The sequence below is a fragment of the Lissotriton helveticus genome, chromosome 5_1, assembly GCF_964261635.1.
Source record: "Lissotriton helveticus chromosome 5_1, aLisHel1.1, whole genome shotgun sequence".
NCBI classification, from domain to species: Eukaryota; Metazoa; Chordata; class Amphibia; order Caudata; family Salamandridae; genus Lissotriton; species Lissotriton helveticus.
Window position 1 is genome coordinate 1449849165 of NC_136065.1, and position 576716 is coordinate 1450425880.

General features: G+C 45.1%; 2 protein-coding genes across 3 annotated transcripts in view; both read right to left on the minus strand.

Annotated features, from left to right (window-relative positions):
- Nucleotides 1–72302, minus strand: part of LOC144755474 (cytochrome P450 2G1-like) — a 662651-nt gene extending 590349 nt beyond the window's left edge. The window contains exon 1 of the mRNA XM_078644447.1: nucleotides 72092–72302. Within this exon, the coding sequence (XP_078500573.1) occupies nucleotides 72092–72271 (180 nt within the window). The 5' untranslated portion in view covers nucleotides 72272–72302. The remainder of the gene's footprint in view (nucleotides 1–72091) is intronic.
- Nucleotides 72303–175911: 103609 nt separating this feature from the next.
- LOC144755473 (cytochrome P450 2G1-like) lies at nucleotides 175912–467560 on the minus strand. Of its 2 annotated transcripts, none has more exons than XM_078644445.1 (9): nucleotides 467327–467560; nucleotides 464340–464502; nucleotides 375399–375548; nucleotides 357708–357868; nucleotides 326000–326176; nucleotides 304721–304862; nucleotides 193355–193542; nucleotides 180408–180549; nucleotides 175912–176613 (listed from the first exon to the last, which is right to left on the minus strand). In XM_078644445.1, exons 1-9 carry the CDS (start codon nucleotides 467504–467506, stop codon nucleotides 176432–176434), a joined length of 1485 nt encoding a protein of 494 aa, XP_078500571.1. In that variant the 5' UTR covers nucleotides 467507–467560; the 3' UTR covers nucleotides 175912–176431. The 2 variants fall into 2 exon arrangements, with proteins under 2 accessions (XP_078500571.1, XP_078500572.1); XM_078644446.1 differs by lacking the exon at nucleotides 193355–193542 and adding an exon at nucleotides 241392–241543.
- Between the last annotated feature and the right edge of the window lie 109156 nt (nucleotides 467561–576716).

Consider the following 576716-nt stretch of genomic DNA (forward strand, 5'->3'; position numbering starts at 1 on the left):
ATCTTGGGCCCCACTTTGCATGTGAGTGATATTTATCACTAATGACATGCAAAGTGGGCATGCCAAGATGTTAGCGACTGGAAACAGTCGCTAACATCGCTATCTCCTATTATCAACTTTTGGAAATATTCGAGATAAGCGCGAATATCTCCAAAAGCTACCACCTGCCCTGAGCAGTTCTTAGCCATGTTATCCAATGGGAGGTGGATAACATGGCTAAGAGCATTAGCTCGGTAATGCATGAATATCGCTGAGTTTTCAGCGATATTAATGCATTGCGGTCGTTTTTTATCGTATTTGCGATAAACCTTGATAATAGCAAGGTTTATCTGCGATAATTTCTGACGGTAAAAAAATCGTTGCTAAGCATCGTTAGGGATAAATATCGCTTAACTTTGGTAATATGCCCCAACGTCTGTTAACGTTCGATTCGAAGGAAATCAGGAAGTGTTGAAAAACATTGTCTGCGCCATCTTGTCTTTTTTCAAATGCCACACTTTTGTCGTGCACGTCAGCCATTTTAGATGCCTTGACCAGACCCACTCTGTGCACGCTGTCGATCCTTAGCATGGCTCCCCACCCTCGCAAGCATCTCCCCCAGGCAGTGGTCACCCCCGCTCTCTGTCTTATGCATGGGTAATAAACCTCCCCCCATCTGCTCTGCTCCTCCCTGAGAATCACACCCTGTGCCCGCCCGACACCTCCCTTTCGCCCTATTCACTACCGCACCCTCTGACACTCCTTTTCCTCTGTGTCCGATTGTCCAGGCTGGTCCTAGGGTATCAGCTAGCCCTGCAGATGTAGTTTATGGCCACAGCTGTAAAGAATCACCCCTCTTCAAAGGAGTTATAGTAGATCAAGGCCCACACTCGATGAGATCCGTCACAGCAGAAGCGTTGCTATTATCTGAAAACCATCCTGTATTGTGATTGGGGAGGGGACCGAGCCTGAAGCGGAAGATTCCAGGGATGACTCTTTGTACATCAAAGTTTTTACAATTATGTGTCACATTAAAAATATATAGCACTCCGACAAAGTAGTAAGATTATAAAACTTTAATAATTTATAAATATATACAAGAAAACAAAAATAGTAATAACATATAAACATTTTTAGGGAAAAACAACGAAGTAGCGGTCGGCTGTGCGAATAGTCCCAACGCAGCACAACGTCCAGATTTCCGGCGTGGGGCGTCGCGGGGGGTGGGTCATCAGTAGCAAACTGTTGTGCGAATAGTTCCAAGGCAGCAGAACGCGCTGAAATCTAGATGACACGAAAGTGATGTCTAGTAAGTTGCCACCCAGCAAATAACGGCGTGGGGCGTCGCGGGGGGTGGGTCATCAGTAGCAAACTGTTGTGCGAATAGTTCCAAGGCAGCAGAACGATGGCACCAAGGTGATGTCCAGTAAGTTACCGCACTGGTTTTGGTATCCTACAATGCTGCTCCGAATAACGGCGTGGGGCGCCCCGGGGGAGGCGGCGTGAACGGGCCTCTCCAGGTGGAGTGTCATCTGTTGTAGTGGGGCGCCCCTTTACCGTTTCAGTTGCCATTCCGTCCGTTTTTGGTCCACTGTGTCAAAAGCCGTAATTCAGCTGAGTTGCGCCCACTCTTGCGGTGCAGCGATAGGCGACTGTCACAGGACTCTCAAAATGGCGACAGGCTGTTTCCTTTTTGGGCCTGGTCCACTGAAATGGCCCTGGGACACCTTGGAAATCGGACGCTTGTCTGCTAGGTCTTGGACCCCATTCTCGAAAGCGTCCCCTCCGCCTTGAGAATTCATCAAAAGTTTTGGGGGCCCCGACTCCTGCAGGCTTCTGGTGGGGAGCGGCTGCCATGATTGCTCGCGGAATGACCACGACTGAGCTACGAGATGGTGGTGCTCTCATGCTGACGCCAGCTTCAGTCTGAAACATCCAGAAACAAGGTGGGGCTTTCATCGTTTGGGAAAAAAAAAAAGTTTTCATCCAATGAAAAGTGTTGTTTTTAGGTCATATGATCAAGCCTTCCATCATTAGGAAACCAAAAGTAAAATGAACCAATGAAAAGTTTTATAAACAAGTCACATGACCTGTTATGCGGCATAGGGTATAAAATGCGGAGAAAATACGTTGGCACGTGAGGCGGCGTCAGTAGCGGACCGATGTGCGAATAGGCCGAAGGCAATACAACGCGCCAAGATCTGGATGGCACCGAGGTGGTGTCATAGTTGAGAGTTCTGAGCAGCGGTTGTAACACTGTCTGAAGCTTATTTGCAGCTGCTGCAGCTTCACTACGCGCCAAGATCCAGATGGCACCGAGGTGGTGTCTAGTAAGGTGCACTGGTGTGGCCATCCTACAATGCTGAAAGTCGGCGTGGGGCGCCCCGTTGGCCTGTGAGTTTGCGTCAGTAGCGGACCGATGTGCGAATAGGCCGAAGGCAGCACAACGCGCCAAGATCCGGATGGCACCGAGGTGGTGTCTAGTAAGTTGCCGCACTGGTGTGGCCATCCAACAATGCTGAAAGTCGGCGTGGGGCGCCCCGTTGGCCTGTGAGATGGCGTCAGTAGCGGACCGATGTGTGAATGGGGCCGAAGGCAGCGCAACAATATTTTCGGAATAGAAGACACCACTAGGCGCTGAGATGCCAAGATCCGGATGGCACCGAGGTGGTGTGTAGCAAGTTGCCGCACTGGTGTGGCCATCCTACAATGCTGAAAGTCGGCGTGGGGCGACCCGTTGGCCTGTGAGTTCGCGTCAGTAGCAGACCGATGTGCGAATAGGCCGAAGGCAGCACAACGCGCCAAGATCCGGATGGTACCGAGGTGGTGTCTAGTAAGTTGTCGCACTTCTGTGGCCATCCTACAATGTTGAAAGTCGGCGTGGGGCGCCCCGTTGGCCTGTGAGATGGCGTCAGTAGCAGACCGATGTGCGAATGGGGCCAAAGGCAGCGCAACAATATTTTCTGATTTGAAGACACCACAAGGCGCTGAGATGCCAAGATCCGGATGGCACCGAGGTGGTGTCTAGCAAGTTGTGGCACTGGTGTGGCCATCCTACAATGGTAAAAGTCGGCGTGGGGCGCCCTGTTGGCCTGTGAGAGGGTGTCAGTAGCGGACTGATGTGCGAATGGGGCCAAAGGCAGCGCAACAATATTTTCTACAATATTTTCGGAGTAGAAGACACCACAAGGCGCTGAGATGCCAAGATCCGGATGGCACCGAGGTGATGTCTAAGTTGCGGACCGATGTGCGAATGGGGCCCAAGGCAGCGCAACAATATTTTCTGAAGAGAATACACCACAAGGCGCTGAGATGCCAAGATCCGGATGGCACCGAGGTAATGTCTAAGTTGCGGACCGATGTGCGAATGGGGCCAAAGGCAGCGTAACAATATTTTCTGTATGGAAGATACCAGTAGGCGTTGAGATGCCAAGATTCGGATGGCACCGAGGTGATGTCTAGCAAGTTGCTGTACTGGTGTGGTCATCCTACAATGCTGAAACTCGGCGTGGGTCGCCCCATTAGCCTGTGAGATGGCGTCAGTAGCGGACCGATGTGCGAGTAGGCCGAAGGCAGCACAACGCGCCAAGATCCGGATGTCACCGTGGTGGTTTCATAGTTGAGAGGCACTTCATCTGCAGTGGGGCGCCGAGATCCGGATGGCACCGAGGTGATGTCTAGCAAGTTGCTGTACTGGTGTGGCTATCCTACAATGCTGATAGTCGGCGTGGGGCGCCCCGTTGGCCTGTGAGATGGCGTCAGCAGCGGACCGATGTGCGAATGGGGCCAAAGGCAGCGCAACAATATATTCTGAATTGAAGACACCACAAGGCGCTGAGATGCCAAGTTCCAGTTGGCACCGAGGTGGTGTCTAGCAAGTTGTGGCACTGGTGTGGCCATCCTACAATGGTAAAAGTCGGCGTGGGGCGCCCTGTTGGCCTGTGAGATGGTGTCAGTAGCGGACTGATGTGCGAATGGGGCCAAAGGCAGCGCAACAATATTTTCTGACTGACACCACAAGGCGCTGAGATGCCAAGATCCGGATGGCACCGAGGTGATGTCTAAGTTGCGGACCGATGTGCGAATGGGGCCAAAGGCAGCGCAACAATATTTTCTGAAGAGAAGACACCAAAAGGCGCTGACATTCCAAGATCCGGATGGCACCGAGGTGGTGTCTAGCAAGCTATGCAGTTGAGTTGTGTGCGCACTTGCGGCGAATAGGTCGAAGGCAGCATAACAATGTTTTCTGAATAGAAGACACCACAAGGCGTTGAGATTCGGTTACCACCGGGGTGATGTCTAGCAAGTTGCCGCACTGGTGTGGCCATCCTACAATACTGCTCCGAATAACGGCGTGGGGTGCCCGAAGGGGGGGGGGGGAGCCGGCGTGAATGGGCCTTCCTAGGTGAAGGCTCGTCTGCTGTAGTGGGGCGCCCCTTTACCGTTTCAGTTGCCATTCAGCTGAGTTTCGTCTGCTGTTGATGCTACAGCGACAGGCGGCTGCAAGAGGACTCTCAAAATGGCGGCCTGTTCTTTGGATTTGGGCCTGGTCCACTAAAATGGCCCTGGGACACCTTAGAACTCGGACGCTCGATTTTTTTTTCCTTTCCTGTATATGCAAAAAAAGGTAAATGCCCGGTACGTTACACGCTTCATCTGCCACGATGAACTCTCCAGAGGAACCGAAAAAAAATATAGTTGTGGTAACTATACCATGCATCGTCATATGGAGAGGTGGCACCAATTAATTATAGTGCTGCATAAAAGAGAGATTTGGAGGAGAACCCCTGACCTGCTAGTACATTCATCAAAGAAGTGGCACTGAGAGCTTCAGAGGCAAGGGAAACGGTCCCAAATATTTAGAAGAACTTTGGAAAGATTAAAATGACATGTTTAGATTGTGGTAAATTAATTTCATGTGGACAGATGAGTGTTACTCTAATAAATACAGCATATGAACATCATCATAGTCGATGGTTGGTAGAGACATTTTGACTATATCCTGGACCTGCCCGTCCTCGCCCAAAATGGCGCCGGAATAAATGGGACTCGTAACTCCTTGTTGTGTACTGGTTGCAGAACCTTGAAATCACGAGATACGTATGCAGTTTTGAAGCACATGGCGGGCGGGGACGAGAATTGATTGAATATTTCGACATCCCTATTGATATTAAGTTCTGATGTGTTATTGATTACTGTACTGTTGAAAGTTCGAATTAACGTCACCCATGGTACTTGCCCGCAAATGTATATCTAGATAATGTTATTGTAACTGGCCCTGTCGTATTTTAATTATAAAATGTACGTCCACCGATTCCGTAACTGTTAGACACCTTAGTTCTTGCAACCTAATGGCCCACCCGTTACGTTCCTCTACAGTGTAAATGTCTATTCATCATATACGATTACAGTTTGCTCCGTGGCAGGCCCACAAGGTTATAGGCTCGTATTTGTATAATGAAATTTTCACAATAAAGGTTTTTAAAAGAAAACATGGTAGTAGTATATACATTGGTAAAGTTTTTAATAATAGTCACTGTTTTAGAATCATTAAAAGGCAAGTGAAATAAAGCAGACCAATTACATGAAGGGTAAAAGGTATAATACGAAGGAACGCAGTAAAGATAAATGGTCAAGGGCTGTTGTGTTTTCTATTCCTGCAACATAAAGTGATCGATAAGAATCTCATATTCAGGCGTATCGGCGACTAAGACAGCAGGTCGACCCTCTTTTGCTCAACGGCTTCGTCATGGGACGAAGAAACGCTCTTTTTCTCGAAAAAAGAATATATTTTACTTGCAGGACAGTTGTAAAATTTCCGGGAAAGTACATTAGCCTGGAACATTATAACATATATTTAAGAAAAATAATGTTCGGAAGTAATGAAAAGCGTAATTTTTAGGTGATATGACCAAGCCTTTCATCATTACAATAAGAAAAGTAAAATGAACCAATGAAAAGTTTTATTAACAAGTCACATGACTTGTTATGCTTACGTTACGCGCTGCGCGCCCCGGATGACTTCCGGATGCGCTAACGCGGCGCGTCATATGACGCATTACGCGACAACGCAGGTCCAGAATATAGTCAAAATGTCTCCACCAACCAGCGGTCGGAACACAACCCCTTTCAGCAGGCTAAATAGTTCTGTTAAATGACAACACAAGGGACAGGCAACAAGAACCATCAGTCAAAGAGGGGAGGGCTAGTTCTTCTCTACCGGGTTACATTGGGGCGCTACCGTAACTGATCGAATTGGTAGTCTACAGTGTTTCTGGATGTTTCAGACTGAAGCTGCGGTTAGCATGAGAGCAGCACCATTTCGTAGCTCCGTTGTGGCCATTCCGCAATCAATCATGGCAGCCGCTCTTTATCGTTATTTTGGGCGGGGTGGGTGGCGGAGCCGAGCTGTTTTGCAGCCATCATTGTGTGGAGTTCAGTTCATCTCACTAGTTTTGTATTTGTCATGAGGGGTTGTTCCTAATGTTTCTATTTTAGCGAGGTCAAAAAGAGATCCCATTAGTGGCCTACTGATTTTACTCGATTCCTTTTCTTTTTTTTTACACGATTTTTCGTTATCTGCAAAGACTAAACAGAGTATTGCGACTCTGTGTTTGTTTGTAAATAGAGAATGAACCAAAGAGAACTAATTCTAAAACAGTAAATACTTGGATAACAATCAATCAAATGGAGAGAGAAGCAGGCACGACGGATTACAACGGGGGCAAAGGCCTGCGTTAACTACCTTTCACTATCTGCAAAGAGAGAGTACTCCTAATAGAAATGAGGGGGGGGGGCACCATTCAAAGCAGATCAGTGTGCATAAACACGAAAATGTTTTCACTTACCACGTACTTGACATTCGACAGCTTATGATATTTGCTATTAAAAAACCATTGAAATTCACTGAAAAAACCATAGGTTATAGACCATATATAGTTAGGAATTAGCATTTACAAAACCTTGAAAATTCACTGAAAAAACCATAGGTTATAGACCATATATAGTTAGGAATTAGCATTTAAAAAACCTTATTTTACTCACACAAAACCATTGAAATTCCATATATAGTTAGTTGCACTAACTATATATCGCGCACCCGCAATCCACTGCTGATCATGTCACATATTACATCATTCATGACATGGTCAGTGACATCACTGATGACATCACTGATGACATCTCAAATGACATCACTGATGACATCACTGATGACATCTCAAATGACATCACTGATGACATCACTGATGACATCTCAAATGACATCACTGATGACATCACTGATGACATCTCATTTGACATTACTGATCACATCACTGATGACATCATTCATGTGATAATACGATGAACCTCTTCAGACTCTAATATAACCTTAGATACACTCAGTGTAAACAGACACTCACAGACTGTCACTCATCCATGGAGTTACTCACACACCTAGTCAGTCATGCAAAGAATCAATCACACCTCCATTTCCTCAACTATACAGTTATACACACCTTACTTATTCAAACATATACTAACACATATTTACTCTATTATACAATCCCTGGTACAAGTTCACAGTGATCCATACAGCCACTCACACATTCACTGGCTCTTATGCACAGTTATTTATATATGTCAACTCTCACATGTACTGTGTTTTACATATGTACTTACTTTGACATGCAGCACTGAGATATCCATTCACTCACCAATACACTCATGCACACAGTCAACCGCCCATACAGCTGTTTCCACATGCACTTTTGAACCCATACATCTAGTGAATCAACTGCTCACACATCTATGCACAGAGTCATACACCTCCCAGCCACCCACACACACACTCAGTCTCCCATACAAATACTTGGGCAACCAATCAATAACCCATATAGTTACTCATATAGCTACTGATCAACACATGCAGCAGTTTACAGAACAACAGACATAATGATGCACAAATTAAGACAGTTTAGTCACTAACCTATGCACTCAGTAAGACACATTTAATCACTCACTCATACAGTCAGGCATGCACCTACTAAATCCTTCATCCAGACACTTATACATCCACTCATTCTTCAATATGTAAGACATATTTTAACTTTACAGAAACATAGTCACTGGATGTTGTCATCAGTGATGTCATCAGTGATGTCATTTGAGATGTCATCAGTGATGTCATCAGTGATGTCACTGACCATGTCATGAATGATGTAATATGTGACATGATCAGCAGTGGATTGCGGGTGCGCGATATATAGTTAGTGCAACTAACTATATATGGAATTTCAATGGTTTTGTGTGAGTAAAATAAGGTTTTTTAAATGCTAATTCCTAACTATATATGGTCTATAACCTATAGTTTTTTCAGTGAATATATATATATATATATATATATATATATTACCTACTGGCGGTCGCCAGTAGGTATATATAGTTAGGATTTTTTCTCTATGGGATTTTTGAAAATTCTATGTCTAATAACTTTGCCGTTTGTGGACGGAATTGGCTGAAATTTTCAGGAAAATGGCACATTTTGTTTCTGAGCAGCCTTTGAAAATTTGGGGGGGGTTCGTCAAGGGGGGGCCGAGAAAAAAGGGGGTCCCAAAACGCGTTTTTCCCATGTTAATTTCCATAGGGCGGTTGGCCTCACTTTTAGCCCGAACGGCTGAATGGATTTGCACGAAACTTGGCAAAATTGTAGGGACTGGTAGCCCGATGTGCCTTTTGTAGGTCTCAATATATGTGCTCCAGTGGATTTTGAGAAATTAACGTTTAAAAAAAGATATATATCTGTAAGCGCGGACCGGGCAGCGGCCTAGGACGCGTACTTTTCGCGCAACGGAGCTTTGTGAAGCGAAGCTGATTGGTTCTCCGGCGTCTGTCAACATTCCAAACAGTCCGTAGTGGCCGCAAACAGTCCGTAGTGGCCGCCATCTTGTCTCTCGGTAGGATCGAGAGACAAGAGGAGGCCAAAGCGAAGGGGCAAATGACCATAAGGGGGAATAGTAGATCCTCGCTGACCCCCTAGGTTTGATGTGGAGGTTTTAAAAGGGCCCCGCGGGGCAAAAAAAAAAAATTATAATAATAATCTTACGGCTGAATGGATTTGCACGAAACTTGGCAAAATTGTAGGGACTGGTAGCCCGATGTGCCTTTGCTAGGTCTCAATATATGTGCTTCAGTGGATTTTGAGAAATTAACGTTCAAAAAAAGATATATATCTGTAACAGCGGACCGCTTCGCGTACTTTTCGCGTTACGGAGCTTTGCGAAGCGAAGCTGATTGGCTCTCCGGTGTCTGTAAACATTCCAAACAGTCCGTAGCGGCCGCCATCTTGTCTCTCGGTAGGATCGAGAGACAAGAGGAGGCCAAAGCGAAGGGGCAAATGACCATAAGGGGGCATAGTAGATCCTCGCTGATCCCCTAGGTTTGATGTGGAGGTTTTAAAAGGGCCCGCGGGGCAAAAAAAATAAATAATAATAATAATCGAACGGCTGAATGGATTTGCACGAAACTTGGTAAAATATTAGGGACTGGTAGCCCGATGTGCCTTTGCTAGGTCTCAATATATGTGCTTCAGTGCATTTTGAGAAATTAACGTTCAAAAACAAGATATATATCTGTAACAGCGCTCCGCTTCGCGGAGATAAAATTATATCTGTATTACGTAGCTGTTGCTAACACCAGCTAGCGACGGCTAGTAGGAGATAGCGACCATCTTGGGCCCCACTTTGCATGTGAGTGATATTTATCACTAATGACATGCAAAGTTTGCATGCCAAGATGTTAGCGACTGGAAACAGTCGCTAACATCGCTATCTCCTATTATCAACTTTTGGAAATATTCGAGATAAGCGCGAATATCTCCAAAAAGTAACAGCTGCCCTGAGCAGTTCTTAGCCATGTTATCCAATGGGAGGTGGATAACATGGCTAAGAGCATTAGCTCGGTAATGCATGAATATCGCGGAGTTTTCAGCGATATTAATGCATTGCGCTCGTTTTTTATCGTATTTGCGATAAACCTTGATAATAGCAAGGTTTATCTGCGATAATTTCTGACGGTAAAAAAATCTTTGCAATGCATCGTTAGGGATAAATATCGCTTAACTTTGGTAATATGCCCCAACGTCTGTTAACGTTCGATTCGAAGGAAATCAGGAATTGTTGAAAAACATTGTGTGCGCCATCTTGTCTTTTTTCAAATGCCACACTTTTGTCGTGCACGGCAGCCATTTTAGATGCCTTGACCAGATCCACTCTGTGCACGCTGTCGATCCTTAGCATGGCTCCCCACCCTCGCAAGCATCTCCCCCAGGCAGTGGTCACCCCCGCTCTCTGTTTTATGCATGGGTAATAAACCTCCCCCTATCTGCGCTGTTCTTCCCTGAGAATCACACCCTGTGCCCGCCCGACACCTCCCTTTCGCCCTATTCACTACCGCACCCTCTGACACTCCTTTTCCTCTGTGTCCGATTGTCCAGGCTGGTCCTAGGGTATCAGCTAGCCCTGCAGATGTAGTTTATGGCCACAGCTGTAAAGAATCACCCGTCTTCAAAGGAGTTATAGTAGATCAAGGCCCACACTCGATGAGATCCGTCACAGCAGAAGCGTTGCTATTATCTGAAAACCATCCTGTATTGTGATTGGGGAGGGGACCGAGCGTGAAGCGGAAGATTCCAGGGATGACTCTTTGTACATCAAAGTTTTTACAATTATGTGTCACATTAAAAATATATAGCACTCCGACAAAGTAGTAAGATTATAAAACTTTAATAATTTATAAATATATACAAGAAAACAAAAATAGTAATAACATATAAACATTTTTAGAGAAAAACAACGAAGTAGCGGTCGGCTGTGCGAATAGTCCCAACGCAGCACAACGTCCAGATTTCCGGCGTGGGGCGTCGCGGGGGGTGGGTGATCAGTAGCAAACTGTTGTGCGAATAGTTCCAAGGCAGCAGAACGCGCCGAAATCTAGATGACACAAAAGTGATGTCTAGTAAGTTGCCACCCAGCAAATAACGGCGTGGGGCGTCGCGGGGGGTGGGTCATCAGTAGCAAACTGTTGTGCGAATAGTTCCAAGGCAGCAGAACGATGGCACCAAGGTGATGTCCAGTAAGTTGCCGCACTAGTTTTGGTATCCTACAATGCTGCTCCGAATAACGGCGTGGAGCGCCCCGGGGGAGGCGGCGTGAACGGGCCTCTCCAGGTGGAGTCTCGTCTGTTGTAGTGGGGCGCCCCTTTACCGTTTCAGTTGCCATTGCGTCCGCTTTTGGTCCACTGTGTCAAAATCCGCCATTCAGCTGAGTTGCGCCCACTCTTGCGGTGCAGCGATAGGCGGCTGTCACAGGACTCTCAAAATGGCGGCAGGCTGTTTCCTTTTTGGGCCTGGTCCACTGAAATGGCCCTGGGACACCTTGGAAATCGGACGCTTGTCTGCTAGGTCTTGGACCCCATTCTCGAAAGCGTCCCCTCCGCCTTGAGAATTCATCAAAAGTTTTGGGGGCCCCGACTCCTGCAGGCTTCTGGTGGGGAGCGGCTGCCATGATTGCTCGCGGAATGACCACGACGGAGCTACGAGATGGTGGTGCTCTCATGGTGACGCCAGCTTCAGTCTGAAACATCCAGAAACAAGGTGGGGCTTTCATCGTTTGGGGGAAAAAAAAAGTTTTCATCCAATGAAAAGTGTTGTTTTTAGGTCATATGATCAAGCCTTCCATCATTAGGAAACCAAAAGTAAAATGAACCAATGAAAAGTTTTATAAACAAGTCACATGACCTGTTATGCGGCATAGGGTATAAAATGCGGAGAAAATACGTTGGCACGTGAGGCGGCGTCAGTAGCGGACCGATGTGCGAATAGGCCGAAGGCAACACAACGCGCCAAGATCCGGATGGCATCGAGGTGGTGTCATAGTTGAGAGTTCTGAGCAGCGGTTGTAACACTGTCTGAAGCTTATTTGCAGCTGCTGCAGCTTCACTACGCGCCAAGATCCGGATGGCACCGAGGTGGTGTGTAGGAAGTTGCCGCACTGGTGTGGCCATCCTACAATGCTGAAAGTCGGCGTGGGGCGCCCCGTTGGCCTGTGAGTTTGCGTCAGTAGCGGACCGATGTGCGAATAGGCCGAAGGCAGCACAACGCGCCAAGATCCGGATGGCACCGAGGTGGTGTCTAGTAAGTTGTCGCACTTCTGTGGCCATCCTACAATGTTGAAAGTCGGCGTGGGGCGCCCCGTTGGCCTGTGAGATGGTGTCAGTAGCGGACTGATGTGTGAATGGGGCCAAAGGCAGCGCAACAATATTTTCTACTATATTTCCGGTGTAGAAGAGACCACAAGGCGCTGAGATGCCAAGATCCGGATGGCACCGAGGTGGTGTGTAGCAAGTTGCCGCACTGGTGTGGCCATCCTACAATGCTGAAAGTCGGCGTGGGGCGCCCCGTTGGCCTGTGAGATGGCGTCAGTAGCGGACCGATGTGCGAATAGGCCGAAGGCAGCACAACAATATTTTCTGACTGACACCACAAGGCGCTGAGATGCCAAGATCCGGATGGCACCGAGGTGATGTCTAAGTTGCGGACTGATGTGCGAATGGGGCCAAAGGCAGCGTAACAATATTTTTTGTATGGAAGATACCACTAGGCGTTGAGATGCCAAGATTCGGATGGCACTGAGGTGATGTCTAGCAAGTTGGTGTGGTCATCCTACAATGCTGAAACTCGGCGTGGGTCACCCCATTAGCCTGTGAGATGGCGTCAGTAGCGGACCGATGTGCGAATAGGCCGAAGGCAGCACAACGCGCCAAGATCCGGATGTCACCGTGGTGGTTTCATAGTTGAGAGGCACTTCATCTGCAGTGGGGCGCCGAGATCCGGATGGCACCGAGGTGATGTCTAGCAAGTTGCTGTACTGGTGTGGTCATCCTACAATGCTGAAACTCGGCGTGGGTCGCCCCATTAGCCTGTGAGATGGCGTCAGTAGCGGACCGATGTGCGAATAGGCCGAAGGCAGCACAACGCGCCAAGATCCGGATGTCACCGTGGTGGTTTCATAGTTGAGAGGCACTTCATCTGCAGTGGGGCGCCGAGATCCGGATGGCACCGAGGTGATGTCTAGCAAGTTGCTGTACTTGTGTGGTCATCCTACAATGCTGAAACTCGGCGTGGGTCGCCCCATTAGCCTGTGAGAGGGCGTCAGTAGCGGACCGATGTGCGAATAGGCCGAAGGCAGCACAACGCGCCAAGATCCGGATGTCACCGTGGTGGTTTCATAGTTGAGAGGCACTTCATCTGCAGTGGGGCGCCGAGATCCGGATGGCACCGAGGTGATGTCTAGCAAGTTGCTGTACTTGTGTGGTCATCCTACAATGCTGAAACTCGGCGTGGGTCGCCCCATTAGCCTGTGAGATGGCGTCAGTAGCGGACCGATGTGCGAATAGGCCGAAGGCAGCACAACGCGCCAAGATCCGGATGTCACCGTGGTGGTTTCATAGTTGAGAGGCACTTCATCTGCAGTGGGGCGCCGAGATCCGGATGGCACCGAGGTGATGTCTAGCAAGTTGCTGTACTTGTGTGGTCATCCTACAATGCTGAAACTCGGCGTGGGTCGCCCCATTAGCCTGTGAGATAGCTGTTCTTTGGATTTGGGCCTGGCTCGTCTGCTGTAGTGGGGCGCCCCTTTACCGTTTCAGTTGCCATTCAGCTGAGTTTCGGCTGCTCTTGATGCTACAGCGACAGGCGGCTGCAACAGGACTCTCAAAATGGCGGCCTGTTCTTTGGATTTGGGCCTGGTCCACTAAAATGGCCCTGGGACACCTTAGAACTCGGACGCTCGATTTTTTTTTCCTTTCCTGTACATGCAAAAAAAGGTAAATGCCCGGTACGTTACACGCTTCATCTGCCACGATGAACTCTCCAGAGGAACCGAAAAAAAATATAGTTGTGGTAACTATACCATGCATCGTCATATGGAGAGGTGGCACCAATTAATTATAGTGCTGCATAAAAGAGAGATTTGGAGGAGAACCCCTGACCTGCTAGTACATTCATCAAAGAAGTGGCACTGAGAGCTTCAGAGGCAAGGGAAACGGTCCCAAATATTTAGAAGAACTTTGGAAAGATTAAAATGACATGTTTAGATTGTGGCAAATTAATTTCATGTGGACAGATGAGTGTTACTCTAATAAATACAGCATATGAACATCATCATAGTCGATGGTTGGTAGAGACATTTTGACTATATCCTGGACCTGCCCGTCCTCGCCCAAAATGGCGCCAGAATAAATGGGACTCGTAACTCCTTGTTGTGTACTGGTTGCAGAACCTTGAAATCACGAGATACGTATGCAGTTTTGAAGCAAATGGCGGGCGGGGACGAGAATTGATTGAATATTTCGACATCCCTATTGATATTAAGTTCTGATGTGTTATTGATTACTGTACTGTTGAAAGTTCGAATTAACGTCACCCATGGTACTTGCCCGCAAATGTATATCTAGATAATTTTATTGTAACTGGCCCTGTCGTATTTTAATTATAAAATGTACGTCCACCGATTCCGTAACTGTTAGACACCTTAGTTCTTGCAACGTAATGGCCCGCCCGTTACGTTCCTCTACAGTGTAAATGTCTATTCATCATATACGATTACAGTTTGCTCCGTGGCCGGCCCACGTGGTTATAGGCTCGTATTTGTATAATGAAATTTTCACAATAAAGGTTTTTAAAAGAAAACATGGTAGTAGTATATACATTGGTAAAGTTTTTAATAATAGTCACTGTTTTAGAATCATTAAAAGGCAAGTGAAATAAAGCAGACCAATTACATGAAGGGTAAAGGGTATAATACGAAGGAACGCAGTAAAGATAAATGGTCAAGGGCTGTTGTGTTTTCTATTCCTGCAACATAAAGTGATCGATAAGAATCTCATATTCAGGCGTATCGACGACTAAGACAGCAGGTCGACCCTCTTTTGCTCAACGGCTCCGTCATGGGACGAAGAAACGCTCTTTTTCTCGAAAAAAGAATATATTTTACTTGCAGGACAGTTGTAAAATTTCCGGGAAAGTACATTAGCCTGGAACATTATAACATATATTTAAGAAAAAATAATGTTCGGAAGTAATGAAAAGCGTAATTTTTAGGTCATATGACCAAGCCTTTCATCATTACAATAAGAAAAGTAAAATGAACCAATGAAAAGTTTTATTAACAAGTCACATGACTTGTTATGCTTACGTTACGCGCTGCGCGCCCCGGATGACTTCCGGATGCGCTAACGCGGCGCGTCATATGACGCATTACGCGACAACGCAGGTACAGAATATAGTCAAAATGTCTCCACCAACCAGCGGTCGGAACACAACCCCTTTCAGCAGGCTAAATAGTTCTGTTAAATGACAACAGAAGGGACAGGCAACAAGAACCATCAGTCAAAGAGGGGAGGGCTAGTTCTTCTCTACCGGGTTACATTGGAGCGCTACCGGAACTGATCGAATTGGTAGTCTACAGTGTTTCTGGATGTTTCAGACTGAAGCTGGGGTTAGCATGAGAGCAGCACCATTTCGTAGCTCCGTCGTGGTCATTCCGCAACCAATCATGGCAGCCGTTCTTTATCGTTATTTTGGGCGGGGTGGGTGGCGGAGCCGAGCTGTTTTGCAGCCATCATTGTGTGGAGTTCAGTTCATCTCACTAGTTTTGTATTTGTCATGAGGGGTTGTTCCTAATGTTTCTATTTTAGCGAGGTCAAAAAGAGATCCCATTAGTGGCCTACTGATTTTGCTCGATTCCTTTTCTTTTTTTTTACACGATTTTTCGTTATCTGCAAAGACTAAACAGAGTATTGCGACTCTGTGTTTGTTTGTAAATAGAGAATGAACCAAAGAGAACTAATTCTAAAACAGTAAATACTTGGATAACAATGAATCAAATGGAGAGAGAAGCAGGCACGACGGATTACAATGGGGGCAAAGACCTGCGTTAACTACCTTTCACTATCTGCAAAGAGAGAGTACTCCTAATAGAAATGAGGGGGGGGGGGGCACCATTCAAAGCAGATCAGTGTGCATAAACACGAAAATGTTTTCACTTACCACGTACTTGACATTCGACAGCTTATGATATTTGCTATTAAAAAACCATTGAAATTCACTGAAAAAACCATAGGTTATAGACCATATATAGTTAGGAATTAGCATTTACAAAACCTTGAAAATTCACTGAAAAAACCATAGGTTATAGACCATATATAGTTAGGAATTAGCATTTAAAAAACCTTATTTTACTCACACAAAACCATTGAAATTCCATATATAGTTAGTTGCACTAACTATATATCGCGCACCTGCAATCCACTGCTGATGATGTCACATATTACATCATTCATGACATGGTCAGTGACATCACTGATGACATCACTGATGACATCTCAAATGACATCACTGATGACATCACTGATGACAACATCCAGTGACTGTATGTTTCTGTAAAGTTAAAATGTGTCTTACATATTGAAGAATGAGTGGAAGTATAAGTGTCTGGACAAAGGATTTAGTAGGTGCATGACTGAATGCATGAGTGAGTGATTAAATGTGTCTCACTGAGTGCATGGGTTAGTGACTAAAGTGTCTTAATTTGTGCATCATTATGTCTGTTGTTCTGTAAACTGCTGCATGTTTTGATCAGTAGCTATATGATTAACTATATGGGTTACTGATTGATTGTCCAAGTATTTGTATGGGAGACTGAGTGTGTGTGTGGCTGGCTGGGAGGTGTGTGACTCTGTGCAGATCAATGTGTACTTGTATCAATGATTGTATAACAAGGTAAGTATGTGTTAGTATATGTTTGAAAATGTAAGGTGCTCTATGTTTAACTGTATAGACAAGAAAATGGAAGTGTCATTGATTCTTTACAGGACTGACTAGGTGTGTGAGTAACTCCATGGATGAGTGGCAGACTGTGAGTGTCTGTATAGGTGTATGAGTGCATATGATAGTGTTGTAAAGATGAGTGATTGTATGTATGAATGATAGTATGGGTGAATGAGTGAAGGTGTGTGTAGACGTAGGAATCAGTGAGTGCGTATGTAGTAACTAGTATTGGTGTGTCAATGGTTTCAAAAATTATATTCTGTATTTAACACTGGGTGAAACAGAGGTTATATTAAAATGTGAGGAGATGCATTGTATTGTCACATGAATGATATCATCAGTGATGTGGTCATTGATGTCAAATGAGATGTCATCAGTGATGTCATCAGTGATGTCATTTGAGATGTCACCAGTGATGTCATCAGTGATGTCACTGACCATGTCATGAATGATGTAATATGTGACATCATCAGCAGTGGATTGCAGGTGCACGATATATAGTTAGTGCAACTAACTATATATGGAATTTCAATGGTTTTGTGTGAGTAAAATAAGGTTTTTTAAATGCTAATTCCTAACTATATATGGTCTATAACCTATGGTTTTTTCAGTGAATTTTCAAGGTTTTGTAAATGCTAATTCCTAACTATATATGGTCTATAACCTATGGTTTTTTCAGTGAATATATATATATATATGATTGCTTCAGGATGCCAATAAGATGTGTCCTATCCAGAGGTTTGTTTGAGGTGAGGCCTACTCAGGGTTGCAGATGAAATTTAGAGTTGTTGAAGAGTACAGAGGAGATAATACATTTGCAGGCCTACCAATGAAGTGAGTCATGTCCACTGCACTCTTGAACAAAGGCCAAACCTCCTCTGTTTCCCTGGACAGACCTAAACTTGATCTGCACAATGTGATTCGTAATGATAGGAAACACAGGTGATGTAATTGAAATACGTGCAATTTCTTTTGCTCATTTCACAATCACATCACTTGTGTTTCCTTTGCTTAGGTATCTCATTGTGCAGATGTAGTCCAGCATATGAAAGAGTACGCAGAAGTGCATCACTGCATGCAACAACTTTGACACTTACAGAAGCCTCACCTTCTCCATGCCTCCTACACAGTTCTACATATACATCATAAATGCAAACAGTACAGAATTAATTATACATGTTAAATGGTTTATTTTTGCTGTTCTCAGAATGTATCAAATTTCACTAAAACAGTGACTTGAAGGTATTCATCATATAACAGCGGGGAAAAAAAACACAATCAAAATGATTGTGTTTAAAAAACCCATACAACATAACAAATCAGAATTCAGAACTCCTTAAAGTTAACTTACTTTCCATGACGTCAAAGGATGTCCTATGAACAGCTTACACTCTGTTGTGCTGTTATTACTTTCAGCCCGCCACTTTCTGAAAGAAAACCTCCATCGTTTTGAAAAACATGTTACATACAATAAATGACTTCTCGCTCTCTACCACAAGTTTCCACAAGGCCAAATCTTGTCAGAGCCATTTATAACTCTTGGATTTCTTGTAAGGCAATCCCGTCATTTGGCATTTCCGCAACTTTCAGAATTAAAATGTTGAAGATCATTTTCACAATCCTGGACTACTAATATCTTCCCCTTCTTGCTCAGTCATGTTCTACATTTCCTATGACACTGATACTGCTTACTATGAAGCAGACTTACACTACCTCTATGACTACTACAATTATTTAATTCTCTACATCACTTTTAATCACAAAGCAATGTAAAACAGTAGACAGCATTGCAGACTTACATTCCCTCTACTCTATGTTTTGATTGGCTGCTTCAATTAGCTTATAAAAAGAAATAGTTTTTCTGAACTCATTCAAAGTGCACTTATTTCTCCATGACGTCCAGTCTTATGGTTAGAAGTTATGTCTCTGAACTACACTTATCCTCAAGGCCAAATCGTGTAGGAGCCATTAGAACTTCTTGAAATTCCACAGAGCACATCCCGAGATTCTTTCCCTAAAATTTTGGTTTTAAAAACACCAGGTAAGAGTTTTTAAGGTCATACGGCAATTTTTTTGTGAAAATTAAAACAGAATCATTGCAGAATGACCAGCCATTTCTAGACTTTAAATAAGCTGTGTAATGTCCTGATGTTATTGAAGGACCGTCATGATATATAATTGCTGCAGTTACAAAAGTCCTTCCTGATATTGACAACTGCGAAGCTACAACATTTTTAATTAAAGTTGTCAATTTTGTTCCATCAGGCCTACATCGTTGGAACATTAAAATGACATACTGGCCATATGTCCGTATAAATAATGTGGACATCATTTCAGATTTACATTGGCTACACTCCATGTTGTGATCAGCTGCTTTTACTAGCTTATTAAAGGAGACTGATTTACTGTCTGGCAAAGTTAAATATATAAATCTTTCTGAGTCTACACTAGTAGTACTTGATACCATACAGTTCTCGCAGGCATGCTGCCATTGATAAGAAAGCCCAAACAGCTGATCTGCATCTACACCTTCAGCATGCAATACATCAAGCATATACATTAAAAACTCCTGACAATCTTGCTGAATATTTTGAGAGAATTGTGTTTGGCCTGAACATCTGTCTAACAGATTTCGAATTTCAGACACACTTTCTATGTTTCTTCTATCAGTGCTACATTTCTCTAACACAGAATTTAACAAACTGCAAAATCTTTGATCAGAATTGACCACAATCTCTTCTTTTACATTTTCTAGAGTAAACAAAACATTAACTACTACATTAGCATAGCAGTTGACACCAGAACTGTTTTCAAATTGAAAACCAACAACATCTTCAACAGAATCCTTTTTGTTTCTGCTTATAATTTCAGGTTCATCAACTTTTCGTCTTTTTGCTACAACCTCCCCAGTATTGGTCACATTTCTTCGTTTCCGGCCTACCACATGTTTCTCAAACAAAGGATATTGAGGCAAATGTGGCGCATACTCTCTTCTTAACCTATTGTATTCCTTAACACAATCTAGATCCGCACAAATGCTTGTGACATCACACTCAATCAAGTACAATCCCGATAAAGTTCTAACTCGTGACAATGCCACATATGCCATACCCTCCTTGAACACAGAACTGCCAATATTCACCAATGCACTGTCTACACTTAAACCTTGCGATTTATGGATTGTCACCGCATATGCCAAGCAAACAGGAAACTGCTTACGGCGAACATATAAGTCTTTTACAAGCAAAAATCTAGCAGAACAACGACCAATTAGCTGTACTTCCTCAATGCCATCAAATTTAATTTTTAAAAATTCAATTCCATCTCTATTTCTGTATTTTACAAAATCAACAACATTACCCATTGATCCATTTACCAGACCTCTTTCAACATGTAAATTCCTTCTTAAAATTATACGGCAGTTCAAGCACACATTCAGAGTCTTTTCAAAACCTGCAGTTTTAGATATACTCTTCTCTAATGAATCCAATTTTGTTTTCAGATTCTCAGACAAAATAATTGTTGATCCCATATGCTCTACTATGTCAATAGCTTCCAGTTTCACAATCTCTTGCTTTTCTAAATGCAACATTTTGTTGTTGAATTTGGCACATTCTGTAAGAGTTGGCATCAAACATATTCCAGATTTCTTCTCAGTAATTTTCTGAAAAATATTCTCAGGCACAACGTCTTGTTCTGGATATAAATTTGACAGTAATCGTGCATGTAAAGCTTCTTTCCCATGCTCGGTCACTTTTCCAATTCTAACATCTTGTAGAATAGTCTTGTAAACTTCATCCTTCGCCTGACGCATATTTTCATGCAGTTCAGCATAATTGAAGTTTAACCATATATTGACGTTGCCAATGCTGCCTAGGCACTTCCTGGTATCTTCATGCGTGAGCATTTTGAACACAGGTTGCCCTTTCACTGGTGTCAGCTGCAGAAGATCTCCGAAAACAATGATGTGTTTGCCACCAAATAACACATCATACTCTGTTTTAAGAACTTCTTGCATTCTCAAATGCACAAAGGCAAGCATGACATTGGAAACCATGCTTACTTCGTCAATGATAAGAAGTTTCATTTTCCTCAAGACTCTTGAAACTTCAAAACAAGCATCTCCAGATAGCTTGTGATATTGTAATTTGTTGTCATGCTCCACTGGCAGCATCAGTAAACGATGTAAAGTAATCCCTTTAATGTTATGTGCTGCCAGTCCAGTTGGAGCGGTGACAACACAAGACAGCCATGACTCTGTCCTTTCTTGCAAATAACATGAAATTGCTTTAATAAGGAAACTTTTTCCAGTTCCCGCTTCTCCACTCACGTACAGTCGGACAGGCTTGAACGACGTACATGAGCACTCTTTCTTGTCATGACTTAATCCATGATCAATTTGCATGGTAACTTCGTCATATATTTTCCTCTGCTCAACGTTGAGTTGTCTTTCCAACTCTTCTAAGTTAACCACATCCTCCTGAGCATGTGCCATGGCTCTTTCCACTTCATTCATAGCAGTGGCAGCTTCATTTTCGATAACAGGTCCTCCTAGTGGATCCTGACTCAATGAAGCAGAACTCTGACTGTCCTGAGAACTGTCTCTGGCAATCTCGGCTGCAATCATTGCTTCCTGCTCAATTTCCACATTCAACATTTCTACATATTTGGGAAAAGCAGGACATTCTATGGTCTCCTTGGCGGCATTGAAAGAGTCTTCGTAACAGAGAAAATCTCCAATCAGTTCCTCTTCTGCACGCCAAGGTTTGAAAAGTTGCAAAAGTGCTAAATAGAAAAACTCCTTTTTTTCAGGAGATTCGCCACTCAATTTTCGATGGTTTACCAAGTGGCATTTTCTTTGCTTGACCAGACATCCCTCACTTCCTATTACAGCATACACTCCTTTCTCAGTATCTTCTTTGATGTTCCTCTTGAATATGTAATTTTGAAGAACCTCATACAGACAAACATTCTCGAGGTGAATGCTTCGATTTGGATAATATGTATCCAACATGTTGGTCTTCAAAATGTCGGTACTGTTTGGCTCCTTTTCCGCCAAATACTCAATTTCCTGCACAGGTTTGAGAACTCGATTACGCGTTGCAGCAAGACCAAGACTCGCCCAAACGATACTCCTGGACTTGGCATAGAGACTTGCTGAAGACAACCGGTCAGAACATTCGTACGCTCCGATTTCTCGATGCGACAACATCTTCAGACTGAAACTGTACAACTTCTTGCTGAGGCTCTTTTCATGGGAAATGTCCTCCCACATATCCTTCAATTCTGTCTTCTCTTTTTTGGTGATATAAGACGTCACATACCGAGCCACAGCCATACAGTTATCAGCCACAAACTGTATATCCATGTTAGCATTCCACATGGACAAAATCACCGGGTTGTAGTCGTTGATGTACTTGGACTCTTCGTTCCTCTTCAAATTGTATGTGTTTTTAGGTGATTTCTTCATCACATTATGTCGCAGCGAAGACATCAAACTGTTTACTCTTCCTTTAGAAATCACAGGTCGTGGAAAGCCGAAACGACATTTGGTGTAGAACTTGTCCTTGTTTCGGAATTTACGACAACAGTACTTTCCACATCGATGGCTTTGGAAACGCAGAACTTTTTCTCTTAGGCTTTTCTTCTCCTTTGCGTTTGGAACAGCACACGTAGAATACTGTTGTATAAAACTCATCACTGAGTCTTCTGGATCCATTCCAAATTTAGGTGCATCCTTGATCCACAGCAACATATGTATATGAGGAGCACCTCTTGCTTGGTACTCCTTTCTCCAGAAGAAATCCAACACCTCTCCAAGAGGTGGATTCTTCTTATTCATGATGAAAGACATCATAGCTTCAAATCTATGATTGAAGTACCTACATACATTGACTGGATCCAAAGAGCACAGTTCTCCGGGTGTCTTGAATTCGATGTTTTCTACGTTAGCATTTGCCTCTCGTAGAAATTCAAGTAAGTCTTCCCAGCCATACTCGGCACAGCTCAGAGTGAGGAACCATGTGGGAGTACCTAAGTTCCTCAGCATACATTTTAAATCACCATGACGACGGTACCAGTACTCATTAGTACCACGCTGACACGCCATGAGATTAATCAGGTGAGAATCCAAAATACTGTCTTGGACATTGACTTTATCCATAAAGTCACTTGCCGAGATGTTTTGCATGTGTATACCACTTTTCAAGATGTGGTTCACTGCATATGACAGTCCAGACAGATCGCTTTCAAACAGGAGATGAAACAAATAAGGAATGCATTGTCGAAACCTAGCATCTCCTGCATACAATCGCAAAGTCCGGCATTCAGAAGCAGGAATTTGATGAGGTCGCTCATCATATCTTCCTCCCTGACCTGTTGGAAAAAGCTGTGGGAAACACCGAGCTTCCAAACTTTCCTCCCAAACACTAATGGAACTCCCTTTGGCTTGTTTCATTTGAAACAACTCAATAGCATTCCCCATGACTTCCTTGGAATGCAAAGGATGAACACTATAATGTTCAGATATTTCTTCACTAGTAGAGGGTTCTACTTTCTCAATTTGACCAGCACACAAATCGCTATCCTCTTCCTCACTTACTTCCTTTTCTGCAACATATACATTCTTATAGTATTTATTATTTTTTTTCAAATACAATGTTGCCTTTTTAACTTTCCTAACATCTACTAAATCTTGCCATATTTTCTTATTCTTTGTCGGAACCCCATTAACTAAGATAACCAGAGGTTCCTCTTCCACTTTTTTTACTCCAATTGTGTTAATGTTTTTCTTCAAATCTAGAGGCAAATAAACAACTCTTCCCTTTAATCCTCTCTGTAAATCTGATGGAGGCAATTTCCCTGTCTTTGGCTCCATTCTTACAATAGCCTGAAAGGGATGGATACTTTGAATCAAAATAGATTCATAAGTATTTAAATCCTTCAATTCAGAAGGAATCTCAACCAATTCCAGATTATTATGAACTGCTCTAGCAGGCATCTGGTTTTGATTTAATTTGCAACAACAATAAGTACACACACGTTGATCCAATCCCAAATCAAAACAATTTTCTACCATCAAGTATGTTGTGAAATCCTTCCATTCACTATTATTTTCCCTTTCTCTTTTTGCATATAAATCCACTAACTTAGTCTGATTCTTATAATAAGTGCGTCGACAACACACACAAGTGAAATTTGGCCTGTCACTTGATTTGACCTGAAACGTCGCAATTTCCCTCTGGAAATTATCTGTACTGGAAACCTGTACACTATCTTCCACATTACCCGCTTCTTCTTGGTCAATTTCAACATTCTCCTCTTTACTTCCAAAGTAACAAAACTCAATTTCTTCACATATATTCTTCACATCTATTTCAGAACCATGCAAAAGAGCAGCACATAATTGTTTAAGCATAATTGCTGGACTCTTAGCATAATACAACATTCTAACTAATTTCCTCACTTTATTATGATGCACTGCTAGCATCCTGAAATGATGAAAAACACTCTGGCATACTCTCCTGGAAAGACAAGCCAGTGAATGACCATGCAAACCTGTCACTTCTCTCACTCTGCAAGGATCTAATTCTTGCAACAACCTTATTTTCTGCTTCAAACTTTTCTTATTAAATGACCGTACAAAATCACAAAGCAAATTGATGGAATCCTGTCGCACACTGCAAATACTACTACACTTCCAGGTGTACACAGGACCCTTAGCACGTCTTCCTAAAACCTCATTACCTAACACCTCTTCTGCCTCTGTTGTCACAAGTTTTTCTTTTTCAACTGAACAACCATCTTTCACTTGATAAGCACGACCACTGGTGTCAACTGCATGCACCAAATCATTATCCTGGAAATAACTCTCCTCATTAAAAAATGCCTCACAGCTTGAACTATGCATCCATTCTCCAGAAAAAACTTCACAAAAATTACTACGATTAACTATTCTCTTCCATCTACTATTTCTTTTGAAATCATAAATTGCCTTGTTTAGCTTCCTAATTCTATTGATTATCAAAATAAATAACTTACGTTTAATTTCAAATGCCTGATCAATAACTTTCTCAACTATTTTTTTTCTCTTATAAAAAACCACTTTCTGTTGACCTTTCTTAATATTTTTTAACAAATTGCCAATTATCCTGTTGCGGAACATTCGTTTACGAATGTCCCTAAACTGTTGTTTCCTTCTACTATCATGCACAGAGTTATCTCTTGCTCTAGCAGTAACATTTTTGATTGGCCTTTCCTTTCCATTTGAATTGCTTCTCTTTTTCTGGACTGAAACATTTTCTGTAGTAATATTTGTTTTACTACAAATAGTTCTTATGAATGTTTTTGTACTCTTACCCGGTGCTTTCTTGGTGACTTGACAAATCTTTTTGTTAGAGGACTGCTGCTTTTTTTCAATCACCTGCTGTCTTTGACGTTTTGCAGCCTTTCTCAGTCTTTCTTTCGTTGGCATGGTGAAATGTTGAAATGATCTGCAGTTGAATCTGTGGTAAAATATATTAAAAAATGTTATTAACCACTATTACCCAACAGTACATCAATAACAGTAATCAAAATCTTAAAACACTACTTTACATTTTTACATATAAGATTTTTTAGTGCATGGCAATTTTAGAATACAGAAATAGCAGAAAAGAAATTGAATTTATTTTCATGTTACCTGTGCTATTTTATATGTGAATCTGATCTAATTTTATGAGCATATTTTAATATTTTATTGAAGACACTACACATAACCTGTTTTTGAAGGTGTCTTTATTTTTAAATTAAACGGTTTACATTTTTAATTTTTATTTATTATAAATTTTAAAAATAAATGTTTATAGTTCCATAGGATCAAGCAGGTCAGCTTCCCACCCTATGTCATATAATTCGGACAAATCTGCATCCTCATCACGTTCTTCTTCATCCTCAGGATTTAAATCATCCAAGGGATCAACATCCACTGATGTTTCAATTACGAGTTCAATGATGAGGTCAAAATCAACTGATTGCTGATTGTCGCTCATGTTGATGTTGTCTTTATCTTTAAAGAAAGATAACAACAATGAGATGTTGCAGAGTAAGAGACAAATCTCAGAGATTATAATAGTAAAATTGTTTAACAAGAGTAACATTTTGCAGCTAATATTTAGCCATGTCCAGCGATGCTGAGCAGGTGAAGCCTATGTCTAATTTTTCAGTGAACAGGACTCATCTCTTCTTAACCTTGGATAAGCCTCACCGACTCTGTGTCCCCTGCACATACTTAAATGTAAAGGGGCAGATTTATGTTAAATGGCACATCCCCAGGCATGCACCAGTTAACATGCACCGCTGCTCTGCCACCTATGGTGTGCCGCATTTACAATCAGATAGGAGAAAGCTGCGTCAAAACCCTGCGCCTGCTTTAAGCAGGCATAGGTCTTGACGCAACATTGTGGAGATGGGGCACCCCTGAGCCTTGCTGGAGCTGCATCGCACTTGCGATACAACTCCAGCAATGCGCCACCTTTACGGCACAGATGCGTCACGCATCTGTGCCATTTTTGCCCCATGCTGCGCCGCATTGTAAATGCAGCACACCATGGGTGGCGGAACAGCGGCGCAGGATGACTGGCACATCCCTGGTGATGCGCCAGTCATCATAAATGTATCCCTAAGCTTCTTATCTTGTTACAGATGAACCGCCATATGTATCATCAAACTATTTTGCATTTCCTAAATAGCAAATTTTAAGGGATAAATAGCGATTCTTTACCATTCCTAATTTGCGATGAGCAAATTGCTAATTGCAAATTACCCATTCATTTCCATGGGCCACGAGGCCCATAGGAATGAAGGTGCAATTTGCGATAAGCAATTAGCTCATCACAAATTAGGAATTTTTCCAAAGGTGCACGGGTGTCTCAAGAACACCCTGCTGCACCCCTGAAAAAGAAATTTGGGGGCATATGGCGCACATACATGCCCTAAGGGCATGTATGGGCGTCATATGGCACCTTTTGTTTTTTGGAAAAAAAGCTTTTTGAAAAGAATTCGCAAATTACCGCCAACTAGAAGTTGGTGGTAGTTTGCAAATCCTTAATGGCATTTTTTGCATATTTTTTGTTTGATACATTGCATTTAAGGATTAGCAAATTTTGCTATTCCTTATTTTGCATCAAACTTGTTTGATACATACCATTTGTCTAATTAGCATTCGCAAAGGCCGAAATTCGCAGAATTTTGACCTTTGCGAATGCTAATTAGCTTGATACATATGGCCCCAAGTGAGGCCTGTCTTGCAACATGGTGCATCTTTTGCATCACTGCTGCATCGGTTTCATGTGGCACGTTTTTTTTACACCATGACACATCTGCCTAAATGCATCAATTTGTAATTTTTTCGCCTCATTGCAAATCTTTTGCACCTCCGCTACATCAGAAAAGTGACGCACAGTGGCGCAAAAGAGGCATACACCTATCATAAATCTGTCCCTAGCATTTTAAATGATTAATTCAGGATGACGATAAGGTGTGGCCTATCCAGAGGTTTGTTTAAGGTGAGGCCTACTCAGGATTGCAGATTAAAGTTACGCTTGATGAAGAATACAGAGGAGATAATACATGTAAAGGCCTACCAATGAAGTAAGTAATGTCCACTTCATTGCGCCACTCATAATAAATGTATCCCTAAGCTTCTTATCTTGTTACAGATGAACCGCCATATGTATCATCAAACTATTTTGCATTTCCTAAATAGCGAATTTTAAGGAATAAATAGCAATTCTTTACCATTCCTAATTTGCGATGAGCTAATTGCTAATTGCAAATTACCCATTCATTTCCATGGGCCAGGAGGCCCATAGGAATGAAGGTGCAATTTCCGATTAGCAATTAGCTCATCACAAATTAGGAATTTTTCCAAGGGTGCAGGGGTGTCTCAAGAACACCCTGCTGCACCCCTCAAAAAGAAATTTGGGGGCATATGGCGCACATACATGCCCTAAGGGCATGTATGGGCGTCATATGGCATCTTTTGTTTTTTGGAAAAAAAGCTTTTTGAAAAGAATTCGCAAATTACCACCAACTAGAAGTTGGTGGTAATTTGCAAATCCTTAATGGCATTTTTTGCATAATTTTTGTTTGATACATTGCATTTAAGGAATCGCAAAATTTGCAAATCCTTCAATACAATCGCAAAATAAGGAATACCAAATTTTGAATTAAGGACATTTTAAGTCATTTCCCAATGTGCAGTGTTTTCAAATTATGATTTGAAAATCGTTTTTAGGGAAAAGGAATGGTTTGTAAATTTATGACAAGGACATAATGGTGTATGCTTCTTTATAAGGCATTTCAGTGTCTCTGATGTCATTTTTCCCATATTACATTAAAAGACCTTTCCCCGTGGAGCACATTCCTTGTAAATATGCTCCCACCTGTGCATGGTAAATTTAGATTTTGACTGTTTGAGTTACATAGCCATATTAAAAGTGACCCAAAAAAGTTGCAAAGGCTTTAAAAAAACACTTTCATGTGTCTTAAGGACATTTTAAGTCATTTCCCCGTGGGCAGTGTTTTGTAAGTGTCGCAAAAGAGGCATACACCTATCATAAATCTGTCCCTAGCATTTTAAATGATTAATTCAGGATGACGATAAGGTGTGGCCTATCCAGAGGTTTGTTTAAGGTGAGGCCTACTCAGGATTGCAGATTAAAGTTACGCTTGATGAAGAATACAGAGGAGATAATACATGTAAAGGCCTACCAATGAAGTAAGTAATGTCCACTTCATTGCACCAGTCATCATAAATGTATCCCTAAGCTTCTTATCTTGTTACAGATGAACCGCCATATGTATCACCAAACTATTTTGCATTTCCTAAATAGCGAATTTTAAGGAATAAATACCGATTCTTTACCATTCCTAATTTGCAATGAGCAAATTGCTAATTGCAAATTACCCATTCATTTCCATGGGCCAGGACGCCCATAGGAATGAAGGTGCAATTTGCGATTAGCAATTAGCTCATCGCAAATTAGGAATTTTTCCAAGGGTGCATGGTTGTCTCAAGAACACCCTGCTGCACCCCCTGAAAAAGAAATTTGGGGGCATATCGCCCTAAGGGCATGTATGGGCGTCATATGGCACCTTTTGTTTTTTGGAAAAAAAGCTTTTTGAAAAGAATTCGCAAATTACCACCAACTAGAAGTTGGTGGTAATTTGCAAATCCTTAATGGCATTTTTTGCATATTTTTTGTTTGATACATTGCATTTAAGAAATCACAAATTTTGCAAATCCTTCAGTGCAATCGCAAAATAAAGAATAGCAAATTTTGGTATTCCTTATTTTGCATCAAACTTGTTTGATACATACCATTTGTCTAATTAGCATTCGCAAAGGCTGAAATTCACAGAACTTCAGCCTTTGCAAATGCTAATTAGCTTCATACATATGGCCCCAAGTGAGGCCTGTCTTGCAACATGGTGCATCTTTTGCATCACTGCTGCATCAGTTTCATGTGGCACGGTGTTTTTTACACCATGACACATCTGCCTAAATGCATCAATTTGTAATTTTGTCGCCTCATAGCAAATCTTTTGCACCGCCGCTGCATCACAAAAGTGACGCACAGTGGCGCAAAAGAGGCATACACCTATCATAAATCTGTCCCTAGCATTTTAAATGATTAATTCAGGATGACAATAAGGTGTGCCCTATCCAGAGGTTTGTTTAAGGTGAGGCCTACTCAGGATTGCAGATGAAAGTTACGCTTGATGAAGAATACAGAGGAGATAATACATGTAAAGCTCTACCAATGAAGTAAGTGATGTCCACTTCATTGCGCCAGTCATCATAAATGTATCCCTAAGCTTCTTATCTTGTTAGAGATGAACCGCCATATGTATCATCAAACTATATTGCATTTCCAAAATAGCAAATTTTAAGGAATAAATAGCGATTCTTTACCATTCCTACTTTGCAATGAGCAAATTGCTAATTGCAAATTACCCATTCATTTCCATGGGCCAGGAGGCCCATAGGAATGAAGGTGCAATTTGCGATTAGCAATTAGCTCATCGCAAATTAGGAATTTTTCCAAAGGTGCAGGGGTGTCTCAATAACACTCTGCTGCACCCCTGAAAAAGAAATTTGGGGGCATATGGCGCACATAAATTTTAACAACATTTCTTTACATCAAAAACGATTTTCAAGCCATAATTTGAAAACACTGCACCCGGGGGGAAATGACTTAAAATGTCCTTAAGACACATGAAAGTGTTTTTTTAAAGCCTTTGCAACTTTTTTGGGTCACTTTTAACATGGCTATGTAACTCAAACAGTCAAAATCGAAATTTACCATGCACAGGTGGGAGCATATTTACAAGGAATGTGCTCCACGGGGAAAGGTCTTTTAATGTAATATGGGAAAAATGACATCAGAGACACTGAAATGCCTTATAAAAAAGCATACACCATTATGTCCTTGTCATAAATTTACAAACCATTCCTTTTCCCCAAAAACGATTTTCAAATCATAATTTGAAAACACTGCACATGGGGAAATTACTTAAAATGTCCTTAAGACACATGAAAGCTTTTTTTGATTGCCTGTCCAGCATGGTTGGGTCACTTTTAACATGGCTATGTAACACAAACATTCAAAATCTAAATTTGCCATGCACAGGTGGGAGCATATTTACAAGGAATGTGCCCCACGGGGAAAGGTCTTTTAATGTAATATGGGAAAAATGACATCAGAGACACTGAAATGCCTTATAAAGAAGCATACACCATTATATCCTTGTCATAAATTTACAAACCATTCCTTGTCCCCAAAAACGATTTTCAAATCATAATTTGAAAACACTGCACATGGGGAAATTACTTAAAATGTCCTTAAGACACATGAAAGCGTTTTTTGATTGCTTTTCCAGCATGGTTGGGTCACTTTTAACATGGCTATGTAACACAAACATTCAAAATCTAAATTTGCCATGCACAGGTGGGAGCATATTTACAAGGAATGTGCTCCACGGGGAAAGGTCTTTTAATGTAATATGGGAAAAATGACATCAGAGACACTGAAATGCCTTATAAAGAAGCATACACCATTATGTCCTTATCATAAATATTATAACCATTCATTTTCCTCAAAAACGATTTTCAAGTCATAATTTGAAAAGACTCCACAGCTCCTATGCAGAAAAACAACCTGTCAGTACTAATACTTCACATTTTCTCCAATTACATTTTCTCAAAGAAACAAAATCTATTTGTAAAACACTTGAGACAAAGCAACATTTGAAAAACACAACTTTCTTCATAATTTTCTCCTTAAAGCACACTATTCTCTATCTAAATTAAAGAAATATTTTCTCACCTTAGCAAATACTTTGAGTTTCAAAACAGTCTCAGAAACACACCAATATGTCTTCAGCAGAGCAAAAGGTATGCACTCCAGAGTCTGCAGCTATCAAAAGCACAGAAATGCTGTAATTCTTCACACATATCTCTCATGTCACCAATCAAAACTCTTCCCTCACTTTTTTTCAAATGAAAACCCTTCCCCCCTCTTTTCTCTCTGTCTTTTTTGCATGGCAACCACCTCCTGGAAGACCTCTGGTGTTTGCAAGTTCACACAACAATGTTGCAATTGAACTCTGAACTCTCAGTGCACCTGCATATCCAGTGCAATCTTTCATTTAATGATTTTTTATTGACCATTCAAAATACATCTTTCAAAGAACTCATCCATGCACCCTAACTTGCTGTTTTCAGCAATCAAAATCCACCAATCACTGTTACTGCTTCATTAACACAGAAACTCCACAGTTTTTTTCATTTTAAACTCTTATTTTTTCAACTGCCATTTCATTGCCACACTTCATCTGACTGCAGCAGAACCTTCTCTCACCATGTTTTCTGTCTGGATTGTTGGACATAGTTATATCCACTGGGCTCACAGGTATGCTGAGAACAGGAATTTACCTAACCTCAATTTAAAAGATGTGGAAATTAAGTGGTTTGGCCACAGAGGATTAAAATGTCACCAATTGATACCATTGGTGAAAACCTTTATGCATTTGCCAAAACCTGACCTGTTAATTGTGCACTGTGGAGGTAATGATTTGGGCACTTTGACTGGGGTAGGTCTGGAAATGCTTTTAAAGGACACCTTTGAGCAATTGATGGCACTTTTTCCTCAGACTGCCTTGGTATATTCAAATATATGCCAAAGACAGAAATGGAGGTGGTCAAACCAATTTTGTCCACAAATTGAGAAGTCGAGGAAGCATGTAAACAAATCTGTTTCAGCTTACATGAGAGACCATGGAATGGGCTCCGTGTACAACAATAACTTGCGTTACTACATGCAAGATATCTACAGAGGAGATGGAGTTCACTTCTCAGATGAGGGCAACAGAATTTTCATTCTGAATTTAAGACTGTGCATTGGTACCTACTTATAAGTACCTAAATGTACCATAAACCCAAAAGCTCTTCTCAGAGCTACCCTACATATGATCACTCACAATTATTATTTTACTCTAACATTTTTCACAAATTTTCAACAAAGTACGCTCCCTGGGGCGCTACCCGGTACGCGAACCGGGAGCTAACCTCGCGAAATTTTTTAAAAAAATGTTTTTTTTTCGCACATATAAGCCTCCTCAGCCACCCTCAGAAAACCTAGGGGGTCAAGATAAGTCTACCGTGCCCCCTTCTACCCATTCTGAACATTATTTGCCCTCCATCTTGTATCTTAATTCGACCAAAACACAAAATGGTGGACTCCCGTAACGCTTAAGGTCCGCGAACCGGGGCGCTCAACAGTTCGCGTACCGGGTCGCTCCCTGGGAAGCGCACCATCAAAAAAGAGGGAAAGTAGTTTACAGAAAAGCGACTGGAGACAATTTCACCAAATATAGATTAGCTCATACTACATACCAATCCCTACCATTTTCACAAATTTGATTGGAATTCCATTTAACCATTTAGCCTGTAGACGTCTCTGAATACCCTGAGGTAAATTACTTCACAAAACACATCTGAAGTGTTTGAATTGACAACCAATTAAAATGTTACTTTCATTTTCTACTTTTTTTACCTGACATTTGATTGGTTATGTACCTGAATATATATAAAGGAAGAGAGAGAAACACAGCCATTTTGACTACTACTTCCTGAACTACATTGCAAGATCATTTTCACTCACAACCTAAACTTGTTTTTAGAAGGTGAGATATTATTTTATAAATTTGAAAACATTTTCAGATAGTTATATACTATCCCTCTGTAAGAGTTAGACATTGAGAAAGGCTTCTTTATTGTAATTATGGATTGATTTAGGTTTCTGTGGTATAATTATGAATTTACTTAGACTTCTTCACAGGCACTTTTTAATAGTACTACTTCACGCCTGAAACCATACAGTGCCCATAGATTACTTCTCTGTTATAAACTCACAAGTACCTGTCTGAACTTAAACCCAACAGTGCCCTATCTCTACTGATATATTTATTTTTTATGCAAATTACAGCAATAAAATGGAAGGTGAGCAGAATGTTTCCTTTGAAATTGTTCTGGAGAACAACAAAGAAAAAGATATTGAGGACAATGATGACTCAGATTTCATGGATGAATCACGGGACCATGAATTAGTTCAATGTGTAGAATCTGTGGATCATTTACTCCATTATGATGACGGTCAAATGTGGGAACTTATGTTCACTCAACAAGAGGACATATCGGACAGTCAAATGCTAGACGTTCTATTAAATTTTGAGAAACAATCTGAAAAATAAAATTGTATGTAATATTAAAAAATTGTTTGAGTCTTTAATCATTTTTATATGTAATTTATAAACTAGTTAAATGTTAGAAATGTTATTAAATTTTGAAACACTATCACAATAATAAATAATTGCTTAAAAAATAAAAAAATTAAAAAATAATCAACAAAACCAACAATCAATTAACATACAGTATTTGAAAAGTCTATCATTCTTTTTTCCTTATAGTACGCTGCCCAGAACGCTTCCCGGTTCGCGAACCGGGCGCTACCCACGCAAAAAAAACAAAAAAAAATTATGTTTTTTGCCCCGCGGGGCCCTTTTAAAGCCTCCACATTAAACCTAGGGGGTCAGGGAGGATCTACTATGCCCCCTTATGGTCATTTCCCCCTTTGTTTTGGCCTCCTCTTGTCTCTCAATCCTAGTACGCTGCCCAGAACGCTTCCCGGTTCGCGAACCGGGCGCTACCCACGCAAAAAAAACAAATTAATGTTTTTATTTTTTTTGCCCCGCGGGGCCCTTTTAAAGCCTCCACATTAAACGTAGGGGGTCAGGGAGGATCTACTATGCCCCCTTATGGTCATTTCCCCCTTTGTTTTGGCCTCCTCTTGTCTCTCAATCCTAGTACGCTGCCCAGAACGCTTCCCGGTTCGCGAACCGGGCGTTACCCACGCAAAAAAAACAAAAACAAATCATTTTTTTTTTGCCCCGCGGGGCCCTTTTAAAGCCTCCACATTAAACCTAGGGGGTCAGGGAGGATCTACTATGCCCCCTTATGGTCATTTCCCCCTTTGTTTTGGCCTCCTCTTGTCTCTCAATCCTAGTACGCTGCCCAGAACGCTTCCCGGTTCGCGATCCGGGCGCTACCCACGCAAAAAAAAAAAAAAACATTTTTTTATTTTTTTTGCCCCGCGGGGCCCTTTTAAAGCCTCCACATTAAACCTAGGGGGTCAGGGAGGATCTACTATGCCCCCTTATGGTCATTTCCCCCTTTGTTTTGGCCTCCTCTTGTCTCTCAATCCTAGTACGCTGCCCAGAACGCTCCCGGTTCGCGAACCGGGCGCTACCCACGCAAAAACAATTTTTTTTTCTTTCTTTTTTGCCCCGCGGGGCCCTTTTAAAGCCTCCACATTAAACCTAGGGGGTCAGGGAGGATCTACTATGCCCCCTTATGGTCATTTCCCCCTTTGTTTTGGCCTCCTCTTGTCTCTCAATCCTAGTACGCTGCCCAGAACGCTTCCCGGTTCGCGAACCTGGCGTTACCCACGCAAAAAAAACAAAAAAAATATATTTTTTTTTTGCCCCGCGGGGCCCTTTTAAAGCCTCCACATTAAACCTAGGGGGTCAGGGAGGATCTACTATGCCCCCTTATGGTCATTTCCCCCTTTGTTTTGGCCTCCTCTTGTCTCTCAATCCTAGTACGCTGCCCAGAACGCTTCCCGGTTCGCGAACCGGGCGTTACCCACGCAAAAAAAACAACAAAAAAAATTATTTTTTTTGCCCCGCGGGGCCCTTTTAAAGCCTCCACATTAAACCTAGGGGGTCAGGGAGGATCTACTATGCCCCCGTATGGTCATTTCCCCCTTTGTTTTGGCCTCCTCTTGTCTCTCAATCCTAGTACGCTGCCCAGAACGCTTCCCAGTTCGCGAACCGGGCGCTACCCACGCAAAAAAAACAAAAAAATGTTTTTATTTTTTTTGCCCCGCGGGGCCCTTTTAAAGCCTACACATTAAACCTAGGGGGTCAGGGAAGATCTACTATGCCCCCTTATGGTCATTTCCCCCTTTGTTTTGGCCTCCTCTTGTCTCTCAATCCTACCGAGAAACAAGATGGCTGCCGCTCCGGACTGTTTAGAATGTTGACAGACACCGGAGAGCCAATCAGCTTCGCTACGCGAAGTTCCGTTACGCGTAAAGTCCGCGAACCGGAGCGCTGCCCGGTCCGCTGTTACAGATATATATCTTTTTTTGAACGTTAATTTCTCAAAATCCACTGAAGCACATATATTGAGACCTAGCAAAGGCACATCGGGCTACCAGTCCCTACAATTTTGCCAAGTTTAGTGGAAATCCATTCAGCCGTTCGGGCTAAAAGTGAGGCCAACCGCCCTATGGAAAACTCAATGTTAAAAACACGTTTTGGGACCCCCCTTTTTTCTCGGCCCCCCCCTTGACGAACCCCCCCCAAATTTCCAGGGGCTGCTCAGAAACAAAATGTTCCATTTTCCAGAAAATTTCAGCCAATTCCGTCCACAAACGCCAAAGTTATTAGACATAGAATTTTCAAAAATCCCATAGGGAAAAAATCCTAACTATATATACCTACTGGCGACCGCCAGTAGGTAATATATATATATATATATTTGTTCTATACCAATATAAATCACATTATTCCCAAAGTAATTTTGATACCAATGCAAGATCTGAACTGTGTGAGATGTAAATAATAGGTGATCGTTTTATATATTTATTGTACATTATGTAGATATATGAATTTATAGTACTCCTATATATTTTTGTATACAAATGTAATTTGAGATATTCTCTCTTTTATATATATATATATATTTTTTTTTCTTATATATATATATATATGTTTTTTCTAAAAGTATTGATTTTTAGGAATATTTCGGTTCTGCAACATTTTGAATTAGATCTTTCCTTCTTTTTCTACAAAAAAACATTGAAATGATCTATTTAATTCTTATGTAGATTTCAATTACTGTGGTATGATGATGTTGTCTTTACTTTGGGATGTGATTTAGGGATTTTGAAGGGCACTATGCCCTATATAACAATAATGTGATGTATACCCCTTTAAGATTCGAATGAGATTGTTGATTAATCATGTGATCAACTCAGCTATTTAAGTTACTTCCTTTCTTCTTACTGTGACATGTGATCAAGCCTCGGCTGAGGTGAAACGCGTCATGGCGACTGGTGGGCTGTTAATTCTTTATGAATAAAACTCACTGACAGAAGAGCACGTAGTTTGTGGCTTTATTCTAAATCCGTTTACTACTGGGTGTAGTGTGGCTATACTGTGCCCTGTTGTTCCGGACTCTATGCAATATTTAGTACCTAACGAACTTCCGAGGTACGAGTAAAGCCCCTCCTCTAACAGTGGCGAGAAGCGGCAGGAAGTAATTGGCTACGTGACCCGGAGCTGGATTGTTTACTCTGATGAGGAGGAAGCCGTGAGAAGCCCCCGCGTAAGGAACACACACCGAGCTGACTGAAGGAGCCGAATATCTGAACGCTACAGGGATATTTCGACATCCAGGTCAGGAAAACGGTGGTTCGAGAGAACGCGGTGAGGAGTGTGCACTTTTTCAGTTGTGGGGATTGTCTTCTATCGACTGAATCTGTTTGCTGTCAGGAGTCATAACAATCAGCTGTATTCCATCATGTCGGCCGTCGTGTTAAGGAGTAGGGAACAGGCTGCCAAACTGGTATTCGTCACCCCGGCTGGGGGGGCCATAACGTCAACACCAGGGGAAAACACTACAAGCGCTACTAATCCAACGGCGCGCGACTTGTTTCGCAAATTGGAAAAGTTAATGAAAAAAGAAACTGCTAAATGGTGGGAGAATAAATCTTTATCTATGTATCTGGAGGTGGGTCGGATACCACGTGGCCTTCGAATCTCTCTGGCTCCCAGCTATGAGAATCCGGACCCTCGCTTGCTCGAGAGATGGGCGGCGACGAACTTAGACTCCTCGGCTAAATTGCTGGTACTTTTAATAGAATTTGCCGAGAGTGATCGAATGAAATTACAAAGCGAGATTGAGTCTGTTGAAGCAGAATTAGAAAAACTGGGAGAAGATGATGATGATGTTAACATGAAAAAAATGAGGGGTGAGATGGAATTCCGACTACAAAAAGAAGAAGAAATAATCAAAAAACGTAAGGCTTACAAATTTGAAAGGGACAGGTTAGACTACCTCAATGGGCGAATTTTTACTTTTGCGAAAAAGTTTGAGAAAGAAGGAAATAAGGGCCAGCAAGCAGATAATAACCGTGCTGGTGTCTCAAAGGGAAACCCAAGCTCTGCCTCATCAATTAGCTTAAGCTCCACAGAGGGGAGTGAAATAGAGGGTGACTTACCAAGTACTTCATTGGGGTTTACTGCACTAACGCCTGCGCAGGAGATGAGGCGCTTGTGCGAGGCCAGACGCGAAACCCTGAGACCAAGAACAAACCCTACCCAGACAGGAAGAGCGCAAACCGCAAGCGATCAGAGCGACGCAGACGCCACCAAGAAAAGTGGCGCAACCAAGAAGAGAACCAGAGGAAAATGGTCGAACAAGAGACGGGGCAATCAACAGGGAGCCCCTCAGTAGTAAACCTGACCGACATAAAATTAAGTCCAAAAGAGACTAAAATTCTTGGCCTAGGGCTCTCTTACTGTCCCCCACAAACCTTTAACTATGCCAGCACACGTATGGATGCATACAGGTTTGTGAGAAAACTCAAACTCACTAAGTTCTATCGCCTACGCCCAAAAAGCAATAAAGACACTGTGTCAATACCCTTGAGCCCGAACATACTAACAGTTGAAGATGCTCCTTCTTTTGAAGAAATCTGGGATTTACAGACTGAACAAACTGCACAAAACACAGTAAATCCGTGTACAGCGCCAGATAGCGTGATCATCAATGTTGATAAAAATAAGGCAATTACACCATTTAAGCCTAAGTCCACCTTCAATCCGATTTCTACCCACGATAATCTGGATATTTATCAGGAGTTATTGGTGGAAGATCTTAAAAAGCTATATACAACCACTAATAAAAAAAGCCAAGCAATTGCACGACAGAATCAGAACTACAATCTACTGATAAAAAAGTTGAGAACAAATGAAAACCTAGTCGTAAAACAAGCCGACAAGGGAGGTAATGTTGTGCTGTGGGCACGTGATAAATATATAGCGGAAGCAGAGAAACAGTTGGGTGATACTGCCTGCTATCGAAAGACCAACATTGTATCCATCAAAACAGCTTGGAATGAGCTCAACGCTAAACTTATGGGATGGCGCAGTTGTGGTTTGATTTCCATGGACGAATTCAAATTTATCAAAAAGGAATTCCCTGTAATTCCAGTTTTCTATCTGTTGCCAAAGATCCACAAAGATCCACTATCTCCACCAGGGAGACCGATAATATCGGCGATTGATAGCGCAACGGAGAACCTATCAAGATACATAGACTTTTTCTTACAAGAATGGGTCAAAGGACTGAACTCGTACATACGAGACACAACTGACTTCTTGTGCAAACTATCTAAGCAGACTTGGTCTGAAGATTACCTACTTATGACATTGGATATTTGTTCCCTGTATACGTCTATAAGGCATATAGATGGACTGAAGGCAACACAATTCTTTTTGGATAAACGTCCCATACACAATGTACAGCATAACAAAATGCTTATGGGAATGCTTAATATATGTCTACAACAGAACTTTTTTACGTTTGGAGGTCAAGCCTATCAGCAATTGAGAGGGGTAGCCATGGGGTCTTGCTTCTCCCCCAGCTTCGCGTGCTTGCACATGGGGTTGTGGGAGGAGCAGACCCTGATGGGCCAGCACAGAACAACAATGGAACAACATGCTATGCTATACCTCAGATACATTGATGATCTGTTTTTTATCTGGAGGGGTTCGAAGGAAAGTGCCGTTGCATTTGTAGATGGGCTGAATGTTAATAATTTGAATCTTCAATTTACCTCAACGATTAGTGAATTTTCGGTTAATTTTCTGGATGTAGAAGTCTATATTAAGAACAACAGAATAGAAACAAAGTTGCACAGGAAAGCTACCGCTGGCAACACGGTATTACATGCCTCCAGTAGCCATCCTCACCATCTGATTCGCAGCATCCCCTATGGGGAGATGCTGCGAATAAAACGGATCTGTAGTACTGAGGAGGAGTGTAATATTGCTCAACTTCAGTGCAGAAAGCGTTTTTTGGAAAGAGGCTACAGCCATAAAATGCTAGACGAAGCAATGATTAAAACAATGAAACTTAAAAGGGAACAACTAATAGAACCCTATACAATTCCTACCACTGTTATTGAGACTACGAGCTCACCGCCAGACAAAATACAGTGTAGAGCCATTGTCACATATAGTCAGCAACATGCTGAGATTCGCAGGATCTTTTCAAGGAACTGGAATCTCGTACAAGGAGATCAGATAATAGGTGATTTAATCTGTAACAAACCAGAGATTACATTTAGAAAATCACCTTCCTTAAGTAATGCCATTGTAAGTAACACCCTAGAACTCCCAAAAAAGTGGTGGGAACGAATTACAGGTTTTAAGAAATGTCAAGTCTGTAAGGCCTGTAAACATGCCATCAATAAAACCCACTACATAAGTCCTTTCCATGAGAAACCAATTGCCATCAAACAAAAGTTAGGATGTAAGACAGAATATGTGGTATACTTTTTAGTATGCCCATGTGATCTGTATATAGGCAGTACACGCCTTCCAGCACACAAACGCATCCTGCAGCACCTAAGGGCTATCTCTGGAAAGGATCCAGCCTATCCAGTGGCAAGACACTTCGAAAAATGCCACCAGAGCAACCCAGAATTATTAAAATATTATCTGGTTGACTCTGTCTTACCATTGAGGAGGGGAGGAGATAGAGACAGTAAGTTGCGTTTGCTAGAAACCCGATATATCCTCGAGTGTAACAGCAAACAGCCTGGTGGGCTGAATAGTACGGAGGATCTGTACACTTGTCTATGAACTGTAATAACATTCTATGATGGCTCTCACTGGCATTTGTACGTTCAGTATAATACTCTAAAATCTTAATATGTTTGGCAGCCTGTGTAGTTCAAATTTTAACAATTTCACAATTCGCACTATATATGCACAATCACTTGAAATGGAACTTTTGTAAACAACCCTTATGGAAGTAACTAGTTGTATTGCATACGTCACGATATTGGATGGTTCCCATTTATTAACTTAAAAACCCACTGGGGTAATATTTGTTCTATACCAATATAAATCACATTATTCCCAAAGTAATTTTGATACCAATGCAAGATCTGAACTGTGTGAGATGTAAATAATAGGTGATCGTTTTATATATTTATTGTACATTATGTAGATATATGAATTTAGAGTACTCCTATATATTTTTGTATACAAATGTAATTTGAGATATTCTCTCTTTTATATATATATATATATATATATTTTCTTATATATATATATGTTTTTTCTAAAAGTATTGATTTTTAGGAATATTTCGGTTCTGCAACATTTTGAATTAGATCTTTCCTTCTTTTTCTACAAAAAAACATTGAAATGATCTATTTAATTCTTATGTAGATTTCAATTACTGTGGTATGATGATTTTGTCTTTACTTTGGGATGTGATTTAGGGATTTTGAAGGGCACTATGCCCTATATAACAATAATGTGATGTATACCCCTTTAAGATTCGAATGGGATTGTTGATTAATCATGTGATCAACTCAGCTATTTAAGTTACTTCCTTTCTTCTTACTGTGACATGTGATCAAGCCTCGGCTGAGGTGAAACGCGTCATGGCGACTGGTGGGCTGTTAATTCTTTATGAATAAAACTCACTGACAGAAGAGCACGGAGTTTGTGGCTTTATTCTAAATCCGTTTACTACTGGGTGTAGTGTGGCTATACTGTGCCCTGTTGTTCCGGACTCTATGCAATATATATATATATATATATATATATATACGTATATGGTTTCTTAAATGTTTTGTCTCGATTCCTCTCTCCTGAGCTGAGTCCTGCTAAGAGTGAATGCCAGCCACTGTCTTTAAAATAAGAGAGCTGTGATGCTGTCACTAACGATAAACTATTTAATAACAGTAAAATAGTATTTAAAATGTTGCCGACTTGCAAACCATGTTTTCTCAACATTTGTAATTAGTATTTAGCACTGAAATGTTTTATGTGAGCACTCACCTGTTGTGCCCGGAACATAAGTCTGGTGCCAGTGTACTGGGTGCAAGGCACCTGACAACCTGCCTTTACCATCGGGTATGCAGGGATCAGCCGGCCCGTGCCATGCAGAAGAAACAGAGGTAAAACCACAATGCACGGGGGTAGGTGCAGCTGCAGCATGGGGTCCCTCTAGAGTGCGCAGCAATGTGATCGGAGGTGGCCGCTGGCAGCAATATGGGCAGGCAGATCCTGTGTGCTGCGCTCCGTGCACACAGCTCCACTTTAACCACCAGGAGTCCTGTGCAGCAGCAATGTGAGGAGAAAAGGTTGACTCCAGGCTCGGACCGGCCGAATTAACCTACAGTGTTGACTAGGAAGAGAAAAGAAGGCAAGTGCTCGCTAAGCTAAGCCCAAGTGGTAGACTCATCCAGACCGATCAGCTGTCCTGACTCCTGTGAGTCCTGGGCAGTAGCGGGGCCATCCTATGACAGATTGACTAATGAGTATATATATTTGAATTAAGCATGGGAGAGGTAATAAACAGCCGCTGATAGCAGGCAGTTACCCGGGCTGGTGTGAGCTGCAGCAGGCAGCACTGAGAGCAGCAACGTGGCCTGCGCCATGAGTATTTGTAGCACACACGTTTTGTAACTCCCAAAACAAACCCCACGCTCCGGCAGCAGGATGTGACGTTACGTCTCCTGCGATGATGTCAGGCCAATAGTGAGACTAGAGCCGCACCCGGGTACTGGAAAGCGCAATCATGATACTATAGCAAGCAGCTGAGTGTGACTGCCAACAGACTGCTGAAGCAGAATGCGCAAGTCAGAGGCGGTGTGCTGCCACAGGCTCAGCTTTAATCAGGGTTTTTAGTGACACAGCTGACACACAGCATATGGGTGACATTGCATTTCAGTGCGGTTATGCGGAGTACCACATTGAAATATATTAGTGTCACGCCTGATGCGTGACACTTGGCAGGACTGAGGGTGCCCTCAGACAAGTAAGAAACAAAGGCATCTTACAGTCACAGTTTGGTAGCAAAAGGAAGCCATACTTTCGTGAGGTGGGTCTCTCATCGTCCTGTGCCCATTTGAACTGTACCTGCTGCTCTATCAACAGACCACCCTGCATTCAGCTTGGGGAATATTTTCTCAATGCCATCCACATTTCCTCACAAAAGCTAAAATTATATTGTTCTCTATTAAAAACTATGCTGCTTTCTACAATATTTTGAGTGTGCTGCATTATAACTACATGTACGACCATTTCATGCTTGACAATAGCATGTTCTATGGAGTAGGGTAAAATGTAGGGGATAATTGCTTCACCCAACATGGACTGAAGAATCACATGCACAGTCCTCTCCACTGTTAACCTCCTAGATGGACGTGTGTTGTATAATAATTGTGTAAAATAACTTATACCTCTCAACATAGCCGGCCATGCATGACAAAAAAGTACTGCTGCTCCTCCACTAGGGTGGGCTTGAACTCTAACGTTCCCAATAATGCAAAGTTGAGTTCTGCTGGTCAAGCCACCAGATAGTACCATTCAGCCAGGATTTTAGAATATCCACAATGAAAACATCTGAAAAAATGTACCTTGCATACATTTAATTGGAAATAATGTGCATATTTGATAGCTATCCTATAGTAGGATTGTGCGTAACTAACTATTCGCTGGATCAAGAAAACCAACCAGTGCTTAAGTTAATTTGTAAAAAACTGGCAGGGCTCTCGTCAGGAGGCCACTTCAGCTTGCACCACACATTGCCCCTACCATGCTGCCAAATATAGTAACAACAGAACTACTAACCATCACACTCCTCATACAAGTGTGACAATTCAGACTATTACAGGCCTCCAAAGCTTTAACCCCTTCCATGCTGATGACGGCCCCGTCCGTCATGCAATACGGTGGGCTTGTGCTGATGACGGCTGAGGGACGTCATGATCCCGCCCACTCTTTAGAAGTGCCGCACAGGCGCAGAATCGTGGCCGCGCCCAAGGGGTTAAGAATGACTTGAGCGGCAGTTAATAATAGTTTACAACGTATATTGAATTAATAATTAACTATTGTTGTGGTCATCTCTAAATTGGGCAGACACTGCCACATTGTGGCATACTGTCACAAGCGCTGGTGTTGACAAGTGCTGGTGCCAACAGTGGAAACCACCAGCTCAAAGTAAGCACTGAACCCAGCACTTATAAGATGGCAAGCCATCTTTTCCAAGACTCTCCGCTTGGATACGCGGACAAGCGATACACTGTCAGGGATCCAATATGGCTGCCTGCTTTCGAGGAGACCGCAAGGAATATAGTGCCCGATGTAGGTAGGACTTATTTACCGATTCTTAATTACCGAATTTTACCGATTCGGTAATTAAGAATCGGTAAATAAGAAGGGGGACATGTAGGAGCATCCAGATGTTTCTTTTACCGAATCGGTAAAAATCTGTATTTACCGATTCGGTAAATACCGACCGGTAATGCCCATTCATTCCTATGGGCTTTGAAGCCCATAGGAATGAATGGGCATTACCGATTCGGTATTTACCGAATCGGTAAATACCGAATTACACAAGGGTGCAGGGGGTGTCACTTTGACACCCTCTGGCACCCCCAAAAGAGGCTCGGGTGCCATGTGGCAGGCATACCTGCCCTAAGGGCAGGTCTGCCTGTCATATGGCATAGGTGTGCATGCACACATGTCCATGCACACCGGAATCGGTATTTTAACATCAAATTGAATTTGATGGTAAAATACCGATTCTGTAAGGCTTGTGGGACTCAGAAGAGTCCCACCTACATCTCATAATTACCGATTCGGTAGAAATACCGATCGGTAAATTTACCGATCGGTAATTATACCGAATCAGTTACACATGCCCCTACATCCCATTTCTGTAATACCGGTCGGTAACGGCCGAAAATGCCGATTTTCGGCCGTTACCGACCGACCTACATCTGGCCCTTAGTGCGCCCAACAAACCCCTAAAGAGAGCTTTGGAAAAACCCACAACAGCATGCAAATAAACACAGAAGCACCGATGGTCCCATAAACTATGAGAATGTTACTCTCTCACTTGGATCCCTCCTCCTTGCATCTGGATTTACACCTTTGTTTGAAATATCAGCTCTCATATGTGTTGTATAATATGTCACAATTGCTTTAATTTTCAGCGAACCCTACTGTGGAGGGGGCGGCTCTACAGAAAAGTAGGAATTTAACGCACATAAGGACAGCCTTCTATAAATCTACAGACCTTACTTTCTCACCAGATCTGGGATTGTTTGGGTCTCGCCTTCCACACAGCTCAATCTGTCTGGTTGTAAAAAGACCTATGGTAAACTTGTAGTGGTCTTAGACGCTGCCCACTGCTTCCCATTGGTTTGCTTTATTTTCACCACCCCATTTGTACCGTTATTTTCACTATCAGCTTGCCCATTATTAATTTTCTAGTGTGGGCTTACCTTCCTTTCCTGTTTTCCATCCCCCTGGAACATAGCATCTTTACTTCCTTAAACCACCTACTTTTCGGGAACTGAATTTTTCTTTTTGGTTCAGCACTCCATGAGAGTGTTTATGTTTTCCAGCTGACTCCCTCATGTACTTTTCTTCCATATTCTGATATGTTCCATGCTGCCCTCTCTTGCCCATGTGTTTCCTCCCCTTCTACGTGTGTCACACATCTTCATGTGGTACTCCACCACTTTGCTTCTACACTTCTGTTCTTCTGCCATAAGTGATATCTTCCCCAATCGCTCCCCATTGCTTCCCTCCACACTCCTGCTCCCCCTGGCTATCTCTTTCTTCCTGTCTAACTTAAAAGCACTTTTGTGCTACATCTATTCTATTTTTCTCAAATTTACTATTCCATCTGAGATCTGCAAACGTAAAAAATGTTGTAGGCATGCAAGCGCAATGCAACATACTTGTGCCTACAAAATAGCATGACTGCATAATAGTACCTTCCATTGTTTCGCTTTCCATTATGCTCCACAGCATCTTGATGCCGCTGAATAGCATAGCTAAAAGGTTTTGGCAAAGAGGCCGTAAAAACAAGACATATTGGATTTGCCAATGCTTGTTATTATTTTGCTAGTTTTGCTGCAAAGACATTCCAGGCATTTACAACACATTCTGAGCTACTCCTCAACAAAACCTTATCTATAGAATTGCTTCCCCTTGTATATGATGGCCTCTTCAACTGTATTTATACATTGGGTATTTTAACTGTCTACCTCATCTTACTCCTCGCCGCCACAAAATATGTAACAATTTTATGTCTGAACGGGTCCTCCAAAAATTGAAGAAAATGTGAAAAGTAGTGCAGTGCTGGGAAATAATGGGAAGGTGAAACCATTTTAGTTCACGGGGAGTCTAGGGAGCAATTCAGAGTGTATGATGGAAGGAGAGAGTTAAGTGGGACAGATGAGAAAAGATTTTAGTTCCTTTTTGAACTTTGAGAGTGATTTGGTGAGCCTGAAATCCAGAAGGGGTTTTCTTGGAGGTACTGGTGCGTACACTGTCTCCAGTTTTCATTCATGCATTTCTCGATCTGAAGTCTTCCAATTACATGATTTTCAAGCAGGTGAATCAGTGGAGTTGATTTGTAGGTTCAAGCCTTGAAGTCTATGCAGTCTTTGATGGACAGCATTTGCAGATTCATCACTCTTGCTGTGATGTGTTATATCTTTAACCTTGTGATGAGATGGGCGGAGGCATATTGGATGCAATGCCATGGAGCGAATGCGGAGTGCTGGTAGCTGTTGAGTAGGACAATGCAACCACCCAGGTGTGAGAGGGTCAGGCCTTGTGCATTGCTTCTTACTCAGTTAGAACTGTGACTGAGTTCTTTAATGTCTCTCGGGAATTGAAGAATGTATCCAACCAACCACTGTTCCCTGTAAGGTGACCTTACACTGCCGCACACAGAGAAAAACAATTAGAGGGAACATTGGTCGACGCACCCACTTGTGTGGATTGGTTCCTGGCGCGCATAGCCTTGGCTGCAGTGCACAGAGACCTTACACTGCCACACACAGAGGAAAGAAATTAAAGGGAACATTTGTCCCAGATCCCCTTGGCACACTGCAGCACACATACATATTCAAATACAGTACACCCACATTGACGACAACGTGGTACAATACGCATAGCCGTCACTGCAGAACAGGGGACACAACTGGCTCCGCACATCCACAGAAACATGCCTACTACATCTAACAGTGCCAAAAACTGTGAAATGGAAATTTACAGCGTACAACCTCACATCCGTCATGTAGACCAAATGTACACTGTCCCGCAGGAGAATCCAGTACCCCCAAACCGTCAAAAATGTACATTGCCATACAGTCTGCATGCAAACCAGCATACATGTCAACACAATGTCAGCATGCATCTCCCCTTCACATTGCAGAGGGGCACACAACACCTTCAGCAGAGCACAGAATACAACACATCCATGATGCCGAAGAGGACCACCACACTGTTGACACCGACGCACTACAACAGCCCATGGATATCCCATGCAACCCCCCACCAGGACCCGGCTGGCCAAGCTACTCAGAGGAGAACACTGAGCCTGCAACAGGCCACACAGCAGGAAGCACCCGCAAGCACAGCTGGCTCATGACACTTCAACCACCCACACATGACACCCCTATTGCCATGTGTCAGTATGCCAAAAGGAGGTGTCCCAACAGGTGTTGGTTGGGGCCGAACCCATGGAATGCGAACTAGGACACATACATAGGTGTCTATCACCCTTCCGGGCCCACCCACACCCCACCAAGGAGACCCACACTGCCATTGAGACACATGCAGATGCACATTCACAGTTCCGAACCACGGCCAGGGGCGTCCAAATAGCAGTCACACACCCATGTACGACAACCCTGGCCACTATCCTTATGAATTGAGTGGGTGACGACAAAGCTACATATCCAAGCACCAACCCGCTGCCTGCGGTGACATGTTTGCATCCGATGTACACAGCACAATGTAATATCATGGGGCCCAGACTCAGACGCCACCGATTTTCGACCAGTGAGTGTCCATGAATGTTGGGGAACAGACTTAGTGGCACCGGGGCTGAGAGGGGATGCAGTCTGCGATGATGCCCGTTCAATGATATGAACTCCGCCATTGCTAAATCAATTAAATTCATGAAGCTTTATTCGATGCATATACAATGACCATGAAAGCACATATTAAAATACAAAATACGTGAATCAACAATTTATAAAAGAATATCATGGAGTTCAGACCAAACATACTAAAATATCATGCTTTTTCGCACACTGATAGATTTGTTTAAAAACACATCAGTATAAAAACAAATATCAGCCGATTTCATGTTAAAAATAAGACTCATGGCCTCATCAACTGTACGTACCCCATATTTAACAAACATAGGTTTTAAATACATAATACGAAAGTTCAAGTACAGTTTGCATATTAATAAAAAGTGCAAGGTGCTCTGTTTAGATATGCCGTCACAAAAACAAGGACCTTTAGTATGTTGCTTAAGGTTAGGCGAAGCCACCAGGTGATGTACAATTCCAAACCTTAGTCTGGTTAGCACAAACTTGTGCGATTGCCTAGTCACCAAGGCTATATAAGGTGGAAAACCTTCAGTGAGGGAATATCTGCTAAAAAATGTGACAGTTAGCATGGATCCACTGCATGGATCCACTGGCAGAAGCTCTCTTCCTTGCCAGATAATCCAGAAATGTTACTTTCAACTCGGCTTTTGGTATCGTCAGAGCAGCCTTAGGGTCAGTCAGAACATTAAGATTAAATATTTGCAAAAAACAATCAGCAACATATTTTATCCATGGAATATTCCTGTATAAGTCCAAAGAAAGTCCACAGAAAGACAATCCTCAATTATAGATCTATTGAGGGACTTTTCGTCCTGGAACCATATAGAGCGCCATAACATAAGTGGTCTTAAAGATAATAGATCATTCAAAAAAATGATGTCTGATTCCCGATGGATCAGTACAGTGGTGGCAGAGGTAGGTAAACACAAGAGCTTTTTCAGGAAAGAATTTTCCTCCAGCTGTAATTTATGGTCACAGATGTAACCCCAAATAGCCGCCCCCATATAATGCAAAAGTGGCGCATCTAGCTTGATAAATTTGCAACATGTCCCTAGTTCGTCTATCCCCAATTTTTGCTGCAAATCTAAAAATACCATGGGCGCTTTTTGCCATTTTATTACTAATATTATTAAATTCGTTGGTCCATTTTCTGTCATGAGAAAAAGTGATTCCGAGATAGCAAAATGAATCGGCTGGTTGCACCTTGTTGCCATCAATAAAAAAGGCATTAGATTTATTATTATTGACCCCATAAGTCATGGTATGCGTTTTTTCCTTATTGATGAGGTGTTTCCTGTCCTTAATGAACAGAGAAAATCTATCCATCGAGCGCTGGAGACCCAGATGGGTTCTAGAGAGGAGCACGGCGTCATCAGCATATAATAACACCGGCAAGGATATGCCTTTTAACCTAGGGGCATCGGCTTGGACACTCTTTAAAATTCCATCAATTTAATTTATAAATAAAATAAACAATAACGGGGCTAAAACACAGCCTTGTCTAATGCCTCGTCGAACACTAAATTTGGGGGTACATTCTCCCATGGTTCCATAGCGCACACAAGTTTGCAGCTTTTGGTTCAGCCTGGCAAAGAAGTAAATTATACCCTCAGGGGCTCCCATCCGTAACAAGATCGGCCATAAAATTGCGTGATCGACCATGTCGAAGGCGCTGCTTAGATCAGCAAAACATAGATATAATGCACCGCCTTTTGCTTCGACGTATTTACCGATTATGAGGTCAAGATTTAAACATTGGTCTAGTGTGCCCCTTCCCTTCCTAAATCCATACTGGCTATCTGCCAGAATGCCCATTTCATCAACCCAATCCTCGAGCCTGACTAGCATGACTCGGCTCATGATCTTTATAGAGGAGTCAAGGAGGGAAATGGGGCGGTAGTTTTTTACATCAGACCTGCTACCCTTCTTGAAAATCGGGATAATAATGGATTCCCCCCAAGTTTTTGGAGCATCCGAACATGCAGCTGCATTAAAAACATTGGCAAGGAGAGGACTCCGGATCTCCGGGACCGCTTTATAGACATCGATAGGGACCCCATCGGGCCCCTGGGCTTTCCCCCCCCTTGCTGGCATGGATTCCAGACTCGACCTCGGCCACAGTGAAATTCAAAGGTAATACAGGCCAACTGCATGGGGTAGTAACTTAGCCAGGGTCAGAACCAAAAATGTTTGAAAAATGTGTAACCCAGCAATCACTAGGGACATTAGAGCTTAATACCGGGATGTCATCCTCTCTGCGGGCACGCATGGAGCAGGTTCACCTACCTGGGCGAGTCAGTCATTAGAGTCCAAAGAGCTTAAGGCTTGGAATCTATTTTGTGTGGAGACCCCGAACGCCGGATAATAGGTGAGTGGGGAATTTCTGTTTCCATTGTTATGCGGGGGCATTTTAGCTAAATGGCTATAAAATAGCCAAGTGGGCGAACGCATATTCTATCTTCGCTGGGGATTAAAGAAGCTGCCCTTAACAAAACTGTGGCCACATGCTGGGAGTGTTTAAAGTTGTCGATTACACAATCACCCCTGCACGTCTTACTAGAAGTACCTATCCAGTCTGCCCTTCTGGTGGTTAAAATTTGATCGGAATAGGTATTTGGAAATACACAGTGATTATGCAACCATGAAACAGTTTTATTTTTTATCGAATCATGAGATTCCTGCTGAGGCTGAATAGGGTCTTTCTCAAAAGGTGTAACATTGGTTAAAACGACCACATATGGTGCACAGTCTGGGAGCAGATTAATACGGCGTTTTCTCCTAGTTTCAGTAGCTACAGCTGGGTTCGATGAAACCACTGCTGTGGCGGCTAGCTTATTCTGACAGATAGTGGGCGGTGGGTCAGAAAGTGGGGGGACCGATGTAACAGCATCTTTAACTATTATTCCCCTGGTTAGCTGTTTTGGAGCTACTTTGGTGGGTATTAGACCCTTATCGACAGGCCTATGCTTTTCAACCAGAGCGATATGGGAATCAAGGAGACCGCCTAATCTAATTACCTAAGTTGAAATCTGGTCTAATTTTGCCACAAGGGGTTTGATAATCTTATCGACCTTGGCATCTATAATGCTAATTAAAAGATCAAATTGTTCCGTATTCACAATAGTTGTAACATTCTTGGCTGTTAACTCCACGTCCCCTACAGTACATTTAGGTAGAGTTTCACCTTTTCTTTTATTACGAGTACGATTCCCCCCCGATTAGTTGGTGCTTTTCTACATGCTCTTAGCGCTCGTGGTGCCGGTGAGCACTGGACAGGGGACACACTTAGTGCATCAGAAATATCCTGGGTATCTACAGATTGGACATTAATTTCCGTTGAGATATCCGGGTTATCGTTATCATGATGGTCGGCTATTTGTAAGACAGCATGTGAATCGGGCAGAATTGGGTATTTAGGTGGGGAGCTCTCCTTACCTAATGACATCCTTCGCTCCTTATTGATTTTACTGACCACTTTCACCAAATAATTGTCCATAGTGGCCAACACTGTGGGGTTTTTAGTAGCCTTCTGTTTAGACATTATATAACTTATTACAAACGGATAGCCCACGAAACGTGTAAGGTGAATTTGAGTTAAAAACAAAAAGCTTTGATGAATTTGAAATACTGGTAAAGTTAGGCCAGCAAATGAATCGACCTCTATTAATTAAAAACAGACAAAGGTTCACAATAATCAAAAGTCTCACTTTAGTCCGTAAGTCGTATCTTCTGCAACAGCCAACGGAGGAGGCCCAGCCCAGCCTCGTTCAGCCCCGGACTGCCACAGACTGCCCGCCCTTTGCCCGGGCTTGGCCCGGCGCTGTCCCGCGCGCGTCCTGCGATGTGGGAGATGTTCTGCGCTGTAATAGTGCCTGAGGGCGCAGCTGGAGCGTCACGGGAGCGCTGGGGTGCCGGGGCTGCTGGGGGATGTAGTCCCTCCGACGCGGCTGGTCCCGCTGTTGCCGTTCCCCTCACGGCAGAGATGTTCTCGCTGTTGGCCGTTTCCCTCACGACAAGGTAAGGCTACCAGATGATGACCCCAAGGCCAATGCTTCGGGGGCCATCCAAAATCTCAGACGAAGGGGTCCCAGCCTGGACCAGCACAGGGTTAGTGGTCCTGGGTGCACTGCGGGCAGCACAGGCACCCAGCCACGGGACGGTGACTTGCAGTGCAGTCAGATTGGCCATGTGACCTGAGCGGGTCCTCATCAATGTCTGAGGTGTATGTTGAAGAGGGTTGTGGGGGACAGTGGAAGGTGTCCTCCAGGACATGATGCGGAAGGTTTGATTTTACCCGGAAGCAACAAATTATTGGGTGTAAAGCGCAAGCCTCGTTTTCACTCCCAATTCGGTATCAGCTACATGAGGATGAAAACTAGCCCCTAGTCCATAGACTCAGACTCCACCAATTTACGACTAGTGAGTGTCCATGAATGTCGGGGAACAGACTTAGTGGCACCGGGGCTGAGAGGGCATGCAGTCTACGATGATGCCCGTACAATGATATGAACTCCGCCATTGCTAAATCAAGACTCTGTGGCCTAAAGGACTGCAGTGTAGGCTGGAGGCTGCGGTCACCAGTGGCGAACAGCCATGTGCCGTTGGCTCGCAATGCACAGAGTTAATGGCACATGGGCAGTGGTCGGTAGTGTACGATCACCTCCGTAATGATGAGCCTTTTTTCCGCTAAGATGCAACGCGTCATCCTCTTACGCCTCTCCTTGCGTGCAATGAGATGTAATCTGCCTTTGCATACTCGATGTTCCATCCAAATCTGTGACCTACTCGAGCGCAGCCCAGGCCGAGATCAGTGTAGGCCGGAGGCAGAGGTCAGCACTGGCCATTCACAGAGTGTCACCGGCATACGTTGGTGGCCCCCACCGGCCTGAGTAGTTCACGTTCAATGGCACCACATGTTCAGTGACTGTGATCCGGCTTTAGTCCAGACTGAGCTGCATCTTCCTCTTACTCCTCTCTGTGCGACCACTGGTGTGGACTTGTGATTCACGTCTAGGTGCTGGATGTAAGACCTACAGGTCTGCAGGGTAGTCCTGGTCCCTCATCCACATGTTGTTGGCTGGCATTGAACAGGGTTTGTGGCACCACGTGTCGCCGACTGGCATTGAGCAGGGTTTGTGGCACCATGTGTCGCAAGATGCCCATGTGGAACTATGCCTCACTGATCCGCGGTCTGGCCCAGATTTGGGGTCACTGCCATTCAGGTCCCAGGACACAGTTTCACATATGGTACTTACTGGGCTGCAGAGGATGCCGGTGTAGTATGTTAATGAGGAAGGATTAATGTGGGCCAGCGTCGGGGGCCAGCGAATGTCTGAGAGGCTGGCAGGGTCGCAGGCCTCGGGCTTGGAACTTACACAGGCATGTGGTGGGTCTTCCTTGAGACACGTCGGTGTCAGCAGGTGATCAGTGTGGCCTGGCTGCGCATGGGTGGGCCTGACGGGTTCGTGGTCCAGCGGGCAGGGGTACGGCAGGTGCACAGGATCGTAGGCAACTCCGCTCATGAGGACGGCATTGGCCTCCTGGCAGGGTGGGAGGCACCGCCTTGGCAGAGACTTTGGGCTTTCTCGAAGAGGACAACACCCAGGGCTACATGCTTTTAATTCACACCCCTATGCTGGCATGGTTTACACCGGGCCATTGCACTCTGCTCATGCTAATGGGGGACGTACCAGGAAACATTTCTCTGAGGACCCCCACTGTCTGGGGTGACATGGTTGTGTCCACTACACTCCATACACCAGAGGTATATGTTGCCAGTGATATGGGAGTATTCTGCATACTCAGGTCTGTCCAGCACATCGACGCCACTCTTGGCATTGTGTACTTTCCCAAACATGGTTCTACCGCATCCTCCACACATGCCTGGTTCCCACCTCTCCCCACATTTGGCTATGTGACTGAGGTGCTATGGTGTTGATGGCTCATGTCGTGTCTGGGCATGTTGTTGTGCATGTTGGTTGTGATTTTGTGATGTGTGCATTGCCAGAGTTATGGATTGCATGGTTGTGGAGTTGAGGTGAGTGGGGAGTTAATTATGTGCCAGATGTAGGTCAGTCGGTAACGGCCGAAAATCGGTATTTTCGGCAGTTACCGACCGATATGTAAGAATTGGTATGTAGAGGGCATATTTTTACAGAATCGGTAAATTTACCGATTAGGTAAATTTACCGATTCTGTAAAATACAGAATCGGTATTTTTACCGATTCGGTAATTCCCAGATGTAGGTGGGACTCTTCTGAGTCCCAAAGGCCCTACAAATTCGGTATTTTAACACACAATCCAATTGGGTGTTAAAATACCGAATTCAGGTGTGCATGCACATGTGTGCATGCACACCTAGCCATGTGACAGACAGACATGCCCTTAGGGCATGTCTGTGTGCCACATGGCGCACATGCCTATTTTTGGGGTGCCAGAGGGTGTCAAAGTGACACCCCCTGCACCCTTGCCAAATTCGGTATTTACCGATTCTGTAATTACAGAATCGGTATTGCCCATTGATTCCTATGGGCTTCAAGGCCCATAGGAATCAAGGGGCAATACCGATTCGGTATTTACAGATTTGGTAAACACCGAATCTTAAAGATTCGGTATTTACAGAATCTGTAATACCTACATCTCCCCCATCATATTTACCGACTCTTAAATACCAAATCGGTAAAATTCGGTATTTAAGAGTCGGTAAATATGATTTACCTACATCTGGCCCTTAGAACTTGCCAAAGGACTGGGCATTTCCTTTGGTGCCATCCTGGGAATGCTGGTTGCTGATGGACTGTGAGAGGATGAAGGGATCATGCACACTGGCTTTGAATTTGGAGGTGACATTGGTGTAGGTCCCACGGTTTTCTGATGTTGCCTGCACATTGATGTGTGACGTGTGCTTCCTGGTGTGGTGATTGTGTGCTGTGTCACCAGGGGGCACAGTTAGGACATGTGTGCTTTGGATTGCCTCCAACATGGGAGTGCATCCGGCTATGGCCTTTGGTCCTTGCTTGGTCTCCAGCAGATCCTGCACATTGTGTTGGACGTATGGTGATTGGGGTGCCAGGGTAATGTCCAGGTCAGGTGTGTGGGACTTGGATGTGGCTGGCTGTGAGACTCCTTCGACTCTGGCGGTTGTTGGTTGGGGTGTGCCAGGGGCCAAAAGGTGCAGCACAGCTTGGTGTGGGGTGGGATGTTGGTTGTCCGCTGTGTTGATGCCATAGGCCTGTTAGACGATAATGGTCGGGATGCATAGGATGGTGTCCCTTTCAGCCAGTAGTGGACAGTGACTTTGTCAGATGTTGGGTCTGTGAGGCAGATGCATTTCCTGGGGGGCCACTGTCCTTATCTGCGTTGTCTCTGTGGTGGCCCGGGGGGGGGGGTGTTCCAGGTAGGGATTGGGGTCCTGGGGTGGTGGCGGTGGGTGTTGTGGCCCTCTTGGGGGTCCGGGCTGCATGATAAGTGGCTCCATGGCATCTGTTGCCCTTCCAATGACGCTCTGGGCTGGGCTCCCTTTTGTGGTGCAGGCTGCCGTCCGACTTTACACTAGGCTCTGAAGCAGGTGTTAATTTCTTGCTGCTAACACGCCTTATCGTGTTTTTTGCGTTCTTATTGCTGATCTGGCTGGTCGTTGAGAATGTTGAGGTGTCGTGTTGTTGCTGCTTTTTGCACGGGAATGGCTACTCTGCATCTCATTAGCAATAGTTGTGGAGCTCCTCTGTGGCGATGTTTTTTGCGGCTGCTATCGCGGGTTAACTGGTGCTGTGGGCTGTTAACCACAGCTTGTGAACGGGGAGGTAAATTTATCACAACTTTGGCTACGATAAAGTGCAGTTAATTCGGCGGCAGCTCATTGTGAATATGCCCTTTGTGTTTTTTTTTTTAATGGGAAACAGTTGCTGCAGAAGAAAGCGTTTGTTTTTTTTTGCCTGCAAATAGCATCAACAAAGTGGTTGTGATGCTGAAATCACGATCTTCTCAGCTTTCAGGGGCAGGAGGTGTTTTGTCAGAAAACCAAAACTGTCTACACAGTTTTGACATTTTACTGGGACATAGCCTTTTTTGTGCTTTCAACCTCCTTCAAGTTAGTGGCAAAAATGGGTGTGATACCAATAATGTATCCCAGACAGCTATACATTTCTAAAACATAGACAACATTCTGAATTCAGCAAGGGGTCATTTGAGCAGATCCTTTAAGGGTTTTTCATAGAAACAAACAGTTGAAAAGAGAAAATATTGAAATTGATTCGTAAAAGACAGCCATTTGTGCCAACATTTTCACCTGTACCTTCTTCTAAGTAAGATAGATTTTTTAAAGCAATATACCATTACATCTGCTACACCCTTGAGTTTCTGGGGATATATAGGACTTGTAGGTTCACAAAGAACCCGAGGAACCCAGAGCCAATAACTGAGCTGTGTCTTTCAATGTTTTTCTATTGTGAAATAGATATATAGCAATTCATTTGGTAAAAAATAAAGAGTGAAACATAGGTACCAAAGAAACGGATATATTTCTGAAATGGGAAAAATATATAGTTTATAAGCAGTCTTTTTTTGCCCATCTCCAAAATTGTGGGTACCCATACATTCATTTGAATTAGAGGTCATTTTTCACTTAGTTTTTTACAAAATGTCTTACATTTGGAAGGCAGAAATACAAAGAAAGTCAGATGGTAATAACACGTCTTCTACTATTCTGTGTTTCCATTAGTCTCCCGATGAAAATGCTATCTCACTTGTGTGGTCAGGCCTAGTGTCCACGAAAGGAAGTGACCCAAAACGCAACAAGGACCATCACATTCTTCCAGTGAAAACTGACCCTTTTTTTTGCAATGTGCCTAGCTGTGGATTTTGAATCCTAGCTAAGCCGGCACTTAGCAAACCTATTCATGTATGAAAACTAGACACCCTTGGGAAGCCAGGATGGGGTGAATTGTGTGGCTCTCACTAGGTTCTGTTACCCAGAATCGCTTGCAAATTTTAAACTTTGTCAATAAAACACATTTTCCTCACATTTCTGTGAAGGAAAGTTCTGGAATATGCGTGGATCCACAAACGTACATGCACCCAGCATTTCCCGAAGTCTTCCAATAAAAATAGTACCTCACTTGTCTCGGTAGGCCTAGTGTCCACAATAGAAAATGACCCAAAACACAACATGAAAACACCACATTTTTACAATGAAAACAGACCCTTTTTTCGCAAAGTGATTGGCTGTTGATTTTGAACCCTAGCTCAGCCGGCAAATAGGGAGATCCAGCAAACCTATACATTTTTGAAAAATGGAAATCAAGGGAATCCAGGACGGGGTGACTTGTGTGGCTCTCACCAAGTTCTGTTACCCAAAATCCCTTGCAAATCTCAAACTTTGTAAAAAAAAAAAAAAATTCCTTACATTCTGTGATGGAAAGTTTTGGAATCTGCATGGATCCACAAATTTCCACACATCCCACATTCCTCAAAGTCTTGCAATAAACATGGTACCTCACTTGTGTGGCTAAACCTATTGCCCACAGCAGGAAATGGGCAAAAACGCAATGTGGACACACACGTTTTTACAGTGACAATTGACCCTTTTTTTGAAAAGTACCTAGCTGTGGTTTTTGAACACTAGCTCAGCTACATTGGAGGTTTGAAAGATATTGTGGGTAGAAAAATGTTGGGAGATCCATGCAAGTAAGCATGGGCGGATTTTGTGAATTGGCAATCTGCGAAATTGCGTATTTACGGATTCGCAATCCGCAAAATCCGCGAACTCTCGCGAATTTGCGGATTTTTTTTTTATGTGTTTGCAAGGATTTCTGCCAGTTCGCGAGGATTTTGTACCAGTTCGCAAACGCGAACTTACTTTTCGGGTAGCAACGGTCGCGAACATGTTGTTTCTACATCTGGTTCATCACAGCACCCTCTGTTTCACCACTGCCACCCTCTGTTTCACCACTGCCACCCTCTGGCTCACCCATGCCACCCTCTGGCTCACCCATGCCACCCTCTAGTTCATCACTGTAGATTATGGGTGGAAAAGCACACCTGCCCTGCCTCAACTGACATAAATGAATTAGGGGCTGATTAATGTGTTACTGAATTTGAACTTCCTGGCTGGAACCTGCTTCCTTATCTGTAATTGCTTTCTCTGAGCCTGCTGTGAGGGTCAGAGCAGGGTCATAGAATAGTTGCAAGTAGGCAACTGAACTCTGAAGGGGCCCCTCAGGAAGCACTACAGGGAATGGTTACTAATGATAAGATTGAACTTTTGCACCTGCTGAGTGCTTTCAGTTTAGCAAAAATCCAAATATCCAGCAGCATCCACAAAAAGTAATCCTTCCAGGCACTACAGGGAATGGTTACTAATGATAAGATTGAACTTTTGCACCTGCTGAGTGCTTCCAGGTCAAGATCCAAATCAAAGTGACCAGCACATGAAGAAAGCACTGAGAGGAGCCTGCTGGACAGGAACAGGAAGTTGGAGACTGTGGGGCACTTCCTTCCTCCCACCCCCCCCCAAAATAGACTCCTTGCAAAAAAAAAGTGCAGGCAAATGTCAACCTGAGGAGTTATTCTGATAAAAATCATAATTTTCAAGGTTTATGCTGCCTGCTGGTGGATTTCTAGTGCGAAATTGCAAATTTTGCAATCTCGCAATTGCGAGATTGTCGCTGCCCGCCGCATCTACGTTTTCGCAAGTGTTTACTCCCGCGAAATTGTATAGTATTCTAGTTGGCAAGTGCGACCAAGCAAAAAAATCCGCTTCGCACGGATTTACGAATTTTCGGTAAGTTCGCAAGAGTTCGCGGATTGCGAATTTACCGAAAATCCGCAAAATCCGCGAGCGGAACGGATTTTACGCCCATGCTTACATGCAAGCCACCCCTTCATGGACTGCACTGGGTGTCTAGTTTCAGAAGTGTCTTGGTTTGGTAGGTTTCGCTAGATTGCTGCTGAGCCCGGTTCAAAAAACGCAGGTGACCCCCTTGAAACCCTGGTTATTTTGTGATAGATAGTTGGGCACCTGTGATTTTGGTCCTGGGCTTGCTGACATCTAGGAGAACATAAAAAACTAAGCCAATTCTGAAAACTAGGCACCCATGGGAGTCCAAGGATGTGTAGCTTGTGATGATCCCCCAATGTTTTCCTTCCACGAATCTGCTGCAAACCTTCAAATTTAGCTAAAAAGTCACATTTTCCACTAATATCTGTGTGGGAAAGTTGTGGGATCACCGCACAGCACATATTTCCAACCACTCAGTATTCCCCATAGATTCCAGTCAAAAAGTATACCTTACTTGTGTGGATGGCCAAGTGCTTATGACATGGAAAGGCCAAAAACGTGTAGAGATTGAGGGGACCCAAAGTGGGTCCAAAAGGGCAGACTGCTTATATGTGTTTAGGATGACGCTACTTTGAGCACCCACACAAGTGAGGTATCATTTTTCTTGGGAATCCAAGGGGAATGCTGAGTTGTAGGAAATGTGTGCCTGCACAGTGATCCTACAACTTACCCACACAGAAATGTGAGGAAAATTTGACTTTATAAGTAAATTTCAGGTTTGCGTGGATTCTGGGTAAGAAAACGTTGGAGGATCCATTTAAGCCACACTGCCAGCCACGAGTCAGAACATGCACACCACCAGCCAATGGCTATCCACGCACACCACCAGTCAAGCACCATCCCTGCACACCGCCAGCCAAACAGGGCCGGACTGGAAACGGCAACCAGCCCATTCAGATTGATCTGGGATGGGGGCGTGCTATTAAGAAGCACAGCTCCCGCTTTTGTTACTGGGGGACAATATTGCAGCATTGCTGCAGCATTAGCCCCCCAGTGACAAAACTACCACCCTACACCCAGAAAACCAGCCCCCACCCCTCTGGCCCACCGGGAAAAGCCCGGTGCCTGCTATGGCCATTCCGATCCCTCAGTCAAGCACCATCCATGCACAGAGCCAGCCAAGTACTAGTCCACTTACACCACCAGCCAAGCAACACTCCACGCACACCACCAGACAAGCGACAATCTACACACACCACCATCAAGTGCAAGTCCACCCACACCATTAGCCAAGTGCAGGTCCTCGCACACCGCCGGCAAAATGCCAGCCAAAGGTCAGTACACGCAGACTGGCAGCCAAACTCCAGTTCACACACACACACAAACTCTCCCTAGTTTCTAGTGGTTACTTGCACCAGCCTGGGTGCAGATGAGACTAAAAATATCACTGAGACAGCCAAAATGTCTGCCTAAAAAAAGGGGAGCACCCTTTCCTATGGGGCTTCTCACTGGCATGCCCATAAACCTATCCCTAGTGCCTGGTGGGCTTTCTGTCCCCCAAGGGAGCAGATAAGGGGCAATTTCTCCGAGCTGCCTTCTGGTGGGGCAGGAAGACTGTGGCTAATTTTTATGGGGTAGTAGGTGCATTGGCATGCCCATTCTGGGCAGCCCCAACCCCTACGTATAAAAATAAATCCCTGGTGCCTAGTGGGCTTTCTTTCCCCCCTAAGGAGCAGATTGGGGACTATTACCCCCATCTACCTCCCCAGAGAGGCAGAAAGACTGTGACTAATTTTTATGGGGGGGTAGGCACATTGACATGCCCATTCTGGGCAGCCTCACCCTTATGTATAATAAAAAAAAACATAATCCCCATTCTGGGCAGTCCCCACTCCTACATATAAAAAAACCAAAAGTCCCTAGTGGGATTTCTACCCCACCTGGGGGCAGATAAGGGACTTTTGCCCTATTTGCCTCTGGGGGAGCAAAAAGGTTCTGTTAAATTTATTTGGGGGTGGGGCATTGGTATGCCCCTTTTGGCCAGTCACCACCCCTATGTATAAAAAACAATCCCTGGTACCTAGTGGGCTTTCTGCTCCCCCTGGGGGGCAGATCAGGGGGTATTGCCACGATCTGCCTCCCAATGGTGCAGAAAGACTGTAGAATGTAGGAAGGGTGGGGTAGTGCCATGCCCATCTCAGCCCCCACCCTTAAATACAATAAGAAAAATAATCCCCTGCATCTAGTGGGCTTTCTGCCGGGGGGGGGCAGATCGGGGGCAATTGCCCCAATGTGCCTCTCAGCTGAGGCATAAAAAATGTGAAACTTTGTGGGGGTGGGGTCAATGCCCATCTCGGACATCTCCCACCCCAAAATACAATAAATAAATTAATCCCTGACATCTAGTGGTCTTTCTGCCCCTGAAGGGGCAGATTGGGGGCTACTCACCCAATATGCCCCCCGGGGGGCAGAAAGATTGAATAACCCAAGAACAATTGGGGGAGCAAAGGTCATTGCCCAAGGGGTCACTCCCACTCCCTGGTGTCCAGTGGGTGGATCCCTGCTTGGGGATCACCCTCCTTAGGCAGTGTTCAAGCAGGGATCCACTTATGAGGGGTACCATTAGAAAGGGGAGATTCTCCCTTTTCAAATGATACCTCTCCTGTCTTTCTACCTGCTCGGGGGCTGAGATAGCCCCCTGAGCAAGTAGAAAGTGAAACTGAAATGAGCCTATTGGCTCATTTCAGTTTCGGTTTCAGTGAAATGACGTCATTCATTGTAACATACGCGCTCATTTCCCAGAAACTAGCAGAACAGCCTCAGGAGTTGGGGAAGCCCTTCCCCAGCTCCCAAGGTTGTTGAAGGCTCAAAGAAATCAGAGGGATTTCCTGTGCCATGTGCCCGATCGGCCGGAAGCCATCGACGCACATGAGCACTGGTGCGTTGGACAGCTCCTGACCGTCTGATGCACCGAAGGGGTTAAACGTATGATCAAGATAATTCCTTTTTTTCCAGGTCTCACATAATACATTTCCCCTTGTCTCAGGCACACTTCAGGTGGTGAGGTTAGTATACAGTTTTTAGCTGCACATGGGAATGTAGCCGGTTAATATGAGTTCAGGAAAAGATTGTATCTTCCTTTTTCTCCCTTCTTATTCGGTAGCAGTGCTGACAAAATCAAAAATGCGTTTTCAATTTGATATAACGTGCATCATGTTGTTGTTTTTGTTTTATCCTTTTTGTTAGAACTGGGGGTCTCTAGTTGGCAGAGGTAGGTACCACTGTCCAAATAGGGACCCTTGCTTCTAGTCAGGGTAAGAAGGAAACCCTCTGAGATAACCCCTGCTCACCCTCTAGGTAGCTTGGCACGAGCAGTCTAGGCTAACCAGAGGCAATGTGTAAAGTATTTGTACCAACACTCACAGTAACACAGTGAAAACACCACAAATTGACTCCACAACAGTTTAGAAAAATAAAGGTATTTAATCTAAACTACACAAGACCAAAACGACAAAAATCCAACATACACAGTTCAAGAATATGGTTTCAAAAGAGTCCTCAAGGTTTGCGATAAAATTCTTCAGGTTGCGATAAAATAATCCACAGATGCGTGAAAAGTTCAAAGTTGCGTCACGTTTACTCACAGTACATTTTAGTTGCGACAAAGTTCCAAAAGCAGAAGCTGGTGCAGTGGAAAACAAGCGATGCGTTGCTCCTGAGACCCTGGGGAGGCGTTTGCGACAGCCCCGCTGCAGCAGCGGCCCTGTTGCCACAAATCCGGTCTGTATGGGGAGGAAGGCCACTTGTATGGATTCCGGTGCGGAGGTTACGTAGGAAGTTTGTTCTCGCAAAAGGCACGATGCGACGATCTTTGGAGTTGCGACGATCTCCGGGGCGACGATGCGCTGACCAGCGGTGATCTTCTCTCTCGCAGCTCTTCGACGCGATGGTTTCTGCGACGACACTCGCAGCGACGTGATGCGGTCCGCAAGCAAGCGGTGCGGCGATCTCACCCAGAGACGACAGGCTCTGCGACGACACTCGTAGCGATGTTAGACTTTCCCGCAACGGTCTGGTGCATTCCGCAAACGAAGGATGTGACGGCTCTGGCAGCGACAACAGGCGCTGCGACGATCTCGGCCTTCGTATCGGTAAGGAATTTCCTCACACTGTCGGGGATGCGCTCCGCAGCGAGCGATGCGATAACTTTTCAATTGTAAAAGTCTCTCAAGCTTAGTTTCAAGCTTCCCAGGACAGGTACAACTTCCAGAGGCCCCACAACTGGATCAAGCCCTCTAGGAAGGACAGAACTCTCCCAGCAGAGTTCAGGGAAGCTGGGGATGAAGTCCTTTTGTTCTTGGGACTTCAGAACAGGGAGCCAGCTCTTCTCAGGCCCTTGGAGAGTCCTTCAAGACAGGGGACACAGCACAACAGCAAAGTCCTTCCCTCTCCTTGGAAGCAAAGCAACAGGTCAGTCCAGCAGAGCAACAGCAGGACAGTCTTCCTTCTTCGGTTTCAGCTTTCTCCTTGGCAGAGGTTGCTTCTTGATTCCAAGATGATCTAATTTTCTGTTGTCAGGGGTCCTGTACTTATACCCCTAAAAGTCTTTGTTCTCTTTGTGCAAGTTGGCCCTGAGCCCGGTCTGAACCAGTTCTGGGTGTCTCCTGAGTACTTTGTTTTCCTGGCTTCTCCTTTCCTTTCAGAGTGAGGGACAGGGGTTGTCAGCCGCCCAGCAGGAGGTGGAGCCAGCATTGTGGCAGGCAGGCACAGCCCTTTTCAGGCCCAGGAGCTAACTCCTTCCACCACTCAGGCTGCAATTGCAGTCATTCAGCCTAGGGCTGACTCAGCCAGCCTCCTGGGGAATCCCCAGCCCCTGTCACTCTCAAACCAGACAGCCAATCCACAAACAGGCCAAGGCACACAGAAAGGTCAGACAAGAGAACAGCAACTTTCTAAAAGTGCTGTTCTCAAACACAGGATATAAAAACAACCTTTCCTAAAAGATGTGTTATTAAAATTTTGAGTTCAGGGATACTAGATACTTATGTACTATCTTGTTTCTATGGGAAGAATTGCTGGAAGCCACTGTAGCCAGCATCCCCCATGTTAATCTATGGAGCAAGATAGCCTTACAATAGTGAAAAACGTAAATGGCTGCCATTCACTATCAGAGCATGTCACCTGCACTAGTACATGCTCTACCTTTTACATACACTGCACCCTGCCCAGGGGGGTACCTTGGGCCTTCCATAGGGGTGACTGATGTGCACAAAAAGGGAAGGGTTAGGCCTGGTCAGTGGGAACACTGACCAGGAGGACATGGCAGTTTCTAAACTGCACATAGGCACTGCAGTGGCAGGCCTGAGACACCATTTTAGAGCTACTCCTGTGGGTGGCACAATCAGTGCTGCAGGCCCACTAGTAGCATTTGCCATCACCAGCCCTGGCACACCCAGTGCACTTTACCATGGTGATACAAATATGCCAAACATGTATATCCAATCAGAATAACACTTTACAAAGGGAGCACTTACACTCTGGCACTGATAAGCAGTGGCAGAGTGTCCAAAGCATGTAAACCAGCAAAAACGAAATCCAGCACAGCATCAAAAATACAGGAGGTAGAGGCAAAAAGATAGGGGGAAACCACACCAAAGATGCCAGGTCTAACACGTGTCCCCTCCAGCTGAAAGTGGGGATAACTACCCACCCTCTTGGGGGTTCTCTTCACTAAGGCGGAAAAACCTGGACAGACCATCAGCGTTGGCGTGCTCTGTACCAGGGCGGTGTTCCACCGTAAAGTCCATTCCCTGTAGGGAAATGCACCACCTCAACAGTTTTGGGTTCTCACACCTCATTCGCATTAACCATCTGAGGGGCCTTTGGTCGGTCTGAACACGGAAGTGAGTCCCAAACAGGTGAGGCCTCAGCTTCTTCAGAGCCCAGACCACAGCAAAAGCTTCCCTTTCAATCGCACTCCACCTCCGTTCCCTGGGGAGTAGCCTCCTACTAATGAAAGCTACGGGCTGTTCTCCATTCTCCTCAGTGACTTGTGAGAGTACTGCTCACACACCATGCTCTGAAGTGTCTGTCTGCACTATGAACTCACTGGAAAAGTTAGGTGCCTTGAGCACCGGTGCTGTGCATATGGCAGTTTTCAGGGTTTCAAAAGCAGTCTGGCAGGCTTCAGTCCAGTCCACTCTTTTGGGCAACTTCCTAGAAGTGAGTTCTGTCGAGGGGGCGACAATGGTGCCATATTCCTTGACAAACCGTCTGTAGTACCCGGTGAGTCCTAAAAAGGCTCTCACCTCTGTCTGGGTCTTGGGGGGCTCCCAAGCCAGAATGGTATCAATCTTTGCCTGTAGGGGCGCCACCTGGTCGCTCCCCACCTGGTGTCCCAAATACACCACAGATCCCTGCCCTATCTGGCACTTGCTGGCCTTGATAGTGAGGCATGCCCTTTGCAGAGCCTTCAACACTTCACAGAGGTGCTGCAAGTGTTCCTCCCACGTGGAGCTGAACACCGCAATGTCATCCAGGTATGCGGCGCTGAATTCCTCCAGCCCGGACAGTACCTGGTTAACCAGTCTCTGGAACGTGGCAGGGGCATTCTTCAACCCAAAGGGCATGACTCGGAACTGGAAGTGCCCCTCTGGCGTTGAAAATGCTGACCTCTCTTTGGCCCCCTCAGTTAAGGCAATCTGCCAGTACCCAGAAGTCAAATCAAATGTACTGAGGTACTGGGCAGCTCTCAACCGATCCACGAGCTCATCAGCTCTGGGGATGGGGTGTGCGTCAGTCTTCGTGACCGCATTGAACCCACGGTAGTCCACGCAAAACCTGAATTCTGGAGTGGCACCTGGCGCAGCAGCTTTTGGTACCAAGACCACTGGGCTAGCCCAGGGGCTGCTGGAGGGCTCAATCACCCCTAGCGCCAACATCTTGGAAACCTCTTCCTTGATGCTGGCCCTGACCTTGTCAGCTACCCTGTAAAAATTTTGTTTCACAGGCAGACTGTCTCCCGTGTCCACATCATGGACGCACCAGTTGGTGACTCCTGGGGTCAGGGAGAACAGGGAGGAGAACTGACCCAATACTTGGCGACAGTCACTCTGCTGCTCTGGGGTCAGGGTGGGCGAGAGGACCACACCATCCACTGACCCATCTTGCTCCTTAACTGCCAGGAGGTCAGGGAGAGGATCACTATCCTCTTCCCTTCCTGCATCTGTAGCCATGAGCAATGTCACTTCAGACCTCTCAAAGTGTGGTTGGAGGCGGTTCACATGCAAGACTCTCAGGGGTTGCCTGGGAGTCATCAGGTTAACCAGGTAGGTTACCTCACTTTTCCTTTCCACCACCTCATATGGCCCAGTCCACTTGTCTTGGAGCGCACAAGGCTCCACTGGCGCCCTCACCCACACTTTCTGCCCAGGTTGAAATTCGACCAGAGTGCTATTCTCGCCATACCATCTTTTAATTTCTTCCTGGCTTGCTTCCAGGTTCACCTGAGCGAGCTTCCTGAAGCATTGTGTCTGGTTGCGGATGGCCAGCACATAGCTGAACACATCCTGGGGGGTTTTCCCACGGGACTTTTCCCAACCCTCCTTCACCAGTGAGAGAGGTCCTCTAACAGGGTGGCCATACAGGAATTCAAAGGGACTGAACCGTAAGGACTTCTGAGGCACCTCCCTGTAGGCAAACAACAGGCATGGTAACAAGACGTCCCACTTCCATCTCATGGGCTCCGCTAGGCCCATAATCATACCTTTTAGGGTCCGGTTGAACCTTTTAACCAACCCATTTCCTTGAGAGTGGTAAGGAGTGGTGAACTTATAAGTTACCCCACACTCCTCCCACAGAGACTTCATGTACTTAGAGATTAAGTTGGTACCCCGGTCGGAGACCACCTCTCTGGGGAACCCTACATGGGAAAAGATCCCCATCAATGCACGGCCCACCACGGGTGCTGTGATTGTCCGGAGAGAGACTGCTTCCGGGTACCGGGTGGCATGGTCCACCAAGACCAGGATGAACCTGTTGCCTAAGGCTGTCTTGGGGTCCAGGGGCCCTACTATGTCTATGCCCACCCACTCGCAAGGGGTGCTCACCACTGGAAAGGGTTGGAGGGGTGCCTTCAACTTCATTCCAGTCTTGCCACTGGCTTGACAGGTTTGGCAAGACCTACAAAAGGAACCAACGTGCTTCTTCATCTGGGGCCAGTGGAAGTGGGTAACAAGCCGGTTTAGGGTCTTGTCTTGCCCCAGATGTCCTGCGAGAGGCACGTCATGAGCCAGACCCATTAGGAAGTTTCTGAAGCGCTCGGGTACCACCAGCACACGGGCTGCACCGGGCTCAGCAAACTTAGGCTCACTATATAATAAGTCATCTTCCCAGTAGATAAAGTGATCTCTGGTTGCTCCACCTGCTGCCTGATCTACAGCCTGTTGCCGCAGACCAATGAGGGAAGGGCAATTTTTCTGCGCCTGGCAGAATTCCCCCCTGGAGGGGCCACCTTCCTGCTGCCAATGGGTCAGCTCGCGGAGGTCCCCCAGTTCGGCCACTTGTTAACCTGTACGTTCCAGGGCATCCCCCTCAGGTTCTGCTTCTTCCTGGACCGTGGGAACTGCTGGGGCGGGTTTCCCGCGCCCCCTGCCTCTTCCTCTCCTGGCAGGCCTCTGGGCCACTGTTTCAGGCTCCAGTTCTGCTGTATCACCCCTTCTGGCTGCCATAGCACGCGTGGTTACACAGATCCACGCAGGCAAACCCAACATCTCCAAGTGAGTTCTATGTTCTACATCCCTCCATGGAGAACTCTCCAGGTCGTTACCTAACAGACAGTCTACAGGCAAGGTATCACTGACAACTACTTCCAAAAGACCAGAGACTCCCCCCCATTCAAAGGGAACACGCGCCAGCTGCCACTACAGGACGGAGTGCATCAGGGATGATTTGCTCTTCAAACACCCACTGACACCTCATGGATGTCACACTGGCTCCTGTGTCTCTCAGAGCCTCAACCTCCCTCCCATTGATGGTCACCTTCTGCCCATACTTCTTAGTGTTAGAGGGCAGTAAGGTTTCCTGGACCATCTCTTGGTCTCCTAGAGAGACAAGGGTCATAACTGCTAGCTCCCCCCATTTAGTAGAAACCAAATCCCCTCCCAAAGCTACACTGGCTAACGCTGGGGCGGGAGCACCAGTGGGTGCTAGCTTCTTCTGGGGACATTTTGGAGCAATGTGGCCCACCTCATTGGAGTGATAGCAGGTAGGGGTACCTTGGTTATCCCTTCTGTCTCTATTGTCCCGTCTGCCCTTAGGGGGCTATGGCTGTCTAGGTTTGGGGGGTTGGGATTCCTTTCCCTGGGAACTATTTTGGGGCCCTTGTGAGAACTCCTTTTGGTTACCCTTGTCCCCCCACTCTTCTGCAGGGGACCCTGCCCACCTTTGTTACCCACAATTCCTCTGTGGACCCTGGTACTGGTCCAGCGGTCCGCCTCCTTAGCAAGCTCAATGGGGTCTGTCAGCTTGCTGTCTAAAAGATACTGGCGCAGCTCAGGAACACAAAGACTACTCAAGTGCTCCCTACTGATTAAATGCAACAACCCCTTAAAATCAGTTACTTTACTGCCCTTCATCCAACCTTCCAGTACACGTGAGTACTGATTCACACATTCCATCCAAGTCTCAGACTCTCTCTTCTTGGAGTTTCTAAACTGCAGTCGATACTGCTCTGGAGTAAGGCCATACCTGAGACATAAGGCCTCCTTCATATTGGAGTAGGTCATGGCACCTGCCATCTCTAAGGGCTCTAGGGCACTTCTCCCAGAAGCCTCAAAATGTTTCCACAGGCCCGCCCCCAATACTGTTCAGGCACACCATTCATCCTCAATGCAATCTCATATGAAGTGAACCAGGCATAGATATCCTCACTCCTATGGTAATTCTGAACCAGGTCTTTGGGAATATATACTTTACCCCCTTGCACTGGCTGTGCACTGCCATCATTCGAACTGGCATCCACCTCCTTGGCTTTAAGATCCAGTTCTCTCATGCTCAACTCAGAGCCAAAAGCAATTTCTTTTCCTCCAAGGCGCGGGCACTTTTGCTCTCCTCCGATGTCTTTTCTCTCTCTTTATCCATTTCCAATTGCTTCATTTTCATTTTCAGGAATTCCAACTCATATTCCCTTACTCTCTGATTTTCTTGTAACTCTTCCGGGGTGAGGCCCCTGCTGGAATGGCTGCTGCCAGCTCCTGAGCCTACTCTGCCCACTGGCAGATCTGTGACTTGAAAACCATTCTCTACGTCCACATCATCATTTCCCTCTTGTGCCTCCCAATGGGTCTTCAAGATTCTCTGCAGCTCCTCCTTCCTGTAGGCGCTCTTTATGGGGCACTCAAATCCAAGGCAGAATTTCCTAAGTTGCTCAACTTTGTATGAATACAAATCTCCAATGACAAACTCCAATTCTACTTCTGCCCACTCACTGAGTGCCTTTCCTTTCACAGACATGATGCTTTGAAGAGTTACTCAAAAATAGAATCAAAAATCAAAAACCAGTAGTATGCAGTGGCGTAGTGGTCTGCACTCACTAGTGATGTACACCAGTTACTGTGGGTCTAGTACAAATACAAGTTCAATCTGCACCGCTGACCAACAATGTTAGAACTGGGGGTCTCTAGTTGGCAGAGGTAGGTACCACTGTCCAAATAGGGACCCTTGCTTCTACTCAGGGTAAGGAGGAAACCCTCTGAGATAACCCCTGCTCACCCTCTAGGTAGCTTGGCACGAGTAGTCTAGGCTAACCAGAGGCAATGTGTAAAGTATTTGTACCAACACTCACAGTAACACAGTGAAAACACCACAAACTGACTCCACAACAGGTTAGAAAAATAAAGGTATTTAATCTAAACTGACCAAAATGACAAAAATCCAACATACATTGTTCAAGAATTTGGTTTCAAAAGAGTTCTTAAGGGTTGCGATAAAATTCTTCAGGTTGCGATAAAATAATCCACAGATGCGTGAACAGTTCAAAGTTGCGTCACGTTTACTCACAGTACCTTTTAGTTATGACAAAGTTCCAAAAGCAGAAGCTGGTGCAGTGGAAAACAAGCGATGCGTTGCTCCTGAGACCCTGGGGAGGCGTTTGCGACAGCCCCGCTGCAGCAGCGGGCGTGTTGCGATGAATCCGGTCTGTATGGGGAGGAAGGCCACTTGTATGGATTCCGGTGCGGAGGTTCGGAGTTGCGACGATCTCCGGGAAGATGATGCGCTGACCAGCGGTGATCTTCTCTCTCACAGCTCCTTGACGCGATGGTTTCTGCGACGACACTCGCAGCGACGTGATGCGGTCCGCAAGCAAGCGGTGCCGCGATCTCACCCAGCGACAACAGGCTCTGCGACGTCACTCGCAGCGATGTTAGACTTTCCCGCACCGGTCTGGTGTGTCCCGCAAACGAAGGATGCGCCGGCTCTGGTAGCGACAACAGGCGCTGCGATGATCTCGGCCTTCGTAGCGGCGGGAATTTCCTCGCACTGTCGGGGATGCGCTCCGGAGCGAGCGATGCGATAACTTTTCAATTGCAAAAGTCTCTCAAGCTTAGTTTCAAGATTCTCAGGACAGGTAAAACTTCCAGAGGCCCCACAACTGGATCAAGCCCTCTAGGAAGGACAGAACTCTCTCAGCAGAGTTCAGGGAAGCTGGGGGTGAAGTCCTTTTGTTCCTGGGACTTCAGAACAGGGAGCCAGCTCTTCTCAGGCCCTTGGAGATTCCTTCAAGACAGGGGAAACAGCACAACAGCAAAGTCCTTCCTCTCTCCTTGGTAGCAAAGCAACAGGTCAGTCCAGCAGAGCAACAGCAGGACAGTCTTCCTTCTTCAGTTTCAGCTTTCTCCTTGGCAGAGGTTCCTTCTTGATTCCAGGATGATCTAATTTTCTGTTGTCAGGGGTCCTGTACTTATACCCCTAAAAATCTTTGTTCTCTTTGTGCAAGTGGGCCCTGAGCCCGGTCTGAACCAGTTCTGGGTGTCTCCTGAGCCAGCATTGTGGAAGGCAGGCACAGCCCTTTTCAGGCCCAGGTGCTAACTCCTCCCACCACTCAGGCTGCAAATGCAGCCATTCAGCCTAGGGCTGACTCAGCCAGCCTCCTGGGGAATCCCCAGCCCCTGTCACTCTCAAACCAGACAGTCAATCCACAAACAGGCCAAGGCACACAGAAAGGTCAGACAAGAGAACAGCAACTTTCTAAAAGTTCTGTTCTCAAACACAGGATTTAAAAACAACCTTTCCTAAAAGATGTATTATTAAATTCTGAGTTCAGGGATACTAGATACTTATGTCCTATTTTGTTTTTATGGGTAGAATTGCTGGAAGCCACTGTAGCCAGCATCCCCCATGTTAATCTAAGGAGCAAGATAGCCTTACAATAGTGAAAAACGAAAATGGCTGCCATTCACTATCAGAGCATGTCACCTGCACTAGTACATGCTCTACCTTTTACATACACTGCACCCTGCCCAGGGGGTACCTTGGGCCTTCCATAGGGGTGACTAATGTGCACAAAAAGGGAAGGGTTAGGCCTGGTCAGTGGGGACACTGACCAGGAGGACATGGCAGTTTCTAAACTGCCCATAGGCACTGCAGTGGCAGGCCTGAGGCACCATTTAGAGCTACTCCTGTGGGTGGCACAATCAGTGCTGCAGGCCCACTAGTAGCATTTGCCATCACCAGCCCTGGCACACCCAGTGCACTTTACTAGGGACTTCATAGTGATACAAATATGCCAAACATGTATATCCAATCAGAATAACACTTTACATAGGGAGTACTTACACTCTGGCACTGATCAGCAGTGGCAGAGTGTCCAAAGCATCTAAACCAGCAAAAACGAAATCCAGCACAGCATCAAAAATACAGGAGGTAGAGGCAAAAAGATAGGGAAAAACCACGCCAAAGATGCCAGGTCTAACACTTTTCTATTTCTTTCTTTTCCTGCTTTTACGTTTATGTTTCCAAAAAACGTCTCCTTTCCTTTTCTTTCTTTCATTTCATTGTGACATTGAAACTTTCATTATAAATCACACTCAGTGTAGTATATTTAACTGTGGGCTGGCCCTGATGAAGTATGTCGGGCCTTTCTTTGTAAAGATTCTACTGTTGAATTAAATAGCATGTCAATCTTCTTTACGACTGAGTAATTACATTTAATTGACCCTATCATCTCAAAAAATCTAGTCTCCACGAATCCACCCATAGTAGACCCCCTTAAAGCAACGTGGCATAAGTAGAGTCTAGCACTTCTTTCTATTTGTTTGAGCTACTTTGCAGCCCAAAACAGGTTTTGCACTGGAAAGTAAATCCCAATTCAATAGTTTACACCAGTGTCCATAACCTTTAGGATGCAAATCACACACAAAGTGTTAGTAAATCTGGGCCTTACTTTTTAACACCTGTACTGCTAAATACAGGTGAACAGGATGTACCCTTTAATTCCAAAAACATTTTATGCCAGAAGAAGAAGCATTATTATGAACCAAAAAAAATGATGTCGACTTATCCAGATTATCTGAAACATACGAGTTATTGGATGCATAAAATGCCACAGAAAGGTCAATACAACTCACCGCCTTCAGGGATTCGACCATGGAACTGGTCTTTAACTGATGCAGGTTTCCCAAGATAGGAAGGGGAACTGGGCCAGGTGGCAGGTGTCCTCGACAGAAGTACAATTTCCAGAAAGAGAAACAGAGGAGGCAGCAGATGCAGCTCAGCAGATAGATAGTCAAATCGCCAGAAAGAATCATTATTAAATCTCACGATCCGTGTGTATTCCAAAATAAAATATATATGTATGTCGTAGTTATACAGCGCAATTCTAGCCAAAAGGCAGCGGAGCACTATATGGGTGAAAGGCAAAGTCAGTGAATGACGGCAGAGGCAGCTGGTTATGTAGTGTTACTCTTGCTAAGTAGGCGGGTCTGCCTGTCCATTATTTTTTTTTTGGCATTTGCTTGTGGGTGCAGTTTAGTTTTCGGTGTTTGTATTTGGCCTACGTTATGCAATCGTGTTATGCTTCTAAAAGGCACATTCCAGAACAGGTTTGAGTACGGCAAAGCTGGATTAGAAGGGCTGCTTGACTTGGCAGGATAGTTGGCCAGAGGCAAACTGTATCTTGAACTCACTCTGAGGTTAAACTTAATCCGAGCTCCCATTGCTGAATCAGTAAAAAACAATATCAACAACGCGTTCACCAACATAACTGAAGATCAAACACATATAAATCTCATAATTTACTTATTAGCATCCCAGTCTGAACATTTGCACTGAGTTATTGGTCCATAAAGGATGTTGTTTGTGCCCTGGCGCATGCCTTCTTATGCATAGCTTGACTGCAGGGCTGTTGAGATACCATATGTTATCAACAAGAAAAGAGCTTTACGAAGTAGTACTGAGAGAGGGTCTTTGAATTCACAAATGTTGATTTCCTTAAATACAGACTTCAATTGGGAAGAAGTGTCTTCCACTGCTAATGCCTGACAGTTCATGCTCAACATAGCCTGGCTCATTTGCTTATGGTGACAAGACATTGCACGCCTGTATACTGAAGGGTGCTTTATAGCAAAGCTTGTGCTCAATACAGTAGGCATACGTTTTTATGTTGGCAATTTAGTAGAAAAAGCTAAAGGTCTGATTAATTGATGGTGACAAGTTGTCTCAGATGCTTTTTATTGTAAACAATTATCGGAAAAGCAGTATGCTTATTTACTGTGAAAAGCATATGGTAGAGAGACCTTTAGAGGTGAATTGTTGTTACACTGTGTCAAAGCCTGTTGACAGATATTGTTTTACATGTATTCTTATGTATTACTGCAAAAGGCAAGTAGTTGGATGTTGGTTAACTATCTGACAAAAACCTGGGAGTATAAGCTATGCAGTGGGAGAATCCTTGTTAGTATCGCTTGGGATTGGTTGTATGTTGTTTTGCTAACTTTAATTTCATACATAATTCTAATTTTATGACTGTATATTTCATGGTTACTTTGGGGCATATTATCAAGGACCGCGTTAAAATTATCACCGGATTAGCGGCAGAAAACTGCCGCTCAAGTGGCGATAATGGACTTGATAATATGCCCTCGAGAATTCCAATAGAATCCCATGTTCACACCAGTACTCCAGCACTTGTCTTTTACTAGGCACCCCCGTGAGACCCCACTGTCATTTCGTCTCTTGTCTTTTCATTGATGAACAAGTTCAGTACTCTTCAGGGGAGGAGGGGTCGGTGCCACACAGGCCTCCTTCAATTCTTTAAATTTTTCAGTTTTAGCAGTCTAGTTACTTAAATATTGGCAGACATTTCTGGAGAGTTTCTCTCTCCACAATTCATGCTCCATGGAATCCATCAAGAAATGCGCAGTCCATACATTTTCAAGTTTAAAGGTGCAGGCTATGTAGCTCTTATGGTCAGTTTTGGTGCATGAACCAAGAGGAAAGCGAGGTGCTGACCATGGGCTCCAACAACCTTTATTTAGAACAAAACATGTTATGGCAGCACACTATTTTGTTGTAATAACATACAGTGCTCGGGTCCTCATGCATAGTTGTCTGTCAGGCCCTTGTAATACACACACATGCATAAAGGAGCTTTCGGTAAGCTGCCTTCTATCTGTTGAAGTGTCATTCACAACCCACCTTTCTGCTTAACACCTTCGATGCTCATGACGAGCTGAGCTCGTCATGAGGCACGGTGCTCCGGTGCTCATGACGAGCTCAGCTCGTCATGAGCCGTGGAACGCTCACACGCGGGGATAATTCCCCTGCTGTGCTGAGCGTTCCACGGGAACAGGTGCAGCTGTGACGAGCTCAGCTCGTCATGATCACCGGAGCGCCGTGCCTCATGACAAGCTGAGCTTGTCATGAGCATGGGGGCGCTGTGCGCGACCCCCCGCCCCCCAGCACAGCGGGAGAATTACCCCCCCCACAGTGAAGGGGTTAAAAGGGCATTGTATGGGAAATGCGTTAGTCCATTTCTGCCATTTGCTCTCCAGCTATTATGTGTATTAGCATGTGTCCTGATCACCTGAAAAGCAGTGGCAAGGATGAGCACTAAACTGCAGTGCTCAATCCTGCAGGAGCATGAAGAACACCAGGTCCTTCTCAGGGCTCACCTCCTCTGCCATAGTGTAGGTAAATGGAAATGGCTCGTGGTCTAGCAGGCGAAAGGGGAATGGAACAAGAGAAAGAGAGATGATGCACCAATTGCAGTGCTTTTAGGGATGTTGGCGGCTTCCAAGTCCTTCTCGCGCTGATTTCACCGAAGCTCCATTCAGCTCAGCTATTTGAATACAAAACATTGGCTACTTGGTGTTCAGGTAAGTCTCACTAACACTTCTACTTTAAAACATTAGCCTGTGAACTTGTCCTTGCATTCCCCCTTTCCTGCTGTGGTTAATGTTCCTTTAGTGACCCTTCTATAATGGAAAACATCCATTACAACGCAGGCATTACATCGTAATGCCTTTACAACGCAAGTTGTTACAACAACACATTGTTACATCGCATGCCATTACAACACAAGTCATTACAATGATTTGTGTAGCGGGCACAAGATGTTGGATTTGTTGGATTTTCAATCCAATACCTTCCTTACTGTTGCACACACTGGAGTTGGAATAGTAAATTATACTATTCCAAACTCCAGCCGCCCCACAGCAAGTCATTGTAACGACTTGCGTTGTAATGGCATGCAATGTAACAACAAGTCATTGTAATGATTTCCATTGTGATGGCATGCGTTGTAAACGTATGCGTTGTAATGAGTGCTATTCTTCTATATCACGTTACATCTCCTGGGAATACAGGCACAGCAGTCTTTCATGTCTCTATTACCTCTCTCAGTAATCTATTGTAACACAACTTCTAGTTTTTCTAACCTGTTCTGCACAGCTCTGGTGTCTTGCATCATCTCAGTTCTATGAACTATACCGTGCAATTAAGGTTACTCACATGGGATGAAAACACATGGGAGGGAGTAAGCAGTGAGGGCTAGAACCGAAAAGTTGTTCTTGGAGTTCAAGGCAAACATTGCTTTGGAGACAGAAAGGCACACCCTGCCACCTTTAACAGCAGGGGTGACAGAAATACACCTTTGGGATGAGCTAATCTGTGATTGATAATGGCTCAATACAAAAAGTAGCTGTGAAAATAACATCCAGTGTTTGAAGGGGCACATGCAAAGCCCACTCATTTCATACTATAGGCTAGAAAGTCTGCATTGACAACCCAGACCTAAATATTCACATTATCATATACAAAGGAACATTCTTAATTGTATTTAAGACACTGAGGTAGATACTATATTTGTGTCAGGGCCGAGGCATATCTGGGAACATTCGTCTCATTTGTCACGGGATTAGCAGAAGACGTCTTGTACTCTAGAACTAGAACTAAGCGTCAGTGGCAGAGGGTTGGTGATGAGGTCTAGACTATTTAAGCTCCAGCTGGCAGCTGAAACAGAAGTGTGGACTCGAAGTTGGAGCAGACGCGTGGTAGCAGCAGTTTTAAGCGTGCTGCAGGCGTTGTGTCCAGTTCTACATGTAGTTTTCAGTGCTATTAAGATGACCAATAGGAGTTCTCTCAGCAATGCTACGCAGCCTGTGATTTTTACCAATGTGAAAGATGTAGATTGTGCGTGTTTCTATAGAGGCTGCTTCTGTCACATCTGCTCTGTCTTCATTGAAGCCAAGGCCTGGTTGCTACATAGCATGGTTTATCTAAAAGGATAATAGAAATGCAGGAAGAAGGGGAATAGTGAAATGGTTCATAAGAAGAAAATTAGACTTTTGCAGGTTCAATAAAATGTTACAATCAAAGGGACGTTCAGAGTCGTACAATAAGCCATTATGGGATTTTTAAATGTATCTTCCCGGCCCCTTCCGAGGCTGCTAGGCATTTGTTTTTTTTCTCACCAAGTCAGTGACCCCAAACTGATGTCGTTGAATAAGAGGTAAAAGAGTATATGTAAGATGTTATTTTATATCGGAAAATGACGTTGGGCTGATTCACAAAGGCAAGTGACTGCTATAGTGACTTTACTACCTTTTAGAATACACAAAGTACTAGTGTAATTTTACTGTTAGTAAAACTACTAGTAGTAAAATTACACTAGTAGCTTATAAGTCCTAAAAAAGTAGTACATTTATTACAAAGTGTAAGTTTACTTTTGTGAACCAAGACCTGTAATTGTAATACTTGTAATTAACATCCATCAAAGAAAGGTTCCAAATGATTCAAACGTATAATACAACATTTCTGTTAGAACTGACATCCTTGCTGTGGTTTGCCCCTAATATTTTGCCTCAGACCTTCTGCTTTTGCTGATTTTGCTTTTGCTGGTCGTAGGACTCTGCGTACTTTACCACGGCTAGCATGTGCTAAAGTGCTTGTGCTCTTTCTCTATGACATGGTATCAATGACTTATGTCCAATTGACATATTTAATTTATTGATATGTCCCTAGTCAAGTGGTACTACATATACCTAGAGCCTGTATATTAAATTCTACCAGTGGACCTACAGCACTGATTGGGCCACCCACTTCAGTAGCCCTTTAAGCATGTCTCAGGCTTGCCATTGCACAGCTTGTGTGCGCAATTTAAACTGCCATTTCGACCTGGCACAATAAAACTTTTGCTAGGTCCAAACCTTTCTTTTTAGTACATATACGTCAACCCTAATGTAAACCCTAGACAGCCCAGTGTGAGGGTGCAATGTATTTAAAAAGTAGGAGATGTTCTTTCATGTTTTACATGTCCTAACAGTGAAAAAACTCTTAAATTCATTTTTCACTACTGAAAGACTGTCTTTTCCATAGGATAACATTTGAGTTACGTTATTGCATTTTATGTGTCATTTCTGAATGGGAAGAGTTTACCAGTTCATGTGCCTTGAAGTCGGATTTTAAATTACAATTCTGAAAATGTCACTTTTAGAAAGATGAAAGCGAATGCAATAATTGATTGCCAGAATGCTGAACAATGCAAACATTCACTCCCAGTCACAAGGATCTGGGTGTAATCCATCATTCTTCTGCTCACACCGTCACCCCAGTTTGGATACAGCCATATGCAAATCATTCTTGCGCCTGTTCCTGCAGTCCGAAATGCCAAGCCAGGTCCTCTCTAGACTAGAAACAAACATCCTGTGATCAGTTTGGGGGCATCACCACTCATCAGCCAGGCTAGCTTGAATCCAGTTGTGCAATGATTTGGGTCCCACATCTAGGCATATCCTTCCCACTTTAGAAACATGTCATTTTCTTGCCTACGTCATTTGGTGCCTGCAGCCTGTCTTTGGATCACGTGAGTGTAGCTGAGAGTTGGGTCTGTGTATTCCTCCTAGATGGGCAAACACAATGGTAGCTTAGATGTGACTGAATGGGCCATCACTGGCAGGATGGAAGGATGGAGCTGGGCACCAAGTAGTGAGGGCCTGATTACAAGCTTGCTATGCCAACGCATTGGCAGCCAGCCATATTACAAGTTAAACTTGTGTTACATGTGGGATTGGCATAAAAGTTCCAGCGCAGCATGGATGGTGACATCCATGCCTTGCTGGCTCTTTGTGGGGTCAAGTGCCCCCCTGAATGTATCCCCATGGGGGGGGCACATGGGGTCCCATAGCGCCATTTTGTTTCTGCACTGCCAGCCCTTTCATGGTGGGGCTCTGCCATGAAATGGCTGGCACTGCAGAAACTCAAAATATGCTGAGCGGGACTGCACCAGTCCCTGCTCAGCGTAATGTGTTGTAGCCCTCCTGTCCCACCGCCAGGGAATTACGGTTCCCTGGCACAGCCTGTTGTCCACCCTGATTCAACTTTTAAGTCATAATCAGCAAAACGGTGGACCGCCACTTCTGCCCTACCGTGAGTCTGCCAGACCACCATACTCGTAATCAGCCTCATAGTCTGGAGCTAGGGCATGGAAAGCAGGGCATTTGTGTACTTCACAGGCATGCCTCTAGAAGTGTCTTCCCACTTCAAAGACACAGCAGTGTATAAAAGAAGGTCATTAGACACCAACTCTTCAGTACACTTCTTGCACTGTGGATATCAGGAAGAAGGACAGCTGTGCTGCTACAAGGACCTCCCCTCTGTTGGACTGCTGCTCTAAAGGTACTGATGTCCTGCTGTGCTGACCTGCTGTCTGCTTCCCTCTTGCCTGGGGAAGAAGAACTGCACCCACAACGTTACCTTGAACCCAGAACTCCAGAATTTCTCAAAGGGCTAGCCTGGTCACCTCCTGATCTGAGCCTCCCCAACCAGCTCCAGGATCCAGCTGTAGTTCGTTCCTGGTCCCCAAGTGGTGCCTCTCAGGTCCTGGACACTTGGTGTGGGTCATGGGGTCTTAAATCAAGCAGAACATCCCAGGACTCCTGTGTTATACACTATCCCTAAGATAAATAAGAGCACCACAAACCCTCCAGGGCATCCCATTTTTTCCGGATGTGGTTCAATTCTTGAACCCATCGGCAAGTACATAGATTTCTTCATAAAGGACTTTGTCCAAAAACAGGAATCGTATGTCCAGGACTCAATGCACATGATCAACCTATTGGAAGGAAGGCCCTACAATATTGAAGAGGATTGTCTTGCACCCTCGACATTACCTCCCTATACACTAACATACCACAGACAGAGTGTATACAGGTCATTGAGGATCTCTTAGACACCAGGCCTAGACCCATACAGGTTCCTACCTCGTTGATTGTATCACTGCTATGCATTGCACTGACCCACAACTAATTTGTCTCAGGAGCCAAATACTATCAGCAACATTCTGGCACCAGTAAGGGAACAATTTTTGCTTCCGATCTGGCAAATATATACATGTATCATGTGGAACACAAATATGTACTTAACAACATGAACATTTACCGCCTAATGATTCCATGTTGGAAACGGCATATCGACGATATCTTCCTCATCTGGTCAGGAAGTAATTCTGAATTTAATGCCTTTGTAGCACATTTAAATCCGGTACAGCCCCATCTCACCTTCACTTCCCCGATACATAAGTCAAGTGTAGCTTTCCTCGATTTGAATATTCAATATGAAGAGGGAAAACTTTACACATCCTTACACAGGAAACCAACAGAACACAACACGTTACTGACATACAACAGCCATTATCCTCAGGCACTCAGAGATGGTTTACCTTATGGGCAATGTTTAGGACTACGCCGCTATTGCAGCAAAAAGGAAGATTACCTAAAGGAAGCAAACACACTAAGAGACAAATTCCGAGCAAGGTGGTACCCTAACAGATTAGTCAAAAACGCCCTGAAAAGAGCATGGTTTTGCTCACGAGAAACACTACTAACTCCCAAAGAAAAATCCAAAAATTAACAGTCTCATCTGCGTCACTACGATTGGCATACACCCCAACAAGTTGCGTAAACTGATCACAAAAAACTGGCACATGATCAAAAGCATAGATCCGAACATCGAAGTGCCTATGTTTGCCTTCAAAAGGGGTAAAAATGTAAAGGACCACCTTATCAGGTCATCTCTAGAGAGTCCAATACAAACCAGTAGATCGTTGCAATCTACATGGGGTCTGCCAGAGGTCAAGGGCCACTAAATGTGGCAACTGTGTGGCGTGTGCATTCACTTCTAACACCAAGACATTTGAACACGGCAATGTCAAATAGAACTTGGAATTCTTTGCCAACTGTAATACCAAAAATGTGGTGTATTGCATCATCTGTCCCTGCGGTCTTCTTTACATAGGACAAACACAACAACAAGTAAAGGCAGGAATAGGACAGCACAGCAGCAGAATGAGAAATACGGTACCAAATGGCCCCCTAGTGAACCAGTATTCTGACAAAAACTTGCACAGCAGACGACATCAGGTGGCAAGTGATAGACAGGGTATTGATTCCACCAAGAGGTGGCGATCTCTCCCAGATTCTACAACAACTTGAGTGTCGCTGGATTGAGCGTGCAAACTCAATCGCGCAGGGAGTGAACTCCGCAGAAGAGTGGTGCGGCTTTGTAACCACACTGAATATCTAATGCCACCACGGCCCGCACAAATGCTACAGTCATACACCATGAGATCCAGGCGTAGAAATTCACCTTGAGCCACACACAGGCAGCCAATGTGTAGTTGGTCCCAAACGACCATATATAAGCGCACACAGATCGCCCAATGGTATCACCACATGAACGCTTTAGAAGATGTGTGGATCTTTAGCTCCTGGCAATTTGCATTAGCTTTAATTACACACTACAAGCACAAGCCATTTAGATGCACACGCTAGTGACACAGACTACATGCATGCGGTTACACTTAGTACCTGTAATCTTTTAGGGACATGACACACTATTGCGGTACAGCATGGAATTAGAAAGGAACTCTGGATCATGCATTTCAGTGCTGGCCTTAACAAATATGTATGCTTTGACACAGACGACATGCATGCGAATACACTTAGTACCCTGTACTCTTCCAGGGACATGATACACTGTTGTGATACAGCATGGAATTAGAAAGGACCTCTGTATCATGTATTTCAGTGCTAGCCTTAACAAATATGTATGTTTTGTTCATTTATATATCAATTATAGAAATGTATGCAGCTTTACCCCCTCCAAGAGATCTGGATCTGCTCCCTGCCTTACTGGATGATACGCAACGTTGGTCCAGCTTTATTCCCTTTGATATTAAAAAACTTATGGTAGATTTAGAAAGGGTTAGATCCGGCTCCCCAGCAGACCCTCTTCCAGTGAGGTTTTATAAGACTCTGGCCTCTACATTGAATCCAGTGTTAAACCTTATTTGAAACCATTCACTTGAAACAGGTATTTATCCTGCTGACTGGAAAAAGGCCCTGGTGAAGCTAATTTAAAAAAAGGAAAATGCAGACCCCACGATCTTAAAAAACAGTCAGGTTTCAGAACTGGTTTCAGTACTGAAACAGCATTGCTAGAAGTGGCAGAGACCTTGTGTGAATCTGTGGATCAGGGACACTGTGCCATGCTTGTGTTGTTAGATCTTTCGGCAGCATTTGACACAGTGTCCCATAAAATACTGTTTGCACTGATTAGAAAGCATCGCAGCGTCAGGCTCCGTTCTGTCATGGTTTCAGTCTTTTCTTGAGGGGCGTTCTCAGCAGGTGGCCTTATACCCCTTTACTTCTGAAACTAAATGGCTGTCATGTGGAGTTCTGCAAGGTTCGGCCCTCAGCCCTACCCTTTTTAATGTTTATTTGACCCCGTTAGCCTCCATACTCGAGAAGTGCGGTCTGCGGATTGTTAATTATGCAGACGACACCCAACTGTTGTTCTCCTTTAAGGAAAAGGAGGGAAGGGATCTTACTGGTTTTAAAAACGGTCTCTTAAATATTGTGTCATGGATGTCGGACAATTGTTTGAGACTCAATATTGAAAAGACTGGCGTGGCTAGCAGCATGGAGGAGTAGGATGTGCCTCGGCTCTGCTCCTGGTGTGCTGAATTAATCCGTCGATCTAATCCTGTCTAAATCTTCCTAATAACCTCAGAACTGCAGTCTGGTAAAGCTCCGACACCACTGCTCCCGAAATTCCTGACATTTTGAGTCATTCTAAGCTGTACTCGGCCGAGAAGGAAAGGCCGCCGGGTCGAGCTAGGTCTCCCAAGATGGCGACCGGACGAGCCGCGTCGGCTCGACTCTGATTCTACCTCGGCCTCGAGGATTGCTGCCTGAGGCGCCTCTAAGACATCGGGACTGGGGGAGAGGTCCGGCCGGCTGTCGGGGGATCGGACGCCCCGCGCCCTTCTCCGGACTCTGCTGGGCACCTGTCCGGGGGGCAGCGAGAGCTGGTGACTGAGGTTACTTGAGAAGAAGCCCGGAAGACCCGGCGCTGGGCTAGGGGACTGCGGCGGCAAGGCAGGACCTGCGGAGGACCCTCTACTGCACGGGGCGAGATACCAGCTGACCCAAGAGGAGGCAAGGGGCTCCGTGACCCGGGAGATCCTGGAGAGGTTCCCCCCCCCTGGATCGAGTGCCTGGACGATCGGCCCGGCTGCACCTTACCCCGGAGAGGCGCGCTGCGGCCTGGCGCGGAGACCGGCGGTTACGGAGGACTCGCCTGCCAGGACGACCGCCGGTGAGTGAGCGCCTGCCCCTCCATCGCCATCCCTTCCCCCCCCCCCACAAGTCCAGGCCATGAACAGACCCGCAGGCCATATCTGAGTGACCGGGGGTCGGGGCGGCACAAGGGGGGGGGCCCCGTCACTCGAGGCGCTCCGGATCGTTGCCCCGAGGAGCCCCAGACTCTGCATTGCCCACAGTGAGGAGGTCCCGGAGGGGGCTACGCGGCGCCATTGCCGGGGGGGCCTGAACGGAAAGCCTCATACTACTGTATGTGCACTGCCCCTGATGGTATTCCTGGAGACCCTCCTATACCGCTTGGGAGTCTTGCTCCCCGACCTGACCCTGCGGATCCTTCTGGGGGCCATCCATTATCATTAAAAAAGGAGGAAGGGGCCCACTGCCCACGAAAAGCACAGACTGGTGGTGTGGCCACAATTTGGAGGCGGCGGTTGACGACGGCAATTGTGCCTGTCCCCGCTGCTTGGTTTACTCTTTGCCCACAAGGATACTGGGATAGGAGTGGACAAGGCGGCCCCACCCGCCCCCCCGGCCGGTCTACGGTCCCAGGAGCCACTGGCTGAGACAGAGGTACACAATGGGAAAGAGAGATCCGCCTGCAAGGCCGGCTCGGCAGGAGACTATCGAGAGCTATGCCACGACGCAGGGGCACAGGGAGGCGACCCAGGGACCACCGGGAACACACACGGATACGGCCATGCTTCTGGAGGCGATCCAGGCCTCCAGATCAGATATTCAGGACTCTAGAACAGCGTTAGAGACTAAAATAGGTGAGGTGGGCTCTGAAGTCCTCTTACTGCGCCAAGACTTCTGAAATCTAAATGAGAGGGTGACAACGGCGGAGACTAGAATTGGCGAAACGGAGGACTCTATTACCACCCTCCGAATGGAGATGGCAGAGCTACAGGCATCCCATAGACAATTGTTATGGAGGGTGGACGATGCCGGAAATAGGGCGAGGCGCAACAACCTCCGCTTCATAGGCTTTAGGGAGGGCATTGAAAAGACCGACGTAGCAACCTTCCTACAGAACTGGCTTCGATCAACGTTCCCGCAGGCTCAGTTTTCGAATTGCTTTGTCATTGAAAGAGCGCACAGGGCGCTGCTGGTGAAACCGCCGGAAGGAGCGCGACCAAGGCCGATAATTGTGCGCTTCCTTAACTATGCGGATAGAGATCTCATTCTCCGGGAAGCCAGAAGGAAAGGAGAACTTAGAATGGAAAACTCAACCATCATGATTTTCCCAGACTATAGCCAGGATGTCCAGAAGCAAAGGCGATCCTATGACTCGGTCAAATCGAAACTCCGAGATCTGCATATATCATACATGCTGCTCTTCCCGGCGAAACTGAAAGTAATGTACAAAGGCAAGTCCCATTTCTTTAGTCGACCGGAGGAGGCATGGCAGTGGCTAGAGGAGCGCCCTCTGCTCCGAGAGGCAGAGGAGGAAGGCCAAAGAATCTGGACAGAAATGGCGACAGCCAACTTTCGGAGGAACTCACCTAGGACACAAAGGTCCCAAATCCCGAGAATGAGACGAAGCTCACACTCATCACCATATCCGGATCATCATGCTACGGCCGGGGAGAGAGGAGGTCGGGATGCACATACAAATGAACTATCGGACGAAGGGCTCGGAGCGGGCAGTCTGGCTCGCCATGTTGGCACAGAGGCGGACAATTCGGAGCATGAACGTATGTCGGATGTGGAAGACCCTGTAGTCCGCTAGCCACACCCCCTGGCGGAAGCAATCCGAGAGATGGAGCAGGGAGCAACGGGCGGAACGGACGATCATGAGATCGAGACACAAGACTCACATTCCTGAGGAAGATTGGAACTGACATCTGTGATGGAAGCACACCACTGCTGAAGTCGCGCAAGTTACAAACACTTTCTTTTGTATTGACTTATATCACAGTCAATGCGCAAGTTATAACCCTTTTCATATTTTATTCTCTTTTCTATTGACCTGAAACATTGCACACGGGGTGATGCTGGTGCCCCTGTGGTCTTGCTTATCTCCGGAGAGGCGGGACACGCTCCACAGGGCGCCTGCAAGGACTGCACCCCTGGGTTGAATCCTGAACGTAGTTTGATCTGGGATCCTGTGGGTGGGCGACAGACCTTCACCATCTGAAAGTCCAATTGGTTGTGAGTTGTGAGAATGGGCTGGAAGGGGGGGAATGATGCGGAGGGGGGAGAATGGGGGGGAACGGTTGAATCAGTTCGGTTGGAGGGAGTTCTGTTGGGGGGAGGGGGAGGGGAAAGTTGGTTAACTGCAGTCAAATTTACTGGTGTCCTATGGTGCGCCCCCGCACCGCAGGTCATCCCCACATGTCCAGAGATGCCCTTGGGTACACCACGACAAACCGCACGACGGCCTGGACCGCTTACCGTGAGGGGGCGGCCCGTCTGACCACTTCGGGTCCGCACCATGCTAGCTAACCACGACACACACCGGGACAGCCGGGGAGGGATTAGTATCTTGTCATGGAATGTGAATGGACTGGGCAGTAAGATTAAGAGGGGACTGGTCAGCTCGTACCTGAAACGTGCAGCCCCGGACATCACGCTCCTGCAGGAGACGCATCTCAAAGGTACTAAATGCGGCTTCCTAGCCAGGGGTAGGTTCAAGCTGTTGGCGCACGCGGGATATACGTCGGACTCCAGAGGAGTCGCCATTATCATGAAAAAAAACACTCTCCGTTTCTTATCACACAAACATGGACAGACCCCAGGGAACATACGTAGCAATCAAGGGCGTGTGGAACAGGAGTGCCTACACCATTGTCTCAGTTTACGCACCACCGAAACTCCAGACCCCCACACTTCAGAAGGTAGCAGATATTCTGCTGGAAACGGCCGACACTATACAGATTGTAGGGGGGACTTTAATGACGTAATGGATGTCTCTAGGGATAGATCAAGCACGGCACAGAGGAAAGGGATGCAGACCCCCTTGTCACAATGGGCGATCAACATGGGTCTCACGGACACGTGGAGGTGGCTACACCCTGAGGCGCGGGCTTACTCGTTCTTCTCGGGCGCCCACCAGGCCTTCTTGAGATTAGATTATATCTTGATGGCCCTGACGATACAAGATGTAGCAGAATATAAGGCCAGGGGGGTCTCGGACCACTCACCACTGCTAGTCAGACTTGGGGCGAAATGCCAGAGAGATAGACGGCTATTATTCTTAACGGCATGGGATTTACAAAACCCGAACGTCATACGGGGACTCAGAGCGGACATTAAAGTCTATATTGCCGAAAACAAGGACTCGGTGACCTCGAAAGTCGTTTTCTGGGAGGTTTTCAAGACAGTTATGAGGGATAGGGCGAAGAATAGGTTGGAAGAGGAGAGAAGAAAGCTCCACTCTGAGGCCGAACTCATTGAACGGGACATACTGGATCTTGAAAGGGAATGCCAGACCTCGAAGGACCCAGTGGCACTCAGGAGACTTACAGATAGACAATCACAATATAGAGAGCTGGTGACAGGTGAGGCAAAAACCCAGGCCCTGGCTACTTTACATCGCCATTACGATGTGGGGGACAAGTCTGGTAAGCTCCTGGCGTGGCTCAGCAAAACAGAACGGGCGGAGAGATGGGTAGAGCAAATTATAGACCCCCAGGGAAAGACACACCAATCAGACATGCACATAGCTGAGGCATTCGCAGACCACTATGAGCACTTCTACGAGTCTAGGGCTCTGGGTACACGGGAGGAAGCGCTACAGTATATGGACCACATTGACCTCCCGACCTTGTCAATTGAGGACACGAAAGCGTTGGATTCTGACTTTGCGCTAGATGACATATCTGATGCACTGGTCAAACTGAGACTGGGGAAAACACCAGGCCCCAACGGCTTCCCGGCCGAATTCTTTAAACGAACGGCTGACCTACTAGTAAAACACCTAAAGGGTCTATACGAGGATGCCCTCCAGGACGGTAGGCTCCCTCCCGACCTGACCATGGCCACTATTGTCCCTATACATAAGGACGGCAAACCGAAAGAGCTCTGCGAGTCCTATCATCCAATTTCATTATTAAATTCCGAAACGAAGCTGTTGGCCACTATCCTGGCGATGAGGGTGAGACGGGTGATATCGCAGCTGATCCATCTTGATCAGACTGGGTTCATACCAGACAGGGCTACCAGATTGAATCTTAGGCGTACACACAATTGGCTGCAGGAGGTTAGGGACAGGGAAGACACGCACTGGTTCCTGTCCCTGGATGCGGAAAAGGCCTTTGATGCGGTGCATTGGCCTTTCCTGGAGGGCGTCCTACAGAAATTCGGATTTGGGCCGAAATTCCAGCAATGGGTGCAGCTGCTGTACACTGAACCGAGGGCCAGGGTGAGAGTGAACGGAGTCCACTCGCGGGAATTTAAAATACGACGAGGGACCAGGCAGGGGTGCCCCCTCTCCCCACTCTTATTCGCTCTAACGATAGAGGTCTTGGCGGCTAGAATTCGCCAGAACCCGACCATTAGGGGAATTCAGCGGACCATAGGGGAAGTAAACGAGGAGAAGATCTTGCTTTATGCGGACGACGTCCTCCTATATGTAACTTCTCCGGAGACGTTGATCCCGCAGCTATTCCATGAACTAGAACTGTATGGTGACCATGCCGGATATAGAATAAATTGGCATAAGTCGGTCCTATACGACCCCGCAGGCAGAGAGGAGTGGTCAGACCTCCCGGGACGGCTGCTTACTACGGCTGAGGGGTTTCAATATCTAGGGGTTTACCTCACCCTGGATACACATATATCATACACCCGTAACGTTGAACGTGTCATGGTTAACTCCCTTGCGGATATGAACCGCTGGAGACTGCTCCCGCTCACCCTCCTAGGCCGAGCGGCCATGTATAAAATGATTATTCTCCCCAAGTACCTATACGCCCTTCAAAATGAGTATTACCCGCTCCCCCCAAAAGTCTTTCCCAAGATACATGCGGACCTCCGTGCCTTTATTTGGCTGGGCAAGCAACCCAGGGTGGCTTTGACCACCTTACAGAGGCACCAGTATAGTGGAGGGATCTCACTCCCGAATCTGAAAGCCTATTATTGGGCGGAACATCTGGCCCCGGTCAACGAATGGTTGCATGCGCAGGCAGACCACCCCTCCTACGCACTAGAGCGCCACAAATTAGCACCCAGACACATCCTTTCCTATTTATACGGAGGACATGGCCGGAAACGTCTTCTACCGGCAACTGAAATCACTATTCATGCCTGGAGGGCGTCCACAAAACGTATGGGGTGGGACGGGAAGCCAACAAAACAAACACCAATCTGGCATTGTACGTGGCTGACTGAGCTTCACAAACTGACGGGATACAGTAGGTGGGACTACATAGGGATCTCCACGCTGGGAGATATCCTTGCCAAAGGGCAACTGAAAACATTCACGGCGTTGGCCACGGAATTCGGCTTACACCCCACACAGAAATACAAATACACTAGATTGCAACACACATGGAGAGCCCAGAATATTGACTCAATAGACCTGGCAGAATTTGCCCCACTTGAAGGCAGGCTCCTACAGGAACATATTCAGCAAAAGGCGGTATCTCTGACCTATAAGACCCTCACGAACAACATGTTGGGGGATCTGGCCAGGCTATGACAACAATGGGAGGCGGACGTGGGAGGCATGGAAGACATCAACTGGGAACTGGTCTTGACACATCCTAGGGAGGTGGCGGTAAAATCTCGACTCCGCCTTATCCAATTTAACGTGCTACATAGAACCTACTTCGATAGGGTGAGGCTTCAGAAAATGGGAAAGACAGATGATGCCACATGCCTGCGTTGTCAGGACCCCAGGGGGGATTTTTTTAATGTTCTGTGGTCGTGCCCCAAAATACAGGGGTACTGGTCGGATGTTTTCACGGAACTGTCTGCAGTATTAGAGATTCCACTACAGGCCGACCCCAAGCTGGCTTTATTGGGCATGACAATCGACGTGGACCTTCCCCGTCCTCACTTGACCTTCCTTGTACTGGCCTTACTGGTGGCTAAAAGGGACATTGCTAAATACTGGGGGGCGCCAGACCTACCAAGCCTCGAGGAATGGAGGGGAGGCCTGGATATGTATATGGCAGCTGAGAGGGTTACATATAAGGCAAGGGGGTGTCCCAGGAAGTTCAGAAAAGTGTGGGAGAAGTTGGCGAAACTACCACGGACTAGATACTGGACTGTAAGAGCTCATTGCGAGAGGTCCATATTGGAGGGCAAAGAGACTTTCTGATAATTGAATTGTTGATGATATTGCGGAGAACCCATCTGGTGCTCACCTTTATATGTGAATTGTGTGCCCTACTGTGGTTGGTGGCTGGGGGGGGCGGGATTGGGGGGAAATGCATAATGCACTATATGGTAGAAATGACTGCACTGTTCAGTTTGGAGAAAATGCCAATAAAAATGTAAAAAAAAAATAAAAAAAATATTGAAAACACTGAGGTCCTCTTTTTTAACAATAAATCTCCCCTGCACTCAGCACTTCGGTGGCCTTCAGATCTAAACCCTCCTCCGGTCCCGGTCAATGCGGTCCGTAAACTAGGCTTTAAATGGACACGACATTGTCGGCAAAGGATCATATTGCGCAACTGTCAGCAGTATGTTTTTGGAAACTAAAAACCTTGCGCAGATTTCTCCATTTTCTTCCTTTGGATTGCCGGCAAGTGGTGGTCCATTCCACCATTACCTCTCGTCTGGACTATGCCAATAACGTATTTATTGGACTACCAGAATATTTGATTTCTAGGCTCTAGTTGATCCAAAATGCGGCAACCAGACTTATCAGAAACATTCCTATAAAACACAGTATATCCCCCCATCTGGCAAGTCTGCATTGGCTGCCCATAAAGAAACGAGTTATTTTCAAGACTATGATCCTGGTCCATCGAGCCCTGCATGATGCTGGCCCTATGTATCTGAGAGACAGGATCCAGAGGTATTCGCAGACTAGGACTTTAAGATCTAACAGTCAAAATTTACTCAAAATACCTAGATTCAACAAGACAAGGATGGGTGGTCGCGCCTTCTCAGTCCGTGCCCCCATGGCCTGGAACTCAATGCCAGAGGAACTTAGGAAAACGGTACAGGAACTGGCCTTTAGAAGGGCACTGAAGACCTGGCTATTTCGGCTGAACTAATCTTTCGCTGCCGGTCTTTGGTTTTACTTTCTGTTGTTTCTATGATCAGGATAATGTGTATCTCGCTAATACCACTTTCCACGAATGCAAGTTAATGTGTACAACTCTAAGACCAATGAGCACACTTAATGTTTCAATTATGCAAGTTTTCTCACATGCTGATGTTAACGCCGATACTGTCATAATTGTGTGGCTGTAAACATTAGACATCCCGATTAAGGCAAAGTGTGAATGTTATGATGATTAGTTCAGTCAGCGAATTTGTTCACAGAGCTCCTACCCGCTCTCCCAATAACTAAACCACAGCAGCACTCTAAAGCGTGTCCACACACGTACGCTATTCATAGTCTGTTGTCTACATCTATCATGGCTGACTGATCCATTGATCACAACAGGGCTCCAGATCAGGCAGCCCAGTCTTGCAGGCCCTCACACTGGCGGGAAGTTGTATATATAGAGCTAAAGATCCACACACACGCTGTCATCGCACCACTACGGAGAAGGACGTTCCTCTCTCTTCACGGCTACCGGGGGAACCAGCGCCGTTATAACGACTTCGCATCCAGGTACGGAGTACTTGCTCTCCGCTTTCAATCATTAGACCTGATACCCGTAATTGTAAGTGGTCTAATGAGAGGCGCGCTTTGTGAATCTTACCCTCTGCAGCGCCCATTGCCGAGACGGATACCACAGAGTCTCCGGCGGCCTTATCTACTAATCACAAGACAACCCCGCTAATATTTCTCCCGTTTACCCAGCGCCACCGCACACTTAACAGTAACCAGATTCTTGTTACAATGGTCTCACACAGACACTCCCTCCGGTCTGCACTGTTTCAATAGCACTATTTTCCGTCCGTATAGTGCCTTGCTATCCTGATCGTATCCTTTGGAAATTACTACCACGAGCCGCTGGTCTGGCTCCACCACAAGTCCTCCCGTAGTAACCACTTCCCTCACACGGGGTAAGTTTTTAAGTTTTTCAGTTTCCACTTCCTATTACCACACGAGGAAGCAGGTTATTGCACACTGTTACATCCTTGTACCTTCGCATTATATTTCCCTTTTAAATTTCTGTTGCCCTTTAATTGTACTGTGTACTTTTAACTTGTAGCACATGCATTGCAGTTGTGATTACATCATATAGAATTATGATGAGACATTCTTCATCTATATCTCTGCAGAAGCAGCAGTACTGTGCTCTTTCCAATAAATTGGACTTTCTATTGCCTGGATTTTGCTTGAATCTTTTATTGATCCTTACAATGACGACAAGGGAACCTGTACCTGCGACTATTTGGAGCACAAGAGCGGTGCTACCTACTTGGGATTTAATTTGTTTTTTATTGTGGAATGTACTGAGTTGGAAAAGGATTTTACTTGGATTTCCTAAGAAAGCAACTTTTATGCTACATTTCCGTATGTTGTTTACATTTTTAAGACATTCCTGGACCTGTGAACTTGTTTTTAAAAGTTTTTTCGACATTTTGTTGGTATCGTGAAAGCTGGCATAATAACGTGCAGGAGCAGAAACCACATTCCTTTTAAACCTATTTATTGCATCTTCTTTTACATCATAACAGCGTCTGACCAACTCTACAAGAAATTTGGTTCAATCTATTACAATTGTAAGACTCGCATCTTACGAATCTTACAAATTTGCCTTTAATTCATTGACAAGTCATAAGACGCACTTGTGTTTAACGAGCGTATTGGAACGTTTGTCTTTTCCTGAAGGAATCCATTCCAAGGTAAAGAAGCGCTGCGTTTCAGCTTAAGGAAGGAAGATCTCTGTCATTTTGCTTGACGTCTGATGCCTATGTGATTACGCCTTGACGTGGCGGCCATATTGGATGGAATTTCTGTAGACAGACTAGTGTCTAAAAGTCACGCCGATGCGCACGGGTGCGCATTGAATTTGTTTACGTTGACATTGGAAGATTAACTGTAGGCATCCTGTGTTTACAAACCACGCCGATGAGCATGGCTGCGCATTGATTCCTTCTCATCACTACGGTGACTGCATGTTTATATTTTAATATTATTAACAAAAACTCTGTAACTGAACAGGGATACCTCTACTAATAAACTAGGAGAATTTATTTGTACACAACGAAGATAACACTGTTACTTCATCGATGTGCATGGCTGCAGTTTGGATAATCACAGCACGGCATAATTTGCTCCACTATTTCACAGTTGCACAGTTGCACATTGAATAATTTCCACTTGTGTATTTGTGTGTTTGGTAATCACACAGTCAAGGTACTTTTCTGCATCCTATTTACTGTCATTGATTACCATTTCTGTTCAGCACTCACTCTTATATTAATATTTCTGTTATTTTACTGTATCTGATCACACATATTTTCAGGTTTGTCTCCCAGTTTTATGCATATTTTTTTTATTTTACTATAAAAATGCAGTCTGATCCACCTACAAAATGTTTACAATCCAAGGGTGAACCTCCAATTCCATGGTCTAGATGGAAGGAAGAATTTATAAGTTACTTAAATGCTATTGATGGGGAGAGAATGGGAAATGAGAGGAAAAAAAGTATTTTGTTGCATTGTTTAGGCTCAGAAGGCCGAGACATTTTTAGAACTTTACCTGTTGCAAGTGGAGATTTAAGCACATTTGAAGAAGCAATGATGCGTATTGAAACTCGTTTTAAACCCACTACTAGTATTGCACTCAACAGGTACAAATTTTATACTAGAGCGCAGAGATAATCAGAAACTTTTGATGACTTCTTAAAAGCTCTTAGGAGTTTGGTAATCTCTTGTAATTTTGGCGATCTTGCTGATGAACTGATTAGATACCAAATAATTGTAAACGTGAGAAGCGAAAAAACTCAAGAACAGTTGTGGATTTTATGGAATCCCTAGCAAAAGCCTTTGAACAATCAGACAAGTGGAGGAAAACTATTGATGATGTTAGTTCCAAGGGTGATGGTTGTAAATGTTTAGATGGAGTTAGTGTGGTTAAAAGAAATGTTACTGCTAAGTCTTTTCATCAAACTAATAGAAATAATAAGAGCATTGTTTGTTTTAGGTGCGGAAGCACCAACCATGTTGCGTCTTTAAAATTTTGCCCTGCTATTGGGAAAGAATGTATCAAGTGTGGACGTATTGGACATTTTGCAAAAGTGTGTAAAGATGACTGTAGGAGAACTTTAGATGTACAAAAAAACATGTCCGGAACGAACAGTGATGTTTCACATGTGAGAGGGGTTATTCAAACCGATGAGGAACAATGTAATGAAAAAGGCTTAGTTGTGTCTATTATTGACGTATGTTCGATAGAAGAAAATTTGTGTTCACCCAAATGTGAGGTCATGTTTTTAAATGAAACACTTGAACTAATGGCAGATTCAGGATCTCCCTGGACAATTATTACTGAAGTTTACTTCCATGAAAAGTTTGGGATGGTCATGTCCTTGAATTATTTAAGTCCTCCAGATATTTTGGCACAGAGTTTTGATGGTTCTGCCATAGACCTAGCAGGTTATGTTTCTTCGGATGTGGTATTCAAAGGAAGAACAGCTTTCATAAAATGGTATGTTGCTAGAAAAGGAGTGAACGTCTTAGGATGGCGTGATCAATGGAAGTTAGGAATAATTCTCAATCCTCGCAACAGAGAACCTGTCATGGTGATTGAAGGTAATGATAACATAACTAAAAATGACAGCTTTGGTATTGTTGCAAGAGAGTTTCAGGAAGTGTTTTCAGACTCGTTGGGAAAGCTCAAAGGTTTCTGTCATGAAATTAAATTAAACAATAATGCCTCTCCTGTAAAACAAAAACTTACAAAAACTTAGAAATGTTCCCATAAACGTGAGGGATGAGTTAGGGAAACATTTGAAAAGCATGCTGCATGAGACTGTGATTGAAGAGGTAGAATCATCGGAGTGGGTTTCTCCAATAGTTTTAGCGCACAAATCAGATAATTCTTTGAGGTTATGTGTTGATCTTCGTGCTCTTAATGCAAATATATGAATTGATTGTCACCCTTTGCCGAATATAAATGAAGTGGTCAGCATGTTGGGAGGTGCCACAGTTTTCTCCACTTCGGACTTTAGGTCAGCTTATCATCAGATTGAATTAACTGCAAATTCCCGTCACATGACAGCATTCACCACATCACATGGTTTATTTCAGTTCAAGAGGATGCCTTTTGGGTTGGCATCCGCAGCCTCGGTTTTTCAGAGATCTACGTGTCATTTGTTCAAATGTTTAGAATTGTGTGTGGAGTGCTTCCAGGATGATATATTAATCTACTCACCTGATAAAACAACACATTTGGAACATCTTAAAAGTATGTGTAAAATTCTCACGATTGTGGTCTTACCCTTAAGAAGAACAAATGTAAATTATTCCAAGAGTCTGTTGAGTATCTAGGACACACTCTCCCTAAAGAGGGTGTTATTCCCAAGAAATCATTGGTTGAGCACCATCTCCTGATTCTAAAGAAACACTTCTTTCATTCTCAGGACTATGTGAGTATTATAGTAAGTTCATTAAAGACTTCGCTGCAAAAATGGAACAGTTGACGGAAGTAACATTGAAGAATGTTGAAATTGTGTGGGGTGAAAAACAGCAAATCACATTGGAGAACATTAAGGCGGATATGTTTGCCGCTCCATCTCTTAAACCATTCTGTATTGGAAAGACCCGTGTTCTCACTGTTGATGCCAGCCTTTATGGGCTTGGGTTTGTTTTGTCCCAGTGTGCTGGTAAAGATGAGTGGACTGTGGCATTCGCATTTCGTACATTGAATGCTACGGAAAGACAATATGCAGTCAAATAAAGAGAATTGTTGGCTTGTGCATGGAGTGTGGAACATTTCAGGAACTATATTTGGGGTGCGCGGTTTGTGTTAAAAACTGATCACAAACCTTTGATTAACATTTTATCTCCTGAAGGAGGACTGAACGCTACAGCTAGAATTGCGAGGTTAATGTCAAGATTGCAAGAATATACTTTTACTGTTGAATATGTTCCAGGAAAGACTAATGTCAAGGCAGATTGTTTATCACGTCTTCCCTGTGATGTTGATGATGTTTCTTGTGCAAAAGAGATTATTGCTAGAAATTTTACCAGAGAAATTTAGTTCCATCTCTAAAGAATTGTGGGAGAAAAGTATGAATAATGATAAGATGTCACAACAAATTATTCAATTTTCCTCTGATCGTTGGGCGCACAAAAGGGAAATTCCTGATGAGTTATTTCCGTTTTGGAAAGTTTCTGAGGCGATTGTTGTGGAGGGTAATTTTGTGTATAGGCAAGGAAAGTGTATTCCTCCTGAATTTTTACGAGAAACTATTTTGTCCTTCAGTCATGAAACTCATTTAGGAATGTCATCCATGAAAAGACTCATCAGATCGACTTTTTGGTGGCCTGGATTGGATAGGTATGTAGACAGAGTGGTAAGGGAGTGTCCTGAATGTGTAAATAGTGAAAAGTCTGTCAGGTGTAATCCTGCTGCTCTTATTCCTGTTAATTGGCCTAGTTTTCCCTGGCAAAAAGGTGGTTTAGATATTGCTGGTCCTTTCAATTTTTTGCCACAAGATTGCAGATTTGCCATAGTGATGGTGGATTACCACACAAAATAGCCTGAAGTTAAGTTGGTCCCACGTGTTGATACAGGCAGTGTTATTTTATTTTTAAAAGAAAGAGATTTTTGCAGAGAGAGGGGACGCCAGAAGTTATTATTTCTAACAATCGAGTACAGCTGAACTCTTAAAATTTCACAATATCAATCACATTACCATGTCCTTTATGAGCCTCAAGGAAAAGGTCAAGTTGAGACATTCAATAGGCTTCTTAAGCAAGACATCATCTGGGCCCGGGGTTTTGGATCAGATTGGAAATATAAATTAAGAGAGAAATTATGGTTGTATCGTATAACTCCTCATTCCACCACAGAAGTCTCACCTTTTCGATTGCTTAAAGGACGTGATCCAGTTTCCAAATATGCCTGTGGTGGTTTAGGAAAATAGTTAAGGTTCAAACTCCAGTACTGAGTAAAGAAGTCATGGCCCATGAAATTGAGGAGAAATAACTAAAAACTAAGAGAATTTATGATGATGGTATGAAGGTTAAGTCACCTGAATTTAAGGTTGGTGAGTTTGTTAGGATACGGAAACCGGATATTCTTCTTAAGAATGACACAAGGTTCAGCAGACCAATAAAAATTGTCAAAGTCAATCATAATAGTGTAGTTGCACAAGATGGTCAAGTTTGGAATGTAAGACGTGTTTCCAAATGTAAAATGTTTTTTCCTTTATGCTTCTAATTTGTTTTTTCAATGTTTCTAAGGGGGAAAATGTGTTACATCCTTGTGCCTTTGCATTATATTTCCCGTTTAAATGTATGTTGCCCTTTTAATTGTACTGTGTACTTTTAACTTGTAGCACATGCATTGCAGTTGTGATTACATCATATAGAATTATGATGAGACATTCTTCATCTGTGTCTCTGCAGATGCAGCAGTACTGTGCTGTTTCCAATAAATTGGACTTTCTATTTCCTGGATTTTGCTTGAATCTTTTATTGATCGTTACACAAACACACTAATGCAATACCAGCAATTTACTGAAAGCATTGTTTTCCTTATCTTTCCCAGAGCACCCGGCCAGGTTCCCTGTGAGTTTTCTTTTCTTTTATTACAAACCACGTAGGGTGTCACTGCGTCTTGTCACCAGGCAGGCTAGGCCCTTCCTTCAGGTATTACTTTGATTGAGCTTTGACAATTCTGTCATTAATAATTTTATTGCGGGCATACGCTTACATACGACTATACTATCTCCCTCAGGTGCGCCTACATTGCCAGGTACTGAAGAGACCCAATACCCTAACTGGGTCGAAACGCCATTGACAATCAAAGAGGCAAACCCAAAGCAGCATTTTTTGATTGTTAAAAGTGTTGGGACGCATGAGACTACAAAAATCCAGGGTCGCCTCATTTGTTTTATGATTGAAACCTTACCCATCTGTCACTTTTTTGAAGTCACTTTGTAGCTTAGGTTCAATTTCACTTCCACTGGGACACCAGACACTACTGTGTAAATGTTTAGTTTTTGTATAAATACAATTCTCCACTGTAAATATGACTGTGTGTATTATACATTCTATGCGATTTCTATATAACTAACTACGCTAGTTTAACACACCTTGCAGTTGTATGGTCAGCTTTCTGTCTGATAGCTCTCAACCCTTTTTTATAGCCATTGTCCGTTAAGTCTACTATAAATTATCTCTTATCAGTCCACAGGAGCCTTGTTTTCTCAAATAGAGTTCACACTTTTTGGCATATTTACAAGCCCCTATCACCACCACAACTTGTTGTGGTGGCGATACGGGCTTCGCCGTATTTACAATTCAGTGTAAATCTACATAACGTGGCTTAATGTTGCCTTGTAAATAAGGCACCATTTCATGCTATAGTTAGCGTAAAAAGGGAGGGTAATGGGTAATTGTTGTGGGCATTCCACCACAACACCCATTGATTTTGATGCTGCCCCATATTTACAAGGGTGCAGTAAATATGGGGCGGTGCCAAAATTAAAAGCAGGGTAAACCTGGTCTAACCCTGTCAAAACGAGGAGAAATTTAGAATTACTACTCAATTTTCTGCTTGCATTTGTGCTGCATTATGCAGCACACATGGAAAAAGCAAAGCGTCTTTGATTGTTTATTCTCAGAAAGGTGTCCTTCCCTGCATATAAACAAATTTACGTTTTGCAACTTCTGTGTGTTGCATTAAGCAGCAAAAATAGAAGTTTTGAATGGCCATTTCAAATTTTCTTTGTGTACGACGGGACACCATCCTGCACATAACAATTACTACTCTCAATGCAAACACCCTTTCTCTATGGTGCAAGTGTGCCTGGATTGGCGTTAGGCAGCTACATTTAGCGCCAGCGCAGGGGGAGACGCACGGCTGCACCATAATCTTGTAAATACGGTTACACCCTGCATTTCTAAAGTGACTGAGGGTGTTGTTAGCCTTCTTGGCTTAACGACATGTGTCACCACTCTTCTTGTGTATTTGCCCCTTTATTCTTTAAAAATTCATATCTTCAGTTCCACTGATTTGAATTATTAATTAAATTAAGCTATTTTTTTTCAAAACTGGTGTGGGATCTTTTTGTGTGGTCTTTTCACTGTTTTGCATGTTTAAAGTGTTGCACAAATATTTTGCACATTGCCTCTAAGTTATGCCTGCCTACTCTGTACCAACATACCTGGGGGGGGGGGGGGGAAGGTGAGCACAGATTAATTTGGGGTTTGCTTGCCTTACCCTGACTTGGATTGTTGTTGCTGCTTGACCAGGGCTCACACAACAGTCAACCAGTAACCCAATTTCTCACAATCTCAATGTGTCTCATAAATTAGTTTGCAGTAGGAGAGACAGCCACATCTTCCATGATGGTACCCTATCCTTGACGGTGCAAGACAGCTATAAGATAACTCAAAAGACTCTGCAGGAGATTGAGTAATTGGCCCAGATGCTTCAAGTGCATAACATCACCCTCCAACTGTTTCCTGCAGCTGAACCGCTGTTAAAATTTGAACAGCTGCAAAACATGATTCTGCTATTGAAAGTGCCACAACACTGTCAGTGTCTAAATCAACTTCATGCTGTAAGAGATAGGTGAACTTGTAACATGAAATCACAAAACATTCTTTTTTTAAACATATTTTATTAGCATTATTTATCAACATACAAACATAGATTTCATGAAGTTTAATAAACCATCATCATCTCCAGCATGAAGTAAGTAAAGCACTCCAAATTACAGTGTACATACGTCAGTTCATCATAGCCCATTGGTGCAAAATTGCGCGGCAGCGCCGGTCTCTTCATTGCCCCCCCGCATTTGCAGTGACGTATATTGGTAGCACATTACCCCTCTTATCCCATCACCACTCATGGGCTATCGTCTGGCGTCCCTGTTGCGTGTGGTGGGTTACAGAGATTCCCCCGGGACTCATTCCATCTCTCCCATATTCTGGACCACTATATAAGACACCCTCTGTGTATATAAACCGCTCTCTCTGCAACCATGGCTGTGTTCATGTCTGCCGCCCATTGCTGCAACGTAGGTGGTGACCCTGAGCCCCAGTGTCTAGCGATGTTTCGTTTTGCGAATGTCATACCCAATGTAGCCCATGTCTGTAATGCTAGGTTGAGCTCTGTGGGTTGCCAAATATTAAGTAGGCAACACCGGGGATCCCGTTGAACTTCCGCCCCTCCCACCTCTGAGATGTCCGTCATTACCTGATCCCAGTATGATTGTATTTTGGGGCAGTCCCATAGTATGTGATAAAATGTTCCGAGTTGCCCACACCCACGAAGACAAAATGGATCTGGTGCATGTCCTAGTTTATGCAAAGTGGTGCGGGGGTAATATACCCGATGTAACACCTTGAGTTGTATCAATTTGAGCCTGGATGGGATTGCCGCCTCCCGAGCGGACGCCAGCGCATCCAACCAATCCGAGTCTTCTATGTCCCCCAGGTCTGCCTGCCATTTGCCTCTCAGAATCAGTGTATGATCAGGTTGATTATTAACCATTTTGCGGTAAGTTTGGGAGATGGCTTTTTTCTCCATGTGGTCTGTGAGTATCCTGTCCTCCAGAGGGGAGGAGTCTGCCAGTTTAGTGCCCCGGGGAATCGCATTTTGGAGTGCATGCCTGTTTTGTATGTAGCGATAATGTTCAGTGCTCCCATGTGATACTTTTCCTGTAGCGCAGCGAAAGTGAGGATCCCCCCCGCACCCATAGATCGCCTATTTTAGTGATCCCTACCAGGTCCCATTGTCTGAATCCTTTGGTGTGTGCTAGTGTGCCCAGACGCCGTGTCTCCCGGAGCGGAGTGGCAAGCGTCAATACTCCCTCCCAGCCCAATGCCCTTTGTGCGGTGTCCCAAATTCTGATCACATGCGCGGTGGGGCCTGTGAGAGTATTTTTCCATTTGTTAGTATGGAGGGCCTTCATCAATTTGACTGCCGGGAGGAGGGTTCTGTCCAGTCGGACCGCAGGCTCATCCTGGGGAACATGTAGCCACTGATTAATTATCATTAGCTGCAAGGCCCAATAGTAGAATTTGACATTCGGTAGGGCAATGCCACCGTCGTACCAGCTATGTACGAATTTATGTTGTGCTATATGGGGTGGTCTACCATCCCATAGTAGTGATGAGATCTCAGCCTCTATTGCTTTAAAGTACGTAAGTGGGACTTTGAAGGCGGTATTTTGTAGGGTGTTGAGGAATCTAGGGAGTGCCAACATTTTAAATAAGGCCACCCTCCCCAGAAGCGTCAGCGGCAGAGACCGCCAGTGCCCAACATCCGCTTTAAGCCGTATAAGGGGTTTCGCCACATTTTCATCCATGAATACATTTTCTAGTGGGGTTACGTAAATTCCTAGATATTTGAAGCCTCTGGACACTATTTGGAGCGTGCAGCTAGGAGGCAACTCCGGTGTTGGACCTTTCAGGACATACAGTAGAGACTTAGTCCAGTTAATGGTGTACCCAGACTTCAGCCCATATGCCGTGAGGACTTCCATCAGGACTTTAAGTGACTCCCCAGGGCATGCCAAGTAGATTAGTGCATCATCGGCATATAAGGAAACCAGGTCCTCCCAATCCGCCTCCCACCAGATCCCACGTATTCTCGGTTCCTGTCGGAGTCAGACGGCCTGAGGTTCCAGTATGAGGGCAAAGAGGAGCGGCGACACCGGGCAGCCTTGTCGCGTCCCCCTCCCTAGTTTGAACACCCTAGAAATATGACCATTAGCCACCAGAGGTGCCAACGGAGCCGTATATAATAGTCTTACCCAGTCTCAGAATTTGGGGCTGAACCCCATCTTTCGGAGGACTGCAATAAGAAATGGCCATTCAACAAGGTCAAAGGCCATCGTAGCGTCTAGTGAAAGGATGGCAGCGTCCTCTTGAATCAAGGGTATTCGGGCCAGGACCCCGTGCAGGTGTCGTAGATTTAGGGAGGTATTACAGCCAGGCATGAATCCAGACTGGTCTGGATGTACTAAGGTCTTGAGGTGTGGCTGCAGCCTAAGTTCCAACGTTTTCGCCAGTATTTTTGCCTCTGCGTTTATTAGCGAGATCGGCCGGTAGGACGACGTCAACGTCGCGGGATTTTCCGGCTTAGGTATTGCCATTATCGTTGCCACCCTCTGATCCTCGGGCAGTAATCCTACTGTCCGGCTGTCATTGTACATTTTCAATAAATGGGAGGTGACGGTTTTTGCCACCTTCTTGTACAATTCCACTGGCAATCCGTTGGGTCCCATGGCCTTTCCCCTGTGGAGGCCGCTAATGCCTCCCCTAGTTCTTTGGCCATGAGATCTACCTCTAAGGATTGCATATCCTCCTCGGGCAGTGAGGGCATGTCTACCGTAGTCAGAAATTCCGCGCAGTCCTCCACTGTGGCTGAGGCGCGTGATGTATAAACCTGCTCGTAATAGGTTGCTAGTTCCTCTACTATACATTGGGGGTCCGCCGTGACGGTGTCATCGGTGAGTTGCAGCTGTGCTATCCATCTTTGAGCTCTCTCTTTTTTCTCTAGCCATGCCAACATCCTCCCCATTTTATCGCCCAGCTCATATACTCTGTGCATTGTGTCGGTGTGTTTCTCTTTTGCCTGTTCCCACGTATGTGATCTAAGCTCGTGTGTTGCAAGCGACAAGGTGTGCGCCGTTGTTTCGGTAGGGTTCTCCGCATGTGCCTCCTCTGCCCTCTGGTCTGCTAGTTCCAGGGCCTCCATGTGTTCCCTGTTTTCCAGTTTGGGTCGTGAAATAGTAGAAATGGCCTGACCACGGATTACTGACTTATAGGCTTCCAACAGGATGTTCGGTGATTCTACTGAATGAGTATTTTCTGCAAAGTATTGTACAGTGGCTTTCGTGAGGGTCTTAGCTATCGTCGGGTTCTGGAGGTAACCCGGGTAGAGTGGATACACCCTCCTCCGACCGGGGAACTCCAGCGTGTACGTAAGCTGAATTGGCGAGTGGTCAGAGATGCCTCGCGGCAGGTGTTCCACCGCCCGCACCCTCTACGGGGTGGTAGTGTGTGTCATCAAGTAGTCTATGCGTGAAAGACTGTTGTGTGCCCCCGAGTGAAAAGTGTATTGGCAATCTGTAGGGTGTTTAAGGCGCCAGAGATCAGTCAGACCCATTGCATTCATGAAGTCTTTGAGGGCTACGTTGTGCCTATTAGTGTCCCGTGGTGGCAGTCTATCCACTTCCACGTCCAACACAGTGTTGAAGTCCCTACCCAGAATCAGCTCACCATCGGGGAGATCTAAGAGTAATTTACCCAGGTCATTGAATGCTGCTTGATGGAGCGCAGGTGGAATATACACTGAGACCATGTTATAGTGACGTCCCTCCCATTGACAGGACATGGCGTTGAAGCGGCCTTGTTCGTCGGACCATGTTTTCTGTACGATCATTGGGGAGCTTTTATGGACAAGGATTCCGACCCGCCAGGACCCGGATGTAAACTCCGCATGAGTAGTCATTTTAAATCACCAGCGGTCCATGGCTTTGCATGTCTTACCCATTAAGTGTGTTTCTTGAAGCAGTGCGACTGTAGGGCCACTGCGTTTGAGGTATTGTAGAACTAGCCCTATTTTTATCTTGTGCCCTAATCCCTTTACATTCCAGGAAATGACTGACAGTGTCGGGTACGAAGTGCTTGAGGTTAGGGAGCCAGACTCCCATTCGTTACGGTGCAACATCACAGGCAGTGTATAGCAGTATCAGGGATATACTGTGCCTTGTGGCACCCGGGCCGGGACATGTGACGCATGTATATATATACTTCGGAGGTGCTGATGACATTTCTGTTTAAGTGCTCGAGGTCTTGCTACAGTGTGATAAAAGTAGACATACATGGAGAGATCGATAACATAGCAGTCGAAAACTAAACCAAAGGAAACTTACAACTTCTAAAACCCTTACACCCTCCCTGCCTCCCTACCCGGCGGATCCAGAACCGTCCACCACCCCAACTGAGCAGAGTGCTTACTTCCCGAAACCAACTGCAGTGTTGTTGAGGGTGAGACTGCTGTGACTTTTCCAAACCCCCCCCCCCTTTTTGTGTCCATGCGGCGCTGCAGTAATGTATTAGATCCTACCTGCAGGAGTCCCCGTCACTTGTCGCAATACCGCGTCTCATAGCATCCTTCTGAGACTGCGGCCAAGGTGATTTCCCGCCTCCCCCCCTCGCCGCCCAACCATAGGCCGTGTCCCGGATATCCGTGCCCCACTTTGCAGAATAAAGTAGGTTGTCCGGTGAAGTTCATAGTTCCAAAGTGTCCTTTTTACACTGTCGCCGTCGATGTAATGTGCCATGGATCTCATCCGCCACTTCCTCTGTTGTTCCGTCGCGTGTCGCGGTGTTTGGGTCCTCCTGCTGGTCTCCAGCCCTCTAGCCAGTCCTGTGCGTCGCCAGGCGATTAAAAAAAACACGTATTTCCCTCCGATTCGACGCGCAGCTTAGCTGGGAAAATCATCGAATATTTCAGTTCCCTGGCTCGGAGCTCTTTCTTTACTTCCGTGAAATTGTGCCGTTGCTGTGCCACCGCTGCCGTGTAATCAGGATAGAAAGCGACTTCAGCATTATCAACTGTGAGCAGTGGGGCAACGCTTGCTGCTTGCAGGATTGCATCCAGATCTCGGAAAGTGAAAATTCTCGCTAATATAGGTAGTGGCGGCGCACCCGGTTTTGGCCTTCCTCCTGGCACTCGGTGGGCCCGCTCCACCGAGAAATAGTTGGATAGCCCTTTCGGTTGTAGCTTGGTTTGTATAAGGTCTTCAATGAAAAGGACCACCTGCGGATTCTGGCACACCCACCAGGCGTACGTTTTTGCGTCTTGAGCGGCCTTCCTGTTCATCGATTTTGGCCTTCAGCAGGAGGTTGTCATCTTCTAGTTGCTTGACTTTCTGCTTTAGGTCTGTGGTGTCACCTGCGAGCCCTGTCGTCGCCCGTTCCACCTCAAACAGACGGTCTGAAAGCTTGGAGAAGTCCGTCCTTATTAGGGAAATATCCGTGGAAATTGTGCCCATGGAAGATTGCATCGTTTTCAACGCCGCCATGACATCTTGCAGGGTAACTTGCTCGGCGTCGTCAGGCAGGTTGGTTGGCCGAGGTGGCGTGCATGGCGCGTCCCCCTTTGGGTTGTCTTGGGGGTCTTTTGTGTATGCATACTTGTCCAGTTGCGGAGGCGGCTTTGTTCTGGGCCCTCTGCCGCTCATCTTGCCTCGTCCCTGGGAGTGTCTCAATTGGTGCGGCCCGTGGAGACCAGGGTATAGTGAACTGGCCAAGGGGTCCCCCACCATCTTTCAGTTCTCCCCCAGGGGGTTAAAATGGCATACTAGGGCAGGAGAGCTCCACTGTCCGGGCTTGCTGTGACGCTGTTGCGGCACCCTTACCACGGGCTGGACTGCTGGGTCACGGTCCCACACCGTTGTGCGCTATGTTGCGGTGGGTGTTGCGTACCTTTGCTGCTTTTAGTCAGCAGGATGCCTCCTCATGCTGTATTGGGGCGCCTGGTGGCACTTCTGTCTCCCGGGGCCCATACCCCTGTCACGGCTTCTTCACTGTTGCGGCAGGTGCACCTCATGGCCTGATGGAGTCTGTATGTGTTCTTGCGCGGGGCCCAGCCTCGGATGCCACAGGGTGCAAAAATTACCGCTGGCGGGTCCAACCGACCACAGGTAGCCTCCGGTGGGGGCCCTTCGGGTCCAGCGGGTGCTGGAGCCGCCCCCGCACCGCCATCAGCCGCAGTGCATGATGTTGGCCCTGGGGCACCCACTGGTGGTCGTCGTCCGCCCGCCCAGCGTACCTCAATGCCGCCGGATCTCCACGGCGCCGGGCCGCCGTATAACTATAGGCCACGGCATCAGCTCTGCTTGTAGGCCCAAGACTGCACCTTGAGCGTGCGATGCGGCTGTGCAGAGCAGAGCCGAGATGAGCTGTGCGGCTGGGATCGGAGGTCCTCCCGCTTCAATTACGGTGTGCCAGCGCCGTCTATGACCAGGATAAGTGGACGGATTGTCGGGGAGAGGGCTTCTCAGTCACGGAGCTCTGCGAATATGCGGCCATCTTGTTTGGTCACTACCAACGCCCCCCCACAAAACATTCTTGAAAGTATAATACGTGAAAAAAATTGAACACCAGGGCAAACCTTACATTCTAAAGTCAGATAAAACACTGGCACTGAAACGGGTTGGAGGAAATAATACCTCTTAACTGCAGTTGCACTGCTCCCGCAAAACATTGTCTTTTTGTTCCTGCATATGGTTATCCATGTTTAATCTAGCATCCGACTAGTCTAGCATCCGTGTTGGTGAACGGCAGCTCAAATTAACACCTGTCCATAGCCTGCTGCTCTCATGAAAAGTTGTACATGCATATTTCAGGCCTGCCCTCATCCCACCCATAACATATGCATGCATATCTGCTCCGTAAGTTCCATAGAGGGTTTCATTTGTGAGCAGTCAGCTGCGAGACTAAGGCATTTGGATTAACTCCTGGTGATGCTCAGACGAGTCCTGGGGAGTCTGATTGGGGCTGTGGTGGATTGAGCAATGAACAGAGTTTCCAGACAACGTTCAGATCACAGCATACAAAGACTACCATGACCGTACCAAGATTATGCCATTATGCCATGCCACGTAATGAGACTCCCATTTACGGGCAAACAATAACACAAGATTTGCAGGCCTCTTGTGTTTGTTATGTGCTTGAAGATCAGAACAGGAGGTCAATCAGCAGACCCTTGGAGTTACTTCAGCCTGGTATGAAGGGTGCATATCTAGTCTTCCTTCTCAGCAAAGCAGCAGGGTGTCCTTCTTTTGTAGTATCCACAGTTCCAGGAGTGTACTGAAGAGTGGTTCTCATACCTGGTGGCCACTTTGAGGTGGTAGAAGCTTTGGGAGTTTCCCTCTACAGAGGTGTATGGAATGTCCTGCCTTCCTGTTCACAGTCTGCCAGGTGGCACATAAAGCTAGTGTGAAGTCATTTGTGTGTGAACTGGGCAAGTGCCTTGGAAGTGCAAGTGGTGTATGTACAGCTCAATCCACCCCATTAAGCCTGGATAGCTCGTCCTGCCAACAGCTATACCCTATTTTGCTATACTGTCTAGGTGGAATAGCCAAAGCCCAACTGCAAACTAAATCTAGTCATGTGACCCAAGAACCGTCTGCAAGTCATTAAACATGATTTTAAAGCACTATTACTCAGACATCAAACATGGCTTTCCCACCTGCTCTAAATCAAACTTTAGCACATTTAAATGTAATAAGGTTACCCAATTGTACCCCATGGGAATGGTATGCCTCACAGGAGCGAACAAAAATGAATTCCTCGAGTTTTTCCCTACCAGGGACACTATTACACACGTTCTGTAGTGTAGTTCCTATATGCCCAATAGGCTCTGCGCATTGGAATAATATATCCTGCAGTTTAGACGTAGGACTGAGGTCGACTAGGTCTCTACCGAATATATTAAACTTAATTGTGAGTGCCAGCTAGCTCAGAGGTCACTAGAAACTTTCTCGAATTCACAAGAAGGGATTAGTTTCTGACAACCGCATAAACATGACAACTTTGTTTCCCAAGAATAAGAAATCAATCTCTAGCATCGCGGAAACAATAGATAGCTATTTTACTCAGTCAATCATGCATGTTTTGTTTCACCAGAGGTGCTGAGAAAATAGAGAGACGGGCGTTTTCAATAAAAAGTATTTATTGAACAGTCTTCTTTCTCAAGCATAAGAAATGTACTGCTACAATCGTAATACTGGTTATAAAGTACAAGGTATATAATACGAAAAGTATTATAAAATAGTACTGTAAAAGCATGGTATGATTTCTAAGACATATAAAATAACAATAATTAAAATACATGCAGTGATGAAGAATGACTAAAAGTACTCAACTGGTGCTTCTAAAATACGCCTACCCCGGTGTACCTAACCTAAGTCTAGTACAAGTGAAGAAGTAAGTGAGGTGTAGCTTAAGTTTTAGTATTCTTTGCCAAGAATCTATTCCAATAATTCTCTACGGGTCTAATCAGCTCCGTACCTTGGTTTTAGAATGAAGGAGGTCTTGTATCTCTCTCTAAGGACTCGATTTCCCAGCAACCCGCAAGGGTAGGCTGGAAACACTGGAGCTGGATTTCTCGGCAAGAGAAAAGACAGCGTCTCTCAGTGCGTCAGCTGGAGAGTCTGCTTCATTCGGCACTTGCTGCAGCAGGGCGCGTCGGGCTAGTAGATAGTCGAACTGCTCCAAACCACCATGTGTTTGTCTGGGCAAATGTAGGCATATTTATACCTTGAAGGCGCCGAGTTTGACGTATGATTGGACATAATACCGTCATCAAAGACTCAGTTCTTTTAAAACTCCATGATTTCCTAAATAAATTAGTATTCAGGCAAGGGGAAGTCCCTAGCTGCTGAAGGCGGGTTTTTCTAAGAAATCGTTGTTGATTCTCAGACCTTAGTGGTAGCCATGGTGTATTTGGGCTCCATAGGCTCAGTCTAAATATGGTAATGATTTCTATGCCTATATAAGGATTGGGTGATTTATACATATATATGGGCATGAATCTGGAAAATGACACTAGGGTCCTAGATTCCAACACAACACCCACTCCACGATATTAAGTTCTAAATGTATAAGCACGGAACATATCTAAGGCAAGTGTTTACAATACCACCCAAAATACAAATTGCATTTGAAAGGTTTGTTCACATGAAATGAGTATAAACTGTAGGAGAAAAATAGGTCTCAACCGATATGAAGCATAGTATGAGAGCATAAATTCTAACATTCATGAAAGACGAAATTACATTTATGAAATGTCTCTTTAAGGTACAGAAAAAAGAATTCAAGACTATCCCATAGCATAATATTTAAACTGTTTCGTTTTTTAGTACAGTGCCAAATATTGTCATTAGGAAGTTTTCAAAAGAAATCTTGTTCTCTAAGAATAGTTCTACTTTAAGCAGATTATTCTGTGCCAACAAGTTCTATTTTGGAAAAAGTTCAAATATGTTAGACGGTTTGTTCTGAAAAAATGAAGGCCGAATTTCAGAGTTCAGGGAACGCTGTGTGAATTATTCAAAAGTTATTCTCGGTGTCAGGAGAAAACATCAGATCGTCTAGGCTGGCAAAGAAACCGTCTACCATAGTAGGCGAAAGTGGAACCCCTTCAGTTAGCAGGTCAAATGTGCATAGATGAGGATCTTCGCCGTCAGCGTTTGATGCATTAGCAATGTCCGCAGTAGGTGGTACCAGTGTGCCAGTAGTATCACGTATCTCACCCTCAGTTAGACTTGCCGGTGAGACCTCAATGAATGCCGTCATCAGAATGGGCAGCCGTTGGGGGCAACACATTGCATGAGTCGTTACCGGTCCTAGCAAAGCGTCAACATCCGATGGCAGGACCGATGGGACTGTAAGACAAACTTCCAACACGCATTCTTCTCCGCAAAGCAGGCATCGCAGAACTGGTAAGATGCAATCTTGCCAGATTGGTCTGAACGAAAGGAACCAAGTTGCGTTCAGATCCCTTAAACGAGCCAAGCCAAGAATCTGTGTGATTCTCTCACGATACCTCATGGCAAGGATGGCTTCTTCCATGGTAGTATGGGTATTGCTGGCTACTGGACTTGCCATATCGGAGCAGAAGGAATAAAAACAGAATTCCTGCTACGAGTCCCAAGATGAGAGGCAGGCCAAAATTTGGAAAAATGGCGAGGACTGCTTCAAATGGTGCTAACAGTCCCGAAAAAAGCGTCTTAAATACATGTGCGATGCCACTGGTATCAGACATATTTAAGATTTGACTTAGCATTTCTGCGAAATGTACTTGGCAGTTTGTTGATAATAATGCATGTATCTCTGCAGAAGTCCTTGCAACTTGCAGATCATACGTTTTTTATAGACGAGATCAATAGCAAATTTTTTTGTAAAAGAATGACTTTCATTCTGCTTGAAGTATCAATTCGTATAGAAGATATAATCAGTGAAGGCCATAACGCCGTCTCCCTTTCTGTCTTACTTTTTGGATGCAATACTTGCATACAACAAGTGACTCTGGATGACACACTAACTAGATACGCTTTTCCTGGCAACATGCCACAACATTTCAAAACAATAGAGGAAGTGTAGAGGTATTGACAGAATCACCCTCCAATTCGATATGCATAAACAAAGAGATTCTATCAATGTGTGGTGGTTTAAATTTTTATTTTTGTTTTAACATTTGGGTGGTGAAAAAGATAAACTCTCTCTTCGGGTGGTAAAGATGAGAGCACAATGTGCTTGTTAAAATACCCCTCACACACTAAAAAAATCCTTTAGTGTCATGCTTCATCATTGGGGTCTTCCCGTCCCTCTACGGGGCGGGGCGTGCTACGACCTGACGAACTACGCGGGAGCACTTTTAAGGTGACGGAGGCTATGTGACAGTGCAAGGTGAGTGGTGTCAGTGAAGTGTAGGGACCTATATATGTGTGGGTATTAAAAAGCTAAAAATCCTCTGGCTAGTGGAAAAAAAAATGTATTCACTTCCCTAGCTGGGGACGTTAAGAAGGGGGTTTTGAGGTAGAGCAATTAGCTAGCTACCTGGTCTACATGTTTCGTAAGCAGTCCCCTACTGCTTACTCATCAGGACCTTCTAATGGCCCCTACTAGGAAATGCTCGGTTTCTAAGTATAATATGCCTACAGTCCTAAAAACTAGCAGTAAAAATCCACTGGTAGTTTTAGCTTCAGGGCATGAGCTGGCCCAAGGGAAGCAAGATAACATTTATCAAAAAAGTTGACCTACATGTGGTCTCTGTAAAGAAAAAGGGAAAAAAAGGGGAGAGAGAAAAGCACCAGATTTATACAATTGTATCTATAATTTGTCTTTCAGCACACATTATTATCAGTGCCACTAGTCCCACTTATCATTCATATTAGCCCAACTGATAAAGAATATACTTAAGACTTTATGAGCAGAGAGACGGTTCAATTTGCCATCCCCTGGATGTTCGTTATTACTTGCTGGCCGAACATCATGTAGCCCCATATGATTAGGGCTGGTTTCATATCAACACACGCACACTCATAACTCGATGCACACAATAGCACCACACAGGGTTAAAAAACGAGGGGCCCGATTTTTGTTCGAGAAATTCAATTCAAGAAGTGTTGTTAAAAATAGTCATTAAAATCCCCATAGGGCACACCCAGGTTTTTGATAGATTGAGATACATACTGCTGTGGCGCATGTGGTATGCCCCATGAGCTGACTCTCTGCTCATAAAGTCTTAAATATATTCTTTATCAGTTGGGCTAATATGAATGATAAGTGGGACTAGTGGCACTGATAATAATGTGTGCTGAAAGACAAATTATAGATACAATTGTATAAATCTGGTGCTTTTCTCTCTCCCCTTTTTTTTCCTTTTTCTTTACAGAGACCACATGTAGGTCAACTTTTTTGATAAATTTTATCTTGCTTCCCTTGGGCCAGCTCATGCCCTGAAGCTAAAACTACCAGTGGATTTTTACTGCTAGTTTTTAGGACTGTAGGCATATTATACTTAGAAACCGAGCATTTCCTAGTAGGGGCCATTAGAAGGTCCTGATGAGTAAGCAGTAGGGGACTGCTTACGAAACATGTAGACCAGGTAGCTAGCTAATTGCTCTACCTCAAAACCCCCTTCTTAACGTCCCCAGCTAGGGAAGGGAATAAACTGTTTTTTTCCACTAGCCAGAGGATTTTTAGCTTTTTAATACCCACACATATATAGGTTCCTACACTTCACTGACACCACTCACCTTGCACTGTCACATAGCCTCCGTCACCTTAAAAGTGCTCCCGCGTAGTTCGTCAGGTCGTAGCACGCCCCGCCCCATAGAGGGACGGGAAGACCCCAATGATGAAGCATGACACTAAAGGATTTTTTTAGTGTGTGAGGGGTATTTTAACAAGCACATTGTGCTCTCATCTTTAACACCCGAAGAGAGAGTTTATCTTTTTCACCACCCACATGTTAAAACAAAAATAAAAATTTAAACCACCACACATTGATAGAATTTCTTTGTTTATGCAACATGCCACAACAGCTATGATCATTGAGCATAACGTAGCTTCCATTGGTTAGCTGCCTGAAAATTGGTTCTATCACTGTGGAGGGTGAACCGTGCAGGTGGCAAGAAAGGTTATTTGCAGAACCTTCGCAGGCTCCGTGTAAATTAATACCTTGGCACAAAAGTGTACCACTTAGTGAGTTCTTACAATTTTTACCACTAAGGAATACCTCCTTTCCCCCATTCCAACATTTGTGTGTGTATGGTAAATTCCAGGTCGACTTAATGTATTCTTTACCCAACCTTTCATACAGGCCCGCTGGTATATGCTTTAGACAATACTGAAATTGGAAAGTCGTCACTGGTATCGTGATGGTGCCATGTATTATCCATTCAATGACAGGCTTCTCAGAAACTGTCAATGGTAATCTTTCCAGTTTCTCAATGCTCAGCACCGTATAGTCTTCTCCTCTTTGTGCCAAAGAGATTTGTTTATCTTTAAGGTTAAACACAGTAAATAATGACGTGGTGTTGATTAGACGCCATGGCACGTAGCCTGAACGGAGATTTTGTAACGTCCAGCCGAGCAGCATTATAGAACGTAATTGAGACTGGCCATGTTGTAACACTAGCAAGTCTTGCTCTATTATGTCAATTGCAGATGATACGATGCTGTCCAAAGAATAAATTCTGGAGGACAGATTCGTTAACCCATTGTCCACTACAGAGAGGCTTTTCTCTAAATGAATACGATACATTTCTCGTATTCTTTATGCAGTTTCCATTTGCGTTATTTTCCATGCTTCATTGTAAGCAGTGTATTTACCGGCGTATATGAAACGTTTTTGACGTGGTTTGCGAGGCCCCATTAAGAAATCTCGCAAATCATTGCCTTCTTTAAGTAAAGATAAGTGTTGTTTGATTTCTGGAAGGGTAGATTTATGTAGCCACTCAAGGCATAGCTTTCCTACACTATAAGTAGTTACTAGCCCTGGATGTTGTCTCTGGGATATCTTGGATCTGGCCTGTTTACTTTGAACCCCTGTGTTTTGTTCAGGAATCTATCTTGACAGTTATTTGTGTCTGTGAGCCAGATTAATCATTTTTTCCAACCAGATCAGTTCTGTTTTGTTTAAAAATATATGGTATGTCTACCTCCTCTTCTGTAGTGTCATTACTGTCAGATGTGGGCTTAGGTATAGACGGTTTGTTTAAATCTTTTATCTTAGCCACAAGACAAGGCGGTTCTTGAACAGTGTCATTTGATGCAGGCTCTGAATAAGGCTTCTAAACCTTGCACCTGCCAATCTTTTGTGCCCCAGACAGTTTTTGTCTCTATGTTGTCTTTCTAAAAGTTAAACCCTAATGTAGACAGCTGATCATAAAATTGTGCAGAATAAATTTGTTGAGTATTGTCAACATTGTTTTCATTCCTGTCTTATTTATAGTTTTAAAATAAAATGTTTCTGGATTTGTAACATTAAACCCTGAGAAGTACGGAAATTTTTCATAAAATGTTTTTGAGCTACCCCTTGGTGGCACGTGACAATGTTCCCATTGAATATAAGTAAAAACTTTCTAGGGTTTGCCGATTTATGCAAATAATGGTGACCATAATGATTAAAACAATACATTTGTTCATAATCTGATGAACCTTCCAGGTATTCATGTTCTGTAAATTTAGCTGACATTTCTAAATCTGTCATCATGTTGTTAACAGTTTCAAAGTCCCAATCATCAGAAAATGTGCGGGGTGCAACAGCGTCACTTAAAGAAACCTTGAACTGGTGTAGAATCTTCAGCAGTTCCACCGGGCCATAAATGTCATAATCAGTTCTGTCCCCTGCTATACCACCAGGTATAGGAACGGATGTGATGTTTACTGATGACAGGTCTCTTCTTTCACAATGAGATGATTTGTGAGGTTTCAGGGCCAAGTTGATTTTCTTACTTGCTGTGTCCATTAAACTGTATTTTCCATCTATCATCCTTCCCAAACTTAACACCAGTATGAGCCAGAGCAGGAGGAAAAGTACACCTAACACACTCCAAAATTCAAACCATGGTGAAACCAGATATGTTTTTTCAAGTTTATGAAAGAGTTCTGTTATTTTTTATATGAAACTTTTATTTGCTGGCATATTTTCAGGTTCTCTGGGATCCTCAGAAAATGGATAAAAGTTGATGAAATAGCCAGAGGCAGTTCTGTAAATTGTTGGAATTGCATCCGGATTACTTGAAATCGCTGGAGCTGTTTCTTCTCTTGCCATGTTGGTATAGTCAGATGCTATATCATTGTAGACAGGTGTTTCTTGACAAACTGTTATTTGCGTATCCAGAGGCACAAGTTCAGTGGCTTTGTTGCATAGTCCTTCATTTCTTACTGCAGGTTTATCAAAGGTGATAAGTCTTTCAGTTTGAACCTCTTGGATTGTAGCAAGATTTGGACGTCTGCTACTTCTTGGGAGTGTACTGGGCCTACTACTTATTATCGGCCAAATGATGCGATTTGACCAGGTCGATGGACACAACTCTGTTCTCCTTTTTATCAGCAAGCGGCGGTAGTAATACTGATCTTGTTCCGTGGATAGCTAAGACAGGTATTGCTTTCCTGTAAGAAGGCTCAAATTCCTTCTTTACCGCGATCTTTTCCCTGACTAGATCCCCAATCTTTGGAATCCAGACAGGTCTTGCTGGGACAGGTGGTTTTTCTTCAGTGGTCGTTTGCTTCTGTATTGTGTTACTCAGACTTTTTCTTGTTTCATTTAAGACCTGTAAAACAGCCAAACGATCTTTGACATCAAAGGGTTTTTGTTCCACCACTGAATTTTGACAATCGAGGTCTTCGATTATCATTCTAGTACCAAACAGTAATTCATATGGAGTGATTCCACCCAGAGAATTTCTTGGCAGATTATTAAGACTATGTTGGACACTTATTAAATGTTTGACCCACCCATCACCTGAACCTAATACCTTAGCTGTTATGGATTGCTTTATGTTACAGTTTTTTCTTTCCACTACCGCATTACCCTCAGGATGGAAGGGACTAGAATACCGCAATTCAACGCCCAAGTTAGCCATGGCCTCTTTGTAAGCTCGAGAGCTAAACGCAGAATGTAGTGTGCCGATTGAGTATGTGCTGATAAAGTCTCGCAAGTCCTTTATAACAGTTCTGGCGTCAGCCGAGCGCTGGGGCCACATCCAAATAAATCTTGTCCTAGTAGTTGTGGGATCGCATCTGTCCATGGTGACGTCTACGTGTAGATAGTCTAATGCTGTCTAACAATGGTGTCTGAACTGGGCTGGCTACACTGTAGTCAGGTACCTGGTGGTTTTCAAAGCTATGATCTCAGTAACAGGTATCACAGTAAATTCCGAATTATTAAACATCGACGCTCATTCCCTGCTAAGTACATCTCTTCTAATTCTATTAGAGATTTTAAGATCCCTTGATGTGTCAGACCCTCTCCCATATGTGCTTCGTGAACCAAAGCACCTCTCCGGTTCCTGCTTGGAATTACTCTGTCCCCCACTCCAGGGATTCGAGCAAAAGGAACGGAGTTTGCATCAATCATGTATGTATATGTGAGTGGATAGTTTAGAGGTAATACTGCATAGTCGCCTTCCATTGAGGCTTTTACTCCTAGTAACGTTTCACCGTCTATTACTTTTTTCGAGTCAGCGATTGTAGCTACGGAAGTCGTTTGCACAGCTGCCTTTGCGGCTTCATCAGCCAATGAATTCCCCGCAACGTGAACGCCATCACGCTGATGACTCAGTGTATGAATCACATGAGTCTTTTGTAGTTCTTTCTGTAATAGAACTACTCGTTCCCAAAGCATTTTATGCTTAATCGTGCTACCTTTTGCATTTTTGAAACCGTTTCAATCCCAGTTCTTCAAGTGCTCATTGTAAGATTCAACGCAGAAGTACGAATCGCACACTATGAGTGTGGGGAATTCGCGATCGGTATTTTCAAGCACCATCTTGAAAGCCTGTAGTTCAGCTCGCTGAGCTGTAATTCTCCGAGTGATTGAGTGTTAGTGACCCTAGGTCGAAATTTGCCTTCGCGCCAGCGACCTTTAACAATCGCGCACGCAGCACTATAGGCTTGTTTACCCCCAATTGCGGGCTGTGCTGATTGTCTGTATAGATTATACATCCATAATGTTCTAGAGGCAGAATTTCGGTCGGCAGAGGACATTCGTGTTCGTATTGTAGGAATTCTTGTGTCTTCAAGTAGGGATCAAAAACGTATTCAACATCTGTTGCAGCAAGAGAATGAACCCATTGTGTCCATCTCGTATGTAAAGCCAATTTGTTGGTTTGAAATCAGGTTTGATTAGTTCGTAGAGAGGTTTAACCCTTTCTGCATAATTCAGAACATGAGTTCTTCCGAAATTCAGGAAACGTAGAATTGACTGTAAGTTTTTCAGCGTTTTCGGAGGTTGGAGCAACGCACATTTCTATAGAAAGTTTGCTGCCAGGCTTTTGCCTTCACTTGATGACTCGTATCCTAAGAATAGGATGTTGAGGTGGGCAATTCGTGATTTCTTGAAATTGAATTTATACCCTTCAGAAGCAAACCCAAGTATTATGGTGTTCACTCTTTTCAAGTGCACGTCCAAATCATCGTCTGTAAGATAAATGTCATCGATGTAAGATAATGCCTCATCATCGTACATTTGTAATAACTCTGTTACTCTGGTTGAAAATAACCCTGGACTATTCTTGAATCCCTGAGGGAGATGGCAAATTTGTTGCTGTGTCCCCATGATTTAGAAAGCGGTCAAGTGCCTGCTTTCAGGTGCAATGTTTTTACAGAAAAACCCTTTTGAAATATCTAATGTGGTTTTATATTTTTTACGCACGATGTTATTCAGCAGTGCTGCACTGTGAGCGTTTTGTACTGCAAACGTTTTGCAGCAAGAGTATGAGTGTCTGTAGTCCAAAACTAGACGATATGTATTGTCTGGTTTGGAGACAGGAATCAAAGGATTGTTCATTGATGAGGTGCATGTTTCAATCACCCCTTGGTATTCAAGTTGATTTAAAATCTCCCTGACTTGTTTTTTAGCTTCCTGTTTTACAGGATACTGCCATTGCATTGTTGGTTGATTTTTTAACTGGATTTTAGGGTGAGGAGAATCCTCATCCCATCCTACGTGATTTTTATATAATGCTGGAGCCTGAGCTACTGCCCATTTCCTGGCATATGTGTATTTTTTAAGAATTGGAATGTGATTTGAGAAGGCTGGCATAATTATCTCTTCGCCATGTGGGCACTCCCTGACAAATTCAGGTTGCCAGTCTTGTTCAGCTAGAAGAATGTCATAACCCTTGGAAAGCTTATCCCAAAAGAGAGCGTATATTTTCCTAGTTATGTCCCCCTCCATCCGGAGTGTTACTTCATATAATTTGTGGGGTACACTAACCCTGGTGTCGGCAGTTTCAACTTGAATGCATTCATTGAAGTCCACTGTCTCCAGATGATCCTTCAGGATCTTGCGAACTATGGTTACTTCTGCTGCGCTGTCTAGCAATGTTTGGGCCCACTCCCCGTTCTTGAGTTGTGTCCTCAAGATCCTCGGCATGTCTGATCTTTATACTTGCTACCTTCTTCTTGGTGAATTGAGTTTTCTTATTTTTTGGAACGTGCTGTTCATCTTAGACTTCACCCGTTCTTCTTTTTGTTCTGATCGTCCTCTTCTTTCTGATTTCTGCGAGGAAGTCTGAAAGGTACGAGAGGAACGTCTATCAGTATCTTGATATCTATCAGGCTTTTTTAAGTTATCCCTATTTCTGAGGTTGTACCTTTTTTTGGAGGGCTCCCGTTGGGGGGACCTACCTCCCCGTTGGGAGATGTTAGACCTGTTAGACCTGGCATCTTTGGCGTGGTTTCCCCTGTCTTTTTGGCCTCTACCTCCTGTATTTTTTATGCTGTGCTGGATTTCGTTTTTTGCTGGTTTAGATGCTATGGACACTCTGCCACTGCTGATCAGTGTCAGCGTGTAAGTGCTCCCTGTGTAAATTGCTATTATGATTGGATATACATGATTGGCATATTTGTATCTCCATGAAGTCCCTAGTAAAGTGCACTGGGTGTGCCAGGGCTGGTGATGACAAATGCTACTAGTGGGCCTGCAGCACTGATTGTGCCACCCACATGAGTAGCCCTAAAATGGTGTCTCAGGCCTGCCACCGCGGTGCCTGTGTGCAGTATGTGAACTGCCATGTCCTCCTGGTCCGTGTCCCCACTGATCAGGCCTAACCCTTCCCTTTTTGTGCATATTGGTCACCCCTATGGAAGGCCCAAGGTACTCCCCTGGGCAGGGTACAGAGTATGTGAAAGGTAGAGCATGTACTGGTGCAGGTGACATGCTCTGGTAGTGAATTACAGCCATTTTTGTTTTTCACTGCTGCAAGGTTATCTTGCTCCATAGGCTATCATGGGGGATGCTGGCTACAGTGACTACCAGCTTATCTTCCCATAGGAGCAAGATAGGACATAAAAGTCTGGTATCCCTGAACTCAGAATGTAATAAGACATCTTATAAGAAAGGTGGTTTTTAACTCCTGTGTTTGAGAACAGCACTTTTAGATAGTTGCTGCTCTCTTGTCTGACCTTTCTGTGTGCCTTGGCCTGTTTGTGGATTGACTGTCTGGTTTGAGAGTGACAGGGGCTGGGGATTCCCCAGGAGGGTGGCTGAGTCAGCCCTAGGCTGAATGACTGCATTTGCAACTTGAGTGGTGGGAGGAGATAGCACCTGGGCCCGAATAGGGCTGTGCCTGCCTCCCACAATGCTGGCTCCACCTCCTGCTGGGCGGCTGACGACCCTGCCCCTCACTCTGAATGGTACTGAGAGAAAGAGGGTCCCAGTGGCAAACATTCAATTCATAAACATGAGAACAATTAAAGAAACAATAAATGAAAGATAAGCTTACACTGTATTTATTCACAGTGTAAGTGCGTATTCAATATCATATCATTGAATGAACAATTATGAAATGTACAGTGCCCCAGGGGGAAAGGGAAGTGATAAGGTGAGGATGGTGTGAATAGGGAATAGTGACTATAAAATACAACCAACTGGCGTGTCCGCAATTATATGTCAATTTAGATATAAACCAAACAGGACCATGGGTTCAGTGCATCATTTGATTAATTTCATACTTCACAAAAACAACAATGTGTATCAATCATGGGGTGAAGCTGAAGAACAAGAGACAGTTGTCGACGTTTTGACCCTCTAAATTTGCAGGATTTAGTTGTACCCTTGCTGCGGGGTCTTCATCAGGACGGGATGGGGGCAGGTGAGCAGTTCAAGAGCAAGGATTCACTCTTCCTCCGATGCTGCATTAGTGCGGTGTTTCTCGATGGTATACACGAACAGGGATTTACCAAGGTAAAATCTACATACGGACGCCCCGGCAACAGCCAGTCCTTGGGACACAACGTGATTGCTTAATCTTTCTACTTGTGGGCCACACAGCACCGACACACCATGATTTGAAGTTTAAACATCTCCCGATGTATCCCACTATGTTTCCCATCAATCTGACGACGAGCAACAATTAATCTGGTTTCATGATATGATATTGAATACGTACTTACATTGTGAATAAATACAGTGTAAGCTTTTCTTTCATTTATTGTTTCTTTAATTGTTCTCATGTTTATGAATTGAATGTTCGCCACTGGGACCCTCTTTATCTCAGTACTGTTACTACCCAGGTCCCAGTGACTATGGTTGGGTGAACCCCCTTTTGTCATACCCTCACTCTGAATGGACAGGAGAAGCCAGGAAAACAAAGTGCTCAAGGAACACCCAGAACTGGTTCAGACCGGGTTAAGAGCCCTCCTGCACAAAGGGAACAAAGACTTTTAGGGGTATAAGTACAGCACCTCTGACAACAGAAAATTCGATCATCCTGGAATTAAGAAGGAACCTCTGCCAAGGAGAATGCTGAAACTGAAGAAGGAAGATTGTCCTGCTGTTGCTATGCTGTATTGCCCTACTGTTGCTTTGCTGCCAAGGACAGGGGAAGGACTTGGCTGTGTGCTGTGTCCCCTTGCTTGAAGGAATCTCCAAGGGCCTGAGAAGAGCTGGCTCCCTGTTTTGAAGTCCCAATAACAAAAGGACTTCACCCCCAGCTTCCCCTGAGGTCTACTGAGAGAGTCTGTCCTTCCTGGAGTGCGTGGCCCATGTGTGGTGCCCCTGGAAGTTGTACCTGTGTTGGGGAGCTGGAAATCAACCTTTAAAGACTTTGCTACAGAACTCTTTTGCAACCATATTCTTGAACTGTGTATGTTGGATTTTTGTCGTTGTGTAGTTTAGATTAAATACCTTTATTTTTCTAAACTGTTGTGGAGTCAGTTTGTGGTGTTTTCACTGTGTTACTGTGAGTGTTGGTACAAATACTTTACACATTGCCTTCTGATTAGCCTTGACTGCTCGTGCCGGGCTACCTAGAGGGTGAGCAGGGGTTATCTCAGAGGGTTTCCTCCTTACCCTGACTAGAAGCAAGGGTCCCTATTTGGACAGTGGTACCTACCTCTGCCAACTAGAGACCCCCAGTTCTAACTTTGGTGGTCAGCGGTGGGGATTTGAACTTGTATTTGTACTAGACCCACAGTGATTGGTGTACATTACTAGTGAGTGCAGACCACTACGCCACTGCATACTACTGTTTTTTTGATTTTTGGTTCTATTTTTGAGTAACTCTTCAAAACATCATGTCTCCGAATGGAAAGGCACTCAGTGAGGAGGCAGAAGTAGAATTGGAGTTTGTCTTTAAGGATTTGTATTCCTACAAAGCAAAAGATCTTAAAAGATTCTGCCGAGAGTTTGGGTGCCCCACAAAAAGCGGAGCCAGGAAAGAGGAGCTGCAGAGAATCTTGAAGGCCCATTGGGAGGCACAAGAGTGAAATGATGCAAGTGCAGGGAATGGTTTTCAAATCACAGATCTGCCTGTGAGCAGAGTAGGCTCAAGGCCTGGCAGCAATCATTCCGGTAGAGGTTTCACTCAGGAAGAGTTAGAGGAGAACCAAAGAGTGAGAGAACATGACTTAGAAGTCCTGAAGTTGAAAATGAAGCAATTGGAAATGGAGAAAGAAAGGGCTGTGGAGGAAAATGAAAATGCCCGTGCCCTGGAGGAAAAGAAATTGCTTTTGGCTCATGAGTTGAGCATGAGAGAACGGGATCTTAAAGCCAAGGAGGTGGAGGCCAGTTCAAATGGTGGCAGCGCGCACCAGTGCATGGGGTAAAGTATATATTCCCAAGGATCTGGTACAGAATTACAATAGGAGTGAGGATATTTATGCCTGGTTTACTTCTTATGAGATTGCATTGAGAATGCATGGTGTGTCTGAACAGCATTGGGGGGAGGGCCTGTGGAAACATTTTGAGGCTTCTGGGAGGAGTGCTTTAGACCCCTTAGAATTAGCAGGTGCCATGACCTACTCCAATATGAAGGAGGCCCTATGTCTCAGGTATGGACTTACTCCAGAGCAGTACAGACTGCAGTTTAGAAACTCTAAGAAGAAAGAGTCTGAGACTTGGATGGAGTGTGTGAATTCCTACTCACGTGCACTGGAAGGTTGGATGAAGGGCAGTAAAGTAACTGATTACAAGGGGTTGAGGCATTTAATTAGTTGGGAGCGCTTGAGTAGTTTTTGCGTTCCAGAGCTGTGCCAGCATCTTTTAGACAGCAAGCTGACAGACCCCATTGAGCTTGCTAAGGAGGCGGACTGCTGGACTAGTACCAGGGTCCACAGAGGAATTGTGGGTACCACAGCCAAAGGTGGGCAGGGTCCTCAGCAGAAGAGTGGGGGGGAAAAGGGTAACCAGAAGGAATTCTCGCAAGGGCCCCAAAATAGTTCCCAGGAGAAGGAATCCCAAACCCCCAGACCTAGATAGCCATGGCCGCCCCCTCAGGACAGGCGGGACAACCAAGACCCCAGGGACAACCGAGGTCCCCCTACCTGCTTTCACTGCAACGATGTGGGCCACATAGCTCCTAAATGTCCCAAAAAGAATCCAGCACCCACTGGTGCTCCAGCCCCAGGGTTAGCAAGTGTAGCTTTGGGCGGGGATTTGATTTCCAATGGGGAGGAGGGTTTAGCAGTTATGTCCCTTGTCTCTTTAGGAGACCAAGAGATGGTCCAGGAAACCTTACTGCCCCTTAACACTAAGAAATATGGGCAGAAGGTGACCATCAATGGGAGGGAGATAGAGGCTCTGAGAGACACAGGAGCCAGCGTGACATCCGTGAGGTGTCAGTGGATGTCTGAAGAGCAGGTCATCCCTGATGTACTCCGCCCTGTAGTGGCAGCTGATAGCTCAGTGCGCCTCTGCAAGTTGGCGCGTGTTCCCTTTGAGAGGGGGGTGAGTCTCTGGTCTTTTGGAAGTTGTTGTCAGTGTGCCTTGCCTGTAGACTGTCTGCTAGGTAATGACCTGGAGAGTTCACCATGGAAGGATGTAGAACACAGAACTCATTTGGAGATGTTGGGTTTGCCTGCGTGGATCTGTGTGACCGCGCGTGCTATGGCAGCCAGTAGGGGTGATTCATCAGAACTGGAGACTGAAACAGTGGCCCAGAGACCTGCCAGGAGAGGAAAGGGCAGATGGCGCTGGAATCCAGCCCCAGCTGTTCCCATGGTCCAGGAGGAAGCAGACCCTGAGGGGGATGCCCCGGAACCTACAGGGGAACAGGTAGCCGAACTGGGCGACCTACCTGAGCTGACCCATTGGCAGCAAGAAGGTGGGCCCTCCAGGGAGGAATTCTGCAAAGAGTAGAAAGAGTGCCCTTCTCTCGTTGGTATGCGGCAACAGGCTGCAGACCAGGAAGAAGTGGAGCGGATGTGTTCAGCTATGTGTTGGCCATCCGCAACCAGACACAATGCTTCAGGAAGCTCGCTCCGGAGAACCTGGAAGCTAGCCAGGAACAAATGAAAAGATGGTATGACCAGAATACCACTCTGGTCGAATTTCAACCTGGGCAGAAAGTGTGGGTGATGGTGCCAGTGAAGCCTTGTGCGCTCCAAGACAAGTGGACTGGGCCATATGAGGAGGTGGAATGAAAGAGCGAAGTAACCTACCTGGTTAACTTAAAGACCCCCAGGCAACCCCTGGGAGTCTAGCATGTGAACCGCCTCAAACCACACTTTGAGAGGTCTGAAGGGACAATGCTCATGCCTACAGATGCTGGAGGGAAATAGGATAGTGATCCTCTCCCTGACATCCTGACAGCCAAGGAGCAAGACGGGCCAGTGGATGGTGTGGTCCTCTCACCCACTCTGACCCCAGAACAGCAGAGGGACTGTCGCCAAGTGCTGGGTCAGTTTGCCTCCCTGTTCCCCCTGACCCCAGGCATCACCAATTGGTGCGTCCATGATGTGGACACTGGAGATAGTTTACCTGTGAAACAGAAATTTTTCAGGATAGCTGACAAGGTCAGGGCTAGCATCAAGGAAGAGGTTTCCAAGATTTTGGCGCTAGGGGTCATTGAGCCATCCAGCAAACCCTGGGCGAGCCCAGTGGTCTTAGTGCCAAAAGCTGCTGCCCCCGGTGCCACTACAGAACTCAGGTTTTGCGTGGACTACCGTGGGCACAATGCAGTCACGAAGACTGACGCACACCCCATCCCCAGAGCTGATGAGCTCGTGGATCGGTTGGGAGATGCCCAGTACCTCAGTACGTTTGATTTAACATCTGAGTACTGGAAGGTTGCCTTAACTGATGTGGCCAAAGAGAGGTCTGCATTCTCAACACCAGAGGGGCCCTTCCAGTTCCGAGGCATGCCCGTTGGGTTGAAGAAGGCCCCGACCACCTTCCATAGGCTGGTTTACCAGGTACTGACCGGGCTGGAGGAATTCAGCGCCGCCTACCTGGATGACATTGCGGTGTTCAGCTCCACGTGGGAGGAACACTTGCAACACCTCTGTGAAGTGTCGCAGGCTATGCAGGCCTCACTATCAAGGCCAGCAAGTGCCAGATAGGGCAGGGATCTGTGGTGTATTTGGGACACCAGGTGGGGAGCAGCCAGGTGGCGCCCGACAGGCAAAGATAGATACCATTATGGCTTGGAAGTCCCCCAAGACCCAGACAGAGGTGAGAGCCTTCTTAGGTCCCACCGGATATTACAGATGGTTTGTCAAGGGATATGGCACCATCGTTGCCCCCATGACAGAACTGACTTCCAAGAAGCAGCCCAGAAAAGTGAACTGGACCGAAGCCTCCCAGACTGCTTTTGATACCCTGAAGACTGCAATGTGCACAACACCGGTGCTCAAGGCCCCTGATTTCTCCAGTGAGTTCATAGTGCAGACAGATGCTTCAGAGCATGGTGTGGGAGCAGTACTCTCACAGATCACTGAGGAGGGCTGGGACCATCCTGTAGCTTTCATTAGTAGGAGGCTACTCCCCCGGGAACAGAGGTGGAGTGCAATTGAAAGGGAAGCTTTTGCTGTGGTCTTGGGCCTGAAGAAGCTTAGGCCCTACCTGTTTGGGACTCACTTCCGTGTTCAGACAGACCACAGGCCCCTCAGATGGTTGATGCAGATGAGGGGTGCGAACCCAAAACTGTGAATGTGGTCCATCTCCCTACAGGGAAACTACTTTACGGTGGAACACCACCCTGGTACAGAACACGCCATCGCTGATGGTCTATCCAGATTTCTCCGCCTTAGTGAAGAGAGTTCCCAAGAGGGTGGGCAGTTCTCCCCACTTTCAGCTGGAGGGGACACGTGTTAGACCTGGCATCTTTGGCGTGGTTTCCCCTGTCTTTTTGGCCTCTACCTCCTATATTTTTGATGCTGTGCTGGATTTTGTTTTTTGCTGGTTTAGATGCTTTGGACACTCTGCCACTGCTGATCAGTGTCAGAGTGTAAGTGCTCCCTGTGTAAATTGTTATTATGATTGGATATACATGATTGGCATATTTGTACCACCATGAAGTCCCTAGTAAAGTGCACTGGGTGTGCCAGGGCTTGTGATGACAAATGCTACTAGTGGGCATGCAGCACTGATTGTGCCACACACATGAGTAGCCCTAAAATGGTGTCTCAGGCCTGCCACCGCGGTGCCTGTGTGCAGTCTGTGAACGGCCATGTCCTCCTGGTCCGTGTCCCCAATGACCAGGCCGAACCCTTCCCTTTTTGTGCACATTGGTCACCCCTATGAAAGGCCCAAGGTACCCCCCTGGGCAGGGTGCAGTGTATGTGAAAGGTAGAGCATGTACTGGTGCAGGTGACATACTCTGGTAGTGAATTACAGCCATTTTTGTTTTTCACTGCTGCAAGCTTATCTTGCTCCATAGGCTATCATGAGGGATGCTGGCTACAGTGGCTACCAGCATATCTTCCCATAGGAGCAAGATAGGACATACAAGTCTGGTATCCCTGAACTCAGAATTTAATAACATCTTTTAGAGAAGGTGGTGTTTAACTTCTGTGTTTGAGAACAGCACTTTCAGAAAGTTGCTGTTCTCTTGCCTGCCTTCCACAATGCTGGCTCCACCTCCTGCTGGGCGGCTGATGACCCTGCCCCTCACTCTGAAAGGAAAGGAGAAGCCAGGAAAAAAAAGTGCTCAAGGAGCACCCAGAACTGGTTCCGACTGGGCTCAGAGCCCTCCTGCACAAAGGGAACAAAGACTTTTAGGGGTATAAGTACAGGACCCCTGACAACAGAAAATTCGATCATCCTGGAATCGAGAAGGAACCTCTGCAAAGGAGAATGCTGAAACTGAAGAAGGAAGATTGTCCTGCTGTTGCTATGCTGGATTGCCCTACTGTTGATTTGCTGACAAGGAGAGGGAAAGGACTTTGCGGTGTGCTGTGTCCTCTTGCTTGAAGGAATCTCCAAGGGCCTGAGTAGAGCTGGCTCCCTGTTTTGAAGTCCCATGAACAAAAGGACTTCACACCCAGCTTCCCCTGATCTCTACTGAGAGTGTTCTGTCCTTCCTTGAGTGCGTGGCCCATGTGTGGTGCTTCTGGAAGTTGTACCTGTGTTGGGGAGCTGAAAATCAAGCTTTAAAGACTTTGCTACAGAAAATCTATTGCAAACCCGGCCGAGCATGAAATTTCCCGCAGCTACGAAGATCGAGATCACCGCAGCGCCTGCCGCGCTGCCCAAAGACGCCGCATCCTTCGTTAGCGGGAAGATTTCTGCCGCTGCGAACATCATCGCAGAGCCTGCTGCTGCTGGGTGAAACCATTGCATTACGTCACTGCGAGAATGGTCGCAGAGCCATCGCGACGAGGAGCTGCGAGAGAAAGATCGCCGCAGGACCGCGCATCGTCGCCCCGGAGATCGTTGCAACACACGAGAATTGTCGCATTGTGCCTTTGCGGGAGAAAACTTCCTACAGAACCTACACACCGGAATCCATACAAGTGGCCTTCCTCCCCATATCGACCGGATTCGTCGCCACACGCCCGCTGCTGCAGCGGGGCTGTCGCTAACGCCTCCCCAGGGTCTCAGGAGCAACGCATCCCTTGTTTTTCACCGCTGCAGCTTCTGTGCTTGGAATTTTGTATCTCTAACAAAAGTACTGTGGCTAAAACGTGACGCAACTTTGGATGAAGTTATCGCTAACATTAAGAACTTTAAGAACTCTTTTGCAACCATATTCTTGAACTGTGTATGTTGGATTTTTGTCGTTTTGGTCTTGTGTAGTTTAGATTAAATACCATTATTTTTCTAAACTGTTGTGGAGTCAGTTTGTGGTGTTTTCACTGTGTTACTGTGAGTGTTGGTACAAATACTTTACACATTGCCTTCTGATTAGCCTTGACTGCTCGTGCCAAACTACCTAGAGGGTGAGCAGGGGTTATCTCAGAGGGTTTCCTCCTTACCCTGATTAGAAGCAAGGTTCCCTATTTGGACAGTGGTACCTACCTCTGCCAACTAGAGACCCCCAGTTCTAACAAGAGGTATTCTATTCATGGGTTACATTCTGTTGGAAGCCGTAATCCCAGTCCCGCACCACTGTCACCAAGTGCGCGACCCGCTGCTCACCACTCAACATTAGGCCAAGTAAGGACACTGTTTGAGATAGCCCTGCTCACCCCCTTAGGAGCTTGGAATGAGAAGCCAGGCCCATCTCCAAGGCACACGTGTTCTGTATGTGCAACCATGCCCACAGCAACCCCACAATACATAAGGCCACATAGAGTAAAGGGCATTATTCGTTCCGGCTGGCTGGTAGGTTTTAATGCCAACCACCGCTTTCTACATGCTATGCTGGTCGTAATGCAAGAATCACACACGTTGCGATAGACAAACAATAGTACATTGCGTAACAAAACAATCCTGTGCTGGGTAAAGGAGAAATAATACAATGCGTAACGATGCACCCCGGTACCTGCAATGGGAGAAATACTGCAATGCGTACCGCTACATTCATGTGCTGCGCAATGAAGGAATAATGCAATGCGTCACACCCCAATCACATACTTTGCAATTAATAAATAATCCAACGCTGGCCGCTACAATTATGTACTTTGCAATCAAGGACTAATGCAATGAGTCACGACAATTGTGTACTTTGCAATAAAGAAATAATGCAATATGCGCCGCTAGACTCCAGTACTTGGCAAGAGAAAAATAATGCAGTGCGTAGAGCTACAATCATGTACTTCATTAGGCAATAAAAATATCAGACGTCCTAAGACAGTCCGGCAGTTCGTTAGCTGCAATGTTGGCAATGTGTATTACGACAATTCAGCCTCTTCGATAACAGTTGCACCCCACACGGTTCAACAATGACACAGAGTAGAGTTTCTTACTCTGGCCCCCATACTGCTACTCTTTTCATCAGTAGGGGCCCCACTCTGAGCCGAAGCAAAGGCTCACTTCGTCAGAAGGACTGAGAGGCAGAGAGAGTGTCCCTCCGAGCCCTCACCCCGCCCAGGTAGTAATCCACTTTACCTGAGAGCGCGACCCCACTCACCTCCTTCCTCGAATATGGCCTTCTATGCAGAACTCTCTCAACGGGCCTCAGTGGCTCGGCCTGGCAGCTCAGCTCCTCAGCTCCTTTGGGGCTGCCGGTCCTGGCCGGTCCTGGGCACGACTGTTAGGAAGGTCTCATGCGGCTGGTGGGCACACATACCCCACGCCCCTGAGATTACTTTTACTCTGGGTGCACATTCACCAGCGCACCCTCTGGATCTCTTCTGGCACAAAGCCAAGCACACAACACTGATGGGACTTCACGTTGTCTCTGAGAGCATGCTCACCAGGCACTCCTTTCTGCGGTCTCAGTTGGCACCAAGACACGCACACCTCGCTGCAGAGACTCACTTTATTCCGGTGCACATGATGATCAGCCAATCACCTCCACAGTCCCAGGTTGCACAAAGCATGCACACTGCTTTACTGAGTATTACTGAGACTTACTCCAACTCCAGTGCCCCAGTGGGTCAGTTTGCCTCCCTGTTCCCCCTGACCCCAAGCATCACCAATTGGTGCGTCCATGATGTGGACACTGGAGATAGTTTACCTGTGAAACAGAAATTTTTCAGGGTAGCTGACAATGTCAGGGCTAGCATCAAGGAAGAGGTTTCCAAGATGTTGGCGCTAGGGGTGATTGAGCCATCCAGAAAACCCTGGGCGAGCCCAGTGGTCTTAGTGCCAAAAGCTGCTGCCCCCGGTGCCACTACAGAACTCAGGTTTAGCGTGGACTACCGTGGGCACAATGCAGTCACGAAGACTGACGCACACTCCATTCCCAGAGCTGATGAGCTCGTGGATCGGTTGGGAGATGCCCAGTGCCTTAGTACGTTTGATTTAACATCTGAGTACTGGCAGATTGCCTTAACTGATGTGGCCAAAGAGAGGTCTGCATTCCAAACACCAGAGGGGCCCTTCCAGTTTCGAGGCATGCCCTTTGGGTTGAAGAATGCCCGACCACCTTCCATAGGCTGGTTAACCAGGTACTGACCGGGCTGGAGGAATTCAGCGCCGCCTACCTGGATGACATTGCGGTGTTCAGCTCCACGTGGGAGGAACACTTGCAACACCTCTGTGAAGTGTCGCAGGCTCTGCAGAGGGCAGGCCTCACTATCAGGCCAGCAAGTGCCAGATAGGGCAGGGATCTGTTGTGTATTTGGGACACCAGGTGGGGAGCAGCCAGGTGGCGCCCCTACAGGCAAAGATAGATACCATTATGGCTTGGAAGTCCCCCAAGACCCAGACAGAGGTGAGAGCCTTCTTAGGTCTCACCGGGTATTACAGATGGTTTGTCAAGGGATATGGCACCATCGTTGCCCCCATGACAGAACTGACTTCCAAGAAGCAGCCCAGAAAAGTGAACTGGACCGAAGCCTCCCAGACTGCTTTTGATACCCTGAAGACTGCAATGTGCACAACACCGGTGCTCAAGGCCCCTGATTTCTCCAGTGAGTTCATAGTGCAGACAGCCGCTTCAGAGCATGGTGTGGGAGCAGTACTCTCACAGATCACTGAGGAGGGCTGGGACCAGCCTGTAGCTTTCATTAGTAGGAGGCTACTCCCCCGGGAACAGAGGTGGAGTGCAATTGAAAGGGAAGCTTTTGCTGTGGTCTTGGCCCTGAAGAAGCTTAGGCCCTACCTGTTTGGGACTCACTTCCGTGTTCAGACAGACCACAGGCCCCTCAGATGGTTGATGCAGATGTGGGGTGCGAACCCAAAACTGTTAATGTGGTCCATCTCCCTACAGGGAAACTACTTTACGGTGGAACACCGCCCTGGTACAGAACACGCCAACGCTGATGGTCTGTCCAGATTTTTCCGCCTTAGTGAAGAGAGTTCCCAAGAGGGTGGGCAGTTCTCCCAACTTTCAGCTGGAGGGGACACGTGTTAGACCTGGCATCTTTGGCGTGGTTTCCCCTGTCTTTTTGGCCTCTACCTCCTGTATTTTTGATACTGTGCTGGAGTTCGTTTTTTGCTGGTTTAGATGCTTTGGACACTCTGCCACTGCTGATCAGTGTCAGAGTGTAAGTGCTCCCTGTGCAAATTGTTATTATGATTGGATATACATGATTGGCATATTTGTATCACCATGAAGTCCCTAGTAAAGTGCACTGGGTGTGCCAGGGCTGGTGATGACAAATGCTACTAGTGGGCATGCAGCACTGATTGCACCACACATATGAGTAGCCCTAAAATGGTGTCTCAGGCCTGCCACCGCGTGCCTGTGTGCAGTCTGTGAACTCTGCCATGTGCTCCTGGTCCGTGTCCCCAATGACCAGGCCTAACCCTTCCCTTTTTGTGCACATTGGTCACCCCTATGAAAGGCCCAAGGTACCCCCCTGGGCAGGGTGCAGTGTATGTGAAAGGTAGAGCATGTACTGGTGCAGGTGACATACTCTGGTAGTGAATTACAGCCATTTTTTTTCACTGCAGCAAGGTTATCTTGCTCCATAGGCTATCATGAGGGATGCTGGCTACAGTGGCTACCAGCATATCTTCCCATAGGAGCAAGATAGGACATACAAGTCTGGTATCCCTGAACTCAGAATTTAATAACAACTTTTGGAGAAGGTGGTTTTTAACTTCTGTGTTTGAGAACAGCACTTTCAGAAAGTTGCTGTTCTCTTGTCTGACCTTTCTGTGTGCCTTGGCCTGTTTGTGGATTGACTGTCTGGTTTGAGAGTGACAGGGGCTGGGGATTCCCCAGAAGGCTGGCTGAGTCAGCCTTAGGCTGAATGACTGCATTTGCAACTTGTGTGGTTGGAGGAGATTGCACCTGGGCCTGAATAGGGCTGTGCCTGCCTTCCACAATGCTGGCTCCACCTCCTGCTGGACAGCTGATGACCCTGCCCCTCACTCTGAAAGGAAAGGAGAAGCCAGGAAAACAAAGTGCTCAAGGAACACCCAGAACTGGTTCAGACCGGGCTCAGAGCCCTCCTGCACAAAGGGAACAAAGACTTTTAGGGGTATAAGTACAGGACCCCTGACAACAGAAAAATCGATCATCCTGGAATCGAGAAGGAACCTCTGCAAAGGAGAATGCTGAAACTGAAGAAGGAAGATTGTCCTGCTGTTGCTATGCTGGATTGCCCTACTGTTGATTTGATGACAAGGAGAGGGAAAGGACTTTGCTGTGTGCTGTGTCCTCTTGCTTGAAGGAATCTCCAAGGGCCTGAGTAGAGCTGGCTCCCTGTTTTGAAGTCCCATGAACAAAAGGACTTCACCCCCAGCTTCCCCTGATCTCTACTGAGAGTGTTCTGTCCTTCCTTGAGTGCGTGGCCCATGTGTGCTGCTCCTGGAAGTTGTACCTGTGTTGGGGAGCTGGAAATCAAGCTTTAAAGACTTTGCTACAGAAAATCTATTGCAAACCCGGGCGAGCATGAAATTTCCCGCAGCTACGAAGATCGAGATCACCGCAGCGCCTGCCGCGCTGCCCAAAGACGCCGCATCCTTCGTTAGCAGGAAGATTTCTGCCGCTGCGAACATCATCGCAGAGCCTGGTGCTGCTGGGTGAAACCATTGCATTACGTCACTGCGAGAATGGTCGCAGAGCCATCGCGACGAGGACCTGCGAGAGAAAGATCGCCGCTGGACCGCGCATCGTCGCCCCGGAGATCGTTGCAACACACGAGAATTGTCGCATCGTGCCTTCGCGGGAAAAAACTTCCTACAGAACCTACACACCGGAATCCATACAAGTGGCCTTCCTCCCCATATCGACTGGATTCGTCGCCACACGCCCGCTGCTGCATCGGGGCTGTCGCTAACGCCTCCCCAGGGTCTCAGGAGCAACGCATCCCTTGTTTTTCACCGCTGCAGCTTCTGTGCTTGGAATTTTGTATCTCTAACAAAAGTACTGTGGCTAAAACGTGACGCAACTTTGGATGAAGTTATCGCTAACATTAAGAACTTTAAGAACTCTTTTGCAACCATATTCTTGAACTGTGTATGTTGGATTTTTGTTGTTTTGGTCTTGTGTAGTTTAGATTAAATACCATTATTTTTCTAAACTGTTGTGGAGTCAGTTTGTGGTGTTTTCACTGTGTTACTGTGAGTGTTGGTACAAATACTTTACACATTGCCTTCTGATTAGCCTTGACTGCTCGTGCCAAACTACCTAGAGGGTGAGCAGGGGTTATCTCAGAGGGTTTCCTCCTTACCCTGATTAGAAGCAAGGGTCCCTATTTGGACAGTGGTACCTACCTCTGCCAACTAGAGACCCCCAGTTCTAACAAGAGGTATTCTATTCATGGGTTACATTCTGTTGGAAGCGGTAATCCAAGTCCCGCACCACTGTCACCAAGTGCGCGACCCGCTGCTCACCAATCAACATTAGGCCAAGTAAGGACACTGTTTGAGATAGCCCTGCTCACCCCCTTAGGAGCTTTGAATGAGAAGCCAGGCCCATCTCCAAGGCACAAGTGTTCTGTATGTGCAACCATGCCCACAGCAACCCCACAATACATAAGGCCACATAGAGTGAAGGGCAATATTCGTTCCGGCTGGCTGGTAGGTTTTAATGCCAACCACCGCTTTCTACATGCTATGCTGGTCGTAATGCAAGAATCACACACGTTGCGATAGACAAACAATAGTACATTGCGTAACAAAACAATCCTGTGCTGGGTAAAGGAGAAATAATACAATGCGTAACGATGCACCCCGGTACCTGCAATGGGAGAAATACTGCAATGCGTACCGCTACATTCATGTGCTGCGCAATGAAGGAATAATGCAATGTGTCACACCCCAATCACATACTTTGCAATGAATAAATAATCCAACGCTGGCCGCTACAATTATGTACTTTGCAATCAAGGACTAATGCAATGAGTCACGACAATTGTGTACTTTGCAATAAAGAAATAATGCAATATGCGCCGCTAGACTCCAGTACTTGGCAAGAGAAAAATAATGCTGTGCGTAGAGCTACAATCATGTACTTCATTAGGCAATAAAAATATCAGACGTCCTAAGACAGTCCGGCAGTTCGTTAGCTGCAATGTTGGCAATGTGTATTACGACAATTCAGCCTCTTCGATAACAGTTGCACCCCACACGGTTCAACAATGACACAGAGTAGAGTTTCTTAATCTGGCCCCCATACTGCTACTCTTTTCATCAGTAGGGGCCCCACTCTGAGCCGAAGCAAAGGCTCACTTCGTCAGAAGGACTGAGAGGCCGAGAGAGTGTCCCTCCGAGCCCTCACCCCGCCCAGGTAGTAATCCACTTTACCTGAGAGCGCGACCCCACTCTCCTCCTTCCTCGAATATGGCCTTCTATGCAGAACTCTCTCAACGGGCCTCAGTGGCTCGGCCTGGCAGCTCAGCTCCTTAGCTCCTTTGGGGCTGCCGGTCCTGGCCGGTCCTGGCCACGACTGTTAGGAAGGTCTCATGTGGCTGGTGGGCACACATACCCCACGCCCCTGAGATTACTTTTACTCTGGGTGCACATTCACCAGCGCACCCTCTGGATCTCTTCTGGCACAAAGCCAAGCACACAACACTGATGGGACTTCACGTTGTCTCTGAGAGCATGCTCACCAGGCACTCCTTTCTGCGGTCTCAGTTGACACCAAGACATGCACACCTCGCTGCAGAGACTCACTTTATCCCGGTGCACACGATGATCAGCCAATCACCTCCACAGTCCCAGGTTGCACAAAGCATGCACACTGCTTTACTGAGTATTACTGAGACTTACTCCAACTCCAGTGCCTCAGTGGGTCAGTTTGCATCCCTGTTCCCCCTGACCCCAAGCATCACCAATTGGTGCGTCCATGATGTGGACACTGGAGATAGTTTACCTGTGAAACAGAAATTTTTCAGGGTAGCTGACAAGGTCAGGGCTAGCATCAAGAAAGAGGTTTCCAAGATGTTGGCGCTAGGGGTGATTGAGCCATCCAGAAAACCCTGGGCGAGCCCAGTGGTCTTAGTGCCAAAAGCTGCTGCCCCCGGAGCCACTACAGAACTCAGGTTTTGCATGGACTACCGTGGGCACAATGCAGTCACGAAGACTGACGCACACCCCATTCCCAGAGCTGATGAGCTCGTGGATCGGTTGGGAGATGCCCAGTGCCTTAGTACGTTTGATTTAACATCTGAGTACTGGCAGATTGCCTTAACTTATGTGGCCAAAGAGAGGTCTGCATTCCAAACACCAGAGGGGCCCTTCCAGTTCCGAGGCATGCCCTTTGGGTTGAAGAATGCCCCGACCACCTTCCATAGGCTGGTTATTCAGGTACTGACCGGGCTGGAGGAATTCAGCGCCGCCTACCTGGATGACATTGCGGTGTTCAGCTCCACGTGGGAGGAACACTTGCAACACCTCTGTGAAGTGTCGCAGGCTCTGCAGAGGGCAGGCCTCACTATCAAGGCCAGCAAGTGCCAGATAGGGCAGGGATCTGTTGTGTATTTGGGACACCAGGTGGGGAGCAGCCAGGTGGCGCCCCTAAAGGCAAAGATAGATACCATTATGGCTTGGAAGTCCCCCAAGACCCAGACAGAGGTGAGAGCCTTCTTAGGTCTCACCGGGTATTACAGATGGTTTGTCAAGGGATATGGCACCATCGTTGCCCCCATGACAGAACTGACTTCCAAGAAGCAGCCCAGAAAAGTGAACTGGACCGAAGCCTCCCAGACTGCTTTTGATACACTGAAGACTGCAATGTGCACAACACCGGTGCTCAAGGCCCCAGATTTCTCCAGTGAGTTCATAGTGCAGACAGCCGCTTCAGAGCATGGTGTGGGAGCAGTACTCTCACAGATCACTGAGGAGGGCTGGGACCAGCCTGTAGCTTTCATTAGTAGGAGGCTACTCCCCCGGGAACAGAGGTGGAGTGCAATTGAAAGGGAAGCTTTTGCTGTGGTCTTGGCCCTAAAGAAGCTTAGGCCCTACCTGTTTGGGACTCACTTCCGTGTTCAGACAGACCACAGGCCCCTCAGATGGTTGATGCAGATGAGGGGTGCGAACCCAAAACTGTTAATGTGGTCCATCTCCCTACAGGGAAACTACTTTACGGTGGAACACCGCCCTGGTACAGAACACGCCAACGCTGATGGTCTGTCCAGATTTTTCCGCCTTAGTGAAGAGAGTTCCCAAGAGGGTGGGCAGTTCTCCCCACTTTCAGCTGGAGGGGACACGTGTTAGACCTGGCATCTTTGGCGTGGTTTCCCCTGTCTTTTTGGCCTCTACCTCCTGTATTTTTTATGCTGTGCGGGATTTCGTTTTTTGCTGGTTTAGATGCTTTGGACACTCTGCCACTGCTGATCAGTGTCAGAGTGTAAGTGCTCCCTGTGTAAATTGTTATTATGATTGGATATACATGATTGGCATATTTGTATCACCATGAATTCCCTAGTAAAGTGCACTGGGTGTGCCAGGGCTGGTGATGACAAATGCTACTAGTGGGCATGCAGCACTGATTGTGCCACACACATGAGTAGCCCTAAAATGGTGTCTCAGGCCTGCCACAGCGGTACCTGTGTGCAGTCTGTGAACTGCCATGTGCTCCTGGTCCGTGTCCCCAATGACCAGGCCTAACCCTTCCCTTTTTGTGCACATTGGTCACCCCTATGAAAGGCCCAAGGTACCCCCCTGGGCAGGGTGCAGTGTATGTGAAAGGTAGAGCATGTACTGGTGCAGGTGACATACTCTGGTAGTGAATTACAGCCATTTTTGTTGTTCACTGCTGCAAGGTTATCTTGCTCCATAGGCTATCATGAGGGATGCTGGCTACAGTGGCTACCAGCATATCTTCCCATAGGAGCAAGATAGGACATACAAGTCTAGTATCCCTGAACTCAGAATGTAATAACATCTTTTAGAGAAGATGGTTTTTAACTTCGTGGTTGAGAACAGCACTTTCAGAAAGTTGCTGTTCTCTTGTCTGACCTTTCTGTGTGCCTTGGCCTGTTTGTGGATTGACTGTCTGGTTTGAGAGTGACAGGGGCTGGGGATTCCCCAGAAGGCTGGCTGAGTCAGCCTTAGGCTGAATGACTGCATTTGCAACTTGTGTGGTTGGAGGAGATTGCACCTGGGCCTGAATAGGGCTGTGCCTGCCTTCCACAATGCTGGCTCCACCTCCTGCTGGGCAGCTGATGACCCTGCCCCTCACTCTGAAAGGAAAGGAGAAGCCAGGAAAACAAAGTGCTCAAGGAACACCCAGAACTGGTTCAGACCGGGCTCAGAGCACTCCTGCACAAAGGGAACAAAGACTTTTAGGGGTAAAAGTACAGGACCCCTGACAACAGAAAATTTGATCATCCTGGAATCAAGAAGGAACCTCTGCAAAGGAGAATGCTGAAACTGAAGAAGTAAGATTGTCCTGCTGTTGCTATGCTGGATTGCCCTACTGTTGATTTGCTGACAAGGAGAGGGAAAGGACTTTGCTGTGTGCTGTGTCCTCTTGCTTGAAGGAATCTCCAAGGGCCTGAGTAGAGCTGGCTCCTGTTTTGAAGTCCCAGGAACAAAAGGACTTCACCCCCAGCTTCCCCTAATCTCTACTGAGAGAGTTCTGTCCTTCCTTGAGTGCGTGGCCCATGTGTTGTGCTCCTGGAAGTTGTACCTGTGTTGGGGACCTGGAAATCAAGCTTTAAAGACTTTGCTACTGAAAATCTATTGCAAACCTGGCCGAGCATGAAATTTCCCGCAGCTACGAAGATCGAGATCACCGCAGCGCCTGCCGCGCTGCCCAAAGACGCCACATCCTTCGTTAGCGGGAAGATTTCTGCCGCTGCTACATCATTGCAGAGCCGGCTGCTGCTGGGTGAAACTATTGCATTACGTCACTGCGAGAATGGTCGCAGAGCCATCGCGACGAGGAGCTGCGAGAGAAAGATCGCCGCTGGACCGCGCATCGTCACCCCGGAGATCGTTGCAACGCACGAGTATCGTCCCATCGTGCCTTTGTGGGAGAAAACTTCCTACAGAACCTACACACCGGAATCCATACAAGTGGCCTTCCTCCCCATATCGACCGGATTCGTCGCCACACGCCCGCTGCTGCAGCGGGGCTGTCGCTAACGCCTCCCCAGGGTCTCAGGAGCAACGCATCCCTTGTTTTTCACCGCTGCAGCTTCTGTGCTTGGAATTTTGTATCTCTAACAAAGGTACTGTGGCTAAAACGTGACGCAACTTTGGATGAAGTTATCGCTAACATTAATAACTTTAAGAACTCTTTTGCAACCATATTCTTGAACTGTGTATGTTGGATTTTTGTCGTTTTGGTCTTGTGTAGTTTAGATTAAATACCATTATTTTTCTAAACTGTTGTGGAGTCAGTTTGTGGTGTTTTCACTGTGTTACTGGGAGTGTTGGTACAAATACTTTACACATTGCCTTCTGATTAGCCTTGACTGCTCGTGCCAAGCTACCTAGAGGGTGAGCAGGGGTTATCTCAGAGGGTTTCCTCCTTACCCTGTTTAGAAGCAAGGGTCCCTATTTGGACAGTGGTACCTACCTCTGCCAACTAGAGACCTCCAGTTCTAACAAGAGGTATTCTATTTATGGGTTACATTCTGTTGGAAGCCGTAATCCCAGTCCCGCACCACTGTCACCAAGTGCGCGACCCGCTGCTCACCACTCAACATTAGGCCAAGTAAGGACACTGTTTGAGATAGCCCTGCTCATCTCCTTAGGAGCTTGGAATGAGCAGCCAGGCCAAACTCCAAGGCACAAGTGTTCTGTATGTGCAACCATGCCCACAGCAACCCCACAATACATAAGGCCACATAGAGTAAAGGGCATTATTCGTTCCGGCTGGCTGGTAGGTTTTAATGCCAACCACCGCTTTCTACATGCTATGCTGGTCGTAATGCAAGAATCACACACGTTGCGATAGACAAACAATAGTACACTGCGTAACAAAACAATCCTGTGCTGGGTAAAGGAGAAATAATACAATGCGTAACGATGCACCCCGGTACCTGCAATGGGAGAAATACTGCAATGCGTACCGCTACATTCATGTGCTGCTCAATGAAGGAATAATGCAATGCGTCACACCCCAATCACATACTTTGCAATGAATAAATAATCCAACGCTGGCCGCTACAATTATGTACTTTGCAATCAAGGACTAAGGCAATGAGTCACGACAATTGTGTACTTTGCAATAAAGAAATAATGCAATATGCGCCGCTAGACTCCAGTACTTGGCAAGAGAAAAATAATGCAGTGCGTAGAGCTACAATCATGTACTTCATTAGGCAATAAAAATATCAGACGTCCTAAGACAGTCCGGCAGTTCGTTAGCTGCAATGTTGGCAATGTGTATTACGACAATTCAGCCTCTTCGATAACAGTTGCACCCCACACGGTTCAACAATGACACAGAGTAGAGTTTCTTACTCTGGCCCCCATACTGCTACTCTTTTCATCAGTAGGGGCCCCACTCTGAGCCGAAGCAAAGGCTCACTTCGTCAGAAGGACTGAGAGGCCGAGAGAGTGTCCCTCCGAGCCCTCACCCCGCCCAGGTAGTAATCCACTTTACCTGAGAGCGCGACCCCACTCTCCTCCTTCCTCGAATATGGCCTTCTATGCAGAACTCTCTCAACGGGCCTCAGTGGCTCGGCCTGGCAGCTCAGCTCCTCAGCTCCTTTGGGGCTGCCGGTCCTGGCCGGTCCTGGCCACGACTGTTAGGAAGGTCTCATGCGGCTGGTGGGCACACATACCCCACGCCCCTGAGATTACTTTTACTCTGGGTGCACATTCACCAGCGCACCCTCTGGATCTCTTCTGGCACAAAGCCAAGCACACAACACTGATGGGACTTCACGTTGTCTCTGAGAGCATGCTCACCAGGCACTCCTTTCTGCGGTCTCAGTTGGCACCAAGACACGCACACCTCGCTGCAGAGACTCACTTTATTCCGGTGCACACGATGATCAGCCAATCACCTCCACAGTCCCAGGTTGCACAAAGCATGCACACTGCTTTACTGAGTATTACTGAGACTTACTCCAACTCCAGTGCCCCAGTGGGTCAGTTTGCATCCCTGTTCCCCCTGACCCCAGGCATCACCAATTGGTGCGTCCATGATGTGGACACTGGAGATAGTTTACCTGTGAAACAGAAATTGTTCAGGGTAGCTGACAAGGTCAGGGCTAGCATCAAGGAAGAGGTTTCCAAGATGTTGGCGCTAGGGGTGATTGAGCCATCCAGCAAACCCTGGGCGAGCCCAGTGGTCTTAGTGCCAAAAGCTGCTGCCCCCGGTGCCACTACAGAACTCAGGTTTTGCGTGGACTACCGTGGGCACAATGCAGTCACGAAGACTGACGCACACCCCATCCCCAGAGCTGATGAGCTCGTGGATCGGTTGGGAGATGCCCAGTGCCTTAGTACGTTTGATTTAACATCTGAGTACTGGCAGATTGCCTTAACTGATGTGGCCAAAGAGAGGTCTGCATTCCAAACACCAGAGGGGCCCTTCCAGTTCCGAGGCATGCCCTTTGGGTTGAAGGATGCCCCGACCACCTTCCATAGGCTGGTTAACCAGGTACTGACCGGTCTGGAGGAATTCAGCGCCGCCTACCTGGATGACATTGCGGTGTCCAGCTCCACGTGGGAGGAACACTTGCAACACCTCTGTGAAGTGTCGCAGGCTCTGCAGAGGGCAGGCCTCACTATCAAGGCCAGCAAGTGCCAGATAGGGCAGGGATCTGTTGTGTATTTGGGACACCAGGTGGGGAGCAGCCAGGTGGCGCCCCTACAGGCAAAGATAGATACCATTATGGCTTGGAAGTCCCCCAAGACCCAGACAGAGGTGAGAGCCTTCTTAGGTCTCACCGGGTATTACAGATGGTTTGTCAAGGGATATGGCACCATCGTTGCCCCCATGACAGAACTGACTTCCAAGAAGCAGCCCAGAAAAGTGAACTGGACCGAAGCCTCCCAGACTGCTTTTGATACCCTGAAGACTGCAATGTGCACAACACCGGTGCTCAAGGCCCCTGATTTCTCCAGTGAGTTCATAGTGCAGACAGCCCCTTCAGAGCATGGTGTGGGAGCAGTACTCTCACAGATCACTGAGGAGGGCTGGGACCAGCCTGTAGCTTTCATTAGTAGGAGGCTACTCCCCCGGGAACAGAGGTGGAGTGCAATTGAAAGGGAAGCTTTTGCTGTGGTCTTGGCCCTGAAGAAGCTTAGGCCCTGCCTGTTTGGGACTCACTTCCGTGTTCAGACAGACCACAGGCCCCTCAGATGGTTGATGCAGATGAGGGGTGCGAACCCAAAACTGTTAATGTGGTCCATCTCCCTACAGGGAAACTACTTTACGGTGGAACACCGCCCTGGTACAGAACACGCCAACGCTGATGGTCTGTCCAGATTTTTCCGCCTTAGTGAAGAGAGTTCCCAAGAGGGTGGGCAGTTCGCCCCACTTTCAGCTGGAGGGGACACGTGTTAGACCTGGCATCTTTGGCGTGGTTTCCCCTGTCTTTTTGGCCTCTACCTCCTGTATTTTTGATGCTGTGCTGGATTTCGTTTTTTGCTGGTTTACATGCTTTGGACACTCTGCCACTGCTGATCAGTGTCAGAGTGTAAGTGCTCCCTGTGTAAATTGTTATTATGATTGGATATACATGATTGGCATATTTGTATCACCATGAAGTCCCTAGTAAAGTGCACTGGGTGTGCCAGGGCTGGTGATGACAAATGCTACTAGTGGGCATGCAGCACTGATTGTGCCACACACATGAGTAGCCCTAAAATGGTGTCTCAGGCCTGCCACCACGGTGCCTGTGTGCTGTCTGTGAACTGCCATGTGCTCCTGGTCCGTGTCCCAAATGACCAGGCCTAACCCTTCCCTTTTTGTGCACATTGGTCACCCCTATGAAAGGCCCAAGGTACCCCCCTGGGCAGGGTGCAGTGTATGTGAAAGGTAGAGCATGTACTGGTGCAGGTGACATACTCTGGTAGTGAATTACAGCCATTTTTGTTTTTCACTGCTGCAAGGTTATCTTGCTCCATAGGCTATCATGAGGGATGCTGGCTACAGTGGCTACCAGCATATCTTCCCATAGGAGCAGATTGGACATACAAGTCTGGTATCCCTGAACTCAGAATTTAATAACATCTTTTAGAGAAGGTGGTTTTTAACTTCTGTGTTTGAGAACAGCACTTTCAGAAAGTTGCTGTTCTCTTGTCTGACCTTTCTGTGTGCCTTGGCCTGTTTGTGGATTGACTGTCTGGTTTGAGAGTGACAGGGGCTGGGGATTCCCCAGAAGGCTGGCTGAGTCAGCCTTAGGCTGAATGACTGCATTTGCAACTTGTGTGGTTGGAGGAGATTGCACCTGGGCCTGAATAGGGCTGTGCCTGCCTTCCACAATGCTGGCTCCACCTCCTGCTGGGCAGCTGATGACCCTGCCCCTCACTCTGAAAGGAAAGGAGAAGCCAGGAAAACAAAGTGCTCAAGGAACACCCAGAACTGGTTCAGACCGGGCTCAGAGCCCTCCTGCACAAAAGGAACAAAGACTTTTAGGGGTATAAGTACAGGACCCCTGACAACAGAAAATTTGATCATCCTGGAATCAAGAAGGGACCTCTGCAAAGGAGAATGCTGAAACTGAAGAAGTAAGAGTGTCCTGCTGTTGCTATGCTGGATTGCCCTACTGTTGATTTGCTGACAAGGAGAGGGAAAGGATTTTGCTGTGTGCTGTGTCCTCTTGCTTGAAGGAATCTCCAAGGGCCTGAGTAGAGCTGGCTCCTGTTTTGAAGTCCCAGGAACAAAAGGACTTCACCACCAGCTTCCCCTGATCTCTACTGAGAGAGTTATGTCCTTCCTTGAGTGTGTGGCCCATGTGTGGTGCTCCTGGAAGTTGTACCTGTGTTGGGGACCTGGAAATCAACCTTTAAAGACTTTGCTACAGAAAATCTATTGCAAAGCCGGCCGAGCATGAAATTTCCCGCAGCTACGAAGATCGAGATCACCGCAGCGCCTGCCGCGCTGCCCAAAGACGCCACATCCTTCGTTAGCGGGAAGATTTCTGCCGCTGCTACATCATCGCAGAGCCTGCTGCCGCTGGGTGAAACCATTGCATTACGTCACTGCGAGAATGGTCGCAGAGCCTTCGCGACGAGGAGCTGCGAGAGAAAGATCGCCGCTGGACCGCGCATCGTCGCCCCGGAGATCGTTGCAACACACGAGAATCGTCCCATCGTGCCTTTGCGGGAGAAAACTTCCTACAGAACCTACACACCGGAATCCATACAAGTGGCCTTCCTCCCCATATCGACCGGATTCGTCGCCACACGCCCGCTGCTGCAGCGGGGCTGTCGCTAACGCCTCCCCAGGGTCTCAGGAGCAACGCATCCCTTGTTTTTCACCGCTGCAGCTTCTGTGCTTGGAATTTTGTATCTCTAACAAAGGTACTGTGGCTAAAACGTGACGCAACTTTGGATGAAGTTATCGCTAACATTAATAACTTTAAGAACTCTTTTGCAACCATATTCTTGAACTGTGTATGTTGGATTTTTGTCGTTTTGGTCTTGTGTAGTTTAGATTAAATACCATTATTTTTCTAAACTGTTGTGGAGTCAGTTTGTGGTGTTTTCACTGTGTTACTGTGAGTGTTGGTACAAATACTTTACACATTGCCTTCTGATTAGCCTTGACTGCTCGTGCCAAGCTACCTAGAGGGTGAGCAGGGGTTATCTCAGAGGGTTTCCTCCTTACCCTGATTAGAAGCAAGTTTCTCTATTTGGACAGTGGTACCTACCTCTGCCAACTAGAGACCCCCAGTTCTAACAAGAGGTATTCTATTCATGGGTTACATTCTGTTGGAAGCCGTAATCCCAGTCCCGCACCACTGTCACCAAGTGCGCGACCCGCTGCTCACCACTCAACATTAGGCCAAGTAAGGACACTGTTTGAGATAGCCCTGCTCACCCCCTTAGGAGCTTGGAATGAGCAGCCAGGCCCATCTCCAAGGCACAATTGTTCTGTATGTGCAACCATGCCCACAGCAACCCCACAATACATAAAGCCACATAGAGTAAAGGGCATTATTCGTTCCGGCTGGCTGGTAGGTTTTAATGCCAACCACCGCTTTCTACATGCTATGCTGGTCGTAATGCAAGAATCACACACGTTGCGATAGACAAACAATAGTACACTGCGTAACAAAACAATCCTGTGCTGGGTAAAGGAGAAATAATACAATGCGTAACAATGCACCCCGGTACCTGCAATGGGAGAAATACTGCAATGCGTACCGCTACATTCATGTGCTGCGCAATGAAGGAATAATGCAATGCGTCACACCCCAATCACATACTTTGCAATGAATAAATAATCCAACGCTGGCCGCTACAATTATGTACTTTGAAATCAAGGACTAATGCAATGAGTCACGACAATTGTGTACTTTGCAATAAAGAAATAATGCAATATGCGCCGCTAGACTCCAGTACTTAGCAAGAGAAAAATAATGCAGTGCGTAGAGCTACAATCATGTACTTCATTAGGCAATACAAATATATGACGTCCTAAGACAGTCCGGCAGTTCGTTAGCTGCAATGTTGGCAATGTGTATTACGACAATTCAGCCTCTTCGATAACAGTTGCACCCCACACGGTTCAACAATGACACAGAGTAGAGTTTCTTACTCTGGCCCCCATACTGCTACTCTTTTCATCAGTAGGGGTCCCACTCTGAGCCGAAGCAAAGGCTCACTTCATCAGAAGGACTGAGAGGCCGAGAGAGTGTCCCTCCGAGCCCTCACCCGGCCCAGGTAGTAATCTACTTTACCTGAGAGCGCGACCCCACTCTCCTCCTTCCTCGAATATGGCCTTCTATGCAGAACTCTCTCAACGGGCCTCAGTGGCTCGGCCTGGCAGCTCAGCTCCTCAGCTCCTTTGGGGCTGCCGGTCCTGGCCGGCCCTGGCCACGACTGTTAGGAAGGTCTCATGCGGCTGGTGGGCACACATACCCCACGCCCCTGAGATTACTTTTACTCTGGGTGCACATTCACCAGCGCACTCTCTGGATCTCTTCTGGCACAAAGCCAAGCACACAACACTGATGGGACTTCACGTTGTCTCTGAGAGCATGCTCACCAGGCACTCCTTTCTGCGGTCTCAGTTGACACCAAGACACGCACACCTCGCTGCAGAGACTCACTTTATTCAGGTGCACACGATGATCAGCCAATCACCTCCACAGTCCCAGGTTGCACAAAGCATGCACACTGCTTTACTGAGTATTACTGAGACTTACTCCAACTCCAGAGCCCCAGTGGGTCAGTTTGCCTCCCTGTTCCCCCTGACTCCAGGCATCACCAATTGGTGCGTCCATGATGTGGACACTGGAGATAGTTTACCTGTGAAACAGAAATTGTTCAGGGTAGCTGACAAGGTCAGGGCTAGCATCAAGGAAGAGGTTTCCAAGATGTTGGCGCTAGGGGTGATTGAGCCATCCAGCAAACCCTGGGCAAGCCCAGTGGTCTTAGTGCCAAAAGCTGCTGCCCCCGGTGCCACTACAGAACTCAGGTTTTGCGTGGACTACCGTGGGCACAATGCAGTCACGAAGACTGATGCACACCCTATCCCCAGAGCTGATGAGCTTGTGGATCTGTTGGGAGATGCCCAGTGCCTTAGTACGTTTGATTTAACATTTGAGTACTGGCAGATTGCCTTAACTGATGTGGCCAAAGAGAGGTCTGCATTCCAAACACCAGAGGGGCCCTTCCAGTTCCGAGGCATGCCCTTTGGGTTGAAGAATGCCCCGACCACCTTCCATAGGCTGGTTAACCAGGTACTGACCGGGCTGGAGGAATTCAGCGCCGCCTACCTGGATGACATTGCGGTGTTCAGCTCCACGTGGGAGGAACACTTGCAACACCTCTGTGAAGTGTCGCAGGCTCTGCAGAGGGCAGGCCTCACTATCAAGGCCAGCAAGTGCCAGATAGGGCAGGGATCTGTTGTGTATTTGGGACACCAGGTGGGGAGCAGCCAGGTGGCGCCCCTACAGGCAAAGATAGATACCATTATGGCTTGGAAGTCCCCCAAGACCCAGACAGAGGTGAGAGCCTTCTTAGGTCTCACCGGGTATTACAGATGGTTTGTCAAGGGATATGGCACCATCGTTGCCCCCATGACAGAACTGACTTCCAAGAAGCAGCCCAGAAAAGTGAACTGGACCGAAGCCTCCCAGACTGCTTTTGATACCCTGAAGACTGCAATGTGCACAACACCGGTGCTCAAGGCCCCTGATTTCTCCAGTGAGTTCATAGTGCAGACAGCCGCTTCAGAGCATGGTGTGGGAGCAGTACTCTCACAGATCACTGAGGAGGGCTGGGACCAGCCTGTAGCTTTCATTAGTAGGAGGCTACTCCCCCGGGAACAGAGGTGGAGTGCAATTGAAAGGGAAGCTTTTGCTGTGGGCTGAGGCCCTACCTGTTTGGGACTCACTTCCATGTTCAGAGAGACCACAGGCCCCTCAGATGGTTGATGCAGATGAGGGGTGCGAACCCAAAACTGTTAATGTGGTCCATCTCCCTACAGGGAAACTACTTTACGGTGGAACACCGCCCTGGTACAGAACACGCCAACGCTGATGGTCTGTCCAGATTTTTCCGCCTTAGTGAAGAGAGTTCCCAAGAGGGTGGGCAGTTCTCCACACTTTCAGCTGGAGGGGACACGTGTTAGACCTGGCATCTTTGGCGTGGTTTCCCCTGTCTTTTTGGCCTCTACCTCCTGTATTTTTGATGCTGTGCTGGATTTTGTTTTTTGCTGGTTTAGATGCTTTGGACACTCTGCCACTGCTGATCAGTGTCAGAGTGTAAGTGCTCCCTGTGTAAATTGTTATTATGATTGGATATACATGATTGGCATATTTGTATCACCATGAAGTCCCTAGTAAAGTGCACTGGGTGTGCCAGGGCTGGTGATGACAAATGCTACTAGTGGGCATGCAGCACTGATTGTGCCACACACATGAGTAGCCCTAAAATGGTGTCTCAGGCCTGCCACCGCGGTGCCTGTGTGCTGTCTGTGAACTGCCATGTGCTCCTGGTCCGTGTCCCAAATGACCAGGCCTAACCCTTCCCTTTTTGTGCACATTGGTCACCCCTATGAAAGGCCCAAGGTACCCCCCTGGGCAGGGTGCAGTGTATGTGAAAGGTAGAGCATGTACTGGTGCAGGTGACATACTCTGGTAGTGAATTACAGCCATTTTTGTTTTTCACTGCTGCAAGGTTATCTTGCTCCATAGGCTATCATGAGGGATGCTGGCTACAGTGGCTACCAGCATATCTTCCCATAGGAGCAAGATAGGACATACAAGTCTGGTATCCCTGAACTCAGAATTTAATAACATATTTTAGAGAAGGTGGTTTTTAACTTCTGTGTTTGAGAACAGCACTTTCAGAAAGTTGCTGTTCTCTTGTCTGACCTTTCTGTGTGCCTTGGCCTGTTTGTGGATTGACTGTCTGGTTTGAGAGTGACAGGGGCTGGGGATTCCCCAGAAGGCTGGCTGAGTCAGCCTTAGGCTGAATGACTGCATTTGCAACTTGTGTGGTTGGAGGAGATTGCACCTGGGCCTGAATAGGGCTGTGCCTGCCTTCCACAATGCTGGCTCCACCTCCTGCTGGGCAGCTGATGACCCTGCCCCTCACTCTGAAAGGAAAGGAGAAGCCAGGAAAACAAAGTGCTCAAGGAACACCCAGAACTGGTTCAGACCGGGCTCAGAGCCCTCCTGCACAAAGGGAACAAAGACTTTTAGGGGTAAAAGTACAGGACCCCTGACAACAGAAAATTTGATCATCCTGGAATCAAGAAGGAACCTCTGCAAAGGAGAATGCTGAAACTGAAGAAGTAAGATTGTCCTGCTGTTGCTATGCTGGATTGCCCTACTGTTGATTTGATGACAAGGAGAGGGAAAGGACTTTGCTGTGTGCTGTGTCCTCTTGCTTGAAGGAATCTCCAAGGGCCTGAGTAGAGCTGGCTCCTGTTTTGAAGTCCCAGGAACAAAAGGACTTCACCCCCAGCTTCCCCTGATCTCTACTGAGAGAGTTATGTCCTTCCCTGAGTGCGTGGCCCATGTGTGGTGCTCCTGGAAGTTGTACCTGTGTTGGGGACCTGGAAATCAACCTTTAAAGACTTTGCTACAGAAAATCTATTGCAAACCCGGCCGAGCATGAAATTTCCCGCAGCTACGAAGATCGAGATCACCGCAGCGCCTGCCGCGCTGCCCAAAGACGCCACATCCTTCGTTAGCGGGAAGATTTCTGCCGCTGCTACATCATCGCAGAGCCTGCTGCTGCTGGGTGAAACCATTGCATTACGTCACTGCGAGAATGGTCGCAGAGCCTTCGCGACGAGGAGCTGCGAGAGAAGGATCGCCGCTGGACCGCGCATCGTCGCCCCGGAGATCGTTGCAACACACGAGAATCGTCCCATCGTGCCTTTGCGGGAGAAAACTTCCTACAGAACCTACACACCGGAATCCATACAAGTGGCCTTCCTCCCCATATCGACCGGATTCGTCGCCACACGCCCGCTGCTGCAGCGGGGCTGTCGCTAACGCCTCCCCAGGGTCTCAGGAGCAACGCATCCCTTGTTTTTCACCGCTGCAGCTTCTGTGCTTGGAATTTTGTATCTCTAACAAAGGTACTGTGGCTAAAACGTGACGCAACTTTGGATGAAGTTATCGCTAACATTAATAACTTTAAGAACTCTTTTGCAACCATATTCTTGAACTGTGTATGTTGGATTTTTGTCGTTTTGGTCTTGTGTAGTTTAGATTAAATACCATTATTTTTCTAAACTGTTGTGGAGTCAGTTTGTGGTGTTTTCACTGTGTTACTGTGAGTGTTGGTACAAATACTTTACACATTGCCTTCTGATTAGCCTTGACTGCTCGTGCCAAGCTACCTAGAGGGTGAGCAGGGGTTATCTCAGAGGGTTTCCTCCTTACCCTGATTAGAAGCAAGTTTCTCTATTTGGACAGTGGTACCTACCTCTGCCAACTAGAGACCCCCAGTTCTAACAAGAGGTATTCTATTCATGGGTTACATTCTGTTGGAAGCCGTAATCCCAGTCCCGCACCACTGTCACCAAGTGCGCGACCCGCTGCTCACCACTCAACATTAGGCCAAGTAAGGACACTGTTTGAGATAGCCCTGCTCACCCCCTTAGGAGCTTGGAATGAGCAGCCAGGCCCATCTCCAAGGCACAATTGTTCTGTATGTGCAACCATGCCCACAGCAACCCCACAATACATAAATCCACATAGAGTAAAGGGCATTATTCGTTCCGGCTGGCTGGGAGGTTTTAATGCCAACCACCGCTTTCTACATGCTATGCTGGTCGTAATGCAAGAATCACACACGTTGCGATAGACAAACAATAGTACACTGCGTAACAAAACAATCCTGTGCTGGGTAAAGGAGAAATAATACAATGCGTAACAATGCACCCCGGTACCTGCAATGGGAGAAATACTGCAATGCGTACCGCTACATTCATGTGCTGCGCAATGAAGGAATAATGCAATGCGTCACACCCCAATCACATACTTTGCAATGAATAAATAATCCAACGCTGGCCGCTACAATTATGTACTTTGAAATCAAGGACTAATGCAATGAGTCACGACAATTGTGTACTTTGCAATAAAGAAATAATGCAATATGCGCCGCTAGACTCCAGTACTTAGCAAGAGAAAAATAATGCAGTGCGTAGAGCTACAACCATGTACTTCATTAGGCAATACAAATATATGACGTCCTAAGACAGTCCGGCAGTTCGTTAGCTGCAATGTTGGCAATGTGTATTACGACAATTCAGCCTCTTCGATAACAGTTGCACCCCACACGGTTCAACAATGACACAGAGTAGAGTTTCTTACTCTGGCCCCCATACTGCTACTCTTTTCATCAGTAGGGGTCCCACTCTGAGCCGAAGCAAAGGCTCACTTCATCAGAAGGACTGAGAGGCCGAGAGAGTGTCCCTCCGAGCCCTCACCCGGCCCAGGTAGTAATCTACTTTACCTGAGAGCGCTACCCCACTCTCCTCCTTCCTCGAATATGGCCTTCTATGCAGAACTCTCTCAACGGGCCTCAGTGGCTCGGCCTGGCAGCTCAGCTCCTCAGCTCCTTTGGGGCTGCCGGTCCTGGCCGGCCCTGGCCACGACTGTTAGGAAGGTCTCATGCGGCTGGTGGGCACACATACCCCACGCCCCTGAGATTACTTTTACTCTGGGTGCACATTCACCAGCGCACTCTCTGGATCTCTTCTGGCACAAAGCCAAGCACACAACACTGATGGGACTTCACGTTGTCTCTGAGAGCATGCTCACCAGGCACTCCTTTCTGCGGTCTCAGTTGGCACCAAGACACGCACACCTCGCTGCAGAGACTCACTTTATTCAGGTGCACACGATGATCAGCCAATCACCTCCACAGTCCCAGGTTGCACAAAGCATGCACACTGCTTTACTGAGTATTACTGAGACTTACTCCAACTCCAGAGCCCCAGTGGGTCAGTTTGCCTCCCTGTTCCCCCTGACTCCAGGCATCACCAATTGGTGCGTCCATGATGTGGACACTGGAGATAGTTTACCTGTGAAACAGAAATTGTTCAGGGTAGCTGACAAGGTCAGGGCTAGCATCAAGGAAGAGGTTTCCAAGATGTTGGCGCTAGGGGTGATTGAGCCATCCAGCAAACCCTGGGCAAGCCCAGTGGTCTTAGTGCCAAAAGCTGCTGCCCCCGGTGCCACTACAGAACTCAGGTTTTGCGTGGACTACCGTGGGCACAATGCAGTCACGAAGACTGATGCACACCCTATCCCCAGAGCTGATGAGCTTGTGGATCTGTTGGGAGATGCCCAGTGCCTTAGTACGTTTGATTTAACATTTGAGTACTGGCAGATTGCCTTAACTGATGTGGCCAAAGAGAGGTCTGCATTCCAAACACCAGAGGGGCCCTTCCAGTTCCGAGGCATGCCCTTTGGGTTGAAGAATGCCCGACCACCTTCCATAGGCTGGTTAACCAGGTACTGACCGGGCTGGAGGAATTCAGCGCCGCCTACCTGGATGACATTGCGGTGTTCAGCTCCACGTGGGAGGAACACTTGCAACACCTCTGTGAAGTGTCGCAGGCTCTGCAGAGGGCAGGCCTCACTATCAAGGCCAGCAAGTGCCAGATAGGGCAGGGATCTGTTGTGTATTTGGGACACCAGGTGGGGAGCAGCCAGGTGGCGCCCCTACAGGCAAAGATAGATACCATTATGGCTTGGAAGTCCCCCAAGACACAGACAGAGGTGAGAGCCTTCTTAGGTCTCACCGGGTATTACAGATGGTTTGTCAAGGGATATGGCACCATCGTTGCCCCCATGACAGAACTGACTTCCAAGAAGCAGCCCAGAAAAGTGAACTGGACCGAAGCCTCCCAGACTGCTTTTGATACCCTGAAGACTGCAATGTGCACAACACCGGTGCTCAAGGCCCCTGATTTCTCCAGTGAGTTCATAGTGCAGACAGCCGCTTCAGAGCATGGTGTGGGAGCAGTACTCTCACAGATCACTGAGGAGGGCTGGGACCAGCCTGTAGCTTTCATTAGTAGGAGGCTACTCCCCCGGGAACAGAGGTGGAGTGCAATTGAAAGGGAAGCTTTTGCTGTGGGCTGAGGCCCTACCTGTTTGGGACTCACTTCCATGTTCAGAGAGACCACAGGCCCCTCAGATGGTTGATGCAGATGAGGGGTGCGAACCCAAAACTGTTAATGTGGTCCATCTCCCTACAGGGAAACTACTTTACGGTGGAACACCGCCCTGGTACAGAACACGCCAACGCTGATGGTCTGTCCAGATTTTTCCGCCTTAGTGAAGAGAGTTCCCAAGAGGGTGGGCAGTTCTCCACACTTTCAGCTGGAGGGGACACGTGTTAGACCTGGCATCTTTGGCGTGGTTTCCCCTGTCTTTTTGGCCTCTACCTCCTGTATTTTTGATGCTGTGCTGGATTTCGTTTTTTGCTGGTTTAGATGCTTTGGACACTCTGCCACTGCTGATCAGTGTCAGAGTGTAAGTGCTCCCTGTGTAAATTGTTATTATGATTGGATATACATGATTGGCATATTTGTATCACCATGAAGTCCCTAGTAAAGTGCACTGGGTGTGCCAGGGCTGGTGATGACAAATGCTACTAGTGGGCATGCAGCACTGATTGTGCCACACACATGAGTAGCCCTAAAATGGTGTCTCAGGCCTGCCACCGCGGTGCCTGTGTGCTGTCTGTGAACTGCCATGTGCTCCTGGTCCGTGTCCCAAATGACCAGGCCTAACCCTTCCCTTTTTGTGCACATTGGTCACCCCTATGAAAGGCCCAAGGTACCCCCCTGGGCAGGGTGCAGTGTATGTGAAAGGTAGAGCATGTACTGGTGCAGGTGACATACTCTGGTAGTGAATTACAGCCATTTTTGTTTTTCACTGCTGCAAGGTTATCTTGCTCCATAGGCTATCATGAGGGATGCTGGCTACAGTGGCTACCAGCATATCTTCCCATAGGAGCAAGATAGGACATACAAGTCTGGTATCCCTGAACTCAGAATTTAATAACATCTTTTAGAGAAGGTGGTTTTTAACTTCTGTGTTTGAGAACAGCACTTTCAGAAAGTTGCTGTTCTCTTGTCTGACCTTTCTGTGTGCCTTGGCCTGTTTGTGGATTGACTGTCTGGTTTGAGAGTGACAGGGGCTGGGGATTCCCCAGAAGGCTGGCTGAGTCAGCCTTAGGCTGAATGACTGCATTTGCAACTTGTGTGGTTGGAGGAGATTGCACCTGGGCCTGAATAGGGCTGTGCCTGCCTTCCACAATGCTGGCTCCACCTCCTGCTGGGCAGCTGATGACCCTGCCCCTCACTCTGAAAGGAAAGGAGAAGCCAGGAAAACAAAGTGCTCAAGGAACACCCAGAACTGGTTCAGACCGGGCTCAGAGCCCTCCTGCACAAAGGGAACAAAGACTTTTAGGGGTAAAAGTACAGGACCCCTGACAACAGAAAATTTGATCATCCTGGAATCAAGAAGGAACCTCTGCAAAGGAGAATGCTGAAACTGAAGAAGTAAGATTGTCCTGCTGTTGCTATGCTGGATTGCCCTACTGTTGATTTGATGACAAGGAGAGGGAAAGGACTTTGCTGTGTGCTGTGTCCTCTTGCTTGAAGGAATCTCCAAGGGCCTGAGTAGAGCTGGCTCCTGTTTTGAAGTCCCAGGAACAAAAGGACTTCACCCCCAGCTTCCCCTGATCTCTACTGAGAGAGTTATGTCCTTCCCTGAGTGCGTGGCCCATGTGTGGTGCTCCTGGAAGTTGTACCTGTGTTGGGGACCTGGAAATCAACCTTTAAAGACTTTGCTACAGAAAATCTATTGCAAACCCGGCCGAGCATGAAATTTCCCGCAGCTACGAAGATCGAGATCACCGCAGCGCCTGCCGCGCTGCCCAAAGACGCCACATCCTTCGTTAGCGGGAAGATTTCTGCCGCTGTTACATCATCGCAGAGCCTGCTGCTGCTGGGTGAAACCATTGCATTACGTCACGGCGAGAATGGTCGCAGAGCCTTCGCGACGAGGAGCTGCGAGAGAAAGATCGCCGCTGGACCGCGCATCGTCGCCCCGGAGATCGTTGCAACACACGAGAATCGTCCCATCGTGCCTTTGCGGGAGAAAACTTCCTACAGAACTTACACACCCGAATCCATACAAGTGGCCTTCCTCCCCATATCGACCGGATTCGTCGCCACACGCCCGCTGCTGCAGCGGGGCTGTCGCTAACGCCTCCCCAGGGTCTCAGAAGCAACGCATCCCTTGTTTTTCACCGCTGCAGCTTCTGTGCTTGGAATTTTGTATCTCTAACAAAAGTACTGTGGCTAAAACGTGACGCAACTTTGGATGAAGTTATCGCTAACATTAATAACTTTAAGAACTCTTTTGCAACCATATTCTTGAACTGTGTATGTTGGATTTTTGTCGTTTTGGTCTTGTGTAGTTTAGATTAAATACCATTATTTTTCTAAACTGTTGTGGAGTCAGTTTGTGGTGTTTTCACTGTGTTACTGTGAGTGTTGGTACAAATACTTTACACATTGCCTTCTGATTAGCCTTGACTGCTCGTGCCAAGCTACCTAGAGGGTGAGCAGGGGTTATCTCAGAGGGTTTCCTCCTTACCCTGATTAGAAGCAAGTTTCTCTATTTGGACAGTGGTACCTACCTCTGCCAACTAGAGACCCCCAGTTCTAACAAGAGGTATTCTATTCATGGGTTACATTCTGTTGGAAGCCGTAATCCCAGTCCCGCACCACTGTCACCAAGTGCGCGACCCGCTGCTCACCACTCAACATTAGGCCAAGTAAGGACACTGTTTGAGATAGCCCTGCTCACCCCCTTAGGAGCTTGGAATGAGCAGCCAGGCCCATCTCCAAGGCACAATTGTTCTGTATGTACAACCATGCCCACAGCAACCCCACAATACATAAAGCCACATAGAGTAAAGGGCATTATTCGTTCCGGCTGGCTGGGAGGTTTTAATGCCAACCACCGCTTTCTACATGCTATGCTGGTCGTAATGCAAGAATCACACACGTTGCGATAGACAAACAATAGTACACTGCGTAACAAAACAATCCTGTGCTGGGTAAAGGAGAAATAATACAATGCGTAACAATGCACCCCGGTACCTGCAATGGGAGAAATACTGCAATGCGTACCGCTACATTCATGTGCTGCGCAATGAAGGAATAATGCAATGCGTCACACCCCAATCACATACTTTGCAATGAATAAATAATCCAACGCTGGCCGCTACAATTATGTACTTTGAAATCAAGGACTAATGCAATGAGTCACGACAATTGTGTACTTTGCAATAAAGAAATAATGCAATATGCGCCGCTAGACTCCAGTACTTAGCAAGAGAAAAATAATGCAGTGCGTAGAGCTACAATCATGTACTTCATTAGGCAATACAAATATATGACGTCCTAAGACAGTCCGGCAGTTCGTTAGCTGCAATGTTGGCAATGTGTATTACGACAATTCAGCCTCTTCGATAACAGTTGCACCCCACACGGTTCAACAATGACACAGAGTAGAGTTTCTTACTCTGGCCCCCATACTGCTACTCTTTTCATCAGTAGGGGTCCCACTCTGAGCCGAAGCAAAGGCTCACTTCATCAGAAGGACTGAGAGGCCGAGAGAGTGTCCCTCCGAGCCCTCACCCGGCCCAGGTAGTAATCTACTTTACCTGAGAGCGCGACCCCACTCTCCTCCTTCCTCGAATATGGCCTTCTATGCAGAACTCTCTCAACGGGCCTCAGTGGCTCGGCCTGGCAGCTCAGCTCCTCAGCTCCTTTGGGGCTGCCGGTCCTGGCCGGCCCTGGCCACGACTGTTAGGAAGGTCTCATGCGGCTGGTGGGCACACATACCCCACGCCCCTGAGATTACTTTTACTCTGGGTGCACATTCACAAGCGCACCCTCTGGATCTCTTCTGGCACAAAGCCAAGCACACAACACTGATGGGACTTCACGTTGTCTCTGAGAGCATGCTCACCAGGCACTCCTTTCTGCGGTCTCAGTTGGCACCAAGACACGCACACCTCGCTGCAGAGACTCACTTTATTCAGGTGCACACGATGATCAGCCAATCACCTCCACAGTCCCAGGTTGCACAAAGCATGCACACTGCTTTACTGAGTATTACTGAGACTTACTCCAACTCCAGAGCCCCAGTGGGTCAGTTTGCCTCCCTGTTCCCCCTGACTCCAGGCATCACCAATTGGTGCGTCCATGATGTGGACACTGGAGATAGTTTACCTGTGAAACAGAAATTGTTCAGGGTAGCTGACAAGGTCAGGGCTAGCATCAAGGAAGAGGTGTCCAAGATGTTGGCGCTAGGGGTGATTGAGCCATCCAGCAAACCCTGGGCAAGCCCAGTGGTCTTAGTGCCAAAAGCTGCTGCCCCCGGTGCCACTACAGAACTCAGGTTTTGCGTGGACTACCGTGGGCACAATGCAGTCACGAAGACTGATGCACACCCTATCCCCAGAGCTGATGAGCTTGTGGATCTGTTGGGAGATGCCCAGTGCCTTAGTACGTTTGATTTAACATTTGAGTACTGGCAGATTGCCTTAACTGATGTGGCCAAAGAGAGGTCTGCATTCCAAACACCAGAGGGGCCCTTCCAGTTCCGAGGCATGCCCTTTGGGTTGAAGAATGCCCCGACCACCTTCCATAGGCTGGTTAACCAGGTACTGACCGGGCTGGAGGAATTCAGCGCCGCCTACCTGGATGACATTGCGGTGTTCAGCTCCACGTGGGAGGAACACTTGCAACACCTCTGTGAAGTGTCGCAGGCTCTGCAGAGGGCAGGCCTCACTATCAAGGCCAGCAAGTGCCAGATAGGGCAGGGATCTGTTGTGTATTTGGGACACCAGGTGGGGAGCAGCCAGGTGGCGCCCCTACAGGCAAAGATAGATACCATTATGGCTTGGAAGTCCCCCAAGACCCAGACAGAGGTGAGAGCCTTCTTAGGTCTCACCGGGTATTACAGATGGTTTGTCAAGGGATATGGCACCATCGTTGCCCCCATGACAGAACTGACTTCCAAGAAGCAGCCCAGAAAAGTGAACTGGACCGAAGCCTCCCAGACTGCTTTTGATACCCTGAAGACTGCAATGTGCACAACACCGGTGCTCAAGGCCCCTGATTTCTCCAGTGAGTTCATAGTGCAGACAGCCGCTTCAGAGCATGGTGTGGGAGCAGTACTCTCACAGATCACTGAGGAGGGCTGGGACCAGCCTGTAGCTTTCATTAGTAGGAGGCTGCTCCCCCGGGAACAGAGGTGGAGTGCAATTGAAAGGGAAGCTTTTGCTGTGGGCTGAGGCCCTACCTGTTTGGGACTCACTTCCATGTTCAGAGAGACCACAGGCCCCTCAGATGGTTGATGCAGATGAGGGGTGCGAACCCAAAACTGTTAATGTGGTCCATCTCCCTACAGGGAAACTACTTTACGGTGGAACACCGCCCTGGTAGAGAACACGCCAACGCTGATGGTCTGTCCAGATTTTTCCGCCTTAGTGAAGAGAGTTCCCAAGAGGGTGGGCAGTTCTCCACACTTTCAGCTGGAGGGGACACGTGTTAGACCTGGCATCTTTGGCGTGGTTTCCCCTGTCTTTTTGGCCTCTACCTCCTGTATTTTTGATGCTGTGCTGGATTTCGTTTTTTGCTGGTTTAGATGCTTTGGACACTCTGCCACTGCTGATCAGTGTCAGAGTGTAAGTGCTCCCTGTTTAAATTGTTATTATGATTGGATATACATGATTGGCATATTTGTATCACCATGAAGTCCCTAGTAAAGTGCACTGGGTGTGCCAGGGCTGGTGATGACAAATGCTACTAGTGGGCATGCAGCACTGATTGTGCCACACACATGAGTAGCCCTAAAATGGTGTCTCAGGCCTGCCACCGCGGTGCCTGTGTGCTGTCTGTGAACTGCCATGTGCTCCTGGTCCGTGTCCCAAATGACCAGGCCTAACCCTTCCCTTTTTGTGCACATTGGTCACCCCTATGAAAGGCCCAAGGTACCCCCCTGGGCAGGGTGCAGTGTATGTGAAAGGTAGAGCATGTACTGGTGCAGGTGACATACTCTGGTAGTGAATTACAGCCATTTTTGTTTTTCACTGCTGCAAGGTTATCTTGCTCCATAGGCTATCATGAGGGATGCTGGCTACAGTGGCTACCAGCATATCTTCCCATAGGAGCAAGATAGGACATACAAGTCTGGTATCCCTGAACTCAGAATTTAATAACATCTTTTAGAGAAGGTGGTTTTTAACTTCTGTGTTTGAGAACAGCACTTTCAGAAAGTTGCTGTTCTCTTGTCTGACCTTTCTGTGTGCCTTGGCCTGTTTGTGGATTGACTGTCTGGTTTGAGAGTGACAGGGGCTGGGGATTCCCCAGAAGGCTGGCTGAGTCAGCCTTAGGCTGAATGACTGCATTTGCAACTTGTGTGGTTGGAGGAGATTGCACCTGGGCCTGAATAGGGCTGTGCCTGCCTTCCACAATGCTGGCTCCACCTCCTGCTGGGCAGCTGATGACCCTGCCCCTCACTCTGAAAGGAAAGGAGAAGCCAGGAAAACAAAGTGCTCAAGGAACACCCAGAACTGGTTCAGACCGGGCTCAGAGCCCTCCTGCACAAAGGGAACAAAGACTTTTAGGGGTAAAAGTACAGGACCCCTGACAACAGAAAATTTGATCATCCTGGAATCAAGAAGGAACCTCTGCAAAGGAGAATGCTGAAACTGAAGAAGTAAGATTGTCCTGCTGTTGCTATGCTGGATTGCCCTACTGTTGATTTGATGACAAGGAGAGGGAAAGGACTTTGCTGTGTGCTGTGTCCTCTTGCTTGAAGGAATCTCCAAGGGCCTGAGTAGAGCTGGCTCCTGTTTTGAAGTCCCAGGAACAAAAGGACTTCACCCCCAGCTTCCCCTGATCTCTACTGAGAGAGTTATGTCCTTCCCTGAGTGCGTGGCCCATGTGTGGTGCTCCTGGAAGTTGTACCTGTGTTGGTGAGCTGGAAATCAAGCTTTAAAGACTTTGCTACAGAAAATCTATTGCAAACCCGGCCGAGCATGAAATTTCCCGCAGCTACGAAGATCGAGATCACCGCAGCGCCTGCCGCGCTGCCCAAAGACGCCACATCCTTCGTTAGCGGGAAGATTTCTGCCGCTGCTACATCATCGCAGAGCCTGCTGCTGCTGGGTGAAACCATTGCATTACGTCACTGCGAGAATGGTCGCAGAGCCATCGCGACGAGGAGCTGCGAGAGAAAGATCGCCGCTGGACCGCGCATCGTCGCCCCGGTGATCGTTGCAACACACGAGAATCGGCGCATCGTGCCTTTGCGGGAGAAAACTTCTAACGCCTCCCCAGGGTCTCAGGAGCAACGCATCCCTTGTTTTTCACTGCTGCAGCTTCTGTGCTTGGAATTTTGTATCTCTAACAAAGGTACTGTGGCTAAAACGTGACGCAACTTTGGATGAAGTTATCGCTAACATTAAGAACTTTAAGAACTCTTTTGCAACCATATTCTTGAACTGTGTATGTTGGATTTTTGTTGTTTTGGTCTTGTGTAGTTTAGATTAAATACCATTATTTTTCTAAACTGTTGTGGAGTCAGTTTGTGGCGTTTTCACTGTGTTACTGTGAGCGTTGGTACAAATACTTTACACATTGCCTTCTGATTAGCCTTGACTGCTCGTGCCAAGCTACCTAGAGGGTGAGCAGGGGTTTTCTCAGAGGGTTTCCTCCTTACCCTGACTAGAAGCAAGGGTCCCTATTTGGACAGTGGTACCTACCTCTGCCAACTAGAGACCCCCAGTTCTAACAAGAGGTATTCTATTCATGGGTTACATTCTGTTGGAAGCCGTAATCCCAGTCCCGCACCACTGTCACCAAGTGCGCGACCCGCTGCTCACCACTCAACGTTAGGCCACGTAAGGACACTGTTTGAGATAGCCCTGCTCACCCCCTTAGGAGCTTGGAATGAGCAGCCAGGCCCATCTCCAAGGCACAAGTGTTCTGTATGTGCAACCACGCCCACAGCAACCCCACAATACATAAGGCCACATAGAGTAAAGGGCATTATTCGTTCCGGCTGTCTGGTAGGCTATAGTGCCAACCACCGCTTTCTACATGCTATGCTGGTCGTAATGCAAGAATCACACACGTTGCGATAGACAAACAATAGTACACTGCGTAACAAAACAATCCGGTGCTGGGTAAAGGAGAAATAATACAATGCGTAACGATGCACCCCGGTACCTGCAATGGGGGAAATACTGCAATGCGTACCGCTACATTCATGTGCTGCGCAATGAAGGAATAATGCAATGCGTCACACCCCAATCACATACTTTGCAATGAATAAATAATCCAACGCTGGGCGCTACAATTATGTACTTTGCAATCAAGGACTAATGCAATGAGTCACGACAATTGTGTACTTTGCAATAAAGAAATAATGCAATATGCGCCGCTAGACTCCAGTACTTGGCAAGAGAAAAATAATGCAGTGCGTAGAGCTACAATCATGTACTTCATTAGGCAATAAAAATATCAGACGTCCTAAGACAGTCCGTCAGTTCGTTAGCTGCAATGTTGGCAATGTGTATTACGACAATTCAGCCTCTTCGATAACAGTTGCACCCCACACGTTTCAACAATGACACAGAGTAGAGTTTCTTACTCTGGCCCCCATACTGCTACTCTTTTCGTCAGTAGGGGTCCCACTCTGAGCCGAAGCAAAGGCTCACTTCGTCAGAAAGACTGAGAGGCCGAGAGAGTGTCCCTCCGAGCCCTCACCCCGCCCAGGTAGTAATCCACTTTACCTGAGAGCGCGACCCCACTCTCCTCCTTCCTCGAATATGGCCTTGTATGCAGAACTCTCTCAACGGGCCTCAGTGGCTCGGCCTGGCAGCTCAGCTCCATTGGGGCTGCCGGTCCTGGCCACGACTGTTAGGAAGGTCTCATGCGGCTGGTGGGCACACATACCCCACGCCCCTGAGATTACTTTTACTCTGGGTGCACATTCACCAGCGCACCCTCTGGATCTCTTCTGGCACAAAGCCAAGCACACAACACTGATGGGACTTCACGTTGTCTCTGAGAGCATGCTCACCAGGCACTCCTTTCTGCGGTCTCAGTTGGCACCAAGACACGCACACCTCGCTGCAGAGACTCACTTTATTCCGGTGCACACGATGATCAGCCAATCACCTCCACAGTCCCAGGTTGCACAAAGCATGCACACTGCTTTACTGAGTATTACTGAGACTTACTCCAACTCCAGTGCCCCGATATTCAGGTGCTGTTCACCAATGCCTTCGGCCGCACTATGATACGCTCACCGTGTCCGAGCCTCACTTCTCATTCTGTGCACTTGATTGCCAGGTGCACCTCACCAACACCTTTGATGCACCTCGACATGCAACCTGCACATCCGAGACTCACTCTACTTCCAATGCACATGTTGATCAGGCTCTCCTCACCAATGCTTCCCGCTCATCATGACACGCACCCTGTGTCCGAGACTCACCACTCCTCCAGTGCACATGCCGACCAGGGGCTACTCTCCAGCGCCTACGGTGCACCACAACATGCACCATGCACATCCGAGTCTCACTTCAGCTTCGGTGCACATGCTGACCAGGCGGTCTAAATTAACTCCGGGGATGCACCACGACACGCACTCTGCACGTCCGAGACTCACTCCACCTGCGATGCCTGTGTTGGCAATGCGCTCTTCACCTGTGCTTCCTGTGCACCACGGCACGCACCCAGCACGTCCGAGTCTCACTCTCCCTTCGTGTATCTAAGATCACAGGGCACACCTTTCGAGGGTATCATGCTGCAACAACACACGCCCACTGAGTCGCTTGAAACTTTCCGGAAACTTTGATGTTCCTGTGTTTCCAAGCAGGGAGCCAGCTCACCTCGGGCCCTTGGGGTTACAAGACACAGCAAAAAGCACAGTCTCTGTCAAGCAGGGGGACCCAACACCTCCAAGCACAGTCCCAACAGACTCTTCCTTGGTTAGAACAGCAAACTGCAGACCAGCCCCAGATCACGAAGCAAGGGGTTGTCTTTCCACAGCAGTCTCTTCAGTTGCTTCTTCTTCACAAGAGGTTCCTCTTGACCATGAAATGGGTCCAAGCCTTTTCAGTCTCGATCCATTTCTGTTTTGTTCCAATGTTTAGGGGTTTTAGCTCTCATACTTATACCCCTCAACCCCTTCGCTGCTAGGCCTTTTCCCCCCATGTGCAAAGCCTTTTTTTGGCTTTTTGGGTTAGTTCACGCTTAGGCCCCTGTAACTTTTTAACCCCATAAGGTATCAACGCCAAATTTGCGTCCTCTTTTTCCAACACCATGAGGATTCTAAAGGTACCCAGGGTTTGTGGATTTCCTAGGAGGAGACCCAGAAATTAGGCAAAACACAGCTACATTTTTGTTTTTTGGGGAAAAATGGGAATAAAGTGCTGCAAATGAAAGTTTCTGTTTTTTCCCCGCAAATGGTATCAAAAAATGAATTTGTGGAGCTGAAATCACCATTTTTCCAGCTTTTAGTAAATGATAGACTTTTATTAGAAAAACAAAATTTTGTACACAGTTTTGGCATTTTTCTGGGAAATAGCCTATTTTTGCAAATTTTTGTGCTTTCAACCTCCTTCCAGTTAATGGTAGTAATGGGTATGAAAGCAATAATGGATCCTGGAAAGCTATACACTTTAGAAAAATAGATACAATTCTAAATTCAGAAAGGGGTCATTTGTGTAGATCCTCGAGGTTCCTTTATAGAAACTAACAGTTCAATAAAGGAAAAAATTTAAATTAGTTGAAAAAAACAGCCATTTGTGTCAACGTTTTTACCTGTAACTTCTTCTAATTATGACAGTTCTTTGAAAGCGAGATACTGTTACATCACTTTACTGGTGGTGGAGATATATAACACTTGAAGGTTCACCAAGAACTCGACGAACCCAGAGCCAAAAACTGAGCAGCGACTGGCAATGGTTTTTTATTATGTACGGGGAATATAACAATTATTCTGCGAAATTTTATACCTGGAAAAATTGGTATGAAAGACACCTATGTATTTCTGAAATGGGAACTAAACATAGAGTTTAGAAACAGTATATATTTGAACATTTCTGAAATTGGGAATACTCATACTAGCATGAGAATTATCGGTCATTTTTCAAAATGACTTCTTTTTTACGTATTGTCTTTCATTTGGAAGGTCGAAATGCATCAAAAATCAATAGGTAATAACAGTTGCTTTACATATATGAATTATATGAAGTCTCCCGATAAAAATGGTACCTCATTTGTGTGGGTAGGCATAGTGTCCACAACAGGAAATGGCTCAAAAAGCAACATGAACACACCACATTTTGACAATGAAAAATTACCTTTTTCTTGCAAAGAGACTAGCTGTAGTTTTTGAACCCAAGCTCTGCCGGCACCTAGGGAAACCTAGCAAATCTATACATTTTTGAAACCTAGACAATCAGGATAATCCAGGATAAGGTGACTTCCCTGTCTCTCACCAGGTTCTGTTACCCAGAATCCCTTGTAATTTTAATTTTTTTTCAAAAAAAACAAATTTTCCTCACATTTCTATGGTAGAAAGTTCTGTAATCTGCATGCCTCCACACATTTCCCCCACCCCGCATTCCCCAAAGTCTTCCCAGAACAATGGCACCTCACTTGTGCGGTTAGGTCTAGTGCTCGTGGCAGGTAATGGCTCAAAACGCAACATGGACACACCACAATTTCACAGTGAAAAATGACTCCTTTTTTGGAAAAGTGCCTAGCTGTAGTTTTTTAACCCTAGCTCTGCCGGCACCTAGGGAAACCTACAAAACCCATACATTTTTTAAATCTAGACACCCAGGGGAATCCAGGATGGGGTAACTTGACTGCCTTTCACCAGGTTCTAAAACCCAGAATCCCTTGCAAACCTAAAAGATTATCCGAAAAAACATATTTTACTCACATTTATTTTGTGGAAAGTTCTGGAATCTGCGCGGATCCACAAATTTCCACCAACCCCGCCTTCCCCAAAGTCTTCAGAGAAAAATGGTACCTCAAATGCGTGGGTGGGTCAAGGACCCGCAACAGGCAAGGGCCTGTCGCGTTATCATTATCATTTTACTCAGGAGACTCAGGGGAACGCTGTAGGATACAACATTTGTGCTGGCACGGTGATTCCACACAAAAATATGTGGAAGATGTTTTTTTTCAACTAAATTTGAGGTTTGCATGGCATTCAGGGTAGGAAAACGTGATCCACGCAAGACATACTCAATGAATTCCCCCGGGTGTCTAGTTTTCAGAAATGTTTGGTATTTACCCAAAAAGGCTGCCTAACCCGTGGCCAAAACCCGAGGTCCCCACCCCAAAACCAGGTAGTTTTGTTATAGGTAATCTCCACAGTACGATTTGGGCCATTTCCTATTGCGGACACTATGCCTACCCATACAAGTGTACAGAAATTTTAGAAAAATGTAATTTTTTTCAGCGAAATTTGAGGTTTGCCGGGGATTCTGGGTTGGAGAATCTTCGGGGACCCACGCAAGCCATACCTTGCTGGACTGTCCCGGGTGTCTAGTTTCTAGAAATGTGTGGGTCAAGTACCAGCGACAGGCAAGGGCCCAAAACATTTTGAGGAGACATCAAAATGACCTATCACAATACAACCTGGTTTTGCAAGGGGGGTCCCCCAAAGCTTCCTACCCAGAATGCCCTGCAAACCTCAAATTTAGCTGAAAAAAACAGTTTTTTTCCTAAATTTCTGTGTGGGAAAGTTCTGGAATCTACGTGGATCTAAAAATTTCCTACCACCCAGTGTTTCCCCAGGTCTCCCAATAAAAATTATAACTCACTCGCGTGGGTGGGTCAAGTACCCACGACAGGCAAGGACCCAAAACATATTGAGGAGACATCAAAATGACCTATCACAAAACAACCTGGTTTTGCAAGAGGGGTCACCTGGGATTTCGGCCCCAGGCTCAGCAGCCATCTTGGAAAACTGCCAAACCAACACATTTCTGAAAACTAGACACCAAGGAGAGTCCAACGAGATATGGCTTGCGTGGATCCCCCAACGTTTTCCTTACCAGAATGCCCTGCAAACCTCAAATTTAGCTGAAAAAAACACATTTTCCACATATTATTATGTGAAATAACTGTGGCGGCACACATGTCCTACCCCACAGCATTATCCTTAGTGTCCCGAGTCCAGACTTTGGGGAATGCAGAGGTGGGTGGAATTTTGTGGATTCAAGCAGATTCCAGAACTTTCCACCACATAAATGTGAGGAAAATTTGTTTTTTTTTTACAGATTTTAAGGTTTGCAAGCGATTCTGTTTAACATAACCTGGTGAGAGCAAGACAAGTCACACTATCCTGGATTTCCCTGGGTGTATAGGTTTGCTAGGTGTCCCTAGGTGCCGGCAGAGCTAGGGTTCAAAAGCTAGGCACTTTGCAAAATAGTGTCAGTTTTCACTGTGAATTATGGTGTGTCCATTTTGCCTTTTGGGCCGTTTCCTGTCACAGGCACTAGGCCTACCCACACAGGTGTGGTATCATTGTTCTCAGAAGACTTTGGGGAATGCGGGGTGGGTAGAATTTTGTGGATCCACGCAGATTCCAGAACTTTCCACCACAGAAATGTGAGGAAAATTAGTTTTTTTCGACACATTTTGGCGTTTGCAAGGGATGCTGGGTAACCAAACCTAGTGCGAGCCAGTCAAGTCACCCCATCCTAGATTTCCCTCAGTGTCTAGTTTTCAAAAATGTATAGTTTTGCTGGGTTTCCCTAGGTGCAGGCAGAGTAAGGGTTCAGAATCTACAGCTAGGCACTTTGCAAAAAAAAGGGTCAGTTTAAACTGGGAAAATGTGGTATGTCCATTTTGTGCTTGGGCCACTTTCTGTCGCGGGCACTAGGTCTACCCACAAAAGTGAGGTACCATTTTTTTCAGAAGACTTTGGGGAACACGGGGTGTGTGGAATTTTGTGGATCCACGCAGATTCCAGAACTTTCCATCACAGAAATGTGAGGAAAGTGTGTTTTTTCTTTAACAAATTTGTAGGTTTGCAAGGGATTCTGGGTAACATAACCTGGTGAGAGGCCGTTGTCACCCCATCCTGGATTCCCCTGGGTGTCTAGTTTTCATAAATGTATAGGTTTACTAGGTTTTTCTAGGTGCTGCCAGAGTTAGGGCTCAAAATCTAGAGGTAGGCACTTTACAAAAAAAGGGTCAGTTTTCACTGTGAAAATGTGGTGCGCCCACGTTGCGTTTTGGGCCATTTCCTGTCGCAGGCCTTAGGCCTACCCTTACAAGCGAGGTACCATTTTTCTCAGTTGACATTGGGGAACATGGGGGTGGAATTTCGTGAATCCTCGCAGATTCCAGAACTTTCCACCACAGAAAGGTGGGGAAAATGTGTATTTTTAGACAAATCTTTAGGTTTGCAAGTGGTTCTGGGTATCAGAACCTGGTGAAAGCCAGTCACGTCACCCCAGCCTGGATTCCCCTGGGTGTCTACTTTTCAAAAATGTATAGGTTTGCTAGGTTTCCCTAGGTGCTGGTAGAGTTAGGGTTGAAACTTTAGAGCTAGGTACATTGCTAAAAAAAAAAGTTGGTGCCTAGTGGGCTTTCTGTCGCCCTGGGGGAAATCGGGGGGAGGGAAGCGGGGAGGGGGTTGCCCGATAGGCCCCCAAGGGGGGCAGAAAGACTGTGGCTAATTTTTGTGGGGGTGGGGCATTGGTATGCCCATTCTGGGCAGCCCCCACACATAAAAAAAGGCAGCGTAATCTCTGGCGACTTGTGGGCTTTCTGCCCCCACCCTCTCTGAGGGTGGGTGGGGGTATTTTCATGCCCATTTTCGGAAGCCCCTTCCCCATCACAAATAAAAAAAATCCCTGGTTTCTAGTCTAGTGTTGTGGGGGTGGGAGCATTGGCATGCCTGTTTTGGGCAGCACCCACGCAAATTCAACTTGCCTCCCAAAAAATCCCTGGCATCTTGTGGGTCTTTTGCCCCCAGTGGCTGCCCCATCTGCCCCCAGGGGGGGCAGATAGACTGTAATTGTGGCGGAGGATGGGGGCATTGGCATTCCCATTCTGGGCAGCCCCTACCCTAAATAAATTGCTCCTAAAAAAATCCCTGTTGTCTAGTGGGCTTTCTGCCCCCCCCCCCCCGGGTCAGATTGGGGGCTACTGCCCCGATATTCCCCCCGAGGGGGACAGAAAGTCTGTAAATGTGGTGGGGGCAGGGGGCATTGGCATGACCATTGTGGTCCGTCCCCACCCTAATTAAAATGTCCCATCAAAAATCCCTGGAGTCTAGTGGGCTTTCTGCTCCCGGGGGGCCAATTGGGAACTACTGTCCCATCTGAAGGCTGTCATTGTGGCATGGGGGGAGGGGGCATTGGTGTGTTGGGCAGCCCCCACCCTATAAATAAGAGCAAGGATAACCTTCCTGGACAGAAACAATTATAAGAGGCTTTTCTTCTTTCTATGTGTGCTCCAGAATGTTTCAGAATGCAGCACACATAGAAAGAGGAAAAATTAGGATAAATAAACATATTTCTCCTCGTTGTGCCTCACTTACACCTCCCATGGGGAAGTGTAAGTTTTTGGCACTGATTTTGACTTACAATTTCTTGGCAGTGTAAAAAAGCCATAGAAGTTAGTGGGAACGCCCCCAGCAACATCTATTAAATGTCCCTTTTACCAGGTTTCTGTGAGAAAGGGGCATATATTTATAGGGCCATGAAAAGCCACACAAAGTAGTTTTATGTGGCCTTATAAATATGCCAGTGGTGCATTGCACCACCGTAACGTAAAAAAAGTGACAATCCGGTGGCACAAAAGTGCCAGTAGGGCCTCATATATGAGGTTGAAATGGTTGTCATGCCCATTTTAGGAATAACATGAAGGGCTTTAGAATAAACTGACCAGACCCATATTACATGCAGACACAACACTCAGGAGTAGTAGCATATACCGTGGGACGATTGAGCCTTGAATGGCTAGAACATTCCATGTTAGATGAGATGAAAGAACACTTGCCTCTCCTTTCTGATCACATGGATTTACAGGATTTTTTGTAGGTCGTAGAAGGCCCCATCAAAGAACTTTTTGTATATAATATACAATTAATTGTACAAGGTTTCACAGCAGGAAGCTGCTGAGCTAATTCCTGAAATTGACATAGTAAATTTAGAAAAGGCTCTAGTAGTTATTGATAATGGTATGACTATGTTATCCACTATAATTTATTTTTTGAGTAATATTGTATTGTCAGCAATTAACATAATACAGCATGACATGTCCCTCTCACAGTTTGTAAAGAGTCAGCTTACATCCATCATTTTTAGAGTTGGACTTTACAGACTCTGCACAATGGCAGCGCCCCCTGGAAGTATTTAAATGCAACAAAATATTCTTGCCATACAATTTAACAAGAGAACAGAAGATTATGGCTAGGTAGGATGCGACATACAAAATGTTAAATATAGAACCTCTAGAGAAATTACACTTCAATTGGGCAGAAAAACGGTAAGCCTTTGGATAATTCATGGGTTTATATCTCTGCTAATTTGCACATTCCACTTTACGAACTGCTTACAACACTATCAAGTAGGCAAATACCTGTTACATGCTTCTGCACTTTGCCTCAAATCTTGCCAGACCATCCTCCCGCGCAGCCGATTTAAACGCTGCTGCGGGGCCGCTCCTAAGATTGACGCCATTCTGGGGAAGCCCCGCTGGTCAGGCCACGCCCCTCTGCGCTAGGCCACGCCCCCTTGCCTTTATAGCACGCTCTAAACAACGCGCAGCTAGACAGTCCGAACTCTTGGGGCGGAAAGCCGGGAGCAACGAGCGTTTTTTAATTGTATTCTTGTGTTTTTACCTGTTACCTGCTTCTGCACTTTGCCTCAAATCTTGCCAGACCATCCTCCCACCCTGGTCAGGCCATGCCCCCTCTGCGCTAGGCTACGCCCCTTCCATTCCCTACTTAAATCATGTGCCTTTCCCGGCCGCACCGGCGGCGCGCCAAAGGCAAGCCCGTCTGCGCCAGTCCGGGCCCAGGGGCCAGGCATAATGCTCCTTGTATTACACACTCTGCCTGAGCTCTATAACTTACAACACGATGGCCCCATTAACTTTCTGGACAGGCAGGCTGCACTGACTTCGGATATTTATGTCCCCAAACATACCGGGTCTAAATGTCAGATAAGTTCAACCCCTACTAGGTCTCCCGGGATCCATCACGGTTCCCGCATATCTACCACCACGGTCCTAGCCCCTCTAACTGTTACCTATTTAAACACACGCTCGATGGTGAAACACCGATTGGAGATATTTCAATTACTCGATGCTGGTACCACGGCTATTCTTCTCCTGACAGAAACCTGGTTGACGGACGACTCCGCACCTGACATCCTTGCCGCAATCCCTAATGGTTATTATTTACTCCACTCGATACGCCCTCAAGGCAAAACCGGTGGCCGAGTCGCAGCTATTATACACCACAAGCATAAATTTACCACCTTAGAAAGGGTTAGTATCCCTGGTGTTGATAGCCTTATACTCCAATTCACCTCTCCTAAATTCGCCTTTACTTGTGCCCTTTTCTATCTACCCTTTGGAGAACAAATATCTCAATTGGCTCTTAATCATGCCAGAATCATTGTTGTCGGTGATTTTAACTACTGGCCTCTAGATCCTGGCGAAAGCAATCTCTCGGTAGAATTCTCTGATCTATTGACTGGCTTAAACTTTACCCAAAATATTGATAAGGCCACTCACATCAGGGGGCACATTCTAGACCAAGTCTGGACCTCCAATATTACCATCACTCCCCCTATCATTTCCCCATGCCCCTGGTCTGATCATTTCCTTATTTCCTTTGTTATTACTCAGATTCCCTATGTCCCCCTAATTCCTGCCAATAATTTCTTGGCTCGAAATTGGACCCGAGTTGACCAGAGCGAATTCCATAGTCTTTTGATCTCCTCTGCCCCCAAGGAACTGTCTTCCATCTCCGCCCAAGCTTCTAGCATTGTTAACTGGCCAGAAACAGCATGTGATAAAGTCGCTCCCATGAAAAAAATTTAAATTAAGCATCCTCATGACGCTCAGCGTTGGTTCTCAGAGGATCTTCAAAAGGAGAAACTAGCCCTGCGGCAGGCTGAACGCTGCTGGCGGCGCCACTATACTCCTGAGGAGAAAACTACCTACATCTCCCTACTAAAACAATATAAAAATTCTATCTTACAAACCAAACGTACATATTTCTCTCAAAAAATTATTAATTCCTCGTCCAAATCTAAAGATGTTTTCTCCATTGTCAACGAGCTCACTCTACCAGACAGGGTATTAGCTAAGCCGGTCCCCTCTCAGGCACTGTGTGACTCTCTAAACACCTTTTTTATTGAAAAAATTGCACTTATTAAAAACAATATTCCGCCTTCTGTTCCTTGTCTGGTCCCCATTAACATTAACAGGAATCCAAGGGAATTAGATCATATTCCTCTAATTTCCATGCCTGAGTTTTTGGCTCTTTTAAATAGAGTCAATTCTGGCTCCCCAAATGATTGTTGCCCCCCTGAGGTCCTAAAAGAAGCTTCTTGAGCTTGCCCCGCTCCTCCACTCCAACTACTTAACAGTTCCTTGATCACCGGCACCGTTCCTGATTTCTTTAAATGTGCCGCTGTGGTGACCATTCTTAAAAAGCTCAATGCTGATCTCTTAGTATTGAGTAACTTCCGCCCCATTTCCCTTCTCCCTTTCCTCAGTAAGATTCTAGAGGCCCATGTGACTAACTGTCTCAGCTCTTTCATCGAGTCTTCCCAATTCTTGGACCCCCAGCAGGCGGGTTTTCGGTCGGGGCACTCTACTGAGGCTGTCATTATGGCTGTGATGGATGAGCTCAGGAAGAGAGCTGATCTCAACATCCCCCAGGCTCTTGTGCTACTGGATCTGTGGGCTGCTTTCGACATGGTCGATCACACTCTTCTGATCGACTGTGTCGGCAGCGCCGGCATCCGGGGCACAGCGCTAGAGTGGATCAAATCCTTCCTACTTCATCGCTCACAGGCCGTCCATCTATCCTCTTTCTCTGCCACCCCTAACTTGTGGAGTTCCAGAGGGGTCGGCCCTATCACCACTTCTATTCAACCTATATATGCAACATCTGATTCACTCCCTACACAATTACCCCGTCAGCATCCATCGCCGATTTTCAATCTACTATGACTTTTATATGACTTTTATTGGCGAATGGATGAGTCAAAGCCAATTGAAATTGAATCCCAATAAAACGGAGCTGGTCCTAACAGGAGGCCCTCTTAATCCATGGAACTCCAACTTCTGGCCACCGTCTTGGGGCCTTGCTCCTCCCCCCTCCGACTCTGTGAAGAGCTTAGGGGTTATTATCAGCAAATATCTTTCCCTCACACCCCAGATCAAGGCAGTTACCTCGTCATGTTTTTTCCATCTACGGCGAATTCGAAAGATTTCTAGGTGCCTGACCACCGAGGCTCTGGTTTTAGTCATCATGGCATTGGTCATCGCCCGTCTTGATTATGCCAACGTTCTTTACGTTGGCATCCCCGCTTACCAACTTCGCCAATTACAACTTGTGCAGAATCAAGCGGCGAGACTTGTCTTCGGCCAACCCAGACATCAACATGTCTCCCCCTTATTGAAAAAGCTTCATTGGCCGCCAGTGGTGAAACGGGGCATTTTTAAACTTGGCTGTACCACCTTCAAATCATTGACCGGGCTGGGCCCTGCCTTTGTAACATCAAGGCTTCATCGTTACGTTCCGTCTCGTAACCTGCGCTCCTCGCATCACAACCTTCTTTCCGTCCCCTCCTTTAAGCGGAAGAAACACGGCGGCCTTGGGTTTTCTTTTCTTGCTCCCAAGACTTGGAACTCTCGCCCCTTAGAACTACGGTCAACCTCCTGCTTCACTTCCTTTAGAAAACTATTAAAAACTCATCTGTTCCGCCAAGCATATGATGATTAACTCTGTTCCCCTGCTTTCACCTCCGTTCATCTGTACTAAAGCGCCATAAAAACCAGTGGTGACCGAGCGCTCTACAAATAATTTTTACATTACATTACATTACATTACATTACAAATATGAAGCCTTGGGGGAGAGATTTGTACACAATACATGGGTTCTAACTTTCAAGGTCTGGTGTGGGAATGGGGTAACTGAAGTCTTTCTTAGCATTAATAATATTAATAATAAAGGGTATTTATAGAGCTCACACCTACCTCAAGCGAGGTTTCCCATCCCCAGGGTGGAGAGCATTAGAGAAGAGGAACCGGACCTCTAATCATTTATCTTAAAGAGCCAGGTTTTAAGTGACCTTCTAAACTCCTGTTCCTAATTCAACAGCATAGGCGGAGAGGTAAGTCATTCCACTGTTTGGAGGTTCCTACTGAGAAAGATCTGCCCCCCCCGCCAGCATTGGAAAAGCAAGGGATAGTGAGGTAGCATTTATGGCTGGATCTTAAGGATCGAACCTGGATGTATGGGTGCAGTCTCTTCCTCAGATAGCTAGGGACCCTGCACTGGTAGGCTCAGACACGATTTTTAAGGCCTTGAATTCAACTCTCCTGGTGACTGGTAGCCAGTGGAGCTGTTTGAGGAGAGGAGAGATGTGATGGCACAGAGGAACCTTATGGACTAGCCTCGCTGCCGCACTCTGCACTATTTGCAGCCTTCTGATCAGAAACCTGGCAAGCCTAGATAGAGGCTGTTGGCATAGTCAAGTTGAGAGGTCACAAGGGCATGAACCACTGTTCTATGCTTTCATCTGGCAAAAAATCTAGAAATCTTCAGATGGTTCTCATTTCTCCAAAACAGGCAGCAGAGACTTGACGGACTTGGGCCGATAGGATCAGACCTTTGTCCCAACTGACACCAAGGTTTTTAACCGAGTCCTTCAGCATAGGTGGTGTATCGTGTTCTCCAGGCCACCATAGGCCTGCGGGGGGGGGGCTTGGTTAAGAAATAGAACTTCCGTTTTATCTGTGTTAAGCTTCAGGAAGAATCAAAAGCTGAAGCGGATTCATCTCTAAAGGAAAACATCAGCTGTGTGTCGCCTGTGAAGGATATCACCTTGACCCACTCTTGGCGATTAGAGCTGCCAGTAGTGTCAAGTAAATGTTGAAAAGTAGAGGGCTCAAGGCGTGATTTTACAGTGGAGGTGTACAGGCGGAGAAGAACTTGTTGATCACAGCCGTGGAGGTAAGAGGATACCTATCTGTTTCAGTCTGTCTAGCAGGATTGAATGTGATCCAGTATCCAATGCTGCTGACAGGTTGAGGAGCACTAACATGGCCGATGAGCCTCTGTCAACAGACAGGCGGATGGAATCTGCTACTTCGGTCAGTGCAGTTTCTGTGCTGTGCCCTGTACGGAAGCCCGATTCAGAATCATGTAGCAACTTATTGGCTTCCACAAAGTCCGCAAGTGGAAAATAGACCAATTCCTCCGGTATTTTGGCAAGAGCTGAAAGTAAGGAGATGAGCCTAAAATTACTGGCTACTTCCGGGTCAACAGTGGGTTTCTTCAGGATAGGTACTAGATAGGCATGTTTCCAAGCCACAGGGACAAACTCCAGCCTAAGTGAAGAAATCCACATGGGATTGAGGAACGGGTTAAGCCAGTCGGCTAATGGCCGGAACTGCCAAGTTGGGCAAGTGTCCCCCGTAGACCCGGATTTGCATTTCCGCAGTTCAGCCAGAGACACCTCTGCGGGAATAAAGGAAAAAAAAAGCAAACACTGGCTGGTTGTTGGTGGGGCCATGGGTGCCCCCCACTACTCTAGAGTCAGGAGGAGAGGAGAAGGAGGCCTAGATATGCAAAATTTTGTCTTCGAAGTAATTTGTGAGGCTAGTGCACAGGTCCTGGGATGGTCGAACGTCATGCACCAGTACTTTGGGATTGGTGAAAGCTTTCACAATCTTGAACACTTCCTTGGAGGAGCTTTTTGCACCGGCAATACGATCAGCCAGGAAGTCCCTTCTTTTGATATTAAGGAATATATGGTATTTTTTCAGGGCATTTTTATATTTGATTTTGGCCTCTTGAGCCTATGACTTTCTCCGCTCCCGGTCCAGTCTTTTGCATTCACTTTTTTTGCGTCTAATTTGCTCTGAGAACCAAGGTGCAGATGACATAACTGTAGTAGAGCCAACAGATCTTAGGGGGGCTAGATTATCCAATGCAGCCGTCAGCCAAGTATTCAGGTTCACAGTATTGTGGTCGGGGTTGTCCTTGAGGATAGGCCTTGAAGAACCATCCACTAAAGAGCATAGTATCTCCGGGGTGAGCCTGTTCCCGTTCCTCCTCACTTTCTTAGAATGGGCTGCGGCCCTAGGGGTGGCCATCGAGGGGAGCCGTAATGAGAAAAGGTAGTGGTTTGACCAGATAATCTGCATCGGCTTGTCGACCTTCGTCTCCAGCATATTAGAGCTGATGAGGTCAAGCATGCGTCCGGCTTTATGGCTGGGGGAGGAGACCAATTGGACAAGATTAAAACCAGCAAGGGTCGATGAAATATTTGCTCTATGAGTACAAAAAGGGTCACCGCCATGGAGGTTAAGGTCACCTAGTAGAGTGAAGTTTGCAAACCAGGTGGAAGCCTGGGCGTTATAGACTGCAAGAACAATTTCGGCTATTCTTTAGTTTGCAGTAAAGTTACATTTCACTGAGCGTATAATGTGTCCAAGTCAAAAATAGCCTGTTGTAATTCATCCGACATTTAGGTTACTTTCGCATGGAAGTTATTAGATATTGAATGACCAAGGTTGCTGTGGTATGAAACTGGGAGTTCCCTACGGAATAACGGTTTCCATACCATTGGAGAAGCGATGATTTGGGCTACAATTTCTATCTTAAACATGAATTTTGTTCTGAGCAGACTGAAAGCCTTTTTTTCGATAGGCAGTTTCCTTAACATCTGCAAGGGAGACGTTGATCTTCAAGTTGCAACGTCTTCTTCTTAAATCCAGTCGCAACTATGCAGTAATTTCACACAACACTTTGAAGAACTTGTGCACTGCATTTTTAACACATCAACAACTACAGGAGTATTACATTATTTTAAAGTGATTGGGTCTGGATTTGTTAGCAGTTTCCAGAATGTCTATGGACTGATTTCCTCCTCATACATGGCCTGGTCTCCAGCATTTACTGAGGCAAATACCTAATCTTGTTTCTGATTGTCAGGATATTGATTATTTTTTTGCTGCTCCACAATGGATATTTCATCACAACGCCGCATGGGAAACTTATAATGCAGTATTTTGGATCATCCTTATTTCAGTAGTAGAGTCCTTCGACCTATATGGCTACATTACATACAGCCCTTGTTCCACTGTCTGCAGTGCACTTTCAGGTATACTTCGGATAGATGCCTTAGGATGCCAATGGTCCAATCTATGGCTATGGAAATGCTGATGGTCCATTAAGGATCCACCTGCAAAGATGTCCTGAGAGATTGTAATGGCTTTGGGATGCATATTATGAGCTGGAAGCCTGGGCTTCTAGATTTTTGGATCCAGCTTGTATTCTGTAGAAAGACTACTGGTTGTCATACCTTCAGCGGCTGCTGATTGGGTTGAAAATTACCATGTTTTTTCTTTGGAACTTATCGGTTGCCAACAAAAACATCCCCAGTGTAAGCTGGAAACAACAGCTCATGTAACATTTAAAAACAAGTCCAGATTTGAGAAGACACATTTTTTTAATTCAGCTAATGTTTATGAGAAAAATTTCTTATTCAATATATGAAGATATTAATTGAACAATTGTTTACAATGTACTTTTATTTTCAGTTTAGCTTGCTTTGTGCTTTTATTTTTAAAGTGCATAATACTTTTAAAACCTTTTAGGTTTCATGTGCAAGTCACGCTTTTAGGCGAAGGTATAAGTTTAATATGAATCTTTTTAGTCACCTACCAGAAAAGATGTGGCTGTTGTATGGTTACATAGGCCAAGGGGTACACACACTTTCATTTTGCTAGCTCACGTTTAAAGTTTTTACACAATACCTTTTAACACATATTTGCTTGTGCAGCCTCATAAGATAAAGTACTCAGCAATGTACACTTCTTCACACATTATCAGACCTTAGAATATTCTGCACAAGGACTTAGTACACTTAGCAAAATGTAGGTTGTTGTTGTGCATTCCGCAACAGCTCTGGATGGATAGAATCAACCATGACAATAGGGCCAGGACTCAGGAACTGAACAAATGAGCGCAGTTTATAATATGTAAGACAATGCGCCTCTGTTTAAGCAGAGGAGCATCCCAATGTATTGTCGAAGGTCACCCCATGTCTGATCAGCTGAATTACAACACTTTCCTGAAGAGGACAGCGTCCTGTTCTACACCAAGGCTGGATGCTTGATGACACAATCACAGGTAAATAGGGAGTTAGACCACTCTTAGGTATTCTGGCATTCCCACACACCCTATGCTTTATAGGATACGCAGCACTCTGTAGGAGTGCAATTATATGTATGCATATAATCTAATACAAAGGCACAATGGTTGAAATATTAATTCTGTTCACCATTCTTGAAATTGTGGTAATATTGTTTTGCACCATTCTGTTAATCAGTGCAGCACAAATATTTCATAAAGGAGCGCAATTGCTCCAATAAATGTTTGAAATGCCAATTTGCGTACTTCTTGTGTCTCCCTTTGGGCATGCCTGAGTTCGGTGATCTGTTAGTTCAGGGGCTCAGATGGCGCATCGTGAGGTTGCCAGGAATTATTTCAATGTATTCTAATGGTATGCACAGACTTAGTCCCACATTGTTTGTACGCTTATGTTGCCCAAACGTAGAGTCTTACTGAGGAAGTAGGAAGCGTACGACACCGTTACATACATATAACTCAATAACTATACCTTTGCCTTTGATCAAGTGCGATGTTCTGCTGCCTTTTAGTTATGTCTGCACTATAAAAATACTACCTACATACCTTTTAGTGCTGCTGTGTGCACAAAATAATGGTTTTTTTGGAAATGGTGGTTCGTTGGTTTGTACCTTTGAAAAATAAACATGCCTTCATCTTAAAGTCAGTTTGCATTGAATCTCTCAACACCAAATCAAGCGTCCTTTCTTCTGAGTTCTATTAATTGAGTACTATTCCATTTAGGAAGCATAATGGATTTACTTTTTGTTTCCTACTTCATTAATGATCTCCACGAAATGTGATTGTTTAATTTAGATGCACAATTTGACCTTTTGCCACACTCCATTCTTTCTACACTTTGTCTTTTAGGAGTTGAAGCATGGAGGTATATTGGTTTCGCTGGTATATATCAGACGGCACTTTTCTATGCCTTAGCAAGGTTCATCTTCATCCATAAATAGTTCCCATTGTACACGTTGTTCTCATTCCCAAAGATTCTGTTCATCTGCTCCATCTATATTTTGCAAAGTTTGCTTTATATTTCTATTTCCTTTTTTCTATCATTTGGACCCAAAGCTAAAATTGAAGTCATTGCCTCTCAAATTTCGTTTTATTTTCATTACTTTTCTGTTGCCGCCATACTTGATTTTCAGCTTGTCATTTCGTTATAACACAGTAGGTGGCTTAAAGAATTCTTAAACTCGCACCTTCGAAAACAGAGGATTCGTGTTTTTTTTCTACTTCAGATACTATAGCTTCTTCTCTCACCTTCTATTTAATTTATCTCAGTTTTCTTTGTATTCATGTGTAGGTTGTGATGGTTTTATCTTCATCACTAATCCACTTTGAACATATTTCCTCAGTAATTAAGGTTTTTTGGTTCACGTCTATAACAACGTAGTCATTTGTTCTTCGCGTTCCATCTTCGCCTCTTTAATGGTTGCAAACTCTTGTGTTTCCTTATCTAAAGTTACTGTTCTCTCAATGGGGCATATTACCAACAACTAGCGATAATTATCGCTGTGTTAGCTTCGCCGCAATATTATTATCGCCGAGCTCCGCCGATTTTTATCGTAGATAAACCTTGCTATTATCAAGGTTTATCTCAAAAGCGATAAAAATCGGCCGTAATACATGAATATCGCTGAAAAGTCAGCGATATTCATGCATTACCGAGCTAATGCTCTTAGCCATGGTATCCACCTACCATTGGATAACATGGCTAAGAACTGCTCTGGGCAGGCGTTATCTTTTGGAGATATTTGCGCTTAGCGCGAATATTTCCAAAAGTACGCCTTTGTAGGTAATAGGAGATAGCGATGTTAGCGAGTCGCTAACATCTTGGCACACCCACTTTGCATGTCATTAGCGATAATTATCGCTGAAATGCAAAGTGGGCCCCAAGATGATCGCTATCTCCTACTAGCTGTCGCTAACTGGTGTTAGCGACAGCTCGGTCATAGGGCGATAAAATTATCACCGCTTTAGCAGGAAAAATTCCTGCTAAAGCGGCGATAAGGCCCTTGGTAATATGCCCCTATGTCTTGTAAACAAATCAAGGACTCCTTCATCGCTTACTCTAAATAAGGGGTTTCCAACCGTTTCTGTACTGAGAGCTACTTATGTTTAGCTTTGTTTTAGACAATTCTCAGTTCCAATCACCAATCATGAATTTGCATCACAAATCTATATATTTGTCAATTATTTGAAGTGTGTGTATTATTTTCCTCTGTATACATCATCTTGAATAAAAGTGACAAAATACATTTATGTTAGTGAAAAAATATTAAAACTCAAAACATTTTTTTCTTCAACAGAATTTCCTCACAGCATGAGACTTTGAATGAAAGCTGCTATGATGACTGTTAAGTGCACCTCTGGTATGCAAGTAGTTATTGTTCAAGAACAAATGAGGAAGTAAATAAAAAGTACCATATAAAAACAAGAAATAAAAATATAGTTGTAGGTTATGGTTTAGGAATGTGTTAAGAGTCACAGATTACTTTCCTATGGTGTTTCTTCTTGAGGTTCAGACACAGCCACCTGCCCTAGCGGAGAATTGCTAGAACCTTATAATTTACTGGGATGCCTATCAAACCACTCAGTCTTGGCTTGATGTCAATTTCATTTGGATCACAGGAAAACTTAAGTTGGAAGTTCTGAAGGACCGCGGTAATGTATATAAACAGTTCATTCCTGGCCAATCCTTCTCCAATACATATCCGTTTCCCTGTAGTGAGAAAAGCCAGAAGAAAATGAAAGCTGTAGTCCATTGTAGAAAATATTAACTATACATTTTAATAGCAATTCATTAGCACACATTGAGGTAACTGCATTGTAGGTAAGCATGCTCAAGTATGACGGCACAATATGTTAATATAAAAGTCTGTCCTGCAGATGTGTATATTAGAAAATGAGAGCAAACAGGCACATTTATAAGGATTCATGAGGGTGCAGATGACCAGATAGAGCTCTAACAGAGACCCGGTTAAGGTTCCAGTTTTATGCTGCTTGAGAGGAGAACAACCAGGGGGTGCTAGCAACTTTAAAAATTGGTGAGGCGTGACAGACAGTAAAACTCACCGATATGTTGCCTTTCTCCTCTCCGGACGACGATGAGCAGGAAATAAAGGTGGTTTAGTTCCTGTATGCAATTCCAACCAATCCTGGGGCTGCTCACATGCTGTTAGCAGCTCTAGGATTGGTTGGAGTAGGCTAACCCAGCATTATTTTTTAGGCTGGGGCACTGTGCCTGCAATCTCTTGGCTATTTCACAGCACTGGGATTGCAGGCTCGGCAGTGCGCATGACAGATGGGCTGGAGGTAACCAGCTGGCCAGCCTGTTATGCACGCTGAGCAGTTGAATCAGTCTTCCTGCAATAGGAAGGAGTGTGTCTGCACCGCCCCCACCATCACGCTTGCAATAGCGCAGCCAGAGGCATACAGAATATTAAAATGGTAATTACCATTTTATTATTCTGTGTGTACCCGCTGCACTCGCAGCAGGCAGGACGAAGTTGCTCTTGGGTATTGGCAATAGATAGAGATGAGAGGAAAAGAGGTGACAGCTTAGGTGTTGGGATGAAGGAAATTCTTAAAGTACATGGGGCTAGTTTTGTAGCAGGCCTGAAGGCAGGTGTAGAGGGCTTTAAACAGGACCATTTGCTTGATAGGCAAACAGCAAAATCTGGGCAAGAGATGGTATAATGGTAATTGCTTAAGTACATTGCACAAAACACTGGGAGCAGTATTTTTGGTTACTTAAAGATGATCAAGTGAATTGTCCAATGGTATTTGATTCCATATATGTTGGAAATCCCTCCCTATGCTTTGTAGCACTAAGCTAAACATGATCAATGTTTCTTAAATGGGTTGTATATATCAATTAAACATAACAAATATGTTAGGCCATTGCCTTGGGTCTTCAGACCAGGTTTTCAGACTTTCTTTCTCTTTAGATGAAGGATGATACCCTTCCCCATAAAATTGCAAATTCACTTTAAATACAATCTTGAAATGTCAACTATTTTAATGTATGAAGCAAAGTAATGCCAAATGAATGTGCAAACAGATTTAAAACCTAAAACATATCATTCAAACCAAACTAATACTAAACTGTCATACTAAAAGGCACTCTAAATGAATATCCAACGGACTATCCATATATTGTAAGATAAATATTATTATTATTATTATTATTATTATTATTATTTTATTTATTGAATTTGTATTGCGCTCAGCTACCCGTAATGGGTTTCCCGGCGCCAGGGACAGACTAGAGAAGAAAGACAGGTAATTGCTGAAGCGAGGAATGAGCAGAAACAGTGACCAACTAAAACAAAAAAGTTTTCAACTTCTTGCGAAAAGCAAAAAGATTGGTCTCCGTTTTTAGAGCCAACGGAAGAGCATTCCACATCTTCGGCCCCAAATGGGCAAATGAGCGGCCTCCCATTTTTGCCAAGCGGACTTATATATCTGTGAATAAATTAATAAAATGAAAGCAATGGGGGAGCAAAAATGGCAGACATAAACAAGTAAGTTCCTTGGATGCTGAAAATGCTGGATGTGAGTGGGAAAACATATGCCTGAGAACATGAGGCCATCTGGGCCAATATCACCTCTTTGGAGTGGCCAAAAAGGTTAAAGGTATGTAAAAAAAACACGTTATTGCTGTATGTTATTCCGAGTGTGTGGATTGTTTACTCAGTGAGTGTGGGTTTTCAGTATCAACTTTTTATCTCAGATTCTCACAGTCCTAATGACTCCCTATTCTTGCTTCTCCTTGTCCCAATTTAAATTGTCAATTTGAAGGAACAAATAATATAGACAAGTGTACATATTTCAAAGTTTTTTTTGTAATTCATGGGAAGTAGTACTGATAAGAAATATGTGGTAGTCAGTGTAGTGACATGATGGTGCCTACCACCACCAGTGGCAATCTTAATTTGGTTGTAAAAGTGACGGACCATTATGGTCTCACTATATGTCAAGAATATAGTTCTTCTTCATGATGTGATATCATTGTTTCTACAAACAGTTTGTGTGGTACCAACCAGATGTATGCAGAGTTGCACTTGGTTAGGCGGTGAAATTTGATAGGGTATGATATGGTTCTTAAAAGATTCCATTTTGAAGGCTTCCAGGCAAGTGGCAGCTCTAAATATAAAAACAAAGACCACAATTTGGATGATGTGTATATGGTGTTGTAGGTGCTGAGAATATTGGTACTGCTCAAAGTCAAAGAGGACTATGATGACAGAACTATAGACTACAGAACAATACCACTTTGGGGTGTCCCTCAGGAAAGAGCCAGCATTGAGACAGCACCAAGATTATACATATTATAATTGTAAACACACTTGCTTTTCCTCCTCTGACCTTTTCTGACAAGTACTGATGTTCTTTGTTTTTCGTGAAGCAAAACCTACAGAAGGAGGCGGTAGTGTCAGCCCTTTGGCAGGGATAGTTATGCTTATAGAAATTATGTGTGTGTTATGTGTTCACTGTTGACACAGACACATGAAAAATGGTGTGCAAGATAGGTATGTATTTGTATTCAAGACGCTTGTAAATTACCTAAATAGGCTTGTGGTGGATGCAATGAAAGTGCGCACGTCCAGTTTCAGAGTTCTCACAATACATTGAACTCAAAACTCATCTCAGGGGAGAAAATTACTCCGCCAGCACTGACATAAGAAAAAAGGGAAACCATGCATTCCGTGGGTATCAAAATAATTTGCATCTACACTAAATTTATGTGGCATTTTCTCAATGTTTTTATGATCAATGAAACCTTGTACATATTTGTTGGGGCTGGCAATCAGGTTGCCCAGAATAAGATGTGAGAATGAAAGTGTGTTGGATGAAATTAGATAGTTCACTGTCAAAGGTATTATTTATGGCAGCCCCACTACTTTATGATATACCTGATGGAAAGAGGAGCTCAGTCCAGCATTTATCCCAGTGGAGGCAGTACGAAACCATGGCTTCATTCAGGGGTTAGGATTCCTAACTTTACTACTCCTGAATACCGAAAGTCGTAAAGTTAGGATTTTGTCTCAGCTTAGGAGTAGTAAAGTTAGGAATACTAACTTTACTATTCCTAAATGCGTTTTGTGCATAACGAAAGTCATAGTTAGGATTTTGTCTCAGATTACATTGATGAATCAGGCCCTGTGTTTATCCCTAAGCAGATTGTGTTTCTTAAATTCATAAAATTCCATAACCAAATTAATACCACACTTTCTAACAACTTTTTGGTAAAAAGTGAGTTGAGCACTGAATGAGCGCAGTTGTTGCAATAGGAATTGATCTGAGTAGTCATCATGCCAAGGGATAACAGGTACACTCCGAATTCTGTACTTCAACTTTTGCCAGCTAAGTTGCATTTCACTAAGAAATATTTCCATAGCACTGTCACAATGCCTATGGAATTACACAACTATCTCAATTAAATTAGGTAGAGTTAAGTGTGTACGGATATTTTTTAAATATACTTCACATCACCAGTGCTGGGATATCTACCTGCTGAAAAAGGCATGAAAGCATCAGACTTCTTGAAGTTGCCACGTTCGTCCAAGAAGCGTCCAGGATTAAAGGTGTCTGGATCTGTGAACTGTGTGGGATCCCGAAGCACAGATGATATTATGGGATACACTTCTGTACCCTAGAAAAAATGACAAAGCAGTATTTCTTTCTCAAATAATGAATCAACGTTTACTTCATCTTTACACAACTGACAGGTAGTCGTTAAAACTCATCTGTACCATGTAAGTTACAACGTGTTCAAAAATGACCTTACATGGTCCTCGTTATGTGTAAACCTTGGTAGTGGAGCAGGATGACATTTTTACTGCTAATTTAGCTTAAGTAGCCATTAGGGGGCCATGAATTGACGATTCCAGCAGCTCGAGGGTGGGTGAGTGGCACTGGGCAGTTCTGCTATGTGAAGTGTTTATATTAATGTTCGCAATACCTTTGACTGCAATTGAAGATACAGGTCTCCAAAAAGAAGCACTTAGATGGATGATTATTAGATGGAAAGAAGGATGGAGGAAGGGATGGAGATTAGAAGTGATGTATGAAGAGAGGGACATTTGAAGGGTGGATGGTGATAAGGATGGATGAGCGTGTGGATGGATGCAGAGATGAGAGGATGGATAGAGAGAAGGATGACTGGATGAGAGATGAATATAGGTATAGACAGATGGATAAAGATGGAGAAAAAGATGGGTGGATGATAAAGAGAAAGATGGACATGGAGAAGGATGGAGTTTGAGTTTGACAGAGGGAAGAAAGGATGGAGAGATGATGCAGTAAAGAAAGGAAGAATGAATGTTGGTTGAATGGATAATAGGAAGGTGGGACAGATAGATGAAAAAGGGAAAAAAAGAAATTGAGAAATGTAAGAAAGAAAAGAATGATGGTAACCCCTTTACAAATTAGTGCTTTGCTCACTCGTATCACTTACTTGCACATTGGTATTTCAGATATGGGTCAAACTGGGTAGTGTTTAAGGCTACTCCTTGGTAATCATCAAGTTTTTTGCAGTGATCTTCAATCTGACTTTCCTGTATAGGTCTCTACTCTTTGTCAGATGTTACAACTATTCTCCTTATTTTGGAGAAGTCCACATTCAAAGTAGGAGGCAAAATGTATCTGCGATTTTTAACTTTAAATGAGAGACACACACCTGGCCCCCGTGTTGTGGAACTCACTTCTATTTTTACTTCGGCATGAAACCAATCACAAAAGTTTCCGCAAAACCCTTAAGACCTGGCTATTTAATTAGTAAATCTGGTCTTTCTGTTGTGTTGTCCTTGGCGCCGGGAAACCTCCGGGTAGCTTTGCGCCCTACAAATTAAATTTAATAATAATAATAATAATAATAATGTCTACCAAGTAGGGAAGATCCAAATAGAGGCATACTCTCAAAGAAGTGTGACAAACAGGAGGGTAACTTCACTAAGTGTAGGAACATAGCAGGGGCAATTAGAAGGGACACAGATAGGAATGCATGAGTGTAATTTGATAAAAGAGTAACACTGAGAGTCAAGACCAGTAAAGTAATCACAAAGAGGGCCCCATATAGTCAATACACATAGAAATAGTGTGGAAACAAGATGACCAAAGAATTAAAAGAAACTGAACATATGAAAATAGCATGAACAGTGGGAGCAGGGAAATGGCCCGACTACAGTAGCAAGGTGACATGTTTAAACAGCTGGGGCAATCACTGGTACTCATTATCAAAAGCACTTTCGTGGTACTCACTCCCATAGTCATTCAAGACAAGAGAGACATGTCCCTTTGCTCCTTTGCAACATTGTGAGACTTGCAATCTTTATTTTGAAGTTATCCAGAGGCCGCTAAGTGAATCTGGGCTACTTGGGTCATGCATGAGAGGCCTTGGTTGAAGGCAGTTTGGACACCGGGGTCCTTGCAGAGTGTTATTGAAGCAGTGTATCCAAAGCCATTTTTATTAAAGGGTTGTGTTAATTTTGCAACATGGAATGAGGTGCAACCCTCAAATGCCATGCAAGGCGACTGTGAGTGGCTTGATAAACCCAGAAAAAAATTGCTAATCACTGTGTTGCATTACTCTGCCCTGGGAAGCATTCCATGTGTGGTGTGTGGGTTTTCCCATGCAACACTCAAGGGTTTTGATGCATTCCCAGATTTACCATAAGTGGGAGACCAGGGAACAGCCCATATTCCTGATGGCACTGGTGAATGTAAGGATTTTAACTGTTTCCTACTCTTTGTACTGAATGCGCAGTCAGCTGCAAGAGGGGATAATTGTGAACACCCTAGCTTAGACATTCTTAAAATGTTTCTACAAGCTACCATTGGTAAACATAGTTACTACTAGACCATGGATTAGTTATCCGGCCTTCTACTGAGTGGGTGTAAGTAGCTGTAAGGACCATACAGAAAGTCAGTTTCTTTGAAAATACAACAGTGACCAGTGTTCAGTTCACAGGGGATGGAGTTTATATCCTTTGTGGCTTTGTTCCAGAAATTCTACTCAGAACATCAGATCTTGTTAATATTGTTCTGCATAGCAACCACAGAACTGTTGGTATGTATGATCTTTGCCCAGTTAAACTTATTCATGAGGTTTTGACTTCCTGTATCTATCCTATATATCTACAGCATAGTCCTAAGAGTGGTATATTTGAATCTAGTTTGTAACTTTTAAAGTTGATTACCAATTATTGGTCCTCTTCGTGTAGCTAACAGTCGAGGCCCTAAATCACCCCCATAAATGGGATGAGCAAAGTCCATCGGAGAATCAATGCCTCTATGGTTGTGTTTAGGTATTGGGATGTAGAGTAAGTTATAATATTTTGTGATTCGGCCTAGATAAAACGCTGGAACACCATTATCTTTTTGGGTGCCATGAGCCATACAAAGAACTGCCCTTGCTTAAAGCCAATGTGACAAAGAAACTTTATCCTGGTTGGATTGCAGGTCTAGGGCTTCTCAAAAGTCCTAACAAAGCTACATGGAGCTTTGTAACAACATTCGAATGGACGGAAACTATACTGGATGGTCTATAAGAGTGCTCTTTGACCTTCTGTAAGATATCCTTGATCAAATTGCTTACTGTCCATTGCACATGTGGATTTCCTAGATGTCTGATGTGAGATAGACATGCTGTGGGGACAAACGTCATTTTGGTGCTATGAAAGTTGTTTCACCCTCCCCTGTGTTTCTGTACTGAAATGATTTCTTTTCACGAAGTAGGCTCTGATTGACTAACTGCAATTAATATAGCACATACTACCTAATGGAGTCTTGACACTAGGAGACCACTTTCCTGATAGCAGGTCTCTGTCTCTCACAGTTCATTGACCCTCTTAAATGTGTTCTTTGTTTTATAGAAAACAGAAAGTCATGGTTGAGGGTGTTTGGTTACAATATGATTTCCTTTGGTTTCTTCCTAATATCCCTCACTTGCATTGTGGAAATCCTTGAAAGAGGCGCACGTTGCTGGTAAAAGCACTACTTAAAATGTTAAATAAGCTGGTACTCCCATCCTTATACAATTACCTCATTAGGCTGGCATCCAAGGTCTGCACTTCACTAGAGTTGCTTCTTACATACAAGCTGCACCCAGTTGGTTAGCCTGACCTCCTTCCACTGCAACACCATCAACGTCATCTGTGGAATCCCACAAGAATTCCCACCCGGCCCCCCCCTGCTCAACGCCTACATGACCCCACTCATAAGTGACATGCACACCCACTGAATCAATCTTATCAAATCTATGCTGACTGCACTCCTATTCTCCCTCTCTGACAAGACTCAAAACACTCAGACCAATATCTGCAGGACCATAGTCACCAGAAGGATGAAAAGTACCTGACCTAAACCCAACATGGACAAGAGGGAAGTAGTAATTTTTGGCAAAGTCAGCTCGCTCGAGGTCTCCACCTGGTGACCCACACCCCTCCCGGCAACCTACACCAAGAGCCTCAGAGTAGTAATCAACAGCCAACTCACGATGACAGGCCAAGTTACTGTAGCCTCCGCCTCCTGCTTCCACACTCTTAAGATGCTTAAGAAGATCTTCAGATTACCCCACACCACCACATGCAGAATCATCACCGAAGCCCTCATCACCAGCAAGCCGGACTATGGTAATACATTCTATGGTGGAATCATCCCTTTACTGACCAGAAACATCCAAACCATACAGAACTTAGGGGTCAGATCACCCTCCCCCTCCCGCCTCACACTTACAATAACCTGCATCTGAAAAAGAGCTCCACTTATTTATTTATTTTAAAAGGTTTACATGGGGCAAACGAGACTGCATGGGCTATCAGGGCACTTTACAGATTGGCAGTTAGAAAGGTACATGAAGTGGAAACCATGGCACAACCAGACAAGAAACAGGGATAACAGATCAGAACAATTGTAAACGAGTCCAAGGGTGATTGGGATCTAGCCCAGACATTTCTACAGCAGCATTTCTATAAATTCCCATTGGAAGGAAGCCGTGGAATTATTCAGTCTTATTTTATGGGGAAAGAGTTTCAAATTCTTGGTGAAATACCAGAGAATGGTAAATTGTAGGTTTTCTTTTTATGACATTTTGGGTGCTTGAGCAGTAAATGGCTGGAGCCCCTAGAGGATCTAGAGCCCCCAGAAAGCCCTAGTTTTTACAAAAGATCTAATAGGGTGTTAAATGTAAAGCTTTGCAGGTCATGAATGCAATTTTTAGATGTATCCTTGCTACATACGGGGCCATTTTAATGATTTCATTACAAGAGAAGGAGGCTACATTATGCATTAATCCTTTAATGCAACTCACAACAGCCGCTAACATCATAAAGGAACAATAAGAAGAATCAGATGACATCACAGCATCAATATAAGCCATGAGCAGGAGTAGAGCTGCCTCTTTTAAATGCGGCTCACAACAGATAAGTTGTCTCTCTACTCTTGTTATCGATATTGTTGCTAATTATTGAATTTTATCATATATGCTATTTAGCCCTATTGTTTAATGAGTTACTAGCATTGTTTTCATGCTCTTAATGTGACAGTAGGATCGTCTACATGCTCTTTGTCTGACAGCTTTCACCCTGTCCTTCTACCCTTCATACCCCTCGACTTCCAATCTATGGTTGTCTCCTTTCCCCACCCTACGTTCCCCTCCCCTCACCGTTAGGAGTTCGTGCGATGTTCTTATGACGCGATCTTGGCGCATTCGCGACTCTCCCCGATTCACACTGTCCTCTCGCATTGTGATCTCTAAATTCATTTCAGCCCCATAAAATGCTTTTCCGGCCTTCTCTTTGTCGGACTCCGATGATTCTTGCCAGCGCGAGCTCGTCTATTCACACCAGAGGAATGGGCAACGCTGCGCCCCATGCCTGCTAAGGGCCTTTCCTCCACGCTCATGATTCAGCTGGCTCGAGCGCGTCGGTTGCCCTTCGAGGCTTTTACCGACTGCTCTTCTCTCCTCGACCAGCTGTTCCTGCCTCGTACACGCCTTTGATAGTTTGCCAAAGCCTTTCAGGGTCTGATTCTACCTTTTACTCGTAAAATACATGAAAAAAAAAAGATCCTCTTACTCTAACTTTCTACCTTAAAAAATATTTTTAAAAAAAAGGATCCCCTTTCACAATATTAATATTAAGGGATATAGTCTAGTTATCTAATAACCAGTAAATAAGCCCCTCTATACCAAACACCTTACTTTAATCAGCCTACTGCCATGTCCGACATGGAAACAGACGACGCAGTCGCTAGCTCGCCTAATCACAATAGCGATGCAATCAAATCCCTCCTACAAAAGGAAATGAGGACCTGAATGTTAGATACCTTGAGAGAGGTCATGTCCAATAAAAGATCCCTTTTACTTGATGACACTCCTAGTGATCCCGAATACTCTAAGCCCCAGAAAAAAGCAAAGACTGCCTAAGCACTGATGGAGGTGGCGATACCTCACATGACATGGGAGGTCCAAGCACCTCACAAGGTATGGGAGGCCCTAGCGCCTCAAAAGGTAAGGATGCCCCTGGCGGCACATTCAGGTTGGGTGTCCCTAGTGGCAAAAACTTGGCGGGTGCCCTCAGCGGCACATGTATCGACATTGCACGTGTTGATCCTAGCTCTGATGAAGACGAGTTCTTCAATGACCCCGACGATGAATTCGTCCTCAACCTCGATGAGGAAGACATAGACGACTTGGATCTTAACACTTTTTCAGAGGCAGATTCGTCCTCCTCTTCAAAGGACACGATCCTTGACCCTCTTGGTGGAGAAATGTTCTCCCCGAACAATATCTCCCACCCTAACAGCTCAAGGTGGTATCCACACGACCACGTCGCTAAGTTTGTGACTAAATGGCTCAGGAACTCTCTCTCTCTCTCTCTCTCTCTCTCTCTCTCTCTCTAGAGAGAGAGAGAGAGAGAGAGAGAATCACGCAACACTATGAGGTCTGAGTGTCCTAGACCATACATAGAAGATAAAGTTTGCCAAACACCTAACCTAGACCCGACCTCATAAAGTTCTTATTCAAATTGGCCAAGGATCCAAGAAAGGGCCTCCAAAGGGCTCTTAAAGCCTGTCAGGATCGCCTTCTTGACCTAATAGGCCCCCTTACTAAAATCCTCGACCTAGCTGAGGAATCCCACACTTCTAACTCACCCCTTGATACCAATTTAATAAGGGGATGGAGCCGAAGAGCAATAGTACTTCTTGGTAACGCTAATTCCTCGCTTAACATTGAGAGAAGGAAGACTGTCCTTAATAGAATCAACCCAAAACTCAGGGATCTTGCCGAGAAAGAACGTTCGAGTAAGCCCAATGGCCTCCTCTTTGGAGAGGATATGATAAAAACGATTGGTAAATATGCTGCAACTTTTACCGCTTTGGACAAAGCTCAAAATAACATGAAACGAGTTTTTCCTACAAACCTTTTTGGTCAGGCCGGAAGAAGGGGCCGTTCTTCCGGCCGCGGAAATTTCCGGCACTTCTCATCAGGAAGTGGAAGAGGTTCTATGGGTAGAGGCTTCTACCCCTCCAACAACAGACAATACTACCCACAGAGAGGAAGAGGTTCACGTGGAAGAGGCTTTCCCACCCGTGGTGCTTCCAACAACAATACTCAAAGTAAGTGCTTCTCTTTCTTCTTTCCCTCCAATGGTCGGGGGCAGGCTCAAACATTTCTTTCACGTTTGGCAGTCCTTGACACAAGACCCCTGGGTTCTCGAGACAATCCAGGGTTTCAAAATAGATTTCAGAGAGATCCCATATCAATCTTTTACTCCCAAACCTCTGGTTCTTCCTTAGAACACCTAGAAATCGTCAAAGAAGAGGTTTCTTCTATGTTGAAGAAGGGCGCTATAATCGAGGTACCTTGGTCTCAAAAAAATTTGTAAGCACCCTCTTCTTAGTCGAGAAGAAGGACAAGGGTTGGCGTCCGGTAATAAATCTTCGGGAGGTAAACAAATACCTTGTTTATCGACATTTCAAGATGGAAGGCATCCATCTGCTCAGGGACCTTCTCCTCCAAGAAGATTGGTTGGTCAAATTGGACTTAAAAGATGCCTATTTCACCATACCCATGGCAATAGAACATCAACCCTTTCTCCAATATATTTGGGACAATCGCCTCTTTCAGTTTCAGGCCCTTCCTTTCGGCCTTTCATCCGCCCCTTGGTGTTTCACCAAGGTCATGAGAACAATCGTATCCATCCTGAGAGCCACAGGTATTTGTCTCATCATCTACTTAGACGACATCTTTCTCATGTCCCAATCTCATGCACAGATATTAGAAGACCTCCAAACCTCCATGAACCTCATAGAGGATCTTGGATTCATTATAAACAGGGAAAAATCCATTCTTTCACCCTCCAAATCTCTGGAGTTCCTAGGCTTCACAGTGGACAACTCCAACTGTCTTCTCTTACTCCCAAAAAAGAAAATTGCCAAAATTCGCAAAGAGATCAGGTTTGTTCTGAGGCAACAGTCTCTCTCCCTCCGAGAATTAGCCAGACTCCTCGGTCTCCTTTCTTCCTCGATCCAAGCTATCTTCCCAGGTCCGCTGAACTACCGTGCTCTTCAGAGAGTGAAAGTCAATGCTCTCAGATCCGGCCTTTGGTACGGAGACCACGTTTTTCTGGACAAACAAGCCAGACTGGAACTCTCTTGGTGGCTGGAAAATTTGGACGCTTGGAATGGGAATGGCTATCTTCGGTTCGACTCCGGACTTCGTTTTAGAGTCGGATGCCAGCACGTCTCCTCGACCAGGACACTGGTGGTGTCTGGACCCCTTCAGAGTCATCCCACCATATAAATTTCCTAGAAATGACGGCCGGTCTCTATGCATTTATGAGTTTCAGACACTCTCTTCAGGGCAGATCCGTTCTCCTGAAGATGGACAACGTATCAGCAGTCTCCTATATCAACCGTCTCGGTGGTATGAGGTCTGCCGACCTATCAGACCTGGCAAGGAAACTTTGGATGTTCTGTTTGGAACACAAGATTTCACTGAGGGCAGAATACCTTCCAGGGAAATCCAATCTCTCAGCGGATTGTAACTCGAGATTCCTTCTAGATTTCAGCGATTGGAAACTCGATACGACCGTTTTCAATTCCCTGGTTCACTTCTGGGGTCCTTTCGATGTGGACCTTTTTGCAAGCCGTTTGACCTTCCAACTCCCTCAGTATTTCAGTTGGATGCCAGACCCGGGCGCTCTAGGTGTGAATGCTTTCCTTCCAACCATGGGCTCCTCTCCGCCCCTACGCCTTTCCACCATTCGCCATGATCCAAAGGGTTCTGCAGAAAGTGAGACAGGAACAGTGCTCTCTAGCCCTGATATCCCCTTTCTGGCCGTCTCAAGCATGGTTCCCACCAGTTCTGGAACTTTCCTGCGACGTTCCCTCCCTGATCCCTGCAACTCAAGGGCTCCTTCTAAACGCAAACGGAGAAGATCACCACCTGGTTCTATCAGGGAGTTTGAACCTTCTTGCTTGGAAAGTGTCAGGCAATCTAACCAATTGTCTGGACTTTCGTCATCTGCTCTCACTCTCCTTGGAGAATCTTGGGCACCTGGAACACACTACAGATATAATAACATCTGGAAAAAATTGACTAGTTGGTGCTTGGAAAGTGACTTGGATACCGTAAAACCCTTTAAACCCATCTCTTCCTGCTCTATCGTTAGGTGGGTTAAATTGGCTATGAACTTTGCTGGTATTGACCTTTCTAAATTTCAAGCTCACTTCCTCCGAAGTGCTATGGCCAGCAAATCATTCTGGTCTGGTGGTAAGTTGGATGTTATCCTTAAGTGTGCAGATTGGTCTAACGCTTCTACATTTGCTCATCATTACTGCAAACCTATTGAACATGTTTCTGATGCTGTTATTCAAGGCTACCAACATGCATAATGTAGCCTCCTTGTCTTGTAATGAAATTGCGATTCTCCTATTAACATGACCAGAGAATCTGGATTTCATTAACCCCTTCAGCGCTGATGACAAAGCCAGCTTGTCATGGGCGTTACCTGCGCTACGCGCATGACGAGCTGGCTTTGTCACAAACCGCGCGATTTTCAAATTTCAGCGCACAGCGGGAAAACCCGCTAGCGGGGTAGAGGTTAAAGACACGGAGGCTAACATTATCTCTCCCATCCCTCCCCTTGGACGGAGTATCTATTCATGATTTTGACCCAAATAGACATTATTTACATTCAATGTTTTTGTTAAGCATTTGATTATCAACTTTTATTGATTGTTTACTTTGAATGTTATTACTACTTTCTCTATTTCCTCCATTGACAACTCCGTTCAAATATTTGATGTTCTTCATTTTAATTCGAACTAATGGATTTCCATGGTTTTATCCTCGCTCCCTTCCTTGGATTTCAACCTGTTCAGCATCCTTCTCCCAAGTTGCAGCTTGAGCAGACTTCTCATCGTTCGTTCGCATTTAAAAGAGGCAGCTCTACTCCTGCTCATGGCTTATATTGATGCTGTGATGTCATCTGATTCTTCTTATTGTTCCTTTATGATGTAAGCGGCTGTTGTGAGTTGCATTAAAGGATTAATGCATAATGTTAGCCTCAGTCTCTTTAATGAAATCCAGATTCTCTGGTCATGTTAATAGGAGAATCGCAATTTAAACTCAGGCGTGATGTAATGATAACATTTTGAGCCTATAATGAGCGTTTCAGAAGAGTTGAGAGAGACCCTAAATGGTGCCGCCGTCGATCTAGAAAGGCCACTGAGGGTTGCACTGCCATAATCTAGTTTAGAGATCACTAGGGCTTGCACCGTAATCTTCGAGTCGTTGTGGGATAGGAACGTTTTTATTTTCATATGGTTTTATATTCAGGATCCACTGTTGGAAGTTTGCTCCTTTGATGAGACCACTAATGTGCTTCTGCATGTTCAGATGCTTATCTAGCAATACTCCCAGAGAGCTTGTGTAATTAATGATGTTTGGAGTGCAGTTGAGAGCTTCTAGTTGATGCATCCGTTCTTCAATGACTGGAGACTGATATCCTTTGGGGAGGAGACTTTTAAGTACAGTTTACTGTCATCGGCATACATGTGATAATGTATGTTGGACAATTTCAGGATTTCTGTTAGAGGCTCCATCAACAGGTTGAAGAGGGTGGGTGAAATCGTGGACCCCTGTTGCACCCCCAGAGTAAACAAAGAGGGGTTAGACAAAGACTGATTCACCTTGAGTCTTTTTGTTCTATTGTGTAGGAATGGGGAGAACCAATTTAGCACAGTCCCTGAGTGCCCCATTACATGCTCCAGTAGATCGATATGGGAATAATGTTTGACCGTGTCAAAAGCTGACAATAGGTTTAGGAAGATAAAAAGGCATGATTCATTTAGATCCAGCATTCGTGGATCATCATCAACAATGTGGGTAAGAGCAGGTTCTGTGCTATGACCCTGATGGAAGCCAGATTGGAATTGGTCCAGCAAGTGGAATTGTTCTATGTGGCTACATAGCTGGGCGTGTACATATTTCTCTAGGAGATTTCCCAGAGTAGGAAAGTTGGAAATTGGGCAAAAATTTGGAAGGGTATTATGGTCTGACATCAGTTTTTTAATGATGGGGTGACCTCCCACAATTTTAGGCAATCCGGAATGGTACCATAAAAGCAGAGAGGAATTAACTATATTCATCCAAATAGGGAGTATGATTGATCTGATGTCATCAAGAGGTTCGATGGCAAGGTATCACTTGAGTGGTTGGATGGTTACAGAGTCATCAAAGTGTTGGGAATGGTGCTTTTTTCCAAGGTTTGTAATATGCTTCAAGAAGCATTGTTTTTGGGGGGTGAACCAAAATGGGTGGGGGCCCCCCAACCCAGAGGGAGGATAGGTGGAAGGTAGATTCTCCAAAGCTGCCCGTATTTCCAGTTTGATCTTTGTTATCTTTTCATGGAAGAAGGCGTCAAATTACTCACAATTAGGCTGCACACAGAGTTCCATGGGCTCCCAAACTACAACTGGGAACTCATCAACTCCTCACACACACATAGAAAATCTTATACAACATTGGCACCACATACCTCTACGGCTGCATAAAATTTCACATACCTACCAGACTCCCCCACCCAGCCGAACTTCTTGCACGCACCCCCTGCATACAAAGAACCAGATCCGGTGGTCATGCCTTCTTCTACCTCACTCCTAAAACCTTGAACGATCTGCCCCTGTGCATCAGCGCCTCCTACTTAGTTCTTGAATTCTGCAGAAAGCTGAAGACCGAGCTCATCACTTAGCCCTTACCATGGCTTGACACACATAGATTTCATACTCTGGATTTCCATCAGTCCCCACTCCCAGTTTCCCAAATGAGAATTATTAATAAATTCATCCAACCATTAATTGTGCTTTTTCATTGTTCTAAGGGAGCATCTTTGCTTCAGACCAATTCGACATTTGCCAGAGGTAAGACCCTAATAATTGTTGCACTCCACAAAGCCAGGAATTTCCCTAGTATTCTATGGATAGTCCACTGCTGAAGCCTGCCTCAGAGGAAGAGGAAGCACTGCTGCCTATTGTGTGGAGTGAAGCAATGACCTGATGAAAAGGACAATAAGCAAGGTCCAGCAAACTGGAGCTTGAGTTCTGGGCATCTTGAATAATGAATATGTCACAAGGCCTTTACGTCCAGGAAGCAGCCACTAATGTTTGAAGCATTCTGTTATAAGAGAATTGATGGTGAGTAAAGAATATTTCAGGACCATGCATATATAATTATCCCAAGCTGCCCGTTACCATCCTTTACTGTGTGGCTGCATGTCTGCCACTTTCTAGCCATGATATATTACAGCAATTGTCTCCTGTCATCTGATGAGTTATCCTGTTTCAGCAAGAATAGTTTCCTACTGTGAATATGTACTACCAAACTTCCACCAGCCGTATAAATTGTAAATTGATAACTGTGTAAACAGGGCAAGTGCTAGTATCATTTTCAGCCTTAGAAGCTGTGTGAAAGAATGAATGAATGAATGAAACCCGATTTATATAGCGCTACTTAGCCCAATGGGTGTCAAGGCGCCTAAACCAAATGCTTGTAGTATCCCCAAAGCAAGCTTACTGGTAGGCTTTGATATAGCATCCAAGCCTTTTTTTGTTTTGGCTGGTTGGTTTTTTGCACTACTTGCATTTCGATTCAGTGTGGTTTAGTTTTATTGTTATCAATTTGTAAAGCGCATGGTTACACTAATGGTGTGTCCCCGCTCTATTGTGGACTTCTAAGTAGAGCAAGTGGGGAATCTGCACTAACTATGAGTACCCGCAACATAAAGAGCCTCTAAGAGTAGTGGACTCTCAGCTATCCTGGGTTCCTACCAAATTAGTTGTTCAGTCTTGCACTCAAAACAACTTCTAAACTAGGGCAGATGGCAAATAGCTCAAAAACAAGTGATACATTGTAGCATTCAATCTAACATTTGTGTAAATTGTTAAACAATTACTTTGGGCAGCGTGAATCCTCTGAAGTTGGTGTCTCGCATCACTATGTGTGGTACTCCTAGTGGAACAATGTCACTGAATCGCTGGATCTCGTGGATCACTGCATCTGTGTATGGCATCTTGATCCTGTCCTCAATAGAGGAAATGCGGATCCGGCCAATCACGCTATCAATCTCCGCAATGACCTTATCTGTAATAAGAAATATATAATAAGCAAAAAGGGTTTGGCATTTTTTTCTTTCCAGTGTTGCTTATAATTTACAAATTGTTTGGCAATACTGAAATTTGAACATGTTACAGTTTCATATATGCATAAATATATAGTGGCTGTATTTCTCCCATGGATATCAAATGACATCAAAGAGTCAATGAGAGCAAAGCTTGGTGTCTATGATGTCACTTAGAACCCCAAGGAGTAATACCCCTTCTGTAACCAGTTATCCATCTACGATTTCATGATGTATATGGGTTGCTTCTACAAATTATGTGTTAGGGTTTTGTAATGCTAGCATTGTGTCATGTGACTCTGTGCCTCATGATGGTGATGTCCAGAGATGGACTTCTGTGAGTGTATGCATTTGTGTTTAAAGGGTGAACAGTCGCCCAGCCAGGAGAAGGTTTGGAGACCAGCAGTAGTGAAGAGTCACTGTGCAAGTCTTGAATAAAAGTGTTGCATTTCCACTTAACCGTGTCTACCTCTTCCTGATAGCATGGTTTCCTGACCACCCCAGAAAAAAATGCAGGGGCAGAGGAGTCATAGATAAGCCAAACAATATAGCTTTCATATCCCCACTACCATCTCGCTCCCTTACTTCTTAACACCTCCACAGAGTAGCTCCCCACCGACTACATTGAAAAACATCTGGCATCCTACCACCCAGCAGACTCCTTCCTTCCCTAGCCCAAATAACTAAAATAAAAGCATTAAAAGCTAACTTATGTTTTTACCTCTGTGATGCAATGGATACTTGGATGCCGATTTCAGACTGATACATGGACATGAACATTTTGTATTAAATGGTTCGCAATGGACAACATTGCTAGACACACAGCCAAATAAAGCTCTAGAGCTGATACAATGACTGAAGAGAACATTGCAGGTGAAATAAAGGGTGTTAAAAGCACATCTAAATGAAGTGACCAAGGAGTGGCCATGCCTGCAGGCATGCAAAATGGCCACACAGCAGGCAAGTTATGGAGCCATACACCTGAATAAGACATTTTTTGCAACAGTATCCAAGACCCTCCTCATGTATAAGCAGGCCATGTGACATGGCCATAACCAAAGCAACAGATCAACCAGATTGCCACATGATGGATGCCAGATTGCACGGATAAGTTGTGGCCAGTGGACTACTGCAGTCAAGCGCACTCTTCGGAGGCCCTAGTAGCAACAGTGGCCGTGGGTGAACCCGAGGATCGGGGCTGGGAAGCCCCACTGTGTCGCTTGCCTGCCTACATACCTGCCCTGTGGGGACCACTACATGGGCAGAAGATATCCTTGCACATGAGACCTGAGGCTGATGTCAAGTATGGGCCCATCCCACTATTCACCTCGCCAGCTTTATGCGTCTCTTCCCATGTATGGGTGATACTCCTCTGGTGCCTCTGGAGCCACAAAACCCTCTCACCTGATTACTCTGCTGATAGGAAGACTATTCCAAGGTTGGGGTGAGTTCCTGCATGTCTGCCCCTTCCCAAAGCAGCCAGAGGAGGACCAGCCTTCTGATCCTCCACTCAGTCCCTGGATAATGCTATCACACCCTTTGTCCGCATGGGACTCTGGATCTAGAGGGACTGGCAATCTTTCTTCGCTCTGTCTTCCCTTCTGCCTGGCACTTGTTGACTGTAAAGCATGATCTGCCTGTCACATAGTACATCCTGGGGGTTCCCCCTAAAGACATTGAAACTTACTGCTAAAGCATGTCTTTCTAGCAGGGCTTCCACCATACACTTTGTAGCCTTCTTACATACCCTTCTTGCCAGTCAAATACACCTGGACTCTGTGCTCAGCACCTACATATAACGGATCCCTGCCATGCTTCATGTTTTCTGTGACTGGATGCCCCTAGCATCGATATTAGCCATGGGCGCACAGGGCCCTTCCCAGCCCATGCTCTGCTTTCATCATGGGCAGCAGCGATCAGAAATACAATAAGCTCTCCTTCGAGCAGCCCAGAAGTGCAAGGTGCCAACATTCTCTTTCTGACACCAAAGAGGCTCCACCCAAGGATTGTGCAATGGCGCCCATAGATGGCAATGTGGCCATTGTGGCAGAACTTCGATCACGCTTTGATACCCTCACAAGTTAGTTTGTTTCGTATGGTCGAGCACTGCGATCGCCATACAGTCAGATTTGATGGCACGGAGCGTCGGATCTCCAAAATGGAAGTTGACACCCCAATTTGACAAAGCATTTGGAGAAGGTTAAATAATTGCACAAACACACAGTAGCCAAGAACAAAGATCTTGAAGTGAGGTCCCACCGCAACAACCTTCGGATCATGGGGGTGGCAGAATCTGCAAATATGGGCCATCCTGACATTTTTGTCAAGCGTCCACTCACCAAACTTTTCACCCGGCATGATACATTGGTCATAAAACAGCAGACAGATCACTTAGTGCACTGCCCTTGCCCAGAGCACCTCTCTGCCCGATAATAGCCCTTGTACTAAACTATATGGATCGAGCAAAGGCGTTGCTTCTGGATCAGCAACCGGGCCCACTACAATACCAAGGCTCTTCCTTTTCCCTGTTTCTTGACTTTACAATCATTGTACAGAAGGCAAGGCACAAGTTCTCAGATGTCAAAAACACCTTGCAGAAAAAGGGACTTGCTGTACCCAGATCATCTTCGTGTGTAAGTCAATTGATAGTTTGGGATTCAAAGGCACCCCTGCTGATGCCATTGTATTCTGCAATGACCGCGGCACAGAGGATGCGTCCTCCTGACATTCCACCCCCACCAATCACCTAACACTGCTGTTGCATATTTCAATCATGGCCCCCCAGATGAAGTCACTTGTGCCACTATTAATCTGATTTATCGCTGTCTAATTCCACTGTCCATGCTGTTGTTCTCAGAACTGATGCTAAGGGAATTTGGGAGCGCTGCGGTTACAGGCCGCCTCGCAGGAATAATGAGTTTTTCATTTAATCGATGGTGTTAGAGGATTGTTTCTTGTCCATTGTACGAGAAGGTCAAATACAGGTTTTTGTGGGTTTGACTCTATCACCTGAGAAGTCACTTCTGATTCTGAAAATATATCCGCTGTACCTTGGATATTTTAGACGTTTTTGCTGTCCAATTCCCCAGTACACCAATGAAAACGTTCCAGCACTTACAAATAACGAACAGAATAGTTACAGTTGAAGCCTCGAGAAAGTTGTCTACATGACAAAACACATGTTGGCTGTCTATGCCCATGTTCTACCTACGTGTCAACCAATTAACAAATTATTCAAATATTGTGTTTATATGAGGACTCTATCACACTGTCCAAATTTATTTTTCATGGAGTGTGGTTTAAATTCAAATCAAACTGACAACCGAGTCGGTTCCAAACTATCTTGGTGCTATGGTCTGAATCATATTTTCTGTTGTTCTTATTGTTAGATGTTTTTGCCTGTTTTTTTACCATGACACGTATGTCTTTCTCTGTACGGGACCCAACCTTTTTACACACGTCTCAGTGCCATAGAACCTCTATGGTGTATACAATTTGGATTAGGACTGGATTTTGTTTTGTATGTTTGGGATTCACCAGTTGTATTTGACACTGGTGTGGGTAGAGGGATGGTTTAGTTTGACCTAAATTTGTTGTATTTGATTGCCATATCATGTCACTGGTGCAACACCTTCTACAACTGTCATTAGTTCTTTACTGGCCTAGTGGGGTCCCAGACTAGAAGGGCAAGGGTGACCTGCATGTCATAGAACATCTGAGATCTTAACAACCCACGCAAGGGTGGACAAGTGCTCTCCTACTTGGCCTGCCATGGGGTTGATTTAGTGTTCATTCAAGAGACACACCTAGCCCCCAAAGACACAAACATATAAGCCTTTACAAGGAGGGCAATCAATATTTTGTCTATATTGGCTCATAATCCCACGGGCTTTGTACCCTGATATATAAAAGAATCCCCTTCACATACCGCAACAGCTTTCTAAATGAAGAGGGGAGATCCATATTTGTCTCTGGCATACTGGCGGGCAAGTCTACCCTTTTAGTTAATGTTTATGCTCCCAATCAGGACTCTCCATCCTTCTATCATGAGCTCTCAGGTCGTGCAGGATAGTTAGAGGCAGATCTGATATTCCTGGACGGTGACTTAATTAAGGCTTACAACCCAGTGTTCGACTCCATGGGCTTTACTGTCAGCGCAAGCCTCATGCTCTGCACATATTACAGGACATTGTTGATGCGTTCCAGCTCACTGATGCATGGATGTCACTTCATGCTCCCATCCCAGAACACACATTTTATTCTGCACCCCATGCTGTCTGGACTTGCATCGATTATTGCCGTGTGTCTAGAGAGGCAACTCCATGGCCATCAAACATATCACACCACCCCACTCTTTATTCAACTATGCATACTTAAGAAGGTGCTGAAACTTCCATGTGGAGCAGCATTGTCACGACAGTGGGGAGTCCCTGACAACGCCCTCCACAATACGGTAATTTGCTTGGAGCTATGTGATTCCATAATGGACTACTTTGCTCTCAACACCGGGTTGATGGACAAATAGGCCACTGTTTGGAGGGCCTTTAAGGCTTATGTTCACAGTCTCTGCATAGTCAAACATATTATATACTTAAAAGCATCAGATATGACCTGGGCTGCATGCAACTTGAGTTGCTAAAGATAGACAATGAATCAGTGTTATATGGACACAATGCATGAGGTGTCATATCTGAGGAATATGCCCTGGCACGCAGATATGGCAGGGGTGAACTACCGGGACTCAAGCTAGCATGCCTACTACTCCCTAATCCACAACGTAAACATGTACCCACACTTGTGGCCACTGAAATTGTGAAAGCGGTTGATAACGATAGCATCACCAAAAAATGTCTGCAATACTACCAGCGGCTGTACACAACATGCATGGAAAACTTGGATTTTTAACCTTCCGGATGACTACACCAAGGCAGCCATATAATTCCCACAGCCACTACGAAATGTTTCGATCCCCTACCTGGAAATCCAGCGCCATGATGCTCCTTCCGGAGCGAACGCTGCGCTTTATAAATACCCCTACAAATTACAAATTACAAATTGCATGGTAGAGCATGCTGCAAAGATCACAGAACACCTGTCAGAGCTAGCAATGGTCAGGATGACAGAAGGCCAGCAGCAAATCCTGGTGACACCCATCTCCAGTAAAGCAATTATTCAGGCGACTGATGCCCTAAACAGTCCCAAGGCCCTGGGACAGTATGGTCATCAGGCAGCTTTTACAAGGCACAAAAACATGTGCTTGTCACCCATCTTTTTCAGGTATTTGCAGAGTCCCTCCAAACTGACATACTTGCCCCCAGTCTAAGGGTTTGTGCAGCAATGTTATCACAAACTCTTTGTGATAACATTGCTGCACAATCCCGTTAAAGATACCCACCTCTCAATGTCATGTAGGCCACTTCTTAACCATGACAATAAGATCCTTGCCAAAGTCATCATTATGCGTCTTGTGCTTTTGATGGAACAAATTAAATCATCAATACAAACTGGCTTTGCCCCAAGCAGATCCACCATACTCAACCTCCGTACCATCTTCCCTGTGCTGAATCACATCTCTGCTGACCTGTCTGCGGCTGTCGCCCTTTTTTTTGCTGCCCAATGTCACTTCTCGTATTACTGATGGATGTATGACGTTACAACGCATGCTTTTACCACGCATGCCTTTACAGCGCAGGTTTTACAACGTAAGTCGTTACAACGACTTGCGTTGGGGGCGCTGGATAGTGAATAGTTTAATTTACTATTCCAACTCCAGTCCCCGTGGATAGTATGGAAGGTGTTGGATAGTAAATTAAACTATTCCCTATCCTAGAGCGTCCCCCAGTGCAATGCGTTGTAATAACTTGTGTTGTAAAAGTTGCGTCGTAATGGTAGTGTGTTGTAAAAGTTGCGTTGTAAAGGATGTTCCCCATTACTGATACCACCCTGATGTTCACTTAACGTACCTGAAGACGGAAAAAGACCAGGCTGGGCAGATCCCACTCTCCTCTATATTGCCATTGGGTGTCCGGAGAGATCCTTCTAAAATTCTAACACTGTTGCTCCATTCCCAAAATCCACCTCTAACCCACAACGTTTGGCTACCCTTAATAGATGGAAAACTAGTACATTGCTCGCTACCAAAACATGAATTGCATACCATGGGTGATCACTCCCAGATGTAGCACACTATTAGACATGATGCATTTACTACTGCTGGGGTCTTTATACTTATGGACCACTTCATACTCCAACCCTCACATAACACAGTATGCAACAGAATTCCCTTGTACCCAGTGGTGCCAGAGGAGTTCCCCCACTTACATTGATTATCCCCACCCCTGAGAGGTCCTGCCTACTCTCTAGGCTACATCAAACTTTTTTGGCCTTGAAATTTAGCAATGTGAAGGCCCGGGCAGCATGAGAATGTGATCTAGGTCACCCATTACCTGACAAGACATGTTTTGTTTGTTGTACACAAACTGAGCTTATATCACCCAATGCAGAAATTGGGCAGAAATGAAACTCCCACCAAGTATGAATGGCTCCATGGTATATTGCGACACCACCAGTGAGATATACGCTACACTCTAACACTCAACCTCCATGTCCAACGACATTTCGCAATTGATGTCCCAGATAGTGCCACCGTTTATAATGTTCCATTTTGACTCACACAGAAGGCCCTTTTTATGTGTGTGCACTCCACAACATTGCGCCACCCTCCCACTCCCACTCTTTGTGATAACATTGCTGCACAATCCCGTTAAAGATACCCACCTCTCAATGTCATGTAGGCCACTTCTTAACCATGACAATAAGATCCTTGCCAAAGTCATCATTATGCGTCTTGTGCTTTTGATGGAACAAATTAAATCATCAATACAAACTGGCTTTGCCCAACACAGATCCACCATACTCCACCTCCGTACCATCTTCCCTGTGCTGAATCACATCTCTGCTGACCTGTCTGCGGCTGTCGCCCTTTTTTTTTGCTGCCCAATGTCACTTCTCGTATTACTGATGGATGGATGACGTTACAACGCATGCTTTTACCACGCATGCCTTTACAGCGCAGGTTTTACAACGTAAGTCGTTACAACGACTTGCGTTGGGGGTGCTGGATAGTGAATAGTTTAATACACTATTCCAACTCCAGTCCCCGTGGATAGTATGGAAGGTGTTGGATAGTAAATTAAACTATTCCCTATCCTAGAGCGTCCCCCAGCGCAATGCGTTGTAATAACTTGTGTTGTAAAAGTTGCGTCGTAATGGTAGTGCGTTGTAAAAGTTGCGTTGTAAAGGATGTTCCCCATTACTGATACCACCCTGATGTTCACTTAACGTACCTGAAGACGGAAAAAGACCAGGCTGGGCAGATCCCACTCTCCTCTATATTGCCATTGGGTGTCCGGAGAGATCCTTCTAAAATTCTAACACTGTTGCTCCATTCCCAAAATCCACCTCTAACCCACAACGTTTGGCTACCCTTAATAGATGGAAAACTAGTACATTGCTCGCTACCAAAACATGAATTGCATACCATGGGTGATCACTCCCAGATGTAGCACACTATTAGACATGATGCATTTACTACTACTGGGGTCTTTATACTTATGGACCACTTCATACTCCAACCCTCACATAACACAGTATGCAACAGAATTCCCTCGTACCCAGTGGCGCCAGAGGAGTTCCCCCACTTACATTGATTATCCCCACCCCTGAGAGGTCCTGCCTACTCTCTAGGCTACATCAAACTTTCTTGGCCTTGAAATTTAGCAATGTGAAGGCCCGGGCAGCATGAGAATGTGAATGGTCACCCATTACCTGACAAGACATGTTTTGTTTGTTGTACACAAACTGAGCTTATATCACCCAATGCCAGGCATAAATTGCTTCATATCAAAGTCCTCCATCGTGCCTACACCACCCAGCAGGGATTAGCGAAACTTGATGCCACACAATCGCATCAATGCCCATAAAATACAGCGCTAATAACGTAGACTTTATGCACCTCCTCTGTAATACAACAAAGTGGCTCCAAATCGTAGCTTCGATTTCTGCTATAACTGGACACCAGATGCAGCCAGACCCCTCCTTTACGCTATTATGTTACGTCAATCCCCTTCAGCCCGGCTCCCTATGCTTCCCCCCTATGGCGCTGCTGCTGGCCAACTATCAAATAACTATATCTTAGGGCAGAAATCAAACTCCCACCAAGTATGAATGGCTCTATGGTATATTGCGACACCACCAGTGAGATATACGCTACACTCTAACACTCAACCTCCATGTTCAACGACATTTGGCAATTGATGTCCCAGATAGTGCCACCGTTTATAATGTTCCATTTTGACTCACACAGAAGGCCCTTTTTATGTGTGTGCACTCCACAACCTTGCGCCACCCTCCCACCCTGTGGTCCGCCCTCAGCTCCTTCTCCCTGATACCACTCTGTGCTCCCTATGAAATTTCTTACTTTTATCTATGGCAAATCTTTTGTTTATGCTATGTTTAACCACAGGTGTTCAATGTGTGACCTATAACTGATGTGTTCTTCCCATAAGTTAGTGAGTCGACATTAATGGCCCCCAAACAAATGTACTGCTTACTTTGAGGATGTTGATCTTCGGATAACTGATGAACGGAGGGCTAGACAGGGCTGATGAGGTGAGGCAGCTGCTCCATTTGCCTCAGAAACTGCTGCAAGAGTGAGAAGGATGAGAGCGAGCCCCACAATACTGATTGATGGAACCCTGGAAATATGGGGGTGGGTGAGGCTGAGATGTTTTACTGAACTTTTTCATACTTTGCCAAACTTTGGAGTTTCTCGGGCCAGTGGCAGCTGCACGGCAGGAAGGCGGAGCGGGAGTTTTGTACGGAGTGAGAGAGGACTCATACCTGGGCCCACTGACTTCCCACTCCTATTGCACTGTCTGCCCTTGCCTCTATTAGACTAGATTTGCTACTTTGTCACCTGAGCAGCAATGATTAAAAGTATTTTTTTAATACAATATAGCTAAGTGGAGGATGACTGCCACCGATCCTCCCCGATCCAAGATGCCTCTTGGATCGGGGAGGATGAAGATGTTCTCCCCCAGCCCCCTATAAACAGTGATAATTTACAAATTTGTTGTAATGAGATGGCGGATTTCTTTTATAATAAAGTAGATCTTATTTATTCCTCTTTTCCAACAACTCATTCAGCCACTCCTGTGTACTCCAAACACGACACAATAGATAATGTGTAACCTGTGTTGGAGAACTTCCCTTTGCTCCACTTGGACTTATTGGCTACCTTGATGGTTCAGGTTAAATCCGTCTCTCCCAGCGATCCCGCCCCTCCGAGCTTCTTAAAGACTGTTAGCCACACCATCCTTCCGGTCATACTGAAGGTACTTAATGCCTCAATCTCCACCAACACAGTTCCATCTGTGTGGAAAAAGGCTAGAGTGAGAGCACTTGTTAAGAAGCCCAATATGGATATTAACAACTTCAGTAATTATCGTCCAATTTCTCTGCTTCCCTGGGCCAGTAAGTTACTGGAAAAATATATTAATAGCCTCCTGACCAATTTTTTAGAGGAAAACAATCTGCTTGATCCCTCGCAAACCGGCTTCCGCCCCAAGCATGGGACGGAATCCGCCTTATTGGCGGTCCTGGAGGAAACAAGAGGCATCTTGGATCGGGGAGGATCGGTGGCAGTCATCCTCCTCGATCTAAGTGCCGCTTTTGACACTGTGAACCATAAAATCTTATTGCAGTGTCTCCAGGACATTGGGATTCAAGGAGGAGCGTTGGAGTGGATCAGCTCATTTTTAACCAATAGAAATTTTCAGGTTTTTGAGGGAACCACCACCTCTACCAGCAGGCCCCTGGACTGTGGAGTTCTGCAGGGTTCTTCACTCAGCCCGACGTTATTTAATGTATACATGAGGCCGCTAGCTGGTATTGTCCGTCCATATGGCATTAAGATTGTGACCTATGCGGACGATACCCAGCTGGTGGTCTCTTTGACGCGGGCTGAAGACCCTGCAGGTACGGTGGATCTGGTAGGCTGCCTGAGTGAAGTCAGCAGCTGGATGACCCTGTCTTGCCTCAAACTTAATGGGGACAAGACAGAGGTAATGCTATTAGGCCATTCGGCACCATCGGCGGTCGACCAGATCTGGCCAGCTTGTTTGGGCCCTCCTCCAGTCCCTAAGGATGTTATTAAGAACTCGGGTATTTGGTTGGATAAGTCCCTAACGCTTGACCATCAAGCTGTCGTACTGTCTGCCACCTGTTTTGGCCTCATTAGAATGTTGAGAAAGATCCTCCCCTTGCTACCTTTTGAGGCCAAACAAATCGTTGTTCAGGGACTGATTCTCTCCAGATTAGATTTTGGGAACGCACTCTATCTTGGAGCCCCAGACCTCACATTGAAGAAGCTACAGGTGATCCAAAACTGTGCGGCCCGGACCCTGCTTCAAATTCCCCGCAGGATCTCTGTCAAACCTGGATTAACAAGACTGCACTGGCTCCCTGTAAGGGATAGGATTAGTTTTAAATCTCTATGTGTTGCTCATCAGTCTTTTTGGGAAACTGGCCCAGCGATTAGTCGCCCCTTAATCACCCCTTACCTTCCTAGCAGACAGCTACGGTCTACCAATGCTTTTCTTGCTGTCGTGCCAAAGGTCAAACGGTCCAGATCAGGTGGTCGTTCCTTTTCCCTGAATGCGGCTAGGCTATGGAACAGTATACCCCTGTATCTAAGGTCAAACTCAGATCTTACCTCTTTTAGGAAGCACCTGAAAACTTTTTTGTTTAATAAATAAACCTGTTTTTTTCTGCTCACTTGCTCAGCTGTCTAGACACCGTTAGCCATAGTGCTTGGACACCTCTGGGCAACTATTTGCGCTCTACAAAACACATTTTCATTTCATTTCATTTCAAGTGCGTCATACAGAGCAGCACAGACATCCAGGCACCAACTCTGTATCTGTAGTTGTGCAATATTATCCAAGACTCTATGAAGGTGGCATCAAGGAGGCAGAGGAAAGGCAGAGGAGAAAGGAGCAGGATCTTATTCCTGCTAGTGACACCTGGAGCAGGATCCTGTAGTTTTGGCATAAGGAAGAAGTAAGAATTATAAGAGATATGAACCATATAAAATGGAGACTCGAAGACTGGAAGGCTGGGTAATGGGGAAGAGACAGGGTGGCACATCAAAATTAAGATCACCACTGACAGCCAGGCTAAATGTAGTACCCAAATGTCAAATGGAGGAGGGAAACGCTATTGACTGCATGAACCCTGGTGCCAATATTGATATCTACAGGAAGCTATTAGGAGCTAAGAACCGATCACTGACATAATATCGACTAAAAAAATATAGGCATTTAAAATATCGACTTCAAAATATCGACTACAAAAATATCGAAGTCCTATCTACAAACAGGTAAGTACAAAAATATCGAATCAAAAAATCGTTTAAAAATATGTACTTTGTAAAAATATCGAATTTATTAAAATTAATGTAAAATTAATAAAATATTAAAAATAAATAACTAAAATATACTTAAAAACGACTTAAATAACCTTAAAATTATTAAATAATTAATTTAAGTTATAAAAAAAATACAATTTTATTTGTTAAAACATATATATATATTAACATAATATTATTAAAAAATATACAATATTATTACTGTAGCATAGCAAGAGTGTTAAAATTACTATTCCCACTCCAATGAGTGCAACAGTAGGGAAAGCGTTGGATAGCGTAGCGGTAAAAATTACTATTACGACTCCAAAGAGTTCTACAGTAGGGAAAGCGTTGGATAGCGTAGGGGTAAAAATAACTATTCCCACTCCAAAGAGTGCAACAGTAGGGAAAGCGTTGGATAGCGTAGGGGTAAAAATTACTATTCCCACTCCAGTGAGTGCAACAGTAGGGAAAGCGTTGGATAGCGTAGCGGTAAAATTACTATTCCCATTCCAAAGAGTGCAACAGTAGGGAAAGCGTTGGATAGCGTAAGGGTAAAAAGTACTATTCACACTCCAGTGAGTGCAACAGTAGGGAAAGCGTTGGATAGCGTAGGGGTAAAAATTACTATTCCCACTCCAGTGGGTGCAACAGTAGGGAAAGCGTTGGATAGCGTAGGGGTAAAAATTACTATTCCAACTCCAAAGAGTGCAACAGTAGGGAAAGTGTTAGATAGCGTAGGGGTAAAAATTACTATTCCCACTCCAAAGAGTGCAACAGTAGGGAAAGCGTTGGATAGCGTAGGGGTTAAAATTACTGTTCCCACTCCAAAGAGTGCAACAGTAGGGAAAGCGTTGGATAGCGTAGGGGTAAAAATTACTATTCCCACTCCAGTGGGTGCAACAGTAGAGAAAGCGTTGGATAGCGTAGGGGTATAAATTACTATTCGCACTCCAGTGAGTGCAACAGTAGGGAAAGCGTTGGATAGCGTAGAGGTAAAAATTACTATTCCCACTCCAGTGAGTGCAACAGTAGGGAAAGCGTTGGATAGCGTAGGGGTATAAATTACTGTTCCCACCCCAGTGGGTGCAACAGTAGGGAAAGCGTTGGATAGCGTAGGGGTAAAAATTACTATTCCAACTCCAAAGAGTGCAACAGTAGGGAAAGCGTTGGATAGCGTAGGGGTAAAAATTACTATTCCCACTTCAGTAGGTGCAACAGTAGGGAAAGCGTTGGATAGCGTAGGGGTAAAAATTACTATTCCCACTCCAGTGAGTGCAACAGTAGGGAAAGCGTTGAATAGCGTAGAGGTAAAAATTACAATTCCCACTCCAGTGGGTGCAACAGTAGGGAAAGCGTTGGATAGCCTAGGGGTAAAAATTACTATTCCCACTCCAGTGAATGCAACAGTAGGGAAAGCGTTGGAGAGCGTAGGGGTAAAAGTTACTATTCCCACTCCAAAGAGTGCAACAGTAGGGAAAGCGTTGGATAGCGTAGGGGTTAAAATTACTATTCCCACTCCAAAGAGTGCAACATTAGGGAAAGCGTTGGATAGCGTAGGGGTTAAATTACTATTCCCACTCCAAAGAGTGCAACAGTAGGGAAAGCGTTGGATAGCGTAGGGGTAAAAATTACTATTCCCACGCCAGAGAGTGCAACAGTAGGGAAAGTAAATACTTCATATATTATTTAAAAAACATATACATTAATAACTATCAAACATTAATTAAAAGTAATTACCAATTTAATATAATATAATAATTAATCAATTAAAATTACAAATTAAAATAAATTATTACAATTAGTTACCTAATACAAATTAATTACAAATTAACAATGAATTAATTAACAATTAAAAATTAATTAACAATTAATTCAAATTAAATACAATTAAATACATTGAATTATTTAATTAATTCTAAATAAATTACTTCCCACCCTATTCCCCTATAAACCCACAACCCGCTACAGAAAATAAATTTGTAAAATTAACATACTTAGCAATTAATGAATTAAATAAAATTAATTGCCAATTAAAATTTAATTAATTACCCTTAAAAAAATAATTAACAATTAATTCTAAATAAATACCAATAAATAATTTTACATATTTAATCAATTTTACATAAATTACTTCCCACCCAATTCCCCTATAAACCCACAACCCGCTACAGAAAATAAATTAGTAAAATTAACATAATTATCAATTAATCAATTAATTAAAATTATTGCCAATTAAAATTTAATTAATTACCAAATAGAAATTAATTAACAATTAATTAAAAATGAATACCAATAAATAAATGTACATATTCAATTAATTATAATTAAATTACTTCCCACCCTATTCCCCTATAAACCCACCACCCTCTACAGAATTAAAATTAAACAAACAAAATTCATTAATTAAAATAAATTATAACATAAATATACACTTTTCACACATATAATAACATAAAAAACGCTATAAAAAATTTGATATTATTAGAAATTCGATAATTTTAATAACCTATATTATATACTTCGATATTTTAACTTTCTATATTTTTAACATTTGATATTACATTACTTACCTTAAAAACGATATTTTTGATGTCTATATTCTGTCCATTTGATATTTTGTCCATTCTATATTTTAAACTCGATATTATGTCCATTCGATAATTTTTTACTCAATATTTTGACTGTTTACCCCCCGGCTCATCTTGTTGCTCCTACTTCAATAATATCAGGTAATATGATGGCTGATGTCTCCCAGATGCCTTCTACAATGCTGACTCTAACCCATGGGTACTCACAAACTTTCTCTCGGGGGCCAAATTTACAGTGTGGTTTGTGTCCGAGGGCCACACCGGTGGGGGCGGGGTCAGTGGGGAAGGGGGCGGGGCTAGAGCAAAGAAAAAAACAGACCATTAGTTTGGACACAGGTCCCTGCAGTGGACGCCTTCATCCACTGAGCCACCAGACCCGGCATACACACATCTCTCTCTCTATCTCTCTCTCGGTCTCCCTCCCTCCAACTCTCTATCTATCTCTCCCTCTATCTCGGTCTCCCTCCCTCTCTCTATCTCCCTCCCTCCATCCCTCTCTCTCCCTTTCTCCCTGTCTCCCTCTGTCTCCCTCACTCTGACTGTCTCACTCCCTCTCTCTGTCTCCCTCTCTCCTTCCTTCTCCATCTCTCCCTCTCTCTCCCTCACTCTCCCTCACTCTGACTGTCTCACTCCTTCTCTCTCTGTCTCCCTCTCTCTCCTCACCCCTCCCCCTCACTCCCCTTCCCCCTCTACCTCCCTCACTCCCCTTCCCTCCCTCCCTCTCTCCCCTTTCCTCTCTCCCTCACTCCCCTTCCCTTACACCCTTACTCCCTCCCCTCACTCCCCTTCCCTCACCCTCACTCCCCTTCACACGGAGCCCCCTTCCCTGTCCCTCACTCCCCTTCCCATTCTCCCTCCCCACTCCCCTTCCTTCCCTCACTCCCTCCCATTCCCTCACTCCCTCCCCTTCCCTCACTCCCTCCCTTACTCCCCTTCCCTCACTCCCTCCCTCACTCCCCTTCCCCGCTCCCCCCTTCCCTCTCTCCCTCCCCCACTCCCCTCTCTCCCTCCCCCACTCCCCTTCCCTCTCTCTCTTCCTCCCTCACTCCCTCCCCTTCCCTCACTCCCTCCCTCCCCTTGCCTCACTCCCTCCCTCCCTCACTCCTCTTCCCTCTCCCTTTCCCTCCCTCCCTCCCTCTCCCTCTGTCTCCCTCCCTTTCCTTCCCTCTCCCTCCATCCCTCTACCTCCCACTGTCACCCTCTGTCATTTATTTATTTATTATTATTTTTTGTTTATGCATTTTATAACTTAGTTCTGAAAGTGTCTTTGGAATAGAAGAGATTTGAGGTCTGCTTTGAAGATCTGGGTGGAAATGGTGAAACGGAGCGATGGAGGAAGCGATTTCCAGATTCCAGATTTGGATGCCTAGAGGGTGCAAAAAGCAAGTGAAAAATATCCACTGTGTACCCATGGAACTTCAATAACCCAATTTCCGTTCTCAATTATACACAACCACCATAAGTCTCTAAAAAACGGTATTAGATGTCATCAATACCTCCCACAACAAAGGATAACGAGCTGGGCCTCAGGAATCAATAGATTTGAATGCTAGAAACAAAACAATTCCTTCCAATAATGGCAAAACCGAAGCAAATCATTCATTTTCTGTTTTGTTGGCGATGAAAATCTTACGGCTGGCAGGGTGCACACAAACTTGTTTTTGGTTGATGGGAACAAAACACTGTAAACGTTTAAGAGAGATTATGGTATGCCTCTGCGTTTAAACGGGCTGACCAAAATAATACAAAACGAGACTACTTTTACAACGTCCTCATTTCAAGAAGGATTGCCAGAAGAGACATGCTTGCAGACCAGTGAATACAAAAACAGCTAACCCCTTTTAAAATAAATCATCTGTTACAAACCATAAACAACACACCGACCTATCCTGTCCATAAGAGGTAAACTATCTTTGCACATTTCTCATCCCTTCACTGCATTTTTCATCGATTGGCCATTCCTCTAAATGTGGTCATTGCTTCCATATTGTAAAGAATGACTGTTTTTGATACAGAGCCAATGCTTCCGTTTTTACACTTACCCCTCTTCTGCACCCAGCCTTCCTTGAAAATTGTAATGTCAGTCATGGTAGCTCCCCTCTGTGCCCCCAACTTGAGGAATTTCTTGCAGCTGACTTCGGAGCTTTGGGACTGCAGTCCTTTTCCCTCTGCTAGACTGATGCTGCGAGCCCTAGGTTCAGCGATGAGTCAGCCTGCGACAGGAACGGCATCTCACCCTGTGTGTCTGCCCGGCTGAGACAGCGTCCGGGCACACACACACAAAGCCGCACCCGAGCACTTAACAGGTCTTTAAAAGACCATTTGCATTTTAATGGGGCTTTATTGTATTTCACCTCTTAGGCCCCTGCAGCTCCGCTCTGCCTATCACCTGAATGAATCACCCGTCTGACCCCCACAGAGCAGCAGAGTCTCGCTCCGATTGCAGACACTTAAAAATGTGTTTTTAAAACACTGCTACGATGTCTGCCAGGTCCGCGGGCCGCCACCGGCCCACGGGCCGTACTATGAGTACCCATGCTCTAACCCTATCCCCAACCCTAATGGAAACTGGCACCAATTTCATACTTCTGCTTTGTAACAACCTTCAAGACCATCCTATTTGAGAGTAGTCATCTCTGGAGGAGCAGTCATACAATCTAGTAACACACGGGGGATCACCGATTAGTCCCAAAATAAGGAGCTCAAAAACAACTAGTATATCAGAGAAGAAATAAATCACAGAGCTCGAATGCCAACTCTAATACGAAACCTCTGACAAGTCTGGCACCATGGTAATTGAACACCCTTCAGGACCTGCAGGGTCAACCAATTAGTAAATCGGATGTGGGAGATAAGAGACATGAACATCACCTCAATCTTTTTAGTTACTAATCCCACTTAATTTGAAGCTGAGAGATTTTAATAAGACCACTCATCCAAAATTGTTGATTGGAGTCAGCCTTCCCAAAATAGAGGACCCATTTGCCAAATCTACTCCTGACAAGAACAGATTGCTAAATTTGAGAACACTAAGAGCTCACAATATCATTTCCAAGACTAAAGCACAATAACTAAATGTACTGACGCATTGCAGACAGAAGGACAGCTTATATTTAGGCATCACAAATAGCTATACTACATATAACTCACAATCAGTGTTTCTTCATAAGGACTTGAAAGGGGACCGCCCTGGGAAAACACTAGTGAGCTTCCTCCATAAACCACATGCCTCCTCCATCGAACTACTGGATGACCATGACTGCATCCAAAACACTCCCTCATGAACTCTAAAAACAATGTTCACCTTCTATGCTCAGTTCTATACTGCAACCCCGACCCAAGACATGGGTGAATTGACAGCATACTTTGACATGATTCATCTTCTCTGGCTCAAAAATGCACATAGAGAATACCTCGATTACCCTATCATGGTAGAAGAAATCCTTCAAACCATAGACTTACTCCAGGGTAATAAGGCTCCTGGCCTCAATTGATTTGCCACCTCCCTTTATAAGGAATATGCAGACATTTTAGCCCCCCATTTTTGCCCAGGTTTGAGAACTCCTTAAAGGTGGTAGCCTACCCCTTTCACTTAGAGAGGCCGTAATTGTTTCACACATTAAGCCTGACAAACCTGCCCCACGTATGACTCACATAGGCCACTATCGCTGATTAACGTTGATAATAAGACATTTCCAAAAATTCTGGTGAATCAACTGCTCCCCCTATTGCCTAATATCGTGAGACTGGACCAATCTGGATTCATCCCTATTTGCTGAAATGCACCACCTTAATCTGCAAGTACAGGCAGTGGCCACCCTACTCAATGCTACTAAGGAATTGTAATCGCTGGCATATGACTATCATTTCCATCTACCCCACTGACTAGGACTTTATCTGCTATTTCCAACTCTTATATATCCAACAGCGCAAGTCTGCCTGAATGGACTAATCTCAGATCCCATATCAATCACCCGTGACACACGACGGGTATGCCCACTTTCGCCACTATTATTCGCCATAGTGATGGAGTAGCTGGCTGCCAGGCTCGGGCAACCTCATATACATCGCCGTATCGGTATTACTGTGCGTGGCTGATCCTCTCATTGTATGTAGACAACATCATATTAAATATATGTGATCCATCTGTAAACCTACATGCGATCCATGTGTAAATCTGGTGCAGATAACATGGTAAGTGTTTCGCTTTGTGGGCCTCTCCAGTATACATATAAACTTGGCAAAATCAACACTTTCCCCCTCACAGATTACGCACATCGATTCAGCACCAAATACCCTTTGAAGTGAGCAGAAGGTCCAGTGTGGTATTTTGGTATATAGCTCATTCGTGACACACAGAGGACTGTGGACAGTCAATTTTGGCAGCGGAATCGAATGGCTTGAAGACAGGATTCCCATATGGCCTGTACTGCCTCTTTTGCTGACGGGCCGCATTGCCATCGCCAACATGGTGGTGCTCCCTACATTTTATATTTATTTCTCAATGTCTTCTTACCACTCACAAGCACCTTTCTGCAGTGTCTTAGATTTAATTTAATCACTCTGGCATGGGCGGGTGGACAACTCAGCTTTTCTTGGGAAATATTCACACTGCCTCACGCTCAAGGAGGGATGGGGGCACCAGAATTGGCCCTTTAAGCATTTATTTATTTATTTATTTATTTATTCAAAGTTTTATATAGCGCGAACAGGATCCTTACAGATATCAGAGCGCTTCACAAAGACAGGGTAGGGGCAGTAGGAGTCAACAGAGATACTGGGAACAGTATAAAAGTCAATAACATGGTAATAACATGGATAAAACAACAATAACATGGTAACAATAACAATAACAATAACATGGTAATAACATGGATAATAAAAAACATACATAAAACCAATCCATATACAATCAGGTAAGGAAGTAATATAGGACAGCACAACTCATTGATCCCAATACAGAGGTGTTCAGGTGGATCAGTAAACCAACGTGTATCATATCTTGGTCGGTAGTAAGAGAGTAGCGTAGTAGTGCCACTCTACAGGTAAAGTGTAGTGCCAAGGGATAGGGTGAGCAGTGATACAATGCAGAGTCTCTGAACCAACATCTATAGCGATCAGGAGACCTTGGCCAGAAGGATGGTTTTCACCTCTTTCTTGAAGAGTGCCGTGGAGGAGATCAGCCTGGTTTCAGGAGGGAGCGCATTCCAGATCCTGGGTGCCATTCCTGAGAAGGAGCGCTTGTAGGTTTTCGCTTTCCGGAATCTACGAGGTTTCAGGAGTAGATTTTTTGTACTCCTATTGGTTCTCGAACCTCCTGATATAGACAGCTTTTGAGCGAGGTAGTTGGGTGCCTTGTGGTGCACGGCCGCGTGTGTCATAACTGCAATTTTTAGCTGTATTCTGGCTTCAAAAGGCAGCCATTTTAGAGACTTTAAGTCTGGGGATATGTGCGAATGCTTTCTAGAGCCAGTAATGAGTCTCGCGGCAGCGTTAAGGGAGGCTCTTAAGGGTGCTGTTGTGGATAGCGGGAGACCGCTGAGGGCCGCAATTCCGTAGTCAATTCGAGGGATGACTAAAGCTTGTACAGCAGTTTGGAAGTCTTTGGCCGGGAGGAAGGGTTTAATTTTCCTCAGCGTGTTAATTTGGAAATTAGCTGCTTTTGTGGCTTTGCTGACGTGCTGCTGCATGTTGAGCTTGGCGTCGAGTGTGATGCCTAGGGATTTCGCCGAGTCCACGATGGTAGGTTGGACATTGAGTGCTGTTAGGTTGTTGAGCCAGGTTTGGGTGGAGGAGGTTTTCGCCGGGGGTGAGATGAGTAGGAACTCAGTTTTCAGAGCATTTAGTTTGAGGTGATTATTGGCCAGCCAAGATTGGGTATTAATAAGCGTGGAATTCAGATGTTTGATATCTTCCGGGGATTGTAACTTTAGATAGAGTTGTGTGTCATCGGCGTACATATGGAATTGAACATTGGATGCTTGAAGCAAGGTGGCGAGCGGTTCCATAACGAGGTTGAACAGTTTAGGGGAGAGGGTGGATCCTTGTGGAACACCTAGATTTGCAGGCATAGGTGTAGATAGCACATTGTCGATCTTGAACCTCTGAGACCGATTGTGAAGGAAGGACGAAAACCACTTGAGAACAGTTCCCGATAGCCCCATTCGAGTATTTAGCAGCTCCAGCAAGTTCTCATGTTTGACCGTGTCAAATGCTGACGAGAGGTCAAGAAGGATGAGGAGGCAGGACTCATTGCGATCCAGAATTTGGAGGGCGTCATCAATTATGTGTGTCATAGCTGTTTCCGTGCTATGTTTCGCTCTGAAGCCTGATTGATGAGGGTTGAGGAGGTCAAATTGATCAATGTGTTTTGTTAGTTGGAGTTGGACACATTTCTCCAGCAGTTTGGCCAGGGTGGGGATATTGGTGATGGGCCGATAGTTGTTTAGGTCAGACGGATCAGCAGTAGGTTTCTTGAGTATAGGCGTGACTTGCCCCACCTTAAGGGAGTCTGGAATGTGGCCTTGCTGCAAAGAGCTGTTGATGATCTTGGTCCAGAGAGGGAGGAGCAAGGGGGTAAAGTCTTTTACAGCATTAGCAGGTAGAGGGTCTGTGAGGTGATTAGAGGGCTTCAAGGTGCAGAGCAGTTTGTGTATTGCTTCTTCCGAATAGGTATCGTAGTACTGCCAGGATGCCTTGTTTTTAGGTTGAGTGTCTGCCATTCTGGTGTGGTTGGGGTATCGGCTTACATCCATGATGAGGTCATTTCTTATGTTGTCAGTCTTTAGTTTAAAGAAAGCAGAGAAGGCTTCACAGTGTGGGGTGCCATTTGTTGTGCTGTTTGATTGTGTGGGTTGTGCCTTTGTTTGGGTCTGGATTAGCTCGAACAGTTTTCTTGGCCTGTTCTTCGCTTGGTCCAACTGGCGGCTGAAGAAGTCCGACTTTGTGCGCTTTATTTTCCTAAAGTAGGCATTTCTCTTGTTCTTAAGCTTTTTGAGATGCAGTGCTGAAGGATCCGATCTCCAGGTGCGCTCTGCCATTCGCATATTACGCCTTTCGTCATTGGGTCTGTCATCATACCAGGGGTTAGAAATTTTGGTGGAGACTCTCTTCAGTTGCATAGGGGCGACTTCATTGACTATTGTATTCATAGAGTCAAGGTAGTGGTCAGTTAGTGATTGAACATCTGAGGCACCTGAAGGGGGAAGGAGGAGGTTGCCGATGTGGGGAGGTAGGGTAGAGGGGTTAAGATTCTTCAGATCCCTTTTCCATGTTTTGGATTTGATTGGTTGAGTAGGGTTAGGTTTAACTTTTTCGTTGATAAAGAAGGTGATAATGTGGTGATCTGACCAATCGCAGGGTAGAATCGCCTCTAGTTGAATAGCGTTCTCTTTGGCAATGATGAGATCGAGAATCGCGCCTTTGTCGTGTGTTGGTTTATCGCATAATTGGCTGAGGTCAAGCGCATTGAGGAAAGATTTGAGACTATTCACCACGGTGTCTTTCTGATCGTTCCAGTGGAGATTGAAGTCCCCCTGGTAGACTTGAGTGGTCTGCCGACCGGCATTGGAAGTGATCATGTCCATGAGTTGTTGGGTGAATATGAGATTGTCACCAGGCGGGTGATAGATGAGATGTAAAGCACAGACTTGTTTGCCCTCACTGGTGATGTCGAGGCAGAGGAGTTCACAGGAGGAAAGGGAAGGGGAGGTGACTTGAGTAACGGAGAGGTTGCTCCTAAAGATGCATGCAATTCCCCCGCCCGTCTTGCCAGGAGACCTGTCCAGCCTAATGATGTGATAATTGGGGGGGACTAGTATGTCCATAATCGGGGTAGAGGCTTCAGTGAGCCACGTTTCCGTTAGAATGGCTAGGTCCAGATCCCTTTCTGAGACGAGATCCGCGATGTCGGAGGAATGTCTCTGGGCCGATCTGCAGTTTAGTAGGATGCATTTGAGTTTGGGAGAGAGTAGGGTGGTCGAGCTATCTAATGTGAGGGGAACCTTTCTGAGGTTGTTAGGGACGGAGCCTCTGTTGTTGAGTGTTGGGAGCCTCCGAGGGTTTGTAAGAATTGTGGGTATGGTGATGTGTGAGTTGGAAAAGTCTTTTACCGGACCTGGGCCATAAGAGTGAAGGAGAGAGCATAGGTCGCGGTCCGACAAGGGGTTGAGAACACGACGGGGGCGGTGGGAGTTATTGCGAACGGGGATAGTAGGCCATCGCTGGTGTCGTCGGGGGCGAGGGTATGTAGGGAGGGTGCGTCGTTTGTAGGGTAGTGGGATGGTGCGAGGTAGACTGGGCTGTGAGGAGAGGAGGTCTTTGATAGCGTGGACTTCTTTTTTGATTTGTAAGATTTCCTCTTTGACTTGTTGGAGGGTGGATAAAGTCAGGTCAGGGGGGTCATTGGGGAAGGTGTTGGTGGAGAGAGCCGTTGGTGAGTGATTGAGTGGTGATCTGGGGAGCAGGCAGGGTATCAGGGGGGGGTATACTGGCGTTGTTGAGTGCTAAAGGGTGGGATGGTATTCAAAGTGTGGACGTGTTTGTGGGCGAGGGGTGTGGGTGATGTAGGTGAGACAGGCGGTGGGTGGGAAGCATTAAGCGCTCAGGTGCAATTTGTACACTTCTGGATCCACCAAACTCCACGCTGCAGTGGAAAGAGACTGTGCGGATCCCTGGCCCTTGACCACAGCACTGTATATTGCATACAAGACACCTAGAATGGAAATAGACATGGTGGAATATGTCCGTTGGGGATGGGATGGCCTACCGAAGAGGGCAGGGCTCCCTCACTTATATGCTCCATTGATTCAGCTGTGCAATAACGTCCTGGTGCCACCAAAGGTGCCAAGCACAGGACCTGCTGACTAAACGGCCTTACTTTTCAGATCTAGACCCTGGGGGCACGTTCCTGCAATCAATTACCACTGATCCCTCTCACCCACTCTCCACACTAGACCTCTTCCTATATTACCAAATCAGGGCCATCTGTTGCACTACTCATGAAACCTTTCCAGCACAGCCTACGACACTTCAAGCACTCAAACATATTCTCACCATGCCCTCCGTCGTAAACTGATAGCGCACTTATACACCATTGTTCAGCAATATTCTCCAGTGACAACCCCTGTGCTAGAACATTCCGCTGCGGGCAACTGGAAATGATTTCACCTAAATATAGATCACGGCTGATACACTTCAAATTCTCACACCGTATATATTTTACCCCAACACAGCTGCATAAGCTGGGCCGGGCCTGCGACCCTAGATGTCCCCCGTGCGCAGACCCACGGGCCATTTTTTCTCCATCTAGCATGGGAATGCCCAACAGTAGCCAATTTTTTTTAAAGAAGTAGTATTGGCAATACAGTCAATAATGAACTTGCAAATTGATTACCCCCACTAGTAGGCTTTTTGGACTTTGTCAAAGTCATTCCGGGTGATAATTGCAGGCTCATGGCTATGATGCTTCTTTTAGCCAAGCATGGAGTAGCCATGAACTGGGGAAGATGCCCAGCACCGAAGGGTGAGGACTGATTGCGGTATGCTGCGTACTGCTCCAAACAACTGTCACACTTCTGGGAATTGATGCCACCACCGTCCTAAAGATATTTTGGAACCCTAACTTGCTTATTTGAGGTCCGGGGACACTGATGCTTCATAAACACTGTCAAACCACCTTGGTGTGCTGCACTGCCAAGACAATACACATAACCTCCTCCTCTAAAACCGGATGGGGCCGCCCTGTCCTTTAACCATCACTCGATAAACTTATCTTATTGTGTTGTTGGTAAACGTGACAAAGATGATGGGTGTCTACTTATACAGGCATGCATTATAAATTACTACCAATGTGACTCTATTAAATATGTGTGGTTGTGTGACCCAGGATTCTAGTCTAATGCATAATGACGTATGTACTTTCTCATCGCTGTTTCTTTTCTGTTTATCTCGGTTGCTCCCTCTTCTCTCTTCTTTCTCATGTTTTCTAGTTTCATATGAATGATATTGACTGTAACTGACCACGACATCTCATGTAATGTCATAAAATGTAAGGAAAAATAAAGGAATTAAAAAGAAATGTTTTAAAACATCTTGAAAAATGTTTGCCATATCAAAGCTATCAAATAGCCCAGTCGGCCCAAAAAGAAAACCCAATACAGAAGGTATTTTCAGTTGAGTAACAGCTCTCTGGCTTTATCGAGAATAGCAAAACTATCAAAGTTAAAATCTAAGGCTTGCAGACTGCTTCCACTGAGCAACAACAAAAGCACAAAACCTTGAGTCTTCAAATGAAAAGCGTATCACTCAAATGCAGGGATTTGGAAAATCGCTCTAAAAGATCTACCCTTCTAATTGCTGTGATACTGGGAGGCTCCAATAACTTTGATGGAGCAGAGTCGACTTTGGTTGATTGGGATGCCAAACCTATTTTCAAGCATGTTCCTTAAGTTTAAGTTTAAGTTTAAAATATTTATACAGCGCAACGTACACCTGGGCGGTTTCTTGGCGCTAAAATAGCAGGCAGCCCGCTGAGCAAGAACAGTCGCTAGAACGTCAGCTGAGAAGGCAGGCAGGACTTACGAAAGAAGAGCCTGAGAAAATAAAAAGGTCTACCATTCTAAGGAGGACAACTAAAGAACTACACCTTCACTCTCTATTTCTCAAGCATACAGAGCACTACCAGGAACTGTAAAGCCAGGGAGCAAGCCACGTACCACCAAGGAGCACTACCCGGACTTTACTACAACGGAGAAGATGCTATGGATTGCTCGCAAATGTAGAAGCGTCACGACACAAAAAGGGGTTTCCTTTTCCACTTTTCAGGACTTATCCTGGGAAACTCTTCTTCATTGCAAGAACTGAATCTACCTATTCCTAGATTCGAAGCTTTCACTCATAGACTGATCACCACCTAAGAATAACTGGCAAAGTTCCTTCACTATTATTTTTTATCCCTGAGAGGGCCATACAGTTTCAAGCAGAGAGACATTTACTAGTTTAACATATGTAATAAGAATGTGAAAATTGCTCCCCTTTTTTTCTTTTACTCTGGGAACATCAGCTAAGGAAGGAATGAATCACTCTTAATTTTGCAGAGATGTCAAGATTGCATCTAAGCAGCTATGGGCCCTTCTAACCAGCGGCACTGCCGAGCCAGGGTATAGCAGAAGGCATGAGAGGGAAGACTCTGGGTGGGGGAGGGAGAAGGAGAGATACAGGGTTATCAGGAACCAAATAAGAAAAAGGGGTCATTTGAAGTAAGAACAATTTTATGGATATATAATAGAAGGGGTATGGTTAAGATTCTTTCATGGAATATTAATGGTAACAAGGGAAAAAACAAGAGATTTCTCTGAAACATGTCAGCAGAAGTCAGATATTCTGGCTTGAAAGGATACCCATCTTACTGAATCTGAGGCCACGATTCATAATGTAAAAAGATGCGGTAAAGGCTGTAAAGGCTATACTATGCCAAGAATCTATGACGCAGTTAGTTCTACATATCTGTCAAGACAGAGAGGAGATTCTATGATCATTTTTATTTATATATTTAAAATTATGAATTTGAAGGCAGGCCTAGCTGGATGATAGGTAATAGGGGAGATATATAATTGAGGAAATAATAATCAATTTATGTTACTTGACCTGTGTTAGAAATGTGTTTACTGGTTGACTGGGGGAGGAGTGCTGGTCAAGCAGCAACCACAATCCTAATCAGCCAGAAAAATCCTCAATTAACCTGTGTTCAACCTCTAGGAGCTTGGCACAGAAAAGTCAGGCTTAACTTAGAAGCAGTATTAGTGCCATACTGAAAACACTAAAACAATGAAAACACAACACAAAAAGATCCAACTCCAAATTAGAAAAATAGATTTGACTTTAATAAATAAAACAAAAAGAACATGAACAAATCCCATTTGTAGAACCAGAGATATTTATTTTAAAATGTTATAGTGAAAAATAGTGGCAAAAGCACAAAACCCTATTAGAGATATCTCGTTGTGTGGGTCTGGGACAATGTCACAAGTTGAGGCCGACCGTGATGGCGTGTAGGCCAGCTACAGGAATCCAGTTAGGTCTGCTGAACAGAGTACCTTTAATCTCGGTTGTGGAGTGTTGGGTGAATCCATTTCAAAGATGTGTTGTGCCACAGAGGCAATGCATCGTTTGCAATGTACGGCGAGGCTGCAGTGTGAGGTCCTGATGTGTCAACGTTGAGGATCCTGTCAAATGGGCTTGCAATGCAAAGTCAAGTTTTGAGGATGCGAGGCACAGCCGAGGTGATGCGTTGGATCTTATGAGGGGGGAAACTGCGATCCAGAGTTTCGTCATCAACCTCGAGGCTGCCGTTGATGAGGGATGCTAGGACTTTGTGCCGTAAAAATTGTTGCACAGTGCAGGTTCCGAAACCAATGCTTTGGTCTCTAGATGCAGGAGAAGGGGATGATGCAAGTCTTCTGTGACAGGTCCAATCAACGCATCAGCAGTGATGTGTGGGTACTGCACGGGGATTCACCACTCAAGAGAGGATATGCCTCAGTTGTGCTAGGAGTTGCATCTCTCTGCATAGAAGATGCATTGATTCGGCTGGGCCCCTTAGGCCTGCTTCTAAGGTTTCAGGACTGGTGTGGCACCACTTGGCAGGGTAGACTCACAGATGGCAGAGTCCAGTTGCATGGGTTGGAAGTCTGTTATGTTCCTCCGGCTTCTGATCAGGAGGACAGCCAAATAGCTGTTGGAGTCATCCTGGGTTGTGGGGTCAGCAGATGCAGGTCAGATCCTTCTCACCCAGGCAAGAGGTAAGCAGGCAGCAGTTCAGCACAGCAAAGCCAATCAGGAATCCAGTGGAGTTCAGTCCAGCAGAGTGTATCAGTCCTTCTTCATGGCAGAGTATCTACATGTCCTGGAGTGTACTGATGTGGAGGGAGACTTCAAAGTCATGCCTTTGAAGTTCAACTGTCACCCACCAGAGACGTGTATTGGAGGCACACTGCAGGCACACAGGGCTAAGAGCACGACAATGGCATCTCTCTAAAAGTGGCATTTCTAAATGGGTAGTGATAAATTCATTGCTACCAGTGAAGAGAATTTATCATTATCATTCCAATGATATGAAACTTGATAGAGCTACTCCTTTTCAATCAGGATTTACAACTTAGAAGTGTAATATGTCTTTTGATGATACAAATCCTACTATCAATACAACTGTTTTCCTGTTTTGGGAATCATCAAATGTGCAAGATCCCAGTGTTAAGTACTCCCTGACTGTATCCTACCATGCTTTGAACTATGCCACTGTGCTTCTTCTGTTTATCCAAGTAAACACACAAATGTCTGAAAGCAACCACGTTTTGTAAACAAAATATTTAAAGCCCTGATTCTTTTTGAGGTGTATTGCCTTTGTGTTTAGTTAATTGTCCTTCTTTCCAGAACTGCGTTGGTGTTGGACTGTCTGCTTAACTCTTTTGTGTACTTTATGGACAACCTTGACTGAGTAAACATTTTTTTTAAATCACATGTTATGGTGATTGAGCCAGGTTCACTAAACCTAGAACGTTTCAGATCAAAGAAAATATTGTTAGCCGTGATGCTACTTTATCTTATTTAGGAGTTATTTTCGATACATCTATGACCTGGTCCTCTCTAGTCCCTTCCAGATGCCTTATGCTTACTAGGAGAATTGCTTCCGTCCTTGATTTTTCAAACACATTTGGGCACAAATCCATCAATGGCATGCTTGATATTTATGAAGCAAAGTGTGTTCCTATTGCTGCCTATTTGTGTTTTTTCTAACTTCTCTGGATCAAATGTAATAGAAAACAGATTTTTAAGAAACTTTTATGTCATCCCCAAAGCTCCTCATCCTTGAAGGATTGTTTGGCCCTCGATCGTGTGCCCAGCATAGCTTGGTGAAATTATGTAAGAGATTGTTTTAGCAAACTGGGCCAACCAGACATTTTTAATAATCTGGACTTAACAGTCACAGGTGATATTGCTTTAACTAAGGTGGCTTTTTAGGCCTTGGATGAAACCGCTGCAATAACCAATTTCCCATTACAAACTCCTCTTTTATTGAGCTGATTTAACTCTTGATATGTCAAAGCACCACGGCTTTCTTATGACACGTTTTGGAATAAATATTATTCATCACCTGTTGGCCATCTCTCACGGTAGCTCATTTGACTTTGTTTTTATCCCATGCAGGTGTGAGGGTGTTTCCACCCAGGACACTGTGCACTTTATAATGTTTTGTTCTTTTTATAAGAAACTTTTATTATTACTTTGCTAGCTAGTAACCATTTCATTCAAGTACGATCTGCTTTGTTTTATTTAATGTTGTTACCTGATGTGCAGTCATATTTTTATTTGACTATTTTTTATCAGGTGTTGTCTGTTTATGGAAAACTCTATCTCAATTATGATGTTTCCAAAAATGTTATGGTGTTGTCTTTTATGATTTTATTTGCAAACCGAGTAATGGTTACAATGATGATTATGACAACTATCATTTTGGCAGGTATAGGTCCCCCAGGATAGCAGAGGTATTGTACTCCACCACCCTGATGGAGTTAACTCCATCTCCGAACTCCAAGCCCATAGTTTTTCCTCCCCTTGTTATGAGATTGGAAGGAAGCCTTTCAAATATATTGTGTTGGTGACTTCATAAGGGGTCCCATGCAATTGTCTCTATTTTGATAAGAACGCTCTATATATTAGACTGCACTATGTCACTGGGATACAATGTTTGTAGTTCTAGTGTTTGCTTTTACAAATCATTGTTTTCAGGTGAATTAGTCTGAATTGTTTAATTAAACTAAATCAGAAGTATTAATCCAAGTATGCATTGATATGATGCCTTTTAGTAATTCTATATCTGGCCCAGGTACATTCCAAAGGCATTGTGAGCAAAAGCAAGTACATCGCTGTGGAAGACAAAACAGCATCAACCAATCTTGTAAAGGTTCTAATCATCTTTATCATTAGCCACCTCTGCAGGTAAACCTGAAGGAGAGGGAGCATGTGTGGAGAACAAGACAGCAATGAAACTTGCTTTATCTTGGACAAAGTGTAATGGAGTGGCATTCTGTGCCATGTCTGTCAAAATAACTTGGAAACATTCATTCACACATTGGGACCTTTAGACATATTAGTATGAGTGGGTATAACTTATGTAGCATCATTATTCAGAGTTTCAGCTAAATTACATGGAACTAAGCAAGGAGGGTAACCCAGCATTCAGCAATATTTTAGTAGGGAAAAATGCACCCTTGTAGCCAAAAACCTGAGGATGCAAAAAATAGCAAAATGCAACATAACAGAAACACCAGCAGCTGCTTACACATTCTCAGTTTGCTGTTCCTGTGCTCCTGCAGTAGGACTTTGCCCCAAATGACTCTTAATTAAGTGAACAGGCGTAATTGTATAATTTCTGGTAATTATGCATCATAAAAGTAATGTGGAATTATTGTTTACCCTGGCATAATTTAATTTTCGCCCTGGCCTACCTATTAGTTAAAGGTTGCATCTAAGACAGGTTTAGCAGTAAGGGACTCTTGTCGCAAAATCACAGGGTTTGTGACCACAAAAGTGCTTATTACTATGCACAAAACCCAATTTACAGGTTGGACAATCATTTGAATTGTAAAAAGACTATTGCAGTTGTTTCTGAATTGCAAACAGGAGTAGTCATGAATCACAAAAAGAGTTCAACCCTTCCCTTACCAATTTGTAAAGGAATTTATAGTTCACAACCACCTTGGTGTGCTGCACTGCCAAGACAATACACATAACCTCCTCCTCTAAAACCGGATGGGGCCGCCCTGTCCTTTAACCATCACTCGATAAACTTATCTTATTGTGTTGTTGGTAAACGTGACAAAGATGATGGGTGTCTACTTATACAGGCATGCATAATAAATTACTACCAATGTGACTCTATTAAATATGTGTGGTTGTGTGACCCAGGATTCTAGTCTAATGCATAATGACGTATGTACTTTCTCATTGCTGTTTCTCTTTTGTTTATCTCGGTTGCTCCCTCTTCTCTCTTCTTTCTCATGTTTTCTAGTTTCATATGAATGATATTGACTGTAACTGACCACGACATCTCATGTAATGTCATAAAATGTAAGGAAAAATAAAGGAATTAAAAATAAATGTTTTAAAACATCTTGAAAAATGTTTGCCATATCAAAGCTATCAAATAGCCCAGTCGGCCCAAAAAGAAAACCCAATACAGAAGGTATTTTCAATTGAGTAACAGCTCTCTGGCTTTATCGAGAATAGCAAAACTATCAAAGTTAAAATCTAAGGCTTGCAGACTGCTTCCACTGAGCAACAACAAAAGCACAAAACCTTGAGTCTTCAAATGAAAAGCGTATCACTCAAATGCAAGGATTTGGAAAATCGCTCTAAAAGATCTACCCTTCTAATTGTTGTGATACTGGGAGGCTCCAATAACTTTGATGGAGCAGAGGCGACTTTGGTTGATTGGGATGCCAAACCTATTTTCAAGCATGTTCCTTACCATTCTAAGGAGGACAACTAAAGAACTACACCTTCACTCTCTATTTCTCAAGCATACAGAGCACTACCAGGAATTGTAAAGCCAGGGAGCAAGCCACGTACCACCAAGGCGCACTACCCGGACTTTACTACAATGGAGAAGATGCTGTGGATTGCTCGCAAATGTAGAAGCGTCACGACACAAAAAGGGGTTTCCTTTTCCACTTTTCAGGACTTATCCTCTGAAACTCTTCTTGATTGCAAGAACTGAATCTACCTATTCCTAGATTCGAAGCTTTCACTCATAGACTGATCACCACCTAAGAATAACTGGCAAAGTTCCTTCACTATTATTTTTTAACCCTGAGAGGGCCATACAGTTTCAAGCAGAGAGACATTTACTAGTTTAACATATGTAATAAGAATGTGAAAATTGCTCCCCTTTTTCTTTTACTCTGGGAACATCAGCTAAGGAAGGAATGAATCACTCTTAATTTTGCAGAGATGTCAAGATTGCATCTAAGCAGCTATGGGCCCTTCTAACCAGCGGCACTGCCGAGCCAGGGTATAGCAGAAGGCATGAGAGGGAAGACTCTGGGTGGGGGAGGGAGAAGGAGAGATACAGGGTTATCAGGAACCAAATAAGAAAAAGGGGTCATTTGAAGTAAGAACAATTTTATGGATATATAATAGAAGGGGTATGGTTAAGATTCTGTCATGGAATATTAATGGTAAAAAGGGAAAAAACAAGAGTTTTCTCTGAAACATGTCAGCAGAAGTCAGTTATTCTGGCTTGAAAGGATACCCATCTTACTGAATCTGAGGCCACGATTCATAATGTAAAAAGATGCGGTAAAGGCTGTAAAGGCTATACTATGCCAAGAATCTATGACGTAGTTAGTTCTACATATCTGTCAAGACAGAGAGGAGATTCTATGATCATTTTTATTTATATATTTAAAATTATGAATTTGAAGGCAGGCCTAGCTGGATGATAGGTAATAGGGGAGATATATAATTGAGGAAATAATAATCAATTTATGTTACTTGACCTGTGTTAGAAATGTGTTTACTGGTTCACTGGGGGAGGAGTGCTGGTCAAGCAGCAACCACAATCCTAATCAGCCAGAAAAATCCTCAATTAACCTGTGTTCAACCTCTAGGAGCTTGGCACAGAAAAGTCAGGCTGAACCTAGAGGCAGTATTAGTGCCATACTGAAAACACTAAAACAATGAAAACACAACACAAAAAGATCCAACTCCAAATTAGAAAAATAGATTTGACTTTAATAAATAAAACAAAAAGAACATGAACAAATCCCATTTGTAGAACCAGAGATATTTATTTTAAAATGTTATAGTGAAAAATAGTGCCAAAAGCACAAAACCCTATTAGAGATATCTCGTTGTGTGGGTCTGGGACAATGTCACAAGTTGAGGCCGACCGTGATGGCGTGTAGGCCAGCTACAGGAATCCAGTTAGGTCTGCTGAACAGAGTACCTTTAATCTCGGTTGTGGAGTGTTGGGTGAATCCATTTCAAAGATGTGTTGTGCCACAGAGGCAATGCATCGTTTGCAATGTACGGCGAGGCTGCAGTGTGAGGTCCTGATGTGTCAGCGTTGATGATCCTGTCAAATGGGCTTGCAATGCAAAGTCAAGTTTTGAGGATGCGAGGCACAGCCGAGGTGATGCGTTGGATCTTATGAGGGGGGAAACTGCGATCCAGAGTTTCGTCATCAACCTCGAGGCTGCTGTTGATGAGGGATGCTAGGACTTTGTGCCGTAAAAGTTGTTCCACAGTGCAGGTTCCGAAACCAATGCTTTGGTCTCTAGATGCAGGAGAAGGGGATGATGCAAGTCTTCTATGACAGGTCCAATCAACGCATCAGCAGTGATGTGTGGGTACTGCACGGGGATTCACCACTCAAGAGAGGATATGCCTCAGTTGTGCTAGGAGTTGCATCTCTCTGCAAAGAAGATGCATTGATTCGGCTGGGCCCCTTAGGCCTGCTTCTAAGGTTTCAGGACTGGTGTGGCACCACTTGGCAGGGTAGACTCACAGATGGCAGAGTCCAGTTGCATGGGTTGGAAGTCTGTTATGTTCCTCCGGCTTCTGATCAGGAGGACAGCCAAATAGCTGTTGGAGTCATCCTGGGTTGTGGGGTCAGCAGATGCAGGTCAGATCCTTCTCACCCAGGCAAGAGGTAAGCAGGCAGCAGTTCAGCACAGCAAAGCCAATCAGGAATCCAGTGGAGTTCAGTCCAGCAGAGTAGCAGTCCTTCTTCATGGCAGAGTATCTACAGGTCCTGGAGTGTACTGAAGTGGTTTATACCCAGTGGTGCCTTAGATGTGGAGGGAGACTTCAAAGTCATGCCTTTGAAGTTCAACTGTCACCCACCAGAGACGTGTATTGGAGGCACACTGCAGGCACACAGGGCTAAGAGCACGACAATGGCATCTCTCTAAAAGTGGCATTTCTAAATGGGTAGTGATAAATTCATTGCTACCAGTGAAGAGAATTTATCATTATCATTCCAATGATATGAAACTTGATAGAGCTACTCCTTTTCAATCAGGATTTACAACTTGGAAGTGTAATATGTCTTTTGATGATACAAATCCTACTATCAATACAACTGTTTTCCTGTTTGGGAATCATCAACTGTGCAAGATCCCAGTGTTAAGTACTCCCTGACTGTATCCTACCATGCTTTGAACTATGCCACTGTGCTTCTTCTGTTTATCCAAGTAAACACACAAATGTCTGAAAGCAACCACGTTTTGTAAAAAAAATATTTAAAGCCCTGATTCTTTTTGAGGTGTATTGCCTTTGTGTTTAGTTAATTGTCCTTCTTTCCAGAACTGCGTTGGTGTTGGACTGTCTGCTTAACTCTTTTGTGTACTTTATGGACAACCTTGACTGAGTAAACATTTTTTTTAAATCACATGTTATGGTGATTGAGCCAGGTTCACTAAACCTAGAACTTTTCAGATCAAAGAAAATATTGTTAGCCGTGATGCTACTTTATCTTATTTAGGAGTTATTTTCGATTCATCTATGACCTGGTCCTCTCTAGTCCCTTCCAGATGCCTTATGGAGTGGAGAAGCGTGGCTCAGTGGTTAGAGGCAGCAGACCCGGAAGCTGAGATCAGCCGTGGACCTGGGTTCGATTCCCCGCCTCGGCGGGTCTCGGGCTCCAAAATTCCACGGTCTCGACAATTCTCGCTCCGGTGCCTACTCGACTCACAGGATCACACTCTGCGACTCTGGGCAATAGCTTGCTTAATCTCCACTACGGCCCCTCGCGGCGGGATGCCTGGCTTTCACCTTGTGAATACCCTGCCGGGGTATCTCACAGGGGAATACCAGGACGGGTTCCCTAAGCAAGCGCCTTGAGACCCCTGGGTGATTAGTGCGCTATATATAAATCGAAATACATTTACATTTATGCTTACTAGGAGAATTGCTTCCGTCCTTGATTTTTCAAACACATTTGGGCACAAATCCATAAATGGCATGCTTGATATTTATGAAGCAAAGTGTGTTCCTATTGCTGCCTATTTGTGTTTTTTCTAACTTCTCTGGATCAAATGTAATAGAAAACAGATTTTTAAGAAACTTTTATGTCATCCCCAAAGCTCCTCATCCTTGAAAGATTGTTTGGCCCTCGATCGTGTGCCCAGCATAGCTTGGTGAAATTATGTAAGAGATTGTTTTAGCAAACTGGGCCAACAAGACATTTTTAATAATCTGGACTTAACAGTCACAGGTGATATTGCTTTAACTAAGGTGGCTTTTGAGGCCTTGGATGAAACCGCTGCAATAACAAATTTCCCATTACAAACTCCTCTTTTATTGAGCTGATTTAACTCTTGATATGTCAAAGCACCACGGCTTTCTTATGACACGTTTTGGAATAAATATTATTCATCACCTGTTGGCCATCTCTCACGGTAGCTCATTTGACTTTGTTTTTATCCCATGCAGGTGTGAGGGTGTTTCCACCCAGGACACTGTGCACTTTATAATGTTTTGTTCTTTTTATAAAAAAACTTTTGAAACTTTTATTATTACTTTGCTAGCTAGTTACCATTTCATTCAAGTACGATCTGCTTTGTTTTATTTAATGTTGTTACCTGATGTGCAGTCATATTTTTATTTGACTATTTTTTATCAGGTGTTGTCTGTTTATGGAAAACTCTATCTCAATTATGATGTTTCCAAAAATGTTATGGTGTTGTCTTTTATGATTTTATTTGCAAACCGAGTAATGGTTATAATGATGATTATGACAACTATCATTTTGGCAGGTATAGGTCCCTCAGGATAGCAGAGGTATTGTACTCCACCACCCTGATGGAGTTAACTCCATCTCCGAACTCCAAGCCCATAGTTTTTCCTCCCTTTGTTATGAGATTGGAAGGAAGCCTTTCAATTATACTGTGTTGGTGACTTCATAAGGGGTCCCATGCAATTGTCTCTGTTTTGTTAAGAACGCTCTATATATTAGACTGCACTATGTCACTGGGATACAATGTTTGTAGTTCTAGTGTTTGCTTTTTACAAATCAATGTTTTCAGGTGAATTAGTCTGAATTGTTTAATTAAACTAAATCAGAATTATTAATCCAAGAATGCATTGATATGATGCAAAAAAGAGGTATCTTATGATATGAAGCCTTTTAGTAATTCTATATCTGGCCCAGGTACATTCCAAAGGCATTGTGAGCAAAAGCAAGGACATAGCTGTGGAAGACAAAACAGCATCAACCAATCTTGCAAAGGTTCTAATCATCTTTATCATTAGCCACCTCTGCAGGTAAACCTGAAGGAGAGGGAGCATGTGTGGAGAACAAGACAGCAATGAAACTTGCTGTATCTTGGACCAACGTGTAATGGCGTGGCATTCTGTGCCATGTCTGTCAAAATAACTTGGAAACATTCACACAAAGGGACCTTTAGACATATTAGTATAAGTGGGTATAACTTATGTAGCATAATTATTCAGAGTTTCAGCTAAATTATATGGAACTAAGCAAGGAGGGTAACCCAGCATTCAGCAATATTTTAGTAGGGAAAAATGCACCCTCGTAAACAAAAACCTGAGGATGCAAAAAATAGCAAAATGCAACATAACTGAAACACCAGCAGCTGCTTACACATTCTCAGTTTGCTGTTCCTGTGCTCCTGCAGTAGGACTTTGCCCCAAATGACTCTTAATTAAGTGAACCGGCGTAATTGTATAATTTTGGCTCTGATACTGGAAATCCTCCCTGTGACCATTTTCTTGATGATCGGCCATGTTCTACCATTATAGAATCCCCCACACATTCCCCTAGTACCGCCCCCGGTTCCCATGTATTAAAAATCCTTTCTTGGAATATAGCGGGCCTATGTAATAAATTGGCCTGCCCTGACAGGGGTCATACATAGACTCAAATGACATCTGTTTATTCCAGGAAACATGGGCACGGGAGCACCAACATCGCTTAGGATTCGCTTCATTTTCAGTTGCTGCTAAATGGGCGGGACAAGGTCGCCCGTCTGGGGGGTTAACGATTTGGGTAGCAACTCATTTGGGCTGCAGTGTTAAAACTATGGATACAGCCTCAGATGATGTCCAGTGTGTAATTTTAGAGTGGCTGAATGGTTTCAGATTGGCAGTGGTCAATATCTACTCAAGACCTGTGAATGTCACATCTGTGTCTGAAACCATTGAAGAACTATCCTCCTTTCTAACTAATATTCCCGAGGGTGCCACGTTTGTGGTGGGAGGTGACTTCTACTTCCAATTTGAACCACTGGACGGCTTGCTAGACGCCGTAAATCAGGAGGAGGATGACGTCTGGAAAATCCCTCAAGTGTCAGGTCCTCCGGCAAGAGCATGGACCCCTTTACCTGTACAAATCACTTCATTGACGTTGACCCACTCGATTAGGGCATGTAATGGGCGCATAACGTCTGATAATCCCCCTGCCTTTGCTTTTTATCAGTCAGGGAGGAGGGCACACCTTGACTATTTTTTGTGTGGAGTGTAGGGTTTGGAATAGAATAGTAGACTTTAGGGTCACACATAGGGGGGAGAGTGATCATAATCCGCTAATTTTAGATTTTAAAATTCCCGGTACCCATAAGGGCATTGTATCACCGCAACCTGCTATACCTAATATGGCTACCCTGTCAAGTAACAGACGTAGGGTAAGATGGGACAAGCTGGCCAAGAATCCTAATGGGTTAGCCAAACTGTACACCCAGGTAATCCCAGTATTGGAGGATGTAGCTGCCCTTATTGAACAGCATCCTGTGAATTATTTCCATGAAAGGTTGGGAAAGCTTCACAATGTATTAATAAGCACCCTCACAGAAATCTTAAATCCCTCAGGTCTAAGTACAGGAGGGGTCCTAAGGAAGCCTTCCTGGTATAACAAGGCATGTAGACAGGCGAAAAGTGAGCTGCTTGTGGCACTAAAGCAGAACAACAATAGGGGTCTCATAAAAGCCAAGAGGCTAGTATACCGTAACCTCATACGCCATGCTAAGATTGAATGCGAGAATGAGAATTGGGTAAACTTAACACTAGCTCTTGCGACTAAAGACGCGCGTAAGTTCTGGCAAATTGTGAGCACTGGCTCACTCGAGCCAGAGCAGGCAGTAGCACCTAATATTGCTGCTGAGGTATGGGAAGAACACTTTGCTGGACTGTACACGGAGGATATTCCTAGTGTGAATGTCCCCTTGTCTGATGTAGCAAGTACTCTAGTCTCCGACTCGTTGGAGCTTAGGTTCACCTTAGCTGAGGTCCGGGCGGCTATAGCTAAGCTCCCCGCGGGAAAAGCCCCAGGGCTTCACAAGGTTCCGGGGGACCTCTATAAACAGGAACCCGAGATATGGGCCCCCTAAAATTTTTTAATGCAGTTCTCAGGGGAATGGCACCTCCAAACACTTGGCTGGGAGCTGAGTTGGTCCCTATCTTCAAGAAGGGGTCACCTCTGCTCCCAGCCAACTACAGGCCAATCAGCCTAATAGATGTATCTCAGAAACTTTTTAGCAGGCTGATTTTGGATCGCCTTTTGGATTGGGTTGAGGACTCAGAAATTTTAAGTGATTATCAAGCAGGCTTCAGAAGGAATGTATCCACCACCGAGCAGATTTTCAGATTAAACATGTGTAGTAAAGAACCACTACATTTAAGGGTTTCCAAGTACAACTTTATTCAGTCATAGGTAACAGGTGCTTCCAGCTTGGCGGCAGTAGCTCACTTCAACATTCTAACCCACACTCCAGGATGTGGGGTGGGTCATACCAAGGGGTCGGGTGAAGGAGGGGTGGACAGGGAGATGGAGACGCGGGGAGCAAGATTACAACACACCTCCCTCCCATAGAAAAGTGGAGAGAGGATGAACAGGGAGAAGGGGCGCAAGGAAGGCTGGGAAGGGGAAAAATATGAGTAAGGTCCCAAAACACGATACGTATCAATGGGGTAGGGGTCCCTGCTTTCATATGCAAATGCAGGGATGTGGTAAGACTATATGAAACATTAATCAGGAAATAGGAAGCGTTAACAGGTTGCAATTCTTATATTAATCAACTGTAACTGTAAGAGAATCTAAAACGGTTGCGAGGTTGCATTTCCAGCGATAAACAACCGTGATAAGTCTGGTGCCTATAAAAGTTCAGGACAGGAGAGAAGAGGCTATGTGGTTACTTTGTCAAACATTAAGCAACTGAAGCAGTCTGGAACCAACAGGGAGTGCCACACATGACAATAGAAGAAGATAAACCATGTGTGCGTTACGTAACATTACGGGCCTCCTCATGTTGGTGAAATAAGGCATGACAACCTTTTCCCATTCAGCTCTCCCATGTCCCAGCTACTACTCCGTCTATTTCTCCCTGGGATTCCGAACTAACTGCTGGAATCCCATCTCTTACCAGAAGATTTAGCATGGCTGTACTATCCTTTTCTCTGGGTGGTAGCTTATGCCAGGACGCACCCCTGAGGTTACCACTGATGACACCAACTTCCATTTCCATGTACTTATCAATACCGGGACGGGGCCTCCTTCTGCTCCCCTTTCCTTGGTCATGACTATAGTTGCCATTTTTGTCGCATTTAGTTTTAGGCGCCCCCCCGATCATTTGCATGAGTATCTTCAAGCTTGAATGTGTCCTGCTGTTCCCTCTTGGGTTTGCCATACACGAAATCCTGCGTGTCTACTGAGACCTTGCACTTCGGCTTCTTCCACATACCTTATAATGGACACCATTATCATAGGGTGGACCATATTTCCCCAACCAAACCTTTAATGGGAAATCTTTTCGTACTTTCTACATTTCCGTACTCTCACTTTCCAACTTGTCACTATTGTTCATTTGGAAAGGTTTTCCTTTTTTCTCACTCTTGGATTCAATCAAACTATACTCCATTTCTCCTTCCTGTTCACATTTGTCTTCATACTCCTCCATCGCCTTAGACCAGGACTTGTCCAGTGTGGCTCTTTGCCACGTTTCCTTACAATCAAATTGATTACTCATACTTTTTATCTTTTGCCGCTCATTGGCTGTTGTACTTATGCATGCTCCCTTACTATCGAATGCTTCTTTTCTTCCAACTCTACCTTTACTGCCTTCTCTCTCCTGTTTCTTGCGTACTTCTCTTTCATCCACCCAACCTTGGACAGTCTCTCGTTTTCTCTTTAGTTTGTCCTTATCTATTTCCTTTACACTCACATCGTTTGTTGCTACTCCTTTCAAAACTACAGAACCCCTTGTATGCGGCTCCCGAGCCTTCTGTGCTTTACTCTTAGTTCTCTGCATGCTTCTGATCCGTGCCTGCATACTCATGTTTTCTTTTCTTCTACCTTTACGTGAAACTCTCCATTTCTTTTGATCCTTTTCCCCTTGCATGGTGAGTCCACATTCCGTTGTATGTATAGTACACCAAGTATTGTTTCTCTTGTGCATTGACTCCATAACTTCGTACCCTTTTACACCGATGTCCTTCCCTGTATATGTTTTTAGGGACGTATTAGCCTCTTTAAATTTTTCTACATATTTTTTAGTTGCTTCTCTATTCCCTATACGCTTGCTTGCCGTACTGTGCCGTGATCCTGAGTCTGAGATCATATCTGTCTTTACTCCACCTTGGAAGATGGTGCCCACTGGGTTTATTCTATTAGCATTATCTTCCTCTTTGCTCACTTTTCTTTCCTTGATCTCGTCTTTCCTTTGTTCCTTTTTTAACGAGACTTGTTTTTTGTATTCATCCACCACATTCAAAATGTCCTCATAAAAATCTCTGTCTGACCCTTCCGTCAATATTTTTTCCCTTTCGTGGTACCTTTTCTTTCCTCCAGTTCCTAAACTGTGGAGCCATTTTTCTGCCTTTTTCTCAAGTAGCAGAGATACTTTCTCTTCCTCAAATACAGTTATGTACTTCTCAACATTTTCCTTCCGCACACCCCATTCTGCAGTGATCTTCATATTCTGGCCCCACTCCATGTCATACGCGCAGCTATAAACTAGAGATTCACGTGAAGATGTAATCACAGCCTGCAGATAGATAAATGGCAGTACGAGTGCACTTTGTAGGATTCGCTTGCGCCCCAAGCTGGTTAAACGAAATGCGCAGTCTGTTGCTACTAAGATTCTTTCTTTAAAGGTCACGTCACCTTCTGCGCTTACAATTACTCTGCAGAGTATCTCTGAAATCCCTGAATATGCCTTGCTCCCTTCGTCTGTGGATCTGTGACTCTCATTAATTCACAAACAATAATGGACCGAGAAAAATCTCTCTCAAGAGTGCTGCCCCCACTCTGTATTAACTCCGTCACAAGGATTCCTTGCACTCTCTGCCCCTCTGAGGGTTTCCTCGATCTGCAACAACTTGCTGCTGCGATGCAGTTTTCTTACACTGAACCCTGAGATTTACCACACTCCTGACATATCCACACAACAGCTCCAAGCGCCGCCTCAGTTCCGAAACTTCCTCACACTGTTTCACCGCGCTGACGCGGTTTCATTTACCACGCTCCCTCCGTTCTTTTGGAATCTCCACACGTCGCTTCCCAATACTCTGCCTCAGTACTGATATTTCCTTACGCTGCTTCTACGAGCTGTTTCAGTTTAGTTTACTACATCTTTGCAATCTCCACACGCAGCTTCAAATCGCTGCCTCAGTGCCTGTAACCTCAGAGGTTCACCATTTTTCTGATCCTCTAAGACGTTTCAAATCCTCTTAAGACACTACTTCAGTGAATTTATTTATTTATTTACCACGTTATGACTCACTGCCTAGATCGGTTTCAGCGGTTTTGTGTTTACCATGTTCCCCGCACCACTCTTCACATTTTTTCCACAGGCTCACTATAATTGAGAGTTATCAAAATTGGGTCCCCTTCAGTTAATCTTCCTGACCTTTGTCTAAACAAAACTCCCGAATACTGGTAAATTATTACTCACTCGACTCAGACCATTCGTCGAGTTTGGAGAGTCCCGCTTCACGATGCTGCCACTCTCTCTTACCTCGAGCGCCAGACACGCCGCCTCAGTTCAGTTTCTTGTGCAGAGACAGAAGCGGCTCTTTTCCCCGCTCCACTCCTTTCTCCTCACGCAGTGTCATGCGCTCCCCTCATAGACTGGTGAGAATCCCTCATAATCCTTCATGGGTAATGTTTTCCTGCACCCAAAACAATTTAACGGGAACACTATACGTAGCCTGAGTAAGCCTTAACCTTCCTTCCTTTTCATCAATATTCATACAGGAAAATAATGTTGACCGCGAAGTCCTCTTTCTTTTTCCACGGTTGAAGCACTGGAACTTCCCGTCGACAACTCTGCAGTTACTTGGAGCAAGACCCGCTACGTCTTCTCCCTCATGAGTTTCGACTGTCTCTCACGTCCCGCTTGCCAGTCCACACAAACTTTGGAGGGGACTTGAAACACTCACCCTCGGCTTCTTCTCCTGCTGAGATAACCGATCACTGCCACGGGCGGAACAGCTCTCACACCGTCACGCTGTGCTCACTCCGCCGACGCTGCCTACAGCCGTCTCACTTCACTGAAACCTTCAATTACCGCTGGACTCACACAAAGATGCCAGCTGGAGGATCCACCAACTCCTGTCAAACTTGACACGGAAGAACGAAATTCCTCTGTTTCACACGGCACGAGCTCACCTTCATCGAGACCACACACCTTGCTTCAGATGTGCGTACTTCACGTTTTACAACCTCGATGAGTTCAGCTTTCATCAATACATCCGCTGTTCCTGTGATCTTCCTTCTTACACTGGGTAAGCCTTCATTTCAAATGGTAATATCCGCTCAAGCATCAAGTTGCTCCAGGGGGAAACCTTACGCTGACCCTGGCTCAGATACTCTGCTCAGCCTTGGCTCCCGGACGGTAACCAGTCTGGGTGAAGCCTGCCCCCTTCAGTCACCGGGAAGGCTTAGTCAAAGAGCGCTGCTACAGTCGAAATCCGTTTTCGACCACTCAGACATCGCAGACAAAGTATGCCTGCACAGCGCTGCCCCCAGCAGTCCCGCTTCCAACCAACAGCAACCGAGCCTCCTCACTTGCTCTCCTCCAGAGTCGGCTTTCACTGTTGTGGGAAATCCGTGTTCCGCTGCCTGACCATTAATTCACCTTCACTTCACAACCAGCTGTTTCTACTCTTGTTGCGCTGGTTACCACTATGCCGCTTCCTCCTCCACGGAATGCTCCCAGGGAGCTCTGGTTACCAGATCCACAGACATAAGTCAGACCTCAGTCAGTCAGTCAGAGCGTTTCTCTGCTCAACACGGTACCCTCACACCCTCACCGAGGCTTCACACCCGACTTCCTTTCCTTTACTTAGTCGAGAGATATCACGTCCCCCCACGGGAACACCTCGATGACACAGCCTGGGTTACCAGTAAGCTCCACACGGTACCCTTTCACCTTCAACGAGGCTTCACATCCGACTCCCTTTTCCTCACTTAGTCGGGAAATTTCACGTCCCGCCACGGGAACACCTCGATGACTCAGCCTGGGTTACCGGTTTGTCTGTTGTCCTGTGATCCGCAAATCCACTGGTGAGTACTTCATCAATATTCAAAATTCCGCACAAGCATCAACTTTTCCAGGGAGGAAAGCACCCAACTGACCCTGGCTCAGCTCCTCGCCCTCGTCGCCAAGAAATGTAGTAAAGAACCACTACATTTAAGGGTTTCCAAGTACAACTTTATTCAGTCATAGGTAACAGGTGCTTCCAGCTTGGCGGCAGTAGCTCACTTCAACATTCTAACCCACACTCCAGGATGTGGGGTGGGTCATACCAAGGGGTCGGGTGAAGGAGGGGTGGACAGGGAGATGGAGACGCGGGGAGCAAGATTACAACAACATGCTTTTCTGGAAAACTGTCAAAGTTCAGGGCGGTTCGCTTTACACTGTTTTGTCGACCTTCGTGCGGACTTTGATTTGGTCCCACGAAGGAAACTCTGGAGTGTATTGAGGGACTTAGGCATCCCAACCCCTTTTTAAATATCTTAATACGCCTCCACTCGCAGAATTTCACAAGGGTCAGGTGTGGGAGACAAGGCAATTTGTCATCTAGCTTCTCCGTTGGCAGAGGGGTAAGGCAGGGTTGCGTTTTGGCGCCAACCCTGTTTTGCCTCTATGTCAACGGAGTAATCACCCACCTGAATACGGTCCCCAACAGAGACGCCCCAAGGCTTGCTGGTGCAGGAATCTCTGCGATTATGTTTGCAGATGATACCCTGTTGCTGGCAAAGACTCCAATGGGCATACAGCGAGTCTTGGATGCCTTTGTCCCATTTTGTCATGATCGGGGACTAGAAATAAATACATCCAAAACGAAATTCATGATCTTTAATCCACCGAAAACATCTCGCCCTAACCCTGCTATAGGTGGTGTTCATTTGGAAAGAGTGCAAACGTTCGAATATTTGGGATTAACTCTTAACGAGAATATGACTTGGGCACAACATCAGACTAAAACCCAATTAAAGCTCTCGCAAAAAGCAGGGGGGATCCTCAAACTCTCAAAACAAACTACCTCAAAACCTATTTGTCCACCTCTTGAAATCTATAAAATGCAGGCACGGGGAGCGGTGATCTATGGTGGAGAACTGTGGGGCCACAGTTGTCACCCAGAAATCACCGCTACGGAAAATAGGTTTCTTAGGCAGTTGGTAAACCTGCCCGCTAGTACGCCCCTACTTCCCCTTAGGTTGGACTTGGGACTGAGATCACTCAAGGAAGAACTAGGACTTAAGCCTCTTACTTTCTGGAGGCGTCTCTGGGTAACCCCTGAACTTGCCAGCTACAGGCGCGAGCTTGTAGAATTGTTAAAAGCCCCAAACGTTTGGAATTTCCCCTGGCCGAAATATATCAGGCAGGAATTTGACAGGTTGGGTTGCCCTTCATTATGGACTAACCCTGAAAAAGCGTGCAGGGGTATATCCCGTAGGGAGCTAGTTAGTCTGTATTATGATCAAAATGTGTCCGCCTGCCTAACTAGTGCCCAAACTGGGACAATGACGAGAACATTCCTGGGTCTAAAAGATCACTACAAACTTGAGTCTGCTTTTGATATCATCAGCCCTAATGGTCACAGGAAGTTGTACCTCCAATGGAGATATGACTCCCTACCAATAAGAGCCCTGACCACCCGTTGGCACCCCAATGCTCCCAGAAACTTCCCTGCGTGCATTGCGGAATTGGAGACTGAGTTACACATGGTTTTCTTCTGCCCTTCCTATAAGATTCCTAGGAAGAAGTGGATCATCCCTATCTGCAAAAACCTGGCCATTAGGCAGTGTTTCCACTCCTATCGAATATTGAAAACAGATTTATCGCCAACAATTGTTTTTGCGGTTACGAAATTCCTGGCTGTCATGTGGAATATCAGAAGAAAGTATGTGACAAAATGAGACGAAATGTAATCACAAATTTGCTCGGGTGTTTCGAGGGTTGTGGTGACCAGAGGTTCTCCTGGCTGATTGGCCTTTTAACTTTAATTTTAATTTTAGAAAATGTTACTATCCAGAATGAATGTTATGGTATTTTGCACTCCTGTACTTTTTTTTAACAATTTTAATGATGTATGATGCATTTTACTGTGTATTCTTTTATGACATCTTTTTTGTCGAAATAAAGATGAAATGAAATGAGTATAATTTTTGGTAATTATGCATCATAAAAGTAATGTGGAATTATTGATTACCCTGGCATAATTTAATTTTCGCCCTGGCCTACCTATTATTTAAAGGTTGCATCTAAGACAGGTTTAGCAGTAAGGGCCTCTTGTCACAAAATCACAGGGTTTGTGACCACAAAAGTGCTTATTACTATGTACAAAACCCAATTTACAGGTTGGACAATCATTTGAATTGTAAAAAGACTATTGCAGGTGTTTCTGAATTGCAAACAGGAGTAGTCATGAATCACAAAAAGAGTTCAACCCTTCCCTTACCAATTTTTAAAGGAATTTATAGTTCACAACTGCAATTGCTGTCCCAAACCATTTGTGAGAAATGCACCCCTGTGTTGGGGTGCTAACTAATTTGCAAAGGGGAAGTCGTCCCCTTAGGAGCCTTTTATCTTTTCGAATCATGCTGGAAGCTTCACGGGGAGGCTGTTTTAAACAAAAAACGTATTTCATTTTGGTATGCACTCATAATAATGGTGGTGTGATGTCACTTGCAGGCCACCATTCCTGTGATTACAGCCAATGACAGAGTGTCATGCATTGACACCTGCGTACTGGATATTAATTAAGCAGGTGATCCTGCAACCCCCTGCCAATCAGTATTTTGGGACAGGCCTAGAAGTATATTGGATAATTTTGTAAATTATTATTCGATTTGCAAAAAGTATGTGTGCAATTAGCTACCACATTTTGCAAATAAAATATTACATCAGGACTCTAACTTTCATAAGAAGATGAATGCCAAACATATTCTCGCCTTGTTTGCAATTCTACCTGGTTGTAAGTACCTGTTGACATTTTTATGAGGCACAGTAATACAACATTAAAGCTGTTTATATAGCAGTTGGGCAGCTAGTGAAATTCATCAGCTATTTGCATACCTACCAGCTAAACTGTGTATACAGTCTGCTGTTTAGCAAGCCACCAGGTAACTAATGGAGTTTCCTTTTATTTGCAAGGCCACTGGTCAGGCAGTACATCTTTTCTGCTATTTCAGCTGGGGAAATAAATATTGACATTTCTTTGCAATTTGACAAGCTACCGGTAAAATAACAAAGCATTTCTGTTATTCAAGAAATAGCCAGGAAAATAATTTAGTTTATTTGCTATTTCCATTGCTGCTGACCATATTGTAAATAATGTCCACTGTTTTGCCAGCAGCAAAGTAGTGAGTGAACTTTCTTTGCTGTTTGTTGACTGCTGGCCAAGTAATACATACATAACCTCAGGTATGTAGCCAGTGGGCAGCTTAATAGTGAAGTGTCCTTTCGATTTGCATGGCCACCAGCCAACCAGTGAATAATCTACTACTTAGGCAGCAGCTGTGACTTTCTGCTTTTTATACAGCCACGATATAAATAGTGCAGAATCTCTATCTCTATTATTTAGCCAACTGGCGAGTAGATAGTGTGGTTGCTCTGCTTTTTTCAAGACTGACTATTATAAAGTGCATAATTTCTACTATTTACCCAGCTGAGAAAGTAAATAGCAGAGAAAAGCCACTATTTACCTTGCAGCCAGATAAATAGCCGCTACATTTTTAGCAGAGGTGTTATCCTCCATTTTAACTGTCTCGAGAGCAGAGCAAAAAGTAGAGGTTGCACTTGTCTGTAAAAAAAAGAAATCACCTGCCCAGCTGACTTTTGGCAACAGACATGAAACCAGGAATGCTAATTTTCAATGTGTTTTAAAGTTGCAGAATAGTTCAAGGACATCTCAAAATACTTTGCATGCGCAATTTGTCAAAATGGCACCCTGAGAGTGAGATACCTCTTGGCTGACAGTGGCTTGCTGCAGTGCCACAATGCACTGTGAAAGGGACATATCAAACTGGGGTATTGTTATCAAGATATCCTTGGTGCGAAATGCATTCAAGGCAATTACTATTTTCATATTTATGCTCATGGAATATGATTCCCAATTGATAAGTATGGGCTGCCTAGTCTCCTAGTGCAGACTGCATTTTCCCTGTATGCATTGCTTTGGTCAGCAGATAGTGCCCAATCGATTAATGTATTCTAAAAGTTTGTTTTCAAGTGTAGCATTTGCAAATTTCAAATATGGTCACTGGCAGATGGATTGTTTCCATTTACATTTTTTGGTTCCTGATCTTAGCAAAGTGTAGGAGTTAATGGAATGGACAACACGTTGTGTCATCTAACATTGTTTAATAATTTTGGAGTTAGCCAAGAGTTTTTGAGTTTACAAAAATTCAATTTATAATACACTTACTTAAAGAGCTTTCAACTACCTCTCTTCATTCATTGTTCTGGTTTTCACATTTTGCTTCTGCCCACTACAGCATGCAGCATGGGGCAATAGATCAGCCTAATTACTGGTTAACTTTACTTTGAGTGACTGAATTTTGCTCTCTCACAAAGAGAACATCAACACAGGAGGTAGTTCCCTTCAGTTTCAGAGTTTTTTCTCTTTGCTTCATAATTACTTTAGTTTTGCCTTTGTCTATAGAACCCAAGTTGAAAGCAGGACCATTCTACCGAATGTGAGCACAGGCCACATTCCATGTTTATCAGCTCATGTCAATGGAGTTGTAGTTTCCTTTTGAAGTGTCCTTTGTTATCCCACTGCTGGTATTTCCCAGCATAACATTGTGTCCATTTGAAACTGTTCTGTATTAACTTCTTTTTATTTTACTAGGCATACAGTGCACTAACTGAAAGATTCAAAATTCAACATATGAATTCATAACTTGAGAATACTTCGGGAACATGTTTATTCAGGACTCAATTTCAGTTATGGTTCTAATATAAACTTTGCCTAGGAAGAAAATTATCCTTTAATATGTTTAAATTGCAGAACTTGTGACACTATTTTATGTATTTCTTTCTTCCTCGTTTCTTTGTTTCATTCCTTCTTTCTTTTGAATACTGACAGAATATCAGGACCAAAAATATATTGTGGACAGAAAATCATGTAAAAAATATCAAGGGCCAACATATCAAGAGCCAAGAGCAAATAGGTAAGTATAGATTTCAATCAATCAATCATAGCATTTGTATAGCGTGCTACTCACCCGGAAGGGTCTCAAGGCGCTGGGGGGAGAGGAGTCCGTTACTGCTCGAACAGCCAGGTGTTGAGTTACTTCCTGAAGGAGAGCTGGTCCTGGGTCAGCCGAAGGTGGATGGGGAGGGAGTTCCAATTCTTGGCTGCCAGGTAGGAGAAGGGCTGCCAGGTAGGAGAAGATTTACTATTCTTAACTCCACATCTATGTATCTTGTAGATATATATATAACATAGGTGTTCCAGGGGCGGGGTCCCTCTAAAAGAGGTTTTATAAACCCTCGTGAGTGAAAGCTGCTCATTTTATTTTTGCCAAGTGTAGAACATTAACGGCAAATTCGAGGTTGGTGCTGTGGGCACTGTGAAATAATAACCAACATTATTTTAGCATATTCGAAACCAACAGGTCTCCCCTAGGGGTCCCAGGGGTGGGGAGGGTATCCTGTAATTATGAGCCTGGGCTTTATAAAATAGGTTTCATGAATCCTGGTGAGGAAGAAACTGAACAATTCATTTTTTCCCCAATGAAGATAGTTGGCCTCATAGGCTAACATGGCAATATGTTCTGGACGCTTAACTATTGCTAGGAGATTGAAAAAATAGACTGAACAGAATGATATTGATAAATCCAGCAACTGGGCATTGTTTCATTTATCATAACATGTACAGAAGTATAAGACTTTCTTTTCTGTTACCAAAGTCCAGGCTCCATCACTCTTCCCTGATTGGTCAGCCCTGATGGGATCAGCGACACTGCCTTGGTTAGGTGATAAGTGGCCAGGCAGGGCAGAGGTTATTTTATGGCAAGAGCTCTGGGGGCACAGAAATGCCAGTGCGGGGGTTGGGCCATGAAGCATCAGCTTCAAAGGAAGAACAGGTCAAACAAGCCTGTCCGCCAGGGCCACCCACTCTCCCTGCCAGATGGGAGGCTTAAGGAATGCATTCACAGATATGCGGGGGGAGTTTATGAAAATTAAGCCACACTCTGAGTTTGGTTCAGTTAGCTCCTGCTGCTTTTCTGAAATTTCAGCAATGATGGATTTTGAGAGAGGAGTGCCTTTTGGAACAAGACTATGCCACACTATGGAGCAATTTGTCATGCTTTGGGATGTTGCCTTGCACCTCATTGGACAGGGGTGCTCCCATACGTCTAGACAGAGAACACTGAATAAATATGTGAGAGCCGCAGAGCCCCTCAGTTCTGCTGCCTGAATCTTCATGAAGAAGAAGGATTGTCCTGCTGGAATCCTGATCTACACCCAATGGTCGGCCTGGTGAAGGCTGAGCTTGCTGCCCTATCAGGCACTACAGCTCTGATGAATTTGCCTTGCTTCAAGAAGAAGTAAAGAATGGATTCCCTGAAGCTACAGGCTACCAGAGCTTGTCGAACAAAGAAACAAGCAAACAAGTACACACTGGTCTGTAAATTCAAAGTCCAACTCGTCTCGAGTCAATCAATTGTTGTGTAAAGAACCAATCCAATCCACTGTTGTTATTGCCTATCTTTGGATGTATGACGTTACAACGCATACTGTTACAACGCCTACCTTTACATCGCAGTTTTTACAACGCATGCTGTTACAACGCATAGCGCTAAGGGGTGCTGGATAGTGAATAGTTTAATTTACTATTCCAAGTCCAGTCCCCGTGGATAGTAGGGAAGGTGTTGGATAGTCAATTAAATCTATTCCCTATCCTAGGCGCCCCCCAGCGCAATGCGTTGTAATGACATGCGTTGTAAAAGTTGCGTCGTAAGGGTAATGCGTTGTAAAAGTTGCGTTGTAAAGGATGTTCCCCCCTATCTTTACTTCACAATGACAGTCACTGGTGTAGACATCCAAAACACTGCAGCCAGGTTACCAGAGCTTAACTGGCCCTTCTCCAGCTGGAGTCTCCCTCCTGGATGCATCCAGTGGATGTTTTAAGGGGTTGACCAAGTGCATTGGTTGAAGTTAAGTCCATAGCTACCAAGGACCAACTATGAGATTCCAGACCCTTGGATTTGTGTTTTCGTCACATGGACCCCACTAGGAGACCTTCTGGAAGGACCTCTAGAAGTTTGGGAAAGTTTGGTAAACTTTATGGAAAAGGCTTCAATAAGTGACTGACCTGACCACTAGACAAAGCCGACCATCTTCGTCTGCTACCTGGACTAAATTCCAGGTTTTTCCAGCTGAAGAGCTACAGAGGTCCTACTTTCAGAGTTTGACTGGGAGCTCCCTAAAATTCAAACCGGCGAACCCTCTGCAGAACCCTCTGCAAATCCGGACTGGTGGAGAGCAATGAGGGCTCTCGATAGAAAAATCTCAAGAAAAGTTTCCAAGTCTGAATGTAAAAGTTTAAACGTGGCGACCATGTGGGGCGTATTGGTTTCTAAGCACTAGAAATTGTTTACTCTTTAAAAAGTAATACCTCTGATTCCCTACATTGGATTTTCATTGTTTTGGGGTCATTTGAAAGATGCTAATGTTTCCTATTTTTATGAATTGGTGGTGGATTTATATTGTGTGCTGTGTCTTACCTATTTCACTGTATTGGTGTTTTTAAATGCTTTACATGTGTCTCTCCTGAGTAAACCCTTATTACTCGGTGTCAGCTACCAAGTGTTGAGAACGGGACTAATTTATAGAGACCCTAATTAGTACCCAGTACCGTGTTGGTGACCTTGCTGGTGGTGTTAGGTGGCTACCTACCATTCCCTATAACTCACCTTCCACAAACCGACATCCCTCTACGGGCTGATTCTGCAGATGAGTAACCTCACTGGCTAACCCCAGGATAGCGGAGTTTACTAACCTTTCTTCCCCCAAACATAGTGCATTTCTCAATGAGAATGACAGAGGCATCATAATGCAGCCAGATGACAGAGACAGCATAATGCAGCAGATTCAAGAAAACAGCATCCCTCTTATGTCTGTTATTTAACCCATTTGCATTATGACAAACTACAGTAAAAAACATTTTCTAGTATGTATTTGTATGTGTGTATAAATGAACTAAAGACCTGCTACAAACCACAAACCGTGGTGTCCGTTTTCCCATTTTTTGTGGCATTTCCGGCTGGAGTGCAGGAGAGTGACTGGGATAACACAAGCAAATATATGGTAGAACATATGGGACTACTTACTGACCAGTGGCAGCGAACTTTGTTTGATGGCAGGCATCTGAGGAAGTCATTGAAGACGAAACGCTTCATGCCTAAACTCTTTTGATAATAAAGCACCTACCTGGATCCCCTCTGTGTCCCTCCGATTCTTTCCTACGGTTTGAATCCTTGTTTGCATATTCAGCGCGCCGGCCCGTGACGTGCTAGAGGGAACCGCCTTGTCAAGTGGACAGAGACAATCAGGGCACCCTGCACCTTTGCACTCTGCGTATCCAGGCTACTGGAAGTTCTCTGTTCCACGTCACCCGCATTGAAGACCAGCTCCGCTGCAGCAAGCAGTCCGTGTAATCACACGGAAAACCAAGGGTCACGGTATCCGAAGTTCCAGGACTGCCCCAGTGTGGATACCTGTGGTTAAGGCGTCTTGGGGACCCAGCTGGTGATTTTTATCTACAAGCCGAGTGTGCCACTGACTCAGTGCCGTGTTCATAATGATGTCCAGGACCCAATATTTGGAAACAAGGGTACGAGAACGGAACTTCATCCGGCAAGGTGTGAGAGGGGCATGCTGGGATTTGTAGTTTGCCGACGCTACTGCATTTCTTGAGTGACTCTGTTCCGCACTACCTAGGACAACCACCAATGGTAGAACATATGGGACTACTTACTGACCAGTGGCAGCGAACTTTGTTTGATGGCAGGCATCTGAGGAAGTCATTGAAGATGAAACGCGTCATGCCTAAGCTCTTTTGATAATAAAGCACCTACCTGGATCCCCGCTGTGTCCCTCCGATTCTTTCTTACGTTTGAATCCTTGTTTGCATATTCAGCGCGCCGGCCCATGACGTACTAGAGGGAACCGCCTTGTCAAGTGGACAGAGACAATCAGGGCACCCTGCACCTTTGCACTCTGTGTATCCAGGCTACTGGAAGTTCTCTGTTCCACCACACCCGCATTGAGGACCAGCTCCGCTGCAGCAAGCAGTCCGTGTAATCACACGGAGAAACCAAGGGTCACGGTATCCGAAGTTCCAGGAGTGCCCTAGTGTGGATACTTGTGGTTAAGGCGTCTTGGGGACGCAGCTGGTGATTTTTATCTACAAGCCGAGTGTGCCACTGACCCAGTGCCGTGTTCATAATGATGTCCAGGACCCAATATTTGGAAACAAGGGTACGAGAACAGAACTTCACCCGGCAAGCTGTGAGAGGGGCATGCTGGGATTTGTAGTTTGCCGACGCTACTGCATTTCTTGAGTGACTCTGTTCCGCCCTACCTAGGACAACCGCCAATGGTAGAACATATGGGACTACTTACTGACCAGTGGCAGCGAACTTTGTTTGATGGCAGGCATCTGAGGAAGTCATTGAAGACGAAACGCGTCATGCCTAAGCTCTTTTGATAATAAAGCACCTACCTGGATACCCGCTGTGTCCCTCCGATTCTTTCTTACGGTTTGAATCCTTGTTTGCATATTCAGCGCGCCGGCCCGTGACGTACTAGAGGGAACCGCCTTGTCAAGTGGACAGAGACAATCAGGGCACCCTGCACCTTTGCACTCTGCGTATCCAGGCTACTGGAAGTTCTCTGTTCCACCACACCCGCATTGAGGACCAGCTCCGCTGCAGCAAGCAGTCCGTGTAATCACACGGAGAAATCAAGAGTCACGGTGTCCGAAGTTCCAGGTCTGCACCAGTGTGGATTCTTGTGGTTAAGGCGCCTTGGGGACCCAGCTGGTGATTTTTGTCTACAAGCCGAGTGTGCCACTGACCCAGTGCCGTGTTCATAATGATGTCCAGGACCCAATATTTGGAAACAAGGGTACGAGAACGGAACTTCACCCGGCAAGCTGTGAGAGGGGCATGCTGGGATTTGTAGTTTGCCGACGCTACTGCATTTCTTGAGTGACTCTGTTCCGCCCTACCTAGGACAACCACCAATGGTAGAACATATGGGACTACTTACTGACCAGTGGCAGCAAACTTTGTTTGATGGCAGGCATCTGAGGAAGTCATTGAAGACGAAACGCGTCATGCCTAAGCTCTTTTGATAATAAAGCACCTACCTGGATCCCCGCTGTGTCCCTCCGATTCTTTCTTACGGTTTGAATCCTTGTTTGCATATTCAGCGCTCCGGCCCGTGACGTACTAGAGGGTACCGCCTTGTCAAGTGGACAGAGACAATTAGGGCACCCTGCACCTTTGCACTCTGCGTATCCAGGCTACTGGAAGTTCTCTGTTCCACCACACCCGCATTGAGGACCAGCTCCGCTGCAGCAAGCAGTCCGTGTAATCACACGGAGAAACCAAGGGTCACGGTATCCGAAGTTCCAGGAGTGCCCTAGTGTGGATACTTGTGGTTAAGGCGTCTTGGGGACCCAGCTGATGATTTTTATCTACAAGCCGAGTGTGCCACTGACCCAGTGCCATGTTCATAATGATGTCCAGGACCCAATATTTGGAAACAAGGGTACGAGAACGGAACTTCACCCGGCAAGCTGTGAGAGGGGCATGCTGGGATTTGTAGTTTGCCGACGCTACTGCATTTCTTGAGTGACTCTGTTCCGCCCTACCTAGGACAACCACCAATAGTAGAACATATGGGACTACTTACTGACCAGTGGCAGTGAACTTTGTTTGATGGCAGGCATCTGAGGAAGTCATTGAAGACGAAACGCGTCATGCCTAGGCTCTTTTGATAATAAAGCACCTACCTGGATCCCCGCTGTGTCCCTCCGATTCTTTCCTACAGTTTGAATCCTTGTTTGCATATATATATATATATATCTATATATGTATTACCTACTGGCGGTCGCCAGTAGGTATATATAGTTAGGATTTTTTCTCTATGGGTTTTTTGAAAATTCTATGTCTAATAACTTTGGCGTTTGTGGACGGAATTGGCTGAAATTTTCAGGAAAATGGCACATTTTGTTTCTGAGCAGCCCCTGAAAATTGGGGGGGGTTCGTCCAGGGGGGGTCGAGAAAAAAGGGGGGTCCCAAAACGTGTTTTTAACATTGAGTTTTCCATAGGGCGGTTGGCCTCACTTTTAGCCCGAACGGCTGAATGGATTTGCACGGAACTTGGCAAAATTGTAGGGACTGGTAGCCCGATGTGCCTTTTGTAGGTCTCAATATATGTGCTACAGTGGATTTTGAGAAATTTACGTTTAAAAAAAGATATATATCTGTAACAGCGGACCGGGCAGCGCTCCAGGACGTGTACTTTTCGCGCAACGGAGCTTTGTGAAGCGAAGCTGATTGGTTCTCCGGCGTCTGTCAACATTCCAAACAGTCCGTAGCGGCCGCCATCTTGTCTCTCGGTAGGATCGAGAGACAAGAGGAGGCCAAAGCGAAGGGGCAAATGACCATAAGGGGGAATAGTAGATCCTCGCTGACCCCCTAGGTTTGATGTGGAGGTTTTAAAAGGGCCCCGCGGGGCAAAAAAAAAAAATAATAATAATAATCGAACGGCTGAATGGATTTGCACGAAACTTGGCAAAATTGTAGGGACTGGTAGCCCGATGTGCCTTTGCTAGGTCTCAATATATGTGCTTCAGTGGATTTTGAGAAATTAACGTTCAAAAAAAGATATATATCTGTAACAGCGCACCGCTTCGCGTACTTTTCGCGTTACGGAGCTTTGCGAAGCTGATTGGCTCTCCGGTGTCTGTAAACATTCCAAACAGTACGTAGCGGCCGCCATCTTGTCTCTCGGTAGGATCGAGAGACAAGAGGAGGCCAAAGCGAAGGGGCAAATGACCATAAGGGGGCATAGTAGATCCTCGCTGACCCCCTAGGTTTGATGTGGAGGCTTTGAAAGGGTCTCGCAGGGCAAAAAAAAAATATACCGTTTTTTTAGTTTTTTTGCGTGGAGTGCGCCCGGTTCGCGAACCGGGAAGCGTTCTGGGGAGCGTACTTTCTTGAAAATTAGTGAAAAAAGTTAGAGTAAAATAATAATTGTGAGTGATCAGATGTAGGGTAGCTCTGAGAAGAGCTTTTGGGTTTATGGTACATTTAGGTACTTATAAGTAGGTACCAATGCACAGTCTTAAATTCAGAGTGAAAACTCTGTTGCCCTCATCTGAGAAGTGAACTCCATCTCCTCTGTAGATATCTTGCATGTAGTAACGCAAGTTATTGTTGTACAGGGAGCCCATTCCATGGTCTCTCATGTAAGCTGAAACAGATTTGTTTACATGCTTCCTCGATTTCTCAATTTGTGGACAAAATTGGTTCGACCACCTCCATTTCTGTCTTTGGCATATATTTGAATATACCAAGGCAGTCTGAGGAAAAAGTGCCATCAATTGCTCAAAGGTGTCCTTTAAAAGCATTTCCAGACCTACCCCAGTCAAAGTGCCCAAATCATTACCTCCACAGTGCACAATTAACAGGTCAGGTTTTGGCAAATGCATAAAGGTTTTCACCAATGGTATCAATTGGTGACATTTTAATCCTCTGTGGCCAAACCACTTAATTTCCACATCTTGTAAATTGAGGTTAGGTAAATTCCTGTTTTCAGCGTACCTTTGAGCCCAATAGATGTAACTATGTCCAACAATCCAGACAGAAAACATGGTGAGAGAAGGTTCTGCTGCAGTCAGATGAAGTGTGGCAATGAAATGGCAGTTGAAAAAATGAGAGTGTAAAATGAAAAAAACTGAGGAGTTTCTGTGTTAATGAAGCAGTAAGAGTGATTGGTGGATTTTGATTGCTGAAAACAGAAAGTTAGTGTGCATGGATGAGTTCGTTGAAAGATGTATTTTGAGTGGCGAAGAAAAAATCATTAAATGAAAGAATGCTCTGGATATGCAGGTGCACTGAGAGTTCAGAGTTCAATTGCAACATTGTTGTGTGAGAGGTCTTGCAAGAGGTGGTTGCTATGCAGAAAAAGCAGAGAGGGGGCAGAGGGGGGAAGGGTTTTGCTTTGAAAAAAAGTGAGGGAAGAGTTTTGATTGGGTGACATGAGAGATATGTGTGAGGAATTACAGCACTTCTGTGCTTTTGATAGCTGCAGACTCTGCAGTGCATACCTTTTGCTCTGCTGAAGACAAATTGGTGTGTTTCTGAGACTGTTTTGAAACTCAAAGTATTTGCTAAGGTGAGAAAAGATTTCTTTAATTTAGATAGAAAATAGTGTGCTTTAAGGAGAAAATTATGAAGAAAGTTGTGTTTTTCAAATGTTGCTTTGTCTCAAGTGTTTCACAAATAGATTTTGTTTCTTTGAGAAATTGTAATTGGAGAAAATGTGAAGTATTAGTACTGACAGGGCTTTTATGTGCATAGGAGCTGTGGAGTGTTTTCAAATTATGACTTGTAAATCGTTTTTGAGAAAAAGCAATGGTTTTAATATTGATGAGAAGGACATAATGGTGTCTGCTTCTTTATAAGGTAATTGAGAGTCTCTGATGTTATTTTTCCCATTTCAATGTAAGAAGTTTGTCTGTGGAGCAAATTGCTTGTAAATATGCTCCCACCTGTGCATGGCAAATTTAGATTTTGAATGTTTCCGTTACATAGGCATGTTAAAGGTGACTGAAACATGCTGCAAAGGCAATCAAAAAATGCTTTTATGTGTCTTAAGGACATTTTAAGTCATTTCCCCATGTGCAGTGTTTTCAAATTATGAGTTGAAAATCGTTTTTGAGGTAAAGGAATGTTTTCAAAATGTATGTGCGCCATATGACCCCAAATTTCTTTTTCAGGGGTGCAGCAGGGTGTTCTTGAGACACCCCTGCACCGTCGGAAAAATTCGTAATTTGCTATGAGGTAATTGCTAATCGCAAATTGCACCTTCATTCCTATGGGCCTCCTGCTGCATGGAAATGAATGGGTAATTTGTAATTAGCAAATAGGTCATCGCAAACTAGGAATGGTAAAGAATCGCTATTTATTCCTTAAAGTTCGCTATTTAGGAAATGGAAAAAACTTTGATGATACATATGGCGGTTCATCTCTAACAAGATAAGAAGCATAGGGATAGATTTATGATGACTGGCGCATCACCAGGGATGTGTTAGTCATTCTGTGCCGCTGTTCCGTCACCTATGGTGTGCTGCATTTACAATGCGGCGCATCATGGGGCAAAAACAGCACAGATGCGTGACGTATTTGTGCCGTAAAGTTGGCGCATTGCTGGAGTTGTATCGCAAGTGTGATGAAGCTCCAGCAAGGCTGAGGGGTGCCCCTGTCGCAGGGTTTCTGTTCTCACACAGAACTGTGGACAGAGGATTGGAACCTCGGCGAATTAGGGTGTCCCAAAACTCACCTTAGTAATCAAAACCCCTTAGCAAGCTAGGTACAGTGTCACATTGGATATAACAAACTCTCAATGTTTAGACAATCCAGAATATGAACTTATAGTACCTCAGGATACGTGGAACTCATGAACAGTCGGTCGTTATATATTTCTTAGAAACCAGAACATGGAGTTAAGAAGAACACATGTGTATTTGAAATGTTTATTTACTAATGCCGTCTTCTCAGGCGTAGTATCTTAGATTATACAAGTACACATATTATCAGTAGCAAAATTACCAGCATAGTCAGTAGTACATAAAAAGCGAATGGTGACAGTATGTTAACATGCTGTAAATGAATAAGAGTTAGCAACACTTATAAGCAGCCGCGGGCCGTGGAGGGAGTTACGGTGGGGCAGGGAGGCGGGGAGGGGGAGGGGCAGGGTGGAGAGGGCTCCACCCTGCCCCTCCCCCTCCCCGCCTCCCTGCCCCACCGTAACTCCCTCCACGGCCCGCGGCTGCTTATATCTCACCCTCCCTAATACACATAATATATTATTTGCTAAGAAGGTCTCTTTGTGTTGGTTTAGGGCGTGCTGATACTTTAGTGTCTTAGATTTGAAGGAATCACATCAGCATACACCAGCTCTCTCTTCATGTGAACCGCATCAAGTGTTGTGTATGTGTGTTCGGCAAAGCAATATAAAACCCGCCTCATGCCCAGAATTGGGAGAAGCTGCACTTATGTTATGAGTATGAAGTCGTGGAGATCAGACCTCATAACAATTCTGTATCGTGTTGTTCTTGAAACTTCAGCACTCGCTGTACAGATATAGTTTAAGAAGTAAAGCAGATAGTAGAGCAATAACATATTATTCTCATGTAAATCACGATGAACTATTAGGTTGAAAGCTAAAGCAACAACTAAGTGTCGTGTGCAGAAGTTGCAAAAAAGGAAAAAATGGCGTTTAAACCGGTAATGAGTCCATGCTAACTTAACACGGTGTAAAGATATCCAGGACCTAGATGACACCTCCCCATGATCCGGAAACGAACTGAATAAGATAATAGAAGTGCCATCTCATGAGAGCAGATTGCAACTTTATATGTGGACGGTCCGCAAGGTAAAACATTAAAAACTAGGAAAATTTAATGCTAAAGAAAAATAAAACAGCCAAGTACTTTATCGAGTCTTAAGCCAATAGGCAAGCTAAATAATAAAAACTTGACAAATAAGTCAATGAATTGTAAATGAAATGCTAGTACTCAGCATATCAAACATGAAAAAGGTCTATGACATAACTGTGTATGCAAAATAAGCTGCAACAGCCTCCAATAGGAAGTCACCGTCTTCATCCGAAAAGAGTTCAGCCATCCAATTTAAAAGCGGAAAAGAACATACGTGCTCTCCCAGCACCGGGTCCTCTATCAACATCAGAGGACAGCTCGGTGGGTTTTCAAGAAAGCTCTGTTCCAAGAAAGACTGTGTTGCCGCCAGTAAATTCCAGGGACCAATTAGTCCATGCATCAATGCCACAGCCATAATCCTTTCGCCAGGACAAACCAACTCGTGAGTAATGATAGGAGTCATCAGCTGATTAAAGTCGACGTCAGGAGAAACCGGTCCGCAGAGACACAAATCAATGGCCCAATCGAAATCACAGGTCAGGCAGTGAAATACAGGCTGGACACAGGTGAAGTAGGAGAATCGAAAAGATAATCCATATGCCGTGCTTAATATCGCCAACGGCATTGTGCCATAATATTCTAGCATGCGATTGCGGAACAGTGTCAGCAGCTGCAGGGCGGGAGCTTGCACAGGAGGGACATCCATATTTAAAAATGTAAAAAAGCACAAGAGCGTCCGCTGGTAATGCAAGTAAAAATGGGAATCCACGAAGCAGAGTGGAAAAAATAGAATGAAAGAAAGCAGGGATGACTCCAAAGATTTTCTCAAATGAAGTCACGAGACCACTGGTAACAACTTTAAAAAAGTGCGCCAGGCCCTTTGTGGAGGACGCGTTAGAGATAGTCCGAACCATCTTGCTGAAATGGAAAGGCGAATCTGTATTTAAAAGGGTCTGCACCTCTGTACGGGTGTTCGCTATGTGAAGCACGAAAGTTTCACGGGCCGAAGTCAAGGCCACCTCTCTTTGAGACAAAAGAGCTCTTATTCTTGTCATGCCGTTGAAATGTGCTCCCAAGGTTGGTATTTGTGGCCAGATTGAAAACTCCCTATGTTCATGTGTGGGAGGAAATAGAACATTTCTGCAGCAAATAACCCGTTCATTTACTGTTACGATAAAATGAATACTTTTAATTAACCCAGAACAATCTTCATTATTGAGCATCAAATAACTACCATTTTCCAAGAACTTGAACGTGGGGATGATAGCAGGAACTGGTGTGCCTTGCAACACGCAAGCCATATTTGGTCGGTGTTTGTTGCATGAACCGTGTAACTGTATGTGCCTACACATTAGTGAATCATCTGGCGTCTCAGTGCATTCCTCTCCATTCAGATAAAGTTCTTGATCATCTTTGAAAATCTGTATGTGTATGGAAGCGACCAGACCTCATGAAGAAAACCACTACCTAAAGGTTAATAACGACCTATTGGTATATATGTCATACAATTTGAAAACTTATATAAAGCAAAAGGCAGCGTTATTAAACCGTGGATAAGGCACGTTGCCAAAGCAGTCAACCTTTTGGATTTATACTGGAAATGTTAAAGGAAGAATTACGGAGTAGGGCCTGTAAATCTTTAATGGACAACGAGTAAAATTACTCCAACCATCATATTCCTCTAACTCCGGGATAGTAGGGGTGTTTAATTTTTTAGAAGTAGCCAATCCAAAGCATTTGGTCTGGGAAATTGTTTCATTCACAAACAACATATGATTTGGGATGAGACATGCACGGTGGAAAGCCTCAGTGCCTTGTACCTGCCAGGTTTGTGAACCCCAAACTGATGTAGATCCTGGATATTTTTACTCTGTGTTACGTTAGCATGGTCTCATTACTGGTTTAAACGCCATTTTTCCTTTTCTGTAACTTCTGCACACGACACTTAGTTGTTGCTTTAGCTTTCAGCCTACCTGCGTCAAGATCTATGCCTGCTTCAAGCAGGCGCAGGGTTTTGATGTAGCTTTGTCCTATCTGATTGTAAATGCGGCACACCGTGGGTGGCAGAGCAGCGGTGCACGTTAACTGGTGCATCCCTGGGGATGTGCTAGTTAATATAAATCTGCCCCTTTACATTTAATTATGTGCAGGGGACACAGAGTAGGTGAGGTTTATCCAAGGTTAAGAAGAGATGAGTCCTGTTCAGTGAAAAATTGGAGATAGGCTTCAGTATATTATATACTTAAGTAGTGTGTTAAGTTTTTGATGACTGTTATTAATTTACTGTTGGGTAATAGTGGTTAATAACATTTTTTATTATATTTTACCACAGATTCAACTGCAGATTATTTCAAGATTTTAGGACGCCTAGCAAAGAAAGAGTGAGAAAGGCTGCAAAACGTCAAAGACAGCAGGACCATGGAATAATGCAGTAGTCCTCTAACAAAAAGATTTGTCAAGTCACCAAGAAAGCACCGGGTAAGAGTCCAAAAACAGTCATAAGAAATTTGTGTAGTAAAAAAAATATTACTACAGAAAATGTTTCAGTCCAGAAAAGGAGAAACAATTCAAATGGTAAGGAAAGGCCAATGAGAAATGTTACTGCTAGAGTAAGAGATAACTCTATGCATGAAAGTAGAAGGAAACAACAGTTTAGGGATATTCGTAAACGAATGTTCCGCAACAGGATAATTGGGAATTTGTTAAAAAATATTAAGAAAGGTCAACAGAAAGTGTTTTTTTATAAGAGAAAAAAATAGTTGAGAAAGTTATTGATCAGGCATTTGAAATTAAACGTAAGTTATTTATTTTGACAATCAATAGAATTAGGAAGCTAAACAAGGTAATTTATGATTTCAAAAGAAATAGTAGATGGAAGAGAATAGTTAATCGTAGTAATTTTTGTGAAGTTTTTTCTGGAGAATGGATGCATAGTTCAAGCTCTGAGGCATTTTTTAATGAGGAGAGTTATTTCCAGGATAATGATTTGGTGCATGCAGTTGACACCAGTGGTCGAGCTTATGAAGTGAAAGATGGTTGTCCAGTTGAAAAAAAAAAAGTTGTGAGAACAGAGATAGAAGAGGTGTTAGGTAATGAGGTTTTAGGGAGACGTCCTAAGGGTCCTGTGTACACCTGGAAGTGTAGTAGTATTTGCAGTGTACGACAGGATTCCATCAATTTGCTTTGTGATTTTATACGGTCATTTAATAAGAAAAGTTTGAAGCAGAAAATGAAGTTGTTGCAAGAATTAGATCCTTGCAGAGTGAGAGAAGTGATAGGTTTGCATGGTCATTCACTGGCTTGTCTTTCCAGGAGAGTATGCCAGAGTGTTTTTCATCATTTCAGGATGCTAGCAGTGCATCATAATAAAGTGAGGAAATTAGTTAGAATGTTGTATTATGCTAAGAGTCCAGCAATTATGCTTAAACAATTATGCGCTGCTCTTTTGCATGGTTCTGAAATAGATGTGAAGAATATATGTGAAGAAATTGAGTTTTGTTACTTTGGAAGTAAAGAGGAGAATGTTGAAATTGACCAAGAAGAAGAGAGTAATGTGGAAGATAGTGTACAGGTTTCCAGTACAGATAATTTCCAGAGGAAAATTGCGACGTTTGAGGTGAAATCAAGTGAGAGGCCAAATTTCACTTGTGTGTGTTGTCGACGCACTTATTATAAGAATCAGACTAAGTTAGTGGATTTATATGGAAAAAGTGAAAGGGAAAATAATAGTGAATGGAAGGATTTTACAACATACTTGATGGTAGAAAATTGTTTTGATTTGGGATTGGATCAACGTGTGTGTACTTATTGTTGTAACAAATTAAATCAAAACCAGATGCCTGCTAGAGCAGTTCATAATAATCTGGAATTGGTTGAGATTCCTTCTGAATTGAAGGATTTAAATACTTATGAATCTATTTTGATTCAAAGTATCCATCCCTTTCAGGCTATTGTAAGAATGGAGCCAAAGACAGGGAAATTGCCTCCATCAGATTTACAGAGAGGATTAAAGGGAAGAGTTGTTTATTTGCCTCTAGATTTGAAGAAAAACATTAACACAATTGGAGTAGAAAAAGTGGAAGAGGAACCTCTTGTTATCTTAGTTAATGGGGTTCCGACAAAGAATAAGAAAATATGGCAAGATTTAGTAGATGTTAGGAAAGTCAAAAGGGCAACATTGTATTTGAAAAAATATAATAAATACTATAAAAATGTATATGTTGCAGAAGAGGAAGTAAGTGAGGAAGAGGATAGCGATTTGTGTGCTGGTCAAATTGAGAAAGTAGAACCCTGTGCTAGTGAAGAAATATATGAACATTATAGTGTTCATCCTTTGCATTCCAAGGAAGTCATGGGGAATGCTATTGAGTTGTTTCAAATGAAACAAGCGAAAGGGAGTCCCATTAGTGTTTGGGAGGAAAGTTTGGAAGCTCGGTGTTTCCCACAGCTTTTACCAACAGGTCAGGGAGGAAGATATGATGAGCGACCTCATCAAATTCCTGCTTCTGAATACCGGACTTTGCGATTGTATGCAGGAGATCCTAGGTTTCGACAATGCATTCCTTATTTGTTTCATCTCCTGTTTGAAAGCGATCTGTCTGGACTGTCATATGCAGTGAACCACATCTTGAAAAGTGGTATACACATGCAAAACATCTCGGCAAGTGACTTTATGGATAAAGTCAATGTCCAAGACAGTATTTTGGATTCTCACCTGATTAATCTCATGGCGTGTCAGCGTGGTACTAATGAGTACTGGTACCGTCGTCATGGTGATTTAAAATGTATGCTGAGGAACTTAGGAACTCCCACATGGTTCCTCACTTTGAGCTGTGCTGAGTATGGCTGGAAGACTTACTTGAATTTCTACGAGAGGCAAATGCTAACGTAGAAAACATCGAATTCAAGACACCCGGAGAACTGTGCTCTTTGGATCCAGTCAATGTATGTAGGTACTTCAATCATAGATTTGAAGGTATGATGTCTTTCATCATGAATAAGAAGAATCCACCTCTTGGAGAGGTTTTGGATTTCTTCTGGAGGAAGGAGTACCAAGCAAGAGGTGCTCCTCATATACATATGTTGCTGTGGATCAAGGATGCACCTAAATTTGGAACGGATGCAGAAGACTCAGTGATGAGTTTCATAGAACAGTATTCTACGTGTGCTGTTCCAAACGCAAAGGAGAAAAAAAGCCTAAGAGAAAAAGTTCTACGTTTCCAAAGCCATCGATGTGGAAAGTACTGTCGTCGTAAATTCCGGAACAAGGACAAGTTCTACACCAAATGTCGTTTCGGCTTTCCATGACCGGTGATTTCTAAAGGAAGAGTGAACAGTTTGATGTCTTCGCTGCGACATAATGTGATGAAGAAATCACCTAAAAACACATACAATTTGAAGAGGAACGAAGAGTCTAAGTACATCAACGACTACAACCCGGTGATTTTGTCCATGTGGAATGCTAACATGGATATACAGTTTGTGGCTGATAACTGTATGGCTGTGGCTCGGTATGTGACATCTTACATCACCAAAAAAGAGAAGACAGAATTGAAGGATATGTGGGAGGACATTTCCCATGAAAAGAGCCTCAGCAAGAAGTTGTACAGTTTCAGTTTGAAGATGTTGTCGCATCGAGAAATCGGAGCTTACGAATGTTCTGACCGGTTGTCTTCAGCAAGTCTCTATGCCAAGTCCAGGAGTATCGTTTGGGCGAGTGTTGGTCTTGCTGCAACGCGTAATCGAGTTCTGAAACCTGTGCGGGAAATTGAGTATTTGGCGGAAAAGGAGCCAAACAGTACCGACATTTTGAAGAGCAACATGTTGGATACATATTATCCAAATCGAAGCAGTCACCTCGAGAATGTTTGTCTGTATGAGGTTCTGCAAAATTACATATTCAAGAGGAACATCAAAGAAGATACTGAGAAAGGAGTGTATGCTGTAATAGGAAGTGAGGGATGTCTGGTCAAGCAAAGAAAATGCCACTTGATAAACCATCGAAAATTGAGTGGCGAATCTCCTGAAAAAAAGGAGTTTTTCTATTTAGCACTTTTGCAACTTTTTAAGCCTTGGCGTGCAGAAGAGGAACTGCTTGGAGATTTCCTTTGTTACGAAGACTCATTCAATGCTGCCAAGGAGACCATAGAATGTCCTGCTTTTCCCAAATATGTAGAAATGTTGAATGTGGAAATTGAGCAGGAAGCAACGATTGCAGCCGAGATTGCCAGAGGCAGTTCTCAGGACAGTCAGAGTTCTGCTTCATTGAGTCAGGATCCACTAGGAGGACCTCTTATCGAAAATGAAGCTGCCACTGCTATGAATGAAGTGGAAAGAGCCATGGCACATGCTCAGGAGGATGCGGTTAACTTAGAAGAGTTGGAAAGACAACTCAACGTTGAGCAGAGGAAAATATATGACGAACTTACCATGCAAATTGATCATGGATTAAGTCATGACAAGAAAGAGTGCTCATGTACGTCGTTGAGGCCTGTCCGACTGTACGTGAGTGGAGAAGCGGGAACTGGAAAAAGTTTCCTTATTAAAGCAATTTCATGTTATTTGCAGGAAAGGACAGAGTCATCGCTGTCTTGTGTTGTCACCGCTCCAACTGGACTGGCAGCACATAACATTAAAGGGATTACTTTACATCGTTTACTGATGCTGCCAGTGGAGCATGACAACAAATTAGAATATCACAAGCTATCTGGAGATGCTTGTTTTGAAGTTTCAAGAGTCTTGAGGAAAATGAAACTTCTTATCATTGACGAAGTAAGCATGGTTTCCAATGTCATGCTTGCCTTTGTGCATTTGAGAATGCAAGAAGTTCTCAAAACAGAGTATGATGTGTTATTTGGTGGCAAACACATCATTGTTTTCGGAGATCTTCTGCAGCTGACACCAGTGAAAGGGCAACCTGTGTTCAAAATGCTCACGCATGAAGATACCAGGAAGTGCTTAGGGAGCATTGGCAACGTCAATATATGGTTAAACTTCAATTATGCTGAACTGCATGAAAATATGCGTCAGGCAAAGGATGAAGTTTACAAGACTATTCTACAAGATGTTAGAATTGGAAAAGTGACCGAGCATGGGAAAGAAGCTTTACATGCACGATTACTGACAAATTTATATCCAGACAAAGATGTTGTGCCTGAGAATATTGTTCAGAAAGTTACTGAGAAAAAATCTGGAATATGTTTGATGCCAACTCTTGCAGAATGTGCCAAATTCAACAACAAAATGTTGCATTTAGAAAAGCAAGAGATTGTGAAACTGGAAGCTATTGACAGAGTAGAGCTTATGGGATCAACAATTATTTTGTCTGAGAATCTGAAAACAAAATTGGATTCATTAGAGAAGAGTATATCTAAAACTGCGGGTTTTGAAAAGACTCTGAATGTGTGCTTGAACTGCCGTATAATTTTAAGAAGGAATTTACATGTTGAAAGAGGTCTGGTAAATGGATCAATGTGTAATGTTGTTGATTTTGTGAAATACAGAAATAGAGATGGAATTGAATTTTTAAAAATTAAATTTGATGGCATTGAGGAAGTACAGCTAATTGCTCGTTGTTCTGCTAGATTTTTGGTTGTAAAAGACTTATATGTTCGTCGTAAGCAGTTTCCTGTTTGCTTGGCATATGCGGTGACAATCCATAAATCGCAAGGTTTAAGTGTAGACTGTGCATTGGTGAATATTGGCAGTTCTGTGTTCAAGGAGGGTATGGCATATGTGGCATTGTCACGAGTTAGGACTTTATCGGGATTGTACTTGATTGAGTGTGATGTCACAAACATTTGTGCGGATCTAGATTGTGTTAAGGAATACAATAGGTTGAGAAGAGAGTATGCACCACATTTGCCTCAGTATCCTTTGTTTGAGAAACGTGTGGTAGGCCGGAAACGAAGAAATGTGACCAATACTGGGGAGGTTGTAGCAAAAAGACGAAAAGTCAATGAACTTGAAATTATAAGCAGAAACAAAAAGGATTCTGTTGAAGATGTTGTTGGTTTTCAATTTGAAAACAGTTCTGGTGTCAACTGCTATGCTAATGTAGTGGTTAATGTTTTGTTTTCTCTAGAAAATGTAAAAGAAGAGATTGTGGTCAATTCTGATCAAAGATTTTGCAGTTTGTTAAATTCTGTGTTAGAGAAATGTAGCACTGATAGAACAAACATGGAAAGTGTGTCTGAAATTCGAAATCTGTTAGACAGCTGTTCAGGCCAAACACAATTCTCTCAAAATAGTCAGCAAGATTGTCAGGAGTTGTTAATGTATATGCTTGATGTATTGCATGATGAAGGTGTAGATGTAGATCACCTGTTTGGGCTTTCTTATCAATGGCAGCATGACTGCGAGAACTGTAGGGTATCAAGTACTACTAGTGTAGACTCAGAAAGATGTATATATTTAACTTTGCCAGACAGTAAATCAGTCTCTTTTAATAAGCTAGTAAAAGCAGCTGATCACAACATGGAGTGTAGCCAATGTAAATCTGAAATGATGTCCACATTATTTATACGAACATATGGCCAGTATGTCATTTTAATGTTCCAACGATGTAGGCCTGATGGAACAAAATTGACAACTTTAATTAAAAATTTTGTGGCTTCACAGTTGTCAATATCAGGAAGGACTTTTGTAACTGTAGCAATTATATATCATGATGGTCCTTCAATAACATCAGGACATTATACAGCTTATTTAAAGTGTAGAAATGGCTGGTCATTCTGCAATGATTCTGTTTTAATTTTCAAAAAAAAATTGCCATATGACCTTAAAAACTCTTACCTGGTGTTTTTAAAACCAAAATTTTAGGGAAAGAATCTCGGGATGTGCTCTGAGGAATTTCAAGAAGTTCTCATGGCTCCTACACTATTTGGCCTTGAGGATAAGTGTAGTACAGAGACATAACTTCTTACCATAACACTGGACGTCATGGAGAAATACGTGCACTTTGAATGAGTTCAGAAAAACTATTTCTTTTTATAAGCTAATTGAAGCAGCCAATCAAAACATGGAGTAGAGGGAATGTAAGTCTGCAATGCTGTCTAATGTTTTACATTGCTTTGTGATTAAAAGTGATGTAGAGAATTAAATAATTGTACTAGTCATAAAGGTAGTGTAAGTCTGCTTCATAGTAAGCAGTATCAGTGTGATAGGAAATGTAGAACATGATTGAGCAAGAAGGGGAAGATATTACTAGTCCAGGATTGTGTAAATGATCTTCAACATTTTAATTCTGAAAGTTGCGGAAATGCGAAAAGACGGGATTGGCTTACAAGAAATCCAAGAGTTATAAATGGGTCTGACAAGATTTGGCCTTGTGGAAACTTGTGGTAGAGAGCAAGAAGTCATTTATTGTATGTAACATGTTTTTGAAAACGATGGAGGTTTTCTTTCAGAAAGTGGCGGGTTGAAAGTAATAACAGCACAACAGAGTGTAAGCTGTTCATAGGACATCCTTGGCCGTCATGGAAAGTAAGTTAACTTTAAGGAGTTCTGAATTCTGATTTGTTATGTTGTATGGGTTTTTTAAACACAATCATTTTGATTGTGTTTTTTTTTCCCCGCTGTTATATGATGAATACCTTCAAGTCACTGTTTTTAGTGAAATTTGATACATTCTGAGAACAGCAAAAATAAACCATTTAACATGTATAATTAATTCTGTTCTGTTTGCATTTATGATGTACATGTAGAACTGTGTAGGAGGCATGGAGAAGGTGAGGCTTCTGTAAGTGTCAAAGTTGTTGCATACAGTGAACACATTCACACATCGGTCCACTCTTCCTTGGATGTGGTGGAGGTGGTGGGGAAGCAACAGCTGAAGCTACTAAAGAAGCCATTGCTCACTGGTAACAAAGGGTCTTTCTCTCACAATGATGAAAGTCAGAGTGAGGAAAGAAAGAGGGATTTTCATCATTTGGGAAAAACAATAGTTCTCAACCAATGAAAAGTGTTCATTTTAGATTATATGACCTAGTCTTACATCATTAGGAAACCAAAAGTGAAATGAACCAATGAAAAGTGTTATTACCAAGTCACATGACCTGCTGTGTTTACGTTACACGCTTTGCAGGGCCTCCCGGTTTGCTTCCAGAAACCTGTGCTTTGCGACTCGGTAAGCGTACCAGTTCGCTAACGTAGTACGTCATATGACGTATCACGCGACAACGCGAAACGTCATGCGGACGGGAGGCGTCACGATGTTGTTTTCTAACGCGGCAGTTGCGGTAAAGAAACGTTTACCGGCTCGCGGTCTATTTCGCGGCATCAAGGTCAGCTAACGGGAAGCTTCCCGGTTCGCGGACCGGGAGCGAAACAAAAAAAATATTTAAAAAAAAAAAAGTTATTAATAAACATATAAAATATATTTTGGGATTTAAAGAAGAATACATTTTACAGCTACAGATATTTGCTATTAAAAAACCATTGAAATTCACTGAAAAAACCATAGGTTATAGATTATATATAGTTAGGAATTAGCATTTACAAAACCTTGAAAATTCACTGAAAAAACCATAGGTTATAGACCATATATAGTTAGGAATTAGCATTTAAAAAACCTTATTTTACTCACACAAAACCATTGAAATTCCATATATAGTTAGTTGCACTAACTATATATCACGCACCCGCAATCCACTGCTGATGATGTCACATATTACATCATTCATGACATGGTCAGTGACATCACTGATGACATCACTGATGACATCTCAAATGACATCACTGATGACATCACTGATAACAACATCCAGTGATTTTTTGTTTCTGTAAAGTTTAAATATGTCTTACATATTGAAGAATGAGTGGATGTATAAGTGTCTGGACGAAGGATTTAGTAGGTGCATGACTGACTGTATGTGTGAGTGATTAAATGTGTCTCACTGAGTGCACGGGTTAGTGACTAAACTGTCTTAATTTGTGCATCATTATGTTTGTTGTTCTGTAAACTGCTGCATGTGTTGATCAGTAGCTATATGAGTAAGTATATGGGTTATTGATTGGTTGCTCAAGTATTTGTATGGGAGACTGAGTGTGTGTGTGGGTGCCTGGGAGGTGTATGACTCTGTGCATAGATGTGTGAGCAGTTGATTCACTAGATGTATGGGTTCAAAGGTGCATGTGGAAACAGCTGTATGGGTGGTTGACTGTGTGCATGAGTGCATTGGTGAGTGAATGGATATCTCAGTGCTACATGTCAAAGTAAGTACATATGTAAAACACAGTACATGTGAGAGTTGGCATATATAAATAACTGTGCATGAGAGCCACTGAATGTGTGAGTAGCTGTATGGATCATTGTGAACTTGTATCAGAGAGTAAATATGTGTTAGTATATGCTTGAATAAGTAAGGTGTGTATAACTGTATAGTTGAGGAAATGGAGGTGAGATTGTTTCTTTGCATGACTGACTAGGTGTGTGAGTAACTCCATGGATGAGTGACAGTGTGTGAGTTTCTGTATACACTGAGTGTATCTAAGGTTATATTAGAGTCTGAAGAGGTTTATCGTATTAGCACAAGAATGATGTCAAATGAGATGTCATCAGTGATGTCATTTGAGATGTCATCAGTGATGTCATCAGTGATGTCACTGACCATGTCATGAATGATGTAATATGTGACATCATCAGCAGTGGATTGCGGGTGCGTGATATATAGTTAGTGCAACTAACTATATATGGAAGTTCACTGGTTTTGTGTGAGTAAAATAAGGTTTTTTAAATGCTAATTCCTAACTATATATGGTCTATAACCTATGGTGTTTTCAGTGAATATATATATATATATATATATATATATATATATATATATATATATATATATATATATATATATATATGAACCATGAGATTCAAAATTCCTTGTAGAATTAAAGCATTCGTTCTATGTTTATATGATCGACTAATGAAAAATGAATGCGCTTGTCACTTAATAAACAAAAAAATGTATTTAAACGAACCTCGCACCGTGTAGCGCGTCATGTGATCAAGATCCCTTAGGGATCGAAATGCGTCCTGCTGATGGAGTTGTGTGTACAAGCAGAATAAAACTTTGAAGTTTCACGCATCTGTGGTCCGTACTTTATTTTTGTGTTCAGAGGGCAAGCAACTGCGAGAAGGAGATTACTATATATATATATGTATTAATGTTACAGTGTTGTGTGATGTATTCCTATAGGTTCTGAATCGATCCCCCTATTCCTGACCCTATTCTGGTTAAGAAAACTAACAAGTTAACTAAGTAATCAGCCCATGAGGCAGAAAAACCCCATGATGCAGATACCGTTATCTGACGCAGTCACACTACGGCACAGGAACGTGCTATCTGATTAGGTCATAACGCTTGCGATCTAATTAGACAAGCGATATTCCTCCAGCCCCTGATAAGGCATACGGAGTTCTCATAACAAATCAAACCTATGACAACCTGGGCAAAACCCTGCGGCCATTGTTTTGATTTCACCGAGAACTTCAGTAAAAGAATGTGCTAACGAGCAAGTCGTATGACATCCTTATTGACGTATCTATGTCCATCCTTACGTCAATCTCGGCACCTTAAAGGTATAAATATTACCGATCTTGCCCTATGCAAACACACGCGTGGTGACGAGACGGAGCAGCCATACTTGCCGAAGCGAAGAGCAGAGCAGACCCCGCTGGCGCAGCCCCGCCTTCCTGACGCGCTGAGAGAAGCTGTTTTCTCCTGCCGAGAAATCCAGCACCGGCGTTTCTGGGTAGCCCTCGCAGGCAGCCTGGAATATCGAGACCAGAGACGAGAGATACCATCCCTCATTCAACCTAGATTCCAGGTACAGAACTGAATAACCCCTCACAGAGAATTCCTTAGTTATTCACTTGGCAAAAACAAACTTAACTTAAACTGTAACTTTCTATTCCCGCCCACGTATTAGACTTAGGTCAGGTACACGGGGTAGGCGTATTTAGAAACACCAGTTGAGTACGTTTAGTCAAATATATATGTGTATGTAATATATTTTATTCATTTTAAACATCTTATGGCTTAGAAACCATATCAATGTTTTTACAGTATTATTTTATACTATTGCTTTTAATGTATGCACTTTACTGAACTATAAGTATTGCAATAATATCGATCCATTTCTCTTGTATGAGAAAAGAGACTGATCAATAAATAACACCTTTTTATTGAACACGCCCGTCTCTTCCTTTTCTCTACAATCTGATGAGACTAAGAATGCACGTACTGACTGAGTAAAATAAATTGCCTTTTGTTCACACGACTCTCGAGATATACTCTTGATTAGGGGAGAGCAAAGTTGTCATGTTCTATGGTTGTCAGAAACTAAATCCCTTCTTGTCTAATCAGGGAAGTTAAGTCCTCCTTGAACATTCGAGAAAGTTTCTAGTGAACTCTGAGCTAAGCTGGCAAACCCAAAACTTTAAGTCTAGTATCGACAGTAGTAGACCTAGTTAACGTCTGGTCTAGGCCTTTACTGCTGTAGGTATTATTCCAATGCGCAGAGCCTATTGGGATGATAGGAACTACACTACATGGCGCCCAACGCGTTTGGAAAGGGCAATAAAACTAACGTAAGACATTTAGAGTAACTCAGTCGTGCTTTCTCACTCAGACCCCTTTTCCCACAATACTCCAAAGACGTCTGGAGTGGGTGAAAGGTAATATCCGCCAAACCTCGCAGGAGGAAACTCCTATGTATGGTACTTGGTTTAGTCAACGTTGAAGGATAAAAACAGTTCCAAAATATTGTGCATCTAATCTTTGTTTCCATAAGAAACCTGATCTGCAAACAAAAGAAATAACCTTTTGGACAGTAAAATGTCAGACAATGAGGATGAAGGAGAGGCAGTTAGATTAGCAACTGAACTCGCAGCAGCTGATGCTACCATGCAGGCAGCAGACGAGGATATAATACTCATCCCGGTCATCAAAAGGAGATCTATAACTCTAAAACTTATAGAAAATGGACTGACACCTAGAGGTGGCACAGTCATATTCGTAATTGAGGCACACGAATATCGGCAGACAGAGGTATACTATTCATGGATACATTTTCCAGCAGCAAATGCTGTAACAAAGTACTTCCACTATTACAAAATAGAGGAACCTCCTAATGAGTACACTCCTTTCGAGGAGGTGGAAGTACCACTCAAATTTCAAGAGCATTTGCTCTTATTTGATGGCGCCCTAAAACATAACAATCACATCACCAGGCTCGGTCCTTTAGGTAGACCAGGAGCAACGTGGCCGGTCCTAGCCGGATACACACCACATCCAGACATCGATGGGATGTCTGCACCAAACCTTTTAACACAGCTAAAACAACTAATAAAAATACACAGACAATTAGTCCAATATGTGATGCGGACTTCAACAATTCAGCCAGCGATTAAACTTCCACAGCTGACCCCTCACCAGGGGAACACAAATAAAATTACACCACAGAACATCCAGTCCTGCCTAGGTAAAGTACCGGCTAAACGGGAACAAATACCATTCTGGCTAGCGCAGAAAATCACCCAAATAGAGGCGGTGTTTCCAGACACCACCCCGCTAGAAAAGCACAGGATTCTGACTATCTGTCTCCCAATGGGAATCGCACCACACATAGAGGACTGTGACACTTGGGGTACAGTCTTTGCTTCCATCTACACAAAAACGCACGGTGTTCCATCCATTTCGGTAATACCAGATGTGCTAAAACAAATTCAAGATGAATATGGTCCTGAACCCGCTTTAACTCTTGGTATGAAATTACTAAAAGACTTCAAGCAGGTCTCGGCTATACTATTAGCCAACATAAAAGGAGAAGCAGCAAACGTGGCGATCCGCCAGAGGTTAAAAGAGACAGATATAGCAGACCAACCAGCTGAAATTGCCAGAATCATAGAAAAATCCTATGAGGAACTAGGTAGAGATAGTTTAGGTGGAATACCAGTAAAACCGCAACTGATTGAAAGTCCTGAAAAAATATTTTTTAATAATAATTCTACATCACCAAAAAAGAACTGGGATGGAAACAAACAATCCAATCCTAAAGAAAAGAAATTCCAGTCCAGAGGAAGGTCTCCAAGGCGAAGAGAAAAATCTCCGAACCAAAGACAGAGGTCACCGCAGAGTGACCCCTCTGAGAAAAGATATAACCTTAGAAATAGGGATAATATAAAAAAGCCTGATAGATATCAAGACATTGATACCCGTCCCTCTCAATCTTTTCAGACTTCCTCGCAGAAATCGGAAAGAAGAGGACGATCAGAACAAAGAGAAGAGCACGCCAAGTCCAAAGACAAGGAACCTGCTCAGCTAAAAAAGAAATTACAATTTCCAAAAAAGAAGGTAGCCAGTATCAAGGTAGTTAACAATGCCGAGAATACTGAGGACACAACTGAAAAACGGGGACTGGGCTCAGACAATGCTAGACAGCGCAGAAGAAGTGAGCATAGCTCGCAAAGTCCTTATGAATCATCTGGAGACAGTGGACACGAATGAATATCTTCAAGTGGAAACTGCGGACACCAGAGTTAGCAAACCTCACGAAATATACGAAATAACATTACGTATAGAGGGAGATAAGACTAGGAAAATAAGGGGACTATTTTGGGATAATCTCTCCAAGGGCTATGATATCCTTCTAGCTGAAAAAGACTGGCCACCAGAGTTTGTCAGGGAGTGCCCTCATGGCGAAGAAATAATTATGCCTGCCTTCTCAAATCAAATTCCAATTCATAAAAAATACACACTTGCCAGAAAGTGGGCAGTGGCTCTAGCTCCTGCTTTATATAAAAATCACGTGGGATGGGATGAGGACTCTCCTCCTCACAAAATCCAGTTAAAATCACAACCTACTGCACAAAGGCAGTACCCAATTAAGCAAGAGGCTAAAAAACAGGTAAATGAAATACTTGATCAGCTAGAATACCAGGGGGTGATTGAAACTTGCACCTCACAAATGAACAACCCTTTGTTTCCGGTCTCCAAACCAGACAATTCATATCGTCTAGTTTTGGATTACCGACACCTTAACACATGTTGCAAAACTTTTGCAGTGCAAAACTCACACAGTGCTGCACTAATGAATAACATAGTGCGCAAAAAATACAAAACAACCTTAGACATCTCTAATGGATTCTTTTGTCAAAACATAGCACCAGAGAGCAGATATTTAACAGCATTCTCAATAAATGGCACTCAAAAACAATTCTGTCGGTTAGCCCAGGGGTACAAAAACAGCCCGGGAGTATTCTCAGCGAGAGTAACAGAATTACTACAACTATATGATGATGAAGCATTATCTTATGTCGATGACATTTACTTAACAGATGATGACTTGGATACTCACTTGAAAAGAGTGAACACCATAATACTTGGGTTCGCAGCAGAGGGTTACAAATTCAACTTTAAAAAATCCAGAATTGCCCATCTGACAGTCCTGTTCGTAGGATATGAATTATCAAGTGTAGCCTGGCTTACAATCTTCTAGAACTAGGAGAAATGGAAAATTTAGTATATGAAAAAACATATCCTCTGCCAATCGACTTTCTGCCTTTACGACATTACGCCTGTGTAATCTATACAGACGGACATGCTCAACCCCCCATTTGGGGAGAACAGGCATACAACCCCACATGTGGGATTACAAAAGAAGTGTGGCGCGGAGGTAAACTAAAACCTCTATTAACAAAAACACACTCAGTAGAAACTAATTCAGAACAACAAACTGAAATACTAGCATTGAAAATGGCGGTAGATAATGCGGATCGCGAATTCCCGACACTTATAGTGTCAGATTCATATTACTGCGTCAAATCATATAACAAGGATTTGCAGACATGGATTCAAAACGGTTACAAAGATGACACAGATGCACCAATAAAGCAGAAAATGCTCTGGGAACAAATAGCTCTTTTACAAAAAGAGCTACCAAAGACTCACGTGACACACTCACTGAGTCATCAGCGTGATGGCGTTCACGTTGCAGGGAATTCATTGGCTGAGACAGCCACAGCGGCAGCCACGAAATCGGCTCCCGTAGTTCGAAAAAAGCGTACATTAAAATACATTGACGGTGAAACAGTGCTGGCGGTGAACACGTCATCAAAAGGCGACTGCTCAGCGTTACCGATCAACTATCCACTCAATTATACATACATAATCGATGCAAACTCCGTCCCTTTTGCTCGAATCCCTGGAGTGGGGGATAGAGTGATTCCAAACATGGACAGGAGAAACTTGTTAATCGCAGACGCACATATGGGCGAGGGTCTCAGACACCACAAACTAAAAGATTCTCTGGAAGAATTACAATCACGGTACTGGTGGCCAGGCATGAGCCTGCGTCACAACATGTTTGTAAAAAACTGCCCAAACTGCAACAGAGATCGCAGTGGGGAGAGAAACAGTTTAATACCTCGTCGGTTTACTCCAGGAAAAATCAAGAGTAAAAAGGAAGGCTTGCGATTAACATATACAGGCTAGTTTCCACTTATAATGTAGATCACCAGCACTCGGCTGACGTCCGGACTGTTATACAAAGATTTGCGAGTCTAAATGGCATATACGCTAAGAGCATGCTACGTTTGATCATTGTCTTCACTCTAGCCCAACAGCCTGAGGGGAAACATGACCAAATGAGCATAGCCCAGCGGGAATCTTCTCACTTCCTTCCTGAGGGTACGGGATGGTGTAAAGAAAAAACCAAGGCATAAAGCAATCTATAGCGGAAAGGATATTAGGTTCGGGAGCTGGGTGGGTCAAACATCTAATAAGTGTCCAACGTAGTCTCAATAACTTGCCAAGAAATTCTCTGAAGGGATTCAGTGCGTACGAATTATTATTTGGAACTAGGATGTTGATCTCTGACATTGATAGTCAGACTTCAGTGGTAGAAGAAAAAAGCTTTGATATCAAAGACCGTTTGGCTATTTTGCAGGACTTAAACAAAACAAGAAAAGACCTGAGCAACATAAAGTTGAAACAACAGCCAACGACCACTGAAGAACCACCACCTGTCCCAGCAAGACCTGTCTGGATTCCAAAAGTCGGGGATCTAGTCAGGGAAAAGATCGCGGTAAAGAAGGAATTTGGGCCTTCTTACAGAAAAGCAGTTCCTGTCTTGTCTGTCAACGGGACAAGATCAGTTGTACTACCGCCACTTGCTGGTAAAAAGGAGAACCGAGTTGTATCCATCGACCTGGTAAAACCACAACATGTGGCCGATAACAAACAGTAGGCCAAGTGGACTCCCAATAAGTAGCAGAACACCAAGGTTTGCTACCAGTACAGAGGTCCTAACGAAGAGGCTCATCACATTCGAAAAGCCTACAGAAGAACAACAAGGACTATGCAACAATGCAATAGAACTCAGACCTCTGAAAACCCAAATAAAAACATTTAGCAGAGACACACCAATCTATAATGAAGTACCAAGTGAAAATGCAAGAAACAAAAATCCTGAACCAATTGGAACAATTGACAGAACTGCATCTGGCTACTTCATAAACTTCGATGATTCCTCTGAAGGCTTCAGTGAATCAAAAACACAGCCATCATCAAAAACCTTTAAAGATAAAGCTAAAGAACTTTTGAAACAACTGAAAGAAACATATCTGATTTCTCCATGGATTGAATTTTGGGTGGGTTTTGGTGCATTTATCCTCATACTTTGGCTCATCATGATACTAACTTTGGGACGCTTCATTGAGGGAAAATATGCTAAAATGGACACAGCAAGTCAGAAAATCAACTTGATCCTCAAACCACACACATCTTCACACGTCGAGAAAAGAGAACTTTCATCAGTCAACTTCACAGCCAATCCTATACCGGGTGGGGTAGCCTGGGACAACACTGACTATGAAATTTATGGTCCGGTCGAAATCCTGAAATATCCACACCAAATTAAGATCTCATTGAGTGACTTTGCAAAACCGAACTCATTTGCTGATGATTGGGACTTCGAAAGCATTAATAATATGATGTCTGACTTAGTAATGTCTGCTAAATTTACCAAACATGATTATTTGCAGGGTTCTACAAATTATGATAGTATGTACTGTTATAACCACTATGGTAACCATTTTTTACATAAATCTGCACAACCTAGAAATGTTTTAAATTATAATCAATGGGAACATTGTGCAACACCTCCAAAAGGAAGCTCAAGAACCTTCTATGACAAATATTCATACTTTTCAGGTTTTAACACAAGTAATGCTGAAACATTCTATTTTAAATTGTCAAACAAGACAGGAATTAAGACCATGATAACCAACACAAAATTGATATATTCAGACTCATTCTTTGAAAAAATGAATACTTTTGGTTTTGATTATTGGGACAAAAATGTTGAATTGAAAAGTGTTTGGGGTACAAAAGATTGGCAAGTACAGGGTATAGAAGCTTTGTTTAGAGCCTGCATGATCCCAGAACAAATGATATTTTTAAATGACACTGTTCAACAAACCACCTGTCTTGGCCTAGCCAAAATCAAAGATTTAAATAAACCATCTATTCCAAAGCCAACAATGTTTAGCAACACTTCTACAGATGAAGAGATAGACGTAAACCATATGTTAAACCAAAACAGAACACATCCTGATTGGAAACAGTGGTTGATCTGGCCCACAGATACTAATAACTGTCAAGACAGATTCCTGAACAAAACACAGGGGTTCAAAATGACCAGGCCAGACCCTAGATATCCTCAAAGACATCACCCAGGGATAATAACCACCTACAGTGTGGGCAAATTATGCCTTCAATGGCTACAGACCTCCACACTGGCAGAAATTAAGCAACACCTAACTTTACTTACTGATGGTGCTGACTTGCGTGATTTCACTATGGGACCACGCAAACAGCGTCAAAAGCGTTTCATAGCAGCCTCTGTATATGCAGCATACAATGAGGCCTGGAAGGTTACTCAAATTGAAACAGCAGAGAGAATACGGGAAATTGACCGTATTAATTTGGAAAAATCACTTTCTGTAGTGGACAATGGGTTAATGACTCTGTCCTCCAGAATTTTTTCTTTGGACAGCATTGTGTCTTCAGCAATCGACATATTATCGCAGGACTTACTGTTATTACAACACGGTCAGTCACAATTGCGTTCTATTGTACAGCTTGGCTGGACGTTACAAAATCTGCGTTCAGGCTATGTGCCTTGGCGTTTAATCAACACAACGTCACTATTCCAAATCTTTAACCTTACTGATAGACAAATCAGTATGGCACAAAAGGGTGCTGATTATACAATCCTGAGCATTGAGAAACTCGAAAGATTACCAGTGACAATGTCAGAACGACCTGTCAGTGAATGGATAATACATGGGATAATAAATATTCCAATCTCAACCTTCAGGTTTCAATACTGCCAAAAATATATACAGGCTGGCATGTACGAGAAATTGGGAAAGGGGTGCATTAAAACAACATGGAACCTGCCCTATTCACATGCATGTGTCAGTAATAAAGGACAGAAAGTGTTTCTTAGTGGCAACAATTGTGCGATGTCACTAAGTGGCACACTTCTGTGTAACGAAATTAGTTTGCATGGAGCCTGTGAAGGGAATTCATACAACCTTTCATGTCACCAGCAAGGCGCACCTGCAACAGAAATAGAACCATTCTTTCAAAGACTCTATAATGGGAGTTACATTCTAATTGTGGACCGCAGATGTTGTAGTCTTATGCCCGGGACTCCTTATCTAGTAACTACGACTGCGAAGGTCAAGTGCTGTGGACGCTCATTGTTCCCCAGCTCCTTTCCAGACAGGGAGGCAAGGGCATGGCCCAATTTGAAAAATGACTTCTATTCGAATAGATACTTTAAGCAGAATGAAAACAGTGCTTCTTCAGACGCCTACCAGGCTCTCGTCATCAAAAGAAACATATGATCTACAAGTCGCAAGGACGACTGCAGAGATACATTCATTGTTATCAACTAATTCCCCCATACATTTCGCGGAAATCCTTAATGAAATCTTAAATATTTCTGATACCAATGGGGTCTCAAAGGTATTTAAGACAGTATTTTCGATGGCATTAACACCATTCAAAGCCATACTGGGTATTTTTCCAGATTTCGTCCATTCGATTTTTGGCGGACTTCCCCTGATCTTGGGACTAATTGCAGGAATCCTATTCTTGGTCCTTATTTTTCGTTATGGCAACCCATGTCACAGACAAAACTCTTGCGACAAGGGAAGAAACAATCCTAGCCATTGGATACCGGGACCGGATATCAAAAATCCTGGGACTCTCCCGGCTTAGAGACCTGAACATGGCTTGGTTTCTATCATTTCGACCAATGTGGCAAAGATGTGTTTTACCTGTATTAAGGTGTCTGCTATGCGGAGAAGAATGCGTGTTAGACACCTGTCTGACGCTACAATCGGATGCGCCAATGGATGCAGAAACATTGTTGAGCCCGATCAAGGTTCACGCTTTGTGCTGCCCTCAAAGGCTACCAATCCTGATGACGGCATTCGTGGAAGCTTCACCACTACGATTGATGGGTAGTGAAGTTCAAGATGAAAGCAGCATCGACCAGGTACGACCTTCTGTCAGCAATGCGAATCAGAATGTCAATGGAGACAATCATGCACATGAATGCATGATTACACCTATTTCCGAGTTAGTGGAACTTTCCCAGGAAGCTGTTGACAGTTTTTTCGAAAGCCTAAATGATATGATGTTCTCTCCAGAGAAGAAATAGAGACTTTTGAACAAGCTCGCACACGGCGTTCCCTGAATTCGGCCTTCAACTTTAAAAATAAAGTCACATGAACAATTTTCCCTCCAGTTCACGGACAGCAATTTTTTCAGCAGCCCCAAATTATTTTTGCATATTTTTCGGGACACTATCTTCTGCTTAAAGTAAGAACTATTCTTAGAGAACTAAGGTTTCTGAAATTTTAGATAGCTTATAGACATTAGCTGCCCGCTGGTATGTTCATTGTTATTTTATTCTGTGATGGAATGGTCTCTAACTTTTTTCTGTATTAAGAGCCATTTCATGTGTAATTCTCATATACCAAATAGCAATAATGTATACTAATGCGATTACTTTGGCGTTATTCTACAGCTTGAGTGCATACAATACATATGTCTGCAACTTTTCAGTATATTTGAAAATTTCAAAATGCATTTATGTATTTTGGGGTGGTAAGGTATACACAATACTCTATAGTATGTTGTATTATGTTTTACTATGCATAGATTAGTAAATATGACCATAGTTAGCGTGGAGTGGGTGTGATGTGTTCCTATAGGTTCTGAATCGATCCCCCTATTCCTGACCCTATTCTGGTTAAGCAAACTAACAAGTTAACTAAGTAATCAGCCCATGAGGCAGAAAAACCCCATGATGCAGATACCGTTATCTGACGCAGTCACACTACGGCACAGGAACGTGTTATCTGATTAGGTCATAACGCTTGCGATCTAATTAGACAAGCGATATTCCTCCAGCCCCTGATAAGGCATACGGAGTTCTCATAACAAATCAAACCTATGACAACCTGGGCAAAACCCTGCGGCCATTGTTTTGATTTCACCGAGAACTTCAGTAAAAGAATGTGCTAACGAGCAAGTCGTATGACATCCTTATTGACGTATCTATGTCCATCCTTACGTCAATCTCGGCACCTTAAAGGTATAAATATTACCGATCTTGCCCTATGCAAACACACGCGTGGTGACGAGACGGAGCAGCCATACTTGCCGAAGCGAAGAGCAGAGCAGACCCCGCTGGCGCAGCCCCGCCTTCCTGACGCGCTGAGAGAAGCTGTTTTCTCCTGCCGAGAAATCCAGCACCGGCGTTTCTGGGTAGCCCTCGCAGGCAGCCTGGAATATCGAGACCAGAGACGAGAGATACCATCCCTCATTCAACCTAGATTCCAGGTACAGAACTGAATAACCCCTCACAGAGAATTCCTTAGTTATTCACTTGGCAAAAACAAACTTAACTTAAACTGTAACTTTCTATTCCCGCCCACGTATTAGACTTAGGTCAGGTACACGGGGTAGGCGTATTTAGAAACACCAGTTGAGTACGTTTAGTCAAATATATATGTGTATGTAATATATTTTATTCATTTTAAACATCTTATGGCTTAGAAACCATATCAATGTTTTTACAGTATTATTTTATACTATTGCTTTTAATGTATGCACTTTACTTAACTATAAGTATTGCAATAATATCGATCCATTTCTCTTGTATGAGAAAAGAGACTGATCAATAAATAACACCTTTTTATTGAACACGCCCGTCTCTTCCTTTTCTCTACAATCTGATGAGACTAAGAATGCACGTACTGACTGAGTAAAATAAATTGCCTTTTGTTCACACGACTCTCGAGATATACTCTTGATTAGGGGAGAGCAAAGTTTTCATGTTCTATGGTTGTCAGAAACTAAATCCCTTCTTGTCTAATCAGGGAAGTTAAGTCCTCCTTGAACATTCGAGAAAGTTTCTAGTGAACTCTGAGCTAAGCTGGCAAACCCAAAACTTTAAGTCTAGTATCGACAGTAGTAGACCTAGTTAACGTCTGGTCTAGGCCTTTACTGCTGTAGGTATTATTCCAATGCGCAGAGCCTATTGGGATGATAGGAACTACACTACAGTTGCACATAAGAATTGACATTGACAAAGGGGCTCTCCCGAAACGCGTCTGTGTGAAAGTTATTAAAAGTGAATTCCAATTACGAACCTTCCAGTGAGTGCTGTTTTTCCTTCCTTCCCGGCGGGGAGAGGGAGGTTCTGGAGCTTCATATGTTACACGGAGCATCACCGTGAATACGGCACCCGCCATTTGTGCTTCGCTGGTTTTTGATGTGCAAGGAGCGTGAAACGTGGTTGACGTTTTCTCAGCGAAGCACCACCGAAATTTCCGAGGGAACTGTCCTGCCAACACATTAGGAGTCTCCTTAGTGACCCCCAGTTTTCTCTTCAGTCTCCCTAAGTGTGTCTGCCACTTCGCAGAATGAATCTGAAAGACTTTTGCGCCTCAAAAAAAAGCAGATTAGGACCGATTTGCACGGCCACTTCCTTCTACAACACCTGAGAGAAGGGACTATCCCGAGTGGCCTCCAAATAAAATAAAAAAAACGTAATCTTCACAGAGGACCCTATTTTCAAAAAAGGTTTTTCCTTTATTGAAACAAAATGCAGTAGGGACCTTATGGTCCTTACTATTGAAACCGCTGCTAGACTCTCCAAACTTGAATTGGAAGAAATAGCTAAACTAGAAGCAGAAATTAGCACTAATCCTACAATATCGGATGCTAAAATACTCTTGGAGAAAGTGGAGAAGGAAATCCAAGAGTTTAAGGATTACACCGTTTCACAAAAAACCTATCAATTCGAGAAGGACAAGAAGAATTTCTCATTGGATAATACATATCCCTATTTGCAGCCTGATTTTTACACCAAACAGGAATCTAGAAGGTACCTATCAGACAACCAGGGTAGATCCAGAAAACAGTTTATTTCTTTTGGTGAGACCTCTTCGTCCTCAGGTAACGATAGTGACACCAATGGTAATACCAATCAGCCAAATAGAAACAGAAACTGGAACCCCAATCAACTTTGGAGAAGTGTGGCTCAGGGGTTAGAGGCAGCAGACCCGGAAGCTGAGATCGGTCCTGGACCAGGGTTCAATTCCCCGCCTCGGCGGGTCTTGGGCTAAAAATTCCACGGACTCGATAATTCTCGCCCCGGTGCCTCCTCGACTCACGGGTTCACACTCTGCGACTCTGGGCAATAGCTTGCTTAATCTCCACAATGGCCCCTCGCGGCGGGATGCCTGACTTTCACCTTGTGGATACCCTGCTATCTCACAGGGGAATACCAGGAAGGGTTCCCTAAGCAAGCGCCGGGACACCCACTGCGGGTAGCTGTGCGCTATATAAGCTCAACTACATTTACATTTACATTTACATTTACATTTACAAAATCGAGGTCAGGGCCAGAATTCTTTTTTAGGCAGAGGCCAAACGAGACCCAGAGCCCGAGTGAGATACACGACACCATGGGAAATGAAGACCCGTCGACAGCACTACAAAAACTGAAAACATCCCCAATCTTCAACCTCTCTCAGAAAACATTAACTATAGCTGAGGAGGGGATTCTGTCTAAGGGACTATCGTTTGTCCCATCGAAAAGAACGGATTTTGTGCGTATGAAAACAGAATTCTGCAGAAAACTTAGACTCACAATGTTTTTTCTGGAGAATCCTATACCACGCGCCACTGAGGTAACAGGCTTACGTAACAAATCTACGTTCTGCCCCTCCGGCAACATGGTTCCGAAAGAACTAATAATCTTTGAAAAGAGTGTAATCTCTGCTATTTCGAATATGGAAAAAGAAAAAAAGTTTGTTAAATACAACACCACGAGAGAAGAAATGTCAGCCTTAGCAGCCCTAAAAAATGATCCAACGATTGTAATAAAACAAGCCGATAAGGGCGGCTCCATAGTATTATGGGATACTGTAGAATACACCAACAAGATAAAAAGGCAGCATGACGATCCCATCTGCTACCGTAAAATTGATAAAGACCCTACCACTGAGTTACAAAACCAACTCTTTAAGATTATTCAGGAAGGCTTCGATCAAGGCTTTGTAGGCAAAAAAGAATGTGAGTACCTACAAATTAAACACCCTAAGGTACCCCTTTTTTATGTACTACCAAAAGTACATAAGAATCAGAGTAAACCTCCAGGGAGACCCATCGTGGCAGGATGTGGTTCTCTCCTGGAACCTATTGCGAAGTACGTGGATTGTTTCCTAAAACAATTTATGAGTAAAGTTGTGTCATACCTGCAGGACACAACTGATTTCATAAACAAGCTGGAAACTGTAACCTTCCGTGAAGGGATAGATTTGCTTGTCACTCTTGACGTGACGTCATTATATACGCAAATCCCCCAGGACGAGGCAGTGGCAGTCCTCTCCTTCTTCTTAGATTCACGTCCCAGACCTATGCAAGTCCCTACGAAATTCTTGGTAGACTTGGCCTCATTCGCCTTGAAGAAAAATTATTTTTGTTTCAACAAAGAATTTTTCTACCAAATAAAGGGGGTGGCAATGGGGTGTCCTTTTGCCCCAGAGTTGGCAGTTTTGTTTATGTCGATGTACGAGGACACGTACATACATAACAACAACCCGTATGGAGCTCATATCTGCAAATGGTATCGATTTATCGATGACGTTTTCATGGTATGGACTGGAGGAATCGACAAACTGACCCAATTCCACCAATGGCTCAATAACAGAACACCTGACATCCAATTCAGCCTTTCCCACTCTGAAACGAAAATTCCTTTTTTAGATGTGGAAGTGTTTCCAAGGGCTGGTAAGTTGGCTACGACCTTGTTTATTAAATCCACAGATCGTAATAAGGCGTTACTGTTTCAAAGCAATCATCCGAGAAGCCTGAAGGAAAACCTATCCTATGGGCAGTTTTTGCGCGTGCGCAGAAACTGCACATATGAGGATGACTTCTCGGACCATGCTAATAAACTCGTTTCCAAACTTTGTGATAGGGGGTACCCCAAAAAATTGGTGAAGGATTGCATGAAACGAGCTAGGTGGACCCCGCGCGAAACACTACTGGAACGTAAAAAGAAACCTGAACAGAAGCGCCAGGTCTGTGTGACCACCTTCTGCCCGAATGCCAACCAGCTGAAACGAGTCATTGGTCAAAACTGGCATCTGGTGCAAAATCTAGATGAAAGCCTGAAAGACCCACCGCTGTTCGCATTTAAACGGGAGAACAGTGTCGCTAACCATGTGGTAAGAGCTTTCATGCCAACCCAAAATCAACCATCCCTCCGTCAAATGATGGGTCTGGCACCTGTGCTAGGTCATCACAAATGCGGTACTTGCCTCTGCTGTGAAGCCACCATACAGGGCTCCGTCTTCCAACATAAGGGCATATTCTGGAAGCATGAGGTATTCAGTAACTGCAAATCAAAATTTGTAGTGTACGGCATCAAATGCCCATGCGATTGCCTGTATATTGGTAAAACGGAGCAGGAAGTGCGACAACGCATATCTCAACACAAATCGAGACTGAAGAGAAATGTTGAAAGTGCGCCGCTAGTAAACCATTGGAACAGAATGCAACATGGACTCAATGATTTTAAATGGACGGTCATCTCCAGGATAGAAAGGAACCCCCGAGGAGGCGATATGAGCCTCCTATTATCCAAAAGGGAAGCAATGTTAATTGTTAAATTTGACACGGCAGTGTCAGGTTTAAATGAACTTTCAGAAATTTTTAAGCTATGAATTCCTGTCTGCAACCTCCTGATTACCCTGTATTGAGCCTCATCCAATCTCCTTTTCTAGAGATCTCAGTTACCACAATTTATACATATACCATCTTATTTTTTCATTTTTTAATTCGGTTGGCATGCATGCATTCGACTTCTCATTTGTTGCAGGCCCCGTTGAGCGGTGCTGTCCTAGCCAGTATTTGCCTACTTAATCGTTTTCCCACTGATGACGCGGCGCGTAATCTACTATAAAACGTGAAGTGCCCCGTGGTAGGGTAACGCGCATGCGCGAGGGACTAGTGCTCGTCGCGACGCCGACCGGTTAGACTGCCCCGAAGAATAACTCGTATTTCTGGTAAGAGCAAGCTTTGATCCCCGCCGTGTCTCTTTGCCTGTTGGCCAAGTTAGAAAGAGCTTTTTGTATGACCGCCCTGTCAAGCCTTTTTTCTGACCGGCTCTCTTCGCATTTCTTGTTTATATAGCACACGCGATTCTTGCCTGCTTGTGCTGATGCTGCCACCCTTCCCCGGCCCTGCGTGATTGAAACGGGCTGAAGTGCGAATATCAAACCGCTCCATAAAGGTGATACCAACCCTATTCTTTAGTTGATACTTAATTCTTTCCCTGTCGTGCTCCCCACTAAAGGCCTTTTTCTGGTCTAAACAGGACCCCGAGCCTGCATTGTTATTCGAACAAGACACGCCGACATGTAAAATTTTCCGGCCTCTATGGTCCTTCCGGCTGTGGCTTATTCCACCCCAGAGTGCATCTGTGAACCCCTCTTCTTGCCGTTCGGGCACGTCGATCGTTTATGACTGGTAAGAGACCCCCACAGGCCGTAAAGCTTCATTTTTCCTTTCAATCGCAGCTGTATACTGACGCATCATACGTTGGTATTTATTCACAGATTTAGTTTTCATGCAATATCCCCCTGTTTCCGACCACCACAAGTTTCCGTCAAAGCAACCTTGGTGGTAAGTTCCCTCCCTAACTTCTTATGTAGTTAACCTTTTTCAAGTGAAATACAGGGTCTCGAGTGCCATTCTGTGACCAACCGCTTCCTGAGAGCACCTCTTTTGAGCACCCTGAACCAGGTTCTCAATGCTGGGGGCCCACTAATTTTAGAGACTCTGATAAGGGCGATTCTCCTTGTAGGATCTGCTCTAGCTAGTGTAAATTAGACACGTGTACCTCTGTTTTTGCACTGTTGTTGTCCTCACTTGTCACTATTTGTCTTTAAGAAAAATATATGTTTTTTCTTTCTTTGCTCAGTTGCCTGAGGCCCTGATGAGAATCTCCGAGGAATTAAAGGGGATTCGAAACGCGTAGGCCCATCCTTCTACTGGTCTGCCCTTGTGCCTAGGAGCCACGTCCATCCACTGATTTGTTGTCATCTGTTGTGCATTACTGATTTATATTTATTTGCAATCATTATTTGAAATTGTATAATCTCCTGGTTTTGTACTATTCTTTCAACCAAGTACCCCGAACGTTTTGTTTAACTAAGGCAGTTCCAGTTCTGTTTCTTTCCCTTGTAGATAATGAACATTTGGTATGTCTGAGTCAAGTTTGCATGTGTCGAATGTGAGGCGAATGTGATATGATTGTAGTTGTGAATGGTGGATCGTTTTAAGTGACTGTAATCTTTTGAGCCCGTTCTCATCTTGATTTTTTCTATTGTTTTTTCCTTAATTGTAAATATGAATTTTATAAAAACATTGTTGATTTTTCAAAAATAAAATTGCGATTAATAAGCAATCCCTTTCTGGAATTTGACCTTCTGTTTGTGGAGGATTAATCACAGTCCTAAGTTATGTTTATCAGCACTGGCATCTCTTGTTGTTATTTAAGATGAGCAGCGGCCGCAATGGAGCCTGACTCCCAGGTGAAGCGACCGAGCATTGGAAAAGGTCTCCATGAAAACCGGGTAAGCAGCACGCTTCTTGAAGATAAACTTAAAAACGGACGTTACACGGACTGATTAAAGGCGAGGCATAAAGGGGAGGTTTGATCGGCTGATAATTCACACGGATACCGGGCTCTGTACCGAAACATAACACTGTGAAAATGTTCAGTGATGCGGCGCGTGAGGAAGCTGCTGTAGGGATGTTTAAGAAGAAACGAAATGAAAACATTACAACTGAATCCAGCACTAAAAAGACTCCAGGCGCCTTACTTGTTAAATACCAAAAACTTGAAAGGTTACATGAGAGAGAAATTGGGAAGTGGTGGGAGGCGACCTCTCTCCAAAATTATATCGAAGTGGAGAGGGTCCCCCGTGGGCTGCGCGTGTATACCATCCCCGCCTACGAGAACCCAGACCCACAGCTTCTAGAAGAATGGAAGGTCCACACTGCATCCTTTTGTGAAGGGAGCTTGAGGCTACTGGTCAGATTCGCTTGGAGCGATAGAGATAAAGTGCTTCAAGAAATCAAAGTATTGGATGAAGAGCTGGCTAACAACCCTGACAAAAAAGAACATGATGAAATCAGGGAAGAAATGCAAAAAAGACTGCAAAAATATGAACTGAAAATTCGGCAGAGAAAGGAAGAAAAATTCGATAGGGATGAGAGAGATTACGCTATGGGACGCACTCTGACCTTCGCCAGAAATTCGACGCGCCTCGCAAAGAAATGATTCGTAAGAAATTGAATCCCTCACAGCCTTCTGAAACAGTAGAAACTTCAGAGTCAGACATAACAGCATCGGAGCATTCAGGGGATGAAACAGCTGGACCATCCAGGCCCCTTAAGAAGACTCCTTTTCACGAGGAGTTCGACCTGATAAGAGCTACATGGCTGCGAGGAGGCAAGACCAAACCCCCAGAACAAACCACAGAAGAACTAGGAGGGGGGCAGGAAGAGGAAAGGGCAAAGGCAGAGGTGCAGCGCCAAACCAATCGACCTTGAAAAAGAAAAAGAGAGGGGGAAGGTGGTAGAAGCGGCTAACAATCTAACAATAGTCAATCTGACAGATAGAGTCCTGACTACAGATGAAGAGTCTGTTCTAAAATTGGGATTCTCATTCTGCCCACCTGCCAATCTTGAATTTATGCAAACGAGAATTGATCTCTTTAAATTCGTGCTCAAATTAAAACTGCACAAATACTACAAATTGAAACCCACTGTGAATGAAACCAGATTCCTACGGAATAAGATCAGGGACACAGACATCATACAATTGGATGATCTAACAACACTTGAAGCCCTGGAAGAACTCAGAACCGAAACTTGTAGTGAGACCAGAGAATCCGATACTTGGACACAGAGGAGTAGAACCTTGGGGATAGGACAGGAGGCACCACAAACTGACTTTAAACCTCTCTCCCAGTTTCTTGCCCAAACACCACAAGATGCCATTGACACCTTCAGTGATGCAGTTTTGAAAGACCTTAATGAATTCCGCAGCAAAGTCACACGCAAATGGAAAAGAAATCCATTGACTAAAGGACAGACGTTGGCCCTGAAGAAATTACAGGAGGAACCAAACATAATCTGTAAACCCTCCGACAAGGGCGGCAAAGTCGTACTACTAACCAGGGACCAATATGTTGGTGAAGCTATGAGGCAACTGGACAACAATGATCATTACGAACGGACGACGCCGAGAAAATATCAAGAAAGCATTGAACAATATGACAAACTAATTTTGAAATGGCACAACAAACATATATATATATACACACACGCACACACACACACACACACACACACACACACACATGTATATATATTTAATACTCTATTTGGCCCTGTTAAGATTCCAGACAATGCTTGTCCACTGTTCCAAAGCAAAATCGTTTCCCCATGCAGTAACCCCCCACCACTAAACATTATGCTCCCCAAGCATTGACCCCCCACCATTGCAGTGAACCCCACAACCCCCTTTTTCCCTCCCCTACCTGAACATCGACCCAGCCTCTTAGCTCCCAGCATGCAAGCACCCAGAAGCCGGGAACTAACAACATAATTAACATATGATGAGTTTCATCCTGCACCGGTGACAACCTGAAGGGCATCCTGATTACATTTTGGAGTTCCTTACCCCCATATGTGACAACACTTTCTCTACAACTGCAGGTGTGGTAAACATGTGGAACCGCCCACCCCACAAAATCTTTAATTGAGCCAGATACAACAAATGTGTATTGGTCCTCTTGGAACTCATCATCTCTGACAAGGATTTCAATTCCCAGCATTGCCTGGAGGTTTTGTAAGCCATATCCAAAAAAAGATCTTAAATGTAAATTAATCATCCCCCGCTTTTTAAGATTTCAGCTGAATTAGCTTTTTTGAGTATGTCCTCCCTCAATCTGAAGTCTTGAAACCAAATGTCAATAGTATGTGGTCTGAGGGCATCCTTAGGAGATGTGGTGGGAACTCCATGGGCCCTTGCAATAGAAAGATCTATTTCTGAGTCAGAAAAGAAAGTAGCCCAGTAATTTCATTGTGTGAGTATTGATTCAGGCTGAAATTTTTCAGGACCCAAAAAAGTCTGAGGTTCAATCAGCTGGATCTCTTTTCCAAGTTCTCTACTTTATCCTTCACATCTGCATGTCTCTGACAAGTTTGGTTGTAGTCTCTGAGTGCAATTGTTGCGCACCCTCCAGGTTAGATATCCTTTCCTTGGCTTCCGAGCACCTTGTACTCAATTTTTGCAGACACTGATTTGTAAGATCTACACTCCTCTCTATGTTCCCTGTCATCTCTTTGTATATATCTCTCTTATATTGTTCCTCTACCAGCAACTGTTTGAGGAGGGCAGAAAAAAAAGCATTCAAATGTTTGAGATTTCCGTTATTTTGTTCAGTTGCTCCACTCACCACCAGGGACATGAAAAGATTATCACAGCGAGGTACATGATTATGCATACCATCTATATTTCTGCCTGACTGGATTGAGGAGGCTACTTCCTTTACCTAAAGATTCTTACTGCTCTCATCCACACCATCCAAATCTGCAAGAGAAAGAGCTGTGCTCATGTTTGCCACCTGTGAATCACTAGTCAAGGTTCTGGTTAAAATCGGATACTGAAATGCACATAATGAGTGGCCCATAAGTCTATTTTCATAAGGGTTCATTGTAGGAACAATTATGTTCAGTTTTATCGCGCTGACTGTGGCAATATTCTCTGTACTTTTAGCACAGGGCTCAATTCTGAGTAAATTTGAGGTATGAATTCAGCTTGGGGGACTTAATTGTGACAATTGTGTGTGCCCATATGCCCTTGCTGTGCGTAATGCAAAAAAAATAATATGAATAAAACTAAGGGTGATATTTTCCATTTTTCTATAGATTTGTGATCTATAAACTGTCCTTGATAGAGGACACACTGAAATGGGCTCATGACCACTCTATGATAAAGAACCAATTCGGTAAGATAACTTTAATGACTGTTATTCTCTCTAGTAACCCTTTAAGATCTTAACTGCATGTGGAATGAAGAAAAACCAAAAAGAAAGAAGAAAAAAATGATTAAATACAAAATAGGCCCTAGTGTGTTTTTGAAGTTTTCTTGTTACTTACAAAAGGTCATAAATGTGTGAAGTCAAATGATGCAGAATCAGTTAAGGAATTCATCAGATTAGGTGTTTTAGATTACATGATTACTGTAAATATTGTACAAATTGTATATATTGAGGACATGATTGTAAAACTGTATGGAATTGAAAACTGTTTTTATTGTAAAAATTGTATCACTATTTTGGATAATAATTTTGTATGTATGTGTTATTTGTAGCCCTGAAGAAGTCCGTGAAGGACGAAACGTGTTGGCTATGGCTACAGACTTTTAAACTGAAGATTTAATAAAGAATGAGCTTCCACAAGACCACTGATTCTGCCTGTGAATGATTATTATGTATATATAAAGCTTGGTTATTTTCTGTATAAGTGTACTGGACCACCTTTTGTATTGAGCTTATATGTAAGGACAGTTCTCTGCCTTGGGAGATTTAGGGGACTTTGAATTCCCGGTCTGTGGCACCAAACAATCTGTACAATACAGGACGTAAGATAGGTGCAATCATCTATAACCCCATTCCCCTGAAGCGCTTATCCAAATTGTAATTCTGGGTTTGATTGGCACTATCTCCTATTACTCAATAAACAATAGCTATGGATTTTGATGACAAACGTGAGGAAATGTTGGGGGACCTATTTAAATCTAAAGGTACCAACTCTAATATTTCAAAAAGTATAACTCCAAAAAATGAGGGCCTAAAAGAAAAGTTTTATAAACTTGAGAAATTGAAAAAACAGGAGCTCGCCAAATGGTGGGACCGGGCAACATTGCGCAAGCATATTGAAAATAAAAAGATCCCACGTGGGGTACGAATTCTAATATTTCACAACTACAAGGACTTAGAACAGGACCTACTAGATGATTGGGAGTAGGGTCTGTATGATGCATCGTATCGTATGATGCGGATACTGATTACAAACTCTGAAAGAAAAGTTAGCAAGATAAAAGAGGAAATTTTGAAACTTGAGAAAGAGATTGTTGAGATGAACTTAAAAGATGCGACCTTAAAGAACTATGAGATCTTAAAGAAAGAACTAGCTGCTTACCAAGTGTATTTGAAAGATAAAAAACGAAAGAAAATAATAAGAGATGAGAAGGACTACGCTAATGGTCGCATCTTTACCTTCTCTAAGAAATACGATGATATAACCCCGAAACAGGTGCCTGGTCAGGGAGAATTTGAGAAACCCATAAGTGTATCTTCCAGTAGCACCTCTCTTTCTTCAATTGAAAGCGATCCAGACGAGGGGACTAGCAATTTACAAACATAGACATCTTCCCTTTTTTTAAAAGAGGTTCAACGCTACAGGCTGGGCAACAAAAAGAAAAATCAAAATTCAGAATAGAAGGGGAGGGAAGAAGCATAAAGCCAGGCGTCCAAACCAGATTACAGAGCAAGACACAAATGAGAAAATAATTGATGATACTGATAACGATCTCACTGACAATGCATTGAATATTGTGAATCTTTCTGATAAAAACTTGACTGTTCAAGAAGAAACCTTGTTGCGAAAGGGGTTGAATTTTTGTGTTACAAAGACTTGTAATTTTGTGCATTTACATATCGATCTTTTTAAGTTTGTCAGAAAATTGAGATTAAAAACATTTTTTGATGATCATACTGTTGTACGGAATGATCCCTTGAGCCTGCCTAAAACATCTGAAATGTCCATTGCTGATCTAAATGTAGCCCACCTGCTTTGTACATTGGATGAGGAGGATGGAATTGTTGATATTACTGACACTGCCAGATCATTAGATATGTTGAGGACATATCAGCAGATAGTGGTCTAAGAATGCCATCCAAGTTTCTACCACTCAGACCCCCAAGATGCTTTCATTGATGAGTTCTATGATAATGTAACACAGCAACTACATCAGCTAGAAGATAAACATATGCGAAATTCCCACTGCAGACATAATCATAACATCTCTAGGAAGGATAGGGAAACATTAAGTGCTCTACGAGATGACCCCGAAATAGTTATTCGGGAGGCTGACAAAGGGGGAAATATTGTAATAATGAATCGATCAGACTATTTACAAGAAATTGCGAGACAGTTGGGTAAAACCAAGTTAAAAGAAAACCCGACAAAACAGGTTGAACGCAATATCAATTCATGCTTGAGAGATTGGCATGAATCATGCCTTCTTTCTAATACGGAGTATAAGTTCCTACAAGTGGGGGATTCCCGCCACCCGTGCATATATATCCTCCCCAAAATTCATAAAGCGGGGGAGAGCTTTCCACCAGGTAGGCCAATTATATCTGGTAATGGCGGACTAACTGAACGCCTTTCACAATTTGTGGATAGATACCTCCAGCCCTTTGTCAAAAACTTACCTTCCTATCTTAGAGATAGTAGAGACATGTTGTGTAAATTGGAAGATTTCGCTTGGGATAGCCCTAATTTGCTCTTTGTAACATTAGATGTGGAGAGCCTATATACATGCATAAAAACTGACTGTGGGCTAGATGCATTAAAATACTTTTTATATAAGCGTGATGCCAGCAATCTGGAACACACGCTTATGCTGTTAGAAATTACTAGAATGATCCTTGACATGAATGCCTTTCTGCACAATGGGGACTGGTTTTTGCAAAGACAAGGGACAGCGATGGGATCCTGGTTTGCTCCGTCTTACGCAAACCTTTTTATGGGTTTCTATGAGACGGAGCATGCCTGGGGACATGGGTCTCAACAGTAGACTGATAACATCATTTTCTATGGTAGATACATAGACAATGTCCCAATGATTTGGAATGGGGGAGTAACTGAATTACTCTCCTATCATGATTATTTAAATCAAAATAGATTTAATGTGAAGATGACTATGAACTATTCAGGTGAAACCATTGATTTTTTGGATCTGAGACTGTATGTAAGGAATAATAAGATCCACAGTGACATTTTCAAAAAAGTAACAGCATGTAACAGTGTTTTGCATGCTGAAAGTGCACATCCCAAGGGTACAATAAATGCTATACCGTATGGGGAGATGATAAGGGCCCGTCGCAATTGTAGCGAAGAGCCAAATTTTCTGAAACATATCAAAACCATGAAAAATGATTTTAGAAAAAAGAGGATACACAAAAGAATGTCTAGAGAAAGCTGAATCAAGGGCAATAAAAGTGTATCGGAAGTCCACACTACAGACCAACCCTGACAAACATATCAGGAATAGGAACAACAAAAGAGATGAGGTCCTGTTTATAACGGAATATAATGTACATAGCAACCATGTATATAACATCCTACGTAAAAATTGGTATTTGCTTGCTTCCGGCCAAATGCCCTTAGGTACGGTATCTGAGAAACCAAGGGTTGTGTACAGGAGGGGGGAAAACCTCAAAAAAAATGTATGCCCTAGCCATGTTAAGGAACAGAAAAAAGAGAAAAGTGGAATATCATGGTTAACCAAAAAAACTGCAGTTTTTTTTATGTTTGTGGTTCATGTGTGACATGCCAATTTGGTGTGAACAAAAAAATGAAATTTAAGTACAATATTGAAAAAGAGTTGGTCATCCGGACATTTATCAATTGTAACACCACCTACACAGTCTATGTATTGGGATGTGCATGTAATAAGATCTACATAGGAAGTAGCACTAGATGTTCGAAAATTAGAATGCAGGAGCATATCAGGGCGATTAGGAATAATGATGCAAAATACCCTGTGGCGTCTCATATACAAAAAAGTCATCCCTGGGAAAGAAATGTCTGGTTTCACGCATTAGAACACGTAGAAATGCCACCCAGGGGAGGGGATCGTGAGCTAGCTCTAAGAAAGGCAGCGGCAGGATGGATCTGACGATTGAGGACTACAGCCTTGGGGCTTAACACATGTAATGAATTACACCATTTTTTGTAAAAACAGATAGCAGATGTTAATACAGTGTATTAGGTCCCTGATTATGCGATATGAGTAAAGAAAAAGAAAAAATTCAATGGTTTAAAGAATGTGTTATAATAAGCTATTGTTCATACTGTAATGACAGACTACTCTTATGTATGTACATGAGCAGTAGACAATATAGTTACATAAGCACTAGCAAAAGTAGAAATTGGTGTTCTACTTGCAATGTATCTAAGTGTGCCAAGCTGTATCTGAATAATGACACCTCTTTAATCTTTTGGATGCATTGGAATCACTGTATTCTGTCTAGAGACAAATAATTGGTGCCCTACTCGCCTTGTATCCAATTGTGCCAAAGTTGTATCAGAATAATGCCACCCCTTTTTTTAATCTTTAGGATGTATTTGAATCACTTTATTCTGTCTTGAAATGAGTATTTTTAAGGGAATATGCGATTGAACACGTACATGGGACACTGAAACAAATATTACACTCTTGGTTCAATATGCTAGGTAAAGCTGATTATAATCCATCAAATCTAAACTAACTATCATATGACACGCATAATGTATGTATTAGGAGGAGCCTTTACTATATTGAGTTGGCTACTAACTTTCAGAGCGTACTTAGTTTTGAGATACACCCTGAAAACATGATAGCTGCAATTGAGGGGTGCATTTAGGGATAAAGTGGACATCGCAAGATGGCGCATGCTCAGGCTGTGGTAATTCTGGTTATGATATGGGCATTTGAGTTTTACATCAATCTCGAAAGAGAAGGGAGCGCGACGTAGGAATTGAACTCCGCTGCATTTGTGAACACAAGTTTACTATAACTTAGTTATACGTTTGAAAGAAAAAGAAAGGAAAAGAAACAAAGATGAAAATAGAATACAATACATAATACTTGGCTTAAAAAATAAAAAAATAAACTGGACCGTTATTACCATTACGAATTTAAATAAATTTAAAAACAAAAAATCGCGGCAAATTGATAGCAAATTGATAAAAAATAGTGACTTTTTTATAGAACTCGTTTATATTATAGCCATTCAAACATGGCGCCGTCGCTTAACCTTATAGATCGGCCCCTGTTACGGTCGAAAAGCCAGGTGCACTGCATTAATCACTTGTTCGAGTCCTATAAAATAGCGGCCGTGAGCTTTAATTTTGTATGCGATTACAGAGGACGCCACGCCATGGAGCCGGCTGATATCTGAACTAGAAGTAAGTCCGACTGGGGTATTCGTGCTGTTTTCATTCTGCATGGGGTCTGAGAAATATTGTCATGCAATAGGGAGATCGGGTAATTCAATGGGGGAGGCTATGCCGCTTCGGGAAGCAGGCGCCGCTGTTATAAAATTGCGCGCCTTTCCTGTTCTACATTTCTGTTTAGGACGCCAAGAATCCCGTATTATCAGCACATGACCGAATAACAGATATGTGGAACATTCTAAATACACTTTGGATGTTCCAAGATGGCGCAGCTTTAATCGGCTAAATACAAACTCGACTCCAGGGTTTTAGAGATGTGTGAATTGACATGTTTTAAAATCATGTCAAAATAATATTATCTTATTTGTAACAAAACCTGCGCGTCTCGTTACCATAGGTTTTTGCCCATAGCGCTAGGAATTCCTTCCTAAATCCGCTAGTCTGTAAAATAAGAGGAGTTTAGAACACATTAAAGGTTAAAATAGACGCAACAAGATGGCGCAGCTTAGAAACGCCGATTTTTTACCGAGGTTTCTAGAATGATGTCAATACCCCTCCTTGGCCTATAAACGTATAAAATATATGTTATGATGCTCCCTCGTTAATAAGTGCTTTTTCCAAAACCTTTAGAATTATAGTAAATATTTTATATGGAACATTGATGACATAAACAAACATAACAAACCATACTATATAGTAAGATGTAACCAGAATAGAAAGGATGAATCTAAAAAAAACAATCTCAAATATCCTTTGCCTTCCCTCTTATAGTGACCTACTAAAGGAATTACTGCTTTTCAAGTTATCCACCAACGTGAAAACGAGCTACCACCTTTTAGAGGAAGCGTTATCATTAGAAGGACCTGAAAACTTTTTTGAGGTATGAATTCAGCTTGGGGGACTTAATTGTGACAATTGTGTGTGCCCATATGCCCTTGCTGTGCGTAATGCAAAAAATAATATGAATAAAACTAATGGTGATATTTTCCATTTTTCTAAAGATTTGTGATCTATAAACTGTCCTTGATAGAGGACACACTTAGATTGGCTCATGACCACTCTATGATAAAGAGTCAATTCCGTAAGCTAACTTTAATGAGTATTATTCTCTCTAGTAACCCTTTAAGATCTTAACTGCATGTGGAATGAAGAAAAACCCAAAATAAAGAAGAAAAAAATGATTAAAAACAAAATAGGCCCTAGTGTGTTTTTGAAGTTTTCTTGTTACTTACAAAAGGTCATAAATGTGTGAAGTCAAATGATGCAGAACCAGTTAAGGAATTCATCAAATTACGTGTTTTAGATTACTGTAAATATTGTACAAATTGTATATATTGAGGACATGATTGTAAAAATGTATGGAATTGAAAACTGTTTTTATTGTAAAAATTGTATCACTATTTTGGATAATAATTTTGTATGTTTGTAGCCCTGAAGAAGTCCGTGAAGGACGAAACGCGTTGGCTATGGCTACAGACTTTTAAACTGAAGATTTAATAAAGAATGAGCTTCCACAAGACCACTGATTCTGCCTGTGAATGATTAATATGTATATATAAAGCTTGGTTATTTTCTGTTTAAGTGTGCTGGACCACCTTTTGTATTGAGCTTATATGTAAGGACAGTTTTCTGCCTTGGGAGATTTAGGGGACTTTGAATTCCCGGTCCGTGGCACCAAACAATCTGTTCAATACAGGACGTAAGATAGGTGCAATCATCTATAACCCCATTCCCCTGAAGCGCTTATCCAAATTAATTCTGAGTAATCTCGATCCCAATTTACTTGTAAGATTTTCTGAAATTTGCACCTGAATGCTTCTGCTAGCTCTTAACTCTGCAACTCCAAGCCAAGAGCGCTCTTGCTGGGGCTGCATAGTCTGTTAGATATAAATCAATACTCCGTTCTGCTCTATATGTGCTACATAAGAGCCTGGGGATTCACATACCTTTTCCCAATCATTTCTAAAAAACATGGGGTAATGCATCTCTTCGTATTGAGTCAGCAGAAAACTTAAATGTCATCTTCAGTACCATTTTGTTCTTTCCTGAATACATTTGCAAAATTAATGCAAACTGATTCTTTCTTCTTAGGGTGATGAAAACAATTCTGCCTTTATCTCATTACATTACAAGCAAAAAATTATTTGAGTCGCTATTGTGGCCAGATTGGACGATTGCAATTCCATGTTTCTTGATTTTCCAAGAAAGCTGATTCTTTGGCTTCAGATGATTCCAAATCAAACAAAAGAATGATGGACGGAATGCTGAACAATGCTAACATTCACCACAGTCACAAGGATCTGGGTTTAATCCATCCTTCTTTTCCTGACAATGCCACCCCAGTTTGGACCCAGCCATATGCAAATCAGTCTTGACCCTCTATCTCATGGGAATGGTCCAGCCTTAACTGCCAAGGCAGGTGCTCACTGGAATGGACACAAGCATCCTGGGACTAGTTTAGGGGCATCATCCCTCATCAGCCAGGCTAGCTTGAATCCAGTGGCACAGTGAGCACAGGATCCACGAATGGGGATACCCATCCCAATTCGGGCAAAGAAAGCAAAAGGAGAAAATGATAGAACAGTGCTTATCTTGTGAGATATTTTTGAACTGCGTTATTGATTTTTGGGGTTATGAAGATAAAGAAGGATGCATCACGGATGGTTCAAGGTTTTGCCTCTGGCTATATTGTCTGCCTATGCTGGCAGGCAGTAAAAAAAAAACATGGACTACTTTGTCTGAATGCTAGTGGTTTACAGTTGAACAACGGATTTCAATATGTTCACAACACCCTCCTGATTACAGGTTATAAAAGTGTTGAGTCCTTGTTGCCCTGCATGCTACCTGAATAACAAGTACTCTTCTTGGTCTCTTTGTAGCCCGTAGGATGGTTCTGCCAGTTTCTGGTGCCCTCGTGTTGAGTACCTACTTCACTTCTGTGGACTCTATAACCTATGTGATCACAAAGCCCTTGCATATAGTGGGGCATATTCTCAAGGAGCTATCGCCGAGTTAACAACACTTTATCACAGCCAAAGTCATGATAAATGTATCGCCCCATTCACAAGCTGGTGCTAATAGCCCATAGCACCAGTTTACCTGTGATAGCAGCCGCAAAAAACATCGCCACAGATCACCCCCTTCAACTATCGCTAATAAGATGCAGAGTAGACATTCCCGAGCAAAAAGGCGCAACAACACCAGTCCGCAACGTTCTCAATGACCAGCCAGATCGGCGATAAGATGTAAAGTCGGACCACAGCCTGCACCATAAAGGGGAGCCAAGGCCAGAGCCACACATGAAGAACAACAGATGCCATGGAGCCACTGAACATGCGGCCCAGACACCCAAGAGGGTAACAACACCCACCAGCCCCAGAACCATCCCCCGGACCGCCACCACCCCCAAGACCGCCCCTCTCCCCCCCGGAACCCAACCGCCCCAACCAACAACAAGGCAGCACAGACAAAGTCAACGATCCTTCAAAAATGCACCAACCTCACAGACCCAACACCAGAGAATGTCATAGCCCACCACATGTTCATCACCACCCCCTTTTCTGTATCGTTTTTGGCCACTATAGGTGTGGCAGGGTATGCTCAGACATGAGTCCCTTTCTCACTGCTCCATCAGGATTCAAGCAAGCCGGGCCGAAGAGGCTGAAATGCCAGAAACCGGTCCCCGGTAGCTTGTCTCCTTTCTGGTGAAGAATTGGCTTGGTAGTTTGGTCTGCCCTGTTCCCATGATGCACTGGGCCAGGGACAGACTAATTTGCATATAGCCAGGTTCTGAGCTGGGATGGGGCAGTGAGATAAATAACGGTGATGGATCAAGCCCTGATCTTTGGACTGGGTAAGAGTGGTCTGCTTAATTCAGACACTCTGTTCATCACCACCCCCTTTTCTTTATCATAGCCCACCACAGGCACAAAAGATCACCCATCCTCCGCATCCTGACCACCATTGCACACTGGCTGATGGTACCAATACAGCGGACGACCAACATCCCACCTCAGACAAAGATGCGGGCCATGATGCACCTGTTGGCCACTGGTAGTCTCCTACCAACATCCACACGAGTCGGAGGAGTCACACAGCCAGCCCAATCCAAGTCCCTCACAATGGTCATGGATGACACCATCAGCTTGGTACCCCACTATCTATACTCCTCACACACTGTGCAGGAACTGCTGGAGACTAAGCAAGGCATCTACGCCACAGCAGTCTTCCCGCACGTGTCAGCGGGCAATTGACTGCACACATGTCCTACTTGTGCCCCCTGGCAACACTGCAGACAATAAGCACAACAGAAAGTGAATGTATCCGACCAATGTGCAGGCACTAGTGGACCTGCGGGGAATCCCCACCAACATAGCCACCAACACCCAGGCAGTGTGCCTGAGCCCTACACTTTCCGACAGTCCATCATCAACCTGCGCTACTAGGATGGCACCCATGGAAATGCACAGCTCGTTGACCAATACCAAATGAGCACACCACACACCTCAACTCCACAACCATGAAACTCACAACACAGAAAATACACACTTCACAAGCTCACATACAACATGCACACCCACCAGACACAACAGAACAACGTACTGTGGGAACCTGGGCCAGCCATGCACATTAGCCATCAACTGCATGGCACCTCAGCCACAATATAGCAGGATGTGGGAAGAGGTGGGGACCAGGCATGTGTGAAGGAGGCAAGTGACCCAGGAATGAGAATGTACACAATGCCAAGTGTGGCTTGTGTGTGCTAGACAGACCGCGGTATGCAGACCACCCACATATACATGTAGACACACACTGCTTGCGTTTGGAGTGCAGTGGACAGTGGATGCAACCATGTCACCCCAGCCAGAAATGTAGCTTGTTGCGTCCCCCCCGTAAGCATGAGTGGAGTGGGCTGGCCCAGCGTAGGGGTGTGAATAAAAGGCATGTAGCTCTGGTCGTGGTTCTCTTCCAACGTCTCTGCCAGGGTGGCACCTCTCAGCCTGCCATGAGGCCAACGCCGTCGCATTGAGCGGAGCTGCCTGCGATCATGTGTGCCTGCTGCACCCCGGGATGCTGGTCCCCAAACCAGGCCTGCCCACCCCTGCGCACCAAGGCCTCAATGCTTACGTGCCGACACCAGCGTGTGTAGAAGCGGGCCCACCACATGCCACTGCAAGCTCCAGACCTGAGGCACCCGACCCTGGCAACCTGCTAGGACCATCACGGCATCTGCAACTGGCCCGCAGTACTCCTTTCTCATTGACATACTCTACCGGCATACACAGCGTGCTAGGAGGTCACACATTTGGAACTGAGTCTTGATTACATCATGGCAGAGAAAATTAATTATGGCAGAGTTTAAATCACTATATTCCCTTTGATGTGGTGCTACCAAGTGTGTGCATAGCATTACAATCCCACATGTCTGTGGGCCCACGCAGGCTACTACTCCAGGGCCACACTAAGCTCAAGTAGGTCACACACTTGGAACTGAGTCTTGATCATGCAATGGCCGGGTGCACATGGCAATGCAGACTTTACGTCACTATACTCCCTTCAATGTGGTGACACCATGTCTATGTATAGCATCACAACCACACGTTTCTGTGGCCCCTTGCTGGAAATGTCTACCGCCTACACTGCGGTCGAGTTGGTTGCACAATTGGAACTGAGCATTGATTTTTCAATGGCACATATTGCACACAAGGAGAGGTGTAAGAGGATGACACGTTGCAGTCTGGAGCAAAAAAGGATCATCGTTACGGAGGTGATCGAACACTACCAACAACTGCCCTGGTGTCACTAACTCTGTGCATCACAAGCCAACAACACGTGGCTGTGGGCCCCTGTGACCGCTGCCTCTGGCCTACACTGCAGTCCAGTAGGTCACACATTAAGTCTGTTCCCCGACATTCATGGACACTCACTAGTCGTACATTGGTGGTGTCTGAGTCTATGTACTAGGGGGTAGTTTCATAATAATGTAGCTGATACCGAATAGATTTTGGCAACAAGGCTGTCACTTTCTGCCCCACCATTTGCTGCTTACAGATAAGATCCGCATCATGCCCCAGAGAACACGTTTCACTGTCCCCCACAACCCTCCACCACATTCACATTCGAAGTTGATGAGGACCCACCCAGTCCGCGTGGCCCTACCTCAGAGCACCGCAAGTCACTGTCCCTTGGCAGGGTGCCTGTGCCGTAGGCTGTGCATCCGGGGCCAGTAACTCTGTGCAGCTCAAGTCAGGGAGCCTGTTTGATTCAATATTTGATGGCCTCTGAGACGATGGCCTTGGGGACGTCAACGCCATGTGTCTGTGGCCCTGTGTTGCTCGCCTCAACTGCGGTCCACCAGGGCTCACACATCAAATCTCGTCCTGATCGGCCCAGACGTGGCATCACCGCAGGAGGCACACGCCACCATCACTAGGACCACCTCCAACCGCCATCTGCAAGAGTCTAAATAGTGGTCCTGAGAGACTAACGGAGTTGCTCGCACCTGTCGTGGATGCCATCATCTGAATGTAACCCTGCTCAGCATTCCAGGTGCCACTAACTCAGTGCACCGCAACCCATGGACTGTGACTGGTTGAGTTTTGTGCTGTGGAGAGTTTGCGCAGCAATGTCACCTCAGGCAGTGTGGGAGACCTGGGATGTTGATGTGGAAGATGATGCAGGTCTAACACACCCCACTGCGTCTGCATCAGGAATGTCCCTAAGGGAAACAATACAAGACATTTTCTTCACATGGGCACTCTCAGCTCTATTGCTCAGTGCACTGCAACTCACGGACACTTCTGTTTGTATGTTCGGTGACCTCTGTACTTGGTCCGCTCCCTCCATGTTGCTCAGCAGTTGCCTCTGTTATGCAGGTTTCTATGTTTCCGTCGCACTGGTGTCCACTTTTCAGGTTGTTGCCTGCACCGAATACTCCATGCAGGCTGGCTTACACTCACCCCACACACATCCAGCACAGGCGTCACTGTACATGTTGCCCTGCCAATAAAGGGGCCAGGCACATGTACCCGTAGCCATTTTGACATGATATCTGCGTGTGTCTCTGTGGTCTTGTTGGATGAATGAGGGCCCCGGGCCCTACAACATTACTATGTGCTGTGTACAGCGGATGCAACCATGTCACCACACGCAGTGAGTAGGAGCTTGGAGATGTAGCTTTTTTGATAACCACTCAAATCGTAAGGGGAGTGGACTGGGCCGTTGTACACAGAGCCAACCTGGGTTTGTGACTGATGTTTGCGTGCCCATGGGCATGGTTATGTACTGGATATGTGCATCTGCATGTGTCAATGGCAATGTGGTTCTCCTCTGTGGGGTGTAGGTGGTCCCTGAAGAATAATGGACACCCACGTCTCTGATCTAGTTCGCCTTCCATGGGTTTGGACCCCACCCGTACCTGTTTGGCCACCTCCTTTTGGCGTTCTCACACCTGGCATTGGAGTGCCGTATGAGGCTCGGTGAAGTGTTGTGAGCCAGCTGTGCTTGAGGGTGCTTCCTGCTGTGTGGTCTGTTGCAGGGTCTGTTTTTTCATCTGTGTAGCTTGGCTGCCCTGGTCCTGGTGGTGGGTTGCGTGGGATGTCTATGGGCTGTTGCAAGGTGTTGGTGTCAAAGGTGTGGTGGTCCTTTCCAGCATCACTGATGTGTGGTCTTGTGTGCTCTGCTGGTCGTGTTGTGGGTCCTTCTGCAATGTGAAGGGGAGATGCATGTTGGCATTGTGTTCACATGTATGTTGGCGCATTGTTCTTGTTTACAGGCATACTGTATGACAATGTACATTGTGACTGTTTGGGAGGTGCAGGATTTGGATGCGGGACCATATATATTTAGGCTACATGACGGATGTGAGGTTGTGCGCGTACATTTCCATTTCACAATTTCCAGCTCTGTCAGATGTAGTAGATCTCTTTCTACGCGTGTGCGTTCCAGTTGTGTCCTCTATTATGCACAGTCATGTTTGCGCAATGTACCACATTGTCGTCAATGTGGGTGTGCTGTTTATGCTATATGTGTGTGTGCTGAGTGTGCTGTGGGGAACATGGACATGATCCTGGGTCATTGTGGGTGTGCAGTGTGCTAGACCTCGTTTTGCATGTGTGCCATTGTCCCCATCTCCCCCCATCCTCCAAGTCCCTGGTCGTTATTCACCCTGTGGATGTTGTTTCAGGTCCTCCCGAGCTGTGTCCGCACTCCTTGCACCATCTCCACACTGATGACTGTTACCTCCGTTTTCTCCTGTGGCGCAGGACTCCCGCCACCTGTCACCATTGCTGCCTTCCTGTTGGCAGCGGCGTTGTGCCTGGTTTAGATTTTCATATCATGTCAATGCCTCAGCTGCCTCCTCCATTGGCCTCCTCGACACTCTGACTGCATTCCCGGTAGTCTAATTGTGGGCCAGTTGATGGTAGATTTCTGTCACCTCTGTGACGCTGATCTGGTTTTCCTGCGGACTGCACCCCGTCTTCCTCTCCCTCTTCTCCCTAGCCTTCCCCAACCCAGTTGTTCCTTACTGGTGGTCTGAGGGGGTTGTGGGGTTCGCGTCAGACTCTGTGCTAGGTCAGGGTGCATCCATGTTAAGATAAATGCTGCCAGAAGGTCTTCGGAGTCAGTCATGCTGTGTTCCTGACTATTGTTGTTAAATTTTTAATTTCTGCACTACGTTGTGTATTCTAGAGGATTGTCGATTTTAAATTTGTGGCAGTTAGACAGCATAAAGATTGTATTCACTTCAGTACTATAAGGGTTGGGCTTACTGCTGAAATGCATTATTACCTGTCTAGCTCTTGTTGCTTGAGTCTTCTTGCTACTCTGTGTTTGTTCCCAGGTCCACCACAGTTTCTGCTGATTGCGCCAGATTTGCCCTCACTTCTGCCAGGACTTTTGATGGATGCCATCTTGTGTGGGAGACGATCTAGTCTCTCCACAAGCACACCGGCAGCTCATCTATAAAAACAGCTGATGGTGCCGACGCGCAGAGGATGCGTGAAGCAGGCGTGCCAGCGGCGCGCCAAAGGCAAGCCCGTCTGCGCCCATCCGCTTCTGGAACGCGTCCAGCGCCAGCCATGCTGCCGGTTCACAATCAGATAAGGTATTTTCTTCCATCTCTTTAAGACAATTAAATACTAAAAATCAGTGTGGACATCACTTGGATGTGGACAAAATCAGAGGCCCTATTACTTGCAGGGAATGTTGTGTACAGCTATCACCTATGAAATGTAATCATGTAATGACAAAAAACAAAATGGCCAATCATGAAACGGTAATTAAGGGGGGCTTACTTAATGCAACGCTCCCAGGTCAAACATTCTCTTTACATAAGGGAACTAATCATTGGAAATTACTTAGATTTTTTATGTATTACCGAAAGATGGCTAAAAGAAGACTGAAGTCCAGATATTGTAGTTGCCTTCCCCCTAATTACACCATCTGTAGGAAAGACAGAGAGGATGGTAGGGGAGGAAGGGTGGCTATCATTCACAGAGATACTCTACAGTGGAAGAACTTTACTCTACATGAGCTGGAGGGGTGGCTATCATTCACAGAGATACTCTACAGTGGAAGAACTTTACTCTACATGAGCTCAAGGGAGCTGAAAGCCTTGGCTTCTGCTGTGCCGTAAATGGCTCAACCTCATTCGTTGGAGCCTTAATCTATCGCTCTCCAGGCAATAGCGGTACTTTTCAGACTCATTAGGGGAAAGTCTTAGCCAAACTCTGCTTAGATATGCCAACTTTACATTGCTTGGGGACATAAACCTTCCTTTAGAATGTGGTAATAACCCTGGGGTCAACACATTCCTGGAAATGGGCCCTCCCCTTGGTTTGAATCAACTAGTCCAGGAGCTGACACATAGGGCAGGTCATACATTGGAACGTGTTTATTCCAACTCTCCTTCAATCCGGATAGAGGCATCTATTCCACAGGCTTGGTCCGATCATCATTTTATCCCCTTGGCTATCCCAATATCTAAGGTGATACAAGCAGCCAAGAATAGCTCTATGGGGGTGCCAAAACGGAAATGGCATCTGCTAGCTACTAATCCTAGCTTGGCCAAAATTGCTAAAAAAAAATTCAGAGACTGACTGGAGAGCCAACAATGGTCTCCCATCGCTTCCACACTGGGATGACGCCCATAGGTGATGATCTAATGCCGTTAAAACATTCCTCTAGAAGAGGCAAAATGAAATCACATAATGATCCATGGTTCACTAAAGATCTAGCTAAACACCATCTACACTGCAAACAACTCGAACATAGATGGAGAAGGGGCTATGAGATAGCAAATCTGCAGATCTTTAAATCATATAGGAAGCAATACCACACAGTTATCAAACTATTAAAAAAGAGCACTTTGGGAATAGAATAGCCATGGCAAAGCAAAATCAAAAAGAGATATTTGCTATTGTGAATTATTTTATGGATCCTAAAGCCCTACATTCAGAAATTCCCCCTCCCAATCTCTCTGTAATGACATTGCAACATTCTTTGAGGAAAAAATCACTAATATCCCAAAAGACTTTGGAGCATTAAGATCAGAAAAATCGGTGAACGACCTGGAGTCAAATCATAGGCAGGATAGACCCGTCCTTCATGCCTTTCGAACGGTTACTCTATCTCAGACACATGAAGCTATCCTAGCATGTAAATCAGGCTCCCCACTGGATGAATGTCCTCCAATGATATTGCATCATATTATGGACATAGTGAATCTCGTGATTAATGGTATTGTGAATTCTTCGCTGTCCTCTGGCATAGTGCCTAATGAGTGGAAATTTGCGATAGTGAAACCCCTAAAGAAAAAACAAAATATTGACCCTTCTAATCTCTCCAACTATAGGCCCATATCTTTACTGCCAATCTCGGGTAAGATTACAGAAAAAATGGTCTATAAGGAACTCTCTAATTTTGTCCTGAATCACATCCTTCCTGTCAAATCAGAGGCAGGCAGTCTCCCTAGGCACCGTTCTTTCCTCAGAACGTACTACCACTACAGGAGTCCCACATGGTGCATCCCTTAGTTCACTCTTGATCAATATAAACATGGCCCAGCTTATTTCCCTCATATTGGCCCACGGGATTGAAACAACATCCTACGCTGACGACACTCAGCTGATCTTGTCCCTTGAGAAATATTCCACAGAGGCTGAAGAAAATCTTAAAGCCTGTCTCACGGCGGTCATCACATGAATGAAAAACAACCATCTCCGTTGTAATACGGACAAGACAGAAATCCTGTTGATCAGGAAAGATAATCCCTTTCAACCGAAGGATTGGTGGCCAGAAGAGGCAACACCTCCCCCAGCCACTGTGGAGATGGCCAAAAATCTGGGGGTGTGGTTTGACTCCTCTCTTTCTTTCAAACACTATATCCTTAAGGTGGTGGGCACTTGCTCTGGCCTAATTGAAACCATGAAAACATTATTTGATTTGATCCCACTCACTGCAAGGAAAACAGTGGCTGTGGCGTTAATACTCACATGCCCAGACTACTGTAGCAGGGGTTAATAAATCAACTTTGAAGAGACTACAGGTAGGACAAGACGCAGCTGCTAGACTGGTTTTGAAACTTCCACGCGGGTCATCAGCTTCAGAGGCTCTGAAAACTCTTCATTGGCTCCGGCTACACAAGAGAATTCTATTCAAACTCTTGGTCATTACCTTCAGAGCTACCTGCCAAATTGGACCAGACTATCTCTCTACGAGATTCACACCATACACCACAATGAGGAAACCAGGGAAGGGAAGACTGCTACAGTTTTAGGTGCTAAAGATTGGAACTTTATGGGTCACACAAAGGGAAGTAGCCCCCTTGGTCTGTAAGTCTCTACTCATTCATACATTTAAAACATGGCTTGATGTGGATGGCAGAAATGTCTTCGTCAAGTTGAAATTACAGGACCTCTCATTATAGGTAATGGCCATGCCCAGGTTAGGCCAAAAACTGATTTTCTTCTGGACCTTTGTAGACTCCTTGCTTCTTTTTGCAAACCCCTTAATTGGAGGGGACTGGAATATGGTCCTAGATCCCTCTTTTGGTTAGGTTGGGACTGTATATCTACTACGGTCTGAGATGCCAAAATACTTCAAAATGTCATGTCTGCTTACTTATTTGTAAACTTATGGCACTTCCCTTTCCCTGATGACAGGAAATACATGTTCACATCAGAGGTTCATTGGTCCAGATCCAGGATTGATTTCTTCTTCCATTCAAATACTCTAATTAGAGTGCTGTCTGTGACCTACATATCTCTGAATGGAATATCTGAGCATGAGCTGATAGGAATCAGTCTTGAATTGGTTATACTGGCACCTCTGCCTCCCACATGGCGAATGCACATGGCTGGCTATAGAACTCCTGTGGAGAAAGACCGTTTATGATGTTTTTTCAAGGCTTACCTGACACGCAATGAAGGCTGGTAAACCATATGTGCGAGGTGAGATGATGAGAGACTTTACAATTACTAAACATAAATTGCAGTAGAGGGGGAAAAGCCTGGAGATAGAGGTAGAAAGAAAGATTGCATTATACAATTCCCACCCCAGACCTGAGAATTTAAAGTTATTACCCTGCACCAAATGCAAATTGAATCAGTCTTTCACTACACATGCAGAAACTGCTTTTTCAAGATCCGACAGCATAGTTATGAAAGGGATCAGAAAACTGGATGCCTGTCCGTAGCACAACAGAAACAGCAAAAGGCCAAGAGAATGATACCAGAACTTGTAAACATAATTAGCACACTGCTTTCCAACCTGGTAGCTTTGGCCTGGGAATTTGCCTCCTACTATGTGATGGTATATGATTCTACCCCTACAACCTCGAAGGATGTGATTGCAGACTTCCTATAAAAACTCCCTCTACCTTGACTGGAAGACTTGCATAGGGAGAAATTAGGCCAGTACATCGCAGTTGATGAGATGGCTCAGGATGGCCTCTCTCAGGAAGTCAGAGGAAGATGGACTCACGCTAGAGTTGTATAAGATCCAAAAAGATCTGGTCACCCCACTGCTTTGTAAAATGTATAAAGACATCGGTCAAAGAGGACCTCTCCATCGCAAATTTAGATCCACTAATCCCCAAGGATGACAAAAATCCATTGAAATGTGCTTGTTATAGATAAATATTGCTACTGAATTACGATATGAAGATCTATGCAAAAATATTGGTGAATGAGCTCAGAAGAATTTTACTTCACCTTGTACATCCATAAGATGTAGGTTTTGTCCCTGGTGGACCCTCTGCGAATAACTTGAGGACACTTCTACATCTTCTGCGGCACAACTGAGATAGTACGGGTGATCAGTTGGTGACATCTTAGATGTGAAAAAACATTTGACAGCGTTGAATGATCCTAAATATTTTCAGTACAAGGAAGGTTCTGCCTGGGCTGAGCATTTATCTGTAAGGTAGGACTGCTCTATACCAATTCCACAGCCATTGTCAACTGTGGTGGTTACCTGTCACTGGAGGTAGTTATACATAGAGGAACCTGCCAGAGATGTCCCTGTCCTCTCTGCTATTTATATTGCTGTTTGAACCATTGGTGGCAGCCATTAGAAAGGTTCAAGTGTATCTGTGGTTCCCTCCTTGGTGGGAGAATATACAGAACTGTACTATACTGATGAAATTTTAGTGACCATCTACTGTCCGGCAACATCCATTTCGGCATTCATTTCCCCTTTAGACTCGTGTTCTGGGTATAACATGAATTGGCTCAATTCAAGGTTAGCACAAGCTGCCTAACTCGGGACAGTATTCAGTTGTCATGGAATTGTTTTTGTATTTACATCAATAATGGACTTGTTAACGCGGTGAACGAGAACAAAAAGCTCCTTATTGATAAAATGGCAACAGATTTGAGTCTCTTTTTCAATGTGATATACAATGAAGCCTTAGTAGTTGCTTATTTATGTTACGCAACTAATAACCGCTGACAAAGCCAACAGTACTTGCTTGTTGAAGATGTAAAGCTACTTGGTATATTGTATATCTGGCTGCAAGGACAGAAGCAGCACAATTCCAGTCAGACAGCACTCTATTTTATGCACAAATTATTAGCTGATGTGTTTTTAAGCCTTACTTACTTTGAGAGATCCCCCAGTTTTTTCATCCCACGTTTAGCCCTGGGTACACCATACTCTGATGCTCCACTAGGCTGTTCTAGGACTGGAAAACTTAATGTATGGGATGCCAGGGGGTGAAGCTGAGATGGTGGAGATTTGTGTTTGGCTGGACTGGAACCAAGGTGGTGGTGTGACTTACGTTGCTGTGTTTAGAGGTATGGGAACCTAAAGGCGCTTAGTTTTTCTTTGTTGCAGTTACAATTTCAGGCTAAGATGTTGTAATCATTCTGCCAGTTCTTTATCAGTGATTGCAAAACATCTGTAATTTGTTACTTTTGCACAAATAACATTGTTTACTAAAACAAAAAGGCTGGACGATGGGTTAAGCATTGCAAGCATTTTTAGGCTTTTTCAAAAGAGAAACTTAAAAATGATCTCCTTTACCACAATCCTATAATAGCATATGACATCACAGCGACACCAGAGAAACAACATATTATGCAATATTAAAGCCTTCCTGCCATATGTGCTTCTGAAATGGAGAACAGCGTGATATATTATTTTCATATATGTTCAATGAATAAAAAGGATTTGAAGTACTAATTTAATTGTATTGATCCACATTTTAATGAATTCTCGGTACTGAGAAAACTGTCATTTCATCACATAAGTAATGTTAAGAGGAAGGGGTTTGTTAGTATTGTGTAAATAGGCCCATTAGTAACTGAGCTGTGAACACCAACTAATTTTAGTTTGAGAGTACAATATAATGATGTGTGATAACAGTGAACCGAGATCTAAAGGAATACACAAGGGTAACATCTCTTTAAGCATGTAATATAAACAAAGATTGCAATTGATGTGTAATATTCAGCCTTAAATATAGTACCTTTGATTTCAGGATACTTGAGAAGAAGAAGAAAGGCATATCTTAAAGTTGTGCTGATTGTTTCCGTGCCTGCTAAAAACAGACTCAGTACACTCTTGACCAATTGTGACATGTGGAATTCTGTTTCAGGGTTATCCTTTTCCTTGGGTTGAAAAAACACAAACATCAAAATGCATGACCTAAACCTTGAAACTGGCAATAAAGCACACGTTCAACAAGATTAGAATGCCTTATATATTTGTCCTTAAAGCCTCTTAGGAGCCCCCCTTAAGCATGTCTTTGCTTAGTTGTTTATTGTGCAACAGTGGTGTGTTACATTCATAATACATTTTGATAGTATGCTTATATTTCATATATTCATGTGTTCATTAGAATAGCTGGTATATAATAAAAAGCATCATAGCTTTAGGCTTTGACATAGTTTGTAAGAGATTTCTCAAGTTTCTTTCCTACCTTAAGCCATGGTCACAAGATTTATGTTCCCCAAAATAAATGATTTGGGTGGCATAAATGAGCTGTTCACAGGACTCTCCATTATAGAGACTGGGAGCTCTGAAGCATTTTCATTACTTGTGGGCGTAGTTCGCGAAGTAGCGCTACGCGAAGCTACGCGAAGTGCACTTCGCACTACGCGAACTTCACGTAGCACTATGCGAGCTGCGTAGTAGCATGTTCGCACTGTGCAAGATGAATTTTCAATGATTGCACAGTGCGAACAAGCATCCGGCACTGTGAAATCATTGAAAATGGCATCCTGCACAGTGCGAGCTGTAGTTTTCTGCCGCTCGAGTAGATTTTTACTCGAGCAGCAGCTTTCTCAATGCGAACTGGTAGTTTCTCATCACGAGCGGTCGCGAGCATGCACGACCACTCACTATGAAAAAACTGACCTCCCTGCATAGAGAATCTCGCCTGGATATCATTTTGCTTGCTCGGTTCGCGAACATGACGTTGAGGACCGCGAACAAGCAAAAAATGACCGCTACGCTGCGCTACGCGTGTTCGCATTGTACTACGTGTAGCTCGCGTGGTTGCGAAGTTGCGCAAACTTTGCAAACTGTGCGAGCGTAGCGTAGTGCTTCGCCCAGGGTTAATTTCCATACAGCAGAGCAATGTCGCTCCAAGCAAAGCCATACCAAGTTCATGATTTCATAAACTGCCCTTTTTTTGCAAGCATAATTCATTCTAGTCTTGTAGATGAGTCTCTGACTGGAAACCTAGGTGGCAGCTGTCATCTGCACATATAAGTGACAGACGTCAGCTACACGCCTGTTCAAAAGTAATACTGAGCCCTCATTACTACAAACCTTTGGCGCTAAAGATTTGGCATGTATGTCTCCTTAAAAAATAACTATGTAAAATCTTATCTCATTTCATATTATTTACATTCTGTGCTTTTCCATTCTCTACAATATTATTATTTGCTGGACCCAGGCCATTGGAGGTTTTGCAGGTGCTGGGTCATGTGCTCAAGTCATGGGGTTCTGAAGAAGAGTCTGGTTGCGGTTTTTTGGATGGTCTGGAGTTTGTGTAGCAGGGATTTGTTGATTCCAGCGTAGAGGGTGTTGCCATAGTCCAGTCTGCTGGTCATGAGTGCATGGGTGACAGCCTTTCAGGCTTCGGGGGGATCCATTTGAAGGTCTTGCAGAGAATGCGGTGGGAGTTGAAGCTGGTGGAGGAGAAGGCATAGATCTGGTGAGTCATGGTGAGGGAGGAGTCTGGAATGATGCTGAGGTTCCGGACATGGTCTGTCGGGGTGGGTGGTTGGGTTTCCGAGGGCGGAGGTCCACCAGATGTAGTTTCAAGCGGTGGGGGAAGGTCTAAGGACGAGGACTTCTGTTTTCTCCGCGTTGAGTTTTAGGCAGCTGTTGCTCATCCAGGCTGCAACGTCTTTCATTGCTTCCTCGAAGCTGAGTCTGGTGTCTTCGGGGTTCTGAATGAATGCAGTTTTGTGAAACATTGCAATAACAGGTTCTTATATATGATTGCTAAAAAATATATTCCTTGTGGAACATAATGTAACCATGTTTCATAAAATGTTTTGAAATAGTGTCAAATAAATAATTTATCTTTAGCAAAAGCCAGATGATAAGTTTGTTTTACTGTAGTGTCCCAAATTTGTATATATATATATTTTGTTATAAATATTTTTATTTGCATTTTATCATAGTACAACATTACACTCGTACCATCTTCGGTCTCTATTCCCATCCCCTCAAACCCCCATCCCCCAGTTTCTCAGCAGAAATTTCCTCCAGTTCAACCCCCTTATAGAATGTCTGGTTGGATCCGTGGCGGTTTGCTTGTCTCAGTTCCCGGTTCTCCTCAAGTGGGATCAGTGTTCCCTTGTATTTCTGTCCATCTTCAGTCCCCTCCTACAGCCCCCCATCCAGCCCATGGAATTTTCTCCACTTCCCCCATACTCTGCTAAATTTCTTGGGGCAACCTCTTGCCTTGTATGTAACCCTTTCCGCAGCCATTTAGACATCTAGCCCTCGTCTCCACTCCCCCAGTTGTGGCGGAGTGTCCATTCCCCAGTCCTTAGCCACGTCCCTTTTTGCTATTACCAACGCTAGGACCAGAAAGATCAACAGGGGACGGGCAAGGTCCACATCATTTGTCATTCCTAGAAGGACCATTTTAGGATCCGGTTGCAATGGGTCCTCAAGAACCTCACCCAACTCCTTCAACACTTCTTGCCAATATCTCTGTATTGTAGGGCATGACCAAATGATGTGGTAGAAGTCTCCTTCAGCACAGCCACATCTCAGGCATCTCATGTCTCCAATCCTACCCATCTTGTGTAGTCTCACCCTTTCGTAGTACGTTCTGTGTAGCACATTATATTGTATAAGCCGTAGCCTGGACTTTATAGCTACTTCTCTAGGATGCATTAGTACTATGTCCCAGTCTACTGTGTCCATTTCTCCCACTTCAGTCTCCCACTTCCTCCTAAGGTCGCCCAGGTTGTCTGCCATGTTATTCATCAATGTTTTATACGTGAGGGAGACTACCTTTTCTTGGATTTGTTCCTGCAGTAGTCTGCCCTCCAAGGGACCGTATTCTGGGAGTGTGTCCAATTGGATTTTTCTGCATGCATGAGTGTCATAGTTTTGTATATTAAAAAATCTGCGTGTTGTGTAGGCCAAAGTCCAGTTTCAGTGCAGCGAAGAATTTCAACTACCCCTTCGCTATTATGTCGCCTATATTTGGGATCCCAATATCATCCCATCTCTGGAAGCCCTTTAATTTATGTAGTTCTGTCAACCACGTACACTGCCAGATCGGGGTCTGGCGGGTAGGTTTTTTCTTCCATCCCGTGCGTGCCGACGCATTGTTCCACATCGCCAGGGTAAGCCCCGTAGCCGAAATAAGTTTTGTCCTTCCCTTTCCCCCATTTAGATAATAAATATACGGCCGGGCGTCCATTCGGTATCGTTCGAGGGCATACGTGGGGTAACCAGCCGATGCCGATGCATGTAGCCAGTCATTAATTGGGGCTAAATGTTCTGCCCAGTAATAGGCTTCCAAATTTGGGAGAGATATCCCTCCACTATATGGGTGACGTTGGAGAGTGCTCAGCACAACCCTCGGTTGTTTACCCAGCCAAAGGAAGGCCCTAAGTTCCGCATTTATTCTCTCGAACACCTTTCGTGGCAGGGGGTAGTACTCGTTTTGGAGTGCGTATAAGAATTTTGGTAGCGTTATCATTTTAAACATGGCTGCTCGCCCTAGTATGGTAAGAGGGAGCTGTTGCCATCTATGCACGTTCTCCATAAAGTTCTGTATTATGCGTTCTACATTCTTGTCGTAGGACTGTTTTTTATCTAGTGTCACATGGATTCCGAGGTACTGAAACCCTTCAGTTGTCATCAACAACCTACCGGGCAGTTCCGTCCAGCTACCGCGCCCGCTGGGGTCGTAAAGGACCGACTCGTGCCAGTTTATCTGGTATCCCCCGTGCTCTCCATAGCGTAACAGTACCATAAAGAGCTCCGGGATCGTGGTTTCCAGCTTTGCAATGTAGAGGAGGACGTCATCCGCGTAAAGCGAGATTTTCTCTTAGGCTGGGTCTGCCTCTCCTTTCCTAAAGCCCCTAACATCGTCATTTTGGCAAATTCTACCCGCCAGCACCTCTATTGTGAGTGCAAAAAGGAGGGGGGACAGTGGACACCCCTGTCGTCGTCCCTCTCCGGACCGGGAAGTCACGAGATGTGGTACCGTTTATCCTAACGCTGGCTCTGGGCTCCATGTATAACAGGAATATCCATGTCTTAAATTTAGGGCCAAAGCCGAACTTAGTCAGTACACACTCAAGGAAAGGCCAATGCATGGCATCAAACGCTTTTTCGGCGTCCAATGACAAAAACCAATGGGGCTCTTCCCTGTGGCTCACCTCTTGTAGCCAGTTATAAGTGCGTCTGAGGTTTAGGCGGGTGGCCCTATCTGGAAGAATGATTCAGAAAAGGGGGTGGTGATGGACAGAGCATCTGAATTAAACAGAACACTCATACCCAGTCAAAAGATCAGGGCTTGATCCATCACCGTTTTTAGCTCACTACACCATCCCAGTTCAGAACCTGGCTACATGCAAATTAGTCTGTCCCTGGCCCAGTGCATCATGGGAACAGGGCAGGCCAAACTACCAAGCCAATTCTTTACTGGAAAGGAAACAAGCTTCCGGGGACCGGTTTCTGGCCTGGCAGCCGTCTTCGGCCCGGCTTGCTTGAATCCTGATGGTGCAGTGAGCAAGGGACTCATGTCTGAGCATACCCTGCCACTCCTATAGTGGCCAAAACGATTCAGAAAAGGGGGTGGTGATGGACAGAGCATCTGAATTAAACAGAACACTCATACCCAGTCAAAAGATCAGGGCTTGATCCATCACCGTTTTTTAGCTCACTGCACCATCCCAGTTCAGAACCTGGCTACATGCAAATTAGTCTGTCCCTGGCCCAGTGCATCATGGGAACAGGGCAGACCAAACTACCAAGCCAATTCTTTACTGGAAAGGAAACAAGCTTCCGGGGACCGGTTTCTGGCATTGCAGCCGTCTTCGGCCTGGCTTGCTTGAATCCTGATGGTGCAGTGAGCAAGGGACTCATGTCTGAGCATACCCTGCCACTCCTATAGTGGCCAAAACGATTCAGAAAAGCTTCTGAACTGGGATGGTGCAGTGAGCTAAAAAACGGTGATGGATCAAGCCCTGATCTTTTGATTGGGTATGAGTGTTCTGTTTAATTCAGATGCTCTGTCCATCACCACCCCCTTTGTTCCACAAGTGAATATAATCAAAAAGTGATGTGAATGAAATTTTGATTCTACAAATTACATGTAAAGATTTACATTTACACGTATATTTGTTCTGATGTGGTTTATTTTGGATATAGTGTCTTTAAATTGTACTAAATGACCTGGAGGGTCACCTCATGACCACGTGTGAACAGTGTGCAGTGTTGCGACCGCCCTGGAAGCATTTATCTTTTTTGTGTACTGGCCCTTGTTAGACAGCGAGGGTTGCACTGCTGCACCATTGTGTTGAGATTTTTCATTTTGTTGTAAATACTCTATTACTTTGCCAAAACAAAGGTGTGCGCTTCCAACCCCATTACATGTTCTTCTTGGGGTATGGCGTCATCTGCCCTCTCCTATTTCCCTTCATTCCACGGTTCCTTTGCGTTTTCACCATCTCCCACTGACCTCCTGCGGCAGAACCCCTCGCCCCTGTGTTTCGCTCGCCCTCTGCTCGCCTCCGGAGGGGCGGTCTCTCTTCTAGCCATTGCCATGCATCTTCTGGGTGGGTGAAAAAGTGAGTTTTCTCCTTATAAATGACTTTGAGTTTGGCTGGAAAGAGCAGCATATATTGGATCTTCAGCTCACGTAACTTCGCCTTCACTGCGTCAAAAGAGCGTCTCATTTTCTGAACCTCTTGGCTGTAATCTGGAAAGATCATTATTTGCGTGTTGTCAACCCGGATCTCCCCCAGCTTCCTGGCTTCTCCTGGATTGTATCTCTGTCAGCAAAATTTAGGAACCTCGCGATAACCGGTCGGGGTCGTGCTCCCTCTGGCGGTTTCGCAAACAGGGCCCTGTGCACCCTTTCTATGATGATGCAATTGGAGAACTCCGCTTGGGGCATCGTTTTAAGTATCCATGCGCGCAGGAACCCCGCCATGTTAGACTCCTCAATTCCCTCCCTAAAGCCAACAAACCGCAGGTTATTGCGTATTGCCCGGTTTTCCGCGTCATCCACCTTCCATTGCAACTACGTGTGTGCGTCCTTGAGTTCTTTCACATCCCTCTGGAGGTAGTGTATAGTGTCCTCCGCTTCACCCAATCTTGTTTCTGCTGGCGCCACTCGCTCTGAGAGGTTGCGGAAGTCCTGTCTCAATAGCGTGACTTCTGTCCCCACTTCCCCTATCTCTACCTCCAAGGCCCCGCCTGAGGCTTGGATGTCTTCTTTGGATGCCTATATAACCCCCATGAGAAGGGCCAAGTCCGAGCTTGCCCAGGTGTTCCCTGCCCGGGCATCTGTGGCGTTGTCGCAAATTTATCTATGGTTCCTTGCCGTGGAGTCCTGGGCACCGCTTCCCGTTTCCCCATAGTACGTCGGGTTTTGGTAGTCCCCCCGAGGAGCAGTCCGTTTGATTATGGGTTGCGGGGGGAAGGATGGGGAGAAAGATTTGTGTAGTTCCCTCCCTCCACCTAGTCGGGTCCAAGCCGGTTCTCAGCTTGCCATGACCATAAGGGGGTAGAACGCTGTCTGGAGAATACTTCGGGGGCTCGGAGACTGCTCCTCCCAGGGCATCCCTCGTGCTTTTACTTCTGGCAGCGTATAGTGTCCACTCGCTCGAGGTACAGCCCCAAATTGTGTAATTTCGGGGTCGGGCCCCGCGTCCGTGTGCTGTAGCAGGGATGGCCTGTGGAGTCCCTAGTTCCGCCTCCCCACACCTTCCGCATGTGTCTCCTCCGCAGTAACGCTCCTGGTCCCCAGTCACCTCCTCTCGTGCTTGGCTGTCCTAGCTGCGGCGGCGTTACCAGGTGCTCGGGGGAGGGGTTGGGGGGAGCCCGTACCTGTGTCTGGCTGTTGGCCTGCGTGACTGCTGTCCTGTCGGGGCCCTCGCGTCACGGCTCCCGGCACCTCGCCCTCTGCTTCACCGGTTCTCCCCCGTAGACGTTGGGGTGCCGCCGGACGGGAGATGAGCACGCGGCGGTGAGAAAGGGAGGTGGGGAAGGGGAGGAGGGGACGGCTCTCAGAGGTCCGGATCTCCCTGCGCTGTTCTCCACCTCCCGGGGGACGACCGGGCGCGCACCTTCTCTCTGGCGGGGACCGTGCATCGTCGGCCCCTTCCGTGCTGCCCGTCCTGCCACTGCTGACCCAAGACTCCGTGCACACCACAGTGCAGCTCTTGCAGTCCGCCCCCCCTGTTGGTGCTGTTCCGACGTATCGCCACACACACTCTGATCTCCCGGGCTCGTGCTCCTGTCGCTTGGCTGCAGTCTTACCTCCGCTGCTCCGCTCGTAAAGATCAGGGCACCGCCATCTTGGACCCCCGTCCTTCACCGGAGCTCTTGCCTCTTTCAGCGATTTCCACTCCTTTCCGCTCCTCCAACCCGGCACTAGTCGCTTCCTCCGTGCATCCGCCCTTGTTGTACACAGTTTGGGGTTTGTAGGTGCCACCTGGATGGGGAATTCTCAACGGATCAAGTCGGCTCGCCGGAGCTGCGGCGGTTTGCGACTTACTCGGCCATGTTGCTGGCCACGCCCCCCCAAATTTATATTTTTGTTCGTAAGTCATACAAGTAATTGATGACCTTGAGTTCACCTGGTGCTGGGCAATTTTCTCCCTAACTTGTCTCAAAAATTGATAATATAACGCTAACAGTTTCTGAAAGAATTATTGGCTTACCATGGTTTTCATAAAGTTGTCTTAGTGATATACATCCACCTCATTTTTTAGCATAGCGTGAAATGTAAACTGCAATAACTATATAAGCAAGTCGTATTATTTCTATAACTTTTAAACCTGGAGGCCAAATGTTATAGAAGTCACAGCCTAGGATACTCTCCAACTTATCTTATGCCATACATTTCTGATTGGCTAAACTTATTGTACTGCAAGAAAGTAAATTGCTGATTAAGACAAAAATAACTGACTAGGGTATCCGCGACAGTGCATAGGTGAACTAGGGTGTTTGATTTACAATTATCTCTTCAATGTTATGTGCTGCTTCTAATGATATCCACTATCTGCATTATAGCTTGAAGAGATAATGATCATAACACCAGGTTTGATAACCTCTTTTACAGTTCCAAATGCTTCTATTTGGAAAATACATTTTTAAACAAGAATCCTATTTTAGGAGTTGGAAAAATGTTACTGACTCCTAAAATGGGATTGCAAATGGATACATATTCTCATTTTGGGAGGGACATGCTTGTAGGTGTCTCATTCAAATTGTGAATTGGCACCTTACTTATCAATTGCTTAAGACCAGAAAAGCTATGTGGTAGTTGAGTTAGTAACAGATTCACATAAGGGAAGAGATCACTTAATCTTAGTTCAGGTACCATCTAATGGAACTGAAAAAGTAAAAAATAGTACATAACTTGTATTTCAGTCACCATATAGTGGGTTAAGTTTCGACTTAAACCAAATACTCCTGACTTTGAAGCCAACATGTTTAGCTCATTAATCTTTACTTCCTTCAGATGTAAGTAGGCTCCTGCAGAACATTACACAGTTATTAAAACTGGATGTTACTCCATATAAGCAAGTTTCTTACTAGCTCATTCCTGTGCTCACAAGGGATACATTTAAACAAACAAACACTTTAACATGTCTAGGACAAAGTCAGGCAAGAGGCGTGATTAAGATCCACAACCTGTTTGAAATGGAGCAGTGATCGTAAGGTGTCCTCTTTTAATACTTCCCACATGAGACAGAATACATCATGATTCAGCACACATCATTCTTAGGGTCTCAGTATCATTAACTGGTGATAAAAAATAAATTGCAGAGAAGTTAAAACAAAAAGCTTGTTTGAATATAGCAGTTACGAATATCGTTGTCAAGAAGGTGTAATTATTGTCGGTGGTCACAGCTAACCCATTGCCCCAAGTGCTACTAGACCTATTGGTCACCTTTGACAAAGTATCACAATCCATCATTCTGCCCAGACTGTAAGAGGCTGGTATTGGTGGGTCTGACTCATATCTACGGATAGGTGTCAAGCTGTGTTCCTTCCACATTTCATGTAAGATTTTAAAATTAGGGAGTCCCTCGGGGGTCTGTGCCATGTTGTTTTAACATCTATATTAGTTCTATAACGAATGTATTTAGATATTTTAGCTGTATTAATTATGCTGACTACACTGAAATAATACTTGCCATGGACTAATACATTTATTCAGTCATTGAATCCTTCCATCTATGCTTGTCCCAGTCTCTTCCTGGTGGGGCACTAATGCTTTAAAGTTTAATTCTGGTGGGAGTGGACCTCACTGCTGAGGGAACTGGCGGCGCCGTAGTAGAACTCTGTCAAATCAGCCTTTGTACTGGCACTCAATAGACCCACCAGGAGCAAGGAGATGCCTTCTATGCCTCAGTATTGAGAAACAATATCCCCGAGTATTGTGAGGTGGGGTACAGCTACTGGACTAACTACCACCTGACAGGTGGGCGCCCACAGCTATCGGGCGACCCACTCTTCTGAGATTTGGTAGCAGGGCAAGGCAAGTGTGCATGTCAGGACTGTGCTCCCCCTTCAACTTCTCTGCACCCTAGGGACTCCTGTCCCGTGACTGTCAATCAATCAATCAATCAATCAATCAATCAATCAAAGCACTTGTAAAGTGTGCTACTTACCCATGAGGGTCTCAAGGCGCTGGGGGGGGGGAGCTGCTACTGTTCGAAGAGCCAGGTCTTGAGGAGTCTTCTGAATGCGATTAGGTCTTAGGTCTGTTGAATGTGAGTAGGTGTTCCAGGTCTTTGCGGGGAGCTAGGAGAAGGATCTGCCCCCGGAGGTAGTGCGAAGGATGCGGGGGACGGCGGCGAAAGTGAGGCTGGAGGATCGGAGCTGGTGGGTGGGGGTGTGGAAGCTGAGTCTGCTGTTCAAGTAGGCTGGTCCGGAGTGATATGTGTGCGTTTGTGAGGAGCTTGAAGGTGATTCTCTTGTTGATGGAGAGCCAGTGTAGGTTTCTCAGGTGGGGGGTGATGTGGTTGCGGCGGGGGACATTGACGCGGAGGCATTTTGGATGCGTTGTAGTCGGTGTAGATGTTTGACTGGGATCCTGGGTAGAGTGCATTGCCATAGTCCAGTCTGCTGCTGACGAGGGCATGTGTAACTGTTCTTCTTTTTTCGGTCAGGATCCACTTGTAGATCCTGCGGAGCATGCGGAGGGTGTTGTAGCAGGAGGAGGAGACGACTTTGATCTGTTTTGACATGGAGAGGGGGAGGGAGGAGTCGAGGATGAAGCCTAGGTTGTGTGCATGGTCGGTGGGTGTTGGTGCTGTTCCCATTGTGGTCGGCCACCAGGAGTCGTCCCAGGCTGAGGGGGTGGGTCTGAGGACGAGGACCTCCATCTTGTCCGAGATCAGCTTCAGCCGGCTGTTCCTCATCCAGTCTGCGACGGCATTCATTCCGTTGTGGAGGTAGGTTTTGTCAGTGAGTGGGTCCTTGGTGAGGAAGAGGATGAGTTGGGTGGATCACTGAAATAATATCGACGGACAGAATATCGACTAGCAAAAATATTGATGCCAAAATATAGACAGACAGAATATCGAGTTTGTATCTACAAACAGGTAAGTACAAAAATATCGAGTCCAAAATATCGTTTACAAAAATATAGTTTATTAAAATATCGACTTTATTAAAAACAGTGTTAAAATAAATTAATAGTTAAAATTATTACTAAAATATACTTAAAAATACTTAAATTAACTTATAATAATTAAATAATTAATGAAACTTATAAAAAAATATTCAATCATATTTGTTAAAACATATATATATAGTAACATAATATAATTAAATAATATCCAATATTATTACAGTACGATAGCAGAAGTGTAAAAAATACTATTCCCACTCCAGAGAGTGCAACAGTATGGAAAGCGTTGGATAGCGTAGGGGTAAAAATTACTATTCCCACTCCAAATAGTGCAACAGTAGGGAAAGCGTTGGATAGCGTAGGGGTTAAAATTACTATTCCCACTCCAGGGAGTGCAACAGTAGGGAAAGCGTTGGATAGCGTAGGGGTAAAAATTACTATTCCCACTCCAAATAGTGCAACAGTAGGGAAAGCGTTGGATAGCGTAGGGGTTAAAATTACTATTCCCACTCCAGTGGGTGCAACAGTAGGGAAAGCGTTGGATAGTGTAGGGGTAAAAATTACTATTCCAACTCCAAAGATTGCAACAGTAGGGAAAGCGTTGGATAGCGTAGGGGTTAAAATTACTATTCCCACTCCAGTCAGTGCAACAGTAGGGAAAGCGTTGGATAGCGTAGGGGTAAAAATTACTATTCCCACTCCAGTGGGTGCAACAGTAGGTAAAGCGTTGGAGAGCGTAGGGGTAAAAATTACTATTCCAACTCCAAAGAGTGCAACAGTAGGGAAAGCGTTGGATAGCGTAGGGGTAAAAATTACTATTCCCACTCCAGTGAGTGCAACAGTAGGGAAAGCGTTGGATAGCGTAGGGGTAAAAATTACTATTCCCACTCCAATGAGTGCAACAGTAGGGAAAGCGTTGGATAGCATAGTGGTAAAAATTACTATTCCCACTCCAGAGAGTGCAATAGTAGGGAAATTAAATACTTCATATATTATTTCAATAAATATAAATTAATATCTATAAAAAATTAATTAAAAGTAATTACCAATTTAATATAATATACTAATTAATCAATTAAAATTAAAAATTAAAAATAATTATTACAATTATTTACCTATTAATACAAATTAATTACAAATTAACAATTAATAATTTAACATCTAAAAATTAATTAACAATTAATCCAAATTAAATACAATTAAATAAATTGATTTATTAAATTTAATATAAATAAATAACGTCCCACCCTATTCCCCTATAAACCCACAACCCGCTAGTGAAAATATATTAGTAAAATTAACATAATTAGCAATTAATCAATTAATTAAAATTGATTGCCAATTAAAATTGTATTAATTACCAAATGTAAATTAATTAACAATTAATTAAAATGAATACCAATAAATACATTTACATATTTCATTAATTATAATTAAATTACTTCCCACCCTATTCCCCTATACACCCACAACCCGCTACTGAAAATATATTAGTAAAATTAACATAATTAGCAATTAATCAATTAATTAAAATTAATTGGCAATTGAAATTTAATTAATTACCAGATATAAATTAATTAACAATTAATTAAAATGAATACCAATAAATACATTTACATATTTAATTAATTATAATAAAATTACTTCCCACCCTATTCCCCTATAAACCCACAACCCGCTACAGAATGAATTACGCAAAAATTAAAAAAACAAATTTCATTAATTAAAATAAATTATAACATAAATACAAACTTTTCACACATATAATAACATAAAAACACTATAAAAATTAGATATTATTAAAAATTCGATAATTTTAATAACCTATATTATATACTTCGATATTTTAACTGTCTATATTTTTAACATTCGATATTACATTATTTACCTTAAAAACGATATTTTTGATGTCTATATTCTGTCCAATCGATATTTTGTCCAATCTATATTTAAAACTCGATATTATGTCCATTCGATATTTTGTAGTCGATATTTTGACTGTTTACCGAGTTGGGTGTCGTCAGCGTAGGAAATGATGTTGAGGTTGTGATGGCGGGCCACTTGTATGAGGGGGGCCATGTAGATGTTGAACAGCGTCAGGCTGAGGGATGAGCCCTGGGGGATGCCGCAGATGATGTTGGTGGCTTCGGAACGGAAGGGTGGGAGGCGGACTCTCTGGGTTCTGCCGGAGAGGAAGGACGTGGTCCATTCCAGGGCTTTCTCTTGGATTCCGGCTTCTAGGAGGCGTGTTTTAGGAGTGCGATGGCAGACCGTGTCGAAGGTGGCCGACAGGTCCAGGAGGATGAAGGCTGATGTTTCGCCGTTGTGTAGTTGGCGTCTGATGTCATCTGTGGCGGTGATGACGGCTGTCTCGGTTCTGTGGTTGCGTCTGAATCCGGAATGGGGGGTCAGTTGCATGTTGACGATTTTCTCAACGACCTTTGCCGGGAACGGGAGCAGGGAGATGGGCCTGAAGTTCTTGAGGTCCTTGGGGTCCGCCTTGGGCTTCTTGAGGAGGGCGTTGATTTCGGTGTGCTTCCAGCAAGACTGTCACTCTTGCTGTGGCCGCACTCTCCCGCAGGCACCGGGAACAGTTATAATTGCATTCAGGATGAAGCATGGATATTGGCAGTAAAAAGAGGACTACTAGAGCCAAAATAGGGATGCAACAGAAGCCTTGGGCACAACGAGTTTAGATCTCAATCGCCAATAAATCGACACCACTCAGATAGTACTCCCCTCATCATGGAGTGCAGGTTTGAAAGGAATGTGATTCTTCACAGTTCCTCTACAGTAAACATTAGCTTTAGATGGCTACATGGACCCCTATCTAAACTGATGGTTACAAGCCCTTCAATGCAAGGTAAACCAAGACCTTCAGGCCCAGAACGAGGTGGTAGTGCTTTTCTGAAAACCCAGCGCCTGAATGATTAGTGATACCCCTGAGGGATTTGAACTTAAGGGACCCAGAGATACTGGAGGCCTTTCACTAAAACTCTGCAGAAATGTACAGCAACTTTCCCCTTTTAGATCCTTGACAACTACAACACCTCTGCAACTTCACAATCTGCAGATACCACTGCAACCCCCGGGAGTAAGGAAGCAGGTAACATATTAAGGTGGAAACAGAATATAAGGCTAGGAAAAACCTGTAAAGCTAAAAAGGTAAACAACCTTCCCTTATGTCAAAATCACATCGTCTGCTTCTTTTCACTAAAGCTGTCCCAGCGATGGTGTCCAAAATACCCAAAATTCAAGACAAATAGTCACAGTACTCCACCCTATTCTCTATTCTCAAAAATCTAGCGGCCCTCCAAACTACAATCACTTCCAATGATGTTAGCACTACCAAGACCTCACAGTAAATTACTTTGATGAGAACGGCACTGGTGACTTTTAACTCCAGACTTCTTGCCATGGAAGATAGGATGACCGGCCAGCAACAGAAAATTACAGAGACTACAGAATGGGAACAAGACCATTGGCATATGATGGAAAAGATAACCGAGTTGATGGATCGAACCAGGAGAGATTATCTACACTTTTCAGGCATCCGGAGCAAACAGAGGAAGATGATATGCTGCTCTTCATGACCAAATTGATTCCCTCCCTCATCAAACAGGACTTTCACCCTACTGGAACTGCAGAGGGCCCACAGAATCTGGAACCGGACAGTAAAAGGCGGCGATACTCCACATTAAGTGATAGTCTGCTTTCTAGGCTACCAACAGACAAAAGCAGTGATCCAATTGACCATAAAAAAAGACCCTTTCCCTTGGCAAAAAACCCACAAGATTTGCTCTTTGTCTCATACACCCCGACTGCAATAGTTGGATATTCACTTTGGCCTCCTAGACCCGGCGAATGCTCATCATCATGGATTGCTGTACAAACTAATTTATGGATCTGGGACAGCTAGAGGCATCCCTTGAATTTTTAACTATGGAAGACATGGAGACTAAACAGTCACTGAGTCAAGAGACCTCTCCCAAGCCCTGATTGAAGATGCAACTGAGGACTCTGAGCAGTTGGAGTGCTAAAGTCTTGGGGTGCTTATAAAAAGTAGTCTTTAGCCCTGAAACACAAATCCAAGTGCCGGCCATAGTCCTCAAAAGATAAGTCCAGATCTCCTTTCAAGAAAGATTGATATGTCTGTAGTATGCTTCACTAGTCTTGCTTTGCCTGTGGAGGGTGAGATGTGGTACTGCTTGCCAACTCCTTCTGTTCTTCGGCATGAGGGATCAGGGAGAAGACCCATACCAAAAGATAATATGAGGGGAATGATTTGTTTAAGGGCAACCTGCTGATATATCCTGTCATCCTTGGACAGGATGGGGACTGTTACTTCTTGCTCTCCCTGGGTTTCATAAACCGGGTACTACTGAGCAACATTGGACTGTGATTCCCGTACATTGACATCCTTCTTTGCCATGCACTATTTTTGACTCTTCACACAATCCAGAATCATTACATTCTCCTCCCTCCTGTTACTCAGTAATATGACCCTACATAAGTAGCAGTGATGTGCTACCAACTGCTCCCTTGCTGGCTACCTCCACATATAGGAGCAGAGGGCTGACTCCCATTATTTCCCCACTTAGCACAATCTGCTACATTTCTTACAATTTTTCTTAGCTTCTGCCTCCCCAGTTGCAGGCATCAGTCTAAGACCAGTTCTCACTTCTTCCATCAGGGATCCCATGCGCTTTCACCCATCTCTCTATTCTAGTAGTTGCAACACTTAAGAGTTTATTTGACAGGGCCCAGGTTGATTATTGACACCCCTCCCCACCTTTCCCAGGTAAGTTCCTCTGACACCTGTGAATCCTAATGGAATGATATGCTTTGGGGCCAGCAGCCCACTATCCTCATAAATCCCCATATCCATTCTGAGACTGATCTCTTTCAATGTTAACAGCCTCACCCACTACATTTAGAAAAAGAATATACTCTCTTTCCCCCACACACTCTGTCCAGATGTTACATTTATTCAGGAAATATACCTCTCCCAAGAAGAAAGCTCAAAACTCTACCATGTTTGAGCAGGGCAAGAATATCACTCCTGTGGGGATGGGACATGAGAGTGACATGCTCCCCCACCAGACACCAGATCTTACCGTAAAGGTAGGGTTGCCATATCAAACTATAAAGGACTCATGTTGAGAATGTATAAGCCATGTACTGACCCAAAGAGGCACTATGTCTTCATTAGAGCCACCATACATTATCAGACTCTGACTATTGGCTCTGTTAATGTACCATCTGGGTACAAAAAGAGAATTCTTGAAGATGTTGAGGTGTATCTGCTTCCTAGACTAAGGTCTTGCTGAGGGGTAAGTAGAAGCTGGTATTAGACCTGATCTTAGACAAATCTGACCACCACAACACTCTCTCTCACAGGGTCAAACTCATTCTTGCTGATCTAATGTCTGACAGCTCTCTTATAGACCCCTCAAGACTGACTAATCCTGCTGACTGTGATTATACTTTCACTTAATGCATGCATGGTACTAAAACCAGAATGTATAACGTTCTCCTGATACCTAACCTGTTACCCTTCATTGTTCAGGTGAATGTAATCAGTCCGACCAAAACACAGTACAGCTTGACGGCAGACATGCACACTCCATTGGGTCAATGGCACTTTAGTACCTTTGAGGTTTCAGACCCCTGAGGTAAACTGGAAGGTACCAAAAATTTCCACATTGAGTAGAATTAACATTTGGTTGCTTCTCCCCATGTACTATGGGAAGCAAGTAAGAGACTATCAGAGGGAATAAGATTTGTCACTCAAAAAGAAGGGAGGTGCTTGCTAGTCGAAAGACACTAGAATCACAAATAGCCCACCTAACACCATGATACAACACAATACACTCCCAACCCATATCAAGGGACCTATTGAGGAAGAAATCAGAACTCAATGAATTGTTCAACTCCCAAGCAGAAAAATCTCTCCTTACCCAGAAGCAGAGACAATACGAATGGGGAGGAAAGCTGTACATCTCCTAGCCTATCAACTACATCAGCAGGTAGCCTTATGAATGATCCCTACCATCAAAAATACCTCTGGTGGGAATAGATATTACCACTCAAGCAGATATTGTCTAGACATTCTGATCATTTTCTGAAGAACTCTGTAGGGCCGATGGGATGGATATGTGGTAGGAGGAAGAAAGCTTCCTCTCTGCGCTCTTGCTGCCTGAATTATTGTTGAAAGGGTCAAACCAACTTGCAAAAGACATAACAGAAGATAAGGTGTGCTAGGCCATTGATAGCCTCTCCCACTTATAACTTCCCTTGGATAAATGGTTATCCTACTGAATTTTACAACAAGGACCTGTGAGTCCTCCTGCTGTTTAATGCTATGGAAGAAGGGTCTCCCACACTCACTGAGGGTAATATGACTAGAATTATTGTTTTGTTGGAATTGGAACAAGATCCACTTGATTGCACCAGGTACTGACCAATCTTGTTGATCAGTACTGAGTCTATTTGCTAGCAAAAAGTACTAGCAAATAGACTGAAAGATTTCCTCTGTTAATAATACACTCTGACCAGGTGGGCTTTATGCCCCCTTGCTCCTTGGTTACTCACCTTTGGACACAGATGCACGTCCTCTGGCAGGAACGGGACAAGCTGGATAAGAAACTGCTTATATTTCTGGATGCCGAGAAGACCTTAGACACAGTGGGGTAGGGGGGATTGTTCTGGTTATTAGGACTCATGGGTTTTGGTCCAGAATTTCCGACTAAGATTAAATGGTTATGTGCGAACTCCACTGCTGTGGTCTACAGCAATGGGCACATCTCTTAACCCCTTCCAATCCTGAGGGAATAGACTGGGAAACTCACTCTCCCCTTTACTCTTCATGCTGGTAGACAAGCCTCTGGCAGTAGCCATTTCTCTGCACCCTGAATCCATGGCAATCCTACCTCTACTGGGAACTTAAGGCATTATTATATGCTGAGGATATCTAGTTGATGCTGTCATCCCCCTCTACCTCCTTATCACATCTTACTGAACTAATCTCTGGCTGCTCCACGTTCATGGGCTATCACATTTACTAGGAGAAATGTGAGGCAATTCCCTGGACCTGCACCACCACAATAACTGCACTAGGGCCTTACCTTTTCCACAGGCAACCCTCCAAACCCAGGTACATGTGCATTCTTTTGAATCCCAGTTTAGCTAATTTGGGGAGGATAGCATTTGAACAAATTGTTGGCCTTAAATCTTTCCCTTTGGTTAAGGTGCAGGTGCATAAAATGAATGTTGCCCCAAGGATCAACTATAAATTCACTATGACCCCCCTACTGTTATTTAAATCAATCCTCACAGATCTTACCCTCATGATCAAGCTGTATCTCTGGAGGCGGAGAAAACCCAGACTGAAACTGCACAAACTCTATGCTAGTATGGAAATCAGTGGCCTTTAGATACTCAAACCTGACATTTCCTGAATATTGTTCCATCTTGCATAGCTCCAAAACTTATTTCATGCATCATTAAAACATCAAGCTGGGTGCCCATTGAAAAATTCTTGTTGGGTAAAACAGGATGTTTTGTGGCCCTTTATTTGAAGGAAGAACAGCAGCTGGTCAATGCCCACACTGTCCTCAAGGCACTTCCTCTTTGTAGCTTTAGACTCATAGCTTAATGAGAGTAGTCATGGGACTCAATGCTGGGGTGCACTTATGAGGCAATGGCAAAGTTCAGAAGGCCTCCTAAGAACCCATGTGGAAAGACTTCATTAGTCGTGGAGTACACCACATTGATAATTTATTCAATGAAGGCAGAATATTTTTGTTTGTGGATGCACATACATGTCAGTCATGTAGATACTGTCACTTGTCCCACTTTTTACATGCATCGCTAGTAGGCCCAACCATTGTTCTGCTGACATCCCCTGTAAATCTAACCTTCGACAATGGGGACCCTACATGTGGGAGGTCTCTGGCCTGTATGGAATTCTAACCAGCTCAACACTCTCTGTCCAAATGCATACCCATTTAAAGAGTGGTGGTCTATAATCCTTTCGCTGGAATTCATAGAAGAAAACTGGTCCACCCTCCTCATGCAGCATAACAATTATTCACTGAAGGCTAGATTAAAATTAGAATACTGCAAGATCTTGCATAGGTGGCATTGGTCCACACAAAGATTACACGAGGAACAGATCTTCATTGATCCATCTTGTTGGAAATGCAAGGCAGCAGATGGTGACATTGGGCATACAATCTAGGAATGCCCATTACTGAACGGAGTGAAACTCGATTTTGGAGGCGCTGTGCACAGACGTGGGGATTGAGGGGACCTGAATGGTGCAACTGAGCTGCCTAATGATGTCACCTTCTACCTAGAAATGATTCCACAACTGCACCGTTGGTGCAAAACAGCACTGACGGATGTTAAACAATGCCTTCTCTGAAATTGGAAGGCAACTCCTTACAATTGGCTCAAGGAAAAGTCCCTTGTTGCCACTTATGAATGAATTGACTATAAATTAGAGGATTGTCTCCAACTCTGCGATAAGATCCAGAGTAACTTCCTATGACCTGGCACTGAATGCATGTAGTTTTACAAGGGAGCTCTAACACCAGTTCATAGGGCAGGGTATGACTTGGTAGTTAAAGGATGAGTATGGCCTACCCTGAAAGGATCGACCATAGCGCACAACAGAATGGATCCCAGGGTAGGTAGGAGTTTTGTCTTTTACTCTTTTTATCTTCATGATATTTGTTTTTGTTCATTTCCATTCAATACGGAGGGAGTGAGTGGAGAGAGGAAGTGGGTGGGGATAGGGACAGGAGGGACAGAAGAGAATTTCAGGTTTGCAAGTCATAGTACATAAAGCCCTCGTTACAGCTTTGAGTGCTATTTATGGTCACTTCAATGTTGGATACCCTGTGGGTGAATTGTCTGAACGTTGTTTTACTGATGTATGTACCAGCTTGTTTTGGATAGAAAGCAATACAAATTATTAATAGCAAAAACAGTTTAATTCTGACAAATTGAGATTCTCTGGATTTACCCTAACCAACTTTTTCAACCCCCTTCCATCCAATCTCCTGCCTGAATACTGCTCTGAGCCTCCTGATTCAGAGAAATCTGTCAAAACTGTGGGCTGCTACTTTGAGGTGGATCTTTCCTTGGAAAGACAAGTTAATTATCTATGTTCCACATGCATCCTGTTGATACAGGTTTTACTGTTCCCATGATGCACAGGGTCAAGACTGGGATGGCTTGGTGAGCAAAATAACGATGGATAAAACCCATGTCTGTGACTGAGGGTGAATGTTTTGCCATTGTGCAACATTCCATCCTTCATCTTGTGTGTTTTGCTGTTCACCCTATGTGGGAATGGTATGCCCTGACGTGTGTCCCGTGCTCACTACGCCACTGGAGTCAAGCTATCCTGGATTATGTAGGCTGATAGCAAGAAACCAGTCCTAGGATGCTTGATTCCGGTCCAGGGAAGACATGGCTCGGCAGTTCGGGCTGGACTGTTCCCATGAGGCACAGGGTCAAGACTGATTTGCATATGATCATGTCTGAACTGGGGTGGCTTGGTGAGCAAAAATAACGATGGATTAAATCCAGATCTGTGACTGGGGGTGAATGTTTTTCCATTGTGCAACATTCCGTCCATCATCTTGTGTGTTTTGCCACTCCTTCCAATGGCAGCTCACCAAGTTGTGGTACCGGTCACCATTCTGTGTCATCTGAGCAACTTGATTCTCTCTTCCTGGGTCTATCATTGAGCCTGCTGAAAATACTTCAAAGCATCCATAATGCTGCAGCTAGATTTACTCCAGGTCTTCCTTGGCGCACCTCTTCTTCAAATGCATATGATCAATTGCATTGCAACCTAGAGGTGAAGATAATTTTTTTAAAAGCCTCAACCACATTCATTGAGCACTTTATCACTCCGGTATCTCAGGAACAAGATCACCTGCTGTGTTCTGGGCCTCACCCTCCGCTCCACCAATGGATAGTTCTGTCTGTACCCAGGTTCAACTGGGTTCGGTGGCAGGCTTTGTTGGTGGGGATGATCAAACTGTGGAAAGACCTTCTGGGAAGTCTGCCTAGGACGTAGGTTATGCTGCTTTTTAGTAAAGGTTCGAAGACTTGGCCCTATGGCCAGCACTGTTATTTCTGTGGCATAATCAGTTTTGTCTCCTAATGTTCGTATAACCGCATAGTTAACAGTGCGCTTAACAAAATGAATACCATAGAGTTGGCTAATGGCATTGAACTATGCACTTGCAGCATAAGTATAAGGTTTAGGCCTACCAAGAGATTTGAAACTAAAAAAGGACAGGAAGAATGTTATATGTTTTACTTTGAGTAATGTGTTTGCAATACATGTGTTATCCTGTTATCTTCACTCTCATTTCATGCTTTATTATTATTCCCCTATAAATGCAAACTACATAGCCTTCTTACCTCTTCCATTTTTATGAGAAAGCAGTCAATATAGTCACGCGGAGAATTTGGATCCAATGTTTCTTTATTCATTTTCACTCTTCTTTCAACAAACTTTTCAAGACAACACAATAATCCATGTATCTTCTTGTGTGGTCCAGGTAAATATTCCAAGATATCTGTGTACATGCTGTACAGCTATAAAGAAGTTAGAAACAATTGATTAACACTGACATTGCAATTGAAAATAATCTCTCTCCATGTGCTTATGTGTGTGTGTGTATATATCTCTCTGTTGCATGACACATAGGTTGTGAGGAGCTATTGGCCTTTCTACTGAGACCTCACACTTAAATGACATGTGTCCACAATCTCTGCTAAGAGCTCTCTCAGAGGTGACAGGTGGACATACGAGGGAGAGTAGAAAGGCTTCCTTCTCCAATAAGTCCTCTCTCTGGGATAACAGGTATCCATAGTAGGGTGTGAACAGAGACTGCCCTCTCCACTGAGACCTCTCTCTTTGATCACAGATTAATATAGTAGAGTGTTAATTGACAGGTGAGCATACTAGGGTATGAGGAGGGACTAGGCTCTTTTGCTAATACCTCTTTCTTCGATAGAAAATGTCTGTAATAGGTTGTAGAAAACAACAGACATCTCCCCTAAGACATCTCTCTGGTATCACAGATGTGCATAGAAGTGTAGGAAGAGGGACTGGTCTCTCCACTGATAGCTACCATCAGCTGGATATGTGCATGTAGTAGGGGGTGGGGAGGGACTGGCCTTTCCAGTGACAACCCTTCACTGGATCACAAATGAGCATAGTAGAGTGTAATGATGAGCTACCTTTGCAATGAGGCTCCTCCCTAAGGTTACAGAGGTGCATAGTAGAGCTAGAAGAGATTTTTTCAAACCCCTCCCTATTTTTTGGGTACAATCCTGCAAGAGTCTTAGGGGATTCAAACATTTTGATAAAAATAATTGATCAATATTACCATGTTTTCTTCATTCTCACAACACCCTTAATTTTAAATATTAAACAGTAATAGGCGCCATTTCATTTAATTTCTAAACCTCCAACAGTCAGCCAATCGAAGCACCCACTCCCACGCGACTCGTAGAACCATCTTGCTCTTAGAGGAGCAAGATGTCTAATGTAAAAAGAGGGTTCTCCACCAATCATAGACTTCCATTTATTAATTGGTGCTCTTGAGGTACACTCGAGAACCCAATTCTCCAGACATACACATTTTCTAACCCTAATTTCTCAAAAACTACTCAAAAGATGTACACTAAATTCCAAAACGCACATTTTATGGATCAAGATCTGGCTTCTGGCCAAATTTGGTGTGATTCCGTGAAACAGTTTTTGCAGTAGCGCTGTCTAAAAATTGTGATTGGTAGCGCTGCCTAAAGATTGTGGTTTGCATTCAAATATATAGGCATTTGTGTTTATCTTCCCTCCATGCAAAGTGATGTAAAGCAGCACAAAAGGGTTTTGTGGTGAGAAAAAGTCATCTTTTCAAGGAAAACAGTTTTGCAATGAATATTAAATGTCCTTGCAAGACTTTGTGTCACTTGTCATCACTTTACATAAATGTTAATGCTAATGCTTTAGTGAATGTTGGCCTTTAATTCCACCTAATACAATGAATGAAAATAACAACCATTGCTACTTCAGTCAAATGTCATAAATAAAGGCTATGCATTCAGTTTCATTTTCCAGCGTATTTATGTTTGACAATATGCCAATATAGACAAAACAAAGATAAAAAATATAAAGCAAGAAATTCATTGACATACACAAATACATCCTGATAAACACATTTCCAAGATGAATTTAACCCCTTCAGTGCTAATGACAAGGGTAACTCGTCATGGAGTTTCCATTGATTTCAATGGAAATTACATGAAGAAGAGCAAATACCCTTAGCATCCAAGTGGTTAAGATACTTCACAAATAATCTTGAATGAATAAATAGATTTTTAACAAAATAGTGCAACAGCAGATCAATAGTTGTTAAAACATGTATTGGAGTATATAATCAATGTGCAAATAGATTGTATACAAAAAGTGTGGTGCTTAGTGCAACTTATAATGCTAGCAAATATCTCAATTTTAAAAGGCCCAAAATGTGTTATTTCAAATTCAAAGTCTACATAAAATTTATAACAGACACAATTGGGCACTATATTATCCAAACAAGCTGGCAACAAGACAGTATACTTATTTATCACACTTCCATTATTGTGCATGAAGCAAATTAGTCTTAATCTTGCTCTTCCGAAGAATTGCCCAAGTAACATAACTGAACATTATCACTCTTCATTAGGCAAATTAACAACCCATAAGCTTTGTTCAGTCATTTATTTTATAAACATCATTAAAATCTCTTTCTATCCAATAAAAATACATATAAAGAAAAAAAGAAATGCACAAGTGCGTTCACAACCTCTTTACATAAGGGACATAATTATATGTTGCCTGGGTTGGATCCAATAGCGCTCTTAGGAAATTTCCAAAATATTAAAGAAGGCACTTGGCACACATGCAACTTCAGTGTCCACCATCAAGCATTTTTGTCCTTTTTATCATTACACAATAACTGTATACTTCTGGTATATTCAGCCTTACTCATTTGATTTAGGTTTTTATTATTCTAGCAGTTTTCTATGTATTTTTTTGTTGCTCAACTCTTTCACCACCTTTGTAAATAACTTCTTCCTAGATAACTAAGTACTCAGCTGGGTCTATGGAGCCAAGTGTGTCAAACTGGGATGTAATTCTCTCAAATGTAACATCCAAGGTATACTTTTTTTAGACAGGAGATAATTTTTAATACTGTTCCTTAGAGTATCTTTTGTGGATGATACCAATAATTCCTTATTCTTGGATTTTGTATTGAACAATGTGAGCTCCAACAATATAGTGCCATTCAATTACCCTTTCGGGAGGCCAATCAATCTTTTCCATATATCTTCTCAGTTTGCTCTACACATTTCATCTGCTTATTTTCTATTCACTCACACCCTTAAAGTAATAAACTAAATAGACTCTCTAAGAATCTCTGCAGATTTATGGCCAAGTTCCTGGACTAGTAGAACCAGAGCCCCAGCCACAGCTGTGCCTCTTTTTTCTGTAACTCAAAATGCCTTTTACTGGAAAGGGTGATTCTGTAAATAATTCCCAGATACTCAGACACAGTTTTTTCTTCTTGACTATCTAAACACCATTTCAGTCTGATCCTTCTCAATAATTTTGAACAAAACATTGCTTTTGTTTTTTTCACATTTATTTATCATTTATTAGTGACACCATAATTAGCAAGGTAATTCAAACGTCACTGTAAACTAACTAGGGACAGATCAAGTAAAAAAGTATAACCTGCATAAAATATAAGGGACAGATGTTCCTCTCCCAGTTTCCGTGGTATGTTCTGGCCTTTTCCCAATATTTCAGGGCATGTGCAATCTATGTGGAAAACAAAAGAGGTGCCAATATGCATTGTGAACTAAGCCCATGTGGTGTTTCTATTTTTCCTAATGGTGAGCCATTATTCCCCAATTCAATCTGGGTTTATGAGCCTTGATACAGATTGATAATCAAGTTTAATAACCCACAGGTGCAATACCCCATCTATTAATTTGTTCCCATAGATGACCCTAGTTTACTGTATTAGACGCAGTGGGTAGATTAATGTATGTAACATACAGTTGATGATTCTTAATTAAGACATATTTCTTGGTTAGAGGTTTTAGTAAAATAACTTCTATCAATAGTGAACTATCCATTCTCTAAGAAGAGGAAATATCATAGACATTGAAGTGATATCAATAAAGTGCACATTTTTTGCATCAAACTTTGATTTAGTTTTTCTTCTGTAATGCTCTTAGCCTTGCAATTTAAAGTGTGCTTTGTTTTTTTAGTTTCAAAAGGTGATGCATATTTTAAATAACAATCATATGTTTATTATTGTTTACACACTTTTCAATGAAGTCACTAAACATCTAACCATTATAAAGTAATTTACATGATAAATAAGTCACATGTTTAGTAACCTGGGGACATAATAGCTTCCAATCAACCTGTGTTTAATGTTTTTGACAGTGTTTAAACTTGTAGGTGGCAAGTGTTTCATAATTATGTTTCTTTTCTTTGTCTAACAATGAGAATGGCCCCTGACGTGAGTATCCTAGGAGATTTATGGATCTACTTATCGGAGCAATCTGCTTTGAGCATAACTTCATTGCAGATTTGGGTTGTGCCAGAATGAAATTAAAATGATTTCTATTTCATGGTATGGGGTAGTGTTTAGTGCTTCCAACATTACAATGTATGTCCAGGCAGCACCAACCTTGTTCAATTATTTTACGTGCATGTGGTGTTGTGCTGGAACATATTACAAGTTCATAGCTTTGTTTTATAATAAAGATCTTGCCTCTTACGTGCCATGTAGCTAAAGGCACACTTTGAGCTAAGTATACTCATGGTTTGCACTGGACAAAGTCACGCATAGTGACCCAAAGCAACACAATCTCTTTTCAGAACAAAAAGTAGTCACAAAAGGTGTTTTGAGCTGAAAAGGTGCATATTTCAAAGTGGAAATAACACTTTGCATTTCATTGTGCCACTTTGGCTGTAACTTGAGTAGATTCGTTTTTGATGCAAAGCCCAATCTACTATGACAGCAACACTTGGCTTTGTATAAAAAAAGATCACCATCTTGAAGCAGGTGCCAACAAGGAGAGACAGTTTAATTTTGCCAAACAGCCCACAAATTGCACACGTGCTTTGCTGCACTTCACAGTACACATACAGGCCTAGATATACAAATATTTTGCGCAGAGTTTGTGTCACAAAGTGACACAAGCCCACACAAAATGTTTTTTTAAATTTAAACGCAGTTACCTTAAAGTAATGTAAAGCAGCGTAAAGCACTGCTTTTCATTACTTTGCTTCGAGGGGGCATTCCATGGATTTTTCAAGGGTGCCCCCATGCAACCAACCATATTTTGTATGGAAAACCCCATCTACTAACAATAGTAGAAAGTGTTTGCCCCAAAACCCTTAAAGCAAGTTTGAAGCAGGTGTTAGGAAGGAGAAATGCTTTTATTTCTCCTGATGTTTCCCATTTGCATGTGTGCTGCACTGTACCGCACACATCCAAAGTGGATAACTAGTGCTTTCCTGTTCTCTCCCTCTCAACGCACTGTAGCAACATTGGTTGCTTCTCCCCGTTTCACAACATCTTTGTCAATCTGTACCAATCTGTGGAATGTTTAAAGCTTGCCAAGGCATAGAATGTTGTACTGGAAGGGTATGATTCAAGTACAAATGGTATGCTAGATAGCAAACGCACACCTCTGTACCAAAATGCAAAGGTTTTACATGGTGCTAGACAGCTTGTATGTCCACTAGTGTAAATGTACTGAGCAGCACCAGGAAATTTTTATTAAATATTGCTCTGCATTGCTTTCACATCTTTGCACAATGCAGTAACGTTATTAACATTACTTTACAAAACACATACTTCTGCTCACACACTGCTTACGTCCAAACGGGCTTTCTCTCTATTGACTTTAATGCAAAGATGAAGAATGCAGGACACATCTGCAATTTTGTTATGTTTGCACATTTCGGCTATTACCAGTTTGGCTGTATTTACCATAACAGTTTAGGGTATGACAATCCAGATTTTTATTATAGAGGAGGTGTCAATTTTACTAAAGTTAGTCCAGCTGTCTATCTACATAATGTGCAAAGTGCTGTCAGAAATACCTTTTAATTACATATTGCACAATCACCCTCCCAGACCTCCTACCTAGCTGACTACCATACAGCCTAGCCAACCTGAGCCGAAAACTTCTCTGATGCTTAACTGCATCTAACTAAGTGTTTTTGATGCTATATTTATATCTTACCTACGAAATTTGAATATGTAAGGTAAGAATTTAAAAGCAACATCTAACAAACGTAAGCAAACAAGCAGCAAGAGAGGTCCTGACTTTAATGGTTAATAGAAATAACATTTTCATACATCAAGACTTTGCTAAGGAGACTGTTAAAATTTGCGAAGAATTCACGTAACTTAGACCTCGGCTAAGAAGCTGTATTTATAAATGTGGCCTTTGTGATCCTTCTGCTATGAGAATTTGGAAGGATGATTTCAAAATGATCTCACTGCTCTGATGATCTTCGTTCTTTTTAGATAAACATTCTCTGCTCTGGCTCCATTTTAAGGGCTTTTCTGTCAAGCTGTCTCCCTGCATCGAGCTGACCTGTGTGGAGCTGCTAAAACTTCCTGTCAGAGAGGGGGAATCTTTCTCAGGAAAGGACGTGGCTGGGGTCTAACCACACCGACAGCTGGTTATAGGTGCTGCACAGTTGCTTACTCTGGTGATATTTTATGTATTTTCATTTTCTTTGCTTTTAAAAGTGTGTGTGACGCTATTTTTATATCTTGTCAACTACATTGGAATATGAAGAGTAAGAATTTTAATGGAACATCTAAGAAACGCAAGCAAACAATTTTTCCTCCATCAGTAAAACCCAAAATTGTGGATTCTAATGAGCCTTCATTAACAACTTTGTTAGAAGACTTGCAAGCAGTAAGTTCTTACACTGATAACATTGGTTTATAAATAAAAAATGTTTGCACAGATATAGCTGGCCTTTCAATGAAAGTCACTGACAATGCAATAAAGATCCAGGATAATAAGGTTAGAATTGACAGTGTATTGCTCCTCACCATGAAAATTGTGCCAATGAATGCTTTAGTACTCGAGTTAGAAAACTGTAAGGCAGTATAACCTGCATATTTTTAATTTGCTGGAAGCAGTTGAAGGCAATGGCTGCAAGCAATACTTGGAATACTTGATACCTGGTCTTTTTTACAGTTAAACTTTTTCCGGAAAAATTTGAAATTGATAAAGCTCACAGAATTCCTTCTCATTGTAATCCAATCAATGTTCAGCCACGTCAGGTGATTTTAAAGTCTTGTGTCACCATCATTTGGTATTGATCCGGAAAGCAGCATTAGAGATCCCAACTTTAATAGTTAATGGAAATAACATTTTCGTACATCAACACGTTGCCAAGGAGACTGTTAAAATTTGCTAAGAATTCACTGAACTTAGACCACGACTAAGAAGCCGTAGTTTTAAATATGGCCTTGTTGATCCTTATGTTATAAGAATTTGGAAGGATGGTATCTCAAAATCTTGTCACCACAGTGAGGATCTTCGTGCGTTTTTTGATCAACATTTTCTGCTCTCCATGGAACTAATGATAGTCCAGCATGATTCATCCATTCCAATGCCCTTTCATTGTAGCCTATTTATCAATATATTTTGTTGGAGGCATTGTCTAGGCAAGGTCAATCTTATATATGTGCGTGTGCGATTCTGACACCTAATTTATGTTTCTAAGTTATCTTTTTTATGTTTGTCCTTGTCTTTACTTTTTCTCTTAGCTTGTACATCTGGAACCACTCTCTACTTATTTAAGCTACATTTTTTCTTTCTTTGTTCTTTCTTTTTTTCTGCTAATTATGGATAATATTAATGGAAATAAAGTTGTTTTGTTCAATGTCAAAGGTTGAAGACATCCTGTTAAACAAACTTTTATTTTAGTTTATTTAGCCAGATATAAAGCTGACATTTGTTTACTTCAGTAAACTCAAAAAGATGATACAGTTTTTTCATCAATGAATAAACGTTGGCTTGGTCACATTAATTCCTCTCCTGCAGTTCAGAGAACGAATGTTGTCACTATCCTTTTTGCAAAAAAGTTTATTATTCAAATATCATTCACATTTTCAGATGGAGAAGGTCGTTATATTATAGCAAAAGTTAGAGTTGATAATACTTTTTTTCATATAATTAATGTTTATGGTCCAACAAATATCCCATATATTGGTCTCTTTTTACCTCTGAAGTGATTAAATTAGGTACTGTTCCACTTATTGTTAGTTGCGACTTTAACCTGATCCATGACATATTGATGGATAGATATTATCAAACCAAATATCGTCCCCCCCACCCCCCGGCCTATTTTCTTTTAAAATCCTTTTTTAAATCAACCTAATTGGTGAACATGGCCCAAAAGAAAAGCAGGTTACCTTTTTCTCTAACCCTCATAATTTTTATTCTCATTCTGATTACTTTGCTGTTGATTAATTCATAATACTGATATTTCTGACCATGCACTTATTTCTGGTGTTATACAACTTAACACAACTCAAAAATCCCACTCTCAATGGCATATGAATATTGCTCTTAATGACAATAATAAATCTAAACTCTTGTCAGGATTAAATTACCATTTCTTGTTTAATCCAGAAGCATCTACTTTAATCGATGGCATGCATTTCAGGCTCGTATCAGAGGAGTAACAATATCAGTTATGGCACACAATACCAAAGCTTTCACCACTGAACTTAAAGATTTTGATAAACAAATAGCAAAATATGAACGCCTCTTTATTTCATCTAATGATAATAAGTACACAACGCAATTACAGAAACTATGGGGCTCATTACGATGGTGGGCGGATTGCCACAGCTGGACCGGTGGTGGTGATCCGCCCTCCATCAAAAGGTGATTTACCCACCGCCATATTAGGGTGGCGGTGGGAATCACTATTTTTCAGTGGCGGTCGGAAAGACCGACCCCCGCGGTTCTGCAAGGTGGTCCTTTTCCGCCCACATTGCGGAACACGGAACCAGGCAATCATTGTGGCAGTGCCGTGTAGGCACCGCCGTTGTGATTACAACGGGCCTCTCTACATGTCTTTTTGCGGTGGAGAAGGCAGGCAGAGACTGGTTATGGGGGCCTGTTGTGGGTCCCTAGGGGGGTCAGCTGTGCACTGTGGGGATACACTCTATTTCCATGCACTAAGTGGCAGGCACAGCAATGCACAACATGGCAGTTACACATTGCAGCGGGTGCTGCAGGCTGTAGCACCCTTGGCAATGTTAAATAGCCAGATGCGACTGTCGCAGTGGCGGTTGCATCATAATTAGGGTGGCAGGACAGGTGCATGGCTGGTGGGCGGTCCCGTTGCTACTAGGGTGGCGGGTGGACTAAAGTCTGCCCGCCATCCTGATGACCCCCTAAGATATGAGTTAAACTCTATGTTCAGTAGAAGAGTTGGTATACAAATTTCAAATAACAAGGTTAAATGTAATTTCAAAACTAATAGATCTGGGTGACTTTTGGCAATTTTTTTGTGTATTAAAAATGATAAAATCCAAATTGATGCAATACATGGCTCAAATTGTAAACTAGCACTATCACACAAAGAATGTGTTAATGAATTTTTGGTCGACTGTTAAAATCTATACAGTAATTCCTCAGCGGTAGATATTTAGTATTGATATTTTTTTACAATCCTGTGGCCTGCCCAAAATTACCCTATCACTGAGGAAAAACTTGGATTTACCAATTTTATGAGAAGAAATTAGTTCTGCTATTAAATCACTTGAGCTGGTACATCAACAGGGCCAGACGGTTTACCTGCTGAATTTTATAAATAATTCTCTCCTTATATCATGTCTCATTTACTTAAAATATTTACTCACTTTAGTTTATCAGAATCTACTTCAGGATCCTTTACTGAGGCTTTGATTATAGTTCTTCCAAAACCAATTAAAGATCCCAGTATTGTATCAAATACCACGTATTTCCTCAAGTAATCATGGCTGTAAACTTTATGCAAAAAATATTGCTACCAGATTGACTGCTAAACTTGACACTATTGTTCATATTGATCAAACTGGTTTCAAGAAAAATAGACATTCAGTGAACAATACTAGGTTATTATTTCATGCAATTGAAGCTGTGTCATCTCTATCCCTTCCTGCTGGTGTTCGGTCATTAGATGCTGAAAAAGTATTTGACAAAGTACATTGGCAGTATCTATTTAGGACTTTAGTAGCTTTTAATATTTGGTAGTTCCTTAATGCACATGATTTCAGCCTTTATTCTGGCCCATCAGCTGGAGTTTTAATAATGGTCTGTTCTCTAATAAATGTTCCCTTTTTAGAGGCACCCGCCAAGGCTGTCCCTTATCTCCTTTATTTTCTCCCCTTGCCCTTGAACCCTTACTCCTTTCTATCAGACAATCCACCAAAATAAAAGGTACTTCTATTCATGAGGGTACTATAAGAAGTTCAGCTTATGCTGATGATGTATTATTATATATTAGTAATCCTGATATCTCTATTTCACCCCATTCAAGATTATTTATCTATTTTCTCAAATTTCAGGTTACATTTCAAACACAAATGAGACAGAATGTTTTCCCTTATAAATGTACAGTACCCTGGATATGCTTCTAAAAGATGAATTAATATGTCAAAAAGAAAAATGTACATATCTTGGGATCCTTTTCTTTCATACCATTAAACAATCGATTACTCTGAATTGTAGCCCTATTCTTAATACTATTAAAGACACAATTTATAAGTGGGCTGTTTTACATTTATCTTGGTGGGGAAAAGTTGATTATGTTAAAATGGTTATTGCTATAAAATATTCTATCTATTATATATGATACCTACCCAACTTCACCTAAAGATTTATCCATCTTTAGACACAATAAACTACAAATGCATTTGGAATAATAAAGCACCTATATAAGTAAAAAAAAAAAGAAAATTACAAAATGTAATGGTGTTTTAGGCTTACCAGATTTTTTAAAGTTCCATAAGTGTTTATTTTAAAAAATTATCACCTTTTGGTTCACCGACACAGATTTTAATATTGCTCCTTCATGGCTTCACATTGAAAAAAGTTTGGTATCACCATTTCAGTTACTTACTTTACTTTCTATGTCTGCTTCTAGTTCCTTATTACGAAGATCTGCAATATTTAAATCTACTAAATTAATATTACAGGATGTAATTTCTCAATTTCAAATACCAATTTCTTGCACCTTATGGTATAGTCCTATTATAAAGCTAAACCGAAACATACAATGTTGGCTGTCTTGGATAAATGCGGGTATCTTTTACTTAAAAGATATATATCATGAAATCTCTTTTTTATTTTTTGAAGAACTGCAACAGAAGTTTCTTTTGTCCCACTCAGATATTCCTAAATACAAGTTTTTACGTAATTCTATCCTGGATTCATTTCCCAGAAATGTTCCAATGGAAAGTGTATCTGATTTAGAAACATATATTCGAGCAATTGCTTCTTCATATCATGATGTGTCAATGTTTTATAAAACAATGTAGTAATTTTGATGAGACTAACATTAATTTTATCTCTTCTTTTTGGAACAATGAACTCAATCTTTCTTTTTCTCAAGACTTATGGAAAAGAATTTGGATGAACAATATCTCTGGATGGTTACGAGTATCCTTATATCAAACTAATTATTTCATATTATTTTATTGTGTATCGACCCCGTTAAAAATGTTTGAGTCAAAACTACCAAATTCTCCCACTTGTTGGCACTGTATTTTGGCTCCAGTTTCACTTAAAAACATATATTTTTTAATGTAATATTGTCTTTAAGTTTGGGAATGAGGTTTGTGATGTTATTCTAAAACAGATTTAGTTAATAAGCTCTTTAACTTCTTAATATCTGCTGCTCTCAAATCCATTACTACCAATTGGAAAGATGGTTCAATATTATCAGTACATGCATGGTGTTCATAGACAATTCTTACCAGAAAGGGAGCTGAGTTGACTATGGTGGATGTTGTCCATAATACATCACTTACCATTTGTTTTGGAATCCAATTGAGTGCTATATAGAATTATACTATTATTGCTTTACATTATACATCAAGTTCAGTTTGTTAGATTATAATATATGGCTCCATTATATAATACTTATTACCAGTAGTTATTCCTCCCCCCTCCTTTTTTATTTAAACGTGTTTGTTTCTATCACAATGCAATGCTCAATGTATAGATGTAATTTTATCAAATGAATTATTGCAAGTTTAATGTTACTTCATCAGTGATTAATTAATATTTGGTCTATGCCTTATTATAAACTCAATAAAATATTTTGAACATAAAAAGAAAATCAATAACTAGTACTACAATTTGTTCAAATTTCAAAAACTTTAGACAAAATTGAATAAGAGACAGAATAATGAAGCAAAGAAGAAAATGACTGAAGCAGAAAAAGAAGTGGGTGCAAGTGAACCTTAATCGGGTTAGCCTGAATATCCATTTATTCAATTTCAGGGCTGAGAGCTTGGCAGAACCCCTTGCATTTACAATGAATTTTCCAAAGCTTATGGAAGATCCAGATGAATGGTATATGGAGGTAGCGAGACTAACAACAATTTTAAGAGTGATTTGGGTGTATATATTGTTAGAGATTATTGTTCCTGAAGATTTGTGGGCTCAATGCAAAGCAGGAGTAACATGGCCAACAGAAGAGCTTCTAAGAGTACCTCCTCATAATGGTCCGGCTGTTGTCATTATGGAAAAATGCAAAGCAGAGATTGGGCATTTGAAACAAAATTTTTCAGAGAAAGAGGTGAACTTGTCAAAGATAATGAGGTCTACTCAGCAGCCAAAGGAATCAGTGCATAGTTACTATGGGAAACCTATACAGATCAATAGATATTATAATAGAGTTGAAGATCCATCAAAGAAGACATTTTGATTGTTTAGATCCAGAGCTTATTTGACACATATTGCAAATTGTGATGTGGAAGTTTATAGGCATTAATGAAATACCTAAATATGCAAATTACTGTAGTGATTGTTTTGATGCGAAGCGGAGGCAGGTGAAGGAGAAACCAATAATTGGAATTGGTTAGCACACCTGACTCGGGTAGGTGACCAAGTTTACTGGCTTCTGTGCAAATCAGAAGCAATGCACTGTAAATCTGCCTGTAACTCCAATGAAACAGCAAAACCTAATAAATAAGATGAGTGTCTTTCAGCAAAATCCTTAAATGATTAATAATGAATTTCTTCAGGTTTCAAGAATTCTAATAAAATCTCAATGACGGTGCCTGGGGGGGAAAAGGGATTGCATGCTCACTGCAGTACTAGAAATAGACTAGATTGACCCATTATGTAAATGGTGAGATCAACAGCCACCCAGAATCATTTCTGCTCGATACTGGTGCCACTCGCTCAAAGGTTGATCTTGCTGAGATTCCAAATCTACCCCTCATGGGAAAACAAATCTAAGGGCCCGATTCTGATCTCGTTCTGAGAGCATACCAATCAAATTGGTTTCAGAATGCTTTCCGTACGACTCAGATCTAGATAGTCCGACCGAGCGAGTCTGATGCATCCGTTTACATCCGGATTCAATATGACACCCTGTGGCAGGTACCCCATGGTGCTTGGCACACTGTGCAGGGTTGGGAAGGGGGCCCCACGGGTCCAATTTGGACTTTGGAGAGCCCCGGGTGAAGGGTGGCCTGCTATAGGCCCCCAAAGGCTGATTCTTTCACCCTTTTTGTTCTGGGCAAGCCAAATCGGAAATGCTGTTCATATTGTTCATCGTACTCGCTAATTTGGAAACCAAGTCCATAGAGCTGTACTAATTGGTTCCGGAAAGGCCCGACCTCTCAGAATATCTGTTGGAACTGATTTTGTCATCCCTTATGGTTTCCAGGCATTGTACTTGGTTGTACTTGGTCATTCGGAACTGGGAACGAGTCAATCAGAACAAGGGCTCCGGAGTAGTTTAGGCAAACACAAATCTGATTTTGAGCCCTCCCGACCTACACCAGAATCAACCCCTAAGTTGTTAGTATCAGTAACAAACGAATCACAAATCATCTCCCACCAAATGTTCCTGTTACAATTGACCCACAGAGAACTACCATGATTTTATAATATGCAACATGATTACTGTTAGCCTTTTAGATGGAGGCGTTCTTTGCTAAATAAATTGCTTGATTTACTACACAGCAGACGGTGTAGCAATTTCGATGCAACATGAAAACTTTAAAATAAGATTACAAGAATCAAAATATTTATTCCCAGTTCTCACGAAAGATGATTTGTCTCCTGAAGACAGACTCTAAAAGAGGAGATAGTATAGGATATCACAGTTAAAGAAATAGGCTTTGTTAACAGGTGCAGAACTAGTTAAAATTACAGTGAAGTTAGCTGTAGAGAGAGAGGCCCCCGAGAGCTTGTTGTTTCTTTGCAGCTTAAACGGGGCTTCAGACAACTGACACTTGAAGTCGCTTCAGAGGTGCTCAGATAAAGGCAAGCAGGTCCAGTCATCATTCAGGATCATCGGAGAGCAGAGCAGGCTTTCTTCTGTTTCTTCAAAGGTCTTGCAATTTTCTGAGGAGAGGTCAGTGGGGTCCACTTTTATGCCTAGTTCCAAGGGAGCTCCTCCCCTCTCTCTGATTTTGGAGCCAGCCTCACTAGAGAGAAAAACGAGAGGTTTGCCTAGGTGTGGGCTTCATCTGCCAGTGACAAGGTAGGCATAATTTGAAGCACATGAAGGGGCTGGCCACAGCCTCTAGGCCATTCTGTAGACAGGCATGATTCAGTGCAAGATTAATGCTATGTGCTGATGTTTGCCAGCTAATTTACAATTTAAAATAATTTGGAGCAGTCTTTCCCAAATTGTGGGTCGCAATCCACTAGTGGGTCATGACCTGATATTTGGGGGGTTAGGGAAAGTCAGAGCAATAAACAAAATGCATTTAAATTGTCAGGCTGTCTTCTGAGAAATGGCTGATGATTCATTTAACATGGGATTGGTGTTCACTTTTCTTTTGCTAACTGCAAAGTCAGAGGAGTTTATAAAGTGAATTATGTGACAATCTTTATGGAGTACAGGCACTGTAGGATGGTTTTTTTGTTGCAGCACACAACAAAATGTTAATACCTGTAAATGAACTGCATGCATTCTGCCATTAGAAAAGCAAAAATGAAACACCTTTTAAAATTTTGAAGCATGCTGGAAACAGATTTTAATAGGATCAATATAAATCAAGACACTTTGCTTGGTGATATACACTTTATAAATATTCACAGAAACCTGAGTTCCACACATTATCATTTGAGTGCTATTTAGTTTTATCAGTAAAAACGCATGTCTGTGCAAAGATAGTAACCATTTCAATAGAAAATGTGCTGTCTGTAAAATACAGTATGCTACCTTGTGATGCTTTAATTACATTAAAAAAAATACCTGACTCATAATCATTAAATGTAGGTGCGGTGTGAAGGGTTGTTGTTATCAAAAGTGGGTGGTGGATCTAAAACGTTTAGGAATCACTGATGTAGAGGCATTTCAAAGAGGATTTTCACAGTTTAATGGGTGGGATGGAGATCCTTGGTGTTTTAATAAGATCATTCAGAACAGGGCTTGACCAAAGTGTTTGAGGAATTGGGCTTTAAGAAGCTGTAATGGTAGGATTATGGCCCCAATTATGATGTCAGGTGGATCGCCTCATCCAAAATCTGATGCTGCAGTCCAACCCAACACGTAATGATGTGTACGGTCAGAGCGCTGCAGCCAGATGGGCCTACCAATGTCTCCAACAGGCTCAAGGAGCCCGACAGACCGTCAGTTGGAGTGTAATCCCTACAATGGAGACAGTACCTGCGGAGACACTGGCCTGGGGATTTGGATGACCCTTTTCTCTCTGCCTTTACATGGTTGTCTGACCGCTATGTGAATGAAAACATAATTCATAATTCAATACATTCATGCAACATGCACCAGGAACCACATAGTGCTTGGCACACAGTGCATGGATGTTTACAAACAATCCTTTTTCAATTGTGGCTTATGCTGTTGCCCTTTTCCTGGCCGCAGCACTAGTCGTAATTGAAAAAGGCATATTTACGACCGCTTTCATGGCAGCTGCATCCTAATAAGGCAGGTGGAGCTGCTGACTACATATTGGTTGGTTTCCATCCCGATAAGATGGCAGCTGGACACTCGGCCAACCATCATCATAATGAGGCCCTATGTGAGGTGCCGAGATGAGGTTCGAAAAAGAGGGTGCGTGGCTAAAGAGCCAAAGAGGACGGACGCGTGAGCCCGGAGCTCTAGAGCAACCCCACCACTTATCCTGTGCTGAGAGCCAGTGACTGCTGTCTGAAGACCTGGGACCACACTCACTGGCCCTGGGAGTTGTAGGCCGCGGTCCTGAAAGAGTTTGAGTCCCCACTGTGGGGTGGAGACTGAGTGAAGCGGAGGGCTCGGCACCCACATTGACAAGTTGGCGCCGGTTGCGGCTGATCAGCGCTTGTAGGACAGCCGGAGGACAGAATGGAGCGGAGTCTTGAAGGCCGATGGGGGCTCTTAAGAGCGTAACTGACTGCACCCGCCATCATTTTCAGCGTGGTCCCTAAGGCACTGATTGAGCGGGGCTGCAGAGCCGCGATTGCAGTATGGGCTGCCCTGGCTGTGGCGATGCCTGAAAGTGCGGTGGATTACGAAATAATGGAGAGCGGGTGAAGGGGCGGCCCACGACAGCCCCTGTGAGTGGAGAACTGGGGGTGGGGCATTGCGGAGCTTCTTCTCTGTGGGGAAGCCAGTAAATGTGGTGGCTCATGGAATAGAGAAGAGCGGGCAGAGGAGTAGCCTGCGACAGCCCTGGTGAGCGGGGATCTGGAGGGGGCCTTGCGGAGCCCCTCCTGATCGTGGCCCAGCCTGGGGCCTCTGCTTGCATTGTGGGGCGCGGGCCTGGCTGCCATTTTGGTTGCGCTGAAGGATGGAGGACTTTGTAGCTGGAGGACAGTGGCAGCATACCCCCAGTGGCAACAGAGTTGGCACTCCAGGATCCACACAGACAGAGGGGCATTCGCAGCTGATGTGGAGGGATAAAGAGTGGATCGCTGCAAATCCCCTACCGCTGCAGGATATTTTGGCTATTTTTGGGTTACAAGGTGAGTGGCAGTCCAGGGCAGAACTCTAGTTAAAAACACTGCCGCCAAGAATGAGGCCGTCTTATCCTGAATAATCGGAGGTGAAGAGTGACACCCTGGAAGGGCAATAGATACCTGAAGGGGCTCCATAGCTGGCTCGCGCATTAGGGATCTGTGTGAACAGCCTGGATTGCTGAGAATACAGGGGGCCAGTGATCATCTAGAAGAGGCAGATGGGTCGTGTGGTCAACACGTTCTTGATGGGCAGCCAGCTAGTAGCGCTGAGCGGGACAGGGCTCACACATTGCGGGCACACTCCGAAGATCAAGCCTCACTCTGCCAGAACATAGGGATCATGGAGGGGTTGAGCTGGTGTCCCGGAGTACCGATAACCATGGGAAAACCACAGGGGAAGCAAGGGGGAGTACCCCGGACCCAGAGGATTTGGCGACAGATCACAGACAGCAGGATGCCGTGGAATCGCAAACCGAGGCGCTGATGCAGCAGCAAGTGGACCAAATACTGAAGGCCATCACCACGATGCTCTACAACAGGACATTGTGCATGTGGCACTCTTCCTGGGCCTCCTTTGAACAGAACATGCTAAACTGACTGATCGGGGGAATATGTGAGCAGTTCCCACTTTATGCACTCCGATAAAGGAGAGGTACTAAATAATATTATGGCAAATTTTGACCTTGGCTTTGCAAACCTAATGTGTACACCCAAGGTAGAATTTAGTGCTACGTTTTTAGCAAGAGGATGTCACTCCATTATTGTGCCAAATAGTTTCACACACTGTGTAAAAAACTTTGAGATACCAATTATTGGTATAAGTGACCACCTTCCCCCTAGTTTGATCATAACCACGGAAGAGCTAATCAGTACCACTCCAATTGAGTCACTTACTTGGACTCAAAACATTACCATAGCTCGCTACAATGGGTTAAAACTCAAATGGAGCACTTTAGACTGGGTCAATAAATTTAAAGAAATAATAACCTTAGCCCTCACAGATATATTGGTATGTCTGGATGAGAATTCTCGAGAAGAACGTACCGTGGAAGCCTTTGGCAAAATCACAAGGCTTATCCAAGATAATCTAACCAGGATGCAGAGAGATAAGCCCAACAAAGGGGTGGGCTGGTTTGATTCTGGGTGTACTAAGGCGTATACCGCTCTTAAGAACGCCTTGAGTCAAAAACCAAGGGATCACGAGGCAATAAGACATTGCAGGAAGGTATATACAAAGGCAAGGCGTCAGCGGAAAAAAGAAATCAAGGACCTAGCGTGGCAGAACCTATTGACTGCCTCACAGGGTAGAGATCCCAGGGCCTTTTGGGAGGCAGTCAATGCACCATTCTTTAGCAAAAAGGAGGTAGAAAGGCTGGAAATTGCCATAGATGAGAAAACCTGGATTGATTTCTTCTCAAAGGTCTATGAAAACAAACAGGGGCTCCCTATGATAGATGAAAAACGAATAGGTTCCCTGCTGACAAGGGGCAATTGTCATCCTATTACTATGGGGATCACCCTGCAGGAAGTTCAGATGGCTATACAAGCCAGTAAAAATAATAAAGCCCCGGGACCGGATGGGATCCCCAATGACATTTTTAAATTTAATATAGATCTATGGGCCCCTCTTTGTACCCGGGTTCTTCAGGCCTGCTGTGCAATAGGTTTTATTGGTACCTGGTCAGAATCGGTTATTATACCAATATATAAAAAGGGGGACAGGGAGTCCCCATCTAATTATAGACCGATCTCTTTACTAGATTCCCTCATGAAAATGGCGGGGAGGGTGGTCTTAAATAAGTTACAACTATGGGCGGATGAACACGATATTTTGAGCCCTGTACAGTATGGCTTTCGTGAAGGGATGGGTACAGTAGAGCAGGTTCTAAACCTCGTTTTGTTACAAGCCAAATACACTCGGGCTAAAGAAGGTCAACTATATGCCATCTTTGTTGACCTATCCGCAGCTTTTGACTGCGTGATACATTCCAAGATGTGGCAAACTCTCGAGGAAATGGAAGTTGAGCCTGCCATTGTACTCTTCCTAAGGCAGCTGTATACAGGGCAACTGCCAAGGTTAGATACGGACTGAGGGGAGAGTGCACTGGGTCCTTCAGTATAGAAAAAGGGGTAAGACAAGGGTGCGTATTGGCCCCCTTTCTCTTTACCCTTTATACGAACAAACTTGAGGAAGAACTGGGTGCTTGCAAAATAGACTCCCCCTACTGTACGCAGACGATGCGGTATTGATGGCGAGAACTAAGGTGGGAGCGCAGAAAGCCCTAACAAAATATCTTGAATTCATGAAAGAAAGGGGCCTCAAGATAAATGCTAAAAAATCATACGTGATGCGGAGTGGGAAGGGACGTGCAAGTTGTAAAAACCTTAAGGCATCGGGACTTGTAATTGAGCATACTAAAACTTTCCCATACTTAGGGGTCATAATTGAGGGCTCTGGCTCCTGGGGGCCCGAGATCAAGAATAGGACCCTATCTTTTAAGCGCACTATTGGAGCGCTAAGACATTTTGCGGCCAAGTTGGGCAAAAAAAAACCTGAAATCATGTCAAAGATTTATATATCTAAATGCAGAAGTGTTGCATTGCATGGGGCAGGGATCTGGGGCTATCAGGACACATCGGCGATTCAAGTGGAAGAAAACAACTTCCTTAGACACCTTTTAGCTCTCCCGATAGGTACCTCAGTGTTTAATTGCCATCAGGAAATGGGGTTGGACTATATATCCGATTTGATTAAACTACAACCGGTTCTACTCTGGCGCAGAGTATGGGCCTCAGAGGCCCTCGTTCTAAACCAGGATATAATAAAGGATGTCATGGCCCTTGAAAATGTAAAGCGCATAGCCTGGCTTGAGTATATCAGGAAAATATTTATAGATATACAACGTCCTGAATACTATAGCAATCCAGTCTCTATCGTGAACATCTCGAAGTCTGAACTGAAAAGGCTATGAATGGCTCATTTTGAACTCTTAAGGTGTGTAGGAGAGATGAGGAAGAAAACGGTTAGTGAGCATCAACTATCGCTGACTACCTACACAATCCAGCCATATTTGACCTTATGTAACTTGGGCTTTGATCGAGTCATTTTAACTAGATTTAGGTTTAATTTATTTCACCGGTTAGTTACATTCCCAAGTAAAAATGATTGGTCATGAACCCTAGCTCCTTGCCCATGTGACTGTATATCGGTGCAATCCACCTTTCATATAGTATTGTTTTGTAAACTATATGAGAGTGAGCGTAAAAGGTGGATCAAACAGTATTTGAAACAAGGTGCCTGTCGGCAATGTCGCCCTGCGTTTCTTAGCCTGCAGCAACTGGGAAACGCTACTTGTACCATAGTGATGACTGGATTTTTAAAAAATGTTTTAAGAACACGGAATATAATGATTAGCGAATGTTCCTTAAACTGATTTAATACTGTTTTAAAAAGGTCTTATTATGTATGAACTGTATGTATATATATGAAATGTTGCTTTTATGATTTTATGAAACAAAAATCGAATAAAGCTAATCTGAATCTGAATCTGACTGATCGGGTGAAGCAGAAGGAAACGACACTGGAGGTTCTGGAGCCAATGCAGAAGACACTGGTGGCCCAGATGGGGGATGTCATGCATCGGCTGCAGGCCTTGGAACGGGGAGCTGAGGATGCCGAAGGCCACTACCACAGGAACAAGATAAGGGTAGTGGGGCTGCCGGAAGGAGTAGAAGGGGCCAACATGGTGGATTATTTGGAAGACCTCAGCCGGTGGTTGCGCGTCTGCTCCATTATAAAGACAGAGACCTGCTGCTGCACTAAGTTCGGTTATCAGGCTCCTATAAGGTGGAAAATAGTAATGTGTCACTGTTTCCAGACTATACCCTTGAGTGCAGCGCCGTCGAGCTTCGTTCCTGGTGGTCAATAAAGCACTGCGAGATGAAGAATTACAATACTCACTGATGTTCCCCGCATGGCTGCAAATAATTTTGGATGATAAAACACACTTTAGCAATAGTCCTGAAGAGGCATGGACCTGGCTGGAGTCTTATTGAGCAGGTATGGGAGAGGCAGGGCGCAGTATGAGGCCGACTATGAAAGGACTGCGCCCTCGTAAATCGCAGCGTGTCAGACGGTGTCGCCATGGCTTAAGGGGGCCCACGGTAACCCAAACCGAGATGGAGAGATCAGCAGCGCTGCAGGTCATGTCAGAAATTTCCCAGGAAAGGCTGTCTCCATCAGTGATGAACACGGAATCGGAGAAGGGCTCCGCGGACTCTGATTTGGATGGGACTGAGACGGGAAGCGTTTCTCTGCCGCATGTCACACCTGGGACAGCCGACGAGATTGCTGATGCTTAATGCTGTAAGATGTTGATTTGGATTATTTAAGTGGGACTATGTTTTATTTGCTCCCATCTCCATCTTGGACTAAATTTGCAATTGTATTACAGGGGTGGTGGGTTCCTGTGCTATCAGAGATCTGAAATGTGAAGGCTTTCTCGGAGCTGTGAGCCCCATGAAAAACTGTGGCCTAGTTGTTAATGGGGGCAAGGCGCCAGATAGTGGCGGCACTATAGGTCTGATCTTCTTTGCTCTAGGGCGCATCCCCTGTCTTTTGGGTTTGTTGTTCCTCAGTAGCTACTAGAGGACACAGTTTCTATGTCAGTTTCGATGGGAACTAGAGTTTTAGTGCCTGTACTGGGGTGGGGATGTTGGGGGTGTTATTGGGGGTTATGTTGGGGTAGCTGGGACCTGCGGTGTGTCCAGATGGAGAGGGCAGTCAAGAGTAGGATTCCAACTGCAACATGGGTGCATTACCTGAAATAAAATGCATAACATGGAATGTTAGGGGGTGTCAAATACGAATAACTAGCATTTGAATCCTTTGATGATCGAATATATTAAAGTGAACCATAGTTTACAAAAATGTCTGTACTTCATCTGCTTGCAAATAAAAAGTGCTTACTCCTCAAGTACAGTTCCATGATACACAGATGGTTAAACTAAACTGTCTGAAATTCAGTAAGCAACAGATGGATTGAAAATGTACGATATACGTGTCTGTTGCTGAGGGGGCCTTGTTTAACTTCTGAGAAATGGCTCACTAGCCTTCACCTGTATACAGAAGCCAGTTCAGTAAGTTGATTCTCAGAAATAGCTTGATGACCTAGAAACACCTTGATCTGCCCCGCTCCTGCTTGGGTAAATGCTCATTCATGGTAAATAGCATGTATGGAAATTTTGCTCAGGAAAGCTGAAAGCATAGATATCTGCAGAGTATGTCAAACAGTGCATGTTTGACAAAGACAAGATAACAGACTCAAACTATAGGTCAGGAAGCAGTAACGCAATGATTTGGTCGACATCAGCATGGTCATGTGGTTCACTTACAAAACAAATGTACACGTGGACATATTTATGTAAAGCTCACACCATGGACATCAATGATGTTGATGATTAACATGTCTGAAGGTGTTTAAATTGTATATAAGCCTTGAGTTTTCCTGCTGTAATCAGATCTCTTTGCAGTCCTACTTGCAAATTGTCTCAGCTGCAGCTTATTGGCAATAATCCCATTTTTTAAGCCTTTGTGTGTGCTCTTCTTGTCCCCACTTACAGATTTTATGCTTTTACAGGGGTTGCATACAATGCTGAGATGCCATAGGGTGCACGCCTATTTAGTGAGGAGAGGGATCCAGATTGCTTTTCTCCAAAAAACACATATTAGCCGTGTGGAAGTGTTGGCACTGCAGAGCAGGTAGAGGGGACACATTTTTTGCACAACATACTCTGCATTTGCATGGGGCGTGCTGATATGAATTGGGGCAGGGATCCCCTTTCAGCCAACACAGCACTTAGTGGACCCAGAGGGGAGATTTGTGGCAGTAGCAGGTCACCTTAATGGTAAAGATGTGACGCTATGTAGTGTATATGCTCCTAACGTGGATCACGCAGCCTTTTTTAACCACCTCTTGGGGAAGCTGGCACCATATTTGACTGACCCGGTAATTATGGGTGGGAATTTTAATGCTATAACGGACACAGTCATGGATAGGACTCACCCCCTGAGGTGCCCACACACAGAATTTCCAAAACTAGACGGGACTGGCAGACTAGATGGGGGCTGATAGATACATGGCGAGCGCACCGCCCAGGGGAACGAGATTATTCCTATTCCTCGGCGCTGCATCAACCAATCAATCAATCAATACATTTATAGAGCGCACTACTCACCCGTAGGGTCTCAAGGCGCTAGGAGGGGGGGTGCCTTTACTGCTCGAACAGCCAGGTCTTGAGCTTCTTCCTGAAGGAGAGGTGGTCTTGGGTCAGGCGCAGGTCGATCGGGAGGGAGTTCCAGGTCTTGGCGGCCAGGTAGGAGAAGGACCTTCCTCCTGTTGTCGCTCTTCGGATGCGCGGGACGGCGGCGAGGGCGTGGCTGGTTGATCTGAGGTGGCGCTTGGGAGCGTAGAAGTCGATTCGGTTGTTGAGGTAGCTCGGGCCTTGGTCGTGTAGGGCTTTGTGTGCGTGGGTGAGGAGGCGGAAGGTGATTCTTTTGTTGACGGGGAGCCAGTGCAGGTCTCTCAGGTGTCCGGAGATGTGGCTGTTTCGTGGGATGTCGAGGATGAGTCTGGCTGAGGCGTTCTGGATCCGCTGGAGTCTCTTCTGGAGCTTGGCGGTGGTTCCGGCGTAGAGGGCGTTGCCGTAGTCCAGTCGGCTGGTGACGAGGGCCTGGGTGACAGTCTTCCTGGTCTCGGTGGGGATCCACCAGAAGATCTTCCGTAGCATGCGCAGGATGTTGAAGCACGACGAGGAGACGGCGTTGACTTGTCTGGTCATGGAGAGGGAGGAGTCCAGGATGAAGCCCAGGTTGCGTGCGTGGTCCGTTGGTTTGGGTGCGGTGCCCAGGGCGGGGGACCACCAGGAGTCGTCCCAGGCGGAGGGCGAGGAGCCCAGGATGAGGACCTCCGTCTTGTCTGAGTTCAGTTTCAGGCGGCTGGTCGTCATCCACTCGGCTACATCTCTCATCCCTTCGTGTAGGTTGGCTCTGGCGGCGGCGGGGTCGTTGGTCAGGGAGAGGATCAGTTGGGTGTCGTCGGCATAGGAGATTATGTTGAGGTTGTGTTGGCGTGCGATGGCCACGAGGGGGCTCATGTAGACGTTGAAGAGGGTGGGACTCAGCGAGGATCCTTGAGGGACGCCGCAGATGACTTCGGTGGCCTCTGACTTGTACGGTGGTAGGCGGACTCTCTGTGTTCTTCCGTTGAGGAAGGAGGTGATCCATTCCAGTGCCTTCTCCTGGATTCCGATGTTGCCAAGGCGCTGCACTAGGGTGCGGTGGCAGACAGTGTAGAATGCCGCGGAGAGGTCCAGGAGGATGAGGGCCGCTGTTTCTCCGTTGTCCATCAGGGTTCGGATGTCATCGGTGGCAGCGATGAGGGCGGTCTCGGTGCTGTGGTTGGCTCAGAAGCCAGACTGTGAGGGGTCGAGCGATCCATTCGTCTCGAGGAAGGCGGCCAGCTGTTTGTTGACGTTCTTTTCGATGACTTTGGCTGGGAACGGGAGGAGCGAGATGGGACGGTAATTTTTGAGTTCGGTGGGGTCCGCTGTAGGTTTCTTGAGTAGAGCGCTGAGTTCGGCGTGCTTCCAGCTCTCCGGGAAGGTGGCGGTGTCGAAGGAGGTGTTGATAATGTCCCGCAGGTGGGGTGCGATGACAACGTCGGCCTTGTTGAAGACGTGGTGAGGGCAGGGGTCGGTCGGAGATCCGGAGTGGATGGAGTTCATCGTGCGGATGGTGTCTTCGGTGCTGATCGGAGTCCAGGCGCGGAGGGTGGTGGTGGGTGGCGTTGCTGCGGTTGTGGCGTGCGTCGGTTGGCTGCTGAAGCTGTTGTGTATGTCCGCGATCTTGTTGTGGAAGTAGGAGGCGAGGGAGTTGCAGAGGTCTTGCGATGGGGTGATGTCGTTGTTTCCGGCGTTGGGGTTGGAGAGCTCTTTCACGATGTTGAAGAGTTCCTTGCAGTTGTGTGCGTTGTTGTCCAGCCGGTCCTTGTATGCATTTTTCTTGGTGGCGCGGATCAGTTGGTGGTGTTTCCGGGTGGCGAGCTTGAGGGTGGTCATGTTGTCCATTGTTGGTTCCCTTCTCCATACTTTCTCGAGGGCTCGGCAGTTCTTCTTGGAGCTCTTGAGTTCGTCGGTGAACCATGGGGCTTTTCTGCTGCCGGGTCTGCTGGGCGGGGTCCTCAGAGGGGCGAGTTCGTCCGCGCAGTTGCTGATCCACTTCGTGAGGTTGTCGGCGGCCTGGCTGGGGTTCGTTGAGCCGGCCGGAGGGTGCTGGCTCAGGGAAGCGGCGAGCTGGTCGGCTGTGATCTTGTTCCAGCTTCTTCGGGCAACCTGTTGCTGGTGGTGGTGGATCGTCGTTCTTTTGAAGGTGAAGTGGACGCAGCTGTGGTCCGTCCAGTGGAGTCCTGTTGCGTGGCTGAAGGCGATGTCTTTGCTGGATGAGAAGACGGGGTCGAGTGTGTGTCCGGCGAGGTGGGTGGGGGTGGATACCAGCTGCTTGAGTCCGAGGTTGGCCAGGTTGTCGAGCAGGGTGCTGGTGTTGCGGTCGCTGTTGTTCTCCAGGTGGAAGTTGAGGTCCCCCAGGAGGATGTAGTCGGCGGAGGCGAGGGCGTGTGGGCTGATGAAGTCGGCGATGTCCTCGCTGAATCGTGTGCGTGGACCCGGGGGTCGGTAGATCAGGGTGCCTCTGAGGGTGGTCTTCGGGTCGGTGTGGATCTGGAAGTGCAGGTGTTCGGCGGTGGTTAGTGTGTCGTCGGTGTTGGTCGTGATGCGGATGGTGTCCCTGTGGATGATGGCGATGCCTCCTCCCATCTGGTTGGCGGTGCGGTCCCTCCGGGTGATCTTGTAGCCCTCTGGGATGGCGATGGCGATGTCGGGCGCTGAGGAGGCGTTCATCCAGGTCTCCGTGAGGAAGGCGACGTCAGGGGCTGTGGTGTCGAGGAGGTTCCAAAGTTCGACGGCGTGTCTGTGGACGGAGCGGGTGTTGAGCAGGATGCACTTCAGGTGGTTGTTGCTGGTGTTCGGCTTGGTGAGTGCTGGTGCAGGGTAGTTCCGGATGCAGGTGAATTTGCAGGCGTGGCAGCTGAAGGGTCCGTGGGTGTGCTTCGGGGTGGCTCGGTGGCATCCCGGGATGCCGCCGGTGTTGAGTGCGATGAGTTCGGCTGCGTTGTAGGTTCGTCGGGTCGGCTTCCGTCGGTGGGGGCCAGGGGTCCTGGCACTGGGCGCGGTCCAGGCGCGGACGGGCGCAGACGGGCTTACCTTTGGCGCGCCTTCGGCGCACAATCGGCACGCCCGCTGCGCGTCAACGCTGCGCGTTCGCACGGTCGCCATATATGGCGAAGTGCGCGGGGGGCGGAGCAGCTGGGAGGCGGGAGCGGGGAGGGTAGAGAAGGCAAAAGGGGCGGGGTTAGCGGCGGTGGCGGGAAGCGGGGAGCGGGGAGGGGGGACGAAGGGGCTGGTGCAACAGGCAAAACAGAAGGAAAAAAACACCAAATTACAGGGAGACAGGCAACAATAACAGCAAACAGTAATCACAGCAAAACGACGGGGGCAGGTCGCGGACCACGCTGCAAGAAGGCAGGGGGCGTGGCCACGCGGCGGAGCTCGGCTAGCGAGGCAGCAGGCAGGGAACACGCACACAGCAGCTGGTGGCCGTGCGGCGCGGGGGTGTCCTAGAGCTAGGTCACGCATGATTTGCATGTGCACCTGGACACAATATTGTACACTGCAGACGTGCACGCGATGGTAAGACATAGTGAATATCTTACAAGATTGCTTTCGGATCATAATCCGCTATTGTTGAGACTCCAGTGGGTGCAGGAGCGACCTGTGGTTCCGACCTGGAGATAGCGCCCGGAGGCCCTAGAAGACCAGGTCTTTCGGGTAGAGATCGGGACACGAATCACTCAATATTCTACAGAAAATGAGGGAACGGCGTCGTCGACGGCAATAGAATGGGACGCTTTTAATGTGGTAGTGAGAGGACTGTGTATAACTAAGATGATGGGTGTATGGAAGATGTTGTTACAGGACATAGATACTGCAGAACAACACTTGCGAGCAGCAGAAATGGCCCCCCAGTGCCCTGAGGAGCAGGCAGAGGTGTCAGATGCCAGGGAGGCTGTGGCAGTACAGGTAGAGAGGCTGCTTTGTTTCGACCATGAAAAATACTTGCCGCGTGTGCACGTGGAACAAGACAAATCAAGTACACACTGCTGGCCTGGTTGGCCAACCCGGCCCCGAGGCTCACCCATACTAGAACTGGATTCCCCGACGCGGACCCCAATGTGTACGCAACAAGGGATCAATGGACTGTTTTTGGAATACTACACAGAGTTATATAGGAGCAAGCTACGGGTTCTTGGAAACCCCATAGGGGATTTTCCTGATGGATATAGGACTACCGCAGCTAGAAAAGACGCAGGCTGACCTGTTAGAACAGGAGATTACATAGGGTGAAATTCGGAGCGTGATTAAAAATATCGCGCGGAACAAAAAGCCGGGAACGTACGGGTTGCCAATAGAGTTCTACTCCACTTATGTTGACCTGCTGGCCCCTAAATTATTGGCAGTCTTTACTTAGGCGAAAAAGGTCGGAGTACTACCAACATCTATCCATGAGGCGGTTATTATTCTGTTGCTGAAACCCAGAAGAGCCCCTCAGGTGAAACAGCTTATTGCCCCTTACCTATGCTCACAACTGATTATAAGATTCTGAGTAGAATTCCTTCCACTCGCCTGCTCCCCCATATGGTGCAACTGGTCCACTGAGATCAGGCGGGATTTATTCCAACTCGGAATACTGACAACAGGGGACGGCGCCTGCTCCATATATTGGGGAAGACTTGTGTGCTACTGCCTATTCTGCCATCTTATCAATAGATATAGAGAAGGCGTTTGATAGCCTGGAATGGCCATACCTGTTCCAAGTTATGCGCATGTTCGGCCTCGGAGACGCCTTCATGGAGTCGACGGAAATTCTATACAAATCGGCAATGGCTCGGGTTCGGATGTCGACCTGGATATCCTCCTCATATGGTACTGCGCAGGTAACGACAGGGGTGTCCGCTATCCCCATTGTTATTTGCACTGGCCATAGAGCCACTAGCAGCACATGCCAGACTGGCTAATACAACGGATGCATTGGATGGTGCGACGACTCTCCTTTGCGAGTTTGGTAGGGTCTCGGGACTGGGAGTGAACTGGGGGAAGACTTGTCTGTGTCCGGCAGCCCCGTCGGATGCCGGCCCCTCTCACACCAATGACATACGTGGGAATCCTGATGCTAAACTTACCTGGGCACCAACATCTACCATGCACCCGCAGACTTATTGGATGGTAATATCAGGAGAGCTGTGCAAGGGCTTCAAGGTAGCCTGGCATTTTGGGGCACCTTGCCACTCTCGGTGGCTGGACGAGTGGCGCTATTGAAGATGGTAGCACCTTCTCGCTTGTTGTATTATTTAAGGACACTGCCAATTTGGATCCCGCTTGATGGGCAGGGGGTTTCTGTGAGTGACTGGTAGAAGGCGTGTTGCACTAGGCACGATGATGCGCCCGAGGGTTGATGGGGAACTAGCAGTGCCAGACTTCGAATTATATTACTTAGCGGTCCAACTTCAGTGGCTTACACAGGCAGTGGCACAGGAGTTTCAGGGTTCACACAGCTCTGTGCGACGCTGGATCACACGACACGTATTGTTAGCCATTGTCCTTCAGAAACAGCTACATATTGGAGTGCTATCTGGTGAGGAGCGGACAATGAGACTGTGCTGGAACAGGAGTCACCGCAGAGCTGGATTTACCCGCCCATAGGCCCCGAAGATACCCTTGGCTATGTGTGCTGCTCTTTTGCACGGGGGATTGGACCGCGCTGACTGAGTGGGAGACATTGGGGATACAAGTAGTGGTGGACTTATATAAAGACGGAGCCCTATTACCCTTTCAGGCTTTGAAGGATAGGTATGGCCTCCCCAGGGGGGACTTTTTGCTTAATTCAGCCGTAGTTTCAGCGATACAGAAACATTGGAGGGAGGGACTATCGGAACTAAGGACGGCCATGGTGTGTCAGTATGTAGTAGTGGCGGCAGGGACATTCAAAGCAATGACATTCTTATGCAGGTGCATGATAGGTGAGGGAATGGAACCGTTGTGGGACCTGCAACAAAAGTGGGAGGGGGATCTGGGAAAGGAGATTCCTGAACAGGCATGGGCTCAGCTGGTTAGAAAGGCATGGGAAAGTACCAGAAATGTCAGATTTCAACTGGTTCACTTCTTTATACTACATAGGGCGTATCTCACTCCTGCCAAAATTAATAAGTATTTTAAAATAGACACAGCAAAGTGCCCACACTGTAACATAGAGGGGGCGGAGTTCAATCACATGCTGTGGAATTGCCTGCAGTTAGGAACATACTGGGAAGAAGTGGTCAAGCTGCTATGTAGGTCACGGAACGACGAATAGATCCTGACATGGGTACCTGTTTACTTCATTAGTTTCCCCACACGAACAAAACTAAGGTAACAAGCATGTTTTTGAATTTGGGATTGTTGTTGGCCAAAAGGGATATTACAGCACATTGGAAGGCTGCACGAGGTCACAGCGTCAAGAGGTGGAAAACCGTCTTTACTAAATGGATAACGAGCAAAAGCACAGTTCGGCTTCAAGTTACCAAGTGGACAAACAATGAGAAGCACTGGAGACCGCAATGGCCTGGGAGGCCCTAGTTGTATTGCTGCAAGCCCCTGTGTGAGGGTTCTGATGTAAGCTCGATCTTGCATGTATAAGCGGGGGCGTTCTAAACCTCAGGGACACTATGAGATTAACTGCAAATATTGTTAAATGTTTATTGAAGCAGATTGATTCGGGGATAGTTTGTACCGGTCTAGCATTTTCTTGTCCAGCAATGCTGAGTAAATTGTTGCACTGGATCTTATAGAATAGCCTATAGTTGGACACACTGGGGGACGTGGGGGGGGATGGGAGAGGGATGGGGAATGGGATGGCTTATTTTTTTGTTATATAACTCGGTTCAAGGTTGCCATCATGCTTTGGGTATTGGTCAATGCTGAACCTCTACTGAACCGTAAGTCACAATAACGGAATATGACTAGCTGGTATTATTCTAGTGAATGTTTAAACAGGTTCGACTGGTTTATGATGATTATGTATAATAGAACCACAAGCTAATGAGGGCTGTTGACATGTTGGCTACTGAGCATTTGTTATGGTGTATTAACTGCTTGCTGTTGTTGTAAAAACGTAATAAAAACATTAAAAACAAAATGAGGTGTAATATTAGAAAGATAGACTCATTTATATTTCTTTCATGACAAGGACTACTAATGTTACCTGGCTTAGTTTGATGGTTTACATTGTTGGAAGCAGACAGGTATCAGATTTAAAAGTGCTTTTTAGCAGTGGCATGCTGTTGTTTATTGTACAGTAATCTAATTTAAGTGTTTAAAACATGCTCAAAGTAGCAGAGTTGAGGGTAAGATTGGTAAAGGAGCATTCAGCTGTACAAGTAAAGGAATTGATGATGTCTGGTTAAGAAAAACATAAGAAGGTCAAATAGATACAAAGGGCTAGAAGTAGGTAATGGAAATTTACAGATTCTAAAATGCTATGTAGATAAAAATTCGGTAAGTATTACCGAGTCGGTACGTTTTTGGTATTTACCGAATCGGTATTTCACCTTCATTCCTATGGGCCTATGTGCTCTAAGGATTCATTATTTACCACCAACTATTAGCTGGTGGTAAATACCGAATACCTTTGAAAATGCAAATCTGTGCATTTTCAACAGTGCCATGTGGCAGACATACATGCCCTTAGGACATGTATGTGTGCCACATGTGCACACAAGCACTATTCAGGGGTGCAACAGGGTGTCTGGAGGCCCATAGGAATGAATGTGAATTACCGAATCGGTAAATACCGATTCAGGAAAATAGGGAAACATTCAAGGGTGGCAGGGTGTTACATTGACACCCTGTTGCACCCCTGAATAGTGCTTGTGTGCACATGTGGCACACATACATGTCCTAAGGGCATGTATGTCTGCCACATGGCACTGTTGAAAATGCACAGATTTGCATTTTCAAAGGTATTCGGTATTTACCACCAGCTAATAGTTGGTGGTAAATAATGAATCCTTAGAGCACATAAGCACTCTTAAAAGTGCTTCCTAAATGCCATTTACCAATTCGGTAAATACCGAATCAGTAAATAATGATTCGGTAAATACTGAATCGGTAAATACCAATTCGGTATTTACCGAATCATCACCTACATAGCAAATGGCTCAATACCGGTCGGTAAGCCTGAAATTTACCGAATTTCGGGTTTACCGACCGGTAATAAGCCACCTACATCGGGCCCACAGTAAAGTGAACTATTTGTCCAAGTCTGATTTGAGCAGATATTTGGAATTCAATTTGAGATTCACTGAAATATTTATACACAGTTGCACTCAAGGAAATCTGCAAGTGTAACTACATCTGAAATTCTTCGAGAATCACAAATTCTGAAATTTGCTCCATGCATAGTAGTAACCATAAGAGGTTGATGGTATACTTTTAATTCACTTTTGATAAATGTGCCCTGGGTGAAAAAGTAGAGAAAATAACTAATAGCACCATCTGTTGAGTTGAGTTCAGAGCTAGTACTTGCATAAAAAGTGTTAGGAGTACTGCGGCAACCAAACTCTGACATGGCTGCCCTATGATGAAAGCAGTACTGAAATGCCCAACATAGACAGCTTTATACCATTTGCCAGTAGTCAGCTCCTACAACTTTTGTAAGGAAACATTCCTTTACCTGGCCACTTAATGAACTTGCGAGTGCAGCTGCTTCATTGATCATTTTAAGTAAATCAAGAAAATCTGTGTCTTGATAGTCAAACCGTTTCCCAAAGATGACAGAACAGGTGACATTGGAAGCTGAGTTGCTTAAATGAAGTGTTGGGTCAAAGGGCAACCCTGTGAAAAATAGAAAAGCAGCAGATTATTGTCATGTGCGGAAATATGACACTACAGCATGGTATTGAAGGGATGCTCAGCCTCACACAGTAAAATCAAAACAAGCTGCGCAACGGTCTTGAACAAAATATCCGACATCGCCGGCATGGCAAAAGTAAATGTTGTTAATAAATTATAAAGCAACAATGTGCCATATTACCGTATATGCAATTCAATGACGTGGTGCTCATTTCCATTCATAGATCGCCCCATCAAAGCTCAACTAAGCTTCCATTTACCGCCAACAAGCATAACTACTGCATTGGTAGAAGTATAGCCCGATTGGCGCAAGTAAGTGCCCCGTCTTTTTTCCTTCCAGCCGTAAAATAATGAAAACCACTAAAACCCAACATGTGACTGATGGTAGATCCCTTATTATTTTAGGTTACGATACTTACATTTTACCTTGCATCTTTTCGCCTGCAACACACAAATTGCTTACTCAAATCGATCAGGTACCTATGAAGCATTATTTTGTAGTTTGAGTACATTGGAAGTGCAGAGCCCCTTCACAGGTTCAACTTATGCCCCCTCTGTTTTTTAGATAAACCACTCCACGCCCTGAAGAGAATCCCATAAGCCACCCTAGGAATCGAAACGCATCGGCATTACACAACACAGGGACTGTTGTATTTGATTACATTTTTTCGCCCAGTGGAAATGTTTTTTGAATTGTCTCACTACTGGGATTTGATTGTTTTGTTCCCCGTGATAGCAGCTACTTGACCCAGTTATACAATGTAGATGTTAAAGAATATCCAAGTTGCTGCTTTGTATGCAAATTAAGACTGGTGACATAATGTTTGTATAATTTGTTGGTTTGTATCCCTTGTTCATGTATTGTTTTTTACATCACACTACTTCACCACATAGTTTGTATATTTTTGTTTGATCTGTGGCATAACTAAGTGTAATTTGTTCTAGACTGAAACGTATCTAACTTCTCTGGCCCACGATTCAAATGTGGAGTAAAGTACATAGAAATGAGCAGCAAATAAATGTCTCAAGCCAATATCAATTGAATTGTTGGCTCATAGTCTGTTACATTAAAGTAGCAGCATTTGAAAGGTGATGGCTAGGACTAGTCTTGATCTTAGTTTAATACGGCCCGTCCAGCTGCCTAGGGCCAACCCCCTTGTTGTTATTACCTATTTGAAAGTTAACATTTTCTTACTTAATCATTCTGTGCCTCTGCCTGCCTGCTGAATACGTATCTAGGTCAGGATGACAGTGGGTTGTTTGAGCTTTAACTTAGACAGTTGCACACAGAGGGAGCTGAGGTGTGCCCTGCATATCCTGAAGGCCCATCACCAGGCTGATGGGCCTTCCTGAGCTAGAGTGATGGGAGGAGTTAACACTGACACCTGAATAGGGCTGTGCCTGTCCTTACACAGAGCCTTCTCCATCCCCCTGTAGTGTGTCAAGAGCCAGTACAGGGAAAGGTAGGGTCTTATCATCTACAAATACTTTCCTTTGATGTTTGCCTACTTCAAAGGCTGACATTGGTATAAGTACTGGGCCTGTTACACTATATCCTCAGAACACTTCGGAGCTGAGCACATTCTGCCAAGAAAAAGAGCTGTATAGCTGTCAGGAGGGACTGCCACTTTGCTGTTTGCTTTGCTGTGTTGCCCTGCTGCTTTGATGCTTCATTCCTGGGACCTGGACTTTGCCTTTACATCCTGGTTCCAAGGTCCTCCAAGGGCTTGAGTTGAGCTTACCTTCTGTTAATAAGTCTCAGGGCCACCAAATACTACACCTGTTTTTTCTTATAGTACTTGGGCTCTTCTGCTGACAGCCCTGTATTGCCAAGTGGTGCCAAATCCAGTTCCTGGGCCCCTGGAATCAAGTGGTTTGTGCTACAACTCAAGAAAAGCACTTCCGATGCGGCCTTGGATGCAGCTAAATGCACCTGGGCCAAGGGCACTGCTTGTGAAGAGCATGACACACTACCCTGACTAGCACCACAACTCTGGTTGCTGACAACACCAACTTATCAACTCCAATATCATCATCAAGGACACTGCTTGCACTGGAGCCGAGAGCACTGCTTGTGAAAAGCATGACGCACCACCCAAACTTGCACCGTAGCCCCGGCCCAACCGGCGCCAGCTCTTCTTTATTGTCAATGTGGAACTGACGCCTTGCGGCTTGACCTTAGACCCCTAATTGATGCTGCTCCACAGTAAGGACCTGAGGTACTGCACTGGCCACTTTAGCCTCACCTCTTCTGCAGCAATAAGGAACTGCCGCATCACCTCAGCAGTAAGGAACCTACGCCTCTCCATCCCTGCAACAGTAAGGAACCAAAGCTGCACCGGCCTTAGTAACCTCTCACCTCCTCGGTGCTTTGAATCACCTTTGTTTTGCACAACATCGCAAAGATACTGTACTGGGTTTGCTCAACTCTGTAACCTTCCCTCACTCCATCAGATTCAGACTGTCTTTGGTTGTGTGAAGTTTACCGTGTCAAATAGCCTTGGTTAGAGCTATTTTTGATTTCATAAAGATGCACTTGATTGAATCTTTAAACAGTGATATCTTGAGTTGTGTATGTTGGATTTTTGTTGTTTTGTTCTTGTTGTATTAAGATAAATATTGGCTATTTTTCTATCTGGAGTACATTTGTGGTGTTTTTTACTGTGTTACTGTGTGTGTGTCTGTCTGTACAAATACTTTAGACATTGTCACTGGGATGAGCATGACTGCTCTGTGCCACACAACCAAGGGGGTGAGCATGGATTATCTTCAGCCGTGGTCGGTAGGGGAGTACCTGCCGGGGCGGTGACGTGGGGAGGGGGAGGGTCAGGGGGGGTTAGTAATGTATGGATAATGGAGGTTTGCAGGTAAGTAAACATTTAAATAAATCAAATGAATTTCGTTGCACGCACTGCATTGCATTTGGGGATGCAGTGCATGCAACAAAATTTGTTTAATTTATTTAAATGTTTACTTACCTGCAAACCTCCATTATCCATACATTACTAACCCCCACCCTGCCCCTCCCCCTCCCCACGTCACCGCCCCGGCAGGTACTCCCCTACCGAACACGGCTGATTGTCTTAGGTGTGTAACCTACTTACCCTGACTAAAATGGTAGATTCTGCCTGGCTTAGGTGCATTCCCTAGCCAATTAGAACCCCCCATTTCTAACAGTCAGAAACCAAGTCTGTTGGCATTACCCCTGAGAAAAACTGTTGTGAAAGTGGTTAGGTTTTCAATGAATTTTATTTCTAGTGCCTATAACATGCAGGCAAACACCACCTAGAATGTTAAGGAGATTGGTAAGAATGGTGAAGTGTAATATCACTGGTGATGGTTTCAATTATGTCATTTCTGATGTCATCTGTGACATAATTTGTGAGGCCATGACATGAGCAGGGCATTGAGAATGAGATAGGGTGAACCCTAAATTCAAATATTCAGTTGCTGTTTAAATGAAATAACACTATATTATGTTAACCCCTTCCGCGCTCATGACGAGCTGAGCTCGTCATGAGTTGCACAGCTCGCATGCTCATGACGAGCTCAGCTCGTCATGTAACGCGGCTTTTTCAAAAACGCAGCGCGCAGCGGGAAAACCGCTAGCGCGCATGCGGTTAAAGGTGCTTATATTTAGTGAATATATATATGTTGCTCTATATCTTTATTTTAACTGCGCTTATGTTCAATGAACATCTATCTATCACTCTATCTACCTACCTATCTATTTAATATCTATCGCTATGGGAAAACATCAGCTTGGAGTTGGCAAGGACCTAGGTGCAAATTCAGGCCAACAGTGATAAAACAGAGGCTGAATTTATGAGACAAGACATTCAGATGTTAACATAGGACTAAGGTCCTTTCTTAGAATTTGTCAGACAAGATACTCCATACCAAACATGGCAGATGTCTCACCGGGCATTTTGCAGGTGCCTTATAGCCTCTGGCACTTGTAATTCAGGGACTAGATGTCTGCCTTGTTTTGATGGGGTAGCCTGTCTGCCTGGCTATAAATAGAGATACATTGTCATAAAGGGTACACAGTAGCATTTGTGATAGATTACACTGTATGCCATACTCTATATCAGGCCCTGGGTCAATTTATTTTCATTCACCAGAGGGACAAAACTGTAAATTATAACCAGGCAGGGCACGGGTACCCTTACCATATGGACTTGTGGAAGTTATTGTGAGCAGGGCACAAAGTCCAGAGTACAAAGAACCCAGGGCCATATTATCAAGAACGGTGATAAAATTATCTCCGCTTTAGCGGCAGGAAACTGCTGCTAAAGCAGCGATAAAGGGCTTGATAATATGCCCTTGTGAATTCCCATAGAAGCCCAGGTTCTGGTGTGAACCTGGGCTTCTATGAGAATTCACAAGGGCATATTATTATCAAGCCCCTTATCCCCGCTTTAGCGGCAGTTTCCTGCCGCTAATGTGGCGATAATGTTACCGCCGTTCTTGATAATATGGCCCCTTGTTCCTTTCCCACTTTGAAGATCTAGGAAAGCCCCTCGCACGGTCCTCCACTTTTCTCCAACTGCTGAGAAAGTTTGTTCTGGCCAGTCCCTCACCTTAGGTTCCTAATGGCAGGCTTCTAGTCATTCGGTCTCTCTCCAGCCAGGTCTTTGGCTGAGGTCAGTCTGTCGTAATTGGCATGGCCGCGTTAGCGATTAGCTGAAACTACACGCTGTCTTCCTTAACTTGGCTATGTATGAAAACGCCATTTTGAATGTTGCGGCGGCCATCTTAGACCATAAGCGGCCTCGTGGCCGGCGTGCCCCTTTAGTCCGTTGTCCGTTCCACTGACCACTTCAGTCTGCCCAGCAACAGGCTATTGTTAGTACTGGTCAAGCTTGCACATGCGCAGTCCAAACTGACCAGTAAGCCTTCAGGAATGTGCGCCAAACTAACCAGCGGAGTTGTGCCCCCTCCAATGAGCTGGCAGCGTTCCAAAACATGACCATATATGTATATAAATGTGTCCTAACTTGTGCCGCCTACCTTTTATTGCCCCAAAACTGTATATAAATCGGGGTCACACCGGTGTTCGGTGTGATACCTCTTGCATTACCGAAGGGTGCTGTTTGAGTGTACCACCACCCCATGGGGTCTTAATAAACCTGTTCTTTGCCTTTTACAGTTTCCGTGCCAACAGTTCTTGAGTGTAAGTGGGTTATCTTCGGTGCATGTAGGCCTTGGGAACCCTGATTACTACAAATTGGCGACCACGAAGGGGCTCATCGGTGACTCGGATGCCCGAAGGAGAGGTCGTGACGAAGGCTTGGAAACTCGCCATGGACGCGCGCTGCCACGAGTGACCCGAGTCTTGGCTCCCACGGTGTTTCTTCCTTTCCTTCCGATCTGACCTTCCAGGTGGCGCCGGTCCCCGACTGAGTTTTCGATCGTCTGTGTTGCCGGGAAAGTGCCGTTTGGCTGATTTGATCACAAGACCTTGGCAGTTGGAATCTGGACATTTGAGAGTTTGGGTAAGAGTTGTGTTCGGTAAGGTAGTCTTCGGACGCTTACTGAAGTTCTATGATTTGTGTTCGGTAAGGTAGTCCTCGGGCGCTTGCCGAAGTCCTACGATCTGTGATTTGACTTGAGTTAGCTAACGTTTGTGAATTTGTGATCTTTGAACTTATATGTGTAGTGCACTTCACATAGGCAGGCATGTAGAGATGTTTCTCTAACTTTGTTTTTTTCCTCTGAGCGGCACAGTTGTGTGAAGTACTGTAAGTGCCATTTTGTACGGTGTCATGCTTTCGTGATACTTTTTGAACATGCCTGTTTTTAGCACACTCCGAGGGATGTGCTGTCTTGGAGAGGGTACCACAATTAGGTTAGCGGAAGCACAGCCGGCTCCCCCAGAGGGAACACCAAATCGCGAGATGTACATCAAACTTGGCCTTCCCCCTATTATGTACAGTAAATTATGGCATAAGTACACAAAGGCCGATCCTGAATTGCAATGGCCTCTACATGGGTCATTCGATTTACGTAAAGTACAGTTTGTAGAGCAATGTTTGTTTCAACGCAGGTCTAGACAAAACATGTTTGATTGTGTGCGAATGTGGGAGAAAGCGGTGCGTGAGCGTATGAAGCGTGAAGTTGCCTTGGCGGACAAAGAGCAGCGTAAGGCTGCTCGGGATAAGGCTTTGCAGCTTGAGGAAAAGGAGGCTCAGGAGAAGAAAGAGAGGGAGGAACGGGAACATAAATTACAAACGACTGGTCAATTTCCTATTCGCCGACCGCTTTATCCTGTCCTTAATAATGAATTTGATGATTTTTCATTGCTAGATCGGTCACCGCCTCCGTACGTTTCGCCGACGGCTCCAGCTGAAGACCCGGGAGATGATGGGCAGGATAAGTCGGAAAAGAAAGGTGTATCCGCTCTCAGGTTTACTGCGGAGAGGTCCGCACATTTACGTAGTTGGGCTCGTAAAGTGAATAAGAACTGTGTTTCTCAGTCTGAGGTGATTGCAGAGAGGGGTAAATGGTCGGAACTTGAATTAATGTACTTTTTGTCTAGTTTGGCGGATGAAGTTGTTGCCGCGTATCGTGATCTTTCAGATACGTTAGAACCTAAAGCTTTGTCAGTGCATCGTGAGAATTTGGATAAAGGTTTATTTGATCTTGCAGATGTCGATGACCTATTCAAGCAATTGATCCAATTACGAGATGAAACGACCAGATTACGGGAGGAGCGGAAAAGGAGGCAAAAGGAGGCCGAATCGGCGCCTGATGAGCAGATTAAGGAGTGTTCTCTCCGGGGTTCAGATAAGAGTTCTGCGTTGCATGTTATGCCTATGCATGAAGCCGCGCCCTTGTATGTTCCACCCAAAGGGGAAGGTACAGATGATGATAAATTGTCAAAGGATGCGAAAGGGTATTTTGTATATAATTGGGTATACACGCCTTGGAATAGAGCAGATGTTATGGCATTGAAAAATTCTCTACCTGATCTTCGAAAAAATCCGGCGGCATTTTATGAAGGGGTGGAAGGGGCTATTTCGTCTTGTGTGATGACTCTTGTGGATATAGATTTGTTCTTCGGGTTAATTTTACCACCTGATATGTGGAGGCAGATTCGTAAAAATAATGATGAAACAATATTGGGGGGCACATGGAAAGAAATAAATGCTGCCGATTTAGATAGGGAACCGGCATGTAAGCCTTGTCAGTTAATTCTAGATCTTCCGGCAGCTATTTTGATTAAATTAAAGACGCTTGTTCCCTCTAAAAAGATCGATTGGACTATGCTAACGTCGTGTAAACAGAAACCCGATGAAACGGTTTCAGATTTCTTTACACGTTTTGAGGAGGCATTCCATGATTACAGTGGTCAATCTTTAACAGACGATACGGGTCGACATCTGTTTGTAGATAAGTATGTGGCTAATCTCCTACCGGAGATTGCCAAACGATTGAAGTCGAGTGAAAGTTCCTGGGCCACGGCGACCCCAGCGTCTTTGTTAACTATGGCTCAGTACTATGAGCGGCAGGAATTGGAGGCTAAAGAAAGTGTAGAGAAAAAGGCGAAGGAACTGAAAACGAAGGTGATGTTGGCGCAGGTTCGGGGAACACAGGGTAGAGGGAATGATAGAGGTAGACGAGGTGAAGGAAATACGTCGTATGGTCGTACGGACATAGCGGGGGATCAGTGCGCTTATTGTAAGGAGTTTGGGCATTGGGCCGAAGATTGTCCGGTACTTCGCGAACAGCGTAGTCAGCGTGGTCGAGGAGGCGGAAGGTCGAGAGGAGGTTATGCGGGAGTGAGAGGTGGCGGAAGTGATCGTGGAAGGGTTGAGGAGAGGGGCCGTGGCCAGGATGAACGTAACACGTTTGATAGGCGGAATCAATATCAGATTTCGGAGGGTGAGAATGTGGAGCATCAGGATTATGTGCATGCATAGGACTGCGTAGGATGGGGTAAGGAATCAGTTGAAGTGCCGGTAGATCAGCAGGGTCCGTATGTAACAGCGGGTATTCTGGGTTCTACTGATCAATTTCTAGTTGACACAGGAGCTACACGTAGCGCTTTGTCGAAAAACTTGGTTCCGAGGGCTCCCCTGTCTGGCGAAATGATTACATGTGTAGGGTTTGATGGCACACCCTCCCCCAGCCCATTGTCCAAGCCCCTTGCACTATGTCTTGACAAATACTTTAGTTTTGGTCAATTTTTGTTATCACCCCATACACCAGATAATATCCTGGGTATTGATTTGCTTAAATATTTTCGAGCAACGATACGTTGCGCTCCTGAGGGAGTGAGGGTTATCCTGAATGACAATTATCCTGACCCCGACAGGTTTTACGCCATCTCAGATATTCCAGCCTTGGCCTCTCTGCCGCATACGTTATGGGCGACCTCAGATACGGATGTGGGGGAAATGCGTATTCCCCCAATACACATTACTGTTAAGGAGGGGGCCCCTCTACCACGAGTACCACAGTATAAGATCTCGAGAGAAGGTGAACTTGCATTGACACATATTGTTCAGGATTTGATTTCTGCAGGGGTTGTGGAGGAGGTCCCTTATAATGTTTGCAACAGTCCTATTCTTCCGATCCTTAAACGAGATACTGACGACAAAGTCTATCGCTTTATTATTGACTTGCGAGAGATCAATAAAATTGTCATTCCCCAATACCCGGTGGTGTCCGATATTACGACTCTGCTTACGCTGGTCCCACCCACGGCCACCACGTTTAGCGTAATTGATTTAAAGAATGCGTTCTTTTCCATTCCTGTTCATTCTGATAGCAGATACTTGTTTGGCTTCACGTTAAATAATAAATCGTATAGATTTTGTCGTGTTCCCCAAGGTTATACTGAAAGCCCTAGCATCTACAGCCAGGCTTTGAAAAGGCAGCTAGATTCGTTTAAATTGCAGTCTGGCGTTGCTCTCATCCAGTACGTGGATGACCTTCTGCTTGCTGCTGACACTTATGCACAATGTGAGGAAAGTACACTTGCGTTGCTTTCCTTTTTGGCACAAACCAACCATAAGGTTTCGAAAAAGAAACTACAATATTGTAGACCTCAGGTGACCTACCTCGGTCATCTGTTGTCTAAGGAGGGGCGTGCATTAACATCTGATCGAATTCAAGCAATTTTAGATACACCAGTCCCCCGCACGCAGAGAGATGTACGTGCCTTCATAGGATTGACGTCTTTTTGTAGACAGTGGATTATGGGTTTTTCACACATCATAAAACCCTTGCTAGCATTATTGTCCAAAGCTACACCAATGCCTCTAGAATGGACAGATGATTGTCAGAAGGCTTTTGAACAGTTGAGACAGGCCCTTTGTTCTGCACCCGTGTTAGGCACACCAGACTACACGAAACTTTTCACATTGTACGTGCACGAGAATGATGGGTGCGCGTTGTCAGTGTTAGTGCAACTACACGGGGATAAGCAGAGACCATGTGCATACTTCTCTGCCATTTTGGATCCTGTAGCACGAGGGTTGCCTGGGTGTTTTCGAGCGGTAGCAGCAACGGCAGTGGCCATACGACAGAGTGAGGGAATAGTGTTATCACATAAGCTGCTGGTGTTAGTTCCTCACGCAGTAGATGCTCTGCTAAACCAAACAAAGACCCAATACCTCACGAGTGCACGGCTAACGGGATACGAGCTGACACTTTTGGCGCCACATATTACACTAAAAAGATGCGCTACCCTGAACCCTGCCACTTTATTGCCCTATCCGGCCGAGGAGGGTCAGGAAGAAAAACATCATGATTGTGTTTTCCTGACCGAGGAACAGACAAAGGGTCGTGTTGACTTACAGGATGCGCCACTTCCAGATGTGGATGGGGAACTGTGGGTTGATGGATCGTGTTTAAGGCTGCCAGATGGCACGACTTCCGCAGCTTATGCGATCACGACACTTAAGTTAAGACAGTGGTAGAAACAGCTAGGATACCACAGAAATCGGCTCAGGCAGCAGAGCTGATAGCTTTGACAAGAGCCTGCGAATTGAGTGCTGGCCTATGTGTGAACATATACACAGACAGCCGGTACGCCTTCGGAGTAGCACATGACTTCGGGCTACTCTGGAGGGAGCGTGGGTTTCTGACATCACATGGAGAACACATTATGCACGGAGAGCTAGTGCGTGATCTCCTAAATGCGTTGCTTGGCCCAAAGAAAGTAGCGATAGTAAAATGCAGTGCTCATAAAAGGATCACGGATAAAGTGGGCCAAGGAAATGCCTTTGCAGATAGCATAGCTAGACAAACGATTATGTCCCGAACTAGCTCCCCCATGTATGTGATACAATCGCAGGCTGAGCGATGGAGTGATGCTAGAGCAGAAATATTGGACATTCAAAAATCAGCTACTGAATCTGAACTTGCGGCATGGGCAGCAGATGGGGTACTAGATGACGAGGGTTGTTGGAGAAGCAAAGACATGGAGAAATGGAAATTGCCTGCGGCTTACTTGCAGGCGATGGTCCAGATGACACATGGACTGGCGCATGTCGGAGCTCTTGCAATTACTCGGCTGTTAACACGAGCTTGGGAACATCCTGAGATCGCTAATACTGCGAAGAGAGTAGTGCAGACCTGCCTGGTTTGTTTACAACACAATCCCGGAAAGGGGACCCATACTCCGAAAGGAGGGTTCGTTCCACCTTCTGCACCATTTGAGGTACTCCAAATGGATTACATCCAACTCGAGCGCTGCAACAACCTGAAGTATGTCCTAGTGGTGGTATGTGCCTTTAGTAAATGGGTTGAGGCCTTCCCCACGAAAGACAATACGGCTTTGACAACAGCCAAGGTGTTGCTTAAGGAATTCTTTCCTCGCTTTGGAGTTTGCAAATTTCTGTGGAGCGATAATGGGCCTCATTTTGTCGGAAAGATTGTGGAGTATGTACTGAAGGGGTTAGGGATTCAGCAGAAGTTCCACGCTGTATTCCACCCGCAGTCGGCAGGTCTGGTTGAGCGGTACAATGCTACGTTGAAACTTAAGCTGGCCAAAATGGTGGCATCTACATCGTTGAAGTGGCCAGACGCTTTGCCGCTAGCACTGCTCTCTCTTAGATCAGTACCCCATTCACGAACTGGCCTTACCCCCTATGAGGTGGTGTTTGGGCGCCCCATGAATATCTGGGGGGTGCCTAAGCCGCGATTAATACATGATGTGCCTTGTGTTATGATGAACGACTATTTGGCACGATTAACAAATGATTTACTCTCTATTCATCAACAGGTTCGAGAAGCGCTCCCTGACAACTCTACTGGAGAGGGCCATGATCTCCGTCCTGGGGATCACGTCATGATTCGGTTGTTTGAGAGAGCAAGCAGTTTGGAGCCCAGGTGGAAAGGCCCCGAACAGGTCCTCCTTGCAACCCGAACAGCTGTACGAGTGACCAACAGGAAGCGGTGGGTGCATTCGACACATTGCCGCCGTGTCTCTCCGGACCTGGTGACCCCTGCTGTGCTGACCGACTACAAGGAGATTTTGGAGAAAGAAAAGAGCCCAGCTGTGACGTCGGCCGAAGTTGAGGGAGCCTTCCCGGATCACGCTGTTGCCGGACGAGAGCGCTACAACTTGCGTCCTCGATAAGAAGATTTTTTGTATTTTTAATGACTGGTTGGTTACCGCTCCAGGGTTATGAAACGGAAACCGGGAATTCCAAGGGGGGGGGATCAGTTCTGCCAGTGTAGCGACACCCGTCTTGGCCCGGAGAAGAAAACAACGGCTACCTCGGAGTTCAGCACCGCATTTTTCTTTTTTTAGGTATACACGTACGTGTATCTGAGGCTCTGTGAACAATTTGTGCTATTTGAGACTTTTGCACAAGTATTCCTGAACTATGGAATCAACGGCATCACGAGATAAACGAATATTGGGTGCCTTTCTCTTTGTTCTGACTATTGTGGTGATAGCTGTAATAGCCTGGGTAGTTGAACTTGTGGTGCCTGTACGTGAACATTTGCTGCCGACTACCCCGGCTCCATCTGAACATTTTCACTTTACATTACCCTATCACGAAGAACGACATCGGCAAACCTATCTGAATAACAGTTTTATTCAGATTCTTCATCACACACATAATATGACTAATACCTCAAATTGCTGGGTGTGTGGGATGTTGCCAGGGCACCAGAAAAGAGGGGGCACCCCACTCATTCCACTCCCGTTTTCGCACAATGGATCATGTAACGCCTGGTACACCCTCCTCTTTACCTTGAGATGGCCAACCAAAGGGGGGGTGCTTTTCCGTTTGAACAAAGTATGCACCCATGACAAGGATGGGTTTCCGCGGGCTGAGGGTACTCGATTTGAATGGGAGGAGTACAGGCCTGATAATATGTCTGCCCCACGTGTGTACAGCAACCAGAGAAATGTAAATGTATCCAGCGCACATGTTATTAATGTTATTGCCACTAAAGCCGATTTGTGTATTAGGAATAAGGGTTCGATTGCAGTGGGGAAAAGCGAATGTAACACTACCCTTACTTTTGATAGTCCGAATGGCATCTCATTTGTAGCATCACGAAACACGTACTTCATTTGTGGAACGAAGGGTTACCATCAGCTTCCATTGGGATGGTTGGGCACTTGCTATGTATCGTTTGTGCTACCTCCTGTATTCATTGCCCCACCAATGTATCACAATGATTATACTTTGTATCATGATTTCGTCCTGAATAGGGTTAAACGGACTGTTGTTTTGGATGACATAGACCAAACCGATACTGCTTTGCAACAGTATGTGGACTTCAATTTGGGACTATTTTCTTCGTGGGGGCTGCACTGAACAGCCGGAAAATAAGACGACTGACACGTGTTGTTGAGGCTGTAGCGAATGACACTGCCAGTGCCTTGGGAAACATCACTGAAGAACTACAGATTTCTAGAATTGTTACGCTCCAAAATAGGATGGTGTTGGATGTAGTTCTGGCCGATCGTGGGGGGGCATGTAGAATCATCGGAAGCAGCTGCTGTGTATACATTCCGGACAATTCTCCATCTGTTTATGATGCCATATCCAAGCTCCACAAGATCGCAGCTGAGATACATCCGGACAATGGAACTTGGACACTTTCAGGATGGTTCTGGTCCATGCTTGCTACCTGGGGCTGGAAACTGTTGACGATTCTATGTATAATCGTGGGAGCAATGTTTTTCATATGCCTATGTATTCAATGTGGCCCAGCCTTATGTTCTATGTGTCTATCAGCTTGCATACCATCAAGACGAGCTCTTGCTCATGACAAAATGATGCTTCATAAGAAAGTAACACAAATAATGTTAATAGACATCGAGGACGAACATCCTGATTATGTTCACTATGAGGTAGATTCAGCTAAACGCTAAAAGGGTCGTCTGTCGTAATTGGCATGGCCGCGTTAGCGATTAGCTGAAACTACACGCTGTCTTCCTTAACTTGGCTATGTATGAAAACGCCATTTTGAATGTTGCGGCGGCCATCTTAGACCATAAGCGGCCTCGTGGCCGGCGTGCCCCTTTAGTCCGTTGTCCGTTCCACTGACCACTTCAGTCTGCCCAGCAACAGGCTATTGTTAGTACTGGTCAAGCTTGCACATGCGCAGTCCAAACTGACCAGTAAGCCTTCAGGAATGTGCGCCAAACTAACCAGCGGAGTTGTGCCCCCTCCAATGAGCTGGCAGCGTTCCAAAACATGACCATATATGTATATAAATGTGTCCTAACTTGTGCCGCCTACCTTTTATTGCCCCAAAACTGTATATAAATCGGGGTCACACCGGTGTTCGGTGTGATACCTCTTGCATTACCGAAGGGTGATGTTTGAGTGTACCACCACCCCATGGGGTCTTAATAAACCTGTTCTTTGCCTTTTACAGTTTCCGTGCCAACAGTTCTTGAGTGTAAGTGGGTTATCTTCGGTGCATGTAGGCCTTGGGAACCCTGATTACTACAAGTCCTCTGTGGTTAGCGTGCCCCCTATAAAGTCAGGATTCTTTTTGCATCTTTGTGTCTCATGTGCAGGCACACATTAGGCAAACCATGTAACCCTTTGAGAGCAGTTCTTAGCAGGTGTTAGCAGGAGTCAGGAGTCCTTGAATCATTTAGCCATCCTCTTCTTCAAGCAGGTGTCTTTTTTTCTTCGAGATGGGCCTTTTATTTTATGGCTATGATTCTCGGGTACATGATTGCTCCTAGGTGGTGGAAGCTGAAGTGCAAGGTTTATCCAGTGCACTAGCTAGTGAATGAAGAAATTATACCACCCAATGAGTATTTCCTTACTGTTCCCTACCTGTTTTGCAACACTTTATCCTTGCTTAGTGTAAATGTACCCAGGAGCCCCTGCTGCAAGAGTCCATAATCTGTCTGCCACCAGGTAGGCCTGTCTTCAGTTTCTTAGGTAATTCCTAATTAAAGTATGCATGCATGTATGTATAGGGTAACTCTATAGCAAAAATACATCCAAAAGGCGGTGGAGTGCTGTACAGGTTTAAAGACATGCATAAAGTCAATGAGTGACAACAGAGGGAGCTAGAATGTGGACTATTATTGCATTGTGATGTAGTGTTCTTTAAAGAGGTGCCTGGGCACATATGTTTTTATTCTAACAGTATTAGGATTATCCAGATGGATATGGGGATGTTGTTCCAGATTCTGTGGGTCTTGTTAACTCCTTCTTGAATGTCTGAGATTTACCACACTGCCACTTACATCAAAAGTTGGAACAATGGCCGTGTGCAGTGGCGATTGGATGCAGAGTATCAGGGCAGGCCCTGCGCCCAACAAGCAGTGAGTGGTCAAACTGTGCATAGATGGAGTTGGTCACAGGAACTGTCATCTGGTGAAGCCTTACACACATTTGGACACAGGTAGCCAACACCTCCTGCGCCATATCCAATCTGTGTTTATTTCACTATGTGTTTCTTCCATAATTTTCTTTGTCAGGTACAACTAAGCCATCTGTGACATGAGTGGTGATGTGCTGACCTCAGAATTGCAACACAAAAAAGAAACCCACACACAGTTAAAGTGAAAAAAGGGTTATGAATTACATCCAAAAACACTGACACTTGTAAGTTATGGTTAGGACCATAAAGCATAACACACAATAGCTATGCAAACCATAACTTGCATGTCAAATGCAACTCTTGTGACCTCACCCTTGTTGTTTAAATATTTTTTCTGAGAAAGTGGAATAATGTTACAATTCTTTTTATCTTCAGAACGGTTTCAGTTATTTAAACCAGAGCTCATCCCCTAGTTGCTATGGTACAGAGCAGAAAGGCTTAACTTAAGGAAATGTGTTAAGTATTTAGTTGTACCAAAACAGTCAACTAGTCAAAAATACAACAAAAGAAAACTCCCATTCCAATGTATCGAAATAAAGAATAATGTAATGACCAGAATAACGAAACAAAAATCCAATAAGGGGAATAAATGTTATATTTTTTTAATGAAAATAGCACCAAAAATCGATACATGCCAACAGCAGTCTTCTGGTTGAGCTTGTGTGGGATCTAGGTGCAGCTTGAGCCCAACTGCTTTGGAAGACAGATCAGACACCTAGAGTAGGTTTGTTCCGGTTGGAGGTTTTACCTTCTGACTGAGGGGCTTATTACAAGTCTGGATGTCCACGTATCACCAGACTCGTTATGGCATGGTGGGTATCACTGCCCTAATATGACCAGGGTGGCCAGACCACCCTTGTACCCCGCAACTGCCGCTGATCCCCCACCAAGCATATTACGAGTTTCCTCATTGCCACTCTTTTCATGGTGGCAGACCCCTTGTGCCTCTGCGCCATGTGAATGCACACATGTATATAACATTTGCCCCCCTGTGTACATGCACCCCAGTACCTGTACGGCATGGACTGCAGCAGTCCATGCTGTGCAGGCACTGGCTCTGATGTTCCCTTTGTGGTGCCTATTTCATAGGTCCTGTGTTATACAGGGCTTTGTATGTGTCTGTGTTTATGAGGAGTTTGGATTGGCTGCGCTTGTGGATAGGGAGCCAGTGAAGCTTCTTGAGGTGCAGCATATTGGGGGTATGGCTTGGGAGTTTGAGAATGAGTCTTGTCCATCCTCTTCTCAGTGGATTTTAACACTTGACAAAAGTCTTCAAATATAATAAGAATGACAATAGGGTGTGTAGGTGTTGATCCTTGTGGGTTTCCGATCTCTGGGATAGATAGCTGTGCCTACGGCTGTCTCAACTGCATCGCTAATAGGCACTCCACTTTCTCCCCCTTCTCACAGTGGTGTTGCTTCAATTATATAGAATAGTTTCTGCTTTAGAGATGAGCATTTGATCAGTGGCCTACGTAGCTTCCTGTTGAAGTGTGTTTTTGTGTAAGTGTGTGTTAGTGCTGTCACTTACTCTTCTAATTCTCTCTTTCTTGTGTGGAGAATTGTTTGTCCGCAGTAAATGAATTTTCTGCTGCCAAAGTGCTGTTTGGTGTTATGATGGTATCTGTTATTTTACAAGTCAGTGTAGTAGACGTCAGAAAATGTATACATGAGCATGCGATGTGTACACAGGAGGTTTGTACAAGTGAGAGCAGGTCTACCCTTTCAGGTCTTTTCAGAGGCCTCAATCACCTGCAATCCTTCTTCTGCCTCCCACAGGTGTGTTAGTGCTCTGGAGAAGGTTCCCACGGATGCCACATTTATGCTTGGTACTAGCTTGTGGTTGTGATAATCTCTTGGCCCCTCCCTTACCAATAGGGAAAACATTCCCAGTGGTAGTCCTACCAAATTTTGAATCTGTCCCTGTGTGGCCTACTGCAGACAATACCACAGTGCCCCTCACTGCCAAAATCCAAGATGGTGAACTCCTTCATCTGTTGTGCAGAGCTTGTGTGCCTACTCGTGTGGCCAGGAAAATTAGCAAATATGGTCACTTCAAATCAGTTTTGGGGGGAGCTCCTCTTTCACTGAGATGTGTGCCTTATCTGACTGGGGAACTAAATAAGGGTCTTGCCCAGGTGTCAGCTATCATTTGCCTATGTTAATCAAATTTCATGGGCACAGCTCAGATGGTGTTCAACCAGAGTAACAGAAGACCTCTCAATGTCCAAGGCCGTTGTCCTGCTATATCAGCAGTTTACAGACTTCATCAAATAGGCTATGCAGCTTCCGGATGACAGTGTGTGCTCTTGGAAATAGGCCTCCATGGGCTTTCGGCAGGAAAAAGCTAACTTTCTAAAAGTACGTTTACAAATATATTTATAATGTTACACAACTGCACACTGAAACCTATACTGACAGGAAAATTTCAATAATTACAGTAATATTTGTCAATTGCGAAAGGATTCACTCTCTTGTCAATGTGGATGCAGAATCAAAATGTTGGAGATTATTATTATACATTATTTAAAATAATTTTTAAAATACATCAACCTAATGAACGTATTGGAATTTAAAGTGTCATGTCTGAGCTATGAAAAGTACAGTTCCAAGCAAATAAATACTCATGCAATTAATTTCTCGACTACAATGTGTGTATCCACCATGATATAAAAAGATGAACCTTTAGTATTTTTCAGCTCTTCAATAAGATAGCGAGCTTCCTCCTGTATCCGCTCTTCAATGCTTCTCTTCCCCATTCCAAAGTTCCTTAGGGTCAATAAAGAAAAACGACGGATCTCCTTCCATCGTGATCCATTTGAAAAGATAGGTCCTAGATGATAAAATAAGGTAGAAATGATTTCATTATCACTATGCCAATATTTCTCTCCCAAGATGGCTCAGACAACTGTATTGAAGGAAGACCTAGGAATGTCTACTGGGTAAAAAGTGTCTGTTAAATCGTTCAGTTATTAAAGAAAGGTGGATATCTAAGATGGACTGTCTACAACATAAAGATAATTCAAGTTATCGCAATACAAAACATATGATCGAAGAACCAATATTTGTAAATTTGTCCATTATTCAATTGTTTTTCAGGGATGGAATAATGATTTCTATGCAAGTGCTCTAAAAAAATCCTGAGCAAACTGTCCAACTGAAACGAGACATAGAGACCCATCTTATTTCGTCACAGTCCAGTTGCAGGTATGGTGCTGCCCTGCAAGACTATAGCAAAGAGAGTATACAACTCAGACAAAATTTAGAGTGTATAATCAAGATCCATAACGCTTTCTAGAATAGGTATGGTCTTTTGTTGAGGTGTGTTCGGAGGGAAGACTATTCTAAAAAGTATTTGACTGTGCCCAGAAGTATCTCTCTTTTATCACTTTATGTTTGTAGCTCAACAGGTCTCCCCCAGGTCAATGCTTTCAATCTGTCTTTGCGGCACAGAGGATTCCACCAGTCAGAGAAAGTCATCAGAAACTATACTAAACCTGTCCTGCCTTCAGGAAGGCAGGACAGGTTAGTCATACAGAGTAAGAAATCTTATAGGGAACCACATACAGGGATCATAGGAAACCAGAAACCCCAGGATAAATATTATGGCACCTTTTTATTCGTAGCATGGCTGGGATAAAAATATTATCTTTGAATATTTGTGGTCTGAACGATCTTAAAAAAAGACAAACAGTTGCAATTGGCCTACAAAATTGGGGAGCTAATATTATATGTATGCAGGAGACGCATATTGAAGGGTCCCAGAGCCAGTTGTTAAATACATTAGGGTTTAAATTGGTGTGTGCTACCACACAAGGTGTTAGAATTCGGGGTGTTGCTATTCTGGCTAAAGGGAGCGGAATGGTGTTTAATAAATCTAAAACTGATAAGTTTGGCCGTTGGGCTATCACCGAATGCAGTTACCAGACAGGGCAGAAATTGACAATTTGTGCTATTTACGGGAGTAACACAGATGACCCTGGGGTTTTTAATGAGGTCTCCAATGAATTGTCACATTGGTCTCTTCCGGTGATGGTTTGTGGGGACTTCAATATCAACCTCCCGACAAATTGGTCCCTAAATGATGACTGGGTGTATAAAGGTCGTAAACCCAAAGTATTTCGCTCTCTTAAGGATTTGTGTCTTGTACATGGACTTGTGGATAGCTGGCAAACTTATAATACTAATATTGATGACCCTGGCTACACCTTTTATTCAAACCCACACCGTACTCATGCTAGAATTGATTACATATTACTTTCAAACTCACTAATTAAGAATTGCCATACAGCTAAATTGCCTAGGGTATTATCTGACCACAACCCTCTTTTATGTACATTGACTATTCCACCAACTAAATTAGAGCCTAAGCAATGGACATTCGAAAAAGCATTACTGAATGATCCTCAGTATCGCCTCTATATGAAAGACTGGATCCCCAAGTTCCTAGCCGAAAACATGGGTAGCATGTCAATAGAGGTAGTATGGGATACTTTGAAAGCCGGGGCTCGGGGCGAGACGTTGTCCTATTCACTTAGGTCCAACAGGCAAGAGAAAGAAGAAATACGGATGCTGCAGGAAGAGCTTATGTTAGCAGAAGTAGGACTCGTTAATGCCACCAATAATAGGGATACTACTGGGGATATCTCTAGCATCTTAGCCAAAGTTGCAATTGCAAAGGCAGCAATTACGAATATATATACGGATAAGGCAATACGGAAAGCCACGGCACAAAAAGAATTAATTTATGAGGTCAATGAGCAAGTGGGTCACCAATTGGCCGTGCGAATGCGAGAACAGGTCAACACAAACTTGATTAGGGAGATTATAGATCCTGTGGTAGGGCAGATAAAAGACTCAGAGCAGATCAGGCAAGCATTTTGTAGGTTTTATAAAGAACTATATATGGAGAATTGCAAAGGGGACACAATCGAAATTGCAAGGTACTTAGAGAATTATGAGGGCGTGAGCCTTGAGATAAATACACAGCAGACACTAGAAGAAGCTCCTAGTATGGAAGAGGTTTTAACTGCAGTTAAGAGCCTCCCGAAAGGGAAGGCAACAGGTCTGGATAGTATCCCCTCAGAGTTCTATGCTACATTTATAGATGAAATTAAACATGTTTTAAGTGATCTAATTATCCATAACTTTTCCGGGGGTGAACCGCCCAACTCTTGGTCCAGAGCCAAAATTGTAATTTTTGCTAAAAAAGGGAAACCCCCAGAACATCTAATAAATGCTGATTCGAAAATTTATTCTAAAATTTTGGCAAATCGAATTGCACCTATAATACACCAGGTAATAGCCAAAAGTCAGCACAGTTTTGTTCCAGGAAGGTCAACGACAAATCATATCCAGAGAGTGATTACGCTCTTTGATGGAACAGAAACTACAGGAGACCCTATGGCCCTAATTCTGCTTGATGCAGAGAAGGCCTTTGATAGGGTCTCCTGGCAGTTTCTCTGGAAAGCAATGGTGATAATGGGATTTCAGACTAAATTTATACAGGCGATACAAAAAATGTATATTAAACCTAGTGCCGTTGTATCCGTTAATGGAAGCTTAACCAAGGAAATTATTATTTCCAGGGGAACTCGCCAGGGGTGCCCATGCTCTCCATTGCTCTTTGCAATATACATAGATCCCTTTATTCGCTATCTCGAGAAAAACGGCAATATAATACCTATTATATCACAGGGATATGCTACAAAAACATTAGCATATGCTGATGATATTGCCATAGTCACGGCAGATCCCATTACAGCCATGCTGACTATCGAGGCGGAAGCCAGGAAATTTGGGTTGGTTTCTGGCTACGCGCTAAACGAAAGTAAGACACAAATTGTTCTGAACTCAAAAATTGCTATGGACGATCTAAGGGTAGTGAAGGGAGCGACATACTTGGGAGTTACAATTTCCTCAAAGCTGGAGGAAGTAGTGGACATAAACCTTAGGCCAATGTTGAATACAATACAAAAGGATTTACGACGTTTAGATAATCTCCACTTATCTATTATTGGGAGGGCAAATGCAATTAAAATGGTGTACTGTCCCAAAATACTATACTTATTTAGGGCTGTGTGTCTAGAGTTCTGTAGTCAGTGGTTCACTGCAATAGAGCGTACCTTTTCTAGATTTATATGGTCATATGCACAACCCCGCCGGGCGTATAAATATCTTACTCTTTCTAAGAACAGAGGTGGGCTAGCTCTTCCCAATTTAAGGAGATATTACTGGGCATGCATATTGCTCTATAGTAAGGAACTACTGCAAGGGGGAGAAAACTCAGAGGAACATACCGCTTCAATCTTCCAGCTACTAGTGGGGAATGCCAGCTATGGTTATTTCTTGAGGCACACTCACGACAGCTATCACAAAAAAGTCAAATTTAAGACACTTTATAGTAGTTTTAAAGTATGGAAGGTCGTAAAGAAAATACTAGGAATAGGACCAATCTCATATTATACTCCAGCTCTGAATAATCCTATTCTTCCTCCAATGATTTTTAAGGATAACTGTGTAAACAAATGGTATAATCTAGGAATAACACAATTAGGGGATTTCTACTCTACTCAGGGGATTATATCCTTTAATATTCTGAAGGAAGAATTTGACTTAGATTGGCGGGACTTTTTCAAGTACCTCCAAGTAAGGGATTTTTTAATTCATAAACTGGGGGCAAGGACACCTGTTGAAAAATGTACAGTAGTAGAGATAATTATACACTCTAAGAAAGACTCAATAGGTGGGGTGTATGGTTTACTACTGGATACGCTCCCAGACGATTTAGATAAAACTGCAATGAAGTAGCAAAGTAAACTTAATATCTCTAAGGAAGGATTTCTATACTCCTATCAGTTAGTCCAAACTATTCTTATCTCAACCAAACTCCAAGCACAATTTTACAAAACCTGCTTCTTTCTCTACTATACGCCGTAAAGATTGCAAAATGGGGAACTGGCAAAGGGACTCGTTGCCCGAGATGTAATTTATTTAAAGCAGACTCTGTTCACATTTTTGCCTCTTGTCCAGTGCTACTACCTTTAATACAAGAAATAGAGAGATTCTTAAGTTCAGTTCTTTGTAGAAGTGTTATTTTGTCACATGAAGCAATAGTACTAGGGATGGAAGATCCAGATAACCTTGAGAGTGGTCACGGTTTTATATTCATTGCTATGGCAGTTCTGCGGCTATGCCTAGCCTCGGCTTGGCTTGACCCATTAATACCCTCATTTCAACAGTGGTTAGCCAGGCTTTTAGCTGTCTATAACATCGAAATAGCTATATATAAACGAAAAGGTAGATCGCGACGCGAAAGAGGCATGAAAATCTGGACTGCTCTTACACAATGGCGAGACGAACAAAACTAATTAATATCGATGCTGCCATGTATTTATGCTATTGTTTCTTATTTTTTGTAAATTCTATATAATGATTATGTATGTATGTTAAAACCAATGTAAAACACATGTTATTAATATGTAGAATGTCTACCTGTCCAGGGGAGGTGGTGGGAATAAATATGTAAAAAATCCAATAAAAATATTTTTTTTTTAAAAACAAAAAAGAAACTATACTAAACAAAGAATATTTTGCAAAACATATATTCAAGCAATTGAAAACATAGATTCATAAGCGGATAATTTCTGAGCACCTTTGAAGTATAAGAAAGCACTAAGGGCCTCATATGGTGATAAGGTGACTGTTAGTCAAATTGGGAAGAAACCACTAATAGTACCCAACAGGCCTGTCTGTAATGAGTATTAGAACATTGGAATGTTGAGCGCTCCGTTGAAAACAGTAGAGTGCTCTGGGCTTCAAATGGCCAATAGAAGCCCAGAGCACAAACATTCTAATGTTGTCCTTCACAGCTGTTGCTATAAACAAAGGCCTCATATTTGCTAGAACATTCTGCCCTCTATAAATGGAATATGCTAATAGCCTTTTAGCCCTCTGTAGTTGTGTTATACTGGTATGAAAGTCTGCTACACTGTTAAAGTCTATCACTTAACACTGGAGCGGGCCTTTAATGGCCAGTATAGACCATTGCTAAAATATCTGCATCAGAATGCTGTAGTGTGGTGCTGGACTTCCACTATTGCTTGCATTATTGCAATTCTCAGTCCTCCAGCGGGCCTATTGCTCTCTAATGCTTGCCCGATGACGGACACTACCATGAGTTTAGCTGTGGTAAAATATTGGCAAGTCAATGAGAGTGGCCCAAATCAATTTAAAAGTAAGTCTGAAGGGAAGTTGGTGGTTGTTTTGAGGGATGAACATTCCTACTAGAGCCATTCCACCAACGTTTGATGTTAGAAGGCAGCCTTGACTGCAGATGGGGAAATAAAGAATAAAAATATTTAAAGATATTACTGAGCTGTAACAGTTTTTCTGCTACCAGGCTCTGTCCCCAACCTTACACAGATGGCCAACCCCAGTTGCACCCAGCCTTTGACTGCATGCAATAGATGATGGCTGTGAGCCCTGACCTGTGTGCAGGAGCTTCCTCCAACACTTAGGAGGAGTAGGAGATGGGGCAGGTGGCCAAAAAGCAGCCAACTCTCACTGTGTATGGCCTTGAGCACTGAACAGCAGCTATTGGATGCATTCTGCACCCAAACCTCCATAGGTGCCACCCCGCGATGAGCACAGGTTCACGCAGATTGGGTTGGCCCCAAGGTTTAGACAATGTCAGGTTAGGACTTGTGGCCAAATCCCACTGCACATGAGCGATGGCTATGAGCTGCTATGTTTGGAAATTATGTACATCATATAAAACAATTCACTGAAAATTAAATAAAAACTTGACGTTCTTTGCTCTGCACAAGACTGGTAGCGCATGACTCTTCCTTTAACCATTTCTGCCCTGATGTTCCCTAATCCTCTGTTTTGAATCTGCTGCTATTCTCTTTCTATAACAACTTACCAGCTTCTCTGACCTCTACTTAAAAAATGTCCTGACACTATGCAGACATTTTCCAGATTTTTCTTCCCCTCCCCTGTTTTAATCCTTCTTTTATCAACAATTTAAATGAGATGGTTGTCTGCGATCCCGTCCAGGATGCTGTCCCGCTCCTTAAAACATCCAAAAACTGGAATTGATTTTTTTTCTCACTGCCTCCTCACTCCTGACGCCTTCTTTCACACTATTCCCTCAGGATTCGTTCTTTATGTCTTCAATGTCTATGATCCTGGTTTCATAATAGTTTCCTTTGTGCACTTTATTTTACCTGCATCTTTTCTACTGCAATGTTAAAGGGTGTATTAAACCTATCATCATTGGCAACTGGGAGCCTTGGGATGTTAAAAAATACTTTACTTTCTGAAGGCTGCAGCCTTTGGCGCAGCCACAGTGAAGAGGCCATTAGTAATACAGGAAAAGCTATGTAAGGCCTGTATTGCTTCTTCCAGTGGTAAACACTCTGCAGCTACTAGAAGGCTTGTCAGAGTTATGCTCTGACAGTCTGAAATGGCCTTTACTATGCTGTCTGGACCATGTGTAAGTCTGAGAAACATATAACTTAACCATGCATGACTTTAAAACCCAATTGCCTGACCTATGCATGCCTGAATCACACATTTCGGCAAGCATATATGTGCTTTATATATGTCAATTGTTTTTGTACTGTTTTTAAAAGATTTTGGGCCTACGGTGACACAGTGGTGGCGCTTCTGCAACCACTGCACCGGTGGTCTGACTGCTGGTTTACAACTTGGGTGGTCGGAGCACCCTGGGACCGCAATGGTGCAGTGGTCTTGAGCCCTCAATATGCTTTGTGCAGCCCTTTCATCACCGCTAAGCATATTACGACTTTCCTCATTGCCAGCGGTCTCATGGAGGTTCTTACTCCTTGAAACCGCTGGCGAATCTGCTGGTGGCGAGAAAAGAAAATAGACCCAACTGGAGCCCGTCTTGGCCCTATGCACAGGAGTGTATGCAGGCAGTCAGATGTTGGAATTATCCTTGCATTGGCGGTTCCAAAGCAGTGCTGTTTAAGGCTCACATATGAGCCTTTAAAGTGCACCGAGCAGTGGTACAGTTTATTTTGACAGTCCTAGAGCGGGCGGTTGGGTTGGCGCAAGATTACTAGTTAAGGATATTTTCCTAAATACCATACTCACCTGGGCCCATAAACTTACACACCTCAAACCGGTAATCTATATTCTCTTCCTGCCTATCAGTGGTTTTACCTGTTATACATGAACATCATAACTTACCAATTCCTTATCATGTATACTTACTTTAATCACTTAGGTGATTTGGATAAGGCTGTTAGAATAATAGGTAGTAGAACAATTCACCTTATCATAAAAGAACCACAGACTCGGGGTACGTTTAAATACTTTCTCTATGCAATATTTTGTGAGTCAGGTACCAGTACAGAGTGATCAAAGACTTTTTAAGTGGGAAAATAATGATCAGAGAATAAATCTTTAGAGACTTAGCAAAATTATTTTTAGACATTGGTACCTGGGAAGGGTGAGAAAAAGAAACAGTACAAGGACATACCACACAGATATATATATTTACCTAGAATGGTGCGAGGACCAACCCCTGGCCAAGGCCTGGAAAGAGAGGGATCCAGACTAATAAGGAGTCAACAGGTCGAGACAGCTGCAGGACAGGTAACCTCCGCTAAGTGCAACACCAGCGCCACACCCCTCTCTGCAGCTACTCTCATTCCCCTTCTCTAGGACAGACTCTTCTCCTCCAGCAAAACTCCCGATTCTTCTTTCAGAGTGCTTGACCAGCCCTCTGAGGTCTTCGGCATCAACGAACTCCTTCAGCATACGTTGAGTCAGTGACAAGCCTGTGACAAGTCGTACAATCAAACTAACTAAGCCTACCTCAGGTATACTATTTTCCAGGGTGTGTACCACCCCCCCAATGTTGCATATTTGTGTATTTCCTTCATTTGATTGGTCAGAAATACGGGGAGAGGTCATCACATCATACCAGTATGAAATCATTTTCCTTTATTTTAATTAAGCTAAGTTCCCGCCCATAAATGTACTTTCCCATGTCTTTGCATTATTTCATTTTATTTCGTATACAATGTATAACAAATTATTTTCTTTTTCTTCCTTTCTCCGGGTCATGGGGTGAGGTTCCCAGGAACATCGCTGGTAAAGTGAGACTTGGCCGGGGTTCAATGTCAGTGATTTCAAGGCTTGCGATGTTTCAGTGCGCATGTACCACAAAGTTTCGACCACGTTAATTGAGGATATAAAAATAAATGTGGCTGTTGCTGGCTGTAACAAAATTTCTATTACATCTGTGCAAAAAATTGTGAAAATGGCTTAAAGTGACGATAGTATATAAGAACGCAGGCTCAGGATATTACAGTCAAGTGATAAACCTATTAGAGTAAACCGACAAGGTTGGCATGGGAAAAGCCGCCATTACAAATGTACCTATCCCCAACAATTCTCTCAGCATTGCACAATGACAAAAAACAGAAGAAAAACAATGCAAATTCAGAAATAAAACAACATCTAGTGCAGTAATGACTTCTAGTGTACAGAATAATTGGACCACGACTGAGATAATATAGAAAGCAATTAGTGAGGAAAGCCTGAATACAGGGATGCAAGCAAAACTTAGAAAAGAAGGAAACCTACCCCATAATTGATAAAAAAGCTAGGGAAGAGTTCCCAAAATACGCCTACCTTGAAGAGAGTGAATTATTAACACATGCAATAGTCACAACAACCCATCCGGGATGCTTGGTTCGCTAAATCAAAATCAAATGGGAAATATTTGGACCCCTCAAATGACGGTGGATAATAAAGCAAATAGTCTTTCGCCAGACTTGGCTATGGCTTATCTTCCACCGAGGTGTCTTTAAAAAAATTCCAGGTCAAAGGAAATCTAAAGTTAGGTTAAATGATCAACACAATCCAGTTGAGGACCGAAATAGGCTAAAGCTAACAGTCCAACCATCACTCTCGCACCTGCGGATGAAATTGGTCAAACATGCCTTGTACTCGCATATCATTCTAGGGAAAGCCACAACATTCTTAATTTCTGAAACATTTTAAGACTTTTTATGGCAATTCCATTTCTTGAAAAATTCACCACAGGAGATATTGAATCTATTACATTTCTACCCCAGCCAGGTTTGCAATAAATAATTGACTTTACAGCAGTAACTCTACCTTCTTTACAATTAATAATTTCATTTCCGTGTTCATACAACAGGCGAAAGCAACTTCAGTCAACAATTCATTGAGATTCAAGCCAAACAATAGTATCATGAAAAAGTTGAATCCTTCTTGGTAAAGATAGAAACAACAAATTGTAGGAGATTATGCTGATCGGAAGGATCACTAGATGGCATTAGTCTGATGGCTTCACTCCTGGTTAAAACTGTTTTTCTGTTGAGGCAGGACCTCCAATGGAGCAGTGGACAGAATGTACAGAAAGATTATTAGGTGTCTACTCCTCGAAAACGAAATTGACTAGCCAGCAATTTAGAACTCAGTTACAGAATATAAACCGGATAAAAACATCAGCATCATGTCGTATTTTGAAAAGAAACCACAATAGAATTTTACGCCAAGCTGGGAAGCATCCACTGAATCAGGAACTTCAAAACAAAGTCAAGATGATAAATAAAGATTAACGGGGCAAAATCTGGGAAGAAAAGTTAAACAACAAAGAAAACACCCTGGGCTAAGGTTCTGTTCCTTAGTAAAGGAAAAAATTCAAGGGATTTTTGGAGAATGATTAATTGTTTAAACAGGGCCCCAGTGAAGAAGATTACAATTTCAAATATGACAGAATCTGCCTTGGTAGGTTTCTTAATAAAGCATTTTAATCAATCTGAAGAAATTAAACCCCTACCTGATCTGTGTAATAGAAAGTAATACAGTGATGGAACAGATAGACCCATACACAATCAAACTTTCAGAAGTGAAAGTTTGTAATCTAATTAAAAGGAGTAGACACGATGGGGCACCTAGCCCAAATGGTCAAATTTTCTCCAATCAGAAATAATACCTGAGTAATGGAAAGGCCCTAAAATAGCACTAATATTTAAAGGAGGAGAGTGACCACAATAAGATAATTATCGCATTATAATGCTCCACAAAACATTTAGCATGGATACTTCTGAAATAATTATTATATTGGGCAGAGGAAAGATTGTTCCTTCAAACCAATTCAGGTTTGTTCAAGGATCATGCACTTCGATCAACATCCTAGCGCTTACAGTGATGGTTGATAAATACAAACTAAGCAAGCAAACAATGTACCTTTGTTTTGTAGATTTGAAATCTGCGTTCAGCACCATCCTCTTTGGCAAAAACTGGCTAAACCAAACATCCTTCCTTGTCTCTTAAAAGCAATTCAAATGGTGTACTCTGATACATGGATAAGGGTGAAAATAGGTGATGATTCCTTACTGCCCAAAAAATGTAAAACTCTCAGGGACTGAAGTACAGTTGTGTTCTTGTGCCATATTAATTAAATCTGTTTTTGGCTGATTTAACCCACGTGCTGGATGAAGTAAATGTGCATCCTCCAAAGTGAGGAGACAAGTATATATAAGGCAGTCAACATAATCGTGATATCTCCATGTGATTGGTCAGACTACTATTCTATTACCTTCCAAATTCCAGGAGTTATAAAGGAAAGATCTACACAATTTGTCAGACCTAAGAGATGGATTAGAGATAAAAAAGACCTGGACTATGAGAAACTGGCTGAGCGCTGTGAGAAGGATCTTAACCCGCCCTCCATCATAACAAACATCAGCAAACTCACAGACTATTGCAATGCAAATATATCAGAAATAATTGATTCAGTGGCTTCTCTAAAACGGGGAAGAATCACAGACAGAGTTAAAAAACCTTCATTTATTGGCGCCCTGAACGAGGAACAGAAAAACCTGAGACTAAGCACCCATCATCCCTTCAACTAAAACTTCTAAGAAAGACTAGAAATGCATACAGCAACAGCATTCTCAAATTAAAAAAAAATTCTTTAGATTTGAACTGTGGAACACTCAAAGTAGACGACAAAAACTCTTTCAAATGGAAAAACAACAGACAAATAAATTGGCCAAATCCTCTAAAGAAGCGACAAAACCCCTAATAAATTGTGAGGAATTCTTATCTTTCTTCACAGTCAAAGTTAACTCCCTGAGAAGTGAGCTTAATGCAGCTGCTAGCAACCTACCTTCCCTATCGGCTTCGCAAATCGGTGAACCTGCACACTCCTCTCAAGCAGTGCTGAAAAATGAAGCGCAATGTTCCTTGTTCAAGTTATATGATGACATCAACATCTCTAAAATCCTCTCATCTACAAAGCTCAATAACCACTGCAATGACTCCTTCCAAACTCTCAACTACAACACCCAATCTGTCGTACTCATCTGGACAGCAATAATCAATGCATTACTGTGGCAAGGCTCGGTTTCCAGACTGTCTAACAATTGGGTAAGTCATACCCATCTTAAACAACGTAATCAATCAATCAATCAATTAATAAATCACGTGTCACAGGAGTACATCACCGAATTCATAGATGCAAAGGGAAGGGGTGGAGTTGGCCGCATGGCGCATGGGGGCCCGTCTGCCGATTGATTATTGATTGTGAATACTGTTTAGTTGGTCGGGTTCTGTGCTGAGGCGACCAGAAGCTTAAACTAAAGCTGGTGTAATCCTTTTTCTTTTCTTATATTCTTAGGTTTAGATAGCATTTACCTACTGTGCCCACCGGTTCCCACCCACCCTCTCGCACACTGCCTAGGGGCAGACACCTGTTCACGGGGGAGAATACAGTGCGGAGCAATAGATACGACAAGATGTTAAGATTCTTCAACTGTCTCAGCCCTCTTAGTATTTTTCTGCACTTTCTGCGGCACAGATGAAAGGAGTACTCGCTCCTCACGGCCATCGGGGCGCTGCCTGGCAAGATCTGCAGGGGAATTACTTGGTGCAAACCTCATGAGGAGCCCCCTCAGTGCTTCAACCAGCAATGGGCCTCAAACGAAAAGGGTGAGTGCACACAACCCCAGAGGAACTCTTCAAAGCCCACTACTCAAAAAAGGGGACCACTAGGGTCACAAGGAGTAAATCTCTTACAGATAACAGAAAGGAAATACTGCAAGACACAGCACAAACGGGCTCAATATTGCAATTCCCTAGGAAAAAGGACACTCTGAACCCTGACCATGATACAACTCATGAGATACCCGTTGGCGATCTACCTGATGTCTTGAGAGTGCCCCAAGTCAGAAGTCCCCAGGGCCCAGGCAGAGCAGCTCCTGAGTACACCCGAAAATGCAGGGAGGTTTAACTCCTGAGTAAGGAGTCCAAGGGACAGGAGGGAAAGTAGGGTGCAGCCTGCATCCAACCGGACTCAACGCAGTCTAAAGGCACAATTATATGTCCAACTCCCCACCAAAGCTCTGTCATGGGGCAAGATGCCACACCCACCAAGCTAAACGAACCAGCTTTAACCAAGGAAGCACCAACGTTTGTGAAAAAGCACAAATTCATCAAGTCAGTGACCACAGTCTCGATTCCCAGAGCACAGACCCTGAAGTAAATTGCACAACCACGTGGTCACACTCAGTTACTGAGAGGCTAATTTCCCCAGTGGGAGGAGACCTAACAGCCTCATTCCTCCACAATCTGGGTCAGAAGATGGAAAGAACCCTTGAATTAACCCCTAACCTGTTGTTGCCACGAACATCCTCACGGGGCACTAATCCAAAAGCCGACCACAATCATAGGAACGTCAGCACAGATGCGGATTTGGAGAAATCTCAACTGACCGAGACAAAGTTTTCCACCAACAAAGCCCTTCTCTGGCAGTCATCCAAAATGGAAGTCCAAATAGACCTCCTACAAGCCATCGCAACCCGTTTAGTCAATATTAGCACCAGGATGGACGAATTGAACAACAAGTTTATCAGCACTCAACCGCCAATCCAGGGGACTGTACCTGCTGCTGCTCAACCCTTATGGAGAAATGGGCCTCCCTCCCCGAGATCCTAACGGACATGGTTGAAATAGCCAGATGACGCTGGGAGACATCATTTATATACATCACTGGGGACTCAGAGTTGATAAACCGTAAACACCTGACGGCACAAAAGCTAGGAGGATCCCTAGTGAGCCAAGATTCAGAATCTCAAGATAAAAAGCGCAGCCCCCTAAATGCCAAAGGGACATCAAGCACAAAACTCTATCAAGGCGAGCAAAAAAGAAGCTAAGGAAACAACGAAAAAAAACAAAGACAAAAGGGAGTCAACTGCAGCTGAGGAGCAGCATCCCCCAGCCCCCGCAAGGGAACATCAATCCTCCCCAGCCCTATCCTATTTTTTGGGCTAAAAACTTGGGCAAAAAGGCCGCCCATGGCGTTCGCCCCCGAGCAGAAGAGCAAAGCCAATTACATTCTCTGAGTACCACAGGTCAGAATCTTCCGTAAAGCCAGAATATCTCATCGGACATGTCTCAACAACCACAATAAGCCGGGCACCAACTGAAGCAAGCCCCGTGACAGCAACAGCCACAACAGCGCCGCAACCGCCGGATCTGTCCTCATTTGAAGCAGAACTGGGACAAGAGGTTGATGCTGGGGCCAATCAAGGACACATCAATTGGTCCCAAGCAGGATATTCATTGAGCAAACACGAAAACCAAAACTCAGGACTGGGTCAGGCAGAGCCCTCCCCATATAGGGGAACAGTGGCTCCAATCCCGGGCTCACCAACAACAGTCCGAGAGATAATCCTCACCCCTAGATATCAAAGCACGGATCAGCACAACATCTTGAACAGGAGCAATATACTCCGCCTTTTTAAACATCTGGCAACCCTAGATCAAATACAAATGGGTGACATAGAATGGGTGAAATTCCTGAGTACGAAGGGGGACACACACGGCAACTCAACAGTGTTGAGTCTAAAGCATATAAAAATACCACAAGCCATCGCAAATAACGCCATTCAACTTGCTGAATGGGGCATCGATGTTCAGATGGTGCCGCACCCAAAATATCCTCATGTCCTGGCACCGGATAACAGAGCAAAGGCTCTGTGGTCAATCTTGCACAGGACAAATAGTTCGGGCAATTTGGGCACAATTCAGACAGCCCCCAGGGTCCCAACGGGTATCAGGATTTCCTACCAAAACAACCACTGGGTCATCAGTGCAGGCCCATCTGTCCTTAATCATTCAGGAAGGATAAATGGGGGAAACCAGCATGCCTAACATTAGAGAATCCAGACTGAGAAGGGACAAAACAAAGAGCAGTCCACACAGAGAAATTAACTGTAATCTTCTGGAACATAGCAACAATAAGCAAAATCGGTGGCAATGAAAATCTGAAGCAGTAACTGGAAACTGCTGACATACTCTCCCTCCAAGAGACCTGGGCCCTGTCCAGCACCTCATTGGCAGAGCTCTACGAACACTTCATTCCAGCAATAAAAAAGAATCTATTCAGCCGACCGGCCGGCGGTCTTTCAGTTTTTATAAAGCACGACAGTGCTCTTGAAGCTAAAGCTATCAACTTAAACACAATGGGATTGCAAACACTACAAATCAGAGGCTTGAATATTAACTCACATCCTATGCCTCTTCTAATAATTAACTGTTACATCTATCCGACCCAGCTTCCTATGAAAGAGAAGATGGAGGGGCTGCTGGGGAAACTAGAAGACCTCTTGTGTAAATATAAATCTAACCAGGTTATCCTAGGATGGAAAGCGATCATAGGCCACTGAGAGCGGTCTTCCTGATGACAGTTCCGACAGCTCTATACCACCAAACCATTGGAGCATCAAGAGGGGAAGAAAAACACAGTGTCCTGAGGAGGATCAAATGGTTTGTCAAGATAGGCAACATGTCACAAACATGGTTGGAAGAAAAACAGGAAGGCATTCTGTTTACGCCGGTATCACTCATAATTGGAGTTTCATTCTCGCCGCAGCGAACACCGGTTGTCCGTGTCGCTTTGGTCTTGTGACTGCAGAAAGTACGTGTAATTTAAGCCACGCCTGTCCTCCTCTTGCCTCATCCAAGTGGACTCACTGCTTATATATAAAGGAAGAATTCCTTGTACTGGGGTCAGATAGTGATTCCTGCCCCATCCCCACACCCCTGTGTGGGTGGGTGTGTTTTCTGGCCGCCGATATCTGTCCGAGAAATTGCGAGGACCTAGAAGAACAGAGTACCCATTGTCCTGATGAAGCCTACATCATCTGGCTGAAACGCGACCGCGACTGCGTCGACACCTTTTGCTTCAATTGGAGTCCCCCGTTCCCATGAAATAATTTCTTTGATTTTTGTCTGATTGGCACCTATACAAATATAGACTGGGTTGATTCTGTAACCCCCAGGTGCTTTACTCTTGGGACTACCATTGTGTTGTGCTCTCATTATAAATTAAGTGGAGGCACTGATCCGAATTAGGATATATATATATATATTTTTTGTTTGGGGTACATAGAAACGTGATACTGTGAATGTGATGTATATTTGTATATATGTATATGTGATATTTTGTAGATAGACTGTCGGTTGTTGTGCTTCCCTTGATGTCCGCTCGTATGTGTGTTGATGAATTTATATATGTAATTCTTTCATGTTTAATTTCTGTTTCACAAGAGAATTAATTGGTTCTTGTTTGAAAATTAAATTTGGATCAATCCCTTCGGTACCCTTTGTTGCTATTTTCTCATCTTAGGATGTCTCCTGCTCAGGTATGGGAGGGTTAAGTGGGCAGAACCCCTGACCATTTTTTTGCTGGTATCACTCATAAAGGCCTGGGAAGATATCGTGGAGGACCTACAAGAAAAGCTTGGGAACCCCCAGACAAAACACATCAGGCCTAAAGGACAACCAAGAGGGGGCTGTGTAGGGCCAAATAAAGAAATACAAGTTTGTAAACACCTCCTGCGTAAGGCCCTAGTAAAAAAGAAAAGAGGGGGCGGCGTTTTGGAGGGACCATCAGTCGCCTCACTGAGGGCAGAACTAAGAAAGAAAATGTGAGAACATAAAAACGCCATCACGGAAAGGGAATGGCTAAAAGTCTTCGCCCTGATAAAACAGAAGAACCCAACCCACCTGTGGAGACATATAAATCAAATGAGCAGAAGAGGAATCTCAAGAGAGAACGGAGTAGCAGAAAAGGACTGGCTGCTATACGTCAAACAGCTTTACGCAATTACCACTGCCAATAAAGACAGCCCAGAAGGGGCCAGTGGCAAAGAGGGCCCAGACCGGCAAATAAACATCGCTCCAGGAGATAGAAAAGTGGGCCCAGACCGGCAAATAAACATCATTCTAGGAGACACGAAAGTCAGCCAACACAACTGGCCTGAGGGTAATAGAACACCGGCGGAAACATATGGCGAAACACCAGCCAAGCTAAATCCCCATACGGTCAGTAAGATCATTAAGAACATGAAGAACGATGGGGCCCCCGGACCAACTGGAATTCCAGCACCGGTCTTTAAAATGGCCCCCGACTTCTGGGCAGGTTTGCTAACTCCTTTATACAACCATACATTCCAATCAGCAACAACCCCCGATTCCTGGAGGGGCTCCATTTTGGTCCCTATTTTCAAAAAAGGACACCGCTTAAAACCATCAAATTATAGGCTTATTGCCCTGCTTGACCTTGAAACCAAAGCTTAGCCTTGCCTTCTACTAAAGGACTTGGAGGGGTGGGCAGTAGAGAATAGCATTATACCATCCTATCAAACTGGCTTCAGGTCACAGGCATCGACCATGGATAACGTACTGGCATTAGCCTACTTATCCACCCAGGCTACCATGAAGAACCACCCCTCACTCTTCTGCTGCTTCGTGGATTCCAGCACAGCCTTCGACAAAGTGGTGCGCAGAAGACTATGGTGGAAGCTAGAAAACTGTGGCATCCCGCCAAACCTACTGATGGCAATAAGATCGCTCTATGAAGACACCTGGGTAAGAGTCAAAACCAGTGCAGCACGCTGTCCTTCGAAAATTAACATGGAGAACGGGCTGAAACAAGGTTGCGTGTTAGCTCCCATTCTTTTCAATCTATATAGGGTGGATCTGGGGGATGCCCTAAAAGGAGCTAGCCTAGTAACACCAAGACTAGGAAACACGAGCCTGCCGGTACTTCAATACGCTCATGATACCGCCATAATGGATCACACAAAGGTGGGTCTACAAAGAGCACTAACCACATTAAATCACTTTAATAACATCAATAATCTGACAGTAAACCAAGGAAAGACGAAGGTTTTCATCGTTGGGATATACCATCAGAAAAAGAAAGCACAATTGCATTTGGGCAACTTACAAATCAAGACGGCAGAGTCATACAATTACCTAGGGGTCTGGCTGCCGGAACGGGCCAAGGCGATTGCCCATTTGAAACATCAGAGAACCAAGGCCAACAGGGTCATATATCTACTCAAGCAACTAAACCATCATCTGATCAGTCTGACTGCCAGCCCAATATTGAAAGCTATGAAAGCGAAACTGCTACCAGCAATCAGCTATGGCCACCAGGCTTTCCCCGGGTCACAGCATGCCTGCCTAAATACAGTGCAATCTAAAGCTTATAAAACAGTGCTTCAAATCCCAAGGGCAGCAAGGAATGCAAGGCTAAGGCTAGAGCTAGGAGTGGGGAGGCCAGACTTGATGTGCCAAGTTGACATCATAAAACTCTATCTCAGGACTCCAGCTAATTCCTTAAAACACCAAATAAGATCAATCTTCGAAGAGCCTTGCACGCCCTGGCACTCTGCCCTTGATAAAGTGATTGAAACTTTGTATATAGTGGAAGAAAGCATATTGAGGCCGGAGATCCCTCTGAACACATGGAAAAAAGTGATATACAAACAAGTGTGCAAAATCTCATTTGACCTGGACTGTAAATCCCACCGTTCAAGTCCACTCTTAAACCTGCTGAATAGTTCTTACACAGTAGGCAAAGCCCAGGCTTACCTAAGTGACACTATCATACCATCAGCTCGAAGCAAAATTCAATTCATGAGACTAATCACTTTAGGAATCGCTGATTTTAATCCTTTGTGGGCTTGTAGAGGGGAAGCCACTAATTGTAGACTCTGCCCATACAAGAGGGAATCATGGCTCCACCTTCTATGCTGTTGCCCCAATCTTATCAAGGAACGAAGGCGATTACTGCATTTGATTTGCTCCATCAACGGAACAAAATCCTGTAGCGGAGTGTCAGCCATGTGTTTTTCCAAGCCTAGCATGATGACCCTAGCTAGACTGGGGAAATGTATCCATCATATCATGACTGGCCTAAAACTGGCAAATGAACGAAAGAAAACTCTGGAGAAGTACATTACAAAACCAGCACAAGGGCCTTGAGGTGGCCTTGACCGTGCATCGATGCTTGTCTGCACTTCCAGTATCCTCTCCAGGAAAGCCCCCTCTTTGTTAATGGTTTAGAGGCCAGGGGAATGAATCATAGCTCTATAAAGACACCCATATGACAACACGGGATTCCGGACTTCCACCAAAGCCACACCTCCATACACAAACTCTGGGGAAGATTGACTTTGGTGGAATTGGGGAGGGGAGCCAAAATTATTTTTTAATCAAAATATATTTTAAACCCGTGTCACAGATAACAGTATTTAATTATCTGTTTTAGCTGAAATATGATGAGCACTTTTACTGTAATAATTTTAATTAAGTGTACAGTTAATAAATAAATTACAAATTTGTCATATCATTCTGTGCTGTTTATATAAAAAACCACAATAAAAATATTTTTTTTTTAACGAAGTATACTGTCCCAATCGAAATTCAAGAAGGAAGCTAAGATTTTCCGGAAGGGTAAATTCCTTTCTTAACTCTACACTAGCTTTCGTCTTGCGTCTGTCCATTGAATCTTCATCCTTCCACTCGGTTTTACAACTCAGAAGATCCCTATCTGACTTCCGGAATGAAGGGCTCTGAGGATCTGCACAATCTTTTCCTGGTCCCTCTGCTCGGTATGACACTGAGGGAGAACTTATCGAAACTTTGAACTATGAGTCCTTCGCTGGTTCGCTGGTTAGAACATAAATTTATATTTTGACATGTTCGGTCAGTCTTCTTTTACTGGCACTGTTTATGTACATTGTTTTATATTGTTCTTTATTCGTACGTTTTTTAATGCTTGCTACTGTCACATTCGGGATGCATATATCTCTGTTAAACGCTCTGACAACCTTTCGGTCTACATAAATAAATAATATATCAAACCTCATACTCTGACAACATGATTTTGCTGCAGCAACTAATTAATACATTATCAAATTAGGTATTGCTTAATGGCATGGTAATAAAAGAAAAAAAACAAAAGTGATGGAAGTAAGCAACACGATCTGTACAAAATATAAATGGTTCCTCCAAGCATGAGAGCAGGTCAAAACATATAGATACCTCAGCATAAGATGGAACTGCAGAGCAAAGGAAATACTTTACTCTTGGCATTTCACTTGTTGCAGAGGTCACTGGGCAGTCCTAGTCATCTACCACTATTAAAAATAGTACCTGCAAATCTTCTACCAAATTTTGTAAGCGAGGCCATGCGGGGAAGAGATGCAGCAACATTAAATATAATTGTTGCAATAATATTTAAGTCTCTTTTTCATCTTCCATGCAATGTCTCGCCAGCCCAGACAAGGTTAGAATTTGGTCTGTGCAATCAAATCATTGCATGTAAAGGAGCCTGAATTAAAATTTGGAAAATAATAAAATATAATTCCTCAAATCATCTAGACCAAGCTCTCTGGGATGAAGCTCAAACAAACTCAAATTCTCTAACATGAAAGAATTTAAATGTGGCAATCGAAGTTCTGTCTGTTCATTCTTTGTAGTAAATGCCTTTACCCCAGCAACTTTTTTAAAAAACATCAACGGATTAATGAAAGAAGAAATGTTAAAAGACAAATGCTTTACCTGCACTTATATCACATGCCTGGATGGTTATAAATGAATACAAAACTCTCAAATCACAATCCTACTTATAGACTAGATTGTTGCCACAACAAAAAAGAAGGTTTACAAGAGCATGATTTAGAGTACTCCTTGGGCTTGCGCATGCGATGCTCTGCCTGCGTCAAACTAAAACTATGTTTTGTAGACTGTAAAACAGGTGAAGAAAACATTATTTATTTAATTTGCATATACCCAGCCCCTTATGGGAAGTAAGACTTGGGTTACTAAGGGTAACATTTAACTAGTGGGGCATTCTCTCATCCAGACATCCAATACAGCATTGAACTGCATATTTACAAAATTCCTGAGGGCAGTGGAAATAAAAATGGATGCATGCGATGCTATCACAGTCTGAGTTCAGGCAAATGACTGTTCTTTCAAATAACCAAGAATTATCCCCCAGATTCATCATTGTCCTCTTTTGCGAGTCCTTAATAGCGATTCGTAAGGAATCGCTATTAAAGACTCGCAAAACAGGATGCAGGTAGAAATCGCAATTAATTTTGCGATTTCTACTGCTTCCTTATTTGCGATTAGCTAATTGCTAATCGCAAATAAGGAATGGCTTTCCCATTCATTCCTATGGGCCTCAAGGCCCATAGGAATGAATGGGGAGTCTTTCCTTATTTGCGATTAGCAATTAGCTAATCGCAAATAAGGAAGCGATTTCAAGGGTGCCAGGGTGTCCAAAGGACACCCTGTAGCACACCTGAAATGCAAATGTACACAGGTGTTGCGCACACACATGTCCAAAGGACATGTGTGTGTGTAACATACAACTCAGAAAAATGCACTAAAATGCATTTTTCTAAGTTTTCGCTATTTACCACGAAGTTACACTGCGCGGTAAATAGCGGCCCCATATTGTGAATTTGCAATTTTTAAATTCACTTTTCACTTTATACGCTGTATTACTTTCTAACTTCTGAAATCTTTTTCAATATTATTTTTCACTTCCAACCCCCACTTTATTAAGAGTTCACTGTAGGACATGCGGGCAACGTGAATAGTGATCAAATTGTTACGTTTTCAGAGTAATGCCATGCAGTGGCTGGTGTGGCATGGTTTAGTTCGCTTTATTTAATTTACCCGTTGTTAGTTCTTTCCACATATAACTTTACTAGTTGTTTGCTGGAATGTATGACCTATTCCAAGATGGCGGCCGCGATACTGGATAGCGCGGCGTTGGATTAGTCCATCTTCGGTTTCATACATATAGTATGGCGGCACAGTTGAACGCCGAACGACTTAGAGATTCCGTGGCGAGAGGCAGCTAGATACCGAAGGTGAGGATACTGTATATATTTTGAATGTGGCCTCACCCTAATGTTTTTAGACGTCAATAGATATTTAGGGCACTTATCGAGAGTTGAGCACATTACGATATCGTAATTGTTTGTAAGACCAGTAACCGAATAAGGTTTGTTAGAGATTGGAAACATGAAGGGTATTTCTGACCTGTCATGATATACTCGAGATGGGTCATTTAAATACTGAGTAGGATTTATTGATGCTGTTACGTGAATAGATATAAAACAAACGTCAGTGGTTTGATTAGCTAAGTATGGTACATGGTAGTTATGGTTGTACATTAAGTAGTCATTTTATTTATACAGGAGACTAATACTGTTGCGTGAACAGAAAATAAGATGTTGGAATCAATGATATGCATCTCTTTGACTTACCTTTAAGGTAAGGGGTCATTTCTGTGATATCTAGCTTAACTAGTGCTAATTGTTCTATTCTAAATATAGGAAAGGTATTGTAAATATTTTATGTTTTTTACTTTTAGTGGTCCTTACTCGCTTCAATACTAAAAAGGAATTTAATAAATATACAGATTGTTGCTTTAGGTGAGTGGATTGAAGGAGAACATTAACTTTATAGGATGGGATTCACGCTGCGTTGCATGTCTAATCAGATGAATCTGGAGGTCACTTATGGTGGCTGCTATATGAGATGACTTTCATGTTTTATTTTATCCTTACTTTTATTCTTATCCTTATTTTTCATCATAATTTAATTTCACTTTTATACCTTTCACTTCCCTTTAATTTATGCGCTCCTTTGTTGCCAAACTCTGTGCCGTAAGAGTGTCCTATTGGGATATAAGGTTCACATATGGTTCCTACCTGGTGGAGGTTAGGCTTAGCTTCCACCATGAGTGGGGAGGTAACTGATGTTGGCATTGTTTGTATTTTGTATTCACAGCCCTGAGGAAGTCTTTATGGTGATGTACCGCAGACGAAACATGCATGTTGGCTGTTGTGTTGTGATCTAAAACACAAGATACATTTGTTTGAAGAACACTGTCTCACAAGTCCATGTGAAGATAAGAATAGAAGAAGAATAAAATATACCACAGACATTCTATTTGGACAATTGTTATTGGTTGAACTGATCAATTTATGAGTATTGTGAAACTATACAAGAAAAGTTATATATTCCTTGCTCAGGGGGACCAAACAAAACGAGACTTTATTAATGCAATTGTGACAAATTGCAATTTGGCAGTACAGGGTGGTGGCTGTCTAGACTCCCTTATTAGCAGAGAACAAAATAATTCATAACAGAGACACCTAAACCATCAGACATTGCGCAGGAATACCTTACTACCCATCTGTTGGACCTTATTGTTTAAAGGTTGCAGCAGGTTCTGATGGTCACTAGTTAGTGTATTAATAAAGGATACAATGTCTTCAAGGAATAACAGGAGTAAAGTAGCGGAGGATCTGTTCAAAAACCTGAATGCAGGTGTATCGATCTGTAAGGCAGTGATCTCAGGTAATAAACCTAATGAAGGTTTAAAAGCGAAATTCATTAGGCTTGAAAGGCTGAGAAAAACCGAAATCTCTAAGTGGTGGGATGGCGCCACACTTAAAGAATATCTTCGATTGGAAAGAATACCAAGGGGACTACGTGCACAGATTTGTCCAACTTACGATGACTTAGAGGAAGACCTCCTCATGAGTTGGGAAAAAGAACTTACTGGCAACTCAATGCGTTTAATGAATATCCTAATTGAAAATGCAGATAGGAAGGTTATGAAGGCTGTAGCAGAAATTGACAAACTGGAACAGGAAATAAAGGAGTTGGAAATGGAAGAGGTTACTAAAAAGAACTACACTATACTAGAAGAGGTATTAGTGAAATATGAAGAGGATATTAAGGAGAGAAAAGCGCATAAACTAAAGAGAGACGAGCGTGACTATACCAATGGTAGGGTATTTACCTTTGCCAAGCGCTTCGATAACTTGGTCAAACAGGATTTACAGAGATCAGGGAGTAAAGTGTCGCTGATAAGTGGACATAGCACAGCCTCTTCCAGTACTGTTTCCAGTCTGGGTGACGATCTGACAAGCGAAGGTGCAACTAGGGGGAGCCCAGGTAATTCTTTTTTAAAAGAAATACAACGCATTCGCATGGGCAACAAGGAGCCAAATATTTCACAAAGGGAGGAGCGTTCAAGACCAAAAGAGGTAGAAGGGGGAGGGGAAAATCCAAAAACCAGGGAGGGAATGCACACCAGATCGTTGAACAAGAACAAACAATAAATACTGGGTTGCACAATGATATTCAGATAATCAACTTGTCTAGTGTTGTTCTATCAAAAGATAGGATTTCTGTGCTTAAGAAGGGTATGAGTTTCTGCCCTACACCAAAATGTGACATGTCCAATGTGAAAATTGATTTGTATAGATTTGTACGCAATCTAAAGATAAAAAAATACTTTGCAAATGTTCAACAAAATAAACCATTACAGCAAACACAAGCATGTGTGGGGAACCAATCCATTCAAGATATCAGGGACACTGTCCTATTGTTATCTATAACTGAGAATGAGCAGGATCCGATTACTTTGGATCAAGTTGTAAGAGACCTTGAATTAAATACAGACGCGAGTGATGATAGTGGCTTAAGACAGAAGTCTAGGTGGATGCCACAACTCACCAGCGGGAACAACATTGAGGTTTTTCACCAAATTGTCAATCAAGAACTTGACAAATACGAAGACCAAATGATAAGTAAATCTAGTAGACCCTTTGTCCCACATAACTTAACTAAAGGAGAACAGCTTGCCCTCAAATTATTAAGCTCAAACAATCAAATTGTCATCAAAGAAGTGGACAAGGGTGGAAATATTGTTGTGTTGGGAAAAGAAATGTATGAGGCTGAGTTGTTGGGTCAGCTAGAGAATGTAGAATGTTATGTGAAACTCTCAAGCACTCCTATGTTTGAAATTACACGGATTGTTAATTCAGAACTCAGGGATTGGAATATCAAAGGCTTGTTGAATGATGATGAACATGCATACCTTAAGATTGTAAAACCGCGTTACCCCTGTATCTATACATTGCCCAAAATTCATAAAAATGCTTCTAGACCACCAGGAATGCCCATTGTGTCGGGAATAGGGGGCCTTTGGAACGACTCTCAGAATTTGTCGATAAATTCCTAAAACCCTATGTTCTTAACCTAGCCTCCTACATCAGAGATACTGGGCATATTCTTAACATACTGGCGGATTTTAATTGGGACAATGCCATGACTTTAGTGACATTGGATGTCGTATCCCTGTATACGAATATCAGACATGAACAGGGATTAGAGGCACTGAAATATTTCTTGTATAAAAGACCTATAGGTATGATGGAGCACTCTGACATGTTGATAGCAATGTCACGTCTTATTTTGGAACATAACGTATTCTTGTTTAACCAGGACTGGTATAGACAGAAATGTGGAGTTGCGATGGTCTCCAGATTTGCGCCATCTCTGGCATGCCTCTTTATGGGGAGGTTTGAGATGGTGCACATCTGGGGCCCAGGGGGTGCAACATGGCAAGAAAATATTTTGTATTACGGAAGATACATTGATGACTGTTTAATTATTTGGACTGGCGGTACTGAGAAGCCTAATGAATTTGTTAATCACATGAACAATAATCAATTTAACATGTCATTCACAATGTCGTCTAGCCAAGAGAGTGTTGTTTTTTTAGACACAGAGCTGTTTGTAACCAATGGTAAAATTCATAGCCGCCTGTACAGAAAAAGTACTTCATGCAACTCGACACTATATGGTAGTAGTGCTCACCCTAAAGGACAGATTGATGCCATCCCGTATGGGGAAATGTATAGAGCCCGAAGAAATAACAGTAGGGACGAGGATTTTTATAACTGTATTGAGGATATGGAAGCACGCTTCCAGGAGAGAAGATATCATAAAGATACTATTTGCGCAGCCAAAAGAAGATCTTTGAAGTTAAGTAGGAATGAAACAGTGAAACCAAAAAGTAAAAAGAAAAAACCTGGAGTTATCAGATTGGTAACAAATTATCATCCCTGGTCCCATAAAATCTATGGCATCCTAAATAAACACTGGCACCTGTTGAAGTCTGATCCAATCCTAAATACCTATGTGAAGAATAAACCTAGTATCTCATATAGAAGAGGTATAACGATACGTAGTATGATTAGCCCTAGTTACCCCAAATCTGTGAATAAAGGACCTACATGGCTTCATACTCACAATATGGGTTCTTTCAAATGTGGGCACTGCAGCATGTGTAAATTTGCTGAAATTGACATTAAGGAATTTCAATACAATGGGTTAGCGAAGTATAATATCTTTCAACATATTGACTGCAGCACAAAGTATGTTGTTTATGCGATCAGATGTAAGTGGCAAAAGATTTATGTAGGGAGTACAATTAGGTGCCTAAAGGACAGAATTGCGGAACATTTCAGGGCGCTGAAAAAATTGGACCTTAGATATCCATTAGCTAGCCATGCCAACAGCTGTCCAAGTCAGAGAGGACATTTGTCATTCACATTTCATGGCATAGAACATGCCTTTTGTGACAAACATGGTGGTAATAGGGAACTTAAAGTACGCCAATGTGAGGCCAGATGGATTCTGAAATTACGTGCGGTTGAACAAGGGATTAATGTTGATTCTGAATTGCAATATTTTCTGGCATGTTAAACTGTACTTCTCATTCTGGGTGACTTGTCTTTGGTTGTAGATATCATCAAGTGTTAGGTTGCATGGCACAATTGTGTAGTGAGTTCTTTAATTCACTATTATTCCATTGTAAAGTATACAATATGCTTTTGGGCTTAGGCTGTTTTTCAAATATTGGAGGGCATGAACTAACTGGTTTAGAACTTTTCCTGTCCCTATGCTTAAATGTTTCAACCCTAAGATTGTAAATATTTATAGAATTCTCAGATTTAGGCTTTTGAATTTGCACTATACATATATATTCACTTTATACGCTGTATTACTTTCTAACTTCTGAAATCTTTTTCAATATTATTTTTCACTTCCAACCCCCACTTTATTAAGAGTTCACTGTAGGACATGCGGGCAACGTGAATAGTGATCAAATTGTTAAGTTTTCAGAGTAATGCCATACAGTGGCGGGTGTGGCATGGTTTAGTTCGCTTTATTTAATTTACCGGTTGTTAGTTCTTTCCACATATAACTTTACTAGTTGTTTGCTGGAATGTATGTCCTATTCCAAGATGGCGGCCGCGATACTGGATAGCGCTGCGTTGGATTAGTCCGTCTTCGGTTTCATACATATAGTATGAAGGCACAGTTGAACGCCGAACGACTTACAGATTCCGAGGGCGAGAGGCAGCTAGATACCGAAGGTGAGGATACTGTATAAATTTTGAATGTGGCCTCACCCTAATGGTTTTAGACGTCGATAGATATTTAGGGCACTTATTGAGAGTTGAGCACATTACGATATCGTAATTGTTTGTAAGACCAGTAACCGAATAAGGTTTGTTAGAGATTTGAAACATGAAAGGTATTTCTGACCTGTCATGATATACTCGAGATGGGTTATTTAAATACTGAGTAGGATTTATTGATGCTGTTACGTGAATAGATATAAAACAAACGTCAGTCGTTTGATTAGCTAAGTATGGTACATGGTAGTTATGATTGTACATTAAGTAGTCATTTTATTTATACAGGAGACTAATACTGTCGCGTGAACAGAAAATAAGATGTTGGAATCTATGATATGCATCTCTTTGACTTACGTTTAAGGTAAGGGGTCATTTCTGTGATATCTAGCTTAACTAGTGCTAATTGTTCTATTGTAAATATAGGAAAGGTTTTGTAAATATTTTATGTTTTTTACTTTTAGTGGTCCTTACTCACTTCAATACTAAAAAGGAATTTAATAAATATACAGATTGTTGCTTTAGGTGAGTGGATTGAAGGAGAACATTAACTTTATAGACTGGGATTCACGCTGCGTTGCATGTCTAATCAGATGAATCTGCAGGTCACTTATGGTGGCTGCTATATGAGATGACTTTCATGTTTTATTTTATCCTTACTTTTATTCTTATCCTTATTTTTCATCATAATTTAATTTCACTTTTATACCTTTCACTTCCCTTTAATTTATGCGCTCCTTTGTTGCCAAACTCTGTGCCGTAAGAGTGTCCTATTGGGATATAAGGTTCACATATGGTTCCCACCTGGTGGAGGTTAGGCTTAGCTTCCACCATGAGTGGGGAGGTAACTGATGTTGGCATTGTTTGTATTTTGTATTCACAGCCCTGAGGAAGTCTTTATGGTGATGTACCAAAGACGAAACATGCATGTTGGCTGTTGTGTTGTGATCTAGAACACAAGATACATTTGTTTGAAGAACACTGTCTCACAAGTCCATGTGAAGATAAGAATCGAAGAAGAATAAAATATACCACAGACATTCTATTTGGACAATTGTTATTGGTTGAACTGATCAATTTATGGGTATTGTGAAACTATACAAGAAAAGTTATATATTCCTTGCTCAGGGGGACCAAACAAAACAAGACTTAAATATTATAATAGGTTGATGAAAAGAAGTAGATGAAAGGGGCAAAGATGTTTAAAAAGAATAAAACATTTGCAAAATATTCATGACACTTAAATATTTTAAACAATAAAATAAGAATTTAATGTATTAGTATGACAAAAAAAACACCATATTTTTGGGAAAATAAACATTTTATTAACAGTAAAATAAAAACACAGAAACATTTTTAAAAAGTCTTAGTAAATATAAAATGTATTCCAAAAATATAATTAGAGTTTTTAGCATTAAGCACATTTCAAAAATAACTTTTATGTACTTTCTCACACTTTTCCATTCATTTCAATGGCAAAAATATCCTTTCTTACTTTTACAGCTTTGCCTCATGTATGTAGTTGTACTTCTGTTTTGACAGTCGGTAGAGCGTTGTTGTCAAGATCGGAAGCAGGGATGATCTCCATCCAGGTAAGCACAATTTAACTTATTATTCTAAGAATATGAGTGGCCATCTCTAATGTAAGGATAGAGGGGGGAGAAGGTTAGATGATAGGTAGCACGAATGTAAACATATATGTTGTAATCACAACATACATCGCATGTCCTCATCGGCATTGTTGCTTTGAGTCTTGGGGTGGACCTATAGTGCCCCACTACATATACCTGCACCATGTGGCAAGCACTGCATGGTGCCTGCCACGTAGTGCAGGTATATGTGCAGTTCCCTTTTTGCACTGCGGCGTGTGCTGCAGCCAGCATTACCCCCCATAATACAAAATATAGGCATTGGGACCGCCATGGTGGTGGTCGCATCCTAATACCTCTGGGGGGACCACCAACAACCCATTGGGCGGTCTAATTTATGAAAGTATGGCAGATGAACGTAAATCGGATCGCCATCCTAATCAGACCCTAAGTTAATTTTTGTGAAGATTAGAAGAAGGCCAGGTGGCTGTTGTGGAGTAAGTTGTCTTTTTTAAATTTATTTTTTTCTGAGAAAGCCACACTTTGGATTCCAGCATCTTTTGTGGTTTTTATGATATGTTGTGCCATTTTTAATGAGCGGTACTCCACTTTGACAACAAAGGACTATTAGAATTTGGAAGAGGAGATGACGACTGGGGTAGAAGAAAGCTTCCCTGATCACATGTTTTGATTTTTCCTGATGGCGACTACTGTTTTAGGATGATAGACTTTTAAGAAACATACGTTTTTGGGTGTTGTTTTTGGAACACATGTGGGTTTATTCTTTGGTATGGGATTTTGCACTGATTGATACCCAGGACGACAATTGGATTGAAAAAGTCACCGGGAGTTGTAAAAAAGAAGACAGCTTCAGGAAGGAACCCCAAAATTCCTTTAGTTTGGATGAAAAAATTGCAAACATTTCAAACAAATTAGTGTAGGAATAGTAATTTTGCCCAACAATCACTGTCAAGCACTAGCCCTGAGGTAAGAACCTGGCAGAGTAAGAATTAAAAATTTTCCCCAGTCACTGTCTAACACCTGCCCTGGGGTAAATACCCGGTGGAGCGGGAATAGCAATTTTTCCCAGTCACTGTCCAGCACCTGCCCTGAGGTAAGTACAAAGTGGAGTAGGAGTAGTAATGTTGCCCTAGTCACTGTCCAGCACCTGCCCTGGGGTAAGTCCTGGGCAGAGCAGGAATTGAAATTGTGGCCACCAGTCACTGTCCAGCACATTCCCTGATTTAAGTACCCAGAGGAATAGAAATAGTAATTTTGCCCCACAGTCACAGTCCAGCACCTATCCTCAGGTATGTACCAGTGGAGTAGAAATTTGGAGAAATGTGGCCACCCAGTTACTGTCCAGCACCTGCCATGAGGTAAATTTTCAGAGGAGTAGGAATAATCATTTTGCCCCTAGTCATTGTAAAGCAACTGCCCTGAGGTAAATACTAGATGAGGTAGGAATACAATTGTTGCCCCCAGTCACTGTTTAGCACCTACCCTTAGGTAAGTGCCTGGAGGAGTAGGAAAAGTAATTTTGCTCCCCAGTCACTGTCAAGCACGTGCCCTGAGGTAAGTACCCGGTGGAGTATGAATAGTCATTTTGCCCCCTAGTCACTGTCCAGCACCTGCCTTGAGGTAAGTGCCCTGTGGAGCAGGAATAGAAACGTTGCCCCTCCAGTCACTGGCCAGCAGCTGCCCTGAGGTAAGTACCCGGAGGAGTAGGAATAGTAATTTTGGCCCCTGGTCACTGTCCAGCACCTGCCCTGAGGTAAATATCTGGTGGATTAGGAATAGTAATTTTGCACCTCAGTCACTGTTCAGCACCTGCCCTGAGGTAAGTACCTGGCAGAGTTCCCTTCTGCTTTTTACTGAAGTAAGGGGGTGATTAGGATGGTGGGAGACTGCCACCAATAGGCTGTCAGTGGCAGTCTCCATGTTATCCGAAGCAGCTTTACCGCTGTTAGACCTGACATCATTGGCATGAGTCTCTCCTCCATTTTTTCTGTTTGCCTCCTCTGTTTATGATGTTTTTGCTGGTATATTGCTTTGGGCACTGTGCCACTGCTGATCAGTGCCACAGTGCAAGTGCTCCCTATGTAAAATTGCTGTATTGATTGAATTCCATGTTTGGCTTATTTGGTTTACTGTCAGTCCCTAGTAGAGTGCACCAGGAGTGCCAGGGCTTGTAAATACAAATGCTGCTAGTGGGCTTGCAGCACGTGTTGTGCCACCCACAGAAGTGGCATAGTAAAAGTATGTCTGAAGGTCTGCCATTGCTAGACCACGTGCAGTCTGGTACTGTCACGCAGACTGCGCAAGTACACCTACTTGCCAGTCCCTAAACCTTCCCTTAACTTCATGTTAGTCACCCCTATGGTAGGCCCAAGGGCAGGGTGCATTGTAAGCATAAGGTAGGACAAGCCTGACAAGGTTGGCATGTCCTAATAGTGAATTACAGCCATATTCGTTTTTCACTATTGTAAGGTAACCTGCTCTCCATCAGTTAGAATGGGCTGCCAGGATTATTAATGCTATAATCCTAGCGGGCTCGGGGAGGATGGTGCAATGTCGGGTTTGGTATCCCTGAACTCAGGGTTTAATAACGCATCCGTTGTGTGGATGGTTTTTGGACTCTGTGTTTGAAAATAGCCCTTTTAGAAAGTAGCTATTTTCTTGTCTAACTGTCTACCGGTCTCTGCTGGTTCTGGTGTGCGTGTGACAGGAGCTGGGTGGCTCCAGAGGTCTGAATGAGTCAGTGTGGGATGAGTGGGGCATTTGCATTGAGAGTAGGGGAAGAGTAGCTCCTGATAGCCTGCCCTGCCTGATACATTGCTGGCTCCGCCCCCCTGCCAGGCGACTGATGACTGTGCCTGCCAGGGACTTTCCTGGCCCCACCTCCTGCCGGGCAGCTGATGGCCCTGCCCGTGCCAGTGACAATGCTGGCTCCGCTCCTGCTGGGCGGCTGAAGACTCTGCCCTGCACAGTGAATAGGCCAGGTGCCTCGGCCTGGCAACACCCACAACAAACCCAAGATGGGGGGAAATTCCCCTGCATGGACAAAGGGATCAAAGCCAAAAAGGGGTATAAGAGAAGGACCCCTGAACCAAGAATTTAGATCAATTCTGACAAGGAAACCTGAACCAAGGACAAGAAGCCTGCTGATCCAAGGACTGTCTACCCCTTCTGCCAGAGTGCTGTTTGTTGGGGGAATCCTGCAGTTGCTTCTTTATTTTTGCCAAGGAACCAGGAGAGAGGAACTGAGTGTGTACTCTCAAACTTGCTAAGAAAAACTCCAAGGGCTGGAAGAAGTGCCAGCCTCCTGTTGAAGTCACAGGGTCAAAGGACTTCATTTATTTGCTGAAAGTGCTTGTTGCTGGAAACCTGAAAATCCAGCACCTCTGAAGAATCCAGCAATCTCGACGCCGACGGACGCCGCCGAATCCAGCTCGACATCGTGAGTAACGGCTCCAGTGTCCCGCACCTTCGACGCCGGCCGCCGGGCCCGATCGACGCCAGCAGCGACGCCAGTGAGTAGCGAGTTCGGCTCCAGCTCCAAGTGACCCTGTGTCGACGCCGCCGCTGATCGCATCGACGCCAAGCCCTCTCGACGCCGTGAGCGCTGCTCACTCTTGCAACATCGACATCGACGACGCCGTATCCTGCTTCACCTCGTGAGCGCTGCTCCTGCCTGACTTCGGTCGACGCCGCTGCAGATCGCCCCGACTCCGAGGCCCGATCGACGCCGAAGACGCGATGCCGGACATCTCGACGCCGCTGATCATCGAGTGCTTCACTTTTCCAAGGTACTGTGTTGTTGGGGTCTGCGCGACTCCGGGCTCGACGTAGCGCTCCTCGCGGTCGACGCCGAACCTTTGGATTAACTTTGCCTCGACGTCCTGCGACTCCCGTGTGGGTTACATTGTTGCCAAGAACTGTATTTTAAAGAAGAAGAGTTGCTTTTGATACTAAAGACTTTGTGCTAAGAAGAAACCGTGCTTGAATTATTATTTTTCCTTCCAAGAGTATTTATTAAGACTGTGGTATATTTTTGTCGTTATTTGGTCTTGTGCTAAGCCTTATATAAAAATCCTTATTTTTATAATACTACTGTGTCGTGTCCATTTGTAGTGTATTCACTTTATTACTGTATTTGGTCATAAATGCTTAACGCACTGCCTCTGAGATAAGCCTGTCTGCTTTGCCAAGCTACCAAGGGGGTGAGCAGGGGTTATCTAAGTGTGTGATCCCCTTGTCCTGACTAGAAAAGGTGTGTCCCTATTTGTCAGAAGTGTATACCTCTGCCAACTAGAGACAGCCGCTTCTAACATTGGTGGGTCAGCGGTGAGGATTTGAACTTTGCATTTATGACCCATGTGCAGTGATTAGTGTGCGCTACATAGTGAAAGCAGACCATAGCGCAGCCACAATCTGTTTTGGTTGGATATCCTATTTTTGTTCTCCACTTTCCTGGAGCTTGATTTTTGAAAACTGCCAGTTTTGACCATGAGTGATGCCGGAGTCACTACCCCTGTTGTTGTTGTGGAGGAATTTGATAGGAGTAAGATAAAGGATTACAAGTTACAGGATCTGAAATCCTTTTGCAAGCCATTTAAAGTTCCTACCACAGGCTGCAAAAACAAACCAGAATTTCTCAAAGCATTGCAGGCCTGGTTAGAGGCCAGAGATCCCTCTGATCCGGTGGTGGTACCGACAGGGGAAGGGGAGGAGGAGGTGCCAGTGAATGGGCCCACATCCCCTCCCGGCAGCAGTGCTTCCTCCAAAGGTCTTTCTCCTGAAGAAAGAGAAGAAAGGGCGAAGGAGCAAGCATACAACATGGAAATGGCAAAACTTAAGATAAATGGGCAGTTGGAGTTAGAGAATGCAAGAGGCAGGAGAGAAGCTGATTTGGAGATCAAAAGGTTAGAGTTTGAAAGAGAGAAGTTAGCTTTGGAGCGTGATACCAGGTTGAGGGAGTTGGAGCTCAAAGCTAAAGAGTTAGAATTGAATCCCTCTGGTGGCAGCATCCCATCTGTACCTGCAGAAAGTAGGTTTTATTTTCCCAAAGATGTGATCAAAGATTTTCAGAAGAATGAGGATATTGGTCAATGGTTTAAAGCATATGAGTTAGCATTGTTGGCCCACCGGGTCCCTGAGAAGGATTGGGGAGCGGGGTTGTGGGGTCGCTTTGTGAATGAGGGAAGAGATACCCTGTTAGACATGCCTGTTGAGGATAGGATGTCTTATACTCATATGAAAGATGCTTTAATGTTAAGGTATGGCCTAACCCCAGAAAAGTACAGACAGGCCTTTAGAGAATGTAAGAAGTTGCCTGGTACTACGTGGGTTGAATATGTGTCATTTTTTTGCAGAGCCATGGATGGTTGGGTAAAGCAGCAAGGTGGAAAGTTATGATGCTCTTTATGATTTGTTTGCTTGGGAGCACTTGTCTAATAACTGTTTTCCAGAGCTGCGCCAGCACCTTATTGATAGCAAGATATCTAACCCTAGAAAACTTGCTGAAGAGGCGGACCGCTGGGTCAGTACCAGGGTCCACAAGGGTCCAGTGGGAGACTCAGCCAAAGGTGGGCAGGGTCCCCAGCAGAAGAGTGGGGGGGACAAGGGTAAACAGAGGGAGTTCCAGAAAGGGCCCCAAAGTAATCCCCAAGGGAACCAAGGGAAGGGTTCCCAGCCTCCCCCAGTGAAGAAATCAGAGGCCCCGCCAGGTAAACCTGGTCATAGGGGCCCAATGACCTGCTTCGCTTTTAAGCAGGTGGGACACCGTTTTTATGATCCTCAGTGTCCCTTGAAGAACTCTAGTGTACCACCCAGTGCACCACCCCGTCAGTTGGCGAGTGTAGCCCTGGGAGGGGAGGAGATGGTTGCCCATGGTGGGGAGGGTCCCGCAGAGATGTCCCTGGTCTCTTTAGGAGACATGGAAATGGTCCCTCTACCCCCTCTGCCTAGTAACACTAAGAAATATAGGCAGTGGGTGACCATTAATGGCCATAGAGTGGAAGCTCTCAGAGACACCGGAGCGAGTGTGACAGCTGTCAAGTGTCACTTGGTGTCCAGAGAGCAGGTTGTGCCCCACGCATTCTACCCTGTGATAGCTGCTGACAACTCCCAGAGAGAGTGTAAGGTAGCTCAGGTTCCCTTTGAATGGGGGGAGTTTCAGGTACTCTTCAAGTTGCTGTAAGGCTCGCCATGCCTGTTGATTGTCTCCTGGGCAATGATTTGGAAGACTCCCCTTGGGCTAAGGTGGAGAGGGAGACACATTTGAAAATGTTGGGTGTGCCAGAGTGGGTGTGTGCAACCACTCGATCCATGACAGCAAGTAAGGGTGTTGATGGGGTTCTGGAGCCTGAAAGTATGGCCCAGGACCCAGCTGTGCAGAGAAGAGGCAGGGGGCGTGGGAAACCGTCCCCCGTAGTTCCCGTGGTCCAGGAGGAGGCAGACCTTGAGGGGTATGCCCTGGAACCCACAGGTGAACAAGTTGCTGAACTGGGAGACCTGCCCGAGCTGACCCACTGGCAGCAGGATGGTGGTCCCTCCAGGGAAGAATTTTGTGCAGAACAGAAAGTGTGCCCTTCTCTTGTGGGTATGAGGCAGCAGGCCTCAGCCCAGACAACAGGTGATCAGTCAGGATCACATTTGGTCTACTGGGAGAACGATCTCCTGTATAGCGAGCCTAAGGCTGCTGAGCCTGGGTCAGCCCGTGTGCTGGTGGTACCCCAGCGCTTCAGAGCCTTCCTACTAGGGTTGGCTCATGACGTTCCTTTAGCTGGACATCTGGGGCAGGACAAGACCTATGACAGGCTTGTCACCCATTTTTATTGGCCTCAGATGAGAAGGGATACAGATATCCATTGCAAGACCTGTCAAACCTGCCAGGCAAGTGGGAAAAGCGGGCGGAAGCAGAAGGCTCCCCTCCAACCTTTTCCCGTGGTCAGTACCCCCTTTGACCGGGTTGGGATTGACATTGTTGGGCCCCTGGACCCCAAGACAGCCCTGGGCAACAGGTTCATCCTGGTCTTGGTGGACCATGCCACAGGGTACCCGGAAGCCATCCCTCTCAGAACAGTGACGGCCCCCGTGGTGGGACGGGCACTGATGGGTGTTTTCTCCCGAATGGGGTTCCCCAGAGAGGTGGTGTCAGACCGGGGCACCAACTTCATTTCCAACTATATGAAGTCTCTGTGGAAGGAGTGTGGGGTAACCTACAAGTTCACCACTCCTTACCACCCTCAAGGTAATGGGTTGGTTGAAAGATTCAACCGTACCCTTAAAGGCATGATTATGGGTCTTGAAGAACCAATGAGGCGTAAATGGGACGTCCTCTTGCCATGCCTGTTGTTTGCTTACCGTGAGGTGCCACAGAAGTCTCTAGGGTTCAGCCCCTTTGAGCTTTTGTATGGACACCCGGTAAGAGGACCTTTGAGTCTGGTCAAAGAAGGCTGGGAGCAATCTCCCAGGAAACCTCCCCAGGATGTATACAGTTACATGCTGGCCTTTAGGAACCAGACTAGGCGCTTCAGAGATCTTGCTCAGGCAAATCTGGAGGCCAGCCAGGAAGAGATGAAGCGGTGGTATGACCAGAAGGCCACTCTGGTAGAGCTTCAGCCTGGACAGAAAGTTTGGGCCATGTCCCCTGTGGAACCTTGTGCGCTCAAGGACAGGTGGACTCGACCATTTGAGGTTGTGGAGAAAAAGAGCGATGTCACCTCCATGGTGGACTTGAAGTCTCCCAGGAACCCCTTGCGGGTCCTGCATGTCAACCTTTTGAAGCCCCACTTAGAAAGGTCCAAAGTGGGCATGCTCCTAGCTACAGATGCTGGAATGGAGGAGGAGAGTGAGCCTCTTCCTGACCTCCTGTATGCAAAAGAGCAAGATGGGTCAGTGGATGGTGTTGTCCTCTCTGACACACTGACCCCTGAACAGCAGCAGGATTGTCGCCAACTGTTGGGACAATTCCCTGATCTGTTTTCCTTGATTCCTGGTGTCACTCAGTGGTGTGTCCATGATGTGGACACTGGGGACAGCACTCCTGTGAAGCACAAGGCTTACAGAGTGACTGACAAGGTCAGAGCATACATCAAGGAGGAGGTCTCCAAAATGTTTGCCTTAGGGGTGGTTGAGTCCTCTAGCAGTCCTTGGGCCAGCCCAGTGGTCTTGGTCTCAAAGGCTGCAGCGCCTGGTGCTTCACCGGAACTTCGGTTCTGTGTGGATTACCGAGGACTCAATTCAGTCACCAAGACTGACGCGCACCCCATCCCCAGAGCTGATGAGCTCATAGATCGGTTAGGGGCTGCCCGGTACCTTAGTACGTTTGATCTAACGTCTGGGTACTGGCAGATCGCCTTGACTGATGGGGCAAAAGAGAGGTCAGCATTCTCCACACCAGATGGGCACTACCAGTTCCAGATTATGCCCTTTGGGATGAAGAATGCCCCTGCCACCTTCCAGAGGTTGGTCAACCAGGTCTTGGCTGGACTGGAGGATTTCAGTGCCGCCTACCTGGACGACATCGCAGTGTTCAGCGCCAGCTGGGAGGAACACTTGCGCCACCTCCAGGAAGTGTTGTTGGCCCTGCGCAGAGCAGGCCTCACAATCAAAGCCAGTAAGTGCCAGATTGGGCAGGGTTCAGTGGTGTACTTGGGGCACCAAGTAGGGAGCGGCAAGGTGGCCCCCCTGCAACCCAAGATTGATACCATCCTGGCATGGGCACCGCCCAAAACCTAGACTCAGGTGAGAGCCTTCTTGGGTCTCACGGGTTATTACAGGAGGTTCGTCAAGGATTATGGTAACATTGTGCACCCCTTGACTTCGCTGACTTCCAGGAAGCAGCCATGACTTGTGATCTGGACTGACGCCTGTCAGACGGCCTTTGACACCCTGAAAACGGCAATGTGCACAGCACCCATACTCCAGGCACCCGACTTTTCTAAAGAATTTGTTGTCCAGACGGACGCTTCAGAGCATGGCGTGGGGGCTGTTCTAGCTCAGGTGAATGAAGAGGGCCGAGACTTACCTGTAGCCTTCATCAGCAGGAGGTTACTTCCCAGGGAACAGAGGTGGAGTGCGATAGAGAGAGAAGCATTTGCTGTGGTCTGGGCGCTGAAGAAGCTAAGACCCTACCTGTTTGGGACTCACTTCCGGGTTCAGACAGACCACAGGCCCCTCAGATGGTTGATGCAGATGAGGGGTGAGAATCCAAAGCTGTTGAGGTGGTCCATTTCCCTACAGGGGATGGACTTCACGGTGGAACACCGCCCTGGTACAGATCACGCCAATGCTGATGGTCTGTCCAGATTTTTCCGCCTTAGTGATGAGGACTCCCTAGGGTAAGGGTAGTTCTCCCCACATTTCAGCTGGAGGGGACACGTGTTAGACCTGACATCATTGGCATGAGTCTCTCCTCCATTTTTTCTGTTTGCCTCCTCTGTTTACGATGTTTTTGCTGGTATATTGCTTTGGGCACTGTGCCACTGCTGATCAGTGCCACAGTGCAAGTGCTCCCTATGTGAAATTGCTGTATTGATTGAATTCCATGTTTGGCTTATTTGGTTTACTGTCAGTCCCTAGTAGAGTGCACCAGGAGTGCCAGGGCTTGTAAATACAAATGCTGCTAGTGGGCTTGCAGCACGTGTTGTGCCACCCACAGAAGTGGCATAGTAAAAGTATGTCTGAAGGTCTGCCATTGCTAGACCACGTGCAGTCTGGTACTGTCACGCAGACTGCGCAAGTACACCTACTTGCCAGTCCCTAAACCTTCCCTTAACTTCATGTTAGTCACCCCTATGGTAGGCCCAAGGGCAGGGTGCATTGTAAGCATAAGGTAGGACAAGCCTGACAAGGTTGGCATGTCCTAATAGTGAATTACAGCCATATTCGTTTTTCACTATTGTAAGGTAACCTGCTCTCCATCAGTTAGAATGGGCTGCCAGGATTATTAATGCTATAATCCTAGCGGGCTCGGGGAGCATGGTGCAATGTCGAGTTTGGTATCCCTGAACTCAGGGTTTAATAACGCATCCGTTTGTGTGGATGGTTTTTGGACTCTGTGTTTGAAAATAGCCCTTTTAGAAAGTAGCTATTTTCTTGTCTAACTGTCTACCGGTCTCTGCTGGTTCTGGTGTGCGTGTGACAGGAGCTGGGTGGCTCCAGAGGTCTGAATGAGTCAGTGTGGGATGAGTGGGGCATTTGCATTGAGAGTAGGGGAAGAGTAGCTCCTGATAGCCTGCCCTGCCTGATACAATGCTGGCTCCGCCCCCCTGCCAGGGGACTGATGACTGTGCCTGCCAGGGACTTTCCTGGCCCCACCTCCTGCCGGGCAGCTGATGGCCCTGCCCCTGCCAGTGAAAATGCTGGCTCCGCTTGCTGGGCGGCTGAAGACTCTGCCCTGCACAGTGAATAGGCCAGGTGCCTCGGCCTGGCAACACCCACAACAAACCCAAGATGGGGGGAAATTCCCCTGCATGGACAAAGGGATCAAAGCCAAAAAGGGGTATAAGAGAAGGACCCCTGAACTAAGAATTTAGATCACTTCTGACAAGGAAACCTGAACCAAGGACAAGAAGCCTGCTGATCCAAGGACTGTCTACCCCTTCTGCCAGAGTGCTGTTTGTTGGGGGAATCCTGCAGTTGCTTCTTTATTTTTGCCAAGGAACCAGGAGAGAGGAACTGAGTGTGTACTCTCAAACTTGCTAAGAAAATCTCCAAGGGCTGGAAGAAGTGCCAGCCTCCTATTGAAGTCACAGGGTCAAAGGACTTCATTTATTTGCTGAAAGTGCTTGTTGCTGGAAACCTGAAAATCCAGCACCTCTGAAGAATCCAGCAATCTCGACGTCGTCGGATGCCGCCGAATCCAGCTCGACATCGTGAGTAACGGCTCCAGTGTCCCGCACCTTCGACGCCGGCCGCCGGGCCCGATCGACGCCAGCAGCGACGCCAGTGAGTAGCGAGTTCGGCTCCAGCTCCAAGTGACCCTGTGTCGACGCCGCCGCTGATCGCATCGACGCCGAGCCCTCTCGACGCCGTGAGCGCTGCTCACTCTTGCAATATCGACATCGACGACGCCGTATCCTGCTTCACCTCGTGAGCGCTGCTCCTGCCTGACTTCGGTCGACGCCGCTGCAGATCGCCCCGACTCCGAGGCCCGATCGACGCCGAAGACGCGACGCCGGGCATCTCGACGCCGCTGATCATCGAGTGCTTCACTTTTCCAAGGTACTGTGTTGTTGGGGTCTGTGCGACTCCGGGCTCGACGTAGCGCTCCTCGCGGTCGACGCCGAACCTTTGGATTAACTTTGCCTCGACGTCCTGCGACTCCCGTGTGGGTTACATTGTTGCCAAGAACTGTATTTTAAAGAAGAAGAGTTGCTTTTGATACTAAAGACTTTGTGCTAAGAAGAAACCGTGCTTGAATTATTATTTTTCCTTCCAAGAGTATTTATTAAGACTGTGGTATATTTTTGTCGTTATTTGGTCTTGTGCTAAGCCTTATATAAAAATCCTTATTTTTATAATACTACTGTGTCGTGTCCATTTGTAGTGTATTCACTTTATTACTGTATGTGGTCATAAATGCTTAACGCACTGCCTCTGAGATAAGCCTGTCTGCTTTGCCAAGCTACCAAGGGGGTGAGCAGGGGTTATCTAAGTGTGTGATCCCCTTGCCCTGACTAGAAAAGGTGTGTCCCTATTTGTCAGAAGTGTATACCTCTGCCAACTAGAGACAGCCGCTTCTAACAACCGCCCACAAGATCTTGATGGAGGGATGTGTGGAAGCGGGTGGAAGCGTGACTGCAATGCATCTGACGGGCTCCTTGAGCCCATTAGTGCTGTGGAGGGCCTCCCAATCCCTACAATAGTAGCGGTGCCAACCATGCACTGCCATCAGGAGTAGGATGGTCCCTCCCCGCTAGCCTTTCCATGGCGATTCACCTGCCATGGAAAGGCTAACGGGGATGAACATTGGGGGGTTGTATTGGGCCCCCCTTTACCCAGGTCTTTTTTCTTTGGGTGTGGTGTGGCATCTATGGTGCCACCAGTGGTCGAAGTGGGGAAAAAAGGTAGGGGAACTGTGTTCGGAGCATCAGGAGGCAGGAATAACAGAGGATTGGGTCAGTGGGTGGAGTCAGAGGTGTGCTTTAAAAGAGCAAAACATGACAATTTTTTGTAATTTTGGCATTTCAATGACCAGTTACAGCTTATAACACACGTTATTTAATACAGCCAATGGGTACATGTTTATTTGAGGTTTAATATATGTGTTAACGACATTAAAATACATTTACAATGTGAGATATGTTTTGAAACTCAGAATGTCCCAAATACGCTTATAAGTGGAACCAGACCGAAGTTCGCTCGGAGCCATTCAGTTTCTTTCATCAGCATGTCTCCCTTTTTTTAACCGTTTCTGAACATAAAATGTGGGTTTAAATTCTATGACAGGAGGCCCGACGGGTTGGGGAGTACTGTTGATTACATCATTCGGTGCCCCTCTGTCAATGCAAAATTGTAGCCCTACACTTGCTATGTGCTTCAAGCAACATGTCATGTAGCCAGCATTAGTTGCCTCCTGGTTTCCTGTTATTGTATCTAGAAATAGCACTCAGAAATGAATATATACACCTCAAACAACCCAGACCTGTTGGTTTTGCAGGTGCTTTTAGCAATATCAGATGAATGAGAAACAATTATTATATTAGTAGTTTGTGAAATTACTACTCAAGTTAGGGAGCAGTGAGAATTGCAAATGTATCAATTCTGAAATTATGAGACTCAAACAGAGGTAGAGTCAGAAATAGGTTGTGGATCTCGGATTATTTCAATCAGTTATTTTCTCCATTTCAGACTAATATCCTCTGCAATCACTATTAGACAACTTCATCCTTTGTCTCTCCACAAGCACTGTAGGTGTCTAGAAATACCTCCCAACAGAGACTGCATGAGGAAGTTCAAACATAAATGGCAACATTTCCTAGTTTGCAAATGTTTTACACATGATTATAGATCTGCCACTTTTGACACGTAATACATCATCCCTTGCATAATCTGATGGTTCGAACTAAAACATTGGGGCAGATTTATGAGGCCCTTGCGCCACGTTTACGCCGCTGTTGCGTCACGCAAGGCGGCGTAAACGTGGCGCATCCCTACGAACGAGGGGATGCGCCAGTTAACATAAATCTGCCCCAAAGTTTGTAGCTCAAACGGATCAAAACACGTGACTTGTGTTGCTGTGAAGTAGAAGGCCCTTTACAAATGTTGACTGGTCCCCGTTGTCACTGCTGCACTTGTATATTAAACTGGTAATAATGAGTAAAAAGCTTTGCAGAGAATGTTAGTATGTGTAAAAAGCAAAATAATAAAGTATCCAAAAATGTACCACACATTACGCTGCAGCCTTTCTTTGATGCCTAATTTAGTAAACACTGCAATATAATTTTGTACTCCATTGCTGCATAATTGCTGTGGCCCCAAAGAAGGCAGCACATGTTAAAAGTGCTTGTGCAAGAAGCAGAGAGACCGTGAAGTTTGTGCACTTAGAGGCATATGTACAGGGATGGTGGCGCAGGGCAGCACAGCAAGTTATTTTTCTGTGCTGCCCTGAATCACAGGGAAAGGGTAGGAATGCACCGTATTTTTCCAATATAGTCCATTTCTGTCTTTTCCACCCTGCACTGGTGCTGTTTCGTCAGCCTAGCACCAATGCAGGCACCCTGTTGCATGCAAGATTGTTTTTGTGCAGGAAGGGGCACCTTCCTGCACAAAAACAATCCTGAAAGGCTTTTTCTTCTCTCTATGTGCTGCACATATGGAAAGAGAAAAAACGGGAGAAATAAAGAAATTTCTCCTTTTTGTGCCTCCCTTGGGGAGGCGTAAGATTTTGATAAATTCCCAGGTTTAGAAGTCCTTGTAAATCTAGGATTGCATCACAAATCATGGGAGTTGCATGGGAACACCCACCACAGCGCATCCCTTGTGCAGAGGAAGGCAAAGCGGCAATTTGCGCTGTGTCACATTACTCCATATTTATGAAACCATTCAAAACCATGCAAAGTTGCTATGAGTGGCTTCATAAATATGATTTCGGAGCGTTGTACCATGCAACCACACTATGGCCCGATGGGTTGGCGGCGGATTTCCCCTGTCCCTCAGAAATGTCCCTGGAATTTTCTCTAGGTGAGGTGAAGACAGCACTAGAGTGTCTGGCCCTGGGGAAGGCACCGGGGTTGGACAAGCTACCCGGTGATTTGTTTAGGTACCATCCCGACATCTGGGCCCCGTACTTTCTCATTTTATTTAACGCTATTTTAGGAGGTATGGTGGTTCCTCCCTCTTGGTTAGGGGCCGAAATCGTGCCAATCCATAAGAAAGGCTCCCCTCTGAACCCAACTAACTATAGGCCAATTAGCCTTATAGATGTCCCCCAAAAGCTCTTTGCGCGTCTTATTTTGAACCATCTATTAGACTGGGTAGAGGACAATGACATCTTGAGTCCTCTGCAGGCTGGCTTCAGGAAGAACACGTCGACCATGGACCAGATCTTCCGCCTTGTCCTCCTTTACTGGAAGACTGTGATCATCGAGGGGGGAAGACTGTACATGGTCTTCGTGGACCTGAGGTCAGCCTTTGACCTAGTCCCGCGCAGGAAGCTGTGGGATGTGCTGGAAAAGCTGGGAGTTCCCCCCCAGCTACTTAACATCTTAGTCAGGCTGCATGAGAACAACTATGCGCAGGTCAGGTGTGGGAAAGATGGCAAATTATCATCAAGGTTCCCCGTTTCTCGAGGGGTGAGGCAGGGTTGTGTCTTGGCACCAACCCTGTTTTGTTTGTACATCAACCATGTCATCTCCCACCTGGAAAATGTCAACAACAACGACGCCCCTTGCCTGGCAGGAAGGAGGGTACCGGCAATTATGTTTGCCGACGATACCCTCCTTCTTTCCAAATCCCCCATGGGGATTCAGAGGATCCTGGATGGATTTGATCTTTTCTGTGCTCAGCACGGGTTGGAGATAAACACAGGGAAGACAAAGTACATGATTTTTAATCCACCCACTAAAACAAGACCTAATCCCACCTTGGGGACGGCCAGTCTCGAAAGGGTGTCCACCTTCATATATCTGGGGGTAACATTACAGGAACACTTATCTTGGGACCACCAGATAGCACGCTCAAGGGTAAAACTGTCTCAACTGTCTGGTGCAATTCTGAAGGTGGCCAATTCTTCGTCCTTTAAGCCTGTGAGCCCGGCCCTTGAAACCTACAGGACCCAGGCCAAGGCAGCGGCCACTTATGGCTGTGAACTTTGGGGGCATAAAGCGGCGAAGGTCCTGTCCACAGTTGAAAATAGTTTTTTAAGGCGCTTATTGACTCTTCCGCGTGCAACGCCACTTCTGCCCTTGAGAATGGACCTGGGGCTCCCCCCTATTGCAGAGGAGCTTGTGTCCAAACCAGTGAAGTTCTGGCACAGGCTCTGGTCTACGAATGAACTGCACCATTATAGGGAGGACCTTACCCACGTCATGAGCCTTAATTGTGGGGGAAAAATTCCTTGGCTTGCCTCTGTGAAAAATGAATTGACTACAATGAATCTTTGTGACCTTTGGGAGGACCCAGCGCGAGGCTGCCAAGCAATCTCGCGCAAAGCCCTGTCAAAAATTTTTAAGGACAGGTCTCTTGCACTCTTGGTAAATGCGCAACACAGTGGCACCCTTACTTTGCGATTTTTAGAATCCAAAAATTCATATATTTTTGAACCTTTTATGGATTTTATTTTTCCCATCCTGGCGAGAAAACTCTTTGTACAATGGAGGCTTGGCACACTGCCTACTAAAACTTTTACATCCAAGTGGTCTAACACGGCCGATACATTTTGCCCATGCTGTAAAACCCACTTGGAAGACGACCTTCACATCCTGTTTGTGTGCCTCGCCTACCAAAGGCCCAGGAAACGCTGGATAGCACCACTCTGCAAAAATCTAGGGTTCAGAGAGTACGCACAGGCATATAGGATCCTGAAAACCAGTACCCTGGGTCACATTGTGTTTGCCGTCTCGAAATTTCTTATGGCTATATGGCTGATCAGGAAAAAAAATATATGCTGAACCCTCTTGAACTTTCCAGCTTCCTAATTATTCCTACGCCGGGATGGAGTATTTTATAATATGTAATTTTCCTAATATAATGTGTATTTTACTGTATGTGCTGTTTTTTACTGTCTCTTTTATGGTCTATATGACCGAAATAAAGAATTTTTTGGAATATGATTTGGGCCGTGCATTTACCACGTTCCATGGTGCAAACATGATGCATGGTCCTCGTAAATTTGCCCCTTAGTTTTATGTGCATGCAATTCCTGCATTGTCGATCCCTGGTGAGTTTCAATACTACTGCTGGAACAAAGCCAATGGAGGCATCAATTAACTATGGGTGGAAAATCCGTTCTGCTCGCGGAATTTGCGGATTTTCAGCAATTTCGCTATCCGCGAATCTCGTGAAATTGCCGAAAAATCCGCAAATTCCACGAGCAGAACGGATTTCAGTTAAGGCAGGTGCTCGAGTTGAAGTAAGCTAACTTTGTAACCATTTTAGAATGGCGCCTGCAAGTTGCCAGAGTTGCAACTTGCAAGTAAGCAACTCTGCCAGCTTGCCGGTGCCATTCTAAAATGGTTACAAAGTTAGCTTCCTTCAACTCAAGCACCTGCCTTAACGCTGTAAGTGCTTCCTGTGGGCCAAAAATTAAACCTCAACAGGAAGCACTTACAGATATAAATAAAGCAGGTGCCCGAGTTGAAGCTCAAATTCAGTAACGTTTTAATCACCCCAAAACATTAGTGAGCACGGTCGAGGCTGGGCGAGTGTGCTTTAACCCCATATCTGCTGTCGAAAATTAGCTGTAATACTTGAGGGAGGTCTTTGCATCCATGAGTTTCTCGAGCGCAATCCCTGTGTAGTTGCTGTGACCAGGAGGCTGCTTGCTCCTCATCTGCTGCCCTGCTCGCTTTCTGACCCTTTATACACAAGAAGCATGTGAACACGCATGGAAGCCCCGGGTCACTCTCTGCATCCATGAGTTTCTCGAGCGCATCCCCCGTGTAGTTCCTGTGACCAGGATGCTGCTTTCTCATCATCTGCTGCCCTGCTCGCTCTCTGACAATTTATACACAAGAGGAATGTTGACACACATAGAAGCCCCGCACCACACACTAGCGGTATCAAACGTCTTCCTGCTCTTTCCCAACTATGATGGACAGCTCACTCAAGGGACCTCGGCGCCTTTTGGCGCGGTGGCAAAGTTACAGGCACACATGGTCAGTGGAGACAAATCTTCTGGCCCTTTATGCAGCTGCAGTGTAGTAAAAGCCCTTTAAATTTACCTAACGAGGTAGCACTTACTGATTAGCCAGTAGAAAGTAGTCCAGTTGAGTAGAGTGCAAATTGCAAAAAAAAACGCGAGTTCGAGGGAAAAGCCGCGAATTCGCAGATTTTTTGCGATTTCCCGGACCGCAGATCCGCAAAATTTGCCCATACTTAGCATCAATGGGTGAGACGGACTGGCCTCAAGGGTCCTGTACCCTCAGTGACAAAGACTCTGGTGCTGGCAGCGCGACACGAAGGGGAGCATGGGGTGACAGCGCCCTAGTCCCACACGTCGGGCGAACGTAGCCTGCAGCGCGTCCCCTCGTGCCGCCCACCCGGCCAACAGCCAATGGGGAGGGCTCTCCTGGGGACGGGGGAGGCGTTTGCGAGTATATGACCAGGCCCAGCAGCGAGGCTCGGCCTTTCCTTTCCCGCGCTAGTCCGAGGCTGCTCTGCGCTGTAGCAGCTCTGTATCGAGCGTCGACGTAGGATCTAAGGTATGGGGCAGCATCCGCCAGTCTCCCCCCGGCCTGATCCCTGGACATGCCCAGGTTGATTGGGCCCTGTGGTGTCGACCACGGGGGGGGCTGCGGCGGCGGGTTGTGGGCCGCGGGTATGGGCTTGGCGGGTTGTGACCATGAGGCGCGGGAAGAGCGGGGGTGTGTAGCGATCAGTACCCCGTAGCAAGACTCGTAATAGGAGGGTCACGAGTTCGAGCCCCACGAGGGGCGCGGATAGATTCTTCCCCCCAGCGCCTAGAGACCCTTTGCGGGTGATTGCGCGCTTTGCATGTGGAGTATTATTGTTGGCTGGGGCTGGGGCAAAAGGGGAGTTTAGTTGCATGGCATTAGTTTTGACTTAATTGGATGGAGATAAAAGAAAGCGTTGCCCGCACGTCTCCTAACCACAGGGTCGGGAGTTTGAGCCCCACGATGGGCGCTACAAAAAAAATTTCACCAGCGCGCGGATAGATTGTTCCCCTAGCGCCAGAGATCCTTTGCGGGTGATTGTGCGCTCTACATGAGATGATTAGTGTCGGCTTGGTCCCCTTGGTATTGTCGTCTGGGTGCCTGGGGCGGTTTGCGATAATGAGGCACGGGAAGAGCGGGGGTAGGTAGCGAGCGAACTTCCACCAGCGCGGGGATAGATTCTTCCCACAGCGCATAGAGGGAGAGCACGTGGCACTATCGCCAGAGCTGCGCACTCTGCAGCTGGGGACCGCGTTTGTAGTCTTGGCTCAACATCTTATGAGTCGGGCAAATCACTGAATCTCCACTCGCCCAAAATATGAATGTGACCTTGTGTTATGTAAGTGCTCCAATGCTTTTCCCCGGGTATTGTCGTCTGGGCGCCTGGGGCGGTTTGTGACCACGAGGCGTGGGAAGAGCGGCGCGAAGTAGCGATCCAGTGTCCCGTAGAGCGGGGTTAAGTAGCGATCCAGTGTCCCGTAGGAAGACCCTTAATAGGTTCGGGAGTTCGAGCACCATGAAGGGCGCGGCTGTTTGTGACCACGAGGCGCGGGAAGAGCGGGGCGAAGTAGAGATCCAGTGTCCCGTAGAGCGGGGTTAAGTAGCGATCCAGTGTCCCGTAACAAGACCCTTAATAGGTTCGGGAGTTCGAGCACCATGATGGGCGCGGCGTGATTATTCCACCAGCGCCTGGAGACTCTTGGCGGGGGATTGTGCGCTTTACAAATATGGTTATTATTGTCAGCTTGGTGCCGTGGCTACCTAAAACAGAATGTGTTTCACGTACACAGGCCTGGAAGGCCCAGATAGATTCTTCCCCCAGCGCCTAAAGACCTTTTGCGGGGATTGTGCGCTTTACATGTGGGGTTACTGGCAGCTTGGTCCCCCGGGTATTGTCGTCTGGGCGACTGGGGCGGTTGTGACTATGAGGCGCGGGAAGAGCCGGGGTAAGTAGTGATCGAGTGTCCCGTAGCAAGACCCTGAATAGAGATTCTTCCACCAGCGCCTAGAGACCCTTTTCGGGTGATTGAGCGCCTTACAAATGCGGTTTATTGTCAGCTTGGTTCCCCGGGGATGGTCGTCTGCATATGACCCGATCTGCCATCCTCGGAACTGAGAAGCCGGTTCGAGTCTCGGCATCGGTTAAAATCCTCCTGTTATTCTGGGAAAATAAATTGTTCTCCAGTTGTCGTGGCTACCTAGAACGGAATGTGTTTCACGCACACAGGCCTGCAAGGCCCAGACAGACCCTCCCCCGAGCGGGTGATTGCGCGCTGTATAGGTGGTGATATTGGCAGCTTGGTCCCCCGGGTATTGTCGTCGGGCGCCTGGGGCGGTGGTGATCATGAGGCGCGGGAAGAGCGGGGGAAGTAGCGATCACGTGTCCCGAAGCAAGACCCTCAATCGCAGGTTCGGGAGTTCGAGCCCCACGATGTGCGCTGCGAGATTCTTCCACCAGCGCTTAGAGTCCCTTTGCGGGAGATTGTGCGCTTTACAAATGTGGTTCATTGACAGCTTGGTTCCCCGGGGAGGGTCGTCTGCATATGACCCGATCTGCCGTCCTTGGAACTGGAGAATCCGGTTCGAGTCTCGGCATCGGAAAATATTCCTGTGGTTCTGGGCAAATAAATTGTTTTCCAGTTGCCGTGGCTACCTAAGACAGAATGTGTTTCACGTACACAGGCCTGCAAGGCCCAAATAATATCTTTCACTCCGAGTCCTAGCATGGCATCTCATTATCACACACATTCTTAGATGCCACACCGTCCAATATATTGCTTTCAAATAAACAAGAAGCAATTTAGATGTTCGTGTTGATTGTTGAACGCCGCTGGTGCTTGCAATTAAGACTGGCGTTAAGAGCGGTGGCTCAATGCAGCTGCACCTGGGGGGTAATATAGTTTAAAGTAACTTTGGTCCGAAAACTGGTAAACTTCCTGTGCGTCCATCAGTTTCAGGCAACAATAAAAATGTCATGATAAGTAATGTTCCTAGACTGGGTTTAGAGCGATGGCTCGGTGCAGCTACACCTAGGGGGCAATATAGTTTAAAAGTAACTTTTGGTTAAAAAACTCGTAAACTTCCTTGTGCGTCCATCAGTTCAGGCAACAATAAAAATGTCATGATAAGTAATGTTCCTCTGGGGAGAGCCCATAATTTTAACTAGAGGCAGTTTTGCTCATCATAAAGCAGCGTGGAGGGGTAATGTCCCTGCTGCAAAAAAGTGAACTGCGAGAAGTACTATCAGAATTGAAGCATGTCGGGGATAGGCAATGAAGTGATGAGGTGCACCATTGGAGAGGGGGTAGTGAAGAAGTTTATGGAGAAGGAGATTATGAGGGGGTGCCGGAAAAAGACTTTCGCCCTGAGCAACACCAACTTTAAAGTCGGCCTTGCTTGCAAGGATATACCGCATGCCGCCCGCAAAGCTGCGAACGTCACCCCACTTGACTCATGCTTGTTAGTCCCACACGCAGACGCGCATTTTCTCTAGTTATCTGCACCCTGCAGGCTTTCCACTGCAAGACGTTAATAAGAAACAAAGGGATCGGGTGTGTGTAGCAGAATGATTGACTGCTGCTGACACTGGTGACTCATGCACAATGATTTATACAAGCATTGGCATAGCCAATAGGTGCGCCTTTGTAACTTATGAATATTTAGCCCCTTCGAGTACGGTGCCCAATGGGAGGGAACCTTATGGTTCTGTGGTGAAAGGTGTGAGGCATTGAAAGGGGGGGCAGAGGCGAAGCGGAAATGCACGTCCTGGGTACCGGCAAACAGATATTGAGGGTGTGAACAAGAATTGGGAGGGACACGAGACAGTTGTAAGAAAATGTTTGTACAGGACAATTGACGGTTTGTTGTCTTTCAGATTACACGTGGAACACGTCGCAAGGAGTAGCAGTTACATAGAAGGAAGGCCTAGATTAACAGGTAATTGCTGAGGTCAAGGCCCATGGGCCAGCCCATTGGACGAGGGGCGGTAGGGTCGCGAAGTACAAGCCACTCTTTGGCAACACAGTGCATCAAGGGAGTGGTACGTCGGAACACAGGTCTCTCACACGGTGTCATGTAAAGGAATGCACTATTGACGCAGGTTCTTTACAGGCGCGCTCGCTCGTGATACGGCTTGATGTTGAGTAACGGTACATCCACCGCCTAGTGCTCAGCCCTCAATTGTACAGGTGGACGAGCGGGGGCCCGCTGCCAAATTCTTTCGGTTCTCTGGGAGTGGTGGGAGTGAATTCTTAACCGCTCCTAAAAGGCTTAGCTTCCCTCACACACACACAGCAGTGACAATCTGGGGATAGTAGAGGCACCCTTCTGCAACTTTACCCACGCGTCTCTTCCACACCAGTGAGCGTCGTGGTTCCGTCCCCTGTCCCTGGAGCGTCGCGGGAGCAGAGCCGAGGACGCGCCCGGAAGCAGAGGCTGGTAGGCGCTCATTGTAGGCTCGCTGTCTGGGATGAGGCGCTCTTCCAACAGCAGGCTTGGGGCCCGGGGGATACTTTCATATTAAAAGCCTTGTGATTCATTGAGCACTGCGCAGCTATCCTAGGAACCGTACAGACAGAACAGGTAAAATGTAAATACCGTCACAGCAGCGCCTCTGCGTCCTGAGGTCCCAACCTTTAGTGTAGTGTTGAACATTTAAACGTGGCCATTTGAGCCTAGTACGTTATAACCTGTCGGGCCATGGTTCACCGTTTATTAATCTCAGACGGATTGGCCGATGGCCCCGATTCCGCCGGGAGAATACATGCGTGGGTAGTTGTAGCTCGCGCTGTACATCTCTTAATGTTTCCGTTGTCCCCCTCAGACGGATTGGCCGATGGCCCCGATTCCGCCGGGAGAATTCATGCGTGGGTAGCTGTAGCTCCGGGGTCCTCCGCAGCAGGGAACATTGCACACTGCTTTATCCTGATCACGTTCTCTGTGACTATAACAGTATCTTCCGGAGTGTTGAAGAATGGGTGGGCCCTGTAAAACAATTTAATGTAGTGTACGCTAGCGCCATGTTCAATACATTGTCAGATCACAATCTTGAAAATGAAGAACGAATTTCAGCGCAACGCAATTACGAAAGATTGCGAATAATTGAGCCGTATTTCTGGTCCCATGATCCCTTCCTATAGGTGTACGTCTGAGGCTGGAAACCGGAATTGTATACTGCAACGAAGCTGGCGCTATGTAAGTACCCTGGGGCCTGATATCTTTACCGGAGCTAGCCGGTTGCCTTCGAAGGTGGTGCGGGCGCAGCGAACCCCCGCCTCCGGACTGTATTCTTGTTTCAGTTCTTCAAAACATTCTTGTTTTCAGTTCTTCAATACACTTCAGGGAAACATACGATGCCCGACTAGCCAGTTGGTAGGATGGACTAGATTAACTTTTGAAGTTAGGTAGACTCTATTAAAATGCAATGTACTGGTCTTCCAGGAAGTGACTTCCATGAAGTGATTAACAGGGTAAAATAGGAAGCAGGCGCGCAACGCCCAAGTGGGCCCAAAGGGTTAGTTTAATGTATCTAACATTAATGTAGCTTTTCGATTGGGTAAGTAATAAGTAGTCCCTGGCAGGAATAACAATTTCTAAGTGGCTGCCATATTCATGGCGATATGGGCCGTCTTACATTAAGGGAGTCACGTCGTGCTGTGCCCTTAGTGTATGCTTCAAGAGCCATATACGTCCCCCAGCGAGGGCAGCAGGGGCGAAGGAGTGTGTGATGGGCAGATGGCAATGCTTGGGGGGAAATCAACTCCATCCTTTCACCCTGGAACTAGAGGTGTCCAGGTGCTGCAGCTAGCCTAAGACAGCGGTGACTGCAAGAGTGATCTGTGGTACAAGGATTTGGCACGAGGTTAATGCATCATCGATTTCTGCAATCATTTCATGACGAGTTAGTAGTCTTTGATAAAGGATTATATTTCTCAATTCCAGCACGCAAAATTGGTTCTCGGCAGAAGTCCCTCTTCTGTAATACCTGCCGCAGCGACATAGTGTCATCCCCCCCCCATCCCCTGCGGATAAGGTGATTATATTCACTGGCCCCCTGTCCCCAGTGAAACAGTGTTACTTCAGCTTAGTGCAGGCACATGGATCGCAGAGCAAGTGAAAGGCTAAGGAGGAATCTGCACAGGTTCGAGTACTAGCTAGGCCGGCAGCATTCCAGCCTACCAAGGTTGGTAATCCAATCCATAATAGCTCGCACCATGTCCCTTGTAGGTGTTTGACTATTATTCGAAGTGAGGAATAAACCTGATTGATTCTAGGAGCAAGGTAGGGTGGTGGCCTAGAAAAATTTTATCGCGTTACATTTCCAAAGCCTCAGCAAGTAGTACAACGTGGTAGCCAGATAGGTATGCGGTGGATTAGCATAAAAGGCAGATGAGTTGATCTCCCTGCGGGTATATAATTTGGTTCAGTCCTTCTAAACACAAAATTCGGGGGACTGCTGTCGAAGCGGCAGCCATGCGTAATGCGCCTTCATGTCACAAAACGGGTGCCCAGGTAAAGCGCGTGATACCCGATGTCTCGAGTCTGGTCCCAGCCATTGGCTCCTGTGGACTTACCGCGATATAAAAAGTTTTTCAACATTTACTGATGTAAATTGAACTTTTGTTCTACCTATCTCAAGAGGTCTTTATTGCGTCACACGTCCTTACAGGTGTTACACTTCAGACTGTTTGAGGCCACCCGAAGCCGTAAGTACTGCTTGGACGACTGAGAGCGCGGCACAATAGGAACAGTAATGATAGGTAAAAAACTTACAAAGCAGACGTTCGTACATAAGGTAAAAGTGACAATTGTGAGCAAACAATTTCATGAGGTAGCAAACGGTGCATTACAGGGGGATAAGATTGACCAGTGTGCAGGTCACAAGAGTAACAAAATACAAACGATACGTAGGCAATGGTGGCACTTGTGCAAGTATCGAAGGCAAACAACATGTGAGAGGTAGCAAACAGTGTGTTACAAGAGAAAAGTGGCGGGGCATGTTACAAAGGAGTACGAAACGCAGGTACAAGGAATACTGCAACAAACGTTACGTAGGCAATGGGGCACTTGTGCAAGTGCAAAGGTAAACAACACGAAGAAATAGCAAACAGTGTGTTATAAGAGAGAAGTGGCGTGGCATGCACCAAAGAATACCAAACACAGGTACAAGCGAGCACTGCAATAATGGCAAACACTTTAAACTGAGAAATGGGAATGACATTGACGGTTAAGGGCATCTGCAGTTGGCTCTAACCACTCTCAAATAACGATCTTGCAGTGATTTGCCAGGACAACCACTGTCATGAATTTTGCAGCACTGTGCCCATGCAGCAAGTAAATGATTTGACCACAGGATAACTGTCATAATACCACCCCTTTGGGCACGAATATCACTGGTTTTCCATTCTCAGCAGATACGATAATGCAAATAGTCACGTGCCGATCCCCGGATCTATGCTGCCACACTCTGTTTAACAGTGTCAAAAAAGTTGCTGGCAACCTTTTCTTGAAAGCATCAGCTAAGATGGTTTGTTGAAATGCCTTGTGTGTGATTGTTGCCTACTCTCTACCCCACAGATGACAAAGATCTAAATATACATCAGTCTAACTTGTAGCTAGTATTCACAAATTCTAAAACCTGAAGTTAGTTCATGCATGGCTGCACAGTCTGGCAGAGAGCTAAAGAATTAAATGTAGGATCCTGATACATTGTAGAAGGCATCCCATTGCAGGGGTCTTGTTTATCTGAATTCCCGTGTCCTCTTTTAAGCACACCACCAGACAGCTGCATCCCTTCTGTATTGATTTTCGTATTTTCATTGTAAGCATGAGGGCCCTTGCTCTATTTCTGGTTTAGTTTCTATTTTGTGTTTTCTAAAGCGCAGCTTCCACCTTAAATGAGGTATCAAGGCGCTAAACATATAATCACACAACAAGAAGAAACTATGCTAAAAGACAAAGTCAGAAAGAGAGGCGACCTTGGTATGTAAACAACCAAGCCTTTAATGCCTTTTAAAATGTACCAAGGTCAGCAGTCTGCCTGAAATACTAAGACAGAGACCTCCACTTAGAATCCGTGGTCAATGGAAACCTACATCCGCTAAAAGTTGAAGATAAAAATTTGGGACGGTGAGAAAAAATTTGCCCTGCGATCTCATGAGCACATGTGCCGATATAAGTTAAAGCGGAACTCGAGATCAGGACAGGTTGAGGAGCAAATGGTGCTGTGCACAATGCACATAGACTTGAACACATTTGTGCTTTCCCCATAAGAGGTGCGGCTCATGCAAATAAGTGCGTGTCCTAAGACCCGTGCTAAGAAATATACATAAGTGGTGTGGCCTATGTAATTGAGAGCATGACCTGGGAACCATAGCAAGAAATCTTCATTGGCAGGTACCAATACGGGGAGAATACGGAAGGGTACTATAATAAAGGTGCAAACAGCGACCGAAAGTAGCTAGGTGGTGGGGGGCTCTGTCCTCGACGGGGGCCTCCTCCAGAGCTGTGGCGGAGTACAGGGCGATCTGGAAGCAGATGCACAGTAGGGGTACCTCTGCGGCAGAAGGATACAGTCTAAATACCTCTGCCTGGCACAGTAGGGTGCCCGAGCCAAGAACCTGGAGCCGAGGGGGTTCCATGAAACAGCGTCGGCGCCCCGTTAGTCCTTCGGGCGGTCGGGGGGCCTGAACCGACCGGGGGTGTGCCTCAGCTCCCCGCCCTGACAGGGGGGGCGGGAGTTTAACGAAATGAAGTGATAATGTACTGCACCGTCTGAGCATCGACTCGCCGTGCAAGATGGCTCCTTGGGCATGCGGGTCAGCGAGAGGCTGCCGCATTGGATCGCCTGTAAGATGACCCACCTATCAGTAGCTGTGTTGTACGAAATAAACCTGCATCACTGCTTTCCCACAAATATGTCTCATGGTTTCCTTGGTACGTATGTGTATGTGCGCAGGGCGGAGTAAGCACTGATGTTGTAGGCACTATGCCGCTGGCAGCGCGACACGAAGGGGAGCATGGGGTGACAGCGCCCTAGTCCCACACGTCGGGCGAACGTAGCCTGCAGCGTGTCCCCTCGTGCCGCCCACCCGGCCAACAGCCAATGGGGAGCGCTCTCCTGGGGACGGGGGAGGCGTTTGCGAGTATATGACCAGGCCCAGCAGCGAGGCTCGGCCTTTCCTTTCCCGCGCTAGTCCGAGGCTGCTCTGCGCTGTAACCCACCCTGAACCCTGACCCAGCTGCAGAGCGGTTGGCACAGCTTTGAATACCTTAATGATCATGTTTTATGTTGCAGGCGGAGTCACAGGGCAATCTGGAAGCAGATGGACAGTAGGGGTACCTCTGCGGCAGAAGGATACAGTCTAAATACCTCTGCCTGGCACAGTAGGGTGCCCGAGCCAAGAACCTGGAGCCGAGGGGGTTCCATGAAACAGCGTCGGCGCTCCGTTAGTCCTTCGGGCGGTCGGAGGGCCTGAACCGACCGGGGGTGTGCCTCAGCTCCCCGCCCTGACAGGGGGGGCGGGAGTTTAACGAAATGAAGTGATAATGTACTGCACCGTCTGAGCATCGACTCGCCGTGCAAGATGGCTCCTTGGGCATGCGGGTCAGCGAGAGGCTGCCGCATTGGATCGCCTGTAAGATGACCCACCTATCAGTAGCTGTGTTGTACGAAATAAACCTGCATCACTGCTTTCCCACAAATATGTCTCATGGTTTCCTTGGTACGTAAGTGTATGTGCGCAGGGCGGAGTAAGCACTGATGGTGTGGGCACTATGTTTATCTAGGGTGTGCTGCTTTGCAGGCCTGCCTGCAAGACTGGAGGTGAACTTCAGTATGGATTGTGGTGGACAGGGCTTCAAGGTTAACCCACCCTGGCTACCAGAAGGGACCACCTGCTGGTGCTAAGAGACTAGGGCTTCTATGTTCTAGTAGGGGAATGTGCTCCCACAGGAACGTGGTCTGCCATTATGCCTGATCCAGGTTCCCTAGTTTCAAATTTGGTAGCTCTGGCCATAGTGCTACATCTCCCCCCCCCCGAACATCTTTCTGCCCCACTGAGATAAACTTGCACTGCCTTGAGCTACAACCTAATTGTACCCAGTTATAAACACCTGGATGTGACTCAATTTTTGAGAGTGCGAAGTGAGTCATTGGGCTGGACAGTCCTGCTGGTTTTGTTACTGAGGGCCGATTTTGCAGCCCCCTGAAAAAAAAACAGTCATTCACCCCTCCAGCCTCCTGCCTCCCACCCGATGCCAATTACGCCAGTCCTGCCTTGGTGCCAGGGCCTGTTTGTTTTCACAGTCCCCCCCTGAATGCAGTACACAAGTGGCTCAGGTGCTCTGGTGTCACAGAACTAGACACATAGGGTTGCTTTTTATTTTATATCTTTAAAAAAGGTAAAGAGTATTTTTGAAAAGACCACATCCCTGAACACAGACAGAGCAGCATTACACATTTTATGAAATTCATGTTCTATATTGTTCAAAGCGCATAGAGGCGATCTGTTTTGGATTTGTTGAATGGATACAGAAACTATTTAGATATCTTAAATGCATACAGAAGCGTGTTCTCACTACTGCTTCGGGCATTCCTTCCCTCTCCTTCCGCCGGGGCTCGGGCTGCGGGACCCTGCTGCTTTTATGGCCCTGCTTTATTTGTTTGTGTTCAGCCCAGATCGCAACACTTCCTCTCTCCCTCTCTTTCCATTTGTCCCTCCCTCCCCCTCGCTAGTGGCCGACCTTATCTCTTCCGAGCTCGTCTTACATTTTCCTTACTTGTTTTATATTGTCAGAAAAAAATGGGAAGACAATCTAATTAATCTATAGGTGTCCACAGTCCGCTCCTGCGCAATTATACCACAGGATATTTTCTCCAATAGAATACCTCCAGAGCTATTTCCCACATGAACATATCTTGCTTTTTTATGTGTTCAGGCGCCACCCAAGATCCCCTCTCCGCACTGCTGTAAATTCAAACCCCCCCATTCCCTGCCATGTTCTTCTGCCCTTTCACTTCTGCCCGCTTTTAATTATTTATTTAGTTGCACGCATTGCTTGTTTAGTGGAGCCAGCTTTTTAAAAAAATTTGTTTGTGTTTGAGCGGCATCCAAGAGCACCTCGCCGCACTGCTGCATCTGTAAATTTAAACCACCCTTCCCTGCAGGTTCTCCTCCCCTCGTGCTACTTGTGACTGCCCATAGTCCCCGCAGCTATTAGCACTCCTACAATACGGCCACACAAGGCAAAACCTTCTTCAAACAAGCATTTACAATGTAATAGGTCTCACATTTACGCAAGTTTAAGCTATTACCATTGTAAATGACAATGCCTTTTATTTATGTTTTACAAACAAAAACATAAATAAAAGGCATTGTCATTTACAATGCAATAGCTCAAACCGCATAATTGCGAGACCTACTGCATTGCACCACTCAACGCCACAGCATCCCTCAACACCACAGCATCCCTCAACGCCACAGCATCACTCAACGCAACAGCATTACTCAACGCCACAGCATTACTCAACGCCACAGCATCACTCAATGCCACAGCATCACTCAATGCCACAGCATCACTCAATGCCACTCAACGCCACAGCACCACTCAATGCCACAGCACCACTCAACGCCACAGCACCACTCAACACCACAGCACCACTCAATGCCACAGCACCACTCAACGCAACATCACCACTCAACGCCACAGCATCACTCAGCACAAAAGCATCACTCAACGCCACAGCATCACTCAACGCCACAGCATTACTCAAAGCCACAGTATTACTCAATGCCACAGCATCATTCAATGCCACAGCATCACTCAGCACCACTCAATGCGTGAAAGTGACTGAGTAGCTCTGTGAGTGGGAGTTTGAGTGGATGTGTGAGTGTCTGAGTGGGCCTGTGAGTGGGTGTATCAGTGACTAAGTGGGTCAGTGGATGTGTGAGTGCGTGTTTCAGTAGCTGTGTCAGTGACTGGACCACAACAGAACCGCACCTGCTCCTTTATGCAAAAAGAGTCCACAGTTTTGCATAAAATGTCTACCCAAGTGGAACACTTTCTACTGGTTAATTACTAAGGCCTATCCCTTGGGTAAATGTATGCTATACTGCAGCTCCATAATGGAGCATGAGAAAATGTCACCAGCATTTTGGTAATGTGATTGCTCATCATGCATCTATATCCAGAAAGTTGGGAGAATATGAATCTGCCTATAGAGAAGACGATGAGTGTACAAAGAAGTCAATCTCCACTGAAACAAGGGTCCTTCTTCTTAACTATATGATGTAAGTGACAATGATAATGATAAACCAAGAAAAAACACACTATCAATTAAGATCCTTAAAAATGGCATTTACTATGCTGGTGCATTTTCATAATATTGTAATAACTAAATAAAATCAGTATGAAATGTATAGAAATATGAAATGTCATACTAAAGGAAGTCACACTATAATTTTAAAATCCTTAATTAAAAGAAATGTGTGGATGCTAGTGAATGTTTATGGTAAAGTGCTGGAAATTATAAAATACATAACAATGACATGTACAAGAGCAGCTCAAGGTCATGACAGGCAGACTAACATCTGGAATACCACAGGAGAATAAGCTCAAATTGTATTCACCAAATTCTGAACTGTAACCTAAAGCAGAAAGACATATAAAGTGCAAATGGTAGAATTAGTCAAAGATTGTTGCAACGCTACAGGCCACTTTATCGCAGACCACTAATTCATGTTGGGTTATGAGTAGTTTAACGGCTGAGGCTTGCGATAAAAATTTCCAAAATTTGGCCAAATCAGTCACTTATTTCAGGGTGTACAAAAGAGAAGGGCATCCTTGGCCGAACGGATGCCCTGTTGTAGGAAAAAAGCCCTAGTAAAGTTCAACGGACATGTAACAACACTGGACCGCAGAGTGGTATATGTACAAAAGATTCCCTTCTATAGTTACACAGTCTGCAGTGAGTGATAATTGCAAGGTTTCTCCAAGTTGGAACCAATAATCTAATTGGAAGCAGCACTAATATTGCTGATAAAATTGATTGAGGTTGGCTGCATTGTACGTTTGTGGTACCATTAGTGACTCATGTGGGGCTTTAGCTAGGAGGGCTTCTATGTCCAATTCTCATGAGAGGTGATATAATTGTTTTTTTAATTGTAGATGTGATGCTTTTGTAGCTGATCGTATTTGTATCTCAGTTCTCCATCACAAAGTTGCAGGCACTCCATGGCTGCAGCAAGGTTTATGGATCAAGGATTGTTAGCACTTCTCAGAATTGTTTTTATTAGATCATTCATGGTGTTGGCAATTGAGGCCATTGTCCGAAAGTGGTATTTTGCCAAGGCTGTCTGTTTTCGAGATTTTGCTGAACAAGCCCAAATTACCGCCTGATCAATGTGTGGAGGGTAGGTGGAATAGATTCACATGGGCTGTGCAGTGGATCTTTTCTAGGTTGGTTGCCAACATACCTGAAAAAACTTGCTATGCATAATTAACTGCTGGGAGCAAATTGGCATGACCACCCTCCGTATAGCAGTAGATCTTGGACTGTTAAGGGTGGCTTTTAATTTAATCGTACCCATGTCTTGGTGTTGAACAACATGATAGCTGCTGGCAGTTTGGGCAGATGGTCTGTCTCCCTAGCTTCTACCATAATATCTTCCAGACAACTCTGTCGAAAGCGGAAGAGTAGTTGATGAAACAGATGAGCACAGGGAGAAATGTGTGAGTTGCTGCTTAATTGGCACAGTATGAAAGGATGACAATGCTAGCCACCATTGGCAGAAGGGTAGTAAACCTTCTGAGCAGACCCATTGTGCTATCTCCTGGAGCAGTACGCTGGCGTAGGCTTTACTCTTGATTTCCAACCTGACTATTAGCCGATGCTGGAACCCTTCTTGAAGATCAGCTGAAGATGTGATTCTCTCAATGACTATGCAACATCTTCCAGGAGCCTGCTTCAGTGTACAGTGGTTCCAAGGTCAAGGCCCAATACTGCATGTTTTCTCTGAATAATGACCCAGGAAGATCATTAGGGCACCATCATTTCTGACATCCCTTAGGACATTGCAGATTTTATTTATTTATGTATTTTATTTATTTTAAAAGTTTTAAATAGCGCTGGCTAGACCCAGAGGTATCAGAGCTCTTTACATGATCATAATGGAATAATGCCACAAGTGGTATAAAAAGCATAATGACAAATTAAAGAAAACCATATTACAAAAACAAGGAGGAATGAAGTGAGAGATGAAGCAGTATAATACTGGTAATATAGGTAAATTGGATTACAGTAAGAAGGCCCTATATTACAGGGACAGATATGGTATAGTGAGATGAGATCAGGAGTCAGGCACAAGATTAGGATCCCCAGGAGGTTGGTTTTGAGGTCTTTTTTGAAGCTGGCCTACGAGGGGTTACAGCGAAGGTTTTTCAGGAGGGAGTTCCAGATAGTTGGGGCATTTCCATAGAAGGAGCAAGATTGTGTTGCTTTCTTTTTGTGCAGAGGAGGGATTAGGAGGAGGGCGTTGGAGCTTCTCAGAGGACGAGTGGTAGCAGCGATAAGGAATTTCTTGGATAGGTACTGCGGAGTGTTTTGGTGGAGAGATTTATGAGTAATGCAGGCCATTTTGTAAGTTGATCTCCCTTCAATAGGGAGCCATTTAAGCGATTTGAGAGCTGGTGAGATATGGTCGAAGCGTTTGGAGTCATTGATGAGTCTTGCTGCAAGGTTGAGCACAGCTTTAATAGGAGCAAGGTGGACCTTTAATAGGAGTAAAGTGTGCCCTTGCTGGTGATTTTGTTGCTGCATTATTTACTTCTGCACTGGTTTGTCCTGAGGCTCCAAATAGAGAGATCTGACATATGCGATCCATTCTCCTGTTTTATCAGAGTTCCCTCTTCTTATGTCCCCATGACATATGGCATTGAGATATTGTCAAAATTGCTAATATTTTTTCGCAGCTATCAGATAAATGATGTTGGTCCACTTTTACTCCCTATGCTACCATACTAGATGTTTGTGTTCCCTGGCTGCTGATCTTAGCTGCTCCTTTGAATAGATGGTGTTCAATTTCCTGTGAACCATTTGTTTTGCCCTTTACTGTTTGGTGCTTTTCTTGATCTCCATTACTGGGCCTAATATGTGGGTGTTGTTATATTTCGCTGCAATCAGAGGTTTGCCTTGTAGAAGTACGCAAAGGCCAGAACACAAAACGGACCAGCATGCAAGGATTGCTGGCTTTTGGAGTATAGAAGGCCATCTGACCAAACTTGATGTCCGTCTTTCAAACTTCCCTCTGAACACAGCTGCCCATTGAATCCTTTGCGTATGTTTGAAGTGTTCTTTGCATTTGAAACTTCCTAGGGGGTATGGGTGGTGGCAGGTTCTAGCTGAAGCATTTATTAAAACCAGCAAGATGGCATGGTTGCTCTCGTTTTGTTGGATCACCACGTGGGTAGTGATACACTTGCTGAAGCCTTGACTCAGGAAAATGTAATAATTTGCGGATTGGTTGTTGAAGGAGGGGGCATATTTTACCAACCAGTTGTTCGTTGTGACTATTCGCTGAGCTGATTTGAGGTTATGGGACAGCAGGAAAGTGCTAAACCTTGCTGATTAACTATTCACCCTAAGGCCTGCATCATCCTCCCCCAAGTATTGCATGTTAAAGTCCCACAGTAAGATAATTTCTGACCCAGGGTAACTGATTATTAGATTTTCCATGTGACACATCTGGTGGTCCAAATTATCTAAGGTGCCTGTGCCGTGAATATTAAAGTAGACATTCATTTTTAGTAAAGTCAGACACTGGCTAGGCCCATGAGGCCTTGAAAAATAACAGTTTGTAACATTTCTGCGAAGCGGTTTGGATCAGAGTATGTCAAGTTTATTGAATGTTAGATGTAAGTTGAGATTCTACCCGAGGGCCTCCCACATAGATGTGTTATCTTCGCAACCATATAAAATTTGGCGTAACCTGATAGTAATGTTGGAGTTAATGCCCATGTCTCCTGTAGGCAGATAATGTCTGCGTTCTCAAGAAGTGTTAAAACAGCCTCATTCTGTAACGTCTTGATAATTCTGGCCACATTCCATGATACAATGTTAATGCTACTAATTTTGCTTGCCATGCACTGAACATTCGCACTCTTTGTTCTAGGAATACCTCAAATTTCTTTGGGCCTGGCTTGCGGCCACCAATTCTCAGTAAGCGGCATCCGGTGTATGAAGTGGTGTGCTACTATGGATCATGCATACTTGGCGAGCCACTTCCTGACCGTTTGACCTGCACTGAAGGTGAAGGTTTTTGTAACCACTTGGTGGCTCATGCCTTTTTGTCCCCTTTTGAAATGTTCTTCTTAAAGCTAATTTTAAGCAGGATCCGTAGAATGTACAGGTATTTTTCTTCTTACATTGGCTGCACTTGGATTACCCACTCTGCAAACTGGGTATTTTCTCAGAGCACCTTTGTGGATGTGTTGGCATCTCAACATGTTCCAATGGCAGACTCTCTCCCTGAGTCCGGGGCAATACTGCCAAACTGCACCTTGATTATGTTGTTGCTGGTGATGGAAGCCAATGAGGGGATACATGTTAATATGTTCTGTTGAGAATGTCCGTATTGCCTCTAAACATATACTGCATGGTGAATATGGTTTTCTGGGAGAGAACCCCTCCTGCAACACTGAGGTTCAATGTTTGGCAAATTTGAAAAGCCCTTGATAGTTCCCCTGCATGACTTCCAGGGGATCCTGTTGTTTGAATTAATGGAGGAGTTTCTGATCTTCTTTGAGCTATGTCTCTTGCCCCAGATGGGAGCTGATTCCATGTCTTTGTCACAGCATCCCTGGCCTCAGGGCCAATCCAGTACTCATCAGACTCCCCTGTAGTGCCTATTGTATTGCCTACTGTACTTTAATGTTGTGGAACTTATTTGTTTTACAACATGCTTTTGGATGGACATTGCGGGGCATATTGTGTTCAAGTGTTGATCTAAAGGCACACTCAGGTGACTATTTAAGGTTGGACGAATGCCTCCACCATTGTCGTGTAGTGAGTTGCCTAAAGAAGGGTGGCCCTGCCTTGGATGGCAGACCTGAGAAACCTGTCCATGTGCAGCGCCCTGTCTGAGTAGCCTGGAGGGCCCAGTGAGTTCCCCGATAGACATCAAGGTCGAGTGGTCGCCAACATGGCACTGGGAGACCAGTGAGTACGTTGGCTGGTTTGTTGGCATGGGGGCGCTTACATCCTCTTACCCGGGATAGAATGACTGTCATTTTGGTACTGTGTAGCCTTTGAATTGGTTGGTCGGTTTGCTGACATAACAACCTTGATTGCTTCGTTTTGTGAGGCCAAATGTGTTCCTGATTGACATATTGAGTGCAATGGTAAGGCCAGCCCAGAGGTAATTGATGGATGAAATTCCTTCAGAACATTGTCATTGCGGGCTACCTATCTGGTTGTCAGTGTGTCCAATCTCTTTGTCTCCTTTTTTTTCATGATTCTGGTGTTTCCTTAAGCGTTTCTTTGCTCTGCAAGTAAAATGATTCATGGTGGCTCTTTCAGCACTAATCTTCTTTTCCCTCCTTCTACTTTCTCTTGGAGCGTAGTGCCTAGGCACCTCTGGGTAGTAGACCACTTTACAAGCGTCACTTCATGTATTCACTCATTGAAGGGGGAGCCTCAGCCTCATCATGACTCAGTACAGTACTGTCTGCGTTCAATGCACCATCGATGTCTAGCACTTGCTTTGTTTGTTTTTTCAGGGGTCGCAATTAGCCTGATAACAAGGCTATGCAGGGCTGATTGAATTGGTGTTAGTTCCTAATTTCCCTTTCATACGGATGTGTGTAGTTTTGGAGGTAAATATAGAGACAAGTGCCCCTTGTCTGCCTTGTAGGCACATCCCACGATGGCCCTTGTGTTATGAGGATGGGTCGCATTTTCTTTGTAACCTTCAATTCAGTGACTAATGTGGCTAAAACCAATGGAAGTGGGGCCAGTTTATGCACAATGTCAAGGCATAGACAGTCTGAAGGTGGTTTTACTCTTTATTTTGCTTTGTAAATTATATAATTGTTTACCATGTCCGCCCTGATGCTTCCATCTGTATTTTTAAATTTTGTTATTACCACATGAGGTCTTTCTGCACATTAGAAAGTTTGAAGGGCAGAAAGGCAGCAGATCTTTGTAAGGAATTGTTTGCTGCTGACTGCGGTAGAGTTTTAAGTCCAGATTGGATCCCCATTAAGGGATGATAAAATATTTGATTACCTCTTTTGCTTCAAGGTCTTCCAGAGACACTACATCCTCCAAGGATGCTGCCTCCTTCTTTACATCCTCTTCTTCATGCACCAGTGGAATGTAATAGACTTGCGCAGAGGATAGTTCCCTGAAGGTGCTGTAGTATGCAGTGGAGGCTCTGGATGATACGTGGGTATACTAACTATATCCTTCCTCATTTGTGGTGATGATTGGAGGTCTATTGAAGTCAAAGATAGCTCGATGATTGCGATTATTCTGATGCGGACTCATCATTTTGGACAACAGTTGGCCCTTTTTCTTCCCCAGGAATAGCTGCACTCACAGGGGAATCTTGAGGCAGACTGTGTAGACTGTAAGAAGTGAGCATGAGATCACAAATGCTTGCTACCTTGCACAGGATTTGAGCTCATGTCCATTTTTTGTGGAGAAGGCCATGATCCCCACATTTGAATTTTGTTGTTGCTTGGAATGCTACGAAGTTCAGCCTGAATAGGCCTACTCCCCCACCTCGGCCTGCTCAATCAATCAAGCAGTCATTAGTTAAGCACACTACATACCCGCATGGGTCTCAAGGAGCTAGGGGAGAGAGGTGGGGGCCACTACTGATAGAACAGTCAGGTCTTTAGTGTCCTCCTGAAGGTCAGCAGTTCTTGGGTCTGTCGTAGGCTCAGTGGGGGTGTGTTCCATGTCTTGGCGGCTGTTGTTCTTCGGATGCGCAGGACGGTGGTGAGTGAGAGGTCGGCGGAGCGGAGCTGGCTGTTGGGGGTGTAGAAGGAGAGCCATCTGTTGAGGTAGGCTGGGCCGGTCTTGTGGAGTGTCTTGTGTGCATGGATGAGGAGCTTGAAGGATATCCTCTTGTTGACAGGGAGGCAGTGCAGGTTTCTCAGGTGGGGGGTGATGTGGCCGTGTCGTGGTACATCGAGGATCAGTCGTGCTGAGACGTTTTGGATGCGTTGTAGTCGATTGATGAGCTTGGTCGGGGCTCCCGTGTAGAGGTATTTGCGTAATCGAGTCTGCTGCTGACGAGGGCCTGGGGGACTGTCTTTCTTGTATCTGTCGGGATCCATCTGTAGATCTTGCTGAGCATGTGGAGGGTTTTGAAGCAGGAGGAGGAGACGGCGTTGATTTGCTTGGTCATTGAGAGCTTTGAGTCGAGGATGATTCCTAGGTTGCGTGAGTGGTCGGTGAGTGTTGGGGCTGTCCCCAGTGCCATTGGCCACCAGGAGTCGTCCCAGGCTGACGGGTTGGAGCCAAGGATGAGTAACTCCGTCTTGTCCAAATTCAGCTTCAGACGGCTGATCTTCCTCCAGTCGGCGACGGCCTTCATTCTTTCATGGAGGGTGGCTTTGGCGTTGATGGGGTCTTTGGTGAGGGAGAGGATCAGTTGAGTGTCGTCGGTGTAGGAGATTATGTTGAGGTCGTGCTGTCGGGCGACATGTGTGAGTGGGGCCACGTAAATGTTGAACAGTGTCGGGCTGAGGGAGAATCCTTGGGGTACGCCGCAGATGATCTCCGAGGCTTCGGAACAGAACGGGGGGAGGCAGACACTCCGGGTTCTGCCTGAGAGGAAGGAGGTGGTGCATTCCAGAGCCTTGTCTCGGATCCCTGCGGCATGGAGGTGTGCACGTAGTGTGCGGTGGCAGACGGTGTCGAAGGCGGCGGAGGTCTATGAGGATGAGTGCTGCAGTCTCACCATTGGCTAGCAGGGTCCTGATGTCATCAGTGGCGGCGATGAGGGCAGTCCTAGTGCTGTGGTTCCTGCGGAACCCTGACTGGAAAGGGTCGAGGATTCTGTTCTCTTCGAGGTATCGGGTTAGCTGTCTGTTAACAATTTTCTCGATGACCTTGGCCGGGAAGGGGAGCAGAGAGATGGGTTGGAAGTTCTTGGGTCTGCCTTGGGTTTTTTGAGTAGGGCGTTGATCTCGGTGTGTTTCTGGCCTGTGCTGACACATGGGTGAGGGATTGTGTTCTGGTTGTTTCTGTGACGTTGCCTTTGCCTTTATTACTGCCTTATGAGACCTCTTTCTGGGCATTAATGGGGGGCCTTTATACACATAATTCTTGAGGGAGAGTTTCCACAAGCAAGGGAGGAGCACCCGGCCACCCTAGTAGCCTTAGCTTTCCTTATGGCCCTGGCAACTCTAGTAGCCTTAGCTTTTCTTGGTGGAGCAGTGGAACAGGTGTGTGGAGTACACGTCATTGAACTTGTCCTAGTGCCTTGCAATTTTAACGTTCTGTTCAGTTTGCTCTTTGCTGACAGTCCCTCTGCCTGGACTCTCGTCTGAGGGTTCCTGCAGGAATTGACTGTAGGATGCTTATGTTAGTCCACCTTGTTGCCTCCATGTAGGCTTGCGCTTGCAGGCACATGGAGGAAGTGATGTGGACCAGAGTGACAAAGTTCTCTTTGGCACTGAAGTCCGTTTTCCAGTGGCTCATACACCCACTTGACACTACTGAGACACTCATAGAACCACTCACGCTTCTACTCAGAGTCATGTGCCCACTCTAAGTCTCCAGCAGCCACTCACAGATCCACTGAAAGACACATACACTCGTTCACAGACCAACTCAGATACTCAAAAATTAACTCAAAGACTGACTCAGAGACTCATGCATCCACTTACAGACCCACTTAAAGACTCATTCACCCACTCAAAAACTCAGTCAGAAACTCACAAAGCTATTCACACACTCACTCGGAGACTCACACACCAACTTACAGACTCATTTATAGACTTATGAATCCTTCATTCACCCACTCAGATATTCATTCACACATTCACAGACCCACACAGAGCCTCATGTACCCTCTATAAGACCCACTCACACTCTCACCTACCCAGTCGCAGGGCCACTCAGAAAAGTATACACCCAGTTACAATAACTACAGCTGGGCCCCAGGGATCACTCATACACCTACTGAGAGACTTGTGCAACCACTCATGAACCCACTCAGACACTCATTCACCCACTCACAGACTCACTCCGACACTTGGGTACAACCGTACAGACATACTCAGAGTTTCATGCGCCCACTCACAAATCCACTCAGAGTCATACACCTACTCAGAGATCCACTCAGTCTTAAGCACCTACTCACAGACCCATTAAGAGACTCATACATCCACTCACATACTCAGTTAAAGACTTACACCCATACACCGCACAGTAAGAGACTTATGCACCCATTCACAGACTCACTCATAAACTCATGCACTCACTTGCATGCCTACATAGAGTATTACATACATGCTTTCAGACCTCAGTCAGAGAGCTTTGGCCCAGTCACAGAACCATTGAGAGGATTATGCACCCCGATCCATACTGACTGAGATAGGCATTTAGCCACTGATATTAAGTTATAAACGAATGCAGCTAGTGACTTACCTATTGAGAGAGTTATGCACAGGCTGACAGACTCATTCAAAGACGAATATGCCTACTGATAGGCCTTTTCAGAGACAGATGTACCAACTCATATACTCACTTAGACAGTCATGCATCCAATGGCATACCCACTTAAAGACTTATGCAGCCAGTCACAGATTCACTCAGAGACTCATGTACCCAATGATGGAGCCACTTAGATGCTTGCAATCTCACTAAGACAGTTATGCATCCACTCACAGATCATGTGAATCAATCAATCAATCACTCAATCAAGGAATTGTAAGTGCACTACTCACCAGTGAGGGTATCAAGGCACTGGAGGGGGAGAAGTAGCTGTTAGACATATCCATTGATCTACTGAGTCGGAGATGCACTCAAATCATGATGCAGGCACTCAGATACAAGCTAAAATATTGATAGAGTTGCAGCAACAGTTAGAGAGACATTATTGCTCCCATTGAGAGGCCACTCAGACAATGATGCAACCACTCGGAGACCCTCTTAGACACTGAAATACATATTGAGAGACCTATTCAAGATACACATTCACAAGCCTAGACAGACAGTAATGCATCCACTCAGAGACCCACTTAGACACTCATGTATCCACTTACAGATCCAGTCAGACAGTCATACACTTATATACAAATGCACTAAGGCACTCATGCACCTACTCAAATATCGACTGAGAGACTCATGCAACCAATCTCAGACCCATTGAGTCACTCATGCACCTAGTCCTAGATGCACAGAGACAGACATGCCGTTAGTTACAGAACCACTTATAGACTGATGTACCCTCTCACAGATCCAGTCACATACTTTTATAGAGAATGGGAGAGTTTCTGAGATAGTGATGCACTGAGTCACTTATTCCACTGAAATAGTTATACAAAGTGTTATAGAGATATTAAAAACTCATTTAGATACAAATGTCGTGTTGGTTATAATCTATTTTCCAGTAATAAGTTCTGAACTTGGTGGTGGCCATTGAATGTATGCTTTTGTTTTGTCATTAGTGACAAATTTGTGGTTATTGCAGGTGCCTATGTCAATCAATCATTCAATCAATCAATCAATCAATCATATCATTTGTAAAGCGCACCTCTCACCCGTGAGGGTCTCAAGGCGCTGGGGTGGGGAATGCTGCTACTGCTCTAAAAGCCAGGTCTTGAGGAGTTTTCTGAAAGTCAGCAGGTCTTGGGTCTGCCGTAGGTGGATGGGGAGGGTGTTCCAGGTCTTGGCGGCGAGGTGGGAGAACGATCTGCCGCCTAAGGTCGCTCTTCGGAAGCGGGGGACTGTAGCGAGGGCGAGGTTGGCGGAGCGGAGCTGGCGGGTGGGGGTGTAGAAGCTGAGTCGTCTGTTGAGGTACGTTGGTCCAGTGTTGTGGAGTGCCTTGTGTGCGTGGGTGAGGAGCTTGAAGGTTATTCTCTTGTTGACAGGGGAGCCAGTGCAGGTCTCTCAGGTGGGGTGTGATATGGCTGTGGTGAGGGATGTCGAGGATCAGGCGTGCAGAGGCGTTCTGGATGCGTTGGAGCCGTCTCAGGAGTTTGGCCGAGGCTCCTGCATAGAGGGCATTTCCATAGTCCAACCTGCTGCTGACAAGGACATGGGTGACTGTTCTTCTCGTTTCAGTTGGGATCCACTTGTAGATCCTATGAAGCATGCGGAGGGTGTTGAAGCAGGAGGAGGAGATGGCGTTGACCTGTTTAGTCATGGAGACTGTGGAGTCAAGGATGACCCCTAGGTTGCGTGCATGGTCGGTGGGTGTTGGAGCAGTTCCCAGTGCGGTCGGCCACCAGGAGTCGTCCCAGGCCAAAGGGTTGGATCCGAGGACAAGTACCTCCGTCTTGTCCGAGTTCAGCTTCAGTCGGCTGTTCCTCATCCATTCAGCAATGGCCTTCATTCCTTCATGAAGGTTGGTTTTGGTGGTTTGGGGGTCCTTGGTGAGGGAGATTATCAGCTGGGTGTTATCGGCGTAGGAGAGGATGTTGAGGTCGTGCCGATGGGCGACATGGGCGAGCGGTGCCATGTAGATGTTATACAGAGTTGGGCTGAGGGATGAGCCCTGGGATACGCCGCAGATGATCTCGGTGGCTTCGGAGCGGAAGGGGGGAAGGCAGACGCTCTGTGTTCTGCCGGAGAGGAAGGAGGTGGTCCAGTCTAGGGCCTTCTCTTGGATCCCAGCGTTGTGGAGGCGTGTTAGTAGTATGTGGTGACAGACCGTGTCGAAGGCGGCTGACAGGTCCAGGAGGATGAGGGCCGCTGTTTCTCCATTGTCCAGCAGGGACTTGATGTCATCGGTGGCGTTGATGAGGGCAGTCTCGGTGCTGTGGTTGCTGCGGAACCCGGACTGGAAAGGGTCCAGGATGTTGTTCTCCCTGAGGTAGCGGACCAATTGTTTGTTGACGGTCTTCTCGATGACCTATGCCAGGAACGGGAGCAGGGAGATGGGCTGGAAGTTCTTGAGGTCCTTGAGGTCTGCCTTGGGTTTCTTGAGTAAGGCGTTGATCTCGGCATGCTTCCAGCTCTCTGGGAAGGTTGCTGTCTCGAAGGAGGTGTTGATGACTTTCCGGAGATGGGGTGCGATGGATGTGCTGACTTTGTTGAAGATGTGGTGTGGGCATGGATCTGACGGAGATCCGGAGTGGATGGTGTTCATGATCTCGATGGTGTCATGGTCGTTGATGGTGGTCCAGTAGAGCAGGTGGCTGGTGCGGATGGTGGTTGTGGGAGCAGAGGTCTCAGTGGTTGTCGTGGCAGTCGTGGCATTGAAACTGTCATGGATGTCTGTGATCTTGCGGTGGAAGAAGGTGGCCAGCGAGTCGCACAGGTCTTGCGAGGGTGGGACGTCGTTGGTGTTGGAGCTGGGGTTGGAGAGTTCCTTCACGATGTTGAAGAGCTCTTTGCTGTTGTGCGCCTTGTTGTCTAGGCGGTCTTTGAAGGAGGCCCTTTTGGAGGATCTGATGAGGTGATGGTGTCTGCGGGTGGCATTCTTGTGGGCGGCGTGGCTGTCCGGTGTTCGTTCACGGAGCCAGTTCTTCTCCAGCTTTCGGCAGGTTTGCTTGGATGCCCAGACGTCTTCAGTGAACCAGCTGGCTTTCTTGTTGGTATGATTGTTGGAGGGTTTCTTGATCGGGGCGAGGGTGTTGGTGCAGTCGTTGATCCACTGTCTGAGTTTGCTGGCGGTGGTGTGGGGGTCGGTATGGTCGGTGGGTGGGCTCTGGGCGAGGGTGGTGGTCAGCTGGTCTTCGGTGACTGTGCTCCAGCAGAGGTGTGGCATCTGTTGGGTGTTGTGGTGCGTGGTGGGTTTCTTGAAGGTGAAGTGGATGCAGTGGTGGTTGGTCCAGTGCAGTTCGGTGGTATGGTTAAAGGAGATGTGGGGGCTTGCGGAGAAGACGGGGTCAAGCGTGTGACCGGCGGAGTGGGTGGGTGTTGTGACGAGTTGTCTGAGTCCGAGGTTGGCTAGGTTGTCGATCAGGGTGGTGGAGTTTGTGTCGTCATTGTTCTCGAGGTGGAAGTTCAGGTCCCCGAGGAGGATGTAGTCCGTGGAGGCAAGGGTGTGTGTGCTGACGAAGTCGGCGATGGAGTCGCTGAACTGTGGTCGGGGTCCGGGCGGTCTGTAGATTAGGGTTCCTCTGAGGGTGGTGTTGGGGTCGGTGTGGATCTGGAAGTGCAGGTGTTCGGCGGTGCTGAGGGTGTCGTCGGTGTTGGTCTAGACTCTGAGAGTGTTCCTGTGGACGATGGCAATTCCTCCTCCCGCTCTGTTGGTGCGGTCCTTGCAGGTGATCTTGTAGCCTTTCGGGACGGCTATGCTATGTCGGGTGCCGAGGCGGGGTTCAGCCAGGTTTCCGCCAGGAAGGCGACGTCTGGGGAGGTTGAGTCGAGTAGGTCTCAGAGTTCAACGGCATGTTTTTGGGCAGAGCGGGTATTGAGAAGGATGCATCTGAGGTGGTTGGGTTCTTTCCTGGTCGGCAGCATGGTGGATAACCCTTGTATCTCTTTTGTGCCTGATCTAAATTTGTGATTGCAGTCTGATGAACCTTCTCTATACGGGTTACAAAATCCTTTACTGCCGGAACTGAGATTTCTGTATGGGTTAGCGTGGCATTTGGGTGTCTCCCATAATTTAGATAGAATAGAGAATAACCTGTAGACACATTTTTTGCGTTATTATGTGCAAATTCTGCTGCCCATAAGTAATCAGACCAATCACCATCTTGTTTCAACAGAAATAACCTAAGATACTGTTCTAATTCCTCGTTCACTCTCTCGGTCTGGCCATCAGTCTCGGGGTGGTAGCTAGTGGAGTATCTGGCATCAATTCCCAAACTGGTTAGAAAAGCCTTCTAAAACCTAGATAAAAATTGTGAACCTCGATATGAGATAAAAACTTGTGGAATACCATGTAGCTTGACAATATGTCTACTGAAAAGGCTGGCTAATTGTTTGGCTGTGGGTACCCCTTTTAAGCCCATAAAATGTACCATTTTAGTGAAGGCATCCACTACGACCCAGATGGTATTATATCCTTGGCTAGGGGGCAGGTCAAATATTAAGTCAGAAGTGATAGTGTGCCAGGGACCTGGGGGTGTGGGCAAAGGTTGTAACAAACATTTAGGAGCCTGTTTTCCTTGAGCGCAGACCTCACATGCCTTGACATAATTCTCGATATCACCTCCCATTCGTGGCCACCAATAGTGTCTTTTGATTAGTTCCTCTGTTTTGGATTCACCTTTATGTCCAGCTAGGAGGCTGTCATGACACTCATACATTGCTTGATGTTGCAATTCTGTAGTACGCAAATACAAGGCTCCATTGTGATATGGAAGTTGACTTTGAATCTCACTGCCCGGTTCTTCTTGGATCCACTTTTGCCTATCGTCTGGACTCATGATGTGAAAATTCTGCTCCTTCACAGACATGGGCGTGATAGCACAAACGATCTTTGAATCTGGTATGATGGTTGACTTTCTTCTTGAGGCTTATTGATATTTGTTCCCAATCTGGACAAGGCATCCGCCTTTCCATTCGGTGCCCATGGTCGATAGGTAATTACAAAATCGTATTCCGAAAAGTACAATGACCACCTGAATTGTCTAGGTGTCAGGGTTCTTGCGGATTTAAAAAATGTTAAATTCCGGTGATCAGTGAAGACCGTTACTTGGTGCCTGGCTCCCATAAGATAATGTCGCCATTCTTTAAATGCATCCTTTATTGCCAGTAGCTCTTTTTCTGTAATCGTATAATTTACTTCTGCTGGCGTTAGTTTTCTTGATCTGTAGGCCACCAGATGCAGTTGCCCAGTCTCCTTATGACGTTGAGATAGAACTCCTCCAATAGCTTGGTCAGAAGCATCAGTTTCAACATAAAACGGTTCAGATGGGTCTGCGTGCAAAAGTACTGGGCTGAGGTGAAGCTCTTCTTTAACAACCTAAAGGCCTCTTCCGCTTCTTCGGTCCATTTGAAACTGACTCCTTTTTTTAGCAAGCTAGTAAGAGGCAGAATCTTCCGCGAAAATTCATTGATAAATCTCCTGTAGAAATTGGCAAAGCCAATGAAGCTCTGTACCTCCTTAACACTAGTTGGAGACTTCCAGTCGACTACTGCTTGGATATTTCTTTTGTCCATGTTCATTCCTGTTGGCGAAAGTACAAATCCCAAAAATTCCACCTCAGAGACATTGAACGCACTTTTTTCCAACTTAACAAATAGTCGGTTTTCTCTGATTTTCTGTAGAATGCTTCTCACTTGTTCTGGATGCTTGCTTTTGTCGTCAGAGTAAATGAAAATGTCGTCAATATATACGATTGCACATTGGCCAATGTACTCTCTGAGGATATCATTAATAAAATGTTGGAAGGCCGCCGCGGCGTTGCATAGACCATAGGGCATAACTTGATATTCAAATAATCCAAATCTTGTTCGGAAAGCCGTCTTCCACTCATTGCCCTCCTTTATTCTGATCAAATGGTACGCCGCTCTTAAGTCCAGTTTTGTATAGATTTGGGCTCCTTTAACTTGTTCTAATAAGACCGAGATGAGGGGCAGCGGATATCGGTTCTTCTTTGTGATTATGTTTATTGCACGATAATCTATGCAGGTTCTCAGGTCCCCTTCCTTCTTTGGTACAAAGAACAAAGGCGAGGACACCGGTGATTGAGATGGCAGTATAAAACTGTTTGCCAAATATCTATCCAAATATTCTTTTAAATGCTCATGCTCCTTTTCGGTTAATGCATAGACTCTGCTACATGGTAAATTGACACCCGTTTCCAAATCAATTTTACAGTCATATGCTCGATGAGGTGGCAATTGTTCTGCTTCTTTTTCATCAAAAACATCTGCAAAATCTTGGTATTCTGATGGGATCTCCTGAGAATTTATTATGCACACCGATGCTCCATTCGAACATAAGGAGTGAGCAGAGCTAATCTCACAACTTCTCTTGTTTTCTCCAAAGCAGTTCTCTTTACAGTAACCTGAATCCATGGTTATTGTTCGCGTACTCCAATCAATGGTTGGGTTGTGTTCCGTTAACCATGGTAACCCTAAGATCAACTGGAACTGAGGTGCGTCGATCAAGTTGAATTGGATTGTCTCTTCATGGTCATCAATGGAAATCATTTGAACAGGTTCGGTGTGGCTAACAATGGGTCCCGATGAAAGATTAGTACCGTCGACAGCCCTTACTGGTTCAGACTTATTCTTTCGGATTGCTTGTAACCCAATGTTGGCTGCAAATTTTAAATCACAAAAGTTTCCAGTAGCCCCGGAGTCTATCATTACCGAAACTTCCGTTAAGGTGATTTGTCGGAATTTTATTACTACTGACACTGTCAAATGGGGAGAGGAGGATTGTAGGGTATTTGCCAACTGATGTTCCTTTGGAGTTGTGTCTTGATTTGCATCAACCTGTCCAACTCCTCCTACAAGTGGTGCTGCAGGTTTTCCTTCGGTTTAAATGATGTCTTTGGCTTCTTTGGGCAATTTCTTACAAAATGTCCATTGGAACCTCAATACATACACATGTTTCCAGCCCTCCTCTTCTCCTTTTCTTCTTTCGTTAATGGACCCCTGATGTAACGATTGAAAGCAGCGCAAGAAATCGCACGCGCCACTAACCTGAATCCTATGCCCAGCAGGAACGACTGGATGACTGTCCTCGCAACCTCACACCGCACGTCACCCAACAATGGGACAATCACCGCTATTGGAGCGAGCACAGCCGGAGGCCGCAAGGGAGAACAGAGGGATGGATGAGGGGGTCTTCTAAGCTTCTCAGGACAAGATCCAGAGCCAGCGGCTTTACTGGGAAGACCTCCCTGAAGGTGGGTGAAAAGATGTAGAGAGGATAATGTACTTCCGCACTGACTTGAATATCCCCACCTCCCCAGTGTTCCGGGACTTACCACTGATGTAAGTGAGCTTTCCGTGAAAGAAGTCTGGAGATACAATGAATACAGGAAAGTCTGCTCCACAATTGGCGAAAAGTTACTGCACTTTCCAACCAAGCTCCTGTAACGGATTCCTGAGGATGGAACTCTCCTCGGCACTAGTTTAGCAAAGTACTGTGTACAAGAAACCCAAAATACTCCTTTTGGAATGTATGTGGATGTGGGCTCAATGACGCCCGTAATACAGGAAGCCAACGTATAAACAAATCAGAAAATGTGCGAACCGCACTATACCCTCTTCCAGGCTTTGAATCAAGAACTACAAACAAGGTAAATGGAAGAGAGCGAGCCCGCTCTCCTCACTGCTTTTCCCAACAAGCGCGGCTCTGTTATACTCACAGGGACGTGCTGGGAAGCTGTCTCCTCACTGCTCTTCCCAACAAGCGCGGCTCTGTTATACTCACAGAGACGCGCTGGGAATCTGATAGTCTGACCACGCAGGCACTTCGTCGTCGCGGCGGGTGTCTGCACAACTGACCACGCAGGCACTTCGTCGTCGCGACGGGTGTCTGCACAACTGACCACGCAGGCACTTCGTCGTCGCGGCGGGTGTCTGCACAACTGACCACGCAGGCACTTCGTCGTCGCGGCGGGTGTCTACAAGCTTGACAAACAGGCTAGTCAAAAAACTCCAAGGCAGGGTCTCCAAATCCGAAAACAACATGGAACAAACCAGGAACAGGATTGACAAGCCCCGTTTTGTTCAAGGGGAGGAGCTTAAGTAAGTTCTTCCCATTGTGCAGCCTCCTGGCGCCGCTTGGCCTTCTGGGACTGGTAGTTTTTCTGAACATGTCTGAAAACGTAATGTCTGTGGCGACTTGCCGCTCTGCCAAGGGCGATCGCTACAGAACCCCCCCTCGAGGACTGCCGTCCCGGCGGTCGTCCCGGCTTTCCAGGGTAGCGTTCATGGAAAAGCGCAACCAAATCAGGACAATGTAAGTGGTCTGCTGGTTCCCATGAGCGGTCTTCGGGACCGTAGCCCTTCCACTCGACCAAATACTGGACCCGACCCCGCACCACACGGGAATCCAAAACGGACTCCACTTCGTACTCCTCCTGCCCTTCCACTTCCACAGGACCAGGGCGCTCAGGCAACCGGACACTCGGGAGGCAAGGCCGTAGAAGTGAGACGTGAAAAACCGGATGTATGGACCAAGACACAGGCAGAGAGAGTTTCATGGCCACGGTATTGATCACCTCACAGATACCATATGGCCCTATGTATTTAGGTTTCAGTTTGTTCGCTCCTTTCAGGTGTAAGTTACGAGTGGAAAGCCAGACTTTATCTCCTACCTTGTACACGGGCTCCTGGGTTCTTTTCTTATCGGCATACGTCTTCTGGGCGTCCTGAGCCTTCTTCAGATTGATCCGAGCCTCTATCAGTACGGCGCGGAGATGCTCATGGTGTTCCTGGATGGTGGGAACCAAGGAAACACCAGGCCACTCGAAAGGGAGCATGTTCGGGTGGAATCCGTTCAAACAGAAAAAAGGAGAACATCCCAGAGTGGAATGCACGGCGTTATTGTACGCAAATTCCGCCAACCATAACAAGGTGGTCCAGTTGGTTGTGTTCTGTAAGGTGAAACAGCGTAGGTATTGTTCCAGGGTTTGGTTTAACCGTTCTGTCTTACCATCCATTTGTGGATGGTAGCTGGATGATAGGCGAGCGTCTATCTGGAGGATGGTACAGAGCGCCTTCCAGAAATGAGAGGTGAATTGCGTACCCCGGTCTGTTATCACCACATTCGGAAGTCCATGCAGACGTACAATGTTTTGCAAAAACACCTTCGCTAATTCTCCGGAGGTAGGTAAACCCGGTAGGGAGATGAAGTGGCCCATCTTGGTGAGATGATCTACCACCACCAAGATGACTGTTTGCTTCTCACAAGGAGGCATTTCTACAATAAAATCCATGGACAAGGTATGCCAGGGTTTGGACGGGATGGGTAGAGGGCGCAGCAATCCTGTTGGTTTAGCATGAGATGATTTACCTTGCGCACAAACCGCACAGCTTTTTATGTAGTCCTTCACATCAGTCCGGACGCTGGGCCACCAAAAGGACCGTTCCACCGTAGAGAGTGTCTTGTACACACCCATGTGTCCTCCCAGTACTGAGTCATGGGCCCATTCCATCACCTTGGTTTGCAGCTCAATGAGGGGAACATATAATGCATGGTGATGATACGCTAAGTGATCCTTTTCACAGCGATGATCTGGCTCTTCAAGGACCCATGCGGGTATATCTAGGTCAGCGAGGGCGATTTTAACGTCCTCAAGAAAGTCGTCTGAGGTGATCAAAGCAATGGAGGCCTCGATGTTCTCGACGCCCTGCAGTATTGAGGGTGATTCAACAGGTCTCCCTGTGTCATCCTCTCCCAATCGAGAGAGAGCATCCGCCTTACCATTCCGAGTTCCAGGTCTATATCTGATAACGAAGTCGAAATCGGAAAAGAAAAGGGTCCATCTCAATTGACGGGGCGTCAAGGCTTTTGCGGTTTTCAAAAACAGAAGATTGCGATGGTCCGTAATGATCTCCACGGTATGCACAGCTCCAAGGAGGTAATGCCTCCACTCTTCGCATGCTCTTTTAATAGCCAGAAGCTCCTTGTCCGTGATGGTATAGTTCATTTCACAAGGAGTGAGCTTCTTTGAATAAAACGCCACCGGATGAAGCTGTCCAGTAGTAGGGTGACGTTGCGACAATATTCCGCCAAGAGCATATTGGGAGGCGTCTGTTTCGAGTATGAAAGGCAACTGGGGGTTCGGATGTCGAAGGATGGGTGCTTGTGTAAATCTCACCTTGAGGGTTTGAAAGGCCTTTTCTGCTTCTTCTCCCCATTTGTACGATACGTTCTTCCGCAAGAGAGACGTGATGGGATGGATGATCTTGGAAAAGTCCTGGACAAAGCGCCTATAATAATTGGCGAAACCAAGAAAACTCTGAACGGATTTGATAGTCTGCGGCGTCTTCCAGGAGAGTATGGCCTCAACCTTTCTCATGTCCATCCTAAATCCTTGGGCATCGATCACATAACCCAGAAACGCCACTTGTTTGACGTGAAAAAGACATTTTTCAAGCTTGGCGTACAAAGAGTTTCGTTGCAGTCTCTCCAACACCTCCTTGACATGTGTGATGTGCTCTGAGAGGGAGGCAGAGTACACCAGAATGTCGTCAATATAGACAATACAGAAAGACTCCAAACACCCCCGCAACACCTCATCCATAAAAAACTGGAAGGCGGCGGGGGCGTTGCACAGTCCAAACGGCATCACTCGATACTCATAGAGGCCGAATTTGGTTCTGAAGGCCGTTTTCCACTCGTCCCCAGTCTTTACTCGCACGAGATGGTAGGCCCCTCGAAGATCGAGTTTGGTGAAGTACCGCGCCCCTTTGAGTTGGTCCATAAGAACGGGTATCAAGGGCAATGGGTACCGGTTTTTTACCGTCACCCGGTTGATGGCTCGGTAATCGATGCATGGACGCAACTCCTCACAGTCCTTCTTGGGGATGAAAAACATAGGCGATGATACAGGGGACGTGGAGTGTCTAATGAACCCGGTGGCCAAATTGTCATCAATATAGGTTCGTAGATACTGTGTCTCCTTTTCGGTTAAGGCATACACTCTGCTGCAGGGGAGATCCGCACCTGGAACAAGGTCCACACGGCAATCGTATGCCCTATGTGGAGGCAGGTGAGTGGCTTTTTTCTTATCGAACAAAGAGGCGTATTCGTGGTATTCCGCCGGTAAAACCGTGGCACAGCAGAACCTGTCAACTGAGCAGGCCCCAGCTAAGCAAGAGGCAGGTGAAGGTTCCGGAACACTGTGGAGATGGTCTCTGTTCTGGCAATGTTCATGGCAGTATTTGGATGTCATCCTTACTGTGCGGGTTGACCAGCAAACGGAAGGGTCATGTAAAGTAAGCCAAGGCATGCCTAAGATGAGCCGGAATTGTGGGGCGTCTATGAGGTCGAATTGGATGTATTCGTAGTGACGGGCTCCATATTCCATCAGCAAGGCCAGGGTATGTTGGGTCACTGGTCCTGATGACAAGTCTGTGCCATCCACAGCTTTGACCATCTCGGGCGTTGTTTTCTTGTCACAGGGAATACCCATTCTTCTTGCATAAGCTTGATCGATATAGTTCCCTGTGGCCCCTGAATCCAACAGAGCGTCAACCATGAAAGGTTTCTGATTTGCCACCTGCAGGGTTACGTTTATATTCATGTGCGCAACTGCAGGGTGAAGGGTGTTCGCTACGTAGGGGGAGACCGGAGGAGACTGGAGTCTTGAATCAGTGGTCTCTTTCTGATCCAAGACCATTAGTTTTCCGACGGCTCTTCCGTTCTCAGGGTGGCCTGTGTTCTGGGAAATACATTCCTTCCGGAATTAGAAGCCCGAGCCCTACAATCGTTAACGAAATGCCCGCTTTTTCCACAGTACATGCATAGTTTGAGTCTTCTTCTCCGGTTCTTTTCTTCTTTGGTAAGGGGGCCCCGTATTCCTCCTATTTGCATGGGTTCTGGCCCCTCTTGGGGCTTGGCTTTTTCCTCACCCGCTTGTCGGGATCTGACCATGGGATAGGAGAACCGAGAGTCCCCTCTGCTCCGATCACCTCTCCGCTCCAACAATCGATGATCCAGTTGGACTGTTAAATCAATAAGTTCTTCACATGTGGAGGGCAATTGCACCACCTGTGCTAATACGTCCTTCAATTCCCCCCGAAGACCCTGATAGAATAGAGAGATCCGTTTCTGAGCCGGCCAATCTGTTTCTACTATGAGTCGGTTGAAAGTCGTAATATAGGACAATAGATCCTGTGATCCTTGGCGTAAGGTCATTAGCTCCCGGTCCAATGATAACATGTGGGACTTTCTGTCGAACAGTTTACGCATTTCGAGGCAGAAATCGGCAAAATTATGTAATATGGGATCATTCCGTTCCAACAAAGGAATGGTCCAACCGGATGCGTTCCCTCCCATATATGACATAACGAAGGCTGTCTTAGATGATTCATCCTGAAAGACTTGAGGCTTGCAGAGGAAATGAAGGCGACATTGGTTTAGAAAGGTCTCAAACTTTTTGGGATCTCCGTAAAACCTTTCGGGAGGAGCCAGAGGTATGCCATGGGTCTGCAGTATATGTACTGTAGGGGCGGCGTCTGCGGACGTAGAAGGGGCTGCAAAGGTTCCTCCAGGTTGGTACGATGGAGGAGGGGGCAAGGTAGCAGGTCGTATCAAAGGCTTGACACTATGCTCTTTATGGGCAAGATCAGACATTTCTCTACGTAAGTCCGACACTTCCTTGTATAACGCTTGGTTTTCAGCACAAGATGTTTGGACCTCGCTTTGTAACTCCGAGAAGCTTTCCAACAAGGAGGTGAGTATGGTGTTTGTATCCATCGTCCAGGCTGGTTAGCGTTCTTGGGCTTGTCAATCTGTAACGATTGAAAGCAGCGCAAGAAATCGCACGCGCCACTAACCTGAATCCTATGCCCAGCAGGAACGACTGGATGACTGTCCTCGCAACCTCACACCGCACGTCACCCAACAATGGGACAATCACCGCTATTGGAGCGAGCACAGCCGGAGGCCGCAAGGGAGAACAGAGGGATGGATGAGGGGGTCTTCTAAGCTTCTCAGGACAAGATCCAGAGCCAGCGGCTTTACTGGGAAGACCTCCCTGAAGGTGGGTGAAAAGATGTAGAGAGGATAATGTACTTCCGCACTGACTTGAATATCCCCACCTCCCCAGTGTTCCGGGACTTACCACTGATGTAAGTGAGCTTTCCGTGAAAGAAGTCTGGAGATACAATGAATACAGGAAAGTCTGCTCCACAATTGGCGAAAAGTTACTGCACTTTCCAACCAAGCTCCTGTAACGGATTCCTGAGGATGGAACTCTCCTCGGCACTAGTTTAGCAAAGTACTGTGTACAAGAAACCCAAAATACTCCTTTTGGAATGTATGTGGATGTGGGCTCAATGACGCCCGTAATACAGGAAGCCAACGTATAAACAAATCAGAAAATGTGCGAACCGCACTATACCCTCTTCCAGGCTTTGAATCAAGAACTACAAACAAGGTAAATGGAAGAGAGCGAGCCCGCTCTCCTCACTGCTTTTCCCAACAAGCGCGGCTCTGTTATACTCACAGGGACGTGCTGGGAAGCTGTCTCCTCACTGCTCTTCCCAACAAGCGCGGCTCTGTTATACTCACAGAGACACGCTGGGAATCTGATAGTCTGACCACGCAGGCACTTCGTCGTCGCGGCGGGTGTCTGCACAACTGACCACGCAGGCACTTCGTCGTCGCGACGGGTGTCTGCACAACTGACCACGCAGGCACTTCGTCGTCGCGGCGGGTGTCTGCACAACTGACCACGCAGGCACTTCGTCGTCGCGGCGGGTGTCTACAAGCTTGACAAACAGGCTAGTCAAAAAACTCCAAGGCAGGGTCTCCAAATCCGAAAACAACATGGAACAAACCAGGAACAGGATTGACAAGCCCCGTTTTGTTCAAGGGGAGGAGCTTAAGTAAGTTCTTCCCATTGTGCAGCCTCCTGGCGCCGCTTGGCCTTCTGGGACTGGTAGTTTTTCTGAACATGTCTGAAAACGTAATGTCTGTGGCGACTTGCCGCTCTGCCAAGGGCGATCGCTACACCTGATAGTTCCAATCTGCATTGGCTCTGGAGTAGATTGACTCTCTCCCGTTTGGTTATTCTCGACCCTTGTTCTGTAAACCTTGGCACAATCGTTTTAAAATCCTTTCTCTTTTCACCTCTTCTCTCACCTTGGCGAAAGTCGATCTCTAACACCAAGTCTACTAATTCAGAAACTTCAGTTGGTCTGTTCGGTATTTGGGCTAGTATGTCTTTAAGATCGTCCCGCAGACCACGATAGAACACTGCTGATCTTTTACTCTCTGGCCAGTTAGTTTCGACTACCAGCTTGTTAAACTGGGCCAGATAGGCCACCAAATCTTGATTACCCTGACGCAGTTCTAATAACTCATTATCAACGGCCTGAGAGATTCTTCGCCTATCGAAAATTCGTAGAAACTCTTTCTTAAAGTCGTCATAATTTTGCAAAATGGGGTCATCTCTGGAAATTAATGGCATGGACCACGAGGCCACGTCACCACTAAGGTATGAAAAGGCAAATGCAACTCTGGACTGCGCATCTGGAAAAATGGAAGGACGGCAGATAAAGTGGAGTGAGCATTGGGTCAAAAATATCTGTGCTTTCTGGGGGTCTCCACTAAAACGTTCAGGGGGGGCAAAGAAATAACGGGGGACAAAGAATGGATTACTTGTGTTGTTAGTCTATTGGAACCTTCTGTTAGGCTACTCTCGTTCCCTTTTCCTGGACCTAGTGGCTTCCCAACTCTCTGCCCCAGCTCTGCGGTTTCATTCCTGGACTTTAACACCTCTTGTCTAAGACTCTGATTATCTTCTCTAACGGCCACCAGTTCTTTTTGAATAGCATCTAAGAGGGTACCTAGAGTTTGTAAATTAATTCCCTCCGCCATTCTGTTCGGGTGCAAGTATTCAACATGGGCACTTCATTCTGTCAGAGTAGTAAGTGTAATCTTACCGGCAAGACTTGCACAGGAACAGAGATGCTAGTCCCCAACTCCCTTACAGGAATGTTCCAGAATCAGTATTTGAATCTGACTCTAAGAAACTCCCAGGGGGGAAAGGGGAGTGGATAAAATAATAAAGAAAATCAGAAGAGACTGCACTGGAACTGTTCTACGGCTTCTCTTGTTCTGTCCGACCAGCAGACTGTTCTTCAGAGATAACCTTAAAGTATTTCAAGAGACAACGTTATCATAAAACCCCCTCTATTCCCTACTCTCAATGTATCTATTCATACCTTTAGTCCCAGAGCTTTAGCTTCTCTTCTACTTGGTACACTCTCTCTCGCTCGTCTCTTTCTTGAACGTGAGAACTATTAAGAAACGACAACTTACTCTTGTGTACTTCTCTTAACAGTTATATTCTCTCTATTTATTCTTTCTATTATTTCTCAGCTTGTTAGTATTGTAATCTCTCTTTATTAACTTCCTAGTTCAAACTTCTTCTTATTAATAATGTGCTCCTTCTCTAACTGTCAAAATATAACAACATTAACTTGTGTCTTTTCTCCTTCGGTCCATGACTAACTTTACTGATATTTGTTTCTCACCTTATGCCACAAATGTTCTTTTCTTAAGACTTCCCTGTCCGCTGAATGGCACCTATCTATCCTTATTCCTAAAATTATATAGCCTAACTAATTCCCTAACATCTTTTTAATTTCTAAACTAACAATGTATGATATGTAGTACTAATTGTGTTCATCTATTCTATTCTTTAGCGTCACTGGTTTTCTCCCTTATATTTCTCCAGGGATTCCTAGGACGTCTTTTCTAAAGGTAAGAATTAAAGTCTTTTGAGCATTCAGGTTTCTATACTCAATACATAATATTCACAGTCAACAATTCTCATTAGATTTCCGACAATTCACTTATCTTCTTTCTTCTCTTCTTTTTCTCTCAGAACGATAATGGCTGTTTCTCCTGATTCCAGGGATTCTCTGCCATGCAGGTAAGTCGAACGAATACCAGAAACTATGGAGAACGCGTACTTCACCAAACGCGTTAATTCTACTAATTTCTTATTCTGTGAAGAGTTCCAAAAATGACACCTCAGGAACTCCGAAGATTCTCGACCGTCTCCGTCGATGACTTCAGTGAAGTGCGCAGCAATCTGTGCTCGCGATCATCACCTCAAGTCCGACACCTGTTCAGAATCAGCAACTAGACCGCCAACCCACCGGCGGCCATCTTGGAATACCGCAGTTGAATTAAAGATCGCCAAGTCACTGTCTGGAGGTTCTTTTCTTGGTCTTATTGGTGCAACTTATTTTTGTGGGTTGAAACAGCACCCACAGTCTGTTTAGGGGTTCTGACACACACACAGAATGCTATCTCAATAGGCATGCTCACCCACAAACCAAGCACGCTCGGAAAGTAGATTTGCCATCATCCTGTTCCTCAGGATGTACGAATCATGGGCTGAGCCTGGGAATCTTGCAAACACATGTGATATGGTCATGTCCGCAAGGCACACCACCTTCGTTTACGATTTCTAAAAATGTGCTCAGTCGCCTGTGGTTTCACCAGACCTACGTGGTTGCAATCGATGGCACCAACAACATGGGGGATGTGCCCAAGTGGATAGAAGTTACCCTTTACAATGGCCAATTCTGCTCCCCTGGGGAAATGTATGTATCGATCCTTATATATCATCATGGTTGCAAGAACATCCCTGAGCACCAGGCTGAACATGGGTTGGGACATCCCTGCAGCTCTGGCCACAGAGTCCTGGAAGGAACCAGTTGCAAAAAAGTATAGGGATGCAATCACTTTGTATGTGGGTGTGAATTCTGTTGGGTAATGGCAACTAGGCTGCAGGTGGGGCTCCAATAGATCACAAAGGGTCTTCAGTGTTGGTCTGTCGAGGCGGAATTTGCGAATGATCGCTATCACCTCCATGTCCTCCATCACTGTCAGGTGACGTATGAGATTAGGCCTACTCCTAGTTGTGATGTAAATGGACAAATGTCAATGACAACCATCATGAATGGCCACAGCACATACCGTTAAGAATGTCACGGAAAACCAAAGACTGCCATGAGAGATGCGTGGCACACCAGGTTACATTGGTGGACATTTGAGACACACAGAGGGAACATCTCTCCATGTACAATACAGAAGTGTCACAAACAACACATAGGTCAATGGGAATGCACACATACAGAACCCCACATTTCACATATGCACGCCTCGTACCGTACCATCCTGAAAAGTGTGTCAAATGACCATGACTGTCTCATACCCATCTGCTGTACCCGTCACACCTCAATGCATCATGTGAACTTGGCACACATCAACAGCTCAATGATCACAGTAGCTGGAAAACTGTCACTTGTGTGCATGAGCTGATATGGTAGAACAAGTGAGTACAGTGAGACAAGCCTTGCCAAGGTCAGCACTGACCCACAACACATTGATTTGTCACACATTATTGACATCAGCCTAACACTGTGAAGCATCATCAAACATCAAATGCATAATTGACATGGCAGGGACCACAGACCAATGTGCGGCACACATAACGTTCGTCCACCTGTGTAATTGCAGGGTGTGTTGGTTACCATGTTGATTTGGGCATCCCCTGTACTGCATTGATTGGATTGCTTTGTCCTGATGATGACAGTAACACAACCCTGCATCTCTCTCTCATGCAGAATCGCCAGTGGACACGGAGGAACAGGAGCCGGAAACCAGTGGTGGCGATAGTAGCACCACAGCTGCACCGGAGGCCAGTGACACAGAGCTCACCAGCGCATCTGAAGGGGACCGTAGTATGCAGGAGGAATCCATGGCTGAGACACAGAGTACTACATCATCTGATACCAGCGGTGATGCATCCATGTTGGCAGGCACAGGGTATGGGGAGTCTGCAACATCATCTACCACTCAGCGGCCAGTGCCTAGCCTCCCATCCACTTTATCTGGTGCTGCCCGTGTCCATGTCAGTAAAAGGGGACAAGTGACATTCACACCTGGCACCGATGAGCCGTACCTGTCCCCCCTGCTGCCCTCGGTGCTGAGTCTGTAGAGCTCCTGCGCCAGCTTTGTGTGGGCCAGACCACCCTGCTCAATGCCTTCAGTGACCATGACAAGACATTAGGGCAGGTGGTTGCCTACATGGAGGGCATACACTCTGACGTGGGTGGGCTACACTGTACAGTCCAGGCTTTGTTATTTGCATTGACGTCTGCCCTTCAACAGGCACATGCTCCCATTCCTGCTCAAGTGCCTTTGTCCACCCCCCAGTCAGTGGCCACATCAGAGGACAGTGACCACGGTTCGCATGCGTCACAGACAAGATACAGCACAAGGAGCACACAGCAGACACAACCCAAGTAGTCCCGCCCACAGACACCATCCCCACAGAAGAGCAGAGCCACCTCAGAATGCAAGGACAAGAGCCCATCAGGGAAGAGCAAGGCTGAAAAAAGCAATGAGGCTGACATCAGGCTCACATGCCTCAGAGGGTAATCAACCTTTACTCCGCATCTTTTTTTCCGCGGACTTTCAGTCTGCATACCATTACTCCGCAAGGTCATTGACCTCGCATACCATCACTCCGCATTTTTCCACAACGCATGTGCATTTACCACACATGCCTTTACAACGAATTACGTTGTAAAGGCATGTATGGTAAATGCACTTGCGTTGTGAAAAAAACCCAGACTTCATGAAGATGGAACCAGGAGGTGTGTGGAACCATGACGACGAGAGAGGTAAGGGGGTTTGGGTTAATTTTTTAGGGGTGGGGGTCGGGCTGGGGTAGTGATTGTGTAGTGTAGTGTAGTGTTAGTGTTGTATAGCGTTGTGGTGGTTGTGTAGTGTAGGGTCGTGCTGGTGGAAGTGTTATAGGGTTTAGGGTAGTGTTGTAGTGTTTGTGTAGTGTAGGGTTATGCTGGGGGTAGTGTTTTAGGGTTTAGGGTAGTGTTGTAGTGTAGAGTCATGCTGGGGGTAGTGTATTAGGGTTTTGGGTAGTGTTGTAGTGTTTGTGTAGTGTAGTGTCATGCTGGGGGTAGTTTATTGGGGTTTTGGGTAGTGTTGTAGTGTTTGTGTAGTGTAGGGTCATGCTGGGGGTAGTTATTTAGTGTTAAGGGTAGTGTTGTAATGTTTGTGTAGTGTAGGGTAATGCTGGGGGTAGTGTATTAGGGTTTAGGGTAGTGTTGTAGTGTTTGTGTAGTGTCGGGTCATGCTGGGGGTAGTGTATTAGGGTTTTGGGTAGTGTTGTAGAGTTTGTGTAGTGTAGGGTCATGCTGGGGGTAGTTATTTAGGGTTTAGGGTAGTGTTGTAATGTTTGTGTAGTGTAGGGTCATGCTGGGGGTAGTGTATTAGGGTTTAGGGTAGTGTTGTAGTGTTTGTGTAGTGTCGGGTCATGCTGGGGGTAGTGTATTAGGGTTTAGGGTAGTGTTGTAGTGTTTGTGTAGTATAGGGTCATGCTGGGGGTAGTTTTTTTGGGTTTAGGGTAGTGTTGTAGTGTAGAATCATGCTGGGGGAAGTGTTTTAGGGTTCAGGGTAGTGTTGTAGTGTTTGTGTAGTGTAGGGTCATTCTGGGGTGTAGTGTTTTAGGGTTTAGGGTAGTGTTGTAGTGTTTGTGTAGTGTAGGGTCATGCTGGGGGTAGTGTTTTAGGGTTTAGGTTAGTGTTGTAGTGTTTGTGTAGTGTAGGGTCATTCAGTTGTAGTGTTTTAGAGTTTAGGGTAGTGTTGTAGTGTTTTTGTAGTGCAGGGTCATGCTGGGTGAAGTGTTTTAGGGTTTAGGGTAGTGTTTGTGTAGTGTAGGGTCATGCTGGGGTGTAGTGTTTTAGGGTTTAGGGTAGTGTTGTAGTGTTTGTGTAGTGTAGGGTCATGCTGGGTGAAGGGTTTTAGGGTTTAGGGTAGTGTTGTAGTGTTTGTGTAGGGTCATGCTGGGGGTAGTGTATTAAGGTAGTGTTGTACTGTTTGTGTAGGGAAGCAAAGTGCTTTATGGTAGTGTTGGGGGGTCGTGCTGGGTAGTGTAAATGTAGGAAAAGGACTGTGTGTCAAGGTTGGGTGGTGCAGGGGTACTACATTAGAGTGTAGGGTAGGGTAGGGTACTCTTCCCTACCTTCACAACTTTTACAACGAGTATACCTTTAACATGCATGCCTCTCCCCTGTGCAGCCTCTCATGTACCTGCTGTGCCACCTGCCCTGGACACTGGCCCTGTTGCTCTGCTGTGTTGTACTCTCACTTGTGCCATGGACACTGGCCCTGTTGCTCTGCTGTGTTGTGCTCTCCGCTGTGCCATGCCCACTGGCCTTCCTGTTTGTAGTTTTCCTGTGCAGATTATATTGCAGGGCGTTTCCGTAGTCGAGTCTGCTGCTGACTAGGGCCTGGGTGACTGTTTTCCTTGTGTTTGTCGGGATCCATCTGTAGATCTTGCGGAGCATGCGGAGGGTGTTGTAGCAGGTGGAGGTGAGTTTCGAGTCGAGTATGACCTATGTTTTGCTATACTAATATGGCAGAAGTGAGTACCGCTGCTCGCGGGCGGAAAAATGTTTCTGGATAAAGGCAGATGCAATTGATCCATGGTAATGGTATTGCATGGTAACTGCCACATTGTAAAGGCTGTTTCCCTGTCTAGGCAATGAGTTTGCCAATTGTCTTATACATGTGATGTAAGAGGTTTGTGTTCCACAAGGGAGCTTCATCTGTCATTTGAGCAGAATACTTGGCTCTGCCTCATGGCAATGGCTGCTTTCTAATGGGAGGGATATCAGACACCCACATTTAATATCCCACACAAGATATTAAATATGTCACGCAGTAAATGTTCTGCAGCAACAGAATCCCTCTCTTAACTAATTCACAGAGCTACAATTGCCTTGCTCCAGTACAAAAGACTTGACCATTGTAGAACTGTTTTATAATTATATTTTGATTATTTCCAATAGTGCTAGTAATAATAATAATAGTAATACCAATATTTATAATAATAATAGTAATATAAAAAATGAGATAATTACTGCAATGGTCACCACTGCTTTGATAACCACACTTGCAAACATTTATGCACCCCGAACATTAAGATCCATCCTGCTATAATGTCAAATTAGCAGAGATTTGTAAACACATTTTTTGATATGGACAACAGATCCGCTTCTGCAGGCACTCCACACACATTCACCTTCAATATATGACTGCTTACCTGATTGTACGAGTGTAAACAAACTACAATTTAATTGAGACGACCGACAGATTGCTATTGCTTTAAAGTACATTCATTTAATTAATGTACTCACCATAGTCTTCAATCACAGTCTGAATGGCAGGTACAGCCCCTCTCCCGCTGAATTCATCTCCCTGGTCCACGAGGGCTTCCTTCACTGCATCATACCCCCAGAGTATCACCACTCGACGGAGGCCCAGGTGCAGGGTGTACACTGGACCGTACTTCTCGCTCAGCTGCAGGCCTCAACAAAAGAGAAGTCTAATGAGGGGGTTATCAGGGCATGACATGCACAATTTCTAGGCCACTTTTGGGTGATTAGAAGGAGGGCACTGTGAACCCCCTTGTCTGGACTTGAGAGCTAAAAGGAAAAAATGGGGATGACCAGTTTACTGAAGAATAATTCTCAATGTTGCTACTATTTTATATTGTAAATAGTTGTCCCTTTAGCATTATTTTTATACATTTTACCTCTGACATTTATGTTTGATTATGAGTAATGGCGATTTTAAGGGGAAAAAATGGGGCTTCTATGAACTGTTGTCCTATGTTTGGGTGGTAAATTTGGGGTCTGCCCCATACAAAATACGTGAATGCACTTTAGTTATGTGGTTCTATTGCCCTGCCTCGTATTGCTGGATACATCAAAATTATGATTTACTTGAGAATTGAATCATGTCTGCTTTTTTGCACGTTATTATTATGCCAATCATAGCTATTTCTAGCTTCAAATTGTTTTATTCGCCATTTGAATGTTGCCTTTCAGCCCAGAATGTACTCAAGTATGATTTGGGTGGCTGTATCTTTTATGTTTTTTTATTAACCAAAATAAAGAGAATTTGACTTGACTTGACATGGTTTTCAGAAACAGCAAAGTGCAGTGCTCCACTTAATGCATTTTGGAATTCTTTAGAAATGCATGAGCCCAAATTTGTTTTCAGGAAGAGAAACAAGTAAAGCGATGGGGGTTCTTCATTCTGAAGAGCCTCAAACTATATTGTTGTGCGTTTTCTTCCCTTTAACCAGCAGTAGCCCATCCTTAAAGTCAGAGTAGCTTTTCCCCTCCACCTTTTTCAAAAACTTAAGGAGTGTCTATCAGGCTGAGCAAAGGACAACCTTACAGACACTCTTCGTGTTCAGGGTAGGCAGCCAGACGCTGTACTTGCACTAAAAGCACAGGCACCTGCAGGGCCGGACTGGCCATAGCGGGCACCGGGCAATCCCCCAGTGTGCCACACGGGTGGGGGGCAGTTTTTGTTACAGGGCCGTTTTTGCAGCTTAGCTGCAAAATCAGCCCTGTACCAAAATCGGCCGAAAACCGACCCCGGCAAAGAGCTCGGCGGCACCTCCAACCCCTTCCCTCCAAGTGGGGGTGGGGGGGGGGGGGGGGGGGGGTTAGCTGGCCGAGCACTTTGCCAGGGCCGGTTGTGGTTCCCAGTCCGGCCCTGGGCACCTGGCTACTAGATCTAAACTTTGCTGGGATAGTGATGTCACAGTCCAGTGGGCATGACCTTCTAAGCCTGGTAAAGCACTTGGTGGTACTCCCTCATGATGAGAGGGAGCCTCTATCAGTGACACTCATCAAAAAGAGGATGATGTAAGCAGTCTAATGTGACCCCATCCCACTCTGTGACTAGTAAGGGACTGCAGCCCTCTTTCATTAGCTGACCCAAAACAAGGTCAGCAAATGAAAAGAGGTGGCAGTTCCAGTCGTCAGGGACCCCCGAGGCTTCCCTCCCACCACTGCTACGGCCCTATATATGTATATTTTTTTAAATATTTGGAACATGCGAGCATGTGTTTATGTATGAATGTTTGTGAATTTGTGAGTGCCTGCTGTAACTAGATGTGTGTGTGTACTTTTGAACGCATGGGTGTAAGCCAGTAACTGTTCATGTGTGGCCCACTTAAATTGCATGCCACTGTTGCCTTGAACACCTTCCTGAGTCCCCTCCTCCACAAACTGTGATCAGTTTAAAATTCTTAGGCCCTCAATACGAGTGACCTTGTAAAATGGACCTAAACCAATGCATCTTTAATTATCGATATTCTTTATTAGTGATACAGGGTTGGAGCAATTTATTGATATCATCAAGAATTACAGGTTGCTTATAAAGGCATGGAAAAAACCTGAAAAAGGGTCACTTCACAGAATGAGGTCTCTATAATAAGTGCACTGTATCTAGCACCATAGATTACTGCTAGCAATGTCAGCTGGTGTTATTATTAATTAAAGCAGCTTGGTTTTAGCACGAACACTGTCTGGACCCTAAATCCTGGGAATATTTACTCGTCTGCTCCCCATTCTATAAAGGCTGACTCCTTCTGAAGACCTATGATTTGCCACAGTCCCTTATGTTTTGCCTCAGAAATGAAAAAGTATGCCTAGCCCAGGTTGCGTATAGGAAAGGTACAATTTCAGTTCAAAATAAGATTTCTAGATGTAATGTCGAAATTTGTAAATGTTCTGTACAGTAGAGCACACAGACAAAGTTGGAAAATGTGCAGAACAGTAAAGTTTTCTCTAACATTATGCCTGCTTGGAGGTGGTGGATATTTTTATGGGGGAAAGCCATTTCTACCTTTTTTGTTAGATTGAACTTTGTGTCAAAAGCCATCGTTGGTTGCATGGAAACTCTCCCACCTATAGTACGACCCCTTAATGCAAAGTGGCAGAAAGTAACGTCTACCACTACTTTGCAGCCCAAAACAAGTGTTGCACTGGAAAGTAAATCTCACTTTAATACTGTGCACAAAGCATTAGTAAATCTGGGCTTTACTTCTTAACAGCCATATTGCAAATTAAAGGCAAACACGATACGAGTGCAGCAGTGGGCATACGTTTAGGATGTATCATGTAACTTACAATTGGGTGTCATTATGTAGCATATACAATCAAATTATTTGTAAGCACACAAGGAAGCCTTTAAGACATTGAAATTATGCCAGCAGAAGAAGCATTTTCAAGAACCACATACAAATGTAAAGGAGTTATCCAGAGTATCTGAAACATGAGTTATTGGATGCATAAAATCCCACAAAAAGGCCAATACGACTCACCGTCCTCAGGGATTCGATCATGGAACTCGTTTTTAAGTGATGCAGGTTTCCCAAGATAGGAAGGGGAACTGGGCCAGGTGGCAGGTGTCCTCGACAGAAGTACAATTTCCAGAAAGAGAAACAGAGGAGGCAGCAGATGCAGCTTAGCAGATAGATAGTCAAATCTCCAGAAAGAATCATTTTTAAATTCCCCAATCCGTGTCTATTGCAAAATAAAATATATTTGTATGGCGTATATATATAGCTCAAATCTAGCCAAAAAGGAAGCAGAGCATTGAAGGCAAAGTCAATGAATGACAGCTGAGGTAACTGGTTATGTAGTAGGAACCTTGCCAAGTAGGCGGGTCAGACTAACCTGTATTTATATTTGGCTTTTGTTTGTGGGTGCAGTGTGTGTTTCGATGTTTGCATTTGGACTCCCTTATGCAATATTGTCATGGTCATGGTAATCCTGTTATAAAAGGCATCTGCAGAACATTTTTCATGAGTACAGCCAGCTGGATTTGAAGTGATGCTTGACTTGTGTTTACCATTCATTGTCAGGGGCAAACTGTATCTTGAACTCAGTTTAAGGTTAAACTTAATCCGAGCTCCCATTTCTGAATCAGTGAAACATAATAGCAACAACGCGTTCACCAACATAACTGAAGATCAAACACATATAAATCCCTAACTGACTTGTTAGCATCCCAGTCTGAACATTTGCACCGAGTCATTAGTCCACGAAGAATGTTTTTCTTGCCCTTGCATATGCCTTTTTATGCCAAGCTTGACAGCACGGTTGTTGGGAGACCATATTTTATCAACAAGTAAAGCGCTTTATGAAGTTGTACTCAGAGAGGGTGTTAGAATTTACAAATATTGATTCTCTTTAATACAAACTTCATTTGGGAAGAACTGTCTTTCATTGAAAATGAGTGCTTGCCTTGCATTTTTTGACTAGAGTGAAATGTTACGCTTAACACAGCTGAGCTCATTTGTTTATGATGGTTGCTTTATGGCAAAGCTTGTGCTCAAAACAGTAGGCATGAGTTTTTATGTTAGCAATCTAGTAAAAAAAAAAGCTAAAGGTCTGATTAGGTGACAGTGACAAGTTATGTCGGATGCTAAAGTTCTGGTCTTTTTTATTATAAACAATTATGACAAATGCAGTATGCCTGATTAGTTATTATGAAAACCATATGGTAAAGTAAAGAGACCTTTAGAGGTGAATTGTTCTCACACTGTGTCAAAGCCTATAGACCGGTATTGTTTTACATTGATTCTCATGTATTACTGTCACAAGCAAGTAGTCTGATGAGATTACTTACCTGACAAAAACCTGGGAGTAGAGGCTTTGCAGTGAGAGAATCCTTGCTAGTAACTTTTAGGAGTGGTTGTATATTGTTTTGTTAACTTTAATTTCATACACAATTCTACTTTTACGACTGTATACTTGATCCTCACTTTGTTGGAAGGTTCAATCTCAGGATAGTAGACCTGAGTTGGTTATGGCGATGAGGCAATGATTGTTATCTGATGCAAGAAGTCTGATCAGTTTATTATGACAAATTACAGCAAAGGCAGTAGACTTGACTTATTCCTGATTACAAGTGAGTGTGTGGTGTGTGTTGTGGTCCTGAGGCGGAAGCCGGGACAGTGCTTGAAACTTGCCTTGCTTGATTAGAAAAGCCATACTCGTTTTAAAACGCGCATTTAAGAAAACTTTTTTTTTAATCTGCACTTAGCCAAAAATACGATTTTCGGCATTTTATACTTACTTTTCAGGCCGCCGCTGTGTGAGAGCGGATCCTGTTCCCCAGACTATCCAACAGAGCCTTCGGCTCTCCTGCCCCATTTCAAACTTACAGACCCGCCATCTTGGGTGAGGAACCCGATCACCTCTGTCAGGCCCCTCCCACCCCGAGGCACCAGCTGCTACAAAATGATTCCCCCTCTTAGGATGCGCAGCGGCGGCGCCGGCGGGGCGCCGAAGTTGCGCCAAAGGCAAGCCCGTCTGCGCCCGTCCGCGCCCAACCGGGCCCAGGGGCCACGACCGCTGGCCAAAATTCTCCCACACAGTACTCCTCCAAAACATTACATCAACTTCGAAATCACACTAATGATTGGTGTCTCACATCTTGGGACCCTACCTCAAAACACTTCAACTGCCCATACTCTCTTTTTCGCAGTCACCCCTTCACACCCCCCCCTCGTTTCGCATGTTTCTGCTTAATTGCAGATCCCTTCCCAAACATGCCACTGAAATATCCCTGCTGATCTTGGACAAAGACCCCGATGCCATTTTCCTTACGGAAACCTGGCTTCAAAGTGACTCTGACCCCGATATCATCCAAGTTCTCCCAGCAGAATACCAAATACTTCGAGCTGATCGCTCCTTAGGAAAAGGCGGTGGCTTAGCAATTATTTATAAAAAACGCTATATCTGCCGCTCCTCTCCAACCAATATACCCGGCTGCGAACACCTCACTTTTTCGCTGGATTTCTCTCCTACCTGTACATTCTCGGGGACGCTTATTTATCGACCACCCGGCACCTCGACTAACTTCATAAATCAGCTCGCCCCAGAGGTAGCCAGTGGTATCTGTTCCTCATCTAACTACACCCTATTAGGTGATTTAAATGTGCACTTGGACGATCCCATGGACTCGGCAGCCACTGAATTACGTAACAGTCTGCTGGCATTAGACCTTTCCCAGCTAGTACTGCAACCAACTCATGAAAAAGGGCATCTTTTGGATCCCATCTTCAGTAACTTCACCCATTTTACAGTTAGCCCACCCATTACTCTTCCATGGACGGACCACTTTCTGATTCCATTTTTGTGGACTCCACCAGGTTCTCGCCCCTCTACTTCTCTTGCCCCAAGCAGAGACCGCAAATGGACTCAACTTAATACCAATTTGTGGGCCTCCACACTGGAATCCTCTGTTCCAGAGAACAACCCTGATCCTATTGTCAGTAATGACAATTTCAATAACTGGATCACCACCTCCTTAGACTACATTATTCCACCCAAAATTATTAAATCCAAACACAAACCAAAAAATGCCCCTTGGTACTCACAGGAATTACGTACCCTAAAAAGAGAATGTAAGTAACTGGAACGGAAATGGCGCCTTGATTATTCAAACACCAGCAAAACTGAATATCGAGCGTCTATAAAAACCTACAAAATCGAGATAAAAAAAGCTCAAGCCACTTTCTTTGAAAATAAGATCAACGAAGCAGCATGCAAACCTAAAGAGATCTATCAGATCGCTAAAAGTTTGCTCAAACTCCCGGACAAACTTCCAGATCCTCTGAACGCACAAACCCGCTGCAATGAGCAGGCTGACTATTTTTATAACAAAATAGCCATGATCTACTCCTCCTTTCCCCCACCTCCCCATCCACTTCCAGAACAGCAATACCCCAGACCCATCCCTCCTACCTCCCTGGAATCCTTTACACCTCTGGAGTACACCAGCCTAGAAACTATAATGCTGCAGGTAAAATCTGGATCCCCCAGTGACCCAGCCCCAGCTCGCTTCCTAAGAACAATCACGCCCACCATTCTCCCCACTATCCAGAATCTGATTAACAACTCTCTCTCAACAGGACTCGTCCCCCCGAAGTGGAAACAAGCTACAGTTAAAGCCCTCCTGAAGAAACCTAACTTAGATCAGATGAACCCAGGAAATTACCGTCCGATCTCCCTGCTACCATGGATTACAAAAATTGCAGAAAAACATGTAAATAAATGCATCACTGAATTCCTGGAAATAAACAACTCCCTGGATACCTCGCTGACCGGGTTCCGTCCCATGCATGGAACTGAAACTGCCTTACTAGCAGTAACAGAAGGAGCTAGAAGGATTGTGGACGAAGGTGGCACTGCGGCCATTATTTTACTGGACCTCAGTGCCGCCTTCGACACTGTGAATCATGACATCTTATGTCACAGAATGTCAGAGCTAGGGATAACTTCCACTGCGGCAGCCTGGCTACACTCCTTTCTCTCTGACCGCTCCTTCCGAGTCTGCGAGGGCAAGACCACATCGCCCAGCAAACCTCTCAGTTGTGGGGTTCCTCAGGGCTCGTCCCTGAGCCCCACACTGTTCAATATTTACATGCTCCCCCATGGAAGAAATAATACGCCCTTTCAGCATTCAAGTCGTGTCTTACGCCGAGGAGATGCAATTGGTAGTTACCCTTACCCATCCCTCCTCCTACTCCAGTGATCTCAGAGGCTGTATGGAAGCAGTCTGCACCTGGATGAGCCAATCTTACCTAAAGCTCAACGGCAATAAAACTGAGCTAATGGTGCTGGGCAGCTCTCCTCAAAAATCTATTGACTCACTGTGGCCGCCAGCACTAGGCCCTGCTCCCTTCCAGCCCAAATCCGCGCAATGAATGACCTTTTATCCTTTCGCAAAGCTATAAAAACTCACCTTTTTAATTAGTTATGTTATATTCACCTCTGGACTTCCTGCAAATCCATCTTGCTGTCCTTTGGACATAGGCAGCTAGCGCCGGGACGCCCCTTGGCTGGGGCAGCCGTGCGCTATACAAGCACATCTAACATAACATAACATAACATAACATAACAGATACCATCAAGAGCTTGGGTATCTGGCTGGATAATGCATTAACCTTCGGCCACCAGGCAACCAAATTAGCAGCCACCTGCATGAGCATCATTAGACTCATACGAAAGATCCTACCACTCCTCCCTTTCAAGGCCAGACAGATCATGGTCCAGGGTCTGATCCTCTCCCGGCTGGATTTCGGAAATGCCCTATATTTAGGAGCCCCCGAATCCACCCTGAAAAAACTGCAGGTTATTCAAAACTGCGCTGCTCGGACTCTTCTGCGCATCCCCCGCCGGCAATCAGTGAAAACCGAACTAAGAGCCCTGCACTGGCTAACTGTAAAAGACAGAGTCAGCTTCAAAAGCATGTGCATCGCCCACCGTGCTTACTGGAGAAAGGGAGCAATTCTTAATCATACTCTGATTACCCCCTACCACCCCAACAGGCAGCTGAGGTCGACCCTCGCCTTTCAAGCCACCATTCCCAGGTTCAAAAGAGAAAGAAGTGGAGGAAGAATGTTCTCAGCACATGCAGCAAGGCTCTGGAACTCCCTTCCACTTTCCATCCTGTCGGAACCTAACATCTTGCCTTTTCGGAAGAAATTAAAAACCTTCTTCTTCAACAGATAACCTCAACCCGCCTCACCCTCCTGTATTTCGGCTAGAGCGCTAGGACGCCTGCGGGTAACTATCGCGCTATATAAAAATCTATTCCATTCCATTCCATTCCATTGAGAAAATCATATTTGTGGTCCACTACACCCTTAAGGGCAGATTGGTATTACAAAGTTTGTACTTGGGTTCTTAATTGTTTTGTCAAAAAATAGGTTTGGAGGGGTCAAAAAGTCATAAAGACACAGAAAATAACTCTTCAAGGCAACCCATCCACAACTTTCCAAAATGTTGGCTCTTTAAAGATGTGATTTAGCCATCATTTTGGTGATTTATTTATTTTTTTTTTTATTTTTTATTTATTGGCATTTCAAATACAACATAGGACGTTCGACGTCCAACCATGAGGCATACATGCCCCTTACAACTTTACTGCATTACAACACTCCATGTCCGATAGGGTCCACTCCTTACATGTCACGCCACATCTACATACATTACATCTCAATCCTGTTACAACTGTTCATCCAACCCAGTTAAATAATCCACCAGATAATGCCAGTAGTCTTTTGGTTGTGCTCGCAGCGGTAGTCCTTCCTCATACAGTTTCAAAGTGTCCTTACAATACACCATATCACTTATCCATTGTTTGATCTGCGGCGCCTTCTTACCCCCCAACACATCGCTATGTTACGTTTGGCCATAAGGAGGGCTATTACACAAAACTTGCGCTGGCCTGCCCTACCATTCGGTAGGAGACTCAGTAGGCACGATCGTATAGTACAATCAATCCTGCAGTCCACCATCTTACCCAGTAGATCTGTAACATCCAACCAAAATTGCGCCACCCCCCTACAGTACCATGCCATATGTATAAAATCAGCACTATCCATTCCACATCGTTGACATCTGGCGTCTGCGCGCAGGCCATATTTGTGCAATCTTTGTGGCGTGTGATATGTGTGATGTAGGTATTTAATGTGTATTAATCTTAGATTTCCGTTTGGGGTTAGTAATTCGGTGATTGTGCCTGTCGCACTCCATTCGTCTTCAGTTAGTGGTGTATCTAAACAAGCTTTAAAAAACAACAGTGGTCCCATGCATTAAAGCAATGTACATGAAGCAATAAATATAGACTAAATCAGTTCTATATTTGGAGTGACATGTCCAGCCGGACAGAGGTCTTCGAAATCCCCCTTTCGCAAACGGCAATGTCAGCGTGTGTAGATCTATCCTAGCAGTCTTTCCTGCCCAAATTAACTTTAGGGTTGCAGATTTTATCGCTCGGAATACTGGTGCTGGCGGCTTGATCGGGATATTATTGAATAAGTAGACTATTTTTGGCAGCATCACCATCTTTACTATTGCTATTCTATCCGCCATAGATAGTGGCAACTGAACCCATCTGCCAATTTTCTGTTCTAGCCCTGCTATCACTCTACCGTAGTTCGTGCGGATCACTTCTTCGGGGTCTCTATGGAACCACACCCCTAAGTACCTTACTGGGTCTGTCTGCCAGTGCAAGGGGTAATCCATGTGGAAGGGGAGAGTGCTGTCAGTGAGCGGTATTATCGTTGATTTTGCCCAGTTAATACTGAGCCCGGAGTGGTATCAAAATTTAACAAATTCCCGTAGTAGCTGATTCAGATTGTCTTTCGGATCTCGCACATATAGCAGCACATCGTCCGCATATAGCGAAATGTGGAGTGGTCTTTGGGGAAACTGCAATGCCGAGTAGTGATGTGCCTGCCAAATTTTGCAGGCTAGGGGCTCCATCGCTATGGGGAATAGAAGGGGGGAGAGTTGGCATCCTTGTCTAGTGCCCCTTTCTATAGTAATGGTCTCCGAGACATATTTGTTAATCCGAATGCGTGCTATGGGCGCTGTATATAATAATGCCACCCACTGGAGGAACATTGGTGGGAAGCCCATTCTACACAATATAGTGCGCAGGTATGTCCATGCTATGGTGTCAAACGCTTTGGCGGCGTCTAATAGTATCGCCGAGGCCTTTGTCTCAGGCGTCAAATAGTGAGACAATGCAAACAAGGTCCTTTTGTTGTGGGATGTTGATCGGGTTGGAATGAAGCCCGATTGGTCGGGAAGGATTAATCTAGTCATCAGGCATTGCAGCCTTGTCGCCAGGAGTTTAGAGAGTATTTTGGTATCGACATTTATTAGCGAGAGCGGCCTTTATGAGTCGCACGCAGTCGGATCTTTGTCCGGTTTCAACAGCGCTAGAATCATAGCCTCTCTTAAGGAAGGTGGCAGTGTCCCTTTCTCATGCGCCTAGCATAGCCACGAGATGGGGAGCCAGCATGTCTACGAAGGCCTTATAGAATTCTCCCGTGAATCCGTCCGGGCCGGGTGCTTTGCCGTTCGGCCATGATTGTATGATCTCTGTGACCTCCTCCACCGTCACTAGTAGGGACAGGTACTGTCTCTGATCATCCGACAGCCAGGCCAAGGCTACCTCATCACAGTATTGTGCTATTTCATCCTCCGGAGCTGTTGTGTCAGCCGTGTACAACTTCCCGAAAGTATTTCTAAAGGATTCCAATATCCCCTTAGCATCATGTTGCAGCACCCCCTTTGAGCCACTTACCGCTGCCACCACTGGTGGCGGCTTCTGCGCACTAATTTTGGCAGCTAGTGTAGCTCCAGGTCTCCCAGCCTCACCATAATGTCTAGCTATCCATCTTTTATGCACGTAATTTAGTTCTGCTTCTGCACTTTTTTGGTATTCAGATATTTCTACTCGAATTTTACCCAATATACCCGGATCCTGCGTTCGTGCATACTCCAACTCAAGTTCTCTTATTTTTGCTTCTCCTCTCACCAATTGTTGTCTTAAGTCTTTCAATATACCTGCATTCGTGCTGATACATACCCCTCTAATTGTGGCTTTGAAGGCCTCCCACAATAGCCCCGGGTCATCCGTTGTGGGTGCATTGAGCTCAAAATATTCCGCTATGGCTTTACCTATTGTGTCCTTATATATCGGGTCAAGTAGGGCTTTCCCATTGAATCTCCAATTAAATGGAGGGGATACATAGTTGGGCAAATCTAGCGTCAGTAACACCGGATTATGGTCTGACTGTGTCCGGGGAAGGTGAGCGACATCTACCATCCACCGTAGCATCTCCGGGGATCCAATCCAGTAATCTATCCTTGACCAGCTGCCATAGGCCGCCGTCGTGTGTGTAGCCTCCATTTTGTTTGGGTGTTTCGTTCTCCAGAGATCGACTAGTTGCCTATCTGCCAATATGTCTTGCAGTTTCTTCAACGCTTGTCTGTGGGTCTCTGTCGAAGTACTTGACCTGTCTACATCGTCATTTAAAGCCACATTGAAGTCCCCTCCCCACACCACTGGGACATCTGGCAGTTCAGTTAGCTTCATCCAGATATTATTATAAAACAGGGGATCGTCTACATTTGGGGCATATATATTCAATAGGTTCATTCTATGTCCTCTGAGGGTGCCCGTGACGACTACATATCTCCCCTCACTGTCAGTGTGCACTTGTTCCATTATGAAATTCAACGCTCTTCTTAGTAATATTAGAACCCCTCTCGAGTACGATGAGTAGGCCGCTCCATACATCGCCTCCGCCCATCTGTTACCAATATGTGTCCGTGCATGAGGATCAATGTGGGTCTCTTGGAGAAAGGCTAAGTCAACGTGCAATCGTGTGAGATATGCCAGTATTTGCCTTATTTTCTTGGGGTTTTTTAGGCCACGCACGTTCCAAGTAATTAATTTTAGTCTACCTGACATTAGAGTCTCACCCATTCCCTGTCTCTAATTCCATCTTACTCGGGTTGTAACCAATAGTTTGGTATGCGAAAGGTCACCTCCGTAGCAGTCGCAATGTATAAACAATAACATTCCTCCCTTGGAGTCCGGCAGCGTCTCTCAAATGCAGTTTTACAAACCAAACTTTCCCAACACCTCCCCGCCTCCCCCCACCCACTTCAGCACCCCAAACATGCCAAAGACACACCCTTGCATGAACAGGTAACTTAACAAAACCATTGTAGGGGGTCACCCTATTGGGGGGTCCACCTGGGTCACACAACTGCATCCAACATAGTGGATGTGGCCAGGGTTTTGCGCATATTGCTAGTGTATCTTTATTCGTGGCCATCTAATCTGTATGATTGTGTGACGCAACTGTCGCAGTGACTATCGTTTACCACACTTACATTGTCCGCAGTAGGCAGCGAGAGGCGAACCCAGTCACACCTGCAGTTCACCAGCGGCTAGTGCAGACTGTCCAGTTATTGTCTTACCTCCTCCCCATTACAGCAACAGAGTTCCCAGCCATCATGCCATTATCTGGTCTCCTCGCAACTATGTACAGTACTTTACCACGCTTCACCGTGTCCTCCACGCGTTGCCGGGTATGGTGCGACACCGTCCCAGAGCACCCTAACCTCCTCCCCCTGTGCAGTGCCGCAGCCGCTCCAGCAACTAACTCCCCAGTAGCCGCCTTTGAATCCCACACTGTGCTCACACATTAGGTCAACGTCTGCACTGCTACAGAGGGGGGGGGTCAATGTCCAAAACGGCACTCGGCAAGTGTCCCCCTTCTCCCATTCGTGGTGTAGCAATAGTTCGGCTGTACTGTACTCAGCCTGACTTAGTTGTGTTCGCCGTTGTTCCGACGCGTTATACACAATTGCACGTGGCTCAATCCGAATCTTGGTTCTGCTCCTGTCGTCGTTGCTCATGTCGCTGCTGTCTCAACTTTTTAATGAATTAGTTCGCTCCCTTGGGAGTTTGGCAAATTACCGTCTTTCCATCGTTGGTTATTTTCAATCTGGCCGGGTAGAGCATTGCATACTCAATACCCATCTCTCTTAGTTTCTGCTTCGCCGATGCGAATTCTTTTCGTGCCATTTGCAAGTTGATCGTGAAGTCAGGGTAAAATTGCAACTTGTTTCCCTGATGTTCAATTGTCTGTTTCTCCCTTGCCATTCTCAACACTGCGTATCTATCCCTTTAATTGAGAAGATGCGCCACTATCGGGCGTGGGGGAGACCCCGGTTTTGGGCTTGGTGCTAGCGTTCTATGTGCCCGTTCCACAATAAGAACCGCCGACAGGTGCTCAGTCCCGAATATCGTTTTCAGCAGGTCTTCCACATATGTCTCCATCTTCCCAGTGTTGGTTGATTCAGGGACACCCGCTATGCGTACGTCATTGCGGCGGGACCGTGCCTCCAACTCCTCAGACTTGTTTTTGATGACCTCTAGCACTCTGTCCATCTCTGAACATTTCTGCGTTGTCGTGCGGGACTCATCTTCCACAGCCGACATGCGTGTTTCAGCCTCTTCCAACCGCTCACCGTGCTTGTCGAGTTTTGCGGCCATGTTATCAACTCTCTGCGTGATAGAATCTAATTTCCCATGCACATCCTGCAGGCTTTTGTGTATAGCTCTCAATGTTTTCTCCATGCCATTATGCGACTCTGCGTCGTTGTCCATTTCAGAGTCTAAGGGCGCAGTGGCTCCCTTCGTAGCCTTCTTTGGATCAAATGCCAGCCTGGTCTGCACTTTTTCTGGCTTACCCATTTTTGCTGGCCCGCCAGATCTCAGCGCTCGATGTATAGTTCTTTCCAGTCTGTGCGCGTAGGCGGGTAGTGTTCTCCGTGTACTTTCTTATTATATATATAGTACATGCAACCATTTCTGCTATGTATGCAGCGTGCAGGTATAACCGTCGAACACCTCCCACTTATAATACAGCAATTGCCGCGCTCCACAGGGGGCCTATCGAGCCAAGCGTCGTCCCTAAGTCTTGTATTCGCTGTCAGGAGAGGTCCAGCGATGTTCTGCCGGCATTTCACACAGCTCCAGGCACCCCAAGCGTTATCCCGCTAGCGTTCGCAGTAAGGCGCGTATGGGTCCCGTACAGCGTCTCCTCCGGGATGCGCACCGCGCCGCTCGCCTTCACCTCTTTTCGCGCCCTTCTTGTTTGCGGATGGCTACTGAGGCACCGGGTGTCTCTCGGTTAGCCCCAGGTCAGCGCACAGATAGCATCGGTCCCTCAGCTTAGTCGCTGTGAAGGTACCTGTATCGCACTTCAGCCGTCCGTCCTCTGCTACCCGCACTTTGCCTCTATCTGCTTCACGCTACGTTGCCGCGTCCGCTCCCACTCACTCATGGGCGCCGACATCTTTTGTCCCTGGATCGCGCTCTGCCACTCTTCAGCTGCACTACAGGGTTTGCAGATTACCGGCAATCTTCGAGTAAGCGCCTTGTGGTCGTCACTTACAGCAATGGGTGAGATCAGGAGCCGTGTCAGCGCAGGAGTCCCGATGCTGTTCCAAGGTCAGTTTACGTGTTCGAATTTTTGCGCCACTATCTTGCGTCCCGGTCTGTGCCATACATCGGTGTTTGGGATCACCCTCTGCCGCAGTTGACACCGCCACCTCTCTATTTCACTAGATTCACAGCGCGTTGTTCCCTCTCGTGTAGGCGGTCCGTCTGGTCTCGCTGTACATTTGACTCACGGGGCCGCCATCTTAGCTCAAGTTGGGCGCTCGCTCCTCTGGGCTCCGAGGCTATTTCCTGGACAACAGAGGCTCGTTACGTTTGTTACTCTGCGCCTCGTCGTTTCCGGCACATTCTGATTGCGTTATATGCCTTTTTCGGTATCCATTTCACTAGCTTTCCGCCATAATGTCCCGTTAGAAGACCCTGGGCGGCGGAGCTGTCTCAAGAGGCAGCCATTCTGCCATGCGCCCACCTTTTGGTGATTTATTTTAATATTGTTTTTGTTTGTGGTTTTCCATTGATTTAAATTTGTAAACATGAGCAAAGCAGGTGGTAGCAGACTATCTTTACCTCCATACAGAGTGTTGTATCTACAAAATCTGAGGACTCCTTCAACAAAGAAAAATGTGTCATATGCCAAACTAACCCGAAAGAAAAGTTAACATCAACTGGAAAGAAGAGAATTCTAGATGCTGCAGAAATATCGTAAGACGAAGTTCACAAAAGATTGAAACTGACAGTTAAAGAGGATCAAATATTTTATCATTTTAACAGCAAGTGCTACAAGTTGTATACAATGGAATGAAGCCTGGAACAAATGTGTCAGAAAATAGAAAACACCCGTGAATCACAACAAGAATCTGAGTCTTCTGAGAAAGCAACGACAACCTACCCAAAGCCCAGAAAATAGATGGCTACCCCTCATCCAACTCCAACAACTGATCGGAATGCAGGGGATCTTCAACGTGTTATCTACAGTTTAGCCAGACAAGTGCCAAAGGGATTGGCAAAAGAACAAAGTACAGATTATGTGAGTCTCAAAGGGCAAACATATTTTCATCTGTTGATAGTTTCTTCCGAGCAGGTGTTTTCAGCTGAGTAGCTGATCTAAACAGCAAGGTGAATTTATTTGCATTGGATTTGTATGGCCACCTTAACTACATACGTGCATCCATTTGAAAATATGAAAGTACAATGAGCTCCCATTAGCAATGTAACAGCCAGCCTTCATTTAAGTTTGCACTCTTTGAAAAAGCAAATTAAGTTTTGAAGCCACTCTTGAGTGCCGGCTATAGGTTCACACTCAATGAGATCAGAGACATAATGGTCAACATTGTTGAAACTATATTTGTTAGAAATGGGATTCCTGGCTGGCTGTGGCTGGCACCAAAGCCAGGCAGAAACCACCACTCTAATCAGGGCAAGGGAACTATTCCACAAAATGACCCCTGTTCACCGTTTAGGTTGCGTGGCGCGAGCAGACAAGGCTAAACTTCGGGGCGATACAGTTAAGCATTTATGACCTTTCACAGTAAAACACACAGATTCTCCCCACAAATGGACACCAGGCTTTGGTTCTGTAAAAATACATAATCTTTATATAAAACTATATGCAGGTAGAGAGATTATCACTAGACCTTATAACACATTACTTTTGCTTTTGGGCCACCAGATTTCAAAATAAAGATTCCTTTAGAACACTTCTCAACACAGGTTTAGTTCACTGGGCAAGGGTGTTGATCCTTTAAAAATACTTCTTCTTCAGTTTTTAGGTACTCTAGGCCAGTCTTGGGCCAGCTGGGCACTTCGCAGCGATTCTGTGTGCTTAAAACGGGAGAAATCGGAAGGCCCTAGCAAGACTCACGCATCTAGCGTGAGCAAGCGTATGCGACGTACAGTTCCCCTTTCAAGATGAGCGTACAGTTCACCAAAAGCAATATGCAGCGCACAGTTTGAGGTGATGAAAGTAAATGTACAGTCTTGAAGGAAATGCGAAGCGCACAGTTTACAATCCGGCAGAGTACAGTGGGAGCGCACAATTCTTTTTAACGGCAGTCCAACTTGACAGAATGGTGTGCACAGGTTACGGGTGAGCTGCCAGGCGTACAGCTAGCTTCCCTGCAGCGCACAGTCTTTTCGATGCGCACCGTACTGGCAAAATGCCACACACAGTACGGGGCGCCTAGATCTTATGGCCGTGTGCACAGTACCTTTTACTTTGAGTGGCGAAGGCGGAGAGGGGCGCACAGAGGCTCTTGACACAGGGCGAGGCTGGTGTCCGAGGCGTCCGGTCTTCGTAGGGTCTGCTTTCCCAGCGGGAACGGCCAAGCAGCAGTAATCACGGCCCAAGTAAGGGCTGGGGGGAGCACCAGGGTCACGGCTCCGGCGGGGAAGAAATCCTCACAGCGATCAGCAGATCAGCAAAGAGCAGGTTGAGCCAGATGATCCTGTGGCTCAGGTCAGGGGGCAAGCTCTTCTTCCAAGCCCTCGGAGATAGTTGAACAAGCACAAGTTTTCTTAGGATAGAAAATGCAGCAAGTCTTTTTTTTTTAAAAGTTAATTTTCTCTCCCTTGGCAGCAAGGTCACCACTGCAGGTCAGTCCCCAGGAGAGGGACAGTCTTCCTCTTTGCAGCTTTCCCGGTGCCTCCTCCTCAGGCAGAGATTCTTTTTGGTTCAAGCAGATCTAGTTTGTTAGGAGCAGGGCTCCTGTATTTATACTCAGTTTATTTTGTCTTTTCTGGCCAGGGGGCCTTTGCATAGCTTCTTTCAGTCCTTGAGCACTGTGTTGGGGGAACTTGGGTCTCTCCTTTCAGGGAGCAGGGATGGCACATCAGACGCTCCACAGGAGGTGGAGCCGGCATTGTGGGGACAGGGGCAGCCAGGAGTACTTTGTTGACAGGCTTCCCTCTTCCTGGGCCAGGTGTCGGGCTGAGTCATCAGTCGCTCCCCAGGAGGTGGAGCCAGCATTGTGGTGGCAGAGCACAGCCCTATTCAGAGTCCAGGGGCACTCCCACCTCCCGCCAATGTGTAATCCTTGCATTCACCACCTGTCATCCCCCAGACCTGTCACTCACACAACCCAGACAGCAGATACACATCCTAGCAGAGGCGGGCTGAAATGGTTAGGCAAGCAAATGCTAGCTTTCTAAAAGTAGCATTTGCAAACTGGACTGCACTGGGACAGGAACAGACTAATTTGCATACAGCCAAGTTCTGAGCTGGGATGGTGCAGTGAGCTAAAAAACGGTGATGGATCAAGCCCTGATCTTTGGACTGGGTAAGAGTGGTCTGCTTAATTCAGGCACTCTGTTCATCACCACCCCCTTTTCTGAATCATTTTGTTCACCATAAGCGTGGAAGGGTATACTCAGATGTGAGTCCCTTGCTCATTGCACCATCAGGATTCAAGCAAGCCGGGCCGACGACGCCTGAAATGGCAGAAACCGGTCCCCGGAAGCTTGTTTCCTTCCCAGTACAAGAATTGGCTTGGTAGTTTGGTTTGCCCTGTTCCCATCATGCACTGGGACAGGAACAGACTAATTTGCATATAGCCAAGTTCTGAGCTGGGATGGTGCAGTGAGCTAAAAAACGGTGATGGATCAAGCCCTGATCTTTGGACTGGGTAAGAGTGGTCTGCTTAATTCAGGCACTCTGTTCATTACCACCCCCTTTTCTGAATCATTTTGTCCACCATAAGCGTGGAAGGGTATACTCAGATGTGAGTCCCTTGCTCATTGCACCATCAGGATTCAAGCAAGCCGGGCCGACGCCTGAAATGGCAGAAACCGGTCCCCGGAAGCTTGTTTCCTTCCCAGTACAAGAATTGGCTTGGTAGTTTGGTTTGCCCTGTTCCCATCATGCACTGGGACAGGAACAGACTAATTTGCATATAGCCAAGTTCTGAGCTGGGATGGTGCAGTGAGCTAAAAAACGGTGATGGATCAAGCCCTGATCTTTGGACTGGGTAAGAGTGGTCTGCTTAATTCAGGCACTCTGTTCATCACCACCCCCTTTTCTGAATCAGCTTTCTAAAAGTAGCATTTGCAAACACAGGATATTAAAATAAACTTTACTAAAAGAAGTATTTTATTATTCTGAGTTCAGGCATACTAAACTTTATTTTCTACCATGTTCCCTGAGCCTGCTGGGATTATAGGGTGTAATAATTCCAGCAGTCCATCTTGGCCTATGAGAACAGGTAGCCTTACAATAGTGAAAACGAAATTGGCTGTAATTCACTATTAGGACATGCCACACACATCAGGACTTGTCCTACCTTACACTTACAATGCACCCTGCCCTTGGGCCTACCATAGGGGAGACTAATATGAAGTTTAGGGAAGGTTTAGAGGCTGGCAAGTGTGTGCACTTGCCCAGCCAGCATAATAGTACCAGACTGCACACAGCTTCTGCAATGGCAGACCCTAGACACATTTTAAAAGGCTGCTTCTGTGGGTGGCGCAACCAGCGCTGCAGGCCCACTAGCAGTATTGGCATTTACAAGCCCTGGCACTCCTGGTGCACTTTACTGGGGACTGACAGTAAATCCAATGAGCCAATCATGGAGATCAATCACACATACATTTTGCACAGGGAGAGCATATGCACTTTAGCACTGGTCAGCAGTGGTAAAGTGCCCAGAGTCATTAAACCAACAAAAACAGGTCAGAGAGAATATTGGAGGAAGGCAAAAAGTTCAGGGATGACCCTGCCAAGAGGGCCAAGTCCAACACAACCCCCTTCCAGCCAAAACGCAGGGTAGTCCAATCACCACAGTGATGGGCTTCCTGGCTTTGGGCGATAGAACATGAACCTGGCCCACAACAGCAGGGGCACATTCCAGTTCTACGCCAATCCGAGCCTATTTCAAATCCTCTGTCCATACTCCCAGGGTCCACTTAGCTAATCCATAGGGCACACTTCTCTTCCTCTGGGGACACCACCTGTGCAGCCTCTAACCTCAACTTGCTCACAGGTGTGTCCCAACAGAAAGCCATCAAATCACAGTGGCCAGTGACAGTAGTCAGGGCGTAGACCCAGGCCTCCTGCCTCTCAGGGCTCTCAAACCTCTGTGGCCTCAAAGAGCGGGGGGCAGTAGCCCCAGGTGCTTGGCACCCTTTGTCCACTCTCCCTCCTGTCAGGTCAGGTATGTCATCCTGGCACTGACCCACCAGCCCCAGGCCTGTACCTGGCGGCTGGACCAAGGACTGGGGTGGGCTCTCCCATACCCGGTCCTCTTCCTGGGGGCTCTGTACCCTCCCACCTGGAGTGGTACCCCCTTTCAGAATTGTCAGGGCACCTGTGGGAGGTGACCACAATTTGCCCACCAGTTCAGGGGTGCTATCCTGCAACTGGGGCACCAGGTCAGGGGGGACACCCTGTACCTGGCCCTCTATCCCAGGGTCTAAACCCTCTAGTTGAACCGGGGTCAGAGGTGAGGACTCCCTCCCTCTGCACCTCCTTCCAGAGTACTGCCCACTCCCAACTGGAGGGGTACCCCTAGAAGCGACATGGGCCAGGACACTGATTACAGTGGTCCTGCCCTCCAGGTCAGGCAACACCTGAACCTGGCTCTCCAACTCAGGGACCCAGACCTGCAGTTGAACAATTGCCTGGCGCACCAGGACTTTCCGGGGAGCACGCATGCCCCCCCTGAGGGTGGCATATAGCTCATGTGTCTTGCGACAGTCTGCCTGGCGCAGACCTCCCAACTCCTGTCCCTCTGACAGTGTGGGAAGATCCCCCAGGGCAGAAGTGGTGTCCCCATGGTCATTCACTGGGGACACAGCCCTGCTGGCTGGCCCCTGACCCACTGGTTCTTCCACTGGGGACTCTTTCCCCCTTTTGCCCCTCCTTCTGGACTTCTGCACCCTCCCAACTGGAGCGGCACTGCCAGATACCAGAACTACTGGAGCTCTGTTTACAGAGCCTCCACGTTCACTAGCCACTGGGGGATCCCCCTCAGAGGGTGACTCATCCGGACAGCCTAGGCTCCCCACCTGGTGTTCCCTTAAAGAACCATCCAGGCTCTGAGACTGAGGTTGGGCACTACCGGGACAAAACCCATTCTCACTCCTTCCCCTTAAGGACAGGACGTGAAGCCCTACACCCCTCTCACTACTACAGGACCTAGCTGGGCTACTCTGCGCCACTTCCACCACTCTGGACTGGAAGATACCTGAGCCACTCCCCACAGGATCACACCCCAATGCCTCTCCAGACCCTCTGGAATCCACCACAAGGTCTGCCTCCAATGTGAGCTCCCTGGGGTCAGAGAACTCACTCTCAAACAGGTGTTGGCATAGCTCTGGAAAACTGGGACCTAAAGTATGCTCTCCCACAATTGGATTACACTGCCCCCTAGCAGGGTTAACCAAACTATCCTTCACCTCTCCATCCAGCGCCTCACACAAGTACTCTACACCATTCTCCTGAGATTGGCCAGACAGTAGCGGACTGTCTCTGTCACACAACCCACACTCTTCTGGGGGTTCTTTACACTCACCCACCAGGACCTCAGCCATGGGGAAATCCCTCCCACCACTAGGACCATGAACTCCTACGCCAGCCACCCTATTTCCTTCAGGGACGCTGCGCACTGCTGGAGCTACCTCATGCCCTTGAACCTCCTGGTGTACGTTAACCCCCTCCAAGTCAGGTGCCATATCTCTAGGTGTGCGCACTATGCTGTCAGCACTAGATACCTGAATGTTGCTGCCACCATCTGAGCTGGACTCCACCTCCAACTCAGCAAAGCGCAGTCTCTGAGCTACACATATCTCTTGTTGCTGGGCACGAAGCCTCATGGCTTGAAGCTCCTTGAGCTCCAAATCAAGTTCTCTCATTTTCAAGTAGTGATCTCTTTGGCGTTTTTGCGCCTCCATGGCTAATCTCTGTTTCTCCATTTCCATTTGTCCCTTTAATCTCGCCATCTCCATTTCATGTGACCTGGTTGCTGCCCTGTCTGCCAACTCCTCTGGCGACAGACATCTGGTTGCTGCCTTTTCCATTCTCACTGAACCAGGCATGATGTTTCAAAAACACATGGAGATCTCCCAGCAAAATTAAAAAAAACAATAAATCTGTGGCGGTGTTATAGGTCTGCTCTCACTATGTGGTGATCAGCAATTTACTGTAAATAAATCACAAATGCTAATTCGAAAATCCCAACTGCTGCATCCAATGTTAGAAATGGGATTCCTGGCTGGCTGAGGTTGGCACCAAAGCCAGGCAGAAACCACCACTCTAATCAGGGCAAGGGAACTACTCCTCAGAATGACCCCTGCTCCCCGTTTAGGATGCATGGCACGAGCAGACAAGGCTAAACTTCGGGGCGCTACAGTTAAGCATTTATGACCTTTCACAGTAAAACACACTGATTCTCCCCACAAATGGACACCAGGCTTTGGTTCCGTAAAAATACGTAATCTTTATATAAAAATATATGCAGGTAGAGAGATTATCACAAGACCTTATAACACATTACTTTTGCTTTTGGGCCACCAGATTTCAAAATAAAGATTCCTTTAGAACACTTCTCAACACAGGTTTAGTTCACTGGGTAAGGGGGTTGATCCTTTAAAAATACTTCTTCTTCAGTTTTTAGGTACTCTAGGCCGGATGTATGACATTACAACGCATGCTTTTACCACGCATGCTTTTACATCGCAGTTTTTACAACGCATACCATTACAACGCATAGCTCTTTGGGGTGCTGGATAGTGAATAGTTTAATTTACTATTCCAACTACAGTCCCCGTGGATAGTAGGGAACGTGTTGGATAGTAAATTAAATCTATTCCCTATCCTAGAGCGCCCCCCAGCGCAATGCGTTGTAATGGTTTGCGTTGTAAAAGTTGCGATGTAAAAGCAATGCGTGGTAAAAGTTGCGTTGTAAAGGATGTTTTCCCTCTAGGCCAGTCTTGGGCCAGCTGGGCGCTTCGCAGCGCTTCTGGGTGCTTAAAACGGGAGAAATCGGAAGGCCCTACCAAGACTCACGCATCTAGCGTGAGCAAGCGTACGCGACGTACAGTTCCCCTTTCGAGATGAGCGTACAGTTCACCAAAAGCAATATGCAGTGCACAGTTTGAGGTGATGAAAGTAAATGTACAGTCTTGAAGGAAATGCGAAGCACACAGTTTACAATCCGGCAGAGTACAGTGGGAACACACAGTTCTTTTTAACGGCAGTCCAGCTTGACAGAATTGTGTGCACAGGTTACGGGTGAGCTGCCAGGCGTACAGTTAGCTTCCCTGCAGCGCACAGTCTTTTCAATGCGCACCGTACTAGGCAAGATGCCAGACACAGTATGGGGCACCTAGATCTTAGGGCCGTGTGCACAGTACCTTTTACTTTGAGTGGCGAAGGCGGAGCGGGGCGAACAGCGGCTCTTGACACAGGGCGAGGCTGGTGTCCGAGGCATCCGGTCTTCGTAGGGTCTGCTCTTTGGATCTGATGCCGAGGTGGGGACTTCAGGCGGGAAGCGTGGGGGCACTCAGCGAGCCTCCAGAGGCGAGGTGACAGGGGTGGCCTTGCACAGCAGAGGAAGAGCGGCTCAGCAGAGCGGGGCTCTTTCCCGGCGGGAACAGCCAAGCAGCAGTAGTCACGGCCAAAGGAGGGGTGGGGGGAGCACCAGGGTCACGGCTCCGGCGGGGAAGAAATCCTCACGGCGATCAGCAGACGAGCAAAGAGCAGGTTGAGCCAGATGATCCTGTGGCTCAGGTCAGAGGGCAAGCTCTTCTTCCAAGCCCTGGGAGATAGTTGAACAAGCACAAGTGTTCTTAGGATAAAAAATGCAGCAAGTCTTTTTTTTTTAAAAGTTCATTTTCTCTCCCTTGGCAGCAAGGTCACCAATGCAGGTCAGTCCCCAGGAGAGGGATAGTCTTCCTCTTTGCAGCTTTCCCGGTGCCTCCTCCTCAGGCAAAGATTCTTCTTGGTTCAAGCCGATCTAGTTTGTTAGGAGCACGGCTCCTATATTTATACTCAGTTTCTTTTGTCTTTTCTGGCCAGGGGGGCCTTTGCATAGCTTCTTTCAGTCCTTGAGCACTATGTTGGGGAAACTTGGGTCTCTCCTTTCAGGGAGCAGGGATGGCACATCAGACGCTCCACAGGAGGTGAAGCCGGAATTGTGGAGACAGGGGCAGCCAGGAGTACTTTGTTGACAGGCTTCCCTCTTCCTGGGCCAGGTGTTGGGCTGAGTCATCAGTCGCTCCCCAGGAGGTGGAGCTAGCATTGTGGTGGCAGAGCACAGCCCTATTCAGAGTCCAGGGGCACTCCCACCTCCCACCAAGGTGTAATCCTTGCATTCACCACCTGTCATCCCCCAGTCCTGTCACTCACACAACCCAGACAGCAGATACACATCCTAGCAGAGGCAGGTTGAAATGGTTAGGCAAGCAAATGCTAGCTTTCTAAAAGTAGCATTTGCAAACACAGGATATTAAAATAAACTTTACTAAAAGAAGTATTTTATTATTCTGAGTTCAGGCATACTAAACTTTATTTTCTACCAAGTTCCCTGAGCCTGCTGGGATTAGAGGGTGTAATAATTCCAGCAGCCCATCTTAGCCTATGAGAACAGGTAGCCTTACAATAGTGAAAACGAAATTGGCTGTAATTCACTATTCGGACATGCCACACACATCAGGGCTTGTCGTACCTTACACTTACAATGCACCCTGCCCTTGGGCCTACCATAGGGGTGACTAATATGAAGTTAAGGGACGTTTTAGAGGCTGGCAAGTGTGTGCACTTGCCCAGCCAGCATGACAGTACCAGACTGCACACAGGTTCTGCAATGGCAGACCCTAGACACATTTTAAAAGGCTGCTTCTGCGGGCGGCTCAACCAGCGCTGCAGGCCCACTAGCAGTATTGGCATTTACAAGCCCTGGCACTCCTGGTGCACTTTACTGGGGACTGACAGTAAATCCAATGAGCCAATCATTGAGATCAATCACATATACATTTTGCACAGGGAGAGCATATGCACTTTAGCACTGGTCAGCAGTGGTAAAGTGCCCAGAGTCATTAAACCAAAAAAAACAGGTCAGAGAGAATATTGGAGGAAGGCAAAAAGTTCAGAGATGACCCTGCCAAGAGGGCCAAGTCCAACAATATTGATCCATAATAACGAAATTAAGATTCCGCTTGTGAGACTGAATTTGTTGTTGTCAGTCTAACCTAAAAGAATGAGACACTTCTGGTGTTTCAGCTGATTTTACTCCTAAAGTTCTTGCTGCCAAAATAAGGTCACAGGATGTAATAAAATTAGCAGGAACCATTTTAAGAAACATCCTGAAAGATGTAGATTTTGGACTTCATGACAAACTCTGTGATGCCCCAGAGCTCTGAAAATCATTTATTATCAGATGAGCAAAACATTTACAAACTAAAGTTTTTGAGTTAGAAGCCAACAACATTGATGATGTCTTTGAAGCTATAAGCAAATATGTGGAAGACTGTCCCATGAACCTGCAGTGCATATGTACTCTCTTTTCCAAAGTCATGTTTTATGATTTTCAGCAAGGCAAAAAGGATATTCCACTACACATGATGACTGCCCACGCAATCTATGACAAGTGCAAAAGTAGAGAGATAATCACTTCAATGAATAGGAGTGGTATATCAACAAGTTATACTGACATAGTACAAAGCAGGAACCTATAAGCAGCTCATGATGTAAAATCTTGTGAATCTGATAGCACACCACTTCCAAGTCACTCACCAGGAAAGGATTTACAATTGCTGCTCTAGATAATTTTGAATTTGAAGACACTTCTTCTTCGTCTGGAATATCCAGTACACATGATACTGCCATGGTGCTTTTTCAAGACTGTAACAATGAAGTAGCTGCCTGGAAGCAAGCTGTGTAAGCTGTAGACATACTAAAGAAAATAAATTCCTAGGCAAAGAACAATTTAGCTAATATTGACTTAATCATACAACAATTTCATAAAAAATGATTATAAAAAATTCCTAGTGTAACGACCATGAACTACATATATGTGTCAGTCTTTATTTTCAATTAAAAAATCTTTGACAGTATAAAAATACAATTTTATAAAAAGGACATCAAATTAATGACAACCATGTTTTTTATAAATATATAAAAACAATCAACAGTAAATCAATTTTACAAATTATCATAATACAATAATACACATAAATTACAATAAAAATATCAATAATCCGTGTAAACAGATAAGTCTTCAACGCGAGTTTCGAGGCCCTGTGCCCCTTTGTCAGGAATACCGCAATTTACCTAAAAACAATGGTAATAATGAATGGAGGTCATACTGAGAAGTTCACTTTTTACACAATGGGCTAACTATGGGGTCGATTATGATGGCGGACGGAAGGTCGACCGCCGGCCTGGAGTATGCAGAAATTGCCTTTTACAGTCCGCCAGCCGCGGCTAGTCCGTCCGCCATATTAGGATGGGAAGCACTGTCAAATTTCCGTATGCCGCGGAAGAACATGCACCACCACGTAAATACACCCGACCCCGCGGCGGAAGTAATCAATCCAGAGACACCGCCGTATGGAATGATGTCTCAGACCGTCCTCGAAATCACGATGGCAGAAATGACACAGCAAATCGCTGCGGAGAAACAACCAGCCTGAACACGGCGGATTCACCACAGCGGAGAGGCAAAACATTGCAGAGATACCCACCACAGGCAGACCACCGTCATGGATCCAGCTGTAAACGCATTTCCGCTACTCTTCGTGCTCACCACCAGCAAGTCATGGACCGTCGCCGACGACGATGCAGGTACGCAAACACAACAACCGCTGTCGGAGGGGGAGTACCTGCCGGGGCTGTGACGTGGGAAGGGGGAGGGGCATGTTGGGGGTCAACAATGTATGGTAAACAGATGAATGCAGGTAAGTCAACATATAAATAAATCGAACAAATCTGACCCCACACACTCAGAACACACACGCACCGCCAACAAACAGCCAGACCACGGACAACGCAACGGAGCAGAGCAGACAACGGAAACCATGCCCACAATCAACTAGGCAGGCAGGCAGGAATGGCTAGGCCACACAGCTCACTGGCCCACATACACACCAACACACAAGGCATACCACACATAAGAAGACATGCTGGCCCAACCTCAGGCCAACCCCACACCTACCACACTAACAGACAGGGGCCCATACACCACACACCATAAAAAACAACACTGCTGCACACACATAAACAACCAACACACACACGATGAGCCCTGACATGTACACCGACAAAGTCGACACTGAACAACCTACTGTGTACCCACAAATCATGAGTGTGACACATGCACCAAATGAAAAACATCCACATAACCTGCATTGCATGGGAAGCCACTGTAGTCCCAAAATAAGCCTCAGACTGCCTCCTCCACCCTTACACAGTCCACAGCCACATTGTAATGACTATCCCGCCAGACAAACGAAAGGAAACAGTACTGGGCAATGGTAATGTGAAAGTGGCAGACACAGCATTTACGATAGCACCAATATATCAACAATGCAAGGAGACAACCAGGAATGACACAGAGAAACCACTACACAGGAGTAACTTGCTTTATTGCACATAATAGATTTTGACTCCTAGAGTAGCCAGGAGCATGGCCACTGGATAGAACAGAACAGGTACATCTGAGGCAGCACATGAGAGGGGCTAAGTGCATCAACAGTCCATGGTACAGAATAGGTACATCTGAGGCAGCACATGAGAGGGGCTAAGTGCATCAACAGTCCATGGTACAGAACAGGTACATCTGAGGCAGCACATGAGGGGGGCTAAGTGCATCAACAGTCCATGGTACAGAACAGGTACATCTGAGGCAGCACATGAAAGGGGCTAAGTGCATCAACAGTCCATGGTACAGAACAGGTACATCTGAGACAGCACATGAGAGGGGCTAAGTGCATCAACAGTCCATGGTACAGAACAGGTACATCTGAGACACCACATGAAACGGGCTAAGTGCATCAACAGTCCATGGTACAAAACAGGTACATCTGAGGCAGCACATGAGAGGGGCTAAGTGCATCAACAGTCCATGGTACAGAACAGGTACATCTGAGGCAGCACATGAGAGGGGCTAAGTGCATCAGCAGTCGATGGTACAGAACAGGTACATCTGAGACAGCACATGAAACGGGCTAAGTGCATCAACAGTCCATGGTACAGAACAGGTACATCTGAGACAGCACATGAAACGGGCTAAGTGCATCAACAGTCCATGGTACAGAACAGGTACATCTGAGACAGCACATGAAACGGGCTAAGTGCATCAACAGTCCATGGTACAGAACAGGTACATCTGAGGCAGCACATGAGAGGGGCTAAGTGCATCAACAGTCCATGGTACAGAACAGGTACATCTGAGGCAGCACATGAGAGGGGCTAAGTGCATCAACAGTCCATGGTACAGAACAGGTACATCTGAGGCAGCACATGAGAGGGGCTAAGTGCATCAACAGTTCATGGTACAGAACAGGTACATCTGAGGCAGCACATGAGAGGGGCTAAGTGCATCAACAGTCCATGGTACAGAACAGGTACATCTTAGGCAGCACATGAGTAGGGCAACGAGCATCAACAGGCCATGGCACAGAACAGGCACATCTGAGGCAGCACATGAGAGGGGCTAAGTGCATCTACAGTCCATGGTACAGAACAGCTACATCTGAGGCAGCACCTGAGAGGGGCTAAGTGCATCAACTGTCCATGTTACAGAACTGGTACATCTGAGGCAGCACATGAGTAGGGCAACGAGCATCAACAGGCCATGGCACAGAACAGGTACATCTGAGGCAGCACATGAGAGGGGCTAAGTGCATCAACAGTCCATGGTACAGAACAGGTACATCTGAGGCAGCACATGAGTAGGGCAACGAGCATCAACAGGCCATGTCACAGAACAGGTACATCTGAGGCAGCACATGAGAGGGGCTAAGTGCATCAACAGTCCATGATACAGAACAGGTACATCTGAGACAGCACATGAGAGGGGCTAAGTGCATCAACAGGCCATGGCACAGAACAGGTACATCTGAGGCAGCACAAGGACGTGTGTCATGCGCACCGTCCCATGGACAATAATAATGCAAGGGTGGTTACAACGGACATTCCTGACATCAATTACAATCACATTTCAGTGATGTGAACTGTACCTCAAAGCACAGAATCAGGTGGACTGTGTGAGCTCGTAGCTTCGGACACAGTTGCAGGATCTGATACAGGAATGGGAGACACAGGCCCAGTACTAGTGAATGACACATGAGCCATAGACCCAGACACACTGGCAGCACCAGATACGGGAGTGAGAGACACAGCCACAGATCTAGTGACTGACATATGAGCCATAGATCCAGACAAACTGGCAGGACCAGATACAGGAGTGTGAGACACAGCCACAGATCTAGTGACTGACAAATGAGCCATAGATCCGGACACACTGGCAGCACCAGGTACAGGAGTGTGAGACACAGCCACATATCTAGTGACTGACACATGAACCATAGATCCAGACACACTGACAGCACCAGATACAGGAGTGTGAGACACAACCACAGATCTAGTGACTGACACATGAGCCATAGACCCAGACACACTGGCAGCACCAGATACAGGAGTGTGAGACACAGCCACAGCTGTAGTGACTGACACATAAGTCATAGACCCAGAAACACTGGCAGCACAGATACAGGAGTGTGAGACACAGCCACTGATCTAGTGACAGACACATGAGTCATAGACCCAGACACACTGGCAGCACCAGATACAGGAGTGTGAGACACAGCCACAGATCTAGTGACTGACACAAGAGCCATAGATCCAGACACACTGGCAGCACCAGATACAGGAGTGTGAGACACAGCCACAGATCTTGTGACTGACGCATGAGCCATTGACCCAGACACACTGCCAGGACATGTCCCTGTACAGTGACCAACAAATACCATGCCAGCATCTGAGACATGAGAGTGGCGGACACACACAGTGGCAGTACCTGAAACAGGAGAGGGCACAACTGACACAGTCCCACTATCTGACCCATGAGAGTGAACTGCAGCTGACCCACTAGGACCACTGAAATGATGAGCCACAGGGCTGTATGGTCCAGGAGGCAGGGTGGCTCTGGGAGCTGGGGACAGCTGTACTGCAGCGACATAGGGGTTGTCAGGTGTCACCGGTGTGTGTTTCCGTTTCTTTGGGATATGTAAGGGCACCCTGGACATGACTGGACTAGTAAGTGGTGTGGGCTCATCAGAAACATCACCCATCAAAGGTGGATCATGTGCTGGTGGGGGTCTGCTCTCTGGGGACGTGCTGGACCCTGCTTGACGTTTGCTGTGGCCCTGCCTTCTGCCCTCTGCATCATGTGTAATGGGGGATGCAACAACAGTGTACTCATTCCTCTGCTTCACCGTGGTGTGGATGGGAGTAGAGGTATGGTGGGACTCCACCGCTGACACACGTGGTTTACGTTCCTTCACCAACACCAGCTTCAGGGGACACAGGGGTGATGTATGCCTGGCCTTGGTGGATGTCATGTCCATGGGAGAACCCTTGGCCCTGAGAGGTGCCTGCTCCCTGGGAGGTGCCTTGGCCGTGGGAGACGCCTTGGTCTTAGGAGGTGTCCTGTCTTTGGAATGTGCCTTATCCATGGGCGGTGCTCTGTCCCTGGGAGTTGGCTTGTCCTTTGTAGTGTCCCTGACCTTTGTAGTGTCCCTGTCCTTTGTAGTGTCCCTGTCCTTGGGAGTGTCCCTGCCCTTGGGAGTGTCCCTGTCCTTGTGAGGTGCCCTGGCCTTGGGAGGTGGCCTGTCCTTTGTAGTATCCCTGTCCTTGGGAGGTGCCCTGTCCTTGGGAGTGTCCCTGTCCTTGGGAGTGTCCCTGTCCTTGGGAGGTGCCCTGTCCTTGGGAGTGTCCCTGTCCTTGGGAGTGTCCCTGTCCTTGGGGGTGTCCCTGTCCTTGGGAGGTGCCCTGCCCTTGGGAGGTGCCCTGTCCTTGGGAGTGTCCCTGTCCTTGGGAGTGCCCCTGTCCTTGGGAGTGTTCCTGTCCTTGGGAGGTGCCCTGTCCTTGGGAGGTGCCCTGTCCTTGGGAGTGTCCCTGTCCTTGGGAGGAGCCCTGTCCTTGGGAGGTGCCCTGTCCTTGGGATGTGCCCTTTCCTTGGGAGGTGCCCTGGCCTTGGGAGTACTTTTTGAGGCGGATTCCTGTGTGCCATCTGAATTCCTGTCCCCAAAACCCCTTGAGGATCCTGTGTGTCAACTCCAGGGTAGCTGGTGTCATGTTCTGTGAAATATTTCCCTGTCCCAGGGGATGGTGTCTGTGGCCTCCGTACCCTGCCTTGCTGCCTGCGCCTGCTTCTAGTGCAATACCCAGAAAATGAGGGCTGTTCTGAGATGTCACTCTCCTCTGAGACATTAAGTGATGTGGATGGGGGAACTGAAGTAGAATCTTGTCTATGCAACTGTTGAATGGCTGCAGACACTGTGTTGGATAATGACTGTACTGTTCTGTGGAGACCTGCAACATGGCCATGCATCCCCTCCATGAATGCCACCACCTGACCCAACTTCCTATCTTGGTCCAGGAATGCATTAATCATGTTTGTCTGCCCTACACACAGCTGTCGCAGCAGATCAACCGCCTCAGCACTAAGGGCAGTTTGTGTCACAGGGGCAGGAGCAGCGGTGCCTGCACCGAAGGCCACTCTGCTCCCCCTACTCTGGCGAGCACGAGCAGTACTTGTTGCAGTTGGTGGCAGTGTGGGCCCAGTGTGCTGTGTACCTACTGAAGGTGTAGATTGTACACTCCCTGTCTCCACCAACAGTGCATACTCATCACCACTTTCTGAAGATGAGGACGATGGGCTCTCCACATGTGAGTCCTCAGGGACAGTTCTGTCGCCCTCTCCAGGGCTGCTCTCTTCAGTCTCAGTCTGCGTGCGTGTGATCTCTGATCCAGATGCATTGCCACCGCTAAGCTCCGTCGTTTGTGGGTCAGTGCCCTCGTCCAAAGCTGAAAAAGAGAGAAAAGAGGTATACCTAAGTGCCACACTCACGTACTGCAAATTCAAAAATCCAAACTTCCTTGACTGCTGACCATCATGTAGCACCCATCCTGCGCCCGAACCACCCCTACCAGACATCCTCAGGTCAAAGAACCGGGGGTGCCTGTGAAACATGTACATCAAACAAACAGGGCAAGTGCATGCAGACCACCACACATGTGATGCCATGGGACCCCAGACCTCAATGGCATGTCCGTGGACCCTGCACTACAATGCAACTGGTATGTCCACCTGGCTGACATGGATGCCAACGCTCACTCCGCTAATGGCACCAACATGCAATTGCAGCACAACAGATACACCACGGATGTCACTACTGTGTCCGAGCAGCAATACATGCATGCACTCACAAGTCACAAACCCATTCAGTGTGCTAACCGCTAGTTTGCTGCTGCTCCCCTCTCAACCGGGCGGACAGGTCAGGATTTGTCACAGCTATGATACGGAGCATTAGAGGGGTCATGGTACGTCGTGCAAGCCGGCATGATCTTGGAATCAGCCCCAGTGTCATCTCCGCCACATTCTTGCTGAGCCTGGAGATGTCGTCCCATCGCTTGTGGCAGTGTGTGTGTCACCTATTGCACACCCCCACTGCCCGTACATCACGTGCTATGGTCCTCCACAAGGCCTTGCGAAGGTGCAGCTTGAACAACCATGATGGGAGACAAGAGCGGGCAAGTCAGTGGACAGTTGGCCATTCACACAGATAGGAGCTACACGTATCTTTCTGCAGCCATCCACATTACAACATATGTGAAGGTCCCACAGCACAACGCCAAGAATGCAGAGACCAGGAGTCAGTGACCACCTCATGCACACCAACATGTCCCCCACTGCACTTACCACCTGTCCGGGCGCACCGTAGAGCCGTTCATAGTGGCGGAGCACACCGTCCACAAGGACCTCCAGCTCCGCTGCGGTGAAGAGACGAGACCGGATCGGTCCAACTCTCGGCATGGCAAGGTCCAGGACTGTGGCACAACAGCAGCAGTTGGTGGAGTGCTCAGCAGCAGCAGGTTGAGGTGATGTGTGCAGGCAGCAGTGGCTGGAAGCAGTGGATGTGTGCTGCTCAAATTCACACATTTATAGGGCCCTGAGCTGATATCAGTGGCACATGTCTGCAGCAATTGGTGTTCCCGGGGTGCCTCATTCAAAATGTACCAATGACTGGCCCTGCTGTGGCGGTGCACGGCTACCGCTATTTTTGAAATCTCTTACGCATCCCGCGTTACCTGTTTCCATTGGCTACATGTGCAAGGACCATCACGGTCACACACCGCCAACCGCATGTGCGCGCTACTGCGATGGTGCATCATTTGAAATTCATCACTCACTGGCATCGCAATGGCGGAGCACGCATTCCGTGGGGGCGGGGCAGGCTAACACATACATTTGAATGTGCAAGTGGAAATGGCAGTTGGTACCCCCCCTTTCAGTCACATTGCAGCACCCACCGCACACCGCCGGGAGCGGTCAGTCACCCACCGCCAGTTGCGGGCGGTCACCTACCGCCAGGTGCGGGTGGTGGGTGACCGCCCTGTGTAATGATGTTACCCTGGCATGGATGGCCATGGCCGGTCACCCACCGCCGGCTGAGGGCGGTGGGTGACCGCCCTGTGTAATGATGTTACCCTGGCATGGATGGCCATGACCGGTCACCCACCGCCGGGTGCGGACGATGGGTGACCGCCCTGTGTAATGATGTTACCCTGGCATTGATGGCCGGTCACCCACCGTCGGGAGTGGGCAGTCACCCACCGCCTGGTGTGGGCAGTCACCCACTGCCGGGTGTGGGTGGTCACCCACTGCCGGGTGCGGGTGTTGGGTGACCACCCTGTGTAATGATGTTACCCTGGCACGGATGGCCATGGGCGGTCACTCACTGAACCTGGCGGTGGGTGACTGCCCACACCAGGCGGTGGGTGACCGCCCACTCCCGGCAGTGGGTGACCGGCCATGGCCATCCATGCCAGGGTAACATCATTACACAGGGCGGTCACCCACCGCCCGCACCCGGTGGTGGGTGACCGGCCGTGTCACATTAATGTCCATTTGTTGCATGTGTGATCATGCTAATGACCTTGCCAGTGCTTTACAAAGTACAGTGATGTGAGCCCAAGTTGCATCAGATGTGCATGGCAATGTGGTGACATATTGTTTTTGAGGTCACACGTTTGTAATTGTACACATCTACACAGTCCATTAAGGCTGTGTACCAACATTTTGAAGCAATCGTGAGTGTGTGTTTTGTTTTTGCAAGTAGCAATGATGGGGGTATACATGCTTTCTGTGTATGCGTCTGTGTGTTGTCTGTTGTATGTCCATGCCTGTCATGTGAGGATGCACAGCATTGTTGGTGGGGTCATGGGTGCATGAAGACAAGGAGGGTGTGTTCCATGTTTGTGTTGTGAGTGCACATCCATGTGTGTCTGTGGGGATGCTTGTCCACACATGGGCCCTCAGTCATGTGATGTTGGCTGTTCTTTCAACATGTGTGCACGTAGCATTGGACAAGTTTGCACACAGGATGTTGTTTGTGCGTGAACAGTGTGTGTGAAGTTATCTGTAGTGCCTTATATTTCTGTCACGTCACACATACAATCAGTGCCTGAAACATGTATTATTTGTATTGTGATGGTCAAGATGTGATAGTGTGGCACAGCTGTGCGGTGTTGGACAATTGACATCTGCTACCATCTACTCCCGCACAGGAGGGCTTCAAATGTGCATCGACCATACACTGTGCTGAAGGACATGGTTGAAGAGGAGGTAATCCTCAAATTCCGGCTTGATCGACCGACATTGCAGGACTTTGTAGCACAATTGGCACCTCATCTGCAGCCGTGCAGGCCATATCCTGGAGCTATTACACCCACAGCAAAGGTGATGGCGGCACTTCACTTCTTTGTACAGGCACATTCCAGTACACAGTTGGTCATGCCGGGGAGATGCTCAATCCATGTTCAGCATGGTACTGCGGGATGTGCAGGAAGCCATGATGCATTACAAGGATGATTACATCCATTTCCCACGTCCGGCAGAGTTGGCTGCAGTGAAAGGGGACTTCTATGCCCTGGGCCAGATTCCACACGTAGTGGGTTCCATCGATGGCACACATATTGGTCTGGTTCCACCCCAGGCACGTGAACCCATCTATTGCAATCGGAAGCACTACCATTCAATTAATGTGCAAGTGGTGTGCCTGGCTGACAACATCATCTCACATGTGTGTGCCAGATTTCCCTTCCCGGGTCCGCACATGACTCGCACATCCTGCGGAGCAGCATTGTCCCCCAATCTGCGTCAAGAACATGCGTGGCTTGTAGGTGAGTGTGCTGTGATGACTACTGTGTTGTATGTGTGCCATGCTGTTCACACCAGTCCTGGTAATGATGTATGTGTCTGTCATCCCCCCACGTAGGTGACTCTGCGTACCCAAACCGCCCGTGGCTGCTAAGCTCCCTACGGAATCCTACTACCCCAGGTGAAATGCGCTATAATGAGGCCCATGGGAAGACACGTAGGGTGGTGGAACATACTTTTGGACTGCTGAATTCTAAGTTTTGCTGCCTGGATAAAACCGGAGGGGCCCTGCCATACTCACCCGGCAAAGTATGCAAAATCGTGGTTGCCTGCTGCATGCTCCACAACCTGGCCTTGCGCAAGGATATTGAACTGATCATGGACCCTGCTGACCAACAGTTTGCCCTGCCTCCCATCGCAACCATGTCCAGTGATGAGGATAGTGGGGAGGAAGAAGGTGTGGACCAGAGGCGTCAGCTCATTGATCAGTACTTTCCTTGATTGTGAGTAACTACCTCTTGTGCTGCTGTTCAATGTGTGATGTATGTCTGCTGGTGATGGGTGGATGTGGTGTGTGAATGCTGCCTATTCTGTTATGTTCTGTTTGCACATGTGTGTGGGACATGGTGTACGAGCAATGCTCCCTGATGTGTGTCCTGTGATCCGCTTACTTTGTGATGATCGTGGTTTGTGGGATGTTGCAGTACGTTGTTGTGTGATGGGTGTGATTCAGTTTCCTGACCTGTGCTTGTTGTTCTCTGATTGTCCCTAGGTCACTCACACAGAGCCATGATTCCAAACAACATTTATCCCTGCACCTGCTGATGACAACAACTGAGACAAACCTGTGTTTAAACATGGAGATGGATGGCACCTATGTAGTCTATGCTTTACCATCTTGTTCATTGTATATTGCCTCCATGTTACAGTTACAGTTCTAGCGGCCTTCTGCAGACTGCCATGTATTTCCCTAATGGTTTATGTATGAATGTGTAAATATTGTATTGCTTGAGGTTGTGAGTGAGAGTATCTGCAGTGGATGACTGTGGGAGTGTGTGGGATATGAAGGAATGTACGTTATTTCAAAACTTTTATGACACGCTGTATATTAGATTGTAAACCAATGGACGTTTTATATGTTTTCTTTAAGCACCTATGTGGAATCCTTTATACAGAGTTTATCTTAATCCGTGATAAATAAAATATATATATTTTTTTCAAAAAAAGATGTATGGACCCTATGTGAATCAATGTCAGCTCTGATACGTAACCTTCTGTCACCCCTCGTTTGAATGTGAGGATCCCCTAGTGGGACCCTGAAATTGACCCTGGCAGGGTTTCCTTCATTTCTATTCAGTTGTTACTTTCCCCATTTCCTGCCAGTATCCTAAAGCCCTTCCGAGGAACCCCCTTCTATTTCATAAATACGGAGATCACACAGCCTTGAGTGTTTCCGTGATTTTTATTTATAGGGTGTGGTATACACCTAGTCCAACAGACGTGTGCCAATGCTTGGCAATGTGGGGCAAGATAGTTCACAGAGTCAATGCCAGGCTCAAAGAAGGGTGCAGTCAGTGCCGGCCCCTCTTCGTGCGGGTGGCTGGTGCTTTGCCACTGCTCTGTCCTGGATCCAGCCTCGGACTTGGAGCCTGAATGGACCCAGCTGTGGGGGCAGGTTGTTCGGGGGACACCTCCCTGTCAGTGGCCTCAGGTGATGTTGGCCGTGGTGGTGGTGTCCTGTCCCGCTGGCCACTTGGGGGAGGGAGAGGTGGTGTAGCGCGGGATAACCACTCCCTCCAAAGAGTTGTTTGCTGCCCCATGAGGTCCACCATCTGGCCCATACAGTTGTCCATGGACCGCAACAGCTGGCAGGTGTCAAGTGAGTCTTGGCGCGCCCGATCCGCCTGTGCCTGTGACCGCTTGTACGACGCTTGCACTCTTGCAATGGCATCCAGGGTCTCGGTCCCAGGATTGTGTGGGGCTTGTCCCCGACCTCGTCTTGCACCTGCCCTTGTGTTCGTGAGCTGTGGCCTCACCTGTGTCCTCCCCCGTCCACTCTCCCTGCTGGCCTGTGATGTTGATGGTCCATCATCCTCCGATGGGTCAGGCAGGATGGCACTGGCAGGAGTGGTGGTGGTGGTGGTGGTGGTAGCTGCACAGGTCACAGTGGCAGTAGTTGCTGTTGGTCCAGTGTTCAAGGTGGTGGAGGCAGGGATGTCCTGGGAGCCTGATGGCCCTGGGAGTGTAGTTGGACCGGCATCGTCCTCCGCACCCGAGGTGTCCAGGGGATCATCACCTGAGAGTCCAGGCTGTGAGGGGGGCGACTGGTGCTGGCTGTTGCTGGTTTCTCCTGTCGAGTCTCGGTCACCTGAGGGACAAGAATTTAAGAATCAATGCTGTGGACATGACAGGTTTGTTGTTGTTACATTTTGATTTTCTAGGGAATCAGGACATGGTGGTTGGTGTCATCAAATTGGTGTGGTACACAGTACTGGGCATTGTGGTGTTGTGGAGGTGGGGAGACAATACTTGGATATGTGTGGCCCTGTCCTGCTATTGGATGGTGCCCCTGTGAAGATGGCTACCTACATGTACGTTTGAAGATGGAGATGCAGTGGTCAGCACATGGTAGACGGACTCCATCTTGCTCTGCGATGGTACTTGGGGGCCTGTTGGGAGTTGTAGTGCTAGACCCACCCCCACCCCAACCCCCACCCTTCCTGTAGACATGGGGGCCTGTTGGGAGTTGTAGTGCTGGACCCACCCCCATACCCACCCTCACCCTCCCTGTAGACATGGGAGCCTGTTGGGAGTTGTAGTGCTGGACCCACACCCACCCTCACCCTCCCTGTAGACATGGGGTCTGTTGGGAGTTGTAGTGCTGGACCCACACCCACCCTCACCCTCCCAGTAGACATGGGGGCCTGTTGGGAGTTGTAGTGCTGGACCCACCCTCACACTCACCCTCACCCTCCCTGTAGAAATAGGGGCCTGTTGGGAGTTGTAGTGCTGGACCCACACCGACCCCCACCCTCCCTGTAGACATGGGGGCCTGTTGGGAGTTGTAGTGCTGGACCCACACCCACCTTCACCCTCCCTGTAGACATGGGGGCCTGTTGGGAGTTGTAGTGCAGGACCCACATCCATCCTCACCCTCCCTGTAGACATGGGGGCCTGTTGGGAGTTGTAGTGCTGGACCCACCCTCACCCTGCCTATATACATGGAGGCCTGTTGGGAGTTGTAGTGCTGGACCCACACCCACCCTCACCCTCCCTGTAGACATGGGGGCCTTTTGGGAGTTGTGGTGTTAGCTGCTTGACCACATGCAAGCCTGGGAATGTAGGGGGCTACATTTGTGGTTGATCATGGTGGGTGCATTTGAGCCCTGGCCTTCACATTTGGATGACTGTGTGTTCCACATGCATGGATTGGAGCCTGGGAAATGTGTCTTAGCAGTTGTGCAAGGCAGAACATGACAGTGTGATAGTGGTCACTGGTTTGTACTTACCAGCCTCAACTCCCTATTCTATTCCTTCCAGACTCTCAGGGTGCAGTATGCCTAGCACCTTCTCCTCCCATTCGGCGTATGGTATTTGCTCCGCGGGACCGCCACCGCAAGTGTCGTGTGCCAGCAGGTGGTTCTTGGACCTGATGCCTTTCACCCTTGCGTTGAGGTCGTGCCACCGCCTCTAGTTGTCGTTTTCGGTGCGTGGCACGATCCCTGAAGCATTGACTCTGGTCACTATCCTGTCCCACATAGTGGTTTTAGTTGCCAAGGTGGTCTGCTGCACTAGGGTGCCAAGCAAATGTGGTTTGACACGAATGATTTCATCCACCATGACCTTCAACTCACTCTCTGTGAACTTGGGGTTTTTCTTGGGTGCCATGGTGTGTGATGTGCAAGGTGTTGGCGGTGTGGGGTGTGCAGGTGTGTGGTATGTAGGGATGGTGTTGTGGGGGTTTGTGTGGTGGGTGTGTTGATGTGCAGGTTGTATGTGTGTTTGTGTGTGTCTGTTGTTGTGTGTGATGTTCTGCCTTTTTCCTGCAGCTGTTCTGTGATGCAAAGGATTGTGGTAATGGGAGGGATTCCTTTTATACTCTGTGTGGTGCTTGTGTCCCAATGGTTTTTAGCAGTCAGGTGTTCTGTGGGTGTGGTGACTTGGGTGCTCTTGTTTGTGCTGGGGGGGGTGTCATTGGGGCGTGTAGTTGTTGGGGGTGGGTGTTCCAGGTGGGTGTGTGTCCTGTTTTTTGGGTTTTCTATTTACTTCCGTCTGCCATTTTTGAATCGGTTTGACGGCAGGGGTGATGTTCGTTTGGTCCTTCCGTAGTCATGCTCCGTTTGTCGATCCTTTTTTTCCGCGGCGGTCGAGGACGGTGGTGAGTTCTGTTGGGATGGCGGGGTTATACTAATCGTGCGCCCGGACCCTCCACAGGTCTGGCGGCGGTTGGGCCTGTTTCCGCAGTCATTGCGTCCGCAGCGGACGGTGTTTCTGTTGTTCCGTCCACGTGCAGCGGTCTTTGATGTGATCCGTCCGCCGCGGTCGGTGTCTGATGACAGAAATATCCTAATCGCACCCGCGGTTTATCCGTGGTGCGCTTGGGAGTATATTTGCCACGACCATGGCGGTCGGACCAGTTTCCGTCCGCCATCGTAATCGACGTCTATATGCCTTAATCAAAAGGATTGAATCGAGAAATCATCTTATAGAAAAAGAGTTAAAGAAAGGGGTGATGAATCCAAGTCTAAGAATAGTAAATTACAGTAAAGAGAAGTCTAGATTGTCCCTTTTCCAACTTGATAACACCTTGTGAAAAAGTTTTTTTGATGATGCTTACTAGATGAGTTTTATAGTTGGCTTTCCGTTTGATATGAGCCGATTGATGCATTTTGATGTGCTCAGCAAATTCAATCTGAACAACCCAATTGTTTTGTGAGCAATATTTAACATGATGTATTGTCGTAAACGACTTTAATTAGGAGATAAAATATTTACCTTTAATCTCCAAATTGTGAATATATTCTTAATGTTACTTTCTGGGCAGCACTTGCTGTTCAAATTCTTTATTTCTATGTTGTGATGCTATCCTAGTTGTTAGCCAAAATGGTCTCTGGACAAACAAAAGATAAAGAGCTATCAATTAGATCCAGCATATTTGCTCTATAATATATGTCACAACCTTTGTATAATCAGCAAAACTACAAACTGTTAAAATGCTTACCAAATATATTTTTCACGTCACGTTGGCAATAAATGGCCAAACAGTTATAAAAACTGCTTATTTTTCCCCAAGAAAACGATTCTACTGTAAGACGGTAAAAGAGGGAAGGGAGGGAACAGGAAATTCTCATCAAGGACTACCTCTTAAACTTCAACTTTAAAAATAACGGTTTCTATGTCCAAGTACCATATACCTATTTTAAACTGCGTTGGAGAGGTTGTCGTCCAGACTGGTCTCAAGCGATTATTCAATATGTGCTATTTTATCAAGAATCACCACTGTGTTTACGGTTTAAATACTGGTGGATCTCTCGTTTTACTGGTCAGCTGGTACTAACTGGCCATCATGACATTCTGCCTACGTACGTTTCGTCTGCGTGATAGATTACCTACTGTGTATTCAGCTAGCTGAAAACACTAGAATGCTAACTTCATCATGTATCACAGTGACGATTCTTACTTCCTGTTTTTGAATTACAAATTTTATTGTTTTTCATTTATGCCAATTAAATTTAGTTATTTATTCCTGCAAATTTCAATTTATATACCATCTATTGTCTCCTGTATGTCAAATAATTATCACCTAACTTTCCTTATAATAACAATAGTTAAAAGCTCACAGGGTTTACATAAAAAGACTCGAAAGAAGGGTCTCCTACAGATTCTTAAAGGGAGGTTCTCATATTTACATTTCTTTTGTTATAACAGACTGGAACCATTCATATATTAAATAGCATTTTCCCACGGTAATTCATTATTCAATCCATGTGCCTTGCCAACGTGTGCAAAATCACTACAAGTCATCAACATGTCCCAGTGTTTCAGAAGGTTTCAAAGAGGACATGGATCTTCTTCTACCAGATTCTGCTGCTCACAAAGCTAATTTAACTAAATGTATCATATCGCTTATTCGGTGTGGACTGAAGGATGAAGAAAAAACAGATCCTGCGTGCTTGGAATTCATGCTCTGATCTCCCAGGATACCGTACTGCTGAAGAAGGTTAGGTTTTTACCAGTAATACCATCTCGACAAACTACGTAACAGTAAGCACATCTCTATAAATTTTCGAAATTGTGCGTGCTCAGCTTGAGGCCAGACTGTCCTGCCAATCTTCTGTGATGAAAGGGTTTTCCGCATTGTAGCTGACATTTGTATTAGCAATCCAGCTGAATTTGAAGATCTTTATCTCATGATGGACAATTTCCACATGACAACATTTGTGTTACGGTGTGCAGGAAGTTATCTCAGTAGATGTGGCATAGACAATGCACTTATTAAGGCTGAAATCTTTGAAAGCAAAACTGTCAAGTCCATATTTTAGTAGACTCATCATGTTTGTTCATTACAAGGTGTGCTCATGATACCTGAGGCTATAGAAATATTACGTTTGAATGATTTCTGGAACAATAATTACAAATTAGGTTTTGCACATCTCCGAAGTGAACAAGGCACAAGATGCACTTCATTCAAAATACATAATTCAAAGCCAGGCAATGTTCAATACACTCAGTTCAAAATCAGAAAACCTGAAAACCAAGTTCATTGAGTTTGTCAAAGAATGTGAAGGATAATCAGAACGTTGCAGGTAATGGGGAAATGTTTTTACAATGGTAGCTCTAGTGTAAAACTTGCTACATGCTGATCAGTAAGGTAATTGGGAGCTGCACTTGAATACTGTGCAGTCACTGATAAGGTTGATTGCATGAACTACCTGAGTTATGGGCCCTGGTACTTGGAAAGAGTGAAAAAGATAGAGGTGGAAAAACCTTACCTCTAGAGAAAATGCATACAAAGACAATTAGTGGTGAAAAATAGAGAGGGAGGTTTCAATGCTGTGGCTGTAGATATGAAACTGAAAAAGAGGATCCACAGATCACAGAAAAGCACAAAGGAATTGTTGGTCAGAGACGTAAAAGTGAAGATGTTGCTCAATGCAGCTATTTTACCATGAAACCCTTTCTATTTGCTATGTTTTTAGTGAGATGACAAATTCTAAATTAAAGGACCATTGTGAAACTGTTCCTCGCCACAGAATTGTGGGAGAGGGGAATGTTTTAATAAACATTTTGACTGCCTTTTTCATTACATGCAGCAGCAAGGAAATTCCTTTGAAATTGCTAAGCCTGTGTTGCTGCACAACTTTGTGACCAAACAATAAGTGCATAACAATATAAAGACATGTCTACTAGATATCCATGGATCAAATCTATATGCAAAAGTGAAGCAGGAGAGTTTTGTATTGAAAGTGAAAAAGCTGTTTGACATAATCACTAAAGTTAAACTGCCACTCTTTAATTGCCATAGTAAGAGTTTTGTCCAACCATCCACTGCCAAAAAAGTTTACAATAAACAATTTAAGCAAGCACATTGAGAGATAGATGTGGCAAAAAAGGGGGGAATTTATTGAAGACAATCTGTTGCATGATCTTCTTTCAACAAGCACATTATTTGATGGTGATTCTGCAACCAAACCAGTGAATCACACACTTGTACAAGAGCTCTAAAAAAACTTTCACATGAAGAATTTCAATTTGAAAAGGTCTCCCAATTGAAAACGGATGTTGTTGTGGACTATATGTCAAAATCTTAAATGGTGAAGATTTCATCCATGCAAAATCAGAGAGAGGTTGTTCCTACTGTTCTACAGATATCAAAGTCAGCGTGCACCTTCCAAGAACTACACATTGTTTTTGACAGTTATCTTGAAATATCTGTCAAAGAATGTGAGAGAATCTGACAATTGTCTACAAGTGGGAAAATTGAGCTTGACTGCATCAAAAATTCAACACCCAGGGGCGTGGTGAGCCAAGATGGCCGCGTAGATGTGACTTCGCTCTGCTCCGTAAAAGAGCCCTGCGGGAGTGCCAGGTTTGGGCATCTAATCGATTGGGACCACTACCGTCTTGTGAGCGCTTGGGCCGAGGAACCAGTTACCACCTCCTGATTCACCTGCCGCATCAGCACTCAATCGGGGGCGATTATTTGTTCAGCAGCTCCCTTGAAAGAATTTAAAAGGAAGCTCTAAGACATAAAGGCAGGCATAGGGGCTACTTTGACTCCTTCAAGTCAGAAATGGGTACAAAGATTATTGCTCTTCAGGGCGGCAAAGACTTCATTGGGGCGCGCACCCTTGACCTGTAGGCAAAATGCCATGACCTGGAGGGTAGACTCCAACCGCTGGAGGAGGGTGCTGAATCCCTTTCTGCCCAATTGAAATCTACGCTGCAAAAATGCGAGGATCGGGAGAACCGTTCTTGCAGGGACATCATCAGGGTGCGTGGCCTGGAAGAAGGAAGGGACGGACTTGGATGCTTACATGGTGGGTCTGTTCGCTAGTATCCTAGGGGAGGGGGAGCACAACATTCAGTTGGAACGTGTCCCCAGAGTGGGACCGGTGCTACAAGGGGGGAACAAATCCCCGGGAGACATTCTGGCTAAATTCGCTTCCTTTAAAGTCAAGGAACTGGTGCTCTGCAAAGTTTGAGACAAAGAGATGGTAGACTACCAGGGAGCCACTTGTGTCCTTTTTTCAGGATGTCGCCCAGGCCACGCTGATGAGACGCCAACAATTTCGACTGATCACATCCACATTGAGGGAGTGCCGCATTAAGTATAAGTGGACTTACCCATTCGGTCTTGTCTTTTCTTTCAATAACAAACAGCAGCACTTCACAGAAGTGAAGGAGTGGCAGCCATCCTTGGTCTGAGGAGAGAGTTGCTACATAGGGAGACGTCACCGAAAGAAGCACTCACCGAATGGCCCTCGGGCCGAGGAGCTCCGATGCACTGGCAAACGCCTAAAAAGATTTGGCTGCGGAAGTGGTCTTGCCCCAATAGCCTTCTGAAGTTGAGGTCCAGCAGGACTTAAACAGATCATCGAACAGTTCATGGTTTTTGTTAGTTTAACTTTGTTGATTCATGTTTTACCTAGGGTATACAACGCAACTGAATCGGGGGTCTCGAGGGGGGGATCCCTGCTTTTTTGCATGTCAGGACGAAGGGGTGAATGGGGGTTAAGCTAATGTTATGGAATGTTAGGGGCCCAACTCCCCTAACAAACGGCAACGCTTTTGGAAGTTCCTGGGGGATCAGGGTCCACAGTTGGTGGCGGGGCAGGAGACACTTCTTAAGAAGGGTGAGGAACAACGGCTGAAGCATAGGCATTACCCCATGAAATTCCGAGCAGAATGTCTGACAAAATATCGAAAGACAAAATATCGAGGTACAAAAATATCGGAGCAATAATATCTATGTCAACAATATCGACATCCTATCTACAACAAGGTAAGTACAAAAATATCGCAAAAAAAATATTGATGTCAAAAATTTCGTTAAAAAAATATTGTTTTTTAAAATTAAAATATAATGTAAAATAAATTACATAATGCTTACAAATACAATACACATAGGTAAACATGCTTTATAATATTTAAAATTAATAAGTAATATACATCATTTAATAAAGAAATTATTAAACACATACATATAATATATATACTTACTTAATAATCAGTTTTAATAATTAGTTTGATGTTATAAATAATACAAAATATTATAAATTACACAAATCCATCTGTACACATAAAATATTAACATAACTAAAAATGAAATAATTATGCAAACCACATTAAAAAAAATCATTTAGTTTTAATATTTTTAACATTAATTATATACTACATTAGCTAAAACAAGACAAGAAATATTAAATAACAGAGGGAATTAAATACTATTACAACTCCGGAAAAACAGCAGTCAGTTAAATGTTGGATAGCATAGGGGTAGAAATTACTATTCCCACTCCAAAGAGTGCATCAGTAGGGAAAGTGTTGGATAGCTTAAGGGTAAAAATTACTATTCCAACTCCAGAGAGTGCAACAGTAGGGAAAGTGTTGGATAGCGTAGGGGTAACAATTACTATTCCCACTCCTGAGAGTGCAACAGTAGGGAAAGTGTTGGATAGCGTAGGGGGAAAAATTACTATTCCCACTCCAGAGAGTGCAACACTAAGGAAAATGTTGGATAGCGTAGGGGTAAAAATTACTATTCCCACTCCAAAGAGAGCAACAGTAGGGAAAGTGTTGGATAGCGTAGGGGTAAAAATTACTATTCCCACTCCAGAGAGTGCAACAGTAGGGAAAGTGTTGTATAGCGTAGGGAGAAAAATTACTATTCCCACTCCAGAGAGACCAACAGTAGGGAAAGTTTTGGATAGCGTAGGGGTATAAACTACTATTCCAACTCCAGAGAGTGCAACAGTAGGGAAAGTGTTGGCAAGCCTAGGGGTAAAAATTACTATTCCAACTCCAGAGAGTGCAACAGTAGGGAAAGTGTTGGATAGCATAGGGTTCAAAATTACTATTCCCACTCCAAAGAGTGCAACAGTAGGGAAAGTGTTGGATGGCGTAGGGGTAAAAATTACTATTCCCACTCCAGAGAGTACAACAGTAGGGAAAGTGTTGGATAGCGTAGGGGTAAAAACTACTATTCCAACTCCAGCGAGTGCAACAGTAGGGAAAGTGTTGGATAGCGTAGGGGTAAAAATTACTATTCCCCACTCGAGAGAGTGCAACAGTAGGGAAAGTGTTGGATAGCGTAGGGGGAAAAATTACTATTCCCACTCCAGAGAGTGCAACACTAAGGAAAATGTTGGATAGCGTAGGGGTAAAAATTACTATTCCCACTCCAAAGAGAGCAACAGTAGGGAAAGTGTTGGATAGCGTAGGGGTAAAAATTACTATTCCCACTCCAGAGAGTGCAACAGTAGGGAAAGTGTTGTATAGCGTAGGGAGAAAAATTACTATTCCCACTCCAGAGAGACCAACAGTAGGGAAAGTTTTGGATAGCGTAGGGGTATAAACTACTATTCCAACTCCAGAGAGTGCAACAGTAGGGAAAGTGTTGGCAAGCCTAGGGGTAAAAATTACTATTCCAACTCCAGAGAGTGCAACAGTAGGGAAAGTGTTGGATAGCATAGGGTTAAAAATTACTATTCCCACTCCAAAGAGTGCAACAGTAGGGAAAGTGTTGGATGGCGTAGGGGTAAAAATTACTATTCCCACTCCAGAGAGTACAACAGTAGGGAAAGTGTTGGATAGCGTAGGGGTAAAAACTACTATTCCAACTCCAGCGAGTGCAACAGTAGGGAAAGTGTTGGATAGCGTAGGGGTAAAAATTACTATTCCCCACTCGAGAGAGTGCAACAGTAGGGAAAGTGTTGTATAGCGTAGGGAGAAAAATTACTATTCCCACTCCAGAGAGACCAACAGTAGGGAAAGTGTTGGATAGCGTAGGGGTAAAAACTACTATTCCAACTCCAGAGAGTGCAACAGTAGGGAAAGTGTTGGAAAGCCTAGGGGTAAAAATTACTATTCCAACTCCAGAGAGTGCAACAGTAGGGAAAGTGTTGGATAACGTAGAAGTTAAAAATAACTTACTTATAAATAAATTCATATTTTACAATATTTGAAAAACGAATTATTAAATCTTAACTATTTACAAATACCAATAAATAATTATTAAAAAAATAATTACCAATGAATAATGAATTAACAATAAACTATTAATAAATACCAATTAATAATAACTTAATTTCCAATTAATAAACATTGAATAATAAAATAGTTCTTATAACAAAAGCATTTTAATTATTAAAAAGTGATTACCAATTAACTAATATTGAACAATTAAATCATTTGTTAAACCAAAAATATTAATTATCAAACATTAATTGCAAATTAATAATTAGTATTAATATATACATTCAAAATATTAATAAATATTATTTAGGCATATTTAATTACCAATTAATAATTAAACAGCAATACATTAATTTTCATAGCTAAAAAAGTATACTTTTAAATAATTACCAATAAAAAATTAATCTACAATAAATTAATTATCAATACCCAACTATAAGTGTAATAACTACTTAATTACCTATTAATTACTTTACACACTATTCCCCTATAAACACACAACAAACTCCAATAATAAAATAATACACTTAACATAATTATCAATTAATCAATCAATTAAAATTAATTACCAATTAATTAAATTAATTACCAATTAATTAATTAACAATAATATAATTAGCAAAAACAATAAATGAAAATAAATTATTACTTTATTACATTTAAATTACATCCCACCCTATTCCCCTATAAACCCATAACCCGCTTCAGAACATAATTATCTTTTTTTTTCTTTTTTTTGGTCCTCCTTTACCACCATGGTTTCAGGTGAAGTCACAGTCGGAATACGACAAACTGTCACAGTTAGTAGAGCTGGCAGGGATTTTACTGGGAAAGGCCACCGACATCCCTCAGAAATGCCATTTCCAAGAAGAAAAACACCAATGAAACCAGAAAAAAACAAGACATAACAACAAGTTATAAGTGGAAAGTACAGCCATTCAATTCCGGACTTCCAGCCGGATAGGGGCTTTATAGATGGAATGAACCACAGCTGTGTAATCATCGGACCGGGAAAAAAAACAACAAAAAAAAACAACTCAATGGCCCCGCACCAACAAGTACAATGCCCTTTTGTCCTGGTTACCAGATCGTAGTAGGTCGAGATTGGAAGCCTGTAGGACTGAGGTCTGCCAGTCAGTGAAGGAAGGTGGTGTAGAGACTTTCCACTTTTTGCATATCTCCCTTCTGGCAAGTAGGATGGAGTAAAATTGAAGGTTTTTTGCCTGACCGTGAACCCCGTCCAAAATCCCAACGATCACAAGTGGGAGATCAAATATTATTTGTAGGCCAAGTGATACAGAGAGTGTGTTACTTCTAGCATCCCAGAAAGGAGTTAAGCAAGGGCATTCAAAAAACATGTCCGTATCCGATGCAGCAACCAGTCCGCACTTAGCACAGGCATCTGAGCTCCCTTCAGAAAACCTTGAAAGTCTAAGGGGTGAATAACATCCTCTATGGAGCGTAAAAAGGTGGTTCCTGCGCAACAGGCTGGCTTGACAATATCCCACAGAACTTTGAACGATGTAATCCACTCTTCCTGCAAATTGCGATCTGTAAAGGTAGAACCCCAAAGCGAATCGGGTAAGGAAAATTCGTTATCAACTTCTTCGAGGATCAAGTTGTACCATAAGGAGATCTCCTTCTTTACAGGGCGTTTGTCTATGAGTTGAGATACCAGCTCGCTATGACCTCCAATAGGGAACCTATTTCCACGGGGGAACAGGGAAGCATAAGAGTGGGTCCAACTAGTAATTTGCATATATTTAAACCTTGAAAAGTTGGTACCTATCCTGTTCCTTAAGCATTCCCATGAAAGCAAGCCACCATCGATGAATAGATCCCCCAGACTTCCAACCCTGCATCTTTTAGTGGGGCGGCTAAGCTGTCACCCAACCAGACAGGACATTCAGGGAGACCCCATAGGGGAGTTCTATTGCCAAAGTAACCAGATAATAATACTTTATTTGATTTGTAAAAATCGTAAAAGGGTGGATTTTACCACCATGTGATGAACATCAACATCTTTGAGTCAGCATAAAAACAGCATAAAATGACATGATAAAACGAACGATAAAATGGCACAAGTCGTTAGCAACTTTGCACAAATATTCAAACAAAAATAATAAAAAACAGGTGTAACACTTTGTAAGGGGATAACTATCTCATCAAGACATGGGGACCATCAAATGAGTGTTGTGACAGGGGATACGATATACTTAGGGGCTTATATTTAATTAGATGTAACTGTCACCTATTGTCTCAGATAAAGTGCATTTGCAGGGGGAGTGGGGAAGAGGGTATCTATTGAGAAAATGAGGGAAAGTCCAGGGCCAGCCACGGGGAGACAATGTGACCCAGTTCATCTTTTATTGCTGTCTTTTTTTCAAGCTCTTGGGCAGCAAAAGCCAGGAATTTTATAGTTTTGCAGGAAAGTTGTATCGAAGTCCCGCTGAGGCATTTTATCACAGCCGCCCTACAGGTCCTGACTTGTGCTTCTCTTAGGAGTGGTTTCAAGAGGATCTTCCTCAGATTTTGTAATGCCGGGCAAATACATAATAAATGCAGTAACGACTCTTCGCCCTTGTCACAGAGGCGACAATCTGAAGTTGACCAGGTCCGTAACCATTTGGGGGTAAGGTGTTTGCTCAAGAAACAACCCAACCTCAGAAGACTTAGTTTCCTCTTGTAATGATCCCTGAAACATTCTTGCAAATAAGGTTGTTGTTTCAGTTGGTTGTATGTTGACATCACGATCCAGGCATGGCTTTTACCAGCTATTGAACCTTTGTCTATTTGCAACGATGCTTGTTTGATAGCTTTGTTAGTAATTTGTTTAAAAGCATTGTAAGGCATAGGTGAAAGCCAAGCTTCTTCCAGATTTAATGATAGAAGCGCTTGCCTAAGAGTCTTACATATGGAGTTGGAGTGCCTATCCTGTTTTTCTACTTCTTCCCAGCAGAGGTGGGCAAGTGTGTTATCTTCGGCATCCCTCATACGCCAATAGTATTTGGCCAGGGCCCCTTGTCTTGCCGGAATCTGATTTGTTAACCCGTATTCCAGACGTATTTGTGCTTGGGAAATGTGTCGCGGAATTGAGAAAAGGTTTTTAAACAGTCTTGATTGGGCAAGGTTTAGCACTGTAGAGTCCCTGGCAGCCATCATTTCCGAGCCGGATGTGAGCGAGGGCAGAAATGTTGCTGCTACAGTCTTTAGCACGTGACCGGTTGAACTTCCGCTTAGGTGTTTTTTTATAGTTTGAAAGCAAATTGGAGTTGTTTTGATTTTGAATTCCCAAGGTCTAAATGATATTTATACTTTAGTTGATGGTCTAGTAGGATGCCCAAGTATTTATATTTATCTACCTGGGTTAAAGTACAGGAATTTATCCTCCAAACAAATTTTGGTAGTTTATTTCGATAGCTGGAGAAGCACAGAATGCAAAAATGCCAAAGTAACCAATTTTTATAGCCGTTGTTAGTTTGGCCCAAGTTTTTGCCATCCCCTGCAAGACCTTCAACTTGATCTTCTTAAAGAATTTGGGGTTACCAAATTTAAACAGAAAACCTGACTGGCTGACTCCTTCACCTTTAAGCAAAGCTGAAAATAGGGACCCAACTCCAGAAACTGCAGGCATCTTTAAGAGCATACGGGCGTGAGATAGCTGGAATGCCCATGCATATGTCTGCAGGTCCGGACCCCCAACCCTCCTTCTCCCTACGCCTCCTGAGTTTCTTCCAAGCTATTCTGGGAAGATGATTATCCCAAATAAAGGAGGTGATTTCAGCCTGGAATTTTGTTAACAGAGAGGGATCAAAGTTTGGCGGGATCGTGTTGAATAGGAAGGAAACTTTGGGTAAGATGGTCATTTTAATCAAATTTACTCACCTTAAAATAGATAAGGGAAGTCGAGCCCATGATCGCATAAGTTTGCGACAAACCTTTGTGACAGCTGAAAAATTAGATGCAACAATTTGGTTGATATCCTGCACAATACTAAGACCCGGATAGCGCATACTAGATCCCGACCGACCTGCGCCTGACCCAAGACCACCTCTCCTTCAGGAAGAAGCTGAAGACCTGGCTGTTCGAGCAGTAGCGGCACCCCCCCCCCCCCAGCGCCTTGAGACCCTTCGGGTAGGTAGCGCGCTCTATAAGTGTCACTGATTGATTGATTGATTGGCTGAATGTCAATATCACAGTCATCATCATTCCAGATGATTATTTCAGTTTTCGAGGCATTAACCTCATAGCCGGACACTTTACCAAATTCTAGGACGGCATTAAGAACTGCAGGAAGTGCGGTATGTGCCTCAGATGAAAAAATAAGCATGTCATCGGCGTACAGGGCCGCTTTCCTCTTCCATTGCCTATAAGAAAAAGATTTAATATTTTTATCATCCCTCAAACGTTGGGCAAAGGGCTCAATATAGAGATCAAATAGGAGAGGGGAGAGCGGGCAGCCCTGTTGCGTCCCCCTTGTGATGTTAAAAGGGTCAGATAACATACCATTGACCAGTACACGGGCTGTAGGGTTCAATCAATCAATCAATCACAACACTTGTATAGCGCGCTACTCACCCGGAAGGGTCTCAAGGCGCTTGGGGGAGGGGGGCCGCTACTGCTCGAACATCCAGGTCTTGAGTTGTCTCCTGAAGGCGAGGTGGTCCTGGGTCAGCCGAAGGTGGATGGGGAGGGAGTTCCATGTCTTGGCCGCCAGGTAGGAGAAGGATCTGCCTCCGGCGGTGGCTCTTCGGATGCGTGGTACGGCGGCGAGAGCGAGGCTAGCGGAACGTAGCTGGCGGGTGGGCGTGTGGAAGGTCAGGCGGTCGTTGAGGTACTTGGGGCCCAGGTTGTGGAGAGACTTGTGTGCGTGGGTGAGGAGTCTGAATGTGATCCTCTTGTTGACGGGGAGCCAGTGCAGGTTCCTCAGGTGGCTGGAGATGTGGCTGGGTCGAGGGATGTCCAGGATGAGTCGGGCGGAGGCATTCTGGATTCGTTGTAGTCTTTTCTGTAGCTTGGCTGTGGTTCCAGCGTAGAGGGTGTTTCCGTAGTCCAGCCGGCTGGTGACGAGGGCCTGGGTGACCGTCTTCCTGGTTTCAATCGGGATCCATCGGAAGATCTTGCGGAGCATGCGGAGGGTGTGAAAGCATGAAGAGGAGACGGCGTTGACTTGTCTGGTCATCGAGAGGGAGGAGTCCAGGATGAAGCCCAGGTTGCGTGCGTGGTCTGTCGGCCTGGGAGCGGTGCCAGGCGGAGGGTGATGGTCCAAGGATGAGGACTTCTGTCTTGTCTGAGTTCAGTTTCAGGCGGCTGTTCTTCATCCACTCGGCGACGTCTTTCATCCCTTCGTGGAGGCTGGTTCTGGAGGTGTCGGGGTCTCTGGTGAGGGAGAGGATCAGCAGTGTGTCGTCGGCGTAGGAGATGATGTTGAGGTTGTGTTGGCGTGCGATGGCTGCGAGAGGTCTCATGTAGACGTTGAAGAGTGTGGGGCTGAGTGATGATCCTTGCGAGACACCGCAGATGACTTTGGTGGCTTCGGAACGGAACGGGAGAAGGCGGACTCTCTGTGTTCTTCCGTCGAGGAACGAGATGATCCACTTCAATGCCTTCTCTTGGAAGGCATTGAAGGTATAACCAGCAGGTATAACAAGATTACCCTGTCGAAGGCCTTGGTAGCGTCCAACGTTAATGCAACCAAAGGAAGGGACTCAGCTGAGGCCATGTCAATGGCTCCTATTAGATCATATGTCAATTCATACAGCTGACGCCCCTTAACAAATCCCTTCTGGTCATGAAGTAAAAGATCAGGGGCCTCCACTGCCAATCTCCTTGCAAGCACTGTAGCAAACATTTTATAATCTACATTCAAGATTAAGATTGGTCTATATAATCCACAAGAAGAAGCTGGCTTTCCGGGTTTCAATATGAGGGTGATTGATGCACTGTCCCAGGAGACAGGGGGACGATGCCCATCCTGTAAGATATGATTAAATAAAATGGTAAGGGGAGCACTTATTTCATGTTCTAAAACTTTGAAAATTTCTGCTGGGAGCCCATCGGGTCCAGCTGCCTTCCCTTTCTTACCATTTTGAATGGCCAACCTGACCTCCTCCTCTGAGATGTCGCTATCAAGACATATGCGCTGCTCTACAGAAAGAGCCGGGAGGCGAATTCCACTCAGCCAGGCCTTAATGTGCTCTGGATCGATCTTGTTATCATCATGATAAATTACTTGAAAAAAATCTCTGAAAGCACGCCTAATATCCTCATCTGAGGAGAGTGTGGTGTCATCTGAGTGATTGACTCACTATTGTTACGGGCCTGGTCTGTTTTGGCCTTCCAGGCCAATAACGTCCCTGCTCCCTCCCCATACTGAAAATGGGCTAACTTACTGGCCTCCCGTTTCTGTAGAATTATCTTATTCAGAACCGAAGCCAAGTTCCCCCTCAGAACAATTAACTTATTCTGAAGAGATTCAGAAGTAGGATTAGTGGGGACCGCTATAGCGTCAATATCCAATTGGGTTTTAACAATATCTGCTTCTATGGAAGCAACTTCCTCCTTATATTGTTTCAATCTGTAAGACACCTTACTCGTTATAAGACCCCTTAAAAAGGCCTTAAAAGAGTCCCACACCACTCCGGGTGCCGCCGAACCATTATTTATAGTCATGAAACGTTGGGCTTCAGTTTTGAGAAAAAGGATATCCTCAGGATGTGAGAGGAAGGAACGGTCAAATGACCAATTTCTAGGGGGGACTTTCGAGAACCCCGCAAGTTCATAAACACTGCAGAATGATCAGACAGGTGTAAGGGGAGATAAGTTATACTCTTTACAAAATCCACCAATTTCCGACTAATTAAAACAAAGTCTATTCTAGACTGGTGTCGATATTTCTAATTCCGGAAAGAGATACCCTGTTGGAGCCCTGACCTCACTCTCCAGATGTCTATGTATCCATATTGTTTCATGGAGTTGAGCAGGAAAGACCTGGATTTTGAACGTACAAGTGGACGACTATTAGGGGTTTTATCTAAGAGGGGATTCAATACTATATTGAAATCCCCCGCCCAGATAATTGGTTCAGGGAAGGACAACAGATGTAAAGAGATGGACTCTAGTGTAGAGGGGTTATCAAGGTTAGGTCCGTAATAGCCCACCATTGTGAATTGCACACCAGCAATGATGACTGTCGTGATGACCCATCTGCCACCTGGTTCAACCAACTGAGTGACTAACCTGGCTTTCAGTTGTTTCTTGAAAATAATGGACACACCTCTAATATTCATGGTTTGAGATGTAGAAACCGCAAAATCGATCCACCTATGCCTCTTAACCAAAGTCTGTAACTCAATCTGGGTCAAATGGGTCTCCTGGAGTATAATGACCTCCGCATCTGAGTCCCGCAAATACTGCATTATTTTATTAGCTCTTGATTTAGTGCGGAGGCCATTCACATTCCAGGAGATAGCTTTAAAACTACCCATTCAGGCCCATGTGTAGAATGAAATACCACAGACCCCTACTAACTCAGAAAGTAACTCAGAAAGTAATTCATAGAAATTTACCAACTTTAGACAGTACCCTGCAATAATCATTAAGGAAATTAGGACATTTTTAATTTTTTCCCACTACACAACCCCACTTATACCCCGGAGCCCACCCCTCCACCTCCCACCCCACCCATGGAAAACCCTTACTCTATCTAACCGGAACAGGCCCTGTAGATAGTGCCCCCCCCCCCCCGCTGAGCTCCCGCTAAGCTACTCTGCCTCTGCCTAATAAGCATAATTAGAATAGTTTCAGGAGAGAGATCATATTCTCACCTTATCACGTCTAATATAGACAAGACCTACGGGTTATTAAAATTAGGTGAAGTGAATTGAGGAAGATTAGGGCTCTAAACCAAACAATTTCTTGCTGTGGTTTTTTTTTTCTAATGTTTCATACCATTTATATGTTTATTTATTTCTTTTTCTACCTTCCTATATTCCCTTTTTTTTTTATTCTATTAAATTTTATTTTATTGTTTTCCACCCCCTTTTTTTTTTTAGTAAACATCTAATTATTCAGTTAGTGACATCAGAAATAGACAGTGAACGGTAACACTAATAAAGTGATAGTGTAATGGTATGGTAGCCAAAACAAAATTAACAAGTGCGCCCTATTAAGAAGAACTCTTGTTTCCAAGATCAAGCAATAACTCATCAGCTGCCTGCACTGATCTAATGTTAAACATCCTGTTGTTGAACATAATTTTAAGGGCAGCAGGAAACATAAGTTGTGCTGTGGCACCCAACTTCCTAAAAGCATCCAACCGCCTCCCAAACTCCCATTGCTTCTCCAAAGTAATCCTCGAAAGGTCAGACCTTATCTGAAACTTTAACCCTTTCCCTACCATGGACTTCTGTTTCAGGGCCAGATTGAGGATCTGTTCCTTCAGTGAATACGTATGGAAATTCACAAGGATTCTGCGAGGTTTAGATCTTTGAGGGTTCCGTCTAAACGGATCCCTATGGACTCGCTGGATGTCAACAGCCAAGTCTTCCGTAGATTGATCGAGACATAATGACTCCTTCGGTAGATGGATAACAAACTGCTTAATATCGGACCCTTCTGAGCCTTCAGTAACGTTGAGAATACAGATGTTACTCCGTCTGGCGTTATTTTCCAAAGATTCCATCCTTTCAGATAAAGCCAGATCTTCCCTTCTGAGCTTGATAATGTCCTCTTTCGCCTGATCCAAATGAATGGAAAGGGCTGCTACTGTCTCCTCAAGTTTCCCTGTTCTTGATGTTAAACCGTCTATCTTATTGTCTAGGGATTCGCAATAGTTCCTGATCTCTAACTGATTGACCGCAGACTCTTCGAAGCCCTTTTTTATATCAAGTGATAGAGAGGAGAACATTGCTTGTAGAGAGACGGCAGAAAAACCGGAGTCAGGAGACATTGATACAGTATTGAGGAAACTCGTAGGATCGACTTGCTGAGATACGTCCTGAACAGTCTGCGCGCTCACTGCCAGTCCTCCAGCACTTTCATGACCCCTTGAAGCGCCTTTAAGCCCTTCATTCGAAATAGGAACTGCTGGTAGTGAGGTATCCACTGATATCTGAACTGGTTCCGAGGTAGCTCCTAAAGTTAGAGCATCAGTATCTGAGCTCGGGGGCTCTGGCAATAGTGGCAGGACATTAACTTCAATAGACGCAGAGGGAGATTCAGGGATAGATGTGAGGTCCATGGAAGTACTCGCAGGGATAGACATAACGCGATCCTCAGAAAGCTCAAGTATTTGTGGTATTGCTTTAAAATAGGAACGTAAAGAAGGAGTCATTTTTGTCCCCAAACTAAGCACAGCCTTAAGGTTCTTCATAGTTTTGGGAGACCTCGACTGCTTCGGCTTTACCTCAGAGGATAGGTACGATGAAGGCTTCTTCCTAACAGCACAAGGGCTCCCAACCAACTCTGCATCCAGAGAAACAGCCACTGGTTCTTCTTTCTTTTTACGCCCCGTTTAGATTTTGCTTTATTTGGCTGATGGGAGAGCCGGTGTGGCTGTGCTTGTGCAGCGCATGTAGCAGGTGAAACTATAGGATCCCCATTGCACTCCTCTGTGCCTTCAATATCCTCTTTGCTTGCCTTGTTACTGATCGATACTAAGCCCGCTTCCACTGAACCCTCCACTGCAACAGTATGAAACAGCTGAGTTTTCCCCCCTACAGCCTCGTACCTTTTAATGGCCTGAGAGATGTTAGGATGCGCATGAGTTAGAATCTGTGCCGTTCTTCCCCTTCTTAACTCCAGGGTGGCCAAAGACCAGAGGCGCAAGCCCAGCGGGGACAGCGAAGGAGTGGAAAGCTCTGGAGCCTCAGACAGGCAATCTGGTATGCCGGTCCAGCCGTAAATGCCGCAGCCGCGCAAACTGCAGGGAAAGTCGGGCATAGAGAAAGAGAACAGACTTCGCTGATCACTTGGTAAAAAGTAAACGGCAAGCTGCGTTTCTAATTGGAAGCGGCCACAGCGGTTCTTAGATCATATTACTTTTCTATATTACCTCAGCCATTTCCTACCCCATTCTTTTCAAAGGATACCGCTATACGAGGATGCAAAGGAGAGCAGAGCGGCTTCCAGCGAGTGCTCGGATCCGGAGCACCGCGGCAGCTCAGCAGGCTACCGCCATGTTTTCCCCCGCTACAGAACATAATTATCAATTGATCAATTAATCAAAATGAATTACCAATTAATAAAAATAAATTACCAATTAATTAAAATTAATTTATAATTCCTAGAAATTAATAATTAATTCAGTATAATTAAATTACTTCCCACCCTATTCCCCTATAAACCCATAACCCGTTATGGTACTAAAATACAAAATTTACTTAAATTACATACAAAATAAAATAAAATACATGATAATATACATAGAAATCATATAAAAATCGATATTAGTAACATCGATATTACTTACATTGATATTAACAAAATCGATATTACTTAACTTCAAAATTCTGTCCCTTCGATATTAAAAAAATTGATATTACTTACCTTCTATATTCTGTCCCTGCGATATTAAAACATTGATATTAAAATATTGATATTTTGTCTGCCTACCATTCCGAGCAGTCCGTCATCAGAAACAAACCGGGGTTGCCCTGTTGTTTTACTGCTCCACCCATTTTCAACTTGAGGCTTTGAAATGCGACAATGAAAGGAGATTTAGCATGATTAAGGGGCTGTTGTTGGGCAGGTCCTGCACAATAGCTGCAGTGTATGCACCTAATTCAGGACAGGCTGACTTTATTTCTGCTTTTCTTACCTACCTAGCGGACTTTGCTTCAGGGGAAATTCTCCTCATTGGAGATTTTAATCTCATTCGGGACCCACAGTTAGACATTAAACACCCGCAGAGATCTGGGGTCGGGTGTTTAGCAAGGCACTGAAACTATCCCTGCAACATCTGAATGGCCCTTAACCCCAACATACAGGACTATTTTTCTTCTCTGACGCCCTTCAGTCCTATTTAAGGATAGACAACCTTTTTGGCAGTCAATCACTCTTCAACACATGCGCAACCTCCCTCTTCCTCCCCATAACTGTCTCAGACAATGCCCCCTGACTTGACTGGTAAATTGGCCAGCTCCAACCTCTAAACTGACTAGATAGTATTTTCCAGAGGTACTGGGCAGGAAGAGATTACACAAGGTGGCTATTAGGGATTTTTTCATAGCTAACGATCCTGCGGACACATCTCTAGCAAACAATTGGGATGCCTTCAAGGCTTATATTCTGGGACATTGCATTGCCTTTGCTAACTCCCTGAGGAGATTCCAGATGTAGGAAAGGTTGGAATTAGAACAAGAACTACGTCAATCAAAACAAACTCATAAGGTCGCACCCCCTGGCGCCAGCCCTTAGAAATGTCATGGCCCTCAGAGGGAAATTGAATGCCATTTATACCAATAGCGGTACAAAAGGGGGTGGTGATGGACTAAAGAACGGTGATGGATTAAACCCAGATCTTTTGACTGGGTGTGAGTGTTTGAGTGGTTCAGATGCTCCGTCCATCACCACCCCCTTTTGTACCGCTGTTGGCCGCCATAAGTGTGGCAGGGTATGCTCAGACGTGAGTCCCTTGCTCACTTTGCCACTCTATTCAAGCAATCCAGGCTGAAGACAGCTGTAATGCCAGAAACCGGTCCTCGGAAGCTTGTTTCCGGTCCAGGGAAGGCATGGCTTGGCAGTTCGGGCTGGACTGTTCCCATGAGGCACAGGGTCAGACTGATTTGCATATAGCCATGTCTGAACTGGGGTGGCAGAGTGGGCTAAAGAATGGAGATGGATTAAACCCAGATCTTTTGAATGGGTGTGAGTGTTTGATTGGTTCAGATGCTCCGTCCATCACCACCCCCTTTTGTACCGCTTTTGGCCGGCATAAGTGTGGCAGGGTATGCTCAGATGTGAGTCCCTTGCTCACTTTGCCACTGGATTCAAGCAAGCCGGGCTGAAGACGGCTGGAATGCCAGAAACCGGTCCTCCGAAGCTTGTTTTCGGTCCAGGGAAGGCATGGCTTGGCAGTTCGGGCTGGACTGTTTCCATGAGGCACAAGGTCAGGCTGATTTGCATATAGCCATGTCTGAACTGGGGTGGCAGAGTGGGCTAAAGAACGGTGATGGATTAAACCCAGATCTTTTGACTGGGTGTGAGTGTTTGATTGGTTCAGATGCTCCGTCCATCACCACCCCCTTTTGTACCATTTATACCAATAGGGCAGAAAGGACGATCCTGAGACTCCAGGCCCGCGGTTACCAGGGGAAGGATAAGGTGGGATCTCTCTAGCCAAGGCAAGGCAACTAAGGGTGAAACAGGAGAGGAATTATGTGAAGCAAATCATTGATGGAAAGAGGGTCATATGCACTAGCGAAGAGGGGAAGGCTATAGCGTTCTGCGACTTCTATAGCTGCTATACCAGGCTGAACCGCCCCTGGTGATGGACCAGTTGCAATACCTGGATAGGCTGGAGCATCTTCAGGTCCCAGCCTCAGTCAATGAGTAGTTTGGCCACGCCATCTCTCAGGGAGAAGTTGAGCAGTCATTGACTCCTTTAAACGTCAGAAAGCTCCATGCCCGGATCAGCTTACGGCACAGTTCTATCACACCTTTGCCGCTCGACTGGCTCCACAACTTACTATCCTCTTCAATGCTATCGCGACAGGCCAAGCGGTGACCCCCCTCCATGGGGAAAGCCCTGATTGCGATTATCTTAAAAGTGGGTAAGGACCCACATGAAAGATCTTCCTACAGGCGTATCGCTCTATTAAACTAAGCGTGGGCGTAAAATCCATTCCGCTCGCGGATTTTGCGGATTTTTGGCAAATTCGCAATCCGCGAACTCTCGCGAATTTGCCGAAAATTCGCAAATTCGCGCAAAGCGGATTTTTTTGCTTGGTCGCGCTTGACAAATAGAATATTATACAATTTTGCGGCGCGCAGCATTCACTTACCGTCATTCAGCGTTTGGAGAGTTGTTTTTCTCCATGTTTGCGTGTGCTGCGCCATTTTGGATCTTGCTGCGGGATCCCGCGGGAGTTTGTCGACCGCGATTACGTCATCGCGGCTTGCCACCTTGCACAGCGAGAGTTTGTCAACGCGAGTACATCATAAAGGCCTGTGATCACGCATCGCGGGAGTAAACACTTGTGAACACATAGATGCGGCGGGCAGCGACAATCTCGCAATTGCGAGATTGCAAAATTTGCAATTTCGCACAAGAAATCCACCAGCAGGCAGCATAAACCTTGAAAATGATGATTTTTATCAGAATAACTCCTCAGGTTGACATTTGCCTGCACTTTTTTTTGCAAGGAGTCCATTTTGGGGGGGGTGGGAGAAAGGAAGTGCCCCACAGTCTCCAACTTCCTGTTCCTGTCCAGCAGGCTCCTCCCAGTGCTTTGTTCATGTCCTGGTCACTTTGATTTGGATCTTGACCTGGAAGGATTACTTTTTGTGGATGCTGCTGGATATTTGGATTTGAGGCCTTTTTTACTTTCTTTGGATCACTTTTGGATTAGAAATTTCACAAGTAAGTTGATTTTGTTTGTTTGGGGCATTACAGTTGCTGCAACTACAATTTGGAACTTTTTCAGAACATTAAATAAAATATATTGTGGGTAGCCACAGTATCCAGTAGGACCAGGGTTAGTTATGGGTGCATGATGCAACTGTTTTGTTGAATTTCAACATCATTTAGGGCATGGATGGCATTGGATTGTGGTGATTTTTGTGTGTTTTTCGATTTTTTTGCTGTTGTTGGGGCCTTTTGCCCAGGGGTACTCAGTGGTGCATGGGCCTAGTCTTTCTGTGGGGTCTCTTTAATGTAAACATCATGGAGGGCATGGATGGCATTGGATTGTGGTGATTTTTGTGTGTTTTTCGTTTTTTTGGCTGTTGTTGGGGCCTTTTGCCCAGGGATACTCAGTGGTGCATGGGCCTAGTCTTTCTGTGGGGTCTCTTTAATGTAAACATCATGGAGGGCATGGATGGCATTGGATTGTGGTGATTTTTGTGTGTTTTTCGATTTTTTGGCTGTTGTTGGGGCCTTTTGCCCAGGGGTACTCAGTGGTGCATGGGCCTAGTCTTTCTGTGGGGTGTCTTGAATGTAAACGTCATGGAGGGCATGGATGGCATTGGATTGTGGGGATTTTTGTGTGTTTTTCAATTTTTTGGGGTGTTGATGGGGCATGGCCATGTGGGTGGGGGTCATTTTGAGGACTGGTACAGGCAGGCCCTGGCCATGTGGTGGGGGTCAAGGGGCCATTTTGAATCCAGGCAGTAAAGTAAAGTAATGGGCACTTATATAGCGCTACTACCACTCCAAGGAGTATCTTGGCGCTTAACCAACCCAGATGAAAATGGGTTGGAGGGAAGACACAGCTCAATGAAACATACCTTACACTAACGCTCTACACGCAACATTTGTAAGGGAAAACACCCAGGTTTTTAGGGCTTTCCTAAAGTGATTTTCATGGGACAGTGACCAAAGGTGCGGCGGGAGCTTGTTCCAGGCCTTAGCGCCCAAGACAAAAAGAGATTTCCTTCCTTTAGTTACCAGACTAAATCTGGGAATAATTAACAAATTCTGACCAGCAGACCTCAAACAACGGGTGGGATGATAACGTTTAAAGCCATTAGATAGATATTTAGGCCCTTGCTGTTGAAAAGCTCTAAATGTGATCAAAAGGATCTTAAATAATATCCTTTTGCCAAATGGCAACCAATGAAGCACATTGAGCGCAGCTGAGGCAGATGACTTACGGGGCCACCGTAGCACCAGCCGGGCGGTCGCATGCTGGACCATCTGAAGCCTATGGAGTATGGACTTGTTCACTCCAGCATATAGGCTATTGCAATAGTCCAGCCTTGAAGTTATTAAAGCGACTGCAACCGTTTTCCTGGCTGATAGGGGAAGAAGATCAAGAAACTTCTTTAAAGATTTGATTATGTGAAAGCACATACCAGCTACGGTCACCACCTGCTGTTTAAAAGACAGCTGGTCATCAAATTTATACCCAGATTTCGGGCAGACGAGATGGTGTTCGGGGGGACTTCAGCATCATTAGGCCACCAGTTTTTCGGGGAAAACAAGTTTTGCTTTCCGAACGGCAAGATTTCCGTCTTGCCAGAATTACATTTGAGATGATTGTTGGTCTTCCACTCAAACGTAGCCGTCAGGCAATTCTTCGGGTTTTCCTCGGCACCAGGCAGTTCCTTATCCAACGCCAGAATAAGCTGTGTGTCATCAGCATACGAGATTGTGCTAATCTGAAATGACGCGATTAGCTCAATTAGGGGTGCCATGTACAGGTTGAAAAGTACAGGGCTTAAACTAGAGCCCTGAGGGACCCCAGAGCTGATGACTTTAGCTTCAGATTGAAATGGACCCATGACTGTGACTTGGCATCTGTTGTTAAGAAAATTTCTAAGCCAGTCCAGAACCACCCCTCCTATTCCATCCATAACCAACTTTCTTTTTCGTCCTTATTCACTTTTATTCCTGTGTGTCTGTCTTTCTTTGTTTTGCAAAATCTATATAAAAAAAACTTTAATCACCTAATCACAAAAACAAGCCCATCAGCAGAACTGTCTTCACTTATTTGCTTATTGATTTGAAGGTGCCGCAGTCTGCATTCCTCAGGTTCACAAGTTCACAAGAACATGCTCCTCTATCCTCCTCCTCCAGACTCCTATTTCCCTCAAAGCAGATGGCTGGATTACGCCCAATGAAGAAAGACTCTGCACTTGTGGGGATGTTCTACTTCTTTGCGGGTGAGTTGACGGGTCTGGGGCATTGCTGTGAAGGTCTAATACCGGATAAAAGTGGTTTGGAGAAAATCAGAGCAGAAGAAGATTCTGCGCTTTTGATCACTTGCCTGTCTTTGGGGTGCTGTTTGGCGGGCTTTTAGGTTGTTGTGGGTGGGTTTTGGGGTCTGGGAGCACTGCTGGCACAGTCTAATGTTGATTGCATTTGTTTTTCAGGAAATCCATGGTGGAAAAGGGGAGTTAGGGCCTAGCTGCACAGTGTATTTGGACAGAATTGAAGGTAGTAGGCCCATTTTTGCTTTTTGCCTTTTTGGGGGTGTTCTGCTTTTTTGCGGGTGGCTGCAGGGGTCTGGGGTCATTGCTGGGAATGTCTAATACCAGATAAAAGTGGTTTGGAGAAAATCGGAGCAGAAAAAGATTTTGCGCTTTTGATCACTTGCCTCTCTTTGGGGTGCTGTTTTGTGGGCTTTTAGGTTGTTGTGGGTGGGTTTTGGGGTCTGGGAGCACTGCTGGCACAGTCTAATGTTGATTGCATTTGTTTTTCAGGAAATCCATGGTGGAAAAGGGGAGTTAGGGCCTAGCTGCACAGCGTATTTGGACAGAATTGAAGGTAGTAGGCCCAATTTGTGCTTTTTGCCTGTTTGGGGGTGTTCTGCTTTTTTGCGGGTGGCTGCAGGGGTCTGGGGCCATTGCTGGGAATGTCTAATACCGGATAAAAGTGGTTTGGAGAAAATCGGAGCAGAAAAAGATTTTGCGCTTTTGATCACTTGCCTGTCTTTGGGGTGCTATTTGGCGGGCTTGTAGGTTGTTGTGGGTGGGTTTTGGGGTCTGGGAGCACTGCTGGCACAGTCTAATGTTGATTGCATTTGTTTTTCAGGAAATCCATGGTGGAAAAGGGGAGTTAGGGCCTAGCTGCACAGCGTATTTGGACAGAATTGAAGGTAGTAGGCCCATTTTTGCTTTTTGCTTGTTTGGGGGTGTTCTACTTTTTTGCGGGTGGCTGCAGGGGTCTGGGGCCATTGCTGGGAATGTCTAATACCGGATAAAAGTGGTTTGGACAAAATCGGAGGTGAACATTTTTTTGCGTTTTTGCTGACTTGCTTGTCTTTGAGGTGCTGTTTGGGGGGGTTCCGGGTGTTTGTGGGTGGGTTTTGGGGTCTGGGAGCACTGCTGGGTATGGATACTTTTGATTGCAAGATGTTTGAAGCAAATTCATGGTGGCAAAGGGGAGTTAGGGCCTAGCTGCAGAGCGCGCGCGGAGTGATTTTGGAAATTTGCCTGAAAATGTCTAAGTCCCCATTCTTGTAGTTTTGCTTTTTGGCTGTTTGGGGGTCTTCTACTTCTTTCTGCCTGAGTTGAGGGGTCTGGGGCCATTGCTGGGAATGTCTAATACCGGATAAAAGTGGTTTGGACAAAATCTGAGGTGAAAATTGTTTTGCGTTTTTGCTGACTTGCTTGTCTTTGAGGTGCTGTTTGGGGGGTTCCGGTGTTTGTGGGTGGGTTTTGGGGTCTGGGAGCACTGCTGGCACAGTCTAATGTTGATTGCATTTGTTTTTCAGGAAATCCATGGTGGAAAAGGGGAGTTAGGGCCTAGCTGCGCAGCGTATTTGAACAGAATTGAAGGTAGTAGGCCCATTTTTGCTTTTTGCCTGTTTGGGGGTGTTCTGCTTTTTTGCGGGTGGCTGCAGGGGTCTGGGGCCATTGCTGGGAATGTCTAATACCGGATAAAAGTGGTTTGGAGAAATTCGGAGCAGAAAAAGTTTTTGCGCTTTTGATCACTTGCCTGTCTTTGGGGTGCTGTTTGGCAGGCTTTTAGGTTGTTGTGGGTGGGTTTTGGGGTCTGGGAGCACTGCTGGCACAGTCTAATGTTGATTGCATTTGTTTTTCAGGAACTCCATGGTGGAAAAGGGGAGTTAGGGCCTAGCTGCACAGCGTATTTGGACAGAATTGAAGGTAGTAGGCCCATTTTTGCTTTTTGCCTGTTTGGGGGTGTTCTGCTTTTTTGTGGGTGGCTGCAGGGGTCTGGGGCCATTGCTGGGAATGTCTAATACCGGATAAAAGTGGTTTGGAGAAAATCGGAGCAGAAAAAGATTTTGCGCTTTTGATCACTTGCCTGTCTTTGGGGTGCTGTTTGGCGGGCTTTTAGGTTGTTGTGGGTGGGTTTTGGGGTCTGGGAGCACTGCTGGCACAGTCTAATGTTGATTGCATTTGTTTTTCAGGAACTCCATGGTGGAAAAGGGGAGTTAGGGCCTAGCTGCACAGCGTATTTGGACAGAATTTAAGGTAGTCGGCCCATTTTTGCTTTTTGCCTGTTTGGGGGAGTTCTGCATTTTTGCGGGTGGCTGCAGGGGTCTGGGGCCATTGCTGGGAATCTCTAATACCGGATCAAAGTGGTTTAGACAAAATCGGAGGTGAAAATTGTTTTGCGTTTTTGCTGACTTGCTTGTCTTTGAGGTGCTGTTTGGGGGGGTTCCGGGTGTTTGTGGGTGGGTTTTGGGGTCTGTGAGCACTGCTGGGTATGGATACTTTTGATTGCAAGAGGTTTGAAGCAAATCCATGGTGGCAAAGGGGAGTTAGGGCCTAGCTGCAGAGCGCGCGTGGAGTGATTTTGGAAATTTGCCTGAAAATTTCGAAGTCCCCATTTTTGTAGTTTTGCTTTTTGGCTGTTTGGGGGTCTTCTACTTGTTTCCGCCTGGGTTGACGGGTCTGGGGCCATTGCTGGGAATGTCTAATACCCGAAATTAAGTGTTTTGGAGACATTCCCTGGGGAAAATGTTTTTGCATTTTCTGAGATTTCGCTCACTCTATCGTGTTCGGGGGCTGTTTGTGGGGGTTCCTGGTGTTTGTGGGGGGGTTTGCGAGTCTTGGAGCAATGCTGGGTATGGATACTTTTGCTTGCTTGCAAGTGGTTTGAATACAATCCATGGTGGGTAAGGGGGGATTTGGGCCTACTTTATTTTCAAAGTACGTTTTGTCACCATTTTCTACTAGGCCTCGTTTTTGGAGATCTGATTGGGGGTCTTCTACATTTTTGCGACTGGGTTTAGTAAGGTTCTGGGAGCACTGCTGGGAAGGTCTAATTTTGTTCTAAAACACAGTTTACAGTACACCTAGCTTGAGGGGAAAGATCCGCTAAATTAATTCGCCCATACTTATTTATCCTTCAAAAGGAGACTCAGACAGAGTAGGCACTTTCAAAAATATTGTACTGTCTATTAGGAAACTCAAAGTGTGACTTTTTGCACTACACAGCGTACATACCTTATATTTATTCGTCAGTGGTGTTCTAATATCACTTCCTGTTTTTCCATCAATAATTACAGTCCGGGTTTCAGCCTGTGCAATGGGAAAAAAAGGATGAAGTCAGGCTTCACATTAGCGAGCCGCAATTCAGCATCCGCCAGGCAGGCAGTGGACAGGGTGTCTTCTGGTCACTAACATTGATGGACGGAGCGTCAGATGGAATGGAGGAGTCCCGCTAATAAGAGGAATGGTTGGATGCATGCAACTTACCAAGTTCAACAGGACAACTACAACAACATACAGATACAGTATCCGTTCTTTTCTAATTATCTTTTAAGTAATGTTATTGCTGTGAACTTCTATGAGTGTGACTCTGCATTTCTTTGTTCTCTGCTTCTAAATTCATCCCTACAGCCATTCTATAGGTTTTACTTCTGCTATTTTTTAAACCTAATTTAATGTAAGAAGTGTTTCTCTGAGTGCAGAGATAGGCAAGTGAAAACGCATAATTATTACTGCAGCCCTGTACTGTCGCATTCTTTCATTCACGGTTGTCGAAAGTACTACTAAATTTTCAGTAACCATGCATGCAGTAGTGCATGCACTTCCTTTATGTCACTTAAAAGATTTATGGATGCTTTGTACCCAAAGATTTGTTTATCTTCAATTATTGTTTGTCCATGCTGTGCTTTTTTTTTCTTCTCTCAACAAAACTTTCCCAAAAACCCCCATTCCCATCCATTTTCCAAACCCTAACCCTCTTCCCCGTGCGGTGTGGTTTTGATTGATGTGTGACTAAATGACAGCAATAATTCCACACACTTGCTGGGGAGGATAAGGTCATAGCAACAGGCTGGTAAAGGAATCCGAGAATATATTCTTACTCAGCTTGACACTGAGTCACTATTGGCAAATGAAAGCAGATTTTCATGTGCGCCATCAACTTGATTGGTCATCAAGAACATCCTCCTCCTAGACGTGGCAAATTATTACGCTGCTGTGTCCTTCACCTTCAGTACTATTTCTTGTAGTAGTAGCCAATGTCAAAGAAATTCAACGCAAGTACTAGTTATACTTTCAATACTTTACCATTTGTTCGGCTACATTGTGGCACTGTTCTAATGTACTGTCACCTGCTATATTCTCTATCGTACCGTTCTAATGCTACGGTAAGGACAAAGGTTGCATTTTCTTTTTTTTCAGATGCTGCAACTGCCACTGTGTAACACCACAAGTACCACCGCAATGATGACATTTCATCCGCCCAGGATTGCCAACCTTAATCACCATTTCCTGTGCAGCCAGCCCTGTGCCTAGCCCTATTTCCAAACACAAATTACATGTAAGATAAGCGTTTGTGGGGAGGTAGTATAATGGAGTATTAGGAGAGACGAGAGACTGAAGGTCCTAGGACTATTGAATTCACTTACTCTGTGACAGGCACTTAGTTTTGAAAACATTTGGGCAATTACTAGTACTTACACAACTTGAATCAAGATGCCACTTAAGTTTCAGGAAAACAAACTTACTGTTAAACCCCCACCCACCACCCTCAAAAGCAGTAAAAAACATGTATGCTAAGATAAAGTTTAAAGTATATTTATATATCCCTAACATAAATAATCTCCCGCAAGACCCAACCCACCCCCCCTCCCAAACCCCAACGAATGTCCGTGAAAACTAAGTCCAAAAAAGTAGAAAACCCAACTCCCAATTCCCACCCCCCAGAAGTCTTTAAAAAGGGTCAAGGGACAGTCTCCTCCTACTGCTGGCTGCTGTTGACTTTTCGGGCCAGGTCGACATGCTCCTTGCGGAGGGTCTCGAGCAGGGTTTTGGTGTTGAGGAGCTCCTGCTCGAGGTAGGACACCCTCAGTGAAAGGCGGGGCACGCGTGCCTTGCACCTGCTGTGGGGGGCAGCTGATTTCTTTGCTGCTCGGCGGTGGCGGGTGGCTGCGGTACCCCGGCTCCGTACCGCTGGAGACCTTCTGCGCTGACTGGCTGACCCAGGGAGCGCAGAGGAGGATGCAGGTGTCGCCGTGGATGTTGTCGACGTACTCTGCGTGTCCTACTCCTCCTGGGCCACCAGCCGCCGATATTCGGCGACAGTGGCCTCCAGCCTCCGTTGCCGGGCCCTTTTAGCCAGCTCCTTCCGTGTTGGTTTGGAAGGAGCATCTATATGAAGAAAGAAAGACATAGTCTGTAACCAATGCTCTTTAAGATTAACACAAAATGATTCAGCAGAAAGTTGTGTCACAGTAGAACTAGCAACTTGCAAGCGCAGTACATAACTATTGTGGCCAGTATCTATCTAACCTCCCACTTCTTCATCCTTGCTCTAACATTAGTGGGAGTTTAAGGAATCAATTCTACGAGCACTATTGACTCACTCCATTAGAGTCAACTATGACAGTACACCAGTCTTATTCTTCTTCTTCTCTCTTGTTTAGCAAAATTGGTATGTTAACTTCTGCAAGCCGGCATAATGCCAGCGCAGTCAACTTGCACCCGAGAAAAACAGACGCCCGCCATGATGAGTGAGACAGACTTGCGTTACTGTACCATTCGAGTACATGCAGGTGGTGATGCTCTTACTTTTCTATTACGGGTGGCACTGAGAATACTCTGTTACAAGGGCTACTGCTTAATTAATTTAACTTTCACCCTACAGTGCCAATGAATACTAGAAAAGGAAAATGAAGAAGATGAATAATCTGATTATCTATCACTGCACATGGTATGTATTTGCTTACATATGGGATGACTTTAGGTGCTTTGCTTTTTATTGAGTGAACAGTGATACATCCACACATGAATGACCGAGTTCTACTAAACTTATTAACAGAGGTAGTGAGTGGCCATCGTAATAGCCGGATATATGCTGTGCTTGCAATACAAACTACTGCTACTATTCATGGTAGTATTCGGACAAAATTACAACTTCTTTTCCTTGCCTTTCCTACACTGGGACGGACGTGCGGGTGCGGTGTTACATGCTCTTCAAAGTAACACTTAGTTCATCCAGTGACCGTCTACTCTCTCTAGATACACATATGCTATCTAAGAGTCAGATAGTACCATGATCCAGGCATCCATCCATTCAAACTATATGTCAATCATTCTTCTTCATGTCTCTCATCTGGACAAACCTTACGTTTTCTCACGGGAAAACAACCTTTTCATTTTATTTGGGAAACCGCAAGCCATACATCCGTGCTTGACTTGCATTTGGTTTTCAACCAAAGCATATATTGAGCACACATACAGTTTCTGTTTCACCCACCTAGGCTGTTCTCCTTCCACCCATCCTTGCTTCATTCTTCACCCAGCCATGCATCATATTCCTTCCCAGCCACCTCGGGCACCAATCAAACACGTATCATTCTTCCTTGTCAGTCATCATTACTTTTAACTTGCTCGTCCTTCCACACTTACTTACACCCTTCTTTCGCTTTTCGTTCATCCCATCCATCAAGTTCATCTCAGATCTGATTTGGATTCTTGAAAAAAAATTCATGGCTGAGTTGAAGTAAATTTAGAGGAGGCTACTACCTGGTTGATAAAAAACTTTGTTCTACATTTGAAAGTCTGCTTAACAGTATAGTAACTTAACTGTAGAACATATATACTACACCTGTGCAGAGAGCACACTATGCAGTCTGCAATCTCAATAAGTAAGGAATATAAGAGCTTACCACTGCCCGCCACTACCGTGGCAACCCGCACAGCAGTTTCGTCCGGCACTTGCACCGCCTCCTCCCCAGAAGTGTCCTCCTCCACCTCCGCGCTGGGCCCAGCACCAGATGTTCCACCTACAAAGTACATTTAAGAATGTTAGATGTCATAGACATACACCACTCACTAGTAATTTTGTCTAGGAATGAAGAAATGTGAATACAGAAACCAATTCATGGGCGGATTTTGCGGATTTCTCCCGAGAAATGCGCATGCGCGGGCGACCGCGCATGCGCATTGGTATCCAGGAAAGGACGCTATTCAAAGAGGGAGCCCCGGACGAGCCCCAGACAAGGTAAGTGCTTTAAAATTGTTTTATTCACGGTAGTTGCTTCAATAATGTATCTAGGGGAGGGCGGGAGGGAGGCGGGTGGCGGCCGACTCGGCTACGCACACGGAGTGGGCGTAGTGTTGCCGGCTACGCTGTCTACGCAAAATGCGTAGAAGGCAACACTACGCCTACTCCTTGGGCGTAGCCGATTCGGACGCCCAGGGTTACTCTTATGTCTCTTTTTCCTTTATTATAGCTGCCATATTAGAAAATGGCGAAAGGGTTACTCTGAGGAGTTATTTTCTGCCGCCATATGACTTCATGACCCGCAAACTTATTTTTTGACGCCTAAATGAAGTATATATGTCTCATGATCCCTGAAATATTACATCATCACTGCTACACATCCGCCATTTTAAAAAATGTTGGCCAGAAAATTTCGACCAGAGTCAGCAATGTCTTTCCAAGCTAAATCACTTTTCTAATGATGCAAAACACAAATCAGAAATGAAAATCTCTGGACAACAATTTTTTACGGGGGTATATAAGGAGGTCAGGATTAATCAACAGAAGAGGGCCTGCGCTCCAGAAGTAAGGATCAGTGGCAGAGGGTTTATAATGAGGTCTACACTATTTGAGCTTCAGCTGACAGCTGAGACAAAAGTGTGGACTGGGAGTTATAGTTGAAGCATTGTAGCAGCACATTTAAGCTTGCTGAAGGATTTGCGTTCAGTTTACATGCACAAAGAGTACACCAAGACAGTGTTAGGGAAATTTGGCATCAGTTCATTTATTAGGATTTCCAATCCCACCCCAGTCAGTGTGCCTAGGTCATTTCCATCACAGTGCACAATCATGAGGTGAGGAGCTTGGCATTCCATAATGGTTTCAACGAAAGCCAGCAACTGATGAAACTTTCATCCTGAAACTTTAATCTTCTCTGTCCAAGCCAATTAATCTCCACATTTGGCAAACTAAAGTCCCTGTCAATAACTCTATCTTGCAGCCTCTCTAGTCCAATAGAATTAGCTGTGGCCAGCAATCCACACTCTAAGCATTTTGAAGTAAATCGCAGTCAGGAAAAAGCTAGAGCTGAATGAGGCAGTTTTCTAAATGAAGGGAGTTAAAATTGAGGCGTTTCCTTTTTAAAACAAACATGTATTTGATTGGATGCTGTCAGCATGTAGGTGAATAATATTAGGTAGTGTGTTGGATGCTTTAGCAAGAAGTCCTAATATTGGCTGTTGTTTAAAAAAAGAAATGTAATATGGACATGGATATGCTTTTGAATCTGTGGAGTAAACCACACCTGCTGCACCTCATTTGGATTTAGCATGTTCCTTCTAAAATGTGCTGGGATCTTCCGACCTACTGGTTCCACTGGGTTGCTATACACACTAAGCTAAGAGTGCCGGGGGGGCAGAAACTTTTTTTAAACATAGAGGAGTTATGACACAATGTAACTGTTAGAAATGGGATTTCGTGTTGGATAGGGCTTGCGCCTAAGCCAGGCAGAACCCACCACTTTAGTCACAGCAAGGGAGTTACACGCTGAAAATAACCCCTGCTCACCCCCTTGGTAGCTTGGCACAAGCAGTCAGGCTTATCCCAGAGGCAATGTGTAAAGCGTTTGTGCTACACGCACACACAGCAGCAACACACTAGGCACACCACAAAGGAAACTCCACACAAGGTTATATAAAAAATAGCCTTTGTAGTATCCAAAAGACATTAGAATCATAATCACACATATACACTGTGCCAACTGGCACTAGGCAATATTCACAGGGGATTATATACAGGGCCGGGCCAAACGGGCCACTGTCAGAACCTTTAGAAAGCACTAGTAGCACTTAAAAAATAACCAGTGACTACTGGTAAAATACTATATGAGCACCTGCAGCATAAGGGCATTATGTCTGCAACACATTAGGCATCAAACTCATAAGCATAATCACCTTACGCAACCACTGTAGACATAACCACATTATGCAATAGGCATCATAAGCATCAACACATTATGCATAAATCACAAGCATAAACACACTATGCAGCTTTGTAGAGCCTTGCGCTCTACCAATTTCACCCAAAATGACCCCAGGCCAACTGGCCTTTCACTGCCCCCAATGCCCTCTGTCCAGAATGTCAGGGCTCTCACAGGACCTTCCACTGGCACATTTGGCTGCCTTGGCAATGAAAACTCTGTGTGCAATGCGCTGGGGTGGAGGAGTGTCTCTCTCCCCTTTCTCAGCAAGAAAAGAACTGCCCCAGTGGTTGCTGCTGCCCTCTCTCCTGCGGTGCAGCTGAGAACAAACCTGGGCCCTGGCACTAACTGCCCCACTGAAGCCCCACTCTGGGACTTCTAAAACAACAGGGGCCCCTCATTGCAGCTGCGCTCCAACAGGCGGGTCAGCTGTGAAAATGTAGCTTCGGCACCAACCGTGCCTGGCGGAGCCCCGAACACCAGGCTCCTCCTGGTTCCATAAAGAAATGCCCCCTTGGTTGTAGCTGCCCGCACTCGGGCAGCGCACCTATGCTCTCTCAAAATCAGTACCCACGGTGCCTGAGGAGTACCACCACAGTTCCCCACTCACCATGGGCTGTGTTGTGGACTCCGCCTCCTCCGGAACCTTCTATTGGACTCCTCTTTGGCCAGAAAGAACTCTGACGACCTGCACAGGCAGCCCTCGAGGCTCCAGAGGGACCCCTTCTTCGCAGACTAACTCACCAGGGCTGTTCTTCTCAGACCGGAGTCTCTTGGAAGGACACAGCAGCAACAAGTCGGGCTCCCTCTGGCACATAGGGGCCTCTCCTTCCTCCAGGCACGCTCCGCCTGGTTGCCGCATCGCCTGCTCTCCACTATTGGCCTGCCCAGAGTCAGGCAGCAGGTACCTGGCTCCTGGGTTGCTTATCTTGGCGTCAGCTTCAGGGCAAGGCATAAATGCGCAGTGGGCTCCTGCTTAGATTTAAGGCATAAATGTGAGGTAAGCTCCTGCTTCTAAAAAAGGGTGGGCTCCTGCTTCTTTTTAAAGCACAAATGCAGCCTGGGCTCCCCCTGGACTCAAAAAGGCACCCCGGTGCGGGGTGGGCTCTGCTCTCAAATGCTGTCAAATGTGGGGTGGATTCCTGCTGATAAGAGCACAAAAACAGCGGGGTGGGCTCCCGCTTCCAGTAGCCTAGATGCAGGGGAACCCCCTCTTAAGTTGTTGCAGCTCCTGCGCTGCAAAAGCACCAGCAGCCTCCTTGAAAAGTAGATAGAGTGCCCACGTGGCGCTAAGGCCCCCACAGTTCCAGGGCAAAGGCTGAGCCCAGATAGGCCAGCTCACAGGGCTCTCCAGCCGTGAGGCAGTCCCTCGTGGCGGTTCCTCCCGAGGCCGAGCAGCAGCAATTCACAAGGAAGCACAATTACATGCAGTCACAGCCCCAATATTCATACTACATTCTTTCTTTGTTCTGCTCTTGGCAAAGGGCTGGGGGAACCAGTCCCAACTGGTTCTGAGAGGTTTTGGAGCACTCTGTTTATAGGGCTCCTCTTTCCCTTTGTCAAGTAGGGGCTCGGTCATCAGACGACAACAGGGGGGCGGAGCCAGCATTCACCCAGGCATGCAGAGACCTATTCAGCGTCAGGGGACTACTCCTCCCAGTACTCCACATGCAGATCCCCTATTCAGCGTAGCACGGTCTCACCCTGCCCTCCCTGAAGCCACACACACCTCACCAACCCCTGTCACTCTAAAGCCAGACATGTAATACACATCAGGCAGGCAGACACATAGCACACAGAAATGCCAACTTCTAAAAGTGGCACTTCTAAAATAGTGATAATAAATCTGTGCACACCATTGCGCAGCATTTAATAACTATTCCAACCATACCAAACTTGACCAAGCTGCTCCTCTCATATCAGGAATTACCACTGAAACACTTATCAGGGAATCCCCAAAGCATTCCTATGAGAGGGCAGCCTCACAGCAGTGAGAAACCAAAATTGCGGTTTGTCACTACCAGGACATGTCACACACTTAATGTACATGTCCTATCTTCTACCTACAATGCACCCTGCCCATAGGGCCTACCTTAGGGGTGACTGACATGCGGGAAAAGGGGGGTCACAGATGTGGCACACTCTTTAGGTGTCACGTCACAGGGGCAGTGACACTGCCTGCACAGGCCCTGCAATGGCAGAGTACTCAGACAGGTTTGAAAGGCTACTTTGGTGGGTGGCTCAATCAGCGCTGCAAGCCCACCAGTAGCATTTGTATTTACAGGCCCTGGGTATCTGAGATACCTCTTTACCAGGGACTGACAGGTAAATTAAATATGCCAAACAGGTGTAGACCACTCTTACCATGTTTACCACAGAGAGCAAACACACTTTGAACTTTAAACTGAACACCAGTGCTAAGGTGCCCAGAGTCCTAATACCACCAACACCATGTCAGAAAAAAAAGCTAGGAGGAAAGCAAAAAGTTCAGGGTTCTACAGTAACTAATTATACACTTTATTTACCAATTCAGCACTATGTAATAAACTGGGGTGCAGAACTAAAATTTTGAATAACTGAAGCTAAAAATAGGTTTTGCCTCCCGTTGTGTTTGCTGTTTCTCCACGGTGATCATAAAGACATTGCGAACATGCATTGATAGGATTCTCTTTTTGAAAGAGAAGGAAAGGGTTAACACATACTAACTATTCACAAGTGGACAAAGAGTTGTCTAAAAAGACAGTATTTCATTTGCTGCCTTTCGCAATTATCACAGTGTGCAAATCGAAGAGGTTGCTATTTTATGGTTGCTGTGTATGAGAGTGATGTACAATTATTCTGCTTAGTTTTCACAAATCCTAACAGTGTCAAAACTATCCATAAAGAGCTAAAATAAAACAATAACACAATATACAAACTCAATTCACTGATATGTACCCAACATTTCATTAATTTTTTTAAATTACATTAAAACGAAAATGCACATGGGACTTTGATAAAATAAGAGTACCACATCCATATGGAAAAAATATATGAAATGAACTGTGACTGGCAGTGTATGTGATTTTACATATTTTAAGATAGGTAACGTATCTAAAGTGGGTTTTACTTGTAGGGTATGTCTTTAAGATATTAGTACTGAATGTTTTGGGAAGTAAGAGGAATATGAATTTGTGTTCTTTATTCCATTGTGTACTTCATAGAAAAACAACATTATAGTACCGTTGAAAGTTACAATGAGCAATGTCTTTAAAAACAACAATGTTTCAAATGTCTAAGCATCATGTGCAGAACCGACAGATCTATGCTATTTTCACTCTACGAGATGCAGTAGTTTCTGTCACATTATTAAACAGAAGTAGTGTAGTCACAAATGAAAGATAAGAAAATGTACTGTACATGTATATAAATTATGACGATGTAGTCAGGTCAAATCAAATACTTTTTTTTAGTTAGAATGTATAACCATAAAAGTGCATATGTATACAAGAGACCACCCAATTAAAATGCAGAATTAGAACACAGTTCAGCATAAAGAATTATTGTTTTAAACTCGTTAAATACAACACCAAGATTCCTTATTAATGAAGATACAATCTGATATAAAAAACTTTTAAAGCTAAATTTGATAAGAAATGTGTTATATGCAAAAGTGATGGACAGGCAAAAATCTCAAGGGTCCGCCATATAAGTCCCAATCACTCCTATTGGATTCTCCATAGATGACAAGAAGTGCTCTGTTATGTTAATGGAATTTATATCGCGCACAGATACTCCAGGGAGGGGAAAGGAAATAGATTTTTTAAAAAGGTGCATTTTCAGATTTTTTTTAAAAAAGGCAGCGGTCCCGGATGCAACGGAGGGCAAACGGAAGCAGATTCCAGGCCTGACCGGCCTCAAGAGCAAGGGAACTGCTGCCCATCCTTTGCAAACGAAAGCGAGGAACATGGGCTAAGAGTTGAGAGTCATAGCGCAGATGTTAGGCTGGAGTATAGAACATAAAGCGTTTCCGGAAATAGATTGGGCCAGAATCATATAGGGCACAATATGCCATAACCAGAGTTTCACACTAGCTCAGCTATGGGCAGCCAGTGGAGTGAGCGCAAACGCTGTCTTACACTGCTTCTGATCGGGATGTTAAACAGAAGCCTGGCCGCCGCATTCTGGACTACCTGCAGTTTGTTAAGTAAGTAGCCTGGTATGCCAAAGTACAAAGCTTTGGCATAATCTATATGCGAAAGAATCAGGGCCCGGGAAACCGTTTCTTTAGCTGCTCTAGGGAGAAATGGGGGAAATAGAAGGATTCCGATGCAGTTTCCGGAGAGCCTCTTGATCTGTGTGGGAAAGGAGAGATTCTCTTCAAACCAGATCCCCAGGTTCTTATCAGGTTGCCAGTTGAAGTGGGTGTCGGATAGTCAGCTGGCCAAAGAGGGTCCCTAAACTTAGGGGGGAAACTTCCATAAAGGAGGATTTCAGATTTGTCTTCCTTACATTTTCAACTGACCAGGGTACAGCCAATTAAAGACTACTGTTGGGCAGTTTTTTGCAGAGGAGGTGGCGCACTCTGATTTTCCCCAGGCAAGCAAAAGCTGGCTATCATGGGCATATGCAATAATTTTGGCCCCCAGATCCTCAGCCAATTGAACGGAGGGAGTAACATAGATGTTAAAAAGAAGGCGACTCAAGGAGGATCCCTGCTGAACTTTTATAGATACCCTCTGCAGGGAGGAGGCAAACTGGGGGAGCCAAACCTGTTGCGTCTGTCACTCTAAGAAGGATTTCAGCCAGCTCCAAGCAGTATCTGAGACACCTATATAAGCAAGTTGGGCTAGCAGCATAGCGTGGGAAACGGTATAGAATGCTGCAGAGAGGTCCAGCAAAATCAGAGCTGCCCTTCCACCAGAATCCAAGCATTGCCAAATGTTGTTGCTGTTGTTGTCAAGCTTTATTCGACAGATAGTGTCATAAAAGCTATCTGAATACATTTTTTTTGTTAAAGAAGTATAAAAGAAAAATCACACAGTACCATAAACATCATATAAGCGAACAATGCAACATGATGGTCTGTTTGATTCTAGACATAATAAAACAATTGTTGTAATCAATTTGTTAAGAAATAGGTTTCTCAGATGAAAACAAGCAGTTAATACAACAAATAAAAATATACAGCAACAACAGATTAAAAACGAATGCCATTTCATCTTATTCATACCATCAAAGTGTAATGGATGGCTGGTATTTGATTGGGGCATTATAAATTTGCCATTGAATAATAGAGAAATAACTAATAAAGTGCTTGTGCATGCTGGGAAGAATATTTAATTTGATTTAATTGAATTTAATTGGTTAAGCAAGCTCAAGTTCATCGCACATGTGTGTTGCAACCTCAGTCCGGTTGTGGGTATGCGACTCTCGAAAGGACGTTCCACCTAGTGAGCCATGCCTGGCCAAGAAACTTTACTACAGAACAAGCAAAAAGAGGTCTGGGATCAGACCTAAGGATTTGCAGGGCTACCTGGTAGTACTGTGTGCCTAATTGCTGACATATCGATCTTATCCACTTAGCCCGCAAGTTTTTATAGGCCGGGCAGGCAAACAATAGGTCTGCTACACTTTCTATCTGGGCATTGCAGCATGGGCAGCCTTTTGAGGTCTCGTTGCACAAATGCACACTTGACAGTCACCTCGTGAACAGGGAGAGTTCCTTACCTGAAGGGTATGTATAACTTCCTGTCCCTCGGGACCTTAATTATATCAAAAAAAGGTTTGAGGTATCTGTTTTGTTTGTGCATGAAAAACTCTTTCATTAACTTGCCCACATTAGAGTTGCTACTCTCCTGATGGTTTACCCATTCCGAGTAGAGCCGTTTTAGGATGTCTCTCCTCAGGGGTTCCTGGCTATCCCAATAAGCTTGGAGGCTGATGGCTGTTAACAGTTTTTTAATGATAGTAATCCAGCCTTTCTTTCAGCTAGTGTCCAAACGATGACTTCAGCGAGGTCTTCGGCATAAGGGAGAAGCTCTTAAGTATGTCTAATGCGGGCCCAGAATAGTAATGGGCGTAGTCTGGCTATATCACCAATTGACTGCCTGCCCATATCTATCTAACATTAGGGGGTGAGAGGGACCATTTTTAGGCAGCATCACCAAGTCTCTAAGGAATTTGTGCTTGGATCTGCAGAGGTCGTCAAGCTTACCAAAACTCTGCACCATAAAGATCAGAGCTAACTGCCTTGGCGCCGCAGAATTTGAGGGCAGGAGCCACCGGCCTGGTGTGTGAAAGGCTGTGTTCTTTTCCTATTACTCCAGCCACCTGTTTTTTGTTCCAGCAGCATCTTTGCTAAATAAGGCTTCCAAGACATTTTGTTAGAGAATCGGACACCTAGGTAGTCAAAGGTGTCAACCTTTTCCAGGGGTACCCTATCCAACTGGGGGCTACTACGCCTGTATGACTTATGGCAGTTAAAGGCCATAAATGTAGTTGTTGTGCTATTTATGACCAACCCCTGATTATCACAGAAGAGTTGGAATCTGTTAAGTAGACGTTGTAACCCTGCCGGGGTCTTGGATATCAGCAGGGTATCGTCTGCGAACAGTAAGGTTGGAACCTTGGTTCCCCTCAGAGTAGGTGAGTCAGAGGAAATCTCCTGGAGAAAACTAACCACCCCATTCATGTATAAAGAAAATACTGTCGGGCTAGAACATAGCCCTGTCGAACTCCTTTGTTGACAGGGATGCGCTCAGTGAGTTGTCCTTGCAGCCTCCATCAAACCTGAGCATAGTTGCCCTTGTGTAGCCGAATCAGCAGATTAAGGACAAGGTGGGGCATGCCCATCTCACTGAGTGTTATCCACAGTTTGGATCTAGGGACCAGGTCAAAGGCAGTCTTCAAGTCGATGAACGTGAGATAAAGACTAAATAAGAAGGAGTCTAAACACCTGATCAATCGTCCCAGTCTTAAATCCTAATCTAGCCTAGTAGTGGGAGAGGATGGCTTCCTCCTCAGCCCATGACTATATCCTATGCAGAAGGACTCAACCAAAGACCTTGAATCAGGCTGATAGGTCTATAATTTGAAGGGTCGTCTTTGGCACCCTTTTTGTAAATTGGGAGCACCTTGGTAGTCCTCCATGGCTCCGGAACCAGAGCATCATAAGCTATTGCATTTGCTAGGAGTAAGATGTAACGTGCCCAGTTTGCTAGTTTATGTTTCAACAGAACAAGGGAACCCTTAAGGTATATTTATAGGGACCTTGGGCATTACATATTTCAAAGAACAGTGGTCCCTATATGCAATTAATACACACAGAAAAATAATCATATACTTGATAAGTAATATGTGTTCTGCCCGTTTGGACAGGGTTTATTTATCAATGAGTGCAGAAATAAGGTTTTTTTAGAAGAATGTCAAGCGGGCACAGCCGTGACCCTCAACATACAAGACAAAAACAACAAGGAAGAAATGTGAACAAGGCAAGAAAATAGGTCTGCGTACTTGTACTTCAGTAAAGCAGGCACAAAATATAATGAAAACTCTCCATTGCAAATTTGTACAGAAATAGCTCGCATATGGGGTTTTAAAAGTCGACGACGTTTCGATGCCTATAAAAATGAGGGCATCATCATCAGGACAAGGGTTGACATTATTGTTGTCTTGAGCGAAAGCAATATATAATGCCGTTAAGTTACATTTACTTTTACAACCATATTTACAGTTGGGAGAAAAGAGAGAGAAAAAACAACAAGAATAAAGGTAAGTAGAGGCATGTATTAATGATCCTATTATTTACAGTAAGTGAACTGCTTTCTGGTGAAGCTCAGTGGTGCGTGAGTTAAAAACACAGTTGTCGACGCAGTGACTATTAACGGCGCAGTGACTCTAAAACTTTGGATTTTGATGTGAAGTAAAAGTGATTTCGGCCAATATAGAGAATTCCTACAGATCCGGAGACTGCGGCACCTTAGTCATAACATTAATCAGATGCTGACAGTCTATGGTGCAGTTAAGGTGGAAGTTCAAATGTACATGCAAGGCAGTATTTAGGAAAGTGAGGCAGAAGTGCACGTTGGCGCAAGGGTAGAGAGACGCATATTATCGTGCTAGTGATAGGAGAATGGTGGCAGTGTACATACTTCGTCATAAAATGACGCTGGCCGTTCGGGAATAAGACGCCGAAATCGGAGGATCGTTTGATCTGTAAATTGAAAACAGGACGTTAAAACCTTCTAGGGTGCGCATGCTGGGCATCTAAATTACGAAGTGCAGGTTTTGTTTACCTAATCTGTCCGGTGGTTTTCAGCAAAATAGTAGTTTTCAGCAAAATAGTAACGAGCCGGGACTCAGTTGCTGCAATGGCATAGGAGCGCAATGGCTTCCTAACAGGGGTAAAAAACGAGGGTCTCAATAAATTACATCTATTCCGAGTCTTAGCAGTAAGGGTTTATATCGGCTGTTTTACTTACTAGAAGAGTGCGGCGGCACTGCTGCGGGTGTAGCATCCAGTGAACAGTGTGCCTAGGTTCCCGGGCTTTCAGTGAAACTGTGGTGAGGTAAACAGTGTGGAAGGACTGGCTAACGAATACTATTTGTGAAGGGGGTGTTTTTGGCGGCCATCTTAGAGTGGTGATATTACGCTACCGTGGGCATGCAGATTTATTTAAAAAGCGGACAAGAAAATAACATCTGTGCATTTCAGTATTGTGGACATATGACAGGAATTTGCAACAGGGACTTCCCGTCCTCAATTCAATTTAAAAACATGACAGAGAATAATAACGTATGTGCATTTCTATATAAATGACATAAAATGGATTTTACAACAGGGATGTCCAGTCCTCAATCCGATTTAGCCCATTCCGAATGCTGTTGGTCCGTAGGATCCACTGTAGTTCCTCTTTATTTAGTAATTGGGCCATGTCTGCTCCCCTGGAGGGGGGTTTGATAACCGTGATCACTGTCCATTGTAGGTCATTCTCGTTGTGTCCATTTGCAGAGTAATGTTCCACGAGGGGTGCATTTGTTACTATTTTGCTGAAAACTACTATTTTGCTGAAAACCACCGGACAGATTAGGTAAACAAAACCCGCACTTCGTAATTTAGATGCCCAGCATGCGCACCCTAGAAGGTTTTAACGTCCCGTTTTCAATTTACAGATCAAACGATCCTCCGATTTCGGCGTCTTATTCCCGAACGGCCAGCGTCATTTTATGACGAAGTATGTACACTGCCACCATTCTCCTATCACTAGCACGATAATATGCGTCTCTCTACCCTTGCGCCAACGTGCACTTCTGCCTCACTTTCCTAAATACTGCCTTGCATGTAAATTCGAACTTCCACCTTAACTGCACCATAGACTGTCAGCATCTGATTAATGTTATGACTAAGGTGCCGCAGTCTCCGGATCTGTAGGAATTCTCTATATTGGCCAAAATCACTTTTACTTCACATCAAAATCCAAAGTTTTAGAGTCACTGCGCCGTTAATAGTCACTGCGTCGACAACTGTGTTTTTAACTCACGCACCACTGAGCTTCACCAGAAAGCAGTTCACTTACTGTAAATAATAGGATCATTAATACATGCCTCTACTTACCTTTATTCTTGTTGTTTTTTCTCTCTCTTTTCTCCCAACTGTAAATATGGTTGTAAAAGTAAATGTAACTTAAAGGCATTATATATTGCTTTCACTCAAGACAACAATAATGTCAACCCTTGTCCTGATGATGATGCCCTCATTTTTATAGGCATCGAAACGTCGTCGACTTTTAAAACCCCATATGCGAGCTATTTCTGTACAAATTTGCAATGGAGAGTTTTCATTATATTTTGTGCCTGCTTTACTGAAGTACAAGTACGCAGACCTATTTTCTTGCCTTGTTCACATTTCTTCCTTGTTGTTTTTGTCTTGTATGTTGAGGGTCACGGCTGTGCCCGCTTGACATTCTTCTAAAAAAACCTTATTTCTGCACTCATTGATAAATAAACCCTGTCCAAACGGGCAGAAGACATATTACTTATCAAGTATATGATTATTTTTGTGTGTATTAATTGCATATAGGGACCACTGTTCTTTGAAATATGTAATGCCCAAGGTCCCTATAAATATACCTTAAGGGTTCCCTTGTTCTGTTGAAACATAATTAGCGCAATCGCCGGATTGCAAGGGATTCAGGTAATCCCAGCCCCTTTTCTCTCTCAAGTGGGCTCACCTTGTCCTGTGTATTATCTTTCACACTCTATCTCTTCTAGGCATGTCTGATCCCCACCCTCCTATGTATGATTTGGAATATATTAACAAAATCCTAGGGGGTCCTTCTCTCCTTTCTGACCCAACCGAAAGCCCGTCCATATCCAGCTCTTCTCTATCTGATGATTTAGAGAAACTAAAGAAAAAAGAGGTTTGTCTACTCCTAATGATTAGACTCTTGACTGATTACCTAAAATCCAACACTATTCCACTTGGTCTACAAGTACGCAACGTGCCCGGGGTCTTCACCACCAATCCAAAATATCTAAAGGGGTTCAGTTACATCAGTACGACCTGTTCAAGGCACTGGATGGTGTTAGGAATTGAAATAGCGACAGAAGAGCTTCAACAACTGAGTACTGAAATAACAGATCTAGAAAAACAAATTAAAGACAGTAATACTGGTTCAGAAACAAGTAAACTCTTAGAAAAAATAAACAAAACTATAGAAGAGTTTCATAAATTCGAACTTAACAAAAAACAAATTAAAGTAAAAAAAGATATCAAGAACTATAACCAGGAAAGAACATATCCCTACCTCACTAAAGATTATTATACTAATCGCCCCTATAACGGCCCACAGCAACAGAGACCGTGGGGCAGATTCAATAGGAGACAACAATACGTAGGATTCTCTGACACCTCAGCTGACTCATCTGGTCACTCTGATCAAAGTGACAGCCCAGGACCCTCAAACAGGAATTTTTTAGAAGGGGGCCGGGGACAACCAAGGGGCAGAGGAAAAACATGGTCCAAACCACCGAACCCCCCCGGGGAACGTTCTACACGCCGCCAACATTACAGGTGGTAGATATACCAAACCAAAATGCCAATGATTCCTTAACTAATACCTCAAAAACTGGTCTCTTGCCGATTTTTAATCTTACAGATCATATGCTATCTAGCAATGAAATATCACTCCTCAGCAAAGGCTTGTCATTCGTACCCACAGTACGTCCTAACTTTCAGGAAGCACAAACTGAACTACTAAGGTTCTTCAGAAAAGTACGTCTAAAAAGCTTTTTCAGTCTTAATCCATCTATACCTAAGAACTTTAACACTCCGTTCAGACCTCCCTCAAAATTCTCCCCTACAGCCAACATGATCCCAGCTGAGATTCCTACATTTGAAAAATGGTACTCAAGGACCTATCAAACCTTGAAAATAAAAGGTCCTACATCCCATATAACATTAATCTAGATGAGAAAAAAGCGATCTCAACCTTGAAAAATAACCAGTCTTTGATTATAAAACCTGCAGACAAAGGGGTAGGAATAGTTATTCAGGACATTGAAGCCTACAAATCTGAAGTACTACGACAACTTAATAACACCGAGCACTACTGTAAACTCCCTCGGAACCCCACCAAGGAAATTCAAGATCTTATCTTAACTGTCACTTCAAGGGCACTTGACTCAGGATTCCTTTCTAAAAAAGAATATGATTTTCTGAATACTAAATCCCCACGTACTCCTGTGATATACTGTCTGCCCAAGATTCACAAAAACCCTCAATCACCACCGGGCCGCCCGATTGTTTCAGGCTGTGGGTCAATCCTTGAGCCTTTAGGTCACTACATAGATTATTTTATCAAGCCCTTCGTCCCTGAAACCATCTGTTACATCAGAGACAGTATGGCCATGATAACCTTCATTGAAGAGTATCCCTTTGATCCCACATCCAGCACTATGTGCACGCTGGATGTGGAATCATTGTATACTAATATTCCACAATTTGAATCCCTAAGGGTGATTGAGAAGGTTCTTGAATCAAGAGCACGTCCACATAATGTACCCTCACTATTTATCCTTGAATTACTTGAAATCTGCCTCACCAGGAACTTTTTTCTGTTTGAGGGACAATTCTATGGTCAAGTAAAGGGTACGTCCATGGGAGCAATTTTTGCTCCAAACCTAGCCATTCTGTACATGGACCATCTGGAAACCAGTACCATCCTGCACATGTCTAATCCTTTCCACGAGGGAATTTCTCTGTGGAAAAGATATATAGACGATATCTTCCTACTATGGAATGAGTCCCCTGAGAACCTCCTAGCATTTCAACATTGGCTTGACAATAATAGCGGAGGCCTCCGCTTTACTATAGCCACCAGTAAAGACTCAATCCCATTTCTCGACTTGCAAATAAAACATACTGAAGGCCGTCTAACTACCACACTACACCGTAAGCCCACTGAGCGGAATACACTGTTCGAGTATACCAGCCATCACCCTAGGGCCCTACGCGACTCCTTACCCTTTTCCCAGTTTCTTCGGATTAGGCGTAACTGCTACTTTAGGGAAGACTACTTCTCTGAAGCAAAGACCCTTAGCAAAAAATTAAGAAGCAGAGGTTACCCACGAAAATTGGTGCGAAAATCCCTCAAAAGAGCCCGGTACTGCCCCAGAGAAACCCTTCTTGAGCCTAAACAAAAAAATGAACAGGACAAACTCATATGTGTCACCACGTTCTCGCCAGTGTCCAACGCCATAAGAAAAAGTGTTCTAAAGCATTGGCCAGTTCTCAATGCTGGACAACTAACTTTAGATAAGCCAATGTTTGCCTTTAAACGTGCTAAAAATATCAAAGATCACCTAGTAAGGGCAGCACTTCCATCACCAACACTGAAAACAACCATAAATGATGTGTGGGGGCTCCCACCTGTTACTGGTCACAATAAATGTGGAGGCTGTATTTACTGTGATACCACAATTGAAGGAAAAATGTTCACATATGATAATATCAAATTTGAGCGAAAGTCCTTCTCCAATTGTAATTCTGCAAATTTAGTTTATGCCATCTTTTGCCCCTGTGGTCTAATCTACGTTGGACAAACCAGCCAGAAAATTAAACTGCATATTGGCCAACACCGAAGCAGGATCAAATGCAAGACAGCAAATGCACCCCTCGTGGAACATTACTCTGCAAATGGACACAACGAGAATGACCTACAATGGACAGTGATCACGGTTATCAAACCCCCCTCCAGGGGAGCAGACATGGCCCAATTACTAAATAAAGAGGAACTACAGTGGATCCTACGGACCAACAGCATTCGGAATGGGCTAAATCGGATTGAGGACTGGACATCCCTGTTGTAAAATCCATTTTATGTCATTTATATAGAAATGCACATACGTTATTATTCTCTGTCATGTTTTTAAATTGAATTGAGGACGGGAAGTCCCTGTTGCAAATTCCTGTCATATGTCCACAATACTGAAATGTACAGATGTTATTTTCTTGTCCGCTTTTTTAATAAATCTGCATGCCCACGGTAGCGTAATATCACCACTCTAAGATGGCCGCCAAAAACACCCCCTTCACAAATAGTATTCGTTAGCCAGTCCTTCCACACTGTTTACCTCACCACAGTTTCACTGAAAGCCCGGGAACCTAGGCACACTGTTCACTGGATGCTACACCCGCAGCAGTGCCGCCGCACTCTTCTAGTAAGTAAAACAGCCAATATAAACCCTTACTGCTAAGACTCGGAATAGATGTAATTTATTGAGACCCTCGTTTTTTACCCCTGTTAGTAAGCCATCGCGCTCCTATGCCATTGCAGCAACTGAGTCCCGGCTCGTTACTATTTTGCTGAAAACTACTACTTTGCTGAAAACCACCGGACAGATTAGGTAAACAAAACCCGCACTTCGTAATTTAGATGCCCAGCATGCGCACCCTAGAAGGTTTTAACGTCCCGTTTTCAATTTACAGATCAAACGATCCTCCGATTTCGGCTTCTTATTCCCGAACGGCCAGCGTCATTTTATGACGAAGTATGTACACTGCCACCATTCTCCTATCACTAGCACAATAATATGCGTCTCTCTACCCTTGCGCCAACGTGCACTTCTGCCTCACTTTCCTAAATACTGCCTTGCATGTAAATTCGAACTTCCACCTTAACTGCACCATAGACTGTCAGCATCTGATTAATGTTATGACTAAGGTGCCGCAGTCTCCGGATCTGTAGGAATTCTCTATATTGGCCGAAATCACTTTTACTTCACATCAAAATCCAAAGTTTTAGAGTCACTGCGCCGTTAATAGTCACTGCGTCGACAACTGTGTTTTTAACTCACGCACCACTGAGCTTCACCAGAAAGCAGTTCACTTACTGTAAATAATAGGATCATTAATACATGCCTCTACTTACCTTTATTCTTGTTGTTTTTTCTCTCTCTTTTCTCCCAACTGTAAATATGGTTGTAAAAGTAAATGTAACTTAAAGGCATTATATATTGCTTTCGCTCAAGACAACAATAATGTCAACCCTTGTCCTGATGATGATGCCCTCATTTTTATAGGCATCGAAACGTCGTCGACTTTTAAAACCCCATATGCGAGCTATTTCTGTACAAATTTGCAATGGAGAGTTTTCATTATATTTTGTGCCTGCTTTACTGAAGTACAAGTACGCAGACCTATTTTCTTGCCTTGTTCACATTTCTTCCTTGTTGTTTTTGTCTTGTATGTTGAGGGTCACGGCTGTGCCCGCTTGACATTCTTCTAAAAAAAACTTATTTCTGCACTCATTGATAAATAAACCCTGTCCAAACGGGCAGAAGACATATTACTTATCAAGTATATGATTATTTTTCTGTGTGTATTAATTGCATATAGGGACCACTGTTCTTTGAAATACAGTTTGCTAGTTTAGCCAGAAAAAGATCACCTGGCAGGCCATACAGGCCTGCTGCTATGGAGGGTACTATTTTGCTGATTGCTGCTTCTATTTCAGATAGGTTAAAAAACTGATTTTCTGCAAGGGGCTCATTCAAGTCCCCTAATTACACAGGAAGAGTGGCCTCTGACGTTGAATAAAACTATCTGACGTGGTCATGCCATATCTGGCCAGTGATGTAATTTGCTGGTGGGCTTGCTCCTGATCTACTTCCCCAGGTGACCAACTTCCAGAACAGGTTAGTGTTTTTGGATAAACATGCTTCTTGGAGCTGTTGCCAGCGTGATTCAGTCCATTCTGTCTTTGCCTCATGCTGGGGGCGGCCCTATAGGACTTTCTAGCAGCTTTAGAGACAGCTGGTTCTTCTATTTGATTGCTGCAACTAAAGTGGACCTTTTTTGCCGACAATGTTTAGTAAACCAAGAATATGGGTTCTTGGTATTATTGCTTGGTATTATTGCTGTTTTTCAGTATGTTTACTTGGGCCTTGGAAATATGCATCAATACGGCTAACAGTATACAAATGGGCCCTAGGAACATCCACCAGTTTAGATGTACTATGTATGGCAGCCTGGAGCTTAAGTGTTCCTACTGCTAGATCGCATTTGATGCCAGGGATCTTTGTATCATGTAGAATTACCTTCTGCCACTTCAAAAATCTTTTACAGTTTGAAGGAACTACCTCCCTGAAGGTTATCACAAGTAAGTTGCTCAGCTGGTAATAAGGTGCCTCCCATAAGGGTTTTAGAGGTAAACATAGGGGGTTATGGTAGCTGCCTATGCTGCTACCCAGAATCAAATTGACCGATGACAGCTTCAAGTCAAGGAGGATATAATCGATCTGAGATGGACATTTAGCTCTGCTATAGGTATTGGCACCATGCTTGTCTGATACTGACCTACCATTGGCTGCCCTCAAACCATATTCCATAGTGATGGCATTATGTTGGAACTCTTTTTGTGTCCATTTCTTAACTTGTGAAGGTCTAATTGAGGAACTGCCCATCTATTATCGTGTTCTTCTGTACGCACTAAATCTTTTGTGGCCAGGGAATCACAGTTGCAGTTAAAATCACCTGCAGCCTCCACTCTGGCGTGGGGTGGGCACTTGGCCAGTATTGAAATGGTGGGTGAGGGCCTGCCACCTTGTGTCCCTCTCACATAGACATTAATGAGTTCAATTGTACAACCACCACTAGGCCCCTAATGCTTAGCAACAAGATGTCTGGACTCGAGCTAGATCGAGAAGTGATTTGACAATTAAGAGGGATGTTTACCCAAGTGATCAGACCCCCAGAAGGGCGACCACTCCCATTGGGAATTGTGGGTATATAAAAGCAAGTGTCGCCGGCTGCATGCAATGGTACCATACTCCACGTCTCTTGAAAGATACAAATGTCAAATCCTTCCACTAGCTGATTCCAAAGGGGAAGTGCAATTTTTCAAATAAGACCTGCCACATTGCATGATAAAATCTTTCGTTGTTTGTGAGGTGTAGGACAAAAAGCAATATTTTCAATGGAGATAGGATTAATATTTGATGAGTGGGTTGATATATGCGTGGGTGAATGCATAAGAGTACCAATACTGGTCTCGTCTTGAGGAGTAAAGATTCTGCTTGCACTTGCCCTACGTTGGAAATTATCGTCTTTCGATGTGGGGTGTTACATAAAAGCAAGTTTCCAGGGGGTTTGCCTACGTCTTCAGGGCTAAACGCTGTGGTAGATAAGTCAGGACACTTAGGAACTGGATTCTGTAGTCAATCATTATCCTCAAGCGTGGAGGCGCCTGCTGCACGAGCTGATTTTTGCAAAGTTAATGTTCTCTCATGCTCGTATATTGGAATATGCCTAAATTGAATAGAGGACCCATCTGGGGGACAGGTGCGAAACTGCAGGGCAGGTATGTTTTTCACTAACTCGCTGTTCTTAAAGATGATATCAATGCAATCTAGCAAGTTAGTAGGTGAGGTACACCTCCATGCCCCAAAGTTGTCCTCTCGGATTACAGATCGGCACGCCCTAACATGATGGATCCAATGAGTCACTTTATTAATCAGAGAGTCTTCACTCCCATACGCACCTCTTGCATTGATCTTTGGACATTAGTCATGTAGATTTTCTTAGCTTGCATTGGGTATGTGGTGCCTAAGGTGGATGGAGAGGGGAGCTGGTGTTGGCCGCCGCAAAAGGGAGATTCAGCATGTCTTGGGAATTTAGTCCTGCGGTCGATAGGATGATCTTGTGTTACTGCTGAGTTCCTGTGGCTATTATGTGTGGTGTTGATAAGATTTCTTACTCTCCTTTCTGCATGGTCAAGTGAAGGTTGGCTTCTAGCAGGGATAGCAGAGGTGGCAGAGTACTGCATACTCGAGACATTGGAAGTATTACTACTTCTGTAATGAACTGGTTCTTGTATTCCACACATGTTTTGGGAGAGCTGCGGCAAGTGCCATTATACTAAAGGGCCATACTGTAGATTGATCTGCAATAGCGTTTTAACTAAGGTGGTTAGGTCCTCTAGCATTGATCTCATGATGTCTATATCTGCTCTAAGAGCATTTTTTAATGGGATGGGTGTCCTGGGACTCTGCTTTCTGTCCTGAAATAACTGTGTCTGCACATGAGGGTAGCAATGGGGGCACATTGTCAGTGCAATCACCATTTGAATCCTGAAGCGGCAGAAACCTATTCGCACAGGGTACTGCTGGCTCAAACTGCTGGGTTCCATGACAAGTGGTAGTTTGTGGGAATGGCTCCAAGTCATGTGTTGGTGGCATCTGTGGCATTGTAGGTAATCTCTGGAAGGGTAATTTTTGGAACATTGTGGGGATAATTGTGGTACTATTTGGACTTGAGCATGGGGGTTTAGGTGGAGGTCTACCAGGTGAACTACTGCAGTGTGGACGTGCGGTTTGCTTTTCCGCAAGAATGTCCTCACACTCATTTATCAAGGTATTGATTCGACCAAGTACACAGTTACTGGCTGGATGTTTGGAGGCTTTCTTAGCCTTTTTCCCCTTTGAGATTTGGCTAATGCTACCTCCCCAAGTGCCCTCCGTCAGTTTCCTCTTCCCCATTTCACAGGCACAGAAACACCTCCAGGACAATTAAATCAGCAGATAAACAATGAAGGTCACCTTGCGCTAGCAGTTGTGTGTTACCAGCCAATAGACAGAGTAAGTCAGTAAACACAGAACCTCACTGTACAGTTGTCGTCGGTCAGAAAAATCTGGAGGATAATTGTAAAGGGGGTGGCCCTGCCCTGCCTCTTCCTGGCAATGATGGGCAAGGATGAGCCCGCCCTTGGCCTGGGCTAGGCCCGGACGCATCCCATGCGCGTCCCCTGCCGCGGTGGGAGAGGCATCACTTTGTGGCGCCATGGAAGCACCTCCCCCTCACCTGTGGCAGCAGGAATCCGGAGCTGCGGTGGGAATGTGGGAGTGCATTGCACCCTGGGACTTCTAGTCCCACCAGGGTGGATGGTTGCCCATGTAATGGAGGTGCAAGAAGAAGGAGGATGTCAAATATTACACCCTGGGCTTAGGCTCATGCCAGGGTGTATTCTGCCAGAGTTGATGATCAGCCGAGCCCCGCACACAACAGCATCCCATGCCCCGGGGGAGAGGCAGCGCTTTGAAGTGCGATGGAAGCACCTCCCCCTCTTCTGTAGCAGCGGAAATGCGGAGCTGCAGTGGGAATGGGGGAATGCGTTGCACCCTGGGACTTGTAGTCCCACCAGCGTTGATGGTGGCCCAGGTAATGGATGCACAAGAAGAAGAAGGATGTCAAATATGTGGCAAGGGGGGATCAGTCCTACATAGTGACACCCGTCTTGACCCTCGGTGAAGAAACCAACGGCTGCCCAGGACTTTAGAGCTCCATTGATTGATTCAACAGCGAAGTCATCATGTCTGCAGGGAGATCAACTGTTGCTAAAATCTGTAATAAAAAGTCCATATGTGCTGTAGGATTTGTTGTTGTAATGGTAGTTGTATCAGTGACAACCTGGTTTGTTGAGAAAATGGCTCCTGCTCGGCAGCTTCTGATCGCCACTACTCCAGCTGAACATCATTACTTTATGCTTCCATACCATGAGCAAAAGCATCGACAATCCTACCTGAACAACATGTTTATTCAAATGTTACATCACACGCACAATGCCACAAATACTGCTGACTTTTGGGTTTGTGGGATGATACCTGCTCACCAGAAGAAGGGAGGAACACCTTTTATTCCTCTTCCTTTCTCGCATAATGGTTCTTGCCAAGCCTGGTTTGTGCTTTTGTTTGCTTCTGAAAAGGCTAAAAATTCAAGGATGACAGTAGGACGGATTAATTATCATCTCAATAAAGTGTGTTTTCCAGATGAAGATGGTTATCCTCGGGCTGGAGGGACTAAATGGGAATGGGAGGAGTACGGACTTGAAAATATTTCCACGCCATATGTTTTCCCAAATATGAGAACCATTAAGAACAATGGACCATTTGTGATTGCTGTTACTAGAGCTAAAGTAGACGTGTGTATAGGCAGTGTTGGGAGAATTCCAGTAGGAAGAAGTGAGTGTACTGTGGTTCTGATTATTGAAGGTGCCAATAACAGTAGTTTCATATCCTTACATAATACCTACTTTGTCTGTGGTAACAAGGGATACTACCAACTATCCGTTGGATGGTCTGCAGTATGCTATGTGTCCTTTCTGTTGCCCCCTGTGTTTCTGGCGCCTGCATCGTATCACAAGGATTTCAAACTGTACAATGATATTTCTAAGAACAGCTATAAGAGGACTGATGAGGTGGACCAAACTGACACCACCTTGCAACAATACGTTGATTTCAATTTGGGCTTGTTTTTCATTGTGGGGGCCGCATTAAACAGCAGATGATTGACTCATTTTGTGGAAGCTGTTACCAATCAGACAGCTATGGCACTTGGGAACATTACAGAAGAGCTGCAAGTTGCAAGGATTGTAGCACTCCAAAATTGTATGGTTTTAGATGTGGTTTTAGCTGATCGAGGTGGTGCATGTCGCATCATCGGTAGTAGTTGTTGCGTCTACATTCCTGATCACTCTCCTTCAGTGTTTTATGCAATCTTTAAACTGCATAAGATCGCTGCTGAAATTCACCCAGAGACTGGCAGCTGGACTTTTGCCAGCTGGTTTTGGACATTGATTGTTACCTGGGGCTGGAAGCTATTGACCATCCTATGTGTAATACTAGTGATACTATTTACATGCTGTGTATGTATACAATGTGGTCCAATGCTTTGCTCCGTCTGCATTACTGCCTGTACACCTGAGATTACCGAAATGATGCAATTAAACGTACAAGATGTGAATCCAGATTACCTCAAATGAACAAATGTCTTCCGCTAATACTAAAAAGGTCGTCTGTTGTAATTTGGCAGCGGTCGGGGTTAGCATTTGGCTGCTGAAGCCATCTTGTTTTTGGCAGCCATCTTGTCTGCCATGTGCTCATCATGTGCTCTGTCCTTCCTTGCTGTCGTTTACTCTTGTACTATGCTTATGGACAGACTATATTTAGGTTCTGCTACTTTGCACTTGTGCATAAGACACTGCAACTGTTCATATAAGTCTTAGTCTATAACTGTCAGGGTATTTTTACCGTAATTAGCAAAACTGCTAAGCTCCGCCCTACTGTTGACCGTGCATTTCTGTATGACCTTTTATATATGTAAACCTTCTCTCCTGTACCTAAACCTAACCTAAATATAGCCTGTCCATAAGCAGAGTACAAGAGTAAACCACAGCAGGGAAGGACAGAGCACATGGTGAGCACATGGCAGACAAGATGGCTGCCAAAAACAAGATGGCTTCAGCTAAATGGTCGCCCCGATCGCTGCCTTCTTCTGAGCCCCTGTGTGGGTATAAAAGGACCATGTTCCTTCTGTTCAGTGTGCTACTTCATACACTACCGAAAGGTGTTGGGTGAATGTAGTTCCACCTCTTGAGGTTAATAAAAGTACTTTGTTTTATATTTCAGTTTCCGTGCCAACTTCTATCCTATTGGTCTGAGGACTTTGTGCAGAGAAGGGCAAACAACTACCACTGGTCGGCCTAGCTGACGCTCACCACAACAGGAAGTGGTCAGACCGAGGCACTGGAAGAGGGTTCTCCACCATAGTGGGGAGGTTAGAGCAGATGGGGTCAAGAATATGACTACCCAGATGAGTTGGTAGGCTAATCCATTGAGTTAACTGGAAAAGGTTCAGTAAATCTAGAAATTTCCGGGAATCCCCAGTGTCTACCTGATCTAGGTGGATATTCAGATCCCCAAGGAAAAGATAGTGGGAAACCCGTAGGGCAAGGGAAACAATGACCTCCTCCAATGGTTTAGGAAAAGCCCCTGCTGGCCGAAGGACCTGTAAACCAGAGGGCCTCCCAGTGAGAACTGTGATGAAATGCAGATGCTGAAATCAAGAGCTTCACACTCTTCCAGCAATAAAGCTTTGCCATGGTGGAAGGTCCACTTATATCTATAGATAACTGCCACCCACCACCTCTGCCAACTGTACAGTCTGCTCTAGAGATCTTATAACCTTCTGGAATGGCCATTGTACCTATAGGATTGGAAAATTCAATCAGCCATGTCTCGGTAACGAACAGGAGATGAACTGACTTGTCCAAAAGGAGGTCAGATATACCCTGGTAGTGTTTCCTTAATGCGTAAGTGTTAATCAAGGCAGCATGGATCAAGGGCCCCCTCTTACCAATGCAAGGCGAATAACTGGGCTGAGATGAGCAGACTAAACCTGAACTCATGACTTATGACTCCAGGTTTCCCGGTTCGCCACAGCTCCCATAGCTGATAGTTTTTTTAAATCTTTTTAGTGTTCTTAAAATTTGCTCTAGAAATATCTTAGCTGTTGTTACTTACTGCCCCTGACTCCCCGGTCCACCACAGCTCCCATATCTGATTGTTGTGGAGGGAGGCTCATACTCTGAACATCCTCACTTCCGGGTGGCCACTAGGTGATGCCATCTTGGAAGTCAGCGCTCTAGTCTTGTCTTCAGGCTTTACTTAAATTGGGCATGGCACCGATGTGCAGCGGAAGAGCGCAGTGGGCGCGCCTAAGGCAAGCCCGTCTGTACCCGTCCAGGCCCATCCAGAACCAGGGGCCAGGAACCCTGCCGAAATCACAATACCCCCTGGAAAATCAATCACTTACACTAACTTGGAGCTTCTTGACGTGAATGTAGTAGCCCATCCAATGTGCATGCATGCTCTGAGAGCAGAACAGCCCTTGAGTTGCCCGGTTTGTGGGTTCACGGTTGTGACCAGTGTGTCTATCACACACGGACTGGATAATAGGTTTTCTCACTGCAAAGTCTAGAATATGAGACTAATTAATAGTAGATCCCTACCCAAGCATGCAGTGGAAATCAAACCTTTAATAGAGGAAGAGGAATTGGAAGTCCTGTTTTTAACCGAAACCTGGCTCAGAGAGAGCTCTGTCCCTGAAATCCTAGAGGCCCTTCCTCTGGGCTATGAAATGTTCCGCCATGACAGAGTTGGAGCCATAGGAGGGGGTATTGCAATCATCTTTAAAGCTCAACTAGGATGCACCATTACCCCTCTCAATATCACTAAATCTGAGGCCTTCGCCTTCAGAATATCCCTCTCTCCGTCATGCTCCTTCTCAGGTGGACTGGTTTACAGACCCCCAGGAGCCTGTACGCAGTTTTTAGAAACCGCTCCTGACTTTTGGGCGAGCATGCTAATAGGGAAAAGTGCACGCACAGTGCCAGGCGACTTCAACATCCACCTGAATGACCCCAATTCCCCATCAGCCAGGAGATGCTTAGCTGACATGGAAGCCCTTCAGCTTTCACAAATGGTACCACCCGCCACTCATGAAAAGGGCCATCTCTTTGACCCCATTTTCTCAAATGACTCAAGAATGGAGGTACTAGCACCCGATTGAATGCCGTGGACAGACCACGCCATGATTCCACTGCGCCTCCATAAACCCTTTCTAGGTGAACACAAAAAGAACCTATAATAGTGGGACATAAATGTCCTAGGATAGTCCCTGAGGCCTGGATAAACGACCTGGAGTCCTCCGTACCACCAGACACCTCAGACCTGGAAGAGGCACATGGCAACTGATTAACCAAGATCAACAGCTCTATTGGCTGGAATTTTAGGAAGTCAGGCCCACTAATGCAAAAAAAATCAAACAGGTCATCTTGGTTCAGTCCTATGCTGGTTGCACAAAAAAAGAGCTGCAAAAGACTTGAACGTAACTGGAGGAAGTCCTATGACCCAGGGCTCAAAAGAGCTTACAAACGAGCCATACAGCACTACCATAAGAGCATTAGGAAAGTACGGGCAGTCTTTTTCTAAGGTAAAATAGCAAAATCTTCTGACTCCTCTAAGGAGCTTTTTAAAATCGTCAAATCACTTAGCACGGTAGAACAAGAAACAAACAACCCCCAATATTCCAAAGATAGATGCAATGGTTTGGCCACCTTTTTTAAGAGCAAAGTGGAAAACATTTACAATTCCCTTCACCCTTACTCTATTATAACTTTAGGTGCTCCACAAGGCCCCCATAGCACTCTAAATGCCCCTAGAAAGAGTGAACACATGGGAAGACTACAGCCCGCCGCACCGGTCCTCCTGTATATCCCAACGCTGAAAGGAGATCAGGTATCCTCCTTATTACAGACAATTAAGTCAGGATCCCCGCTAGATCCTGCTCCACCCTATATTCTTGCCCAAGGTGGGAAAGTTGTCCTCAATCAACTATGTAATTTCATTAATTTCTCCTTTGAAAATGGCAAGGTACCCTTAGAATGGAAACATGCCATTATTAAACCCCTGCTAAAAAAAACACAACTGGACCCTGCAGATCTAGCCAATTACCATCCAATATCGCTATTGCCTATTTTTGGCAAAATGGCAGAAAAATACGTTAACACTACGATCTCTACTTTCCTTTAAAATCACAACATCATACACCAGACGCAGATGGGAATTGTGCTACCGAGTAGAAGTCCAATTTTGTCTTATTCACATCCTGTGGAGTTGTGGGGAAAGTGATGTGGGTGTGTATCCTTGTCATCATAGCATCAAGGAAGGTATTGAAGAAGCGTGAAAGTGAGCTTTGTAATACACCTCCAGCTACAGCTACTACCCCCTGGAAACTGCCTGAGGCAAGTAGGTGCAGGCAACATAGGACCTGTACATGGGCGGGGATAGCATGGGTCCTACAGGTCTGGGGCTGCATGAGGGGTTCCAATTCTTCTATTAGGTCAATGATCATTGCACCGTTCAGCCTGTACTTATCGTAGATTTCATCCTCTGTTTGTCCCAACAATGTGATGCGCATCTGAATATCCTCTCCTGTATTCTCTTTCTGCGCGGGGCTGCTGCATGGATCCTCATCCTCCTCGCCATCACGTAGAGTGCTGCCATTGGGAAAGGCTTCAGGGGCCTTCTGGCATAGTTTAAATAGGTTTGTGATTGGTTGCACATGTGCGAAGTTTTTTTTTAACTTTACCACCTGATTGTGATCCTACTTATTCTGCACTTGCAATTTCGAGATTTTCCAGCAACTCGCAAATTGAGAGTTTACATGCATTGGATTTCGATTCTTTATTGGCTAATCACTATTTGCGGTGGCTGTTGTGAGATTCGCTAATGAGGATTCACAATATTGATTCTCGCAAAATTTGCGAGTCCTTATTTTTGTGAAACTGTTTGTTTTTCGGTAATTGTGTCCCTGCATTGGAAAGTGTTGTTTTGCATTCACAAACGGCCTTGTATTGCAAATCGCAATGTTTGCAAGGCTTTCTTTGCTTGATGCATGTGCCTGATAGTCACAAACTCTATAATCCAACAGAAATGGAGGTACTTTCACAGTCACCCACACGCTACTCAGGCATCTTCTAATCACCCAGCCACTAATCAAGCAGTCATCGAATCACTCAGGCACTATCCACACATTTATCTAATCACCCAGGCCCTACACATGCACTCTTCCAATCGCTACCAAGACACTACCAATGTACTCATCGAACCATGCAGGCACTACCATGCATTCATCCAATCACCCAGGCACTAACCATTCACTTATGCAATCACCAAGGCTATACATACGCACTCATTCGAACACCTAGTAACAACCTATTCACTCATCCAAATACCCAATCACAACCCATGCACTAATCCAAATACTGAGGCACAACACGTATACTTAACCAAACACCAAACCACTAATCAGGAACTCATCCAATTATGCAGTCACTATCATTTCACTCATCCTATCACCCATCCAGTAGCCATGCACTCATCCAATTACCAAGGAAATACTCTTGCACTAATACAATCATCACAGCACTACACTTGCTCTCATCCAATCACTCAGACATTGACAATGGACTCACACAATCACTGAAACACTACTCAAGCTCTCATTCAATCTGCCAGTGCTATGCATGTACTTAAAAAATCACGTGGGCACTATCCATGCTCTCAACGAATCACGTATATACTATATATGCACTCCTACAATCATCCAGGCACTTGAGTTGCACTCATTTAATCACCCTATCACTATTTATGCATGAGACTACATGAGACCTCTTGCAACCATCGCACGCCAACACAACCTCAACATCATCACCTATGCCGACGACACCCAGCTGATCCTCTCCCTCACCAGAGACCCCAACACCGCCAGAACCAGCCTACACGAAGGGATGAAAGACGTAGCCGAGTGGATGAAGAACAGCCGCCTGAAACTGAACTCAGACAAGATGGAAGTCCTCATCCTGGGACCATCACCCTCCGCCTTGGATGACTCCTGGTGGCCCCCCGCCCTGGGCAGCGCACCCAAACCTACGGACCACGCACGCAACCTGGGCTTCATCCTGGACTCCTCCCTCTCGATGACCAGACAAGTCAACGCCGTCTCCTCATCATGTTTCCACACCCTTCGCATGCTCCGCAAGATCTTCCGATGGATCCCGACCGAAACCAGGAAGACGGTCACCCAGGCTCTCGTCACCAGCCGACTGGACTACGGAAACACCCTCTACGCCGGAACCACAGCCAAGCTACAGAAAAGACTCCAACGCATCCGGAACGCCTCCGCCCGACTCATCCTGGACATCCCCCGACGCAGCCACATCTCCGGCCACCTGAGGGACCTGCACTGGCTCCCCGTCAACAAGAGGATCACGTTCAGGCTCCTCACCCACGCACACAAGTCTCTCCGCGACCTGGGCCCCAAGTACCTCAACGACCGCCTGACATTCTAAACGCCCACCCGCCAGCTACGATCCACCTGCCTCGCCCTCGACGCCGTACCACGCATCCGAAGAGCCACCGCCGGAGGCAGATCCTTCTCCTACCTGGCAGCCAAGACCTGGAACTCCCTCCCCACCCACCTTCGGCTGACCCAGGACCATCTCGCCTTCAGGAGACAACTCAAGACCTGGCTGTTCGAGCTGTAACGGACCCCCCCCCCAAGCGCCTTGAGACCCTTCCGGGTGAGTAGTGCGCTATACAAGTGTTATGATTGATTGATTGATTGATTGCATTGAATCATTGAGGCATTAGTCATGCACTTATCTAATCATTCAGGTACTACTCATGCACTCATCCAAACACCCAGACAGTACTGATACACTCATCCAAACATGCAGGCAATATCTATCCACATATGGAACCACCCAGGGAGTTAACATATACTCATGGAATCATTCAGTCACTACCTATGTCCTCAGGGAATCACCCAGGGAGTATTCATGCACTCAACCAATTGTATTTATAAGAGTCAGTGAGAAATATGTAGTCCTTTAGAACCATCTGATGAATTATATAAGTAACCTGTCACACACACTTTGCATGTACTCTGAAGAATTAGTGAATTATAAGCTTTGATAGAGATAATTTGTGCAGATTTATATATGTCAAGTCAAGTCAAGTCAGAATTTATATAGCGCACTACATACCCATGGGGTCTCAAGGCGCTTGAGGAGGGGGGGGAGGTTTACTTATCGAATATCCATGTTTTAAGTTGTTTTCTGAAGGCTAGGTGATCCTGAGTAAGGCGGAGGTGGATGGGAAGGGAATTCCAGGTCTTGGCTGCTAAGTAGGAGAAGGATCTTCCTCCCATGGTGGCTTTGTGGATGCGCGGAACAGCAGCGAGGGCTTGGTTGGACGAACGCAGCTCGCGGGTGGGGGTGTAAAAGGAAAGACGCGTGTTGAGACAATCAGGTCCAAGTTTGTATAGGGCTTTGTGTGCGTGGGTGAGGAGACGGAACGTTATTCTTTTGTTGACGGGGAGCCAGTGAAGGTTTTTCAGGTGAGCGGAGATGTGGTCTGTGCGGGGGATGTCTAGTATGAGTCTGGCTGAAGCATTTTGGATGCGTTGGAGTTTTTTCTGTAGTTTCGCGGTGGTACCGGCGTAAAGGGTGTTTCCGTAGTCCAGACGGCTTGTGACAAGTGCGTGGGTGACCGTTTTTCTTGTTTCGGTGGGGATCCAGTGAAATGTTTTTTTGAGCAGGCGTAGGATGTTGAAGCATGAAGATGAGACGGCGTTGGCTTGTCTAGTCATCGAGAGTGAGGAGTCCAGGATGATGCCCAGGTTCCGCGCATGGTCCGTCGGTATGGGGGCTTTTCCTAGGGCCGTTGGCCACCAAGAGTCGTCCCAGGCGGAAGGGGATGAGCCTAAGATGAGGACTTCCGTTTTGTCCGAGTTCAGTTTCAGACGGCTGTGCTTCATCCACTCGGCTACTTCTTTCATCCCTTCTTGTAGGTTAGTTTTGGCGGTTGTTGGGTCTTCGGTGAGTGAGAGGATCAGCTGAGTGTCATCAGCGTAGGAGATGATATTGAGGTGGGGTTGACGTGCAATCGTTGCGAGGGGGCTCATGTATACGTTGAAGAGGGTGGGGCTGAGAGATGATCCTTGCGGGACGCCGCAGATGACTTCGGTGGCCTCTGACTTAAAAGGGGGAGGCGGACTTTCTGAGTTCTTCCAGCGAGGAACGAAATGATCCAGTCCAATGCTTTTCCTTGAATTCCGATGTTTCTGAGGCGTTGTATCAGGGTGCTATGGCAGACTGTGTCGAAGGCTGCGGAGAGGTCAAGGAGGATAAGGGCGACTGTGTCTCCGTTGTCCAGTAGTGTTCGAATGTCATCTGTTGCTGCGATGAGGGCGGTCTCGGTGCTGTGTTTGGCTCGGAAGCCAGACTGTGAGGAGTCGAGTGATTTGTTCGTTTCAAGGAAGGCGGTGAGCTGATTGTTGATGGCTTTCTCGATGACTTTGGCAGGGAATGGGAGGAGCGAGATGGGACGGTAGTTTTTGAGTTCGGTGGGGTCAGCTGTGGGTTTCTTAAGAAGGGCGCTGAGTTCGGCGTGTTTCCAGCTTTCTGGGAATGTGGCGGAGTTAAGGGAGCAGTTGATGACATCTCGGAGATGGGGTGCGATAATGGTGTCTGCTTTGTTGAAGATGTGATGGGGACATGGGTCTGTAGGGGATCCTGAGTGGATGGAGTTCATCAGGCGAATGGTCTCTTCTGTGGTTATTGGGTTCCATTCGAGAAGGATATTCGGAGGAGGTGACGGTTCAGAGGTGGGTGGGGTGGACTGGTTTACAGGTTGGTTGTCGAAGCTGTTATGGATGTCGGCGATTTTGTCATGAAAGAATGAGGCAAGGGAGTCGCAGAGTACTTGAGAGGGGGTGATGTTGTTAGAGCTGGCGGTGGGGTTGGTGAATTCTTTGATGATGTTAAAAAGTTCCTTGCTGTTGTGGGCATTGTTGTCAAGTCGGTCTTTGAGTGCTGATTTCTTGGCTGTCCGGATAAGTTGGTGGTGTTTGCGGGTGGCGTTTTTGAAGGCGGCTTGGGTGATAGTGTTTGGGTCTGCTTTCCAAGTTTTCTCGAGGGAACGACAGAGCTTCTTGGATATCTTAAGTTCAACGTTGAACCAGGGGGCGTTCTTGCTTCCTTGCTTGATTTGATGTTTTTTCAAGGGTGCTAATTTGTCGGCGGTTTGTGTTAACCATTGTGTGAGGTTGATGGCGGCTTTGTTGGGGTTCGTTGAATGGGCAGGGGGTTTTTGAAGAAGTGATGTTGAGATCTGGTCGATGGTGATTTTGTTCCAATTTCTTCGCAGAGTTTGTTGAGGGTGGTTGTGGATCGAGGTCTTATTGTAAATAAAGTGGATGCAGTTGTGGTCCGTCCAATGGAGGGGTGTGGTATGAGTGAAGGAGATATGCTTGCTGGAGGTGAAGATAGGGTCGAGTGTGTGTCCTGCATAGTGTGTGGGGGTGTTAACAAGTTGTTTTAGTCCGAGATTGGCGAGGTTGTCCAGAAGGGTGGTGGTGTTACTGTCGTTGCTCTTTTCCAGATGGAAATTGAGGTCTCCAAGTAGAATGTATTCTTCCGAAGGGAGGGCGTGTGGGGTGATAAAGTCAGTGATGTCTTCGCTAAATTTTGTACGGGGTCCTGGTGGCCTGTAAAGAAGGGTGCCCCTAAGTGTTGTCTTGGGGTCGGTGTGGATCTGGAAGTGAAGGTGTTCGGCGATAGCGAGGTTGTCATCTGAGCTGGGTGAGACGCGGATGGTGTTCTTGTGGACGATGGCGATGCCTCCTCCTGTTTGGATGGGGCGGTCCTTACGGATGATCTTGTAACCGTCCGGGATGGCTATGGTGATGTCTGGAGCAGAAGAGGCATTCATCCAGGTTTCTGTTAGGAAGGCGATGTCCGGAGAAATGGTGTCGAGTAGATTCCAAAGGTCGATGGCGTGTTTGTGAACCGAGCGGGTGTTGAGAAGGATGCACTTGAGGTGGTTGGTGTTGGCTCTCTGTTTGGTGTTTGTGGATTTCGTTTGGGACTTGACGCAGGTGAATTTGCAAGAGTTGCAGGTGAAGGGTCCATGGGTGTGTCCTGGTGCTGCTTGGGCGCAGTTAGTGTGTCGGCCGTGGTTGAGTGCAAAGAGGGAGGAGGCGTCGTATGTAATGCGGGGAGGATGGGTGAGGCGGGTACCAGGGGGTCTGGCCCTGGGCGCGGTCCAGGCGCGGACGGGCGTAGACGGGCTTACCTTTGGCGCACCTTCGGCGTGACCGCTGCGCGTGACCGCTGCGCTCGAAGGCATCCGTCATATGAGGATGGTAGAGGGGGGAGGGCGGGTCAGCTGGGAGGCGGGAGCGGGGGTGGAGACTCGGGTAGGGAGCCACAACAACAGGGCAGTAAACAAAATGGACGCAGGCCAAAAGGCAAATACAATTAGGGCGCAATCGGTAACAACGCGGTGCAAGTGGCAGTGGAGCCGGCACAACCAGGCAGCGATCAGCAGTACACTTGGCTCAGCGCTGCTCAAGATTCTTATCAGGCGTTTAGCAGTTAAAGAGCTACGATCTCAAAGCGCTTCAAAATTAATTATTTATATGTGAGTCAAGCGCTACGATGTACTTGCGGTACTTCGTGCAGGCAGGCGAAGGCAGCAGACAGCAGTGTAGGAGTCAGGCAGCTCAGGGAGCAGCGTGAGGGAGCGACCGCCTCTACGGAGTGCAGGATGGTCACAGCGCTACAGCGGGGGGAGCGGGGCTAACGCTATCAGTGGGAGGGCGGGTCAGCTGGGAGGCGGGAGCGGGGGTGGAGACTCGGGTAGGGAGCCACAACAACAGGGCAGTAAACAAAATGGACGCAGGCCAAAAGGCAAATACAATTAGGGCGCAATCGGTAACAACGCGGTGCAAGTGGCAGTGGAGCCGGCACAACCAGGCAGCGATCAGCAGTACACTTGGCTCAGCGCTGCTCAAGATTCTTATCAGGCGTTTAGCAGTTAAAGAGCTACGATCTCAAAGCGCTTCAAAATTAATTATTTATATGTGAGTCAAGCGCTACGATGTACTTGCGGTACTTCGTGCAGGCAGGCGAAGGCAGCAGACAGCAGTTTAGGAGTCAGGCAGCTCGGGGAGCAGCGTGAGGGAGCGACAGCCTCTACGGAGTGCAGGATGGTCACAGCGCTACAGCGGGGGGAGCGGGGCTAACGCTATCAGTGGGAGGGCGGGTCAGCTGGGAGGCGGGAGCGGGGGTGGAGACTCGGGTAGGGAGCCACAACAACAGGGCAGTAAACAAAATGGACACAGGCCAAAAGGCAAATACAATTAGGGCGCAATCGGTAACAACGCGGTGCAAGTGGCAGTGGAGCCGGCACAACCAGGCAGCGATCAGCAGTACACTTGGCTCAGCGCTGCTCAAGATTCTTATCAGGCGTTTAGCAGTTAAAGAGCTACGATCTCAAAGCGCTTCAAAATTAATTATTTATATGTGAGTCAAGCGCTACGATGTACTTGCGGTACTTCGTGCAGGCAGGCGAAGGCAGCAGACAGCAGTGTAGGAGTCAGGCAGCTCGGGGAGCAACGTGAGGGAGCGACCGCCTCTACGTAGTGCAGGATGGTCACAGCGCTACAGCGGGGGGAGCGGGGCTAACGCTAACAGTGGGAGGGCGGGTCAGCTGGGAGGCGGGAGCGGGGGTGGAGACTCGGGTAGGGAGCCACAACAACAGGGCAGTAAACAAAATGGACACAGGCCAAAAGGCAAATACAATTAGGGCGCAATCGGTAACAACGCGGTGCAAGTGGCAGTGGAGCCGGCACAACCAGGCAGCGATCAGCAGTACACTTGGCTCAGCGCTGCTCAAGATTCTTATCAGGCGTTTAGCAGTTAAAGAGCTACGATCTCAAAGCGCTTCAAAATTAATTATTTATATGTGAGTCAAGCGCTACGATGTACTTGCGGTACTTCGTGCAGGCAGGCGAAGGCAGCAGACAGCAGTGTAGGAGTCAGGCAGCTCGGGGAGCAACGTGAGGGAGCGACCGCCTCTACGTAGTGCAGGATGGTCACAGCGCTACAGCGGGGGGAGCGGGGCTAACGCTATCAGTGGGAGGGCGGGTCAGCTGGGAGGCGGGAGCGGGGGTGGAGACTCGGGTAGGGAGCCACAACAACAGGGCAGTAAACAAAATGGACGCAGGCCAAAAGGCAAATACAATTAGGGCGCAATCGGTAACAACGCGGTGCAAGTGGCAGTGGAGCCGGCACAACCAGGCAGCGATCAGCAGTACACTTGGCTCAGCGCTGCTCAAGATTCTTATCAGGCGTTTAGCAGTTAAAGAGCTACGATCTCAAAGCGCTTCAAAATTAATTATTTATATGTGAGTCAAGCGCTACGATGTACTTGCGGTACTTCGTGCAGGCAGGCGAAGGCAGCAGACAGCAGTGTAGGAGTCAGGCAGCTCGGGGAGCAGCGTGAGGGAGCGACCGCCTCTACGGAGTGCAGGATGGTCACTTGCACCCTTTCCCAACATTTACATCTAATGTATCTACGTAGAAAAGTACTGAGATACTAAATCCACCAGTGAGACAGTGGTAGACAGGCACACAAATAGTCAACAACTGAATGCATCCAAAGTATGTGTGATGTTCTCCATGTGTGTGTTGGACTTAACCCTTCTGGCAAGTTCACCTCTGAACTTTTTGCACGTAGTGTTACATAATTATAATGATTTCTGGTCTTTGCGCACTTTAGCACTGTGGCACAGTGTAAAGTGTGTGTGCTCTCTGAGTGCGTGTGTGGGATTGGCCTGCCCTCCCATAGTAATGCATGGGGAATGTGTGTGTCCCTGGTAGTTCCTGATGCGTGGGGAGTGCAGATGCGAGTTTGGTATGTGCGGACTTGTGTGATTAAATGCTGCGCGATGATGTGTGTGGCATAAATGCGTCTAGTGTGGAAGTGCCACTTCTAGAAGTTGGCCTGTCTGTGTAGTGAATGTGCTGGCTTGTGATTGGCTGGGGCTGGCTGGTGTGCCAGGCTCCTGGAGTCAGGATGGGTCTGCCCCGGTGGTGAATGGGAGATCTGCATGTTGATGGCTGGGGAGGAGTGCACCTGGGACCTGAATAGGGCTGGGCTTTCCCCCCACAATGCTGGCTCCACCCCTTGTGGTGTGTCTGATGTCCCTGACCCATCCTGTGAATAGAGAGAGGGGCTGAGCAAAAACAAAGTGCTCAGGAACCAGTTGTATCTGGTTCGCCCCTTGCCTGCACCTTTAGACAAAGGAATTGTGTGTATAAAAAGAGGCTGTGACCTCTTGTAAAATGTTCTTGTTTTTCCTGACTTGAATCTACCAGGGGCGTGCTGCTGCTGGGGCCCAGGGGAAGGCTTGCCTTCCTGGGCCCTGCCCAGCCCCTGGATGCCATGCATGCTGGAGGATTAATCTGGGACCTTTTGCTGTATTTTCCTTGCCCCCAGGACTTTTAGGGCTGGGTGCCCTGACCCTGAAGACTTGATTCCCTTGGCATCCTCCTGCTTTCCCCCCAGGATCCTTTCTCTAGCTTTAAGGACCTTTTTCTTGCCCTAGCGCCTGGGAAGCGCTTTATTCTACTTTGCCCTGTCACGGGGGAGCATACCCCTCATGGCCGCTATTTTTCGTTATTTACTGCAGGTGCCCACCCAGCATCATGTCTGCCGTGCTGCTGTGTATTTTATTTGAAGCAGGTGCCCACCCTGCGTCTTGCCCGAGTGATTCCGTGGTGCTTTAATAGCGGGAGCCTACTCCGCTTAATGGGAATCGCGTGGTCACCCCGATGTGGTCGTTTGTTAGAGGGAGCCTACCCCTCGTGTGGCCCCCGAGAAAAGGAATCATCGCCGCAGCCCGAGTTGTGGGCTGTAACCTGTTGCCGGGCTGCTGCCTACCGCAACCCGGAAGTTGTGGAGGTGGGCGGGGCCTGGTGACCCCTTTGTTCCAGCAGGAGCCTACCCTGCATTTAAGCCCATGGATTGTATTTATCAAGCGGGTGCCCACCCCCATGTTGCGTGCCTCAGGTGTTTTTAAAATTACCCTGCCCATTAGGAGGCAGCCTACTCCCCTTGCCGCCTTGCTGCCGCGAACCGCGGTTCACCTGGCTATGGGCGGGGCCAGCGGGACGGAAGCAGGAAGAAGAATGCGGCCGGAAGGAGAAGCTGGCTGGAGTAGAATGGCGCCTGCCGGTGCGGGGCTCCCATGCAGAGGGAGAGCCCCACAGGCGCCAGCCGTTATGTTCGAGAGAGCCCCGGGGCCGCCAGCCGAGAAGAGCAGAGGTGTTGTGGGGCTCTCGTGTCCTGGAGGGAGCCCCGGCAGAGAAATCCCACGCCGCCTGTCCAGAGGAGCCCCGCCGGAGGACAGCAGCCCGGTGAGTGGAAACAGGCTGGGGGCTCCAGGTGGGTGTTAGTGCCAGCGCAAGGCACCGTATGCTGTTGGCATGTAGGGCGGCCCCGGATGGCAGTGGGCCGCACCCCACCATTTTACAAAGCCGCAAAGGCTCCAACGTCCTGGGGGCAGTTTTGTTTCGAGCTCCCGAGGCTCCAGATGGGCCTGTGTTCTGCCCCTGAGGGCCCCCGTTGTTTTTAGAGCCTGGAGGGCTCCCAAAAATGCATGTGAGTCCCAGAGCCAGAGGGCTCCAACGATGAGCGTGTTTTGCCACAGTGTCTATGTTCCTCAGCTGCCCAGCACTTTGTGGGCAGCTGCTCCGTTTAGGTTTTGCTTTCTAGGGACTTGTTCTTTGGACTAGGAGTGAGACGCACTCCTTCACCCCTACCTTGTCCTTCCCCAGCTGTGCAGCACTTAGTGCCAGCTGCAGCGTTTAGGCCCTGTTCTGTACCTGTCCTCAGCTGCCCAGCAAGTAGTGGGCAGCTGCTACGTTTAGTTTTTGGGCGCATTGGCGCAACCTGGACTTTGTTGTGAGTAATGTGCTTCTTAGGGTGCTAGGAAATGTACTGTGTGTTATATGTTTTGCGCACCCTGTGTTCTGGTACCTCTGAATGTGTTTTTATGCATCATGTACAAAGTTGCTTTCCTACACCGCTGAATGTGTTTTATGCATCAAGTGTTTTACCTACACCGCTGAATGTGTTTTATGCCTCATGTGTCTTCCTTACACCGCTGAATGTGTTTTATGCATCATGTGTTTTACCTACACCGCTGAATGTGTTTTATGCGTCATGTGTCTTCCTTACACCGCTGAATGTGTTTTATGCATCATGTGTTTTACCTACACCGCTGAATGTGTTTTATGCGTCATGTGTCTTACCTACACCTCTGAATGTGTTTCTATTCATCATGTGTAATGCTCTTAACCTATACCCCTAAATGTATTTTTATGCTTAGATGGTTATGTTTCTTAGTAGAGTTATGCTAGTGAGTTCATGGTTCCCTGCGTAATATTTTCCTAAGGTGGTTAGGGTTGCGTAGGTGGTACTTACCTTTTACTAGTGGTTACTGGTTGAGTGCTACATTTGCTATTTGGTGCTTAAAACTATCTCCAGGGGGTTGATACTGGGCTTGCCCCCTGACCAGAGTCCCAGGACCAGTGGTCTCTATTGTGCCTTCCCTGAAAAATTGCTGGGACTTGTCTGATCTCCTTGGGCCGCTTGGGCCTCGCCTGAAGTGTGCCTCCCGCCTAGAGCCGCACCGCTCCTTGGAAAGCCGTGCTCTGCTCCGCCTGGGCCGCCCGCATCCTGCACCTAGGCAGCTCGTGCCTGGCCGCCCTCATTCCTCGCGCCGCTCTCCTCTGAGCCGCGTCCGCTTCGCTGGGCCGCCCGCACCCTGCCCCCCTCCTCCTCTGAGCCGCACACCTTGGTCGCCCCAGTCAAACGCTTGTAGCACGCCGGCTGCCTGCTCAGGCCTACTGAGGAGATCACTCGCATTATCCCGCGCAACCAGATTTCTAACAGTGTGTGTTTATAATTCTGCATGTCACGGCTATTTCAGTCTCTAATGAGTACTGTTTCACTATGTTTCTGTGCTGTTTAGCAGTTACATAAAAAAACTCATGTTCCTTCTCACTTATGTTATGGCATCTTCTGAAGCCTTGTTTGAGATGAACCTCAGCCTGTTGAAAAATGGTAAATCAGGAACAATATGCGGCAAAATATAGATGACATTTGTTTGTCACTTTGACATGATTATGGAATTTCTAGCAAAATGGAAACATAATCATGCTAGTGTTCTGTTTGTACTTTCTGTTCACAGGTAAATCCCTCCACAGAGTATATTTATTTTGTTTTCGTGCTGAAGTAATTCTTGAGCACTACACGTTCACCTGTATAAATTACAGGGTGACGTTACTGGGGGATCTCTTCTCTAGCACCACCCTGAAGAATGCCCAGGACCTATATAGACCAATAGAGTAGGGCAGAAACATGTTGGCGCTTTTACCTTAGGGTCATAGGACCACAATATCCTGGATGCCCCTTCCCATAGTTTTTAATCTTCCCCACTCACCCCACTAATAAAGGGGTACCTTGGGGTGAGGTAGGGATTTTTATTAGATGCAAAAAGAAACATATAGGAATATCAAGACTTCTCTAATGTGCTCCCAGGAAAATGGTTGAGCCCACCTTGAACTTTAGGAGTTGGGGTGAACCGAATGATGAAGCATGCCACTACTAGAGTGGGTAAGGGTTATAAATAAAAATAGGTTTTCTCCTATTCCCTCCTCCAAGTGCGATGGAGTTTAGGTTTTCTTTTTTTCATTCTTCTTAATCATTCCTCCTTAGAAGGGAGGATACATTTTTGAGTCAATCCAGCCCATAAAGAGCCCAAAACAGGCAGGTTACCACTAACAGAGCTGCAGAAAGGGTTACAAGGTAGAGTAGTGCATTTGCCAGTAGATGTCAAGAAAAATAGTAACTGTTAGGACCAGACAAAATGGCAGGAGTTAGTAGATGTTAGCAAATTAAAAAAAAAACTTTATATCTTGTGCAAAAGAATTCTTACTATAGACATTTAAGAAATCCTGCAAGGTATCACACATATGGAGCATCAGACATGTCCATCATCTGTAAGATTGAAAAGGTGGATTTGTCCAGAACAGAAGAGACTTATGAACAATATAGCATCCGCCCTTTGCATTCTTTAGAGGTTATTGTTGATGCCATTGATCTATTTCAAATGAAGGAGGTGAAAGGAGCACCCCTAAGTGTGTGGAAGAAAGTTTTAGTAGCTCAGTGTTTCCCACATCTTTTTCCTACTGGAGTAGGTAGCAGGCATGATGAGGGCCTGTGTACACAACTGCAGGTGAGTATAGATCTACTAGACTTTATTCAGAAGGCCTTAGATTTCACCGGCATTTACCTTATACATTGCACCTACTATTTGAGAGAGACTTGCCTGGCCTTTCATATGCTGCAAATCACATTTTAAAAACAAGAGTTATTTTGCAGAATATATCAGCAAGAGACATTCTGGACAAAGTTCAAGGAAAAGTTGAACACTTGGAAAACAATTTAATAAAACTAATGACATATCAATGTGGGACTAAGGAATATTGGCATAGGCATCATGGTGAACTTAAATGCATGTTGAGGAAAATTGGAGCACCTACTTAATTTCTGATGTTCAGATGTGCTGAAAATGCATGTACGGACCTGCTGGAATTCTTGCAGGAGGAAAAATCAAATATAAAAAACATTCATCTGAAGACGCCAGGAGAACTAGACCCTGCAAATATTTGCAGATATTTTAATCATAGATTTCAAGCACAACTAAACCTCCCCTTGGTGAAGTGGCTGATTTCTTTTGGCACAAAGAGTACCCAGCCAAATGTACTCCCCATATTCACATGCTGTTGAGGATAAAAGATGCCCCAAAGTTTGGATTAGACAGTGATGAATCTGTGCTGTCTTTTATAGAACAGTATGTGACTCGCGCCATCCCAAAGGAGAGCGGTGACAAAATGTTAAGACATAAGTTATACGATTCCAAAATCATAGATGTGCGAAAATAAAGAGCAAAATGGAAATTTTACACAAGATGTCGATTTGGATTACCACGACCGATGAAGAGTTAACAACTTTTTGTCTGCAATCAGACATACTATCATAAGCAAATCACCAAAGAACACATATAATTTAAAAAGAACAGATTCTTCAAAATACATCAATGACTACAATCATTTCATTTTGAATGCAAACATGGACCTACAGTTTGTTGCAAAAACTCAATTGCTGTTGCTCGTTAAGTCACCTCTTATATAACAAAGGTAGAGAAAAACGAAATGAAGGACATATGGGAGGAAATTTCAGCAGAAAAGAGTCTTACAAAGAAATTGTACAGATTTAGTTTGAAAATGCTTTCTCACAGAGATAGACTCTTATGAATATGCAGACTGAATATGCAGACTGGTTAGGATCAGGTAGTTTGTTTCCTAAATGTAGAGGAGTTCTATGGGTGAGTTTAGGGCTTGCTAACACTAGTAACAGAGTACTGACGTATTTTCTTGAAATCCAATATCTTGCAGAAGTTGAGCAACACAGTACAGATATTCTGAAGACCAACATGCTGGATACATAGTTTTTTAAAGGTTTTTTTTAGAGTTTTATATAGCGCATACTAGACCCGAGAGATTGGGTATCAGAGTGCTTTACATGAGCACCAGTTTTGTTACATGAGGACACATTCATTTTTGTTAGGCACGGGGAGATTAAGCAATGTGCCCAGAATCACAGGCTGTTGAGCGTCGCTGCCGAGATGCAAAACCGGTTCCCCAGCTTTGAGGACGGCCGCTCTAGCCATAAGGTTACATCCTCTCCCCAAGTATCCAAGAAGGAGTCCTCATCTGGAAAATATGTGTCTCTATGAAAAACTTCCACATTATTCACACAGAATAATGTCAGTGAAAATATAGAGGCAAAAATTGGCTGTTGGATGTGAAGGATGTTTGGTCAGACATAACAACTAAAATGCATTCAACTATTAAAAGATATGTTGCCAGACTCCACACGAAAGAGAGTTATTTTTTTAGCCCTGTTGCAGTTGTTCAAACCATGGCACACTTAAAGCAAGATACTTGGAGAATTTGACTGTTATGAAGACTCATTCAATGCTGTGAGAGACTGCATTGAGTGTTCTTTGTTTCCAGTGTATCTTCGAATGCTGAGAAATGAGATTGAACAAGAAGAAACAATTGTTGCTGAGATAGCAATAGAGAGTTCTCAGAGCAGTCAAAGTTCAACACCTGGAAGTCAAGATCGTTTTGGACAGCCAATCATTCAAAATTAAGCTGCAAAAGCCATGAATAAGGTGGAGAATGCAATGCAGCAAGCAAGACAGGAAACTGTGGATCTAGAATAAGACAACTAATACAGCAATTGAATACAGATCAGAAAAACATTTTTGATGAAGGAAAAGGTCAATTATAACTTTGATTTCTGCATGATAAAAAAATAATGTATGTGTTCTACATGTAAACAGTTCTATTGTATATAACTGGTCAAGCTAAAACTGGATAAAGCTTCTTGATTAAAGTACTGACAAGTTATCTACAAAAGACAACAAATTCCAATTTGTTGTGTGTAGTTACTGCACCAACAGACTTAGCTGCCTATAATATTAAAAGAGTTACCTTTCATCAATTATTAATGCTGCCTATTGAACATGACAACAAATTAGAATACAACTAATCATATGGTGATGCGTTTCATGAGGTGGCAAGAGTACTAAAAAAATTAAAGCTACTAATTATTGATGAAGTCAGCATTGTGTCTAACATAATGCTAGCTTTTATACATCTGAGAATGCAGCATATATTAAAAACTGACTACAACGTGTTTTTTAAGGAAAACACTTGAGGCATGATTACAATGTCAATATGCAGTCTCGGGACCAACTGGCCTCTGGTCGGCAGTCCCAACACCTCAATTACAATGCGACCGCACATGGTACAGTTGCATACTCCTAATTTGTCTCTGGGAGCTTGTGCTGCGGCCGGTAATCCCACCATAGCACAAGCACCCTTACAGAAATGGGAACCTCTGTAAATTCCTGAACCATGAGACAACCACTTAATTGGTCCCGCCACATGATGCAAGGATTTACAGGGAGGCACCATAGGTGCCCCCCAAACCCCCAACCGGAGGGCTGGGGGGGAAAGGGGCCCCTAAAGGCACTTTACCACAGCAAATCCATTTTGGAAAAGCCAACATAGATTGCTCTCGGAAAGTGCCATCATAATCCTGAAGGCAGAACCAGCTTCCTCACAGGATTATGCGGTCCTACCGACTGGTTTACGAGCTCGTCGAGCCCGTGGGAAGTCAGCCGGATTGACTGGCCGGTTTAATTCTGACTGCCCTAATTATAATGGAAGGAAAACACTTAAGGCATTATTACGATGACAATATGCGGTCCTTGGCTGACCGGCCTCCAGGTCAGCAGTCCCAACACCGCAATTACAGTGCAACCGCACATGGTGCAGTCGCGTAGTCCCACTTTATCTCTGGGAGCATGTGCTGTGGACGTGTTCCGACTGTAGCACAAGCTCCCATAGAAAAATGGGAGCCTCTGCAAATCGCTGAACTGTGAGACAGCCACCTAATGGTGCCTGCCACATGGTGCAAGGATTTACAGGAAGGTACTATAGGTGCCCCCCAATCCCCCAACCGGAGGGACAGGGGGGAAAGAAGACCTGCTAGGAGACCATAAAGGCACTTTCTGACAGCAAATTCATTTTGGAAAGGCCAATATAGATTTGCTCTTGGAAAGTGCCATCATAATCTTGAAGCCAAAAACAGCTTCCTCAAGGGGTTATGTGGCTCTACTGACTGGCTGACGAGCTCCTCGAGCCTGTGGGATGTCAGCAGGATTGACCGGCCAGTTTGATTCCAACTGCCATAATCATAATATGGCGGTCAGGTGTCAAACTAGGGATGTCAGTTGTATAGCCTCCAATGTGCGAAAGCAGCTTTCCGACCAACATCCTAATTAGCCCCTTGATAGTCTTTGGAGACTTGCTACAACTAACTCTAGTCAAACAAAAACCTGTATTCAAGACACTACTACATAATAAAACAA

Bases quoted from the DNA above. Each gene is read 5' to 3' on its own strand.
- LOC144755473 (XM_078644445.1), bottom strand. From the start codon at position 467,506: ATGATTCTTTCTGGAGATTTGACTATCTATCTGCTAAGCTGCATCTGC. The intron at 375,549-464,339 runs GTGAGTACATTA...TTTATCATCTAG, and splicing joins GACTGTGATTGAAGACTATG to GACCTATCTTTTCAAATGGA. The intron at 326,177-357,707 runs GTAAAGGAATGT...ACTTCTTTATAG, and splicing joins CAAGTTCATTAAGTGGCCAG to CTGTACAGCATGTACACAGA.